Source organism: Eulemur rufifrons, chromosome 29 (assembly GCF_041146395.1).
Source record: "Eulemur rufifrons isolate Redbay chromosome 29, OSU_ERuf_1, whole genome shotgun sequence".
In the NCBI taxonomy this organism is placed as follows: domain Eukaryota; kingdom Metazoa; phylum Chordata; class Mammalia; order Primates; family Lemuridae; genus Eulemur; species Eulemur rufifrons.
The window spans coordinates 54,059,669-54,636,384 of record NC_091011.1 but is presented as its reverse complement, the minus strand read 5'-3'; the positions used below and the strand labels follow the sequence as shown (position 1 = coordinate 54,636,384).

Sequence of the window (576,716 nt, the reverse complement as noted above, 5' to 3'; positions counted from 1 at the left end):
AGTTCTTGGTAATTTAAAAACATTAGGCTCATAAACACATATCATTACCTATTTTATTGAGACAAACTAATTTTAGCTTTTAAAAATGAGATGTAGACATTGACAGAACGGGCAAATAAAATGTAATAGCACAAGGGCAAATGCCAGTTTTTGAATTATATATAGTGATGATTCATGGGCATAACCATAAATCTTAAATAACAGAGCACATCTATCTTGGAGGATTGTCAGGAGCATATGGAACCTTCAGGTGCCGTAGTGACTAATGACTATTCGTAGGCCAGAGTGAAATTCAAAGCTTTTCTTTCTTTCTTTTTTTTCTTTTCTTTCTTTTTTTTTTTTTTTTTGAGACAGAGTTTCGCTCTGTCCCCCTGGGTAGAGTACAGTGGCGTCATCATAGCTCACAGCAATCTCAAACTCTTGGGCTCAAGCAAATGTCCTGCCTCAGTTTCCCGAGTAACTGGGATTACAAACTCATGCCAGGACGCCTGGTTAATTTTTCTATTTTTAGTAGAGATGAGGTCTCATTCTTGCTTAGGGTGGTCTCAAACTCCTGTCCTCAAGTGATCCTCCCAACTTGGCCTCCCAGAATGCTAGGATTACAGGTGTGAGCCAGTGTGCCTAGGTGAAATTCCAAGCTTAATGCCTAGATTCACTTACATGGACATGTAAAAACTATACCACTATTGGGGCTTTTTTTTTTTTTTTTTTTTTTACTAATTTGTGAGCTGCAAAACAGAAAACAGTTACTGAATAAAGCAGATATCAAATGATCTGTTTATTCAAAAGATATGTTTTTTTTTCAAAAATAGAGTGGTTATGTTCAAAATTACAAGCCTGAATGTATATGCCTGTGTGCGTGTATTGTGCGTGCACAGGTTTGTGTGTGTTTTAAATGTACAGACTATAAACCTAGTAGCCTCTTGTGCCATCGTGAACATTTGAACAAGCCTTTCTTTTTGGTGGTGGTGGTTTATTTTTAATGCATAGAGGGGTTTTGTTTTTGTAAGGATTGCTTAACAAAAGGAACCTGACTGGATAAAGAGAGAAAAGGATTTCTGACATGGGAAGATATAATCTGCCACAATCTCTCTCCAATTTTGAGCTGAATGGCTCACCCTGAGTGATGTTAGATATTAAACATAAAAGGTTAGCTCTAATAAGGAGGTGCTGCTGATGAATTGTGAGGAAGAAAACTAATTTTAATCCTTCAATTTCTGTAGTGCTCTTACATGGCTGGTACAGAGAGGCCCCATTTAAAAGCTGCTGTAGTATTTCTTTCTCCAGGAAGTTAGCTATAGGGTACGTATTGACCGCCTGAAACAACAGTGCTCAAGCCCAGGTGAAAGAAAAAATCTCTGCCCAGCAACAAGAGAGAAGAACCAACAACGTGCCACGATCCCTGCTGTGCTGTTTTGTTCTCTGTAAAACTGAGCTTATAGAAAGCTGCCTAGTTTTTTTTTCATCAACTCTACTGGATCCCACTTTGCACAAAGCTTTCAATATCTGGGCAGCCTTGGGGGACTCCACTTCTAACAGTTCCTTCAGGATCATTCTTTCTGCTAAACCAGCCAGGTTATTTTTAGGTCTTAAGAGCTGGGGTACCAGGTGAGGAACAAAAACTGACTGAAGAGTCAGACTGTGGGGAATTTTCAAATTCAAATTCAGCCCCTTAAAAGCCCACTAAATAGAGGTGATTATGCACATCCTTTTCTAAATTTAATTTATTTTAAATATAATTTCATGTGTTTTGCTTAAAAATAGAATAAATCTTTTGGAGTAGCTTTGTATGCAGAAATGGAAAAGAGAGACAGTTAGAAAACAAAGACAAAACATAAAACCAAACAAAAACAAACAAACAAAAAAAACAAGCCAAGATATCTTTTGTGGTGGATCTTAAATCTTTCATCTATCAGATTTAATTTTATCTCCTAGGAGGACGTCAGACAATTCTGACAGGATAAGCATAGATTATCTTTGGCCTTAGACCATCTTATTCTATGTGTTTGCAATTTGATTTTTGTTGATTTCTCCCAGGGATTTTTCCAGATGAATAATTAATTAGAGTCCATGTCAATTTTCCATGGTCATTAAGTTCTGTCAGAATCTTCCTAGAATAAAACTTGTGATTTGTAAAACGTGAATTGTTACATACTCTGCTTTCCTCGCAATTTTAAGGTTGTCTATATCCATATGAGATTTGTCACTAAAAACTCAATTAGCTTTCAAATTATAATCCTGGATACACTTTTCTTGTTATATTCTCCCTTTTATCACTTCAACAATACCCTGGGAAACTTTTATTTTAACATGAACAGTTTGGATTTTATTATGATTCAGCAACCACTCAACACCCAGGATACATTGATTGTACAAATATATAGCTATTGTCTGTTCTCATGGAATTTAAAATTTTTATTGGCTGTAAACATGTGAAGAATTTTATTATTAGAAAACATCATGTAAATAAATGCTTACACAAATAACAGAACCTAATGTCTAGAAGCAAAACTGAGATAAGAAAGTATAAAATCCATGTATGGTTTTTGTTCTAAAACATGAGGGATGATTCTACAACTTTCCTCTATAATCTTAACAAATGTTTATTATTTGTACATTAAGAATAAGTGCATTCACAGCTAACATATTTCATACATTTTTAAAATATCTTCTTCCTCAAACTTTTTAACATAGTTTTTCCTTTTGAGTTTTACTCTTCAAATTATTCTCTTTGATTTTGGCCTTTGTAACACATTTCAGGTTTTAAATTCTTTTTTAGATAAGGAACTGAAATCAAGTTCAATCAATTCTGAATATGAGAAGTTCTATAATTCATCTCAACCCTATCTCATAAACTTTTCCATATACTTTAATTTCATTAAAAATACATAATATTGCTGACTTGGATTCAGTTAAGTTCATTAAAATGTATAGAAATTCTTATATGTTATCTATTATTATGTTGTTTGGTTTTTCTTACTTTTTTCTGATTATTTCTCAAATTTATTAATATAGATATAGGACATCAAATAAAATATTCATAATATTTACTTGGAATTCACACTCCTCTACCCTCTTTTCCATTTTTCCTAAACTGTAACACCTATTTTTCATTTTTCCCACACTAATATACTTTAGAGACAGATAGACTTACTCTCCCTGTGTCCCCAATTTTATATATTTGCTTTTCCTCCTACTTTCCACTGCTTCCTCCTGCTCTTCTTTTCATGTTTTCACTTAAGATAGTCTTGCCTTTCCTCAATATCTTCCATAAAGTTTTTCTTTTGTCACCAGCCTGGATCCCTAAAATGTCCTAGTAATTATTTGGTATGTAAGTTAATTTGACCATTCTTTCATTCACCAAAATTTCTTGAGCACCTATTATGTGCTAAAACACTTTTCTAAGTACTGGGAATACAACACTGAACAAATAGAAACAAAATCCATGACTTAAGCTTACTCTGTAGCAAGTGAGACAAACCATAAACAAAACATATAACTGTATAATATACTGAAAGATGGTAAGAAAAATAAAGCAGAGGAAGGTGACAAAGAGTGAGCTTGGCGACGGGTGGGGGTTGCTTCTAATTTCTATTATTTTTCCTCTTGGTTTTCTGTTGAGTTCCACCTTCTCAAATGCATGATTATTTTGGGGTGAGTTCCAGATTACGCAGAAAAAGTTGTATAAATAATTTGAGGCTCTGATTATAATCCCTGTGACAGGTAGTCTGTTTTCATTCCACTGTTACTGAAAGACTAGGAGGCCTTTCACGTGTGGGGGTAAAAGCCTTAGTAAATCTTGAACTCTAGTTTTTCCTCCCCAGCCCTGTGAGGCAGCCAAGAGCTCTGCTCAGCTTCTCAGCACCTCACCCACTGCTCACCCACCGGAGCACACCGTGGCTGGAAGTGAAACGAGCAGTGGATGAGGGGAGCTCACAATTTTACATAAGTAGTCAGAGAAGGCCTCTGACCTGTGTGTACTATTAATGCAGCTTTTTAACCTTTAAGCAATGACAATGACCTGTGGGACCTTGGTGAGGAGCTGGGGCTCCCTTGAAGGACTCATATTTCTTCGGGGCTTGGTCTTTGAGAAGATGGTCATCTCACATCTGTAGCATGGGCTCTGCTGTCTGTTCAGGCCTCCAGGATAGAGGTTATATGCAAGACCTCCCCTGGCCTTTGGTGTTTCCCTCGCTTTATCTAGTGTTCTTAATCCCAGTCAAAATCTAGGTAATAGGAGGTGAAAACATATCTGTAAGCTTCCCCTTTACTGTGGTGGTCTTTCCTTCCTCCTCCCCAAATTCCCTAAGACCAGAAGGGACAGACTTTCCTCTTTCCTGAAGAATCTCCTCTATCACAGAGCAGCAGGCTTTGTGTCTGAGGTGTTGGGAGAGTATTGTGGATGAATCCTCTGTGCTGGGTCTTCCGATTTATTTAGCACCTTACCAAAAATCCAGACCTTCAAAACTACTATTTTGGAAAAGAAGATACATTTTTACCCCTGCCCCACCCCCTCACCCCAACGCCCTTGCTTTTGAATGATGATTCTCAAGGTTTAGAGATGGGAAATCACAAATAAGACCTTACTTAATGAGGGAAATTAAAACACATCAGTTTAACCATTACAAAATACTAACCCCAATAAACCAGAGATGCTCTCTTACTAAATAATGTTCTCTTAAATGTGACTCCTTAGTCTTGATGGTGCCATTTCCGCTCAGGAAATTGTTTCGCCAATTAAATCCCAGTGGCCTATGTGGGAAGACGGCTCCAGCACAGACTTTCATTCATCACCAAAGGCGAGTCCGAATGCAGGACTGTAGAATGAGTCATCAGGTATTATGCATTCTAAAAAGAAGCACTTATTCAAACACCTTTGCTTTTTTTAAAAATCGAATTCAAAATATTTTGTCAAACCCCAGCAGGTATGACTTGGTACAAAGGGAACGTTGTACCTTTGTGTCTTTTACTGACCGCTTTTGTTTCCTAGATTTTCGTAAGCCCTGGTACCATGTAACTCGTCACCAGGCAGAGTGTTGATGTGGAAAGTAGACACACCACATATTTTCTACAGATTTTAATTATGACAACAACGTTTATTCACTCTAGTGAAAGAGTAATCCCTATTTCAATCATCAAGTATTTATTGAATTTAAACTTGTTATGTGATGACAAATGAGGGGATAATAAAGCATACACTGGCTTGGGCATGGAAGAAACTACAAGTAAAGGGGCATTTTGGAAACTGGGCAGTGAGAGTTTGTGGCTAATAATTCTGGGCAAAAAGAATCATAGAATTCCATGATTTCTGGGAAGAGGTGCACTCCGTCCATGGTATATTAAGTGCATGAGCTTTGGAGATAGACCGCTGGGTTCAGATGACATCTCTGCCATTTACTGACTATGTGATTTTGTGCAAGTCAGGAAATCGTCACTCTGTTAACTAAAGATGCTCTCTTAGTGCATAATATCCTTGTAAATGTGACTCCTTAGCATTAGTCTGATCATGCCATTTCCACTCGGGAGATTTTTTTTCACCAATTAAATCTTAATAACTTCTGTGACAATCTAGCTCCAGTGCAGACTTTTATTTCTTTAATTTCTCTGCATCCCAGCTATCTCACTTGTAAAATGGAGATAATGATAATGCCCACCTTATTGGGTTGTTAGAAAGATGAGGGGAATTAATGTTTGTAAAGCACTTAGGACAGTGACTGGAACATATTATACACTATATAAATAAAAATCAACGTATGCCCAGAAGCTGTGATTTTTCTGCTGAAAGCTCAGTATTATGTAAGACACTCTCTAATTCCATGATAGACAAGACAGAAGAAAGAGTCTGCAGAGACAAAACCTACATAAAGAAATATATACAATTTTCTTGATAATACACAGGTATAGAAAGCTTAGGATCCATTCTGAAGGAATGCAAGCTTACTTCAATTTTATAAGCACACAGAGCTATGCACAGCTAGAGATAGAGCAGACAGAAATTCTGTATACAAAGTCTAGACTGCAAGAAATTCTCTTTATAACTGACAGTAAATGCCATGACATAAAAAAGCAAGTGTTCTTATGTAGACAGAGCAGGATATGATCCTCAAGGGACTTAGAAGAGGCCAGTAGGTGGTACAGAGCTGAATGATTAAAGAAGCCTGAAATCTGAGTAGGAAAACCATGAAGGGCCATGTGTTTCCACCAAATCCTTAGTGAAATGCTTACATAGATTAATACTAAAACCATACTATGATGACATACAAACATACACATTATATACATGTGTATATATAAAATGATTACATTAACTGCTTAAATGCAAAAATTTTTTTTATCTTGTAGAGCCCTTCAGTCAACTTTAGTAAACCATCTTAAATAGCCAAAACTGAAGAGCAACTTCTTATAATTTTATAGATAGGGGTCTGAATTAGGAGAACCCTAATGGAGGCAGTCCAAATACACTTTATAAAACGATGGCTTAATGATAACTTAGTACCACATATTTGCAATAAGATTACAAATGTTCATAGAAATTTTAATGTATCGGACGAAGTTGTGGAGGGGAATATACAGGATTTATTTATACAGTTTTAGTACTAAATTGCTCTGAAATAAAACTGCAAAAATGGATTTTTTCTTGAGTATCTAAATATCTATTATAAATTTGATTATATTCCTTAAATAACTATATGCTGTCAGGATTAAATCTTTAAACTTCTTAAATAATAGACACATAGAGATGATTGTAAAACTCATTATTAAGTTTATGCACATACCCCTTCTTTAAAAATCAACATGGTGGGTTTATTATATTTCTTACTTTTTCCAGTACTATTTTTATGTATTTCCTGTATTACTGTTGCTCTTATTTTGATAACATCTTAGGGATTCATTTGAACTTCTTAGGGAATCATTTTAATGCCTTCTTAGGGTTTCAATAATGCTTGCAAAACTGCATCACCCAAATAATATTTTCTCAGACTCTCTGAGGTTATGGATACTCAATATAAGATCAATAGATTCTTTTGGAAATGGCAAAAATTAGATTGTGGTGATGGTTGCACAATTCTGTGAATATACTAAAAACCACTGAAATGGATACTTTAAATGGGTGGATTATATCTCAATAGAACTATTTAAAAAAGGATCCACTGATTCTTGATTGCTTCTCCCAAAGAGATTCCACATCTAGGCACTGGTCATCATGATGAATTCCTGTTCCTTTTACTAGCTAAATTTTGCTTGTTCCATCAATATGGGTTTTTAAGTCCATACTTTTCATAAGTTTTATAATTTCAAGCCTGCTGACTTTCCCACCAAGATTTTTTGAGTCTTATTTAGCCAATGTATGGCATATAATTATAACTCTGTAAAAGAATTTTAATTTGCAGAAGCTTCAAAGGTTTGAAAATCAGACAGAAGTCTGAGTAGATAGACTCAAAAGAGTCCCTGTAGAACGTTTGGTAGTGTAGAGGTCAAGTGCACTGGCCCTAGAGCTAAACTACCTAGAGTTAAACCCCAGTACCCTGTTAATTGTGTGATCATGAGCATCTTATATAACATCTGTGTCTCAGTTTTCATTTGTAAAATGGGGACAATACTTAATAACACCTAACTTACAGGGTTATTAGAAGGTTGAATGAGTTAGCATCTATGAAGCATTAGAACATAGTAATATCTTATTACTATGGTAATAGTAAGAGCTATTATTACTATCATTATTAATACACAATGCCTTTCTACCCATCATCCCTTTATTGATTCTCCTTATATTTGGTTATTTTTTGTGACCATTGATGTTGATTAGTTCTTCCCAGTCTCAGTTTAGCAACTACTTTCCCTTCACTATTTGGTTTATTCATAGTTCTTTATGTTTATTCTTCCATTAAACAGATAGAAACACATTTATATGTATACTTCTAAAGCTAACATACAATATAAAAGCACTATACCCATAAAAATGAACAGTCTACTGTACTATATATTAAAATCAATGAAAAACTAGTCACATCCTATTTATCTTAATTTTGCTTGACCATTTGCCCACATACCTTATAACTTCTATTTTGAATATTATGTTTATACCCTTTTATAGACTCAATATGTACCAGTAATCATCTTCATCATTATTACATTCATAATTATGGTCATTAGTATTATTCTATTGTTCCAATGATTATATTTGATCATCAGGAGGTTGGATATTGACAGAGGTTGGATATTGACTCTTGTTAGCACTGCCCTGTGATTTTTAGAGTGTTTTCAAGACAATAACCAGTACCATCCTGATCGTCTGTGTCCTGGCACATCAAATCCATCATCCTCCAAGAAGCACTGATTTTTACAGTGGCAAGAATAGGATTAGAGGCCGGGCGCGGTGGCTCACGCCTGTAATCCTAGCACTCTGGGAGGCCGAGGCGGGTGGATTGCTCAAGGTCAGGAGTTCGAGACCAGCCTGAGCGAGACCCCGTCTCTACTAAAAATAGAAAGACATTATATGGACACCTAAAAATCTATATAGAAAAAATTAGCCGGGCATAGTGGCGCATGCCTGTAGTCCCAGCTACTCGGGAGGCTGAGGCAGTAGGATCGCTTAAGCCCAGGAGTTTGAGGTTGCTGTGAGCTAAGCTGACGCCACGGCACTCACTCTAGCCTGGGCAACAAAGTGAGACTCTGTCTCAACAAAAAAAAAAAAAAGAATAGGATTAGACAAAAGTTGGCACAAAAGTGCAGGTGGATTTGGGATCAGAAGAAGGAGATATACAGAGAAAGGTATTGTTCTTGAGTCACTTCTAATTATAGCACAACTGACACACAAGTTCCATAAGGTCATGAGTTATCTCTATGGTTATATTCATACAGTTCACATTGCTGAATTCCATTTATTTCCAATTTCATATGTTACACTGCTATCCTTTGTTTTAGTTCGTAATTATATGTGCCACTAAAACATTCTCCTACTTTGTTAACACAATCACATTTTGATTTATATTTAAAAAAATCAGAGCCCTTAGGATAATTGCCACCTGAGACACAGAAGTTACATGTTAGGCCATTAGCTTAGTAGCTATATGAATTTTATCATATATCTAGTTTCAGTTTTAGAAATTTAAGAAGCATAAAATGCAGAAAATTTCTTTTCTAACCAATGAATGTCTTATTAATATGAAACACAATCTGTGTCATATGGGAGCAAACCTTTTTTTCTTTTGTGTCCTTGCTTTTTGACTTCCTTCTGTTTTTTACAAGCTCAAAAATTTCATCTTCTGATTTCAGATACCTATTTTGCCTTATTAAAGCATTCAGCAAATATTTGTTGATGAATAAATAGTATAAAATATTATATACGGATGTGTACAGATACTAACACATTCAATCTCACTGACTTACATTATAAAATGGTCCAGTGATGTTACACGCCTTGGACAAGAGGACTGCAGTCAATGTTTGAAACTTCTTTTCAACTTTAAGTCAATTTCTCCTCCTTACTGGCATCTATAGACAAACCAACATATAAAATTAAAAGATTTTTATATTAACTATAAGTTGTGAAATAATAGCTACAGCTCAGGTTTGATGAAGAATACTTCATTTCAAAACTGCATCTAATCATTGTCACTTTAAATGATCACATGAATTCAAAGTGAATCCAACTTTTAGAAGGTTTGATGCAAAAATGACACCATGTTATGTTTCCTCTCAAGAAGTGTACTTTTGGACGATTTTAAAGGAAAGTTGATTTGGTAAGATTATTACTGCTATAAATACAGGTAAATTAGAAAAATCCTTTTCAGTACACCAGTTTGGCAACAATTAATGTGCTAATTACGTATTGGAAGTAGGAACTTGAGATCAAGCAGATTTTAATTAGAATTCTGGCTCCAGCACCTACTAGCTATATGACTCAGGGCAAGTTTACCTAACCTCTATAAACTTTTGTCTCCTTATTTTTAAAACAGGAATAATGATATATGCCTCTTAGAGTTATTGTGAGTATTACACGGAATAACATTTAAAATGACAGCGAACATTGCTAGCACTTGCAGTGTATGGAAGTTATTTGTTATGGATATATTATATGATTCTATAAGGCCCTTCTTCCCTGCTCAGAGTAACAATATCATTATATGCAGATATTTTCCTAAAATGTATTCAACTGTGATGATCCCCAAGACCTGGGATTCTTAGAAGTATCTCACACTCCTGAGAAAAGGAAGAGAGGTATGAGAGCTCCATATAGATCTCAGGTGATAGCCATTCTTTCTCTTAAAAAAATATATTGATGTGAATTTAAACTTGACTTTTCACATGTGGCAACATTAAGCAGAGTAGAAAAAACACATAAGATTATTTGGTCTAATATTAATATATACACCCTTCATTCCAGATAAAAGCCTTAAATATACAAGAATAAAATATTTTTATTATCTCATCTAAGCTTTTCAAAATTTATACCAAGAATTTGTTTAAATTTACTGAGATTTAATAAGATGTTGCTATATGAGTTAATTTATGTAAAGCTTTATAATGACATTAGTAAATTTATTGACATAAACAAAAGACATTAATTTCTTTAGTGTGGCTCAGTTGGACCTTCAAGGACTTCTGTGATCCTTGGTTTAGGAGAAATATTTACTAAATAAATGATGGCTCCCATTTAGTGTCATGATAAAGGGTATTTGATGTTTGATAATTAAGTTCTTCATGTCTAGAAATGTGGTGTTATACATATGGTCCTGGCGCCCCTTAGTGTACAAATGAATTATTACAGTTACACAATATTTCCCCTTTGTCCTTGAGTGTGAATAAACTTCCACAGATCTGTGAGAAAATATGCTAATATACAAATCCCCAAAATACACGTGTTAAGAATAATCTCCACATTACCACCTCCTTTGTGATAGATTTAACAATCATTATCCTGTTTCTGTATTGTCAGATAATCTCTTTTCCCATGAACCTAATAGATTTAATTTAGGAGTTCTTAATGCCATATATTCAGGCTATCATTATACAATGTGTCAAAACTAGGATAAAATAGACTTTCCTCAGTGTTCAACCCTGGCCTAGATTGCCCATGGTATATAGGTAAGGCCATCATCATTTTAATTGTTTCCTTATTCAAAATATGCACTGTCTTGCTATAGGTTGTGATTTTCTTATATAAAAAAATCAGAGTTTGATTCACTATATCACTAATAAATAAATTAAGGCTAGGTGTGGTAGCTCATACCTCTAATCTCAGTGTTTTGGGAGGCTGAGGTGGGAAGATTACTTAAGGCCAGGGATTCAAGACCAGCCTGGACAACATAGTGAGACCCCATCTCTACAAATAGTAATAATACTAATAATAAATTAGCCAGGCATGGTGGCATAAGCCTATAGTCCTAGCTACTCAGGAGGCTGAGGCGAGAGAATTGCTTGAGGCCAAGAGTTTGAGGTTACAGTGAGCTATGATTGTGCCACTACACTCCAACATGAGGGACACAGTTAGACCCTGTCTCAAAAAACAAAAACGAATCAAAAAAAGAATAAGCTGGATTAAGAAGAGTGGAAGTTGTAGAAGTTTGTCATTTTTTGCTCCAGTATTTTCCAGTTAAAAGTTTATTGGAAATTGATTTCACTAAGGACATATTTTTCATCAGTTTTTAATTCATCTCAAATTCAAAACTAAGTTCTTATTACTCTAATTTTTTCATTGCATTCTTTATATTGCTCCTTATGGTTTTTATTAATGCTGTTCAAGTATTTCTAGTTCTCCTCTTGAGTACATTGGTAGAAATGCATTTCTGTGCTCCTGTGATTTAGGTGGTAGCTATGCAGCTCGCTTTAGCCAATGAAATGTGAATGGAATTATGCATTTTATGTTGGGAGGTAAAAGTTAGGAGCCAATTATTTGTCATCTCTTTCATAGTGACAACAATACTCTAGATGGAGGCTGCTCTGTGTCCTAGAAGAAAAATAATGCAATGCAGAGACCCAGCTGAGCTGCAATGGAAATGGAGCATAAATGAGAATTTAAACTTTTGCTCTTTCAAGCCATAGAGGTTTGAAGATGGTTCTTTACTGCAGCATAACCTAGCTTATCATGACAGATACACTCCTCTTTTTAGATGTACCTATACTTTAAATTTCCTCCATTGTTAATATCACTATCAATTATAGCTTTTGTAAAGTATTTTTAAAAGAGAATCCATATGTTTATTAAGCATCATTTGCTTAATAATTCACCATCAATATAACAGAAAGAGTTGTTTTTATATTAGTAGTGATAGGTTGCAATTGGTTATTAAAATTTTTTCTTGAATATGCTAAACTAAATTTTGAGATAGCATGAAAAGTAGAGATAGTAAAGCATTCATTTGACTTTGCACAGAATTTTGTGTAGGACAAATTATCTTTATTTCTTTACTATTCATTTACATAGAAGAATATATTTGATTCCACAAAAAGCTTATTAATTATATAATTCTAATAATCCTTGCTAGTATTAATATGATCAACTATTATACCACTAACTACTTTCAGCAATTTATCTGAATTTTGAAATTCCCTGTATTAAATTTTATGTATCTCGAATCAGAAGAATCTGCAATAAGAATAAAAGCATAAATATTTACTAATATTATCACAGTTATCTGACTGAACTTTTTGTTTCTTGTGGAGAAATAGATAAGCGAAAAACTTTTACTTTGTAGCTCTTGGTTCTGACACTTGAAGACAATTATTATACTTTCTTTTTGTATTTTATCCTCCTTTATTACTTATGAATTGTATTTAATTCATTGGTTTCACAAGTAATTACGAAAACCTTACCATATACCAGATACTGTTTAATGTTCTGCTCACTTACTTATTACCACACCTCTTTTTGAAACAGCTGCAAGATCAAAATGATATTCTACAGCTCTGAAATTTAGATATGGCTCTTTGCAGAAGTAACACTTTCTAATGATTTTAATGCTGTAAACTTATTTTTTATTGATGTGTAATTTACATAAAATAAAACACAGTTGTACAGTTAACTAAGTTTTGAGAAATGTGTTCACCTATAAAACCACCACCCCAGTCAAGCAATAATGAGATAATCCTAATATCCAAGGGAATGGCTAAAATGACAGACTGAAAACACTAGGATTTGATGACAATGTACAGCAAATGTAAACTTTCATACATTGCTGGTGGATGTGTCAAATAGAACAATCACTTTGAAAAACTGGTGATTTCATGTAAATTTCAGCATATACCTACCCTAAATATTAGCAGTTCTACTGTAGGATATTTACCCAAGAGAAATAAAAACTCATATGTGAAAAATCAAACAAACATACAAACATTTTCATAGAAGCTTGATTTATATTAATAATTGCTTCATGTTTCAAAATGTGCATCAATAGGTAAACTGATGAACAATTTGTTGTATAGTCATCGGATGGAATACTACTCAGCAATAAGAAAAAGAATACTCCACTGACACACGGAGTATATGGAGGAATCTCAAACACCCTGTTAAACAAAAGAAGCCAAAAAAAGAGTAAGAGTACACAGTGTATGATTTCCACAGAAAACAGACCAGGACTTGACTCTGGCTGGAAGGGATTTGGAGAAACGATGTGATAAAATAAGGAAAATCCTGAAAAGAGCCTGAATTTTTTTTATATATAAAATTCTGTCCATAAAATCTGTCCCAAACTCTACTGACCTGTGAAATATGTATGTGTGACATAAACTATAAACAATCAACTAGATAAAAAAGAACCAAATTAAGAATTCAACTGCCATAAACTTCAGAGCAAATTGTTTGGCATTTATGTCCAACCAACTTGACTGTATGCTAAACAACAAATCAATACTTTATTAAGAAGTATGACAGAATCATATATCATCTACAGTGTCCAGGATACAACTCAAAATTATACATATATATATATATATATATAAAGAAACCGTGGAACATTTTCCATATGTATGAAAAGAGGCAATCAATGGAAACTAACCGTAATATGACACAGATGTTGGAATTAGCAGAAAAGAATTTTAACATAGCTATTATAACTATGCTCAAGAATAAAAATGTGCTTATAATGAATAAATCTCAGCAGAAAAATAGGAACTACAAATTAAGCCAAGTAGAAATTTTAACACTAATATATTTGCTAATGATATTAAAATGGCCTCCTAAATTTTCATTTCTATTTATAATAGTTGCATGATGAATAAAAATCTTTAAAAACACACAAAGAAATTTTAGTACTGAAACACAATATCTGAAATTAAAAACTCATTAGATATGTAAACAATAGATTGGAGATGACCAAAAAATAATTGGTTACCTTGATGATAGATTAACAGAAATTATAATGTAACTAACTGTGGAAAAAAATTTTTTTAAATGTTTCAATGCCCTGTTGGACAATACCTGGTATTGGAGTCTCAGGAGGGCAGGAAAAAGAAATGCAGTAGAAAAAAATGTCGAAAAAATAATGACCAAAATTTTATCACATTTCATGAAATACATAGATGAGCAGAGTCAACAAATTTTAAGCTTCGAGTGCCGTCTGCAGGCAGAAGGTAAACTGTCCCATTCAGAAGGCTTTGGAAGCAAGAAGCAATGAAGAGAAAGATACAGAAATATATGCAGATGATTTAAACACCTAGACTGTATACAAGAGTAAAACAATATCTTAATGTATTAAAAGAGGATAGAATGAAATTACATGATGACAATAACATGTAAGTTTGGAAGGAGTAAATAGGGTTCAAGTGTTGTATGGAAAGAGGGAAAAGGTAGTGATTATCCTCAAGTGATAAGTTACATACAATAATAAATACACGGCATATAACATTCATAGTAGGACAGGGATAAGCAGGATGACAGAAAATAATCAACCTAGAATTCTATTTAGACATTTTATCATAAATGTAAAGTTTTAAATATATGTATTTTCAGATATTCAATCCTCCCTCCAATATTCTTTAATCCTTCTTTTTCAGAAAACAACTGAAGAACAGTCTCTGCCAAAGAAGAATATAATGGAATATGGAGGCAAGAATAATTAACGGGTTGTATTAGTTTTCTAGGGACGTCCTAACAATATACCACAGACTGGGTGGTTTAAACAACAGGAAATTATTTTCCCACAGTCCTGGATGCTAGAAGTCCAAGGTCAAGGTGCAGGCAGAGTTGGTTTTCTTTGAGGCTCGCTCTCTGGCTTAGAGATGGCTGCCCTCCTGCTGTCTGCTCATACAGTCGTCCCTCCATGCACGTGTGCTCCTGGTGTCTGTGTACCCTCATCTCCTCTTCTTAGAGGGACCCTAGTCGAATTGGATTCGTGCACACCTCAATGACCTCATTTTAATTTTATTGCCTCTTTAATGGCCCTATCTTTAAATAATGTCACATTCTAAAGTATTAGGGTTTAGGGCTTCAAAATATGAATTTTGGGGCACATAATTCAATCCATAACAGGGATATAAGGGCAGTAGAAAAGCATAACTCCCAGGGATGTTGCTTTAGTGACGTTCCTAGGATGACAGCTGCAGAAGGCCAGAGAGTGACGTCCAAACTGAAGCAGGAACACGGAGCATTTCCACAGCGGTATGAACAGGAAAAACAGTAAACTTTCAGATATACCTGAACTGTTCAGAACTATTAAGAAAATATTTACTCTTCTGGCAGATATCTGAGGAGCATATAGGGTATATAAGAAACTAAGCAGATTTTAAAATCAACAGCAATTAACTCCATGGAGAACAAAGAGTTATACAAGAAAGGAAATTCAAGCATAGTGCATTACATATTAAATAATATTTATATGGTTATAGTAACAAAAACATTGGTTACTTTTCTATTAAAATTGTGATAAAATTCCATTAAGAAGGTCAGGGAAAGTATGAAAGACGTAAATCCTCATCTTTCATAATAGGAAGTCAAAATATAATATGTAAAACTGAAAAAAAGCCAAAAATGGTTGTATAGCATGCTATTAACAAATACAGCTGGGTTTGGTGGCTTACTCCCAGCATAATCCCAGCTACTAGGGAGGCTGAGGGAGTTCAAATCCAGCCTGGACAACACAGTGAGACTCCGTCTCTTAAAAAAAGGAACAAAGAAAGAGAAATATGGAGGTGAGTAAGAGAAAGAAAGACCTACAGAATTAAAAGAATTTGCTACTGGAGTGAAACAAGGAAGTAGGTAAAGGTGAGTCAGGACATTACTGTTTTGCATCAAAACCCTTGCAAAAATTTTGACTTTTTAAAATTAAGAACATATGTTTGTAGCAAATTTTTGAAAAAAAATTAAAATATTCCAGAAGTAGAATTTCTATTTAAGACATCTATGCTAGTAAATCATGAACTAAAACTTCCATCCAAATATCTCTGTGAACATGTATGTCTTACTTCTTTTTTGATATCCCCATTCAATATTTCATAGATAGTTCTAACTTGGTCCCTTATTCCCCAGGCATGCTTCCTGCTGCTCCTCCTGTGTTTTTCCATGCAAAAAATAGCACCATTATTCAGCCAGTCATCCAAGTCAGAAAACTAAACATCATGTGTCTCTGATTTACTACCAACACATAATCACTGAATCCTGTTGATTCCATCTCTTTACAATCAGTTTCCTTTCCTACATCTCTGCTGATTCTCACTTAGTTCTGGTATTACAGAACTTCTTATGTTATTTGTATATGTGCCAATTACTCTCTTGCCTTTAGTTCTAATCACATACTAGTTCTTTTGCTTGGACCAATTTTCTCTTTCTCTTCTAGGGATTAGTGAAAGCACTGGATCTTTCAGAAAGGTCTCCCTCACATAACCATCCCATTACTCATTTTGGCCTAGATATTATATTTGTGCCTACCATAATGATTGACACGCAGAAGATGCTTAATTTTGTTTCAGGAATGAATAAATGGATTGAATGAATATTGATAAATTCCAAGAGAAGTGGCCTGATTCTTTCATCACTGATAGGAGTTATTTCTGAGGTTTAGATAAAAAGCTCCATGTCTGTTCCACTTAAATTCTATGCTGGCTAGAAAAATTTAAAACTATTTTTATTAAGAAGTCCAAATGTACTATCCATCATCTGCAAATTCAATCATCATGTCTTTTACATAAAATAGGGAAATGCCTGTCAGTATAGGTACTTTCTTTAACACATACATATTATGAAAAAAAGTTCCCACTACTTTAGGATGTGCCTTCTGCTTGGAGAGGTTAAACTCAATGGAAGAACACTGTCTGCTTCAAAGTCATCAATCAGAGATTTAGCTACTCCTTTCCCCTCCTTCCTCCTTTAGTTGAGCAACTGTCAGTTTGCCAGAAAAGACCTCCACCCTTGCTCTGCTAGGATGTCAGGGAGATGCATATTCATCTAAGACTGCAAGGGGACAGGGTGAACTTGAGTGGTTGCATTTCACTGCATTTATTCTTAGATAAAATTTATTTTAAGATAAAAAATTTCTCTCTCGTATTAAGATATAATATTGACAGCTCAGGGCATAAACAGTCACACGAAGTTGCTGGGTGGAAAAATCTCAGTAGAGCAAAGTTCAAGAAGAATTTAAAATGAAAGGACTGTGTATAAGCAACATAATTACCTTTGTCATCTTCTTCAACTTTTCAGTACTGGAACTTTCCAGTGGCTAAACACATAACTAGGATGAATCTACTTTCATATTTCTTCATATACATTTCTAGGTAGGAGGTGGCATGACACACTCACGCTGTTGTGTACTTTCCCCATTTTGTTTTTCTGTGAATGTGATTGACAGAAAAGCTGCACTGGGAAATAGAATTCATGTGTTTTATCCTGGTTCGTCCCTTACTTTGGGACCTTAAAAATTATTTCAACAATTTAATGAAGCTCAATTTCACTTTCTATAAAATAGGGATATGTATTTTGCCAAATGCAAAGCTTTTTAAAAATATCAACTTATATGGAAGAGTACTATAATTATGAAAGTGCTTTACAAATGCAAAATCCTATTTCTTACATAATGTATACATTATTTTTTAGTGAAGTTTCCAAGCATAATCATAAGCTAGCTTGAGACATATATTGCATTCAATATAGACTTATTATTTACATAGTTTGCTCACGGCACAAGTTTAGTAGGGCGTTTTGTCAAAGCAGGTACAGTTCTCCAGAATGTGTTAGGGTTATGAAGCGAAAGGAGTTGATACTATGAGTAGAAGTTAGGACATAATCTTGTTGACAAAAAGAAATGAGATAGTTTTCATTCATTCTTTTATTCATTCATAACCATTAATTCTGTAATATATTTTACCTATTGCTACTTTGTGTTAAGTGTTAAGGATAAAAAGATGAGTATCACTTAGCCTTTGTCATCTAGCTATGCACAGTCTAGTAGAGACACAGAAAGATAAAATTTGTAATAAAAAATTCTGCGTGTGCTATCAAGTGTTATGAAATCACACACACAAAAAGAGGTAATTAACTTTATATGAAAACTGGACAGACAGGTACAAAATACTTCATTGAGGAGACAGTCTCAAGTTTAAAGAATGAGTAAGGGGAGGAGGAGACAAGAAGGAATTTTAAGTTACCAAGGCACACTAGCGAAAAGTGATATAACTAAATGTGAGTATGAAGAGCAAGCTGGTGCCTAAAGATCAGGACATGCAGTCAGGAAAAGCTGATGATTAGAGGAGAAAGGGAGGCAGATCATGAAGAGCTTCTTACCAAGCTAAGAAATGTAAATTTTATTCTGCAGATACTGGACTATCTTTAAAGAATTTTAAATAGATAAGTCTCCTAGTCAGACTACGTGTGTATGTTTATTCTAAAAGTGGTGTGGAGAAAAAATTCAAGTGTGAAGAGGTTAAAATTAGGCTGCTAGGAGGTTACTGACAGATTTTTAAAATGTTGAAGCTGTAAAATAAAGTGATTTTCATGGGAATAAAGACTTGGAGTGATCAAGACAAACATTTCAGAAGTACAATGATAGAATGAAGATGAAATGTGATGGAGAAGTGAATATCTAAGGTGACTGTTACATTTTGATTCGGGCACTTAATGGAATGGTGGTTGCTTGGCTTGAGTGTTTCCTCTATAACTCATGTTGAAATTTAATTGCCATTGTGACGCTATTAAGAAGTGGGACCTTTAAGAGTTGATTAGATTATGAAGGCTCTGTCCTCATTAATGGATTAATGCCATTATTTCAGGAGTGGATTAATTATTGCAGGAGTGGGTTGTTGTAAAATTGAGCTATCACATGAGCTCTCTTGACCTTCTGCCATGGAATAATACAGCAAAAAAGCCCTCACCAGATGCCAGTGATATGCTCTTAGACTTCCCAGCCTCCAGAACTATGAGCCAAATAAACCTTCTTAAAATAAAATACCCAGTCTTTAGTACTCTGTTATAGCAGCAGAAAAATGACTAGGACAGAAAATTGGTACCGAGAAGTGTGGCTGTTGATATAACAATTACCGGAAAATGTGGAAGTGGCTTTGAAACCGGGTAATGGGTAGAGGCTGGAAGAACTCGGAGAATCAGGCTAGAAAAAAACCTAGATTGCCATAAATAGAGCATTAAGGGCAATTCTGGTGAGGGTTTGAAGAGAAGAACTATAGGAAAAGTCTGGAACTTCTAAGTGATTATCTAAGCGGTCATGACCAGAATGCTGGTGGAAATATGGACAGTAATGACCATTCTTATGAGATCTCAGACAGAACTGAGGAACAAGGTACTGAAACTGGAGTAAAGGTTATTCTTGTTAAACTGGGGCAAAGGACTTGGCTGAACTGTGTCCATGCCCTGGTGCTTTATATAAGGCAGAAATTAGGAGTGATGAACTACGGTATCTGCAGAAGAAATTTTTAAACAAAATACTGCAGGAGCTGCATGGCTACTTTTGGCTGCTTATAGGAAGATGAGAAAATAAAGAAATGGCTAAAGGTGGAATTTATAATTAAAAGAGAAGCAGAGCAGAAAGATTTGAAAAATTTGCAGCCTGGCCAAGTAAAGAGTGAAAAGGAATCTTTAGGAGAGATTAGTATGGATAGAAGAGAACCAGATGCTATTTAACAGGACAACGAGAGAAAAACTCCAAAGACATCTCAGATACTTACTAGGCTTCCCCTCCCAACACAGGCCTAGGCTGTAGGAGGGCAGAATGGCTCCAGGGGATGGGCCTGGGGCGCCCTCTACAGGCTTGCTGTCCAGAGCCATCTCCACCTCTGTTCTCTGCTTGCTGCATTTTGGTGCAGTGCTCCTTGCCCACTCCAGCTGTGGCTCAAGCTAGCCCATGTGCAGCTCCTACTCCAGAAAGTACGAGTTGTAAGCCTTGGGAGCATGTAGATGGTGCTAATTCTGCAGGCTTGTAGAAAGCAAGAACTGTGGAGGCATTGTGGCCTAGATTTCAAAGGATTTATCAGACAGCCTGAGGGTTGAGGCAGAGACTTGTTGCAGGGGTGGAGCCAATGTACAGAGCCCCCTCCAGGGTACTCTCCCCTCCAGAGGAGTAGGATTATGACTGGGATCCCAGAACTGCAGAGCTACCAGCATGCAATGCCAGCCTGAGAAAGCTACAGGCACCCAACTCCAACCTGTGAGCACAGCCACGTGGGGTGCACTCTGCAAAGCCAGAGGAGTGGAGCTGCCTGAGGCTGGTGGGTCAACTCCCACACCAGTGTGTTCAGGATATGACACATAGAGACAAAGGAGATTATTCTAGCATTTTAAAACATAATTCTGTTTTTCTTCTTGGGTTTTGGAATTACTTGGGACCAGCTACTCCTTTCTTTTTACCTAATTCTCCCTCTTGGGATGGGAATGTCTACCCTATGCATGTCCCACTATTGTATTTTGGAAATAGATAACTTTGATTTCACAGGCTCACAGTTACAGCAAGTTTGCCTCAGGATGAATTTTGCCTTGATTCTCACTCATATCTGAGTCAGATATGATCCTGGACTTTGGACTTTTGAGTTGGTGCCGAAACAAGTTAAGACTTTTGAAGCTATTGGGATGGAATGAATGTATTTTGCATGTGAGAAGGACATGAGTTCTGAGGGGCCAAGGGTGGAATGGTGTTGAATGTCCCTCCTAAACTCATGTTGAGATTTAATTGCTATTGTGATGCTAAGATGTGGGATTTTTAAGAGGTGATTAGATCATGAGGGCTCCACTCTTATTAATAGATTAATGCTGTTATTGCAGGAGATTAATTATTGCAGAACTGAGTCATTTATCAACAGAGTGGGTCAGTATAAAAGTGAGCTTTCTTTCACATGATCTCTCTTGTCCTTCCTCCATGGAATAAAGCAGAAAGAAAGCCCTCACCCGATGCTGGCAACATACTCTTGGACTTCCTAGCCTCTAAGACTGTGAGCCAAATAAACCTCCCTCACTTTTTTTTTTTTTTTTGTAAAATATCTAGTCTCAGGAATTTTGTCATAGCAGCTGAAAACAGCCTAAGATGGTGGTTATAGCTACAAGCAGACCAGTAGGTTTGAGATGTGGATATTAACAGTTGAAAAAATGAATTTCATATAGGATATGTTGAGTTTTACCTTTAGATCATTCAAAAGGAAGTTTTTACTAAAAGGTCATATATATGAGTTTGAACTCTGTAGAGAATTGACAGGGATGAGTGAAGGAGGAATCTTAAAGTTCTTATCATTTTGTAAAGATGATAGTCAAATTTGTGGGTGCTGATTAAAAAGCTTGAAAAGAATGCTGAATGTGAAGAAAAAGCTTAAATACAGGAGAACTCTATGTCTTTCTCATAGCTGTCATCAGGTCATGATCCAGTAGCAATACGGAAATAAACCTTTCATGACATTAAACTATTATTTTCTATCAAAATGAGATTAATGATATTGACTCACTCATATGCACAGAAAAATTATGTCAAGACAAACATTAAAGTAAAAATTTAACATGGAAATTTTTAAGTATAACTTATACATCTCTTTCTACATTTTAGGATTTTTATTCAACAGAACATGTCTGTATTATAATATAGACAACCTGGGAAAAATTATTCTTTCTTATGTCCTAGGTTTTCCAACTTTAAAACAAGGACTTTGTGGGGAGGACTAGAAGATGGCAGACTAGAAGCAGCCCTGCACGTGCCACTCTTATAGAGAGGACTGAGAGTGGTGAGTAGATATTCACCTTCAGATCAATTGTCTAGGAGAAAGCACTGGGAATCAACAGAGAGACAATGGGAGGCACTAAAAGTGAAGGAGAAGGAAGCTGGTCAACCTAATCGGGCAGCATTAGAGGTACCTAGGAAGGCCCCTTCACATGGGGGAGGGACAAAGGAGAGAACCTCAGGGCTCCACACTTCCCACCCAGACATTGCAACTAGAGCTGTGGGAGTGCCTCTCCACCACAGCAGGCCTCTGGTCTGATACAGGGAGCTGACTGCAGAACATGCAGTGAGTCACACATGCTCTGGAGAGAAGGTACAGCAGGGTCCTGCTGGCTTATGAACCCTGGGCACTGTGGCTAGTGCCATTCTGAGGTCCTACCTCAGAGCACTATGTCTACCTGGGGTCAGATCTCCTGTGGCCCTGTCTCCGTTACCCCTGCTGGGCTGGGGAGGGAGCAGGGAGGCTGGTGCTCTTGTGTGTCCAATGTGTGGGTGCTGTGTGCTCCCACCACTGGCGGGGGGAGGGGTACCCAGGCAGAGCAGCTGCCCATGGACCAGATACCCACTGCCACTGCCACTGCAGCCAGACCTGAGTGAACACCCAGGCTGCCATGTGCAGAGTGCCTGCCATGCAACTGTAGTTCACCTATCTCATGCCCACTGTGTACTGCCTGCCCGTGAAAACCACTGGGGAATGGGGAGCTACAGGAGACTAGCAGTATTAAAGGCTCACAGTGTATCAACCCTTTTCCTGCCTAAGTTAATCTTGTAGAGTAGGATTCAAGCATTCCATCCAGGGACCTCTCCCCTCTCTTCACTGAGCAACAGAGTTATCAGCAGAGTAGCAAAGGTATACTGCAAAGCCATCTGTTTTGAACTGAGAGAAGAGGTTTCAGATGAGAAGGAACCAGCAGAAGAACTCCTGCAACATGAAAAAAGAGGCTGTTTTGATACCCCCAAAGGATCACACTAGCTCTCCATCTATAGACTCCAACCAAAAGGAAACTGTTGAAATGTCAGATATGGAATTCTGAATATGGATTGCAAGTAAGATCAATGGAGCTGATGAGAAAGTTGAAAATCAACACAAAGAAACAAAACAAAAAAAAATCAAGACATGAATAAAAATTCACTAAAGAGATAATATATGAAAAGATAATGAAAAAAATATAACAGAACTTCTAAAATTGAAAGACACTCATGTATAGAATGTTAAAATGCAGTAGAAATTTTAATGACAGACTAGATCAAAGAGAAGAAGGAATTTCAGAGCTTGAAGACATGACTTTCAAATTAATCCAGTCAATCAAAAATGAAGAAAAAAGAAAAAAGAATGAACAATCTCTTTGACAAATAAGGAATTGTCTAAAATTAAAAAAATATATAAAAATCATAGGTATTCCTGAGGGAGAAGAAGAAAAACCAAAAGCATGGAAAAACTATTTGAGGGAATATTGGAGGAAAACATCTCTGGTATTGCTAGAGATTTAAACATTCAGATACAAGAAGGTCAGTAAACACTTGAAAGATTTAAGGCAAATAGGACATCACTGAGGCACATAGTCATCAGTCTGGCCAAAGTCAAAGTGAAGGAGAAAATCCTACAAACTGTAAGACAAAGGCATCAAGTAACTTACAAAGGAAAGCCCATCAGACTAATGGCAGACTTCTCAGCAGAAACCTTGTAAGTCAGAAGGGATTGGGGTCTCAATGTTAGTCTTCATAACCAGAATAACTGCCAGCCAAGAATTTTGTATCCTGCAAAATTAAATTTCATAAATAAGGGAGAAATAAAGTATTTACCAGACAATCAAACACTAAGGGAATTTGTCACCACTAGACCTGCCTTATAAGAAATGGTTAAAAGTGCTCTACACACGGAACAGAACAATCAATACTGACCAGTAAAAAAAACCTGAAAGTTAAAACTCATAGCTCATATAAAACAGTAACACAAGGGAGAAAGCAAAGCAACGAGGTAACAATAAACAGCATTAGCAGAACAGTATCTCACATAATAACACTAACAGTAAATGTAAACAGTCTTAGTATTCCACTTAAAAGATACAGGCTGGCTGAATGGATTAAGAAAACACAACCCAAATATATGCTATCTCTAAGAACCACATTTCACTCACAAAGATTCTCACAGACTCAAAGTAACAGGGTGGAAAAAAATATTCCATGCAGATTGAAACCATAAGCAAGCAGGAGTAGCTATTCTCATATCAGATAAAATAGACTTTAAGTCACAATAGTTAAAAAAAAAAAAGATAGTCATTATATAATGATAAAGGGATCAATTCAACAAAAAGATTTAACAATCCTAAATATATATGCACCTAACACAGGAGCTCCCAGATTCATAAAACAAATTCTACCATATCTAAGGAAAGAAATAAAAATCGACATCATAATGGCCAGAGACTTCAACCCTCCACTGTTAGAACTAGACAGATCATTGAGGCAGAAAATCAACAAAGAAAAACACTGAACTTAAATAGGACGTAAGAACAAATGGACCTCTCAGACAACTATAGAATATTCTATCCAAACTGAAAAATATATATTCTTCTCATCAACACATGGAACATTTTCAAAGATAAGGTTAGGCTACAAAAAAAAAAAAATTAGCAAATTTAGAAAAATTTAAATTATACCGTATATCTTCTCGGAGACCACAGTGGAATAAAACTAGAAAACAATTCCAAGAGGAACTCACAAAACTATACAAATACATGAAAATTAACCTGCAGCTGCATAACCCTTGGGTCAATGACAAAATCAAGATGGAAATCAAATAATTTTTTTTAATTTAATGACAAAGGCAACACAAACTTCCAAAATCTCTAGGACATGGTAAAATCAGTGCTAACAGGGAAGTTCATAGCTTTAAATGCCTATGTCAAAAAGACACAATGGTCACAAATTAACAACCTAATGTCACACCTTAAGGAACTAGAAAAAGAAGAACAAACTCAAAACTAGAAGAAGAAAAGAAATAAATATTGAAGCAGAACTAAATGAAATGGAAAGCAAACAAATTAATACAAAGGATCAATGGAACAAAAATGCCCCCCTTTGAAAAGATAAACCAAATTGATAGACCTCTCTATTAACCAGAAATAGAAGAGAAAGAATTCAAATAAACTCAACCAGCAATGAAAAAGGAGATATGATAACTGATACCAAAAATATAAAATATCATCTGAGACTACTATCATCTGAAAACTTCTGCAAACAAAACTAGAAAATTTAGAGGAAATTGATAATTTTTTGAATGAATACAAACTCCCAAGCTTGAATCAGGAAGAAACAGAAATACTGAATGAATAGTGAAACTGAAGCAGTAAAAAAAATCTACCGGGCGTGGGGCGGGGAAGCCCAGGACCAGCCAGATGCACAAATTCTACCAGACCTACAAAGAAGAACTGACACCTATTCATATCATCAAGAAGGAGGGAATTCTCCCTAACTCATTCTACAAAGCCAGTATCACCCTGATACCAAACCCAGGAAAGGACATAACAAAAACAGGAAAGTATAGACCAATATCCCTCATGTACAAAGATGCAAAAATCTTCAACAAAACACTAGCAAATTGAATCCAACAGCATATCAAAAAGATATTTCATTGTTATCAAGTGGATTTTACCCCAGGGATGCAAGAATGGTTCAACATACACAAATCAATAGATGTGATTCACGACATAAAAAGAATTAAAAACAAAGACCATATGATCACCTCAATAGATGCAGAAAAAGCATTCAATAAAATCCAGCATGCTTTTATGAAAACTCCCTTAACAAACTAGGCATAAAAGGAACATATCTCAAAATAATAAAAGCCATATATTACAAACCCACAGCCAACATCATACTGAATAGGGAAAAGTTGAAAGCATTTCCTCTGAGAACTAGAACATAATAACAAGGATGCCCACTGTCACCACTTCTATTCAACATAGTACTGGAAATCCTAATTAGAGCAATCAGGCAAGAGAAAGAAATAAAGGACACCTAAATTGAGAAAGAGGTCAAACTATCCCTATTTGCCAAAGACATGATCTTTTTTTTTTTTTTATTATTTCTTGTACAATGATATGAAAAAATATGGAACGCTTCACGAATTTGCGTGTCATCCTTGCGCAGGGGCCATGCTAATCTTCTCTGTATCGTTCCAATTTTAGTATATGTGCTGCCGAAGCGAGCACGACATGATCTTATATCTAGAAAACCCTAAAGACACCACTACAGCACTCCTAGAATTGATAAATTCAGCAGTCTCAGATTACAAAATTAATGTACACAAATCAGTAGCACGTCTGTACAGTAACAATCAAACTGAGAGTCAAATAAAAAACCCAATACCATTCACAATGGCTCCAAAGAAAATAAAATATTAATACTTATGAATATACTTAACCAAGGAGGTGAAATATCTCTACGACAAAAACTACAGAACACTGATGAGAGAAATCATAGATGACACAACAAATGGAAAAACATCCCAGACTCATGGATTAGAAGAACCAACATTTTTAAAATGTCCATACTGCCCAAAGTCATTTATAGATTCAACACAATTCCCATCAAAATACCAAGGTCATTTTTCACAGACCTAGAAAAAATAATCCTAAACTGTTTAGGTGTGGTAGAATTTGGCTATGAATCTGGCTGGTCCTGGGCTTTTTTTTTTTTTGGTAGATTTTTTTATTACTGCTTCAATCTCACTACTTGTTCAAAAACTTGTTCAGTTTTTCTGTTTCTTCCTGATTCAAGCTTGGGATTTGTGTGCATCCAAAAATTTATCCATTTCCTCTAGATGTTCTAGTTTTGTGTGTAGAAGTTTTCATAGACTATGGAACCAAAAAAAAAAAAAAGAGCCCCAATAGCCAAAGCCATCCAAAGTAAAAAGAACAAATCTGGAGACATCACATTACCTGACTTAAAATTATACTACAAGGTTATCATAGCCATAACATTGTGGTACTGGTATAAAGGTAGACACATAGACCAATGGAACAGAATAGAGAACCAAGATATAAAAGCATATAGCTACAACCAACAGATTTTGGAAAAAGCAGAGAAAAACTTACACTGGAGAAAGGATGCCCTATTCAATAAATGGTGCTGGGAAAACTGGAGAGCCACATGTAGAAGAATGAAACTGATCTCTCTCTCTCTCTCACCATATACAAAAATTAAGTGAAGATGGATTAATGACTTAAATCTAAGAGCTGAAACCATAAAACTTCTAGGAGAAAACATAGGAAAAATTCTTCCAGACACTGGCAGCACTATTGTCAAATTGGTTACAAATGTTTATCTATAAAAATCATTCTTAGCTTGAATGTCATACAGAACAATGCAGCAGGCCAGATGTGGCCTGTGGGCTGTAGTTTGCTACTATCTGAGTTAAAGGATGCGTCAACAAAATTTGGACATTTAAAAAATGGTTAAGAGGATGCTGGAAAAATTTTAATTGTTGTTATATGATTTAATGAATGGTAACAGAAATGAAACCCAATACTATTAGCTACAGACATGTCTGAAGAATTGTGGTATGTTGTGCTTTTTTATAAACTTCATGCTTGATTACCTTTACCACAAGTCAGAGAGTAATCCTTGGCATATGAAAGAGGACTGGTCTGCAGTTGAATTGTGATAATATTCATGCTATATATTTTGCCCTTAAGAGTGAGAATTTTGCTACTGTCTCCTTTTCATGATTTAGAAACATCTGTTTAACGACTCCACAGATAGAAAATTACATATAAAAATTTCACCAAATTTTCCAGAGAAATAAGAAAGGGAATATAGGGAGGCTTCCCATGATGTTGGGATGGATCGTGCCATGTCATCCATCAATATAATGAGCTGCAAGGAGCCCTGAGTCCTGACCCCACAACTCTCTGATCTTCATAGCTGGGGATATGACTGCTACATAAAGAGTCAGGTCTGGCCCAGTGATGCAAATCAAGTATATTTTCATTCTCAGTAATTTAAAGAGTATTGCTAATCCAAAAACCGAGGTGACTCGGGGTTAAGTTTCTCTTTTATTCCTGCTCTTATGCCAGCACTATTAGCTGGCTACATAATTATTACTAAGACCTTTTACCTTTGTCCTAGAGATTTGGTCTCAATATGTTGTCTTTCTAATCTAAGGCTGATCTCAGTAACCTGACCAGCTCTTATTTTCTCTAAGGCCAGGCTGCTTCCCTTAAAATCAGAGGCTGCCTGCAAGCTCCAGCTTTGAAACCAAGGCACTGATGCCTACACCTCTGGATACTATACGCTAGCCTGTCTTCCTGGATCTCCACAGTCTGGTCAACACCAGAATCTTTATTGCAGGCCCTCTCTAGTGCTCTGAAATGATGCTCCCTAAATGCCTACACGTCATTTTGGTCCACTAAATGATCAAATTTTCTGTATTGAAAAAAAAATTAGGAAAACTATAGTGAAAAATCATTGTTTAATTAATATATTTTGAGTTATTTAAAAAATTCTTATGTTCTTCCTAATCTTCAGGTTGAATGTCCTTTATTTTGTGGAATAATATTTGTATTGTATTTGATATTTAAGTCTTTAGTTGAATAGGTTGCCAATCATATCTTTGCCTAAAGTTTTGAAATTTTATTAGATAATAAAATCCCAAAGTCATGGGGAAGGGGGAGGACGGTTCTAGATAATGGCAGTTACCTCACTGGAGTCCTTAAGGACACTGATGGCCTGTCCACTTCCACTTACTACCAATTACTATGCTAATTGGACTCCAAATCTTTTGGCAAGACTGCACTTTGTCCTATGGCCTTAAAATGCTCTGTCCCCAAGGACAGCTGTTTAGTGAGGCGTTATTTTCCATGTATTACCAATCTAGCCACTTGCTTCAAGTGACAGGACTCCACGGTCAATCAATGCTAACGTGGGGGCTAAAATGAATGGTAGCAATTCAGCAAGTGACTACAAATCAGAGTGACTGAACCTATATATCACATCCAATTCTGTTACAAGAAATGGGCTTGATAAAATACAGTAACTTAATCCGCCCAGAAACAACTTGCCCTATCCATCAAGCAAGCAAGACATCACCTTCATACTTTTTCTTTCAAAACAATTTCCTTACAGAAACTTTCTAGATCTGTCTAAACATCTTTTCATGCTTTACCTTCCTGTAAACTTGCGGTTGCCCTCAATTAGTCACTCATGTGAAAACAATATTAGGATTCCATTCACCAACTATTAACAAGCTATGTATGCTAATGTGTTTATATACTTTTTATATTTTGGGTTTATTATGCTTTATTAATTATTAGCATTGTAGGTGTAATATTTACCCTTGCAAAGAGGTTTTATTATTATGTAGGCAATTGAAAACAATTTTAATTGGCTGCATTTTGGATGAATCTTCTTGTTGCATTTCCCCACATATGCAAATGCATTTTATAAGCATCATCCTAGATGTATATTATGCAATGAGGTCACTAGTGCTGAAAATATAACATAGGTCAATAAAATTTTAGATTAAAAACGTTTTCAGAAGTGCCAACACTTTCAATTCCCCAAGTGCTTCAGCTTAATTATGATCAACTCTGTGGTGGGAGACCAAAGAACAATTGCAGGAATGTTGTTTATCTACTTGGAAAGGATTCACTACCTCAGACATTATTTGACATAAAACGGATGTACCTCTGTCATTGCTTTGACCTTTCCAACAAGATGAACAACTAGGCTGATACATTTATTGATCAGAGCAAAATCCATTCCATTGGAAACAGACAGTAGATGCACGTTAGTATAAATGAGGATTTAACATCTGTTCCAAGTAGATTGGCTATTAGTCTGGAATCTGAAACAACACAACTAGCAGCCTAGCAGTGCTACCTTTTTATTGTAGGTACACAGATAAAAGGACTGTATGCACTGCTCAGTGGGCAATACTTTATGAATATGGGTAGTTGCATATGAAACTTGTAAATCAAATATGCCAAACTTGGTCTCCATTCTAAGTGTGTTGAATATTGAAAGTGTTCATCATTTTGCAATTAGCTTGCCTCTGCTTATCTTTCTAAAGGTAACATGAAGTATTTGTGAATGTTAGGGGGTGCTTATTGAACTGACTCAGATGTTCTTTTATTGTTACTGCTATTCATAATATTTACATAATGCAACCTTATAAAAAGTGCTACATTCCTATAACCTTAAAATACAGACTGTACAGTGATGAGGTACCAACAGCTTTTTCAATGAATGGAAAACTTGTTTAAGTTAGCTGGGAGCAATTTTATAAAACTTTTTTGGTTCTAAACTCTTTTCAAGTCCTATGTGCAATCAATTTTTCATGGTTCCTAAGGACTGATGAAAAAGCAGCTGACAAATATTTAATGCAAATGGGTTATATATGACTAAGTGAGAGGGAGGAAAAATATTAATATCTTCTTCACCCATGCCAGGTTCATGGCTGAAGCTCCTATAGCAAAAGACAGATGAGCAGGAGAAAAGCATACACATTTGTTTAATATAAGTTGTACATGACATGGGTTCCTTTAAAGCAGTTAAATTATATATATTTTATAGTAGGTTTGATGAAAAATAGTCATGGAGAAATGATTTAAGAACAAAAGGATATGATCTAATGGTAATAAATTGGAAGAAACATAGCAAGTCCTGTTCAGATTCTCTTCTGTGTCCCTATGTCTTCAGAAATAAGCACACCCTTGTCCTCTGGGTATACAGGGGGCACCTCTCACATAAAGGTCTTATAACCTGCTTCACAGGAAAATCAGAAAATCCTTTCTAGGTTTTATATCCTGCCTCCAGGGAGAAAGTCAAGGAGAATATGAGAGTGACCTTTCTGCCACTGCAGTTTTTCCAAATGCCAAAGTGCCATTTTGGGGTAGCATATCTTGAACCCAATCACTAGGTAAGGCCAAGGAATCATTCAGTAATTTCTTTGATTGAACTAAATAAAGGGATAGGCAGCTAGATAGATAATGTTTTGGAGGAAGGGATGGTGGGAAAGCAGGATAGAATGGTGGGGTATGGATGTTTCCATATATTTCCATTTCTCCTTAAATATCTTTTCCTGTAATTAAGTAGAAATAACATCAGTTGAAGGAATATATATACATACATACATATATATATTCTTGTGTGTGTGTATACATACATACACACACTCGGTCTTTTTTCCATCTAGTCAAAGTTAGAAAGGGAAAGAATGATGTGTGTTTACTGGAGTGAAAAATTTATATCAGGGATACATGAATCAATCAATAGATTTTCAAAATGATTTCAGGGAACAACTTTTGTGCCAACTCATATGCTATAAATATTAGATGTGCCATACTGAAATTGCTTTTTTCTCATAGAGATTTACCGATAATTCCAAATCCTTCAGCATACTAAATGTAGACTTTATGCAATGATGAATGTCATTAACCATTGCTCTTATCACTTAGTTCTTTCCTTTGTCTATAAAGGAAGCTATGCTCTTTTACTAGAGATGTCACAAAGAAAGTTCTCCAGTTGTCACTCTTGGAGAGCTCAATTCTCTTTCATACAATAAAATTGCAAATGGCTTCATTAAAAACCCCACTCAATAAAAATCATAAATTTATTTTATGTGAAGATATTTGTATATTATAAAGCTAATACTCTCAAGACACAGAAGACCACTCATGAAATGTGGACACACTTTTGAAAATTAAGAATAATTTTTAGATAATTTCTCCATCAGTGTTCAGTTATTCCACTCTCTTTAACAGTCTGTTAATAGGAAAGTATAAAATCTATTATATAATCAGGACCACAATTGCAAAAATGAACCACATAAAGACATTTCATCTCTGTGTAAGTTAGGCTTACTTGTAGCACAGCCAATTTATGTTATTCTTAACTATTGAAGTTCTTCCTACAGTTGCTTTATACCGTTTGCTAAGAATTTTAGAAAGTGGTAGAAGGAATCGAGTTGGAAGAATGCTGAAATATTCTTTGTTGCCCTATGAATTTAGTCCAGGCTCTAAGCTGCTGTTTGTCAGCCGGTGGAAGGGCTAGCTGGAACTCAGGTTTCAGGGCAAAGGATTTCCTACTGGCTGGGCTAGTCTAAACGCTCGTTCCATGGCACCAGCGGAATTCTGCCCTGTACTGTGTTCTGTACTGGGGCGGCCCGAGTTTCAGTTCAAAGCCCCACAATCACTTCACTCTCCCTCCAGGCACACAGATTCTCTCTCCACTTGGTGCACTGGTGCAGCACTGCTGGGAGTTGGGGGATGCAGGATTGTCTTTTCTGCCCTCTTCAGTCCCTCTTTCCTTGACATAATGTTAAAACCAGATAGTATGATCACTCACCTGATTTTGGATTCTTTTGAAGTTGCTTACTTGTGTGGCTAGCTGTTGAATTTGGTGTTCATGCTGAGGGGCTATTACTGGAAATTTCTATTTGGCTATCTTGCTCCCTCTCCTTATAGTCACATATTGTTAACATGAGCAGAAATGATTAAATGGTCACAAAGGTGCTGAGATATAAAGCATTAGATTTTGATGAATAATGACAATTGAGCCATTTAGTAAAACATGAAATATAAAATGCCTGTGTACAATTTTAAAATACAAATGATTAATAATCTTTCTTCTTTTATAAAATTGCCAAGTCTTCTTTTGTGACATTAGGTTAAAATGATTTTTTTTTCTACATGATTTTCTTTTTTTCCAAAATCCTTCACTATTATCACATCTATTTAAAATAACTGCCATCAGCATTCTATTCATTTTATTCAATGATCACTCCTAGGACACTGCAATTTGAATAAAATCCATTGAATCTAATACTGAACATTTGTATTATTGTTTATGATTTACAAAACACATTCAGTATAAAAATATCTTGGACTCTGCAGCAAGGAATGGGAGGGAGAGATGATGAGTCAGTCCTCGTTCAGGAACATGGTCATGGAAAGGGTCAAAAGTCTCTAGCAAGACCCACCATTGTAAATTTCCCTTCCACCTATCTTCATTCAGCCTTTACTCCCTAAATATCTTTGTGCTTCACAACTGTTGCTTCCTCTTCATTTGGCATCTTTCCTATGATTGACTAATTAGAACATTTCCACAAATTCCCAGGTTCCATATCCAACATCTTTCCATAATTTTTCTTATCCCTGTCTTCCTTCATACTCTGGTGAATTAATTTGCTATTTCTGTGTATTTCCAAAGCATTTTGTAACTCCCGTTATGCCACCTACAAATGGTAATATTGCTATATGTTTTCTGTTCATCTCCCCCTCTTTCCATGAATTCAGCAGCTAGTACTATTCCCGATGTGTGTGAGGTGCTCAGGGAATATCTTCTGACTTAACAGCAAGTGTGGATAACTGAATTGATTACACAAGTTTGAAGCACTGAATGTTAGGGTAGAGGTGACAGCGTATTTGGACATATCTATAGTACTAAGTGTAGATCACCTGGGGAAGGCAGAGAAAGAAAATAGCATAGGGCCAAAAATAAGTTTATTTTGGATCATACTCATAGGAATTTATTTGTTGGAAAAATACTAAGGGTCTTGTTATTATAAAGTCTTTTTCATTTTATATGGAAATGCCATTGTGTTAAGCTGAGCTCTAGGGCATTTTAACACAATTTTTCATAATTTAAAAATTTTGTATGAAAATTAAAAAATGTTTTAATTTCCTATAAAAATTTAGTTTAATTTTAATTTTAGACAAAAATAATTGTTTATACTTTAGCTTCTTTTTACAATAGAACATTTAAAAGTGGATGAATAAAGTATTTGATAAAACTCTAGGGGAATACTAATACATTAGTAAGAATAATAGGCTAATATTTAATCTTATTAATATTAAAGATAACAAGTTAAAATATTATATGCATTTGTTCTAGGGGAAAAATTCATAACAAAGACAGGTCCACAACCTCTTATCAAAACTTCAGGGGGCCAGATGTATTTTGGAATTTAATATGGCTTAGATTTAGGAAAGAGGGAATATTGATGATACTTGGTATTACCCAACAGCTCTCCATAATCAAGCACATTAATATTTCTGCAGGGAAACATGAATATTCAAAATAAGTAATATAAGTAAAAAGTAAACAGCCATTCTCGTTTTTTTCTGGTCAAGGTTTACAGCTGGATGAATTAAGAAAACAATTTCAGTTTTCAGACTTTTTAATATTATTATGGTAGACAAGGGATTTTGAACTTGTACTGTTTTGGAGCTTTATAATACAGACTATATACAGTCTAAACAAACAACAGTGGGCCATAATTCCTGAGCTTACATGTATCAAACTTAATATCTAAAAATTTCTAGTTGGCACCATATTGAACCTATTTGTAATTTTTAAAAATTTAACTTTAGTGAATATATTTTGCATGTTTAAAAAAGTCCATCTTTGCAAGTAACCATAGAACATTTACATATATTGATCCAGTATTTGGTCATAATATGAACATCATTATTACAAGAACTAGAAGGTGTAAAGGTAACATTTTTTGATCACATTAGATATTAAACCAGAAATTACAAAAAGAAACTCTAAAAAAAAAAAAAAATGCAAATTCCTACCCTCTTAACAGCAAAATAACATAATAAATAATCCATAATAATTTTATACATAAGAAGCTATGAGATATAGTGATATAATAAAAGCAGAGTGCAAAGGAAAGAATACAGACTAAAAGTCACTTAACTAATGAAAGTATAGTAAATTAATTAAACCTCCAACTCAAGAAAGAAAATAAAAGCAAACAATCTTGAAGCAAGCAAAGGATGGAACCAGTAAAGAAAAAATTAGACAAACCAACTCTTAAAAAATCCACGTCTTTTTGAATGAACAGTAAAATAAATCATTTGAAAACAATTAAAAGTAAAGAACTAAAAATATACAAAATAAGCAACAAAATGGAAGACAAACAGTAAAGTGGGTATAAAATTAGCTATGAAAGATTTCTGAGTTTTAGAAAAATATACTAGAAAACATAAATAAAAGGATGATTTTCTAGCAAAATATTAAACTGACTTCAAAAGAGTTAGAAATTCTAATGAAATCAATTTTTATAAAAGGAATTGAGAACATAATCAAATTACTACAATTCCCCTCAAAGTGCCAGACATGATAAATTATATACAATATTTAAGGAAAAAATTTCCTAGACTACTTAAACCATTCCAAAACATAAAAAGAGGGAAAATTTTCAGATTCTTTTTATGAAGCAGATACATGTACATATGCACACACATATTAACATTACAAAAATAGAATAAAGTAAAATTACAGGATAATTTCACTTATATTTGTTAATGTAAGCAATCCTAAATAAAATACTAGAGAAAAAATCATAATATAACCAAGTGAGGTTAATTGTTGAGAAACAATGTGGTTCAATGTTAATACTTCAATTTATTAATAGAACAAAAGAGAAAATTCATAAATGCTTTCCATTGATGTGTAAAGACACTTGCTGACATTCAACATAAACTTGATAAAAATTTAATGTGCATTCTTAACATATAAATCTATAGGTAATTTTTTAATATACTATGCAAATATTTAATAATAAAATACTGGAAACATTTCCCTTAAAATTGGCAATAAGAATATCTAATACCACTTCTTACTTAATGTTTTTGTGGCTTTACTTGCAGATGCAACTCAAAAACATGAAACAAATTTAGAAAAATTTCTACTTTCGACCAAGATGAAGTAATAAAGACCAGATTTACTCTGCTGTCTTCTGATGGACACACCTACAGTTATTCCCAATAAGTCACATCCTTGTATATTTCCTTCCTCTTAAATACATGCTGGACCTGGAATCTGCTTTTAGCCAACAGAATATAGCAATGGTAAAGGGGTTTTGCAGATGTAGTTAAGGTCCCAAATCAGTTGATTGTGAATCAAAAAGGAGATTGTCCTGGCTGGACTTAATTTAAAAAAGCTGCCTTAGAGTTAAGAAGGCCTCCTAACAAGGAACTACAGGTGCTTTCTAGGAGCTGAGAGCAGCCTGTGGGTGAGAGTTGGAAGAAAACAGGGCCCTCAGACCTACAGCTGCAAAGAATTGAATTCTGCCAACAACCGCATGAGCTTAGAAGAGGACATGGAAGTCCAGGAGAGAATTCAGTCCTGCCAACACCTTAATTCCAAGCCTGTGAGACCCTGACCAGAGGACCCTATTATGTCATACCTGGACTCCTGACCCATGGAAACTGTGACATTATAAATGTCTGTGTTGTTTTAAGCTACTAAGTCTGTGGTAATTTATTGTACCAAAATAGAAACTAATACTTCAAATAACTAGAAAACCAGACAAAATATATGGAATAATTTCATTGCCTGGACAACAAGGCAGTACACAGGAATGTGAAGCCTACAATAGGGAAATAAAATGAGCAATATGATTTCACCAGCCATCTGCTAAGAGTCAGTATCTAGGCTGCAGTGCAGGGAAGAAGAATGCCTGTGGTCTCACCGGATTGAGACAGAGATCAGAGTTCAGGGAGGCCAATATATAGCTAGATTTAATGGGGTGCAACACTGAGGGGAAATTTATTGTGTGGAGAGAGGGTGGGGCTCTGGAGATTTGCAGAGAGGTCTTTTCGAATCTTTGGCAGAGTACTAATCTGCTCACACAGGCCTAGGCACAGTTTGTGCTCCACAATGGAAAGACTCTGCAATACATTGGCATCAGGTGGGTCCTCAGAGGGGTATCACCTTAATGGTGGGGCCAAATTAGCCCTAGAATAATGGCCACTCTGGACCTACCCTACCAAGATTTTTAAAAAGCCTCAAAAGGTTTTCACTGATTTTTATTAACTGCTTGCCTAAATAAAACCCAAAACTATCTTAAGGAATACAACAAAAAATCCAGCAATCAATAAAGTAAAAATCACAGTATCTGGCATCCAATAAAAAACTACCAGGTAGGCAAAGAAGAAAATACAGTCCATAATTAGTAGAAAAATTAGTCACAGAAACCAACCATGAAATGACAGAGATGATGGAAGTGGCCGACACAGACAGGCAGACATTGAAACAGCTATTATTCATTATATAGCTATTATATGTACTAGGAAATAGAGGAAAACCTAGGCATGGCGAGAGAAACGGAAGATAGTATTTAAAAAGACCCAAATGGAATTTCTAGAGATTAAAAATACTACAAATGAAATGGACGGTACAGTGGACGAGGTACTGCAAAAAAAGAAATCAGTAAACTGGAAGAAATAGTAACTGTTTAAAATGAAACGTGAGAAGTGCGGCTACTGGTTACGAAACCGTGTGTGATTCTGAAGGCCCGAGAACAGGCGATGACAAAGGCTTTACCTGGTAGGACGTGGGGCAGGTGGGCGCAGCCAGTGGGTGCAGTGTCTAAGGGGAGTCAGGTCCCTCATCTTCCCACATCTGCATTCCTAGCCAGTCACCTTCATTTCTAGGTCTCTTTATTTGAGGCTTCAGGCCGAGGACTTCTTCAGGTACCTCTGCCGAGGCCTCCTGATTCAGGGAGGGGTGGGGATGGAAAGAGGGCGGGGAGAAGGAGAAAACTTCTAGAAGCTTTTCCTCACTCTGAATCAGTACCCAGTACTTTTCCAGCTCTAGCCCACCCCCCTCGCCTTCCTCCCCCCCACCTCAGCGTCCATATGAATGCCAGAGCCTATTGTTTGCAGCTCCCTCAGCAGTGAGATGACCTCCACCTGTGTGCTAATCCACTAGACCCTCAACTGGGAAAATGGAACGAGGTTAGGGGAGGGGGTTGGTGCTTTCTCCAGTTTTGGCCTCTTGCCGATTACATCGCAGTCAGTGATTAAAACCTTAATTTTTTCTTTTTCTTTTTTAAATTTTTGGCTTGTTTGGTTTAATCCCCTACTCCAGTGCCTGGTAGCTCAATTGAGCTCCTGACAAGCACAGAGACAAAAAGACAGAAAAATAGTGAAGAACATCTGTGACCTGTGGAAAAAATATCAAACAATTCCACATCGTGCAAGTGGAGTCCCAGGAAAAGAGGAGGAACAGCGTGCAGAAAAAAATAATTGAAAACTAATGGCCAAAATTGTCTAACTTTGAAGGAAATTATAAATCTACAGATGCAAGAAATTTAATGAATCCCAAGAATAAAAAAAATGTGCAGGAAGATACGTTCTCATCATTTGTACATACTATGATTGTATATTCCAGATGGATTAAAGATTTAACTGCAAAAAGTGTGAAATCTTAAAATGTTTTTTAAAAGATTAATTTTAAAAAATAGGACGGGCATGGTGGTTCATACCTGTAATCTTAGCACTCTGGGAGGCTGAGGCAGGAGAATCACTTGAGCTCAGGAGTTCGAGACCAGCCTGAGCAAGAGTGAGACCCCATCTCTACAAAACATAGAAAAATTTAGCCAGGCATGGTGGTGCATTCCTGTGGTCCCAGATATTGGGATGGGGGCTTGGGAAGAGGCTGAGGTAGGAGAATTGTTTGAGCCCAGGAGTTTGAGGTTTCTGTGAGCTTGGCTGATGCCATGGCACTCTAGCCTGGGCAACAGAGTGAGACTCTGTCTCAATCAATCAATAAAATAAAAATTATAAATTAATTTTAAGTACAAAGGTCTTTGTAAGCATGACTTCAAATCTTGAAAGTATTATAGAATTATTAGTAAATTTGACTACCTAAAATTTTTCATGTCTGTGTATAAAGTGTGTTATAAACAAAGGAGAAGTCTATCATATGTTTTGCAAAAAGTGTTATACTTAAGAAAAAGCATGATGGAGTTTTATAATATATTAAAAAGCTCTTAAAATCAATAAAGCTACCAGGAAACAATGGAAAATAAAGTACACAAACAGTTCACTGAAAAGGCATGTGAAAAGATGCTGAACTGCAACTCTGCTCATAATTAAGGAAATGTGAATTAAAACAACAATGTGGAGACATTTCTCCCTGTAGGGTTGACAAAGACAGCATTTGAAACTTCATCACAGCAGGAGTGTGGGTTTCACATTCTTATGTTGTCAGACAGAGAGGAACGTGGGAAACTCTTTGGAATGAAATTTGGTAATAATGATCAATACTTAAAAATGTGCTCATTCTTTGATAAGAAAACTCTATTTTTAGGAAATTATATTAAAAATACTCTTAGGTATCTTATGATAAATGTGTAAAAATATGCATTACTACATTTTTTATTAGTGAAATACTGAAGAAACCCAATGGTATATGGACTCGTGTAAAAAATTAATGTTAGATTACAATGGAACACAATGCAGCTGACGAAAAGGATAAGATATGGATATGAAACGATTTTCAAGATATATTTTAAAATGAAAAAGCTTTAAAAAACAAGATAATGTGTAGAAGAGGGTGTACACTGTGTATTAACACTGTGGAGTGTGTGTGTGTATATGTGCAACACATCTACACTCACATGTAAGTGGATATAGGCATAGACTATGTCTGGGATCTATGGTGGCATGTGGTCAGGGAAATTAGGAGCCTACAAAAAAAAAAAAGAACACTTACATATCACTGTATACCTTTAAAATATTTAAAAAACCTTTTTAAACTCTTTGTAAGTTAAAGTTTTAAGTTAACAAAACTATTCAACATTAGCTAGCACAAGGTATGTTTTTTCTTTAAATGAAATAGATTTTCATGTTATAGGCATATAGGTTGAGAGCAGTCATTCTTGTAAAGTAGTGTATTTTCAAAATACAGTAGATCTTTGGTATTCACAAGTTGAATAATTGTAGTTTCAAGTATGTAGTTATCTGGGAATTGTAGTTTCAAGTATATAGTAATTTATAATCCTGCTGAAATTTGACATTGAATCAATGAACTTACTACTTGAGCCATGTCGTCTGTACAATATTTACATTTTTGGCTTCCAATTTATCTAGTTTACTTAGTAATCCTTATAATGTGATAAAAATCGTATGGGTATGTGCAGACCATTGCCAGTGATAGAGAATAAGAAATACAAGAAGTTGTCATTGGGCAAATCAAAGTTTTGCACAAATTACAGAGATAGATGCTAGCTTTAATATTTCCTAAGATTTATGCCCTGAACAAAATTTGTAAAACCTAGGTAAGGAAACAAAGAAAAAAGTGTATATGAAAGAATGAAACTACCTGTTCACTTTTCTGTGGGCATGAGGCCTGGGCGAAGAACTTTTTCAAGTACTTATGCTATTTGTGCTATATCTTCCTAAATTTGGACATTTGCTGTAGTCTCTAATATTATCCTTAAAATGGGTAATTTTTTGTCCCTTCTGCACCAGGCATTCATTGTACTCTTCAGTTTTCCAAAGCGACCGAAACAAAACCTGTGGGCAGCTTTGTCTGGCTGCCTCTAGAGTGAAGCACCACGCTTTCCATTACAAAGTTTGGGTACTATTTGATGAAAGTAATAAAATATCTTCCTGCAATAAATTACATAAAAGTTCAGATGTTTGCTGATATCACACTTTGCAGTAAGGATCACTGAACAGAGAGTGAAGGGCTTGCAATCTTAAGGCCCCATTTTATACATACCAATTTAGCAAGAACAAGCTCGGAATGATAATCCTCATATGCTGCCACAGTTACGGCACAGTAAGCACATACATACCAACCACTCAGCAGTTATGACTGTTAACTGAGTTATGACTTCAACCCTCTCAACATGTGACATGTGGCTGTGAAAATTAAATTTTTTTGCCATTTGAAAATCACAGTCCTGAATATTTATGTATTGAGTAAAAATGAAAATAAACTAGGTATATGAATAAGGGTGCCCACTGAAGCATTACTTATAGTATTAAAAAAAGCTTAAAATAATCTAAGAAGATGGTTCCATAATTGTGATGCCTTAAGAAAATGCAGCATAAATGTGGTACTTTAATAAGTATTACATTTAAAACATGGAAATATTTCTTATAAAATATTTAAAAAGCAAAAACATACACTATGGTAATAGCTTATTTAAAAATGTAGACATTTCTAGGGCTTAAACTTGTGCCTTGCTTTACTTTTAGAGCTTACCTCCTTCAATATACTTGGCTTCTCAAGTCGGCGTATTAATCAAAACCTACTAAGAAGAAAAATGTCTTGCAAAATGGACACAGATTAGACAATTTATTTTGTCTTCAGTTTATTGCTATAATTTAGTGCTCTGGAGAAGTATTGCTGAGAGGTCTTCCCTGGGAATGAAATACACTTCATTTATTTTCCAAGTGTTAGCAGCTATAAGACTAGAAGGCTAAGAAACTGATCATGGCATAAAAATGCTATCTTTGCCTTAATATCAGTTTAAATGGGCCTCGTGGCCAAAACAGTCTACAGATATCGCGTGAAGTAACCTCATTGCTGGATGTGAAAATCTAAATTTCTATTCAGAATTATGCTCCAAGTGTATGTTTCCCAAAATAATTGATTTTTCACAAGGAATCCCCATAGGTATCCTTAAAAAGCAAACTGAACTGATGCAGTTAGTATTAATTTTAGAAAATTTTAGTTTAAATAATCTCTTAAATTGAAACTTCTTTTGCATATGTTAAGATGTACCGGAGCCAAGGAATAGTTTTTGAGTTAATCCAAATCACTTTACCGCTCATTTTTCTGTTCAATCTCAGCAAATTTATCAGTAATTTCTCTATAATATTGTATTTATTCTCAGGAACACATAATAATGCAAGACAGAAATTCTCTGCTATTCCTTAAAGTGATATCCTCAGTGTGGCATTTGCCATCTTGCATTTCCGTTTCCATTTTCTGACCTCTCTTAAGGATTACTTGCTCCTGAGAACAGAGATTCTCCCTGTAACTGGTGGCCCAACATCTCATAAAACCATATATTACAGGAAATGCCTGAACAACTGCCAACAATCTGGCCCAAGACCGACTTAGACATGTCTAAAAACTTCTCTGTCACCATCCTCCATCCCCAGAGCAGAGTTGCCAGGGCTGCCATGGACTCACACAGTGAATGAGATTGTGCTGGAATCCAGATTGGACTTTGCAGCTGAAAAATACGTGGCTTAGCCTCTTAGCTGCTTAGTTACAGAGGCACAGATGCCTCCCTGAAAGCTTAGCAGAAGGTGAGAAACTTTATTTTAAAGCTTCATCTGTGCAGAAAAAAAATGAAGGCATACCCCTTTAGTTTACTAAGTTTATTAAACTAAGGAGAGTGATAAAGGGCTGAAGAAATCCTAATGGAAGTTTGCAGTTTAGTGATTTTATTGGTAATGCATTCAAAGAAAGGAATTAATAGGATCACTTGAATAGATTTAGGAAATATGGTCTCCATTTAACTTATTATGTCTAAATTACCCATGTGATATATGATATTTTCATTACCTACGTTCTAATTGAATGAATTGACTTTTTATTATCATTTCAGTTAATCACACCTACACAATATATCTCAAATATTGAACTATATTCAAAAAGTATGAATATTTAAATACTTTTTATGGCTCATTTGAAAACCAATTATCAAATGTTTCCTAAGAAAAATGCACAATGAATATTTGTTTTTGATGAAAAATGGTATGAAGTTACTTCCCAATGAATGATTATGAAATTTAATTTTTAATGTAAACATTTATAACATTATGCCTATATTAGCTTCTCTTAACTTGAAGTTTTAGGAATGGTTTATATGGAATAAGTAATTGGGATAGAGGGATAACATCTGCCTGGCCAGATGGATCTGCTAAACTAATTCTAGCAATAAATAAATAGAATAAAAGATGTCATAACTAGATCATCTCCCCTTTTCATCAGATGTGAGATCTCTAGATTAATAACTCACAGGTTGGCATATTTATTTATTCCACATATTTTATTGAGCATCCAGTCTATGACAGACACTGAGTAAGATATTAAGATTCAAAGAGATATCAAGATTTTAAATGACCATGTTCTTTTCCCTAAGAAGCTTACAATCTAGTGGACCTAAGAAGATTTGGCAATTAATCCTTAAAATAAACAGTCATTTGCAGTCCAATAGTAGTAGGTACAGTTGACTATAGGATTGCCATGAATGGTCACTAACTGCTTCAGGTACATCAAGAAATACCAACCTAATGGCATTTATTTTTGGATAATGAAATGAATGAGGATATTCCTAAGGAGATGGGCGTTTCATATGGAGGACTCAGTTTATGCAATAGCATGGAGACAGGAACCGATGAAGGTGCTGTGAGGAATAAATATTGTTCAGTATGTCAGGTCCAGAGTCCCTTCGTAAAAACTCTGAGAGGTGAGGGTCTTTTCACAGAGGTTAAGGCATAAATGCTTTTATGAGCCACATTAAAGAGATTTAGTTCACCTTGTATGAAAATTTATAAATTTGGAGAACAACATGATCAGATCTTCCTTTTGACATGCATTTGAAGTGATTGAAGAAAGAGATCTGAGAGTGGGACTGCCTCAGGAGATGAGCTAAGAGCCCACGTATGTCAGGATTTCAACAGATGGCCCACTCAACCTAGGAGAAATTAAAGAGGGTATGCACATGGGTGAATTTCAAAGGTATGGGTACTATCTTTTATGTAGGGGAATCACAAAACATAGTGATTGAATCAGTATAATGAGCAAAGGGATGAGTAGAATGAAAGGTTATAAAAATCTAGGCAAAGAGTCATGCAGAATGGATGGTCCCCAAAGCAACAGTGACCTGTTAAGCGGCTGATTATTTTTCGAAGAATAATTAGTCACACTACTTTAACACCTTAGATGTAGATAGAGGTGTGTGACAACACAGCCATCCTTGAAGACCTCACAGGGAGGAAACCAGGGGGTTAAACATCCCAACCTGACTCTCTTTTCTCATTCCAATCTCCTTCTACAGGTCTTTCTATTAGCCAAACCCAGCCTAAAACCAGACAGCATGTCCTCCCAGGGTGCAGAGCCAGGTGGAGAAGGCTGAGGAGTGAATCTTGAAGAGCAAAGCAAAGACATCCAGTATTGTAGTGACTCTAATTGAATAGCATAAGCAAAAGTTCTTGGGGATAGAAAAGAGAATGGGATTTAAAAAATAAGTAAAAAAGCAGAATATCTAAGACATGGCCTAATGGTACCAAACGAGTAATTAGCAATGGTCAAATATAACTCCAAGTTTCTAGGTTGGGTAATTTAGGAGATGCAAGTGATGGTGTTGGTGTTACATTACCATTCATATTGTTCCCTCTGCTGATCTGGGTCATTTCGTCCTCAATTCTAGAATATTACTCTCCCATCCTCTTGTTTAGGCTCATCCTCTTTTGGAATTCATACTAGTAACTCAACTGTATATCTATCCTCTTGCCCTATAATCTAGCAAACCTAAGACCACCCTGTCATTTGTGTCATTCACTGAACACTGAGTCCTAGCTTGTGGGTCTCATCTTTGCCCCCTCCAAGGGGCAAAGTCTAAATATGCATTTAGACTTATCAAAAAGTAGATCTTGTCTCAGCTACTCTCTCTCTAGAGGACACCTGGGTCTTGGCATCACCCAATCATCTGTACTTTAGAAACACTTTCTTTCTTAATGACATCTTCGTAATTACATCTAAGAAATATTGCACATTAGTGTTAACTCTGACAAGCTCTTATTTTTCCAGCCCTCTTATTTCATATGTCTTATGTAATTGTCTAAATCCATTAATTAAACTTTGTACAAGATACACTGGTGGCTCAGAGGAAAGAGGAGTATTCTGCCTATCTAGGTTAAGCTTCACAAAGAATGTAAATGTGACATATAATTTGAATACTGAAAGATTAGACGTTTTTTAGTTCTACAAAAGACAGAATGGAATTCTAAGTAGAGAGAATATTATGCTCAACCATATGGAGGTATAAAATACAATGCATGTTAGGAATCACAAGTAGTCCATTGCTAGATAGGATGATGGAGTAGAGGATGGCAGAATCCTGAAGTAGAAATAGTGAGGACAATTGAACTAGGTAAATCTCATTTTTAAAATTATAAGTACCACTAAAACGGGAATTTGGAAAAATAATTATTACTGCCAATAAATTAATTTACTAATGATATTTAACAAGATCTACAATATCTCTTCATTCACACGTAGACAGGCAGATATAATAACCATGTATAGGGACAATGGCCTTATCTATTGCATTAGCCAGCTTGGGCTGCCATAACAAAATACCACAGCCTTGACAGTTTAAACAACAGAAATCTATTGTTTTCATAGTTCTGCAGGCTGGACATTCCAATATCAAGCAAGCTCTGTGGTGTCTCTTCTTATAAGGACATTAATCCTATTGGATCAGGGCCCTACTCTTATGACTTCATTTAGCCTGAATTACTTCCTTACTCCAAACACAGCCACGCTGGGGATTAGGGCTTCAACATAGGAATTTGGTGTGTGGGGAGCACAAACATTCCGTTCATAACATTTATCTACATATAAGGTGTTAAAGTAGTGAGGCTAATTATTCTTCAAAAATAATCACCACTTAATTGGATGCATCAGCCAATTTTGTTAAATGCTAAGCCTTACTCTCTGTAGCTCAATACTAAATAGAAAGCATACTTGTTAAGGTTTAAGATCAAAGTATATAGAGGTGATTTTCACATTTCTTGCATTCTTCTTTGCACAGTCAGTTGAGTTCTGAATGCTTTTTTTTAAGTAAAAGATTTTCCTTAGCAGATGTCCATGACAGATTGTGTAAAATGAGACCATTGATAGGTGGATGCTGTTGAGTAGAGGAGGGCTGCTCCTCCTAAAGGGTCTGCCAGACCAGAACAGCAGCTAAATATGCCCGTTATGAACAAGCTCAAAACATGCCTATTATGAACAGCAGCTAAACATGCCTATTATGAACAAGCTCAAAATTCATAGCCTACCAGCTCACTAATAACTAAAGTTCATAAAATGTCAGAATAGGTTTCATCACTATCTTTGTATGAGAATCTTCATTTAACTGCAAGCAGACGAGTAACATCACAATTGCATTGTTGCCTTCATCACTACTTTAACGAGGGAATGCTGTGTGCCATTCATCTTGTGTTTATTTACCATTATAAATTCACAAAACTTACTTGAAATGAATGAAAATTCTGTGTTGTGTAGTATAGTCTAGTCATTCTGCTTTGCAAGCCAAATAGAAATTTTAATGTCAAATGAGCTCTGATTGGAGCTCAGTGTAGCTTCATTGTCAGCTCTCTATTTTACCCAGATGGAGCTGGTTTCACCCAATGTGTCATTTTTATATTAAATGAACAATTTCCCCCTTAAGTGCTCAAGAAAAATGAATTTGTTTTTTTTTTAATCCTTTGTGAATAAACTTAGGCTGTCTTTGAAGCATTAAAAAAAAAGTTAGAAGAAAAATTGTGGAGCTTCCTACCTCAAGATATCCATATTTACAGATTATTCTAATGCATTCACCTAGCCTGTTTAGTTTTCCTTATATTATACTTTTATTTTTTATATTTTTATGTATTATAGTATTATAACTTTCCTAAAATTGACCATCAGTATCCATTTTTCCTTTAGCCTAATTAGAATAACTAAGGACAATTTCTTCTTCCCCTAGGAGATAAATCTTCTGTGTTAACACATTTTCTTCCCTGGTGCTCCTTGGCAAAGGAAGGGTGAAGATCCTGGAATTCCAAAGGGTGGACTGGTGATTAATGACCCTAGAGAAAGTACTTCTAATTGCTATTAATGAGCCCCTCATGTTTCTATCTGAGCACCTTAATCATGGCACTGTCACCTTCTCTTTATACCTATCCCCACCATTAAATAGAGCTCCTCAGGGCAGGACTGTGTCTAATACAGCTTTACATTCCTGGGACCTAGCACATTGCTTGGTACATAGTGAATAGCAAAATGTTAAATTTCAAGAAGTCATATTTGGGAGTGCTTAAGAGCATGGTCTTCCAAGTCAAACAGATCTCATTTTCAGGTCTGATTTTGCCACTGATACCTGAGGGACCTTAGGCAAATTAGTAAACATTCATTGTTTTTATTCTTACATTATTCCTCTTATCTTATTTCTGTTGCAGAATCCTGTTTTTTTTCACCTCCTGTTGGGAGAAGAGGATATGGATCGAGTGGTCTGACCCCATTCCTAGTTGGAGAGATGGTTGTGTGATCCAGGCTAAATAACCCAGATATTCATCCACTGATGACAGTGACTGTTTCAAAGACAGGCCCATCACCCAAGTCACTCTCTTGCAAGTAAGAACAGGGTTTTTCAAAACTGTGGGTGAGACAGAGCCTCTTTTCAGCTAGGAGTTAGCAGAGGGGATGAGGCAGAGCCAGAATATGTAGCTGTCCTCCAGCAGAAAGAGGCATGATATGAAAAGAACACAGGTCCTGATACAATCATTTCGATTTTACTTCTGGAATTTTCAGCTGCACAAATCAATCCATTCTTTTTTTTTTAAAACTTAAAGCATTTTGAGTTAGATTCTTTGACACTTGTAATTGAAAGACTCCTGACTAATTCATCAAGTTATTTAAACCCTTTAAGGTTCAGTGTCTACGTGTATAAAATAGGGATAATATAGCACTTACAATTGGGTTAAGGGATTTTAATAACATAATATAAAATTATACAGTATATATTCATAATTATAAAAATAGTAGCCAAAATTTTGATAGTTCTATGTGCTAAGCACTCTTCAAAATGCTTTACAAACATTAACTCATTAATCCCTGTAACAACTTTTTGAATTAGGTATTTTGCTGACAAAGAAATTCTTATTCTAAATTTCTGCAAGCTGAAAGAGTTTATATCTATATTATATTTTATTTTTGTGCTTTCTGAATTCCTATATTTTATTTTTGTGCTTTCTGAATTCCTATTCCACTTTATATCCTCCAGCACCATTTTGACCTTGACCTATATGGGGGACTCAGTCGGTTTGCCTAAGTTTGACCCAAAACAAACAAAAATATTCACATAAAGTTTTGTGTATATATGCACTTTCAGGGAAGTGGAAGAAGTTATACATTTTTGTAAAAAAAAAAAAGTTTACCATTGAATATTCGACCCCCCCCCACCATGCTAAAAATCAAAGTTCTTTGGCCACTCTCACTTGTCACTTAATCATTCTCTTTTTTTAGCCCTCCACCCTAGACACAAGTGAAAAATTAAAAACTAAACAAACAAACAAAAAATTGCATTAGCAAACTGATTTTCTTCTGTTTGCAGGGGTTTTGTTTTGTACCCTCAACTTCAGCTCTGGCCTTAAACTATAACTGCTTTGAAATTATTTTTTGTATTGACCTGATAATGCTCTTTAGGGAAGGGACCATTCTATTCCTCTGAGTGTCATTGGACTCTGGGGGAGAATAGTGTGTTTTGTTCTTTTAATTACATATGCAGCATGATTTAAAATTACTGGTATGGGGTGGGGGAAGAGATTCATATTGCCTTCCCTACTAACCCCTGACACTAAAATTCTTTAAATGGGAATGTAGACCTTCATTTCCAAAATATGGTTATTGTTAATATTAACATCAGCTTAAATTTATACAAAGGTGTAAATGACTAACATGTATGTCAGTCTTCACAATCCTATGACTAAAAACTCCAATCACATACCCCCCCATTTTTGTTTTCTCTCACCTGTACACTAGGACTATCCATTCTCCTTGCAAAGTTTTGCAACAAATTGTGGGACTTTATATGTGCCTAGATGGTGCACCTTCTGAGAACTCGAATGTGTTTCCAACATTGCTGTTCCATGATTTCCCCAAAGCTTCCAGTTCTCCGTATCTCAGAATGTGAGAGAAATAAAGAAAGTTCATGTAGAAGAAGGTATGTTGGACTCTCATGAAACACTGGGCCTTTTTTCTTTTCACCTAAGCACCAAAGTTGCATTTTTGTCTCCAAAAAACCATCTTCTGCCTTAACAGCTCTTTGCGTAGTGACTCTCAGCGAGTGTAGAGAAGAAAGAAGACACACTGTCTGAAGAAGCCTTGTTAAAATTTCACAAGCTTCACCCCAGGCCTCTCCTCACATAGAGTAACTCTACTAAGAGGAGCTTCTGTGGGGAGTGTTATAAACTTCAGGAAAGTGAAGTTTTTTCATGGGTGAAAAAAATTGAGAATTCTCCTAGGACGCGAGTTCTCAAACCTGGCTGCAGAGTACAATCACCCGAAGAGCTTTCAAAAATACCTAGAGCCTGAGAACCATTCCAGACCAATTAAATAAGAACATCGTGAAATGGCGTTGGGCTTGAGTTTTTGTTTGTTTTGTTTTATTTTATTTTTTTAGATTCTGTATTCATTAGCTTGGGCTGCCATAACAAAATATCATCAACTGAATGACTTAAATAACAGAAATTTAGGCCGGGCGCGGTGGCTCACGCCTGTAATCCTAGCACTCTGGGAGGCCGAGGCGGGTGGATTGCTCAAGGTCAGGAGTTCGAGACCAGCCTGAGCGAGACCCCGTCTCTACTAAAAATAGAAAGACATTATATGGACACCTAAAAATCTATATAGAAAAAATTAGCCGGGCATAGTGGCGCATGCCTGTAGTCCCAGCTACTCGGGAGGCTGAGGCAGTAGGATCGCTTAAGTCCAGGAGTTTGAGGTTGCTGTGAGCTAAGCTGACGCCACGGCACTCACTCTAGCCTGGGCAACAAAGTGAGACTCTGTCTCAACAAAAAAAAAAAAAAAAAAAAAAAAGAAATTTAGTTTCTCACAGTTTCAGACTCTGGGAGGTCCAAAATCAAGGTGCCAGTAAGATGGATTTAATTCCGAAGTCTCTTCTCTTGGCTTGCAGGTGGCTGCCATCTCCCTGTGTGCTCATATGATTTCTTCTTTGTGAGCTCAGGGAGAGAGAGTAATTTCTCTGGCATCTCATCTTATAAGGGCACTAATCCCATCATGAAGATCCCACCTTCATGATCTCATCTAACCCTAATTACCTCCCAAAGGCCCCATCTTCAAATACCATCACATTGGGGGACAGGGTTTCAACATATGAATTTTGGGGGAACACAAACATTAAGTCCATAATGCTTTCCAGGTTATTCCAACATGCTGCCAGAATGAAACCGTTCTTCTAGGGGCTGTGTAAGGGAGGAAAAATATTTTTCCTATGCCCTTTCTTTGCAAATTTATTTAATATATGTTTTACATGCTATGTACCTTTATAAAGAAATGAAGACCTAAAGAAATGATTTAACATGTGTATTTTTATGCTAGCTTTGATGAAGAGAAATAGCATTTGACAAAGGAGTATGATGAAATGATAATAAATTTGGGAAACTTAGTAAGGCCTATTTGTTAACATTCTTCTCTATGTTCCTGTGTTTTCAGAGATAAGAATATTTCTTTCTCCCTGGTTTTGGAAGTGCAGCTCTTGAAGAAGGGTCTTATGATCTGCTTTAGAGGGAAGATCAGAAATTCTTCCTAGGTCTTACGACCTGTTTGAGGGGAGAAGGGGTCGGGAGAAGGGACCTTCTTGCTTTTGTGGTTTTCTCCAATTCCTTCAGCTTCAATATTTTGGGGTGGCACTCCTGAATAAACCAACCATTGGATTGTTTTGTTGTTTTGTTTTTAACTTTTCTTTGGCCCCTTTGGCCTTTGTATGTAGCACAAAGATATCATGAGAAAGGTACTCCGTAGGTGTTTGCTGAATAAATGAGTTGTGCTATATAAAGCAGAAGCCTTACAATAATATTCTTGTCGTGCCTTTGTAGCTTCACGGGAATCACTGGTTTGGAATTTTGAATCTTATTCTGGGTTGCTGGAGAGCATTTCTCTCTGCTTTCCAAAAAGATAGTTTTACATTAATATAATCATAAACAGAAGTATCAAAATCGTCAGCCTTGCAGAAGGCAAATTTAATTAATGTTTACAAAAAATCATAACTGTTAGACACATGTCAACAGTTAAATGATTTACGGATTGGTTAAAAATAAATTTTAAAATCATGTTCTCATTTCTGAGTGGTTCACGAAATATCGCATAAGTAACATATAGACCACAATTGCTAACAAAGAGACAAGAAAAGAGAATATCCATTCAATTTTTTTCTCAAATAAGGAATTTTTTTGGGGATGTGTGCAAATTAGAGTTGAGTTGTAGTATATCAGAAAGTATCTTGAGCTGTCTTTCAATACCACACACTGACACTACATTTCAAATCATGTTCATTAAGTGACTTGGGATGGATTAGTTTGTTTCCAGTCATTTATGGAAGGCCTGTACGATGCTTGTTATTCTTTCTGACCCTAGCAATGTTACCACGAACAAGACCCAGCAAGATTCAGCTACTTTATGGACCCAGTCTTTTCATTTCTGATTTCAAACATTTTCTGGTGCAAAATATTATCTTCCTCCAATTAAAAAAATCAGTAGAAAACTATTAAAAACCACAGATATAAACTTAAGTATTATTTTTAGCTTACTGAAAATTAATATATTGTTTTAATAAACTCTACTGCTGAATGTCACTATAAAGAATCATCTGCCAGTACTCACACGTTCAAGAGAATGTATTAACATTTATTACTACAAATGTCCTCATTAATATTTTATAGAATGGCTGGCACAAAAAGTGGCATTAAATCTCTGAAAGGCTGCCGTCTTGTTTATTTCATGCCATTACTTGAATTTTGTAGTAGCAGTAGGGGATCAAAGTTTTTAGGTGATTCCATTGAATTTTAGGAAGATTTAGAGAATAGTCACTATTCTTTACTCATTGTTTGTTACCTTTCCCATTATAAATATAGAATATGTTAATCAGTGAGGAGATAAAGTGTTTTGGTTACAAAAAAATAGATAGTAGCCTTTTAAAAGAACCCTTGAACGTGGAGTTCATTCTTTTAAAATATTCATCATCTTCCCTATGTTAGACACTGCTAGACGTTATGGAAGTTTGGGGGAACTTCTGCTTTCCTGTGTGTCTGTACTATAGAGTAGCACTTCCCAACAGAATGTTCTATGACAATGAAAATATTCTATATCTGCTGCAATGTCCCATATGATAGCCCCTAGGCACACGTAGCTTTGAGCACTTGATACGTGTCTACTAAAATTAAAGAACTACATTTTAATTTTCTGCAATTTTAATTAATTTAAATTTACATTTAAATGGCCACATGTGACTCATGGCTACAAAAAATGGACTAAGTGGCCATAGAGGTTATAAAACTAAAAGCTCATTTTCTCAGTATCCCTTTGCAATTGAGTGTAGTCATGTATCACAGTTATGATTGAGGAGACTGCATCTGTCAGAGTGTAGTCGTGAAACAGAGCCACTTGAGATACAATAATAAGAAGAAGGATATAATGGCCGCACACTTGTTAGGAGGGCTGAGTGTCTTAATTTATCAGTTAAGAATGTGTTCTGCACCAAGAAACAGCTTTCAGGAAATCCATAAAGGATGGCAGAGAAGCTGCCACCTATGTACCCACCTGTCTACACACCATGCTGGATACATCTCAGGACTCAAAAGCCAAGGAAGTGCTTGTGAAAGATCTTACTGACTCCCTGCAGTGAATTGATTCTCAAGTGAGCTCCTGGAGACAAGAGAAATTATCTCCAATTATCTCAGCTGCTACTTAGAGCTACCATCAGAAAATGAGTGCTTCTTCAGCTCTGCTCTTTGTATTGCTAGCTAGCAGGGTTCCTCAGTGGCAGAAGGAATCATATTGGAGAGATTCTGAAAGGTATAGCTGTGGGCTTCTCCCCTGTGATGCAAGGGAGGATGGGCAAGCGGTCCGGGAATAACACTGATTTGACAAGAGCCTTCCTGGCACAGAGATTTAAGGAGTTTGCTGTTATCAGTGCATCCTCTTCTTGTTACCTGAAATGTGGGTGGCAGGAAGACTTATGACTATGAGACAACAAGCATATGGATGGCAGCAGATATTGTGTGATGGTGGAGAGAAAAGATAGAAAGCGCCTCGGGGCTTGATGGCATTGCTGAGTTACTGCACCAGCCTTGGACTGACTGTATCTGTTGCTGCTGTTGTTGTTGTTAGCGGAATAAATCCACAAGAGTTGATTTTTTTTTCACGTAATAGAAGACATTCCTAAATGGTATAGGAAAACTACAAAATCGTGCAAGACTTTATATCTCTCTAAGAAAGTTCACATTTAACAATTTTATATGATCATCATTTATAGTTGTAGCAATCATTGCAGCTTTGTTCATTCATTTTCTTTTTTGTTTGATCCCTTCCTTTTCCCTCTGCTTTCCCTGTACCTCCTTCTCTCTTCATCCCCCAACTAATTTCCCCCCTCAATAACTTCCTCTTTTACTTTCTCTATTCACTTAATATTTGATGGGACCCTACCACGGACCCTATATTAGGCACTGGACAAATCAAAATGTCTGTGCTTTTTAAAAAAATGTTTTGAAATCACAGTGCACCAACTTTATTTTTTAGCCTTATCCTTTTTTAAAAAAAAATTTTATCAGAGTTTTGTCTTCAATTTATAATTTCCTGAAAGATTATCAAGAAATACTACCTTTCCACCAGGCCTCTATTACCCAAAGTGGGACTGAAGAAAGGCAGGACCAGTGCAACCTGGAAGCTTGCAGGAGAAGAGTAACAGAGCCGTCGCCCTCCTCCCACAGATGTGCGAGTGTAAAATTGAGAGTGGGGTGCATGTAACAGAGGAATAGCCTGAAAAAAATGGCAAAAATATTTTCTGTTGCTTTAAAACTCTCCCCACTCTTTTTGGGAACTGCGGCCAAGCCTGCATCCCTGCCTCAGGCAGGTGTTCCGGAGGGGGAGGGGCAGGGCAATGTCTTTTGTTCTTTGTGTTACAGGAAATAGCTCAGCCATTCCAGGCCAGCCTCCCAGGTGGGCCCAGGTGGGCAGAGGTCATGGCTTTGTCTTTGGCAGAGATGGGATGGCTAGAATCATTAACAATAATAGCCCACAATAAGAAAAAAAACAATAGTAGCCTAGAACTGAGGGTCCACACTTTAAAAGCTCTCTGTATTTCTGCTTATGTTCAGGAAATTTGGATTTTGAGACAAAAGTCTACCATTTTTACTCCTTTGCTGGCAAAGTAATAAACCTCTCTTTCTTTCTCCTCACCCACTTGTCCTCGTTCTTCTGATGTGGTCTCAGGGACAAGTGTCGAACTTTCAGTAGCAGAAGCAGAGCCCCGGCTGTAAGAAGGACTCTTGCTTTATTTAGATTTTGGGGGGAGGGGGAGGGGAAGAGTGATACATACAATCTGATTTCAGAAATGCAATAATGTGAAAAATGTGTGATTTAAATAGGATGAAATAAAATTTATATAATATATATATATAATTATTTTTACCTCATCAGTCAGGGTTGTCAAAGGATTCCAAGGTTGATTCACAAAGCTGATAATACACTTGAGAATAATCAGGATTTGTATCTATATAGTGAGAGTTTGTGGTAATATAAGACCTAGTAGGAAAAACAGCCCTTTCTCCCTTTAGGTTTCTGTCAAGGGATCTGGGAACTCTGCCTTCTTCAAATCCTCTTCTCAAGAGCCCTTGAAACTTTGCTGCTTGGCCCTGCCTGGCACCTCAGCACTATGTGTGGGAATTGTGTCCTTTGTTCTCCTTTCAGGGGGTGCCTTGTGGCCTACCTCTGACTTCAGCCTCTTCCCCTGCTGGCTTTTCCCATCCCATGAAAAATCAATAACTTGAACTGTTGTCAGGAGATAATATTATAGAACAAGGTCCAAAATTCAGTTTTCTTAAAATAACCCAGAACCCTGATATTCCTTTTTGAATCCTAGAAAGCATGATGATGACTCACAAAGTGAGTAACATTAACACCCTTTTTGACAAGACCAATGCTGAGTATTTTCTTTTAAGTAGCTAATGAATGTTTCTTGAGGCAGTACCACCTATTTATCAGTGGAATAGATCTACCCAGACCCAGTAAAAAGATGACAATGATTCCTTATAAATCCCGAATAGGGAGAATTCAAATAATGAAGACAAGAGTCTACCATTTCCCAAATCCTTTTCAATGACAACTTTCCATTTTGGACTTGCTCACTATTGTGGTGTTGTGTTGTTGTTTTTGTTATATTCTTGCTGTTATCTTCTTTTTCCCAGAAACCCTACTGTAACATACTGTCACTGGCAATATTTCAACAAGAAGTAAAAAGCCAATGGTATATGAAAGGGAACAAATTCTCTGGTTTACTCTACTTTTGGGATCATAACCACTCGAAGTAACAAACTCAATATTAAAAAAGTTGAATGTTGGCCAATTGGAATAACATGCATTCTTTCAATTTGTTCTGAGAAATAAGACATTCCCACAAATGTACATCCTTAATAACGTTGAAAGGCCATTAATATCTTTTAAACAGTCAATGATAAGAGAGAATAATTTAGGGCATTGTCATTTTCCTCATTAGAAATAGTAGGTAGGTTCCCTTTGTCTAAAAAGATAAATTCCACATTTCAGAACGTGGACACGATGGACTTTACCATGTACCCTAAGCTATCTGTGGCATCTCCCTTTCCTGTGCCCATATATGCCATGCTCTAGCCCCTCCTGACTCTTCACCATTGGAGGAAGATGCCCCCTGCTCCCAGCATCCCTGCCTTACACTTTCTTTAGCCTGATTATTCTTCTGCCCTTCTGTAGTAGCAACCCAGTAATAATCCTTCAGCATATAGCTAAAAAAGGCACATCCTTTTCCCCTATCAGTGATGGCCTCCATCACATTGTGTTCCGTTCAGTTGCCATATTTTTTCCTTCACTATCACTAGAAGCTATATTCTAACACAGGATGGAAGGTTTTCCTGATCTGTTTATCTGTAATGTCATGCCTGGCATGTGATAAGTGCTCAAGAAATATTTGATAATTTATTTTCTCAATTAGCTTAGGCCAAGTTAGGCTGCAATTGAAACAAAAACAAAACTTAGAACTAAGTAGTTCTAGACAACCAAGATTTATTTCTAGCATAAATTACATGCGTATCACAGGTCCCCTGTGGCTCTGCTCCATCTTGTCTTCATCCCAGCTCCCAGCTGAAGAAGGAGCCTCTATCTGAGATATTGCTGGTCTCAAGAGAGAGCAATGGGAGAAGCAAAGCAGTCAAATCACAAAATGGTTCTTAAAGCTTCTTTTTGAAAGTGGCCACTTTCACTTACAATTTATTCGCCAAAGCACATCATATAGGATATAGAAATATAAAACTTTCTATAGGGAAGGACCACAAATATTCTAAATCATAACACAATTTAATGTAATTGGCCATAATAACTCAAAACTTATTAATCATTTATTACGTAACAGGAATGGTGCTAAGTACTTTCACAGGAATTAATGCTATTGCAAGGAGCTTGAGGCTCCTAGAGGGCAAGTAATTTATCAAGTCCTGCAGCTAGGAAATGGCAGAGCCCAGTGATAAAGACAATTTAATTTGAAGATTAAACATTTGGGTTTTCATACTGCTTTGCAACAAAAGATTTACTAAATAAATATAATTCTCAAGAAAAAGAGCAGAACTAATAGCAGCAGGCTGCCTATTTAAGCCACAGTTTTGGTTACTAACTAGATGATAAAGTACACATGCTCTCACAGTCTGTCACACAGCTTTGTCTAGGGCTGTTGTTTTCAACCAGGGCCAATTTTGCTCCACAAGGGACATTTGGCAATGTTTAGAGACATTTTTGGTTGTCACCACCTACAGGGCTGGGGGTGGCAGTTGTTTGCTACTGCCTTCTAGTCAGAGGAGGCCAGGGATGCTGCAAAACATGCTGCCATGCACCAGACAGTGCCCCTGCAACCAAGCATCAGCCAGTCCAAAATGTCAACAGCATCAAGGTAGAAAAACCCTACTCTAGAGTATGGATAAAATATTTGGGTCACCTTTAAATGTGAGACTTTATTCTTCAGTAAATAATTATAGGAAGCCATTTTCTACCTTGATTAGAACCATCTCATTAAATTTTATTCCATATCAATTTAAAACATCCCCAAACTTTTGATGTGTTTATGTATTTCTAAAAATTGTCCACTATTGATTGAGAAACAATTCAAGCTGTACACAAATTTAGAAGGATGATGTCATTCGGCAGGAAGGTGACATTTGGAGGAGAGGCTTGGAGCACGGATGTGGTCGCCAGTCAAGGAGCTGAAGAGGTGGAAGCTGCTGAGAGCTCGGTCAGCTCTTGGAACCAAATCACTTTTTGATGCACTCTAGCAACATTTTCCTCTCCCCCATCTCTACACATGCACTTTATATTAATTAGCTAATGAGTCGAGTGTTTTAATAGTGGAAATTCAAGTAAATAATCAGTACCATTAATGTCCACTCTGTCTCTTGTTGAACAAGAATAACTTAATTTACATAGAATAGGCAGTATTATTTCCTTATTATGCTTTTTCTTTTTTTTACCTTGATATATTCCTTGGATTATTTCTAAAATTTTTTGTTTTACTGAAAAGTTGAAGAGTGCTTTTCAAGGTATTTTATGGCTTATATCTAGGTCAACTTCACTGATCAATTTATATGCCAATTTTTCTTTTATTTACTTTTTTGAACCATATCAAATGATTTAAGTGGTGTCATTATATCACAAGAAAATTAAATAAGTAAAAATTTTAATACAAACATGCCTCAAGCATTTTTAGATGGTGATGTAGTTTGAGCAATCAAATAAGCAATGTTAAATCAGTGCTGGAAATCCTTGCCTGGCATGTTGTTCACATAAACAAAATTGATCTGTTGATGCATTTTGTTCATCTAAACAAAACTGATCTGTTGATGCAGGCCAACGATAGTGAGGTTTTGAGAAAATACCCTACTGTAAAGGCTGTCAAGCTTTTTCTGCAAAGGACAGATTTTTTAGGCTTTGTGGGCCATACGCAACCACTCAACTCTGGCATAGTAGCACAAAAATAGCCATAGACAATATGTAAAAAAATAGGGGTGGTTGTGTTCCCATAAAATTTATTTACCAAAAAATGTGGCTGGTCAAATTTGCCCTGCAGGAAGTATGTACTGGACTGACCTTTGCCCTAGTTAAAAGAGCAATCACAATTGCATAGCAAGAAAAAATTTACCCTCTAATGAGACCATAAATACTCCACAAACTCTCTAGCTGGGTAATCAGAACTCTCTGCTATCTGACCCAAACTCTATTCTCAGTTTTTTTCACTCTTACGTTCCTTTTGCATCCTTATACACTAACCTAAATAAACCATTCTCTATATGAGATTTAGGAATTCTGTGCCTATTATCTCTATCTACCTTATAGTATTTAGCATTCTACTTTAAATGTGATGCTTAATGCTAGAGGATGACCCTGTCATGGTTTATCTTTGACCCTGTCAAGTAGTTTCTTGCATCTAACACAGGATGTTGAAACTGTAGGGTTGTGAGAAAACCATAGGTTTTAGGGTCAGACACATAAAGGTTTGACTCTCAGCTCTGCTATTTGTTAGTTATATGACTTTGCACAAGATACTTGACCTCTTTTAAGTTTGTTTTTTGTTGTCTGCAATATTAGATACTGAATACCTGCACAGAAGTATTATAATTAGGAATAAATTAATTCAATGAGATAGCATATACAGGTGCTCAATGACTGTCGGGTATTCCCTACCTTTTCTCACTTTTAGGGAATCATAACCTTAAAATGAAGCAAATAAATAAATAAACAAATAAATAAAGAGTTTCAAGGCAAAGTCACCCAGTAAACTTTTCTATTTTTTTAAATTTTAGAATATTATGGGGGTACAAATGTTTTGGTTACAGGGATTGCTTTTGTATTGCTTGAGTCAAAGTCAAAGTGTGCCCATCACCCAGATCCTGTATGTTGTACTTGTTAGGTATGATTTCACCTATCCCCTTCCCCCCCCCCACCTGCTTGATTTCTGTTGAGTTTTACTTCCATCTATGCACATGAGTGCTCACCAGTTAGTTCCAATTTGACAGTGAACTTTTCTATTTTTATGGAGAATATTTATGGCAATATGATACAGAAACAAAAGAGTCAGGGCAATGGAACAGAAAGAGATTTTTTAATATAGACCTAAGCACCTAGAGGAATTAGATTGATGATAATTGTGGCATATCAAATTTTGAGGTAGAAAAAGTATCACTGAATGAGTGGTGTGGAAACTATTACTAATTGAAAGAATTTTAAAAAGTTTCAAATAGCTCAAAGATTTAAAACATGAAAAAAATGAGACCATAAATAAAACCAAGGAAAGTGTGAGTGAATCTATTCATAATATTAAAGAATTAAAAGACTGTTTTATTAGACTTTTAATTAAAAGACTGGAAAATTTGATGTTATAACATTAATAACAAAATTTCTGGATGACAATAAATAAATTCCAAAAACAAATTAAAAAAATTAATTTCATGAAAAAAAGCTTTATGTATACAACAAAATGGTAATTTTGTTAATTTACAAAAAGCTTATGTAAATCAATAAGAAAAGATGAACAAGCCAATTTCTTAAGAGAATAAGGCATTCAAAAAAAATACAAATGACAATAAATTGCAAGCAAATGATGTTCAATCTCAGTAATAATTGAAGAAATGCAAATTATAAAAAACAAATTGTATTTTTCTCCTATTAAACTGTCAAAAAATTAGAATAGTTTGATTTTCCCAGTTTTGGCCAGGGGGTGGATAAATGGGCCATCTCATATATTATTGTTCAGAGTATAAATTGCTGCATCCTTTCTGTAGGACAATTTGGCAATATCTATCAAAATTTAAAACACTTACACTGCCAAAAATTTAACCTGTCAATATACTTATAAAAGTTGGTCAAAATTTATGTAGAAGGATATTCACTACAGAAATTTTTGTAAGAACAAAATGCTAAAAACAACCAAAATGTTCATCAAAAGGGAACAGATTATTATAGTCTATAAATATGATGGTATACTTTACCATAATAACAAATAATAAAATTTTAACATGTGGTAGTATGAAAAGATCTCTAAAATTTATTTTAATGGAAAAAATAGATAACACAGAGTAATATGTAAAGATCTCTTTTGACAAAATAAATTTTAAAACTAGCTACATGTGTGGATAAATGTCCATTTCAGTGATGGAAAGGAATTACAAAAAATTATTAACAGTGGGCACACTGAAGTAGTGGATAATATATGGTTGGAGAGGGCCAGGTCTTAAGCATTTTACAATTTTCTAGGCTGTGTAAATTTTTAACATTATATAATGCTTTATTATTAGTGTTGGTCATAGGAGTCAAGTGGGTGATAAGATTGGGGGCTATTTTATATTTTCTTCTGTATTTTGAGAAAAAAATGAATCAATATTTTAAACATAAATATAGACACCTCTCTCTCTATATATATATATATGTATATATATAATATGTATGTATTTAAAGATGAAACCATTCCCAAGAAAATCGTTTGAAGTAAGAGCATGTGGTTTATACCAGAATACATTAAACATAACGTGGACACAGAAAGAATAAAATGCTAAAAACTAAAGAAATGATCATCTAATAGCTTGTGAATCAATATATCTTGGTTTATGTCAGTATTTTTTACTCTGAACCACTATTTCTTAAAATATTTATATCTCCTAAATGCATGTCATTGACGAATCATTAGTTCTACATTCTCTTTTTGAATGTAGAGCTAGTGTGCATTGACATGGTCAATATACTGATTACAAGGGTGAAGATAAGCTGTTTGTTAATATGCACAGCACCAATAACCAATATTTTCAAATCAATAAATGGACTCACTAATTCAAAACTTCAGATTGGTACTTTGAATATAGACAAAGTCTCAAAACATAATTCTTCATAGTACGTTGCAAATCTAATTTCATTTAATACATATAATCAACATTGCCTTCAAATATTTTTAAAGGCTAATTGTATAGTTTGTAGTGATGGTGTAAGATGTTGGAGAAATTTATAGGAGAGTTGCACCTCTTCTCATACCTTCCTCAGTGCAGCCACCTCAATTATTCTATCTGTCTTGAGTCACCTTCTTTTCTCATTCCCTACCTCAGCTTTTCTAAATGGCCATTATACTTCTCAAAACTCGTATATTTTTACAGTTTCCTGTTTTTTTTTTTTTTCTCAGAAAATGAGCAAGTTTCCACATGGGAACTTAAAGTTGGGGTGGGGTGGGGAGAAGTTAAATGAAGTTTCTATGAAGATTCATCTGAGGGTCTGACATTGAATGTCTCAAGACTGCTTCACTATATTATCTAATGACATCCTATGCTTCATTTATTTCTATAACTTTTATTGTCTTTTTTCCTATAAGGTAATACAGTTGGGATTTTTTAAAATTTACTATATTTGCTGTACTGACTTCATACAAGTTAGTGTTGGCTTATCACTCACCTATGAATATTAAACTTTATGAAGTATAATTATGGCTTTTAATAACAGTATACTCTCACAATTTTGCAGAAGGCTAATTTAGATGGGTCCTTTCAAAAGGGTATTTTAACAGATGAAGGGTTCAAAGAGTAAATTAACAAAATCAGATGAGTTCCTGACACCAAAAAAAAAAAAAAATAGTTTACTTCTTTAGCTTTTCCTGACATTGGTCCACAACACTTATCTTTAGATGTTGGCTTTTACAGAGATTGGAGAGAAGGTGAATGAAAGAAATTATGAAGGATCTTCCAAGATGAAGAGACATTTCAATCAGTTGAACTGTGAAACTGTTTCTGTGAAACTGACATCCTGTGCTCAGGGCAGCGTGATGAGTAGCGCGCTCTGCTCTGGATTGCAGATGCACATCTCAAGGGTAAGACCAAGATTCTGCAGCCTGGTCCAGCCTTTGCTGTCTCCCCTCAGTGATTGCAAGCCGTAGCCATTCAGTGATCCTCAATATCCTACTTTGCAAAGATTTGAGGCTTTAAAGTGGGAACTTCCTCACCCCTTTTTCCCCCATAACAATATACTTATATCTGACATTTCCTACTCTTGTTTCTGGTTTGATAGGGAAGAGTTATTCTTTCTAAGGCTCTTCACTCTTGAATATAGAAGAAGCTTTTTAAATCAAATATTCCATGTTTTTCCACTTTTAACTTTTCTCTTCTTCTCTTTTTTGCATATAAATACATTAATTTTTCTCCTCTTATTAAATAAATTAAAAAAAGAAAAGTAAAATTTTCCTAGCTTCATCTTCTTTTCTTCCATCTACCAGAGTATATTATTCCTTCCCTTACAGGCTAAGATTTTTATTTTATTATTTGGAGACAGGGTCCTCTTCTTTTGCCCAAACTGGAGTGCAGTGGTGTGATCATAGCTCACTGAAGCCTCCAATTCCTGGGCTCAAGAAATCCTCCTGGCTCAGCCTCATGAGTAGCTGGGGCATACACCACTGTGCTCCACTAATTATTTTTTGTTTTTTGTAGAGATAGAGTCTTGCTATGTTGCCCAGGCTGTTCTGGAACCTGGCCTCATGCAATCTTCCTGCCTCGGCCTCCCAAAGTCCTAGGATTACAGGTATGAGCCACCACACCTGGCTAGGGTAAGCATTTCAGAAGAGTATATTTTTGCTTTCTGACTTTGATTTGTTATCTACCACCCTCTTCTCAGTCCATCGTAGCCTATTTTCTGCCTTTATCATACCCAAGAGACTGCTTTGAAAGCACTCATGACTTGTCAACACTAAAAAACAACGGACAATCTTCATTCATGTTTTATTGACCTTTCTGTAATAGTAAAAAATGTTACCCCTCTCTCATAGTTCTTAATTTTTTCTTAAAAATTTTATTTATCCTCTGTTTCTGTCTCTTGCTGCATCCTAGAGTTCACTTCTCAATCACCTTTCTAGATTTTTCCATCACTACCTGCTCTATAAATGCGGCCCTTGCCAGAGGTCTCCTCTCCTTTCCTCCTCTTTCTTGTCTCTGTAAGCACACTTAACTAAGTTCACAACTTCTGCTACCGTCTTTCACCTCACAATTTCCAAACCAACTTCTTAAAATCTAACTTCCTTCAACTCTGGAGCTCATATATTCAAGTGTCCCTGTGACATTTCTGTTGGATACTGTCTTAGTTCAGGCTGCTGTAACAAAGGACCATAGTCTGGATGACTTACAAGTAACAGAAATTTATTTTTCACCATACTAGAGGCTGCAAGTTTGAGATCAGAGTACCAGCATGGCCGAGTTCTGGTGAGGGCTCTCTTCTGGGTTGTAGACCATCGACTTCTCGTTGTACCCTCACATGGCAGAGAGTGGAGACAAGCATGCCCTCGCGGGACTTTCATGAAGGCACTAATCCTATTCATATGAGTTCTGCCTTTGTGACCTAACTTAATCCTAATTGCTTCCCAAAGGTCCGACCTCCTAATACCATCACATTGTCGGGGGGCGGGGTGAGGTTTCAACATATAAATTTTGGGGGAACACAAACAGCCAGTCCAGATGCCTCACAGGTTCCTCAAACTCCATACAATCAAAACCAAACATTGCCTCTCCAAGTTTGCTTAAAATTGAACAATGTCTTCTCAAAATCTATTTTGTCTCCATTTTCCTTACCCATCATATTCAGATGTCCACCCAGTTCTATCAAGTATCACGCTTTACAGCGTTGCTCCATCGCTCTCCATCCTGGCTGTGGCGGCTGGTGCTAGTGTGGCTGCCTTGGCAGCAGCATCCTAATTCAGCAAGTAAGACAGTTGCTCCCTTAGCAGCTTGGCTTTTTGGTGTAGCTTTGGGAATCATTTCCAAAAGTTCAAGTTAAAGCCTGTGTCTTCTGCTTTCCAAACTATCCTATTAGTCCACAATAATTAATCAGTCCACTGATTAATTTAGCTATTAATATAACAGATTCTCTTCTCTGTATACCTAGATATGAACCAATACAACCAACCAATATAATCTTCCTATGACAATGCTTATTACCCTCCATCACATTTTTTGTTGATATGTCCATTTCTTCTACTTGACAGTGAAGAAATGAGCACAGTATCCATTTAGTTGTACACATCGTAGATATTAAATATTTATAAATTGAATGAATTCACAAATAAATGGTATGTTCTATACAAAGATAATTTCATAGTAGCTATCCTTTCCTCTAGGGGCTATATTAAACTTAACATTGTTTAAAATATTAATGCGAATGTAACTTCAACTCAGTGTTCCAATAATATCTTTTAATAATAGAAATGAGTTTCCAAGACTTACATTTTTCTTTAATAGACATATCACATTTCCAAATTTTCTTTGATCAAGAAAACTACTTTTGTTGTCCTAGAAGTTCTCATGCATGATTTCATTTTCTCTGTTGCACTTGAAAATAGAAATTGAAGTTACAAAGTTATAACTTTTAAGATACATTGATGCTGTCAAACTGAAGGCCATGTAATTTTTCCTTTGCATTCCTCTGCGGTTCTTAGCATGTCAAGGATGACTAGTCACTTTCATTAAGCACTATGACCTGGGTATGAAAATCCAAAGATATTACAGGGCTTGTCAAAATAGCTTAGCTCTTTTAGGCTCTTCTGTGCCATTTATTTTAAAGTTTAAGAAATGGCAAACAAAGAAAGATTTTTGAATTATGACATAGTTAAAATTAATAATTCTGAATGATAATAAGTTATAAATGATAATTAGTAGTGCTTAGATAAATTAAGTCATCTTGGAATAGGGGTTACAAAATTAAATGTCTGCAGGAATAGGGCAGGTTATATAACAAGTGAATTGGGCTAGTGTGAGCATAATGAGTGGGGTTGGACTAAAGGAAATAAGGTCATGCTCATGGTCTGAAGGGGTTGTTACTGCTCAGGAGGAGGAAATTGTTTGCTTTGCAGAAAGGTGAGCTCTCTGTGGCCAGATCTGATCTTTACAAGAGAAAACAGAAATCTAGAGTTTGCATGAATTCTCCTAAATGTTAAATATTGCCAAATATATAAAATTTATCTAAAGACAAAACTAAACTAAAATTTTGGGAGTCACTTTCAGCTCACTGGTTATTAGGTGCCATGTCTAGGTTAGAATCCATTAAGAGGAGAACAGTTCATCATCACAACATGATTTTCGTACATAGACATTAAGTTTCTTCAGGAGTGAACATTTGTTTTTAACTACATATATATGTACACAAAGACTAGGCAGTTTTTCATTAGTTCATCTAAAGGAAATAATGCTGGGGTAGGTAGAAAATACAAAAGAGGAAATCATTCACAAAATTTTGCACATATAGATGTACACTGATTTTATATAGATGTGTGCAATGTATCCAATTACTTTTACATTTAAAACCAATATTAAAAAAATGACATCAGGTTAATCACTCAGCTCTGTAGTCAGATTTCTTTGTTTCCAATGTCAGCTTCACTGCTTATTAGCTGTATACTTGAGTATGTTACTTAATCTTCAGTTTCCTCTTACTATTATAGCGTTGTTAGAAATGCATGTATATCCTTTCCCTCTCGTACAGTGAAGGACTCTACCACATAAGTGAAAGCAAATACCAAAAACAATGAGGTCAACGAAGCTTCTCTCTCTAGTCTCCACTTTTTCTCTCTCCAGAATAAACGGTATGATACATCACATTAGCTCTCTTCCACATTAGCTCTTTTCCCGCCCTTCTACAGCGACTTTCTCAAAAATCTGCAGTCCTGGTACTAATTTAATGTTCATGCTTTTCGTTTCCTACTTCCAGACTGCTGGACTTTAAAGGAAAAATTACAAATGTATGCAGGTAGGTATCACTACAAATTTATAAAGTAAACCTCTCCTGGAGCCTCTATCCTATATTGCCTGTGTGAGGTTAGATTTTCTGTAGTTCTTGGAGCCATTCCTCATGGAGGTTATTTTCTTCGTTATTTCTCAAGTCCTAGCACCTTTACTCTCACTATCAAATTTTCTGACCAAGAAAATCAGATCATTAAGTAAAAGGTCACTCAATTCCCAATCACCTACCAACAAATTCTCATTCATCTATAGTCACATGTGCCCTCAAAAGGAAAGCGTTGCTCTATGCCCTCAGTGTCCAGAGTCTGCTTTCTCTGGCATGAGCATGTTGTCTTCCCAACACTCTTCTCTATGGTCCACCATTTGCTGCCTTCTGTCTGCAGCTGCAACACCTGGGCACATTCCCCTTGATAGTCTACTTCTGTTCTCGTTAAGAATCATCAGAGAGGCGGATATAAGACAAATTGCCCATTTTCTTTTTTACCCTGTGCATTTAGAATCTTTATCATCACCACATAAAATTGAACATGAGGATAAGCTATTCTCTAAAGAAAGATCACACTAATAAGAAGAAAATACAACTTAGGAAGGAAACTGTGCCAAACGTGACTCTCCCCCCATGATTTGAGGGAAAAGAATTTTAAAAATAAAACTTTTTAAAGAAAATCCTAATTCAAATTGAAGCAATAAGATTCTTCAAGAAATTCAAAGTGTGGAGTTGCGGTGTATTAAAGGTTGGAAACTGAGTCACTTTAATGTTAGCTCTGTAATAAAAAATATCTATTTGTACATTTATACTAATGAGTATATTGCCTGGCTGCCTGGAGCTGCTCTGGTTTCTTCATTGCCCAAGACTTGATTGTACAACTTTTCTTTAATTTCTTTGATAGTTTTCCCAATAAAGTGCCTTTTTGAACAAAATAATCCAGGGAGTTTTATTTGCTTGCATTCGAAGGAGGCTTAATGACTAACACTTGAAATAAACATGTAGAAGAAAGTGTAGAGGCAAAAGGGAAGATAATAAGAACAAGAAAAGATGATCAACATCACTGATGATCAGGGAAATGAAAATTAAAACTATGAAGAGATATCATCACAGACTAGAAAAGTCAAAAAATTAAACAGTACCAAGTGTTGGTGAGGATATGGAATAATTGGAAATCTCATATATTGCTTGTAGGAGTGCAAAATTGCACAGCCACTCTGGAAAACAGTTTGGCAGCTTTTTATAAAATTAAACATACACTTAACATATGACCAAACAATGCAATTCCTCTTGAAAGAGCTTAGGAAATGTCACTCCAAAATAGGACTCCTTGGTGTTTTGAATTAAAGGCTCCTAAAGATTAACAGGCCTTTGGAAAGAGGCTTTCCCTCTATGTAAATAAACCGGACTGACCCACCAAGGGGAATAATTGACTTCCCTTCCCCTCCCTGTTATCTCAACATATTGCAGGTAAACTGATCAAGAATGCAACCAGACCTGGCCCAAATCATTTTAAACATAATTCCTGTCTCTCAGGTTAATTTACAAGTCAATCTGTTTCCCCATCCATTCATTCTCCCTAGTATCTATTCATCCTCCCTAGCAACCATTTATTGCCCCCAAACAGAATTACCTGTACTCCTCACCTCCTCCTCCCCTCTAAAAGACAGGTATAAAAATATCTGGATCCCACTGGGATACTGAGTAATCACTCTGTGATTCTCCCCATGTGCCCCATGTGCATGGTAAATAATCCTCTCCCTCTTATTAATTGGACTTAATTGTGAATTTATCTTCCAGGGAATGTTCAGGGGAAAGGGGTGAAGTTTCCCCTCACCCCCACACTATCTATTTACCTAAGAGAAATGAAAGCACGGGTCTAACCAAAGACGTACACACTTGTACTCATAATAGCTCCAGACTGAATGTCCATAAAAAGGTGAATGCAATGAACTCCTGATATATGTAACATGGTGAATCGTGTGTTTTCATTTATTGAAAGTCTAGAAAAGGCAACAAAATAATCTATGATGTCAGAAAGCAAATAAGTAATCATTTGGACAGTGTATGGAGGAATTGACTTCTAAGAGGCAGGAAGGAACTTTCCATGGCAGTGAAAATGTTCTATGTCTTGATTGTGGTGGTGATTTCATGAGAGTACATTTTCCAAAAATTCAGCACTCTATACACTTAAAATGGGTATATTTTATTTTACTGCATGTGAATTATACCTCAATAAAGGAAAAGAAAATTGGAACATGATTAAGTTATTCCTTGGGGTTTGCCTAAAATGTAGTCATTGGCTCCTTATCATTTCAGCTTGAAAATAGATTATAAGCTTTTATTCTTGATGTCTATGGTCATATCTTATTACTCTAAAAACAGTGAATGCATTATAAATAGTGATTGAAAGAAATATATATAAATTAGACTAATAGGATTTATTTCTTTCAAAACATAATTTGCACATATGTATGTTCTATTTTATTTTATGTGGATAAAACTTGTTATCTAGCTATTAACAAGAATTTCTGCTTTGTTGTTGATGTTGGTCTAAATACTACCAGCTCAGATACTCTGGCAATTCTAAATGAAACTAACAAGTCCACCCTTTACATTCAGAAAAGCTATTTTGAGGATTATACAGATATGAAGAGAATCCTGGAAAGTTGTATGAATTGCATTTATCTCTATCCATTATATTTAGTTTTTATCCATCAGAATTTTGCTTATCAAACATAAAATTATATAATTATAAATATAAAATTCTCTCAAAGTCAGTTTCTATGGGACTGGCAGCTGATGTTTTTTGAATTGCATATTTGCCAAAATAATTAAAAAATTTCTCTGTGTTTTCTCTGTATATCTCTTTAAAGATCATTCATGTTTTATCTTGGATGAAAATCTACTTTTTCTGAAACTGAAATTGCTGAGTACGACCTGTAATATAAGCCTTTATAAATATTCTATTCAGATTTCTCAAAAGATTTAGTTGAGATTTTACCTATGATGACAGATGGGATAAGGAAGACAGGGCAACATTCTTTACTCTGCCTATATCGTGGACAGACAGGATTTATGTTCCTGTTTTCCACAAAGGACAGAGGATGCTAGGCTTCTCTCATAAATCTATTTACATTTGCCATGGAATGTAATGTAACAGCCAAATGGAACACCCATGGAACAGCCAAATGTTTGAGTGCATTAATTTTGTATTTGAAAGAGTCATTTTCTTTCAAAATGGGAAAAGCATGGGATGATAGCAGAATCTTATCAGTGCTATGCTGGTAAAAACCAGCTCTCTGAAAAAAGAAAAGAAAGCCCTTATTTGTAGCATTTTCATATTTCCTTAGTGTAAGTAAGCACTCCTATCATTTCTTATTTTCAAGTTGCCAACGTGATGTCAACTGGCTCATAAATTCCTGAAACTTTAACACTGGTTTTTGCAAGAGTCATTATGAGTTGACTTAGCACACCAGTGAATGGAACATGAGATTTATTTTTAGCAATTGATTTCAAGCTCATTAGTGACATACATGATCAAAAGAAGAACTGCAATACATTTTTAAGTGAAAGTAGAAAATAAATTTTAGCCCTTATTGCACCAAACAAAAAATGTCACTCTATTATTCCATTAATGTAGGAGAAAACATATGTAGGTAACTTCTGGAAAAATGACACAAAGTGTCATTCTTCATATTGGGGATTGTTTGAGGTGTGGTCTTGATGAAAGCACCTATTTACTTTGAAAATTATTTTAAAAAATTAAGGAAAGTAAGAAATGAATAGAAACAGCCTTTCTCCATTTAATTTCATTACAGTGATACATAATCTCTTGAGTCATTATCCCAGTAGTTTGTCGACTGATCAGAATACTTCTTGTCTATAGAAAAGACCAGAAGTATCAAGAAGCTAGTATATAAAATATATCTCCCAAAATATATACAATGAATATAAAAATCACTATTCATAATATATTTTATTAGTCTTATAAACAAAAAGAGAAACATGAAATATCTATTAAAGGAAAAAAGGCCAATCATATAAACAGGAAACTCCCATGAGGTAAATTCTATCATTATCATCATTTTATACATAAGGAATCAGATGTACAGAGAGGTTAAGTGATCTGCCCAAGGTCACACAGATGGTAAGTGGCAGAGCCAGGAATCAATCTAAAGTCTATATTCTTTATCATTAATGTCCTTTTGATACCACTGCCTACTCAATATCTCTTTAATATTTATAGTTTACGATCATTTGTGCATTGGATGGGCTCCTTTGATTGTTAGTTGGACAGACTTGCTCAGGTTTCCTAAACTGATGTGAGAATATTGAAAACAGAAATTATGTTATGCAGCCAGGTCTCAATGGGTCCCAGAAAAAGCTATACACCCAACTTTCAGTCAAGAGACAAGAATTGCTACAACCATACTTCATAGGCCACTGCAATACTTTTCTGAATTCAATGCAACTCTGGCTCTCACATGATCTTACTGCTCCGTTACAGCAAATGTTCATTGATCTTGTTGGGGCTCAGAAAATACTCCAAAGCATGGGGTTTTGGCATGCCAAGTACTTTGAACTAAAGGATATTGGAAGACTTCAGAAGGAGCCTCGGGACCAAGGTCTCTCTGACCTTCTCCTGCCCTCCTGTCTCTCCCTTCTCACTTTCTCCTGAAGTGAACATGGAAACCAGAATTCTTCTTCCTCAAAATGAATCATAAAAACTAGAACCCCTTTGCCTCAAAGCAACCCATAAAACCTAGATATATTACTCTAACCATCCTCTGCCTTTTTGTCTAGGAGCTGGCCATAAAGAAATTCTCTGAATTACTCTTGTCCCATAGTAGGTCATAAGATCCTCATTCCAGAAGGGTCCTGCCTCATAACCAGGAGGAAAAAATGCTTCAGAGAAGCCAAGAAGAATCTCAGCAGACGGGCCCTGCTGGATTTCCCCAGTCAGTCTATTATCATTAGGTCACTGCTTGTTGTCTAATCACATTTCTGCATGGTTGTCCATGCTTCATTGAACTTAAGCATAAAAACAGTTTTCCCTCAGTCTTTGGGTCTTTATTGCTGAAGCTCCTCCCCACCACACACATCACGTAAAACTTTGATTAAATAAATCTGTTATGCTTTTCTTTGTTAACCTGTCTTTTGTTGGCTGTGACCCTTTGATAAGGAGAAAATGTATCATGTCTTTCCATCCCTACAATCTCTACAGTTATGTTGTGGAATTAACTTGACTCCACCACTTTTTGTGTTCTTCTGAATTCCTTGCTCAAACTGTGGGAAAGGAAACTCTGATAACCCAGCCAATTGGTATTGTCTGCCCTGTGTAAGCAAAGCTTTATGCCAAGGCATCTTCATAAAGGACTCTGGATTATTCTTAGACAAGGAGAGAGAGGGGGTAGGAGAAAGCAAAACTTCAAGTTTTGGCACCTGCATGTATGTAATTGTGTACAAAAAGCTTGGTACTTGTCCTCAAGGCAGCCTCAAAAGAATCAGAACAAACCGGTTGAGAAGAAGGAAAGGGAAGGTTATTACTTTGCCAGCAAAGAAGAAAAATGGTAAACTATTGTCTCAAAATCCAAATTCCTGTACATAAGCAGAAATGCAGAGCTTTTAAAAGGAGGGTCCTCAGTTCTAGGCTACTGTCAGTTCAACTACAGTTAATGATTCTAATCTTCCTATCTCTGCTGAAGACAAAGCCTGTGACCTCTGCCCACCAGGGAGGCCCACTCAGACCTGGGGCCTGGGATGGAGCCATAGTTCTGGGGAACTATTTCCAGTAACACAAAGAACAAAAGACATTCCCCTGCCCCTCCTGACCACCTGCCTCAGGCAGGGATTGCAGTCCTCAGTTCCCCAAAAGAGTAGGTGAAGTTTTAAAGAGACAGAAAACATCTTTTGCCATTTCCACCCCAGGCCATTCCCTCTGTTACAACTCTCATTCAGCACAATAGAAAATAGAGGGCAATGAAGGGATAATGATTTTAACATTGGTTGACTTGAGTCTTAGGTATCCGCAAAACATTAATATATAGGAGGGGCTGCTCATTAGCAAGAAAAAGTAGTTGTCCACAGGCCTGGAAAGCATTCTAGTGAACCATCAGTGTACTCATCATGGATAAATCAAAATGTCTCTTAGTCATGCAATACTTAATCTCATATCCTTCCTTTCTTATTTTCAATGAACATTGTGTCAATTAGATATTTAAATTAAATCCCAATGCATTTGGAGTGTGAAGTTTTAATTAAAAGTCAGTACACTATGGTTTCCTCATGTAAATTTGTTGCTAGAAGGCTTCCTGGCAAATAAAAAAAAGGATAAAACAGAAAATGTCTTTGAGGTAAGCTCAGCAAAATCATAGATGCAGTTCCTCTGAGTATTGCTGCATTGAAAATCACTTCAGACATAGGAAAAAAATATTCCTGTCTGCAATACTGCACATTCCCTAAACTACACTCTTTTGAAGCAGTCATCAACAGCCGGATCCTCAGTGTATAGTGTTTTATGGCCTCACTGTGTGTGACAACATTAAACATCATTAAAAAGGGTAATTAGAATAAAAATGGAAAGTTCCATATATCTTTTGAAATACATCAGATGTAGTCTGTCCTTGAAACAAAAAAGGGCATGATAATAAAGTTAACTTTTCTCCCTTCTAAAATATATGAATAGAATAAGAAGGAAGTCCATAGATTGCTTTAAGAGACACAATTAGTAACTCTAAAACAAACCACTAAAAATAGAAAATTTTAGTGCTTTATATGATTCTTAAACAAGTGAAATAATGTTCTCAAGGGAAAAACTACCCTAGCAATATAGTGGATGTGTGAAGAAAAACAAAACACAGATAAATGTCTCCTTGAAAAAACCATGGGGTCAAGCAGGAAAATGTATTGCTAGCATTAGTGAAAACTTAGAAAAATTATCATAACTGTCCAACCTAAACATAAAACATGCATATAAGGATATAGGTAAACATTATCAGAGATGCTTACAAAGTATAGTTAACAAAAGAAAAATACTCACATTGTAACTCTAAGTGAAAAAATTCAAGATACTCAACTCTATTGAGAGAATAATTTAAGATCATAACATCTAATATTTAGTAACATTTGTCTCACTATATATTCTCCAGAACCAATAACTAGAAAAATAATAATTTAAAAAATTATTTAGAAAGATGAGTTAGATTTTTACCTGGTTTCTAGCCAATTTTTCTACAAAGCAAAGCAAATACTGACCAGCATAAGAGTGCTGCAGGAATGCCAGCTATGGTATACAAATTTGGGGGGGGGAAAGATGGTCATCTGTGACTCAAGCTAATATAAAGTCACTGATAAATTGAACCCTCCATTTTAGCATAGGGAGATGGAAGTTCAATTTAAAAGACAATTCTTATTTTGTCCAGGAAAAAATGTATGCTTTAGCATTGGGTCTAGGGTGAACTGAACTTGTAGGTTCATTTTTCTTTATTTTGCTTAGCTTTGATTTCAACTGTACTCTCTGAACGTCTCCCACTGAAAATTACAGGTAAATGGATGTACTAATATATAAAGAACTTTTAATAAAATATATCAGAAGGATAAAAACAAAAAATACATTTTAAATATTAAAAATTCCATGTTAAGCATTAAAAATCAAATGACTATGTTTCTGCTAAATAGGTTAGTTATTATGAGAAATACTTCTTAAATTGGTTCAAATATTGACATGCTAGAGATGTTGATTTATGAATTCACAAGGTACTTTGAGATTGAAAGCCATGATTTCCATTAGGAATGAATTTACATTCTGCTTCAGGGAAACAAGGTGTCTTTCATTTCTTCTTCATTCAGTTAGGCACTTACCACAACTTTAGCTTCAAGCCTCCAGGGCTATTAGGAGAGCATGCAGGAAAAGAGTGACAACACTAAATTGAAAATATTGACTAAGTCCTGACTTAGTAAACAGGACATTTTTTCCCTCACCAAATTTAAATTTGTAACTAGAATCATATTTTTATATCAAAACCACTTTGAGGGTTAAGGGATAAAAACAATTCAAATTGTAATATACATGTTAAAGAAATCTCGTTTGATACTTGCTAGTATAAGAAATCTTGGTCTCACTGAGGAATATTTGCAAAGATCTTTACAAAAAGGCTTTGTTTCATAAATCCAGGTGGAGCCAAGTTATTTAGTTGAAGATCAAGGGTTATGCTTTCTGGTACCACTTCCTTGTTATTGATGAACATCACTGTCTTCAGAGTATCCCTTGCAGACATTCCATACGGACTTCGCTATGAAAAATGTGGACCCAGGACCAACTATGAGCATCAGTTGGGAGCTTGTTTGAAATGCAAAGCATCAGGCAACACCCAAGGCCTAGTGGATTAGAATCTCCTTTTTAACTAGATCTTCAGGTGATTTAAATGCCTATGAACTTAAAAGCACTGTTCTAAGTGCTCCAGGGTCTCACAGGTAAGAGTCTCACCTTCCTTAAAGATACAGTCCCTTTCTATTTTAAATCACAAGGATTTTCTAAGTACCACTTAACTCTCTCACTAAAATCACTGAGATCCAGGTTCCCTTTTGTGCCTTTTTAAATTCTCCGTCTAAGCTGTAGTGAACTAAGTTTCTGGACAGGTGATGTTCAGGTACCTGGGAATAAAGATGAATGACCCTAGGTTTTATACACCTTCAAGTTACCATTAATGTTTTTCTCAAGTACATAAAATTAGTAGGCATACCTTGGACTCAAAGAATTATTTTCCTGCTGAAACCCTCAATACATGAAATAGGAGATTCTCATTTCTCTTTTAACATAATTTAGAACTCATTTTACTAAGAGAGACTCTCCCACCTTGCCCTACTCCAAAAAAGATGTATATTTTGAAAGGATTTGTTACTTACAAAATAATTTTCTTCAAATGCTTCCTGTTCTCAGAGGAGGTCAAGTTTCTTCCAGTATCATCAGAATAAAGTGTGTGAAAAGATTTCTTCAATAAAATAATGTGTTATCATATAAACAAACTGAGTTTTAATCACATAGTGATCACATAGTGTGCCTCAAGGAATGCTTTAAGGAAAAAGACCACATTGACAATTCCTAAACTCAGCTCATTAGGGGAAGTGAGAGCAAGTTTTTTACTGCTTATGTATTGGGCTCTGAAGTTCTTAGGGCAGGATATTAGAAGCAGGGTGTGTCTTCAGATTGGCTGATTTCTTAAAAGAAGGATAGATGGAGTGAGATGAGATTCTAAGTGAAGAAAATGTGTCAAGAGAGTTATCACATTGTATGGATGTAATCACAAAACTGATGGTGGTGGTTGCTCTGTTTTTCAAGATGATGGAGGAAAAAGGCAATTAAATAAGCTAAAAATGTTATGCATTTCAAAAATTATCCACTAGATGAATTATACTTCAACAAAACTTCAAATGCACAAGAGAGATACCCAGTTAAATTCTATCTTGCCCTCAACAATTAAAAGCTATGTGAAATCAAGTCTATCTCTATGTTTGTGTATACACATGGTTTTATAAAACCAATATATTTCAAGATAGGAAAATAGCTATCTAACTCCATTAGTTATTCGATATCCAAATGGAGATTTATACTTTCCTGGTTCTTTGTATGCCTTAATTTTTTGAGATGTATACTTTCCTGATTCTGATTTCCTTTGTATGTCTTAATATTTGAGATGTATACTTTCCTGATTCTTCGTATGTCTTAATTTTTTTGTTAGAAACTGGACAGTTAAATAATATAACATGACAGCTCTGGAAATTAGATCCCCCTTGGGGCTTATCATTTTTGCTTTTTCTTGTAGCAAATTTCCTGAACTAGTTCTTTAAAGTCTGTATTCTTTGTCGTGTGTGCCCATTGAAATGGCTCCTCTGTTAGCCTTGTAGTCAGGTAATGACTGGACAGAGATTCCCTTAAAGCTTTGAATGAATAAGTCTCCCAGCTTTTGCCAAGAGGCTGTTTGTGTGTGTATGTGTGTGTGTATGTGTGCACATGTGTGTTGGGGTATGTTTTCAATGCTCTCGTAGGCAATTTACAACTCCTTAATGTTCACTTCTAGCTTGCACAAAGCCTTGAGGTCAGCCAGAGGTGAGAAATTGGGGATTTCTTCTGTTCTTCTGTCTTTCCTGGGCATGAGCCCTGAATGTGCATTTGGCCTTCTAAATTCCCAGGAACATGTCAGAGCTTTTCACCGCCCCCTAGGGACTTGCAGTTTCTGGTTTTTTCTTTTTTAAATTTTCTTTTCTTTCTTTTTTTTTTTTTTTTAAGTATTTTTGGTCAGTGTCTTATTATCCTCAATTGGCAAATCTACTTCAGGCAGCTCTGATGTTAAACAATTATCACTTGGTGTTTTCTACCACTGTCCTGAAGAGAGTGCTGTTTGTGCAGTGGGATCTCTGATTCAGGTCAAATAAAAGCAAACCCTGAGAAGGAAGCTTTTCAGTAAGCTGCCAGATAGCTCAAGTAGTGACAACTCTATTCGGAGCACTGCAAACCGCTTGGGACTGACAGGCTGATGGTTTGCATAGCTATTGTAGTTGTGAGACTTTTGGCTTTTAAGACTACCACAGAGAAGGGGAAAAGGGGACATTAAGGTCATATTAAGTGCCATAAAACTCACTGTTCATACTACGCTTCGACTGTTTTTCTTGAACAAGTGCTCCTAAGATTGTTGCATGGCTTTAGTTAATTTCTAGAATTATGAAAATGTTTATTTTGACAGTTTTTTTTTACCAGTGTTCTAATTGCTTTTATGCAAGTGTGAGTTTTCAGAAGTCTTACTTTGCTTTTCCAGAAGTTAGCCTTCTTTATTGCAGATTTTATTATTACATGTGGAAAAATGATGCTACCATCTCATGACACTAACAAATCATATTACATTTTTCTAATGCCCTTTTAGTCCTCGTTCATATAAATGCATTTTACATGAGTATAATACTATCAAGATCTGAAGTCTGATTATTTTTCTTTTGATATCAGGTCATGAACATTCTCTATTTCCACATTTCTAATTTTGTGTTCCATATTCCCAGCATCTTACAATTGATTGGTTCTTTACTTAGATTATTTGTCTCTAATTGCTTGAGATTATAAAAACTGCTGTGATGTCTATTTTAATGAGAATAACATGTTTGTTTCTTTGGATGTTTTTCTTATGAAAAATTCTTAGAAAGCAAAATTAGCAAATCAAGGGATTGTTATATAACTTTTTAAAAGTACAATATACTTTCCAAGATAGGACTGTATTATTGGTTATTTATTATTCTTCCTGCTCTTTGATTTTGCACACATGCTTGTCATGTAAACATCTCCTGTACCCTTTTATTTTATGAGATTAAAAGACCCACCAATCAAAATTTCTTTATTATATGTCCTGTAAGCATTTATACATCTTAGCTATTTGTACTTTTTGTAACATTTCATAAAATGACCAGTAAGATTAAGCTAATTGAAGTGTTTTATGCTACATAAACTAAGATAACATTTATTAATATAACATCTCTATTATAAACTTCACTAGGTAATATTGAATTCTTTTAGGTCAATACTCCTAAAACTTTATTTTGGTTATGATTCAACTGGGTGTTCATGTTAAAGTTCAGATTCTGAATCGGTAGATCTGGGGTGAAGTCCAAGAATCTGTATTTCTAATATGTTCTATCAGCCATGGACTACATTTTGAACAACAAGACCTTAGGACACTCTTCTGTATTTGCATTACTGTCCAGTCCTTTAAAAGGATGAATTTAGTCAAGTTAGTTTCCTTAGTTCTGGTTAATTCTTGTCTTGAAATCTTCACCTGCTTTATGGAAATACAATGTGATCAAGACCCAAGTGGGAACAGATTTAACAATGATTCCTGGTGCATCCTCCTGGATCAGACATCCTCACTAATTAGCTTCCCATCCTTCTAAAGACAGTGTCCTTTCCTTTCTCCTATCTGTTTGCTCTCCAGCAGTCTATTTTATAATAGAAGCCATCACCTAAAGTTGAAAGCTAGGTAAAGCACTTTGTTACTTTCATTGGTTGTTAAATTGTGTCAAGGATATAAATTGTTTAAAAGAATAACATCTTTTAGTATTAGCATTTAACTTTTCTCTCTGATTTTTAAACTTATAATTGAAAGTAGGATCACAACATACTCCCAGGAGGTATTTGCCTCAGAACAGTAGGCAATATTTCCCTTTCTGATGCTTTAATGATATTCCCATCATTTTCTATTTTTTTTTCAAAATAAAAGTGCAGACAGATAGCTATTTAGATATTATAAATGGATTTAAAAAATAAAGTACATTTATCAAGATGTGCATTGTCAGAAGGATTTAAGATGTTAGTTTATCTATTGTTTAATTTTTTAAGTATTACATTAGAATTCTCTTCTTTAATGGAACTGTATGTTATTTGAATTAGACAAAAATAATTTTTGAAAATGAACTGTTTTTTATGGCTTAGCAATACAAAATAAGCATGCTAATATTAAGTAGGTCACTTAAAGTCATATCTAAGTAAATCACAAGTGGCTTGGGGCAACCATATTGGATTACGCAGGATTAAGAAGAGGACTTCTTAGAAATATGGTACCTTAAAGATGACAATGAACCAGATATGGAACAGATAACACAAATTACCATCTGGCAAAAATCTCCTGTCTAGAAAATGTGTGGTCTTAGTCGAAGGCAGTCCTAAATTGATCATGACCTCATCATACATGGCAGAAGCAAATAAGGGAAGTATTTTATTTGCTACTTTGTAGGCTTCAAATGATTTCCTTAAATAATTTTTAAGTATAATACCAGAAAATTCAAAGATAACTAGGCCCAAAATGAAGTAGATCTCAGAAGTGAGAAATAACAAAAACAACAATAAAAGTAGCAGCAGCAGAAATAGCTCTTCACATGCTTAAAATATTGGAATTATCAGATTTAAACTATAAAACAATTATGTAAACTATGTTTAAAGAAGCAACAGACAGCCTTAAAGATATCAGCTGGAAACAGAAAAGTAAAGTGATGTGGAATTACTGAATATGAACCAAAAAACTTACAAGAATAAAAATAAATGACAACTAATTGCTTTTAAAAAAATTCAGTACATATACAGAGGAGCATACAAGTGAAATAGAGGATACAGTTAGAAAGTATAACATAAGTTCAATCAAGATCCCAGAAGAAAAGAAGAAAGAATGGAATGAGGCAATATTTTAAACAATAGTTGCTGAGAGTTTTCCCAAACTGATGAAAGATTTCAATTTACAAATTCAAAGAGCCAAAAAACCCAAATCCAGATAAATAAGGAATTCCACATGTAAACACACCACAGAGAAACCGGGGTGGAGAGAAAAATAGAAAATACTAATACTAAAATCATCCAGACTAAAAAGACAGATTACTTTCAAAGGAGCAGCAGTCAGACTGAGAGAGACAGGGAAGTTATTTACATGTGAAAAAGAAATGAGATCTTGAACATATATGGAGCAATTGGCTCTTGAATGGAATAACATGTACTCTGTTGTAATAAGAAAAAAGAACATGGTTATAGATGAAGATATGTTTATAGGTTCATGGGAGAATTGAGAGAGTTCCTATCAATGAAATATGAGTCAAGATTATCAGTCACTATTAGAGGAAGGAAAAAGAGTATGGAAAGCCATGTATTAGAGAATGGGAAACTAGAAAAGTATATAATAGGATTGCAAGCCATATGGGTGGTATTAAATGAGAATTGTAGAAAACTAAGATAGGAGAGAAAGCTATAGCTTGACAAAAGCAGATCCCTGGATGCCAGGAGATTTGAGACATTCTGCAGCAGAGTGGATCAAATGACAGCGGGCAGGAGGCTGGCTGAGCCGGCCAATGACAGACAGCCAGGATGCATTTCAGAACATATTCAGTTTTCTCAGTGATTTCCACCAATGCTTAGGGAGGGGAACCTGGTAAAATATCATGGCTATCTGCAATCAAAAGTTGTAGGGATTTCTTTATAAACATTAAGCTGCTATGTGATTTCACAAACTGAGTCAAAAATTTGTAATTTTCATATGCAATTAAGTATCTACACAGAATACAGGCTACATTCTCTACCAGACTCACTCTGTGATTCCAGACTCCTAAGTATGGATGTGGAGCTGCTCTATAATATTATCTTGCCCATGTCTGCAGGAGGGCAAAAGTCCTATTACATTTATTTCCAGACTCATCTTTAATATAAAGTTGTGGAGAAGCTCAAAGGCTTTAGAAAAAGCTCAAAGGCCATTCCTTGGGCATTATTTTATCCCTCCCATTTGTAAAATGGCAATAGTTAGGCACAGTAGAGTATATAAATTAGCCTATCGAAATAATCACTAGTTTAGTTTGAAAAAGAAAGAGTAAGTAATTTATATGCTCATGTTCTAGTTACAGCTTATAAAATATTTGAACAGCTGGGCAAACATTTCTTAACTGAATAAAAAGGAAGTAAAGGACAATTACTCACTGCAATAATGGTATATAAATGGATCCAATAAAAGCAATAGTGGGGATCATTGCATCCCAAGGGAACCCTAAATATTTAACTGTACTTAACTAGCCATGAGTTGCTAAGGACGAAGAGCCTTTGGGATGTGTAAGGTAGCTCTAAACAGAAACTAAGTTGAGCGGTTACAAATTCAATATCCCTCAGGGAAAATAATCATTTAAATAATCTATAATCCATTTTTTCACAACAATAACAGATTATTTTTATTATTGTGCTATTTAGATTTTTGATGAACATTCACCTTACATGTGCATTAAGAATTGTTGAAAGTTCCTGATGTCTTCCTATACACTGTAAATTAAGTTTGGTATTCCACACAGAGCAGCATCTCGATAATTAGATACCAATTTCAGGGCTGAATGGAATTATTGTTTCATTGTTTTATTTACCATTGTATTTCTAGTATTTAGGTTAATACCAGTTCATTTAGGTAAGTAATAAGTTTCCTAAGTTAACTTCTTCTACTTAGTGTAGTCATAGTAAAATGCTCAAGGTCAAGGTTTGAAGCATAGTTAAGCATGTTTTTGGAAAGATCTTTAACTACCTAAACTTAGAGTACAGATGACTGCTCTAATCTATATTATTACTCTCTCTACATACTCCATATATAATATAATTTAGTATGCCACCCAGGGAAGGCTTGTTTGCCACTAAGTCCAGAACTGATATTCAATTTATACAAACATCAAAACTTACAAATTTTACCAAATGGGGAGGCTTGGAGGTTGACTCATAGCAACCAAACTCAGAGAAGTATATGTGTGTTCAATGTGTGTGTTTATATGATGTATCATTTACAATGAGAAATATAACTGCTAAGTGAAGCATCACAATCTTAGTGTGGGAAAAAATCACATTGATTTTCATTTGGTGAATATTGGCTCCAAACTATGGCTTTATTTTGATATTTTAATGGATATTTGTATCCAATTAAGATATCTTGAATGATCATTTTCCTTTAAAGGGTTTGCCAGCCACAGGAGTTGCTGATGGCAAAATTTATACTTTAGAACTCTCTCCTAGGACAGTCAGCAAGAACAATATATTGTCTTAATCATCTCTGTTTTTTGTAGATTTCCATGCAGACCAAACCATTCATCTTTTCTCTTCTTTTCTTTTTTCTTTTCTTTTTCTGGACCTTAATGAATGATGTTACATCCAGATTTCCTGTTTGAAATATTGCTTCTCCCAAAACTTCATAGACACTCACTCATTTGATCTTAATGTAAGGCTCTTTGTTTTAAATGTAGTGGTTTTTTTTTTTTTCTTTTTGCACCTTAATCACTGGTAACAAAATGAGGCATAATTGCCCAAGCAAATTGAGAAGCAAAATTAAAGCTTGGAATAAACATTTAATATCTCATGCTTTTAATTAAAGTTCCACAATAAATGGAATGAATAGAGTTTGGTAAAATGAGGTTGGTTATAATACCTTACATTTGCATCACGTTCTATATATTACAATGCACGTTTAAAAACATTACCTCAATGCAGTTATCAGTCCAATTTTTCTTGACTGGGATTAGCCCAATTGTATGCGTGTGCCACTGAGGCTCAGAGAGGTTAGGTAATAGCTAGTAAATAGAAGATGCAGAGAAGCTCATGAGTTGTTGGTGATAATTTTCTTTATGTTAGGATGGATGCTGTTAGGCACTAGTCATACTGAAAGACAATGTTTGTCACATGGAAGTAGAAGGCGTCAATAAGTAGGTGCTTAGAAGGATTCCTAGAAGTTGGTTGTTCAGACAGTACATGAAAATGATATAAAGCAATATTGTAAGGGGAATATAATGTAGATGGAAACTGACTGAATCACTCTCAGAAAGATTGCTGTTTTTGAAGCCATAAAAATGAACTTTAAAGTATTAAGTAAGCTTAAATATAAAAGGTTTCAAAAGCCATACCATACATATGTGTTCTTTGATTCTTGGAATGCTCTTTATTTATTCAAATGAACTTAAATATTCTTTTAGACTGTAGCTGAATTAATGGGCCTTCAAATTTTGCCTCTTTTTGTTGTGATTTTTTTCTTGCTCATATTCTAAACATAATTTTTCTTTTGACCTTTTGTTTATGAAATAAACAGCTAGCATAAACTTTAAATAATGAGTTTGGGCTGAATACATATTCATCAACTATATCATACTTTTGTTGGCATTTTTGTTGTTATAACTCTCACAGATTTATAAGCAAATGTCATAGACTATTATTCAAGACACTGACAAGAAAAGTACTATAAGAATATTCAAGAGTATTTTATAGCTAAATATAATTGTATCATTCAAATTTAATTGTCCCAAATTCTCCATGAAAAACAGTAATCATTACCTAATTCTCTAAATGTATTAATAATCCCCATAATAGGACATTGATATATATGATAATTTTATAAATCTTTCATGATGTAAATTTTTCCTCTCAAAAATTAATTCCTAAACACCTGTCCTATTTGAGTTAAAGTTTCATGTCTCTCTAATAATTCCTTGACTAGAAAGCTAACAGAAGTATATGCATGCATCAAAGAATTGTTGAATATTTTTTATTTCCCTTGATTCTGACATTTACTCCTAGTGTAAATACTGTGAACTACTCAAAGAGTTTTTTAAGTGATATTTTGCATATATATATATACACACACATACACATATATATCAGAATGTAATTTATCCTAGTGTTAACAGTTTCTTAGTTATCTAATTCTATCAAGTACTATATTGCTTTGATTTCTTACCATAAATTGATATAGGAATAACCATTATAGAATGAAGAATTTTCCAAGAGCCACTGAAAGCAGACTGATGAGCCTTGGCCAAAGAGTCTTGTGGTTTGAATCCTGGCTCCATGTCATCGTTACTTATTAGTGATTATAATCCTGGAAAAAAATTCAGCTCCCTTATGAAAAAATTTATATACGGATATAACTATAGATAGATATATAGGATATATGGATGCATATAACCACATGGATATATGGACCAAAATACTTCTATCTCATAAGTTTGTTGTGCAGACTGAATAGGATAATATATTTAAAGCAACCAGAACATTCTGGGCAGTCAATAAATGTTTGTTTTAAAATAGCAATGATAATAGCTAACTTTACTGAATGTTTGATATGTGCCCAGGCCCTGAAGACAGAGTGATGAGTAATACAATCAAGATAGTTGGACTCCAGGAGTTTATATCTACTAGGAAGTATAGAGAAAATAACCAGGTAAAACAATAAATAAAGAAGATGTATTAAATAAATTGGCAGAGGGATGCTATAGAAGGTATCTTGTGAAACAAGTGCCTTAGACAGAGTGAGAACTGAAAGCTTTTACACGAAGATGCCATTTGACCAGAGGCCAAAGTAATGAAAATCAGATGCCACAAAGAGTTTGAGGAAAGACTAACAAGCATTTAGCTAGCTTGAGGCACCAAAAAGAAGACAGCAAGACTCAAATCTTTGTGAATTAGGAATTGTTTTATAAGATCAGATCGGGGGGAGGGGAGGCAGGAGCCAGATCATACACATTGTAAATCACGATAAAAAAGCTGGATTTTCATTATAGAGCATTTAGAAGCCACCGAAGTTTCTTAAGTCGGAGAGGTGTCATGATCAGAATTTACTTTGAGTCCTGTATGGAGAAGGAACCGCAAGGAGGCAAGAGTGAAGCAGGGAGATCAGTCTAGAACCATTTAACATTAGTCTTATAAACACAGGATGGTTGTTCAGGCTGTCAACAGTGAGGTGGTTCCTAAGCGGCCGGGCGTGGTCGGGCCACACTGGCCTGTGTTTGGCTGGTAAAGAGACCAGGAGCGCAAACCGGTTTGGATGCTCTGCTGCTCAGTGAAGGGCAGGCAGCATGGGCATCATACAGGGAGTGCCCAGGGTTACGGCATTCCGTACTTACGAACGGGCTCGCAAGGCTCCCCATCAGGAGAATTTATATTTAAATAATTAAATGAATAATTCGGGAACTATTTTCTTCCACGCATGTAAGGAAACCCGGATGGCATGAGCGGTTCGTTGGTGCCGCACCTTTAACCCAGCAGCTGGTCTCGTTGCCGCTGACGCATAGCATCGCTTTCATTCTAACTTTTTTATTTGATTTTGAGTCTGTGTTCACCCTTATGACCACACCTCCAAAGCGAGAGTCCACTGCAAGTTCTTGTGAGCCTGCAGCGAAGAGAAAGCGGATTACGATGGAAACGAAAAGTAGAAATAATGAAACATTCGGAGAAAGGCCGGACATCCTCATTCATTGGGAAAGCATCAGGCTTCAGTCACTCGACTACTCGACTAGCAGGACAATTTATAAAGGATAAAGAAAGAATAATGGAACACGTGCAAGGCAGTGCGCCAATGAAAGCATCAGTTATTACTAAGCAGTGTAGTTGATTAATCATTGAAATGGAAAGGTTATTACTGATTTGGTTAGAAGATTGAAGTAAGTGTAACATTCCTATTAGTCTAGCGTTGATGCAACATTAGGTGAGCATTAACCTTTAATATTCTTTCTTGAAATTTCTCCTATCTAAACTTCTCGTATGAGTTTGTTTTCATGTTCTGTTTGTTTGAATTAAAGAGCACAGTAGTTTCTGTAACTTTTTACTACAGTACAGGGGTATTATTATTATTATTATAGTATCACACTGTATTATTACCACATATGAGCCATTGCAGTATTGTTATTATTATTATTACTGTATATGTGCTGTTCATCAGGGATCCGAGTTACATATAAATCTGACCTAAAGACGTTCTCAGCTGGCCGGGCGCGGTGGCCCAGCCTGTAATCCTAGCACTCTGGGAGGCCAAGGCAGGAGGATCACTCGAGGTCAGGCGTTGGAGACCAGCCTGAGCAAGAGTGAGACCCTGTCTCTACTAAAAATAGAAAAAATTAGCTGGGCGTGGTGGTGCATGCCTGCAGTCCCAGCTACTGGGGAGGCTGAGGCAAGAAGATGGCTTGAGCCCCGGAGTTTGAGGCTGCTGTGAGCTAGGCTGATGCCAGGGCACTCACTCTAGCCTGGGTGAAAGAGCCAGACTCTGTCTTAAAAAAAAAAAAAAAAACGTTTTCAGGAAAGTATCTCATCAGTACTCGGGGACTACCTGATTCTCATTAGTTCCCAAGTCCCATAAGGGAGATGCAGAGGTGGGCCAAGCTGAATAGGAGATCTGTGTCACAGCTGAATAACCCTGAGATTAAGAGATCTTGATCTTGTACAGGGACGGATGGCAAAGAGGCCCCTCTTCCCTTCCAGAGAGAAACATTAGCTTTAATACCCTGGAATGTCTCCCGTGAGGGAGACTTTAGCTTTATTGCCCTGAGTGTGAGCCAATCTGGGACTGCTTTGGAACACTTTCACAAACATCTTCGAACAAAGCTGTCGATGCTTTTTGCTCAAAAGAGCAACTGAAATGTTAGGATTGTCTCTCAACATATCTATGATGAAATTTTTTTTTTTTTTTTTTTTTTGAGACAGGAAGGTATGGCTGAGGCATAAAATAGCCCAGTGTAAAGTAGCTCAAATTACTTCAATTTTAAAGCCTCTTGTATGTCTTTTGCTTTTTATAAAAGCCATTTTCTTGTCTCAAAATGAAACAAATGAAAAATGTGACAAAAACACAAGAATTAATAAAAAGAAAGCTATTGCTTTTGTTACTAGATATACAATAATTTTATTTTTCTAACATTGCTAGGAAATGACCCATTTCACTTACATGAGTTTTCCAAATAAGTTTACTTTCAGAATAAAATATTTTCAAACATTTGCTAAAATTTATTAATAGATTATTTTAGTTGATCTTTTAGCTGATCTTTTACATTTAGCAAAACTGCAACTTGAAGTTCTACCATAATTTTCATTTTTTTGCAAATCTATAAACTTGTGAAGGTAAGCAGGTGAATAAGAGATTTCAGGGTTTTCAGGTAAAGCCTTTATATTAACTACTTACATGTTCACAGACTTTTTTCTGTACATTTCTGGATTTGGTAGTGATATTCAGAGAGCTAAGCTGCCAACTCTTTTACCTCTGAATAGCTCTGGCCAGAAATTACATTCCCTTATCATTTTTTTTTACATTAAGACTTATTAATATTCCACTTAAAAGTTACAAGAAACCCAATGTCTGACAACTAGTGAATGTCTGGCAGCCACACCGAACGCAGACAGTGAGCATTTGGGAGCTCAGAGGTTACCGCAGATTGGCTAGTTTGGGAAGTTAAGGTGGGCTGCAGTCCACCAAAGCAGCATCACTACCTCCTCCCACAGGGTTTTTAAGGCAAAACTCTACATAGACAATAGAAATTTAGAATAATAAATTAGAAGAAAAATTACACTTCAGTGACCTATATATACTTTTAAACATAACCTCAATTATATTCTTCATTAAAGATACTATGTTGTAACACATTTGAACCTAAAAAGCATAAACAAGGAAATGACAATCATTCATAATCCATCACCCACACAGTGCTACTGTTCCCATTTGGGCTTATTTTCTATGACATTCTCTCTCTCTCTCTCTCTCTCTCTCTGTTTCTCTCTCCCTCTTCGTGAATATTTGTGGGTCTACAATTTCTGACATAAAGCTCATAGTTTGTCATCCTCTCTCTGTTTTTTTTTTTTTTCATTTATGATATCAAAAGCATTGTCAGATGTCCACATCTTTTAGTCACTTTCTATTCCCAAACTTTTCCTCCAGTTCTGTGCTTTTAAATCTTTCTCTTTCCTGGCCATCCCTGTAACTCAAATTGAGTTTGCTGCCTCCTGATGTTCCCAGGAATTCCTATGCACAGCTCTATCTCAGCACTTAGCATATTTCAGTTGGTACTTTTTGTCTCTGCCATTATATTGCACAGTCCCTCAGGTCAAGAACAATGCCCCTCACCTCCACATCACCAGCACACCCCGCTTCACATTCAGGGAGTAGAAGCGCAACAAAAGGTTATTGAATGAATGTTGAAGTGATGTCCACTGTTGCATTGTTTCTGTTCAAATATTGCCTTTTTCACAGTAATTACCTCCATGGGAAAGTATTGCTTGACTTTTTGGGATTCCTGTATTACAGTTGGCCTGCCATGTTGGCAGGTTCCTCATCCAAGGATTCAAGCAACCTCACATAGAAAATATTAAAAAAAATTAAAAAGCATTGACATTGCATGAGGTATTAGATACAATCCAGAGATGATTTAAAGTATATGAGAGGATGTGCATTGCTTATACACAAATACTATGCCATTTCCTACAAGTGACCTTGGCATCCTTGGATTTTAGTATCCAGGGGGGGCCTGAAACCAATCTTCCATGGATACTGAGGGACAACTGTACTATGTTTTTCATGGCAATTGTTATTTATTAGTTTTTTTTGGATAAAAATGAAGTCTTCTTGAGGGCAGAAATGATGCTATCTTTAATGTCATACCTCCTCCCAGTGCCCTGTAGAGAATCTACACAGAGGAAATCAAATATTTAAATTAAATCCTTCCTGGAGAGAACCAGGGATTCAAACATATTAATTTCATTATCAGTAATCATTCTCTCAAATGAAAATATCTAGAGGAAAGAAAGCCATAACATAAACATCTTCTTTATTAGAGAAGAGTTTTGTAAAAATTTCTTGGTATGACATTTAAATATATTCAGAAAAGATGGGATTCAGGACAGGCTACCCCCAAATATGCCACCTTAGCATATTGGATATTTTGAGATGAAGGAATTTAAGAAACAGTAGGTGCAGGAAGGATTTTCTGACCTTCCCCTGACACAGGTCATAAGATCCTCATGTGGGAGGTGCCCTCCCCATACCTGGAGGAACAGAGCTTCCTTATCTATGAAGTCAAGGGGATGCCAAGAAGAGTCCGAACAAACAGGCCTTGTTGTTTCCTCCAGTTTACCACACTCAGCCCATACCTCTGCCTAGCACATTTCTCCATAACTGTCTACTCTTCATCAAATCTAGGATTCAAAACACTCAGGCTTGACCACTTCCTTTGGGTCTGAAGGCTCCCATGTCATGTAAAACTATATTAAATAAATTTGCATGCTTTTCTCTTGTTAATCTGCCTTGTGTTATAGGAGCCCAGCTAAGAATTTAGAAAGGTAGAAGAAAAAGATATATTTCCTCCCCTGTAGAACTTACATATTTAGAGACAGGAAGGGTTGTTCCTTTGTATCTTATTTTGTCATAGCCCAACATATCAATAGAATGTTTTTGTGATTATGATGGCATGTATATTTATTTTAAGAAATTCTAAATGATCTCAATAAAAAAAATCACTTTCCTGAGACTCTTTCATTATATAATAACTATTAGGTTCTTCACTCTCTCTCTCTTTTCACATAATCAGAATGAGAGCATTATTTTGCCAGATTTTTAGATTTATCTTCTAAAAGAAAATTAAAATTTATGCCAGATTGTGTGATGTTCTCTCTTGTTCTACAAATGTACATTTTTGAAATGGTAATATAAATATTTTGATTCATAAACATTAAAAAGGCACTATTTTGATCTGTGCTTCTTTTTCTAAAAATAACTCATATTTATTGCATTTATTACATTTTCTTATTGAAATTTTAATATCTGGGTACTACAGTAATAAAACTGTTCACTATGCAATGGGTGATATTGTTATGTTAACTACCTACTTTACATTACAGTTATACATAATTTTTGACATCATAAAGGTGATTGAAGATCATAATAAAGTTTAAAGCAGTTATGCCATTTTTCAGTTTTATTTGAGGTAACAGAATATTTTGTTCCAGTCACAGGGTAACCATAGTATTTGAATATCTAGTCCTACATACGGTGTTCAAACTGTCATATTACATTAGAAATGTCTTTGGACTAGAAATTTTAAACATAAAATTTCAATGCAATTTTACTATTACACCAGAAGGCATTTGAATTTAAACAAGTTCTTATCCTAAGTCCAGTTTCTTTTTCTTTTTTTTTTTCAGTTTCTTTTTCTGCAACATTCAGTTCCAACACTCAATAAACATTTCCTGAACTCTCACTATATTCTAAACACTGCAAGTGTAGGGTTGAAAGGCACAGACCCTAAAAGATTAGTGGTGTCAAAGTATAATTTTCAAAAAGGTAAATATATAAGTGTCATAGGAACATGAAATGAACACATGTCAAAAGTTTAATTCACTCATTAATGATAGAACCTGTAAGATGATAAGGATGGCTCAAAGAGTATTGGAAAGAAGGAAGTATTTAGCATGGCAAAAAAGACTGCTTGAATAATGAAGAGTACCAGAACATGTCACCCCAATATATATTTCTCTTTGGCATATAGATTATTTTGAGCTAAAAATAATTGGGAGCCAGATAAAAATAATTGTGAAGAAAGCTCTCTTTACCAATCCCTAACTACCTAAAAATAGGGAATAAATTTTCCCTTTTATGAAGGAAATTTACATTCATAAATGTGTCTCATACCAGAGATAACTCATATCTGCATAACAAGACGACCCTTATCTGCTGTACATTCTCCGCTCCCTACTTACGTTCCCATCACTTGCCTTCCCAATCCAGAAGCCTCAAAGTTCTGTTCTTTCTTTTAACCTACAGTGGTTTGTTTATAAGCCTCATTCACCTGGCTGCCTGTTTGAGTCTCATTTGTGTGTGTGTGTGTGTGTGTGTGTGTGTGTAACTCATTGCACATGCACCTAAATAAAAGTTTGTTTTTCTCTTATTAATCTACCTTTTAACAGTTTGATCTGTGGGCCCCAGTTATTGAACCTAGGAAGGTAGAGGGAAAAAGATTTTTCCTCCCCCACAATAAGATTTTACTAATTTATATAAACCTAGTTAATATCCCGCAGGGCAGCAAAACTGCATTGCTATAAGAAAAGAATCATTTGAATTTACCAGTTAATGGCTATCCTTACAGAGCTGTAAATTATCTAAATCAATAGTAAAATAGTGTAAGGGTGAAAAGGTGTGATATCTTTCCCCACCCATCCTAAGGGTCACAGCTGATACTCCTATAACAAATGACAGGTTAATAAGAGAAAAGCATAAATTTATTTATTCAAAGTTTTGGGGGACACAAGAACCTTCAGAAATGAAGACTCAAAGACCCAGGAAAAACTGTCTGTTTCTATGCTTAGGTTCCATGAAGAATGGACAGCCATATAGAAATGGAATTGGACAAAAAGGGTATGATTTAATGGTTAGAGACTGAGGAGTGGAAACCACCAACGGCTGTCTGGTCAGATTCTTCTTGGCCTCTTTTTGTAGCATAACTTCCTGGGTATAGGTCAGGACCCCTCTGGAATGAGGGTCTTCAAGGAAGAAGGGAGAAGGGAGAGAATGACCTTTCTAGATATTATGGCTTACTTTGGGGGAGAGAGGTTCTAGTTTCTATGACCCCCCTTGGGGAAGAAGAAGAGGGGTAGGAGGAGGTCAGAAAGAGATTTTGCTTCTGAGGCCTTCCAAAGTACCATACTTTGGGGTATCATTTTCTGAGCCTGAACATTAGCCGGCTAAACAAAAACACATATTCCTAGAAATTAGATAATATCTAACTGGGCCTGACAGGGTTCAACAAAATCACTGAAAGAAAACACATCCATCTCCTTTGCTTATTACCAGTTTTGGATACTTAACAGAGGGAAAGTGCTAAGTGATTTTAAAGTGGGTGTTGCAAGGTGGGGAACTGGTTGGAACTGGGCAGAGTTAATGGCATAAAAACTTTGAGTGAGTGGGTACACCTGGGCAGGGATCTTGAAATGAGTTTGATGAACAAACACTTTTGTCCTGATAATGAAGGTACAGCCATATGGCACTTAACAACAAGAGTATGTTCTGAGAAATGCATCATTAGGTGATTTTGTCATTGTGCAATCATCATAGAGTACACTTACACAAACCTAGATGGTATATATAGCCTATTATACACCAGGTTACATGATACAGCCTCCTGCTCCTAGCCTGCAGACCTGTACTGCATGTTACTGTACTGAATACTATAGGCAATTGTGACACAATGGTGAGCACTTGTGTATCTAGACATATCTAAACATAGACAAGGAAGTAAGAATACAATAATCATAAGGGACTATTTTCATATGTGATCCATCGTTGACCAAAATGTCAGTATGTGGAGCATGACTGTATTTTAATTTGTTCAGGGTTCTTAGAAGCAAATATTTCCTGGATCAAGTAGCTAAGTTGCTTTACTTGTCCTCAGTACTGTTTAACACAGTGACATAAAAGTACATTTTGTCTCAGTATTATTTAGCCTAGGGGCAGGGAATTTGGTTGGTTTCCATTTTCATACTGCTGTATCATGTTGCTGTTTGTACCTTGTTGCCATTTGTAGGTAATGATCTTCTTAATAGCATAGTTCAAATTTCTCTTTAAACGCAGATTCTATTTTCTCTCCTGTTAAGGAGGGTTGGTGTAACCCTAATTGTTCCATATTTAATTTCAATTTATATTTCTCTCCAACTTCTCTCATTCTCTATTTTCATCACAGGGGCCTATGAAAACATTCCAAATGGAAGTGCAAAGTTCTTAATGCACTGTTTTCAGCAGGACCTAGTCTCAGGCCTGAGTTATGAATGCAGCACATCTGTCCTGGCTCTTTTGAATAATACTATTAAAAATCCTTCTTGAGTGTAGCATCTCAGAAGTTTAATATTTATCAGCCTCATACTCTCTATCTGGTTCTACCTGTACCTGCAATTTTCCAATATCGAAATAACAGCCTATTTGATAATGTAGAAACTTTCCTTCCAATGAAATCTCCTTTTTTTTAATAATCTTAGACAAGAATAAAAATCTTTTAAAGTTCACTACCTTGTGGAAATATGTTAAAGTTATATTTTCTTAATGGGAATTCAACAGGGCAGCGAGATGAATATTTTTCTATTCATGCAGCTGTTAGTTCTAACTCCTGAGCTGCATCGCCTTTGGAACTTCTTCTCTACCTGCTGGCAGCTTCTTTCCTCACTAGTCTTACCAGGAAAATATTAATAGATGCAGGTATATAAAGTGTAAACTACATGTATGTGTTATGATTAAGGGGGCCAATGCAAAATGTCATATAACTGAAGATTTATACTGACTTAATTTAAGGCGCATAAAATTCCAAGAACAGATATATATAATTCAAGTCACAAATTTGAAGCAATTAATTCTGCTCTAATTCGCTAGGAGAAAATAACCTCTTAGTGCTTTTTCCCCCCCTCTGTTTCAGAGCTATTCACATCATTCTAGGTGCACAATATATAGTTGTTGACTGATTTCAAGTCAAATAAATTCAACAGGTATGATTGAGTGCCTATTACACACCAGTCCCTTTTCAAGGTGCTCGTCATCTCTCAGTGAGGACAACAAAGAGCCCTGTCTTATGGGGCTTACATTCTAATTGGTACAGCCAGACAATAAATAATTACTAGAATAAATAATTAAACTAGGTGATATGTTAGGATGTGGCAAGGACTATGTAAAAAGGAAAAGGTGGAGAAATGTGAGAGGAATGAGGAGTGGTGGAAAAGGATGTTCGGGAAGATAATTGGGGTATTAGAATGGCCGGGCCACGAAGAGAGGGTAAAGTTTGCCAAAACATATCTCAAAGTAGTTTGTCACCCAGAAGGATCACCAAGAACAAAGCCTCAAGGATAGTGTCCCCAGCATGTTAGAAAACTTGCAAGAAAGCCAGTGTGACCAGAGCAAAGTGAGCAAGGGGGAGAAAAGCAGAGCAGTGGACAAAGTCAGAGAAATGATTTCTTCCCTTATTTCATTTCAGAATTCACAATGACTCATTCGATCAAATTTCTCTTTTCAAAAATCACTTCCATGGATAGAAATAGCCAAATAAATATAGGAAGTATTTTGATGTTTATTATTATCGATAATAATGTTAATGGCAAATGGCATTTGTAGTATTAAATATATTATTCTATGATAAATAGTTCTCATTTGGAGTTCTAAAAGATAAATGGAAAAATTAATTTAAAAAATCAATTTTGGAATAAACTTTTAATAGACCACAAAGTTTGAAAAATGAAGTTCAAGGCAATTAAAAAATGCATACAAACCGAGCCTCAATCCTACTACAGTATTAATGTCTCCCATTACAGAATCTCCATTAATGTTGGGTAATTTCCGAATTTAGATTTTTTCAAGTGATTTAGGAGTTTGGTCAGTTAGTGCCACCTACTGGCATTTCTTGGTAAAGCAACTAAGAGAGTTTTAAAACATACTTTTTACCTTTCTTTTATAGCAAATATCAATTGTCAAACTGGTATGAAAGGAGCAGAAATTACAGGTGGCATCAGAAGCGCTGTAATATTAACTAATCGAAGAATTTAAAGGCTGTAAAAACAGTGATGTGGAAAACAACCAACATAGTAAGGGACTGACCACCTCCACATTGGCTCCAACTAAGTATTAGAAAGCAAAATTTTACAATTAGGCCTTTGTCTTTTTAGGTTTTATCAAAGCCAAAGAATTTCATAAACTTCTCAAACCATGCAGAAACTGTAAACAGCCATCATTTCAATATGCAAAAGTATAATGTTACCACTCACTTGAGGATGCCAATGAGAATGCCTCAAAATATTTAGTCTAATGACAGTAAAAATTAACCTAATTTATACCATAGTTTAAAGTTTTAGTTTTTCTGTCTAGTTTTTCAGCTTTAAATCTTGTTTGGTCATTTCCTTCACTAACCCCTCGATTTTTGTGACAAAATTCTTAGCGTCGTCTTTCTACTGAAAGATCGCTTTATAAAGAAATCTTCTCAATTGAGTCTGAAGCTTATTTTCAAATGTATTTACTAAATTAATTGATTTATGGAAAGATTTGTTTTTTATAGAGGGTCAATTTTGCCAGTCCTTTGGGTATTTCTAATGGAGCACTGTTCTGGGAGCCATGAGCCCTGGGTTCCGATCCTGCTCTGTCACCGTGAACCTAGGTCACGCGTGATAAGTCTAGGGATCCTCACCTTAAAAAGAAGGCAAGAAATTTATTGCAACAAAAGAAGAACTGATATACATTACATAAGAGGAGAGAGATATAAATACAGATGGCACTATAAACATTTTAGCCCTAAAGGAAAATATTCTGCTAGCTGTTGTCACTTGATATTGATACTTTGTTCATTTTTTACTTCTGGGTTACAAAATCAGTGGGACAAATTATTACATTCTTCATAAGAGTTAGGATCAGTTATTTTATAAGATATTTTACTAAATCATTATTGCTATATAACATTTGAATTAATAGTTTTCATGTCATTAAAACACCCATTAGATATTTTAAGCACTTTTACATTGATTTTTTTTATTTGACTATATTTTTTATTTATACTATACATTGTATAGTATAAATTTCATTGCTCTATTTTTATAATACAGCACAAAATACATGGGCATATCACCTTTTCTACAATACATTACTCACCTGAATCCTTAAAATTTGATGTGTCATATAGTATGGAAGAGTTTGAATTTACGTTATTTTGATTTTGCAATTTTGGTTTTTAAAACTTTACTTAAAAGGTACAGTTCTGGAAATAGGCAATAAGTAGATCAGTTAAACCCAAAGACAACAATAAATCAATAGTTTTTAAGCTTGTTTGTTGTTAAGAATCTCAAGGGGCATTTGTTCAAAATACAATTGACTAGGCCATGTCCAAGACCTGCTAAATTAGAATTTTCAGAGAAGGAGTCTGAAAATTTTGTTTTTGTAAAATGTACCCACTGGAGATTATTATCAGATTAATGTATAGGACATAACTCTAATTCAAACATAAAACCTAGCATAGGACACAATCTTAAAAGGCAAGATAATCCCTGTTCTAATACTTCTAACTTTAAACAAGTGCCTTTGCTAATCTAAGCCTTGATCTTCTCATCTGTAAAAAGTGTAACAATGATTGTACCTAAGTAACGATATAGGAGTGAGCATTGGATCAATGCATATAAAACACTTAGCACAGTATCTGGTACAAAACAAGGGCGTAGATAATATCAGCTATGATTATTGCTATGTCAAGGTAATTGTTCTTACAGAATGATTTCAAGCCTTAGAATTTATAGTCATTTAAAAAAATTATTTGCAATGCAAAATTTCTAAAGTTATTAAAACTGTAGATAAATTAATTTGTGAAATAAAAGTGTGCTGTACTCATATTTGTATTTTTATAAATATTGAAATACAATATAAATCCTGTAGAAGTTTTTTTTTTTTACTTTCAAAGAGTTATAGCACCATCTTGTGGCAAAATAGCTGCAGAGCAAAAACGACAATTTACCAGACTTCCTTAGCCATCATGGAATCAAAAATTATTTGTAGAAGTGAAGGAATGTATGAAACGCTACAGATATTGGCCAATAAAGTAAATAAATGAATGAATGCACAAACAAGTAAATTTCTAAATAGAGAAGTAAAATTGAGAAATACAATTCTAAGCTGAGAATTTCAAATCTTTCATTGGCAGGAAGCTGTCAAGTTAATGACTCACCAGGTGCAAAAATTGCTCCTAGAACCTCAGCTGAGTGGCCAAAATTTGAGCTTTGAAAAGTCGGCACTATCAGGCAACTAAGTGTCAAGTTAGAGGCAACCCCCACTGTGTCTCAGACACTCAACTTATGTGGGACATTGGACATGTGTGTAAGTCATTACTGTAACATATTTGCACTTTATACATGGAATTCAAATTCCTAAAATCGTTTTATGTGTGTTTTAAAAATCTACTTAGAAAAATATTTAAGACTAATTTTACAGGGAATCCCATTTTTTTTTTTTTGTTGAGACAGAGTCTCACTTTGTTGCCCAGGCTAGAGTGAGTGCCGTGGCGTCAGCTTAGCTCACAGCAACCTCAGACTCCTCGGCTTAAGCGATCCTACTGCCTCAGCCTCCCGAGTAGCTGGGACTACAGGCATGCGCCACTATGCCCGGCTAATTTTTTCTATATAGATTTTTAGTTGTCCATATAATGTCTTTCTATTTTTAGTAGAGACGGGGTCTCGCTCAGGCTGGTCTCGAACTCCTGACCTTGAGCAATCCACCCGCCTCGGCCTCCCAGAGTGCTAGGATTACAGGCGTGAGCCACCGCGCCCGGCCGGGAATCCCATTTTTCTACCTTCCCATCCTATCATGACATTTTTCAAAATGATGGAATAATTGAATTAGAGTGCCAGCACAAATTTCATGAAGATTTGACACTATTTCAATTTCATTGTTCAAAATGAATATTCAAAAATCAAGCATTTGTCCAATCTGCCATTTATGAGAAAGACATTGATATGAGCTGTCAATGGGGCACCAAATTATTTCTTTCATCAAATTTTATCAGTACATTTTACTCCTTATCAACTTATTTTTCTGACAAGTTAGCAGCATTGACCAGCTGAAATTAACTTTAAAAAGCCATCTGGTATAAAATAATTAAGTGATTACTAGCAAGCTCCTTAGCATTTTCCTTTTTTGCATTTAATAAAACTCTTCTGAACACACTTTGACATTCCCTACTTAATTCTCACCCACGGGTATTCAATTATCATTCTAGTCATATACACCAATAATGGCTTCCTTAATCTGCTTCACCAAGCTAGCAATTAGAAGGAGATTACCCCGAATAACAGGAAAAAGGGGAGTATTTCTAAATAGGTAATTCTTTAAATTTAGGGAATTATGAAAATCCTTAGAATAATATGATTTGTGACAATTGTCCTGTTTTTTCTTCATATTTTAAGCTAACTTTGAAGATTTGTAATGAACTTCTGCAAGTTAAAAGAGAAATTTCTTGCTGAAAATAAATTTCCTTCAGTTTGTTTAACCCAGTATCTCGCCAATTTATATGATCAAAAATTACTTTGTATACCACCTGTGAATATTCTGTAAAGCAAATATTTCACTGAACATAGTTGGGAAAACATTGGCCTTTAACATAGTATGTACAACCCTTAAAAGTCTCATGCCTGCCTAAGTCCCCAGTCAAATCTCTTTCCTTTGCCCCCCTACTTCTCATTGCTGCCATGACATGGCGTCTTTATGTTTCCTAGAGGAAGCAAAATTGTTATGTCAGTGAAATTTGACTTTTGTATCTACACTACTCCATTCTTTATGTGTCTTATATTTTAATACATCTGTCTGGTACTGTAATAGAGGTTGAGGATATGTATCGAGCAAGAGTCATGATCCTGCCCTCACAGAGCTTACGGTCTGGTTGGGGAGAAAGACATTAATACAATAATTACATTACTATAGAATGATCACCTGTAATCAGTGATACACAGGAAAAATATGGGATGGCAGGGCAAATTAAAATAAGGTCAGATTCAGTCTACAGAGTCAAACATGTGTTATTAGTTTGATTAGAGACTAACCTAGTTTTAGGAATGAAATCAGAAGTAGTCACTTTGTTCTATTAAATATAAGTGAAAACAGATACACAAGGCACAAGGGGACAATCTACACAGCCAGGAGGGGATCTTATCACATGCAATAGGAATGGCAGGATGGATGCAGTATTCGGCATGTTGATGCAGACTTCCCCAGAGAGTCAATTATTCAGTCTATTCTTTTTATATGGCTGATTGGAATTAGGCTTGACTGTGGTCCAAGCTGCTAAGGTATTCAGGGATGTGACTTCCCAGACACAAACCATCTGCCAATCGTTTAAAAATGATTGCTTCAAGCAAATCACATTTTTACATTTCAAACACAGTAATGATCAAAATTCAAAATGCTAAAAAAAAAATTCAAAATGCTGAATTAAGATCACGCAACATAAGCCAATTATATATTTAAGGCCTATAGCCTACAATTTAGTAAATTGTGGTCCCCTAAATGGTATTTACTTGGCAGCTTCAAGCTCCAAAAGTGAATTGTTCTTCAGACTTCTTCAAATATTACTGAAAGTGTGATATTTGAAATGAGATTTAAAGGATGAATATTAGGCCAGGCACAGTGGGTCATTCCTGTAATTCTAGAACTTTGAGAGGCAGAGGCAGAGGATTTCTTGAGGCCAGGAGTTCAAGACTAGCTTCAAGGCTTCAAGGCCAGCCTCAGCAACATAGAAAGATTTCATCTCTCAAAAAAAAAAAAAAAAAAAAAAAAAAAACCCAAGCCAGTATTTCTAGCTGCTTAGGAGGCTGCAGTGGAAGAGTCCCTTGAGCCTAGGAGCTCAAGATTATAGTGAGCTATGATTGCCCCACCTGCACTCCAGTCTGGGCAACAGAGTGAGACCCCCCTCTCTAAAAAATAAATAAAAGTTAAAAATAGGATGAGTATTATCTTGGCAAAGAAAATAGCCTGGGCAAATGTCCTGGGGCGGCCCAAGAAGAAAGCACTAACGAAGCCAATATCAGGACTTCTGCAAGGAAATGTCCCAGCCAGATCACTCTACAATAAGGACCACAGCTGAAGAGCCACATCTAAACCCAGAGCTTTCATTCGTGTTTTTCATGTGCCACTCTTTAAATATGAGCAAACATATAAGCAACAACAAAAAAAGAAGACAAAAAAGAGGAAATATGAATTATACATACAGAGGAAAAACATCATATGACAAATTTAATATCCTTAGAAAAATAAGGATTGTAAATTAAAATGAGTGCTCTGAAAAGGTAAGTCAATGACAAATAGAGGTATATGTTTGATGATTAAAAATATGGTAGCAGAAATTAATAAGTCCAAAATAATATTTGGGATATAAAGTTAGCAATTTTCTCATAAAGTAGAGAAAAAAAAACAAAATAAGTGGAAAATAATGAGTAAAAAGAGAAAGGAAAATAGAGAAATAATCCAGGAGATCCAACTGCCAGTTCAGAAAGAGAAAAAAGTACATAGATACAACAAAGTCAAGCATAAAATTATTTGCAAAAGATTACAAAAACTGAAGAATATGAATTCCTACAACAAAGAGATTACATGCAGAGTGCCTAAAGCTCATCAAGGTATTTATCTGTGAAATGAGAGAGAATGAGAAAGGAGCATTGACAAAGTGGGGAAGGGGAGAGAGAGTTGGTTTCAAACAAAAGATCAAAAATTTGAAAGGTTTCAATAACAACTGGAATTATTGGGACTAGAAGACAGTAAAGAAATACTTTCAAAATTTTAAGAGACACCAATTTCCAACCTAGTATTCTATACCTTGCCAAATTAGTAAGTGGAAAGTTGATAGGATAAGGAAATATTCAGACATGCAAAAATCTCAAAAAAAATTTTCTTGTGCATTTTTCACTAGGAATCTGCCAGGAGCTGTGCTCTATCAAAACAGGAGAGTAGACAAACAATAATAACAACAATAAAAACAAACAAAAAGAAGGATGTGGGATCCCACCACATAGGAAATCCTACAAAAGAGGGAGGTGAGAGAGGGGAAGGGAATCCTAAAATGATAGTAAAGGGACCAGAGCTGTGTATGGTCTGGAAAGCAACCACTCTAATTGTAGCAGCTCAGAAGTTCTCAGGAAAGATGTATTTTTATAAGAAGAGAAAATCAGGAAAAGACTCAACATACTTGAATATAGTAAGAGGTATCTTATAACTGAAGGAGAGTTTTGTGTTCAATTAGTGAAGAATACATATAAAATCAATCAAATTAAAGAGACAAATATAGCTTCAAAGAAGCAAAATGTTATACAATAAAGAAACAGTAAATGTAGTATATTTGACTTAGTCCTATAAACCAAACCCAAAATTTCACTTGTAAATAAATTGTTTTAAACAAGGAACTCCCCCATTCTACTATACTACTACACTCTTTGCATAAAGAGACCTTTTGTGGAGGACAAAATTCTCTACAAAATATTGGGAGGGGGAAGATGAGAAGGGTATATTTGTATGGGATATACATCCTCTACCTATACATCTGTATAGGTAGAGGAAAAAACTAAAACACTTTAAATACCGATTTTGCCATTATGGACAGGAAATGATGAATGCAGAAAGGTGAGGACCCAAAGCTATCAGAAAAATCTGACTTAGCCTTATTAGTCATTTAAGAGATAAAACATAAATAGATCACAGTAGAAAGGCTTTCATCTCTCAGGGACTGCCGAGCACACACACTATGCATCTCCTCCATTCGCTGGGATCATTGAATGCTTCTTAGTGCACTTGATACACTCATGCTGAATCTATTAAATTCAATTCAGGGGTCTCCAGCAGAGGGCATGATTCACAAATGCTGGAGCAGGGGAAGCCTTAGCAGCTTTAAATAAAGATGGATCTGGAATTTCCAGTCTTATTTCAACATTTTCCTTTTGTAGTAGGCTAGTTCTGCTAGTCAGTAATTCAAACTAATACGACATAATCCATGCTTTTTACCCTAAAAAAGGGCAATGAGAAGCAGTAAGCCGGTTTTGTGGAGAGAGATTAATTATCGAATAAAAGATTTAAAAATATTGAAATAGGATTTTTAAAGTAAAATGCATTTTTCTTTAAAATGCTCAGGAATGTGTCTTCCTTTATCAAATGAACTGCTTTATTGAGTCCAGAAGCTGAGGGAGAAAAATAATTTTTTTAATGCCAAGTTGACAGCATATTTTAGGGAGAAAAAGTAACTGTTGTAAGAAAGCACCTACAGCTTGATAAGAGTTCTTAATAATGAGTTCTAATCATCACTAAATAAAACATCACTGAATAATAATTAACTTTGCTCCTTAGGTGACTGTCTTAAAATATATATGTTGCACTTTTAAAAAAATTTCTGATTCAAAAATATTCAGGGACTATGGGGACATTAATTGAAATGCTGAGGGATCAATCTCCACCATGACGATTGCTTGGTCTCCTCCTCATTTCCTGATCTCACAACAGCTTCCATAAAAATATTTCAGACTGTGTGGGTGTCGGGGCTGCCCATGTCCAAGCCAGGCAGAATTTCATGATGACGGAAAGCAAAAATTTTCCATAAGCGCGCGCGCGCGCTCTCTCTCTCTCTCTCCACCTTCTCCTTCTTTTTTTTGAGACAGGGTCTCACTCTGTTGCCCTGGCTAGAGTGCAGTGGCGTCATCTTAGCTCACTGCAACCTCAAACTCCTGGGCTCAAGTGAACCTCCTGCCTCAGCCTTCCAAGTAGCTGGGACTACAGGCATGCGCCATACCCAGCTAATTTTCCTATTTTTTATAGAGACGATGTCTCCCTATGTAGCTCAGGCTGGTCTCGAACCCCTGGCCTCAAGCTGTCTCCTGCCTCGGCCTCCCAAAGTGCTGGGATCACAGGCATGAGTCACTGTGCCTGGCCTCTCTCACCTTCTAACTCAAGACTCCAACATTCAGTCTTGATGTTCCTGGGAAGAACTGTAAGTTTGAGTTTTTAGCTTTAGCTTGTGAGTACTTGGTCCTCAGTCCTAACTCTGTCCTGTTGTGTGTAGGACACTGGGAACGTTAGCTCACATTGAGTAATGTTTAACATATTGAAGGCAAAGTGATACTTTTAATGGTGACTTTTGATAATGTTATTGGTGGTAGTAATTATGATGAAGAACATTATACAAATAGGACAAAGGACAGAAGAAAATATAAAAAACAAGTATCAATAAAAAGGGCAATAGGTTAGATAGATTGCAAGTGAGGGCCTAGACTTCAATGAAAACAATAATTTGTATTAATTACATATGTCAAATGTATCTAGGTCCTGGGGTATTTTTCTTCCCTAAGAGCAGACATACTTTCATATTCCACTGAACAATTGCAAAGGCAGCAGCTCTGAGCATTCCTTTGAAGTATGTACTAAGGAAACATTTCAAGCACTACTAAAAGTATGCTGCACCATCATTAAAAGCCAATATTAAAATCCAGAAATCAAAAGAATGTTTACACCAGGCTAAGCCACTTTTTTTCCCCACATTAAAAGAACATCAAGCTATCTAAAATGATTTAGTTTAAAGGTCTCTTTTTCTTGTTTACCCATCAACTAAGAAGGCACTGGGCCAACATCATTTATCTTAGAATTTTTAGCATTCTCTTTGTATAAATTGTTTAAAAGGGCAAAGTATACACATACAGTATCATATTTTGTATAAGAAATAGACTGAGAAAAGCAAAATTATACTTGAACAAAAAATAGTGTTCAGTACTAGCCAAAATGGAATTGAAGTACACTGATTTCTAATTCTAAAACTAACTCCAATTTTTCCGACAGTCTTAAGCTTTAATTGACATTAAATTTCTCTAGCCTACTTTTCCATATTTTATAGTGGGTTCTTGCAAATGATCTGCTTTGGTGGCTTTGGAAGTGCCTCTCTCAGGGCTCCTTTATGAAAACCTTCTGTGGGGAGGACAGTGGTCTCAATACAAAGTTTCTGTCCTTTGCCAGTTCTCAAACCTAAACCAATTTTGAGTTCCAGAATCCATTGACTGAAGAGGTGACTGCTGCGACTCAGAAAACACCCTAAAATTAAGGCTTCAGAAGCAGCCTCAAAGGCAAAAGTTTTTCTCTGACCTTCTCCTACCCTCCTGTCTCTCAGTCCCAATCCCCTCAAGGGTTGCCGTAGAAACTAGACTCCCTCTTCCCTAAAGTGGGTCATCAAAACCAGAACCCCTGTTCTCCAAAGCCAGCCTTAAAACCTAAAATACTATCTAACTCTCCCTCCACCTTTCTAAGTAAAAACTGGCCATAAAGAAATCATGTCTACCTTGTCTGACTGCAGGTCATGAGACTCTCCCTTTCCAGATAGGGTCTTGCCCCATACCCAGAAGGAAGAAATGTTGCACAGAGATCAAGAAGAATCTACCCTGACAGGCCTTGCTGGGTTTCCCCACTCAATCTATTAGCAAGCATGCCCTTTTTTCCAGTCATATTTCTACATGACTGTCCATACTTCGTTAAACCTAAGCATAAAAATGGACAAATTCCCCTGCATCTTTGGGTCTATCGAGAAGGCTCTCATGTACGCATTAAATAAATTTGTATGCCTTTCCTCCAGTTAATCTGCCTTTTGTGAGTTGATTTTTCAGTGAACTTTCAGAGTGTGAAGGGAAAATTTCCCCTGGCCCCTATATGACCATGTGCCCAGGAGGAACAAGTCTGTAATACTATAGCACAGATGTACTGTAATGATTCCCCAAGTCCCTCCCCAAAGGGACTTATGCCATTTACTCACAGGACCATTTACTAGGGAGAAAGAAATACCCAGAGGACTATTGAGCACACAGTTTGAGTGGATATTGACACCTGGAGATCCAGTGAGCCGTCAAGGCCCTCTAGTTAGGGTGGTTATTACAGGGGCCATGTAATAAATGGAGTCCTGCGGAAATCTAGTTTGAAGCGGATTTACTGCATTCACAGATGTATCTGGTGGTCATTTCCTGGTCTCCAAATATGCAATTGGTATTTCACTTGGCAATTGCAGCATTTCCCATATTGGGTCCTTGGATTTATGGGAAAGATCAAGTGGAAATCTCTGAAATTACCCTTCTTCCTTACCTATACTAAATAGTAAATCAAAATATCTCTGGGGGACAGGAAGGAATGGTAAAAATTAGCACACAATTAGAGACCTAAAAGTTGCAAGGGTGTGCAGCCCTAATATATCTCTATCTAATTCACCATTCTTATCCATGGAGAAAATGAATGGATCCTGGAGAATGACGATAGATTACTATAAGCTCCACTAAGTAATAGTTCTGGTTGTAGCTGGTATACCATGTGTGGTAGAGCTGACAATTAAGCCTTCAGGGACATGGTATGCAGACATGGATTTTGCAAATGTATAATTTTTTAAATTCTGATAAGAAAAGAGCAGGGAAAAATTACATTTATGTGGAATGGACATCAATATTCACTTATAATTTTTCCCTAAAACCATATTAACTCTCCCAACCCTCTGTCACAATATATTCAAAATTGATTTGGATCATCTGGACATTTCACAGATTATCACCTTGATTTATGATGTTGATGACATTATGCTGATTTGGGAAGTACAAAAAACAATTGGCTAGGATTTTGGAAGCGTTGCTAAGACACATTTGAGAGAACTGCAATTTCAGTCAAGTTTTTAGTGGTCCAGTGGTCAGGGGCATTCGAGATATCCCCTGCAAAGTAAAAGACAAATTGATGCATCTTCCAATCCTTATCACAGGAAAGGAAGCACAACATCTGTAGACCTTTTTAGGTTCTGGCTGGAACACAGTGTGCACACAGAAATATTGTCCGGCCCTTAAGTCCAATGATAGGGAAGGCCGCCAGCTTTAAATGACTCCCAGAATAAAAAAGGGCTCTGCAGCTGGTCCAGGCTGTGAATAAGCAGCCCTACCTCTTGGGTCATATAATGCATAGGGCTCTATGCTATTGTAAATGTTAGTGGTGGGAAAAGATGGAATGTAAGTTTATGGCAAACCCCAGTGGGAGAATCACAGTGTATGCTATTGGATTCTGGAGCAAGGCCATGCCATCTGCAGTGAATTGTATTTCATTTGAGAATCACCTCCTGGCATGATGCTTGGCCCTAGTACAGATGAAACACTTGACCATGGCACACCAAGCACACATGTATCTGGTTTGGAACTGGATTCTCTTAGATCCACAGTGTCAGAAAGCCAGCAGGCTCAGCAGCAGCTGAACATAAATTAAAAGTGGTATATTAGAGATCTAGTTTAAGCAAAACCTGAGGGCACAGGCAGGCTATATGAGTAGGTGGCCCAGATCCCTATGTCACTCAGGATGGTTGTACCAGTGCCCCTTACTGACTGTATTTGCTATGACCAGCTGAAGAAAGAAGAAAAAATCCAAGCTTGATTTATGGATAGGTAAACTCAGTGTATGAGTTTGAACTGAAACTGGACGACAGCAGACTTAAAATCAGTAATCATCAGACAGTATTGCTTGATAATCAGTGAAGAGAGAATGTCTTTCCAATGGGTGGAGGTGCAAACGGAGAACTTGGTCACCCACTCTGAGAAAGAAGTGGTCTGAGGGGAAAATATATACAGATTTGCTCATGGCCTGGATACCTGGTGAGGGGCCTGAAAGGAAGAGACTGGAGGATCAGAGACAAGAAGGTCTGAAATAGCATGTGGATGGACACATGGGAGTTAGTACATAACCTTAAAAATTACACATTTTGCAAAATCCATGTCTGCATACCATGTACCTAAAGCTTTAATAGTCAGCTCTAGCAATAATACCACATACGGTATAGCAGCTACAGTCAGAACCATTGCTTGGCTGAGCTTCTGTGAAGATTTTTGGATCATAAGTTAATGCTTAATAGAAAGCATCTACCAAAGAAGAGACACTGAACAATGAAGCAGACAAAATGATTTGGTCATTAGTCCCCTTTGTCATTGGCCACTCTAGAACTGGGAAGATGGGCACATAAATGGAATGGCCCAGTTGCAACACTGGTATTCCTTGACCATGATCAAAGATTAAAATATGTTTATGCTTATCAGTTTGTCTTGTAATTATCCCCCATGCATTTCTATTATGCTTAAAATTTAAAAACTAAGAATTATGACAATTATATAAACAAATCATAGGGTTCAGAATAAAACTATCAATACTGGAAATTATGTAGTTGGACAGAGTTCTGTCAGAAGCATGGTCAATTCCATAGACAGTGAGCCTTATTTTATTGATTACATATATTTAGATTCAGATTTTAATATATTTACTCAAACTGAGTATAAAAATCTAGTTTTCAATTTTATTATAATTTTATAATTAAAACATTATAAAATTATAATTTTATAATTATACTGACTTTTTAAAAAACATTATGTAAAAAATGGGCAGCAAACAAGAACATAAAGGCTTTAAGGAATGCTGTAGTTTTCTCAATTTTGTTGCATCTGTAGGGAACCTTGCGGATGATGTAGTTCAACTCTTTAATCTGGGAAAACTGAGGCTTTGAGAAGGTCAATGCCTGTCCAGGGTTATAGCACCAACTAGTGGCAAAGTTATGGTTGGAGTCCAATTCATCTGACTGGGTGTCTTGTGCTTTCCCCAGTAAGTCATATAGTCTCTCGTACATAGAATAATGTTGTTTGAAAATAGTGTGTTTACCCACATGAAATTCATATACCTTGAAATAACTGATCCCTTCATTTAATTTATCTCAATGATGGCCCTGAATAATTGTGTTTCTTTCAAAAAAAGAAATAAAAATGCAATTTGAGATAGTAGTGGTAATGTTGAAAAGTGTGAAATGTGATAGTATTTTAAAAATTCCCAAATTACTAATTTGTTCCAGCTATGTGCTCACAGATTTGATAGTAAATATCTTTTGGAAAATGTTAATTAACATATTCCACCCCTGGGCACTCTTTTATGATTGCCATTTACCTTCTTGAGAAGAGGTTGTAGATTTTATTGACCTCATTTTCATCCTCAGCTGTAGGATCTCATGTAAAATTTCAGTATGTTTTTGCTCAATTTAATAACTTACTTTCAGCGGTATTTTCATTTCAGATTTATACGTGTGTGTGTGTGTGTGTGTGTGGTGTGTTTGTGTGTGTGATGGAGATGAAGAGTGTGAAAACTAAGCAGGTGACAAAGATGGCCTTCACATTTCCTTCACCTTGACCAAACTTCAGACAGGCTTCTTCCAGACTCCAGGCTGCTTCTTCTCCAAGCCTCAAGTCAGTTTTTCAACCCAGAATTGTCTTTCTCAAGGACTTTGGAGACATCCCTTTGAAATGTAATCATCAAGGAAGAGAGTGTCCCATCTCCCAGTCTCTTAGGGAGGGTAGGGACCTAACTTCAGTGGATACCCTGCTCCACGTTGCGAAACTACCTTCTGTCATAAAGATGTGAGAAGTGTATTTGGAGTGGGGAAAGAGGAGAAGGAAAAGGATTTCCTTAAGTACTAAATTTAAGCATTTAAGTCTTCCTCACTGTCTCTGTCCATCCCTCCCTCCCTTCCCTCCTCTCTTTCCTTTTCTTCCTTTCCTTTTCTCCCTTCCTTCCTTTCTATGTATGGATTATTTTTTGCATTCTACTTTATGATATAATTGTGTTTATTTTTACATAAATATCATATTTTGAATTATATTCCATTGGGAAAAATTAGTGCATCAAAAAGATGCTACTTGATTTTCCTCTGGTGTTAAAACTGCCTGAGAAACAATAATCCTTTTATTCAGACAATATTTATTGAGTACTTACTCTAGTCCAGACACAATGCTAGAAAATGAGCTTATAATGATTAGCAAAACAAACAAGGTTCTTGTACTTGTGAAGTTTCTAATCTTAAATGAGTTAACTAATCACAAAGATAAGTAAGTACAATTTATGATAAGTGCTAGAGTGGAAAATACAGAGTGCTACTGAACGGCAGTATGTGGGCCTGAGTAGTTTTAAGATTTAGTGATAATTATGATTGAGGGAGGCAAGTTTCAGACAGAGGATCTAGAATACAGGATGAAAGTCCTAAAGCAGGAAAAAGGGTAGCCTTGAAGGAACAGGAAAAAAAAGGCCCGTGGATAGATGGGCAAGCTCTGGAGAGGCTCTGTGTGTGAGGTGAACCTGAAGGAAGAGACAAGCGTTGTGCAAAGCTTTTGAGTCTTTATCAAAAAGACAGCCTCACACCCTAGAATGCTTTAAGTTGTAGGTGGGCCATGGGGGTGGTGAATGAAAAAAAAATCATATTTCTCTGGCTGCCTAGGAGAAAATGAGCAGATGAAAGACAGTGCAAGTAGGGAAACTAGTCAGGGAGCATTTGCTATAGTCCCAGTGAGAGAGTTAGAAAAACAAAAGGATAGAGTTTTTTTTGTTTTGCTTTAATGACCTGAATTGGAGGAGGAGTGTGAAAGAGAAGTTGGTATCAAGGGTGATATGCCCAGTTTCTTGGTTTTGGCAATGGGAACCACTGAAAAGCTTTAAGCTGGAACAGGTTATGGTCAGATATGCATTTCATATTGGTCACAGGTGGCTGTGTGGAGGATACATTTGCAGGTGATAAGACAGCACGGCCATTAAGAGTCTGCTGTGGAAATCCAAGTAGGAGTTGATAGGATCTGAATACAGCATAACTGAATTAAATATTCTAGGCTGCTGTAATTCATTCAATCAGCAACTCCTGATTACCAGCATGAGGAAGTAATTCAGTAGTGCATGGCTTTCTTTTAAATGTCTGCAACAGCAGATTTGAGTAGTCTCTTTTAAAGGAGTATTTGAACCATTCAAAGGCTCCAATCCTTGACAAAAACAGTTCCTAGCATTTCACCGGTAGAGCAGAAAATAAAAGTAAGTCCTCCAGCTGAACAGAATAAAGTCCACCCCTTGCCCCCAATAGAAGTTTTTCATCACTGAAAGCAGTAATATCATTGGAACATCCTGGGGTCAGTGGGAGCTTAGTAAAATATGACACTGGAAATGAAAGAAAAATGATGAATTTTTGCTAGTAATCAGTTGTTGTCTCTGATTCAGCTATCTTTTTTCCAAATGTTTAGGTGCAATTCTGAGTATATTGAAGAAAATGGTAATCTCTTATTTCTTGAAAGATGCTGTGAAATAGAGACTCTTAAGTACCCCTAGAAATATTTGCAAAAATTTCAATTAATAAATGAAAGGTAGAATCAGATATTTTCTCTGCTGAATCACAGTACTTATTTTATTGCAATATCATTATTCCAAAAAAATCAGAATTTATGGCAGTTTATGCAATCTAATCCTGATACCTTATAAACCTACCTTTCCAGCTCTTAACCATTGTAAACTATGCTTGGCAAAGTTTCTCAGCATTTCTGAAATAAGCAAAGTATTTTCACAACACTTTGTTTACAACATGGCCCTTACCTTAGTGTTGTTTTCTTGGTTCAACTGGTAAGCTCTAGTCATCTTCGAAGACTTGACTCAGTTATCTTTTATTTTCCTGATTAGTGAAGGAGGAATTAGTTATTAGATCCTCTTGTCAGGGTGGCAGTCTGCCCTGGGTTCTTGGTGTGCTCTTGGCCAAAGAATGACCGGAAGTGCCAAAGTGTCAAGTCCAGACTATTATCCCGGTCCTCTGGCTCTCTGCTTAGAAAAATCACCAGTACAGACAATGCGATGGAGTAACCTCAAGCAGGAAGCAATTTCACATCAGAATTTTTTTTTTTTCTTTTTTTTTTTTATTTAATTTTACAGAATCAAAGAGTCTAACAGTATATCTTGTTAGATACAGTATGTCCTCATAATGTATACATTATTTCTTGTACAATGATATGAAATAATATGGGAAATATTCATGATAAATTATTACGTGAACAGTGCAAGTTAAAAACAATAGTTTCATATTTTTTTCCCCACCCTGCACATCAGAATTTTTTTTTTTTTTTTTTTTTTTTTTTTGAGACAGAACCTCACTCTGTTGCCAGGGCTAGAGTGCCATGGCATCACTCTATCTCTTAGCAACCTCAAACTCCTGGGTTCAAGCAATCCTTCTGCCCCAGCCTCCCAAGTAGCTGGAACTACAGGGATGAGCCACCATGCCTGGCTAATTTTTTCTGTATATTTTTAGTTGTCCAGCTAATTTCTTTCTACTTTTTAGTAGAGACGGGGTCTCGCTCTTGCTCAGGCTGGTCTCAAACTCCTGAGCTCAAATGATCCACCCATCTCGGTGTCCCAGAGTGCTAGGATTACAGGTGCGAGCCACTGCGCCCGCCCCTAAGAAGCTCTTTATTGTAGAACAAAAGGGGTCTGTTTCCAAGAGTGGAGAGAGACAGACCCACTGACAGACCCACCCTCCCTAAAATTCCCAGATGTTTTCTTTTATTTGCCCAGTCTGGGGGCGGGCTCTCTAAAGGTGTGGGATGCTATCAAATGATGAACAGGTGTCCTCAAAATTCCATCTCCCTCTCTGAAAGCTCACTTGAGGGTGGAGGGGATGAACCACAATGCAGATTAACGCTAATGCATAATAATTACCCTTAGGTTACTAGGATTAAGGGTGGGACAACACCAAAATGGAATGCCCTTTCCAGGTGGAGCAATTGCTTCAAATAGTGCCAAAGCAGCGAACCCTTGATCTAAGAAGAGCCGGAGATCCTATCTACCTAACACTCTTATTTAATTTTTAATGTGTTTCTATTTCCCAGTCCATTGTTAGGGACAGGTATAGGTGTAGCTTTAACCACAGGAAAGAGAAGGGGAATAAAAAGGAGGAGACCAATGAACATTTAGAACCTAACCCCAATGGCAGGAATTTGCGGTTAGGGACCTTTCCAGGCCAGGAGCACATGCAGAACCTAGGCGTGCATGTCCGAAGGTGACCTTTTCCTCATTAACATACATTAATATGGTAAAAATCACACCCACGAGTGCCATGACAGTTTACAAATTCCATGGCAACCCCTGGAAGTTACTCTATAAGGAGAAAATTGAGGAGAGGTCATAGTTCTAGGAATTCTCCACTCTTTTCCCTAGAAAGGTAATGAATATCCCATCCCTCATTTAGCATATCGTAAGGCATAGACATAAAAGCAGAAGTGTGGTAAAATCTCAGGGTCTTCTCCACTTGCGGAGATAGACATTTCCCCTCAGGAAATGTATAATACTTTCCTTTATACTTCTGTGCTTGCAATAAAAGCTGCTTGTGTAGAAGTGTTAAATGTCGGTCATCACTCTGTCGCATGGCCCAGGTGGTAATTCCTTCAAGCCAGGAGCCAAAGAACTGGGGCAACACCCCTCAAAAATCAACCCTGATACCTTTCTTTATTTCTCTCTTTAACTATTACATATTCTATGCTCCAGCCATTTAAAGTCAAGTTATCCTATATCCTGAACTCTCTTGCACATCTGTTTTTTGTTTTTGTGTCTAATCCATCTGGTAAGACCCATACTAATTAAAACTTATATTCCTTTCTCTCTCTCTCTGACATATAAACTCCAGGTCAAAGCTGGGGAGTGTCACATGGCAAGGTAGATTGATGTCACTACATATCATCACTAAGCTGAAAGGGGCCTTCACTATGTGCACAGCATCTTTCTCTTCCTAACTGTTCTCCCACTCATCTCCAGGACTACTTAAAGCTCCGTTACTCTCTTCATATGTCTAACCTCTATTAGCTTCCTCTCTACTCCAAGCAGATGACCTCATACGTTATTTTACTGAGAAGATCATAGCATCAGAAGAAATCTCTCTTAACCTTTTCATGCCAAACCTAAAGTCTGTCTATATCTATACTAATAATCTTTTTCTTTTTTGTGTTTCATTAGGGCAGTAGTTTTAAACCGGGGCTGCACATTGGAAGCATGTAGGTCGATTTAAAAATATACTTATGCCTGGGCTCAAAACCAGTGATGATGATTTAATTGGTCTGGGTTGGAGTTTGGGTAGCCATAGTTTTCAATTATGATGATTCTAACAGGGCTGAGAACCCATCATTAGAAAAATTTTCCTTTCTACTTCTACAGATTAGTTGTTGATCAAATGTTAAGATTTCATCTTCTCATATCATACACTAAAATTTATTCCCTCTCCTTTATATGTATTCATTTCCTTTCAAATATGTTTTTCCCATTGGCTTTTCAGTTATTCAGTCCTCTTCCATCTTAAAAAAAAATGGACCAAATCAAACCAATTGACCAACCAACCTTAGATATTTTCCTTCACACCTGTGATGGTCAGATTTTTGTGTCAGCTTGGCTAAGCTATATTACCCAGTTATTCAATTGAACACTAAGTTTTGCTGTGAAAGTATTTTTTTGAAAATATTTTTAAATGTGATTACATCTCTAATCAGTTGATTTTAAGTAAAGAGATTATCTTCAATAATCCAAGTGGGCCTGATCTAATCAGCTGAAAGGTCTTCAAAGCAGGATGATGTTTCTAATATAATTTTCTTTTCCTTTCTACTTCTTGCTCATTTATTTGTGTGGTTTTTTTTTTTCTTGCCTTGACACATGGCCAGGAACTTTGGTAACCATATTGAATAAAAATGGTGATAGGCATACTTGCCTTGTTTTTGGTCTCAAAAGAAAAGCCTTCAGCCCTTCCATAAGTTTTTTAAATAGATAAAATTCATTAGATTTAAAAAGCACCCTTCTATTCCCAGTGCGTTAGCAAGTTTTATTATGAATGGATTTGAATTTCATCAAATATTTTCCAGCATCTATGATTTTTATACTTTATATATTAATGTGGTAGACTTCATTAATTCATTTTCCAGTATTAAAATAATCTTATGTAACTGGTATAATTTAACTTGGTCATGATTCTTAACATTTTTATACATCACTGGATTGGTTATGTTAATTATTGGCTTTAGATCTTGGCATCTATGTAAATTTCTCATACCTGATAATGGTAACTTACTTGATTTTTTCTTTCTTTTGGTTAGAACAGATTTATTAATTTTATTGGTTTTTTCCAAAGAATTAAATTTTTGGAAGGTTGTTTTCTACTGAGTAACTTATGGAAATATTCCTTAATTTCATAAGTAATAAAATACAAATTAAAATAATATAAAATAAAAGTAAAAAAATCAAAAACTTAAACATAAATTTTAAGTTCATTTGGACTTTTCCACTAAACAGAGAGGAAAGATTTCAATATTTTTTCAATCATAGTTTTGTCATTATTCTTTAATATTTAACTATTTTGGCTGAATCTGCTACAAAATCTTTAGACTATAGGTTTAGGGTATTCTCAGCTTTTAATACCTAGAAAATAAGTGTCAAAAAGTCAAACTCATTAATTATTGATTTATTTATAACTTTTTAGATTTAGCATTATCTTCAAAAAATATTCCAAGATATACTTCATCTAAGAATGTCCTTAAAAGTTTACCATAAGGATATTACATAAAAGTTGATCAATCAGTGTGAGTACATTCTTAAATTTAATTATTTCATAGAGATGGATAGAGAGAAACATAAAAACAAAGATTCAAATTAACTATATTTTCTATGCTGTTTAAATGTTTAAAAAAAGATAGATAACTTCCTTCCCATAGCAAGAAAGTATCGAGAATATCGTAAACACGTAAGCTGACTCAGAGATGCCCTCACTGGCCCAAAAGGGTAAATCTGATCATGAATAAGAATAGTAGCTTGAAAGAATTAAAACATTTCAAATATGTTTCAATATTCTGTTTCATAATGATATTAAAAATAAAAACAAAACCAACTGGTCACCTTTGGAGGATGATGGGGAACCACCTATTAATTTGAAATATGGTAAATAGATAAAAGAAAATTGGCATTCTCGGCCTTTACCCTAACTTTCCTGTACAAACTGTACCACTGAGTAATCAAATGTTGAGGAGAAGTTTATCTTTTTATAAATATTTCAAGAGGAAATAATGATTGAATTAGAAGATTTTCATTTTGCAACATCTAATTAATGAATGAATCTATTCTGGGTATTGAGCATCAGTGGCTGCAAACAGGACCAAGTGAGTAACAACCACACATATACCTCTTAATGGAAGAATCCAAGATGAACTTGCAACAAAGAGATTGGATATGACTCAGATCAAGTATATAGAGCAAAATACCAATTTATGGGCAATACAGAGGCAGAAGAATTTGCTAACTACACTATAGCATGTAATCAGCAAAATTCAGATTGCTAGAAACCCTATAGGTGGAAAGACCAGATTTCTTCAGAACATGGGATCCACTGAAAAAGAAGACAGCGGGAGAATATATATATTAAAAGAAGCTTAGAAAAATATTAAAAATAAAACAGGACAACTACACTAGTGTTTAGTGGTCAGATATGAGCGATAAAATAAGAAATGATTATCATCAAAGTCAGGATAGTGGTTACATTTAGGAAGGTAGGAAGGAGTTGTAGTAGGGGTGGGTTAAATGGAAGACTTATGAGATGGCTGGCAACGTTCAATTTTTTTATATTGGTCATGGTTATAAGAGTGTCTGATATATAAGAATTTATTAAGCTATACATTTAATTCTGTTTTCTTTATCTGTGTTATGTTTAAAATATATTTTTTAAACTGGGCAAGTGAATGTACTGAGAAAATGTTCTGAAATGTTTTATTTCTGTATTAAATATGAATTTATCAAGTTGATAAACACAGTAAGTCAAAGATGATATTTTCAATGTTTATTAGTAAGGCTGAGGCTACAGCCTTTTACAGCACAATTTACATAAGTTATCAAGATACATCTTGTATACAGTCACAAACCAAGACATATTTTTACATAGAGTAAAACTCAAGACAGATTTACAAGCATTTCTAAATACAATTCTCATGTATTTTCAGGTCAATTTATACAATCCTTAGCCCAAGAATTTGCATTTGTTCATTAGATTTTCCAGAGGGATTTGGGGAAAACAAAACAACACAAAAGAACACATCAGCAAATCACCAACACGGCATGCAACATATAGTCAGAAACAAGACATATCTCCAAGTACTTTATTTTTTATTTTAAAATCAAATTTATTAGTTTTTTAATTTTTTTAAACAAGAATTTTTTTAAACATCATATGTGTTGTTAAGATATTAGCACACACATTAATCAATAGTGGGAGCACCTGAGCACGTCACCGAACAAATATACAGACACGATCAAACAATAATCATATTCACATGCTGAATGCCAAATGAAATTAATATTTCAATTTTGTCTATTTTACCAAATGTATAGTTATGTACAGGGTAACGAATTAAGAAAACACTCTCAATCTACCTATTAGATAAAGAATTTGATTAAATGATTTCAGTGTAATGAATACCTTTAATAATAACAACATGAAACATACAGAAAACATCATTGTGTCATATTCAATGAGAATATCTATTTCACTCATTCATTATTATATTTCACCCAAGGCAAGTAATTATTAAAGAAACAGCTTACAGTTATTCATTGAGCTTTCTTTCACTTTCATTTCAAGCTTGAAAAAAGGGAAAATCACTTCTGTCACACATATAGTTATAAACACATATATAGCTGTAGTTGGCTGATTTTGGAATATTAGATATTGTAGCAATGAAAATAAGTTTTTAAAAATATTGTTAGTTATGATTTAAATAATAAAGTAAAAAAATACTATAAACATCTTTATGATATCTTAATGAAATGAAGCATCAATCAAATAATTTCTAATAAATTGGGCACAATATAATATATAATTTTATTTTACTTTGCATCAACATCACTGCTAGTATCACTACCTCTACCACCACTATCATTACAACCATTCCTATAATAAGAATCAATATCAGCTGGTTACCAGCTATAATATTCCCACGATATGACTATTTTAATGTGTGTGTGATCCACAAAATTAATTCTACTGATATGCTGAAAATATGCATTTAATTAGTGTAATTTATTAAAATATGGGCAATATTAAGGAGTAAAGAAAATTGCTGCCCCTTAGTCTTTGATATTTTTCTTTTAAACTGAAATAATACATAAAGAGCTCAGAGTCATCTAAAATCTCCTTAATCTTAAGTAAAAACAGGGAAAACACCAACTTCTTGCTACTAGTGTTATCTGTGTCTGTAATGGCTATTCTATAATTCCCTGTCTTTTGTAAAAATTCATTCTGTGCTTTTGCTTCTAACAGCTGAAAGTTTCTTCAGGACCAAATTTTAAACCAAGAAGCAACTTCAATCTCTGATGACTCAGTGAAACTGTGTGAAAAATTGCAATGATTTCCAAGGTATAAGTGCTGTAATTGGACTAATCACATATTATCTAGAGATTATAAACTCTGTCACTATTAGGATAAAAAAAAAGCTAATTCCAGTAAAATAAAATAAAATAAAAAGTGGAAAACCACGTGCTATGATATATACAAAAAAGTAAAAAACACCAAGAGCCCTATTTGCAATTAAAAAAGAAATAGTTTTGTTGTAAGAAGGGTAATCAACACCATTCAGAAGAAATGCATTCATTTAAGGATCAGTGTTGCATAGAATAATTCCAGTACAACCTAGGAGTTTGGTCAGCTGCAAACTTGGCACACTGGCAGGATCTTATGCTCTCTCAAGGGGAATGCTGGTGCACAAAAAGAAGCCCTGTCGTTAACTCTCTTGATTGATTGACCTCACCCCATGACCAGTTCCTTGGAACAGAGGGGCACCTATAATGGAAAGACTCCAACTCTTTCAGGTTAAATAGCTACCAAGAGATGATCTTTGTTTTGGTGGTCCCTCCATTTATATTATTCTAAAAGAAACTGCAACTGGAATGAAGTAAGCTAACTGGTCTTTCAACCTCTCGTGCATACCTCTGGATTCCAGTGGAGGTGCAAAAGACAACCAAAAGTGAGCCAGGGTTTCCTTCTAAGGACAAATAGCAAAGCCTTTTTATGTCAGAAGGAGATCTTCCTAGACCCTTTTCTTCCCCAATAGTGAGTGATGATTATAGGCTTCTTCAAGTGCGCGCTTCTGCTGGAAATATCCATGGCAACCATCAGCAGATCTAGTAGTTTCTAAAAATAAAATCCTAGTAATATCATATCTTTGATGATTCTCCTCCCCCATGCTCATTTTAGAGCAATATCAATGGCAAATGACATTGTATTGTTGGGGAGGGGGGATAAAAAATGGAGGGAAGAAAAGTGATGGTTATCTTTCTTAGTTTGGGGAAGAGCGAATTTGTATTTCTTTATGAATATCATAAACATATATAGCCTGGGATATATTACAAATAGAAATTCTTTTTATTTTTAGTGTTTTGTATTCATCTCAAATTCCAAATATTGTTTCTTTAAAAATGAGAAAATTCAGTATTCAACCAATCTTTTGAAGAAGGTTTCCTCTAATCCCACCCTTGAATAAAGCAGTAGCTTTTAAACTCAGAATGCTCTGAAAAGAAATTTGATTTATTTATTTTGGGTAGGAAATGGGAATGGGATAAGGTTAGTATAACTCATTTAATTTAGGACACCAAAATGTGCAAATCATTTTCATTTAATTCTTCATCTTTTTTCAGGTTAACTGAAAGTTTATATTTTAAACAACAAATGAATTTTAGAGTTAATTTACTGCTTTTATCCATACCAAGGCTTTCCATTGGTTTAGAGGATTTTTTTTCACATATAAAATTTGAGAATTAAAAAGGTGCATAATGATTATTCTTCACTTCTGTGTATAAAACTATATTTGGAAATGTGCTTTCGTCTTGCAGAGATCACTCAATTTGATCATCCCAACATCCCATTTGGAAGGCTAAGAATATATAATTATTTTTATCCTAGGTAAGAAAACTGGGGGAAAGTGAGTTTCACCGACATATGCAAGGTGACATATTCAGTAGCAAACCCAAGACCAGAGGCCAGGCTTGTAGTCCCAGCTGAGTGTGTTTTCCACAACTCCATGTTACTTCCTTTATTAATGGAAAAAAGGATTCTTCATTTTAAGACTTAAAAGTAGTCTTAAGAATTAGTTGTTTTATTCTATATTGTTAAAATAGCTCAAACTATGTTTTAATTTCAATAAATGTTGACTGTCATATGATTTTCCCAACACTGATAACCTTAATCACTGTGATACTGTCACTAAGGAGGAAAACAGCACTACAGAGAGCTTGAGTTTTGTGTTGGGTTTTCATTATATAATCATTTAATGAATTAACTCATCAAGAGAAAAAACAGTATGTAAAAGAGGAAATGACACTAATTTAATTAATCAATGTTTGTATGGTTTGTTTGCCAGAGGAAGAATTTTCTTTCTCTGTCAATACATCACTCAAGAGGAAAGGAATATTCAGGATAAAACATTTATTTGCAATTCCACAAAAAACAAGTTATGCTTCCTAGAACACACCAATTTAATCTAGGTCCTTTGGTACATAGATTGAAAATGCCTTGGCTTAATGGTAATTTATGGAGATTTTGATGTTTTCCCTTAAAATTCCAATATTTTGTGGGGCAACATTCTTCTTTGTTAGCCAGTTGTGGTGTTATTTCTAGATAAATATAATTTTATTTCTACCTAGTATTATCTTCATTCTATAGTATTTCAAATTATACTGAAACAAATGTGCTTTTACCATATGGACTCCAAAATTGGTGTTGTACACCCTTGTAACATTTAGACACAGAGAAAACCTGTACAATATGATCTATAAGCCACAATTTCTACATCTCCTGTTCCATTTTGCCTATGAACACAGCTACCTCACTTCCAGTCCTGGACACATATTGTAGGTGTAGCTTATGTCAGAAGCTCAAAACAGTAAGTTGTCTAAGGATAGAAAATGAAGAAGAAAGATTTTTTAACTTTTGAAAACTAGGATGTGTTATATAAGTTCTTTCTTTTCAACCAAGATTTCTTTGCATAAAGGATGACTTTTGTGTTGCATTGGAAACCATATTAATCTTTGAGCCTCTGTCTTAAGCTACAGCTCAACTCTACTCAAAGATTTTTGCCTTCAGTAATCAAAATTTTGCTTAGTTTCTCGACAGCCATGAAAAATTCAAGGTCTCAGAGCTCCAATTTTTTTTTTTTTTTTTTTTTTGTCTTTAACGTGAACTTTTTCATTTGAGTCTTTTTTTTTTGTTTGTCCCATAACAATAAATTTACACAGCTTTAAGTATGCTTAAAGCCTCTCATGTTTGCCCCTGAAAACATAGCTTAATACAATAATATCCAACTATAAGTCTTGCTTGGTGGCTATTTAGAGCAGTTTCTATACCCTGAGCGGACACATTTCTTCAATGCGTTTGAGTAGGACTGACCAAAAGTTTGTGCCAGTTGACTATTCTTTTTCTGAGATCCACTTTGTCAAGCCAGATACAGGCTTCACCAATCAAGGTCTTTTTCATAAACTTCCCTCCATTGGAGAAAAGCAAAATCTAGGAAAAAATAGCCAAAATTATGTATATTTAATATATACACATATATATGCATATTTTCAATGTCCTCTTTTAAGGATATGTAATCATTAAAGAAATAGCACAGACAAGAGAGGATGAGGGTGAGTGAAGTAGCAGGCATACTTGGAAGAAAACTAATAACCAAGATGTCCTCAAAAGATTTGCATAACACAAATTAATTCACATCAACATTTTTATTATTCCCTAAAGGAAAAGACACATCCTGAAAGATATGAGAATACTATTAACAGATAAGAAATGTATAACCAGCTAATTCTAAGTAAGTTTATGCTTAAACTGATGGAAAGTTTCAGAAAATAACTTTGGTAAATACATTTTTTATTAGTTTATGAAATACTAAATCAAATACAAAGTTATTTGAATGCTGAATAAGTAAATAGAAGTCCACAAGGCATTGATTTTACTTAGTATCTAATTTACTGGTGATTTTACTACAGTATGCACTTCCAAAGTGGTTTCTTAAGTCATGTGTAGAACTTATATTATCCCACAGGATCTCAAACTAATGAGATTTTTTGTTTCTTTTAGAGATGAGTTGAAAGAAAGGTAGAGAGCATTTGGTAGAGCTAGCCATTAATCCTTGACAATTCTTTTTTCTTCTTTCTCCCTTTCTCTTTAGTATCTCCTTCAGATAATTCATCCTTATTCCTGGCTAAAATTTTAATTTTATGTTTCTGGCTTCAAAAGCTGTATTTCTAGATATGACCATCTTTCCTGGTTTCTAGTTTTGGGACTTCACATATTTTCACTTGAGTCTCTACCTTCTTATCAAATTCATTTCAAACTCATGATCTTCCCCCCACCCAGCTTCCCTCTCTGACTACTTAACTAATCTCTGTGATTTGTTGACACAGAATCTCTTTTAATTTTTATTCCTTTCTTCTCTAATAGATCTAATTCCTCAATGCATTTTTGCTTTGTAATATCTCTTACATTTATCTCTAGTGGAAACCTTTAAGTTTCAGTACCATGGTCTCTTCCCATATTCTTTTAATCTTTATCCTCCTGAGGACATACTATATGCAAAGCATTGTGTTAGGATGTAGGACAAAGAGCAATGAAAATTTGGCCTTGCCCTAGAGAAACTGAGAGCACAGAAGCAGTGACAGGTAAGTATATAAATGATTGTATAAAACAGACTGGGATTAATAGCATAATAAGATAAGCAAAATGTTTTGTGAATAAGGCGTGATGAATTATAACCCGAGTCCTCAGTAGAAGCACAGAAAGATTGGAGTATTGTGAAGGATGGAGAGAGATGGATAAAGGAGCTTTGAAGGGGAGGAAAAATATGAACAAAGGATTAGAGGCTTAGCCTGATTTGAAAAGATTCTGGTGTGACTGAAGTACTGAGTGAGTGGAAAAGTATCCAAGGACCTGAGACTAAGTCAACACAATTAAAACTCACCTTGGAGGAGTCTGAATGATTCAAGATAACGGTGAGTCATTGAAAGGCTTTAATGTAAACTAACCAGGCAGGGTTTTAAAAAGATAACTCTGACAACTCTGTGATCAAATGAATTAAAGGGATAAGAAAATAATGACAAATAGGCCAGGTAAACCAACAAAATGATTTGAATAAGAAAGGTGGGAGCCCAAACAGGATTAGCGAGAGTGAGCATGAAAGCAAGAAAAATCTGTACAAAATAAACTCAGCAGACAGTGAAGACTGATTGGATGGGGTGGGCGGGCTGTGGAATTCTAAATCCTGGGGAGATGCTGGCGAGGATTAATTAACTTCTCAAATGTCATATAGTATGTGAACAGTATATAAATATTGAATAATTGAATGGAAAATAAATAAATACGACATGAATGAAAATTTTAAAATAGCAACTATATAATGCAGTTACCTGAAGAGAATGTCCTGCAGGACTTAGACTGAATCTAAAAGTTTCATTGAATGAAGGCTCTCGATCATGTCTGCATACTCTTGTTTTTTTCTTAATCACCTTTTTCTGAGTAGAGATGTTCATCACGTATATTTTCACATATAAATCTGAAAATAAGAATTCAGTCCATTGTGTCTATCAATCTTACAAATTTCTATTGAAAGAATTATAATTGTATACTGAGAGTTCTCCCTACATTTTATACAAAACCAGCAGATTGTGTACAATTTGTATCAGACAACATAAAGTGATTAAAAGATATGCCAATTTTCTTAGCAATTTAAATTTATTTTTCTGTTTTCCAGCAAGTATATTACTGTAATTTATGAGTTGAAAAATCTAGCTAAAAACTAGAAAAAAACTGGAGCAAAACAATTTGTTCCATATATTAGTAAATTCTTTTATCTCATTTTTCTGATATATTTGGTGTAGATTTAAAATTTTAGTTAGTGTTTTCCAGAATATTTAAGACATACTCCTAATAAATTTCTAGATAGATTACATCGATCATTATCATAAAATTAGATACCTGGTAAATGATCAGGAGACTTAAATTTGTATGTGATATTTCTGCATTGGAGAATTTCAACTATTAGTTGTTCACCATCTGTCTTCATTTCCTTCTTCAATGCAATCTTGATTTCTCCCATTACCTGAGTTTTAACTGGAAGAGTTTAATAAAAAAGTTAAGAAATATGTAATGCCATTTATTAAATGTTTAGTTCAATCATTCACTCATACATTCATTTATTGAGTGTTTATCACCTTACTGCATCCTCTGGATACACAGATGAGTAAAACACAGATGAGTAAAATACAGTCCAAGCCTCTAAGGAGTGAACAGTGTCATGGAGAGCCTGATAAATTACACAAGCCTTAATAAACCAACTTTGTCTATCCATTGTTCTTTAAAGTAAAAATGATATTTCATAAAATAAAGGCTAGTTCAGTTTGTAACTCAAAACATTGCACAAATGTATTTGTACCCTAATAATAGATAATATACCTTTTTCTCAATCATCTATGGAACATTCACAAAAATTAATCATATATTGAATTATAAAGAAGACATCAGTAGGATCTATAAAATGAAGAAATTATGAATATTGTCTGATAACACACTCAATAGCCTTCAATTAAATAACTCTTGAGTGAATGGCAAGTAACTATAAGAAAATATAGAAGTTCTGAAATAATGATAAAAACACTATAAATCAGAATCTATGAGAGTTAAGATAATGAGCAGAGGAAAATCTATAGCCTTAAACTCCTGTATCATTTAAAGTAATGATCATAAGAAAATGCATATACATTATTACTGCTATCAATAAAAAATTTAAAAATATAATTGATTTAAAGTCTAACTCTAAAAGCTAGAAGAATAACAAAGTAAAATGAAAGAAGCTACAAGGAAGGAAATAATAAAGATACCCACTAAAATTAATGGAGAATGGAAAAAAATAGATAAAATTCATAAATCAAAATTCTAGTACTTTGGAAAATATCAACAAAATAGAAAAAAATAGTGAAGTTAGTCAATGACATGTAGCCTCTTAACATAATTATTTAGAAATGGTATGTGGCCTCTTAAACATGATACTACTGTCCTTTCAATGATTTGGCATAAAACTTTTAGTGTTATGAATAAACCCTAATGCTAATTGGTTCACATTCTTTTTATGAATTCTTGACAGATAGGAAACTGCAAATCTCACTTAATACATTTCTTTGAACTTGTGAAGGAGAATTCAGTTCTGGTTACTTAGCAATTTTAAATAAACATTAACAAGCTCATTCAAATCAATCTGTTTTTTTTTAAAAGGACATTCACAAGACAATAAAGAATCTCCAAAATAAAAATGAGAAAATAAGACAGATCTTAGGATCTCCCTTCTTCAATATATAGAGAAATTTGGGAAAAAGTAAAATTTAGGAAAATGTTAACTGATAGCAACCAAAGAATAGGCTATAGTTTTCTGCCAGAAACCCCAAAAAGTGGTGTTTAGGAATGAAAAGGCAGTTCTGGTAAGGCATAGCTTGGCGCATTCTTGATCACAATATATCATGGAATATTGCCAGGATAAGAGGAATGAATTGATAAAACCCTGAGAATTATCATTAAATCCCCCATTATAGAGAAGTAGATGAACGATGAGAGTAGCCAGCCCTAGGAAAAAATTAAAGTAAACCTTTCAGAGTGGCAGCCCTGGCTTATCGCTATGAAGATCTGAGGGTTTCAGTAGAATCAGCAAAAACAACCAGGATGTTTTAATCATGGGGATTATGAGAGCTCCAAGATAAAGTACGAGATATGTGCAAAGCTTAGAGTATCTTTTCATAGGAATAGGACACACCTCAGCTTGGTGGAGTGAACACTGGTAATAAACATTTAATCAAATCTCAAAAGAAGGAGCAAAACCTAGTCAACTAGGGTGGCAAATCTATCTGTAAGGCAACTCTCTTTTTTTTCTTCATAGCCATAGAAAAGTAGACAGAACTACTCGTCCATCTCTCAAACCATACCTGGCATGGAGGGATGAAGAGAATTCTAACATGGAAGGGGAGGGAGTCAAGGAAAAGTCACTCACACTATGTGGAGCCAATAGAAGTTGTGGACGGAATTGAACATATTAATGAGCATGATGAAATGAAACAGTAGGATAAATTTTTTCTAGGAGAAAATCACTTTCATAGGTCATACTCTTTCACAGGCCTAAAACCACAACGCACCATGTATGTGAAATTTGTTTTTGCTTCCCACCTTCTCACTTGGGGAGAAAGGCAGAATTAAAAACTTGCTAATTGAAGTTCTCAAGTCATCACACTGCTTGTTTCTTTCTTGGAATTTTAACTGCACATGATTCACAGTGTGATATATGTAAAGTTTTTGATAAGTTGCTCTCTGTTCAAAGATTGTTCCAGCTGGCTCTTGCTACTAAAGGAAGAAAAGGGCATGCTTATGGAAGTTGTCTCGAAGGAGTTGGTTGCCTTAATTGTGGGTCATCCCTATCACTTATGTCTGCTCTTTTACGGTTTTAAAATGTCTTTATCTTTTGAAGCAGATGCATGCATGGAAAAAAAACTTCTGTGTCCACTGTCTCCACAGGGTGGGCAGCAGCTCCATTTCTGCTTTGAGCCTTTGTACCAAAAAAGAAAAATCACACACATACAGGACATGTGATGATGTTCTGTAATAAAGAGCAAATGGTTTGGAATTAAGAGTAAATGTCGACAGAAAATGCTTTGAACTAGTCTACAGGTCACTCGGTGTCCTGAAACTTATGCTTCTTTGGTTGTAATAAAAGAATAAAAATTAATCCTACTTTAGGGAAGATATTTATTCCATAATGTGGCACAAACCTACAACTAACTTAAGAACAGAAAGGAGAAGAGGAAGGGATGGAGGGATGTAGAAGGCATAGTCAACGAGTGAGATGACAACATAACAGATGAGGTGAAAATGGGGATTACAGAGCTAAAGACACTAATAATCTCATTTTAAAACTATTAATGAATTAGAAACAACACGGAACAAATTTAGATGAGATCAAAATTAATATTATTGACATAGATGAAAGAAAATATTAAGATAATATAGGCAAGACCATAGAGAGTGAGGAAGTTAGAGAACAATGAGTGATGTACAGAACAGAAAAATATGATACAATATAACTGGTTTCTCAGAAAAAAGTAAATTCAAGAGAATAGAAAATAACATACATTTAAAAACATAAAGATATTTCTCCAAAATAACAGTAAAGTAAATCTGTGGATCAAAAGAGCACCCTATATTCCCAGAAATACTGATAAATTGATACACTGGTATGTTCCACTTATCATTATATTTCAAGGATATAAAAATCATTCTTAAAGGATCTAGGAGAAAAAAGTAAGCCCGCTGAACGAGTGCATTAATGTAGGAAGTAAAAGCAGTCATTCTGGAATATTTAGGGGACTATGGCAGAGATAAAAGCAACAAGTGAGAGAAGGCAAGAAATAAAAGAGAGAGGGAAAGAGGGAAAGAAAGGAAGAAAGAGAGAAAGAAAGAAAGAAAAGAAAGAGGGAAGGAAAGAAGAAAGAAAGAAAGGGAAAAAGGAAAGAAAGAAGGAAAAGAAAGAAAAACAAGAAAGTCGTGAGGAAGGAAGGAAGAAAGGAGGGAGGGAGGACTAGAAGATGTAATCCAGGCAATTAATCAAATGATGGAATAAGAAAGTAGAAAGAGAGTGGAAGAGAACTGATTTAATTATCTTTTAAAGCAGAGGATGAATCAATAATATTTAAAATTGAAATATAATATTAAAAATCATACTCAACCTCTTAATATTTTAAATTTTGTTTCTTAAACTTAGTGAAATTTTTAGCCCTATTAATTTAATAGGGCTAAAATATTTCTTGAAATGAACTCATTTCTTTGTTTTTGCTTTGATATGTTTTTCCACTAAATTAAAAAACATATAATCATTTTTTTACAATGAGCACAAATAATTCAATTTCATTTTGACAAAATGGAGTCTTGCTATCTCTTTAGGTAGCTAAAGTGTTTCAATTAATGTAGTTGTCAAATTGGCTTATTTTTATCATCCACGGCTTTCTTTTTTTTTTTTTTTTTTTTTACACTTTCTGGAGCTTTAGTCTTAGTTAAATATGCAGTGGTTTCCCACCTCTTTATTTTTTCAGATAAAAAGTTTACACATATTTCATCTTTGAAAAATATATGTATGTCGTATCTATGTGCACACATCTATACATATACCTCTATCTCTATCTTTAGCTGATTTATAGAGAAATATATTTTAAGAAAACATAATTAACAAAATACAATAATTTATCTCACAAAAAGAAATAAGGTTGGCATAATCTCCATTTTACAGATGAGAAACAGTGGTTTGGTTATTTTAAGTAATTTGTCAAATTGTTAAATGGCCCAGGCAGAGCTATAATCTCTCATGACTATAATTCTCTCATGACCACCTTATATTTTCTATGAATAAGATTGTTAAAACATTGGTTCATTCATGAGAATATTCATTTTAAAATATTTTTGTAACACAGTATAAGAATGGAAGGGTTTTCAGAGCCTATTTTGCTCTTCTATTTTAGCCATATTCTGGACCTGAGAAAGCAGAGAAGGCATAGCAAACAACTTTTAAATTGTTTAAACAATGGAAAATGTCTTACAGAAGTTATCGTCTACATATGCACATTAGATCCATTATGCAAGTTATTTAAACAAAAGTGGCAATAAAAATTTCCTGAAATATTCATAATTATATGAGATCTCATATGGAATTGCTTAAACATGAAATGTAACTTAAAAGAAGTGACTATTGATTGAGAAAATATTTCTTTTTTATGACATTATTGGTGTCTGTAACACAACTGGGCATATTGTAAGTTGTGTTTTACTATCTTTCAGAATTCTAAGAATTCTATTGCAACCTTAGCAGCTTTTTCCAAAGCAAGACCATTTTGGGCAAAAGTCTCTTTAGAGGCAAGGTTTCATTAACTGAAAGTGAAAACAGTGTGGAAAAGAAAAGAAGGAAAGAATGGTACCTTATAAAAGGAAAGTCTGTTTAAAAAAAAAAAGCATAGAGTGAATAAGATCCTTATCAATACCTACATTTCTTTGCATTTTTGAATTTCCATTAATAAATACTACAGACCAATGAAGCAGGTCACGGGTGCTGGCTCATAAAGTCTAAACTGGTGTTAGATAAGATGCGTATTTAGCTGTGACAGTCTGTCACCTCATAATTCATTACCTAGCTCCCATCACTCATTCTAAATCTAAGAAAAGTGTAATGTGAAATTAAAATAGATTTAAAAAATCAAGAATTTTGGCTCCTAGTCTTGTGAGATGGCAGGCAAGTCATTAAATCTCTTTGGTTTGTATTTTTTCATAGGTAAAGTGAAAATATGTAATAAGGTTATTTATATCTTTTAGCTTTACAGAATAATAAAATTTTTGGACATTTTCTTATATACCTATTGTTTAGTTCTGGCCCTCCACTAATTAAACATCTTCTGCTCTGAATAACTTTGCATTTGAACACTTAGAGTTTCCAAACCCAGTAATTATGGCAAGTCTTAATGTCTTATTACCTCTCAATAGCCAAAATAGTGATGTATCTTCCATCAGGTGTAATTTTAGTTTCCTCCCTTTTATTGTTACTATTCTGTCACTTTCATGTCTAAGTGATGATCTTTGCTTAAAGCCAAAATTACAAAGATAAACTGTTAGTACAATGCCTGAAATGGCAATTGTTCAACAAGCATTAATTATTTTTATTTCTCAACATTCTTTTATTTACTTTCTATAAATTTTATTTTTAATTGACAAATAATAATTGTATGTATTTGTGGGGTACAATGTAATGTTTTGATATACATTTATAACGTGGAATGGTTAAATCAGGCTAAATAGCAAATTCGTTACCTCATCTACTTTTTTCCCCACCCCCCCAAATTCTTGATGCGATGGAAGATCAGTTCTAGAAGTAATTGATAATTTACACCCGGAAAATGTACGTATACCATTAGGTTAATTGCTCAATTTATTCAGAGTAAACAAAAAACAAAACAAGAAAATCATATCTCCAAATATTCATATAAGTCAATAGGTTTTAAATTGAGATTTCTAAATTTCAAAAAAAGGCCATTTTCCACTTTGCTGAACCTGTTAGAGCGAGGAAGTAAGCTCACTATAATTTGTTCTATTCACTAATTTTTCTCTGTAATTTCCAACCATGTGTACTAAGATTACCCTAGAGTCTAGAATAATTTTACCTTTTTTTTTTTTTTTTTTTTGAGACAGAGTCTCACTCTGTTGCCCAGGCTAGAGTGAGTGCCGTGGCGTCAGCCTAGCTCACAGCAACCTCAAACTCCTGAGCTCAAGCGATCCTCCTGTCTCAGCCTCCCGAGTAGCTGGGACTACAGGCATGCACCACCATGCCCGGCTAATTTTTTTTTTTCTATATATATTTTTAGCTGTCCATATAATTTCTTTCTATTTTTAGTAGAGATGGGGTCTCGCTCTTGCTCAGGCTGGTCTCGAACTCCTGAGCTCAAACGATCCGCCCACCTCGGCCTCCCAGAGTGCTAGGATTACAGGCGTGAGCCACCGCGCCCGGCCTAGAATAATTTTACCTTTCACGCTGAAATTGTATGTCTCTCTTCCAAAAGTTCAAAGGCCTTTTGACTGTGGTACTCAATAATTATCTATAATTATTGCTTATCTTTCCTTTAAACCATATTCTTGAGTATCAAGGAAAGCTAATAGAATTTTTAAAACAAGTCTGGTAATTTTATTTGTATTGAATTTCATCTTCTGGTATCTCACTGTTTTCTGAAGGCTACATCAAAGCCACTGATATGTTTTAAACATCTCAGAAATGTGTTTTCTGGATAAAGTTTTTTACGTATACAGAACAGTTTATGGGTAGGACAAAATAGAAGGAATGAAGAACTATATTTTTTGAAGGTTTATCCTAGTTATTTGATGTTTGAAAGAGGGAAGCAGAATGTAACTAATTTATTTTGTTCTATAATATGTTAGATTTTATTCCAAATGCCCTTATTGTAAGAGCTCATTAGGTCAGCTCTCGATAAATAAGCCTTCTTATATTAAATACAATGAAAATTATATCAGAATGAAGCAGCCAGCTCTATTATTTAGCTCCTTTTCTACCTATATATCTAACAAATGACTGTAAATGTTTGGGTCTGGCACTTTTTACTAACACATACTATGAACTAAGAGTTAGGAAGATAATTGCTGAGACATAATTTGTAAATGTTTTGGGATCAGATATAAATAATTTCTTTAGAATGCAACTCCCTGTGTTTGGTTTTCAAGGAAAAAAAACACCTTCATCCCACAAATATTTCAAGAAATATAATTTTCTATTCTCATAATATACACTCATCTGTAACCAAGTAGATGGATATTATACTATTATCAATGATAGATACCAATTGAATCATTTAAGAAATAACATGTATACTTCTGTCATATTATTTTATTTTTTCCTCAGCCATCTGAAATACAATAGATATTACCACCCCTCACTTTAAAACAGGAGACTAATTGGCAAAAGTCACACAACTAGATTAAATGTTCCCAGCAAGATAGCCCAGGGTTACTTGCAAAATTGTGATAATCCATCTATTATGTGATAGCAGTTTTGGGCCAAATTTGTGTGTACACTCCTGGGCATGCGTGTGTGTGTGTGTGTGTGTGTGTGTGGAGTGTGGGAGACTCAGGATTTGTGGGGAGCTCATTTTAGAAAGACTAGGTACAATGAACACAGGGAATAAATGCTTACCCATTTCTTTTCCAAAGCACTAATTTATGAAAGTATATTTTTTTTTTTTTGTTACACATAGCGAATTTGTAATGATAATGTTTTCAATTTATTGAACAACTACCATGTCCAGGCACTTTATGTGTTAGACTACAGCTTTTAAAGTGTAAGGACTGCACCTTATTTATCCTTGTCTTTTTCACCCATAGAAAAAAACACCTAATCTATGTTAGATATTTAATGAATGAATTTGTGTAATTTTGCTAATCTTTATAGCAAACCTATAAGGTAGATATCATTTTCACCTCTATCTGAAGAAAGTGATTTATCAGGTCTGACTCAAAAGCCCATGCTTGTCCCACTCAACTAAGCTGAAGCCATTGATGAGAAATATTTTAGAATTTTTTCCAAACCTATGATTTCACCAAGAAAAGCAATTGGATGTGGATCTATTAATATCATTTTTTTTTGAGACAGAGTGTCGCTTTGTTGCCCTGGCTAGAATGAGTGCCGTGGCATCAGCCTAGCTCACAGCAACCTCAAACTCCTGGGCTTAAACAATCCTACTGCCTCAGCCTCCCAAGTAGCTGGGACTACAGGCACGCGCCACCATGCCCGGCTAATTTTTTTTTTTTCTATATAGATTTTTAGTTGGCCATATAATTTCTTTCTATTTTTAGTAGAGACGGGGTCTCGCTCTTGCTCAGGCTGGTCTTGAACTCCTGACCTCAAGTGATCCACCCGCCTCGGCCTCCCAGAGTGCTAGGATTACAGGCGTGAGCCACCACGCCCGGCCTATTAATATCATTTTTAAAATGTGTATATCAGAGTCTCTGTTATTCAAAGCTATGCAGTGACATTCTCGTACATTCTCATCTTCTAGGGCTCAGTGGGGGCTAAGGGAGGAGGTATTTTGTTATGTTTTCATTAACCATTTCTCTAAGAAAGAGGAGTTCTGAAAGCTTTCATTAAGACTTTCATTTGAAATAACCCAGATTCAAGGAGATATTTTATACAATAAAGCAGGCATTCTGGCCTAATAAGATTTAAGAGTTCTGGGAAAGTAGGACAAGCCTGCACATTCTCTCTGTATTCTATTATATAAAGAATTCCTTTCTTTCTGAGATAAAGCCAGAAAGAACATAATTTTAGGCAGAAAAATAGATTTTTCTGATTGATCTCCTTCAGTGTTTTTGGCATTCTTGTCCTCTTGGTACATGCTTCTTAGCATTCATTTTTCTGTGACTAAAAATAACCAGACCTCCTTTTAAACATTTTTAATGGAAAGCCTCCTGTTTTGTATGAGACAACAACAACAAAAATCTTTCACTATTAAAGAAGAACTGAAAGCTTAAATGGACATTACATGTAAAACATTTAGAGTTTTGAAATAACTTCTAAGAGCCTCAGGAAACTAAAACCCAAGAGTGAGATAGGAAAGCTGGTAGGAGAGACCAATATGGTAGTAAAGTCTTTTCCAGAAAGAAGTCAAGCTCGAGAAGACAAGCCTAGCTGCCTGCATTTAGAAGGCCTTGGCTAGCACTCCCATACCGCTGTATTGACCTTTGATCTAAAGACAGGCAGACTACCCACCCAGGAAAGAGTAGTGGATCTACATATAGAGTAGTGGATCTATATATTTTCTCTGAATACAGAGAAACATCAGCATCATTATATAATAAATTTAGAAAATACAACCATGTAATAGTGTAATGTCAAGAAATCTAGGAGCTCCTGTGAGGAAAAATAGGGCTGCGAAAGGGTTTTATAGAATGGGACAGTAAAGTGTTCTTTTTTTTTTCTTTTGAGAAAGAGTCTTGCTCTGTCAGCCTGGCTAGAGTGCGGTGGTGTCATCATAGCTCACTGCAACCTCAAACTCCTGGGCTCAGGTGATCCTTTTACCTCAGTCTCCCACGTATCTGCGACTACAGGTGTGGGCCACCACACCTGGCTGATTTTTCTATATTCCTGCCTCGGCCTCCCAGAGTGCTAGGATTAAAGGCATGAGCCACCATGCCCAGCCAGTAAAATATTCTTATACATTGCACACAGAAGGTGAAAAACCAAAATTTCAGTAAAAACTGCAAGGAGAATCAAACTTATTGTATTTTAAGAGAGGCAGAATTTATCTAAGGATAGAGAGGGAGAAGTGGTATAAATAGTGAGCCAATGTAAACATTTGACTCCACCACCTGTTTACCCTCATTACCCCATTAAAAAGTGGGCAAAAGACATGAACAGTATCTTTTCCAAAGAAGATAGACAAATGGCCAACAAACATATGAAAAAATGCTCAACACCACTAATTAGGGAAATGCAAATTAAAGCCACAATGAGATACCACCTTAACAGTGTCAGAATGGCCATTATTAAAAAGTTAAAAAAAAAATAGATGTTGGTGTGGTTGTGGTGAAAAGGGAACTTTTATACACTGTTGGTGGGAATGTAAACTTATATAAGCACTACAGGAAGCAGTATGGAGATTCCTCAAAGAACTAAAAGTAGACCTACCATTTAATCCAGTAATGCCACTACTGGGTATCTACCCACAGGAAAAGGAATCATTTTATAAAAAAGACACCTGTACTCATATGTTTATTACAGTACAATTCACAATTGCAAAGATATGGAATTAACCTAAGTGCCTATCAACTGGTGAGTGGATAAGGAAAATGTATTTTTTATACACACACACACACACACACACACACACACACACACCATGGAGTATTAGCCATAAAAAGGAATGAAACGATGTCTTTTGTAGCAACTTGAATGAAACTGGAGACCATTATCCTAAGTGAAGTATCTCAGGAATGAAAAAACAGATACCACATGTTCTCACTTATAAGTGGGAGATAAATGAAGGATATATACGGTCATAAGGAGCTGTAATAGCATTGGAAACTGAGAAGTGGGAAGGGTGACAGGGAGGTGAGGAGTAAAAACTCTACCTATCAAGTACAATGTAAACTATTCTGGTGATGGGTACAATGAAAGCCCTGACTTCAGCATGATATAATTTGTCCACGTAACAAAAAACACTCGTACCCCCTAAATTTTTTGAAAAAAATTTGCAGGAATTGTAATAATCTTTTATTCATAACCTAAGAATCCATCAATAAAAATAATAAAAATCCTACATTATTCTGCCATTAGGTGATTAGGTGGATATTATTAATACATATTTTTTTCTGAAAGCTTTAAAGTATTACTCTTCATTTTAGATACTTAAATTATTTACAATTATTTTTCATTGCTTTTTATAGTGTGAGGTAGTGTAATTTTTTTTCCATGAAGGCAACTAATTTTCTGAGCTATTTTTTTTATCTGCAATGCAATTTTTTAATAAATAAAGTTTCAATATACAAAAGGATATTTTCTGGGCCATCTGTTCTGTTTCATTAGTCTACTAGATTATACTTGTGCTGTACTACAGTATTTTATTTAACTTTATAACTAACCTTGATAACTAGGAGTAGCCCTACTTCATCATTTTCCTTCAAAATTTTTCGGCCTTTTGGTCTTTTATGTGAAATTTAGAATCAGATTTCAAAATTCAGTAACAAACATTTTGGTATTTAATTGAACTTTCATGATATTTATATATTAACTTGGGAACATCTGCGATCTTTGTGAAATTTATCTTTATAACATGCTTTATATATCTGTTCATTTATGTCTTCTTTTGTGAAGTTGAACACTGTTTTTCAACTTTTTAATGAAGATGTTGTAAGTATTTTGTTAGATTTATTTCCTGGAATCTTAGACTTTCTGCTGATATTTTTAAAAAGTACTTTTTAAAATGATTTTTTTGAAGTGATCATTAGAAGTGACTTAGGAAGGATATTGTTTCTTGCTTTGATTTTTCTACTTTGTCTGACTTTGATTTCATTTTACCCACTTTATTTTGAATAATAACTGAATAATATGTATCTTTTCATCCCTTTTTTCTGCAAGATTTTACTTTAGGTACATTTTCTGTAAATAGCATGTAGCTAGATATATATAATATACCTTAATGAATTGTGTCTTTTTTTTGATGATTTAAATACATCACGAATTGGTGGTGACTTGGAATTAATTCTTTCTATTTCTTTTTAGAATTGTACTTTTTTCTATTCTTCTCCTTCTGCATCCTTAAACAATGGTTTTAACTATCAGTAACAGAAAGTATAATTTAGAATGATGAAAAGAACAGGATTTTTTTAATGTAATAAGAAATCCAGAGGTAGGCATAGATTTTCTTCCTCAGTAAGGATTCTAGGAACCTGGGTTTGTTCTTTTTTCCTACTTTGTAACTTTTATTAGTTCTTTTCATCCTTTTTGTCTCATGGTTGCAAGGTGCCTGCATATCCAGGCATCATTTCTGCCTTCCAGATAAATAATGTGGGTCAGGGACAAAAATGTTTTATATCACACGGTTCTTGCAAAGATTAAATGAGCTAACATAGCACTCAGCATATTTTAAGCTCTCAGTAGGTGTTAGTTATTAACGGTTCTTCCTTTCTATAACGGAAATTACTCCTTACCATCTAATTCCTGTAAACCTGTTTCCTGACTCAAAGTCCAGGTAATATATTATACTATGTCCCCTTGGCAGGATTACAACATTGATAACTCCAAGAGGGTATTATCCACAAACTGGCTCACGTGAGCAGGGCCTCCTGGAATTTGGCTGTTCACACCTTACTTGGTCATATATGGGTGGTACAGCCTTAGGCTTCTTAGTAAAGGAAACACTCAAGATTATTACTGTTTTTGATAGATACAAAACACAATTGTTGTTAAAGGTGCAATTATTTAGTAGAGAATTTAATAACTTATCTTACAAGTACAAAAAATAGAATATTTGTTCTGTGGACTAATTACTACAGCTCTATACTTCCTTTGACAACCTGCTCCCAAATTCTAGTCTTCTTGATTGTCTGAAGTTAACCACTGCCCTCTCCCAATGCCCCTTTCTAATCAAAAATAGTTATCATCTCCCCAAGTGCTTGAGCAGCAAAATAAAAGCCTCGTTATGTTCTCTTGTACTCAGTTTATATAGTGATACTGTGAATAAATAGTTATTAATAATATTAGAATTCTTTTATGGCCACATATGTCTGACATTTTCCTCAAATGGTATGGATAGCATCTGATACAAAAATGCATAGAGTTATTATTTCCAAAATTAGTAAATCAGATTTTCATTAGTTTCTTTTTAAAGAAGCTTGAAATTATAAAACATTGGTGAATTATAATATTTAGATTGGCTGAGATATAGTATATTATTTGGTATTGCAAGGATTGGTATATACCTTTAGCTCATATAAAATAATCCTTGAGAACAGACTCAAATAACGGTGAGTTTTCTGAGAAAGAAGAAAGAAGGGTATTTTACTTTTAAATATTAATAATCAAAACACCAATAAATATTCAAAAAATAAATGATAATAATAGATAGTACTTTTGAAAAGAAATAAAGGCAATGGTTTTTAAAACTGAAATTTATCCAAATTAATTTATAAAAATCCTTCATTTCAGGAATGAAGATCATGTTCCTGAACATTTTCATTATAAATGTAATTAAATATCTTTTTATATGATTTATAATCTTGTTTTAATATAAAAAAGAAGAAACTGTCATTTCTATGTTGCATGTAATTACATTCCCTCCCTCTTCCAGAAAAAAAAAATCTTCTATACATGCAAAAATCTTCTAGACAGCATGCAAACTACTAAATAATTTGTTTTATTATATTTTTTATTTATTTTACTTAATCATAGGGACTGGATATGTCAGTTTTAGAGGACTGGTTTTACAGTGCATTCAATATTGTAAATCTATTGTGGCAATATATGCTTGCCAGAAGCTGAAAGAAAAGAGTAGAATGATGAAATTGTAGAAATAGTCCTCATGCCATATTTTAAAATAATACACTAAAGGAATTATCTATCAATTCATCATGAACCTTGAAACTTTTCATACTAATATAAAATATTATGGAATATCAAAGCCCATTTCAGAAATTTATTACAGTTCACTGTTGTGTTTTTCACTTCAAGGAAAACTCTTCTAAAACTTTCCATGATATAGATGTTATCACACTTCTTCTTATAACTATTATTTACATTCTTTATCTATTTAAAAAATCTTACTGTTTACATTTCCCTGTTCCTTTCTTAATTAGTAGTGAACTTTTTAGCATCTATGCAAGGTTTTTTTTTTTTTTGATGTGTGGGTAGAAGTGTTTGTTTTGGCTACAGCCCTGACTCTTTTAGACTTACATTTATTTCGTTTCACAGATTTCAGTGTACCTTTGGAAGTGACTTATATGTAAGTATACGCAGAGATACTCCAATATAATCTCTTATTTTTTCTATCTAGTATTCCTTTTCCTCTTCCACCACTATCTTGAACACATCTGCCCCCAAATTTATACGTGTCTGTTAAGCTGGTAACCACCATATCCATATTCTATTTTCTTTGTCATAATGATTGTTCCAGACATGGGCATCTGACCCATGTACAAAAAATCAGTGTGCTTCACTGGGAGTGTTATGAGACAGATTCTCTCCTTTGGGTCAAGAGTCTACAACTAGGCCTCACGGCAGCCACCAACTTTGTCCCTAGCGTCATGGAACAGCCTGAGAAAAGGCCAACTTTCAGAGAAAAGCTGACAAAAGACTTGAGAACTAAATGGGCCAGAGACTGGTTTCTCCTGAAATCATTTCCACTGGTGAATTTCTTAGTATGGTAACTAATAAATATTGGTTTTAAGTTGTGTTATTTTCTGTGTTTTACCAGTGAAAGATACTGCCTTATCTTAGGTATATTTGAAGAAGTGTTATGTTAAAAAATTGCACCCTGAATGTAATGGAAAAATGAATGTTAAAATTATTCAATATCACTTTTAACTTAAAAATAATTCAGGCATAAGGAGCATAAAGGATATATAATAAACACTCATGTAATGACTGGCCAGCTTACGAAATAAAACAAATTCAGATGAAACCAGTTATGTATTTCTTCTCCAACTGCTTCATTCTCTTTTACTGCCAAGAAATCATTATTAATTTCATCATTATAATTACCTTGCTATTTAAATTTTATGTATATTATATATGTGTGTATATACATATGAGACTCTTGAAGCAATACGAAAAGTCTAAGCACTTCTCACTACATTGGATTATAAACCTGCTCCAAGACTTAATCATTTCTTTCCTGAATAATTACAATAAATATCAGTTATTTCTTCTTCTTCCCTTGTTTCCCTTTAAAATATTCCCAAAGGGTAGTCAGGATTATCCTTTTAAAACTTAAGCCATTTAAGGCATACTTAAGAGGTAATATCTGCAAGGATTTGGCAATTGCCCAAAGTGATTGAAAAGAATAATGTAAACAAACCTGAGATATAAAATATAGGAAGAGAAGGAATCTATAGGTGAAGAGATATAGTCTTCACTTCTACCGTCTAGTACAACAAACAAAACTAAAATTTGACATCTTTTTCTATACCAATAAATTTGCATATTTAAAGTTTTAAATTTTCTTAAAGTTTTTATGTTCAAATTAGAAAAATATTATTCTCAATTAAGCAATTGAATTTCTTCAAGTAACATAAAATTGTATATTTCCATAACATGCCTCCATATTTTCATGTCTGCCATGGTAACAATTCAAGGTACTGTTTCAGCAAAAAGAATAATTAGTCATCCATTAATTAACAAAGAGATTACTTTTAAAAGAAGGTTTTTAAATAACTCAATCATTCTATTACCATTTCATCTCATTCTACTTTTTAAATCTATAATACAATTATTAATATATTCAGGAACATTTTAGTAGAATATTTTATTTAAAATATATCTAAATATTTTATTAAGGAAAACATCTATGAACAAGAAAATGATTAATTAAATTTAGTTATATAAAAGTTTAAAATATCAAATGAAACACTATAAAAATATCAATCTGAGGCTGCTAATCTATGTCTCTAAAGTCACAAGAAAAACATATTTTGGAAATAGATCATATTTGGAGCACCAAAACACCCATAAATCAATGAGCAACAGCTCATATTAATTTAAATCAGATAACCTCACTGCTAACTATAAAAAAGTAAACTGTAAATTGGCAGAGTTATATCACAGTAGTCTCAAAATCAAACTGAATTGCATCATTTGACCTAAATTTTGACCCAGCCAATTCATCATTATCTAAAAGGAAATGAACTCAAACTATCAGACTATCAAAAGTAAAAAAACTTGAAGAAAAAGCTGTCTGTCCTGAATATAAATTGTTGAGAGATGGTTCCTGTTTTTTAGACCTCTTGTAGCAACTGAATTCATTTTAAAGTACCCTTTCCACCAATTAAAATTGTTAGAAGCCAAACAGAACATTCCCCTACTTAACTTAACACAGAACCATGGAATGTAAAATGAACTCAGGCACTTTAATACTAAAAGACTGTTTATTAATTTTAACTGTTCAACCAATAAGCCTGTTTCTCTGATTTAATGTAACATTAATGAGTGAAAAGAATTGTTTAAATAAGGCAAAATAATAACTCAGTTAACTTTCTTAGTTTAAGAGATGAGTATTTTGATAAAGCCCATTTCTTCTGTTTCCAAGAAATCTCTTACTGCTCCCAGAGAACTTTATAAAATGCATATATCAACATTTATGCTTTTCCAAATATAGAATTGTAGCTTATTTTGATTAAGCCTGCTTTTAATACCTTATATTAGGATTCTGAATTTCTGATTTCTTAGTATAATACCATAGATATATAAAATTTAAAAAATCACACTATTTATTCCACTGTTTTCAGGATATACCCTGAAAGTTTTTATTAAAAATGTCCAATCTCTCTTCTGAACTTATCTGCCAGTGATTTTCTCCTTCACTTAGAGTGCTCTGCACACTCACATATTAATCAGTAGATGGATTAGATTCATCAAGTTTTCCATATTTGGAACAACACATCAATGTCACCATATATGTACGAAGTTAAGAGAGCAAAATTTAAACATCCTGTCTAGTTCAAACTCCATTTTACTCTTTTATTTCATTTTTAAAATACCAGATTATCTCATACAGCACAGCCAATTTCTTTCTTTAAAATCCTATGAAACATAGGTTTGCATTCTGTTTACCCACAGTTCCCCTTATTTTATCACTTTTTACATTGACCTCTGTTGTGAACCCTTTTTTCTGTTTCTTCTTTTAAAATCATACTTGTGTTAACTACTGATCATTTATGACCAGTATCTTTATGACATGATGACCATTACTGCATCAGTTCATCTCTATGATGCTAGTGCCCAAAGCTGCTTTTTTTGCATTTTGATTCTGTATCACTTTTAGAGCAAAGAAACCTCATTTGTCTTCCTAGAGAGCTCTCAGAGCCGTCTGTCTGTCCCCGTGTCTCCTGCCTCTGCCCCGCCTGCATTCCAGTCCCTATCAGTCCTTACTTGGACTATTGAATTGACTCTTAATGAGTCCCTGACTACAGATATGATCCCCTATAATCCACCCTTCGCAGCACCAAACCTGTGCAATTTTCCTCCTTAAAAATCAGTCTGTATCTTTCAGTTGCCTATCTACAGTGTAGAGTGTAAATTTCTCCTGACAGTTTCTGATATTTCATAAATTCTCTGAACTGTGACTACCTTTCAAGGCCTCTCTCCTGCTATTCCCCCAAGCACAGAACTGTCACAATCAGGCAGAAGTGAGTAGAGGTTCACCAATATCACTTATTCTCTCATGTGGCGAAGGTTTTGAACATGAGGCTTCCCCTTATTGCAGCCCTCGCCAGCCCTCGTCAAACTAGAAATCTAAACAGATTTCTTTTATTTCAAGAATTATCTATCTCATTGTGGTTTTGATTTGCATTTCTCTGATGATTAGGGATGTTGAGCATTTTTTCATATGTTTGTTAGCCATTCTTATATCTAAAAATTTCCTCCCAGGAAGTCTTTCCTAATCTAACCTAGAGCGGAGTACCTTAACATTCAATGTACATTCACGTCTACCAGAACTTTTACCTCAATTGTTCATGAGCATGTTTGTCCCATTAGACTGTTTTTTCTGGCAGAGACTCAGCATTAATAAGCTTCTGTATACTCAGCTGTGCTTTGCGAAAATAGAAGCACAATCAATATAAATACAGGTTACTATGCTTTTAAGTAAATTGTGTCATTTTTCATCAGCATCATATCATCTGAGTTCAATTTTAGGCTGGTAAACTCCTTAAAAGCTGTACATCAACATACAGTATTAACATCACTTTTCAAGATGTCTTGGGTATGACAGGCATACATAAAGAATCTTAAAACAGTGTATTTGTGTAGGTGTTGACTTCAATTTCAAACTGTTACTAAGCTTGATTTAGCTTTTACTCTCTGGGTCTTTATTTAACTTGATTCAAAGATATTTACCGAGTGGGCATTTTGGGTAATTCCATGTTCTAGATACTGGGAATACCATAACTATTATAATACCCTATTATAAAGGATTCTTGAGAGAAATGGGGACACTAATTTTTTTAAAGTTCCTAGCAGAGTGCTTGGCAAATAAATGGCAGTTGCTGTGTTGTTGTTGTTGTTACTTTTATAAATTAAGGAATATGTGTCAATTATTTTGAAAAAGGTGAATCATCAACTAGAATGTATATACTTTGTTCAATCACAACAATGCAATAATAAAATGTGTAGAGTAGAGGCCTGCTACTGCTACTTAGTATTCTGTAACATCAATGATAGTTGTCTGGGCTTCAGAGTGCAATGTAAATTAGAGAAATCACAATGGTGTGCTGTTTCATAGATAAATAAGCATCTGCTTTGGGTGATAACAGCCTAAAATTGCATCTGTTTAGTGCAGGAAAATACTCTAGTGTAAAAAACTTGAGTAGATAGCAATTATTTTTTAAAAATAAGAGATTTAAACAAAACCATCATAGTTTTTCCCAGTTTTTACTGATATATAGCAAATAATAGACTATATTGATTGTTTTAGAGACTAGCAGTCAAACACCTAATAAACAAACAGTGTGTGCTTTCCTCAGTGTATATTATCTTGGGTCTATGTTAACTTTCTTATCTGTAAAATTGGTTCCTTAAGGGAAAGTAATACTTGGTTGATCCAGGGCTTTTTTTGTGAAAGGTGCTGTTTTTTTCTTTTTTCAGTTATAGAAAACTGTGTAATTTTCCAAAATTTTTTGAATAAAAGAAATAAAAGTATGTTTCAATTAAAGAAAGTGACTAATAATCTAAATGGTGAAAAAGTGAATTATCTTCAATAAAAATTGGCATTTTCCAAAATTCTGAATTTTTTTCTTGCTGAACATTTATAAATCTCTTTTTAACTTTTCAGTGAAGTGAAAAAAGTTAAAAACAACTCTTGATAGTTTGAATTCCACAGTTTATTTTAAAATATATTTTGTATTTTACTGTCCTCAAAGTCAGGTTTCTTTCTTTCTTTCTTTTTTTTTTTTTTTTTTGGTGGTCTCAAATTGCCAATTTCTTGCTCTCTTAAGCAGGAACAATAAAGGTATTTTGATTGATTTCACCATTTCTCTAGCATACTACTTTTTTTCTTCACATTTAGCTACAAGCTAGATGAACATTTAAAACATTATAAATTAAGTGAAATTATTGGCTTAGACTGTAGATTATTTTTCTCAACATATTCCTGCAAATACTATTGTAGTAGATTTACTTAAACTCAATGTATTTTTTAATAATGATTTTAATAAAACAAATTGACTTTTGCAAACAATTACCTAAATGGTAATAATTATAAAGTTAACCCTCTTCTTTGTTTCGCAAGTACTTCTTTACCTAGGAATGCTGTGCCCAAAATGTTCTGTCACAGACTTAGAGAGGTTGTGGGCATGTGTGTTTGTGTATGGGGGGGCGGGGTTTTCTGCGACCAAAGAATACAGTAAAAGTAACTGGCTTCTATAAGGCGATGGTGTTGGCCTCAAGCCACGGTACTGGGCTAAGAAAATCTTGCAATGCTCACCAATGCCACGGTTCTCCAGGGACTGAGACCACCTAACCAACTCAACGCAGACCCCAGGCTCACTCCAAAGTCAGGTTTCTTGAAAGTGAAAAATCTCTCTCTATATAACATTGGTACTCTCAGAAAGTCTTTAATGAGTATGTTACATAAAGAGAATACTTAGTTGCAATTACTACTACTAAAGGGCTTTTTTTTTTGAGACACAATCTCCCTGTCGCCCAGGCTTGAGTGCAATGGTGCAGTTGTAGCTCACTGCAACTCTGAACTCTTGGGCTTAAGTGATCCTCCTATCTCAGCCTCCCCAGTAGCTAGGACTACAGGCATGTGCCACCACATCCAGCTTTTCTTTTGGGGGCGGGGGGGTTGGGACATTGTCCAGGCTGATCTTGAATTCCTAGCCTCTAGTAATCCTTCTGCCACGGCCTCCCAAAGTGCTAGGACTACGGGCATGATCCACAGCACCAGCTTAAAGAATGTTAAGAGAATGGATACTCATAATCATTTAGGGGCATAGTAGGAAGTTATTTATTTGCTGCAAATAATAGCACATTTTTCTTGTTATGCATTAATATAATTTGATCACCATCACTCATTTTATATTTTCTCATATATCAAAAGGTTGAATCATTTTATATTTTATGACTTCTTTTTTAAAAATTCCAAACCTCACATATCCCAACTCTTTGTTTGCCTAACCTTTGGTAAAATTGCCAAGAAAAAACTATTGTTAACTATTTTTTATCTGTTTCTTTGGTTCTTTACATATATCTCAAAATAATTTTGTATTGCCTTTATAATGAGTTGATTTTTTTTTTATTTTGATAGATGAAGATTTGGCCTTCCTCATCCTTGTAATATAGTTATATTACAATCTTGGTTAAACTCATCTTTGGCATTTATATTAATTATTTAATATTGTTCAGTGCTGAGACAATTTGGGTATTACATGGAGTTCTTTACTTAATTTTGTTTTTTGTTTTTTCCTCAGATTAGTAATTGGTTTGTTTTACAAATTTTGCTCAGCTTTCTCTGCACCTATCTCTAATTGCCCCAACATCTCCACAAGCACTAAAACCCTTTTCAAAACCACATTTTGTCACACACATCACAATTCTTCTTCTTCAATGTAGCCTGCTACTTAGATGACCTGCTATCACCTTTTTCTCTTGAAATGTAATGATTTGGCATGCAATTAAATCTCAACCACTATTAGAGAGTAACATACAACAGTTAAAAAAAATAACAAAATTTGCCACAATAATAAAAACAAGAAAACAACATTCTTTACCATAAAATTAAATATTTTAAGTGTATGTGAAGAAAAAAAAAGCAATTTTACTAAGGAACAAATAAATATGCTAAGTAATAGAGAAGCATACTATGCTAATGAATAGAAAATATTATATGTAAAGAAGTCAATTTCCTCAAAATTATATTAAGAGATTCAATATTTAATAAATATTTATGTAGAATTTCCTTTGCTTCTTAATGAAGAGAGTTTTAAGTTTCCTTTAAAATATTTTTAAAATAACCAGGTAAAATCAGTTCAACTGAATATAAAATTAGAATAATTGAATGAGTATGGCACTGATGGATACAAATAGACAAATAAATCAATGAAATAATCCATAAATCCCATTACCAAACAGAAATATGCTTGAGAGTTTTGAGTATGATTGATGTGCTAATTCATATTAGTGAGGAAATGAGAGTTTATTTAACAGATGGTTTCAGGAAAATTGGATGTAATAAAATAATTTTATTTAAAGAATCAGATATTATCTTTCACATCACAAAAGAGCCAGAAGAAAATAGAAATAGTTATGCGCTTAATATCCTTTGTATGAGTAAAGAATTCTAAGAAAACAATTAAAGAAGAAATGATAAATAAAATTATTTATAAATTTGAACCTAAATTTTTTTTGCATATAATTTCAGGATTGAAAATTAGGAATTTAAATTATCATTTTAAAGCTTTGTGCCTATATGATAATGCTGATACTCATGGACTGAACAGCTACCCTCTGTACTTTTCATTCTTATCAGCAACCTCAGTAATTTCAAATGCCATGCATAAACCCTGGTGAGGTAGTATTGTGTGTTAGTTAAGAGTACAGGCTTTAAGTATGAGACACAACTGGGTTGAGGTTGTCTTGACTTTGCTTCTAAAGCCAGTAAAATCCTCTGATTCATAGTTTCCCTTCACGGGAATTGCAAGAAAATAAAGCCTATTACATATTATTACTGAGATTTTTCTTTTCTAATGGATAGGGCTTAAAAGAGATAATGCTTCTCACTGCTCCTGGTTCACGTTAGGCATTCCATAAATGTTATCACATTGTGATTCTGAAGTCTAAATCCAAATTGAGATCTCTATCCTGAACTCTAGATCCATCGCCCAACTACACGATATGTATTGTTTCTGCATAGATTTTTCCATGTATTCTCCAACCCCCCCTTAAAGTCCTATAAGATGAATAAATAAAAAGGGCTACCTTATTCTTGCATGGACAGATTCAATATTGTAAGTGTTCACATTTTCTAAATTCCTCATTGACATATAATAGCTTCCCATAGTTCACAGAAGCTTTGAATTCCCATATCTGACCTAACTTTGTACAAATTGCTATGTTTTCCCCTTGCACTCTTTGCTCTAGCTTTACTGAATTAATTCTCCCCTATATATACCCAATCTTTTCTTCCATCTGTGTCTTTACTCATATTATTCCCTCAGTCTGGGCTTTGCCTCTCCTATTACCACATGTCTAGACCTTGTCCATCGTTCAAAGCAGTCACTACATGTAACCTTTTTTATAAAACCATGCTCTCCTCTCACTCCTACAGATGTAGCAATGCTTTACAATGCTGAAATTCGAAAGCACGTAATTTTTCCTCTCACTTATAATTTTTCATCATAAATCTTCTTTTCATCATAAAGACCCTCCTCAGCATGACTGTTGAAATATACAACAGGTGTGGCACAATCACCAACCAATCTGAATGGCCACTGGCTATACACACTTGGTTGAGCAAGCATACTTACTGGCTGATTATGAAGTAGAATCAATCATACTAGATAGACCATAGGCTCCCTCAGATCACCATATGTATTGAATTAATCTCTGTGGTATCAAAATTTTTAATAGAGTATCTTGCATATGATAGCCACACTCATATTCAGCACTAATCAACTTTGGAAACATAAGAAAGACAGTGTACGTATTGGTAAAAACAGGGCGGCAAGCTAACTTATTGTGGAATGAATTATTGGATGCCCTAATAACAACTGTTTTGTTCTAATTGAAGGTCTCCCATAGTGGTTTATATTCTTCTCTTTGAGACTATTTTTTAAACAACCCAATTTAACAGAAGAAAAAAAGAAAATTAAATGAATATTTTATATAGAACACTTGAATATTCCAATCTACAAACCCTTAAAAAGATACTTATAATTTACTCCATTCCTTTTTCCTATTTAAAAAAGAGCATAGAAGGACTATACCTCAAAATAATAAAAGCCATATTTGATAAACCCATAGCCAACATCACACTGAATGGGGAAAAATTGAAAGCATTCCCACTAAGAACTGGAAGAGGACAAGGATGCTCACTTTCACCTCTCCTATTCAACATAGTACTGGAAGTCCTGGCCAGAGCAATTAGGCAAGAGAAAGAAATAAAGAGCATCTAAATTGGAAATAGGAAGTCAAATTATCTCTGTTTGCTGATGATATGATTGTATACTTAGAAAACCTTAAAGGCTCCTTTAAAAGACTCCTAGATTTAATAAATGAATTTGGTAAAGTTTCAGGTTACAAAGTCAATGTACACAAATCAGTAGCATTTTTATATACCAACAAGAACTAGTCTGAGAACCAAATCAAGAACTCAATTCTATTTGCAATAGCTGCAAATATATATATTTAACAAAGAAGGTGAAAGATCTCTACAAGGAAAACTATAAAACACTAATGAAAGAAATTGTAGATGACACAAATGGAAAAATATCCCATGCTTATAGATTGGAAGAGTCAATATTGTTAAAATGACCATGCTGCCCAAAGCAAACTATAGATCCAATGAAATTCCTATCAAAATACCAACATTGCTTTTCACAGAATTAGAAAAAAAAAATCCTAAAATTCACATGGAACCATAAAAGAGCCTGAATAGCCAAAGCAATCCTAAGCAAAAAGAACAAAACTGGAGGTATCACATTACCTGACTTCCAATTGTACTACAAGGCTATTGTAACCAAGATAGCAATGGTGCTGGCATAAAAGTAGACACATAGATCAAGACAACAAAATAGAGAACCCAGAAATAAAGTCATATACCTACAACCAACTGATCTTTGTCAAAGCAGACAAAAACATAAACTGGGTGAAGGGTACACTATTCAATAAGTGCTGGGAAAATTGGATAGCCATATGTAGAAGAATGAAACTAGATCCCTATCTCTCACCATATACAAAACTTAACTCAAGATAGATTAAAGAATTAAATGTAAGAACTGAAACCATAAAAATTCTAGGAAAAAACCTAGGAAAAGCTCCTATGAACGTTGGCTTTGGCAAAGAATTTATGATTAAAATCTCAAAAGAAAATTCAACAACAAAAAATAAACAAATGGCACTTAATTAAACTAAAAACTTCTGCACAGCAAAAGAAATAGTCAAAAGAATAGACAAACTATAGAATTGGAGAAAATATTCACAAACTCTGCATCTGGCAAAGGGCTAATATACAGAATCTACAAAGAATTCAACTCAGTAAAAAAACAACCCCATTAAAAAGTGGGCAAAGGACATGACCAGACATTTTTCAAAAGAAGATAAACAAATGGCCAAGAAACATGAAAAAATGCTCAACATTACTACTCATCAGAAAAATGCAGACCGGGCGTGGTGGCTCACGCCTGTAATCCTAGCACTCTGGGAGGCCGAGGTGGGCGGATCATTTGAGCTCAGGAGTTCGAGACCAGCCTGAGCAAGAGCGAGACCCCATCTCTACTAAAAATAGAAAGAAATTATATGGACAGCTAAAAATATATATAGAAAAAATTAGCCGGGCATGGTGGTGCATGCTTGTAGTCCCAGCTACTCGGGAGGCTGAGACAGGAGGATCGCTCGAGCTCAGGAGTTTGAGGTTGCTGTGAGCTAGGCTGACGCCACGGCACTCACTCTAGCCTGGGCAACAGAGTGAGATTCTGTCTCAAAAAAAAAAAAAGAAAAATGCAAATTAAAATCGCAATGAGATACCATCTTATTCCAATCCTAATGGCCATTATTAAAAAGTCGAAAAACAAAAGAAGTTGGCATGGATATGGTGAAAAGGGAATGTAACACAGTGTTGATAGGAATGTAAATTAGTACAACCACTATGAAAATCAGTATGGAGATTTCTTAAAGAGCTAAAAGCAGATCTGCCATTTGATCCTGCAATCCCACTGCCGAGTATGTACCTAAAGGAAAAGAAATCATGATATTAAAAAGATACCTACACTTGTATATTTACTGCAGTACAATTTACAATTGCAGAGATATGGAGTCAACCTAAGTGCCCATCAACTGATGAATGGATAAAGAAAATGTGGTATACACACACACACACACACACACACCCACACACCCCATGGAGCACTACTCAGCCATAAAAAGAATAAAATAATGTTTTTTTGCAAGAATTTGGATGTAACTGGAGGCCTAATAAAAACCAAATACCACATATTCTCACTTATAAGTGGGAGCTAAGCTATGGGTATGCATGGTCATACGGATTGCCTTAATGGACATTAGAGACTGAAAAGTGGGAGGTGAAAAGGAGGTGAGGGATATAAAATTACCTACTGGTACAATGTACACTATTTGGGTAATAGGTACAACTAACGCCCAGAGTCAACCATGATACAACATATCCATGTAACAAAACTCCACTTGCATCCCCCTAAATCTTCTGAAATTTAAAAAAAAAGCCCAAAACAACAATGAAAAAGGTATTTTTAAAAATCTTTTTGTGTGTGTGTGTGTTTATATTGAACAAGATGAAGGACTCCAGTTCTCAGGCCTAGATTTTTATTAGTTTAATCCAGGGAATCATTTCTGTTCTACACTTGTATCATGGGCTTCACTTACCTAAAAGGGTCTATACTAATCACTGTTAAAACAATGTATAAAATATATATCTAAGCCAGCTGTATTGGCATGCACCTGTAGTCCCAGCTACTCAGGAGGCTGAGGTGGAAGAACTGTTTGAGTCCACAAGTTCAAAAGCAGCCTTGGCAACATAGTAAGACCTCATCTCAAGAAATAAATTATATTTATGTTTCATGTATACGTATATATGTGCATACATATATAATAGTTATTGAGATGCCAGTTAAAATGAAATTGTTGTGTTGATAGAGTTCTATTATTTCTACATAAATTGTTATGATTTTTAAAAATTTCCAAGAATAAATTGAACTAAATCTTATTTTCTTTTCCTCCTCCTCCCCCCTTAGGTTAACATTAATGATAATGTGCTTTCACTCACTCAATTATTTGAAAATGTTTGAGAGTAGAGCTTAGTAAATTTCTGTATGGTAGAGGTTTGTTCTGGAAACTGAATTTACATTCTTACTCAAACCAAATTTAAGCCTCCTGAGATACTTAAGGAAATCAATGATTTATTAGAGTTATTTGTTCTTTATTTTTTCTTTTCTTTTCTTTCTTTCTTTCTTTCTTTCTTTCTTTCTTTCTTTCTTTCTTTCTTTCTTTCCTTTCTTTCTTTCTTTCTTTCTTTTCTTTCTTTCTTTCTCTTTTATTTCAGGATATTATGAGGGTATAAACATTTTGGTTACATTTTGTGTCTTTGCCTCACCCAAGCGAGGATTAGAGGCGTGCCCTTCCCCTCTACAATCTCTGCAATCCATTAGTTGTGAGTTTACCCTCTCAACCCTCTAATCCCTGGAGAATATTACTACCATATGAGCACCATAGTGTCGATCAGTCAGGGCCGATTTGATGGCGAGTACATGTGGAGCCTATTCTTCCCATCTTGTGGTACCTCACTTTGGATAATGGGCTCAAGCTCTATCCAGGAAAATATAAGAGGTGCTAGGTCACTGTCATTTCTTATAATTGAGTAATATTCCATTGTATACATATACCAAAAAGAGTTATTTTTTTCTTTAAATGCATATAGCCAAGAAAATTAAACCTCATGGAAAGTTGTGATTGCAATGCTTGCTAAAGTTTGTGAACAGCTGGATTAGGAGAATAATTGGGTCAAGGCAGCTACTATATAGATGACTACTGGCAAAGAATAACAGCAATAAATATATCTAACTAATGGGAAAAATGTAGGAAAGGGCCAGATAGCCTATCTTAAGGGTGTAATTATAAATTTTTAATGTAAATTGAAAAAACACTTATCTGCACATTTGGAGAGTCTAATTGGTTTGCTCTAAATCTTAAAGAAAAGTTGTCTTGTACAGCTCTCTCAGTAAGTGCATGATATTTTATCAATCCTGAATAATATTACTCCTTTGGATGGGATCCAAGTGAGTCTGTTCTATATTCACTTTTAATTTAATAATAGCTACAACTTAAAGGGTGTTAACCATGTGTGAAACACAGTGCTAATTTGCACTATACATTATGCACTTAATTAAATTGTGGAAATTCAATCATTTATTAGTAGAGATCGTCCAAAAGAGTATTATTTTCTACTACAACTTAGGTCAGAACCCCAGAACATTTAACACATCTCACATTCGAATCCATTGAATTAATCTCACAATGGGATTAAAATTCATGAGTTACTGCTATAGAGAAGATGAAACATTATTTAAAAAATGACTGAGTAGAAAAATGATTTTTTAAAATTAGAAGCCAGAATGAATAGACTTGCTTAATAAGTAGAACAAGGATATGGATATTTAATGTTAAAAAAATTCAATAATATGCTTAACAGAAAATTTCAACCCCATAAAGCATTACTTTTTACATTCTGCACATTATAAAGCCAAAACACGAATAAGAATTTTATGTGAACAAACTGTCTAAAAGTGATTACTTAAAATCTATGATATACTTTAGATTAAATTATACTGCCTTAGAGTAAATCTTTGCGGATCAATATCCCTTAGAGTAGACTAAGGTGTTCATAAAAAAATTTACTTAAATGAATAATATGAAATACTCAAGACAAAGTGGAACATCTTAAGTATCTACAATTTCAAGAAAACTGATCTTATCTACAAAGACACACTGTTTTTCTGATGCCCTGGTGAAGAATTGAAAGGAGGAGAAATACAATCAGGAAACCATATATTTTGTCTAAAAACAAATTGAATTAACTCATTTGTTTTTTTGTTTTCCCATTAAATTGGCTGTTTATGTTAACTGACAACAAAAGAAATTAAAAGTAATTCTCTGGATCACTCAAAACAAACAAAATATGCATCATCTGTCTCAAGAACAACTCAAAGTTGATTCCATATTTCTCCTATCTTCTTAGAACAAATAACTTCCTAAATTAATCATTGCTCCCTACTCTGCTTATATATTGTTTCTAATTTAAAATTGTTTCTGAAGGTTTAATATTATTGCAGTTTTCTTTTCCATATGATTAACTATCCTTTATACATCTCTTACAGAACTATTCATGCCCAACTTCATACAGATATGTAAATTATAAATTTGATTATTGTCAAATATCAGTAGCAACTCAGCCAAAAACAACTTGTCCAAAATATTGCTTCCTAAACGGCACGTTACTATAAATTACTAACATTACATTACATATTCTATCTCATTCCAGTCCTCAACCCTCACCCCTCTGCTCATTATCTAATCTGAGATGAACTGTTGATAGTGTCATTTCACTAACGTGTAAACATATTGACTCATGCATTTAAATAAGAATGAAGTAGCCTCTGATTGGCTCCTTCTTGGAAAACAAGCATGTTTTGTGTGGGACTGACACAAAAGAAGAAAGCAGTATTAGGATGAACAATTTCTACTCATTGATAGCTGTTAACATTTATACTAAAACAATTTTATTTATAAACTTTAAGATTAAAAGAGAGGTAAAATTCAGTATGTATAACTTGCATTTATTACTTCTCTATGTACATGAATTCTAGAGTCAGATGAAAATCAATAGCCATTAATTGTATAGATGACCATATTGGTTATTCATTTACTCAACAAACATTTTTAAGCAACTCTGTGGACAAGGCTGTCTGCTAGGATACCAAGATGAGCAAACCATACCTCTGGTCTGAGAGTTGTTCAGCCTTATGGAGGAGACAAGTGTAGAAATAGGTGATTAAATCAAAGAACAGTGATAAAATATGCCAATTGTAATATAAATTGGTGCAAATTTTGTCAATTGTAGAACATAGAAGGAAAATGAGGCAAAATGGGGAAGAGGATGAATTAAGTGCAGGGCATATGTAGTTTGATACATCGAGGTAAAATACTGTGCTGGTCCTATACATCTGTGCTCTCAGATGCATTCTCTGTTCAGCGTTTCCCTTGCTCTCTTCTCAGAGTAGCCTCCTCCTCTGCTGCTTCCCTGTCAACTAGTTTGCAGTTGGATTTGATCAGGCACTGGTAGAGATTGGAGAATTGGAGGAAGGGAGAAACCAGGATATTTCTCCCCATCTTTGTCTGTCTCAGTGTATATTTCTGGCATTTGCTATTCTCATTCTTGTTTTTTGCTCTCAGCAAGACAGGCTTGTCCTGGTTTCAGCTCCAACTGGCCTCTAGCCTACAGGGACAGTAGCTTCCTTCTGTTGCCTCACTGTTCCCTACTCAGTTTCTCAACTTCTTTCATGAGAATATAACCAATTGTCAGCTGTTCATTCCTCTATTTTAAATATTCAGAGTGGTTTCTATATTCCTGGTTGGAGGCAAATACCTGGCAGGCATTAACTATCTGAGTCTGAATTCCAGGGAGTTTGAGCAGTAGATTTGGGACTAATCAACGTAGAAGAAGGAGTTGATGAGCTTATGCAGGGAGAGGGTACTTAAAAGGATTGGTGGATTGAGACTGGAACCCTGGGGAACATATTAATAGCAACAGGGAGAGGAAACAGTTTTCAAAGGAGTCCAAGGAAAAATTGAGAGTTTTGAGTAGAACCAGAAAAATGTGGCATCCACTTAAGCCCATGAGAAAACTTGGGTATCACTTAAACTCAGAATTTGTCAGACGAGATTTTGGATGATCGAGAAATAAGGTCACATACCTAGTAACAGACCAGAATTGAAACCCATCTCCTGTTTCCCCATTTAGTGCTCTTGTGAGACAATACCCATAATCATTCGTTTTAATAGCATGACTTTTGGTGTCATTTTCACTTGTTCTGACATCGTGTTATGTTTGCACTTCAGTTTCCGTTTATGTGAAGTCAATATATACTGGTATTTACCTCAAAGGTAATTGTAAGAATTAAATGGGATACATTAAAATTACTTAAAATAGTGTAAAGTAGGCCGGGCGTGGTGGCTCACGCCTGTAATCCTAGCACTCTGGGAGGCCGAGGCGGGTGGATCGCTCAAGGTCAGGAGTTCAAGACCAGCCTGAGCAAGAGCGAGACCCCGTCTCTACTAAAAATAAAAAGAAATTATATGGACAACTAAAATATATATATATATACAAAAAATTAGCCGGGCATGGTGGCGCATGCCTGTAGTCCCAGCTACTCGGGAGGCTGAGGCAGTAGGATCGCTTGAGCCCAGGAGTTTGAGGTTGCTGTGAGCTAGGCTGACGCCACGGCACTCACTCTAGCCTGGGCAACAAAGCGAGACTCTGTCTCCAAAAAAAAAAAAAAAAAATAGTGTAAAGTACTTAGAATAGTTAAAGTTATCGAGAGATTGATGCAATTCATGAAGGATAACAGAACTACCAGATTTTATTATAATATTATAAAGCATAAGCTAGTCATTGTGCAGCTTATAGATACTATCATTGTGTTTGTTGACGTTAGGGATTTTTTTTTGCATTTTGTAATAATTTACTATTTGTTTGATAAAACAAAATTTAATTTTAAAGCTGGTATTCAAATTTAATTTCAAATTAAGTTTTTACTTTAGAAGTTAGCTCAGTAATTAATATTTCTTTAAAATAATTTTTACACCATTAGTTTCTTCTCAGCTTCAAATATTTAATAATTTCCATGGACTTAAATGAGGTTTCATGATTGATTTTTATTTGCGTGGTATTTTAAAAAAACATATTTTAAAATTTCAAGAAGATATTGTTTTTCCCTGAGAAAGTCTTCGAAGGCTCTTTCCTGTCATCCTTCTCATTCTTCTTTCTTTTAAATGTTCAGTACCCCAAGGTACTTAAATGTTAAATATAAATGAGGGAATTGGGAAATTGTTAAATAAACACAAAGTCATTCTCATTTAACGGATAATGATGACTTACTACCTAGTGCTTTTGCCATTAGTACTTAGACATTTAAATTCATGTTAAGAGAAAAATCAAACACTTATAGTGTGGTATGTAGATTCAACCTAAGTCCAACATTGTAAATTTTAACTTACCTTCAGTGTCTGTTAGTCCTACTCCTACCCCTGGCTGTTTTACAGGCTCTTGTCCATTCTGTCCCATCTTCCCTCTGTTTAAAATAAAATAAAATAATGTATTCAATTATGATCTTCTGAATGCAAATAAGGGCGCTAAGTTTGCAAAAATAAAATGATATAATATATATTTGAACAGCAAATACACACATTTAATTGCTCTATATCATGTTAATTTTAAAATGGAACTTGTTTATTATTCCTATTTAGTCCAGTAAAAATTCCTCAAAATTCAGTCTTATTTGCAGACTCATTTATCAAAAAATTAGATCATCATGAAATTTCCAAATTTTGTTTTATAATTATTTTTTCCCCATTTTTAACTCAAGAAGGGAGAACGGATGTTTGTATCTTTAAATTTTATAATGATGAGTTATTATAGATTCTTTGGTGAGAAGAGAAATATTGAAATAAATAACATATAAAAATAATGTTGTATCAAAAGATTTTTTTTTTGTTTCACTTAGTGATTTTTTTTTTTTTTTTCAGATTCTTCCTGGGTTTTCATTTGTGTTGAGCAAACTGGGTTTTGAATTCAGACTCTTTGGTCTCTGCTTCTGGCTTTGCTATGTCTTGCTATGTGTAATCTAAGGCAAAGTACCTGGTTGGGACTGTTTCTCCTTTTGTAATATAAGGAGATTAATATTAGCTACCTTTTTGTTATGAAAATATCACGTGAAAGATGTCTATAAAACATTTAACACAGTACCTGAGAAATTACAAGCATTCGGTAAATATAACCTAGTATTAGGTAAGTATGCTCATAATAGCTTAGAATTAGGCCAAAATCTGCTAATCACTATTAGTTTCAGCCTCAAACTTTTTGGAAAGCCAACTAGATGAAGAATTCATGTTACTGAGCATTGTGAGTTTAGAATGTTGATAACGCATCAGCCAAAAGATTGTGGGCTGCTTCTTATTTTTTCATTCAGAAGAAAAGCTGCATGGATATGAAAGATTTTGTAATTGCCTGTATATATACTTAGATAGGATGCTTGAAAAAGGAGTAAAAATTCTTAGATTTTAGAAAGGATGCTTGAACAGAAGAATGACTTGATACCATAATTTGTTGCCAGCAATTCTAACACAGCAGGATTTACCAACAATTAATTTTGACTTTCACAAAAGTACTTGGTTTTCTGGACCTGTTGAAAATGTAACCCTATTTATTTCTTAAGAATTCAATTAAATCTTACTTGAAAACTGCTCTAAAGATCCTTTTATCATTCTACGTTAGAGAAGATGCTGAAATGTTTCTGTACATAATAAAAGAGGAATAGATGTAAATTCAGAAATTGTTTTATCTTGAAAGTCATTATATTGTTCCATTATGAAAAGTCTAGGCTAAAGGTTTAAGCACACATTTTTATTAAGTGATCATGTGAAGGACCAAGTATGTGCAAATTATGCAGTTTCTAACATTTTTGTTTTACCATATATATACGATATATAGGATGTGCATCTGAATATATACATATAAGCAATGCATAAAAATTCAATTTGCGTAATTGCTTCATTGAGATTCAAGACAAGTAGTTAAGTTGAAAATAATAAACTCTGCTCCGCTAGTATTAGAAAGGAAGAAAGGCTTAAGAACTTACCAGCACCCTCACTTTCACCAGTACACTATGCTGTAGAGCAAACCCAAACATACCTTGTTACTGAGCCAAACTCGACAGAAAGCGAGTGTCTTTTTAGTATTGCTAATGTAGCAAGTCAGAGTGCTGTGACAGAATCTTAAAAAGCAGTTATAATTTTTGGTAATTATAATAAAAATAAATTTTGATAATTTTTAGTTTTGTTCTTGAGTGCTAGATTTTGTAATTTAATGGTGATATCTGGCTATAGTCTGCTTCTAATGAAAACTGACTTTAACATTAGATTCTTAGCCAAAATATGTGATAAGTACATTTTGAAGACTATACAAAAAATTTGCAGGATTGTGAGGCTAAATGAAATACAAAGAAAATATAACTGTGGGTCATGTGAAGGATGAGGTTTTTCTGATTCCCAATGAGAAATCTTCAGCTCAGAATATTCTGACTACACAACTAATGGGTATGGCTGTGTTCTGGTGTGGTTGTGTTCTAATTTAACTTAGTTTATGTTCACTGAAATTTCAATTTTATATAATTTTCACATCACAAAATGTTTTCCTTCTTTTTTTTTCCCCAAACATTTAAAAATGCAAAAGCCATTTTTAGCTCCCAGACCTTACAAAACCAGGCAGTAGTCCTGGATGGCCCAGCGGTATTTTCAAAACCCAGAAAACTAGTTAATTGGGGGAGAAGGAAAGGTTGGGGAATATAGATTTTGATATTGGAGCAGACATACCCTACATATTTATCTTGAATGCTGCTAAATTTTTCCACCAATATGACTAAATCTATTCTAACACATTCTAAATACAATCTGCTTTAGGTTTGCATTTGATTTGCAAAATAACTTTTTTTTGAGGCATAATATATTATGAATGAGCTTTATTCTAAGAGTACCTACTCAGGGACCTAGGTATTACTTGATATTTGTTCTAAAAACACTTCTAAACCTTCCATTTTATTAATAATTATAAAGAGATTTATAGTAGAAAAGTCTATATGGTTAACCAATGTGTCATCTATTTCAAACATGATCTATGGATTCTTTAAATATGTTTAAATCTCTCCTAATTCAAAGTAAATTAATCCATGTCTTGAATATCAACAATGTTTTTATTTGGTCATTACATGATTAAAACATTAATGTACTACTGCTGAACTTTATTCTGGCATGGCTAAGTTATGATTTTTAGCAGTTTTTATGTTCAATACAGATTGCACAGATTAAGTAGTCCTGGTAGTGACTAGCATTCATCCTTAGAATTAACCGAATTCATCTAATCTTTCCCGAACAATCTATCTTTATGTAGGCACAAACAGTTCAAGTGTTTCAGGGACAATGCTGCAGAAGTGGATAATTATCTAGTTATTTCCTGTTAAATGTTAAGAATGCCTTACTCATGATGCTGTTAACTTTGTAGTTGAAAAAAAAGAGACCCACTTACATCCTTGGAATAGGAAATAGATTAGTCTCCCCTGCAGTGCTGCTGCTTCCTTCGCTGTCCACGCTATACCCACTGCCAAAGCTGCTGCCCGAGGAGCCGGTGGACACAGAGCTTTCTGCAGGCCGGTGATTGGTAGGCTTTGCTGCATGGTGTGGGAAGAGTCAACACCACAGTCAATAAATGAAGCTCACACTGATCTTCAAATGCATCATTATACGTTTTCTTAATTTACATGTATAAAGAAACAGCTATCGCAAGTCTCTGCATTTCTCAACCTGCCTTTTTATTTCCTTAACTGATAATGCACAGTGGCAACACTAAATTACCTTACAGTATTTATCGGCTACAAAGGAAAAGCAATCACTTCTAGGAAAAAAAAATTTACTTTTTAAACAGTTAAATCGTATGTAACTATTCTATTTTATATTTTTGTGGTTTATTTGTACAGTATTGCAATAGTGATAGGGCAAACAAATAAGAATTTTGGCTACATCATGGAGAAAAGAGTTTAGAAAGACTTGGGTGGATATAAATAGCAGGATAAAGGATATTGCTTAATTTTTATATATTAATAACCAATAATCTGTTTTCCTTCTTAGAAAAAACGATGCAAAATAGGATATTTTCAAGAAGTGATTGAAAATTCTGTGCTTGTCTGTATGTAACTCTACCAACTATCTCCAGCAGGTTTTTAAAATTTAAAGATATTTGTTTCCCCTTAGGCATTTCCCAGTTTATGCTTGGGATTTGTTTCAAAAATTTCATAAGTTTGATATTTGTATATAAGAATCCATGTTCCCATAGAAACATTATAAATTCGTGCTATACATTATGTAGTAGGGGTACAGTACTAATATTGTTAGTAGATTGCTAGATTTATAGGAGACTTGGGAAGAAATTTTGATGCAAAAGGAAGGAATAGAAGGCAAGTGTTTCCACTTACTTTGCTGGGGAGAAGTTTCTCTAGTAAGTTTTTGAAATTGTTGTTGTTTGTCTCCTGCCAGAGAGCATGATCTTTGGTCATATTGATCTCGTTTGAATCCCAACCCACTCTGCAGTAACGCTAAGTCTCTGTCCTCATTTGAAAGCAATAGTCAGTAATGCCTACCTCATTTGATTGTGATTATGAGGAGTGAGATACACCTGGAGCCCAGTGATATTATTTACCTACCCATCTCTTTTTTAGGGCTTTACTGTCAATGGCTGTTTCCTAGTGTCTTTGAGCTTACATAGTCCTTGACAATGAATTTATCTCGGTTCTCTTAATCTAGATGTGTTCTAAACTGCAAAGCTACTTAGAAATTCTTACCATAAATGCATCCCTGTTCCATCAGGAGTTTACTAGCCAGTTGGATAGATTCATACTATTGGGTAAACACTTCATAGTCATTTCAGGATGCTAAGATATCTACACATTTCTTAAGGAAATGTATAAAAACACAATGATTCTTAACCTGGTGGAATTTTAACCAATAGAATCAAATGAAATGAAAAATATAAACATTTTGTTGGAAACCATATGAGGACAGAAAATCCATCGACAGGGTAGCTAGGATCAAGTCTTGCAAAGGATTTAGCCTTCCCCTACTTCTTCCTTTATTCCATTTCAACAATAGTAGATTCTCTAAAGTCACATTTATTCAAATGACAGTAGGATCCCTTCCTCAGAATAAGGAAACAAGGAAGACATTTTTAATAGTCAATTATACATCAGATGTTATAAGTTGGAAACAGCTATTTAGAAAAAGGTCTGAAAGCTATTACATAGCCAGCATCCAATGAATTTCTAGTAACCCATAGGACTAGATTTATAGAAACAGAGAATAGTTATGTTTCTTTAATATTTCTTCAACTATTTAGAAGAAACACAGTTGGTATATTTAGTGTTAAAGAAAATACTTTTTTAAAGGATAATTTAAAAAATGTGAAAGTCTGACTAGGATATAAAATTATGAACGTGTATAGCATAGACTAAACAGCATAATCAACTGCATAATGAGTCAGATTAGTCAATTGATTATAAACAAAGGAAAGCTGTCCTACTTTTTGATTGGCATTATATAATCCAACCATCTAGATTGTTAATATTTTTTAGTATGACAATTGAGTGGAAGACATTGATTTCATCAACTGGAAAATCTCCATATATTATATTCAAAGATAAACTTTAATTAATAGACAATCTATATTTAGTAAATTAAAATAATTTTCATTATTTTAAGAGCAATGTCACAATTAATCAGAATAGCTACATTACAGAAATGATTTATTATTTACATTTCAAAATATTCAATCTTTTCTTTTGTCAACTTTGGTTTTACCTGATGCAATTTTTAGTTCTATTTCTCTTCCAGGAAATTTGAGAAATGTGTGCAGAATATAAAACAGTACAATAAGAAGAAAGAAACAAAGGTAAAAATAAATTTAAGGGAAAACAATATTTTTCATTTTGCCTATCTCTTTGAATAGAAATCTCATTTGGAAAGTTTGTGCAGTGTTGGTCAACAGTTTAAATGCAAACAAATAATATGTTATAAGAAATATAAAAGAAAAACAAAACCAAATCTAGGGAACATATACATATAGGGGGACAAATCTAAGTCTATTTAATATTTCTGCAAAATAACATTATGTCGAAGGTTGTGTGTACAGAAATTTTGGACAGAAACATCTGGTGCCTGATTAAATTTTTTATTCTTAACCTGGTATCTAAATATAATGTAGAGATAGCCTGATATTTGTTTAGTTTTTGAAAATGAATGAAATTAAAATTCAAAACAGTCCTTCCCTTTTTACCAGGTTATATCTAAATAGCATAAAATGTGATAAAGCATATGAAAATGCAGAGGTTTTGATAAACTGGTGCTAAGAATCCAACTGTTTTAATAGTTCTTTTCCAGATACTTAAAACAACATGTGTCTTTACTTATTTCTTTATCTTAAAACAGACCTCAAATAAGAAAGCATCAATTCTATTAAATTAAGCTAAATTTGCATAAATGCACATTTTTAACCACTGAAGTACTTTAGGACTTTAATATCTGAGGCTGGATCTTACATAGTTTTAAGACATCTAATAATTTCATTCAAACTCTTTAGTTTGCTTTTTGAAAACTTTTGCTCCTTTCCACATGTATCTATTATAATTCTCCTTCACATACTTTACATCTAAGCCACCAGACCATTCACTCTGGATCCCTTTGGTTTGGCTTTGTCCTTTTTGATTTTGCTAAGCCCTCCTCTATTCCACCACCTTCTTGCATCTAAATTAAATTTATCTGTAAAGGCTCAGCTAAAATATCACCTACTTCATTTATTTTCTTCATTCTCCCAATCAAAAGTGACATCTCCTTAATGTGGATTCTTGTAACACATAATCTGTGTATCTTTTATGGCAATTATCACATTTTATTTTTGATTCTAATTGTTACATGCATGTCACTATTGGAAGCAGAGCCTACATTTGCTCTTTGGTAACCTCCTGAAAAGCTTGTCCTGGAACCATGTTCAAACAATATTTGATGAATAATTAATAATAATAATACATTAATACTTCTTTCCCTTAACCAATCAAAACAGCTGAATGATTAAGTAGCTATTTCACTTCTTATCCAGCTTTGTGTTTTATCCAAATCATAAATCTCTCATCAAGAAGGCCACTTGGTATGGTAGGGGTTTTTTTACTGTGTTCTTTGTCAAAGAAATTTTGAGGAGTAAATTTCTTTTTTAGCTTTTAAAATCAGAGATGACACATGACAATTTCATAGTGTGTAAGTAAAAAAAAAAAATGTGATGACTCAACTTGATTTTTTTATTCCAATTTCCCCAAACATTGGTTTGATTGAAGGAAGTATTTAATAATATACTAAACACTGGAGACCATAGATTTATGAAGTTCAAAAAAGTTCATAACCATGAATATTATAAATATATATTTTAAATTGGAGTGACAAAAGAAAATAATATGTATAGTAACATTCTGCCTCTGCTTAATTCTTCCAACTCTTTTAATCAGTTTTGGAAATCACAGACCTACTGTGTATGAATGTATTAGGTGCCTGTGTATTGCATATGAAAAATATGTCTTTTATAAAAGAATTGAGGGTTTTTCATTATAACAAAATACATTTTTGGAGCCATTTTTTAATCAGTTACATTTTTTTCTTGTCTATTTTCTTTTTGAAATACTAAGTGTACTATCAAGTACCAACTAGAGGACAGAGTGGATGCTATAAACACCTGATGGAGTAAGCTCTTTTGTAGAAAGCATCTGGTGCTCTAGAAGAATAAATCTTAGAATATTAAATCATTTTTGTGACTTAATTCTTGAGGGGGCATTTCAGGTAAACAAATTTTATCTTCTGTGAGGCAATTCAATCTGTTTTAAATTATTCTTTGACCTCTTCGCTTTCTTTGGCTGTTAGATGGTTAGACATCATTGTGTTTTATTACTCCACTGTGGCTAACCTTAATTAAATCTGGTAGTGTCTCTTTGACTGTACATCTGTCTTCAATTAGTTTGCTCTGTTGGTTCTTTCCCCCTCTACTATACAGTACTTAAATATGCAAGACTATCACTGTACCTACCACACGATGGCAGCACTGTGCTCAGAGTTGACTTTATAGTTGTGGAATCATGGCAATTAAATGCTGGTTAAGAACTGTAAAGAAAACCTGTTGTTCTGGAACCATCATTTTGCCTACAGAAAAACCAAGCTTTGTAAAGGTTAAGTAAGCGATTCCAGGTCACACAGTAATTAACGAGAGGAAGAGAGAAGTAAAAGTAAAAAGTGTTAGTGTACTTTTATGTTATAGTCAATTGTCTCAAAAAGGTGAGGTCTCTGCTTACTTCACAATTCAGAGCTTGGAGTGTATATAGAGTTGCTGCCTGTGATGGTCTACCATTGGTTTTGTATCTTTGGTCCAGCACAGAGCTATTTCCAAATATTTCAAAAATAATGTATTATGTCAGTAGCTTGTGTAATAATTTCCCAAATGACTTGGTTGATATAGTGGTATTAACTATTATCTTCATTGACATGGTCTATAGGATTTTGAGATTAACTCTTTAAAATTCTGTAAATCAATTAATAATTATTTTTGTTTATTCCAATAGTTTAGTGATAGAAATGAAGTAACTACCTAGCTGTTTTAGAAATCATATATTAAAGGTATGAACTTTTTTTTCCTTTAGCTAGCTGTAATTTTAACTTAGCTCAGTAGTTACTTTAGGTACCTTTTCTACTTTCTCCTCTTTGCTTCTCTCTCTCTCTCTTTCTTTCTCTTTCTCGCCTTCCTGTCTTTTTTCTTTCATTCTCTTTTTCTCTCTTATCTGTTATTATTGCTCTGTTTTTGTTATTTTTACCAAAGAGATTTTTCAATTTTATATTAGTTTTCTGATTTGTTTTTTTTTGGCGTGGACCTGAAAATGTCAGGTTTTTAAGTTCCATTGTGACCAGCATTATTCAGTATGTTTTTCATTGAATTACGTACAATTATACTTTTTGTATGTTTTCTATTACAGTTCAGAGTTATTAATTTAAGAAGAGATGTTACACCTTACAAATACTTTCAAAGTTTGTTATTTTTTTCTAAATCTACTTCAGTATCTTTATTATCTAATTTGGAAAAATTTAAAGGAAAGTGGACACTAGAAAAATGGCCTAGATAGCTTTAATATAGCTATTTGTAGAAGTATTCACATACTACCAAATTACAAGTTTTCACAAATAAAAGTATTGAAAGGAGACAACCCTAACATCTATATCAGTGATTTGTAAACGCTTGGGCAGGGCAGTTGAAGGAAGGATGTCATTGGAAATCTATTCAAAATGATAAATTGTCAAATGACTATATATGAGTCATTATAGGCATATTTTATATATATATAAATTATATACATGTTAGGTATTACAAGCCATGAAAAATGGAATTTTGAAGTCTTTTTTCCTTATAAAGATCAGAATATGTCTCTTAAGTCAGATATTCCACATTCACACAGCAGCTTCTTTCAGAGAGGAAGATGGAGATGTGAGGCCTCCATCTGTCACGTCCCAGGAAAGCTGGTAAAGTTCTTAACTGTGTTCGTAGTTTTCCCTCTCCATACACATTAGCCTCATGACTGAATTTTTCAGGACATTTTAATGAGCAATTTAATTTGTTTTTTATCTAATACTACCAATAATTTGCAGGTGTTTTCCATACTCGCTAGTCATTCACTCTGGCTTTCTATTAATATTAATAGACAGTAAGATCAACCATCACTTCAGGGAACAGAAGTAACAGTATAAAACTTCAATTTAACAAATGAAAGTATAGTTAGTTTAGGTGATAACATGATAGAGAGGACTGTTTTTCTTACTTAAAAACATACATGATGGCTCACTATACTATAACCCTCGCATTTATACCATAATGTTGTCTTTTAAGTACATCTTCCTCTTTTGAGGTGTTTTTGGTTCAGAACTGGTTTTAGAAGAAGCCACTTCAAATAAATACAATTAAATTTCATGGTAAATGATGGAAGAAAGTTTGATGAAGACATGAAAATTAAGGAAGTAAATTCATTTGTCTTTAATAAATTTGGCTATAATTCCAGCTATGTTCAAATAAATAGAATGAACAAAGAATGTATCAAGTGCCAAGTTTAAAAATGCAAACACAATAAAGATCTTTAAAAGGTAAATAGTAAGGAGAATCATATTTGGAAGAGAAAATATTTAAGAGTTACATCAGTTGTTCATGGTCAACTTTTCAATTTTCAATTTTCATTTCATTCTCTTTTGAAGGAGAAATATTTTCTCTTCTACAGTTTGCTTGCACTATACTTGAATTAGGTTGTCAGAAAGGTATTTCCAAGAGCTGACAGAGAAAAAAAAAATCAAGCAGGAATAAAGACTGCTGTAAAGCCTGTAGGTTTGTTTGACTGGAAAGTAATTCTAAAAATCCCTTAAGACAAATGTTCTTACATAATCCTGAAACTTCAATAACTTAGATCATGAATACTTAGATAACAAAGATGTTGTCCTTAAATGGAATCCAAATATTTTGATTTATAAAATTCTGCCCAAAGGAAATAAGGTTCCTTCCAGTGTAAAGAAATAATAATTAATAACAGCAAAGTGACTTATGTGGCTAATGTTACAACAAACACTGAGTATTAGTTTTCATATCATTCAAATTTAGTAAATGGCCACAAAGTAAAGAGGAAGTTTGGACAATTAGTAGATACATGCATGTCCAGTCCTGTGAGATCTAACCTATCTAGTTAATTTCATTAATTTTTCTACTCTTTCCAAATAGATCATTTTCAAACACTTTCTCACCACCTGTAGTGGGTCATATCCCAGTGGATTGTAAAGATTATGAGAGAGAACCAGCCAGGACGAATAAAAGTATAATTAATTATATTTTCCAGGTATTTTTAAGCATGATTATGGTTGGTTACATACAAACTTAAGTTAATGACCAATTGCGTTTTTCTTTTTCCATTTCAGTTGAAGGTAGACAAAACTTATGCTTTTCTCCTTCTTAATAATTTTTCCAAGATAACTTTAAATTTGTTATTCAATAAATATTACTAGAATAAGAGATTCACTGGACAGTGATTTTTGCTTATTTTGTTTGCTTCAGTATTACTGATATATTGAAGAGGTTGGAACATAATATGCAATCAAAAAAATAAACAAATTTATGTGAATAAATGATTAATATAGGTAATTCAGATAATATTTTCTATAAGTGATATTTATGTATATCCTTTTTAGCATTAAACATTTAAAAGAATACTTTTTTTAGCATTAAATATATAAAAGCTCACTAAATTACATACTTGAAATTAAGGACCAAGTGTTAGGTAAGAAACTTTCAACTTTCCCATAAATTTGAATCAAAGTAATAATCTTCAGGTTTTCTCGCTTATATCAATACAATGAATTTGCAATATATAGGATCAATAATGTAGACAGTATAATGGAAGATAAAAGAAACTAATAATTTATAAACAAATGTTTTTCTAAAAAATTTTACCTTCAGGATTAGAACAAAAGTAAAATTTATTCTACCTGTATAACATTTTTTGTCACTCCACCTTATGTTGGGAGCCCCTGATTAAAGCTAATAGGTGACTTACCAGTCAAATTTTAAAGGGTAGAAGTAATAAATATGGACATATAATCTAAATCATGCTCAATAAAATATTTTAAATATGCTATATAAATTGGAAAAGAGTCATTTGTCAATCTTAATAATTATAAATTAACACTAAATGAGAAAGGAAAGGAGAGGTTCTGAAACACAATAGGAGAGATACATAAGGCATAGAAAATTTGACGAATATGATAAATATAGTTTTGACAAAATTCTCAGTTATCCACTGTTTGGCTACTGTAAAAATGATGATTATGCATAAGTCTAGGTCAGTGGCTCTTAAATAATTTGCCTTCAAAGACCCGTTTTGCATTCTTAGAAATTATTGAGTAATCCAAAGATATTTGTTTCACGTAGGTTGTATCTACTATTATCATACTCAAAATTAAGAAAACTTTAAAACAAAAAACCAGGAGCACATATTCTATTAGTCATCAAAGCAATGATGTCATGACACCTTCTGTAGCTGCTGCAATACTCCAATGCACCCTTGAAAAAAAAACGAGAGTGAAAAAGGCAAATAACATCTTAATATTCTTAAGAGTTTTTTTGACCTTCACACCCCTGAAAGAGTTTCTGGGAACCCCCAGGAGTCAGTGGACACACTTTGAGAATTACTGGTCGGGGACCTACAGTAATGGAAATGAAGTGCTAACTGTGAAAATGAGAAGAGACCAATTAGCATCAGCTTCTTTGACAGTCATCTTAAAAACAATTATGTACATCAATATCATTTTATGGTGCCTTTCAGTTTTCATTTTATTTTTTGTACTGAAAAAAATACAGTGGCCTTTCTTGAAAATGTTTATTATTGATATTATTATTTTTAATCATCTGTAATCTTCTTCAGAACTTTTTTCACTCAGAACTTCACAACTCTAGAAGTATATGATCTGAATTACAAGTTATGTATATAATAAAAGCTTGCTTGTGTGTTATATCTTTGCTTAAACACAAAATAAAAACCCCAACTATTTTATGGTACAAAGAAACCCAGAGTAAATAATAACTGGTAGGCATAGAATAATACAAATTCTTCCAAAAAGGGGTTTTCTCTACATAAAGTCTTTTTAATGTTCTTGTATATTAATATTGGATGGAGCCAAAATGGTGATTCAATAGCTATTTACTTTATGAAATGTCATTAGCAATGAGAATGCTTTAAAACAAACTAAAAGTATATGATAGACCTATACAGAAAGACATCTGAATTAAGTAAATAGTTGTAAAAATATCCCTTTTCTGTATTTCTCTATATTCCAAATTCTTTTTACATAAAGAGTCAGATAAAAATAAAATGTGACCTATGGAACTTCAAATAATGTGGTTTTGCATTTGAAATGTTTCAATGAGGAAAAGCAGATTTTACTTCTCTGTTCTTTTTAAGAACAAATATAGTAGAAATTGTACTTTGCTATCTTTATTACATGTTAAAAAAAAGAGACCTGTGCTTCTGACTTTTACCAAACATTTGTTTCTGAAATATTTATCTGCCTTGTTTGGTTTTTGATACTAATATTTTGATTAATTTCTGTTCAAATTATAATCAATTTAATTAATTAGTTATAATTTTTAGTATCTTTAAACCACATTAAGGTATAATATAAAGCTACGATTATATCTATGTCATTCCTATTCACACATCTAACAAACTCAACACCTCAATCAAAATTCTGTATTTCTGATATAACATGTTTTCATTTAAAATCTATCACTGTTTTTGGCTTCTTAGTGATTAATTACATGTTTACACATACAGCATAGTACTAAAATAAAAATTAAGAAATATTTTCACAGTCTTGTTCAGTACATGTGAAGATTCCCTTCATTTCATCCCATCCCACACCCACAGGTTTCCTCCCCCTCCCCAAATCATGTTGCACAATGAAGAATGGGTGAAATATTATGATTTTACATAAATGTAATACATGTGGATGAAAAGTGGAAAAATAATCAAGTAATTAATGGACAGTTAGATATCTGGATTTAGATAATATTGTTAAGTAGCCAAATGGTGTCTTTGACATTGCCCCACCTCTCCTTAGTAGCATTTCCCTGGTTCTGTGATCCTCCTACTCAGGTGAGAAAGTCCCCCCCTCCCCATGCTCATGGTGTGACTGTCCCGCATCCCCCAGCGTGTCTCCATCAGCTTTCCCATTTCCTTCCCCCATTGGCATTTACTTGCCTGTCTCATTTCCACAGGTCCTGCTCCCTGGTGATAATCTGATATACTAACTTTTTGAAAATAATTTCTTCAAGCCCAAAGTAAAATAATTTGCATTTTAAAAACTAGGTTTCATGGATATTATTGTTAAAGACATCTCATAAATAGCATTTAAGAGACCTTGGTGTGTTAAACAATAGGCCTTTCTCTTCTTCTTAGATCACATATTAATCGTCTCATCCGTACTATATAGGCCCATAGCTAGATCATGTGACTAAGGCATAGCAACATGGAAGCCGAGTTTGGTATTTAGATGGGCCAGTGGGTCTTGCTACTCATGTCAGATGAAATGAACATATAAATTCCCAGTGTGGATCAGACCAAAGTATGTGGATGGCTCGGTGTAGACTTACGGCTACTAATGGAACAGAACAAAAGATGGCAGGTCAGTAGATCCACCTTCAGGAATGAAGGTCCATAAATGAGAGAGAGTTTCATATGGTCAGAGTTACACATTTGCTGTCTGTGATTCTGTATATAGAGTGGAGATATTTCTGGCAATAAATTTAAATGACTACAGAAATATTTGAAAATGTATAATCAGTCATTCTAAGAAAATATGGAATCTCTCAAAAAACAAAACTTTTAAAGAGCATTTTGATTTTCACAGACAACAAAAAACTCTTCCCCACCAGAGAAACAGGCACATAACTTTGAAAGCTGAAATCATCCAAATTGATTCTCTCTGATTTTGTTGGATGTTTGGTATGTTCACAGCATTACAGTTTCAATTTTCTTTTTATTTTAAGCTGCTCAAAGTTTTATTTTTTAAAATATTTTAATTTCTTTTTTGCACAAGCACATGGAAATGAGGAATGTAAAATTTGTTTTAATTAACCTCGTACATACAATGTTAAAGAATACTTCACTTCCAAATAAACTCCTTCTGATTTCTCTGACAATTTTATTTTCTCTTATGGGCCCTGTCTTTTTCAGAAACAGAGAAGGCTAAATTCCTTCTGAGCAGAAGTGATCAACTACTTTAGGCCAGAAGAAAATAGGACACTGATTAGCTACTGTAAACAACAATTTCCTCCACTCCCGGTTCCGCCCGCTCCCAAACCCAGCCACCCCCTACCGCTTGCCCAAGACAGCAGCTCCCACAGAGTGATGGCTTGGTAAGAGTTCGCCAAGGCAACACATGGAAATGAAACTCTTCTTTGACAGGTGCCGCAAATGAGCTTTATTGACAGTGGAATTTCCAGTAGAGGTCTGTGGAAGTAGCTTCAGGCTTTTCTCCTACAATCCGGTCACACCAAGGAAACTCACCATCATAATTCCCTTGTACAACTTATTTAATGATTCGTCTTCTCACCTAATTTGCCCACCCTGTCGCAAGGGCTCCTGTTTTATTACCCAGGGTGGAGAGCTATTTCTACCCAGCCTGTATTACCTAGTTTAAAATTTAAAGCTCATACCCAAAATCTTAGCATGAACCAAAAAAGTGCAGGAATTTTCAAACTGTACTTAAAATTTAATGTATTAGAAGCCAACTAAATTAATCTTCAAGGTTTTAACAATGCTTCAATTTGTTTTGATTTTGGTATAGTTTTCAAACAAAGAAAAGATCAAAACTACTTTCTAAACTCTCTTCCCTCCTTGGTGTCACCTTTGGAAATAGTAGGGCCTGTATTCAACCAAACCAACTGGCTTGGGAAAGAAAATAAAAATAAATAACAACAAAAACATTTCCAGAGATTTATAAATACAAACAGTGTTGTTTAGGCATCAGGATGATTTGGTACAATCTGTCTAATCTTTCCCTTCAGGTTTCCTAGTATGCAACTAAACTCCAGAGGGAGGAAAAAAGTTCCTTCTGGCTCACTCTATAATTCTTGCTTGACCCATATTTTATGCTAGCTCGAGCAGAAATCTGCTGAGAAGCTTACAAAACACATCTGAAAAGCTCTTTAGGGACAATTTTGTCACCCTTGATAGAAATGCCTACAGATGAACACGTAGCCTCCTCTAAGAACCCTGCCTACTGCCTTGCTGGGATTGCACAGTGGGAAGGTTTTCTTCCATTGGTTTAAATTACCAGCCTTTAGAGAGGAGGATCATGTAGGTAGAGAGAGTAAAAATTGTATTCTGCCATCATTTCTAGCTACCTCTAATCAATTGTAAGAACAGGAGTGATAAATAGCAAGTACATTGTTTTTATTGAAATCAGGAGAGTTTGATTTCAGAGGGAGATCACATATTTAAAAACTTGTTACTTTAGGAGTCACAGGACAAGGGTATATTTGCTAGTTCTAAAAATTTCTAGTTGTGTGTTCTCATATCAGCCATCCTGCCCCTCTGACTCTCTGCTCACCCATAAAACAGGGATACGAATATTGGAATGAATACCTCATCCACTTGGTGTGATAAAATGAGAAAATGGATGACAAAACACTTTGTACAACATGAAGAACTATTCAAATGCAGAGTGTTATTTCCAGAATGCAGATGGGATTATATGAACTCCATTGTGAGGTTTGAAATGGGAGACTTTTAACCAAACACTTAAAATTAATTACTAATACTTATTTCTACAGTTAGTGAACAGGAAGTTGCTGTTTCTTTATATGTTTATATCTCTGACCAATTTTTCTTTCCATGCTTTAAACAGATTATATTGCACTTCAACATAAATTTAATCCTACAGTATGTTTGCTATTAGGTGTTTCCCAAAATGCATGGATCATTTATATTATTAGTACATTGACAATGCTGGTGAAATGATTTATATTTTAGAAAACAGGGCTTTTTATTATCTGTAAGAACAAACCTAAATAAGAAAGCATGCTGTTACCTAGTTTTCCTTTTGATTGTGATGTCAATAAAGAGTGACTTCTAATTCAATTATAGCACTTTAAATGTATGAGAATGTCTATGAGAGCATTAATCAAAGGGATTGAAATATTTTGATGTAAATTTAAGAACCACATCTAGGGAAAAAAATCATACAAGATATTATATAGTAATATTTAAATCACAATAATTAAAATAAGATGTGAAATCAGGGAAGTGTTTGATTATTACATTTATAATTAATAGAATATTTCAAGTAAGAAAATGGATGACATGAAGAAATCAACTGAACTTATTTGAAGGAAAAAAGTGAGAGGTAGAATTTTAAGTACTTTCAGAAAATACTAGCGGGCTAACAATAAAATGGAAATTGTGCTTTGGTGATAATCTAAAAACTGGGATGAGTAAACACATATACAGAATTATGCTAATGTTTAAGCTAATTATTTTTTTAAATTCCCTGGATAATTTAAGAAACATCTCAGTGGTTTTCCCTCTGTATTGCCACATACATCTTACATTGCCCCCAAATATCTGATTAATTGAGAGAAGAGCATATTAAATGTTTTCAATTTTATGAGCATAAAGAGAAATGCAATAGGAAAGTATAAGGCTTGATTTTCATTTTGTGTCAAATATAGAATCTTAAACTCAAGAATTTTAGGGCTGGAAGGTACTTACGGGGGGCAAACAATGCTATCCTAGTTTTATTTAAAAAAAACTTTATTTTATATGTGTTCTTTAATTAAATTTGAAGAGAATTTATAATCATTCTAGTTTGATTCCTGTCACTGGCAGTGGCACTCTTTCTTGGGGAAAATTCCAGAAATGTTGGGGTCAGGGTAGGGACAGATGTAAATTTGCTTTTCCTTCTGAACACAGCTATAGGATTAAGGTTAGGTACATCTCCAAAGCAAGGGCTCATGTAATTTATCTTCCTTTACCCAGGGACCAAAGTAGATTAGGTATGGGAGAGAGAAATAGTGGAAGCATTGCGTAGGGTGGCCCAAACCCATCGTTTATATTTTTATGTAAGCTCTGATGCTTTTACTTGGTATTAATCTTCCATCTATAATGTTTCCAGCATGAAACTTTGTTCTTCTCCAAAATGTTCTATTATTACAGCTCTCACTAGCAACGGAGCAGTAACTAGAATCTATTGCAAGAAATCAAATGAAAAAACAAAAACTGACACACTCATTTTAAGCTGCATCAGATAACAATGGCTCAGAACCCAGTAGTTTATGAATGAAATAAAGATACTTTATTTATTACACAGGCACTTGGAGATTCACATGCCCAACACATCTGATACACTTAACAACTACGGAAACACGAGTGGAAAATGTCTGCTTGTAGGATCGAGAGAGAACGTTCACCATGTAAAGGTGAGTGAGTGCATTAACAATTTTTCCTTTACTTTCCTCTAAGAATTTCCAAAATCCACTAATTTTTTTTTTAAAGTTACACTTGAAATAATACGCAACAAATACTGATCTACATTCCAACTGGTATGCTAACTTGAACTGTGAGCAATTTAAACTTTTATCACAATGCAACATATTTATAGTCATGCTTGAACAGATTAAGTTAGTAGCATGCATTCCATTCTGCAATATGAATATTGTTAATCTATTTCCCAACAAAAGTCAAAAGATGCCCAGTGCATAGAAAAATACAAATCACTGTAGTTGATATATTACGGGACTGATCTTGGGACTTACATGGTGATGATGAAGTCCTGAAATGCCATGCCCACAAAAGCACATTAAAAAGTGGATAAACATATTTTATCAGACAACCTCTAAAAATTAAAGATGAGAGCTTTAAATTTGGGGATGTTCTTGTTGTGTGCTTTGAACAGGGCCTTTCTGCTCACCTCCTTCTGGCTTGACTGGTCCATCAGACATCACCTTCCTGAGGGCTAGCTGGCTTTGGTCTTGGTTGCCATTGGCTGGTGGAGGCAGATTATCAGACTGAGTTCTTTGAATGGGGAGGACTCCTGCTATGCTGTGTCTGTGCTGCTTCCTGGCATGATTAGACTGACCGCTTTTATGTGCTGCTGTGGCAGTGTGGGTGAAATGGAAACCCAGAGTATGTATCCTCAGATGGAACCAGCTTAAATGTTATTCATGCAAACAGAAGTGTTCTTTTGCTCTATTTAAATAAGTTGTGTTTTCAAATGCCAAAATGACACCACATGCACAGCACTAAAGGGGATTAAAACTGGCTGTTTCTTTGGAAATGATGACTCAGGAGACAATCTATCTCCATTGCCTGGTTAATGCCTCTTAGAAGTAACAGGCCACCTACATTTTTGAAATATCTGCACTTCTTAGGTTTTTATACAATTACATTGATTGACTAAATTTTTACAAATGAAATGAAAATACAGCAGTTAAGGTGAGTAGATTGTTATACTTTGATTTACAGCTACTAGACATAGCACATCTTGACTTTCAAAGGATTTCTAATGGTTAGGAGAAAAAATAACCTATAAAATCTCTGTTATCATATACAAAGAGTGATCCAACAGAATGGACCCAGTTGTGCTCCTTAATGAGGTTACAGTGCCTCATCACATATGCTTATACATATATTAATATTATGCATTTTTTGAGAATATAAGAAATATGATTTTCTTCACAGATTTTTCAGAAGACTAGAAATTGTTGCACATGGAAAGCTACAACATTTCACATGCATAATTTATTAGTGTTTTTAAGCATTGTTTTGAAATGGCTTCTCCCCTTAGGTCCTAGAACTTGACTTTTGGTCTCATTACGCTTCTGCCTAAAATTTTTGAGTGTTTTCAGGTACAAGAATTTCATTGCTAATCTGCTCTAAATACTTGTGTGTGTGCTTTTTTGGTGTAATGCCTGGAAAGTTGGCAGCCACTTATAATTTCTGTATTCTAAAGGATACTTAAGCGCACACAAAAGGGACACACAACATTGCTTTGCCTGCAAACATCACAGACACAGCTACCAAATACTGTGAGCCAGGTTGGATGGACAGTGGAAACAAAGGAGAAACAGCCAGTTTTATTTTCAGTCTATGTAAATTAAAAGAAAATCTAAATAAGAAAGAGCATATTTATGTATTGATACTGTTCTTACACAGACAAAGGACAGTGAACAGAGTGAGCAGAGGATGCCAAAAACAGAAAGCAAACAGGGAAGGACAGCAGGAAAGAAAGGCAACAGATGAACATTAAGCTGCCATGCTGAGGAATTTATTTGCGTCTTTTACTTGGTTGAATGCGGAGTTGTTGCACGGCGGCTTCGGCAGCAGCTATGGCAGCCCCTGCATCTTCCAGGTGGGTCTGAGTGACGCTGGTTTTGCTTTGACTGCGAGATGGTCCATGAGAGCGGAGATGGCCTTCGGATGATGATTTTGAGCTACCGGGACTACTATGGGATTTCTCAATGGTGGGAACCTGCATGTCTGGTTACAAAAAGGTAAAACATGAGTTAAAGTTGCTCCAGCATTCCTCCTGTCAAGCTTGGTCTACATATAATTTGAAACTGTCTAAGATTTATGTTAATTCTATGTCTCTTATGGCTCATTTATGCAACTGCTCACCATACAGAAGTGTGATTAAGCATTTAAGAAACAATTTTTGGGAGGAAAAGCAAAAGGATGATAGTCATAAGAAGAGATAACTTTGCAAAGAGAAATACATTCTAACTAGCCTCAAGTAATGACTGTATTAACTTCTTTTCACCAAGTAACTCTGCTAATTCTACTAGAGGTCAGGGAGGAGACAATAGGTTATACTGCCACAGGGAGAGTTTTGAGCAAAAACATAGTGAGTTCTTGGATGAAGGGCTGTGAGTCACTAGGACATATTAAATGTGGAGATTGTGGAATTATTATCTCAAACAATTTTAGAGAATGTATAGATTATTCATTTCCTAAGGTAGTCACAGAAATAGAAGTCTTTATACTAACGATCTTGCAGAATGTTAAGCAGGGCAGAATCAACATGGCTAAGTAGAATCCATAAAGCATCTATGAAACTCATTCATAAATAATCTACAGCACTCATTATTGTCAGAGGTTTACCATTCAACTCAATGGCCTACTGGATATGGACTCAGTTTCCCATTTCCCAGAACACTTGCACTTATGAGTCATTCTCTTCTCATGTATAAAGAACCACTTTTCAATTTGGTGTACTTTCTGAGAAAAGGAGAGAAGGAAGCAATACTCAAGTCCATTATAAAAAATTATATGTAATATGATTATATGTAATATAGTTCAGTATACCTAGATAAGATACCACATGGTTATCTATATAGGCAGTAACTCAGCTGACAATGAGGATTAATGCTTGTTGTAGGACAGTTGGTAATGAACCTCCCAAAGGAAATGGTCACTCGAATGGGAATGCCATGCTTATGGCCAAACCCAATGTATGGCACTGTTATTTAAAAAATAACAATAATAGTTAAAAATTGGCTTGAGTACAACATTTAGGAAAGATTTAAGTAAATTTCAGCATACCAGTTGTTTTGATGACATGGGAAATATGATCTATATGACAGATTAAAAGGAGGATACAAGATTATACTTATGGGGTAAGACTATATTTTATAAACAAAGAGAGTGTAAACAATTAGAAGGAATGTACATAAATAGTAATGATGATTATGTCTAGTCTATGAACTGGTAGGGATTTGTATATTTTTTTAATGAAATACCCCAGTGCATTTTCTAAAACCATGTTATCACGGATTTTGAGAGGTATAAACCCAAATAGCTCACATAGCCCAGCCTCCTCCATTTCACAGGTTGAAAAACGGAGAGTCAAAGAAGTGAAGATTACAAAGTCATATACCTAAGTATGTGCTGATCTAAGACTAAAGCCCATTTCTCCTGATTCCATATCCATCACTCTTTGCATGATATGATATTAAAGATTTTCCAATAGCATCTAACCTTTCAATATATATTAAATATACAGGTATATTTAATATACAATATATATTAAATATACATTCAAGAAGATATTGAGTGAACAAATAGACAAAAAACTTTTTCTACTTGAAATATTTCCTACCCTTCGATGGGTCAGGGAAGATACCATGGCTTCTGCTTTTGATAACAGATGGCTTTGGGGACTGCTGACTGCTCTGACTGGAATGGGATTTGCCATGATCAATGCTTTCAGTCTGTTCTTTGAGAGGATACCACCTTGGAGTGTTATCGAGGTGGGATGTGCTAGATAAATCAATCAATACCTGAAAATAAAGTACAATAAATCAATGAAATTTATGGACTAAGCTGTAATTTATTCAATACTTTTTTCTATGATCTAAAATCTATTCAAGGATATATAAAACAAAGGATACAGTATAATCTTTGAGGATGATGATGCTATCTTTCTCATTTTTCTTCACCCGTGATATAGGAAACAATGTCTTGCACATATCAGATGCTTAATAAATGATTAAATTGAACTATATAAGATTTTTGACTATTAACTAAATTATTTGGATATGATGTTAAAAGGAAGAGTTACAAGTCAATGTTTTCATAAAACAAAACATTTTTCTGTTATAAGAACTCATTCTAGTCTTAAACTTGGCTAGCAACTTTGAAAAATGTTTGCTTTTAATCACAAAAAGGACAAAATGGAAAAGAATGGATAATCTGTAATTACTAACTTATTTCTTCTAATTTAAAACACAGTTCACATTTGAAATAGGGACATGACTAACAACAGATGATGAGAAACATTGTGTCACGGTTTAATTGGCAGCATTTTTTTTCTTGGTGGTATACAAATAAGGTTCATTTTACAGTTGCTGGCATCTTAGCTTTGAAAATGTATAAAGAAATGGAGACCAGCCCAAGGGATATATACTCTAGGCTCATGTAAACATAAGAAGACAATAAATTAGAAGGACTTCAATAGGTCAGTTTTTTGAAATGAGCCATAAAGTCAGATATAATACTGTATCTTACAGTAGCCCGACCTAAGATCAAGATTAGTCCAAGTGGCTACACTAGGATGGAACCTGAAGATGAAGGTCAAATGATATAGTTTTGGTGAAAAGAGATGTACAGAATCTTAAAAACCAAACTAGCCCTCATTATCACTTTGATTACACAACTGTTTTATAGTCTCTACCAAAAGGATATAATATTTTATAGGTTTTGGATTTTTATAGTAAACATTATTCATAATTTCTGCTTTATGCAGATCACTAAACAAAATATATATTTTTTGGAACATAACAGACAAAAAAATTCGTGAGTTCTGATCACTCTACCAGTTTCATGATTAGGTTATTTTGATTCCTTACACATTTATGTAAATATTTTTATTGCTTTCTCCTACTTCTACTTTTGCTTCTTAAAATATTTGAGAGATTTTTCTATTTTTCTCAGGATACTTAATCATAAATAACAGTACAAAATGTCACATCAAGTCATTCATACATGCAGTGAGGAATAGCAATTAAAGAACCTGAAAATACATTTTAAAATTCCAGCTCATTTTATAATATAATAAACTTGTTACCCTCAAATATCATTTGGACTCACAGTATGATTATATATCTTATTATTGAAACAATTAATATTTAATTTTATAAATTATTATAAAGTACATTGAAGAATAGAATAAAAACCATTTCTTGAGTTGCTATTCATCTATTCAAAGAGTAAATCAGGAAATAAATTCTACCTGCCAAAGGATTTTATTCAGAAACGGCTCTCTTATGAACTTAAAAAAATATTCTTTTTATTATGTTTTATATGGTGGTTATCAATGGCAACAAATCAGGGAAAGGAAATCAGAGGCTCACCTCCCCAAGGAAGTCATTGGAAGAAAATCTATCATAATCCCAAACTGTCACTTCCAGTGTTTTCTTCTTGAGCTACAGTTCAAATAAAAATCTCATTAACCCCATCTTTCCATCACAAATTTTTACTACACTTATACAATAGACACATTTATTTTTACTTCCTTAAACCCTTTCCATTTATGTAAAAATACTGGAAATTTTACCTATAACTATGTGGATTTATATTAAATATTATTTTAAATTTCAGTGATTTTGTTGTTCAATCTAGAGTTTGATTATAAGGGACCTTATTATTTTGTGAGCAAAATGGTAACTCTTAACTGATTTCCTATTGTTCTAACTCCCTCATTTTTAAAACAGAAAGCACAATTTTTAAATACTCTTTAAATATAAGAAATCCATAGATTGCAAATCTTTTGTTTCAACTATTCCCCCAAACCATAGTAGCATTGTCTGATTTCTGTAGATGAGTTTAACTTATTTTAAATTCAAGAACCCAGATTATAATTTATATTCAGCTTCAACTTCATAATCAAATTAATCTATCAGAGGACAAAATAAAAGCCTCATTGTGAAAGACAGCTGCTTTATAAATTGTTTTATGTGGATGCACTCTTCCTGTTCTATTGGTATTTTTTTCACTCTGAATTCAATGTTATATATTATCAGTTATTTTCTGTTACTCCTGCAGACTTAGGAAGTGTAGATTTTCAGAAAAAGATTGATGAAATTTTGCCTAGAGTCACTTATTTTTCATGATAATCCTTTACACTAGTCATCATTTTGTCTTATTCTGTACAGTTTAGGCCTCAATTTAGAGAAGAGAAACGTTCCTAAAATGTTGTCTGATAGAGTAATATACTTCTATTCATTGAATTTTATTTTTTTCCTTTGTACTGTTAATGAAAGTCAAAATACAGCTGGTTGAAAATATATTCCCCTCAAATATGACAAATATGGCTCAGTCTAATTGAAAATTTTAAATTTTGAAATAATCAATGGAAAATGTTCCACCGGTGGTCTTATTTTCTTTTTGTTTATTTTTTGGCTGCCTTGTCAAAATGTTCACATTTACTTGTACCCTATGTTTAAACTTCACCTATATCTTTTCATTGGCTACATTTCTTACACATATTTTATGCAACTCTTTGTATGGCAAAATTTATATAGGTCCCAATCTTTGAATAATCGTGCTAATACTACACTTATGTTAGTCTAAATCTGTCACCTAGAAATAATCATTACATACCTGTTCCATGGAAATACTTTTATAAATTACTGTTTGATTCCACTCAGGATTAAGACTTTTCTGAACATACTTAGTCCTTCTCTTGTACTCAGCACTGAATTGGAAGAAAAGAAAGAGTTATCTTGGTTATTCACCTTAACTGATGACTTCACAGTCAAACTGAAGGACATGCAAACTGTTCAAGATGATATTTTGTTTCAAGGCACATATAATTATCTCATCACCCTCATGTCTTAAGTCTTATTTTAAGTTGAATGCACAATGACAATTTTAAAATATGTTAGATGCCTGTAGTTTTATTTGCCCTAATGATTATTTTTTAAAAGAAATGTCCATAGGTGTTCTAACTATACCATGTTTCTAGAAATCTTAGTCTTTCCTGAGTATAGGGGATAATTACGTGAACTATATGGTAACATCAATGTCTTCTTGCCCACAAATAATAATTTGGTACTTAACTTTCCAACAGTTTTGCATCTAATCATGGCAGGAAAACTAAATGGTCTTTTAACTCATTTTTTTTCTATAAAAAATTGTAATGATTGTATTGACTGAGAAAAAGATGAAGAATGGCTGTTGTTATTTTCACCCTCTGCTGAAATTCCATAAACATTTGTTATCTAATATTTAAAGCACATTTTGACACTCTTGGTAAAGTATTATATTTAATGTAGTTACAAAGTAACTAATTAAATATAAATTCTTGTTTTATGTCAGTAGCTTATGTTACAATTGATGAACCAAATCAAAATCCTTTCCTCATTCATTATAACTTGGGGTATTTGTGTTAATCCCTGACTTTTCCATTCTCTCTAAGCAATAGTTAGAAGCTTATATTCCACACATTTAAAAAGAACTTATTTTCAAAACCTATCCTAATTAAGTCTGGCAGAACATCTATAGCTGGCACGAGCCAGCTGAAGGGGCTGGAATCAGATTACTGCAATCTGCTATTAGCAAACGGTACCCACACAGGCAAGGGCTTTCTCTAAATTATCACTGCCTTTTCCCAATTTTCTGCCTAGACTTTATATCTCAGTTCCTAGATAACACTTCATCCTTGGTGAGCATTAGAGTCCTGAAAATCAACCTATTTGTTTGGGGTCCTGATACACGTTTGTACCTCACAAGTTGCCTTTCCCTAAACAGACCGGGTCCTGACCCTTGTATTCTGTAGCTCTATTCCAAACTATAGCCAGACTAACTCACTCAATTTCTGATCTCAGGCATTGCCATATGCAGGAATGCCTAATACTTTCCCTCAGCCATTAATTTACTTATATACTCTAGATAAAGCTACTGAGAATCGAACTCCAGCTTACCACCTACTTTTAGAGATGGCCCTACAGCCAAATATTTTTCTTGTCTCTCTGGTTTTATTCTCTTCCCAGCCATATACAAGGGTAGTAATTTTCAATATTGACTGTGTATAATGGGATGCCCTGGGGATCTGAGTTCTGGGGGTGGGAGGTGGGCAGTTAGTACTCCATCCCAAATCCCTCCCACCTCTGCTCGCACCCCAAGGAAAGTTTGATTTAATTAGTCTGGGTGAGGCTTGACATTAGGATTTTCGAATGCTTCCAGGTAAATCTAATGTGTAGCCAAGACTGAGAACCACTGAGTTTGTCTCTTAACATCTCACATATCAGCCATTGTGAACTGAATCCAATTTAAGAAATAAAGCAACATTCTTTTCACTTCTAACCAATCTCTTTAAGTGTATACAAATAAGAACAGGATTTGACAATTTTGTCATTCCAGATATATTGCAAATTTATATTTGCAATATAAACTCGCTCAATTTCTCATCTCAGGCACTGCCATATCCTGGAATGCCTAATACTTTCCCTCAGCCATTAATTTACTTATATACTCTTGATAAAGCTACTGAGAATCAAACTCCAGCTTACCACCTACTTTTAGAGATGGCCCTACAGCCAAATATTTCTCTTGTCTCTCTGGTTTTATTCTCTTCCCAGCCATATACAAGGGTAGTAATTTTCAATATTACTGCAAACAATGCAAACAATTTGGGGATGCAAACAATGCAAACAATTTCGGGGAAATGTACAGACAGCAATTTAAAGAAAGAGGAACTCTTATAGACAGTGGACAGAAAGTACTGTATAAGTCTGTACACACACTTTTTATATAAATTTGTCAGTATCTAATGAAGTTTAAGTTTATATACCCAAACTCCCAGAATATTCCACTCCTACTAATTCCACATCTACTCTAGAGAAATTCTCCCACCTGTGCATATGAAATTGTTCAAAATCATTCACTGCAATATTGTTCCTAATAGTAAGTCAATAAGAGAATGAATAAATACATTATGATATTGATTCAAGGAAATAGTAAGCAGCAGTTAAAATGAATTAAATAAACATCCATGTATCTAGATAAATCTTGAAAAAATCTAGATGAAAAATTTGCAGAAGGATAAATATAGTAAGGTATGATATAAAGATAAAATTGTATGAAATAATACCATAAATTATTCATGTATACATGTATATATAACATACATATATATTAATATCATAAGAAAACTTGTAAATTATAAATATTAAATTTAAGTTAGTGAAGTTTTTTTAGGTGGACAGGGAAGTGATTTCAGAGGGTTTTAGGATACCTGTAAAATATCTTTTATCACAAAAACATCTGAAACAAATATAGCAAAATGTTAAGATTTGATAAAACTGGACAGTAAGCACACAGGTTATTTATTAGGGTATTTTCTATAATTTCCACTAAGTTTGAAATATTTTATAATAAAAACTAAAAAAATCAGCAATCTTTGGTAAGCTATTCCATTTAAATTTTATATTTTTGAGTCTTTTTTAAATCATGACATAGGAAGAATTAACGTGACCACTTTTAAGCTAATAGCAAACTTGGGTTGCTACATGGCTATTCCTATAGGCAGGTGGACTTAGAAAACAAACGTATGTCAGCATGATTTTTAAAGTTTCTATTTGTTTTAGTTTTAGTTATCAAGGTGGTGAGAGCAAAGGAAAGCCGTATTAAGGATAAGAATCATAATATAGTGAACAGTAGGCAAATAATTTTTTTCAAATTCTAAAAAATTGAATGCAGACTATTTAACATGATGGGACAATGTGAAATGCAAACTCATGTACTTTCACTAAATTTCTGGGCATGTCAATATGTATTAAAATAGTCTGCAATATTGAAATGTCTTCAAAAAGATTTATCAGTCACTATCTTTTCTTAATCCATACCTGTGAATAATTCTTACTAAAACTTTTCATATCCACATTTAATCATTTTTTCACTTAAACACCTAGTAAAAATTATTGAATGCTAACTCTGCACTAGGAACTGTACATCTTTATTAAGATGTACTACTACAAATACTTAATTGTATTGACAGATGATTATATATTTCATTCATGTATGATAAGTACTTTATAAAGTAAGCAGATTAAAATAATAACATTAAATTCCTACTTTTCTCTGGCAAAATTCTAAGTGCTTTTCATGTATGAACTCATTGAATTCTCAAGCAACCCTGTGAGACAGGTATTATTTATGATTCCATTTTATAACTCCACCAAAGCTGAAGCTCAGAGAAATTAAGGCACATTGGCAAGGTTGCATATTTATTTAACTGGTAGGACCAGGATTCAAACATAGAGAATCTGATTTCTTGCTCTCAAACATACATTATAAAAACTCAACTGATTAGGCCTATCATAAAATGTGACTAATCTATCTATTTTCTTCCTTGCAGGCTTCACTAGCTGAGATGTCTAGTTTGTCTTCTTTATAATTTAAAGTTCTCTACCTCAACTTAAATATATATTTTTATATATATAAATTCTGTATAATGTGCATATACATATACACATATATCACATTAATTAAAAAATTAAGTCATCTTTAGAGTTGCCAAGAGAAATTCTGAATGATATATCCTAAATGAGTGTTGTGGAACAATTAGGGATAATATAAATATTGATTCTTGACCAGGTTCCTTCAGAAATAACCTAAACTGATTGAGAAAAAATTAAAATATTTATTTTAATAGACTATCTTAATCTTATATTAATGAGTTTGATTCTCCAATTCTCTCCAGATCCAAGGCATCTATTGCCTTTAGGATTAATAAAAGTAAACACAGCTTGTCCCGAGGTGCCCGCTCCCAGCCCTGACTGGCCTGTGTAAACACCAGCGAAATCCTTTGCATTTCCTGATTGCAGATCTGGCCACACAAAGCCATTCCCTCAGTAACATTTGTTTTATAACCACCACGTTCTGACCATCTTGTGTATGAATTCAATGGGTTGTGCTGTCATTTTACACAATTGAAAACTCCAAAATTCTCATAACCATATCAAAATGTGTGGATTTACAAGTTGAAGATGGGCAAGTTAGCAGGGGGATTTTTGAATGTGAACATAAATTCAGGCTGAGAAAAAAGTGGAGTTCTTCCTCTTTTCCTTCCTTGTCTGGTGAACACACTATATTCCCTTGCAGGAAGTTTACATTAATGATTTTACATTAGGACAATTAGGCCATATCTAATAATGAAGGAAGTTTATTAATAAGGAAAAACAAAAGTCAATTCATCGAGATGGGACACAGAACTTATCAAAAAGTAAAATTTTTACCCCCTTGAAGTTTTCACAGATTTCCATTTTCTTTCATTTGTTTTTATTTACCATTTTGTCATAAGTAGATATACTTTTAAGGCTTTCAGAAGAAAATATATGAAATTCAATTATTCTACTCTAAACCAGCAGAGAAAACAATTTGCAAGTTTCCCTTTTTAATTTCAAAAGAAAAACTGAGAAAGAAGAAAGGCGTATGATGGTTTTTTGGTGTATTTACTTTCATAGAATTATCTAAAACATTGAAGGTATTAATTTTAAAAACATTTTTTTGGTTTTCCTTTTCCTTTACTGGAATCACGACATGTATATTACATATACTTATTATATAAATATTATATACACTTTATAAAATTTTTCAAAATTACTCCTCTGAGGTTGTTTCCCTTAATTTAGAAAGACGTGCAGAACATATCCCATTTGTAAGCCCTTTTTTCTGTGCAATGGTGTGTTTACTGCCTGTATCGTCAGCTCTAATCCCTGCACCCAGCACAGTGTCTGGCACATAGTCTGTAAAATAAATGTTTGTTCAATAGATTCTTAAAACATGCTTATACTTCTTTGTTTTCCTTTCAAATCTATTGAAACAAAATAAGTTTTGGACATCATATTGTAAATACATATAACACTTCTACCTGCCTTACCATAAATTCCACAGGAAATAGTTTGATATGCTAACAAGGCTGTTTAGAGAAAGTCCAGCCAGGAATGGGGTTTCTGGGTATATGATAGCTAAAACTAATCACAATCATCACAAAAGCTCATTAGTGAGAAAAGATTTATACTTTGCCTAACTGTGTAATGAGGAAAAACTAGAATGAGACCTTTCATATATGCTCATTTCCATTTCTTAATTATCCAGGGGCAAGTATGGAGTTCATGGACTCTCTGTCATTTTCTCATCTCATCTTGCCTGACATTTGGCCTTTCAGCATTTATAAATATATTGATCAAAGGGTGGGAAGAGGAAATGAAAGGAGATAAGAAAACTGGATTAGTGTAATTTTTTATTAGTTAACATGACTTTTTTACAAAAATTTTAAGAATGAAGGATATATTACTTTTTATTATTAAAGAAAAGTTGTTTAGTTTTCTATTTAGTGTTAAATAATTTCGTGTAATTCAGTAGCCCAAACATTCTGTATCTTTTTTGCAGAAAATAACTGACCATTGGTTACATGACACTTATACATATTACTAGCAATAATAGCAACTACCATTTATTGAAAGCTTATTATATGCCAGACATTATGCTTATCACTGTTGATGTGTTACTCCCTGTATTTCACAAAAAGCCTGGGAAGAAGGCTGTTATTATTCCTATTTAGCAGAGGAGGAACTAGTTATAGAGAAATCTCACAGTTTCTAAGTGTCAGGGTTGAAATTTAAACACAAATTCTTAAGAACTTCACTCATTGGCTTCCATAATCTAACTTGCGATGTCAGTACCTTGTCAATATAATTCCCTCTCACGTTGACTATTCTCAAAGATACAATGAAAGTGACTTCTAGATCTTTTAAATAGTAACCTAAGACATCCCAGACTCTTTTAACCATTATTTATGTTTACCAAATATGCCCTTTATAAAGTTAAAAATAATCACTGTCATTCTGATAGTTTGCCCCAATTTTCTCTAGAGAGAAGACAGGGAGATTCTGAATAATGTCACTGATAATGTCTCTTCTAAAAATGGCACTATCACTTTGAAACAAAACTAATTTTGCATATCAACAGGAGAGATCTGGCTTGTGTCTGTGATGAGAGAAGGAGCCATCACAAGGAATCTGTTACAGTGTCACATTTCACTGTTTTTTGTAATTGTGTGGCTGCAAGGAAACAAACAGTTTCTGGTCACCAAAAAGGCTGTGGTGACCCATGCTATTGTTTGAAATATTTAAATATTTATGCCTCTAAAAATCAGAAACTGCCTCTTTTGGGCAATAGCTCGTCATGATTAAGAAAGATGTCAAATTTTAATGTCACAGACAAAAACAAATGCTATATCATTAATAATCTGGGTGTGATTAAAATTCTTATCACCCTATTGCTACAGATGGTACATGATTTACCTTCCCAACTAAATGACACATTAAATCAGTAACGCAATAAAGACATTAGTAAAACAATGCTTTTGGCTGTGTATTAAGGGATAGCCTTAGCTGACAATGTAATGATGCAACTTGTTATAAGCCATATCAGAAAACATTTTCATACTATTTAAAACAAAGGAGGATGCTCTTATGTTGCTGCCAATATACTATGGCAAGCAGACTATTGCATCCTATGTTGCATAGCAATAATATTGTGGTGCAGAAGTTGGAATGAAAATGTTTCAATATCAGGTTCAAATGAGGGCAAAAAGATCAGACACCTATTGTCTTTAAGAAGAGATACACGCTTAGTAGGAGACATCCAGAAGATCAGTTAATTTCTTTTGAGGAGTGACTATAAAGGTTTTTATTTGTAATGTTAGACCTAAGGGAACTTAAGCTATGATTATCATATGAGAAGCTAAATAAGTGTTAGTGAGTAGATTATAAATAAAAACCTTAGTTACGCCTACACTCAGGGTGTTATTCTTTATTCATCTTTTCTATGCTTTTAATATTTTCTACTTTTTTGTGTTCTCTTGTACATATCTGCTAAAGCTATTTAGAAATGTGGTTTGAACAATTGCTATAGTCCTGATTCAACAGATAACAAAATGTAGAAAAATCAAAGTTACAGCCCAAGTTGAAGTGCAGGTGAATGTACATAAAAATGCAAAAAAAAAAAAAAAGTATAATTCTAGACATGACAACATAGCTTGACACTGAAAGAGAATCAACTCTACCTTGCATTCTGGACAACCATGACTTGACTGCATTGATTCCAAGAGCGAGAGTGAAGGATACAACAAGAAAGTAGGAAAGACAGGGAGAAAAAAGTTAGGAACAGAAATAAGAAAGAAAATATGAGAATAGTAATTAGAGGAGCTATACCATAACCTATAAATGACATGAGGCAGAAAAAAATCTTAGAACTACAGTGAAATAATACTTCACAGATATAATAAATCCCAACACCTTGGCCACTGTAGTAATTAAGAATAATTTAATGAAAGAGCTAAGAATTGAATATGAGTAGCATATTAGCTGCCTTTGAGCGAGATCTCACCCAACAGGGATGTTTTGTTTGACATACTGCATGACCATAGCTTTAGGTGGGTCACTTACTCTCCATTTCACTACAGTTCCCACCATTCCTGTTAGTCATCACAGAATGGACTGACATAGTCACGTTACCTGCCTGTCCTTTCTGGTTATGCAAGTTTGCAACATTCTAATTGAAACATGTCCTATAATAAATAAAGGGTAGGTACTCTCATATTCTGTAAAGATGATATTCCAGGATATTATCAGAGAAGATAGAAAATAAATGACAGTGCTTTATTTTCATTCACTCATTAGCAACTGCTAATTAGAGCCAAATCCTTGACAGTAATTTCCTTGTCTCATAATATCATCATTAAATAACACTGGAGGTCAAATGACCCAAATCAAAGGCAGAGTGAAGTTATTGGTTTGTCATTTTTATTGTTATTTTTGTTATACTCACTTTAAAAGATGTTGCCAAATTATAGTTACAACTACTATATATAGATGTAAATTAATTAACATAAAATAAAAAGTCTCCTTTCCTGGGCTATGTGGCTAATTGTAATTTCTGTGTAAAATTATTGAGCGTTTTTCAAAATGTTCAGTAAATTAAAACTAGAGCAACCATACCAGGTTTCTAAACAATATTATTGGGGAGCATGAAATTAAAGGCTGTATACTGAATTTGATATAGCATCTGGCAATTTTCAAATTATTTTCTGAGTATTATCTAATTCAGTTTTGACAAACTAAAAATTATGATTCTGCCTACCTTGGCTCTCAATATCGACAAGGAAACAGAATCTCAAAGAAATTGGTGATCTGCCCGTGGTGATATAATTAGTAAGCAGCAGATTCAAATGTAGTGTATAACTGTAATTTGGATTCTGTTCAAACAAAACAACTACAGTCAAAGAGCACCCTTTGTATAATTTCAATGCTTTTAAATTTGCCGAGCGTTGTTTATGGCCCAGAAAACAGTTTATTTTGGTGAATGCTCCATGTGCACTTGAAAGAGAATATGTAATTTGCTCTTGATGGATAGCATGTTCTATAAGTATCAATTAGGTCATCAAACCAACTAGGAAAATATTATGAGGCACCTGGGAAAATTAAGGAATTAGTTGAAAATTTAAAAATTATTATGGTTATATATGGTAGTAAGATTATTTTAATGAGTCATCTTTCAGAAATATATACTAAAATATTTACATAAAAATTATAATAGTTGAGATTTACTTCAAAATAATTTGGATGGTGGGACTGTATAAGGATAGAAATGAAACATGATTGGCCAGTAAATGATGACTCTTGAGGCTGAGTGATGAATATATAGTGGGTCATTATACTCTTCTCTCTACTTCTGTACCAAATTGAAAATTTCCAAGTAAAATTCAAATGTCACTTGCCAAATGAAAAAAAAAAAAAGAACAAAAATATAAAACCATCTTCTTCAAATTACCAACCCAGAGTTCTTTTTATTATACCTTCATATGTTGATCACTCATGTATCCATCATGCTAATTTGGCTAATATACATTGTTTAGAAAAAGTATCATAATTTATACGGCCCAAATCACTGCTTTGAAACCATCCTTGAGTACTGATTTATGCACCAGAACTCAGCAATTTGCATTTCTTATGTGAAAATTAAATATCTCCAAAGAGCCCTTGCTTTATATCAACAATATATCTATCTATCTATCTATCACAAAAGAGATTCAAAGAGATATTTTTCATTTACCAAAGTCAATACTTCCAATTTAACTTTTTAAAATTATTTTTAAAACATTGATTGGGAAATATTCATATAAATAAGGATACATCAGGAAGGCATTTAATAAACATCTAACATAATGGATAACACACATATCCTATAAAAATAAACAGTAACTTGTGAATCCTTGAACATTGGTTTCTCAAATAAATTTGGGAATGGTAAGCTAATTCTTTAAATCTGCCACAAATAAGTCCTTAAATGATTTCACAGTCAATCTGATTGGTCATCCCTCAGGGGAACAGTTTCCAGAATTGAAATGCTGCTGATTTGCTCTCCTGGAGGCTAATTTTATTATTATCAAATTGCTCTTCCAAAACCTTTTAAGGCTTAATTACCAATTTTTAATTCTATCTTATCTACTAATTGGAAATAAATAAATAAGACGTGTGGAGAAAACGAAGGAAAAGATAAAAAACTCAATTAAGGTGAGACTTTGAAGAGAGTGGAAGACACTCTACTACTATACTACATTGTAAACCATAGGATACCTAGAAGACATTGTTTCTTTACTTACCCTCGCCCAGGAAGAAGATACACTTTAACAAAAGGGTCAGAATAACCATTGTTGTCACGAGGGACAAGGTTTCTTGCTTGAAGAATATGTATTATAAGATTTCCAAGATCATAGTTGATTTGAAGCTTTAGGGAACAGCAAAATATTCCATTATTAAAAAAAATATGTTATACATTGTCATTCAATATTTTACCAGTGTTTTTTAAAAATTCTTATAAGAAGCATCATTTTCATTTTATTTGAAATGGAACAGACCAATTACTGTCTAATTTAATTGGGAGCTCCCAGGCACATTTTAATTCCCAGTAAACATGCTGTTCATTCTTTCCACAGTGAAAAGGCCTGGCCTCTCTAAAATTTATTTAGAAGGAAAATCATACAGTGAATGCTAGTTACATTTTTAAACTAAATTTCTTCTCTTAGGAGAATAGTAAATGTTGTTAACATTCATGATTACAATTAACCAGAATTTTGAAAACTAATTGATAAATTTATCATAAATTGTCATTTGCATTTTGCCAGATAATTAGCAGCAGGTGGAATGGTTACTTAAAGATAAAGCTGTCAGTACTAAAATGTAAGAATATTTAAGAATACATAGATTTTACCTCTTCCTACATTACATTATCTGATGTTAAACCTATAGCTTCTCTTTCTGTGCCTGCTTTTCTAATAGACTGAGAGATTAGGAAACTAAAATCTGTTTGTTTTTTTTGTTTAATTTTAGAAGCTGAAAAAGAAAGAAGCAGTGTTGCTTATTAGATGCTTATTGGCTATTGCACAATTGTGACTGAATAGTAAAAGACTTGTAATTCAAATAAATATTTGAGAAGCCTGCATAATCAAAATAATTGAGTTACATATTTTTTCTTTTTCACAATTGAAAGATTCTTTTAGCATCCTTTAGAATAAACCTTAATTCTGTTTTATGTTATTTTTGTTTATTAAATAATAGAAAGGAAGTGATCTATATTTCAAAGGGAAAATCCGTAAAGAAAAATACTTTTAAAAATAATCCAAACAAAACAGACATGCTATGCTTATATTGAAAGTAGGGTAACTTAGATGAATCACACTTTCATTTAAAACTTCATAATTAAAATAAATCCTCATTTTAGCATAATTTTGGTCTGGTTATGTTTCCTGGCAGAAAAACAAATCTTTAATTGCCTGTCTCAATTCAGAAAAACCTCTAGAGTCTCTCTGACCATAAATGTGGAAAAATAAAGCAAAGTATTGTCAAAGAAGAGGAGAAATGGGAAGTTTAGAACTGTGTGCTATAATGAGGTAATAATATATAGAATATGAAATAATCTGCAATTAATATCACTGAAATTTAGAACAGCTTCCAAATCTTTAGTTAAGGAGAAATACTTCCCCATTTTCTCCTTTCTCTGCCAGCCTTGGAGTCCAATTTTAAGTGATGAAGCATCACAACTATTTCTTATTGAAATAAAAGCTTGCAGGCTACCCTAAGAGAGTGCTTTTCAAAACTGGCTCTGTATGGCCATAGAGAACACCTGGAGGTGCTCAGGGTCAGTTCTGGGAGCAGGTGGGATTCCCTCCATAGAGAACACCTGGAGGTGCTCAGGGTCAGTTCTGGGAGCAGGTGGGATTCCCTCCATAGAGAACACCTGGAGGTGCTCAGGGTCGGTTCTAGGAGCAGGTGGGATTCCCTCCATAGAGAACACCTGGAGGTGCTCAGGGTCAGTTCTAGGAGCACGTGGGATGCCCCCCACAATGCTCAACTGCAACAGCTCCAGCGCTGGCAGATTCATGGCTTGGTTGTCTACATAAAGATTCATTTGGAATGAGGTTTTTCTAAAAGAAAACATTAATAATAATAACTGAAATCATTGCCTTAAGAAAATATCCCAAGAGTTAAGAAGAAATATTGCTAGGGTAAATTTTCACTACAGAATTAAATCTTTGCTCTCAAGTGAGAGCAAAATAAAATAAGGACAAACAAACAACAATAACAAAAGGAACACAGCAAATACTAGTCCAAGGACACAAGTTAAAAAAAAGTGGTTAGAGAGAGAGAGAAAGATATTAAGAATCAGAAATTCTAGCATTTTCTTCGCTGTTTCTGAAATGAAGAAAGATCAGGTCTGGTGAAACACAGGCTTTCTATAAGTGGAGAGAGCAGAGACAGCAAGATCTGGAGTACATAGATAATCAGGCTCAGTCCTGCTATTTTCTTCTTAGTAAGGTGCCCATATTCTGCACTTTTTCTCTGTTTCCATATTCACACACCACTTTTGCTTTTTATCACTGTACACCTAGCTAGTCACTTAATTGATTTCTTTGTCTTTGTGTCCTCCCCTTTGTAATATTTCTAATAGGCCACTGCCACGTGAATTTTTATTACACATTCTTTTCAAATAGTCTCTCATTTACTCCAAGATATTTAGTGACCATGCTATAATATATACTGGCTAACATCCCTAGGCTTGTGTTCAAGGTTCTTTTTAATTTAGTCTCAGCTGACCTCTTCATTTCATTATTCTCTGAGAGCAGTACCTTTCCTGGTACCATTTCTTCTTCCAGGAACACATTCCCTCTTTCTCTAGGCTTATCCTCAAATTGGTTTAAATCTTTATCCTTTTTGAAGTCTTTTTAAAAAATTTCCTCTGGAAATGTGTAGGAGATGCAGCTAAGGCAGTTTCTTTCCTTTATCTGAAACTTATTATCTTCAAATAATTATTATTTTGTATTGTGTTAATTCTTCCTATATGACATGTCTTATCTACTCTAAATTACTTTTTGGTATCATCTAACACACAGTTTTTCTAATATTTTTTACTATGACCCACATTAAGAAATATATTTTATATTATTATATAATACACAAATATAGAAACACATACAGACAGAACTAAAAAAGGATAGTAATCTAACTATTTTTATTCTATTTTCCTGGTTAAAAATCTCTTGATTTTATAAATTACAAAGTGGTTATGACTCATGGTATGAAAAACACTTCTCTATAAGAATTATTCAGCAATTATTGATCAAAGGAAGAACAAAAATCCATCAGACTCATGAAACTCTTAAAGAAGAACTTTCAAATTTCCAGGAGAGTCTGTCATGTTCAAAATGCATTCAAGTATAAAGTAACTGAGGCACAAAATGTGTTGACCCTGCTAAGCTGGCAGGCAGATTTCAAAGCATAGGAATCCAGAGCTCTGATTAGAGCTCATAAACCTTATGTTCTATTAATATATTATTCCATAAAATTGCACTTTTCCTTTACAATTCTGTATGTGGTATAGAATAAGAAAGATTCTAATGGTGTCTTTATGATTTCAGTAGACCAGTGGCAAGAAACAGACAAAAAAGATAATATAATGATGGCTTCTAAAAATCTTTCATACCTGAATTTCCCCCGTAATTGGATGAGAGACAACCTTTGTTGCATCAGTAGGCTGCAATATTAAAGAACATATATTACATTAATAGATAAACTCTTCATAAATTTATCATTTCAGCTTCCTTCCGAAATTAATTTCTATGTGGTCAGAGCACACTGCCTGGAAAATATATTTCATCCATTTGGCTGCTTTAGAATAATGGTGTCTACTTATATTTCTCAATATGTATTTAATTTTATGGATACATAAACCTATTTTTCATGTTTGTAAATCCGCTTTGAAGTTGTAATTTTATACCAGCAGTATTTTCAATTACTTAAGAAAATGAACTCCTTGGGGTGAAAGTACTTAATTTAAGTATTTACAGGTTTGAAAGATCTATAAAGCAATGTAAAAGATACTGTTCTTATACAAGAACTGCCTAGGAGCCCAGAAGGTATAAAAGTACTTTCTTGTACTTTTTTACTGGATGGTCAGCACCTCCTTGCTCCCTTCACTCCCAAGCAATCACTTCCTATTAGTTCACACTCGTTAATTAAAATTCTATCCCTTCCCATACAAGTTCTCATTTCCTTAATAAGTTCCTTATATCAGTAAAGCCTTAAAAACAGCCAAGAAAGTGATTGATAAACTAATGCATACAGCTAAACAAATGACTGACTGCTGACTTGTTAAATTTCCATGAAATATTTCTATAAAAGAAGAGAGAGTGTGTCTGGCCCCACATCTATAATAGAATTTCAGGCAATGTGATGTAATATTTCCTCACTGTAGTAATATTTTTATATATGTAATTTATTATCAAGTCAAGGTAATTAAAGTTCTGTTAATCTAATATCTTACACTTTTATTCAGAAAAAATTATATAATTTGGAACCTAAAACAAAAATATTTTATTTTGAGATTTCTAGAGCATCAATTAAAATGATTTAAAATATGTAAGAAAAAAATCTGTGTGTAATCTATATAATTTAAACATTTATTTAAATCATTTAGATTCATATTTTTCTACATTTACTCAGAAGCAACAATTTAAATTAGAATATTATTAATGATTTAATAATTACTTATGAACAATCATTTAAAATGCTTAATAGATGTGTTTAAACATCTGTATGTATAATTATGCTAATTTTAATTAAAATATTTTAGTTTTAACATATTCTATTACATTAATAAGTTTTATAATTTAACAGTCAATTAATCTCATACCTAATGAAACAGAAGTTAACACTATTAATTCTTTAAATGATCTGAGGAACATTATTTGGATATAAATTATATTACCTGACTCGGAGAAATGCAAGCATCAGACAATTACTCTGTGTTTTTATAATCTCTCAATAATGTTTTAGCATTGTAGGATTTGGAGAACAAATTGAAATATTGCCTTTTATGCATAATACATGTTGATGGGTCAAGAAATATTAAATTTATTTATTCATTTAGCAAAAATGTTTCAAGAAACTCTGCACTTGCTAATGTTGAAGATAAAGTTGAATAGGTAGTATCCCCTCAAGAGTGTTAGCATCTACTGAAAATAATTTTTCAATTAAAAATGTACATATTATACATATAAAAATAATCAGATTTGATTAGTTTTACTACCAATAGTTAAGCAATCTCTACGCAAGCACTGTCCAGTGGAATATATTGTGAGCCTTGCAAGTAATTTAAAATATTCCAGTAGTCATAATAAAAATGTAAAATTAAGCCAATGAAATTTTATTATATTTTATTTAACCCAATTCATTCAAAATACTATCATTTCACCATGAAATCAATCTACAAATTGTAATGAGATATTTTACATTTTTTTGCATCCAGCTCTTTGAAATATTGGCATGTCATTCACATCCACAGGAGATCTCAATTAGGACTAGCCACATTTGCAGCACTCAATTACCACGAGGCTAGCAGCTACTGCATTGGAGAGTGTAGCTCTATAACTTTGTATTTTAGAAAAAATACCGTAAAACTACATGGGCTCACAGTCTTGACACAGAATAGAATTAATGCATATCATAAAACCTGTCAATAGCATTTCCTTAATGCTTGTCCCACTATACCTATTTTCATCTTCTAATCATTGCCCCCAAAGTTAACACATTACAATGAATCATATTTTGTACTCCCATAATGTTAGAGACTTACAAGTGACCACTGATGTTTTAATTTACAAACATTTATTTATTTTGTTACTGTTCTGTGCATGCTAATCTACTCCATGGTTAGGGAGCTACAGAGAAAAATAAATGGTTCTTGGCTCCTAAGGTGCTTACAGCACACTGGGAGGGTAGAAAAGCCAAACAGGTAACTATAATCAAGATATAAATTGTCTTAAGAGACACATAAAGTATCTGACACTTTGGAAGTATGAAGGAAGGATAACTTCTGAGTTTAGGAAAGGATTAGAATATGTCAAGACTTCATGGAGGAAGGCTTCCTATTATTCTTCATTTTTGCTTAAATCCAATTGCTGTCTCTTCATTACCTGTAAATTGTAGTGTAAAAGCCAGAAACAGCATATACATAATGTTCTCCAATTTATAGTCACCTTGGCTTCCACTTAATTTTTTATTCCTATTTATTTTATAAACCTATGTTCTAGGCATGCAATTTTCTATTTCTGAACTTTTTTCATGCTGCACTCTGCTTGGAATGGTGACCATTTTCTCCCCCTTTACCAAAATTGGTTTGTTAAACACCAGGTTTCTTAACCCCACTCTCTCAGGTGCCCTCACTCTACTTCTTAATGACTTCTAACATTACACATCACTGCTTCTTTTTACATATCATTCTTCATCTGTAATTAGATCAACACTTCTCAAACTTCAAGGGGCTCACACTCGCTTGAAGAACTTATTAAAACCCAGGTTTCTGAGCCCCCATCTCCAGAGTTTCTGATGTAGTAAAAGTGGGGCCGGGAATTTCCATTTCTAACAAGTTTCAGGTGATCTTGATGTTGTTAGACTGGGAACATGCTTTAAGAATTACTGATCTACATTGTACACAGGCAAGGGATTTTTCCGTCTTTATATTTTAGATATTGAGTATGACTCCTGGCATTAAGGTAGCATTCAGAATGTCTGTGGTGTAGGAATGAGTTGAAAACTCTAATAAATAGAATACCTATTGCAAGGCTATTAGTAAAGATCTGGCAACACTGTGCTTACTGTAATAATCTCCCAAGAAAAACCATTTGACCAGGCCCTTTTAGAATCAGTAGGCTAGACCAAGGTGGGGCAGAGGACATTCCAAGGAGCAGGGACATCTTTTAAAATTTTGTACTCCCATAATATACTTGTGTCACAGATCTGATCATTGGGGGGCAGTTCAAGAGGAGGAAAGAGACTTGTGAGTGGAGTGACTAGTAGTAAGAGAAGACCAAAAATTACTAGAGACTTATTAGAAAGTTTGAATTCATAGGATTGGAATTCAGCAAATGATTAGATAGTATGAATGAAGAGATAAGAAGAAGCAATGGTGCTCTTAAACTGATGCTTCATTTCCTGGGAGGATGTGATGTTACTTGCTAAAATCAAGAAAATCAGGATGATAGACTTTTAGGTAACTATAATGTGCTTGATTTGGAAACTTTGTTTTTCATAGTTTGTCAGGTCTCTAGGTCTTCCTGGTGGAGATATCGAGAAAGTGATTAGAAATATCAGTCTATAACTCAGGAGCTAAAAATAAAATTGGAAATAATAAGCATGTAAATGATGTTTGAAGGTACATAGTGGTTAAGATTGACCAAAAAGAGAGTTTAAGAGTAGAATAAGATACAGGCCCTTTTGGAAACCCAGGGCCTATATCTTATAGCTAATATAAAAAATAATCTCTGAAATCCAAAATATTTAGCTTTATATTTGAGATTAAGGACTTTGTGGATTTAGTGTGTGCTCTACCCCTTAGGGTACCTAACAAGCAGTTGTTAAACTACTGAATATATGAAAAATCTAATAACGTGAAAAATATAAGTATTTGTTCAACATAGTACTAGAAGTCCTAGCCAGAGCAATTAGGCAACAGAATTAAATAAAAGATATCCAAAAGGAAAAAAAGAAGTAAAACTGTCCCTGTTTGCAGATGACATGATCTTACATACAGAAAACCCTGCACACTCTACCAAAATACTGTAAAACTAATGAACAAATTCAGGTAAGTTGCAGGATGCAAAATCAACATAGAAAAATCAGTAGCATTTTAATACACTAATAATAAACTATCCAAAAAAAATTAAGAAAACAATCCCATTTACAATAGCTACAAGAATATAAAAATGCCTAAGAATAAATTTAAACAAGAAAGTGAAAGAACTTTACATTAAAAATGATAAAATGCTGATGGAAGAAATTGGAGATACAAATAAATGAAAAGATATTTCATGGATTAGAAGAAATAATGTTGTTAAAATGTCCATGCCACCCCCAGTGATCTACCCCCAATGATATTTTTCATAGAAATAGAAAAGAAATCCTAAAATTTATATAGAACCACAAAATACCCTAAATAGACAAAGCAATCTTGATCAAAAAGAACAAAACCAGAGGCATTATGCTACATGATTTCAAAATCTACAAAGGTATAGTAATCAAAATAACGATGTGAAATAAAAGTAGACATATAGACTAAAGGGACAGAATAGAGAAACTCAAAAATAAATACATGAATTTATGATCAATTGATTTTCAATAAGGATGTCAAGAACACAAAATGGCACTAGGAAAACTGGACATTCACATGCAGAATGAAACTAGAATCATTTCATACCATATACAAAAATCAACTCAGATTAAAGATTTATTATTAGCACCATGCTCTAACCAACTGAGCTAACCGGCCACTGATCAGATTAAAGATTTAAACATAAGACATGAAACTGTAAAACTATGAGAAGAAAACATAAGGGAAAAAAAGCTCTATGACATTGGTCTAAACAGATTTTTTGGAAATGACCCCCAAATCACAGGCAACAAAAGAAAAAAATAGACAAATGGGATTACATCAAACTAAAAAGCTTCTGCACAGTCAAGGAAACAATCAATAGAGTGAAGAGATAACCTAGAGTGAAGAGAATGGGAGAAAATATCTGTAAAACCCAAGTGTGATAAGATGTTAAAAACAAATAACCTGATTAAAAAATGGGCAGAGAAAAGAAGACGTGCAAAGAACCAACAGTTATATGAAAAAATGCTCAACTCGCTAGCCAGCAAAATGCAAATAAAAACCACAATGAGATATTCCCTCACACCTGTTAGAATGTCTGTTATCAAAAAGACAAAAGGTAATAAGTGCTGGTGAAGAGGTGGAGAAAAGGAAACCCTTAAACATCGTTAGTGGGAATGTAAATTGGTATGGCCATTATTGAAAATGATATGGAAATTCATCAAAAAGCTAAAAGTAGAACTACCAAATGATCCAGCAATCCCAAGTTCATTGCAGCACTATTCACAATGGCCAAGATAATGGAATCAACCTAAGTGTCCATCAGTGGATGAATATGCAAAGAAAATGTGGTTTATATATGCAACAAAATACTATTCAGCCTTAAAAAAGGAACCCTGTCATTTGTGACAACATGGATGAACTTGGAGACATTATATTAAATGGAATAATTCAGACACAGAAAGGCAAATACTACATGGTATCTCTCATATGTGGAATCTGAAAAAGTTGTATTCATAGAAGGAGAGAGGAGAATGGTGGTTACCAGGGGCTGGGGGGAAGGGAAGGATTGGTCAAAGGGTACAAAATTTCAGTTACATAGGAGAAATAAGTTCAAAAGATCTATCATACAACATAGTAACTAAACTTAATGACAATTATAGGCTTGAAAATTGCTAAGAAAGTAGATTTTAAGTGTTCTCACCACAAAAAATGATAACTAGGTGAGATAATACATGTTAATTGGTTCAATTTAGCCATTCCAAAATGTATACATATTTCAGAACATCATCTTGTATATGACATATATATATATAATTTATATTTGTGAATTAAAAAATAAAAAAATTTAAACAATATTGCATAATATAGTAAGTGCCAAATTTGAGAAGAAATTGTCTTCAAATACATTCAAATTATATTTTTATAACATGGAAACATCTACAGAACAGAATCCAGTACTAAGTATGTTGGCATTTTAGTTGACTAACATATAAATTATTTTTAAGCGATTATTAAAATAGAGCCTCCAGAAGGCAATTCTTCAAAATTAACACATAATTGCACATGGTAAAATGTAGCTGTGTTAAAATTTATTGTGAAATTTAGCTGTCCTTGAAATTACTTTGTTAGTGAAGCTTTGCTATATTTAATTTGAAATGAGTCATTTTATGATGCAATGATTAAGGTCAACCTACCTTTTTTTTGTTTGCTTCTAAATAAAAGGGATTTTTTGGGTGACATCTGCTGTATTTTTATAGTTAAAAAAACAAACTTTATTTTTTGATGTCCAGTTACTTGACAGTAGCATAGCTTGTCTCTCCCATATATCTCACCACAAAAAGACAAACCTTTATTCATGTTTAAACAAAAGAATATTTTTTCCCATGTGTTTCTTAACCATAAGTATAGTTTTTCTTAAAAATCAAACCTATGAGGGACAAGTTATAAAGTGTCTACATTTTCATCTGCTTTTTGTAAGGTTAAAAAATTAATTCTATGATCCCTTTTAACTTCCCAGCAACTTTGAGATAATAGTTTTAGAAGCATTTATTTCAAATGAAAATTTGCATTATGAAAAAAATTATTAGTATGGAATTGGGAATAAAATTCAAAATGGTGATGTCACTGATTTTTCTTGTTTCTTATTGTCCACTGTGTCCTTTTTACTTAAATATAAAATCTAATGTAATATATATCTGTTTATTTCCAAAAAGATGCAAAGCTAATATTCTATACACAAAGAAGCTCAAATTCATGCAACAGCAAAGAAAAAGAACCAGGAAAAATGAAGCATGAGACATTTTTTCAAGTTCTTCATAGTAATAACTACTGAAATATTTTAAGAGATGTAGAAATACATCCTGTTGATATATCTTGATCAGTTATATACTCAGAAGAGGAAAAATGTTTTTGTTTTGATAGATCGTTAGGAAATGAGAAATCACAAGAAACAAACTTCAGAAAATGATATTTTATTTCCTATCTCTGGTCTGAATGAGGAGTTAGGAAACAAGTACGGCAGAGGTCACACTGCACACTTCTTACCTTGCTGCTGCTGTGCTTTTTTTTGCTCACCGAGGGTGACCCTGGTTGCCCAGGGCTGGGGACTGAACTGGACCCTGCTGATGTAGGACCTGAATGAACGTGAGATCCTTTTTCGACAACCGACGATAGAACCAGTGGTGACTGCTGTAGTGAAACCTTCTGGAGTTCTGCTGCCAACTGCTTAGGATCAACCCCTGGGGATTTCGCTTTGTCCACTACAACAAAATGAAATGGTTTTATATATTATATATTATTCCATTTCACAGGTTAGGGAACTATTTGAATTCTAGGTGACAAAGGCAAGATATTACTTATAAAATAAGCTAAACTTTTTAAATTAAATTAACTAATTACACCTTTACATATCTATTTCTAAGGAAGTCTAGAAGGCTCAGAGAAGAGTGACATAATGTTAAATTACAGAGGGATATTGAAGTTACTATCATATCTTCAGAAAAATGTTTTTAATGTTTTACATAGAAAATTATATGAATGGTATAATATCCTATTTTATCTACTGGAACTTAATTTGTATGATTGGCTAATTTGTCCTTCTCTAAATCTTATATACTTCTCTAAGGCAAAAATTCAATGAGTATGTTTACATTCATAAATATATTACAATTCCTATAAGACGTGGTATGCTCTGTTTAGTACAATAACCCAGAATCCTAGATTTGTGGCTCTAAACATAGGTAATGCTCAATAAAAATTTCTTAAACATAGGAAAAAGTGATAACTTTTAATCTTATGATGGATCTAATAAATTTATAGATTATATCTGTTATCTAAGAGTTAAATGTATTTCATCACGTACCTATGAAATGACATGTTGATTTTTATTATAAAAAGGCAATCAAAAGGTTCAGGAACAAGTGTTTTAAAACCTAGTTATACTAAAAATAATCAAGTATTTTCTAAAAATTTTATAAGACCCCAGTCAGGCATAGTGGCTCACACATGTAATCCCAGAACTTTGGGAGGCCAAAGTGTGAATCTCTCGAGGCCAGGAGTTCAAGACCAGCCTAGGCAATATAGTGAGACCCCTATCTTTACAAAAAAATAGAAAAATTAGCTTAGTATGGTGGTGTGCTCCTGTAGTCCCACCTACTCAGGAGGCTGAGGCAGGAGGATTGTTTGAGCCTAGGAGTTCAGGCAGTGAGCTGAACTCTAGCTCTGGCAACAGAACAAGACCTTATGTCAAAAATAAAATTAAAAAAAAAAAAGGAAAAAATAAAAATTATATAAGACCAAAAAAATTGGCTCCAAGCATTGCTTTCAGAAAATGAATTTCTTTTTAAAGGACTAAAACTATGAACTCATACAGCAAGGATTTAATAGGAAGTTCTTTAATGGGTCTAATATGCAAATATGTGTTACCCTAGGATGATAAAAGCTACAATGCTTTTGATTTTCTTTACAATTACATAAATATATAAAAATTTATAACTGTAACTTTTGTCTATACCTATGTTTCTGTGTGTATCTTCACTTACAACTACATCTGCTTCTGCAACTACTTTTCCATCTACATCTTTATGCACAATTGCAAGCAGATTGCTTTTACCTACCAGCTTTTGGTGGCTCATGAAGCTCCAGGTGCTGGGAATTTTCAGAATCTGATAGCATATTGAGGTCCCTAAAAATTAAAACAAAACATTAAGAAAGACATGGAGGAAACGTGAAACAAAAGGCAATTTTTTTCCAACTACCTTGAATTTCTTTTTCAGTAGGTAAATGAGAAGTGGTCAATGATATAAAGCAACTCCATAGCATGCTTACCCTTCTAACCCAGTATATGTTTGCAATGCTGTTAAAAGTCAGAGCTGATAAAAATGATTATTTAAGGTGAAATCTTTATGAAATAATGTAATTTCATCTTTAAATACTATACACATCCATGAAATCTAAGTGGGTTCAGGCTTTCATTTAAATGAAGTATGTTTCAATAAAAGCATGAAAGAGGAGAGCTATTGATATAATCAGAAACTAAATTAGCTGAATTCTTTTCTATGATTTCAACTTTGATTCCGAACACAAATCTATAAAACTTGTATTCACTTTATTTTCTAATTACAGAAAATCTTGCTGACTGGCAAAGGTTCCACCTTAACAATTTTAAATTAAAAGAGCCATGAATAGCCAAAAAATGGAAACAGAAAGATGGGGAAAAACTCACAGTCTTACACATATTTCTGCTTCCCCACTTTGCTGACTAATTATACTCTGGACTTCTTCATATGTTTTAGAAGTTAAGGGAATTCCATTCCATTCCAATACCTGCATTCCTAAAAAGACAAAATGGGATATAAAATCAAACTTATTCTATCTCTAGTCCGGGTACATAGGGCATAGAATCCATTTCTTTGCATTTAAAAACCAACTCAGCACACCATTTCAGAGAACATCAATTCAAAGTTCTCTGGAACATTTATATCAAAACCATTATGTAGTTAATCTCATCAACTTACCTGAGTACATTAAATATATTTAATGCAATGTGCAAAGTTTTGCTTTTGAAAATCTATTAAATATTATCAAATGCATGCATTTTGTTCACACTACTATAAAATTATTAAATATATATCACATAGACCAATTTTGTATAGGAAAAAAAACCCAAGCAATTACAACCACCAATATAATTTTCCTGTGGGGAGCAAGCTACTAGAAGAGTGTAAACTTCTATATTCTAACATGGAATGGGAGTGATAGAAAAAAGTCATTAGGATTTCCTTGTGAAGCTCCCCTTCAGAAAGTGCTGTAGCTTTGAATTTCCCCAGGTGGAGCAGGTTGCCACTTTGTGTCTTGTTCTTCATGGCATGTGAGACATTCCAGAGTAGGAGAGTAGCAGGAGTGTTACAGGAAGGACAGCTGCATGGGTCTGTGACTGTGCAGTAGTACAAGACCCTGTGCTAAGAAAGGCCCCACACTTGGTTGAATGGTCTACTGTTGTCATTTTGAAATTCTTAATAACGTTTGAACAAAGAGCCCACATTTTAATTTTGCATTGGGTCTCGCAAATTATTGTAGCTGGCCTGGACAGGGCATTTTATATTTCCTCTCTATCTAGAAAGATAATTTCATACAAGAAAGAGTAACATGTTAATATTTCAACATTTTACATCTATTTCTTTGATCCATTTTATATATGCTGTCGTAATAATTTAGAGGTACATTTTTGGTATGACTCACATTGTCCTAATATATGGCTAGGTGAGCTGGATATACATTAGACGAAATCATCCAATGTAGTGCCCAAATATTTGTGAATGCTATCAGTTTTACCTGAGACAAATATCTATATGTCGTAACTATGATATAATTTAAATCAAAAGAAATAACTGTTGAACATTTAGGTTTTTAATGTGTTTCACAGATGCCTTTGTGAAATTCCCTATTGCTCATCATTGACTTCAGTGGGAAATTCTAATCGTGGCATAATTGTATCTTTAAATCCTGCCATTTGTAACAATGTGGATGGAACTGGAGAACATTATGTTAAGTGAAATAAGCCAAGCACAGAAAGGCAAATCTCACATGTTCTCACTCATATGTGGGAGCTAAATATTAAAAATAACTGATTTCATGGAGACTGAGAGTAGAATGATAGCTGGGAGGGACAGGGGGAAGATAAAATAGGGATGGTTAATTGGTGCAAAAATATAGTTAGAAAGTTAGATAGAATGAACAATATTTGATAGCAAAACAAAGTTACTCGATTCAACAATAAGGGTATACTATAAAATAACTAAAAGAGTGGAATTGGAATGTTCCTAACACAAAAATAAATGCCTGAGGTGATGGATACCCCAATTACCCTGATTTGATTAATACACATTGTATGTCTGTGTCAAAATATCACGTGTCCTCTAAAGATATACAACTATTATGTACCCATAATAACTAAAAAATAAAGGTTTAATGATCATGATATACATTGAAAAGCATATTGTCAGTTGCAATTAAGGGAAATGCTTTTACCCTATAGTTAAATGGCAAAAGACGTCCATAAAAAGGCTCACAATAACACAAACAAGAATGACTGTTCTATAACTTACTGCAAGAAAACTTTATCTTCAGATGGGCCTTAGGTTTATTTCAACAATCCCAGGCTGTTGTACACATAAAATGAGAAAATTATGTAAAAAAAAGACAGTGACAACACAACTAAAGAAAAACATAGTATGCTGAAAGATGAAAACAAAACAGGTTTTCTTTGGTCAGGAGAAAGAGTACATTTATGAACAGATGACTTTGAATTGAAACATTAATGATGTTAATTCAAAAATTGCATTGTCACATTTCTGCAGAAGCATATTCTATGAAAAGAAATAGTCACATATTTTCATGCTTTTTTCTGCTGGTTTTACCTGTTTATTCTTTACATCTTAAAATAAGGGGCAAATTTGCAAAACATAACTATCAGTCAAAGGAAAAATGCTTTTAGTCATAAAAAAGGGAAATGATTTAGTTTTATTAATAAAATTGCTGAAAAGAATTATACAGACAAGCAGGGTCTTGCCTAGATATATTCCTGACACTATGAACTACCTGATCTGCTCTGTCTCACCACAGGCCAGCTGAATTTCCTTTCTCTCCCCTCAGTTTCCCATCAGAGTTGGATCAGTGCTGCAGTTCAAAAGATTCAGCCAATTCTTTTACCCTGACTTGGTACCCACGGTGAGACGCTATAGGGACGACTACTTGAACATAGTCATTTCATAAGACTTTCCTTTTCTACTATTTGACTTCCTACAAATCCTACAAGAACCATATTAAAATAACAAATGAAATACAGGTATAAGAAATCACTCCTTTATTTCATAAGATAGGTTTAGTAGTTGTGAAAATTAAATATGTGATTTCAAATATAATGTATTTGAAAAATATTTGTTAACTGTAAAATCCTATAAACAATTTAAAAATGCATGCAAAAATTTGTTGAAAGTCATTATGCTCTGTGGAAGTTAATAAAGTGGTATTTTATCATTTAATAGGTCTCAATGTAAGTATGTTTGATTTTAAGGTATTTTTTTACACTGTGTTTTAGAAAGATTTCTTGAAGATAGTGTACATATGAATGATGGTATTTGTTACTTAGTATTATGAATAAACTTTTGTATTTTCTTTATATTAAAATTATAACATATTGTGTGGTATATATTGGTCAAGGTTGGGACTGATACACAAATGATACTTTAATTCTATCCGTTGAAAGTACTATCCTAATAGCTTCTAATAAGACAACTAAGACATAGTCTGGATGTGGTGTACATACAACAGTGAATGATTTGTTGCTCAAAATCTCATACTTTAATATCAAACATCAAAATAAGACAATAATGAGGTAATTCTAGAACTTTAAAAAATTCACAGAAAACATTCTCAAATATATGTGTCATAACTTCTAGGTTCACTTAATTTTGTATACTCCCTAAACTGGCAAAAGCTATTATTATATTTATAATACAAATTTTCATGTTATATGATTTCTCAGTTTATATTTAATATTTACCATTACATCAAAAACATCTTACTGCTTAAAATTATTCAGTTGGTGAAATCTTATAGATGACTGTATATCAAACACATATCACACAAAAGCTCATGACTTTTATTCATTCCACAAGTATCTTTCTAGTACCTCATATGTGGCAGGCACTACACAATTTATCACCTTTGTTTATGTCTAATATTTTATGTTGTTATAAAAATTAAAATCATACTCTATTAGAAAAAAATTAGAAATATCTTGGCAATAAGTAAAATAAAGGTGATTTGCAGAAGAGGAAATCCAAAAGCATTGCAAGTATATGAAGAAAAACCCAGATCCATTCATGCTTAGGAAGTACTAATTGAAGCAATAATGACATATTAGCTAATTGTCATTAGATTGGGAAAATTTACAAAACCAGAAAATGCCATGTGTTGACTAGGTTGTAGGATCAGGGGACCTTGACTTAATCAAGGGAGACTGTATTTGCTAGATGGTTGTTCTAGTTTATTCCCACTCTACGATATGAAAATACTATTACTATGAATGGATTAAAGAATAAAACAACTTCTTATTTATAAGTTATAAACATGTAATTATTTTATTGAGAATGCAGATGAATATAACCATTCTGGAGGGCAGTCTGGCAAAATGTAGTTAAGCACATGCACACACTATCACCTAGAAATTCTCTTGAGTATCTATTTGTGAGGTGGAAGTATCAAGAGAAATGGGCATTGAGAGTGTAGTAAATGAGAATGATGGAAACACGTGACAGAGGTTGGAAGTAACAACATACTAGGTATTAACACTAGAAGGCGGATTCATCTTAAAATCTTTGGCAGGTTAAAAACAAGTGAGAAACAGATTCTGATCTATAGGGCAATGCCACTTATGCCAATTTAAATAATATGCACACAAGCTAACATTCTATATTTTATGAATAAATAACAAGCATCTCATGAGCTGTAATAGTTGCTCACAGAGAAGAGAGGGGAATGGGAAAAGAAAATAAGATAAAATGAATGAGTTAATAGATAAATGAATAAATGAAACACACACACACAGGACTGGACCTTACATGAACCAACGAGGCTGCTGTGCTATGAAATGAGAATATGATGCAGCTGGAAACCCCCCGAGCCCCCCCAAAAGCTCAAACCTAATATATATATACCATAAATTCTTTGTAATGTGTTTTACATCTTTTCCACATTAAGATTACTAATCATGACTATATAGAGTAATTTCCTAAATTTGGACACTTTCAGGAGTCTTCTATTACATAAAGCAGCAAGTGGCAAAAGATCAACTGAACTTGCCACCTCCCCTGGCTGAATAAATAGTGAACACACCCTGCAAGCGGGCTTCAGGGTTCCAAACAATTGTCCACATCAGTTATACTAATTGCTCATTCATTTTAGAGTTAGGTAGTATTAATGTATGAGAAATACATAGATAGATGGACATGTTTATAGTTTACAAATTTAATCTATTTATAGATTAACATGAAAGGAAGAAAGGTAAGGAAGAAGGATGGAAGAAAGGAAGAAGGAAAAATGAAGGATGAAAGAAAGGAAGGGGTACAAAGAAAGGAGGGAGGGAATCTTTGGTAAAGGGGAAAATATTTGAATAATGTCTTGCTTATTTACAGGGCAAGGAGACACACTCAATTGTGATAAGACATTCAAAACTCAGGTATATTTTCCTGAAAGAACTCATCTGCAAACATAACTTATTTTTTATTTTTATTGATACATAATTGTGCTCATTTTGGGGGTCCATGAGATATTTTATACATACTATAATGTGTAATGACCTAATCAGGGTAATTATTAATAGTATATCCATTGCCTCAAACATTTATCATTTCTTTGTGTTGGGAATATCTCAAATCTTCTCTTCTAGCTATTTTGAGATATACAACAAATTATTGTTAGCTACAGTCACCCTACTATGCTATTGAACACTAGAACTTATTCTTTTTCTATCTACCTGTATTTTGTACCCATTAACTAACCTCTCTGTATTCCCACCCCCAAACTCTTCCCAGCCTCTGGTAATCACAACTTTTTTTAGCTTCACCATTGTCTAGTTCCCACTCTATAGTTACCCTGAGACGCACTTGTAGGGAACTCTATTTCCCTGATCTACATGAATGAATGAATTTAAAATTACCTCACAACCTGAACAAGGGCATAAGAATAATTTCTATTAACTTGGACACTGGCTCTTAAGATATACAACAAGGAAGATAATCTGAATTTCATTTTACTGGAAATGGAATCTGAATTGGTTTAAAAATATAATGAAATATTTTTTAATAACTCTAACAATAATGCTTTCAAACATAACTCTGCCTGTGATATTTAGCATTAAAAAAATCTGCCTCTCGATAAGCAGCCGACACACTATTTTCATAGAGATAAATATTTTATCTATCAGAAATGTGTTTTATGAACCACCTTGCGGCTGGTAGCTAACTGTTAACATTTTCTCTTTATCCTCATCAAACTGGGTTCACATGTAGCTTGGTTATTTACTAGCTGTTGTGCCCTTGAGCATGTTGGTTAATCCACCATCCTTGACAAGCAGACTGTACTTGCTAGATGACTGCTCTAGTTTACTTTACTCCACGACGGGAAGAATACTGTGACTGTGACAGAATGAGAAACAAAACAACTGCTTGTTTACAACTTATGAAAATGCAATTTTGGGGCTGCTAGCTTATATGAGAAATTTGAAAAATACTTTAGAATCCTAAATTTTCCATATGGTTTTAAATTATTTTCCTTATCTACCACTTTTCTTTTCATACTATAGTAAGTGCTCAAGCATAGAAATCATGTCAGCTAATTTTTCTGTTTTGCATCTCCCACATTTCCTCCCATGGCCCTCTCAGTGGCAGTAGTTCAGGCTCTTCTGATTGGTCTTGGCTCCCCAGGGCTCCTTTGGTGTCACCCATCTCTAGTTTCTCTTCCCTGGGCATTGCTGCATTTGTTCCTGAATTGGCTAACTCAGGGGTTGGGACATGCAATCTGCAGTTTGAATATAACTTTGGTTTAAATATGCATGCCAAGCAGACAAAGTACCTAGTGCTAATGCCATCTAAACCCAAAGTTGATTTAAATCCAAAATGACAAGATTATACTCTATTGAACTATACATCTTCAAAATATGTGATGTCACAATTTCCTCTCTCTATAATATGAAGGTAATAGAATTTTAAACTCATTAGAAATTTTAATGTAAATTCTATAAATGCATATTCTTCCAAGTCTTAGTAGCATTAAACATACATATATAGGAGATTTGGGGGTAACTTTCTACTCTTTTGCTTTAAGCCACTGTAGATTTTATATCAAATATAAAATGAATGAAACAGATTGTTACACAAACTTATATTTTATGATAATATATTCCATATCCATCCTTGGGTAGGACTGTTGACAAGAATTCTTTAGAGAAATGTTATACAGCTTGGACATATTTTAAAATAGCTCAGAATTAGAGAAGTTAAATTCCATATTTGAAACTATTCTTGATTTTGGGTGTGATCTTGAACAATTTACTTTCATGTCTCTTCTTTCACTCACACTTTTTGTGAAGAACAAGCAATTAAAATCACCAAAGTATGGCTTAAATATATAAACTCCCAAATGAAATTGAGTTTTATATTTTTAAAACTTTCCACCACATTTTGAACAGAAAAAATATCTAAGAAATATCAAAGACTACAGTTGAACTGTCTGAGCTGACCCAAGCTTCTTTTCTAGGTCTGAGCACATGGAAAGCATTTAAAATCAATGGCTTCTTCACTCACATATATAAACTACATTTAGCTCTAATTATTAAAAAAAAGTACAATTGTAAAGTAAACAGCTTCTCATATATTGTGCAGTATTAATGGTTAACAGTAAAGATATACTTCATGGAGGATTTCATGAATCCAATGTGTTGTAAAAGCACAAGTCACCACCATTCTATAGACTGTTACAAAGCAAGATCCTTGTAGATGTTCTTGTTTTAATCTCTTATATTATGTATTTTAAAAGTGGCACCTAAAAAGTGACATAACTTGTCTAATATCACACAGTTAACAGTAGTGTAGATATATGAACCTCAAGCAACTCAAGTATTGGTAATTAAGAAAACTCATTCAATCTATGCCAATGAAATCTACATGCTAGTCTACCTGAATACAATGTTCAAATATGTAAAACCTTAGCACAAAGGACACATATTATTTATAACGCCACTTTAATTAGAACAATGCATGATAATTTAGAAATTGCATTAATTATCTATATGCCAATATTATTTGAAGACTTGGACATGCAAAAACTGAAGACATTATTGAACACACAGAAAGTTATTATGGGATATATCATTTTACGGTGGGTAAACAATGATAGTTTGGAATGGATAAAATCTGATTGGGTCCCTCATCTTTATTCTCCTTCCCACTCGCAGAAAAGAAGACAATATCACATTTCTCCGGGCACACTGATGGGAAATTATACTGATCTCTGTTGGGAAGGGAAATAATATAAGAAGAATGAAAGGAATGCGAGGTGGAGAGAGTCAGTTCTAGGGAGGAGATGGTGGTTTGAGGTTCCAAAGGAAGTAGAGACTGGCCTCCTGCTTGCTCACATAGTCCAGGAAAAACGGCATTTCCTCAAAGAAAAATTGCTACGAGGTATCTTTAGAAAGTTGGACCCTAGATTCTGTGACTCTCAATGGAGGCAAAACTACTCTTGTGAAAACTTGTGCACAAGTAAGGGAGCCACCCATTCTCAAGGAAGTATACTGGCTTTGACATTGTACTCTCATGGTGTGGATCAATGTACAGAGGCCCAAACTCCATTGTTGTAGCATGAATAATACCTTTGTTGGGAATTTCCTCAGCGCACGTGGAGAAGGAAACACCAAATGATGCATGTGATTTAATTTCTTACCAACAGATGCAGGAAGATTGAAACTGATTACATTTGATTTACAGAAAAAATAATGTGTTTTTGTACTCCAATATGACTGTTGCAAATTCATGCTTTTTAAAATACTTAAGGTGAATAAAGGAATATAATTAGCTATGATTTGTGGACAAACTTGAAGAAGATTACCATGATAGGATTCTGTTTCTAATCACTATAACCACTAAAATAATCTAGTATTCCAGTCCGGTATTTCCTATAAGGATTGGTATAGTTGCCAAAAGGCACTCTAGGGCCACCATTTATTGTATTTAGAATTTTATGTTATTTGAAACAGACCAAATCAGAAAGTGTCTGAATGAGGCAGAAGAAGGGATATGAGTATGTTACTATAATTCTACTGCTCTCAAAAAATAATATAATGTGGAGTTATCCAATAGTAATCACGAAATGTCATCTCTTTTGAAGTAGACTGCAGTTTACAAGTTTAAAACCTTTTCTTAGTTTAATTTCCCAATTTATTTTGTGAAAATGCTCAGAGTGGATGCTTTTTACTAACTTTCTACTAAACTTATATTAACAGATTAATACTATCTGCTATAGTTTGAATGTCCCTTCTAAAAGTCACATTGAATTTTAATTGCAAATGTAATAGTATTGAAAGGAGGGGCCTTTAAGAGCTGAGTAGATTTTAAGGGCTCTGCCCTCATGAATGAATTAATACCATTATCACAGGAGTAGGTTAGTTATCACAAGAATAGGTTCCTGATAAAAAGAATGAGTTCAGCCTGGGTAGGATATATCACTGGGATGAAACACTGTTTCAACATACACAAATCAATGAATATGATACTCCACATTAACAGAATGAACAAAAACCATAAATCACCCCAATAAATGTAGGAAAGCATTTGAAAAAATTACATATCATTTCATGACAAAAACTCTTAACAAATTACATGTAAAAGGAATATACCTCAAAATAATAAAGGTCATATATGAAATGCACACAACTAACATTGTATGAAATGATGAAAAGTTGAAAGTTCTTCCTCTAAGACATGGGAAAGCACTTTCATCACTTCTATCCAACATAGTACTGGAAGTCCTAGTCAGAGCAATTAGGCAAGAAAAAGAAATAAAAGACATCCATATTAAAAGGAAAAAGTAAAATCATCTCTGTTCACAGCTGCCAGGATTTTATACATAGAAAACCCTAAATACTCCACCAAAATGCTGTTATAACTAATAAAAAAATTCAGGGAAGTTACAGGATACAAAATCAACATACAAAAATGAGTTGCATTTCTGTATACTAACAACAAACTATTTGAAAAAGAAATCAAGAAAACAATCCCATTTACAGTAGCTACAAAAATTAAAATAGTTAGGAATAAATGTAATCAAGGAGGTGAAAGATCTGTATACTGAAAACCGTAAGACATTGAAAGAAATTGAAAAGACACAATAAAGAGAAAAATATCCCATGCCTATGGATTGGAAAAATTAATGTTGTTAAAATGTTCATACTAACCAAAGTGACCTATAGATTGAATGTAACTCCTATCAAAATTCCAATGACATTTTTTCACAGAAATAGAAAAAAACAATCCTAAAATTCATGTAGAACCACAAAGTTTCTGAATACCCAGACCAGTCTTGAGAAAGAACAAAGAAGAGGCATGGCACTTTCTGATTTCAAATTGTATTACAAAGCTATAGTAATCAAAACAGTATGGTACTAGCATAAAAACAGACTCATATACCAATGAAACAGAATTGAGAGTCCATGAGTAAATCCACACATATATGGTCAACTAATCTTGGTTGGGGGCACCAAAAATACACAATAGAGAAAGGACAGTTTCTTCAATAAATGGTACTGGAAAAATTGGATGTCCACAAGCAAAAGAATGACATTGTATCCCTATCTTAACACAACTCAGAAAAATTAACTTGAAATGGATTGAAGACTTAAATATAAGATCTGAAATCATTAAACTCTTAGAAGAAAACATAGGGAAAAAAACTTCATGACATTTATCTTGGCAATGGTTTTTTGAATATAACATCAAAAGTGCAAGCAACAAAAGCAAAAATAAACAAGCGGGATCAGATCAAACTAAAAAGCTCTGCAGAGTAAAGTTAACAATAATAAAAAAAAAAAAAAACCCAAAAGGCAGCTTATGGAATGGGTGAAAATTTTTGTAAACTATATATCTAATAAGGGGTTAACATCCAAACTATGTAAGGAATTCATATAACTCATAAGCAAAAACAAAAAGCAAATAAATGGATTTTTAAAAGAGCAAAGGACCTAAATAGATATTTTTCCAAAGAAAAAAGTAGTTCAACATCAGTAATGATCAGGAAAATGCAAGTGAATTCCATAATGAGATATCAACTTACATCTGTTAGGATGGCTATTATCAAAAAGTCAAATAATAAGGGTTGGTAAGGATGTGAAGAAAAGGGAAACTTTGTATACTGTTGGTGGAAATGTAAATTCATACATCCATTATGGAACATAGTATGGAGGTTCCTCAAAAAATCAGAAATAGAACTACCACATCATCTAGCAATCCCACCTCTAGGTATATATCTGAAGTAAAAGAAACCAGTATCTCTCAAAGAGATATCTGCACTCCCCTGTTCATTAGAGTGTTATTTACAATAGCCCAGACATGGCAACAACCTAAGTGTGTGTTAATGTATGAATAGGTAAAGAAAACATGATATATATGTTTATATATACACACGTGTATGTATACTGTGTATATGTATATTATATATACACATGTATGTGTGTGTATATATAATGGAATATATTGAGCAATAAAAAAGAAAGAAATCCTGCTATTTTGTGACAAAATGGATGAAACTTAGGGCATTATAAGTGAAATAAGACAAAGATAAATATTATATAATCTCACTTGTATGTGGAATCTAAAAATGTCAAACTTATAGAAACAGGGGGTAGAATGGTGGTTGCCAGAGGCTGAGGGATGGAGAGAATCGGTGATGTTGGTCAAAAGGTACAAAATTTCAGTTATAAGATGAGCAAGTGCTGGGGATATAATGTACATGGTCACTATAGTTAGCAAAACTGTATTGCATGTTTTAAATTTGCTAAGAGAGTAGATCTTAAATGTTTTCACCAATAAAATAAATTTGGATATGTTAATTAGCTTGATTGCAGTAATCATTTTACGATATATATGTATATACAATAAAAATTTAAAAAGAAAGTATGAAAGTGGTAGCAGTCTTTGAGGAAAACTAAAACAAGTATAATTTGATTATGTTTGAGCCAATGACACTATATGCTTATTATGGTGTAATCAAAATTAAAAGAGTAAACTTTTGATGTGTAATGTCTTTCATCATTAGAAGTGTCAAAAGATATAAATAACATAGAGAAGCCATTTCAAACAATAAAAAAATCAGTAACCATTTTATCATCCTGAGATAATCTATAAAGAAATAAAGCAAATTATACATCAGGATACTTCATGAGAAGTGCCAATATTCTGTTCTTTACATCAGAAAGAAGAATTAGAAAATAATTCACTTTGGCTTGATATATGTTCAATAAATAACAAATGCTATTTGATGGTTGAATTCCATTCATTGATTTTTCCATTGAAAAACAAGAATTGTCTAAGAAGAAAACAGTTTAACAGCAATATCTGCCAACTGATATAGAACAAAACTTAACTTTATTTTCCCTCCAGCTCTCTAAAATTCATGCACAGAAATTATTTTCCTAATTGATAAGCAAACATGATCACACCATAAAAATATGGCAATATAATTCTGTATGAATTATTGAGGACTTTCACATATATACCATCTGATTATAAGGAGTCCTTTCAGTTAAAAGGAATAAAATTAGACCCATCTCACTTGTGTTAATACCAGAGGTATTAATAAAGAGTACCAATATAGGGCTTTTAAAAAAAGAAAGCAAAGTTATTTTGCCCACTTTTTCTCATTTTACCTTCGCAACAATCCGATAAAGTAGGTAGGGTAGATATATCCCCATTTTTGAAGAGGGAAAACTTAAGTGTTAAAAACCACATTTAGTGTCAGTTGGAAAAGCTAGGTCCCTTATTTCTCATCTAAATTCAGGAATATTGGCATTCTAAAGGCTTCTTCAATGTTTAAGTTATGTAGAATATCTAATTATAAAATTTTGGCTATTATATAGCTAATATCTTAGATTTAAGTGCATAATCAACAGAAATGAATGTATTTAATTAGGATAAACCTAATCGCTTCAAGCCCATAAATATTTAGTCGGTTATGATTTCTGACATGAGTTCTAAGGAGTGAGAACATCGGGAACAAATGCTCACAGAGGGTAAATGAGATTGTAGCTCTGGGATCAGAGTGGGGCTGGCGGGTGTGGAGCTGTGAGGTGTGGGCAGGGTTGGATGAAGATGAGTTTGAATGGGCTGGCCTATGTTGTGAAAGACCCTGTAGCTAACATTGTACTCGGACTTAATTCATTTGATGATATTAAGATATAAGAGGAAAGGTTTACAATAATCAGATCATTATTTTAACAGTATTCTGCCATTTGGAGAGGACACATGTATTTCTTCCCCAACCTCAGCAGGTTAGTGTCAGTTTCTATGTTTTTTCCACATCTTGTACCTACTTCTATTGTTACCCTCAATATACTTTATTTTAATTTATTCATTTATATAATTGTCTCCATTGCTATTCTGACATTTCATATACATACTATGTATCTTTTCTGAATGGAAAAACGAAATCAGAGACAGACTGAAAGACATTTTACATTCACAGTACATATGTTTGCTGAATGAATGAATGCAATCAGAGCAGACTAGAAGTTGCGAGACTAGTTAAGAAAACAGGAATTCAAAACAGCAATTTATTTTACATTTTTATGTTAAATGTAATTTTTAGAACATATTGTCATAATGAAAAAATGTGATTGCTGAGAATCAGTTCTTCCTATCAATGGAGTACTTGTATTCATTTTTTTCACAGTTCATTAATGCAAACTAAGCACTATAAAATATGGAGAGATTTTATTCACTTTTGTTCTCCCAAAATACTTAAGGTGATACTGATACAGGTATATTTTTCATAAATAGGCAAGTCTTACAAAGTGATTTTCTTCCATAAACATTGGCTCTTGTCAATAAACACATAAATTAGTTTCATTCTTTCAGTTTCATTGAAAGAAACTTTTTTAACCTCTTGACACAAAAACATGTGGCTCTTGGCCATCTTTTGTCCTATTGAGATGCAAATTGCAAATGACAGGAATGAAAAATGTTGAACTGCCACCTGTAGAACCCCACAAATATACATTTAAATGGTATAATTCCTATTAAATGATATGTATTTATTGTATCAACTGAAAATAAGATTTAAGACTTAGATGCCAAATATTCTGTAGGTTTGCTATATTATGTAGGTAATTTAATTTTTGAAAAATAGTGAAGTGATTTTGGCTTACTAAATGTCAATAGTATACCTAGGAACAAATTAATGAACGTATTGAGATCATTTTCACTGAGCTAAAATTTAACATATATACTGTATTGATATATATATCTATTTATATCTACATCTCTATCTATCTATGTATGATCATCATCTATCTAAAAATATAACTACTCAACACCTCCCCTGTTTCCACCTCAGTCGTTATAGCCATATATCACTCTTGGGTTATTTCTACAGCTTCCTAACTAATCTTGCTTCTATTTTTTTACCCCTTTCAAACTATTCTTAATACAGCATAAGAGTAATCCTATTTCACCATCATTCGGCATGTGTCAGGTCAAAGGTCATTCATCTCACACTAGTGGAAGTTAAACTTTTTACAATGGCCTACAAGATTCAACCCCCATTACTCCCGACTGGAAGTTTTGCCATCCTCCGTCCCATGTGCTCTCTCGGTTCCAGCCACACTGGCCTCCTTTCTGTCTCACTGTCTTGCTGCTCTTGCTCAGGACTTTTACCTTTGTCATTCCTCTGCCTCTACCACAGACAACACCTAGATCATTCCTTCCTCTCCTTGATGGCATTATTGGGTTTTTGCCTTCTTGGCGAGGCCTTCTTGGATAATCCATCTCAAATTGCAATCCCACTCTCCTCCATGCCACACACTCTCCTTGCTATATTTTTCTCCTTAGCATTTATCACCATTTAATATGTAGTATGTATAAATAGCTTTGTTATTTTTGGTCCTAGTTATTGGAACCTAAGGCCAATGCTTTCTTCATTAAAGTCCCTACTGGGCCAAAAAGAGAGATTGCTTCATATAGTTATGTACTAAAAAAAATTGTGAAAAAGATGATTGGATCAATGACAGCATTCAGCAAACTCAAGTCCTGGGGCCTATAGTGACTAGGTTCTTGGGACTGCGGCCCAGAGTGAAGAGAGAATGAATAGAGAGTAAAAGAAAAGTACCCTACGAGAAAACAAAGGCAATCTTACTTTCTTCCACCACTCTCAGTGAAACTTAATATGTATATTTTAACATTTTTAATCTAAGTTTCTCAAGTACTAAAGTAAAAACCTGCATTCCTGTAGAATAATTTTTCTGCTTCAGCACTGATCACAGTATCGAGAATGTATTAGTACTCCACAACTATGTTGAACTATAAGAAAAGTAATAAATGTGATATATGAAAGCCTTGGAATATCTGTATAGTTTCTGGACAGTATCTTACCCTCAAGAGCTTATAGACTGCTCTTAGAAACTACCTGAAGTTACCTGGAATTCTTTGGGGTGGTAGGGAGGTCAATCTGTAAGCTCAACTTAGCCATGGTACAGGTTTTAATACAGGCAAAATTGACGAATGTATTCTGTATTGCTCTATTTCTGTATTTCTTTTAATGAAACTAAAAGAACACATATATCACAATTAACAAAACCAAACATCATTAAAGAAAAGAGTTTTTTCCCCTTGAAAGTATACTTCACCTAGTTTTACAGATTTATTTATACTTTTGTAAAATGTTTTAGACCCTAATCAAACTTTTCCTCCACAATGGATATCTTGTACCTACTGTCACCTTTCTAGGTTGTAGGCATCTTGAAAGTAAGAAAGAACCATATCATTCTATGTCATTTTAAAATATACCTACAAGGTAGTATTTTTTTGGTCCATTTGTATTCCTCATTATTTCCAGTATTCCTAATATTCTTACTTCTACTCTACTCCTCATAAGAACCATCTCTCTGAACTTCCTGTTTGTTACCTATATCCACCTTTTCAGTATATTACTACTTCATAACAGTAGGTTTTTATAATTCTGCAGTAAGTACCCCAAAGTCCTCTACAAATAAAAAACAACAATTCATGCAGGGATGAATACATGTTTTGTAAGGCCTGAAGCTTACATAATTTGAAGAAAAAATATAAAATTATGAATAAAAAATTGAATACAAATGAATATTTGTTAAAAAGGGAAAAGAAACCATAATAAATTACAAATGTTAAAAAGCTGACAAATGTCACAAACATCATATAATTTTAGGCCCTTCTTGGAGCCTTGTAAGGGTCTGTAAGGCAGGGAGAAGTCCCTCAGAAACTTAAATTTCTTTAGTCATGGTTGATTCACTTTTGGTCTCACTTATCCCTTCATCTCCTGTAGTTAATCTCACATTCTTAATTATAGTATTTGGATTTCCGTCTTAAATAACACACTCAGCTTATGATTGCTCATATACTACTGCCTCATCTTCTACTTCTGAACCTTTGACTACATGTTTCTTTAGGTTCAATCTCCCATCACATCTCTTCAGAAGGTAAATTATCTCTTGAGTCCCTTATGTTCAGTGCTAATGACTCATTGAGTTTCTATGATTTGATGAAGGTCACTCTGGTAGTTGATGAGAAAAATTGGCCCAGACACTGAGTCATCTGACTCCTATGCCATGATTCTGTTCATTAACAAGATGTGTTTTCAGTGACCAAGAAAATTATATGAATATGTATTTCTATAAATTTTAATCAGAACACAAGGTTTACTTATTAACAGATTGTTGCTAAGAAGAAACATTTAGAAGCCTTTTAAAAAAAGATCAGCAAAAACTATGATTTTACAGTTGGGAGGTGATATATTTACATGGAAATTGGCTTAATCACTTCAGGAATTATAATTTATTTTATTTATGCAGGCTTGGTATTTAAAATAATATATATTATTATATCAGATAACTCTAGGAGTTAAATGTTCTTTTTTTTTTTTTTTTGAGACTTTGTTGCCCTGGCTAGAGTGAGTGCCATGGCGTCAGCCTAGCTCACAGCAACCTCAAACTCCTGGGCTTAAGCGATCCTACTGCCTCAGCCTCCCAAGTAGCTGGGACTACAGGCATGCGCCACCACGCCTGGCTAATTTTTTCTATATGTATTTTAGTTGGCCAGATAATTTCTTTCTATTTTTAGTAGAGACGGGGTCTCGCTCTTGCTCAGGCTGGTCTCAAACTCCTGCCCTCGAGTGATCCACCTGCCTCGGCCTCCCAGAGTGCTAGGATTATAGGCATGAGCCACCGCACCCGGCCCTAAATGTTCTCTTACAGTCTGAAATTTATAAAGTTAATTGTCATTCAGGAAAATAATTTTATTTATCCTTAACAAAATAGCTCCTACAGCTAGTCTATTGCTTTAGAGTTATAAAAGACATCAGTTCCTTTCATCATCATCATCACCTTCATCACTGAGATCTAACTCATCACTGTTAGATATAAAAACCTCTTAATTGTACAGATGAGATAAAAAGGAGACACAGAAAATATAAGTAAATTGCCTAAAGTCATGAAGACAGCATTAATTCAGAGTCTTCTAATTTCAAGTTTGATGATTTATCCATCAGGAATATTATATGTTCTTGTAATTCAGAGCTCAGATCTGATCATGGTCAATGTTCTAAGCATGGACAGATATGGGGGATATAGAATTCAAATTTAGCATCACAAATATTCTCCTTACCATCCAAGATTTCTAAAGTTGAAAGTAAGCACAGTTTTTTTCACTACTTACAATGTTCCACGCCCAGCATTATATGTTTCTGATATATTATTTCTAAATCTGATAACACAGTTTTGCCAAACCATTAGCCCAGTTTTTCATCTCAGAACACTCTGGTACCAAAAGTTAAAAAACAAACAAACAAAAAAAACAACAACAACAAAAAAAACATAGCCAAGCAGCTAAACACCAGAGCTGGATTTAAATCCCAATCTAACTCTAAAAACATGCTCTTTATTAAAAATTGGAGATAATAAAGCATTGTCTGGTTGAAGATTGGTATGGAAATTAAAAACAATTCAGCATTCTTGCTTCCAAAATATCCACTGCAAGTTCACAAAAAGTGCAGCCAATTCTAAGGCATATTGGTTACACAAATCCAGGAATTTAACTATAGAAACAATTGTTCATCTAGAAGGCATATCACTGAACACACACAAATATTTTGAGGTATGTCACCCTTTGTGATAAAAGCTATCGAGTTAGGATTTGGCTAATTATACTGTGTAAAATTTAGTTATCTTGATGTCTCTATCAGGCACATTATGAATCAAACATCATTCTCCTCTGATAAATTTCAAAATAAATGGATAAAAGAAAGAAATATATGTCTTCGTCCTGGCAACATAGCTAATCACTAATATCCTGATGTAGTAACTGTGATACCATGCATCCTAAAAATAATATATTACAACCTACCAGTCCAGATACCAACAATTGGTATTTTTCTTTCCAGAAGATACTTTTCTAAATGTTTTTTAGAAAATATTTGTATCAACATGAAATATGATCTTGTGTCATGTGTACCTAACACACCAGCTTTAGGGAATTTTGAGAAATCTCATGCTAATGACCAATCCGTACCTGATAATCCCCCTGGAACAAGAACAAGGTAGCTCACTCATCTGTGTGCTGTGTTTCTTGATCTCCAACCTTGATCACTGCCATGCCATCTGTAACATATGCCAAAAAAGCATAAGCAGAAATAGAGACTTTCTTGCCTAGGAACATTCTCCCTTATGTTACACTGGAGTGTCGAGTGTGTCCTCTAATAATGCTACTGGAATTAGCTCTTCTACCATAAACTTCTTCATGACAGTGAATTCCAGAGGCCAATTTCTAAAATCAAAACCACCACTCCAAAAACAGCTAACTTGACCCTCACTTCAATCACAGATTCTCAACAATAAATCCAACAGCATTTTCTTGCCAGAAATCCTGTCAGTTCATCTTTAAGAAGAGGAACTAGCTAGCTGGACCAATGTCAATCATCTAGTCTGAAACAACTAAAAAACTAAGAATTTAAAAATATCTGTGAATTAGAATTCATGCCACAGGCACATTTCTTCACAGAATAGCCTGTGGACAAACAATGATCTTTCTCTCATTTTCTTACAGGTCTAATGCCCTGGGCGATGCTAACTCGCCATATAGCTCTGGCTAAATCCACAAGCAAACATTGGATATCATTGGTTTCAGCTTTGTACTCTCCCATGCTGTGTTCCCACTGATTCATTAAAAAGATTCCTGAATCTACCTTCAGACTTTAATGCTACATTCCTATCTTTAGCTCCAAACAGCTTTCCAAAAATTTTCCAAACAAATTTGATTTAATTAGCAAGTACAATAATATAGATACAATTATCTTCAAAAGATTTTTATTAAATTAACTTAGAGTTGGACAATTTATCAATATAGACAATTGTGGGTTCACTGCATAAAAGATATTTAGTTTTTATAAATTCATTATTCTCTTATGAAGATTGTTGAAGTTTCAAAAGTATCAGGATAGTAATATATTTCAAAATTATAATGTAATAACACACAAAACTAGGGAAAAAATGAATTTGGAGAACTAGCTCAAGAAATCCAGTGATTAAATAAAGCTTAGAACCAATGATATGCACATAAAGGATTAGATTTAGCCCATAATATTTCCCTCACAGAATTTTATTTGATTTATATCTTCTACTCTGCCTTTTCTGGACATAAAACATTGTTATAAGTAATATGAAACATAAATAGTTAATAAGTTTAACAATTGCTACATGTAAGTTTTTTTTAAATGTCCTAACTTAGTTCATTGTATTTGTAGGGATCATCCCTGAGCAAGAATTGGCTTGAGCTCAGAGTCAGCGAAGCTGGACGTGCTTCTTGGGTACAAAGGTCAATGGGTCCAGAACCACTCCTTGAGGCCAGAAGTCAATGGGTCCGGACATGGCCCATTGACTGCTGAATGCTTCTTGGAGCTAAAGGTCAATGGCCTATTGAAATAGACAAACTGTTTCCTATGGCAAATAGCCAAGGTGTGTCTCATTGTCCTGCACAAGGGTAATGAGGTCCAAAGGTTAAGATGCAAACATTTGCCTTCCCTTGAGCAATTTCCATAAGAAATGGAACATGCCGCCTCAGGACTCTAAAGATAGTCACGTACCAGGAAGTAGCTGCTGGACAAAAGGAGTATAAAAATAAAGCGACTGGTGTGTTTTCGGCACTGCAGTCTTTACCGTCTTCAAGTGTGTCTGCGTGTTTATTTCTGTATGTGTCTGTATGTATGTTTATGTGTTCATCCCCCGTTCTGTAATCGGGCCGCAACAGTATTGATTCAGAATACAATGACGAAATCTCTGAGTAGAACAAAAGCTTTCCACTGTGAACTTATTGAAGACTCAACTGGATATGATTATATATATAAAAAAATTATTGTTTTTTCCACATTAATCTGTCCTTTTAATGTAATCACTATCTAATTTCAACAGAGTGTCATGAAAATTGATAAGTTGATTCTAGATTTTATATGCAAGATCAAAGGGTCAAGACTTATTCCAAGATCACTTTGAAGAACAGCAAAATGATAGGGCCACCTATCATATGTCAGGACTCAATATAAAGATATCATAATTAACACCATGTGATAGTGGTGTAGGGATAGACAAATAGTCCAGTAGGTATAAACAAATAGACCAGAACACAGAACTCAGGAAAGATCCAGATATGTATTTTAAAAAATATGACAGATTGTACATAGTAAATCAGTGGGAGTAATATACTATTCAAAAAAACGGCATAGCAATAGTGAAGAATCTGAAAAAGAAATCAAGAAAATGATCCCATTTATAATAGCTACAAAATATAAAATACCTAGGAATAAATTTAATTAAGGAAAGGAACGCTCTCTATCATGAAAACTATAAAATACTGATGAAAAAATTGAAGACACAAAAAATTGAAAGACATTCCATGTTTATGAATCAAAACAATTAATATCACTAAAATGTCCACATTATCCAAAGTGATCTACAAATTCAATGCAATTCCTATCAAAATACCAATGACATTCTTCACAGAAATAGAAAAAATAATCCTAAAATTTGTGTGGAACCACAAAAGACCCCAAATAGACAAAGCAATCCTGAGCAAAAAGAACCAAGCAGGAGGTATCATACTACCCGGCTTCAAAATATACTATAAAGCTATTGTAAACAAAATAGCATGGTACTGGCATAAAAATAGACACATAGACCATGGAAAAGAATAGAGAACCACAAATGAATATATGCATTTATAGCCAATGCATTTTCGACAAAAGCACCAAGAATATACATTGGTCTTCAATAAGTGATGCTGGAAAAACTGGATATCCATATGCTGAAAAATAAAATTAGTCCCCTTTCTCTCAGTATATACAAAAATCAACTAAAAATGGATTAAAGACATAGATGTAAGACCTGAAACAATGAAACTACTGGAACATTGAGGAAATGCTTCGGGATATTGGTAGGGGCAAAACTTTTTTTGAGTTAAGACCTCAAAAGTACATGCAACAAAAGCAAAAACTGACAAACAGGATTACATCAAACTAAAAAGCTAAGCAAACATAAACAAAATGAAGAGACAACCTACAGAATGGGAGAAAATATTTGCAAATTGTCCATCTGACAAGGGATTAATAACCAGAATATATAAGAAACAACTCAATAACAAAAAACCAAATAATCTGATTTAAAAAATGAACAGTAGATCTGAATAGACATTTCTGAAAACATAAAAATGGCCAACAGGTAGATGAAAAAATTCTCAGCATCACTAATTATCAGGGAAATGCAAATTAAAATCACAATGAGATATCACTTCATACCTGTTAGAATAGTGTTTATTAAAAAGAAAATTACAGATGCTGGCAAGGATGTGAAAACAGGGAATACGCATTCACTGTTAGTGGGAACGTAAATGAATACAGCCCCTATGAAAAACTGTATGGAGATTCTGCAAAAACTAAAAATAGAACTACCATCTAATACAAAAATCCCACTGCTGGATATGTAACCAAAAAAAAAAAAAAAGGAAATAAGTATATCATAGATATCTGCACTCCCACAACAACCAAGATATGGAATCAAGCTAGGTGTCCATCAACAGAAGAATGGACTAAAAATGTTTTATACATACACAATAAAATATTATTCAACAACAAAAAAGAACGAAATCGTGTCATTTGCAGCAACATGGATAGAACTGAAAGTTGTTATGTTAAGTAAAATAAGCCAGGCACAGAAAGGTAAATATCATATGCTGTCATTCATGTGTGGGAGCTATAATAAAATAATTGATCTTATGGAGGTAGTGAGTAGAATGGTGGTTACCAGAGACTGGGAAGCATAGGATGGAGGGGAAATGAAGAGAAGTTGGTTAATAGCTACAAAAATGCAGTTAGATAGAAGGAATAAGTTCTAGTGTTTGATAGCATAGTAGGGTGATTATGGTTAACAATAATTTATTGTATATCTCAAAATAGCTAGAAGAGAAGATTTGGAATGTTCCCCATATTAAAAAATGATAAATGTTTGAGGTGATGGGTATTTCAATTACCCTAAATTAATCAATATACATTGTTTAGATCTATCAATATAGCATCTGCTCTGTAACTATGTACAATTATGCTATATCCATTAAAAAAAGGAATGACCCAAAAGCTGTAAGCCACTTGGGAGCTGAGCCACTCTAGAGATGGGTCAGGGCCTCTAGTTGAAAAAACAGAACAAAAGTCTCATTAAAGCTCCTGAGTATAAAGCTTAAAAGAATGGAGCACAGGAAATTGATTATCCATATTGAGTAAGAAAACAAAACTAAAATAAAAGATTTCTACTTCAGACCACAGATATATTAAAAACAACTTAATTCTTTGACTATAAGGACATTACTGAAATGTAAGATTTTATAGTTTTTAGGTAAAAAATAAAGAATAATATATTTAAGACTTCAGGACCTGGGGAATTTCCTAAACATGATAAAACATTTACATAAGTTAATAGAAACAAAATAACAAATTTCAACTTTTGTTAAAAAAAGAGAGAGACATAAACTAAAAGTACAAATCACATACTGGGAGAAGGTATTTATAGCCTACATACTTGAAAAAAGATTATATGTAGAATATATAAAGATTCCCTAAAAATATCATTAAAAATGCACAAACAATCCAATTAAAGAATAGGCAAAAAGAGCAGGCAAAACACAGATGAGAATAACACAAGAGCTAATAAGATTAATAAAATATGATCATACTCAATACTATTGAAGGGAAAGTAAAAGAAAACAACAATGGTAAGTAATTTCACATTGGATTTGAAAAAGGAAATGTAGAGAACGAGGATCAAGTATGCACAGAAACAAGAACACTAATTTGACACTGATGAATATAAAGAGTATGACACTTTGGACAGCAATTTGGGAAAATTAACTAGTTGAAGAAGAAACGAGACATTCTCCTACATTATTTAACAAGATTGATAATCAATATAACCCAGAAATTTAACTTGTATTGTGGAAGAAACTCCTGCACATGTGCATGAAAAGACTACATCAAAAAAGTAATTATAGCACTGTTTGAAATAGTAAAAATAAAACAATATAAAACCATAAATGTCCTAAATAACCAGTAAATGTTTAACTTAAACTGTAGTAGAGACATACAATAATAGAATTGTACCCAGGGGTTAAAATAAATGAGGTAGAGCTACATGTGCCTTTGGACAAATCTCAAAAACTTAATGTGAATTTTTAAAATAGTGGCACAAAGACATATATAGTAAGATATTTATATAAAGTTTTGCAGACAAGAAAATGAATCTTACATCGTTATGATACATACATAACATTGTAAAGAAAAAGAAGCAAAAGTGTAACCCCAAATTAAGTCTGGTATTTTATTCTGGGGTAGTAACAGAGGTTTGTGAATGGAGAAGTAACTGCAAGAGGCTTTACCTGACTTATAGCTTTCAAAAATTTCTTTCAAAAATATGAAACAATTATGGCAAAATTTTATGACTTAAAGCAGTATGGTGGGTAAGCGGTTGTTTGCCATATTATTCTTTAAAGTTTTTTTTGCACACTGGAACATTCATAATGAAAAGTATAGGTCAGTGCCTGCTTAAGAGTTAAATTGCACACATAAACCATGAACACCGAGAAGCATCCCCACCCTGCCCCCACCCCCAAGCCCAGACACCACCAGCCCCCTTCCACTCTCATTAGAGTCAGAGAAGGAATCACAGAGGATATTGAGATGTTGCCCTGGGCATCTTAATAGGTGAGATGAGGAAAAAGTAGGAATATGTTGTGTGAGTCTTTTAAGGTAATTTTTCCTGATTGGGGAGGGAATACCAGACGAAGGAAAATCATGTCCACTTTTAATGCATTTTAAATATCAAAGCCTGACTTCCTTTGGTTACTGTGTAAAGGAGAAATTCAACTGTTGAGTTGTTTCAGTAAAAATTTACAAGCTTGAGAGCAAAACACACTCACCATTAACTGCAAATGAATCACAAATACATGTGTCAGGCAGCAAACACTTCCACATAGTACTTGCTATTTCGAGTTGAGATTTTAATTTCTAATTTAAAGCTCCTCTATTTTGTGCCCTCACCCTCTCTCAACCACAGAGTAAAAGTAAACACAATGTTTTGGACCTTCTAGGCTGGAAAAGAACTGGCAGAGAAAAATCTCCTTTTCACACTCAGCCACTGAACAGGAAGATGGTATTGTATTTTCTAGTTTGGAGGGGCTCTGTCAGTAACAATCCTGTCCTCCCACCCCAGAGATCTGAATTTAAATTCAAAGCAAGTAACACTGAAGAAAAAACACCTAGAGTGAATTTATGTAAATTTATGAGCAGTTAAGCTCAACGTTGTGAAAACGTGTGCCCAGAGGAAAGCTTCCATTTTGTACATTATTTTGAATCAAAAGTGATATTACTAAATATTGATGCTGTCTTAAATGTACACGGTTCTTTAGAACTAGTAGAGTATAACTACATGTATCGTATTTGTGACCCTGTGAGGAGTGATATGTTAATAAGTATCCAACTTTTGTAATTGAACATGAATTTTTATCACTCATTTCTTCTTACATTGCTTAAACCTTTGCTTTATTAAGCACTGTGCTAGACACTGAGTATGCAGAAAAAATCCTCATTATGCTAAGGGACACAATAGCTGTGTGCACAGAGTAGTATGGAACACATGAAAGAACTGAACCTCATCTTTTTTTTATTGTACTTGAACCTTTTTATGATGGATTATTTTTTTTTCGATATATTTTATTTTATTTTTTTGTTTTTCAGCTCATTATGGGGGTACAAAAGTTCAGGATATATACATTGTCCATGCCTCCCCATCCCCCCGAGTCTGAGCTTCAATTGTGTCCATTCCCTAGAAAGTGCACATCACACTCATCATGTAGTGAATTTCATCTTTATCAGGTTAAAAAGTGTCTGCTTTCATGAGGTAACGACAATTTTACTACGAATTTTCCAAATTTGGAGAACTGTGATCTGAGAAGAATATATAAAGAAAGTTATTTTGGAAGAATAAGTAAATTCAAAACTTCCTAAAATTGTGATGGTATTGAGTAAGTTTCACCAAGTAAAATAGTCTAGAGAAGATAAAGTTTATTATAGAGGAAGCATCTAATTTTTTGAGTCCATTAGTTAAGGTGTTAATTTCACTAAACTTAGTATTGATATTATTAATATAACATGAAAAATATTTATAACCATTTAAATATTTAAAATGAAAGTACCGACTTATATATATATATACATTCAAAGTTCATATAGTCTAGTGTACTTTAAGATGCTCAAATTAACTGAAAAAGAAATATCAATGGGAAAGACCAAAATGAGAGAAAATATACACCATTTAAAACTTCAACACTGCTAAACATTTTACAGCCCCAACACCATTGCTCTAAAAGTTGTTAAAATTTTAATCCTAAAACAAATAGCAAGAAATAGCACTTCAGAAACTTTGATTTGTGGTTAAATTCCCCAGATCTTTTGTCTTCATTTTTTTTTTTTGAATAGAACAAAGACTAATCTTATGCAATTAAGAGGAAGAACAGTGGACAGCAAAAGATCATTCTCTGCCCAGTATTTGTTCAAGAATGTTTAGTAAATGTTACTGGGAAATACATTTTAAGATTTTGGAAGATTAGGATCCCTCAAGTACCTGATTCCCTGAGTTCTTTCAGAAAATCATTGTAGGTTGTTTTCAAACTGAAAGATTGGTTCAGGAAATTTTGATTTATAGAACAATCTAACAGCATTTTTTATTTTAGGAGATGGCACACTTTAATATTATTAATAGGAGTGTTTTAAAGCCAATTCTTTGGGTATTACCTAATCATTGTACAAAGATAATTACTGCTAACTCTCAGCATTCTGAAACACAATGTTCTCCTACATCATTTAACAAGATAGGCCAACTTGTTCAGAAAGACTTTTCAAAAAAAAGGTTCAATAAAAATCTTTTTTTTTCCCCAAACAAATAACCAGAGAAGTCCTCAGAAAACATACTGTCATGTTTTTTCCATTTAATATTGGTTTTATAAGTGAGTACTTTCAGAACAGCACTTGGCTTATGACCATCAGAAAATCCACGATTGGTTGGTGTGTTTTAAATGAATAAATCCAGAGAACAGAAAGCTAGAGGAAATTTGAAAACACTTCTGTTTTCCCAAAGTCAACATAATCAGACTCTATGCCATAGCGTGTTGCAAAAGTGTTAAAATTTCAGACCCTGGTAAGTCTGAAAAACTTGTTATATGTTAATTAGCCTGATTTGATCAGTCCGTGATGTGTACATGTATTAAAACATCACACCGTAACCCATATACACAATTATTATTTGCCAATTAAAAGTAATTATAAAAAATTAATGCTATACCAAAATATTTTTTAAAAAGCCTATTATAGGAGAATTGAACAAACTCAGAAAAAGCAGTAGACCCCGTCAAACTTTTCTGAACAGAAGCTCTTTTCAGTTTGGAATAGAAAAAAGTACAGTCTAAGGATTCTATTGTCAACCAAGTTGTCATTCATGTTTCAACTCAACTAGAAGACAATGTTGAACCTGTAAGGGCACAGACTATAAACTTTTGGATTCAGAAATACAGAAAGCAAAGATATACCTGGAAGAGATCATCAATTCCTAAGGCTACCTGGAATTCATTAAATAGGTGGAGAAATTCAATTACATAAACACATACGCTATCTATTTATTCAAATATGTATAATTTTTCCCTAAGAAAAAAATTAATTTCAAGTATGGAATATTAATCACCTTTATTTTATTCAATAAATAAATTTAAAAAATCAATAATTATGAAAAAATTTTTTAAAAATTAAAAGTAAACAAAACCTCCTGTGGTATACAATTGGGATTATTATAGTGAGGCCCCACTTCAGGTATAAAAATTAGGGTTGTATCTCAAACAATCTACTGTTTTGGTATTTTTGGATAATCTATTAGGGGTTGAGGCTGAAGGGCCTAAGCTCTTGGGATAGCATGCATAAATTAAACATATAACTATAGAAGAAATCCAAACATACACATATACACTCAAACATATATAATATAAAGTACCAAAGTATACCACTATATTTTTGAATTAACAAGGTGAATGGATACCCATTCAAATTAGTGGCCTTCAAGCTAGTTAATATTTATACATAAACAGAATAAACCTTTATCATTCTATCTTGACAGCACTGTATTTAAATATAGCCTATATGGGTAGGAGAAAGGATATGATTTGCCACACATTATTCTCCAGAATATTTAATATTCAAAAATAGTATTTAAGTACTGACAGTCAAGACAGCATCATGAATCTAGCAGAAATACTAAAAATTGGTTTATTAAAGACCTTTGTTCTAAGAATAAATAAAGCAAAGCTGGAAATCATAGATAAATTGTAAGTGTAGGTTATGCAAGAACTGGACTTCAGTCAGAGGACCCATGCTCATAGAAAAGCCTGACTTGGCACCTTGGCCAAATGTTGAGAGAACAAATGAATAAAATAATAAAAAAACCTTAAATAATATGCATGTAGTTTTTAATGATTTCTCACTTAAACCAATTAGATAAACTGCAAAACTACTAGTTCCTAAATAAGTCTTAGAGCTTGTAAAATCACAACTGTAATTTTGTTTACTTTTGTTTTCTCTCTTGAATGAGCTTGTAACATATCTATTTTTATAAAAAATAAACTCATGAACTTAAAAAAGGCTACCTAGGCTACCAAGTGCAAAGAACACATCATCATAGTATACTTACTGATATTGGCTTTAAAATCATCCTGATCTGTGGCATGTGCTGATTTCCATGGTGTTAATCCAAAGAAGGGTACGACATTTTATGTATAAATTATTCAAATATCTTTGCCAAATGATATCAGGCACAGTTATTATTGTAAATTTTATTTTAAAATAAAAACAGCATCTTCAATTTTTTTCTGGAATATAGTATATGGAAGTGATCCTTTCATTCCCATCCTTAAAATGGGTCTCAATTCATGTATCCTAACTAGACTGCAACACCAAAAGTTTAGCAGTGGGCATGAAAGGATTATATTCATAGAAAATTCAGACTGACCAAGTGCTTTGCTCAGAAATGTCATTTATTGATTCATATAGTCTTTTCTTTCAGTTAGCTATCTGGCTAGCTATATATTTGGTGATGTGCTGGTAAACTGGAATTCTGAAAGCCAGCAAGCAAACAAACAAAGGTTTGCTTGATAATATTTTCCTATTTCCAAATTGCAAATGCTCCTATCATGGCCAATTCAAGCTATCATCATGATGTGATCAAATCTAAAGCTGAGAAGAGATGTGTACGGCATATCTTAATGATACAGACCGACCTTACTCCAGTATAAATACTGTGGTGAATAAATACTGCCTCCAGTTTGTGTTTATTCTAATAGTCTCTCAAAAATGTCCGAAGACTTTTTTAGTAGGTTTCAATATATTTCATTTAAGAAAATCACAGTGAATCATTTTTAACAAAATTACAAGTTTTAAGCAACAACAGACAAACTGTTACTAAACTATGAAATGACAAAAAACCACATTTTCCAAATAAGTATTTTATTTAGAGTAAAAATAAAAAGGTTGCATCTACTTTATGATGTTCATTATAAATAACATCTTCAAAAGTTTGAAAACTATATTTATGTTAGAGAGTTTGGGGTATGCAAGTGTCCATATCATCTGATTGAAAATTGAAAATTATCATTACGTATTTTGAGAACCTAGCTGTAATATTTTACTGAAAAAAATGATTAAATATGTATTTTATGGCCCATTAGCTACATCTGTAAAGTTTATTACTTTAAAATGCTTATGATGTAGTGAGGTGATTAGTCTCTAAAAACAGACTGTATCTAGTACAGGGGTTGGCAAACTTTCTGCAAAGGGTAAAAGAATAAATATTTCAGGTGTTGCAGACCATACAGTCTTTGTCATGAATATAGTTCTCCTATTGTCGCAGAACTTGATATGTAAATTAATGATCATGGCTGTGTTCCAATAAAACATTGTTTACACAAATGGGCAGCAGATGGATTCAGCCATAGTTTGCTGACCCAACCTTAGTGTGTAATGAATTATCTTCTGAATTTTTTGTAGCTCTAATTTTAATATAATTTTTCTTGGTATTTATGAATCATTAATCCAGATAACTAAAGTGTTTTTTTTAATAAAATTGCCCCAGTCAGTAAAAAATTTTGATTAAGTGTTTCTTAAACAAGATATTCCAGTAGCTAGCCAACGGCCAAAAGGACAATGCAATTGAAAATAAAATGAATGTATTTGTGGACATACCTATTTTTTTTTACAATACTATAGTAAAATTTCACAATTAACTATAAGGAGAGAGGTTTACTTAGACAGTAAAGGATGAGAAAATTTGCATATTCAATTAAAATATGTTGAATACGAGTATATTCATTTTACTTGACTTTAAAATTCCTTACTCTTACCTTCCATCAGTTTCCCTGTCTGTTCTGCACTTCCCCCAGGAAGAATCTTGGCAATATAGGCTCCAATTTCTCCACCATGTCCAGGAATTTCTTTACCACCCACAATTCTAATTCCTAATCCGTTACCTATATTGAAAGATTAGCAAATTATTAGTAATAATTTAAGAAGGGATAATAGTTATAGCAAGTTATAGGGTGCATAAAAAGAGGATCTGGTACCCAGAAGCTACATATAACATTACTATTAGAAATAGACACCAACCACAAAAATACATCATTCTGATTTTAATAATAGTTGATATAAAATTTTCTGAGATCTTGGCAGACTCTACAATGATTAACCTGATATTAAAAACAATTTTTATAATTCAGCCATATTCAATCACATACTAAGGCCTTAGAAATTTTGGCCAGATATTTTGTCAAAATTTTATAAAAGGATGTTCCCAGAGCAGATAATTCACTGTGGAATTAAGGAATATTTTACTTACAGAAACTCGATAATAGCTATCATAAATGGAGAATGCATAAGCCAAATGTACAAATGATTGCAATGATAAAGTGAAAACAAGATCATAACCTGTAGGTTCTTATTCATTTTTCAGCTTTAACTCATTAACTAATATTGTTTGTATATTAACATGGCACTTACTACAAGGCACAATACAATTATTCTCGACTGATGAACAACTTTGTAAGCTGTGCCTTATTCCACAGTACAGACTTTTCTGTAATTAGCCATATGGATAAATGATAGAGAATAATTATTATGAGAAGCCTAATTGAGATAAATATGAATAGTTTTAGTTTGTGCGTTCTTTTAAACAGCTAAAAATTAGCACATGTACACAGCACTGAGGATATTAAAACATGGAAAAGATAGAGAAGAAGTACCTATGCTTTTCATCATTGACTGAAATGTTGTTATGTGGTGCATGACTATACTTCAGTGCATAGTGGTTTTAAGACCTTGGCTTTGATGATTTTGAAAGGTAAGAAACACATACTAATAATGACAAATAATGAAATACTTTTATAGCTCTTTTAAAGCAATGTTTCTCAACGGAGAGTAACTTTGCCCTTCAGGGGATATTTATCAGTGTCTAGAGACATTTCTGGTTGCCAATCTTTCTAATTTTTATGATTTAAAAATTCTAGATTGTGTTATAGTCCCACTATTGACATTTTGGGCTACAAAATTCTTTATGGTAGGAAGACATCCTATGCGTTATAGGATTTTTAGCAGCATCCCTGGCCTCTACTCACTAGACACCAGGGTGCTAGTAGCCTCCCTCTGAGGGACAGATGCTAAAAATTCTACAACACACAAGACATCTTCCTACAATAAAGAATTTTCTAGCCCAAAATGTCAATAGTGCCAAGGTTGAGAAACCCTGTTTTAACGAAAGCAATGTATTTCTTTTTTTTTTTTTTTTTTTGAGACAGAGTCTCTGTTACCCAGGCTAGAGTGCCATGGCATCAGCCTAGCTCGCAGCAACCTCCAACTGCTGGGCTCAAGCCTCCCAAGTAGCTGGGACTACAGGCACGCACCACCATGCCTGGCTAATTTTTTCTGTATATTTTTAGTTGTCCAGCTAATTTCTTTGTATTTTTTCAATAGAGACAGGGTCTCGCTCTTTCTCAGGCTGGTCTCGAACACCTGAGCTCAAACAATCCACCCGCCTTGGCCTCCCAGAGTGCTAGGATATAGGCGTGAGCCACTGCTCCCGGCCAAAGCAATGTATTTTAATTATTTTACATCTAATGGGACTATAGCACAATCTAGAATTTTTAAATCATAAAATTTAGAAATTTCTGACTGAAATTGTTATAAAAATAAAACAAGGAAATCCTTTTGCAGAATTCCTTCTATAGAAACCACTAGGTTACAAAAATGAGGACACATCCTATGTAACACTGATATTTTAGACACATATTTTGGGCTTTCAATCTGTCTGAATACCTTTTAAAATACTCTTTTCCCAACAAGTGCATATATAGTACTTAGAATTCACAAACAGACTTAAAATTGTTATATCTTATAGAAGTAGGCTAAAAATGTAGTTGTGAGACTTCAAAATCTATTAATTAAATTGAGTTCACAAGGTAGAGAGACATGTGAACCAATAGTTACCACAGAGAACGTAAGTGCTTTACAAAAAAAAGCAAAGTCAAATTTATAGTAATTTCTCATCATATAAGCACAGGTGTGGTTAAAGAAGTCTTACAGGGAATTTTAGAATGCAGAAAATCTTTAATATAAGTTGGAATATTTATAGAAAAGAGTTCAATGATACAAGTAGTAAAACCATTTAGAAAAAGCATTACATCTAACGCAGGAATTACAATTTAAATGCACTGGTCTTTTTAAGTCTCTATGTATATTATAAGTATTTGACAAATATGGTTATTATGTAGTCACTTTTAAAATAAGGTACAACATAAAACAAACATGAGCATACTAAAAAAAAAACCTTTTACATTTGCATTTAAATTTGCAGTTTAAATCTAATTTTATGTTTGTTGATATTATCACATTAAAAATGCTGGTCTTTTAGAGTATCACAAAGAATGTTTTATTTTCAACATTAAAATAATAAATTATTATGAAGTTATAATTAGAGCATTAAGTTTAGATAGAATGAAAATACTTGTGTAATATCAATATTATCATATGCTATATCTAAGCACCAAAGAAAATAAAATATGTGTTAGTGAATATCCTGTATTTTATGAATAACAGTTTTTACATCAATTTTGTGGCCAGGCACAGTGGCTCACGCCTGTAATCCAAGCACTTTGGAAGGGCAAGGTGGGAGGATCGGTTCAGGTCAGGAGTTCACGACTAGCCTGAGCAACATAGTGAGATCCCATCTATACAAAATATTAAAAAATTATCTGGGCATGGTGGCTCCTGTCTCTAGTCCCAGCTACTCGAGGCTGAGGCAGGAGGATCAATTGAACCCTGGAGTTTGAGGCTATGGTGAGCTATGATCATGCCACTGGACTCTGGCCTGGGTGACAGTGAGATCATGTCCCCAAAACATTTTTTATTGTTTATTTTTCATAATAAAGTTATCACAGAATGAAAATATATTGGATAGTTTAGTCATGTCATTAGTTGGGCTAAAAAAGAAGACAGATTATCTATACAAATATTAATGATTATGAAGTACCAAGGATAATGGAAAAGTCCCCAAAGAACAGTTCAATTAAATTTATTTTTATGTAGTTTACACATTAATTATACTCTTAAGGCTGTGAAAATTTATTTTTATATTCTTTCATCTACTTATATCTATGTTATAAATTATCCATGTAAATATTTAGGAAAATAAGCCAAATTATATTAAAAATTCATAGTAATTTCCCTTTTCTGTCCTATCAAATGCTATAATTTATTCATTAATAATGCTCAAACATAAAGACCTAAGTAATTTTTCACTTTTCTTTATCTTTACTAATTTTTGCTCATTAAAAGAAAAACATTTCTACAAACACAACAGTGCATATTAATCACCTTAATAACAATCTATAATTGACAGTTACCAGCAATATCAAAATTAAAACACAACACTCGGCCGGGCGCGGTGGCTCACGCCTGTCATCCTAGCACTCTGGGAGGCCGAGGTGGGCGGATCGTTTGAGCTCAGGAGTTCGAGACCAGCCTGAGCAAGAGCGAGACCCCATCTCTACTAAAAATAGAAAGAAATTATATGGACAGCTAAAAATATATATAGAAAAAATTAGCCGGGCATGGTGGTGCATGCCTGTAGTCCCAGCTACTCGGGAGGCTGAGGCAGTAGGATCGCTTAAGCCCAGGAGTTTGAGGTTGCTGTGAGCTAAACTGACGCCACGGCACTCACTCTAGCCCGGGCAACAGAGCGAGACTCTGTCTCAAAAAAAAAAAAAAAAAAAAAAAAACACAACACTCATGCCAGGTCTAATCTGCCTCCAAGCCTGAGCATTCAGATTATAAACTCAGCTATTCCCATTAACTTTTTCTTACCCAGCCAATTGCTCCAGGCATGAAAATTGCTGTTTAGCACTTTTTTTCTAGTTTTAAATATATATCTTTTATGTCCATGAAAGATTTAAAGAGAACATTTTATCTCATATTTAATATTTCCATGAATGTCTGTTCACACTTGTCTCTTCTAATCTAATGTGTATAATATTAAGATTAAAAATGTTATGTGTGATTCAAAGACTGTATAAAACCCTATCCATACTCACACCATACTGCATCAGATGAATCCAAGTTGGCCTGCCATGTGACTGAGATGGCCATTGGCATGGGAAATGTGACAAGTAAAAAATACACATCAAATTACATTGGTAATTTGGCTTTGTGGAAAGACACTTTCCAAATGACAGATAATGCATATGTTGTCAAAGTAATTTTACTTGAAGTACATAGAATTTCCTTTTCCTGATATATTTCAGAAATAATTTCCACCAAGAAAATTTTCCAGGACTGACACATTCATAAATGCATGGCTTCATTCATACAATGACATAAAATTTTTCTTTTTTCTTCATTTTAGCTTATATAAGATAATTACAAAATTAGAAGCATGAGGACTAAATCTAAAGAGTTTGCCTCTTACTTCATAAAAGACAATTAAAAATAAGTTTATTCCATTTAGCAGTACTTAGTTAGGGTCTAAACCAAAATGATTGATATGAAATTAGATGTTATAAAATTAGAAAATCAGGTCCGTTTATAGGTCTGGCCTTAATAATAAATTTTTTAGATACTAATCTCATTGATGGCAGACCAGGCCGAGGGGTGGGGTCATTCACTATGTGTATCAAAGAAAATTGTTTTATTGGGAGATACTGATATAATCCTATAATGATGCTGGAAATAAAACAGCTTAAACTTAATGTAAAGCTATAATATACTTTACTAAATAAATGTCAGTTTTCCTTACATAAAATATAAGTAGGAAGAAAAATACTATTCTAATTCCAAATTGACTATGAAGTGTTCTCTTTTGTATTTCTTGACATAATATGGGATTGTGGGGGACATACTCTATCACATTCACTAATGAGCCATTTTCTGTGTAATCCCCACCCTTTGAGTGCAGGCAGAACTTGTGACTTGCTTCTAATCAATAGGATCTGGCAAAGGTGATGGACAGCCACTACCATGATTCCTTTACATTACATAAGACTCCATCTCAGCAGACTAGAATGAGAGACCCTCCTGCTGCCTTCAAGAAGAAAGATGCCATGCGTCAGAGGGCCTGGGAGAGGGCCTCATGGTGAGGAACCGAGTGGCTCCTGGCTGACAGTCAGTAATAAAACAAGGAATGTAGTTCCACAACTGCAAGAAAGTGAGTTCTACCAACAATTGCATGAGCTTGGAAGAGGACTCCCAAGCTCCAGAAAGAAATATAGCCCAGCTAATGCACAGATTACAGCCCTGTGAGATCAGGACCGGGGGACCCCATTATGGCATGCCTGCACACTTCATCCATGAAAACTATGAGACACTGAATGTGTGCTCTTTTAAGCTACTAATTTGTTTTGCAGTAATAGAAAACTAATACAAGAATGAAAGTTATAGTCACAGTTTTCTGTGCACACAGTATATATGGACATTAATTTGGTAGCAAAGTTTGCAAGACATTTGTGCTTAGTAGTTATAACAGTAACTGAACAGCGATAGATAAGAATAGTAGGAATGCAAGGAAAAAGGGAATGTGAAAGAATAACATTTTGTCCATGATAAACAAAGAGAAAGAGTTCAGTTGTGTAATGCTGGGGTTCTGGGATAATGTGTGTAGCAAGTACATGGTATCTAGGCAGCACTAAATATATACTGGAATGAATAATAACTGGATGAATACAAAAAAGCCTATTTTTTCTCTAAGTGGGGCTAATGCATCAATGATAATGATGTTAAAAATATGTATATTATGTTCTATTTTAGAAAATGCCTCTAAAGTACCTTATCTTGTTGGATCTGAAAATAATAGAACAGACCAATAAAAAAAAAAAAAAAGAAAAAGAAAAAAAAACCCAAACCCTGTATTGTACATGTGAGGAATACGAGGCTTTGAGAGGTTAAGCACTCCAGGCAGTGCAGCTAACACAGGGGAAGCCAGAGTGAAGTCCACACCTTTACTCCAAATGAGTGATTTTGTGGTGCATCTCCCATCTGGGTTACGCCAGTGCACCTGCTTTGGAATCAGTAGGCACTGGTTTGAGAGCAGCACACTCTCTACTGCCTCCTACCTTTTTCAGTTACAGAGAGGAAAGTGATGGGAGAGGTTGCATCCAGATCATTAAAAGGAGAAACTACCAAGATATGAAAAAAGGTGTTGGGAGCCAGCTTGTCTCAGTCAAACTTAGGAGAGGAAATGTTTTTTGGCTTAGATGGCCCACAAGCTATACTGTACAGTTTAATCTGTAACTGCAACTGATTAGTTGGGAAAGATAAATGTTTTTTAATCAGCATAATTTCTGTCTTTTTATTGCTGCATAAATTTTTATGCATGTTTATATCTATCGAACATTAAAAAGACACAATTTTAAATTTTTTAATACTACAGCTTTAGCATTATAATACAAATATGAATTGCATATATCTGTTAAGTGATAAGTAATTAAATTAATATTTATAAATCTTATATCTTGGTATGCATATCTATAGAGAATAAGGTACATACATACCTGGTACCAATGAATATGATAATAACCACTATTTTTGGGGGGGGTTTGAGACACTAATTTAGAGAGAAAAGTTCTAAATTTGCTGAGTCACTTTAGGGATATAAATAAAATCCTGATGTCCAGAGTATTTTTACACTACAGGCTGAGCATGTTCTCATCAAAATCAATTTGCTTTTAGTGAAGGAGGTATTCAACATAGTTCAACATTTCTGCTTCCCTATATATATCAGGGTTTTTTTTTTTTTTTTACTAAAGAGTTATTTAGTACAGTTATTTTTGGTTATTTTTATTACTGTATTAAAAATTATTACTACTATCTAGAATGGACAATGTGTTATATGGAGTTAGATAACTGGGTTAAAATATTCATTCAACCATAAAAAAGAATAAAATCCTGTCTTTGCAACAACATGGATGGAACTGAAGGATGTTATGTTAAGTGAAATAACCAGGCACAGAAAGAAAAACTTCACATATTCTCACTTATATGTGAAAGCTAAAAAATTAAAAAAAATTAAAAAAAATCAAATTCATGAAATTATGCTTTAAACAAAAAGTGAGCTGTTTTTATTTATTGTTATCCAATTTTCTATTATGTCAAATTTACTGATCTTTTATTTGTCAAAACATCTCAAAATATATATGACTTTGAATAGATGGACTCTGATTTTTGTACCTTCTGCCAATATATTATTTTATATTTAATATATTATTTGATTTTTTTCAATCTCTTAAGTATCATCTAACATTTCTAGAGTTTTTCCTACATGTCTGACACTATTTTGTAGCTTTCTGGCATCATTTTTTTTAACCATCTCTACAACATTTTGAGTTAGGTACTATCCATAGCATCTTTAAGACAAAAGAGCTAAGACTGAGGAGAGTTAGAAACTTGCCATAGGGTGTCCGGTATATGAAAAAGCTAAAAGTAGAACCCATTGCTTTTTCTTGACCCCCACATCTTTCTTTCTACCTCCACTCATGGTTCCAATTGTCAAGAAAATATTCTAGAAAATCATTATAGACCCTTATTCCTTTAATTGAATCCTATTTCATCTGGCCTATTTATTTCTCCATGGAGAATTCATATACATTTTACATTTATGCCTTACATTTTCACGTTAATATTACCATTTATCCTCCTTTCCTACAGGTTAAATATCTTGAGTGTCTTCACCTTCTCCTCACAGAATCTATTATTCATTCATTTAATTTTATTTTATTAAGAGTGCTTGGAAAAATGTGTCAAACCACCTCTAGCTAGAAGCAAACCCTGTAATGTCACTTACTTAGCAGGAACACAATATACAAGCAATATTTATCCTGACAGATGTCAGGAGAAGTGGTAACATTTCTGTGGAACTGGTTCTGACGATAAAAATACCTTTGTTACTGAGGAAGTCAGTCCAAGTTTTCACCAAAATTTAACAGGAAGAAATTGTGATTTCAGAAGAGATTAAACCTGAACCTTATTTTATTTCCATAATTTTATATTTAATTTATTCCTAAAAATAATGCTTACAATGAAAACTTGAATCATATGTAAATTGTACTGTTAAAATAATAAAAGAGAAAAAGGCATCTTATATGGGCAGGAAGAAACTTAGGTATCAAGGCCCACTTTGTAGGATTTGTTCAGTTCCACAGAAGTTCCAGTAGTTAGGATGGAAGGCACCTAACTGTGCTTGAGGTGACAGTTACACCATCTCTTGGTCTTCCATGAGAAGCAGAAGAGATGGCATAATTGTTTTAATGCTTTCTGTTTGAGAGCTGGCTGATCCAAAAAAAATTTAGTTTTCTCATGAAATGTTAATGTAAATGATGTTGGAGAAATGTTAAGTGGATATGAGCTATGATTTATCTAAATCACATGGCGTAGCTCACTATATTTTTGCTCCAGTTCCTCTTTATTTGCCATACCATCTTTGAGAACAGCAGTACAGTCTCAAAGGTGATCGAGCTTTTTTTTTTTTTAAACCGTGTAGCCTTTTCATTACAGTTAAGCTTCTGTTTAGAATTCCACTTTGAAGCAAACAAAACAATTTTTTAAAAGACCTCATAAAGGAAGCTCTATTTTCTACTACAACAAAAATAACATACTGTATATTCACACTAAAACGTGTTTGCAAATATTAAAATACTGGGAAAAATCTAATGGAAAAACAAAACGTAGACTCTACAAACGATGGAATATATTTAGCAATCAAAAGGGGCAAACCACTGATACATGCTACAACACAAACTAACCTAAAAAATGCTCATAAAGTGAAAGAAGCCAAATGGAAAGATTCCATTTATATGGGATGCTTAGAAAAGGCAAAGTAAATGAGTAGTTGTTGTGGGGCAAGGGCATCTGGAAGCAGAGATTGAGAAGCAGGCCCCAGGGAATTTTTTGTAGTGTTGGAAATTTCTAAAACAAGATTCTAGTGATGGTTGTAGAATTCTATAATTTTATTAAAATCACTGAATTGTATGCTAACAATGGATATTTATGATTGTACCTCAATAAAGCTGTTAAAATAATAATGATAATCATCATAATAATAAAGAGTTACCCACATATGGTATTGCTACCAACTAGGATCCAATAAGATCTGTTATAATTTGTCTCCTGTTTTTGAAAACTCATAAAGACAGTGACTAATGCAGAATAGAAAATGAGCCACTATTTCCTAAGAAGACACTGCTATCTTTTGAAACTAAACAACATTTATAATGTTCTTCACTATTATAATTGCTAATTAGGCTTTCTAGCTTTGCAGATGTAGCCAGTCCATTATGAAACTGTACATAGCAAATGCCTTTTTTAAAATCAGAAGAATTTCTTTGGCTTGTTTCAAACAGCTGTGTTTCTGGAACCATAAGATGGAGTTCTAAATTTAAGAAAAAAAAAAGGAAGACATTTTTTGCACATTACATTTGTTTTTTACTTTTTCTGTTCATTTCTCTTTAAGAGAAGAGGAAATAACATTTGTTGAGTATATAGTAAGTACAAGACTTTGTGTTAGGTCCACTTGAAATTATGTGAGATAAATGGAGTTTGTCTTATTTTACAGATGAACAGATTTACTCTCAAAATTTAAATAAGTGTTCAGGCTGAATTCCAATGCAGGTCTTAATGATACCAAAACTCATTACCGATTCTCCCCACTCTACTGCCTTATGCTTTGTTGAAGGAAGACTTTCAAAACCATTGTATAGTTGTTGATAAATGTCTATAACTATATCTTTGCAGTTAAAAGTTAAAAGATCAATTTCAAAAAAAAAAAAAAATTATGGACCATTTTATAGAAGATTGTATATATATATTTTAACTTTATATATATACACACACATATATATATATATATGCTGCCTTTGTGAAACAAGATAAAGATATTACTAAGGAGATAGCGAAGAATAAAATATAGTATGCCTCCTCTTTCAGAGTGGAAAATGGTCATTACTGAATTTTCATTTTGGTTCCATAAGATAGTAGAAATACTGTGTCCCTCTTATAATATTTTATAAAACATGTACATGATAAATACACACAATGTTATCTGTCAATTAAAAATATGTACTCAATTAAAAACATTAACATATACATGACATTTATAGATAAGAAATAACAATAAATCCTAATATCATGAAATAATTCAGTCAATCAAACTACGCTTTTGGTTGGGCAGCAAATGACATGGGGACTAGCCAGGTGGGTAAGTGCTCTCTGCCAGTATTTCCCTGCCACTGGTTTAGAACTTCTAGATATTGTTTGTCAAATATTGCCATTTCTGGCTTCCAGCCTTGTATATACATATATGTAAATCAATTTAAAGTACTGAAAACTCATTTAAAAACAATACAGATTATTTCAAAACATTTAATTTAGTATGGGATCATTGTTCCTAAAGACATATGTTAAATAAATTCAATAGTACAGGGTAAATATGACAAGGAAACTATTTTTACTATTATTTTTGGTAGCTATCAAAAGAAAAAGAGGCATGCAGATAGATGATATAGTACATTGCTAGCAAATTTGTTGTTCAAAACAATAATCCTCTTTTCTCATTCTGTAAAAACTATATATTGGTCGGGTGTGGTGGCTCACGCCTGTAATCCTAGCACTCTGGGAGGCCGAGGCGGGTGGATCGTTTGAGCTCAGGAGTTTGAGACCAGCCTGAGCATGTGTGAGACCCCGTCTCTACTAAAAATAGAAAGAAATTATATGGACAGCTAAAAATATATGTAGAAAAAAATGAGCCGGGCATGCCTGTAGTCCCAGTTACTCGGGAGGCTGAGGCAGGAAGATGGCTTGAGCCCAGGAGTTTGAGGTTGCTGTGAGCGAGGCTGACGCCACAGCACTCTAGCCAGGGCAACAAAGTGAGACTCTGTCTCAAAAAAAAAAAAAAAACAAACCAAAAAAACTATATACAGAGGAAACTGAATTTAGTTTTGAGACTAGAATATTTATAACAAGAAATCAATAGCACTTATATTTGTTATTCTTACATTTTAAAACTTTTTTTTTAGTTGAAGTAAAAGAAGCAAAAAGAAAAATAATGTGTTGCAAAAAATAAATAATAAGGTTGAGGGGATAATTCTCTTAATATAGCATAAAAACAATAATACACCTAGAAAAGGTACATTGAAACTGGGTCCTGACAATTTAGAAAAAAGGATTTGAACATTTTTATTGTACATCATGAAAAACTAATTTTGGCATTGCTGGAAAGTATTATGTTGTTTTGCTTTATGAGCTGGAGGACTGCAATAGTTTTTAGCAAGTAATTATTTCTACAAAAAGAGCTCTAGGTTTTAAGATTCACCCCTGGAATTTTCATCAGTACTTAAAATACAGTCTGAACAGCAATAAAACTATGAAAGGTTGAATTATCTGTCTCTGGCAGAAGAAAAATTACCTATTCTTAAAAGGAAAACAACATTAGACTCCTAATCGATTCATTCTCTATGAAAATAAAGAGAGGAAAATTGCTCAGAGCAAAACCTATTCTACATCCACATGTTCCATTTTCTAAAATATGCAAGGAACATAACAATTGCACTGAAGAAATACCTCCTTTGTTCTATTAGTACTTTAAAAAAACAGTACATATATCATATCTACTATCTATACATATATCCATACATAAATATGTATATATATTTATGAGTATTTTCTGTTGATGTACAGTGTCCATGAAACTCAAAGAATATACTTGAGTGAGCATATAGGTAATGTTCATCTTTTGAAATTTCATCAATCTTGGAAAAATTTATATTTAATCTCACCAATTTAAATAATGAAATATTTGTCATCTAAAAATTCCATCATCTCTCAAAAGTTTCAAGGTCATGACTGACAAAAGAAGACTGAAGATCAGATTGGTGGAGATGGAGGAGCCATGACAAACAATTAAATGCAAAGTGGGATCCTGAATTGAATCATAGACCAGGGAAAAAAACCAGTGGTTTAATGGGAAACTCAGTTTGCATAAGGCTTATAGAGGTTTTAATAGTATCACATCAATGCTAATTTTCTGGGTTTGATCACTTTATTGTGCTTAGATGTTTACCTTAGACAAGCTGGGCAAAGAGTGGGCAAAAGAAATGTCTGTATTATTTTCTCAAAGTCCAAAATTATTTCAAAATAAAAAGTTTAAAAATTCCATCATCAGCTTTGGTTTATAAAAGGATACAAACAAAAACCCAGTATAATTAACAGTATTCAAATTGAGTAGGTATAGGGAAATTTATTCAATAGACTAATTCAAGATAGGTTTTTACTTCCTGTATAAGATTGTTTTATACTCATAAACCAGTGACCATATTACTTAATAAAGCAATAATTATAGAGAATTGCTAATAGCATGCATATTGAAAAAATTCAGTTAATGAAAAGAATAAGTTTTCATTTAGTAACTCCTCATATTAATGATCATGTCATTAATGTTTTTATATTCAGATGTATAGCCTACATATTTTTTTACATTTTCCAACATACAGTTTTTGATAGAAAAAGTGGTGTTTTCTAGAATTTAATGAGCCATATAAACTGAAATCCAAATATCTGTGCATACATCAAGCTGACATTAGAATAAAAGATTATTTGATTTGCTTTACCTGAAACTGTGTGATCCTTAGAGTCTCTTGTTATTTTTATCCTTGCATGAGGAAAGATGTAGTGCATAGTCTTCCCGTTCATCTGTATAATCTAAGACATACATGTGATAAGGTGAAAAATCTATTTTAAAGACACTTAAAGTGCAATATACTTGTTCATTTAAAAGTACATTGATCAAGTCGATGAAAATGTAGAAGGTTCTCAAATGATAGAAGTTTAAGCATCATACACTAATACTATATGATGATAATATTGGTTTCTGAGTTCATTATGTTTTTTGCATTTATAACCAATTGCTTTTGCAAACTGATTTGTTGTATTTGGGAAATTAATGAGTGCATGTACTCATTTGTTACTACAGTATTATATAGTTAATATTAATGACAGTGGATAGACAATATATGTGGAAAATTGCCAGCTGCTGATTTTGCTCTGGACAGCCTAGAAATGAAAACGCATTTTTAATTATTAGCAACTAAGTAGTGCTAAGCGAGAAAAGCTGGAGAAGATCGCATCCCTCCACATCTCTATCACCATAATTAGGATGGCTACATATTTACGTTGCTTGATTTTATCATGGAATTGCACTTCTGCTGAGCACATCTTCTAGAAGTTTCAGTATATACTGGATGCTGAGACTAATTCTGTATAAACAAATAAAGCATTCTAATGCTATGTTCATTCTAATACTTTCTGGAGCCTCTTTTGTATTCAAAAGTTGTGCTATTGGCGGTGTTATTTCTCACAGACATTCCTTAGGGTAGAAGAAATACACTTAAAGCTACTGTTGCAATTCTCATTATTGAGACTTGAACATGAAACTACTATAGACCGCCTTATCTCTGTTTCCACCTGGTGAAATGAGGTTTCTGATACAAAAGCAAATTAGCAAATGCAAACTTGCACTTTATATTTTATGGAAGTTTGCTTTCAAAAGCGATTTGTGAAATAATGAAAAATAGAAATAGTAAAATATTTATTCAGAACTATACTAACAAGATTTTATTAGTATGGAGTCTTGTAACTATTGCCTTAGGAAAATTTCTGACTTAAGTTACAAATGAAATAAAGTCTAATATAGATAAACATTTCATGCTACCTATTTTAAAAATGTTTAAAAAGCATTTGTGAATATTAACTCAAAAGATTAAACAATTAAGAACCAAAGAGATGTACATTTTGTAAAGGAAGACTCCTTGGAAAACTTGTGTGATTTTGATGTGCCATAGTAAGTTCAGATGTATAATTGTTAGAATTCTGGATATTAAAGGTAAAATAGGTATTGAAAAAATGCCAGCTAAAATTATAGCCTTTAGCTTTTATTCTCTTTAGAAAAGAATAAGCTTACTCAGGCCTTGGATGAATATAAAATACTCCCCAAATAACAGCAGAATCCTATTAAGTAGGGGAATATTATGAGAATTTAGTATTATAAAACAAAAATATTATTTACAGGATTATAAAAGTATCAGGGTTAGTGCAATCATTCAATCCAGATAATTCATGCTAACTTTGTAAACCACTGAACACCTTACTCATATTCACAACAGTAAGAGCTTATATTTTTGTTTCTCCCTTTCTCTTGCCTCCTGTTCTCTCTTCTCTCTCTATCCCTTTGTCTTTCTATCTGCCTGTCATTCTCTTTTGAGTCTCTCTTACCTTCTTACCTCTACTCTCCTACTCCCCCCCTCTCACCTTTTCTCCTTCTACTTTCCTTCTTCCTCGCTTCCTTCCCTTCCCTAATCTGCACTTAAGTCTTTATTTTTTGGGGGGGAAATTAAATTGTGCACGTTGAAAATTCTACAACTATTAGATATAACTAAACTTTTCTTTGGTACTATAGATAATGCATTAAAATTGGTGGATATTATTTTATTTTATCTCAAATATATGATAATTTCACGTATTACTTAATAATTCTTTTTAAAAGTCATTTTTAGCCCACTTGGCCAAAAATAAACTAAGTAAACACAATTTTGCTTTTTAGTATTGTTTCCAATTTCCAGACTGGGGAGGAGTTGATGTAATCTCACAGCACATCTATTATGTGGTTTAGAAGAGTAGTCAGGTTTCCTAATTTTTTCACCAGAATTTTATCAGCCAGCCAGTATCACTTTTTAATTTATATCTATGATGATGTTAGTGGAAGGGATGTTGAACATCATCATTTTCATGAATGTTGCCTTCAAAGCATCTTATATAATTTCCTACAGTTTCAGAGACTGTCTACAACCAGCTTCATAAGTCCACTCAATAAATCAAAAACATAAAACTACCATAATTATGATCAATATGACTAAGAGTCTATAGAAAGCAGAGGCATCTGTCTCCCATGTATGAACTAGATAAATTTCAGCTTTTTTCTAACCATTGCAGGTGAATATTGAGAGAGTCCTACAGCAGATGGGGTTACAGTGTAGGTGTTGCTACTGCCAAATAAGAGTAGGCACAAAGCCAGGGGACAGGACTGACGCCAAGTGGTTCCCCATATCTCATCATTATCTTTTGGTGATCCTGCATTGATAGAACTGTCGCCTGTATGCCTCCCGGAAAACGATTGTTCCTCTTTCCTACCTAAAACGTTTCAAAATAAATTATTTTCATGAATTCAGCCTTCATACTCTAAGTTAACATATCTTTTATTTATGCAGACATTCCCTCACTTAAATACCATGTATGCTAGATTCAAGGGAGAGAGTGCTCTGCTGGGTTCCTAGTCCTGGGCTTAGGCACTGTATACACATAATACCATAGATGAAATAGAGAGCTGCTGCTTTCTAGGTGCACATAGCCCAAGACATAAAGCATTGAGTACTACTGGCGCACAAAGAAAATACACTTGCCCCATATGTGGGGAGGTGGTGGTGGTAGTGTCAGGGAAGTCTTGTTGTAAAATGGGGCATGTACATGGACACCTGAGTGATGAGTAGGGTTAGCCAAGGGAAGAGTGGAGGAAAGTATTCAGGGAAATACATTCAAATGCCCAGAATAAAGAGAAAGAGTGGCTCTTTCAGAAAAGCTTAATGTGTCTCAATGCAGCAGTTACATGAGAATTACAGAGGATGTGGGCATTAGTGCGGAGTGGAGGGATTTTATAATACTAAGTGTTGACCTTTACAACCATCCTGTGAAAGGTATTAGTCTTTTTATAGATTAAGTGACTGTGGAAAAATTAAAAAAAAAAAAAAGAGTTAGGTGATCTATTCAATTCACAAAGGAGAGCTGAATTTTCACTGAATAATACCATACAAAGGTTAAACATAAATATATATGGAAGAACACATGGATTTGCAGATTTGGTTTATTTTTATAGTTAATATGATTGTGAGTCTAATAAAAATTTTCCAGAAGTATTCTTCTACCCTTCTAATGTATGTTTTACATAACCTATTTTTAAAAGCAGATAAATTAGTGCTTGCATTAGTCAATTTGGTTGTATTACTTATGCCTCCAGAGCCTTTTATGAGGATAAATTCTTGTTATGCATAAGTTTTCAAATAAAAGTATCAGAGTTTACTGGCACCAAGAGTTCAATATTATCTTTTTATGATTAGAGATGCAAAGAAGTTAATAAAACAGGGATGCCATTTTGCTATTCTCCAAGCCAAAATATAGTTATGATGAATTAAGGAGGAAGACAGTATTTGAAGATATATATAAATGCAAAAAAGCATAAATTTTGAACTTATAATTAAACTTTTGAACTTTAGGTAATTAAACCATATGTAGAGTCTATTTGGGAAAAAAACTATAAAGAAAAGCATATAAATTATTTTCACAAAAGTCAGCATATTTATAGATTATTTGGGTGAGGGAGAAGTTATGATCTGGAAGGAACACATGGGGGTTTCTTGGGGCAGGCAATGTTACTTTCCTTGGCCTATGTGGTGGTTATCTAGCTGTTCACTTTATAACCAGTTTAAAACTTTACGTATTTGCAGTTTTGATAACTGCATGTACAGTTTTTTTGTTGTATGTTAGATATGAAAATACAGGTATAAAATGATAAAAATATAAAAAATTACATTTGGCAAGAAAATACACATTAATCTGTTACATTTACCTAACAAGAATCCTTATATTTTCTCCTTTATCAGATATAGCAATAAATTTATTAAATAATTCCAAAATATACCCTCTCTGCTTAATTTTGGCATTCCATCAGTCTATAATTATATTTTGTTTAACACATGGGCTGCCACACTAGAAAAAAAATTTTTCCTTGGCGTCATGGTGTTTTATTACAAAAATAGAACAAAAACTTCACAAACAAAATGATTCTTTTTAATTTAATGAAAAATTTGTTATTATTTTTTTGTTTTCTTTGTGTGGGTTATATAATAAAACTTGAAAAATAGTTCACCTGGCTCCCAAGGTAGAGACGTGTGAATTACATTAGCTTCAAGAAGTCCCAGGCTCAAAACTAGTGTGAGTTAAATACAATTCACATGGCAGATAATGTGCTAAACTATTATGTATTATATACTCAGGTCAAAACCATAAATCTGTGTATATTAGTAACAGAAAATAAGAAACAAAAATGTCTTCAAGGATATCCATATTTCATCTGCATAGAATAGAATTTTAAAAATTATTATTTGGGTGGATACAGATTACTTATTATCCTTTAAAGAATATTAGATAAATTAGTTGGAGAAGACTACTTTGAGTACCCATAGAAATAGCTGTTTTGGGAAATAAATGTATTGGAGTTGTTATTTTTTAGTTCTCCAGTTTACATTGTTTATCTTACTATGATTTTGTTAAGGTATTTATGTTTTCATTGACTTGATCTAGCTTTGTGGGAAATACTAAACTTCAGAGAAACAAATTATATGGGCATGATATAATAAGTATATCATTACAGAGAGATTCTTATAATAAAATACATTTAAGGAAGTCATTTTCAACTGATAAATTTATTACCTTAGTAATTGTAGATAAAAGAAGGTAAATTTAAGATTTTTAAACGTGTTCATAATGGTTTTATTAATTTTCTTATTTCTTATTTATTATTTTCTTATTAATCTTTACTTCCCAACCAGATCTATTTGGTGAGCATTGAAACACAACCATAAATACAATTTTAAGAATAACAAGATAAGCTAAGAAAAGTTAGCTAATTCAATACCATCTGATATTACCAATAGCATCTACCAATTAGCTTCAAGAAAAGCGAATTCAATACCATCTGATACATTCAAAAGAAGTACAAAGAAATGGAAATATGTTGACATGTTTATGGAGGTAAACACAAACCTAAGCCATAAATGTATTAAAGATATCGAAAACTGAAAAGAATATTTACAATATGTAGAGGAGAAAGATTTCCAGAAATTAAGATAGCACACAGAAACACAAAACAGAACAAAATTCTGAGAAAAGAAAATTCTGTTTAATGGTTAGGAACTGGTCCATAAAAACTGAAATTGCTTAGGAAGAAATGAAATCTGAGATTAGACAGTATTTATACAAGCAAAAACCTTGTTTTCTTTTATACCTCAATATGACAAACACTGAATTAAATTGTAGTAAGTTCATATGGATCTTCTTAGCTGTTCAGAATATGGGTGTTTTCTTTATCAATGAATAATTAAACAGGATTATTTAGGAGTTGATGTAAGTGAAATAAGTCAATTATCTCCTTTGTGGATATTTTAATGATTATAATGAGTACACAACTGCAAATATCTGATCTCCTAAGACAATTGATTTAAGGTCACTTGACTTCCCAGAGGAATCTCCTCTAATTTATCCAATCTACCAGGTATATTTCAAAATTCAACTCAAACTTCACCTCATTTGCTCTAAAGTGAATAAGGTGAATTTTCGTATCATATGTATCTAATTGTGAAATTTATCTCTAAGTTTGTTTCTTCATCTATAAAAATATATTAATGAATAATACATACTTTATGTGAGTAGTTTTGCAAATAAAATCTAAAATGAATGCAAAACAACTAACATTTCCATATAATAGATCCTCTAAAATATAAGTTTCTTTTTCTCCTCCAGATGAAGTCTTTCTGTCACAGCTGACTTGGTTTGGCCATCTTCTTATTTGCTATTTCTTAGCATCTGGACATAATGTTATTAGAAAGCATTGAATATTACTCAAATCTATTTTACTCAATATTCCATATGCTCTCAGAAGCTCAGTGTCTTCTTGTATAGCAGCGCAGGATTTGCTATACAAACTTAATAATGATCTGTTGGAGGAATGAATCACTTAAGTTGCCTGGAAGAAGTATCGCAGCTCTAATCCAACGTCCAAAAGTCATAGCTGATGGAATAGGACACTTATTCCTTGAAGTTAATGGAAAAAAAATCATTTGTGAAATCGATTGACAAATATCCCATTCATTTCAAAATAATGAGACCATTCTAAAACAGAATTGAGATTTATTTTATATAAATATAAAGCACATTACTAAATATAGCACTTACTTGCTCTTGATGTTGACTGAGTGGTCTAGAATGGACCAATCTTTCTGGCAGTTTTCGGTCCAGACCGTGTCCATTTTCCAAACGAGATTCCCTGGGTTTATCAAACCAATCTGTTTCCTCACGACGCAGATGATAGGCTTTGGAGACCAAGCAAACATCAAAACACTTGCAACCACAACTAATACAGATGATCGAAGGCAGCAGATGTTCTGTGGTACTAACATGCACTGGGTTTATAAACCATACATGCATTTCAAACACAACTCCTAATGGGACCAGAAGAATTATTTTCATATTATGACAAAAATAAAATTGTGTCAGAAATTTGGTACCACAGAATAACCTGGAAAAAATGATGCACATAAATGTTCACAATCTCAGAGCAAAATGAAACAAAACACAATCAAATTTTAAATCAGGAGAAAAAAGAAATTCAGATAGTGATGGAATAATTAAATGAACAAGTGACCAATCCTTAAAAGATTCATTATATTTAACCTCATTCCATCAGTTCCCATCTACATAAATTCTCTCCCATACTCAACCCACAAACCACCACTGAAAATCAAAAGAAAATGCATTCCTTGAGTATGAAAGTTTCCGTCACCTTCCCACTATTACATCAATCTAGTGCCAATATGTGGCTGTTTGCTTTAATATCTTTTGAAAATATGACATTCTATGACATTCACAGATCAACAAAAACATTTATTTCTAAGAGAATCCCAGGTGTTATTGCTAGGAATATGTGCCATGAGCACTTGGTAGTCTAATATTAAAAATATCTCTATTACAATTTTAAAATAAAACCAAAATGATTATTTTCTGAAGAGAGCACTGATTTAGAAATCAGATTAAAAAGTTGGTTGTCTGCTTTTTATACTTAAATTGTGATAAAACTTGACATCATAAAATATTTTTTTTGAAAATGCAACCATATTTAAAGTACACAATTATTATTTCAAATTTTTCATCTCATTCATTAGTACTTCTCAGGTCTTTTAAGGCCACTACATAGTAACTGAAAATCTTATTTTATTTAATATATAGACTTTGACTTATTTTAAATTATTTTTTACTTTGTAAAAGGATCCCTACTTAGTAGTTTCTGGAATGCATTGTTACTTCCTAAATGGCAGATGGAGCAGCGCTTCTCAAGTGCTCATCCTGAAAGATTTGTTGATGATGCTGTCAACCTACGCTTTCTTGAAACTCCAGCTTCTACAATCACACTATTGAGTCCCTTCTCTATCTTGTATAGTTTTCTCTTTCTGTCTACAGCCCTACCTATCTTCTCTTCCAAAACTTCCTCCCAGACCTTTTTCCCCTAGACTATTTCCATTATTTCTTTGCTGGCAGAGCTGGCAAACCCATAGCATATGCACCACTACTCACCTCTACATCTCCTGTGATCTTGGTCAACACCGCTAATTAACCACAGTATTTCCCCCCAATAAATACAAAATGAGAGATCATGTGTCATCGTTTAGGCACTCACTCTTAGATTTGAGAAAATACAACAGTACCTACCTGGTTTGTGACTGTTATGTACTTGACTGATCGCACCTGTTAGACTCTAAGCTGCTGGAAGGCAAGGCTCCTCTCTTCTTTTTTATTTTATTATTTTTTCTTTTTTTGTCCCTCAACACTAAAAACAATGCCTTGCACATGGCATAACATTCAATAAATATTTGTGGAATGAATGAAGCACAGAATAATTTGTCATTAACTAGAGAAAGTTAAGTATCCTAATGTTGATAAACACATTTTAAAATAAATATTAATTTGTCCCTTGGACCTCATTAATAAATACACATTTTTTTCATAATCTACTCAATAATTATTATGGTTTTCCATAGTCTTAATTTGAAACCAAGTGACTAAACTTACAAAAAAATAGTGTAACAGACATTTGATCAGCAAATATAAATCCATTATTTAATCGTCAGTCTCTGAAGACTTATTATCCCCAACCATGCTAATGCTATTTTGTTTTACTTCTTGTAGACTTTTATTAAATTTCTCATTAAAGGAAAATAATAATCCATACATATTTTAATAAATTAATATTCTGATTAATATAGGACATAATCTTATTTGCATATATTACTTTCTTAATTGCATTTGAAATACAATTCTGTAAAATGTGTGTTTACTTTGGCTGTGTCTATAAAAAGAAAGTGGAATCTCAACCTGACCTAAATTTTGTTAATTTATTTCTAATTCTGATTATATACTTTGATTTTCTGTTATTTCTTATAATAACCCTGTATGAAACTGAATGAGGATATCTATTATCTTTTGCACTGGAATTTATAATCAACCAAGAGCAACAAGATTAAATAAATCTGCTTTTTTATTGGACTGTTTCTTCATCATTTAGAGCCAGTTATACATAAATGTTAATTGTTTTAATTGCAATTGTCTGATCTTCCATGGTAGAACCTTTAAAGGCCACTTTAAAAATTAAATTTTATAACAGCAATAACATTTTCCAAATTAGTTTATATAATTTGATGGAGATTAACATCTCTTTTTAAAAAATTGATAATATTTTCTTGAATACCTAAATGTAAAATACAAATAAGTCACTTTTGGATCCAGTATTGTTCACAGGCAACAGTTACATGAATAGTTTAATTATCCTCAGTATCTAATTCTGATCAGATCTTTTTTTAAAAAGACTGTATATATTGATACTTTTGGGGGGGCATAGGATGAACATTTTAGGAGAATGTTTTCGACAAAAGATCTGTGGTAGTAGAAATAAATGTAACATTCTTCAAGCTAGAAATATTAAGCAACATAATTTATGTCTATCTATGTTTTTATCTCAAGTGAGATATTTCAAAATTAAAGTCTTACAGAATATAACTAAAAATCATTCTTATAGTCTATAACCTAGTTTTTAATTGAATTTGGAAAAAGCATACAACAAATAATCTGAAAACAATTAAATTTGTTTTGTTCACATGATAGTAAATAACCTATAGTATTTTATACTGTTCAAAGTTATCTTAATATCTTTGAAATACAGATATAGTATATATTTGCTAAAAATTCCTTAAAAATATTCCTCACATTGCATGAGTTCATAAATGTCAGAAGTTACATGACTGGGAAAAATAGTTTCTACTTTTTCCCTTAAATACCCAAGAAGTTCAAAATTTCAAAAGTAGACCATGTCTCACTAAAAGAAAAGTTACATGTTTTTGTGATATGAGAGCAAAGAAAATATATAACATTTTACTACTTACATCTTTTTAAGGTAATCACTACAATTCACATACATACTATTATATATATAATTCAATTTGTTATAGTTGTCCTTTGTCTAATTCAACATAAATACACACTTTCTGAATAATTTTGTCTGCTTAATTTTTAAATACATTTTACTTTAAATTCTTCTAAATTTTATTTTAATTGTTTACTCCTTTAGTATCATCTTTACATATTTCATAATTTTGTATGCTGCATGTCTCATATTTACTTTATCAAAACGATTTTTCATATAGTCTTTATTATGACTTATATGTCATCTAAACATATAAATGAGAAAACAGTAATTTTTATATAGTAGATGTAAATAAATGCTACATATTGGGATATCTAGAAATATGGATATATTCAGCATCATGTTGACAAAATATCTGTGATGAATCAATGAATTTATCAAATTCTTTCCACATACATGATTATCATGAACAAACAGCTTTTAAGTGTTTAGTTATGCCATAGACTCTCTAGAGTTTTTGTTTTATTATTTTACAGATATGACTATTGAAGAGCTTTCTTACTTTTCTGCAGTAGTCATTTTATACATGTAAAATGTGGATTTTAAAAAAGTAAGAAAAATTTTAAAGACTATTTCCATATACTGTCACAATTTTTATTTAACTATGAAGATTCACTCAAACAATTGGCTAAATAAAATAATAAAAAAATTGAGTGTTTTATTTCACTGTTTGTCATTAAAAATTGGTCAATCCAGTGGCCTGTAGAGAAGAAAACAAGTGACTAGCCTACTAGAATTTCACAAAGAAAAGCAGTTTGTTCTTCAGATCCAGTGATTATTTCTGTTCTGAAAAAAAAAAAACCCAAAAAACTAGATTTGAATTTCTAAAATTGTATCTGTGTCTAGATACAGAAGGAGAAAGAAAATCCTTTTCATAAAAAAACGTGTATTTTCCTGTGAGTCCTCAAGAAAGATGTTAGATTTGAAAGGGGAGATGTTCCTGTTAGCATAGTTCTGTGATGTCTCCAAAGGCATAAAATAATATTTTATTTCCACAACTCCATCCACACTTACATTCAAATGTAAACCACAGAGAGGGGAAGGAAAGAACCAAGAATCATGAATCCTCTTGGTACAAGCAAAGCTATTCACATCCTGTACCACTTCTCCCTCATCTTTACAATTAGACTTGAACTAGGCAAGTTTTAAAAATACTATGGATTTATTAAACAAAAATTACTTTAAACTAGTTTTTCTTTAAGTATGTACTTGGGTTAAAGCGCTTCTTCAATATGAAAAACAAGCACAACAATTTAGTGCACAAGAATGGGATAGTATAAAAAGGAAAGCCAAGGAAAAGGCTAAATGAGCAAATGAGGAAGGCTTGAATCCCAAATAGCTAAAGTCACAAAAGTAATTTACAAATTTTCAATTTTAAATCTAAAGAATGCTTCACACATGGTAATAAGATTATTTATTTTCAGTATCTTATTTAGTGCTAAGCTTCCTAGCATGTAATGCAAAATGTACAAATTTGTCACCAGTTGTATTCACAATGAGAGAGAGAGAGATATATGTAAAACATAGATCTTTTATTTAAGGAGAATTATAAAATTCTGCATTATACTAACATCAAGGAGTTATCTAAAAGTTTCCCAAAAGAGAACATTCTCTGAACTAATCAACACTGATCTCATAAAAATTCCATAAATAATTCTCCACTACAAAGTCTATCAGCATAGTATTTCATGGCTCTAAACTTTAATAATTTTCACAAACTGAAAGAAACTGATCAATAACTTTTAAAATGCATTTTAAAAAATGAAAGAAACATTCAACAAAAAACTTTTCAACTATGGATTTACAGGATGACCATATTTTATTGACAGAATTATTTGAAAATGTTTTTAAAAAAGCCAACACCAAACAAATCAAGCAAACAATCAAGAAACGGAACAATAAAAGAATAAACTGAAACTAAATAAAGAAAAGCATGCTACAAAATCTGTACACAAGATAAAACTTCCATTTATAAGAAATGAAATTGAAGTGAACATGCAAAAGACACACCAAGAAAAGTAGAATACATCTCTGAAGAAGGAAAATTAAACATGCAGAAAAATAAGAGTTTGAGTTTTGAGGGGAACAGGGTAGTTTGAGACCCAATTTACCTTCACTGTCTGACATGGCATGTTGGAAGTCATCCATGATGAATGCTATGTCACGGTCATAGCCTCGAGTCCGTGATTCTTCTCTCATATGCTGCTGAACTTCAGGCAACGAGTGACTTGATCCAAACTGATCCCTAGTGTCTGCAGATATTGGTGGCAGGGGTCCAGCTGCAGCCCTGGCCATTCCCATTGGCTGACCAACAGGACTGAGTGGGCTTTCTTCTTCAGAATTCTGGGCAACAATTGGTATTCTTCCTCTACTCTGACTAATTGGCAAACTGGTAGGCTTAGTTCTGGCAGAGGGTGATGCATGGCCAAAGGAAACATCTAGAGCTTCAGCCTCTTGAGCTTTCAGTCTTAGGGAAGAGCTAGAAGAATCCCTTTTAATTGATAAATCAAGCCCATAGACAGAGGAAGGTCTCGAGGAAGGTCTTGATCTGCTACCACTACTGTATGGCTTATCTGCTTCATCCTGCAGAGCTGACCGTATGGTATTTCCTAAGGTGCCCAGTCCTGTGCCAAGAGATGATCCCATAAATTTTTGTTGGTCTGTAATATTTTTTCTGAGGCCAAAAGTGATGTCATCTTGAAGAAGCCTTGCCCTGGAAGAAATGCCGCCAATAGATGAAGTGCTAGAAGACATGTAGCTCGAATAATCAGGCTCAAGGTCTCTACTTTCTTGAATAGGTGAAAATTTTGACATTTTAGGGTCAATTAGTGCTTTCTTATGCTTTGACTGCTTCTGATAAAGTATGGCTGCTGGTAATTGTTTTGCTGCTTGTTTTTCAAGTGTGAGTCTACTGATGCTATACTTTTCAGATTTTGGAAAATGTCTATAACTAGTATCAGCATGGTAATAATGTGACAGACCAGCAAGGTGATCTAAGCTCTCTGTCCCTCTACGAAATTCTTGCTTAATCTGATGTTTCAGAAGCTTTAACTCATAAGGATCCTCCATTGGGTCTTCCTCTGCTTTCACGTAACTATGCAATCTGGAAGAAGTCTGCAAAGGTGCTAGAAAATCCGTCACTTCTTGCGACCTACGTGTCTCAGTGGTTCGAAGGAGACGGTCTGTTTTTGACAGATCCTTTTCATGAAGGCTAAACGCGGTGCTTAATGCTGCTGTTCCTTTGGTAATCTCACCAATGTCATCAATTAGGACATAATTTCGAGGAGTATGATGATCGATATCTGCGTAGAATGAATCTGCAGATATGCTTGATATTGGACTGCTTGCCATGCTACTTCTTTCCTCCAAACCTATTCTTAAGTCCAAACTATTGTACTTACTACCAAGATGAGAAACAGCATATGTGTTATCGGTAGAAACAGGTGCTATCATCAGGGGTTGGTTGCGAATCACTTCATAGTTTGAAGTTATCTTGGGCTCCAGATATAAGGTAGTTTGCCGTGGTTTCTGTTGCATCACCATCATCTGTGACGGTAACTGATAAGAAGGTTGTGGGGTTGGGGTAGGTTGAGCTTGAGGCGTGAAGGACATTGTTGCCACAGCTTGGAATGTGGGCTGAGTCTGGTAAGGTGAAACTTGCTGATGGAACAAGGTTTGTTGCTGAAAATGGGACTGTTGGGTGTATGGGGTGGGTGCTTGGGTAGGAAGAGCAGGGGAAGAGTACTGGTATTGCGTGTAAGGACTTGTTGGAGGAACCAGTTGAGATTCTGTTTGGGTTTGTGGTGGTATAAACTGGCTGAACTCAGTTTGGGGAGCAGTTCTTGGTCGCTCAATGCCATGCTGACTTTCTATTCGGGTCGGTCTGGTGCTGCTCACTTCGCTGTCAGACATGTAATCACGATCCTCAGCTACTCCCTGGAGGTAGGCTCTCTCTCTCTTTTCTCTCTCCTTTAATAATGCCTCTTTCCTCCTGTTAATTCCCATTTCCAGGTACCGTAGTTTGGCATCAATCTCCTTTTCTTCTTCATCAAGTTCTGCTTGTTTCTTTCTAAGCTTTGCAGATTCCCTTTCCACAAGATCAAGCTCTCTGTCTATGTCCTGGAGAATCTTGGCTCGTGCCATAGTGTTGGTTCTGCAGATCCTTCTCCTGGAAACTGTGCCCATGGTGCTATATGTCGGCTGAGTACCTGTGGAAGTCTCCTCAGGAGGTGGATTTGGCAGAGTTCTCTTAACTTTTTTCTGGGCGCCAGCAGGTGTCATGGTTTGAGAACCTTTTGTCTATAATCAAGTAAACAAAATATAGAACTTTATTATCAAAGAAAACATAAAGACTAAAAAAACTTCATAATTTACATTTAATAAAATGATTTCATGTCTGTTTTAGCTATCACAGCATAATAAAATAAAAATTTTATATATAATTTTAAGTATTGATCACAAATGCAATTAATGGAAAAATATTTTTTCTTTTTTAGTAAATTGGTTGTTTATTATTATAACTCATATAACATTAGAAGTGAGTTTTGAAATCAAACACCAAGCTCATTGTTTATGTAGGCTTGTATTTCAGATTTTTAGAAGAACTCTAAAAACTCATTTTCCATCTAAATTAATATATATGAGATTATTTACAAAATGAATTCCCAGAGTGTTTAAATTTAAAATTTAAATTACATTTGTTGATGATGTTCATCTACTATGTTAAGTTCAATAATTGCATCTATCATCCCATTCCTACCTTTACCTCTTGGAGTGGTTATCATTTCTATTCTGGTCCCGCAATGTCTTGAAATGAAATCCCCAAATTTTATAATATCTTTTTTTTTTTCTCAAAAAGGAATAATCTGAACTAATTTCCTACATTTAATCTTTCAATAGTTTCACAACTATTGGGTTTTATATCTTCTTTCAACTTTATTATTCTCTAATAATTTTAATTAATGCTTTAGTAACTTCTACATGAAGCAAAAATAACTGACTGCAATAGAAATCCATTGGAACCTTTATTTAAGTGAAAATATATAGCTTGTGAAGTGTCAGCTATTTTCAATTTCATTTGGTTAATTTGTCATAAACTTGTTCTCTAAGAATCAAAGTGCTGTAGAATGATACAATTTTAGGATATCAAAAGACATAAGAGATCATTTTGAATATTTATAGTTAAAATAAACTGATGTACTCAAAGTTACCCAAGTATTCAGCAGCATATTTACAACTAGATCTCAGGACTTCTGCCTTTCAGCTGCATGTTCTTTACAAGAGGTTTTCTTTTCTTTTCTTTTCTCTTATAATCCAAAGACATTAATTCTTTACTCTTCCCCCAGTCACCAAATACTGAAGGCAGAAAAATAATAGAAAAAATATGAGTCTATAAATTTTGGAGCTGATAATTATACCTTATTCATTAGGTCACATTTTTCCAAGACTCTGTGTTTTCATTGCCTTTTTTATTATTTCTAAATTCATTTCCTTTGTGGTTTTTATCTACTTTGCTATCCTTTTTCTGCTTCCTTCATGTATGCCCATCCTCCAGTGGTTTTCTTAATAGATATTATAATATGAAACAACATCCTAAAGATTTATTGATGTTTATGTGTATTTCCAAAATCTAAAATATTTGGATGGAAACGAATAAATGTCTTCAGTCTGTGAAATAGGGTACAATGATTTTGAAATTGTAGTTTGTTTCTCCTCACAAAGAAATCTCAAGGAATATGGGGAATTGGAGCCTTCAAGGCAGCTGTTTGGCATTTTATTTATTCTCACTCACCCTCAATTATTTTCATTTTATATGATGCTTACAATTAAGTCATAGAGTTTTTATAAAGATCAAATGAAACAATTGTGTAAAATACTTGGTACATGTTGCAGGCACCCATTAAATATTAGTTCTTTCAAAAATCTTATTTCTATAGAAAATTATGTTTTTGATAAACCTGCATTTCAAATTAAAAAAAATACTCGTAAAAAAGTATGCATGCCATACTTTTAATATCAACTGACCATAATTAAATAGTAATAAAATAAAAATTGATATCTTACAACTTTCTTAATTAAAAACTTTCCAAAATACTAACAGAGAAAATACTGCCCAGAGAAAGCACTATATATATATTTGGTCAAAGTCCTTGTGCCTAAAGTGACCAAAGCACAGAGTATTTGTTTTCAATAAAATTATCTGACAGAAAATTCCATATCATAACAAAGATGAATTTTTAAAATTTCAACTTTTAGCTTTTGTTGCCACAAAATCAAAGGGATTATGTCTTCAGAGAGAAAGTAGTACTGTTTTCAAGCTGAAATAGTTTCCAGTAAAACTAGTCTCCTAATCACAGGTTAATCAAGGAGGTGATACTATCAGAAGAGTGTTATGAAAGTATATTGTCAATGTAAAGATATTCTAATTCCTCCTAAGTGACAACAGGTCCATTCCTACAGAGGAACCCTTTATAACATAACATCCTATTAGGAGACCCCAAGTAGGTGTGCAGACCTTGTTATAGTGACAGCTTTCTTATTAACCATTCAAAATACATTTTTCAAATGTGCGTTGGTTATGAGAAATATTTTTGAGAAATAATATGAGAAATTATTTTGATAAAAAGAAAAGCAAAACCAAGCAAAACAATCAAACTTATTTGATTTCTAGGCAGTAGAATTCCATGGAAGTAAATGTTAGAAATCAATTTTATCCACCTGGCAAATCAAGATATCCTTCAATCAAGTCCATTCATTCACTCATCCTTCAGTAAAAACAGTATTGCTGGAGACCATGTGCTGGGCACTGGCATAAAAATGATTATTAACAACTATTATATTACTAGGCTGCTATCTTTTGGCATCTTGCAATATAAAAAACATCTTTAAAATTGCATGAACAACTCAAGAAATATGAGTATATTTTGCCTTCAATATAGACAAACAATCACTTTTTAACACATTCTAATGGAGGACTGCTAGATTCTTACAGTAGCTCAAATATCCAGACTCTTGACTTAGGAAAAAGGATTGGGACACATTCTCCATGTATTGGATTAGTAAGGGTGAGCACTGCAGACTATGATAACAAAGATGCATCAAAGAGAGAACACCAAATAAAAATTTTGCCTGAATCACTTTTTCTCCTATGACTGGCTTTGCATCATGGTGCAGTATTTATAGCTAGGTTATTTAGATATGACACCTAAGAGCATATAACAAGTATAGTGATTGATTAATGTTTGTTCACCTTTTTATTAAACACAAGAAGTAAGAGTTTACCTTGTACATACGTACAATATATAACTATTTGTAATGTGCAATTTGAAAAGAACTTTCAGCTTCTTCAGGACTTGAATTTATCATCATTATTAAGTTCTTTTGACTATGACAATGTTGTCAGAGGTTACTTTTAAGTTTCTGGTAGTGATAAAATATTAGAATACCAGCAACCATCTCCTCTTCATCCCTTTCTGGATAGAAGCAGTAAGATCTAGTGTTTGGTAACACAATAGGTTGACTGTGGTTAACAATAATTTATCATATATTTCAAAATAACTTAAAAAAGTGGAAATGGAATTTCCTAACAAAGAAATGATAAATGCTTGAGGCAGTGGATATCCCAATTACCCTAATTTGATCATTACACATTGTATGCTTGTATCAAAATATCACATGTATTCCATAAATACGTATAATGATTATGCATTTATAATAATTAAAAATACAAAAAACATTAGAATAAAATACAAGTTATAAAAGGGAAGTTTTATTGGAGATGAAAATGGAGGATTATCTTGACAACAGCAGAGGTCATAAACACAAAAGTCTACAGGTGCCAGAAGGCAATGTGGGTGAAGAGCTTAGTATGAGATTAAGAAAATGGAGGTGGACGTGTTGAGCCGAGTTTAAGTCCCATCTGTCAAGGCTGGCTCCAGAAGATTATTGTCGTGAAGAAATAGAGGCCCCATATTGTGAGATCTTCTATTTTGTTCAAACGTAGAAAGATCCAGATTTTAAATTTTGGTCTCTATTTTAAATGGCTTCAAAACTTTGTTGAGGCCAAAAAAAAAAAAAAAAAAAAAAGGTTTGGGGCAGCATTGACAGTTTGAAACTTCTTTTCTAAAAAAGAGTTTTCTGGCATATGTGGGGTGCCCACTAAAAAGCCACTAGAGAGTCACACGTAGTGTTAATGGCTACTTGAGAGAAGCAAAATGTCAATAGGTCTTAAACAATGAAGGAGGATGTGGGAAGAATACAAGAGCCCTCAGACAAACCTCAATTCTTTATTAGGCTTTGCCATATTCTTTGGTTAAATCTTAAACATAAGCATTCATGCCTTTTTCTCCAAAGCATACCATTTTCTTTTCTATTGTCCCTAAAATATAGCTATTCAATTCACTTAGATATTTATTAAACGCCTTCTCTGTTCTAAGCACTTTCCTAGGCACATTTATACACAGGAGACCCAAACTGTAAAACTATCAAAAACCCATAGATTTAAATTTAAGTGTGTGCATGTGTAGAGTGTCCTTTGTTTCAGGATTGATTAATATCGCTTAAAAGGACAAAAATATATGGAGAATTTGAACTGATTTCTCTCCAATTTATATAATTTAAAAAGAACTTTCAAGACCATAAAAAAATTCTAAACTGTGTATTTAATTCTAATTAAATCAATATAATATAAGAGTTCAGAACTCCAAAACAGAGAAAAACAATATAATTTACTTAGAAAACATCAACAGTTGTATAAAAGAAAGTTTATTATGATTTAAGGTGATGCAGCAAGAAGCCATGATTAGAGGTGACAAATACAACAGTCTAGAAAAAAACTTGGTGTTTAATAAGGTTTTCCCTATTGACCACGTTGGTAAAAGTTGTTTTCAGATAGATCTAATGACCTTAAGCTGAAAAAAATATTGTACTAAATATACTGGATATATAAATTTAAAATGTTTTAAAATAATTGTGCAAATACCAGACAAAAGGAAAGGAACAAAAAATCCTAACAACAGAATGGAAGTATACGGGGGACTGGAGAAATAGCTAATTACAGATTGCAATACCAAAGAGGTAATTAGGAGGTAATTGGAATAACAAGCAAATAACCTTCAGGATAAGTTTTGCTGTCCAAAGTTATTTTAAAGAACATTTTTCTCAAGGGATTTCAGATATATCATGCAATGTATACCATTTACACATGGCAAAGGAAAGGAATTTTTGCTTGTTCTGTGATGTTAGGAATAGAAGTAAAAATAATAACTGGTAAGGTATATGAACACACTATCCTAAGTACTCTAAATACATGTATATGCATTATCTCATTGTCAAAATACTCTAAATTCAATCTAAGGGTGAGAAACACATATCTTTTCCCCCCAAAAGATGAATGAGCTAAAAATACATAAGCACTATTGTTTAAAGTCATAGGTGCTAGACCCAAATTATTTATCAATTATTATATATTATAAATATGGCAAAATTCAATTTATGTATTCAAATAGTTGCTAAGTATAATTCTTAAAATACATTGTTCTAGATGCTTAAGGAACAGAGCTAAGAGGTGTGAGATGGAACAAACCTACATCTTGCCCACAAAGAACTCATAAATTGGGAAATTTTTTTGGAAATTATTGTATAAAGAGACCACCTCAGTCTTTTGCTAAGTCATTCTTGGTGTCAATATCAAAGACATACTTCTAAACCACTCCACTGCTAGAGTGACTTAGGAATGTATTTTTTTATTTTATAAATATAGAAAGCCATTTCTGCTTGTCAGAAATAATCATTTATCATGATAATATCTTCGATTTTAGGTTTGTTCTTTCAGTTAAGCAGGGAAGATCTGTATGAAGGCCCTTTAATTTTAGATGATGGAGATGTGTATTCTTTTTCAAACAGTGTAATTCCATAAATTGTATTAATAAACAAGGTATTTTGATATGTAACCTCTTGAAAGGTCAACCATATAACATGGCACAAGATGAGTTAGAAGAGTAGAGAGTATTGGGATCCAGATAAAAAGGGTTTACTTTTAGCTTGGGGAAGGAAAGATGTATTAAGACATAACAGGAAGCCTGGGTCTTAAAGAATGGGTGGGCTTTAAACAGGAGAATATTTTCTAAGTGGAAGGAACAGTATGAAATGTAAATTTTCAAAGAAATACAAAGATAATCTGGTTTAATTTGGGGCTAGTGACGCATATACCTGGGAGATGAAAATATTAATACATCCAGAGAATGTTCTAAACAGAGGAAAAATGAGAGAGCAAATAAAATGTATAGAAAGAAAACCAAAACAACACTTTGAAAGCTGTATCTATATTAAAATCTCAATTCATTCATTTTCTTCTTTTACAGATGGAAAAGGCAACCCTGGTTATCACAGACTGGTCAAATTAACTCCAATACCATATGAAATACCAGGGCAAACCATCAAACTGTAAATGTGCAATCATTGGCAATGACTTGCAATGCAGTGTCCTGGGTAGCAATCAGTGTGGCTTTGTCAAAGAGAAAATTGTGACAGCCCAATTTAATTTCCTTCAATGATAATGTGGCAGTCCACACAGATAACAGAGAAGCAATAGATACAATCTAGCAGTGCTTCAGCAGAACATTTAATGTTTTTCCATGATAGTCACCAACACAGTTTTGGCCATAAGAATGGAAAATGGTAATATAATTTGTCAGGGAACAACATCCAGACCATGGCTATTCATGGTCTAGTATCAACGTAGGTAATTAATTAATGTTTCTCATCCTTGACACTAATGACATTTTGGATCAGATGCTTCTATGTTGTGGGGGGCTATTCAGTGCACTGAAGGATGTTAGTTGCACCTCTGATCTCTACCCACCAGATACTATCAGCATACCATGTTGATCAAAAATGTCAATATGCATTGCCAAATGTCTCCTGGGGGGAAAAATAGTCCCTAGTTAAAAGCCACTGATGTGGGGGATATTCTAGATAAAGTCTTCAGGAAAAGATCCTTGATCTATTATTACTTACTATATCTATGGACAAAGAGAATACTACTATTTGCATATCATAGTGCCTTACTTAGTCTGAATGGGGAAAACCAGACTTCTTAAAGTAACTGGAAATTGATGCCTTAAAAAAGAGAACTGAGTGAGATAAAGAGTAAAATAAAAAGATGCATTCTAGGATATGGTAATGATCTGAGAAAATTCATGAGGCTAGGAATGTACCCGATTATTTTGCCTTGTTATAAAATTTTATGACCCTAAAATTAATCCCTTTATTATAGAGGAAACTTCTTACCTGTTAGATTAATATGAACTAATATGCAAAGGTATTCAACCAGGTTTTTTATAGTATAGTTTTATTAGAGAACAGGGGGGAAAAAAACTAGTTTTCTACAATTATGAGAATGAGCCCACTTAGTGCAGAAGATTAATCTTACTAGCCTAACCTCATAAAAACCTGGAGAAATTTTCCATAACTGCAATAACTATAGAAAACTTAGAATGTAAGAACTGTCAGTCTGGCTGAAAAATTATGTAAATGCTGGCACTTTGTTAAAAGTTGCCTGCTACTCTTAAGTCTATTATAATGATGAATGAGGCAAGGTCTGCACACTTTAATTGTGCAATAAAATACACAGAATTTGAGAGTAGAAATTGCTGTCAGGATCACTTGCCCCACCCTGTTTGAACTTTCCTGGTCTAGGAACTATATTCACACTGAATACAAGAATAAGACGTTTTAAAAAAATCTTGGTAAGAAGAATAATACTCATATGTATTAAATACACACTATTCTATTCTCTGACTTTATTTTCTTTTGCTCCTGTTTCTGGCCATTCATTCTTAGGGTATAAAGATCATCTAAAAAGAGCTCTGCCTTTTAAACATTAGGAAGGGAGATGAAATATGCAGTTTTTTTCTCCTCTACACAAGATATTAATAGTGCTTTAAAATACATAAACATGGGCCAGCATATTCTATTAACTTTGGGAATTTAGGGTAGAAGAGAATGATGATGCTTAAGGCAAGCATAAGGCTGAAAATAAGAAAACATGTCTTTACGTATCCTTCCATTTAAATTGACTGGAAGCAGAGTTTCGCTCTGTGAAATGTTAATGAAAACATCAATACATCTTCAGGGGGTTCCCACCTGTACCCAAACAGCAGCAGTTTCCAGTTCTCAGACAAAATAGCAGATGGATATAGAAATATTTAGCAGTCTATCCCATGCACTGTGCCATTAATAATGTGTTACCAAAATAATCCATTATTTACCACCATCCCTCTATCCTCCACTCCCACCCCCATGGAGATAAAACATGCATGTTCAATGAAAAGGCTCAAGAATTTCTATTGCTTTAAGACATATAAGAAATATAAAGGATAACAGAGGAACGATCTGTGGAAAAGTAAATTCTAAATGATACCACTCATGAAAAAATACTTTCAATACTGATAAAACATTTAAAATCCATTACACATTGTGATAGGGCATGGTGTCTTGTATACATAAAATAAAGCCATCAAATTTCTTTCACTAGAGTATTGTGGAATAGTTTAATAACTGTTTCCATGGATCAAAATAGTAGGTAAGCAGTATAATCATCACTATGAGAATATCTTTGAATTATTCAAAAATGATAGACATCTTTATCAATAAACAGTCTTGCATCTCAACTGCAATGGAAGAGAATTTGCCATTTGTGAATATAATTTAAATCGGTTTTAAAAAGTAGCTTGTCTCTAACTGTAAAATTCTAGTGCCAAGAAAAATGTGATAAACTAAATTATAGGACCCTATTAATAAAAGAATAAAAACAAAGTAATAGAATGTACTTAAAAGTAGCACACTTACAAGTTATTTCTCAAAACATAGTAGTATAGACAAAATATTCTCCAACTATTATTGTGAAAATAGCACTCAATGTTTCATCAGGCATCTTTAAGCTTTTCCTTAATGCACCTCTTGTCCCAGTTTGTTTTGTTTTCTTGCTGAAAGTCATTGCTCTTGGGCTGAGCAGTCAAGCAGAAAACTAGTTTCTACCTCACTGGACAGAAGCATTAGAGATGCCAGTCTGTGTGACATTTATTGCCTTATATTTTCTGGAAAGTCTCAAAGAGATTAATTTCTTTTCTTTCCTAAAATCTGTATAAAGTATTTTAGAAAGCCCTCTTAGAAGTTTTTTAAGGTGAACATTTTTGATGTATGCATATGTGTATGTGTCTGTATTTCTCCCTCCCTTCCTCTCTTCCTTTCTTCCTATTAAATCAGATGGCTATACTAAACAAATGGGCAAGGTATATTCTGTTCATATGATTCTTGGATATAGTTCACTACAATGGCCACAATATGTAGGATTCTGTTTTCCTTTTTTTCCTGAGTGGAAACTGCTTTATTCAGCTGTCACAGACATATATATAGTTTAAGAAGAATATTCATATTCTATGACAAATCCTTTCAAAGAAGTGTTTCACTAAGAATGCTCGAGTGAAAGATGAATTCTTCCTGAAACTCAGTATCGTTAAATGGCCTGATCTGGTACCATAAGAAAATTAGGACCAAATGTACTCTGACTTTGAGGTTTTCATCTATCATTTTTAATATTTATATCATAAGTATAGGTATGAAGCAGTTATCACACATAATGATCCTGGCTAATTCTTTCTCTTCCATGAGATAACCACTATTCTTTTTATCAATCTGTTAATTGTCACTCTGTCACTAAGAGGTGCTTGCTTTTTTCTAGAGCAATCTAGGTATGCACTCCTGCTTTTAAATTTTAAGTCTTTCTCTGTCTAGATTCTTATTTCATAATTGGAAAATGAAAACAGCTATCTAGAATATGTCCTTACTCTAAGCCATCTCTGAGTTACCACAATCGGCATGTCAATCCTTTCCTTATTTTTCCAAATTTCTCTACTGATGATTATACGGCATCCAAATAGTTTTGCCAGGATTTCAAGGATCTGGTAAAAACTCACCTACCCATCTTGTTTATTCTTTCTCTTCATCCTGGTCTTTTAAACCTCACAATTTACCAAAATTGCTTGCAATCACCCTACTTGTTCTTTCCTGTACTTCCTGTTTATACATACCAACTAATATGTCTTTAGCACGTATTTTATATTAATAGCTTTCCCTTATACAAATATATTTTTTCAAAATATTTAATTGTAAATATCTTATACCTGTCTTCATGTACATACTATATTTTTAACTAGAATATACAAAGTTCCACAAAATAAAGATTAAGTATTATGGTAAACACAATGCTGTAGTTTGTTTCCTTTTAACTTTAAAAAAGAGGAGGGGTGATTTAGATTTACTTTTCAATGCTAAAAAAATCATCAATTAAATTTGAGTCTCAATTAAAATTTGTTCACTCATTTATCTATTAATATTTGTATGAAAACAGTCCTTATATGCGTGGGCTATTTATTTTAATTAGCATAGTATTTATAGAGGAAAGCCATGCTGACCAATCTTTTTTTAGAGACAAAATTTGTAATTTAGAATGGTATTATTGAATAATATATACAGGTTTCCAATATTTTTAAATCAATGTCACATAGTATTGTGATTAGCATAGACACGTTTGCTATATTTACCTTAAGTAAATGTTTAAACAAAACAATAATATATTTGCCAACTAAAGTCACTGCTAAATGGAAACACACTTCTAAAAGTGTTCATGTAACAAATAAAATGTACTGTATTTTTGTCAGTAATTTAGGTCACTTTGTAGATAATATTTTATTTATTTATATAACAGTACCCAATTATTCCAAATTTGAGGAGTAGTAGGAAAAATACATGTAAGAAACTGCTTAGAGAAATAAAAAATAATAAAAATAATTGAAAATAGTTAAAAATGGTGTAACAAAATTAACTGGCACATGAAACAGAAATAATTTAGACATGGGCATTAAGAACAGGAGTGAGATATTTCTGAAATGGAGCAATCAGAGGCTAGCAGAAGCACAGGGGGCAGAGTCCAGATGCAATTGCTTATCCATGCCGCACCCTGTACAGGTGCCACAAAGAGGCAGATTTAGATGCATCTTTTGGTTCATTATTTAGAAAGTCACTGGTGATCCTGGGAAAAGCAATTTCCACAGAACAATTACTCTAGGTTAAAGAATAAATTATAGGAGAGAAAGTAAAATCCGTTCACAGTTTGGGAACTAAAAGAGACAAGGTAGTGGTTTGGGGGTGAGTGTTCTGAGAAAGAGTATTCTTTAGGGAAGAAAGAATAAGTAAAATGTAGTCTGAGCGTCAACAGCGAAGTTGGGGGGAGTGACACGACATACGAGAGAGAAGAGAAAGCCAATAAAGCCTTTATATAATGATATTATTTAACCAGGGATAATACATTATTTCAATAGTAATAACTAAAAGATTAAGATTTAAAATATATCAAAGCTTATGACATTCTAAGCATTATTAAGAGCTTTGTATATAATATCTTATTAAATCTCTGACACATTTTATTAGAAAGGAACTATTAGTAATTTCAGGTTTCAAATATTTATAACTGTAGAGACATTATGTAACTTGCCCAAGCTTCTATCATTAATAAGTGGCAAAAGTAAGGCTTAACCCACATTTGTCTAATGCTAATGCTAATGCTAAAGTTTAAGCACAATGTAATTTATTTAAAGCTCAAAGTTTTAAAAAATCAAAATAAACTACAATACAAATTTCTACATTAGTATACATGATAAATAATGAACATGTGTTAAGAGAATGTGTTTTTATCTGATATATTAAATCAATGCTACATTTAAAGGTTCAGAGGAAGGAAATCTTAACTATGAGAAGAAAGTAAACAAATTAATTATCAATATAAAATTTACTTTCAATTTTTTTGATACACTCATCTGATATTTTTCAAACTATCAATCCTTGTTCTCTAAACATAATGTATACTTCCCAAATTTCTAGAAGATATATTCAAAGCAATTACTATTATTTTATAAAATGAGCCGGAATCATTGTGGAGGAGTCTAACATTAAATGTATACTCTAAGTATTTGGAATTGGTGAAATCTAACTGTTTGTCCTTCTGTCTGTCCATCCATCCATCCATCCATCCAATATTTACTAAATCTTAATTTGGTGCCATGTTCTGGGCTAGGCCATTGTGACATAAAGATGAATGACCCTAGTATTGTTTCTGTTTTCATGCAGCTTTCAGAGTTTAGAAAAAATAATAGAGACATTTCACAAAGAACTGTAATTTAACATGAGAAATTTCAAAACAAAAGCTTATATGAAGTTCTTAGTGTGGAGGAAGGTATTTGTATCTCAGGTGGAGCTGGTGAACATAAGGCATATAAGGAAGCAGCCTGCATGGTAGCTATAAATGGTAAGAGCGAAACTGCAAGGTCTACAGGGGAGAGATTTTCTGGCAGCAGAACACATGAGCAAAGGAATGAAAGCCCAAACACATCTATGTCCCAGGACCTACCATGCCTACTGCACAGTGCAAAAGCATGTAGAGAGGGAGGGAGCAACAGCATCAGGAGGTGAAGCTAGAGAGTGATGTATCAGACCATGCCTTGAATGCCATGCACATTTTAAACTTCATCATGTTGCAAGAAGAGTCACTGAAGATACTAAGAAATGATACAATATATGTATTTATTAGGAAATATATTTGGGAGTATTTTATTATTATGAATAGCATGGAATTCACTAAAAATTTTGACTGATACCAAATTGCCCAAGAGGTAAATGTTAGCATAACATAAAAGCACTGGATTCATTTCTACAAAAGCAGAAACTAATGTCCAAAGAGGTTACAGTTGAAAACATGAACTCTGATTTCTGTGGCAGATAATTTCTTACCTAAAAAATTATAACCATGGTCTCTGACTTTCAGTTTAATTTGTTTCCCAAATATGCCACAGTAATACCTTTTTGGAATTATAGTTACTAGGTTATGTGCTTTTTATTGCATGATACTTAAAATCAAAGAATGTTTCAAAAATCCTTTGGTTCCTTTTACAATCACACTGATGAAGTTTCAATATTAAGATCTTAGTAATGTACTCACTTATGTAACACTTTTGTTGTGTTCCACACATGAAGACAGATACTCTACTAGGTTCTCAGGGTAGAGGGGAAGATAGCAAAAATCACAACCATACAGAACATTTAGGGTAATGAGATAGAAGAAAAAGAGAAGCACAGTTAAGGAGAAAGGGAAGGATGAAGAAAAATTCAGTGTCTGAAAAGGAAGCAAGAAGTACAGTTTTGGATGTTACAGAGAGGTTACTAAAATTAAGGCCAACATAGCAGCATTGCATATAGAAATTGGGAGGTTACTATTTTACTTCTAAAATTCTAGTTTTTTAAAAACAACTTTTATTCTCTAATTATGTATTATTTATTTGTATACATATATTTATGTATATTTATATGTTACAATGTAACTAGCCATACTTTTGTTATATAAATGTGTATTATAGATAGACATATATTCTATGACTTAAGATTTGTGTTTTATTGGATGATATATATTATTCTTATGTATCTTGCTTTTGTAGAATTTAAAAGCATTTAAAGGCCTTGTTCTAAATTATTTCTAACACTTAATCTACATCTTTCCTGCCTCTGAAGCCAAGTCTTTGCAGGAGTTCATGATACCATTCCTTCTACTAATATGTATTGAGAAGGAACTACGGTGTGAACCAAGCATTGTTTTTGAATTTAGGGAAAAAGAGGGAACAAATTCCCTTTTCTCATGAGAGACAAATACAGATATTAAATGATAAATATTAAAAACAAGTGTGCTAAATGTTATAAAGGGAGACTAGGAGAGGGGGCATTTCATACTACAGGTCTGGAGTCAGGTAAGGATGTAGGATATTCAGTAATTTACACCTGGTGGGAGCAAGGGGGAGGATAGCATGTGATAGATCTAGAAAGGTTGGAAGGTCCCTGTAAGCCTTATTGACAACTTGTAAATTCAACATAATTTCAATGGGAAGTCATTGAACAGGAATGACTGGATCAATAAAATTTACATATGAAAAGCTATATTTGGCTGAATTGCAAAAGAACAGGATGGGAATAAAAATAAAGTTAGAAAAACAAGACTGGTTTTAAGGGTCCAAGAGAAAAGACAACACACTTCTGGAAAAAGAGTGGTAGTATGGGGGTATGAGAGCACAGACATACAGAAATATTAAGGATTTCAGGATTTCTTTTTTTGTTGTTACCTCATTTCAGCTTATAATAACTTTATAAGGTAGCCGGGCGCGGTGGCTCACGCCTGTAATCCTAGCACTCTGGGAGGCTGAGGTGGGCGGATCGTTTGAGCTCAGGAGTTCGAGACCAGCCTGAGCAAGAGCGAGACCCCATCTCTACTAAAAATAGAAAGAAATTATATGGACAGCTAAATATATATATAGAAAAAATTAGCCGGGCATGGTGGTGCATGCCTGTAGTCCCAACTACTCGGGAGGCTGAGACAGCAGGATCCCTTGAGCTCAGGAGTTTGAGGTTGCTGTGAGCTAGGCTGACGCCACGGCACTCACTCTAGCCTGGGCAACAGAGTGAGACTCTGTCTCAAAAAAAAAAAAAAAAAAAAAAAAAAAAAAAAATAACTTTATAAGGTGGGTACTCTTATTATCCCTACTTTATAAATGAGGAAATTTAGGCAAAGTAAGGTTAAGCAAATTCCTCAAGTTCACACTGCTGGCATATGGCATGGAGGATTTGAATTGACAGCATGAAGAGATCTGAACTGAAGCATTTCTAGAATCAAGTTCTTAAATAGAGCACTTTGGATGGAAGACTGTTAGTTATCAAACACAGTCTGAGCTGTAACAAATTGCCTCAAAATTTAGTGGCTTAAAAGAAACAATATTTGGTATCTTACATTTACTGTGGGTCAGCAATCCAGGCATGGCTTAGCTGTGTCTTCTTGCTCAGTGTTTCTCACAAGACTATGAAAAAATTGCCACCCAAGGCTGTGGTATCATCTGAGCTCCTAACTGGGGAAGACTCCACTCCTAAGCTCACTCATGTGGTTGTTGGCAGGATTCAGCTGCTGGAGGGCTTTTGTACTGGGGCTTTAGTTCCTTGTTGACCTCTCTTGTTACCTTCCATATGGGCCTCTGCAGAGCTGCTCCACATGTGGGGGCTTGCTTAGGAAAGCAAGCAAGATGAGCCAGGGAAAGAGAGTATGAGCAAAACAGGAGTAATAGTCTTTTGTAACTACTGATCTTGGTAGGGACATCCCTCATTTTTTTTTCATATTCTACTCATTAGAAGCAGTCATTAAGTTTGGCCCCCATTCAAGGAGAAGGGATTCCACAAGAGCATAAATACCAGGATGTCAATGTTGATTGGGAGCTACGTAGAAGCAGTCTACAGCATAACATAAATTGGATTTTATGACTGATTACATGTGAAGCACATGGTAGAGGACAGAGTCAAAGGGGACTCCTTGAGAGGATGTAAGATGATGATATATTTGGTAGCTAAAATTTGAGGTAGTTTGTGTCTTCACTGTGATGTTGGAAGTAGTATCATCCACTGTGATCAAGGTAGCAATTATCAGGGATTTGAGGAGAGTAGAAAATGAGAAACGAAGCAGAGTAAACTTTGTAGGAATGTTTGGCATTTGGGGAGTGTGATTGAGGTTGGTGACTTTGAACTTTTATTCAATAGTCCCACTGGTGTGTCTTTGTCTGAAGGTGCTCAGTGGGCCAGATGTAGATAAGGAAGAGGCATATATTTGCATTCATTCAAGGTAAATTCCTTGCTTGGACTGTGATATAGAATAGAGTAATGGCAAAAGGGTTGTTGATGTAGTGAACCTTAGATTATGAGAGCAGTAGAGGCAGTAAGGTTGATAAACAGAGACAAAGCAGAAATTCAATGGACTAGAATACGGGTGAACATGAAGAACAAATACGATGGTGGTACTTAAGAGAGCAAGCTCTTAGACATAAGGTTTACATGTTAGTGATATGTATGATTTCTGACCTAGATAATTTTCAGGTAATTTCAGGTATGAGAGCAATTGTAGGAGTGATGGACAAAATAAGGGAGAAGCAATGATCACTGGAGATGGAATTCAAGAAGCTGAAAGAACAGAGAAACTAGGTGTTAAATCAGCACCCTCACAGATGTTGAAGTTGCTCAAGATCTGGCAGGAATTTTGATGGCGAGATATCACAAAAGTGGAATCACACGACAAGAATGATTATAGATGAAACATGTTGGATTGCACTGTTAATGCAAATGTATTCTTGGAGAGAAAAAAAGTCCTCAGGTTCTTTATGCTTTCCTTTATATTTTTACTTTTAAAAATAAGTTTTGAGGCAATTTGTTACATAGCAATAGATAACTAATATGCCCACTGACTTTTCTCACATTACTGCACTTCTATATATATATATATATGTGTGTGTGTGTTTGTGTGTGTGTATATATATATATGTCTATTTATCTTGCTGATGATTTGCTCTCACATTCTCTTGACAGACAGTCAATCTATGCTGACAAGTTCTCCCTGGAGAGGCTGTTGAATGGGTAGACTTTTCATTGTTTTGTTTCACCTTGCCTTTTTAGGTATTTTCTGTTGCAAAGCCCTGATTCAAGACCCATAAATAGCTCACTGTGGAGTGAGCAGGATCCCCTCTGGATTATTACCTTGGTCTTCTTCCCTGGCTGACAGTTCCTATTGGGTAAGATTGGACCAGTCCTTGTGCTGCTTCCAAGAAATGAGGATAATTTATTAGGTTGTTAATTAAGCAGCAACCCTAACCCTAACCCTAACCCTAATAAATTATCCTCATTTCTTTGCTCATTATTAGAAAGAAGAATCAGAGAGATCAAGGTGGACAATTTGCCTTGGCCTTAGTTTGACAAAAAGCCTCAGAATTTAGACTTCTGATATCATCTCTCAATAAAGTCTTTATATATTTGTATTTGTGCATATTTGAAAGCATAATTGTTCAGTGTCAACATTTAAAATATATCACAGTTTTGTAACCTTATTGGGAGCATTTCTTCATTTCTTATATATCAGGAATATCCAAAAAATGGAAACAGTCTGGGCCTCTCCTAATGCCAGTAAGCCCTGCATTTGCTGATTTAGCCATGCAGGTCAGGGGAGGCTGTGAGGGCTGGAGACAGTTCAGGAAAGGGGAAGGCCTAGAAAACCCATTTTGCTCAGAGCAAGTTGTTTTCTCAAATGCCTATTCTTTCTGAAAGTAGCCAGTATGAGGAATATTTCAAATAATTTGCACTAAAAAATCTAACTTTTTATAAAATCAAAAACCTCAGGGTACATTTCAAAAGACAAAAGTGCTAAGGTTTCAACTAAAATCTTGTATTACTATGAGGACAAGGAAGCAAATTTTTCCACATGAAAGTTGAAAATTAGATTCCTTTTTAGAATATGTAAATTTTAATAGGTCACTTTGGAGGTGAGTTTATTACTCAGAAAAGTAAATTTCTTTTTTTTTTTTTGAAAAGTAAATTTTTTATAACAGAATGCTACATGATGGAATTAATATTTGGGAGGTTTGGCCCAATACCTCTCTGAAATAATTACAGATGTTCACCTCACTTGCAAATGAAATAATTTTTTTTAGAAATTAGCTATTAATACTTTGATTTGTCTTTGCATATGAAATAATATTAAAATATGGCTTCCACAAAAAACTATCATTAATGATTTGAATGGACAAAATTATTCAGAATGTTCTTGCACAGAGATGACCTGTTTATCGTGGTCATTCAAAGGCATCAAGAAGAAGTCCCTTCTGACTCCCAAAGGTAGCTAATATTTACTTAGTTACCTAAAGACTAAAATTTTTTTAGTTGCAGCTGTTTTTATTAAAATCCTAGAAAAAGGATCAAGGCAAACTATGTGGATTCACCAAGATAAATATTCTACACAAAACTAATTCTAGTATATTAATTAAATTAAGCTATATATAGGCCATCTACATAGTTATACTTTTGTACCTCAAATAATCTAAAAATTTATCTGTGTAAACTGGCAACCAAAATGTCATGATGACAACTGTGACATAGATTTGATTTAGTAGTAATACATATCGTCAGTTTAAAAATATTTATTTTCACTTATTATAAGATAAAAACATATAGTAATTGCTTTCTTAAACTTGTATACTACTTAACAAGTATATGTTCTAATATAAAACTGCGGTCTTTTGAGATTTCACATAGGATTTCTATTCCACAGTATGATAGCTTTAAAACTTCAAACAATTTCAGAACCTGTCTAGAAAAAACATTTATATAGTATGTGGCCTACAGAGTCAAGATCTCTAAGTTTATATCTATCTATGTATATCTGTTTTTGCTCTAAGGGAAATATATATATTTCTAAATATAAATAGCATTTATTTTCAATGGGTAAAATATTTTTATATATAATAGCACTTACATAAAAATACTACTAGTTCATGGCAAGTACACAATAAATGGCAAGCACATAATAAATGATAGATACTATTATAAATGATTGTTATAATATGCATTTATTAAAAAGCAATAATTCTCTAACAATAGCACTCACAATTCCTTTTGATGAGAAACATTTTAATATGCATACTATATTACCAAATATGCATATGAAAACTCAATGAAAATTATGATTTGTTAGCATCAGAGGTTCAGAAATTCATAAGCTAAATGCCTTTCCTAAAATAAAAATCTCTGGACTTCACCATCTAATCTAATAATGATTAATTGGACATGTATAGAATGACCAGGAAGCAAGCAGCCTGGTATACTGAAAAGAATTTAGTATTTGAACTAAGAAATACAAGTTTATTCATAGCTTTTCAACTTACTTGTTTGGCATGGCCTTAATCTTTATTCTCCTCAATTTTTGACTCTGTAAATTGAAGATCAAATACCTATACCTCATTGATTTGCTGGAAGAATAAAATGGAGTTCGTTCTTTTAAGGACCTAGTAGTTTGCTTGGATATAGAAAACACCCAATAAATGACAGCTGTTAATATTATAATTTCCATTACTGTAAGGGAATATAAATATATGTTATTTAAATATATGTAGACTTTCACAAAAGAAAAAACAAAAAAATTTGACAACATGTAGTTTACATTTTTGTTTAATGCTAAAGAAAAGTCTATGTCTGCAAAAAGATAAGTTTAATATGCTTAACTACCTCTTCATATGAGGCTAAAGAGAAATTGGTAAGCTACAAATTATTTTTATTACATTTATGTTAAAAGTAAAACTTCAATCAAGATAGAACAAATTATAAATTAAATTTCTATACCATGACTGGAATGACAGGGAAGTGGCAGAGTCAAGAGCTCCAAGAACCAGTCTGTCCACTAAAACAATAAGTAAACTGGCACAAACTGACAGATCAACTTTTTTTGGAACTTCGGAGTTCAATCAAAAACAACAAATAGGAAAGTTTTTAATGGAAAAAGAGGCTGCTAATGTCCAATAAGAAAACACTGTGGTGCTTTTGCTTACTCTCCTACAATCCTCCATTCTCTAACTTGTATATGACATTCAAACAAAAGATCAAATAGAAAATGGAGACCTTACACAACATTATAAATAGTAGACCTAACAGACATACAGAGTGCTCAACAACAGCAGAAAACACATCCTTTTCATGTGTACTTGGAATATTCTCCAGATAGACTATATGTTAGGCCACAAAACAAGTTTCAACAAATTTTAAAAGATTGAAATTATACAAAGTCTCTTCTCTGGCCACAATGGAATGAAGCTAGAAATCAAAATAAATGAAGGAAAACTGGAAAATTCACAAATATGTGGAAATTAAACAACACATTTTTAGATTACCAATGGATCAGAAAAGAAATCACTAGAGAAATTTTAAAATACTGTACGATTGAATGAAAACAACAACAGAATATACCCAAATTTATGGGATGCACTGAAAGCACTGTTCAAAGGAAGATTTATAATGATAAGGCATACATTAAAAAAGAGGAAAGATCTCAATTCAGTAATTTAACACCCAAGGTACTCAAAGAAGAAGAACAAACTAAACCCAAACCTATCAGAAGAAAAAAATAATAAATATTAGAGTGGAGATAAATTAAATAGAGAATAGAAAAGAAAACAGAATGAATAACAACAGAGTTGGTTCTTCAAAAAGATAGAGACAGTTGACAAACTTTTAGGTAGACTGATTAAAAAAAAAGAAAATGAGGACATAATTAAATAAAACCAGAAATGAGCTGGAAATATTACTTGTGAATTTAGAAAAATAAAAAGAATTATAAGTGAAGATTATGAATAATTGTATATCAACAAATTACATCACCTAGAAGAAATAAAATTGGACAAATTCCTAGAAACATGCATATTACTAAAACTGATTTAAGAAGAAGTAGAAGATATGAATAGGTGTATAATTAACAAAGAGACTGAATTAATAATTAAAAAAACCTCCTTAAAACAACAACAACAAAAATCCTGGGATCAAATAGCTTTGCTGGTGAATTCCACAACACTTAACACCAGTGTTCAAAGATTAAAATACCTACTCGAAATACATTTCATCAAGGAGGTGAAACATTTGTACACTGAAAATTATAAAACTTTGCTGAAAAAAATTAAATAAGACATAAATAGATAAAAAGATACCCTATAGTCATGCATTTGATTATTTAATATTGTTAAGATGGCAATACTACTCAAAATGACCTACAGATTTAATGCAATTCCAATTAAAATTCTAATTTTTTTTGAAGAAATAGAAAAGCTGATACTCAAATCCATATGAAATTGTATTGAGCCCCAAATAGTCAAACAATATTGAAAAAGAAAAACAAAGTTGGAGGATTCATATCCTATTTTACAACCAATACGAAGCTACAGTAATCAAAACTGTGTAGTACTGGCATAAGGATAGATATAGACTAATGGAACAAAATTGAGAATGCAGAAATAAAGCCTACTTCCTCCTTTTCATTTATTTAAAACAAATTTAACCACCAGTAGGTTCTATTTCAGCCACTCTGTTACTTGGGAGAATAAACTCAATTGCATGCAATTAACCAATGCCACACAAACTTTACTTTTGTGTTTTACTAATACAGTATTATATATGTTGAAGGATATATCATGGTGTGGCTGGATAATTTACCAAAAAATTCAGTTGTTTTGGTCTTCTTGCTATTAGAGATTTGAAAAATGACAGATGTTCTCTCTTTTTTAAACCTATGAAGGTAGCTGCATATTAGATTCCAAATCTCAGAACTTTGCTAATGGGTCTCTGGAGTTAGAGAGCCCACCCAAAGTTATCTTCTCCTTGTGTATACATACCTAAAGTCTTTTTGGATGGTAATGCCAGTGATAGAATCTTTAAGAGCCAGGGCTTTGGAAATCATGTAAAGCACCCAGGGCCAAGCTTGTCATATAAACACAAGAGCTGTTCTCTTCAAAGGACTATAAAGATTTGGAACAGGACTATACCATCCGTGAGCAATACAGAAATGAATAATTTTGTATAAAGAATTAAAGACATATTACATTTCAGTATTTCAGTGTTGTAAAGTGAAAAATTTATTAACTACAAGGGTATAAAGTATAAAGCATGGCTAATGCTAATGTCTTAGAAGACATTATATTTCTAAATTTTGCATTTTCATCAGAAAGGCACATTGCCATGTGAGAATATAGACGTATCTCTTAACTAGTTTTTTGCTTCATTTAACATTACATTTTCTTATTTTCCTAGGTAGTGATGACCTCCTTTTTCTCTTTCGTTTAATCTCCCAACATCAAGTTATTTTTAAATTCAAAATCACTCTTTTTTTCAGTCACTACTTCAAAAGCTTACTGGGGCAGCTTTTGCCTATGTGCCCTCAGCGAGGCTGAACGAAGGACTGATGACCAGTGAGCATAAAGGGAAACATTGAACTAATTTAAAAACATGGTAACTTAAAGACTACGAAAACATGATAACATAAGGATAAAACTAACAGATCAGATCACTGGAAAATGAATACAGCTCTTATTTTCTCATGTCTCTACCATTTAACTTTTACACAGTGCTGCTGGAATAGGACAGTGAATGCTCAAGGTATAACTATCTCATGCCGTCTCCTTCTTCAAGAGCAAAATCATTTATAGTTCTAGTATGTTACAACGAGATAATGACCACCTCCCTTTATCAGAAAATGTGTTAAATGGTTTATGTGGGCAATTTGAGGTAGAACAAAAATTTAATAATAAACATTTCCAGGAATTAACATGAAAGCTTGTCCTAAACATAAATGTAAGTAAAATGTATATTTCCCTTTTTCTATCACTCATTCCTTTGGACTCCAGATCTGAATATTGCAGCACTGTCTGCCAGTGAATTATTCCATTTTGAGAACAGATCATTAGTCCATAGAGATTGTAGTCCTTCCAATGCTTCTATAAAATATTTACTTATTGACATTCTCATCAGAACAAAATTAACTTTAAGTGCTTCAGAATGTAAATTTCTAATTATGCTACATTTCTGGACATAGAGTATTAGAATTATGGTTGCTATATGATTTGCTTTCTAGAATATCAGATCATTAGCAATTTGAAGAATGATTCAGTAACTACCTATCAAAAGCCATGGCAAATGTAATGACCATTTTAATAGTGGCACAAAGCGTTCACTAAATTATCTTGAGATAACAAAGATATTTTATGTTCAGACTCTTGAAATGCCTGCCACAAAATTACAGGAATCTCTATTTTTTTTTTTTTTTGTTTCTCTCTCATTGATTGATTATCCCTTAGCCTAGAACACAAGCTTGGAACATGACATTAAAATATTAATAGTTAAGAGATATTTTTATTTACATATCTTTGCAGTGAATGAAATATTTCTTTTTCATAAATCTGAACTGTGTTAAATAGCTCTCTTAAAATTAAATAAATTTTTTTGGAAAGGACTTGACCATGGCCCTTATTCCATAAAAACTACAGAAGCATTTGGTTCTTTAGAAGACAATATTATTCACAATTGATTAATGGATGTTAAATTATAATAAATCAGTCACAAGAAATATTTTATGGAGTTCTCTAGAAGACAAAGCTCATGGGCTTGTAAGATAAAGCTCATGACAACAACATTTTTACTAAATGTCATTTTAAGAGGTTAACTTTTCCTTTCAATTCTACATATTCAATACCATAGAATAGAGGTATAAATAAATGGGTGATTAAATAATTTTCCAAATGGATAATCAATGAAACATGAGCTTATTGGTTGCTGTGCATTTGAGTGAGGATTTATAGGCATGGACTACTGCCAAAAACGAAGAGCTGGTTGAAACAACCAGAAAAGAAACTTTTTCTAAGTATGATACCATTGTTGTTTTTGTTAGCATTATTTCTATCATTTTAATACCTATGTGATACAGAAGAAATTCAAAAAATTCATGTGCATTTATTCATGTCAAAAGGAAAAATTAATGTGATGTTGACTCTTTTGTGAAGTATTATAAAACTCATTACAATTAGCAATAATAGTAGTTTCAGCTTGAAGTTCAAAGAAGTAAATGACTAAACCATGCAAGTAACCCCTATACCTGAAGACTGAGCTCTGTCATTAGGGCTGAGTTTTATCAGAAAAAACAACGGGGACTTGCTTTGCTCCTGTCATGTGAAAATATACTACCTAATGGATCAGAAATTAAAATTTGGTCCAAACTATTGACTGATTTATTCATGTAGTTAAAATGGTTTACCAGAAAGCCAAAACAATATTTGTATTTTTTCAAACACTTACATTTAATCATCCAGTTGGGAAGAAAGAGAAGGAATGACAAGGATAATCACCTTTAGCTTAAAATCTTCTATTTTCACTGAATCTTCATTCCCTCAAAAGAGTTATTAATTATTCTTCAGAGGCCAAGCTTGTATTTGCCATCTCATAAAATCAGAAGTGCCCCCTGTTTTTGTTTTCAGCCAGAATAATACTGAGATAGCAGTTCTAAATCTAGCTTAATGATTTCTTGCATTGTTTTAATTTTTTCAACTGTTTTAATTTAAATCCTTTGCAAACTGTTCTCAAGGTGAAATTAAAATTATTAATTTTTTTTGCTGTTTATAGTTTCAGGCTAAAAACTATCACAGTTTATTTAGCCAGTTCATTTAAGACTCAGTTTACCATACTGCATTTGTTCTAGTACTCTCCTAATTGAAACTCTACACAAAATACAGGACAGTACTACCAAATAAACAAACAAAAAAACATGGCCTGTTAAATAGTAGGGCCTTATTTAATGCAAATGGAATTAATGTTCGGTAGGTATAAGGGTGCAAAGAACATTGACCTGGACTTCAGATTGCTTATCCTTAAAATATGAAATGAAATAAACATAAAGCTGACAGAAAGTAAGTGGTTTGGATCTCAACAAGCAACTGTATGTGAAATATTTTATTAATTATATGATGCTATAAAAATATTTTATGTATATCTGTATATTTTGTATATATATGTTCATATATACCCATAAATGTATATGATATTAAATATGATGATAAAATGTTCAAACAAGTATTGAAATAAATTATGTCACTGTATATCTTATATATCAAAATCTACCCCAACTTTTCCAAATTTTTGTATTATAATCATATTGTTTATTAATTTGTATCAATAATAGCTAATGCAGTATATTCTAGAACTTCAAATAATTAATAATTTGTTAAGCAAATATACAAATGTGTATGTTTTGGGAGAGATGCATTTGGGAGAATATGTATGTAGATATAATACTCAAACGCAAAGTACAGAACTGTTCAAAATAGAAAGGGTAGTGAATTGTTAAGGAACTAATATGATAAAATGCATAAGAAACTAATTAATATTAAATAATGTTCTATGGTTTTAAACTGTCAATAATAATCAATGCTCTATTAAGTCAGAACTCTCCTGTGTTAAACTGGCATGTTAGAATATGCAGTGTTACATTTTTGGCAAAGGTCTTTTACTGGAACACTGAGAATATAAATCTGCTTCCTAAATTAATGTTAATTTGAATATTTTGAAATGTGGATATGTGGAAAGGATAGCACAAATGATCTGATTTTTTGTCCTTTAGTATGAAAAAATTTGTTTTGAAATTAATCCTTAAATATTGATTATAATGAAATGGTAATGTTAACTATTAAATGCTAAATTGATGAGATCAACTTAAAAACTTTATGATTTTTACTCACTGACATTTGTATACATGTATATATTTGTTTCAATTAATTTTTATCATATTCTCCCAATTATTAACCATAAATTATTGTACTGTCATTTAGTTTGAAAAATACTTAAAAATAGTACTTTCTATTTTAATTTTAAAACAATTGGATTTTAAAATGAAAGATTTTAATCATAAAGAAGAAATATCATGAGAAAAACCTATTAGTAACGAAGAAGGTAAGAGCTATAGAAAGATGAGGATTTCATTATTACAAAGCCAATCTTTAATATATGAATATATTTTTGTGGCATATATAATTACCACCATTATAAAACAGATTAATTTCATCAAAGTCAATTTTAATAGACTGATTCCTTATGTTGCTTTTCAAAGAGAGTAATGAAAAATAACACTAATAAATATTATTCTTCAAATCCCATTTGGCCATCATAGCCATTATTTCTTAAATCTTTATACTCTGGAAGAATTGACAGAAATAAAATTTCTCAATTTAGGTTATGAAAATTACTGTCAGAAATAGACATTAAAGGGTTCCAAAAATCTTAAAAATAGCTATCGCAACAATAATCAGTGAAGCAAAGCATATTCTTGTAAAAATCAGCTCATGAATACCATCTGCTTTGCAATAGGATCCTGGCTTAAACATTAGAACAAAAAGATTTTAACAAGGAGTTTGCCTGTTACTAAAAAATCTCTAAAATTGTTAGACAAGTCTAAGAGTAGGACAAAACAGTATTAATGCGTAATAGCTGTATGTACGTTTAAGGCTACATAGAAGTGATAACATTTTAAATACAGCTTTTTTTAACACAAAAATTAATGTGTGGTATCATTGGCAACATATGCTATTTCTGAAATATATAAATATTTTTGACAGAAAAATCATCAAAAAACAATGTTATAACTTAAGACAGATAAGTCTTGGAATGAATTAGGTCCCTTCCAGTTCCAAACAAGTTCTTGGAATTTGCACTGCTCTTTCTCCGAATGGATAATGCTACTTTCTCCCTTGACTTTGTGGAGAACATGCTACATTAACTTTCTTGAAGTTACTGATCATCTGGAGCAGTGACATAAATCAGTCTCATTGTATAGAAGAAAGAGAAAGGGCCTGAGGAACACCTTTGGAGCTCTGGTTTATGAAATCTTCATAGACATAATGCTAGAGATAACCCACAGACATACAGGAAAATACTAGATTGGAATAAATTCTGAGAAAGTATAGTGTCATCCTCGTAGGAAATGGAAGAAAACGCAATGGAGAAAGCGGAAGCAAAGAGTTGTAACACTGAACTACACAAAAAATATAGTGGGAAGATGAATATGGTTTTGTTTGTTTTTGCTTTGTTTTTTTCTTTAGTTTTAGGTGGGAGCGAGGAATTGTGAATCCCCCAAAATTGAAGATAATTTGATGGATAAAGAGATCCATTCACTCACTAATTAATCAAATTAAATTATCGTTATAGAGAACCTACTATTAATATGAGTTAGGCATCTTTCTGGGCACTGGGTGTTTAACAGTGAACATCCTAAACAAAAATCCTCACACATCAATTTTGGTGGGAGAAGAAAGACAACAAATAAAATAACAAAGAAATAAACACAGTCTCTTAGATGATGATAGGTGATATGGAGAAAAATAAAGAATGGCATAGAAATAGAGAGTGCTAATTTAAAATTGGTCAGTTAAAGAAGGTCTCATGACCCAAAAGAGTAAGTTCAAAAACAGTTACTGAGAACAGGAATCTGGATTTTCTAGAGAAGCCGCATTACATACTCTAGAGAATATGAAAAGTACACAATTACTAGGACATTTGAGAATTATTTCTACTAACCCATAAAGTAAAGCTCTTTAATGATAGTTGGAAACTTTCTGCTGAGGAAATACAGATACTGCCAAATGTCAATCTTAGAGAAAGAGAATCAGTGTTACTGTATAGCCAGACCTGGTGATGGGCAGGTTATAAATGTTAGTTTATTTAGTCTTCACAAATAGATATTTGATTATTCTAGCTCAGTTTCTGCCCATTTTCAAGTCTTTGGCTTCCATAAAACATTTTAATTTTAGAAGTATTCTGACAAAACTTCGAAAATCATTGTCCATATACTACCTTTCACACTACCTTTCATTAGGAAGTATACTTCTTGTGCCTTTGCTAAATCATGATGAAAATATAGCATTACCAAGCCATACCTATCTTGTAAGCCTAACTCCATGTAAAGGAATACATTCTGACTTTGTTTTGGCTGTATCTCTTGGAAATATTCTGTGGCACAAACTGGAAGACTTAAGGAAACAGTAGTAGTTTTTTCCCCCATCTTTACGCAGAATTAAATATTTAAATTTTAAGAGGAAGTAGGCTGCAAGATAAAACTGTTTGGTTACATAAATGTTGTAAAAGGGTAATTTAGTTTTAGGGCTGTGATTTTGATACTAGACTGATGGGGTCTGGAAAAAAAAAGACAAAAGAACAACAAAAAAATACATATTTATGAAAAAATGTTCAACATCTCTAATCATCAGGGAAATGCAAATCAAAACCACAATGAGATATCACTTAACCCCAGTGAGAATGGCCTTTATCAAAAAGTCCCAAAACAATACATGTTGGCGTGGATGCGGAGAGAGAGGAACACTCATACACTGCTGGAGGGACTGTAAACTAGTGCAACCCCTATGGAAAACAATATGGAGATACCTAAAACAGATTCAAGTAGACCTACCACTCGATCCAGCAATCCCATTATTGGCCATCTACCCAGAAGAACAAAAGTCATTCTACAAAAAAGACACCTGCACCCGAATGTTTATAGCAGCACAATTCACAATTGCAAAGATGTGGAAACAACTCAAATGCCCATCAATTCATCAATGGATTAGCAAAATGTGGTATATGTATACCATGGAATATTACTCAGCTATAAGAAATAATGGCGATATGGCATCTCTTTGGTTCTCCTGGAGAGAGTTGGAACCCATTCTATTAAGTGAAGTATCCCAAGAATGGAAAAATAAGCACCACATGTACTCACCAGCAAACTGGTTTCCCTGATCATCACCTAAGTGCACATTTGGGAATAACACCAATTGGGTATCGGACAGAGGTGGGGGCTGGGGGGCGGGGATGGGTGTATACCTACTTGATGAGTGTGATGTGCACTGTCTGGGGAATGGACACGCTTGAAGCTCAGACTCAGGAGGTGGGAGGGCATGGGCAATATATATAATCTGAACTTTTGTACCCTCTTAATGAGCTGAAATAAAAAAAAATACATATTTGCCTGTGAACAAACAAAAAGTATACCATAGTGCTTTGATAGATGTTATAAGTTACATTGTTCCTGCTCAAAAAGATATGTTGAAGTCCTAACATTTGTTCCCTCAGAATGTGAACTTATTTGGACACAGAGTTATATAGAGGTAATCAAGTTAAAATGAGGTCACTAGTGTGGACCTAATCAATATGACTGGTGTCCTTATAAAAAGAGGAAATTTGGGAACAGAAACAGACATGTATAAAGGGGAAAAAATGAAGAGATGCAGGTAAAAGATGGCCAACTACAAGCTAACAAGGTAGCAGAAACTAGGAGAGAGACCTGGAACAGATCCTTCTCTCAAGCCCTCAGAAAGAACTGACCCCTAGCAAGCTAAGACATGGGCAAGAAGAACAAAATGATCCAAGTGGTAGGAGGTCAAGCATGACCTCTTCCCTGCCTCTTTTGTTCATCCTGTATCTTTTTACAGTTGACCTCCATGTCTGGAAAAGAATAACGAATGAATAAATGAGAAAATGAGTAAACACTAGCAAATAAACCTAACTGATGGAGATTTAAACTGGAATTTTAAGGACAGCAGAGGAAATGACAAGATAAAAGGATACAAAGCATGGCACTATATTAGCAAGAAATAATTAGGAAATGCTCAATAAGTCTCAAGCAAACTAATAAAAGGAGAAGAACCATAAAGTGTGGAGTCTGGCATTTTAATTCTAACCAGGTACTGGTTTAATAAGGAGTCATGATAACGTCACCGGCCTGTTCTTGGCATTGTATTCTTATCTGTAAGGTGGCTGGACTTGCTAATAACTAAAAATTATTCAATTTCTATTCAGTGTTGCAGATATCTATAAAAAAATAAACAAAGTGGAAGCAACTCTTTAAGGAAAAGACATATCTACCTTAGATGATCAACAGGACTTGCTAGAATTTCACCACCCAAGTTGTGGCAATGAAAGACTCTGGTCAGCAGCTAGAGTCTTTCAATATACATCTCATCCCATTGCACCTATGATTATAATCTTCCCTTTAATAATTTATTCAATAAATATTGAGAACAACTTTGTGCCAGGCACTGTTCTCTTGGGACTACGGCAGCAAGCAAAGTGAAATTTCTGCTCTTGCAGAGCTTATAGTCTATTGGAGAAGAAAGATGACTTGAATTTAAATATACAATATAATGTATTTAAGAAGTAATATGTAGAAAATGGAGAAATGGAGATATATGGTGACAGGCAGACTTATTTAGAGAACAAAGTAAGAAGACTCTTGCTGTGGAGACGAAATCTGAGCAAACCTGTCCATAGGAGTGAGCCATGCACAGATCTGGAGAGACAGATCCAGATGTGGGTCCTGGTGGGGATGAGGTTGGCACATCCAAAGAACAGCATGGCCAGTGGGTGAAGCAGAGTGAAGAAGGTGGAAAGTGTGGAAAGTGACCAATGAGGTAGTCAGAAAAGCAGAAACCATATCATGTGGGGCCTTGTTAAGAAATTTCTAATGTATTCTAAATGTGATGAAACTCTACTGGAGAGTTTAAGCTGTGCAGTGAGTACCATAATCTGATGTACATTTTAGAAAATCACTCTAGGTGCTATTTAGAGAATTGACTGCAGAGAAGGCAAGAGTAGAATGAGCCCAGGGGCTAGTGCACAGTGCAAATAAAAAATGATAGTGGCTCTGGTTTAAGTTTCTCATAATCAAGGGAAATAAATCCAAACTTTGTAATTTGGCAAATTAGATCCCTTGCAATCTGGCTCTCACTCATATTTCCAGTTGTATTTATAGTAGATATTTTTCTCCTTTTCTTTGCTTTGTGTCTGTTCATCAGTCCGAATCTTTGTACATTTTATTCCCTATACATAGAATGGCCCCCCCTTTTCTCTTCATGGTACAACAAAGGTCTCAATCTTCATGACTCAGAACCTCTTTGAAACCTCTCCTGATACTTCCATGAAGAAGAGATGGTAGAGTATAAAACTCATCTTTTACACTGTATTGTATGTATTTCTATATTGTTTCAATGCCTATTGAATGGTGTAATTTTTTCCACTTCATTAGTCTATCAAAATTAACAATCTGTAAACTACTGAGCTAGACTTAAATTAAATTTGCATCACTATGATATCACTTATTTTTTTCACTACAGCTAATAGTAATCCACATTTATAATTAAGAATTAATTTTATTTACTTTAAAATAGACTCAAAGCATGTCTAGACATTTGCCTAGGAACAAATTATAAGATTCACATATTAGACTCATAGTATCTAAAGTATTAACAACAATGCCTATATATATGAAATAGCCTAACTTGTGCATACAATAACACAATACCTTTGCGTTTGTATACAATTATTCCACATTAAAGTATGGATTGAGTTTCACCAAATGGAAGAAGGAACTACTGAATTGTGCTCAGTACACCTAGGATTTTTCAGACTTGGAGTATTATTTAGTAATTATAGTCAAGTTCTTTTATGATTAAATAGTTCATCAATATTACTGATACAGTCAGCAATACAACCTAGGTAACCCATTGTATACATTTCCAAATCCACAGTAAATACGGTGAGAAAAAAATATTGCTAACTTGAATCGCTTCTTTAATTGAGTTCATTTAAATTAAGAGTACAGGGATATATATTAAGTAAATGGTCAATATACCAAGTGGAAATATACCAAATTTTTTTTTTTTTTTTTTTTTTTTTTTTTTGAGACAGAGTCTCACTCTGTTGCCCAGGCTAGAGTGAGTGCCGTGGCGTCAGCCTAGCTCACAGCAACCTCAAACTCCTGAGCTCAAGCGATCCTCCTGTCTCAGCCTCCCGAGTAGCTGGGACTACAGGCAGGCGCCACCATGCCCGGCTAATTTTTTCTATATATATTTTTAGCTGTCCATATAATTTCTTTCTATTTTTAGTAGAGATGGGGTCTCGCTCTTGCTCAGGCTGGTCTCGAACTCCTGAGCTCAAACGATCCGCCCACCTCGGCCTCCCAGAGTGCTAGGATTACAGGCGTGAGCCACCGCGCCCGGCCTATACCAAATTTTTAATGACAGAAGCCTTCAATATTACTCTAAAAATCAAAAAACATATTTCAAAGTTTTCCATGTAATTCTTTAGGTGAATTTATAGGCCATAGCTATAAAAAATAAATACCTACACACTATAACTAAATGAAAAATCACTTTGCACCATATATTTAATTCTAGAAACAAAGCTATGTATAAAATAACTCTCTGTAAACTGGATGAAATCTCAGAGCACCAGGGGTTTCCTGACTCTATAGTTATAATCTCCTCCCCTCACATGAAGACAGTTTTACTTTTAGAGTATACTGTTTGAGGAAAATGATATAATAATGCAATACCACTATATAACTAGAAAACTTAGAAATAAATTTATAATTTATTAATATGAATATTGATATGTCTACATATACTTACAGGGAGACTTACAGTCACATATGATGACATATTTTTCAGCCCACAGCCAATGTTTAACATATACTGGTCAATGGAAATACAGAAATATATCAGAAAAACCTACTTGAAAGCTTCAGGGTTTGAAAACCTAGAGTTCAGTAACTATGCGTTAGGGAAAATTAATTTGAACAGAAATATTGTTCTAAATTGAACCGTTTTATCTATGAATCACCTTCTAAACATTTATATATTATATTTTCTTAAGTAGGATACGGCTGGTTTTATAGCTCTTATTAACATTTCTCATTCTCAAGTATAGTGATCTCCACAGATATTTCTAACATATTTGTATATGTTCTTTTTCTGCACAAAGCATATCTATATATTTGAAAACAATTGATCTCTATTAGTCAAGGAAACATAAAAAAAATAGTTTTGTTTCTATATACACTAGGACTAAGGCTTACCTGAGGGTAGATTAAGAAAGCTGCCAGAAACAAAATAAGCATGGATAAACAATGACAATTATATTATACTTTTATCTGCCTGCCCCAGAAAAGCTCTCTCTTGACCAGTAAATGTCCCAAGCCCTTTTATGAAGACATTCTGACTACAGGAAGGGGGACTGACCAGATGATCTCCAGGGACCTTTCCACTAAAGAACTCCAGTGTCCATGGCCTGAATTTATGGGCATACTTTGCCTTATCTTTTTATATTTAATGTTTATTCCATGATACTTAAAAATGAATATTAATTATATTCACTGAAATCACAGCCTACAGTTGACATTTGGGAGGTGTCTGATAGTAGAACAAAACTTTCAATCTCATTGTCTTAAAACAATAAACTTCTAATTTGCTTTGCATAATATGTTTTCTTTCTTTGGCATTTTCAAATGAAGTTATAATTTTCCTTTTTTGCAAATTTCTAATGCAATCGTCTTTACTGAAATTTAACATCAGGTGTTTAAAGTACCAGGAGGTTTATTGCCTCCTAAAATTTGCAAACACATGATTAACATCAACTCATCCATTGTCTTCCAACTGAAAAGAATCACTCTTACCGTGTAGCCCTCGGTATACTGAAAAGGAGCCCTGGAACTTTCGTCTGCTGTTGGACTCAGAGGCTTGGGGTCAGACATAGAACGCTGCATCATCTTGGCTGTCTTAGGACTTGCTGGGGGAACTTTAGCCATATCTGGATGCAGTACTTTCTGTGGACTTATATCATCAGGGAGGGGTTTTTCATAAGGTACAAAGGCTGATTCTAAGGCTTTGCCTGGTGAAAGTGGTGAGATGGGTGAATAAAGGACTTTTGGGGATTTGGGTGGGGAAGGAGCCAGCTGTAGTGTGGAATCTGCCCGGAGGTGAGATGAATAACCAATCTCTAAAGGTGTTGGGCGTTTCTTGTCTTTGGGTGGAGATGTGGCACTCAGATATTGAGGACTTTGTGTGTCTGAATCTGCTTCTGTTTGACATCCTAAACTGCCCCCTTTGTAAGTCTTTTCAGGTGCTGAAATGTGTTTAATTATTTCTACCTTGGCATCCACTCGTGCCCGTATCGAAGGTGTTCTTATGGTTCCGACCGGTTCAGTTTGCACAGATATCTCTGCTACCGTTTGAACTGCTATGCTGGAGACTTTGGAAAGGGGTTTGGTCTTGTCAGCTTCTGTGGTGCTGTCAGCATATTTCCCTCCACGAGCTTTCCTCCTTGATCTAGTAGGCATATCCCATTCGTCCTGATCTTCATCATCAGTTTGGACACTTGTGTCAACACTCTTTTTAGTTCTCCTTCTCCTACTTGCATAACTCCGATCTGCAGCATCTTCATCATCAGTTTGTACACCACTGTCCACTATCTTTTTAAAACATCGAGGATCATCTGCCATACTTTCTCCTATCTCATCATACTGTCCTCGGACTTTAGCTCCCGCACTTCTCTTTTTGGGTGGTTTTTCCTCTTTTACAACAACATCTGTCAGAGGTATTTCTGAAACAGTGCTCAGAATGCCAGGCGGGGCAATGTACTGAGTAACACCATCAGACTGAACTGTGTACCACCCCTGGCTTTGTGGTATTTCAATTGCCACAACAGCTGAAGCTGTAGTGGTTGCATCTTCAGTTGTCCAAAACTGACTGCCTTCTGGGGCAGCATACTGACCTTCCAAAATTGCCTGTTCTGTAGTGGTTTGTGGAGAAGCAGTTCCAGAAGGGTCATAGTTATACTGATAGATCTGGCGAATCTTTTGCTCCTCTAGCTGCTGGTGAAGCTGTTGTTGCAGCTGTTGAATCTGCTCAAGCTGTAACTGTTGCTGGGCTAATGTCTCCTGCCTCATCATGAACTGGGCTTGCCTCTCTTCTTCTTGCTGATAGAGAAGGTGCTGTTTCATAGACTGCAGCTCCTCCAGCTTTTTTTGGACCATGATCTTTTCTTGTTCTCGGAACCTTTGAATTTCCTGACGTTCCCACTCCAATTCCTCAGCAAAGCGCTGTTGCTTAATTTTCTCCAGTTCTAAGAGCTCACGCTCCAAGTCTAGCTGTTGTTGTTGTTTATCTTCTTCAGGGACAATTACAAGAGTGCTTTCATCTCCCACCACTTCAGAAAACACTTCAGATGCTGTGGTTAAAGAGGGAACAGAGTCTATTGTCTCGGCAGTAAGAGTTTCCATAGTGATAGTTTGCAAACTGGCATTGATATCAATACCACTTACTGCAATGTCTGTTTCAGATGCACCTGTTGTTATAAAATATGATCTGGGCATTGGCTGGCTCTGGTGCAGGGTGGATAATGGACTCACTGCATCAGCTGTATGAATACCAGATAAATCCCTCATAGTGGTGCTGAAAATGGAGCCAGGTTGTGTGGTTATAGCAAATGTGGAGGGGATTGGAGTTGCTACTGAAGAATAGACAACACCATTAGATGACCTCAAAACACTCCCCACACCATACTGGGGTCCTGGAGGTGGTGTCATTCTTGCTGTGGAATACTGCGGGGTACTAATCCCAACTCCTGAAATGATTTGTCGTGTTTCTGGATATGGACCTGTAGTCTTGCTTGAATAATCCATTACCTCACCTGAAATACAGGGCAGAGTTATAGTCCAGTTCCCAGAATGAATGATGCTTTTTGGGTTTGAAAGCCCTGTCATCTTGATGAACATAACGAATGGGACTGCATGCAAATCCACAAGTTAACCTAATTAGATACGGAATAAAAGCAATGTTGAACATGCAGGCACATGCAGATGACTTTGAGCAGAATAAATTTAAAAAAATGGAGAAACAAAAGCGCATATGTATTCCAAAATATGTTGCCAAAACATCCAAAGAAAGAGAAAAAAGTAACAAAATTGGAAAAGGGACCACATTTTCATCCTGAAATGAGATGAGGAACACCATAATGACATTTCAAAGAAAGGTCTGCTGCCACATTATACTGACCTGAAGTAATTCTCCCTGAAGTTAGATCTACTGCTGCATCTGTTCCTTCAGAATAATCAAAAGCATTCTTACTTTTATAGAAAAAATGTCCAGCTTCTGCTAAATTAGTGTCAGACATGGAAGGTTTAATTCCCCCAACCCCTCTATACCCATATGGCCCTGATCGATCATATTGATAGTGGTCATCCCTATAACCAAAACGATCCTCAGGAAGAGTAGTTGCAGGCTGCTGTGCTGTGCAGCTCCGTCCAAATGGTAATTTATAAACCATATCACAGCACACAGCTCTTCTTCCTGCAGTCAAATCAACAGGTTTTTCATCATCTTCTATTATTTTGGTCATCACACTTGAAGTAGATTCATCCATTGTTACGACAGTTCTATGAGATTTGGTTGTACTGAGATCCACTACTTCCCCATCAGTGATCCCTTGGGATGTGGCACTATCAGTCCATCCATTTGTGACACCAACAGGAGGCACAGTGACAGGTTTTGTAACAGCTAATGTCACTGCATGTGCCGGAGTAGCAAGAGATAAGTTTATTGGTGCTTCCTCCCTAACTGTAGGAATGGCCTGGTCACTTGGTGCCCTGTATGGAGGCTCAGTGTGCTTTGATGTAGTAAGCTGGAGTGGTGTTGGCATTGCATGTTCTACACCCACTAGGCTTTCTGTGCCTGTAGTGTAACTTGCACTAGCTGTGCATGTGACAAAGGTCACTGTCTCAGTGACCAGGGATATAGGAGTCACTACTGAAGTTGCACTGAGATTTATAATAGAGGGTTGGACAGCACTAATTTGTCTCCCATAAATTTCATTTGTTGCTATATGCCTTTTCACATCCATTGTAGAGGCAGAAAGATCCACACATTTTTCAGTTGTCTTAACTTCTACTTTTGGTACTGTACGCAAATCAATGACATCACCAACAAGTTGTAATTTTCCATCTTTCTTATATTGGGGCCTCTCTAAATGTAGGTTATCTAGAGCAAGAGGCTCTGGAGGAATTGATATAGAGATACTGCTGAGATCAACACTAGGAACTGTGCTTCTGGTTGCTGAAACCTCAGCCTTGGAAACTTCTGTTGTAAGAAACTGTGTAACTGAAGTAGGGGTTGCACGGAATGAAGACAGTGCTGTGACAGGGGCAGCAGGAAATGTCTCCAAAGCTTTAGAGATGTATGCAGTCTGGTCTGAAGAACTTGGAATTTCTACAGTTGTCATAGGAGGAACTACAGAAAACACCGGTTCAATGGAAACCAGATCTTTGGGGGGTGATCCCAGGGGCCAACTGGTAATTACTTGGCTAGCTGAAGAATCTGTTGGAGTCCCAGGTTCAGATGGCAATGTAATAACCACGTAAGTTTCCATGAGGGATTTGGAAAACCTCGGTGAGGACTTGTTAGAGTGTGGGGAAAGTGGGGAGGTCGGAGAAGGCAATTTATAATCTGCTGAAGTCACTAAATTTAAGGTCATACTTGAAGTTAAAGATAGGCCTGTTGGTTTGGGGTGTATATCTGTTGGTTTTTGTGTAGTTACTGGAAGCTGTGGAACTGCTGGTTTGGGAGCAATTGGAGGTTTGCTTGGCTCAGGCCTATGGGTAAATACAAGTCCAGATGGAATTGAAGATGGCTTAGGAGGAACAGGAGGAGGTGCGGTGGTACATATTTTTGTTGCAGGTAACCCATTACTCCTTGGGACAGCTGTAGTCTCTACAGTAGTAACAGCATCAAACAGAGGTGTCACTGTAGTAGCTAGAGTCACTGGAGTTGTAACTGTTAATTTTTTTTTAGGATGAATAGTTGGTTTAGGTGAAGTTGGTGGAGGGAGTGGTGGAGGAGGAGGAGGGGGTGGAGGTGGAGGAGGAGGAGGGGGTGGAGGTGGGGGAGGAGGAGGAGGTTGAGCTGATATGTCCAAAGAAGAACTTCTAAAGAATGGACGAGTTTTAGTTGGAAGAGCGGAAACAGAAGGACTACCAGATGGTAATGGTTTTTCCTGACCAAAGATCTCTCCAGATATAAAGTATGTAGTTGAAAGCTGCTCCTCCATTGGAAGGGCTATTACCGAAGAAGGTGGTTGATCAAACACAGTTTCAGGTAAGCTAGTTTTTGTTAGTTCAGCCTCAGACTCCTTCTTTTTATCTCTGTAAGCTTCCAAAACTTCCAGAATAATTTCATTCCCCATTTCTTTCTTGTCTTTTTTCATTGGATCTTTTTCAGATATAGATAAGTCAGTGGAAATAGTGTCAGCAATTGGTCCCTCTGTAGATTTAGTTCCTACAGATTCTATGATAGAAGGTGCCACATCAGATAAGGAAATCACAATATGATCAGCACTAGCTCTACCATCTGGTGTGGTAATCCTATCTAAAGATACACTTATGTCTTCTGGATAGTCTATAATGCTGCCTGGAAAATAAGTTGATGAAGAAATTTCCTCAGAATCTTCAAATTTAGTTATTATATCCACTGGCTCTGTATAAACTGTAGTTATGCTATCCAGGGTAGTAATAGGTGAGGAGCTATCTGTGGTAGAAACTGAAGAAACAGATGATGTGAGAGAAGGTGTGTCAGAGGGTGGGACAGATGTAGCACTTTCTGAAGGCTCAGAGTAGGTCAAAATCAGTGATTCATGGGCAATTATCTCTTGAATTTCTCTTGTATAATCAGTTACATATTCATCCTCAAGTTCTTCTGTTGAAAAATGTTGGGTTATTTTAACATCAGGGATAGAGAGTGTTGCACTGCTGGTCGAATCTGTAAGAGACGCTCCGGAAAGAACACTTGATGTTAAAGATGCGTCAGGAACCCTGTCAAAGTCCATGGTGGACTCTGTCATATCGTCACTGATAGGAGGCTGGGTTGGGCTGGATCCAGGTGTTAACTGCATCTGTTGCCTCTTCATGAGTTCCTCATAGGCAGCATCAGCATCTAGTAATTTTTTTTCTTCACTTGTAGAAGTCACCATAGTACCCAGATCCACTATTTCATGGCTTTCTGGGATGATATAAGAGCTTGAAACAATGTCTTCTTGAGGCACAATGGAATGTAAGCTTTCTAACTCATAAAACTCTTTCTGTAGATCTGTAATTTTCTGCATAGGATCTTCATAAATCTGTTCTGGAAGTCTTATTTTTTGCTCTCTTCCTCTCTGTTGCATAAATCCATTTTCTTCTTCTTGCCTCATTAGCAGATTGCCATCTACTGAGCCATTGTATGTATCTTCTACTAAAGATTCATAAATATAATCCTCTATTAACATCCCACCATACAAAGGCTCTTTTTCAAACACTTCATCTCGTTCATTTGCAGCTGGAAAAGCTTTGTATTTGTGTGTTTTATGCATCATTTCTTCATACATCTCTTCAGCACTTTTTAATGCCTTTTGACCATCTTCTTTCTGCATGATAGATTGCTCATCAGTTGGTGAGTATAAAGACACAGCTGTGGGCAATTTATAAACTTTTTGTACTTCTATTATTTTTTCTGGGCTTATTTCAAAACCTTCTGGGTCTGATTCTATGCTAGGTGAATATTCCGAACAAGATGATCTGTGGAGCTCCTCCATTTCCGCAGCCTGACGTAATTCTTCTGTTGGAGATGCATCTTCAATGGGAGAAAGATTACTGGGTGGTGTCTTTGGTCTTTCCCTTCTTCTCTGAGCTCGAAGTTCATCTTTGTCTTTCTTTGATTTTTTACTAGAACTCTTTCTTTGCTGCTGTTCTAATTCCCGCTGCTTTTCTTGCTCCTTTAATAATTCTTCTTCCTCTCTCAATTCTTCTTCTTCTGAAGAATCTTCAATAGTAGGCAAAAGAGGGCCATGTGTTCTATGCCGAGCTTTGCGTTGTTGTTTGCTCTCTCCTTTTTTGTGACTTGGGCTACTGTCACTGTCCTCATCAAGTGATGACACTGATGTAGGGGATGTACCAGGAGTGAAGCTGGAAGCATGAAGACTTGAAGAGCCTTCTCCCCTTGATCTATCTTCTGGTGAGTCTGTCAGGCTTTCCATTTCTAATTCTGGCTCTTCATCAAAATACAAAGTTGTTTTTTTCTGTGATGATTCTGCAGAATATTTATCAGCTATTGTACTGTTGAGTTCAATCGTTTTAAATCGACGAAGCCCTCCTCCTCCAGCAACTACAAGTTCTTCACTTTCCTGACTTTTAGTTTCTCTGTATTTAAGTTCAGGACTTTCATCAAATGTTTCATCATCTTCATCATGCCATGAATGACGTCTCCCTGCATCATCATCGATGCTTGCACTACTTTTTCGAGTCAGTCGTCTGTGTTTCCCTGCTGTTACTTTCCCTTTCCCTTTTGCTTCTTCCTTCTTCTGGCTTTCAGTACTACTGCTAATCTCTTTGAGCTGGGTCCTAATAAACTCTTCATCCTCAGAACCTGAGGCATCCTCATCAGCACTCATTTCTATGATTTGTTTTCGAATGAAGTCCTCCTCTTCCCCTGATCCTTGACTATCTTCCTGTTTGTACTCATCACTGCTTGACGAACCAACACTAGTTCTCCGTTTTCTCTGTGGAACAGGTGAGTTTTCACTTTCACTACTGTCTTCAACTGAATCATAAGGCTCTCTTCTTGCAGTTATGTCATCAAGAAACTCGGACTTTTCTTTATGGTCCTTGCTGGAAGGAATGCCTTGTTGGCTATCTTTTTTAAAAGTGTCTTTCTTTTCTTCTTGACTCTCCTTGAGCCCCTCTTCTGAAACAGTAATTTCCTGGGTTTCAGATAAAATCTGAGCTTTCTGTTGGTCCTTAGGCTTCTCAGGAGAAACCCCATGGGGTGATGTTTTCTTTTCTGACTTTTCATCAACAAGAGTACTTGCTTGAGCTTCCAAAATAGATAGGACTGTACTTTCTAACTTGGCCAAATCTGAGGGGCTAGAAGGGCTACTTTCTTGTGAAAAGGAGTCCTTTTTGAGTCCCTTGAGAATATCCTTTTCATCACTTGGAATAAGACTTGGAATTTCACCAAGTGAACTTGATATGCCATCAGAAGAATATCCTGTGTCACTCAGACCTTGCGGGCTTTTAGGCTGCTGAGAACTTGAGGTGTCTGATTTGTCATCTTCCTTTTCCTAGCAAGGAGGAAAAGATACAGGAAAACTTAACATGGTTAAACTAAAAACATGGCTTCTCTATTATTCTCAAATAGCTATTAAGAACTGAAGAAAATTTGGGGAAGTTTTTTTCAAGTATATCTGTTTTTAAAAAAAGTTTGAATGAGAACAAAAAATGAAGATAAGTGATATCTATTGATCAAGGTTAGTTTACATTTAAACTAAATTTAATCAATCTCAGTTCTCAATGATATTTTATTTTCTTTCATATATACTCTACCCTTTCACATTTTGATGCCATTTTCCTTAACAAATTTGATTATCTTTCTCAGTAAATTTACTTTGGGATAAACTTTGAATTGTGAAGGAAACTTTAATAATTTTTTCATTAACATAATTAATACCTTGGGATTATGAGATCAGGAGAAGGACAAGAAAGAGTCAGAAGAATGGGCTTTGTGCCTGGCCACAAGTTGTATGGGATGTTGGGAAATTTACTTAACAAAAATAAGCAGATAAGACAACATAATATATGCATCCCCTACTGCAAAGCGTTGTTGTTGAGAGATTCAAACAGGGCACTGCTTTTTAAAGACACTTGGAAAACTAAAACACTGCATATACTTGGTATTGTTATTAATATTATAACTCTGTATCACTTAGAGTGAATGTTTAGAAATCATAAACTTTGAAAAAGTTATGCAATAATTGGTCTGACTCATCCATTCAGCTAAAGAGAAATATCCAGCTGTTATTTTTGTAGAGTTAATCACATTTATCTTCAGCATCCCACCTCTATGGTGTTTCACTAATATCACTTATAAATGTCTTCTGATTTTGAAACTACTTGGTACTTTATCTTCTAAGGTAGCTTCCTTGAATCAGTATGAAAATTAACTTTTGTGAGTAGGAGCATGAGTTTTCCAGAGAGCTGGGAACCTCAGTAGGCATACCACAGCCTTGAACTTGCTGCCTTCCTTGGGCTGTGATGATGCCACCACAGCAATTTAGGTTCAAAAATCAGAGTGGCTACATAAACATTTGTACCCCTGTAATATGCTGAAATTAAATAATATGCTGAAATTTAAAAAAAATACATAATTTTTTTAGGTAAGAATAAATTATATTTATTTTTTGCTTTGTTATTGAATTTTGTCTTTGTGGTACTGCTAGCAATAAAATCATAGATGGAAAATGGCAAATAGTAAGTACCTATCTATTTTCTTTGTGTATATGTGATCAAAGAACATTTATTGTTTTGACAAATAAACCATATGACTGAAAAAAATCAGAGAGGCCTTAAGTGAAAATTAAACATAGAGACTTTTTTGCTAATTAAAAAAATATACAGGAACAAAATGAAACTAAAACAGTTTCCCTGTTTAAAGGAGAGTGTCACAATAGCCCAACATCCCTCTAGAGTGGAGGGGAAAGGGAGGAGCTGCCTAAGGGCATGTTGCATCTCATTCTGGCCTATGAGGCTGCCTTGATTCCACTCAGTCTGTATCTTGAACTACATCAATATTTTCAGTGGATGTGTGGGCATGGGCTCTTCTGACCTACCCATGGCCCAAATGAACAGATGTGAGATTGCACAATAAGCAATAAACATGCAAAAAGCCTTCCTTCCCTCTTTCCTTCATTCCTTCCTCTTTCTTTCTTTCATTCTTTCTCTTTTTCCTTCTTATTCCCATTTTTCTAGCTAGAGTTCTCAAATACAAAAGTTGTTGGTTTGATACTCTTTTTACATTCATTTTTGTCTCAATATATATCTTCATCATGTACGGTTAATGATATATCCTGAGCACATTATAGGGTAAAATGTTTTTGCTGAATTTACAACATCGCTCAATTCAAAAAGACAGTCTGATATATTCTTAACAACTTTATTGCAAAAAGCAATGCCTACTCTTTGGTTTACCAAGAATTAACTGTCATAGACCACTCTGGATATTTTTCCAGGAAAAGATTACCTATGCACAGTTTTGAGACTGTACTAGTAAGATTGATGAGCACCCCACTCACTTTGGTTCCTTTCTTTTAAGAGCTACATATTGAAGAGACAAGCAAAAGTGAAGCAGCCTTCTACTTAGAGCTTTCTGGAAGGTCAGAGTAGAGAGACATTTCCACCTCATCACAATCAGGCAATGCCAGAGCACATTTTTTGGAGTTCAATATATTTTCTTTGTCCTTCCTTGTCTGCCTTTCTTTATGCTAGCCCCACGCACTCTTCACTAAATCACAGTGAACACCATTCCTACAGGGTGGGGTAACCGAGCTCCTTGTGAATAAAAGATCAAGAAAATTATCTTTCAAAATCAAATTTTGATAGTGTCATGTATATTATTTATTTTGTGTCCACATATATTGTAAAACATAAGGATGTTATAAAACTATGCACATATGGAAGAAATGTAATTACTGTTATATGTAAAATTCACTGAGTATAATTTTTAAAAATCACAGTTTTATACGTTGCATTCTGAAGGTTCTACTGTCATTTTACAGACATAAGACTAGGATCAGACATATATAATGAATCAGAGGAAATTAAGTGACATTAGACAGAAGACTAACACACAAAAACATCAAGATACCTACCCTACAATCCCCCTTAAACAACCTTATGTTCATGCTTTTCTTCTTTTCTCAGTCCTATGTTCCACCCACTTATCTTTCTTGACACTCACTTCCTGGTCTCTTTCCCCCATACTACTTCCAGGATTTAATTATAATTTACCTATGATAATGATGCTGTGATGATTCTTTCCCTCTAAGTTACTCTTCCTCTTCCACATTATGAGGTGGCAAGTTTGCAAAGTATTTTTTCTACAGGCTTTTTCCTTTTCCTTCCACTACCTCACTGCCATTTACTGAACTGCAGACCAGTCAGAGAGAAGCAATAATGAATTGAGCCCCATGTGGAACTTTTCCCATGGTGGTGTATCTCGAGGCCTTCACTAGTAATAGAGAATGTGCCAAGACATACCTGAATTGCAAAATTTGGTTCTGCCTTTTACAAAGCCTTCCACATCAAAGGCAAATAGAAATTTTTTTAATATTATTGGGGTTAGGAACTGACTTCTAGGTTGCATGTAAAACTGTGCAAAGAAAGGATGCAATGTTAAGTGTCTAATTTTCCCAAAGCCATTTATTTTTGAAGGGCTAAAATTAAATAACAAGTAAATGATCTTTAATAATTTATACAAAGTTTACATTGGCACAGATTGCTGATCTGAGTATTTGAAACACTGCAAACAAAATTAAGTCCATAAAATTTACTGGACCTGGACTGAAAGACTGAATACTCTCACCTAAACACCATAATATGGGAGTCCTTGTCACTACAGAAAACTTGATTATTTTTCATCCTATGTGATAATGTGGCCATTATATATAATGGCTATATGTAACTTAAGTACTTACCCTTGGGCCATTTTAACCAGAAATAAAAGTACATGCTAAAGGATGTCCAAAGTTTGATTTCTATCAGAAGAGCTATAGTATTTCAGTGTAATATATCAAATAAAGATTTAAACAGCATTCTCTTTATGTATATAAGTAAAAAAAGAAAATTAAGTGGCAACATGACTTTTAAAATTATTAAACTAAAAAATTTTTAAAAAGTATACTTCTCAAATTATTTATTATATTTCAGGATGAATTTTAATTCTATTCAACATTTTGAAAGATAGATATGAATGAAGAGACAAAATGATGTAGCAAGAAAGAAATGTAAACAACATGCTATAATAATAAGAATGACACAAATGACAAATCATGAATAAATAAAATAATATAAATATGTAAACAAAGTAAAAATTTACACAAAGTGTTTGGGATTACAGTGGGACTTGCTAAGAGCGATGAAGAATTATAATAACAAAGTCACAGGAAAAAATCATCTTGTGCAGTGGTTAACAGCATAGTTTTTGTAATCAGAACTGGACTATAATCCTAGTCCTGCTGCCTTCCAGCTATGTGTTCTTGGGCATGGAAATTTAGTTTCCCCATCTTTAAAACAATTACCATAATATTAAGCTTATCAATAGTTGTGTAGATTCAATGAGAGAGAAAGGAATTAACACAGTGGCCAGAATATAGGAAGAGGTAAATTAAGAGTATTATTTTGATTGTAAATAAAAACTAATTTTAAAACTAATCAATATGGAAAATTCAGCTGCAGGAAAAATGACTACCACTAGGGAAAAGAAGAACAGACTAAGGGAAAAAGCACTAGGAAAGTAGTTTGGAGGTTCAAGTCGGATTTTTTTCTGACAGGGTTGATGTGAAAGTGCAGAGTCAGTGCACATAGAAAAACTGAGAACAGATTCAAAAAGGAGAAAGCACAAGCTATGTTCAGGAATAACACAAAGGCATATTTGGCTGTTTTTTTTTTTGTCACTGCGGGGAATGCTAGGGGTTGCTTAAAAGTTGTTTTGGAGCCAGATTCCAGAAGGGCTGAGAAAGCCAACTATGTCACCTAGACAGGAGTTTCCTCTGTGGGGTGCAGATACCCTGGTGGCTACACAAAATGATCCAATGGACTACAAGAAAATAGTAGGATATTTTACTGTAGTTTTATATCCAAAATAGAAAATATATTAAATTTTATGGATATGTAATGAATAAATTACCACCACTATTCTCTCACTTCTTGTATCAGATGGTCACAGGGTCTGTGAGGAATCTTAGCAAAAACTGGGAGTTTTACCATAAAGAGAAGTTACAATGAGGTAATCACTTCATTTGCTCATCTTTGTATTAAAGCTTGTCATTCATTTTGGCAGCTTTATGGTTTATCTTAACTAGTTTCAACTAAACCAACTTTCCTATAATGGGTAAGTGGTAGGCAAAAGATTTCTTCAAAATAATCATGTGTTAAAATAAAATTAATAATGTAAGAAACATACACTAATATGGGAGCTGACACTTTTCATATCATTACAAGCTTTTCATAATTTTTATACCAAGGTAAAAACAATGGTCATCAAATTAAATAAGATCTGACATGAAGTTAGCAAATAATGTTTGATGTTATCAGAAAAACTGAAATCTGTATCTATACCTGTAAGTGCTAATAATAAACCTTACCCTAAACACATAATGTGCTTTGGAGTTAAAGCCAGATGACACCATCACAAAATTCTACGATTCTCAGCAAATAAATTTCCCAGTACTGCACAAATTTTCACTAAATTAAATAAGAAACTTCTTTTGAAATTTCTTATTTAATAGGAAAAGACAAAAAAATCAAGCATATATGAGGAAACATATTTTTCTGCCACGGAAAAATGATTAAAGTAATATGTGGAAATCAAACTGTACTCCTTTGTCAGCAAATATTGTTGGAAGAAACAAAGAAACATTCCGAAAGATTTAGGGAAAAAGTATTAGCAGAAAGTAAGTAGCAAAATGTCTGGCAACAATAGAATCAAATTATGAACATTTCTAACAAATTATGAACATTTCCCTATTTCTGTTTCAATAACAAAATAATTACTACTGTTAGTCCCCTAGGAAAAATGTGTCAGTAAAGACACAGTCTCAATGAGTAATTTGTTTAATAAATATATATGCTAATGAAAAAAATTGATATATTAAATATTGAGGAGTGGCTTCTTTGATTGAAATTATTTTTTTAAACTGTAAGGTTAGAGAGATACCAGTATATGTGAAATTCATTTACTGCATTCATTATAAGTAAGCCAGAATTGGACAGAGTGCCTCAGGATGATGTTACTGATATAATACATTGTGTACTAATGAGACCTTTATATTTTGTGCTAAGATGTAAGGAAAAATAAACAATATTTCTTTGAGAAAATTATGATGTGGAAACTGCCTTTTGAAGATAGATATTTGGAAATCATCATGTGATTATGCTACATAAAATGACATACATCACTTTTAAAAGCCATCCTATTTGCTTATTTAACAAATTTAAAACAGAATATTTTAATCTGTTTAAAAATCTTCCCAATGAAGAACTCCAGTGGGTTTTAAAATCATTTGTTGAAAAAAATACTTTAAAAGCCCCACATTTTCTGATAAGAACAAATGATTGATATTAGGGAAGATTAACACTAATTTGTGATATTGCCACAATTTTATTTTTCATAATTGGTTTCCAACTCCATCCTTGGAAAACAGGTAGCAAGATTTAGTGAGTACCTTTGATCCACTTCTTCCATTTCTGGCATGTCCTTTTGAATTACCTTTTTTCTGCTATGGACAGTCATTAAAACTAAACAGAAAAAGATCAAAGTAAGCTTAACTTTGAAGCTGAATTTCATATAACTCCATCATAAAATTTTAGGCCAAGATTTTAAAAAATAATATGGCATATTCAATCAATGCTCTTCTAAAACACTAGTATTAATCATCTTTTAATGTCATCAAATGTTATCTACATTTAATGAAATATAATAAGAACAGTAATTTTAATTTATTTCACTGGTTTCCATTCTTTGTGAATGTTTTATATTATAAATAATATATTAGTAAAATAGTGTATAATTCAATTTATAAATAAATAACTATATACATATTGAGGTTGTACAATAAAAGAAATAGTAATGATTTAAAAAGTGACAAAGGTACAAAATAAAAGGAAAAAATAGCACATTAACAAAATATTTGAAGACTTCTTGTTTAGATTATTTTTAAAACACAGTAAGGAATCAGTAGGAATATCTGAATGATAGAGTTAAATTAATTGAATCCTGCAAAAAACTTATCTGACAACTATATAATGGAGAAGGGAGAAATGGAAGGCATATTGACCAATCATTAGATTACTCAATAATTGGCAAAAGGTCATGAAAGCTGTAAGTAAGGCAGTGTCCTGAGGAACAGGAGTTAATGGACAGGAGTGTGATAACTTGGATGTGGAGAACAAAGGGCAGGGAAGAAGAAAACTTCAATCACTCAGATTAGTGACTGGGAGACAGAAGACAGGTGAATGATGGTGCCATTGTCAGAAATAGAAAGTCAGAAGCAGAAACAGCTTCTATAGAGAAGTGGGTAGGATTCAGACATATCAAGTTTGAATTTACAGTGAGGCTGTGAAGTGGAGCTACCTCCTGGGTACTTGAAATTGTAAGTCTGACACTCAAAATAGGGATAGGAGGTACACAAATGGGTGTAAAAATTGTTCATGTGGCTCCCCTAGGAGGAAAGAAGACAGAAGTCAAAGAAAAACAAGAAAAATCTTATCATTTGGAATTGACAAAGAAATCCTGGAGACGGTCCAACTAGAACTTGTAAGGTGTGATCAGAAAAACAAAAAAAACAAAAAAGTAGAGGGTCATGAAAGCAAAGCCATGGATAGTGTCACAAAGGGGCAATCAGTACCATGCATCAGGTTCTACAAAGATCAGCTAGAAGAAGAAATAGGTGGTGGTACTGACTAGATCCCACCATGAGAATGGAGAATATAGAGGCATCTGCTTTCTTTGACCCTGACAAAACTTATTTATATAAAGAAGGAAGATCAGGATTTATAGTTAGTAAGCATGTGTTAAACTTGTACACAAAAAATAACTGAATCAGAGTCAGAATGGACTATAGTTTCTAGTTAGAGCTTAAATACTAAGTTTTAATGCTAAGATGTCATTTAATTTCCCTTTAAATAATTGCAGTTATCTGAGAATTAAAATTATTCAATTAGATATAAGAATGATGTAAGATTTCTTATAGCTCTAAAACATCAGAATTCCTCCAAAAATGATATAATCGCTTGTGCAAATATTGGTTAAAATGGGTTACTCTAAAAAGTTTCTATTAAAGAGAAAGAAAAGAATATATATTATTCCAGATTATGTTTGGATTATAAACAGCCTTTCAATATTAAATACATTGAATGAAACTCCTAGCAAAATTACATCATATTTAAAAACATGCTAAATACTAAAACAAACTGCTCTGTGAATATTTAAGATGACTTTTGTTTTGGATTTCGTCACTTTTTTTTTTTTTTTTTTTTGAGCAATCATTTAAGGCTGACTACACCTTAAAAGGGTTTCAACTGGGAAAAGGAAAGTTGACTGTTGTGTAACCAAAGGGCAAAATGAATAGAAACTTACATAAGCCATATTGTTCTATGTTAGAGGGGATATAGATTTTTATGTCCATAGTAGGAAAAAAAAAGAAATAACTTAAAACTGTAGGAATCTTCTTTATCACTCTATATGATTTTGATAAATTATATAATGGGCATAAGACACAGAAAAATAAATGCTATTATCCATGCTTTATGTAAACTTGATTAAGCTGTCAAAAGGTAAAGTTCTTCATTTTCAGCAAACAATTGTTTTAAGGCCTTCACTTATATAATTACCCTTGAGCAACTTGCTTACTTAGGTAAAAATTAGTAAATTACATACATGAGACTGTGCAAAGTTAAGAAAATATAACTTACTGTTTTTTCTTTCCCAGGTTCTGCCTGATCAGATTTTGCTATGCATACTGCCTGTGGCTGTTCTTTTATTTTTTTGGTTGTTTTGTCATCTTCCTTAGGCAAACTCTGAGGAATGTCAGGTGGCAAATCCGGCTTGGTCTGTGGTTTTTTCTCTTCTTGTACTGCCTTTGGAGCCACTTTGCCTTCACCCTTTTCTTTAGCAATTTGTACTTGAGTTTTAAGTAAGTCATGTTTCTGTTGCTCTTCTAAAGCTGATGTTTTTGCTTCTAGGGGTAACTTTTTGTCTTCGGGGGCTGGCTTTTTTTCTTCTAGAGTTGGCTTTTCTTTTTTAGGAGGTGGCATTTCTTTTTCAGGAGGTGGCTTTTCTTTTTCAGGAGGTGGCTCTTTTTCTTCAGAGCTTGGTTTTTTTTCTTCTGGGAGTAAATTTTTTTCTTCAGAAGCTGTTTTTTTTTCTTGAACAGCTGAAGCTTTGTCTTTCTCTGGTTTACTTTCTTCTTGTTTTCGATCTACCTTAGGGGGATATTTCTCAACTGAGGGTGTTTCTTTTATTTTCTCTAGAATGCCTTTTTCAGCATCTGCTTTTACTTCTTGTTCTTCTTTTTTCACTTTTACTTGAGGAAGCATTGCTGTTTTCTGAGATGGTGGTTCTGTAGGTATAGGTACGGGGGATGCTTTGGGTCCTGATGATGGAGGTGGGATTTTGCCCACATCTCCAAGCTGTCCTGATATTGCTCTCTGGGTCTGACAATTTAAACAAAGCCATTCTTGAATCTGCAAATAAAACAGCAATGAACAGATTAACTATATTATAATGTATCTGTTTCTGTGTATTTACCAAAGTGAAAATTTGTCAATTTCTAGTTGCTTTTTTTATGTATGGAGAAGGTGGGTCATTTTTCTAAATCAATGACACAGTGATTTTTTTAAAAAAAGATTACAGAAGACTATTTGAAATCTACAAATGTGTGGAATCTCTATAAGCTAGCAATTCACTCTCTTCATCATAAATGAGAAAAAGAAAAAAAAAAAAGAAAAATTGCACTAAACATGGACCCAGGGAAATATCCATTTTTGGGGAGAAAAATATCTGCATTTGTTCTAAATAAAATTATTTTTAAGCCTAGTGCCTTCAAAGTTATTATTTCTATCATAAATTTATTCAAGCACTCTTACATTTCATAACAATGTTTTTAAACAAAAAATTAATTGAAAGTTCTCTTAGAATTTAGACTATTATTGCCTATTGCTTCGTGGGCCAAATATAGTTCTACTTACCTGAGCAGAGCTTTACAAGTATAGCTAGACTTTTCAAGAATCACTTGTGCATAAATCTCTATCTGTTTCCTATTAAAAAAATAATTTCATTCTTAATACTAATCACATTTCCTCAGGTAATTGAGCAAGAAGTACTCAAAGGCTAAAATTATTTGGCATCTTTTTCCAAGTGTGTTCTGATTTGCTAACTAAAACATTTCCTTGTATCTTTGCTTTTCAGTATGTAAGCCATGGCCACCTGCACTAAATCAACTGAGGTGGCCCTTAGACATACAAATAAATGCCTTGGAACTACACCAAAACTATTTCAGCAGAATTCTGGGAGTACAACAAGAAGGAGCTGCCTTTTTGATAAATTGTCTGGCTAATGCTTTTGCAAACTAAAGACTAAAACCATTCTCTGATAAGAACATATGATGAACGATCACATAGGAGACAGATTATGTCAGAAAAATACTATTGCAGAATTCCTCCCTGATTGATGTATATTGTAGTTTTTCTTACCTATGCTAATGTAATAAATAAAGGCTGTGCATGTAGTTCTAATTATTATCATTTAATGTGTACCCATTTTGTAAGGCACAGGATTGGAGGGTCATACAAATAATATTGCTTTCGAAATGCGACATTATCCTCTGAGAAGTTCAATTTCAAATTGCTCCTCATACTTGCTCACTCTTTATAGTTACTTAGCTTAAATTATTTAGAGACCAAATCACTTACTGTTCTAGAATACTGTCAGAGATCTAAGTTTCATTTCTTACTTTAGTTTCCAATTTCTTTAGAAGCATTAAAATATAGCTTAATATCTGTGACTGTTTTGCAATCTGTAAGCCATTATAATTCTTACTTGCTGATCTAAAAGAGTAAAGGCAAAAGTCAATTCTTAAGCTTCAGTAAAATGCTGTCTATAAAACATTAGGATGTATTACGGGTTCACTTGCTTTTTGTGTGTCTGATCACTCAATATCAATTCCCTTCTTAATTTCATGTCTAAGCTGCACTGAAGCAAATTCTGCCTTCTTTATATGACTTTATGTAAAAATCATAGGAAAGAAACTGATTTGATTTCTTATGCCAAATACTAAAAGTTCTAGCTCTTGTGTTAAACAATCCCTGAGGCAGAAACTTCCATAATACCTACAGAAAATCAATCTTAATAATCTATGCTGTGGTATTAAAAACCATTACTTGGTTGAACCACATCTTAAGACATTTTCATTCAGAGCCTGACTTTTTTAAAAACAAAAACAGATACAAATAGCTGCATCACTGTGTTGTTTTGTCACATTGATTCTAAAAATCACATGCAGCTGTGTATTAAGCATTCCCATTGGCCATGCCCTAATGTAAATAAGTTAGAAAGTTTTTAGTATACCAGTAATACAGCTTTCATTCCATTGGAAATTTTTGTCTATTAGAAAGTGTCACTTTTTTAGCTGAGTTTTGGGGACAAATTATTCTTACAAAGTTGTCATCTCTTGCTACTTAAAGTATATGATACCACAAAGTACATGGCTCTTGTTAAAAGGAAAATGCGTTGAGAAAATAAAGCATAGTGATTATTTCAAGATAGTATACTCATAGTTTTCTTACCATTTGAAATTTAGGTAACAGAATAAAAGGTATAATCTATTTAATTTGGGATATCAAATAAAATACTTCATTTTCCCAATTTAAAGTAATGCTTGCAAAATCTATAAAGCAGTGATAACCACCATGCTACTACTAAGTAAGGTTTGTAATGCAAACAGAAGGCAATAGCAGAAATCTGAGAAATAAAAGATATTATCCTGAGAACCTCATTGCCTATTTCAAATTAAAGTTTTTGCTTAAATTCCCATCCATATTCAGTTAGACCTAACATTTTCTTTTTTTTTTTTTTCATATTTTTTTCCCGGGTATTTTCTTTTTTTTTTTTTTTAATTTCATCTTGTTATGGGGGATACAGAATTGCAGGTTACATACGTTGCCCCTGTACCGCCTTTCCCCCCAAGTCAGAGCTTCAGGCGTGTCTGTTCCCCAGGTAGTGCGCGTTGCACCCATCATGTAGGTATATATCCCTCCCTTCCCCACCCCCCCAGACCTAACATTTTCAATCATTGTTATTTTGCATTTTTAATATGATGTTACTATACTCAGTCCCTTGAGTGCATGATTAATTTTCATTATTAAAAAAATAGGAAAGCCAAGCCTAATTCTTTTGGTTTTATACTTCGACTAATTGTCACCAAAATTAATTTGAAAACTGATGTTTCTATTATGTCAAATAATGACAACATAATTCATTCATGTATCTATTCTGTATATATCTATTCTGTTTATATCCATGGAGTACATTTGAAAAGTATATGTGCAAGTCTTATTCCATCAGGAAACTTACATGCAGGTAGAAGATAAAAGGCACAGGCAAAAATAAGCATAATATGCAGTAAAAAAATATAAGGAGACAGAAGGAGACATTGTGTTGCAATGCAGAAGAGGGTGATTCCATTTCTTGCCAGACATTCCAAGAAGATTTAGCCTTAAAATAGATACATTAATAAATTGTGAATGTACTTTTCCAAAAATATTTGTTGTCATTACTTAATAGGAATATCAGTTACAAAAATTTATTTATATTTGGTGGCAATCAGTCAAAATATAAAGTCAATAACACCAGGCTTAAGACTTATTATTTTATTCACATTGAAATTTTATCATTAAGTTAAAGGATAAGACATAGCAAAATCAGATAACACATACCTGTGAAAAGGTAATGATTTAAAGCACTAGATTTAACTGAATATGCATAGAAATTAAATAATTAATTTGTTGTTTAGTTGTAAAAAATATAATGGTAGATAAGTTTGAAGAAATAAGTTGGGATTATTTCTTAGATCTGGCAGTTATTGCCAAACAAACAAATTTAGACAGTTTGTGGAAGAAATTGGGATCCAGTGAAGGTTTCTGTGAAAGAGTAAGATCTGCTATGTTAAGAGCAATCTGGCAGAATGTAGTTACCTACCTATATTGGTACAAATGAAATCTAGAGGCAGAAAGAAACTATTACAGAAAATGGAAAGGATGCAATGCATGTAACAGGATTCTTTGATGAATTTAGTTTAGAATATAAGGAATTTCAGAAATTATAAGTCACACAAGGTTTTTTTTTTTTTCAACAATTAGAAAGGCTGAATTGTTAGTCTCATATGTGTGTCTCTTTTCGGCAGCCCTAGAACCAAAAATATTTAATAGAATGCCAACAAATTCAGCAAGCTAAGGAAGTTATAATGCCAATAAAGAATTGAGAGGAAAAAAACTCACAATAACACTCAAAATTTTATATTTCTTTAAATATGTAAATTCAAATTTTATTTATTAAGGGAAAATATAAGAGTATCATTGGAAGAAAAGACAGAGGCTAGGTAAAATATAAAGTGGAAATGAGAAAAGCAAAATTGATCAGGTTTTTGACAGTGAACAAAAAAGAAAAACAATGATTTTCCAAGAAGGTTCATTTTGGACAATATGGGTCATAACCATTATAATATCATCATTAATCATAAACAAACTTACTAGAACAATTTGCTGCACAAAAAATTTTGAAAATATTCCATAACTACATAAGAAAATATAAAAATTTGTAGTCACAAATATTAACTAAATGAAATTGAGAACAAAAGAACTATACAGAAGATCAACAACACCAAAAGCTGGTTTTTCAAAAAGATAAACAAAATTGACAGTCCTCTTGCTAAATTGACAAGAACTCGAAGGGAAAGGACTCTAATAAACTCAATTAGAAATGAAAAAGGAGAGGTCACAACAGACACCACAGAAACACAAAACCTTATCTTTGAATACTATAAAAACCTACATGCCCAAATGTGGAGGAAATGGACAAATTCCTAGAAACATATAACCTCCCTAAGTTTACTCAGGAGGAAACAGAATTCCTGAACAGACCAATATCAAGCACAGAAATTGGAGCAGCAATTAAAAATCTTCCAAAAAGGAAAAGTCCCGGAACAGATGGCTATACTTTTGAGTTTTACCAAACATACAAAGGGAACTCATACCTATACTACAGAAATTATTCCACAACATTGAGAAAGATGGTATCCTCCCTAATTCATTCTACGAAGCCAGTATCACCTTGATACCAAAGCCAGGAAAGGACATGAAAAAAAAAAAAAGAAAACTACAGACCAATATCTCTCATGAATATAGATGCAAAAATCCTCAACAAAATTTTAGCAAATCAAATCCAACAGCATATCAAAAAAGTATTTTTCATTCTTTAACAAAAATAATCCCAGAGATTTTTGTATCACTATATTCAAGAATTTGATTAAGTTCTATTATATTTCTAAGCCCAAAACATGTTATCAGCACTCTTAGTTCCCCAATAGCCACATTATGAACTAAATATTCATAATGTTTCTAGTCCAGCAGCACTCTGGAAATAAACAAGATTCTTTAACTTATATAAGAACTCAATGCATAATATATCAATGCCATATATGACTTTTATTAGCTGAAAAGATTTAGCCAAACATAGTATTAACCTTTTCTGTATCAGTTACAATTGTGATAGATATGACAACTCATATTTTGCCTTAAGGTTAAATATCAAATGAGTTACAGTTTTATCTCTGAAATAGTTCCTTATAAAGATAGCTAGTGAGATATCCAGAAAATTTTTTTATATATATACATATATGAAGTTTCTATTATATTACTGAGTTTACTACTCATAGATATATACAAAATATAGATGCTTAAGGAAGCTTTTTTAAAACATACTAGTCATCATCATAGATGCTCTCAGACCATTTACATTTGCATTTCTGTTATTTTAAAATATATTTTATTTTGAGTTACACTATTATCAACATCCTCGAATGGTATAACACAAAATAAATTGTTTCATTTATATTATTATTAAATAAAGTCAGAAACTTCCATGCTATGACATCAATTGCATCTTTTTTTTCCTTAAATATGGAACATGTCACGCATTTGTGTGTCATCCTTGTGCAGGGGCCATGCTAATCTCTGTATCGTTCCAATTTTAGTACATGTGCTGCCGAAGCGAGCACACCAATCACATCTTTATTCAGTGTTTGAACATTTATAACCAGGATATCAAAATTCATCTCCAAGTAGGGAAAATTCTGATAAACAAATAGTGCATAAAAAATAATGCCACATTGATCACAAAATACTTGAATATATTCAATTGCCAGCTAGTACATGTTAATAAAACACATTTATTTTAACATCAAATCATCATAGCTTGTTCAAAACAAAACAACGCTCAAAAAATCCATTAATCTTAAGAGGAAAGTAGGAAATGAAGGCAATAAAAACCCAGAAAAGGGATGCCGCTGTGCTACTCAGCATTTTTCCATCAATAAGCAATTTGCTTTATATAACATTTCAGCTGTAACTATAGCAACAATACCATTAAGGAAAATCTCAGAACTTCAGGGCTGCCTATCAGTTTCCTAAGTATCTTTTCTGAAGCATGGTAATAAGACCTGCAGCAGGTTGAAAAGTTTGCTTTTAGACTTAAAATGGTAGGAAAGTGATGGTCGCAAAACCTATATTAACATTCACGTTTGTATCTGAGAAATCTTGCAAATAGCACTTTAAATGAATTTTAATTAAAAGATCAATTGGACGAATTAGGAAGCTCATATAATTTCCATCAAGAGAAGTGTTCAATCAGAGACTATGTGGGCCCCTTCTCAAAATTTTGTAAAGGAAAGCCAAATGATCAAGGGGATTGATAATAGAACATTCATTGAGTTCCCTGCCTACTATGAAGCTTTTGAGTCAACAAAAATTTTACAGAGGTTTTTGTCTGTTTATTTGCTTATCATCCAGAATCTCATTTAAGCACAGAAGTATACACAAGTAATCTGCTTAGAAATCACTTATTTGACAAATGCACCAGTTTAGGAGCAATGTCACAAGCAACTTGTCACTTGTAACAATGTCACCTATAATCTTGGCAATGTGGTAGTCTACTTATCGCAGATCCATGCATTGTTACAATTCAGTTTGACATCCTGATAATCTGGTGTTTTACTTACAAATTTATTCCCTATACAATTGATGCACTCGTTTTCTAGACTATACAATCAGTTATTCAGGCTACAAAATATCAAAAGTCTGTGATCATTCATGAGACTGTAGTTTACAGGTGTACACAATGATGCATTTGTGACACTTCTATTCTTACTCTGTCTGTCCTAAAAATGAATGAAATTGTGTGTCAAGTATTTTTTATCATCATGCTCTTTTTGACTAGGATGTGTAGTTTCCCTTGTATTTTTGTTTCTTTTACAAGCATTGACATAGGAATAACTCAGGTCCTAAACACATCATTGAATGATTGAGGTTCTTCCTCATTTGCTTGTATGTAGACATAAGATTATATCAAAATGTATTAGAACATGAATACATATGTGTAAAACTGAGAAATAACAAAAGAGTCAATGTAAATATTAATTTCTGGTGGAATTACTGAATGTGAAGGGTAGGAATCAATATGAAACCTAACCTAATAGAATACTGGATACTGTCAGAACTTTGTACTGGGGTTATTACTCCTAGGTCTAAATTGATCAGTGGTCATGTCCCTAATCATCTCTTCTTTTATGTGTATGTTTATTTTTGCAAGATCCTCACACACCCATATATCCAAAAGAATTCTCTTTGTTTCTGTCATTAGATACTTGTAGGTTTCTATATAATGTAAAACACATTAATAGATATTTCCAAAAATAGCAACATGCTAACTAAAATCATGTATATTATAACCAGATATTAAAACTATGTTTAGAATATAATTTCATACTCTCGGTTGATATTCTTTTTGTGTCCATTTTACTTTGCCTAAACCAGAATCATTTTTCTGGTTGCTTTCTCATCATAATTTAGATATATTTTCCTAAACTAAGAAAGTAACCTCTCAGTGTTTGATGTTTTTATTTATTTACTTACTTTTACATAAATTTAAGGGGCACAAGTGCAATTTTGTTACATGGATATATTGTGTAGTAGTGAAGTCTGTTGTACATTCTATCAATTGAGTAATTTTTTTGTCTTCTATTCCTCTCTGTTTTTGATGTTTTAAATACCATTATAGAAATAACACATAAATACATACCTACATTAATGAAAATACTGGTGAATTATTATCTTAACACAATTTTGACAGAACTCTCTGAAGAAAAGTGTGGGCTCAATGTGCTTTTGTAGTCTACTCAGGCTTTTATAATAAAATACCATAAACTGGGTAGCTTATAAACAACATAAATTTATTTCTCACAGTTCTAGAGGCTGGGAAGTCTAAGAACAAGGTACTGACAGATTTGGTGTTTATTGAGGGCCCACTTCTGCTTCATAGATGGTGAGTTCTTGCTGTGTTCTCACATTGTGGAAAAGTCAAGCAAGCTGCCTCAAGCCTCTTATATAAGGCCATTAATCACACTCATGAGGACTCCATCCTCATGACCAACTGCCTCCTAAAAGCCTCCACCCCCTAATACCCACCACCATGGAGATTAGGATTTCAACATATAAATTTTGGGGGGACACAAACATTCAGACCATTTTATATATATGTATATTTATCTATATGTATATATAATTGTATGAATATATTTGAATAGTCTGAATACATACACACCAATATTCATCTCTATAGATAAAGAACTAGATAGTGTTTTCTTCTGTAATATTTTCCTGTCTGTCTATCTATCTTTCTTCCTATCTGGATAGAGGACAGCATGGAGAGAGAGAGGGAGCTTACCAAAACTATTCTTCAACTAAGTAATCTAGCTGGTTTGAGTTCAATCAGAGGCATTAGGATAACTGATAATCTACCAGTGTGTATCCAAGGATACAACTGATTTCTCACTGGTAACCAATGATGCACCAGTGATTACCAATTATGTGTAATCATAAAGACATTGCATTGATTTTAGCTAACTTCACTCTATTAAAAATGTAAGACTTAGAGGAAAGGTTTATCTGTGGATTCATGGCATATTTTTGCAACTAATTGTTCCAGCATACTTAGTTTTAGGCAGGGAGTTATTTATGTGTTATAAGTCCAGTAAAAAAAATAACCAACAGTTTTTAAAATATATAATTTATGTTATATGTGTGTCAAATTAATTTTTTATATATTCTTCATCCCTCTGCGCTTGTAAAGGTATATTTTGTTATATCACTCTTATAAAAGCTATATATTGATTTTGCATATGGGAATAATTACGTCCAAGCCAAAACAAAACAAAAAAACACCTCTGACGTCTAACTTAGTCACTACTTACTCAGCACTACAAGCAATGAGTTATTGAATTTTAAAGCAAGATTTATTTCAAAGATTCTAACACACTTCACCACAGGGGAATTTTATGTTTGTTAAGATTAAAAAGCCATACGCATTTGGAAGATAGATCACTTAAAACACATTGCCACTGAATAAAATTTGTAGAACATTTTACAGAAGAAATAAAAATCAATATCCACTTTTAAATTTGAGAATCATTGTGGATATTCAAAGACAGAATAATCTCACAGACTAGGGAAGCTGAAATGCCTAAAAGGGCAGGTTACACCAGACTGGCTGGATAATGGAGAATGGATACAGGTGGTTGGAGGGATTGGTTAGGTGTTAAGCCGTCCCGCAATATAGTAGAACACAGTGCAGTACTGGAAGCCCTTGTTGCAGGGAAAAATCAGTATGTTGATTTTGCAATAGGTAAATGTGCCTAGGTTGAACTATGTTTCCCAGAATTGCCTTTCCTAAATGTTTTCCGTTACAGTGTGACACGAGATATTTTGTGTGAGATTTGGCATGTAAAAGCGAAGCAGCAGCCATATGGCTTTTTGCATGCTAAGGAAATCTGGGCAGGGTCACTAGATGCTCTTATAAGTTATGCATGTTTTCACTTAGTGATTAGCTTGGGATGGAGACAGGGATGCAGTTGATATATTTTTCTCTGGATTTTCCTTCAGTTCTTTCACCAATTTTTAGGTTAGAGGCAATGAGAATGGACAAGTGTTCTGACCCATCCTCAGGGGTTCCAGCTTGTCTTTACTCTCCTCTACTTTAAATTCCTCTTCTCTTCCTCTGCCTGCTCTTCAGAATTCAAGCTTCAACAGTCTTTCAGCAATCACTTAGCTTTCTCTCACAATTGTGTAAGGTCAAATCCCTACAGAGAATTTTGTATATACATTCTATATTTCCTAACGGAAGAATAACTTTACAATGAACACCCATGAAGCATTGATCCAATTAAAGAAAGGGAATATTATCATTACATTTGAAGCTTCTTCCAAACTCACTAATGTATATCCTCCTGTGAGTTGACTACTATCCTAAATTTTGTGTCAATCATTATGACATTTTTGGGCATAATTTTACCCTATGTGCTTGTATACCTAAACACTGTATTATTTGCTATTGAATATTTGGAAACATGCTCTCTAAATTTCATTACTCTTCTGATTCTCTATGATTTTGGAGTCAGAATTATAGAGAGTTATTTTTCATATATATTAATATCTTTTAAAATCACAGCATTTTCTCAAATTTAAGTTATAGTGCCATTAGCAAGTATTACTAACAATGACAGATAAATATAAATATATAAGACCATAGCTAGATGTAGGCAGTATGAGAAATAAGAGTTCGTGATTCACCTAACTCACTTAACTTCATTTTTTTTAAATATTAGAGAGACCACCACCAAAATCCGTGCCAAACTCAGGTTATGAGCCACCAATGTGTACTCCCTTCATCAGACACTTTTTTAAATTACAAATATAGTGAAGATCCTATAATCTCAGTGATCACAGATTACTCAGTTAATATGAGGCTAATTGTTAAAAAGAGAATATGAAAATTAAATATTCAAAAAGGAAAGTAGAGATTATAAAAATTTGAATATTCTATTTTTAGATAGCATTTTGTTTTACTTGACATCTAACAGCTAATTAGTATTGATAAATCTTTGTGAGATTCTGAAGTTATGGAATTCAATTCATTCATAAGATAATTATCATATATTTCCTATGATTCCTGTTGTTCTCAATGTTACATATGTGATCTTAGCTCTTGGAAGAACCAAAGTAATTACATAGGCACCAACAAAAATATAATAAATACAGATCTATATATGTCATAGGCAGGAATATATAACATATAAGTATATATTCACGTTTATATCTTCATTTAGTCAAGTGATAAAATTAACAATGATAAAATCAGGATTAGGAATGTAGCAACTAAATTGGCCAAAGTCACCAGGGAAACTTTAAAAAAGTGCAATTTATTATGGGCAGTGACATACCACTTGAATTTGGAAAACAGAGAACAATTGATTCCAGAGACAAGAAACATACCTCCCCTCTCCCACATACACACAAAATGAGTATCCTTCTTGCTCTAGGATAATAGAAACAAGTAGAAAACTAGGTGGAGAATGAAAACAATATATGATTCACATGTGGAAGATAATCTGTTACAGAGTTTAGGCTGAAAATCATAGGGATAAAACAGTTCAAGTTTAAGTAAATATTTAAGAAGGACTTAGCTCCTCAGTTAAGATATGACTGGTGGCATCTGCTTTAAAGCTAGTCATTTATTTAAGCTATTCCTTTTCCTGTAGCCATGTTTAGACTTTAGAATCTTAAGTCTCATATATTGAACCTAAATTGGTTTGTTTCTTTAAAAAACACATAAATATATATACATATAAATAAGTATATATTTATTTTTATAGAAGTACTGTTTATGGTCAATGTTTGAAAAATTTGAAACTATCCTTGAAAATTACATTGAATTTTCTGATGCCACTAAATATTTCTGAGAACATAATTTTTATTGATGATGCAATAAAAATTTTTGCAATGCACTGCAATTTTTGTGTGTATATATTTTATTTATATACACACAATTGTGTGTATATATTTTATTTAATGATTCCCCAGTTAGAAGAATATTGTACGTACAGCGATATAAACATAAGTCAAAATGTAAATTTAAAGAAGCACTAAGGGGTTTAAAGTAATTTGTTTAATTCAATAAATAAAATATTATTCATTTGCTTTGCTATCTGCTATCGAACAGTATGTCTATAATATGTACTATACATTCTAAACATTCAATCTTGTGTTCAACATATTTGCAGACATAGTACTGCTACCAGCAAACAGGTAGATGTGGCCCATGTAATGCTGAAGACTCATTAATCACTGAAGGAATCTGGGGAAGTAAAGATATTTTAAGTATACACCTTTCATGTATGTGGTTTGTTTCTGGTCTTAGAGCCAGTAAGGATGGGAAGTGAAGGTGGGGATTGAGATAGGGAGACTGGATAATATAGAAAATCAAATTGGCAAAGATATTATATTAGGCAGCAAATACATTACCATTATCCTGTTCATTTTTGCAATGCAGAAACAGGGACTACACTGTAGTTTAATAGATACATAATAACAGTAAGTGAATACAGCTCACAAAAACCTGATTTTGAATAAAGGTATAAGTTCAATTAATTTCTTTAACTGCTAAAGAACAAAAGATATTTACTGATGGATCCTATAAATAGGCCCCATTCCTATCTCCCCACAACTGCCACTGACTAGGAGGACCACTGGGAGGAACCATAGTAAATAGTCCAGTCTGTTTACCTTAGCCACCTCGAGGAGCTCAAGACATCCCAATCAACTCTTGTTACCCAGACTCTCACTTACCCCAGGTCCTCACACCTGCTAAGTGTTTCCTACAAAGTGAGGCAGTGAGACCTGGAAGGAGTCAGGAAGGAAGGGGAGGAGCAAAGAGAGAAAAATGGAGAGTCTTGCCAGAAATATGTGGCATGCTTGGTTGTCACACCTGCCCATATTACTGTCAGGACCATTGCAGGAGTGGTATTGCCAGGAAGCTCCTGGAATTTATGACAGTTGCTACATGGTGAAAGTCAGCTGGAGCCCCACTGTCTGAAATGCTCAGCTGAGTCAGAGAAAGATTTTTTAGTCAGTGAGTGGCATGATTGAATCTATCATCTTGGAAAGAATATGATAAAGAAATGTACCCTAAAAAAATCAACACTGCTTTCTGAGCCTTTGCGTGTGCTCAGTGTGCTTGGCTGAAAAATAGAATTATAAAATAGAACTCCCATTTTTAACACATAGTTGGTTTCCATTTAACATGTAACTTCCTCCCTAGGCCACTTGCATTCAAAGAGGACAAGTTTACCCTAAAGGAATCAGGAAGCATGCAGAGGTTACAAGCTTGTATGATGACTAGAGCAGGAGCAGAAGAAATTGAATGAGGGAATTGACAGTGACAAAAAAAATTCATCCTAATTTCCAAGGAATGGGGTGATTTAAAAATAGAGGAGAAACAGGTTCTGAGGGGGAAGACAGGCAGGAATATATATGTTCAGCTTCAGGACCCTATAAATATGCTTATCTCATCTAATCCTTACAACAATCCTAGGAAAGAGTTTCTATAATTATGTTCATGATATAGATGAAGAAACTGAAGTATAGAAACTAAAATGTAATATCCTGTTCAATTCCAAAACTAGTAAGTGGCAGATCTCAGAGATAAATCCATAGCTGAAGATTCAGATCTTAAAGAATACAGAGGGTACTGAAGCCAGAGTGAGGAGAGGTGGTATTTCTCAGAGATGATGTGTAGAAGAAGAGAACAAAGGACAGATTCTTGGAGAATAGCTCAATTTAACAAGAAACCAGCAAAACATATTACACCGGATCATTCAAAAAAACAGGAAGAAAGCCAGTAGTTTTTAGTAATCTTGAGTGAAGAAAGATGAGAATTTCAAGGGAGTGACAGGCAGCATTGACAAATACAGCAGTGAGATTTAGTGACATATACCTCAAAGACACATATCTCTTTCTACAATGGCACGGAGTACTCTGCTTATATAGTTCTTTCTCTATCTTTTATTTTGTTTCTCTCATCTTTGCAATACTTGTTTTGGTTTTTCTCAAGTAGCCTGAATAATGGGCTATCAAATTTATTTTACTTGTGATTAAATACGTACCTACACCTAAATGAGTTACGATGTAAGTTACAGTGCTTCATCTTTAGGTAATGAGCAGAAGCATCTAAACATATCAATAAAAAGAAACCCTAGAATTAAATTCAAGTTCCATGTTAGAATATTGCTTTGAACAACATCAGATAGATTTTGAAGTAAAAATTTATTTATGGGTATCAATTTTTTCCTTACAGAATATCAAATAATTAGTCTTTATATAGATTAGTTACTGTAGAATGGGGCTCAACACTTTTTCCTATCTTTCTTCTTTTCCTGTTTTTAAAATGGAAAAGTTGGTTAAGATGTTCAGTAAGCAATGAGAATGTTCGGCAAGCTTTGTATATCAATACATACATAGAAACTACTGCAGGTGTCTTTATTCCTGGAGAAACTACTGAAATATCACACTGTATAATTCATTCAATTAATTTATCATTGCACATATTTTCACCAGACACTATATTGGGTTATGTTAATACAGAGATTAAAGACATAGTCACTTATCACAACAACCCCAGGATCTAACAGGAAAAAAGAAAATATAGTTTCGTTATCCTTATAATAAAAGTTAGCAGAAAATGCTCTGTTAGGTCGATGAAGATGTAATTCACATAGAGTGAAGGACAATGAGAGCCAGGGAAGGCTTTGCAGAGGAAGTGACAACTGAGTTGATCCATGAAGAACTAAGTCTTAGCCAAAGCGGAGCATGCTAAGACGAACAAAAGTTTGACAGGACATTTATTACAACTAAAAGGAAAATGTGTGTAGAAGAGGAGTAATGGGAGTTTGCTTTACCTAATCTGTTAGAATATTCCCTTCACTTTGTGGACCAAGCTAAAAGAAATATTAGACCTTTAGATATTAAAGCTTTATTGATTTTTAAAAGGAAAGCAAAAATATAAATTTGATTTTTAGCTTTAAATTATATCAAATAATTATTAAAGTAGACTGGCTTTTAGCATTGAGACACATATTTATAAAAGTAATACTATCCAATACATGAATTAAAACAGAAAACATTTGGCCATATTTTAATATAATATTATACTAATGATATTCTGATACAATGTATATAATCAGAATATTTATTGGGTGCATTGTCACAATGTTAGAATCCAATTAATCTGTATGCCCCTATACTGCCATTTATAGTGATTATATATGAGGTGCTAAATAAGAAATTTTTAATGAAATAAAATTATTTCTTATATTGAGTACAAAGAATTGCCTGACTTTTAAAAGAAAATATAATTTATTAACCATATCATTTTATCTGCATTTTATATTGTTAAGTTTTAAGTCAATCCTAAAACTACTCTTTTTTTTCAGTTTATCCTACATTTATAATTAGCACTCTATCTGGTTTTTAAAACTTACTTTTCTATGACAATCAACAAAAGTGTAGGGTTTTTAAAAAAGACATCTATATTCTCTCTGGACACATAATTAAATATATTTCACATAAGCAATTCTAGCTCATATTTAGTTTATTAAAATACTTCACATTCTATTTGATCATATTTGATTTTCTTAAAAAGTAGAAATTTGGGAAAAGAAATGTTATATATGTTAAACATTTGATAAATAATAGACAACATAGTCTTAGTATAAATATTGCAGATCTAGCTAAAAAAAAACTATATTTTAATGCAGTTAGCCAAAATTGTAAGTGTGTGTGTGTATGTATGTGTGTGTGTGCATATATATATATATAATATATAAAATTATTTAAAACACTAAAATTCATGAAATGTATCATCACATTGGCAGGTATGAATGAAGTCTTGAACAAAATAGCAAAATGAAGGAAGCAGTATTGCTAAAGACATAATCAATGCTTATTTTAAAAAATTATTTTTCCAAGTGTACTTGAATTATATGTTTTTTTAGTTTCTTCAGAAAAGTCAAGATAATCTCATTGCATCAGTTCTAAGAACAAGTGAAGATGTTTTCATCCTAGACTGAATAGCCTACCTAAAAACATGAATATTTTTTGGCAGCTAATAGAAAAATAAATTAGAATCAGAAAAACTGATACCATGAGAATAAGCTGTATTCAGCTTCATTTGGCATTCTGTTGAGACTTAGGTGTACTTAAAAAATGTTTTTCTTAATAATCTCCCATTTACAATCATGATACATAATTGTGCCTATAACAAATACATAAAATTAATTTTTGTGAAGAAATTAATCTCAGTACTAACATATCAGGCCATTTCAAAGGTTGACTTTCTAATGTGAAAATTTTCTTTTTCTTTCTAAGTGTTACTTAATTTTATGGTGCCCTTTCTCAAATATTAAGATTCCAAGGAACTTATTTGTTTTAATCATGTAATCATTATCTCATATTAAAAATTATTACCTTGAACTATTACAAAATAGGCTTTAATTTTCTTATGGTAATGTCAAAACTATCCATTCACCTCAGTTTATTTCAAATGTGGTGGGTGTGTGTTTGTGTGTGTGTGTGCTGTGGAAAGCAGAAGATGTTTTTAAAAAGAAAAAAATAAATTAAAGCCTTGTGGTCAAGGACCTAGACACAGAGATCTTAAGCATATCTCCAAAGACACTGTCATTACTGTAACCAACTTGAGGAACAAAAGCGCATCATTCATCCTGTGACAAGGCCCCATCGTATAACCTTAAATCTGCTTGTTTTGTTTATTTATTCTTCACAGCTTGCTGCCAAAGCTTTTGCTCACCTCGCTACATTTAGCCCTATTTTTCTCTTAATTTAGGAATAATATAACACATTGGTTCCTCCATCCCTGGGATAATATGTCTTTTATTAAGGTCTGTGCCTGTTTCTTGCTATTTCTGAAACTGTGCAGAAAACTTAATTATTAGAATGGGCATTATTTTAAATGATAAAGTTAATTATATTTTGATGGAAAACTATCATGAGTAGCCAGTATGTGTCAAATTAGAAATATTCCTATAGTGCTGTGTAAAGTCAAGCATAAAACTGAACATAATGTCTATTGATAAAGTTGAAAGAATATTAGTTGCTATTTCATCCCCACTCATTCCTGAATTTATTCCTATAATAACTGACTGAAACCATTTAGTCAAGCTAGTTGGTATGAGACTAGAAATAGATCCTCAGAGAGATCACCCACTGACCCAATACATAACCTGTTTCCTAAAATGTCCTCAATAAAGGCTAATATAGAGCCAAAGTTCAATTCATGAAAGGCAATTATAATGGCATGAAGGTGGGGCAGACAAGAAAATATATATAGGCTCTCTGATGTTCTGTTTCAGTCCTAGAGTACATTTAAGAGGATCAAAAAAATGAATGAACTGAACATCCTTCAAGCACAGTGCCATGGTATTTATTTTGGCCAAGCTTTAGAAAAATTTGACCCAAGGCTGATTCAGGATTGCACTGTGACAAGCACCTGGAGTGCAGTTATTCCATGCAGCCAATTAATTGGGGAGCCATATGTTTTAATATTTAGCCAAACTGGGGTTAGAGCTGATATTTTGATATCATCTTGTGAATGTTAATTAGCTGAATAAGGGCATATGCTGAACAGACAAGGCTGTGTCTTTTTCTACTTGCTTTCTGTGGTGTCTATCACAAATTCATAAAGAATTTTAAGTAAATAACAGATCAACATTTTCAATGCATGAGACAATAAACCAACATGAATATAAAAATGTGCATTTTATTAAGTAGTAAAAATATTATAGATCAAATAGGAAAAAACCTAAAACACCCTTCATTTTAACAATGTATAAGGGAAGAAAGTTAAGGCCTTTTATCTACTAAAAATATCTCATGGTATGTCTAGATTGTTTCATTAAAAATCTTTCTGCATTTCAAACAGGTGCTTAAAAATGAGAGGTAATTCTGTTTTCTATCTATTCTTAGGTATATTTATTACATTTTCATATGTCTGAATGAACTCTATTAAGGTTAGAAAAGAATATTCATTTTAATGTTAACTTTGAAAGAGAAAAGATATCAAAGAAATGCTGGGTCAAATGTCTTCTTATTTCTCATATACCTTTTGATATCATGATTGCCAATACATTGTAATTTAGGCTAAGTCAGATGAGATTAAATTTTTCTTATAGTTCCGTAATGAATTCATGAATGAGGTTATAACTACATTCAAGAAGGATGAAAGAAAAAACATAAGAACATTACAACAATTTTGAAAGGATCACTGGAATCAGAAAACAGATTATAGGTTGCCTTCGTTTTTAAACCTGTCATTAAATTTCATCATAACTTACTAAGATCATTATATAAATCTCTTTGCAGATGGCTCATTCATATATGATTTGTAACAGCTTTCTTTTCAAATACATTTTAAAATATGCACCAAAGTAAATTAGAAACATGCTCTGTTATAATTAACAAGATAGGGTATTTTTTATAAATCCAAATATGCTTGGTCTAAAATAGCAAACCAATTTATTCTTCTTAAAGACTGAACTATATCTGAGTGAGGAGGGCTTCACTGACACACAGGAGAGGGATTCTCTTAACTTGTTCATATGTCAGTTATTGATTTAAGATAATTCTATCTTGTAATTCACTTGTTTTTCACTCTTTACCATTACTATTAAAAAGCAGATCCAATCCCAATATATTGAATATAGCAATGTATTTAATTTATATTTTATATTTATATTTTATATAAATATATTTTATAAAATTTTATATTATTTTACATATTATAGCAATATATTTATATATTATAGCAATGTATTTAATTGAAAGTTCAGTTTCTTTACGTGTAAAATGGGGATGGGTTGATGAAGGGCTATTTATGATTTTCAAATTCAAAATGAATAATTTTCCATAAACACATCATTTTGAGAATGATATAAGGTATTACATCAAATTATTACAATATAATTTTTGATTACTTGGGAATTTTATTAGATCTAGAAATAAGTCTGCTGTAATGTTTCATAGAGGCAAGTGAAAATTTGAAAGCACAGAGCAAAACTTCAATAGTAAAATTATTATTCTTGCAAGATCTATTAAACATATGTATCTTGCATGCCCAAACAGGAATACATACAAAAAAAGAAAACGATATTCCATTTTATTTAGATTAAATATATTTTATACCTAATGATTCATTGTAGGTAGTGGAAATATTAAATGCATGTAATTTGTGGCCCAGTTTAAACTATCAATCAACTTAAACAGATGAAAATCTGAGGATATATCAACATTTTAACTGGATTTTACAAATAGCATTATGGCAAAGTAGTTACTACTCTGGGATAGATAAGGCATAAAGTAAATCTTCATTTTTCTAGATACTAGTTATTTGACTTCTGGAAAAAATAGTCAACCTCATTTTATAGAGATAAATGAGATAAACTAGAGACAACAGTACCTATCATATGAGTCCTCCCTGTGGGCCTGAGTGAGGTAATACATACATAGTGTTTATCAAAAGAACTGTCAGTAATATGCCAGAAATCAATGGGATAACGATGTATGCATGCAGAAAATATAGTAAGGAATACATGTCAAGTAGAAGTATCTGAGCTTGTGATAACTACGCTTATTAAACATAGCTCTGGTTAATCTGCTAATACTTTGGCATCAGGCAGTAGCCTCCTAAAGTGCAATTTTAAATAGTGCTTAATTTTGCAGCCAAACTCGTACAGATAAAACTTGACTTAAAACTTGATCTTGTAACTTGATATGTTACAACTGCATAGAAAAATTCCTAATTCAAAGAAGTTTTCAGGAATATATTTTGTATCTAGTAAATTTAAATCTATCAATTCCAACCAATCAACATTGAAGATTTATATGTTTAAAGATGAAATTAAAAATGGAAAATATTACTCAGCTTATTCCTCCCCATGTCCTTAATTCTTCCCTATTCACACACAGCTGTTCTTAGAAACTACAGAGTGCGAGTTTAAAGAAGAAAAATAAAGTAGCAGAGGATAAAATCATTACTATGTTATGTGCTAATGGTAGCTAACACTATTAACAGTTTATAAAACATGGAGATGACATATTATCAATGACCTAAAATTAAATTTATTAAACAATTTTAACTAAACAAAATGAATGAATTTATATATACCATTTAAACACTTTTTCTTTGCTATTAAATAATTTATACAACATTTAGGTTATCCTACTATCTTTTCTCCTCTTTCTTGTTTCTCGGTGGTTTGAAGGTTATTTTTAACTATTACCAATTCTGATAGAAGACTTAAGAAAAGATGTAAATGTCAATTGATATTTTAAAGGCAATAAATAATAATTATTGAAAACTTAGAAAATGGAAGATTAAAAAACTATCAGACATAAAATAGTCATTTATTACATCTTATTACAATCTATTTTATATGCATTTTAATATAGTTGACATCATATAACACTCATTTACTTTATTAATCAATCGTCTATGCAGAAAGAATTATATATTCATTTAGAACATATATAATTATTCTTGCTATTCCACTTAACCTTATAACATGAGTAAATTCAATGTTATTTAATACTATCTTTGCTTATATCACTGAAAATAGCAATATCATATTTGTGTGAACATAACAAAAATTACTTAACCATTCTTCAATTATTACATACTTAAGATATTTCCAGTTTTCACTAACAAAGCTCTTAAATTATGTCTCTAGGGCCATCAAAAATCTACTTGTAACACTAAGTTGGCTGAATCAGAGTTTTCTTTTTAGGGCATTTACTTCTCAAGGAGCAGAATTTCTAGATTACATATAGATCCTTCTAAATGGAAAAAATTAAAAAAGGGATTACTGCTAGCTTCTATCTGGTGAAAGACAGTAATTGTTTTTTCTTCTTTATAGAAAAGGCAAAAACATTTAGGGAAAAAGCAATCCAATGTAGTACTAGAACTAAAAAGGAAAACACTTGAATTTCCTGATCATTTACCTCCAGTTAGGAAAAGATCTATTTTCTTAACTCCTCAAAGGCAGAAAAAATAATATACTACATTCAAATCTATTTTAAAATATCTTAGAGAAATTAAAATTATTATAATCTTATGATTTGCTTCTGTGCTTCTAGCTCCTAAATAATATGATTTATTCAAATGAAAATATGGCATTCTCAATAAAAGGAAAAACAATCATTTTAACTGAGATATTTAGTTTTTACACATGATTTTAAACAAATAAAATTTAAATGTATTTAGTTTCCTAATGTGATCTTAAATCTACTAATACCACAAGTTATTTAAGGTAAAACATTTATAAAGATATCAGATTATATCTCTGTGTAGACAGAGAGATGCTATTTTTGAAATATCTTTTTCTTGTGAAATTTCCTCTCTCCTTTCCATTTATTTTCATCAGATAGTTTGTTCTGTGTTGAGTGCCATGGGGAAGAGTTATGACATGGGAAAAAGTTTAGTAAGCTGGTAGTCTCTACAATTTTTGTTTTCCCAAACCTCAAAGCATTAAGATTAGGTTTGGTATGTCTGCAGTATCATATAGGGAGTACCTCAGATGGGAAAACATTAAAATTATCGAGTAAAGAATTTTATTTTTACTAGAAAAGATTTCCTAGTCTCAGGTGATGAGAGATTGGAGGAAATTCATGGGAAAATAGTGACAATAAGATGTGGGGAGGGGGTTCCTAAATTATACTTTCTAGGAAAATGCCTCAACAGGTAGGCATGGAGAAACCCTTCCCAGAGAGACTATAAGAGTTTAGGGCAAGACCCAGAGAGTCAATGAATTCATTGTGTAGGTGGATAGGGCCATTGAGAATCTAGCAGAGTTCCATATGACCCAGCATGACACTTAAGCAGCAGAAACATTTCTGTGCCTTCCTTATGGCCCCCTAAACTATCTAAACCAGAGAAACAGGAAAAGGGATGGTTCACTAAAATGTGTGGACCAAGACCAAGGACAAGATGGATTTTTCAATATTTACTTTACAGACACATAACTTGCTTACCAGACAAGTAATTAATTACTACCCCCTACCCTCTCTCACCCTTTACAAATCCACTGGATTATTTACACACCAGGAGCTATCCTAGGAAGATTTCAAATTGACTCAGATTAAGTTTTCACCAAGTTAATGAAGAGGACTTGAGGTAACACTTGACTTTGGTTACAGACAAATAAATAATTGAGTAGAACTTATCATTTGCACATTTGAGATTGTGAATTGAAATCTGTACCTACTACAAATAAGAAAAGACTTTGCCCTCTACCGTGTCTTAACAAAGACTTTACTTTGTATAATATTGTACAATCTGTTAGCATAGTTGGTGTTATTGATTAAATATGCTATCTCCACAGAGATACTTAAATGGGATTATGCTCTCTGAGAAACATCATGAATCATTGATATAATTAATTATAGCACATAAACTGAGAAAACATTATTAGGAAAACACATCATGGTACAATAGGCAAATAAAATCAGCACTAAAGTCATGAGCATCCACAACATAAAGCAAATTATCAAATAAAGCATGGGTTACTTCTCAGCTTTTATCTCTTCACTTATTCTTGCTTACTAACATTAGAATGAGCTAGCACTTGTAAATAGACCAGTCCTACCCAAGGGTACCAAGTTCTGCAAAAAGTAGACATCTATTTAAATTTCATTTAATTATTCAATAAACATTTACGAACAATAATGTTATTCATAAAAATAACTATGAACAATAATGTTCTAAGGATTCTTACTATCCAATGGGGATAAAATGTAAATTTAGATGTGGACTCTTTTTCCCAGATGACCGTGTATCTCTGCATCTTTGTATATCTGTCTATCTACAGTATCTGTTTATCTACCTATTTAAGCCTGAATGCCTTATAAGACTTTCATAAAAATTGATGCCTTAATTTTTTGAATTGACACAGAATACTGACATTTGTATCATTGTCACTCTTTTAAAGAACGTTTACCAAGGAATTGTTTTGGAAATCCTTCCAAATGTTTTCTGAAATAGGACAGGAATCATCAATGCATCTATATTAAATGTGTTTGGGAGGCACTTAAATGATTAAATATAACTAAAGTTAACAGTACATTTGGTAATTAAGATAATGTGCTCCGTATTGGCTTTATAATGCACAGTGAGAGCCACACAGTTAGAGTCACTGAACATTGTATTTGATCTTACCATCCAAAGTAAAACTCTACATAATATTGAAAGCATATAGATTTCTCCCCTTCCACTAGATTGTACTTTTAGAATCCAATATATTTCATGTGACTAAATATCTCAATATAAAAGTTCTTCCATTGGCTAAATTTATTTATGTATCTTATTCAAAAACAAAATTTGTATAAAGAGATATAATTAATGTAATATATATTTATAGAATGTAAAAACAGTGAAGATGCACCATTGTCTACCACAAACACATTTTTACTAATAATTACAGGATCTTTCACTGTCGTGAGTCTACCACACAAGTTACTAAGCGAGACTGTTTGGCTTCATAATCAGGAGCATATCAGGAATGCAATAGAGCTTTAGAGTTTTTTTTTTTTTTTTTAATAAGTCCCTGAAATTGGATTCTCATTCTGACACTTAGTTTGAATTGTATAAATTATTTAACTACTCTAACTCTTTCTTTCATTGTAGAGGAAATGGTGAAAATAATTAACTCAAGGAGTAAAATGAGACTTTAAAAACTGCTTAAGTATGATAATAGGCTAGATCGTGTCAAAAGAGAAAAAAACTATTAGGAAGAAATAAAGTAGATAAATAATTAGGAAAGATGGTTGATGCAATAATATATCACTAACTTAGGAGGTAGAGGTTGAAGTGAGGGCATCTAAAATATTGAAAAAGAATAAATGTTGAAATTTTTAAACAAAAGAAAGTTTTGCCATACTGTATGAGATAAGTTAAACAATAATTTTAGATTCAATGTAAGACCTAACACAAATATAAAAAGTCTCAAAGTACAGTAAAATTTTTTTTTTTGGAAAGTATCATTAATCATTTAATAACCATATTTGGTTAACTAATATGTGCTAGGCAATACAATAGTGAATAAACAGACATGTTTCTACCCTCATAGGGCTAATAATGTGGCAAGAGAGACAGGAAGCAAATAATGACAAGTTTAATAATTAATTAAAATTGTCAGTAGTACTGGGAAGAAGTTCTGTAGGTTTTGAAAAGGGATATGCAACTTAGATGTTCAGGAAGGGACTATCTTTCCTAAGCAAATGACATAAAAGCTAAGAACTAAGTAATGAAAAGGGTAAGGTGGCTAAACTGGGAGAGTAGAATTTGTGGATGGAAGGGATATATGTCGGACATTAAGGGCCTTGGACACTGAGCCCTATAAGTTACATGAAGGATTTTAAACATAATATCAAAGCAGTTACGAGGCCACCAAAGAGTGTCTGGCCAGGGAATGACTTAATCAGATAGATTATCTATTTTCAAAATATCATTGTATGTGAAAATGGACAGGAGAGAGAAAAAAATAAAAGAAAGACCATAGTGCAGTAGGTACAGAATGAAGGGTTACGTTTTGGTAGCGGTAAAAAGGATGAGAAAAATAAAATGATTTGAGAAAGATAATAGAACTTAGTGTTTGAATGAATGTGAGAAAGAAGTGAAACAAAAGGAAGAGTAAAGATTACTCCCAAATTAATGGCTTAGATTTCTGGGTGGATTGTTGTGTCATTTACTAAGACAGCACAAATAGGGAGAAAAGATATTTGGACATCCAGTATTTCAAAGGCAATTTTTAAGATATCAAGTAATAATACTAAGGTAATTGGATATATGGATCTGAAGCTCAGAAAAGAGATATGATACACAGATGTATATTAGGAGTAACAGTTACAGTGAATATGTGATTTTTTTTTTTGAGACAGGGTCTTACTCTATCTCACGTGCTAAAATGCAGTGGCATCATCATAGTTCATGCAACCTCCAACTCCTGGGCTCAAGCTATCCTCCCACCTCAGCCTCCCGAGTAGCTGGGACTACAGGCGTGTACCACCATGCCTGGCTAATTTTTCTATTTTTTTGTAAAGACAGGGTTTTGCTCTTGCTCAGGCTGGTCTCAAACTCCTTGGCTTCAGGCGATCCTCCCACTTCGGCCTCCCAAAGTGCTAGGGTTACAGGTGTGAGCCACCACACAGGTCAATGATGTTTTAAGCTATAGAAATTGATGGACTCCTAGAGAAAAGATATAGAGTGAGAAGACATGAAGGGCTATGACCAAGCCCTAAAGCTATATAACCTTTAGAACCTAGGTTGCAGACAATGGTCCAGCGTTAGAGGCTGAGAAGGAGTGGTCGAAGGCACAGGTGGAACACAGGAAGTGTGCTGCACCATGGAAATGAAGAAAAGAGAGTATAGGAGAAGTAGTCCTTTGTCATGGGAGGGCTGACAGTGTAAATAAATTGAGTACCCAGAGTGTCCACTGGATTGAAATTTATTAGAGACTTTACCAAGAAACAATCCTTTGGTAAATTGGTACAGGGAAGTGCTGTATTGGAGTGTGTCATGAAGTGGTTGGGATATGAGGAATGCAATAAAAAATATAAGTAACTCTTCTGAGAAGTCTGGCTGTGCAGGGATGAGTGAAAATAAAGTTAGTGATTTTATAGTGAATATAATATCAAGGGAGAAACAATATAATACACGTTTCAATTTGAAAATAGATAGCCTATGTTTGGACCCTCACTCAGATACTTTCTAGTTGTGTGGTCATAGATAAGTTACCTATTTTTTCTGTGTGTCACTTTTTTCATCTTAACATTGGCACTTAATCTCATTAGGTGAAAAAAATTAATTAAAATATGTAAAGTACTTAGATTGATGTCTGGTATAGAGTAAACATTATCTGAGCATTTCTTAATGTTTTCTCAACATGTAACAAATCTCTAGTATGTACAAATGTTTATTGGAAGGATTTAATATAGGAGAATAAAAGTAAAATATGTATTTATCATTGTCTTTAGAGGGAGAGATAATGGATGATTCTTATCATCTTATTTTACTTGAGTAGGTCCTGGATTCAACCAAGAGACTCCTTGATTGATAAATGAATTCAGTAAAGTTTCAGGATACAAAATCAATACACACAAATCAGAGGCATTCATATATGCCAATAACAGTCAAATGGAGGACCAAATTAAGGATTCAATACCCTTCAGAATAGCAACAAAGAAAATAAAATACCTAGGAATATATTTAACTAAGGAGGTAAAGGACCTCCACAGGGAGAACTATGAAACACTTAGGAAGGAAATTGCAGAGCATGTAGTCAGGTGGAAAAACCATATCATGCTCGTGGATCGGAAGAATCAACATTGTTAAAATGTCTATACTACCTAAAGTGATCTATAGATTCAATGCAATCCCTATTAAATTACCAACATCATTTTTCACAAATATAGAAAAAATTTTATGCTTTGTATGGAACCAGAGAAGACCCCATTTAGCAAAAGCAATTTTAGGCAATAAGAACAAAACGGGAGGTATTAATTTATCAGACTTCAAACTATACTACAAGGCTGTGGTTATTAAAACTGCTGTGGTTATTAAAACTGCACCCCTACAAGTGCAGGGACACAGACCAGTGGAACAGAACAGAAGATCCAGATATAAACCATCCTCATATAGCCATCTAATCTTTGACAAAGCAGACAAAAACATACTCTGGGGAAAAGAATCCTTATTCAATAAATGGTGCTTGGAAACCTGAATAGCCGCAGATAGAAGACTGAAACAGGACCCACACCTTTCACCTCTCACAAAAATCAAATCACAGTGAATAACACACTTAAACTTTAGGTGTGAAACTATTAGAATTCTAGAAGAAAACATGGGAAAGACTCTTACAGATATTGGCCTAGGCAAAGAACTTATGAGGAAGACCCCAAAGGCAATCACAGCAACAAAAAAAATAAATAAATGAGACCTGATCAAATGAAAAGCTTCTGTACAGCCAAAGAAACAGTCCCGAGAGCAAACAGACAACTTACAGAATGCGAGAAAATATTCACATACTATACATCCGATAAAGGGCTGATAACTAGAATCTATATAGAACTCAGGAAAGTCAGCAAGAAAAAAATCAAACAACCCTATCAAAAAGTGGGCAAAGGACATGAACAGAAATTTTTCAAAAGAAGATAGAAGAATGGCCAAAAAACATATGAATAAATGCTCAACATCTCTAACCAGCAGGGAAATGCAAATCAAAACCACAATGAGATATCACTTATCTCCAGTGAGAATGGCCTTTATCAAAAAGTCCCAAAACAATAAATGTTGGCGTGGATGCAGAGAGATAGCAACACTCATATACTGCTGGTGGGACTGCAAACTAGTACAACCTCTGTGGAAAGTAACAGGGAGATACCTCAAAGAGCTACAAGTAGAACTACCATTTGATCTAGCAATCCCATTACTGGGCATCTACCCAAAAGAACAAAAGACATTCTATAAAAAAGACATCTGCACTAGAATGTTTATAGCAGCACAATTCACAATTGTAAAGATGTGGAAACAACCCAAGTGCCCATCAATATATGAGTGGATTAATAAAATATGGTATATGTATACCATGGAGTTCTACTCAGCCATAAAAAACAATGGTGATCTAGCACCTCTTGTATTATCCTGGATAGGGGTGGAACCCATTCTACTAAGTGAAGTATCACACGAATGGAAAAAGAAGCACCACGTGTACTCACCATCAAATTGGTATTAACTCATCAACACTTAAGTGCACATAGAGTAATAACACCAATTGGGTGTCAGGCAAATGTGGGGGGGGAGGGGATGGTTATATTCACACCTAATGGGTGAGGTGCGCACCATCTGGGAGATGGACACGCTTTGAAGCTCTGACTTGGGTGGAGCAAAGACAATATATGTAACCTAAACATTTGTATCCCCGTAATATGCTGAAATAAAAAAAATTTAAAAATATTCAAAAGTATTGTTAAAAAAGAACAATGCTATATTTTAAATCAAAGGATGTAGGCAAAAAAGTCTAGTCTTGAAAATACAAGTTAGAGTCATAGATCAAAAACTTTGGGTCACCACTACCAGGAATAATAACACTTAAGACTTCAATGAAAAGAGTCTTATTGCTGAAGACTAAATCGGGGAATAAGCACACACCAGCTGATCCCTGCCGTGATGCAGTTAAATAGGATAGCAACAGTCTCTTGGGAAAAGTGATTATAAGCTGTCTTAGAAAAGTACAAGGTCAGATACTATTGGATCCATTCCAGACTAAATCTAAAGCCATAAACTGGTAGTTCACCTGCTTTTATATCAAAGACCATTTTCTCAATAACACAGAGATAAATATCAGCATCATACCCTTTCTGTAATGTTTAGAGAAAATATGGGAAAAGTATTTCCTGTTGTCTGTCTTTTTATGGTTGTCATTCTCCAAATCTTGAATAACTCTTTTAATATGTGTGACTATATTATACCTATACTAACTGATCAGTAACAATAACTACAACTTTAAAGTATAAAAAGAGATCTCTCTCATTCTATAAATCACTTAAAAACAAGTAGAGCTGCACAGATAAATTTATAAAGATCATTTATAGATCAATCAAATGCCTTGCCCTCATATCAGTCACATACATGAAATTTCTCCTTAATTCTGGCAAAACTGGGCAAAAAGAGGACACTGTCATTAGCAAATGAAGAACCAGTTTAAACTCATTCTATTCTGTCATTTAGATGGCAAATACCTACAGAGTGTTGGATTTATGTATGTGTGTCTATCTATTATATTACATCCAAAAGAGACTTATTACATCTAACAGTTAAATTACAATGTGATAAAAACAAATTGATTTAAGTCTGTTATTCATCGTGAATTAATTTTTGTGAATGGCACATATGGTAGTAAAACTCAATGGAAACCAAGTATGTGGGAGGAGGGGATAGGTAAATTTACACCTAATGTGTACAATGCATGTTACCTTGGTGATGGGCATACATAACTTTGACTCAAACTGCACAAAAGCAAAACATGTAATCAAAATGCTTGTAACCCCAATAATATTCTGAAATTAAACAACAACAAAAACAACAACAACAAATTGACTTCTGGTTTCTGGTTCTCCACGAAGAATATTCTTAGATGTGTTAATGTAGAAAGAAAAACTGCCAAAACCCTAGATATTCCTGCTATGGATAAGAAGTAATGCCAATTATCTGAAGGAATAGTTATGTATGTTGGAGTGAAAAAATAATCTTCTGCATATACAGAAAACCTTCATGACTAATTCACATTCCATGTTACATAACTTTATGCATTAGCAGGTGTGTCTGATTTTCCTTAAAAAAATCAAACCGTGCTGAAGAGCTTTGTTCACTCTCAAACTGAAAAATAATGTTGGGGACTTAATCAGATATCTATTCCTGACTTTCAAACTTAGAACACACTGGCTCTGAACAAAACCATTGTATTTCTCATGATGCTGTGCGTTGGCTGGGGTCCCTCATGAGGCTACATTCAGCTGGTAAGGGAACTGGGCTGTGCAGAACAAGATGGCCTCACCTGCATGTCTGCCACATGGTGCTGACTTGAATCATTGAATGGTGCTCATTGAATAATAGCTGGGCCCCTTTCTTCACCACATAAGATTTTATTCTGGCATGTCATGGCAGTTTCAGAGCAGCATTCTAAAGGGACAGGTTCCAATGCACACACTCATTAAGCTTCTGCTTACAGCATGTTTGCTGATGTCAAATTCACCAAAATGTGTCACAGGGCCAAGGAAGTACATGAAGGGTTGGGATTCTGAGAGGCATGACTCATGGGGGCATGTTACTACAATATTTTACCACAGGGACCCTAGGCTTAAGTTCCTACAAGTTTCACTGGTGAAGGATATTATTTCTTTTTAGAATAATATCCTTTAGAAAGGATATATTTCTTTTTATTTATCTTTCTTGGGTTACTTAGTTCCTCCAGGTTCTGTGATTCCATTTCTTCTCTCAGTTTTTGGGTATTTTATCTTCAAATATTGCTTTTCTCCTTTATTTTTCCTATTATCCCTTTCCAGATCTCTAATGAGATATAGGCCAGTTTTTTTTCTCATTCTGTTATCCATATTATTAATTTCTCAATGTTTAATAATTTATATATTTCATCTTTCTCTCTGTTGTATACTATTAATACTTTTGTCATATATATCTTCCTATTCATTAATTCTCTCAGGCTATAACTAATTATGCCTTTATCTCATTCATTTGTATTTTCATAATAATAATTTTATCTTCCATTTCTAGTTCTTTTTCATTCCAAATTTTGCTGATCATTCCTGATAGTGTCTTATTGTTTGTCTTTTACTTTGATTGTATTCTTATATTCCCTACACAATCTCTATTCTGTAGTTAACAATGCAGTTTTTTCATACTCTAGAATCATCCTTCAAATCTACTTTAATTTGGCTTTAACACACGACGCCATTTTTTAAATGACAGTTTATTCTGAAGAGTATGCAAAAATGCTTTTGAATATTAACCACCCCAGCATCTTTTATAACACTCAAAATTATTAAAGCATTGGAAATGCAGCAACAGGAAACAGATTAAACAAATTTTATTTCAATAAGATAAAGGGATACTATAGAGTAATTTAAATGATATGAGAGGATACCATAAAAAGTAAAAACAAATGATTAAGAAGCATTCATTCATTCATTCAATATTTATTAGGCACCTACTATGTGTGTGCCAGGCCATGTTTGATGTGCTAAGATATAATAGTAAACAAGAGATTAAAACAACAATATCATTTTAATATATTTTCTCTAATTATATTATAAATAACTTTATTCTGAAATATTTTCCCAGATGTATTGCAAAATTTTTCCATTTGATATTATGAATTTATCATTCTAAATTTATTTTTTCTTTTGCCATATACATTCATGAAAGTATGTCTGAAAGATCATACCCTCATATTATAAGTGTTAAACTGCTATTGGGTTTCTACTGGTGGTTTTCAATTATTTTCTTATCTATGCATTCTTTCTTCCTTTGACATGCATGTTATTTTCAAAAGAATAAATAATTTAAAAACATAATGGTTTTATTAAAGATCATCAGAGCACACAAATAATTTTGTAGAACATATTTTAAAGGTGTGATAAGAAACTGCAAGTATATATATAAAAATGTAAAGTTTTTATAAAAAACACTAGAATTTTAATAAAGGACTAAGTAAAATGTTCCCTATGTATTTATTTTAGATCCTTTCTAAATGCATACTGCACAAATGTTTAATGTTGGAGTTGATCATTTATATGTTGGAGTGTATGTGTGTGTAGGAGAGTCACTGCTAAATGGCTTGGAGGGGATGGAAGCACAAAATATGGAAACATGGATGACTATGCCAAACAAAACTGAGTGAAGAATTTTTATGGTACAAGAATGTTGAACTTTGCCAAATTATTTTTTCTGCATCTATTGAGATGATCATATGATTTTTAACCGTTAATAGGTATGTCACATTTATGATTTGCATATGTTGAACCATCCTTGCATCCCAGGGATAAATCCCACTTGATTATGATGCGTAACACTTTTAATATGCTGTTAAATTTGGTTTGTAAATATTTTGTTCAGGATTTTTGTAACTACATTCATCAGGGACATTGGCCTGTAGTTTTCTCTTCTTGTAATGTCCTTGTCTGGCTTTGGTATCAGGGTAATCTTCATGTAATAAAATGAGTTTGAATGTATTCCTTACTCTTCAATTTTTTGGAAGAGTTTTAGAAGGATTGGTATTAATTTCTCTTTAAATGTTTGGTAGACTTCATCCACAAAGCCATTTGGTCCTGAGCATTTCTTTATTGGGAAATTTTTTATTACTGTTTCAATCTCCTTACTTGTTATTGATCTTTTCCTATCTTCTATGAGGCCATATATGACAAGTACACACCTAACAAAATTCTCAATAATGAAAAGCAAAATACAACACCTATCAAAATTCTAATGACATTTTTAAAAGAAATAGAAAAAAAACAATCCTGAAATTTGTATAGAACCACAAAAGACCTTGAATAGCCAAAGCAATCTTGAGAAAGAAGAACAAAGCTGGAGGAATCATACTTCTTGATTTTAAGCTATATATTACGCAGCTATAGTAATCAAAACAGCATGGAACTGGCACAAAAACAGACACATAGAACAATGGAAGAGAATAGAGAGCTGAGAAATAAAACCAAGCATATATCGTCAACCAATACTTTACAAAGATACCAAGAGTATACAACAGGGAAAGAATAATTTCATCAATAAATGGTGCTGGGAAAATTGGATATTCACATGCAAAAGAATGAAATTGGACCCTGACATGTATATCTTGTACCATACACAAAAAGCAACTCAAAATGGATTAAAGAATTAAATATAAGACCTGAAACCATTAAAATCCTAGAAGAAAACATGGGGAAAATCTCTTTGACATTGTTCTTAGAAATGATTTTTTTTAGAAATATTAATAACACCAAAACCACAGGCAAGAAAAATAAAAATAAACAAGTGGGACTACATTAAACTAAAGTTTTTTCACAGCAAAGGAAATAATAAAAAAATTAAAAGGCAACCTACAGAATGGGAGAAAATATTTGCAATATACATGTCCAATTGGGCCCTAATATCCAAAATACATAAGGAACTCATATGACTCAATAGCAAATAAACCACATAACCTGATTTAAAAATGGGCAAAGGACCTGAATAGACATTTTCCTTAAGAAGACATACAAATGACAAACAGGTATATGAAAAGGTGCTCAACATCACTAATCATGAGAAACATGCAAATCAAAACCACAATGAGGTATCACCTCACACCTGTTAGAATGGCTATTATCAAAAAGTCAAATAGTATCTGTTAGAGAGAATGTAAAAGGGAATGCTTGCATACTATAAAGTGTGAGGGATTCCTGTATCTTGAGTGCTTCCTGTATTTGAGGCACTTTGTGTATTTTGTAATTTAACATAATTTTACAAGTAAGTTTATTAAGTCTCAAGGTTTACTCAAGGTTAATAAATTGAGGAATTGAGGCTAACTCAGGTTGATCGGACTGTGAAGTTCATGGTTTTTCACCATTCAACACCAGTATACAGTGTTTGCTGTTATGAATACTTGAAAATGATTCAGTGTGAAGACAAGAGAAATAAAAAGAATGTTTTGCAGAGTGTGGGTGGGAAAAGAATAAAAATGTTTAATACGTTGACTCAGGTAGCACAGCTAGCATTAACAGAGTCAGGCAGATTTCAAGCAATGTATTTAAATACATCAATTATCACATTAGTATACACAGAAGAAAATCACTAGTTAAAATCAATATATGACATATACATAATTATATAAGTATAATGTATATATTATAAACATATATGTCCAGATAAGATATACATTAAAAATAAAATGGCATAGAAAAGTAAAGGAATGGGAAATCGATGTACCAAGGAAATATTTTTAAAAAATCCGTTTCCTGAGCCATATATATAAAGGCAAAGAAAAAAGTTTATCTCTATAGCAATTTCTATAGTCATGAATATCCCATACAGAAAAATCATCTTTACCCTAATTCATTTTAACTTATTTTAAAATAACCTTTTTAGTGGATACTGCAAAGACATTTTAAAATGTCTAAATATAATGTGTCTACTGGTTCCTTCTTGTCTCCATGACTAGCTCCCTGGCTAGCAAGCAATGGATCAACCACAGACTCAGAATGTTATGTAATCTCTGAACACTTTCAGAGATAAATAATTCCACTACTACCAAATGAATTCATTGGCATGATGCTTAATATAAAGATAGAAAACAATTATCCAAACAAATCATTTTAGTATTGTGAAATTAACATTTGAGAAGGGCAACAGCCTGAAGTTGTGTTTTCTTTGTGATTTGTGGGCAGGTTATTTAGCCCATCTGTGCCAAAGATTTCCAATTTCTATTTAATAATGAATTCTACCAACTTTAAATAAACGATTGAAGTATAAAGGGAAAGAGAGAATAGCTTGCTTTTCAAAGAACATTTTTTATTCTATGACCTGAAAGTACATAATAAAATCCTTTTCCAATTTCTGAACTGAGTTGAGAGATTAATTAATATAACATGATGGCCGGGCGCGGTGGCTCACGCCTGTAATCCTAGCACTCTGGGAGGCCGAGGCGGGTGGATTGCTCAAGGTCAGGAGTTCGAAACCAGCCTGAGCGAGACCCCGTCTCTACTAAAAATAGAAAGACATTATATGGACACCTAAAAATCTATATAGAAAAAAATTAGCCGGGCATAGTGGCGCATGCCTGTAGTCCCAGCTACTCGGGAGGCTGAGGCAGTAGGATCGCTTAAGCCCAGGAGTTTGAGGTTGCTGTGAGCTAAGCTGACGCCACGGCACTCACTCTAGCCTGGGCAACAAAGTGAGACTCTGTCTCAACAAAAAAAAAAAAAAAAAAAATATAACATGATAATGTACAGAGAATACAAAGCTTATATCAAATGAAAAGACTTCTCGGTATAAGCAATTGCCTCGAACTGAAAATAATATAGATTTAAAATAAATACTTATTTCTTAGGTAAATATTTGGATTACATTATAAAATTTTACCTAAGGGATTCTTTATTCTAGGAAAAATATTATTGGGTTATATACTGGTTATATATAGACTACCTACACATGATGCTTAAAAGCATTTTTTAAATATTATAATCATAAAGTCTTAAGGTTAGAACATAATTTAACTGCCATTTACTACAGACTCTCTAAATACTTAAAGTACTATTTTCAAAATTATGTTAATTTTTAACATTAATGCTGCACATCAGGCTCTATTTTTCTTTGACATTTCTGGATACCACTTCTCATTGCTGAGCAAGTTGTCTGGACTCTTTGTGCCTCAGCTAATTCCACCACACATTGTGGATAATATCTGCACCTACCTCACTGGGTTGTTGTGAAGACTGAAGTAGTACTGGCACACAATATTTGTTTCTTATTATATGCATTCTTTTCTGCATATCCTTAAATATCAGTGTTCCTTAGTACTCCATTCTGGAACTACTTCAAATAGCACCTCCTTCTCCATTGCTGACTAACAGCTTGGGCTTCAAATTCACATTTACAATTTTCTATGATATCCCCGATTTAATATTTTTCAGGTATTTCAACTCAGGATGCCCAAAATTAAATTCATTCTTAATTTATCCTTTACCCTCAATAAAACCCTTCCCAACCACTGTCTATCGTCAAACTCAAATGTATTGAACAGCACCAACGTCCACTCCATCTAGTTGACATCCAATTCAGGAGAAATTGAAATTATCCTTCACTTAACACAAATACTATTCTGGCCACCAAAAATTCAAATTCTGCCTCACTTATACACCCATCACCATTCTTCCTTGGTTCTTTACTCCTAAACTACTGAAACTACTTCCTAACTTTTCTCCCTACCTCTAGTTTATCCGCACCTGCAGCATAAACCATCCACCCTTCACGTTTCACCTTTGTGGTATTTCCAAAGCACTAATATTATCACGTACTCCCTGCCTACGATACGTGAATATCCTTCCTCCATGTAAAGAATGTCTCTAAATCTTTGGTCCAAGAAATTCGTCAACAATTTGCTCCACATTTTTTTTCATCTCATCTCTCATCATCCTCTTTTGCTTGAGATCCACATGAATACTTGTCATATCCCAAACATATTTTTTTCTTTCCAATTTTACTCCTATATGTTCTTCCCTCTGGCATAATTCCCACTGCCTAAGTATCTGAAAATCTCAGCATGCACATGATCTTCTATGAAACTAACCCTTACCTTCTCCTTATGACCACAGAGTAAACATTTGACCTTTGACTGTTAATATTTTGAGCATAATTCTAATACCGATCTTAATGAACCATGCTGAGATGGTCTACTTTTCTTACTCTTTCAGGAGATATTCTGATTTGTCAAAAAAAGTTGAAGAAATGAGTAAATATAAAGACAAAGAAATAAATGAATGAAAAAATGTAAAGATTGGTATGTCCCTATATTTAACTACTTTAAATAAGAAAAATAACTAATGTTTCTTTTTTAAGTCTATAATGTCATTTTCTAGCTATGTCTCAGTTTATATTTTTTGGCTGCATTGTTATGTGTTTTTATCTTTAATTTCCTGTCATTAGTAACTTCTTAATAATAATCTAGTTTGTCTTACTTTATCACTTTAGCTTCATAATTTCTTTTTATGTGATTTATCTTGTCTTCTCAAAACCAGCATGTAAAATTTATCCAATTTAAAAAGAAATACCTTTAACTCATAAAAATGAACTAAATATATGGTCTATAACTGAATATGTGACATTATAACATTTAGTTACAGATTAACTAAGTACAGGCTTAGATAATAAAATAGACCACGTGTTTTAGTTATACATATTTTCTTTGAAAGCCCGACCAAAACGAGTTCTATAACTTACTAGATAACTAACGTAGTTGAGCCAAGGCGGAGAAGGAAAGTCAGCTTGCCTATGCTGCCAAATCCAAGAGCAAGTGATGGGTTTCAAATTTGCTGTGAGTTCAGTACTCATCCCACCGGCGTGCTTTGTCTTCCCTCCTCTCAATAGTTAGCTTCTAGTCAGCCTTGTGTGGTTGGTTTGTTTGTTTGTTTGTTTGTTTGTTTGTTTTTAACAGGATCTTGCTTGTAGCCCAGGCTAGAAGCTCACTGCCATAGCTCACTGCCACCTCCAACTCCTGGGCTCAAAGCAATATTCCTGCCTCAGCCTCCCAAGTAGTTGGGAGAAGAGGCGCACACCACACGCCCAGCTGATTTTTCTATTTTTTTGTAGAGATGGGGTCTCACTCTTGCTCAGGTTGGTCTTGAACTCCTGGCCTCAAGTAATCTTCCCGTCTTGGCTTCCCAGAGTGCTAGGATTACAGGTGTGAGCCACTGCACCCAGCCTATTCAGCATTCTAATTTCTATGATTATATATATGATATTTGACTTATATATATTTTCTAGATGGTACATTAGGAAAAATGAATATGACATTTATAGTAAAAAATAAAAATAAATCACATGTGAGATAGTCTATGATGATAATAAAGTACATTTCTGATATATGTTGAGGACTCAAGACATATAAAAAAATCTAAGTTTTTCCTCCCAGTTTTGTAAAATATATGTAAGCATTTCAGAACTTAATAGTATATTCTTCTTGGTAAACTACAGTGCATTATCATATGATGCCTTATGAAATCAATATGCCTTTTGATATATTCTGATCCTCAGATAGATTTTAGGAACTGTTTCTTCTTCTTCCTTGATAATGTTTACTTAGCTTCCTTCTCTCTTTATAATAAATCAATTTGGAAATAAGCATTTCTCACACACTATTTAAAATATTATCTCATATATATGTATAGATATATATATAAAAACATATCAAAATACACATACAATGGAGTTAAGGAACTTTGGTAACATTTAAGGCTGCATTGCATAATTCATAGTCCCAGAAGTTTCTGTTGCTCAATAGAATCTTAGTAGCTATAAACTGCCAAAAGATGTGAAATTCAATATAATGGGTGAGATAACTGACTTGAGACACACATCTAATCTAAGATTTCTAAAGAGATTGTTAGATCATTAGACACCTAAAGGCTGAAAGAAAATACAGCAGAAAAAGTCTTAAAAGATATTTCTCTAAATAAAAGGCACAAATATAATTCTCATGCAAACACAAAATGAACATGTGTCAGGAATTTTAATTACCGTGGAAATTAACAGATGTTACAACTGGTTCAAATGAGAACTCAATGTAACATATATTTATAGACATAAAAATTCGTCCATAATGAAATGAATTTACAAATGGACAAAAAACTGGCAATCGTTATCTACAGTTTGATAATCAATTACAGTCCATAGGAAACAATTACCGTCAGTTTTCTACTACTTAACTTCTACCTCTAAAAAAGTTGTAAAATAGCTCAGTCAAAGGCAAGCAAAGGTAGAGATAGTTCACCTAGAGATAGCTAGCCCGAACACCCACTAAATTTCAAAGCCTTTCATGATTTTTCCTCATGATAATAAAGAAATTTGCTTATTTCAGAATTAGGCCTGAACACTGAATGCCTAATATTACCTTAAACATATTCTCATCCTCAATAAAGACTAGCTCTAGAAATTTTAGTTATATCACTTTAAATTATTGATTTAACTCAGTGAAAGTTCAAGATCTCAAAAATAATTTTTAAAAAATGTAATTTCTAACCAGAAGAGATAGAATTAATCTTCACTAATCTTCGCCAATTAATATAGATATTTTATGCTTTCAAATAGAGGGAAGTAGAAGTGAATAAATCAGTGATCTGAAAATTTGATTAGGTTAGACAACAAAACTGGCAAAGGTAAATTTCACCCATTTGAATTTAAAACACAACAAAAACAAAGCAAATACCACATGTTCCTCACCTGTAAGTGGGAGTTAAATGATGGGTATATATGGTCATAAAGTGGTGTTATTGACATTGGAAACTAAGAAGTGGGAAGGGTGAGGGGGCTGAAGGATAAAAGTTACCTACCAGATACAATTTATAGCATTCTGGTGATGGGTACACTAAAACTGTGGTCCCCAACCCCCAGTCTGTGGATGAGTAATGGTCCCTGGCCTGTTAGGGACCAGGCCTCAGGAATCCGCCCCCACCTCCAAGGAAACTTAGGAACCCAGGGGGCCGCACAGCAGGAGGTAGAAGACGAGAGGCGGGAAGCAAGGGAAGCATCATCTGTATTTACAGCAGTTCCCCATCACTAAGTGGAAAAATTGTCTTCCCTGAAACCGGTTCCTGGTGCCAAAAAAATTGGGGACTACTGCACTAAAATCCCTGACTTCAGATTACACAATTCATCCACATAACAAAAAACACTTGTATCTCCTAAATCTATTGTAAAAAACAAAACAAAACAAGCAAACAAAAAACACTGGGTTAGAATATATGCTCTGGCACGTATTCTCTATGTGATAATGAGTACATTAATCTTTTAACCTCTATATGCCTGAGTTTCTTCATTCAAAATAGTGACAATATTGCTCTTTCAGGGTTGTTGTCAGGATAAAATTAAACGTATGTGTACAAATGCCTTGCACAGTGTCCACATACAACAAGGTGCACATATTTCTTTGGGTAAATGAGCTTATTAGATGCTTCCCAGAGCTGGTGCTGGATGTTTGATGTCAGCGATGCCAATCTAAATAAAGAACATCCCTTCCCAAGAAGATTTCACAGTATGGGAGCCCTGATATTTTGGTTGGATTCTGATCAATCCAAAGAAAAAAAGCTTTTCAAACATCCTACATAAGGAGATAATAGATGGAGAAACGCAACTTCTGAGATTGCTTTCTTAGAGTCTTATAATGAATTTAAAATGGAACATTTGTGTGAATAAAAAAACTGCAAGTCACCTAAAGTTTTTGGAAATATCAGAATAATCATTACAGCCAGAATTATAAAAGCTATATTATATATTCATAATAGATGAAGTGTTCTTTGTTATTAAACATACAAAATCTAGCTTTTGAGTTTTGTTTTTGTTATTCCTATAACCATTATAGTATAGCAATTCTTATAAAAGTCTTGATATATCATATTATATCACTAGCACCTGCAAAGCAAGAGGAAACAACCAACCTATGGTTTCATATGGAGAGCAACTAAATATTTATTCAACATAGATTCTGGGTCCAGCTTTTTTCATAGTACTATGAGAAAAGGCATTTGTATTAGAAAGTTCCTTCCCTTTAAAAATTTACAATTTCCCCAGGAAGGCAAGAGACACACTTGAGATAGGTAACAAAACGAGTCAGTAAATGAACAAATTCCCAAATGAGTGATATAAATAAAGTAAAAAATAAGAAAGAGGCAAAACCATGTCCCAAAAGGTCTTTCCTTAAATATCTAGCCTATTCTGTCAAAACCAGCAGAAATATTTGTCAGCTGCCAGGAATTTATAAGAATGATTAAATATGCATTTATATGTGTAATGAATTGAGCACACAGGAGGATAAAAATAAATTCCCCTCATGAACTTGAAGATTATTGGTAAAGCTGACTGCAAAGTTTTAACTATAAAATCAATACACAATGAATCAAATAATATATTTCTGTGAAACTCCCAGTCCAGAATAAAATTTCCTGAAAGTAACACGCCTAAAAAAAGAATGTGCAAGTCATAAAGGAGTGGAAAGCGATTGCTACTCAACATTAAAGGGAAAAAAGAAAAAAAAGAATCACAGTGTCACAAAATTAGCAGTGCTCATCTAAGCAGCAACCGGAGGAGAGTATTGTTCCACAGACACTGACTATTCAGTTCCCTGAGGCAAGGCCACACCATTTGGGAAGGTGGATATATCAGCCTACCTCTTCCTAAAGGCATTACACAGTCAAATTATGTAACTAACACCTCTGTCCTAATTTCCTGCTTAAAAGAGAAAATTTGAATTGCCATAAAGCTTCTCTGATAACTTCCCAAGAGAGAAAAATGCTAGAAAAAGGATCTTGGTGTCCTGCCTCTTTTTTATTGCATTTCTCACAAAAAGAGTAACTATAAAAGGGAACAGTTTTTGAGCAATTACTATGTGCTAGGCACTAAGTGCTTTACCTCAATTAATTCTTTAAACCAACACAACAATCCTATGAACTATGCTATTCAACCCTATAACAGCTATACAGTTATTATCCTCATTCTTCAAATGAGGAAACTGAGGCACAGAGAGGTAATATTAACATGATTGCTTGACATCACATAGTCAGTAAGACACTCAGATGAGATTTGGACACAGGCAGTGTGACTCCAAAGTCCTTGATCTTTCTTAAATATGGCATTATGCTATTTCTTACATTAACATTAGTTGACATTGTAATTTATACAAAATACTTCTGCGAGCTTGGTGGAAATAAATCAGTATCTCTAAATGTCCTTCACAGTTCTAGAACCTGTAAAAATCAAATTTCTGGGCTTTCAATGCTAGGCCCAGAAAAAAGAATCACATTTTTGATGGCCAGTCATCTTCTTCCAGGTGAAATCTGATCTTGAAATGAGATTTTTTTTTTTACATTCCTGTGCCTCACACACACCCTTCCAAATTCGATATATTCTCATCTATTTCTATATGATGTACATAAAGTCTAATACTTTGTATCTTTGAAATAAGATGGCTTTTGTTTTAAATAAATGCATATTTGGGTAATAAAGTCAATGAGTTATATAAAAAAAGATACCACTTCCTGATATAAACACATGGTATAGGGAATAATCTATAACAAATTATCAATAGAATTTTTTTATTGTGGAATCAGGCCAAATAAAACCTAACACATATTGCCCGTAAATAAACTATTCTGAAGTAGCTAAACGATGCCCAGTCATTAAGTTTTCTTAGAAGTAAAATATTTCATAGTCTTTTACTGCATTACAAGTTGGTTTCTTTATTGAATTTTGTTTTTTCACAACAATACAGGTTCTTAGAAAAGGTCCTAGAATGTAACTATTTTATTCTACCCTAAAGAACATATGCTTTTTTACATGGTGAAAAGCCAAAAAAAAAAAAAAAAAAAAAACCAAAGACAAAAAAACCTTTTTTAACACAATAGTTCTTCAAAGACTCTTTTTAATTTTGAAATGTCACACATTCTTATGTATGTTTCCTGAAAAAAAAAAAAAAAAGCAGAAATTTGGCAGCACTCAAGCACCAGCTCGTGATTTGTTTTCATGAAAGTGCACAGCCTGGGTAGAAAAATCAAACATCGGGAGGCAGGTGATGTTTTTCCCACTAGCTCACTGAGTTCCTCATGTAAAAAAGGACATGGCACAAGGTTGGACACCCACTATCAGAGGCCCAACAACAGATGGACTGACTAAGAATTAGCACTGATGCCAAAATATGGAAATGTCAAAATAAAATTAAATAATATGCATAGGTTGATAAAATGGGAAAAAATATGTGTTAAAATCAGAACCTGAAATCAGAATTAATGTTGAAGAAAGCAAGATTAAAAATGTGCTTTCAATTGCTATAAGAACTCAGTGCATGTGTTAGGGCTATAACAGAAAGAATGAAGAGGGCTATTTTTTGATAGTTCTAAATGACCGTCATTGCTTCCTCATGTTAATTTGTTAAGAAGCAAATATAGAGGCCTGGGCCACTGAGGAAGGTGTCTTTTGACCTTGGCTTTAAAGGAAGATTATTGTTTAGACAATTGGTAGGGTTAGGAGAGGGATCTGCTGTATAGAGTAGAAATGTTTGAGAAATAGGTGTATCATAGAGAGCCTTGGATGCTAGGTGCATAAATGTGGAAGTCATCCTAAAACAAGGGAGAAATCACTGGAGTATTCTGACTAGAAAAGTACAAAGTGTGGCATGGAGAAAGTAAATATTAGGAAAATTATTCTGAGTGTTATATAGGATAGATTGAAATAGAAAGAATGGAGGCTGGGTACTGGTTTAGCTGAAAAGTATTAATATGCTAGATATAGGGAGGTTGGCAAAACTCTACATATCAATTTTCCCTTCAGGACGTGCAGAGAATTCAACCAGCACACCTAGGACAGAGAGCAGAGCCAAGGATAATTCAAATGCCTTATTTATTCACTTAAACCATATCAGGAATGATTAGCCCTCATATGAGAATGGCTTATAGGGGGAATGGGCTCTAGTCTCTTTGGAAATGAACTATGGCCCTATAAAAGTTTAAAGGAGAACAGAAAGGTGAAAATCTTTCTGAAGACTCAGAAAAACCATAGACCTCCAAAATGGTTTACTAAAGAATCGACAAAAAATAATTAGAAAATATTTGGCAATTTTACTACAACGTTGAAAAATGCTTTAGATGAATTAGGGGTAAGAAAATCTGGAAATAAAAATACATCTTCTATGACATAATGAAGATGGGTGAGAAAAGGAAGAATTAAAGATAAGTTAATAATCTACTCATAGAATTAAACTTTATATTGATATCAGAAAAGAATGACAAAAATATGAAAAAAATTTTTTGAAAACTTTACCATGATGCAATTGAACAGGACAAACAGAAGGACATATGATGAAAGAACTGTAATAATTCTTGAGAACAAAAGCAGGATAACTAGAACAGGCGTAACGATGAAGGACACATTTGCCAGTATCTTTCCTGAGCAGGAAAAAGACCAGATTATATAGCTCACACAGGTTCACTGGACTCCAAGAAAAATGCAAAGAGGTAAATCTAGATTTATTATTTTAAAATTACTACTAAAGCATCCTTTATGTTAAGGAGATATCAAAATACATTTTACGTATACACAGTCACAAAATCAGATTACTCTTCTGCATGCTAAATATTAGGAAATTTTTTTTACACATTTTACAGAGAAAAGAAACATTTAAAAAACTATTAAAAACAGTTATAGTGTCTGTGTAATGGCAGGGAAATACAGTGTGTAATATATAAAGATATGATGTAATATTAACCATAAGATTTTCATGGAAAAATGACTTAATACACTTTGTTTGAATGGCTAAGAAATAAGTCAAAATGAAAAACCCTGGAATGGGGAAGTTGTATGATAAATGAATTAAATTTACTCTCCCTTTATAAAACTCACTGCTAATGAAACACCCCAAAATACATAAAATTATTTATAGAAGAATTATTTACAAAAAGCTAAATTGGAAACAACCTACATATTCCACAATAAATTGTCATACACTGACAAAGTTTATGTATCAAAATGTTTACAACGTGATTTTAACACTGCAGAAAACACTTAACATACAATTCTGTTAAGTGAAAAAGACAAAAAATAAACATGTGCAAAGATTAATCAATACAAACAGAATATAAGACTAAATGTGAGGAATAAAGGAAATATATTAACAGTAGTTTATATTTGGGGAATCAGTTATGATACATTGTTTGGCTTTGTTTTGTTAAATAATTTTCTACATCTTCTAAATTTTCTACAATGAGCACTATTATAACCAAAAAAAACATAGAGATAAAATAACGTCAAATTTTGGTATTCTGTTGAAAGAATTAATGTTTTGATATTTGGGCTGGGATACATCTGACAGAATTACTTAGTTTTTGCATGCTCCTGATGGTTATATTAAAATTATTATAAACCTCATTTTAATTAGAGATCTAAAAATCATCCTTTAAATATGTACATATTAAATATTAATATTTTAGGAATAATGCTAATTTCCCTTTAATTTCAAGGAGGACTTATACTGTAGTTTGAGCTACTGGTTGATTGTTTGCTTTAACTTTTATACCAACATTTTTGAAACTCAATTTGGAAGCTTAAAAACAGGAGATCATGGGGTTTCACTTAGTGAAGGATCCCACAGCATCAAAGAATTGACAGCAAGTTAAAGGTATGCCATGTTTTAAACATTACTTTCTTTAGTCTTTTGTTATTCTACATATTAGAGGAAAACTGCATTTTTAACGTTTGAGTTATGCAGAAAACAAATCTTTGGAAGGTGAAATAAAGGAGGTGATAATGAAAGATGCATGCCAACGCACAGTAAGGTATAGGAGAGCTTCCTGTTTACATATCTTTTTACAATGCCAACTTATGGAATATAGTTTCTATAAATATTTCTGAAATCAATGCATTTATACATGCATGAATGAACGAGTGAATGAATAAGTGAATGAAAGTGCCAATGTAAATTTTGTGAATTGCTAAAAAAAGTAAAGAATTTTTAGTTCCCTCAATATGTGTGTTTTGCTTTGCTTGTAAATAGCATAGCTATTTTAGCTTAAGTGGACCAAATGAATTTTAAATCTTTTGGGGGTGGAGTAAGGCAGAAAGAGGAGTAGAAATAAAGAACTAAGTTCTTTTGTTTTAATTTTGAATCTATTTAGGTAAAACTATGTAAAGTCTATGTTTTATAATCTAATATTATTACATTTATTTTACTGTAATCTTTGCTCTTCCAATCATGAGTGTTTAACAAGAAGATGAGTTTGTAAGGGAAGAATGAAAATAATGTAAAGTTATAAATGGAATATCCTAGGTTGGTACATTTTCAAGTCAGATTTATTATGCTAGAAGTGTTTATGTGATGGGCAAGAGTTACAGATAAATCTTAGAGGTCAACAAAAGAGACTCTCGGCTAACATCAGCCATACAAAATCCTACAAAGTAGGAGAGCGAGTGTCTTATTTTTATATACAAACATAATTTCTATGCAATAGGCATTAAGTGGCCTTTATTACTCTTTATCTCTATGAAACAGTGTGTTTTTCTTACATCCCAAATCACTATTTCTAGAGGCTATATTATGGCTACAAAATCAGTCAGATTCTAGGGCAAAGACTGATGAAGCAGCAAAAAAAAAAAAAAAAAAGTTAAATACCAGAAAGATTCAATGTCTTAATTCAAAAGAGGCAGAGAGGACTAGGCATGGTAGCTCATGCCTGTAATCCCAGCACTTTGGGAGGCCAATGCAGGGGTATTGCTTAAGCTCAGGAGTTCAAGACCAGCCTGAGCAACATAGGGAGGCCCCACCTCATAAAATTTTTTTAAAAAATCAGCCAGGGGTGGTGGCATGTGCCTGTAGCCCTAGCTACTTGGGTGGCTGAGGTAGGACGATCCCTTGAGCTCAGGAAATTCAGCCTGCAGTATGCTATGACATCACCACTGCATTCCAGCCTGGGCAACCAAACAAGACCCTACCTCTTAAAAAAAAAAAAAAGGCAGAGGAAGGAAGCACTTGAGAATAACTCTTAAAGCATTCAAAGTCACTCTTCTAGTTAAATACGCTTAGGAGACACAGAAGTAAAAGTGAAAGCTTCTAAATGAGAAAGTGGAATGAAATAGTCTTAGTTTCAAGTTTTCTTTGTAGTTAGACAAATTTGAACATTTTATTAGACTACTTAAATTAACCTAGATGATGTATCTGACTTTACTAGAAACAAATTGGAAAGCTTTAGTGCAGCCCTTCACATGAAAATTATTACATAAATGGCACACATCTAAAGAAGACCATTAATTACTTGGATCTAGTTTGATCCCTAAGTGCTTATGTTATTGATAGCTTTGAAAGAAGTCAGCACAAGGAATAAAAAATTGTTCTATATGTTGATGCATGCTGTTATATCTCATCCTTCATGGTGATGCACAATTTGCTGACACTGGATAAAGCTTATGTGATTTGATTTGTCTTTACTAATGTTATGGTGACTGCTATGGTTTGAATGTGTCCCCTCCAAAATTCTAGTATTGAAACTTAATCCCCATTGTGGTGGCATAAAGAGATGGCACCTTTGGGGAAGTGATTCAATCATAAGGGCTGCACTTCATGAATGGATTAGTGCCTTATAAAAGGGCTAGAAGGAACTATAATAGCTTAGGTTCTTTTCACTCTTCTGCTCTTCCACCATGTGAGGACACAATATTTTGTCCCTTTTGTCCTTCCACTCTTCTGTCACATGAGGACGAGGCAGAAAGGCCTTACCAGACACTTAATGCCAACGACTTGATCTTGGAATTCCAAGTCTATTGAGCTATAAGAAATGAACTTCTGTTGTTTATAAATTATAAACTACAAATTATAAATCAGCTTATGGGATTTTGTTATAGTACTACTAACAAACCAAGACAGTGACCATGACATTGAGAAGAGTTATCAGAGCCTGAAACCACTGACCAGAGAGTTCTGGATCTAAATTCTGATTTTCACACTTATTGGCAATGGATCTCAGACATGTTACATAAAGTTTGTGACCCTCCGTTTCCTTATCTATATAATGGAGATAAAAAAGTTTCTTAAATCTAAAGAATAAAATGAGCAAACATACTGGAAGTACCTTGTTATATTATTCATAATATTGTTATATTATGAATTCAATAGATGTTTCCTCACTCTCTTCCCCCTACTTTTTTCCCCTCTCCCACATGCATTTGGTGACATAATTACCAGACTATAGAAATAAAAGCACATTTTGGTATATTTGAAGCAAGACCAATAAGCATTAAAGCAAGGTAAAATAATATCATGATTAAGAATAACAGACTAGGCCTGGTTGCTCATGCCTGTAATTCCAGCACTTTAGGAGGCTGAGGTGGGAGGATCACTTGAGCCTAGGAGTTGCCGTGAGCTATGATTAGCCCACTGCACTCTAGTCCAGGCAACAGAGCAAAACCCTGTCTCAAAAATAAATTAATTAATCAATCAATTAATTAAAAATAAATAAATACATATGAATAAAATTAATGTGTCTAATTTTAGGGTAGTTCATTGTGTTTTGACACATTTTATTTAATCTGCCCATGAAGAGTTCTTATACAAAGTTAAAATTATAATCTTTACCGTGAGAAAAAGGCAAGAAAATAAAATATATTTTATAAGAATTTCTTAAAGTCTGCTCAGGAATTATAGTGTATATCATATAATGTTGTTTATACTGGCCTGTAAGAATTCTAGCAAGATAAAATTATATAAACTAAAGTTTTAAAAAATTTATATGTGCTATGGTCTAAATGTTGACGTCTCTCTAAAATTCATATGTTGAAATCTAACCCCCAAATGTGTTGATAATAAGGGGTGGGGCCTTTGGGGAAATAATTAAGTGATGGGGAGGAGACCTTATGAATGAGATTTGTGCCCTTATGAAAGAGGCCTGAAGGAGGTTATTAGTTCCATCTGCCATGAGAGGATACACAGAAGGCACCATCTATGAGGAACAGGCCCAAGCCCTCTGAAGACACCAAATGTGCAGATGCCATGATCTTAGATTTCCCAGCCTCCAGAATTGTGAGCAATATATTTATTTTGTTTATAAATTACTCGGTCCAAAGTATTTTATTATAGCAGCCCAAATGGATTGAGGAAGTATATAAAACGATTTCTTATAAATTATATTTGCAATTAATTAGTTCAAAAGCAAAGTGACTTACACAAAGGTAGCTGCAAAATGGTGGTTATGTTTTAAAAGATCAAAAATTACCAGGATCCTATTCTTCAGGATCAATGAAGAGTCTTCCTTGGAAGACCGAAAGACTGTTTTAAGAATCACCACCTAATATTGTTGGCATATCCTATCCTCTATAAATATGAAAAAGATATATAGTAGGTAAACAATAAATATAGGTTGAATAAATAGAATAAATAATTTGTAAGATTTCACATTTTCTTTCAAAATAAACATAACCATCTTTTAGATTTATAGCGTAGAAACGATTTCAGCTGCAGGTATTTTTTTTAAATCTGCACTAAATAAGTTCTTTAAATTGGAAAAGGTTATAACACATTTCTTTGCCTTATGTAACAAACACACAATAGCTCATAAGTGCCTCCGGCATGAAAAAACTTCAGTCTATCTAAAAGCCTAAATATATGAGATAAAGGTTTAACTTATTTGTTCCCCAAGAACTTTTATACGCAAGAGTTGAAAAATAGACAGCTAACTTAAGATCATACTATGCCCTTAGACACATGACCTTATTTTTAATTGTGTAGTGGGAAATAAATATCATTTGTAAACACATACATAAAAATCTCAAAATAGTTTTTCTTTCAAAAATTGTTGCTATTAGCTATTTTGACCAGCAAAATTTACTCTCACAAAACATATCAATTTTTAAATATGAATTATTGATGCTGTATAAAATCTGATAGTATACAATAAAATGAGCTTGATTTCCAAATCTATTCATTTATTAATTTTGCAGATAATAATATAAAAATCATAGTTGCATGCACACAATGCACATAGTAATTATTCTTAAATATGACAGTCCAGAAACAATTTGATATGAACACCCAGTAGAGGTGGTTAAGACACATTTAGAATTCAATAATATTCTGTCAGTTTTCCCCATTTATCCACACACACACACACACACCCTTCCACCTGAAATTTGATGCACATTGCCAAGTATATGACATTCTGATTGGGAGTTAGAGAACCATAGAATAGGGAACATCTGAATTTGAAAATTGATAGCTATGTAAAAAACTCAGAACTATTTAAAAGTTGTAAGTACTACTAAGTTCTTTAGTGCAAAAGATTGTGCTCCTGAGAATCAAGGCAAATGATAACCTTTTCAGCAATGGTATCTCAGGAAGGAAGGAAGGAAGGAAGGAAGGTAGGAAGGAAGGAAGGAAGTAAGTGAGTTTGAACATGTCATGTCTGGGTGCTGTGATTAAGGAAAGTTCAAGACTGAGAACAAATTTAATATTTTGTTTAAAAAAACTAAGTAAACATGTCTTATGCCAGAGTAGTACAGGTGGGGAGCTAAACTAATAACTCTAACTTATTAATGCCATTAATAGTTAGAAATTGGAAACCAGAGACACAATGATGTCTGGGAAATCTTATGGTTTCTCAATAAATCTTAAAATTCCTATAACCATTCCTGGAAACTTTATTTTCTGGAATTCATACCAAACTACTAGATAGAAATGCTGCCTGTTGAGTAATTCCTGAGAGATGTCTCATCTTAACCATTCTGTCACTCAATGATTACTTATTGCTTACTGGCTTTGGGCCAGTCACCATGTTAGGTGCTAATGATACAGATTCAGATAAGAAAAGGATCAGTTCAACTTTAAGAGCTTCACTATTGATGGAGGGAGACAGACATTTAAAACTCTAATACAATTTGATAAGCACAACAGTTGGGATCTGCACAATATGCTGTGTATACAGCAGAGAGCTACAAATAATTAATCCTCTCTGAATATAAAACACACTCTATAGAGAATGTACTTTTGATCTGGGACTTGAAAAAATGCTAAGATTTCATTATAATGAGAGGAAAGTAAATGCATCAGGCACATATAATGGCATGAACAAAGGTATCAAGTGAGGAAACCTGCAACAGGCTACAACTGTTACTTGTCTTCTAAAACCAATTCTAAATCATTCTTTGCCTTTGGTCTCTTCAGCCTACCTCTGTAACCCTTTTGCTTAGCCTAAAAGGGAGTCCCCAACCTATGGTGAGCTGTATAATTGTTGTATTATATATTACAATGTAATAATAATAGAAATAAAGTGCACAATAAATGTAATGTGCTTGAATCATCCTGAAACCATCCCTCCTCTCCCCAGTCTGTGAAAAAATTGTCTTCCATGAAAACGGTCCCTGGTGCCAAAAAGGTTGGGGATGCTGTATTAGAAAGAACTATGCAGCAGGGCTGGGATTAGGGTAATGTCAGTGAGGAACGCAATATGGTGCCATAAGGCACTGCCCTGCAGGAGTCCATTTCCAGCTCTGGTCTTAATTTGCTATAGGATCTTGGAGAAGCCACTTTAGGTCCTTTGAGCTGAAATGTTCATACTTTTTGATAAATTAGGGTAACAGTAACTACTCTAAAAATAGAGCTATTGTAAGAAAAATAATTTGAAAGGGCTTTGTAAATTTACAGCTCATACTGTATCAATTTTACAATCTCCGATCAGTTGAAATTCAGAGGAATGTTTTATGTGTGTTCCAAATGTCTACTTCATTACCACACTATTAGAAATAAGCAAATGTACTCTTCTCTCGGTAGCCTCAGGTTCCGAGTATGGAAATGTATGCTTTGCTACCAGACTAAAAGGATCTTAAGAGTTCCTAAACCATTATTAGTTCAGAGGTCTTGGAACTTTTTATATTAAGAGCAAAAGCTATCATTTTACATTTTGTTCTAGGTATGCTCTCTTGTTTCTGTATCCTTGGATATCCTGGATGCCATATGGGTACAGTTTCACATCCTCATTGACAAAATACCATATTACAAAAAGAAAGGAAATGGTGAAATTAAGATGAGTCTCTGAACAAATGCAAAGTCATTCTGAACAGTCTTCAGAATCAAATTCTAAATGCACCTGTGAAGATTGCTTTTCTTCTCTAAGAATCATCAAGCAATTAGGTGAGGAATAAGAATCTACACCCAGAAATGAAACTTCAAGGAAATCTTTCTCTCTCTCTCACCCACCTACACACACACAAATGCTGACCCATATTTCAGACCAACTAGAAAAAATAAGTCCTTCAAACAAAGATAATCACTAACATTAAGTAGGCTTAAGATCATATTTTATGTAATTTTCTCAATAATTCCTCTTACACATACCCTTTTCAGTGCTACCCCTGATATGTTGCTCTTTGCTAAAATCCCCAGCTTTTTCTTATTGTGTTCGATTAGCTACTTTATTCAATTTAGCTGTGGATTTTTTGTGGTTCTCAACAGTATGAGGTTTTCATTTCAGTTTTTCTTGCCATATGAAATTGTGACTATCATCTTAAGACATGCAGAAGAACTAAGTTTTAACTTCTCAGACCAGGTCTCTTTCATCCATTTGCCTCCCAACCACTCACCCCTATTTCTCTTTCCATCTGGCTTCTATTTTCACTGGACAACTCTTATCTCTTAAGGGTCACCCTGAGTACCCCAATACACACATTCATTATCCTTTGAGTATTTTACACTTCACCAGTACTCCTTGAAACTCTATTCTCCTTTGCCTTTTAATGTAAAAGTACAAGGCTCCCTTGGCTCTCTCTCTTTATGCTGGCTAAACTTCCATACTCTATCTGTTCCTCTTCTTTCTTTCTAATTTTAACATTAGTATTCTCCAAGATTTTATTCTCTTACTATCCTTTTCATCTCTATCCTGAGCTCAGATATCTCCTGAATTCCATATGCAATTTCTGGTATTATTTGATATAATTTCCTGAGAGCCTACTAGTAATTTTTGATTACCATGCAACAGTGAAATTCTTTTTGTTTATGGTGCCACCATTTTCTAATTTACCCAGCCATGAAACATTGGCATCATTTATGACTCTTCTTTTTTCTGTATATCCCACATCCAAAAATCTAGAGTTGAATCATGCAGTTTTAACACCTGTAATACTCCAAATGTCTGAGATGCAGCTGGGTGACAATGAGTCACTGGGTTAAAGCCAATCGGACAGATTTGATTAAGAATACCAGTCTAACTTCTCACGAGGTATTTGACTTCAGCAGGTTATTCCTTTACCCAAAAATGATAGTTATGATATTACATAATAGGTTATTGTAAAAATTAAACACAATAACATTTGGAAAGTTGAATACAATAAGACACTGCCAAACAAATAGTATCTGTTATTATTATGCCATTTCTTTATATGTAACCTATTCCTCAAGTATTACCCAAAAGGTCCTTTCTATGCACATATGCATTTGTTTTTTCTTCTGCCTAGAATACCCTCCCATCACACACCACTTAGATCCTATCAATCATTCGATGTCCATCTTAAATATTTCCTTTCTCATGAAGCCTTTGATGATAAATTATTAATACCTTTCTATAGTAGTATAATCGTTTTTCCTTTGAACACATATATTACTTTCTACTTCTCTTTAGACACTTTCCTCTATTTTTCAATTTGTTTATTCACTAGACATTTCTCTCCCTATTATATTTTTAAATTCCTCCAAATATTCATGCTATAATGCCACTGTTAACCTAGACTATTACTAATTTTATCATACTTGTCTCTCTTTATTTGAAGTCATATTTAATTCATTCCCAGATAAAATGGTAACTTCCTTGAAAAATAATATCATATTTATCTTTTTCTTATCTGCAGTGCATAGCACTTACCCTTTATTCAAGTAGATAGTCAATAACATTTTGTCAAATAAGTTAAATTTAAGGAGTATAAATTGAGAATGAGTCCAATGCAGTTAAGAAAAAAAAATCTAAAGTATCTCTCATTATCACCTGTTGTTCTGTTCCATGACAGAAAATCAGAAAACACAGAAAAATAATAAGAATTCAACTTCTATGTTTTTTTCCCTGAGACCCACGCTGTTTTCCATAAAACACTTTTGAAGAAAAAAAATCAAATATAACTTTCCCATAATGATGCAGAACTTTTTAAAGCAAGTGACCACTCGTCTCTTTTTCTAAATTTTTAAATTGAATTAAATTTTTCTTTTTTTTTTATTTCAGCATATTACAGGGTACACATGTTTAGATATATTGCCTTTGGCCTACCCAAGTCAGAGCTTCAAGCATGTCCATGCCCCAGATGGTGTGCACCGCACCCATTAGGTGTGTATACACAAAAAAACTATCGCGAGAGCAAATAGACAACCTACAGAATGGGAGAAAATATTCACATTCTACACATCCAGTAAACGGCTGATAACTAGAATCTATATAGAACTCAGGAAAATCAGCAAGAAAAAAATCAACCCCATTAAAAAGTGGGCAAAGGACATGAAGAGAAACTTTTCAAAACAAGACAGACTAATGGCCAACAAACATGAAAAAATGCTCGACATCTCTAATCATCAGGGAAATGCAAATAAAAATCACAATGAGTTATCACTTAACTCCAGTGAGAATGGCCTCTATCAAAAAGTCCCAAAATAATAAATGTTGGTGTGGATTTGGAGAGCTAGGGACACTCATACACTGCTGGTGGGACTGCAAACTAGTACAACCTCTGTAGAAAGTAATACGGAGATACCTCAAAGAGATACAAGTAGAACTACCACTCATTTCTTTAATCAATGATTGCTTTTTCTAGCCAAGTCTCTTACACATGAGATTTATCAATCTCATCCTGTGTATATGCTGTATTGAAACCATTGTTCAACATTGACCATATTGGTGATTTAACTACAAATGTTTTTCTCCTGTGTTCAATCTAGTTATTCTGTGACAAGAATTTAAAGGTCAGGTGATCATGCCAGACTTGCTAATTTCTCTTTGCATTACAGAAAAATGCACTGAGTGTTAAACCATGAGTAACTCCTAAACAAAACCCTTGGCTATCTCGTACCCTTGGTGGTACTTTTATTTTGAATAAGTAAATGTTTCATGCTATTGTGGATAATGTTCCAATTGGTTTCTGTTGACCAATTACAATGAAAATATTTCTCAAGTTTAAGTGTGTATTTCTCTTCCTTCATTACTTATATCTCTTTATAGATGCTATAATGTTCATCCAGGTGCTCTGGCAGCAAGTCTTTTAATTCTTGCAGACCCTTTACTGTTGCCTGAAGGTCCATAATGCTCCAGGGTCCAGAAGTACTAGCCATGCGACCTTTGCTTCTGGTCTTGCCTTGTTTCTGTAAATCAGTTCCGATAACCTGACTTTTGCACTATTTTTTATAAAACATCCATCAAGAAAAATTATACCCAAATTGGAGATAGGCAAAATCAATTACTTCATGTTCTTTCAGAGTGATACCAGGATGCCTCTTTGATTAACTTTTTATTGACTAGGCTATTTTACAATTTTGTAGGGCTAGAGGTTATCTTCTAGAAAATTGATATCAATTCAATGTTTCTTATCTGGGATGGTAATGCAAATAATTCCTGTCTATCCTAATGTAAATAAATGCTGTCTAAGAGAGATGCGGTTGGGTTTAGTCAGATAAAAAAAGATAACTCCAAACATTACTGTGTATTGCTCTGTAGGATGTTAGTTAGTTTTATGTTCATTAGAAAGTCATTTCAGCATTTCTTGACAGATTAATCTCTGGCCCTCAAAACCTTTTTTGAACCCAGACTTGATCTTACTGATTACTTCTTTAATTAAATAAATAAATCTCTGACACATTTTTATATTATATTGCATGAAAGCCAAATTATAATTTAGGAATACCAAAACTTATCCTACAGTTTTAATGTCATAAAAAGTATAACGTGAGTTAACATCTATTTTGTACTTACTATGTGACAGGGTTATTCTGAATATTCTAATTCATTTAGTTTTCACAGTAACTCTACAAGGCTAGCCCCATTTTTATTACACTAATTTAGAGAGTAAAAACTTGAGGCATTAGCAGTCTAGCTTGTTGAAAGTTGTATAGCTCTATTTGGAGCCAGAATGTTTTTGAGTCTATCCATTGCCTCTTATAAATACTGTATGTCTCTATGTTTCCAAGTCCTTGCCTTCCTACACAATATGCTAGTTTCCTTGGGACCGAGGTCCTGCTTGACTCCTTTTCTTTTGAGACTCACTGCTAAGTGTTGTTATATCTTCCTGCTTCCTAAGCATTTCCTAGTGTCCAATCTGTGAGGTGACCTTCAAATCTTACAAAACACCTTCTTAGCACAGTGGTTCTCAAACTTTACTGTGCATCAGTATCACCTAGGAGGCTTGATAAAATACACATTGTTGAGCCCCATTCCCCAGAGTTTCTGAATCAGTAGGTCTGGGTGGGGAAAGGAAATTTGAAATTCTAAAATGTTCCCAAGTGATGCTTATGCTGCTCCTCTGGAGACCATACTTTGAAAACCACTGTCTTAGTATATGCTGCTAAATCTCCTGCAGGATGATTGCTAAGTAATCTAGGTTAGGCTGTCATCTATTTCTTGATCATAATACCTGTATTGGTCACCTGCTATCACTGGATGAGTCTTTCCTCTGCCTCCTTTTGTTTCCGAAGTATAATAGTACTTGTCCTCGCATACATTGTTATAACTATAGATACAAACATCCAGAAATGCACAGGGGGATTGACCTTAACATAACAACTGAGTCTCCTAAAAGGTCCAGTACACAGCCCTATTTGTCATACTTGCAAGAATCTGAATATAAGACAGTTAATATTTTGGGGGCTGGAATGGGAAGTTCTCTGGAATATCACCTCTCCATTGTCATAATGTCTGCAAATTATTACTTTTGACACAGCCACTAATTACCTTGCTCCTATGGCCACTGCTTTTATAATTGCTTTCACCCTATCCCCTACTGCTGCCTAGCTCCAAGGCTGTTTCTTTATGGCCAAATAGCTTTAAGAACACTGTGTCCTTTTTTCAAAGTTACTTCCTGGTCTGGCATTGATGATTTATGGGGTCAATGCAATAATAGCTAAACAGTAATAAGAAATAAAGAAGTAAACAGATTTGCCATTTGATTCTCTAATGCTATTCCACTGGTGTTGAAGAAAGGTAAACAGAAAAAAAACATTTATTCATTTTAGGAAATAAAGGAGTAGAAACATAAAAGATGAAGAAATATTGTTTATTATTCATTGACAAAACAAACCTGCTTTGGCAGTTAAACTAGCTTGTGCAAACTGTAAGAGGTTGCTAGGCCATAGTAAGCCAAATGCACTGATACTGGCAGAGGCCTGGCTTGCAAAAATGCTTTCTAAACAGCTTTCTGCCATATCATTTTCTTAGTAGGAGATTTTTCCAGCAGCCATCCAGCCTATTACCATATCATAAAACCAAAGTACATGATGCTATACGTGTTAATATATTTGGAATAGCAGTTGGTTGGAAATGTCTGATAGATTCTTACTGAAATATAATTTTACCTGGAACTTGTGAGTTAGAGAATTTGATTTAAAGATCACAAAGTGCACTCTACTTGTTTCCGATGGCTAGCTAGAAGGAATCTGGTCAGGAATAGACCAAAGGGAAAGAAGCAGTTACTTTGAAAATAATACCTTTTACTCATACCTTTTATAAATAGGATGCCAATTCTGACATGTTTTATAGTAAAGAGAGAAGAAAAGGCATATCCTGGGGCTCAGTTTCCTCTGGCTCCTCTCATGTTACCCCAAATATCTTCCAGAAAAATTCAAAATTAAGTGGCAATTATTGAGATGATGCCATCATACTGTTTAATTCCATTTAAAAATCCCCAACTTATAATTTACCAGTTATAAATCTTTTTAATCTAAAAATTGTTTCATGGTAATAACTTTTTATTGGGGACTATTGAAGGATAAAGTGCATATTAACTGCTGCCAAATAATGTTGGTTCTCCCTGCAATTTGTTAACTTATGGATTAAATTTTAAGTTTCCTGTGTTAGTTGAAGTATATAAGTGTGTATATGGGGACTTTTTGAAAAACATAACAGCTTTGTTGAGATATAATTCACATACCATAAATTCACCCATTTAGCATGTATAATTTAATGTGTTTTAGTATATTTACAGATACGTGCAACCATAGCCACTGTCAGTTTTAGATATTTTTATTATCTCAAAAATATGCCCCCTATCCTTTAGTTATCACCCTCCCCAATTTCAAGTATTCCCATCCCACCCCACTCCACCCCTGAGCAACCATTACTCTGTTTTCTATTTCTATAGATTTGATGATGTTAGACATTTCATATGAATGGAATCATATAATACGTGGTCTTTCATTGCTAGCTTTATTTACGTAGCATAAAGTTTTCAAGGTTCACCCATGTTTTTGCATGTATAAGTACTTTATTCATTTTTATGCCTAATATTCCATTGTATGGATAGACATATCACATTTTGTTTATCCATTCATCCATTGATGAACATTTGGATTGTTTCCACCTTTGTCCATCATGAATAGTGCTGCTACAAACATTCATTTGTGTGGACATATAAATTCGTTTCTCTTAGGTATATATGTAGGCATGGAATTGCTGGGTCACACTGTAGCTCTATGTTTAACCATCTGAGGAAAGGCCAGATTGGATTCCGGCTGTACCATTTTTTATTTACACCAACAGTATATTAGAAATTGGTTCAATTGCTCCACATCCTTACCAACACTTGCTCTTTTCTGAGCTTTTGATTTTAGCCATCTTAGTGTGTATGATGTATAACTCAGTGTAGTTTTGATTTGCATTTTGCTGATGACTAAGGATGTCAGGCATGTGTTTATTGGACATTTGTGTATTTTCTTTGGAGAAATGTCTCTAGGATCATCTAAATGATCCTTTGCCCATTTTTTTTTTTGAGTGGGTTATTTATCTTATTATTTAAATAGCTTTCAAATAGCTTAGATACAAATCTCTTGTTACATATTTGATTTGTAAATATGTTCTCCCATTTGTGGGTTGTCTTTTCATTTTCTCAGTGGTGTGATATGAATCTTTGAAGCTTTTAATTTTGATGAGTCCTATTTTTTTTTCTTTTGTCACTTGTACATTTAAAGTCAGATCTATGAACCCACTGCCAAATCCTACTTTATGCAGATTTATCTCTATGTTTAATTATAAGGGATTTTTATAGTTTTAGCTTTTATATTTAGCTTTTTGAGCCATTTTGAGTTAATTTTTGTATGTGATGTGAAGTTCCAATTCTTTTGCCTGTGAATATCTAGTTGTCCCAGTATGATTTGTTAAAAATACTATTGTTTCACCATTGAATTGTCTTGGCATCCTTGTCAAGTATCAGTTTACCATAGACACTGGGGCTGATTTCTGGACTGTATAATTAAGACCTATAAGTCTATCCTATGCAGTACCATGTTATCTTGATTATTGTTGCTTTGTAGTAAGTTTTGAAATCAGGAAATGTGAGTTCTCCAATTTTGCTTTTCTTTTTCAGTATTGCTTCAGATATTCTGGGTCCCTTGCAATTCCATAGGAAATTTAGGATTACTTTGTGCACTTTTACAAAAAGCCAGCTGGAATTCTGATTCATATTGCACTGAATCTGTACGTCAATTTGGAGAGTATTGCCATCTTAACATTATAACTTCCAATTCATTCGTGTTGTTCCATTTGTTTAGATATTCTTTAAGTTCTTTCAGCAATGTTTTGCAGTTTTCAGAGTGTAAGTTTAGTATTTCTTTTGTTAAATTTATTTGTAAATATGTTGGTCTCTGTGACAACATTATTAATATAATTGTTTTAATTTACTTTTCAGGTTGTTCATTGAAAGTGTAGAGAAATATAATTGATTTTTTGCATGACCTATATTCACAGGAAATATGATCTTATATATAGAAAATCCTAAGGAGTTCCCTAAAAACTATTGGAATTAACATGCAAGTTCAGCAAGTTTGAAGGATAAAGATTGATATGATTTTTTCATATCAATCTTTCATAGCAATCTTTTATTGAGAGTTTTTCATATCAATGTTTATCCTGCAAACTTGCTGAACTTGCATATTAATTCCAATAGTTTTTAGGGGACTCCTTAGGATTTTCTATATATAAGATCATATTTCCTGTGAATATAGGTCATGTTTTCCTGTTTCTTTGCATGTCTCATAATTTTTTTGTTAGAAACTGTACATATTAGGTAATAAATTACAGCACATATGAGTAATGCTCATCCTTCCGGCACTTCTTATTTCCTTGGCTACTTGTTTTAGTGACTAGCTGCATTATTTTAGTGAAGTCTACTCTCCTCCTCTGCCCACAGTGTAGAGCCTCAAATGCTGCTCTTCAGGGAGCACAGACTTGGTAGGCTGACAATCACTCTGGGATGACAGGGATTTGGGCTGGGCTCTTTTTGACTTTCTCTTTCTTCAGATTACACCAGCTGTTAAACTGCCCTAATTGCAGCTGATTCTTCTATTGTTTTCAACAATGTCCTGGGGCATAAATGGTTTCACAGACTAATTATTCAGATTTGGGCTTCTTTGAAGGGACAGTTCCCAAGGTCAGTGTTTAAAATTTGTTCTGACCTCGGGAGGGCTCCTTCCAGCTGTCTCTGTCCTAGTTCATTTCTCTCCAGCAGGCTATCTGACCTACAGTTCAGCCCAGATCTCTGATGAATCCATCTATCATCTCCCAATTGCTGTTCACTATAACTTTCAAATTTTTGAGAGTGTCCTTAGGCTAGAACTTCTCCACACTATTATTAATACAAATGCTGTCAGTTCCTTTGGGGAAGAATTTAGAGCTTTCCCCACTAAGGCCTGTTTCTTCCCCCAGGCAAAATCTCAAGAGTCATGCCTGCTTCTGGGTTCAGGGACAATGGCTAGCTTCTCTCTGAGTGACAGTTCACCTTTAAAAGGTGAGCACTGAGCAGCTGTCGGTGGCAGCAGGCGTGGGTCTCTTTGCCTTGCCCGGCAAGGGTGGTGAGCCCCAGTATTCTTAGCAGTGTCCTGCCCAACACAGAGCATTTGTCCCATAAGAGAGGCTTGGCCGTAAAAAGGGTACTAGCACCTCTCAGCCACAATGACCTAGAAATTAGCTTTAGTAATAGGTAGCATGGGACAAGGTGAGAAATGCAGGATAAGAAATACAAGCCTCTGATTTTGAGCTCCATGGAGAGAACTCTGTGTTCTCGGCTATCCCAGTACAGAGTAGACTTTCCATCACACGGAATAGGGAGAAGGGAGGAAGGTGGTGAGAGCCTTGGTTCAAATACCACAGACTCAGTTTTTGGAGAGAATGTAGCAGATTTCTTAAATAATGTCTCTTCATTTGCTCAGTGTGCTTGGACCATTTCCAGAGACTTTATATTTGTTTGTTTTTTCAAACAATGGCTGTTTGTTTTTCAAACATTGGCTGTTTATTTGTTTTCACCAGTTTCACTAACACATCCCTGGAGCTACTCATGCTGTTATGCCAAGAGTAGAACTCCAGGGGCTTTATTTTTAATATGCTTGAATTGCATATCTTTTACCAATTGGAGAATCATTTTATATCAATAAAGACCAGAACTGCAAATAGTTATATTAGAGGGGTTGGGGCTGGGCTCTCTTTGAGAGAAAATGATAACTATATTGAGAGAAAAGTTATGTCCACTTTATGCCATCAGGAAAAACTTAAAGTCTAAAACACATAGTGAGCATTTAACTGTGTGTGTGTATATGTGTGTGTGTGTGTGTTTGTATGTGTGTGTGTGTGTATGTACTTGGAACTGCTGGAGTAGATGGTAGTATTAGACATGAGACCTTGGTAGCAAGTACATGAACAGATTTGCAGTACATCAAAACTGAAGTAATATTTGATATAATATTAATAGTTTTCTTATCAATAAATTCCTACTAAACTTTTTAGTCTCTACTTATGACACTAACAAACTTCTGTCTTTAACAAATATAACCAGTTTTGTGGTTTTCTCCATAGTCTATTAACTCCTAGAAAAAAGCAGAAATAATATGCATAGATCTTCTAGCCAACTCAGTAATTTAATACTAATATATTATTTTTTTCAGAGGTAGTCATTAACTTCACCTCTGAATTATAAACTGTATTGATAATATAATTTCCACTAAGGCAGCCAACAATTTAATATGAGCTATATTTGGTTTTCTTCTATGTTTCTAGTATATGTATTCAGACATAAATTCTGCAATGCTATACTAATCACATAGTAAATAGAAAATATTCTTTTTTGTCCTGAGTTCTCATTTATCCAGCATACTTACGCCTCTTAACAAAGTTTATTTTAAAAGACAATTATGGTGAGAACATTTAAAAGCTACTCTTTCAGCAGTTTTGAAGTACACGATACATTCTTAACTATAGTTACCATGCTGTACAGTAAATCTCCAAAACTTATTCCTCCTGTCTAACAGAAACCTTGTACTCTTTGAATAACATGTTCTCTCTTCTCATCAACACCCCCATCCCTCAGCCTCTGCTGACCACCATTCAGCTCTCTACTTCTATGAGTTCAGTGATACATACATTAATTAGTACTTGATTTAATCGTTCCGCAATTTAAACATATATCAAAATATTACATTGTATCCCATAAACATACATATAAAATTATTTGTCAATTAAAAATAAATAAATTTTCAAAAGGTTAATTGTGAATAGTTTTTAAACAGAGAATATCATTTTATCAGGAAATTTAAGTTCTGTGAGATGACATAGCTTTTAATGACAAAACAACAATTATTTTGTCTTTAAAAAATATAAGTGTGGATTTTATCATTGTTTCATTTAGAAATATATCAAAACCACAAATACCATGCTGATATTTAATATACCTTAAAACATAAAAGTTAAAAATAAAATGTTTCCTTTAAAAACATGAAATGACCTAAGTGGTTATGAGACCAATATGAATTTTATGTCAAAAGGAATAAAGATTCAGACATATCAATGAGCCTGCTGTTTCTAGCTTCAAAGTAACTATAAAAGACCTGCTGTTCCATCTCCTGTCAATATTCCACAGGTGATTAAAGACTATATTTTAAAATGGACATATATTTTCATAGCAGCACAGCCTATTTCTTAGTTCTGTCTTTCAAAACCTCTTCTATGTTAATGCATCAGGTTAACTTCCAATTATTTGCTCTAATGGGAAGAGAAAACTTGGTTAATAAAAGCAAAAAATCACAACCAAATGACATTTCATAGCTATTAGTGACCAACTTCTACATTTCAAAAATGTTTTAAAAATCGAGCAATAGCATCATTTTGATTTTTAATGTCTTTTTCCTGGAAATTCCTAATCCATAATATATAGTCAGTCTAGAAGTATAGTACATATAAATGGGGTAGCCAAGGGCATGAAGCTCCAATATAGCATTTCATCAAGTATTCATTCTAATATTTAAGAATGTTGTGACAATATTAAATACTTTTTGATAACAGTTTTAATTTGAATTCCAATAATTATGTTTCCTAAATAAATAAAAATATTATAGAACTTGGTCTACATTTACCATTATGTACTACTGAGTTAAAAAGTGTTTTTGAATAATAGTAATATATGAGCACCACCTAGGGCTTCCAAAGACTTGTGTTTGTTTAACAGGGATAGAAAAGATTAAAAGAGGTAATAAAATCTTCTGCTGGAACTCAGACTTTTAATTATTAAAGTCAAATATATTTTGCAGCATAAACATTAATATATTCTGTGGTGCTACAGATGAACTTGAATTGATATAGAAGTTGTTTTAAAACAACCTGTTTTCTCTGAAAATGAACCACTAACTTTCTTCTGATTGAAGAGTATTAGACAAGGTTTGTGATATTATTTCAAAAATTAATAAAGCATAGTACTTCAGTTATTCCAGAAGGAATACTAAGTCCTATGTTTTCAAGTGTTTTTTAATTCTTGCACACTGATGAAAAACAAAAGTGATTCACATTTGTATCTCTTCATTGATAAATATATGTTGAGAGGTTCTCCAAAACTATAACCCCAAAATGATTATAATTTGAATAATTTAATTAATTTCTTAAAATAATATTGTATGGCCTTTCCCCTCAAAAAATGAGAAAAACATAAATGAATTTGGCAAGATTTACAGACCTTGGGCTCTTGACAGATTATCTAGACAAAATCTTAAGTTCATAAACAAGGAAACTAGATGAGGGTAGGGAAATGAGTTGTTTAAGATGATACAGGGCAGTCAAAGCAGAATAAATGACACAACCATGAACAACTACCTCTTGATGTCATGTTCAGTCCGCTCAAACTATTTCTTTAAAGCAGGGTTTCTCCAAATTAGCACTATTGGCATTTTGTGCTGTATGATTTGTTGTAGAGGGACTGTGCCATGCATTAGAGGATGTTTAGTAGCATCCCTGGCCTCCATCCAGTAGATGCCAGGAGTACCCTTTCTCCAGCTGTGACAATCAAAAATGCTTCTAGACATTGCCAGATATCCCCTAGGGGGTAAAATCTCCCCCAATTGATAACCATTGCTTTAAAATGAATGAAGCAGAAGTCCTGGAGAAAGCCTTAAGACAGTAATTATGGTCAAGAAAATATAAAATATATGTGAATTTGATTGCCTGTCCTCTCCACTTCCTGTGACCTTTCAGTAGATATAAGCTCCTTTAGTACAGACAGGGCTCTGACTGATTGATCTTTGTTCCTTCACAGCCCTAACATGTTGAAGAGATAAACAGTAAATAAGCTGGCTGGAAATGGCGTTATTTCAAAATAATTTCATTATTTCCAGAGGGAAAAATATATAAGATATTTGATTATGTGCATCCTCTTAAATTCCAACAAGGAATAAAAATTGCCAAAAGATTACATTTAAAACTCATGTGGCAACTTCTTACATAAGTGTGGAAGTGGCAAATTAACAGAAAACTAAAGTGTCATTAGTTTTCTCTTTCATGCACCATTTGAATTGCCCTCAATTTTTACTTGCATCCCACACACCAGACTTCCTGCATCCATGGAGCTCTCAAAGCTGCTGACGGCAACTTAAAGATTCAGGCTGTGACTGGGGTAGACAGAAGCCTCCCATAGCAAAAGTGGCTGGGAATGCTCACTATACACAAATTCATTTTTAGCTACAGGTTTACTTTCCAATTCTAGAAGAGAAATTAGCACCTTGCTTTCTTCACAAGCAGCACAAAAGACAGCCATAATTCAACCTTATTGTAGTTTTTTTGTCTTTTACCTTATATCTTTGAGTCCCGAATATCCATAAAGTGTATAAGAGTTTATGAGAAAAATAACAAAATTATTTTAATTTGAAGGGATTTTGGTAACTATAAAATAGAAATCTGAGCAGTTAAATAGCTACCCCCTTCCATATAGCAGATGGTCAGTAAAACTGTCAGTAACTGGTTGTTTGAGTGGTTAAAATGTAAGAATTATTAAGCAAAATTAAATTATAAATGTGTCTTTTACTATCAAAGTTATAACAATTCCTAAATCAGTTTTTGTTTTATTTTTCTGTACAAAGTACCACATGACCCTGCTATACCTAACAAACTTACTGAGAGTTAAATAATGAAACAAATGAATAAAAAAAATCTCTACAAAATAGAGAACTACATGTTATACTGACTGATAATTTAGAATACTAAACTGCACACCACACATATATAAAAAGAACAAGTGGTTAAATATATATTGATTCAATATTAAAATAAGAATGTTCACGATATTTTGTGAACTATAATTTCTTGCCTACAAATGGTGGTGGTATGGTGGGTGAGAAGGACATTTTTTGGCTACTGAAAGTCAAAGTTTTTGGACTATGACATGTCTTTTGTCATTTAACATGGCTGCAGCTAAAAGCAACAATGATGGAATAAAGTCAATCTTCCTAAGCTCCCTATATAAATATTTGTAAAATCACAATATGCTTCTATGAAATGTTTCTTATGGACTGACGGCAGCTTTAAAATCTAACTGAAAAGCAGTCATTTCATCTTATTAGGACTTGATTATTCTGAAGCATAGGTATGTCTGATGCAATTCAATTTTAATGACATCATTTAGCCCTTGTTATTGTGCCAGTCTTAGGTGGTAAATTGTCACAGTGTCTACTTTCTTCTCAAGTCCAATCCATACTCTTTTGTAGAGAAAATAATAGCCCTCAGAAAAGGAAAAGAACAGAAAAGGGGTTATGTTATTATATTAGGGGTGGGGAGAAAAGAGAGATTAGTTTTGCTATGAATGCACTTTTGCTTTTTCATTTCTATTGCCTAAAATGTCATTTACTCTTAAAAATCCTCTTTAAAAATTCTCATTCTTTACAATCCAGCTAAAATGGCTTCTGCTCGAAGGATACTTCCTTAATCTGCCCTATGGAACAGATATTAAAAATGGTTTATTTATTTTTTTTCCCTTTGGATCTTTGCATATTTACATGGACCTTTCCTATGGTACTGAGCATATTTTGGCTCATATGTTAGCTATTCATATTTAGAACTTACCTTCCCTACAAGTTTGTAAGCTCTTTAGGTACATCAATGACTGTATCTTTGTATCTTCAGATCACTTAATGTAGAAATACTCAGCTATTGTTTAATATTTTTTTCTTCTCTCTAGCCTGTAGGCAATGCATTTCCTAGACGTTTGGAAAAATGAGGATGATCTAGGAAAGACATTCTTTGGCTCATTCACAGAAATGATGATTTATCAAAATTGTCCAATATTGCAAAGGGGCAGACATCTCTCAGGAGGAATATCGCCAAGTGGAGATTCTAAGAGCCAAACTATTAATCTTATAATACTTAGATACTTGCCTGTAGACGTTTTCTAGAGCTACTATAACAAAATGCCACAGACTGGGTGGCTTTAACAACAGAAATTTATTTTCTCAAAGTTATGGAGGTTAGAAGTCCACGATCGAGATGTTGGCAGCTTTGGTTTCTTCTGAGGCCTCTCTTCGTGGCTTGTAGATGTCTGCCTTCTTGCTGTGTCTTCACATAGCTGCTGTTTAGTCAGTGTTGTTTGTACGCTAATCTCCTCTTCTCCCAACTACACTAATCATATTGGATTAGGGCCCACTCTAATGACTCCATTTTAACTTAATTGCCTTTTTAAAGCCCATATCTCCAGATACAGTCACATTGTGAAGTACTGACGGTTAGGGGTTCAACATATGAGTTGGGGGGAGGACACAATTCAGTTTATAATATGACTTGTCCGAATTTCTAAATTTCTAACTACACCATTTTCTTAATATTTCCCCATGTTAAACTCCTGGAATAAATTCAGATATAGTAATATATCTTATGTTTATTCTATATTGTAAATACTTAAAATATTGCTTTAGATTTTATAAATATGTTAAAGAAAAGCTAATTTCCAAATAAAAAACAGTATCTTTCTAGGGATGATGATAATTTTAGTTCCCCAAAACTTCTTCAAGAAGAAGAATCTGAAAGCATTTCTTAAATACTATTTACCTAAGTGACTCTCTAAAATATCAGAATTAGATTTTTCTGTGTTTTTGGATCTTAACATTAATTTTTTCCAGATATGAAATATAAATCACAGATAATGAATACACACATATCTCCTGAATTCTGACTTTATTCTGATTAGTTCTTGCCTCCAAATATTCTCTTTGTGAAGGAATAAGACTTCATTTATATCCAAACATAAGTGGATGTTTATAATTTAAGGATTTGATTCCATGGCTGACAAGTCAATTTTTCAACATAAGAGCTTTAGGTACTTTTGGCATTTCTCAAGACACTGTGCTTTAACTTGTTCACAAATATGAAACATTAAGAAGAAAGTTGTGTTTTTCCCAGGAGCAAGTTTTTTAAAAATAAGAAAAAGAAATCAATATGAGGCAACACACTTATCTAAGCAGCATTAAAAAATAAAGATAGCTAATTATTTTTAAATGCATCAGCTAGGTATACTATTCTGATCTGTTCTTTCTTATCTTGAGAGCTACTAACAATTCACTATGATTATAAAGCAAAAGTAAAAAAAGGAAACACCTCAAACTCTAAATACTAAATATAGAAAAGTATGGCACAGAGGGCTTCCTATTACATAAATCACATTTGTTTACTTTTTTTGCCAGATATCACTGCCATCCCTTTGGAAAGTATGACACTGAGTAATTTGCCTTTATCTGATTAATTTATCTCATTTGATTCATTCTACAAATGAATATATCTTTATATGTACATGCATGGTATTTGTTAACATCAGAAAATATGTATGATTAATTTTCAGGGAGTGCCATATACAGTTACCACCTTAAACCAAGTATATATAATACATTATTAGAAAATAAGACATTATAATAAAAATGAGTTCCTTCATCTCTTACATTGCCCAGCAAATATTAACTGATTTTGAAAATACTGGAGATATTTTACATGATACATAATAGTCAATTTGATTTGCATATTCAGTTCAAAATCCATTCCTATTGATTTTCATATCAATGATGACAGAAGACTGCTATAAAGAATCTACAATATACATAAATCATTGCAATCCTGACCTTTGTAGCACAAGTACTAACAACTTCCATTTATTGAGGGTTATTTCCATGTTTATGTTAAGTTCATGAACATGATCAATCTAATCCACAAAAAAATCATCTGAAGAAATATTTTATTCCTCATAGATATGAGAAAATGAGAATTAGAGAATTTAAATCTTCTCAAAGTCACATATGAATAACTGGCAGATCCATAATATGCACCAGGGTTTGTTTGACTTCAAAGTTTATAGTTTTAATCAATAATTTGTCCACTACCTCTCACACATACCACACACACATACGTGCACACAGGAGGCATGAACAGTCTCAAGTAATCTCAGAAATGTAAGCAATGGATATTGTTATGTGAGGCCCATGCTCAAGGTCCAAATCTTCTTCCAGAGTCAATGTCTACCTCCATGAGGTTTTCTGTCACCACTCCAGCACACACTGGTCATCCTTCTCTCAACTTTGATGGGACTTATACCTAAACCACATATTTTAGCACTGAATTGCATTTGCCTTATTATGTTGCTGTTTTATATGCATGTGCCTTATTTTCCCACATTTATTTAGAATTTAAATTTTAGATTGTTATAGAATTATCACATTGTTATATTGAGCACTGTTATTACATTATATTTATTTTATATGCCCACAGTTTTTACATAAGGGCACTGCTCCTAGCTTGTTCTTTAATAAAGAGGTTGTTGGCTTGCATGAGTTGTTGATCCATAGTGAAGACAGTACCTTGAAGGACAGATCAATTTTGATGACCTTGACTAAATTATCTTGTTACCTAGAAGAATAAACCATTACTGAATCGGATCATTTTTTAAGGATCTTCTCCAGTGACATAAAGCTACCTATGCTCTAGGTTAGCTGTGGTTTTATCCACACCCCAGGTCAGCCAGAAATCAAACCATCCTTGGAGAGATCAGGCAATTAGAATTATTTTCTTTTTCTTTTTTTTCCTCCCATTTTGCATTAATACTGCAGCCAACTCTGTAAATTTACTAGACATTCTTTAAAAGGAAAGCAGTATTCCCTGAAGAAGATAGCTAAGTAGCTGATTAGCAGAATATCCTTAGAGGTATTATGAGCTCACGAAACATTGAGACTCTCACCCACTCCTTTATTTATGACATCTTTAACATGCCTCAGACCCATTATTCTCACCCTACTGATATTTTAAAGAGTACCATATTACAAAGCCTTACATATTCCTTTCTGCTTTTTCAAACTGCAGCTGAAAAAACTATTCTGAGCCCACTCTAATCCACTTATTTGACTATGTAACACATGCTTTACCTATAATTTTATAATAATGTATTTTTTACCTTATCCTTTTACACAGTTGGGAAAGTGAAATACCCTGCATATGGAAGCTATTACAACATATGGTTTAGTCATGGTTGAATGTCCTCCCAAATAGCAGTAATGCACCCTTTTGTATTTTGATCAAGCTCACTTAGCCACCTGCTGCTGATTTTACAGGGTACTAATTTCTCCTACAGTCATAAAGTTCACCTCTTAAGGAACATGAAGAAAATTAGAAACTTCCATCCTATTCATCATTCTCTAGTATTTTGATGAAATATGCTAGTGATAGCCCAAATGATCAAAGCTTTGGTGTATGAAAGATAAATCCACTGACCCCACAGAGTATAATACAATAGCACTTTGTGGATAAATGAAGCAAGAAACATACCATATTAATATCATAAAATAAGATTTATCAGGTCTCCTCAGCCTGTTGTGAATAAACGGTACTAAAATTCTAATCTCTATTCTCTCTTACCTTTCCCCAAAATTTGTTTCTTCATTTAATCTTCCCCTTCCTTATCCATATATATTGCTCTTTCCCAAAGACCTGACTGTATTTCTCAGTACCTCCTTGTACAAGCCCTGATTTGCTTATACTTCAACTTTTTCTCATCCATAAAACTGCAATAAATAACAGAAATTAGAAGTGCTTTTTCTTTTTCTTTTGAAGAGTGAATACTTTTTAAACCACTTACAACATTGTCTGGCATAAAACAAACACTCAGCAATGTAAGCTATCATTCTTAGTAGTAGTAATATCATTAATCTATGTACTATTGTTTCTTGGCTTCAAATAACACACTTTACTTTTATTCCTTGATATTGACTGTCATTTATATACTGGTTTTTTTTTTTAAAGATTCATGCCCATTTATTCTTTCTCACGTCTTTAGCTTTTTTATAGGTTAAGATTTTTTTTAAATTTCAGCATATTATGGGGGTACAAAAGTTTAGGTTACGTATATTGCCCTTGCCCCCCGCCCCCGAATTAAAATCCTTCCTAGACATCTACAAAAGAGCGATCAAAAAACACAGGTTTTCAACAAAATGTCAGCAAATCAAATCCAATAAAGTATAAAAAGAAAATTATATACCACAACCAAGTAGGATTTATCCTAGGTATGCAAGGCTGGTTTAACATTAAAAAATTAATGTAACCCATCACAACAGCAGGGTAAATGAGAAAAATAATACGATCATATGAATAGATGCAGAAAACTCATTTGACAAAATCGAACACCCATCTATGATAAAAATTCTGAGAAAACTAGGAATAGAGGGGAATTTTCTTTAGTTGATATAAACATCCACAAAATACCAACAGCTAACATCATATTTAATGGTGGTAAACTAAGACACCCCATAAGATTGGGAATAAGGCAAAGATGTCACCCCTCACCACTCCTATTAAACATCAAACTAGAATTCTTAGCTAACACAATAAGAAAAGAAAAGGAAACAAAAGGTACACAGGTTGGGAAGAAAGAAATAAAACTGTCTTTGCTCACAGATGACATGATTGTCTATGTATAAAATCCCAACAAATCAACAAAAAAATAAACTCCTAGAACTGATAAGTGATTTTAACAAGGATGAAGAATATAAGGCAAATATATAAGTCAAATATATTTCTTATATACCAGCAGGAATATTTAGAATTTGAAATTAAAAACATACTACCATTTATGTTAGTACCAGAAAATGTGAAATACTTAGGTATAAATCTAACAGCATGAACAGGATCTATTAGAGAAAAACTACACAATTCTGATGAAAGAATTTTTTTTTAAAAAGATCTAAATAAATGTAGAGATATTTCAAATTCATGGATAGAAGGATTTGTTAAAATGTCAAATTTTCCTAATTTGATTTATTGATTCAATGCAATCCCGACCAAATCCCAGTGACTTATTTTGTGGATATTACCAAACTGATCCTAAAGTTTATATAGAAAAGCAAATGCCCCAGAATAGTCATCAGAATAATGAAGAAGAAAGTTGGATCGTCATGATGTGGCTTCAAGTTACAGTAATAAAAACAGTGTGGTTTTGGCAATGAAAAAAAGAAAGAAAGAAAGAAAGAAAAATAGATCAATGGAAGAAAATAGAGAGCCCAGAAATAGAGCCACATAAATATAGTCAACTGATCTTTGATAAAGAAGCAATGTCTATTCAATGGAGAAAGGATAGTTTTTCAATAAATAGTACGAGAACAGCTGTATATCCGCATGCTAAAAAAAATGAATCTAGACTCAGATCTTACACCTTTCACAAAAAATAACTCAAAAATAGATCAAAGAACTAAAAGTAAAATGTAAAATGAGAAAATTCCTAGAAGATAGCATAGGAAAAAATCTAGGTGAAACTGGGAGATAACTTTTGAGATGTAACACCCAAAGAGGGAGATGTGGGCTATGGGAACTCTTTGTATTTTCCGATCATTTTTTTTCTAAGAAATCTAAAACTGTTCTAAATATAATGTCTATTAACTAAAAAACAAAACAGAACAAAAAATACAGGCTCTAGAGTTAGAAGTATTTGGAATATAATACTATTTCAACTATTTTCTAGTTGTTTGAGCTCAGGTGTTACTTAATTTCTCTAAGACAGTTGCAGCGATCAAAAGGGGACATGGATAGTCCTACTTAACTGGGTAATATTGATATTTAAAGGAGATAATGCATATTATGTGTTTAGTGTCTCAAATGATGTTATTCCAAACGCACATTAATAAACTACTTACTGGATACCCTGTAGGAATGAAAAAATCAACATGCCCCCAAACTAATTTATCATTACTCCTCCGGCTTTTACACCTGCTTTGCCTCCTATGCCCCTATCTTTTTGGGTGTTTTCTAGCCAGTTGTCCAGTTTTACCATCTATAAACAGAAATAATCTGACGTCTCCCTCTCTACTTTACTTCACATCGATAATTGGTCGCAAAATCTTTTCAATCTTATCATGTAATTAGGTTTATACTCCAACCACCTCTACCTTAACTTTTTGTATTAATCCTCTTTCATCTAATCTACAACATAATCCTCCAAATTAAAGTCTCTGACTTCAGTTTGAACTTTATACTTCCTATTCATCCTTCACATTGCTGCCTGAATAATTTCTTTGAAAGCAATTAATAGTCTGCTTAGAATTCTTAAAATGAGTTCACATGGCCCTCTAGAAAAGGTTCTACTTCTCCAGGAAGATATAGAAGGTCCTTCAGGATCTGGCCTTCCTACCTGTTTGGCCTTATCTGTCAGCATTACAGATTTACATACGTTATTCAGCCATATAGCCCACTTGAAGTTTTCTATAGATTCTCTACTCCTTCATGTCATTCCTCCTTCCTGAGGCACATGTCATGTCCTTTTTCATCTGGATTATTCTTGCTTATTCTTTGAGACCTAGATCAAGAATCACTAAATCACTTCTTCCCTTCCCACACTGCTTTTACAAATAACATGCCTTCCTTTCTATACTACTCCTGCAAACTGTCACACTACTGAAAATGTTTGTTTTCTAACCTTCCTGCAAACTAGATGCAGGCAACTTGATATCAAGGATGATGTTGAATTCAATCCTGTATCCCAACACCTAGCCAAGTCATTAGAACATAAAATGTGCCCAATAAGTATCTGCGAATGTTGAAAGAAATGAATGGAGGAAGCACTGAAAGGAGAGAAGCACGGAGGGAAAGATGGTAGTAAGGAGTGATGAAGGCAGGAATGAATGGAGGGACAATTAGGGCAGAGTTTATGTTGGTAAGCTCATTTAAACAAACTGAAAGTAAAACATTTAGTGAGTTCCATAGTAAACAAGTAATTGAGCCTTGCTTTAGAGTTAGTTGAATACCCATAATAGTTTGGGAATTAATTCTAAATCCATCTAGCCATTTTCAGTTTTCAATAACTCTGTTCTTTTCTATCTAGATAAATATTCCCTAAACTGCAATAACATTGTAATATTTTATTTCATTGAATCTAAAATGGCATCTATTTTAAGATGACAATATTTTATATATACCCTAGAGGGAAAAAAAGTACCAAACTCAAACAAAACTATAAAACATATCTTCACTTCAGAGATATAAAAATGTAAAAAAAATACATTGTAGAATCTAGGAAATATAGGTATATATAAAGTAAAATCAATTCTTGTGGACCATTCATCATGTGTCACAAAAGAATAGAGAAACCTTTAGTCATTGCCTTGTACCCCTGGAGATCAATAAATATCAGCTAGAGAACCACAGAATGATCTTAACTTTGGTTGTAAAATTTTTAGTAGTTACTGCCAAGACAGATACATTACACTTTACATGATTCATAAGGTCTATAAAATGTTTGCAAGCTCAGGTAAAACAAATTATTCTAACTAAAAAAGATAAAAGAAAAAAAATTCTACCATAGGTAATAATCGATCCTTAGGAAATCTCTAATGCAAAAAGAAATGCTGCAAAACCAAGACCTAGAAATGCTCTTAGGCAATACACAGATACAAAATGTTCTTTCTTAATATTGCAAATCTAACCAAAGTCCTAGAGATGATACTTTTACCCCCGGTGTTTTCCTTTTCAACAATTAGCATAACAATATATTTAATTATCTACTGTAGTTTTTCCTCAATATTATAGCACTGTTTTGAATATTTGTTTAATTAATAAATTAAAGAGAGAAAGAAATTCCATTTGGCATACTAAATTTTAAACATTATTTAAAATACAAACTGAAATAAAAAGATATTAATTCCATCTCAGGAAACAATTCAGACATTAAGCCAGATACACAGGAATCAAGTGGCTGAATAAAAATTCTCCCTTATGGACAAGATGCAACATCAAGGTCAAAATTCGCATAATAGCTCATTAGCATAAAATCAAAGTTCAATTGGCTCAAAATGAGTACAATTTTAATACAAATTATTGGCAAGACAAGTGTACATTAAGGTAGAAGCATTACCAGTGAGGAGCAATTTCCTGCTAGAGAATTTAATTTTGTTGAACAAGTGACCAGCTTCATAGGTAGGTATAATAGCTCAAATGAAATTTAAACGTTCCAACCATTGCACAGTGAAGTAACTATAAATTTACAAGTCCTAAAACTCTTAATTCCTTTCTCCACTTTCATGGTTAATTTTGAAAACTGAGTATCTTATATATTTTTATTTCTTAAAAGACCCAAATCAGAGCCACCTTAATTGTAAACTCAATCTTGGCATAACTGAAAATCTCCTGAATGATTTGGATATTACTGCACTGCCACCCAAACTTGACTATAGGAAAGAGCATAGTTTTGCTAATAAAAATCTTGACTTTTTTTCCACTATTTTCCCCAATACTGCAAATAATCCCTGAATAAATTCAAACCCTAAAGGGCGACATAGATTGTGGAATAAATGGGACACCTTCCTACCCACTGGCAGTAGGAGAGGGTGGAGAAGAAAGTGCCTAGAGAAGAATTTTAGAATGAGATTCCTAATGGCCTATGACATTCTGTCACAATTACTTATTGATTTTATTTGAAGAAACTCACCACAGGCTTTGTGAAAAGCAAAATAAAAAGTGATGACCTTTTCTTATTTTGGAAACTAAGGGAGCCTTATGAAGAATCTATTTTAACCTAAAAAACAACAGCATACAATTATTTAGTTGATTTATTATTTCCAACATTTCATTTCCAATGTTCATTGTCCTTTTTTTTTTAAGATTGTCTCCATCAGATAGACATTGTTTGGATCTATTTTTGAAAGGCAGGCATTTGCAAAGCTCTCAAAGTCAATTATTTGCAGGAATGAAGGGTAAAAGAGGCTGTCAGTAGGTATATGTGATTTTACAAGTTTATGAATTTTCTAAAAAACAAGAAATGTATTGTGTTACTGAATATGTTAAAGAAACATGTGGGAGTTAAGAACTCTCTAGAATACTTTGTTTTACTCCTACTTTTGATTCTGCACAGTAAGGAAAAGTTATTGGGTAAAATCAGGAAGATAATCAAAGTAATTAAAAACATCTTTCAAACTTAAATTCAAGTCAAAAATACAAATGCTACTTTTCTTTAGAAATTTAGTGATCAGAATGCTTCAAGTCACCAGTAAGAAGACGTCTAGCTTTTCTATTGGATAGGTGCTGTAATTTCCATAGGTACAGGAATTCTAACGTAATCATTTATAGGCAGTAGATTTCGAAGCAGTGTGCAATATAAATTTTTATTTATTTATTTTTTATACATAACTGTACATGTTTATGGGATACATAATCAAGGAAATTTAGCTGTATTTTTCGAAGTATGTGGTATCTGAATCATAATCACTTGGAGTATGTATTTAAAATGTAGATTTCTGGCCTCACACCTCAGAGGTAACAATAGAAATTAATAATTATGTTAATCTTGGATTTTCCTGAGATCCTCCTACACAATAGAATTAGGGAGCCACTGCATTAAAACAAATACACAGTATGTGTGCTCTTGGAAAGGTTTACTCTACATTTCACCATGAGAAAGGATCACTTACTTCTGAACTAAATGACAGACAATAAATTCAGACTTCCCAAATCTCAAGGTCTAAATTAAGTTATACTCAAACATTTTTAGAAAAAAAATGTGTTTCTACATATATTTTCCCTCAAGTGTTAAGAGAAGTAATTCAAATTGGTCAATAACTGTGTAGAATAAGGGTAATAAATGCACATGTCTTTACATAGTTGTTCAGCCTGAGTGGTCCGAAACTAACCACCAAGCCACTGTCACTCTGAGACTTAACCAGAGAAAATACTCAGCTCCCATCCACATCTATATGCATATTCTGAGGCTATTCTGAGTAGCCTTAAAAGATTATTTTAATCTCCAAATTACACAAATCTAAGCTAATTGATGATGTAGATTTAGAACCATAGAGATTAAAACTGGAAAAACCCTCAAGGGTCATTTGGTTCAGCAGCTTCATTTTACAAAGTTGAAATCACAGATATTAAGATAAGGTGAGCAAAAAGCCAGACTTCTTAATGTTGAATCCATTACTCTTTATCACTGTCTGGACTACATAATCTCCTTATATTGTTGTCTTAAACATTTCTGAAATTCCTCTTTCAATAGCTTTGAATTATTTGCTTGGGCTACTACAAACAGTATTTCTTATGCCTGATATTTTACATTCACCTAGCATGTACTCTACTGTATATCATATAAACTAAATACAGTACAGAGATGTTACGTGCATCAACCACTAATATTTGTAGCCATGTAACTACTTTAAAAATGCTTATTCTGTAATCATTATTTTTAATATTCTTTTTCTCCAGATCTTAAACCTACATAACAATCAACCTATTGACTTCATTTGAAAGAAGATTAAAATCGTATTTCGAACTTAACAAAGATTTTAATGGTAAGAAAATCCAAATCTTACAATCTGCATATTTTATGCTTTCACACATTAAACCTAAAGTATGATGTACAGATAGATCTCTCAAGGAGTAAAGACTTGAAGTGCTTTATAGCCACTTCTGAAAATCATTGTCATGCTAAAAAATACAGATAGTGTTACTCCAAATCATTTGGATAAAATACAATTAGCTAATTTGATTTTATAATATGAGGAATCAAGAAACTTGATCCTGAATTTATTGAAATTTCCAAATAGGAGGGGGAAAAAAACGAATGAGCATCCTGGGGGAATAGAATGTGGGCAGTTTGGTGCTTCTAAAGCTTAAGTAGAGAAATGTGTTTTGAAGAAGAGAAGCAGGGAGGGACCTTTTAACAGTCCTGATACACATTTGAGATTCAGGTCTATTTCACGTGAGTACAGAATGTATAACTATGGGTGGAATTTGTAAGAATATAGATTTTACTTTATTATTTTGAAGAATAATCTCACCGTCAGAGCTGTTTGAAATCAGAACAGTTTGTCTCATATGTTGTACTGAGGATTTAGGCATCTAATAGGAAGCTGTTTTTGTGTATCATTTGCTGCAAGTAACCTCAAAGGAAACAGCATCCTCTGCCAATTTTTCTGCTGTTAAAACTCAAAGTGCAGCATATTTTGAACCACTATAATTGTACACAGAGCTAACAATTTCTCAAAAGTATTAAAGCCTTTTGGGAGACAAAAACCATAAAATAATCTGAGGAACTTCCCTAACATACCATCTGACATCAACGCAACATTAAACTATAGACAAAAGGAAAACTCTATTAATTGTTGTGCGCTATGAATCCTATATGTCAATAAGGATTAATTGCATAGATATATCAATAATAATTGCAAATATTTATCAAACACTTATGCCAGGTACTGTTCTAAGAATATTATCTTAATTAACTCATTTAATCCACCTTACAGCCACTCTATTATTTCCCATTTTACAAGTAAAGAACCTGAGAGATGGGGAAGGGGAACTTATATCACATGCTCAAGTTCATATTGTTAGCAAGTAATGCAATCAAGATTTGAATCTGACTCCAGAGTCTGCCCTCTTAACAAATATGCAATGTCACCTCCACGTAGGTAGCCAGGGGCTTACCTGCATAACACACAATGTCAATAATGAAAAGTCAGCATATAATTATAAAAGCATTACCAAACATGAGCAATAACAATACTCATTTGAGCAAAATTACTATTCCTTCCTTAAAAATGGCAGCCCCCTCCCCTCATCTTTAAAAGGGATGTAAGCTGTAAACAACCTCAGATTAGAAACTAAAATTCCTTCTTATATTTATTCCTGTTAGAAGCCCAATTATCAATACTTTTATAAACTATAGCATCTTTGAAATTAAGAAAATATGTGTATATATACCATTTGGCATATACATAGACCATACTATATATCCACATATATAGTATAGGAGATAAATGTAAATTAAAAATAAGATAGGATCAACCAATAAAGAAAAAAAATTGGTTAACATATTTATCACTATGGAATTCTTGGCTTTAAAAAGTAGAAATATAGAGATCATAAAAATAAAAATCATGAGAAAGTTTCATTCTAATATAGACCAGGGTGATTATCAATTAATTGTTTCCAACAAAAAAATGAGAGAAGGCCTAAAACACAGTCATGACAGAGACACATCTAACCAATCTGAATCATGGGCTCCATCCAGCTTGGTGGTGAAGAAGTGAAAAGCAATGCAGTCTGAAAGGAATACTAAGTGGGAAATGTTGCAGAGAGTTCAAGTAGAAGTCAATGAAGGAAGATAGCAATTAAGTTTCCCCAATTAAATGGAAAGTAGAAGAGGCAACAGAACAGTAAGCGATTCAGAAAGCTGTGGAATAACATGAAATTAATAAAGAAACTTTAAAGTCCTTTAGAAGTGTGCTGAGTCTAAAGCAGTTTGTGAAGGAAGATTAAGAAGATGATAGCATTTCTTGACCTTGGATAATCTGAGGAGGAAACAAAAATGGTTTAATGATTTCTGTGGCTTCTAGAGAGTTGCAACATTCATTTTCTGTGGCTTAAATTATCTTTGCCATGGCAAGACAAGAGATGCATGGATAAGCTCCCCTGGCAAAGTTATTTTTGAACTAGCAGATCTCAGTGCTTCCGCCCTGTAAAGACAGCAGGTAACAAATGTCACCTTAAAAATCCAAACCCCAATTTGGTAGTCTGAGAGCACTCATTGGTGAAATGGTCAAACTTTAGCTTCTTCCTCTGCCACACTCCTGATTTCACTTTTCATGGCCCTTTCTATTAGGTATTCTACATGCTTCCAGGGATCCAATCAGGATGCTACTCTTGCTTGGCTCTGGCCTGCTGCTGAGGCTGCTGTTTTGTGACTGCCATGTAGCTCCAAGTAATTGTCAGTTGCTCTGCCAAAAATGCCACCTGACCTTGCTGCTCCTTGCTGATTGCTCTTTGCTGAAGCTTTCAGCAGACAAGGGCTAGAAACCTGCTGCAGGTTGCTGCTCACAGGGCTGCCTCTCTGCTTCTAGTCACTTCTTGGCCATTCCCTCAATTTGGTGACCTTACCACTCTACCTTCCACCACAATGTTCTCTCTTTTCTGATGTCAGTTAGGGAACTCACAGAATCCTCTAAGTTCAACCTTCTTGGACAGCACCTTAGGAACATGAGGTGCACAAAAGTTCAATTCTTTCCATTTGATTCAAGCAATCATTTCTCTTAGGTGAATAAAATTCACTGGTGGCGGGGGTGGGGTGGGGTGGGGTGGGGTGAGTACACACTAGCTCTGGATAGATTCAAGAAAGAGTGGACTGAAGCATTATTCTCTTTGCCCCTTTAGTCATGTTTGCCACATCCAGCTCCTCTATGAGGATATTAATATCATTAAAAAAGAATATTTTTCCTTATGGGTGGCATAGTACATCCCGATAATTTGCTTTAAACCACTATTGTGAACCACAAACTACTACCACAGACTTTGGTAGGTATATCAGAATATGTCTAAACTTAAACTCTGGAAAGTTTTACTTTATTCCCCAGAAGTATTTTTGCCCCACATAAATTATTGGGCACAAAGATAATAGATCTCTGGGTTGTGTATCAGTTTCTACTGCTGTGTAAAAAATGATCAGAAATATACTGGCTTAAAACAAAAATTTTTCATCTCACCATTTCTGGACATCAGAAGTCCAGGAATGACATAACCAGGTTCTCTGAACAGGGTATCGCAAGGTTGAAATGAAGGTGTTAGCTAGATTATGTTCCCATTTACAGCTTGAGGTCCTGTTTTAAGCTCATTCAGGTTGTTGGCAGAATTCTGTTTCTTGTGGCTGTATGAATAATGTCCTTACCTCTTAGGAGCCTCCTGCTATTCCCTGCCACGTAGCCTTCTCCACAACTGGGAGTTTGCTTTTTTAAGGCCATCTGATGAACAGTTTCTTGCTCACTGATCACTGTTTCTTATTGTTTTTAAAGGTTTACCTGATTAGGTCTGGATAATTTCTAGTCACCTGATTACAGAATTTATTCCATCTGCAAAATTCCTTTTGCCATATAACATAATATAATCAAAGGAGTGATAACTCATCCTATTCACAGGTCCAGCTTGCACTCAAAGGGAAAGAACTATACAAGTCATGTGCATCCGGAGGAGAGAAGCTTAGGGGCCACCTTAAAATTCTTCCTACCACAGGTGGATTGGTTAACTATTAATGCCCGTGCTAACCATACATACAAATTTCAGCTCCATTTCTAGCATAGGTACATTTATTTCCTTGCTGAAAATAAGATCTCTTCTGCCTTTGCAGTTAAGCTGTGAATTGTATTACCCCACATGACTCCTCAACTAGACATAGTCATAAGCCATTAGCCTTAAAGCTAAGTATAGTCCTGAGTCAACTCAGGACTCACTCTCCACCCACTGGGGCTGACCCTGGCTTTCAGGTTACTTTGAATACATAAGAAATGACTTAACTCTATCCTATTCCTGAGAACCGGAGGCTATTTTGGCATTAAGGTCATGTATTTCAGACATTTTAGGATTTTTAATTTGACAGCAAAGAAAAGGCAGTGGACTTTTCCATTACCTTATTCAGGTTATCAGAATCTCTATGACACTTGGTGACAAAGAGCCAACTGGCATAAGGTTAATGGTTAGCAAAGAAATGTGCACCAGACTTTAAGAAGTATATCCTTGGATATGTCAAATAAGGATTTTATTTCACAGAGTTCATCACAGGAACTCTTGGAAGAATATCTTAATGAAATACTTACAAAAGATAAACAATTGTATCCGCAAATAAGGATCTGATTTCAAAATTCTCACCTAACTGGGATAATTACAGGATTATGGAGAATCAATGCTACTGCTAAAAAGTAATGTTTGCCTTTACCATATGCTAAGTCATGGGTAAAATAAAAATATTCTGAAATATAGCAGTCAACATTTCCCTAGATAAAAGGCAAATCATATCTAACCCCATAATAGAGGAGGAGATAGTTATTTGAATCTGAACAAGAATTCTGCATTTAAGATCATAAAAATCAGAGTTTATATACATTTCCTTAACTTTCTTTTATAAGATTCCTAAGTTGTATATAAATAATATCCGAGTCTTAGAATAATCCTTATTTCAATAAAACCAAGAATAGCCTTGTGGAGGACCTCACTTGTTCTGCTCCTCAACAGCAGACATTCATTGAGTGACTCCGATGCGTGAGGCATGCACCAGATTCAGTACCACCCTACTCAGCATCAACTGTCTTAAATTCAACTTTAATTCAACTCTCTGTTTAGACCAGTGTTAAAAAACTCTTAATAAAGCAAACTAAATAAATAATCATATTTTCTGTTGTTCAAGCTCAAAACATCGTATTTCCTTGACACCTCCATTCACTATAACCAACTGTGTTGGTAGTTTTATTGTAATACCCATCATGCATTTCCTTCATTTTCCTTCTCCTGGCACTCTTGTTAAGAATAATGTGCCACAGTTCCATATGATGCATTAGTTTTCTAATATTTAACTGGACTGTCTGCCTAAAGTTACTATTATTCCAAATTTTCACATACATAATTGTTAGATTGATATTCCTAAATTCCTAGTGGAAGCTGATATTTTCATATTATTTGAGTGTCATTTGTCAGATTCTGTTCTAACTACTTTATATGCATTTTGTAATTTAAACCTTGCAACAATCTAGTTGAACTCTTATTATTTCCTTTTTTCAGAAGAAGAAACTGAATAAAAGAGATAACAAGGAAGTTCCTTAAGGTAGAGCCAGGCATCTGACTCCAAATATAACCACTACTGTATTATCTTCCCATGTAAATGAACAACCTGGACTAGTGCCCATTACCCATGAAGCTAAATCCAAGTGCTTCAACTTGGAAATCAAATCTGCTCTTTTTTTAATCCCTGAAAATACAGATGGTCTCCAATTTACAATGGTTCAATTTATGATATTTTGACTTTCCAATGGTGTGAAAATGATACACATTCAGTAGAAAATGTATTGGAGCCCATACAACCACTCTATTTTTCACTTTCAGTACAGTATTCAATAAACTACATGAGATATCCAACACTTTATTATAAAAAAAGGTTTGTGTTAGAAGATGTTGCCCAAATGTAGGCTACTGTAAGTGTTCTGAATATTTAAGCAAGGTAGGCTAAGCTAAGTTATGATATTTGGTAGGTTGGGTATGTTAAATGTATTTTCATCTTATGATGGATTTATCAGGATGTAACCCCATCATAAGTCAAGGAGCACCTGTAAACAGATCACTCTCTGTTGCACTTTTCCTGCCATTTGGAATGCTATTAATACCATTCTGTGCCTATTCAAATGTGATTTATCTTTCAGGCTGACCTCGGGTTCTGCCCCTTCCATCAAGTCATCTCAGGCCACCCAGGTTATCGTGATGTCCCCCTCCTTGAAAGTTCTTAAACATTTATTTTAAGTTTGTACTTATAAAATGTCCTCTAATACTCTGAACATTTGGCTATTTGACTATACTGTATGCATTTGCTTTATTGAGAAAATATAAATTATTTAAGGACATGGACTTTGCCTTATATTCTCTTGTGTTCTTTGCAGCATATAAGATAGTGTCTTACATGAGTAAAGTGCTTTGCAGATAGCAGGCTCTAATTCAATACAAACCTATTAACATTCTTCCATGGGCAAGCTCCTATAATAAGAATGGTAAAGGTGATTTTGCCTTTATATGGAACTGAATAAACATATTTCCTGAAAGGGTTTCCTCTATGAAACAATTTCTAGCCAAATTATAGAATAAAGATGCAATAACCACAGCAAAATAAATACATATATTGCAAGAGAGATTCAAGAAAGATTTAGTATAGTAATTATATTTGGGGTAATGATATATAATATAGGAACAAAAAGAAGAAATATGAGTAGGAAAACACATATTATATATGAATACTTTAGGAAGAGTGAATAGACTAGTCTGACAAAAACATAACACAGGAAATAAAAGGGTGGAAATTAATAAAACAATAGATGGAACAAAGCTGGGAGCACCTTGAATGGCAGGTTATGAATTTCGGATTCTCTTTGAGGATGCAGCATAGCTTAAGTACCAGCTCACAATGAGCACAGCATCTAACATAGTTGCCATTATGATTAAAGAAAACAGTGTTTGTACAGTATTTGAACACAAGCATGGTGCCTGGAAAATAACCAATGTTCACCAAAGAGTACTTTGTCATTGATCATTGATCTGAGTTCTGCTTTACATAGATGAAGCTGCCAAAATTCCATGGGATGGGGACAAAAGGACAAAACGGAGGCAAACTTTCAGTTAATGTGTCTCTGAAAGGACAGAGAGGTACTCAGTAAATATCTGTGGGTGCAATAAGAAATTTGTGAGTTTATCTGTCTTTCCTAGAGCCAAGGACATTCATGCTCCCTCAGAGAGATGTTGAAATGATAGTAAAGAATGAAAATATAATTTCCAAGTAGTCTCTCCTTTAAAAGTCACATTTTTTCCCTAAAGTGAACAATAACTTTGAAGGTAGGAGATAGATTCTGTTGGAAACATAGACTATTATTGCCTTGCCCTTTCCAGCATCTCACACATTTCATTTCCTTCACTAGAATTATTTTGCTTAAAGTACCTCAGGTTAATAATCTTTACAAGGCTTGGGTTCCAAGAAAGAGACTAAGTGGAAATAAACCATTGTTAGCACTTCAGTCTTCAAATTTCCGAAGGCAGACTCTTCCTCGAGTGTTTAAAAACTTGTTGATTGCTCTCTCCCTCCATGGGGAATAGGCTTCTTGCAGCCATAGTTATCTCGGTATGTTCTTCTATATTTGCTCTTTTTTTATTCTTCTGCTTAATTTCTATAAACCTTTTCTACATAATCTTCTTACTATAGTTATTCTCCTGCTTTATTTCTATGACTTTTTTTTTTTTTTTTTGAGACAGAGTGTCGCTTTGTTGCCCTGGCTAGAGTGAGTGCTGTGGCGTCAGCCTAGCTCACAGCAACCTCAAACTGCTGGGCTCAAGCAATCCTACTGCCTCAGCCTCCCGAGTAGCTGGGACTACAGGCATGAGCCACCATACCCGGCTAATTTTTTCTATATATATTTTAGTTGGCCAGATAATGTCTTTCTATTTTTAGTAGAGACAGGGTCTCGCTCTTGCTCAGGCTTGTCTCAAACTCCTGACCTTGAGCGATCCACCCGCCTCGGCCTCCCAGAGTGCTAGGATTACAGGCGTGAGCCACCGCGCCTGGCCACTATGACTTTTTATTAACTAATTTTTTTCTTACGTGATTTTCTTTTAAAATTTAATAATTACTTAAATAAAAACTTTTTAAAAGTTCCTAATATTTCAAGAAAATTAAACATATAATGTTGTGTGCATGTGGAGGGTTAAACTTTATTTTACTCAAAAGAAAAAAAGAACCCTTTTAATCTCTAAACTCTTTGGTTGCTGAGGAAGTTTGTTTTCATTTAGTTTGAAAGTTCTCAAGAAAACACTTTCTTTTCTGAAATGCAGCTAAAAATGGGAAAAAATGGTAACTATTCCCCAGGATTTAAACTATATGTTAAAGATTCCAAAAAGAGAACTAAACTTCTCTCTTGTCTCTAAAATACTTTTTTCAAGCAAACTTTGTTTTAAAGCATAATACATTATTTCAGATAAATATGAAGATATAATGGAATAGAGATAAATTTAGCCAGAAGTAACAATTTTAATTATTTATATTATACAACAGAAAGAAAAAGAAAAATGGTAAAGCTTTCATTTGCCTTTCCTGTGCCTCAGATAAATGAACAAATATATGAAAATCAGAACATCTGTAGTTATAGTTAAATTGTGTTGAAGACAGGTCAGTAGTTATGATGAAATCTGGTCGTGAGCAGTTACCTCTAACAATGATTATAAAAGGTTAATTGGACAAACTTCTTATGGCTTTTTTCCCATTATATCTTCAGTAGACTCTGATAAAAGATTCTGTTTTCTTAAATTCATCCTGCCTGCTGTATTCATGTTTCTGGGACAGAACTAGTTGAGGGGGTGTTGTCTTAGCACTTACATTTTCTTCTGATGATCTCTGACCCCTCCTTCATGAGTTTAAATTCTGTTTAGTAAACACAATGTTCTAGTTCTTACAGGTCCTCTTCTGTGAAAAGTTGTTGCTAACCCAATGACTTCTAGCTCTATAGGTCCAACAATTAATTTTTGAAACTTTAAAACTTTTTAAGACTCACTAATCAAAACTTATTAATACAGATATGATTTGTTATATATACATAACATTTATTATATTGATTGTATTAAATTCTAGCCCTCAGTCTCAGCTTTTTATCTGCTATGTCTGTCATACAATTTTCTCCATTTTTATGGTCATTTTGTTCTCCCACCTCTATAATAGAACTTCAAATATTTGCTCATGGAAGAAACCATTATACACACACATATATACAGGTACACACCCCCATGTCTATAAACACAAGTTGAGGAAAAAGGCTTAGTTCCAAAGACACTAGGACTTTGCCCATCTGTATTTTCACATTCTATTTTAATTAATTTTTCTTTCATAGAAAGTTAACTTTAGGATAACTTTCATAATTTTTTTCTTTTCTTGCATTCCAACACCTATACCTTTAAGTGAATCAGGTTTCTAGTGGGTATAGATGATTTAAATATCTGTTGAACTTAGATTATTTTTGATAAATAACCAAATGCACATTTTCAGTTATATAACGTGTTCTGTCAAGATGCCTCACTAAAATCAGCCCTGAGGAATATTTGATGGGGCAGAAGGAAAATGAAAATAATCTAGGCCTCCTTAAATATAAACTTTGGGATGCATCACTGCTCCTTACGTACGAGGTAAATAAGTATTCGCTACCTCCATCTTCTAATCTGTAAAATAACAATACAAGTTGAACATCCTTAATCTGAAATCCAAAATGCTTCTATATTCAAAAATGTTTGAGTGCCAATATGAATGCCACAAGTAGAAAATTTCACACATCATTACTTATCACAAACTTTGTTTTATCCACAAAATTATTAAAAATATTGCATAAAATTACCTTCAGGCTATATGTATAAGGTACACATGAAACATGAAGACTTGGATCTGATCCCCAAGATACCTCATTATGTATAGGCAAAGCTGGTACAGTGACTGGCTTTCCCAGTCTAGGGGCTTCCTCTTCTTGTCTTCCCACTCTTAATTTATTCAGATTTCAAAGAGTGTCTGAAATATCTATTTCTTTATATTAATTAAGTTGGTTGCTTGAAAGACTCTTCAAAACACATTTTAAATCAAGGAGTTTAAATTATTTTTTCCTTCTCTGCAAGAGATTTTCTTTGTCTACAGGCACACCTTTTGAGCTAGTTATTGTAATAAAGAGTAGAGTGGCAAGAGGTTCTTTATCATTGAGTTCCCTGGCTGAAGCCAGAGTGGAACCCTCAGTACAGGGACCTCTGTCACACAAGCTGAACACTATCTGTCATGTCAAATGGTCTTGTCTCCCACAGCACGTCTCTGTTCCACCCCCATCTTGCTTTGTGTTAGCTATTAAAGCTGCATAACTTTCCTTGTTTAACATGATTTGTTTTGTTATGTTTTCTATTCTAAGTAAGAAGCACCATCTTTGTACCTTTCCTTCTGGTCTGAAGCAATTCAATAGGAAGTTGGTGTATCACACTTAGATTAAAGATTCATACAACAAATCCTTCCTGTGCAAAGAAAGGTCACAGAAACCAAGATGCAAAATTTATAAGGAACACCTCTGGGGTACACATTTGTACATACTTTGTGAGCAAATCTGAAACGAAGGAGTGCTTTCCTTCCATATTTCAATGAGACTGCTTTTTTGTTTACATTCTGCTGAGTTTCTTTGCTGCTGTTGTTTTAACAGGTAATATAATAAGAGGCAGCATTTTTAAGAAATAGATGTATATAAAAACTACTGAGAATTCGCCTTTTAATAATATTGGGCAATATATAAAGCCAAAATCTTATATTAAAACTAAAAGTCAGCCAAGTTTCCAGATATTATACATACTCAAGCAAAGTAAAAATTTCCTCCTAATATTAGGCCTTTGCAGATGAAGAAATTGGCCTGACATGAAAGAATTCTAGATAACAAGGTAACAAGAAAGGAAAGATATTAATGAGAATCTGTAGTATACTGAAAAGTATCTTAATTGGACCATGTTTAAAGGGTAAGTGGAGAAAAACACTAATATTTAATAAAACATATATTCTTTAAAAATTGCAAGCTTATTTACAAATCATATATTTGATAAAGGATTAATATTCAAAATATATAAGGAACTCACACAATTCCATAACAAAAATAAAAATAAAACAAACAAAAAAACCCAAATAACACAATGAAAAAAATGGACAAAGCATCTGAACAGACATTCTTGTAAAGAAGAAATACAAATGGCTAACAGGTATATGAAATGATGCTCAACATCACCAATGGGCAGAAAAATGCAAATCAAAACCACAATGAAGTATCACTTCATGCCTGTTAGAAAGGTTACTATTAAAAAGATAAGAGATAACAAATTTTGGTGATGGCATGAAGAAAATGGAACCCTTGTACACTGTTGGTGGGAATGTAAATTGGTACAGCTATTATAGAAAACAGTATGAATGTTTCAGTACCATATGATACAGCAATCCCACTCCTGGGTATATATTCAAAGGAAACGAAATCAGTATCTTAAAGAGATATCTACAAAGCCATGTTCATTGCAGCATTATTCACAATAGTGAAGATGCAGAAACAATCTAAGCACCACTGATGGATGAATGGATGGATGAATGCATAAAGTTGTGGATAATATTCCCACAATTATAAAGGGGTTAAAGAATACACACATACACACCCGCCCCCCACACATACTGAGTGGAGTATTATTCAGCCATAAAATAAGAAGAAAATCTTGCTATTTGCAACAATATGGATGATCCTGGAGGATATTATGTTAAGTGAAATAAGGTAGGCACAGAAAGACAAATACTGTATAATCTCACTTATACGTGGAAGTTTAAAAAGTTGAACAGACAGTCGCATAGTAGTTTCCAAGGGCTGGGACATGGGGGAAATAAGATTTTGATCAAATGGTACAAACTTTCAGTTGTAAGAGGAACAAATTCTTGGGATTTAATGTAGAGTATAGGTGGGGGTAAATATTAATTACAGTCATCCGTCAGTATACTTCGGGGTGCAGGAATTGGTCCCAGACCCTCCCCCAATACCAAAATCTATGTATTCTCAAGTCCCATAGTTAGCCCTATGGAACCTGCATATGATACATGGGTTTCACATCCTGCAAATACCGTATTTTCAATATGCATTTGGCTGGAAAAAAACCAAAGTGGACCTGTGAAGTTCACATCCTTGTTGTTCAAGGGTCAACTATAATTTGATGGTGGTACACATTACACAATGTATTCACATATCAAATAATCACACTGTACACCTTGAATATAGTCAATCTTTTTTTTGACAACAAAATATTTTAAAATTTACAAAAATTCAAAAAATATTTATGAGTTTGGAATTTCATATAAACTTTAAGTTTTTAAAATCTAGTTATATATACATTTTCATATATATATATATTTTAGATATGCAGCATGAGTTTAGATTCTAAAGCTGTCACTTATAAATTATTCAACCTTAGACAAGTTACTTAACTTCTGAGTGCTAGTTTCTTCATCTAAAAAAGGAAGATGAATATCTACATATTTTATAGGATTGTTGTGCAGATTAACATAATGAATGTAAAGTGTCTATTTCAGCGACTGGGATATAGTAAGCTTTTAATAAATATCTGAATATATAAATATACATGATCATCATCACTACCATCATTCTTTATATTCTTAGCTCTTCACCATATACTCTGAAGATTTTTAAAAAAAAGTAAGACTGAAGAACTGAAGATATAAAACAATCATAGCAGTGAAAAGAGACCCAAGGAGGAAGAGGGAAAAGCACACCCTTAAACCCTGTGGTGGTTTTAAAGATATGTTGACCAATTGTTTGATACTTCTTCCCTCAAAAGATGAAGTTTAATTGTCATCCCCTTGAGTGTGGACTGAACTTAGGGACTCACTTCTAAGAACAGGACACTGAAGATTTGATGGCATACGACCTTAGAGACTAGGTTATAAAAAGAGTTTGGCTTACATCTTGGGTTCTCTCTCACTCTCTCTGCAATCACTCTCTGGGGAAAGCCATATTGGGAGCAGCTCAATGGAGAATCCCATGTGGTGAGGAACTTGAGCCTCATGCTGACAGTAATATATAAATGAGCATGGAAATAGAACCTCTAGCTCCTAATAATTTTCAGAGACTACAGCCAAGGCCAACACCTTGACTGCAACTTCATGAAAGACCTGGAGCAAAAACTACCATGCTCTTAGATTCCTGATCCTTATAAACTGTGTGAAGTAATAAATACTTGCTCTCTTATGCTGTAAATTTTGTGGGAATTTGTTATGCCAAAATGGACAACTAATACACACACTAACAGTGACAACAAAAACTGATCCAAAGAAATGGTGATGGAATCAGATCAGCAAACTTAGAATTCTGGAGTTGTCTTTGACACAGGCATTTATACATGGAACACCAGCTTTCAGTGTCTTTATTTATAAATTGCTCAAACTCAGCTTTTCTAATAAATTTTAATAATACTTAATAATAAATATTTAATAATATTCATTCTATTCATCTATCAGATGACTTTGGTAGACAAATATAAGTATCATTATGCTAATATATACATTTTAATTTAATTTTCAGTGAAACTATTTAAATCACTTTAAAGTGCCCATCAACTGATGAGTAGATAAAGAAAATGTGGTACATATACATACACCATGGAGTACTACTCAGTATTAAAAAGGAATGAAATAATGTCTTTGCAGCAACTTGGATAGAACTGGAGATAATTATCCTAAGTGAAGTATCTTAGGAATGGACAGATACTACATGTTCTCACTTATAAATGGGAGCTAATGAAGGACATATAAAGTCACAAAGAGCAGTAAAGGATGGTAGAAAATAAGAAGGGGGGAGGATGAGAGACGAAGTGAGGGATAAAATCTACCTATCCAGTATACTATGTACACTATTCTGGTGATGGGTACACTGATACTTTACCCCCTAAATTTTTTAAATTAAAAAAAATGTAAAATAAAAAGATATGATGTTTTGGCAAATAACTATATCTGCTTTAAAGAAACATATACTATACACATACAGATGTATATAGGTACATATACATATGTGTATACATGTGCGTACAGATTCCAGTTGCCAAAACTTCTACCCCTTTATAAACATGTCTAGTAATTTAAGTCAAAGAATTAAAGAATTTAAAATTTTAAAGTGTCTTAAATGTAACAATAGTTACATCTTCTTACATACAATACTATTTTCTTTCCATATAATCGTAGTTTGAGAGACCTTTTGAATATTTTTAAAAAATGTATTTCTTGTACCTGCAACCCTCTATCAGCTTAGAAAAAGAGACCTGATACATGTTTCTAAGTGGATCATTCTCCAAGTCATAAAACAATGGCACATTTCATAATACCAAGTCATTATTTTAATTTTACTTTCTCTGTCCTTCTCCCTTCCTGTCTTTCTGTCTTCAGTCAAGACAGATAAGAGAACAGTGCTCCTTAATTAAAATAATCAAATGCTGTCACTACTAATACATGAGGAATCTCTCAACTACAACTAATCAAAAAAAAAACTTTCTGTGGGTGAGAGTGGGGAAGAATAAAAATTAAAACTATATATTTTTCTCTGTTTGAATGAACTTCCAAATAAATCCATGAAGAGCATAATCTTTATTGTTCATTTTATTGGAAGAGCAATAAGTGAAGAAAATATAAGGAAACTCACAACAAATATATATATCTGGCTTTAGAATACAATCCTGCCTAAGATCTACCTGGAATATTGAGAAGAGCTATTAAACACCAAATATTTTTCACATGGAGGAAAATCCACTTATCCTCTGCTGAATATGTAAATCTAACAGAATGTGTTATTTAAATTCCTTATTTTAGGTTAATTTTGTCACATTTTATGGATTAAAATAGGTTAATGTAAGTTGAAGACAACTTTTCTAAGAAAAAAAAACAACTATTTATCATGACTCCCTAGATTCTTATGACAATTACATGATACAGGTTTTGTTGTTGTGGTTTCTATCAACAGTGCCTGGTAAGAAAAATATATGAGATCTCAGATCTCAGAGATCATCATTCTCTCAGATCCCATTAGAGAATATCAAAGATGGGAAGCACTGAAATACTTTATAAAGAACACATATTTCACAATAGAAGCTTGCCTACTTAAAATGAAGATAATACTTCATATAACTGCCAGAGCCTAAAAAAATTAGAAAATTAGAATGAAAAAGTCCTTTGTTGATTTTAACATTATCCAATATTTCTATTAATAGTATTCTTTTTATTTCTTTTGCATCTAAAATAGGTGAATTAGTTCTCTGGCCTCTTCTTTTATTGCACTTTTAGCCAAAAGTAATAAATATATATTCCTGTATCTTCAATTATATGTGAGAAATTGGGAAAAATAAGTTGAAAAAAGAGATGAAGATTCCAGTCTTCATTTCGTCATTATTTCTGAGACATTAGCTGCATTATACTATTTTCCACGGAGTCACTTTATTCAGCAACCAAATTAAGCTTGGTAGTAGCTCTTGTTTAGCTATAATATTTTATGACTCAAATCTGATATCCAGATCTTCAATGTCTCCTGAGTTGCAAACATTCCAGTATGGCTCTGTATCTGTACATTTTCCCACTTGCTGATGCCTCAAACTCAAATTTTATTTAAACTAATGAATCTCTATCTATATAGTCATTATCTGCTTTCCCTGAAGAGAACATTATCATTCTCCATTATCTGACTTGGAAATCCATAATTCTTGACTCCTCCCTTTCCTTTATATTCAACATCAAATCAGCTGGAAAATTAATTTGAGTTTTTCTTCTCTCCCTCTAGTCTATTACTTTAAATTTCCATTTCCACCATGCTATTTCTGATCTTTATTGCTACTCATCTAGACAATGGCTAAGGGTTCAGTTTACTGTCCCTGCCTACAGCCTCACCATCCAGTGATGGATGCAGGGACAATGTCATTCTCACCTCTGGTCCCCATGATATATGGGACAATATTTTAAAATCTGAGATGACATCAATCAGCCCAAACTTTTGAATATCTCATAAATTAGTTAAAATTGCATTTATATTGAAATTATAGTTAAACTAAAAGTCATCATAATATGGAACAAATATTTTCCCACATTATGAATTATGAATCATTCTAATAAGAATTTATTGAGCACATTTTATGTGCTAGATGTTAAGAAAACAGAGATTAATATTTTCTGCTTTCAAGAGTCCACTGCCTTGTAGAGGAGATAGAAATGTAAACAAAAAAAATCAATAAAAACCGAACAAAATCCTGCATTGGAGGAGAAATATACATTATGCCTCGTATTTAGCTTTTCTCCCATTCAGCCACCAAGAAAGAACATTTTTAATGCAAACAAAGCTGCTACCCTGTATTTATCTTGTTACTTTGTTGTAAAAATTTAGTGAAACACATTAATTCTAAAATTCCCTAGAAGTACATAGCAATACTGGAATGCAACCACAGATGCTGTGCTATCAGAACATGAAAAGCTGAAATTGAGCTTTATTTTTAAATAAAGAAAATTCTTTAAAACATTTGATTTCAATAATAAAAATGATTTATTGAAATAATGATCATGTAGTCAAAGTATATGTGGAGATTACAGATAAAGATGACTTTATGAGTAATCAAAATAAATTCCACTTAGATATTTGTTTCTAAACCTTCTATTGTTAAATATCAACACCATTTGGGATGCATTAAATGTAGAAAATTAATTCAGCATAGTATTAAATACAAATTAAATACATTATCATTCTGGATAAATGACCTATCTTTTTAGTATATGTCTAGGTTAGCACTTTATAATTACAAGGAAATCATAAGGAATTTCAAGACAACTTATTATTAAAATAATTTTCCCATTATATCCTTTTAATAGTTCTACTATATAATATGTGCAATATATTCATTACTTTTTTATTACAAAGTTCATTCAGGCCAGGAGAGGGTGAGATCTTTCAGGAGAGGCAGAAACAGAGACAGAAAGAGACAGAGAGTTTAGACATTTGTTTCATAGGTAAAAACTGACCCCCTGAATATACAAAATTTATAATCATATATACAAAGGAATTTCGCTAACCTGTAAGTGATTCCAGAACTATCAGACAAAAGACTACTGAACGTTTATGAGATAAAATTACCTTTGGCAGAAATCTAGTAAGGCCCAATTATGTGTAAGCATGTGTAAGATCAGATGATCAGATAAGGTACATGGACACCTCTACGACCTAGAATGAGTGTCAAAGAACACAATACAGTGTCTATTGATCTGAACCACACCAGCAATTAAAATCTCCTAAAGGAGGCTTTTAAATGGGGAAACTTAATTTAGCAATACCAATGATATATTAATACCAATTCCTTTCTATTTAAGTGCTCAAGTGGTATAGGCGGATGTGGAGAAATTAGACGAAATGTCACTAGATGTTTGAAAATCATGAAACAACTAACAAAAGGTAATACTTCAAAAACAAACAAACAACCATATCTATTTGGAGAAAGAGAATGTTCTTGATCCAAAAACTATATGAAATACACCCTTCTTGATATTTTGGCCTTTACCATTCGTATATTCACAGGAAAAAAACGAGAAGGGAAATACCCCCTTAACAAAAGAATAATTTCTTCAGGTTTTATAACCTTAACTATAACCAAATCTCTACTGAGTTACTTTAATAAGGTGGTAATCATAATATATCACCTAAAGAAACGTTAAGGGGAAAAAATCTAAGTAGTCCCTAGTTGAAAGAAAAATCAATCCAATAAACAGTCGAAAAAAGTACATCTGAAAGTGCTCATTGATCATGTCACCAAGTTAGTATGTTAAGCCCACTGGAGATGCTGCCAAAATCATAAGGTATTTAACAAAATATACTTGCTTGGAAAAGAGATTATTTTTAAAAAATCAATACAACATTCGTTACCATTAAAACTAAAAAAGATGTGTAAAAATTGAGATATCACTAACTTCAAGGGATGAATAGTATCAAGACCTTTTCTGCAATAAAAATCAGAGTTTTTAAGGGCTAAATTTCTTGTCTTATGACAGCTTTTAACTTGATAGATTTGGAAGTTGGAGCCAATGAGGCTACAACATAGTCGGTCCATTTCTGAAGGCCTCAATAACATCAAGTCTTTCCTCAATTTTAACAGGGCCCACCTAGACAAGTTAATTTTTTGTTTTACACTTTCACCTAAAAGAAGCTTGAACTCCAAACTGCATTCTACACATTTTTAATATATAAAATGACTGCAGAAAAGATAGCAAACAGCAAATATCCATAAGTTCTAAAACACGACAAAGGCTATTTCTGTCCAAAATAAATTAAATGACTAGGATTGATAGGATCCAACTAGTATGTTACCTTGAAATCATCATTAGCTTTTTAATATATTTTTAAAACCTGTATATCAAAATAATATGTCACAGTGATCACAGTGATGTTCTCTGGGTAATGCCAAGTTAAAATTTTGGAAATTATTTTTATATATTCTATATATTATAACGTATATAGTATATACGTATATTATATAACGTATAATATATACGTATATTATATACGTTATAATATAATTATAATTTATATAATATATATGTTATAATATAATTATAACGTATATAATATATATGTCCAAGGGATTTTCTTTGCTATATCTTTCACTTTTTACCAGAAAATAGGAGGTAGAAATGAAAGATAATGTGCTTAAGAAAAGAGTGTTAAAGAACTTTAAATAGAAAGAGGTTTTTTCATTCTTAGATCATTTTGACTATATCAAAAATGTGATTTTGCCATAAATATTGAGAGTTAAAAATGGATGTTTAGTAATGCTTGGTCTTTAATGACTCTCTAAGACTGTATTGCCACAGCATGCTTCTTTATACCATTTCTACAAACCAGTTTCTTGGGCTTTACTAAAACAAATACCTTTCATAAGTCTCCTATATCAATTCAAAAATACCTATAAGTCATTATATAATCATAACTCATTCTTTGTATGCAGTTGATTTAACCAAGAATCTTTCAGAAAGAAAGTGGTTAATTCATTTCTTAAAACCTTCACGTAAAATATTTGTTTTCTGTTCAATGTTATTTTCCTATGGCCAAAAACAAATACACAAAAAGGCAAATAAAAAAAACAAACTTCTCTACTCTTTCAAATCCTCTGTCTAGCAATGAACAATAATTGTCTGGGGACCATGTGACCTTCTATGGTTAAGGAGCTATCCAATAATCAGCTCTTCACTCTGTGTCTATTATATATATAAAGAAGTATACACGTGGAATAGTAAACATAAATATAAATCTAACATGATTACTCTGAAGATTTTTTGAGTACTGCTCCTATATTTAGAATATAATATCCTGCTTTAAACAATTTAAAAGCATAATATAATTTTTAAGTTGAAAATACATTGCTATATGTATAGATGCATGATCGTATCTATATGTGAAAGTACTAAGTTTTAAAAATTCCTATTATTCATTTTTTAGCCCAAAATATGATTATATTCTGCCTATAGGAAGCCATTTTATAGAAGCTCATACATAGAGCATGACAAAAAACAACCATTTGCTATCACATTAAAGAGCCTACTATTAACAAATTTTAATAATATTTACTACTTCCCCTGGTCCTAGTGAGGTCACTTCTCTTTCCCAGCTTGTGTGACTGAAGAAGGTCAAGGGAAGACGGAGAAAAGGCTGGATCTCAGTCATTAATAATAGTATTCAATTCCCAAAGGCCCACCATAAATTCATGAATGCTTCCTAATTTTTCTCTTCTAAACATTGCCTCCTTCTCTGGTCTGATCCCTGACTGCTTTTTGTCGTTGTTGTTATTGTTGTTGTTGTTATTGTTAGACTTTTTAAGTGCTTTCACTATCAAAAAATAAAGAGTATGGGGGACAGAACCAGCTTCTGCCAGTCTTCATGCCAAGTTTTAAAAATGAAAACAATCAACAATTCTAACTACAAATAAAAATGCTTAAGGAATGAATATATTCTTTTAGTAATAAAGGCAATCTGGTCTAGATAAAGTTTCAGTCAAATGAGAAGCACACTTATTTGTCAGTGCCAGGAGAAGTTCTTCCTGTTGTGTTCTGATTTGAGAAGATCCTAGTTCTCATGAAATCTATTATGAGAACAGAATTAGTCTGTTCCATAAATGAATTATTGTTTTTCATAGAAAATCAACTAATAAACATCCACAAAGAAGATTTATCTGAAGGAAGTAACAAAAAGAAAGTCATGAGATCCATCAAAGAGAAATGTTCAAGTTAAAACAGGTAAGTCTAAAAATGCAGGGCTTAGTGGGAAATATCCAAATCCTCCCAGCAACTGATGGAGGAGTGCTGGACAGAAGAGGCAGTCAGAGGTCAATTCAAGGTCAGTGACTGCATTTTAAAGTAGTCCATGCAGAGCCATTTCCAGCACTCAGAGTATAGAAAAAAGCTCTGCCCTGCCCTCTGAGCTCTTAAGTCTCTCAGATACCTCCTAATAATGGCTATGAAGAGAAATAAATCATTAATTTCTCAAATATAACCAGATAAAATGGAAACTGTACTTATCACTGTCATCCCATAATCAGCAAACATACATTATTAAAACATCAAAATGATGGCATTTAGCTAAGAGATTTGCTAGATACCAAAAGCACTCAAGCCTTACCTTCAAGGAGTTATTTTCAAATAGAATTTTAGTCTTGTAGCTCTGAGCCAGCTCTTATTTATTCCCAAAATAGCCTAAGTCAACCTTTACTGCCCTATTTTTTGAACAAAAATTGTGAAGATGCACCCAAAAAAGAAGTATATTTTATGACACATGAAAGTATATTTTTCCTCACACTTTGTGTAGAATGACCCTCTCTGGCTAAATAATCATGATTTTTTGAATATATGCCATGTGTTGCTAGCATTAATTGTTAATACAAACCTATTTTGCAGAACTTGGCATTTATAAATTAGTAACATTACAGTAAAGATATAAGCTTATGAATTCAGCTAATTTAAAACAAAACCATACATAAATGATACTTAGAGAAACCAAGTTATTGAACAATTCTCATCAGAATTCTCTATATCCAAGACAGCAGAGGCAAGATTAATATACAAACGTAAAGTGAATAACTTTCCAAACATCATTATTTTCCATCACCATTTGGTATAATGTTGCTAATGAAGCCACATATACTGAAGGATGGCATAATTTTAGGAGATATATCTAAAAATTCAATGTAGTAACATCGTAAGAATACCAGTACAGCTATAGCAATACATTCAACAGAATTGTTAACTACTCACTAACTTAAAACCAACGTGAAAACTGAAGTATGGCCTATAAAAATAAGACAGAAATTATTTGTATTCCTATTTCTAAACCGGGTCAACTGAAATAAAAATAGGAGTAGTGATGAATAATCAGCTCTCATTTTGCCTTCCTGTTATTCAAGAGGCAGAAATAACTCTGCTAGAACCATTGAGGAGGAAGAAGAAGAAGAAAAAACTCTTTCAGCACTTCCCCATGATTTCCAGTTTTCACCTTTTCTAAATGTGGTTTTGTGTGAATAAAAAAAAAAAAAAAAAAAACACTAACTTGTCTCTGGAGGCCTCACACTTGGAAATTATGCCTACAGTCTATGTTTATACACATTTTTTGTTGGTGGCTATGACTGTTTCTCGGCAGGTATACAACATGCTGTTCAGTATACACTCAGTCTAGATAAAATTATATGATTAAGAGAGGATTCTTTCTACACTTAATGAATAAAGCAATGCTTATTTTGCCCTCAAAATACATTACTATACAGATGAACCCCAGACTGTCCATCATAAAGGTTAATTTTAAAGTTTACTTTCCTATGTCCTTTGAATGCTCTCTCTAATGTTGTTTAAGTCCTAGCTTCTTATTCAATTCATCATTCTCCTTACATTTATACCAGTTATATCTTTAATAAGGGTAAAATAAATATTAGTCAACATATTTTTAAATGTTTTCCTGATTTATCCTTAGAAATATATCCTAATTTAATATATTGGATTACAATAGTTCCTCCTTACCTGTGGGGGTTATGTTCTCGGACCCCCAGTTGGATGCCTGAAACTGTGGACAGTACCTAATCCTATATATACTATGTTGTTTCCTATACATCCATATCTATGATAAAATTGAATTTATAAATTTGGCACAGTAAGAAATTAACAATAATAAAAGAGGACAATTAAAATAGTATACTGTAATAAAAGTTATGTAAATGTGGTCTCTTTCTCTCTGTCTCAAAATACCTTAGTGTACTGCATTCACCTGTTTTCAGACTTTAGTTGAGGATGGGTAACTGAAATGCAAAAAGTGAAACTACGGAAAAGGGGGGAACTAGTGCATTTTCATTATATTGACTTTTGCCTTCAAAATTTAAAAGGATAATCTCACAAAACAGGAAATAAATTGATATATTTCTAACAATTTTATATTCGTTTATTTGAACTAAAATCACACACATATACACATCCAAATAAAATTTGTACTACATGACTACAGTCCACAAGAAATCAGTGTTTTCAAATTACTCTGATGGGCAAATACAGATTACATAATTAGTGAAAAGAAAATTAATGTACCTGTGCTTCATGCAGAAATTTAACAATGTAAAGATGAACTTAGTAACTGAGTTTAGATAGTCTACATGGTAAACTCTAAAAAGCCTCAACATCATAACACCATGGTGGCAGATTGTCTGAATAAAAATGGAAGACAGAATATATTCAAATATTTGAAAATGAAGAAAATAAAAATTTAAAAAATTTAAACCTGATACCTTAAAACTCACATCTTATGCAAAATTCTTATTAAATAAATACAACCTGTATATATTAAACTATATTTTAAAAAATAAAGAGGTTGGCTTAAATTATTAATTTCCTATGGTATTATGTCTGTCATACAAACACAGAAAATTTAGAGCTACAAAGGGTTGAGTGTCTAGATATATGAACCAGCCACAGATTGGTTAAAATTAATTTTTATTTCCTTTGCTGTTTCCTGAAACCTATACTCTATATCATGGATATATTATTTACATTGCATAATTGCTTCCATAAACTAGATTTTTAAACTCATGAAAAACAAGTTATTTTTTGATACCATAAAATACATAGAACAATGATACTATTTTCTGATTGTAAATGAATAAAAAATACATCTTTTAACAAAAGGACTGTCAAAATTATTAATTTTATATGCATTACCATTAAATAGGGTCAAGAAAGTACAGTTTCTGTTTATATAAGAAAAAGACCAAAAGGGATTAAAAAAATAATACTGATTGCTTTAGGTGAATAATTTCCTAAGGAATTTTTCTCCATCTATCTTACACATCTTCTATACTATATTGTTATATATATGTTTTTTCAATCATCAACAATAAGACAATTTCTATATAAGGGCAATCATCAGTTAAAACATGCAATAGACACTAATACTAATAAACCATTTTATTTTTAACTTATAATATTTATATATATTTTAGAGATGCTTCATATGTAGAACATAAATGAAAATCATTTTGCTTTATATTAAAGAAAAAGCTAAATGGATAACCCTTGATGAGAAGTCATAGCAATATAAAGAATTTAATCTTTCAAAATTAATTTATAGATTTAATCTGATTATAATATAATAAAAATCCCACATACTTGGAACTTGGAAAAAAGAATATGTGGAAAAATAAGCAAGAAAAATAGTTAGGAAAATTTGGAAAAGAAAGAATTATGTGGAGAGGCTGAATCTTTGAGCTATAAAGTATATAAAATTACTTATTTAAAAACTGTTGTGAAGAACTATCAACCTCAACAAAAGAACAGAGTATCTAGAAACAACATCAAGAAGATTGATGCGTACTGTGTATGATAACGGATTCTCATCAATCAGTAGGGAAGAATATTATTATTAATATTTAATAATGAATATTGATAAATCAACTATTTCCAAAAAAACTTAAGAACCTTATTTTACATGCTATACACAAAATAAATTCCAGATGATTAATGTGGTCAATATCAAAGAAGTTAAAAGTAAAAACAAATGCTTACTGAGAAATATGTTCATTTTATTAGGTTAGAAGTAACTTAAATAGATAATACTATAATGTTTAAGTAAATTATGTTACAAGTAAATGATAAAATATTATATAACCAGTATAATGCTTAAACATTTTGTTAATGTGGAAAATAACTATGTTTAAAAAGCAACAAACCAAATCAAATATGATCACTTTATTAAACAATATATAGAGAAAGTAGTCAGTACAACAGAAATATCAATTATCTATGGATGTGAAATTTTAGCTGTATTTTTGAAGGTTTCTTTTTATATTGAGCAAAAAAATAAATATTATAAGTGGAGGTCTTCTATATTGCAAAATATATCCAAAATTAATCTAGACAATCTGTTTTCCCTCTCCCTTTGTTAACCTTTACTTCTGTGGGCTCACTGATTACTCCCAAGATGATAAGGAAACACTCCTTAGTTCCATGGATAAATTATAATCACCTTTTTAACTGCTGGATCCCACATTTTAAGCAGATGGGAAATTAGTCCATCTGTTTCCTATTAGAGAATAGGTTTAAAAAATGGTAAAAAGTATGTGCCCTAATTCTACATATAGAGAAAGTAGAAATTCAATTCTCTGTCATGATTTCAGACTGTACTTGTGCTGACTCTACCCCTTCAAATAAATTCCTAGCTATTGAACAGATTCTTGAAATTCCGCTGCTAGCAATACATTTCTTTGATACAAATCTCTCTCCTTTAAACAAAAAAAGATCTTTAGAAGGTTCTAATACATTTAAGTTTCATTTGTCATTTATAAGAATAAAAGTAGGTGGACATAATATTTAAACCTCTTCCTAAGAGCTAGCTGTGAAGAGAAGTAGGGCAGGATTGACAAGATAGCATCCTCTATGTGGGAAACAAGTCAGAGCAGCCCCTTCTTTCCACAGAGGAATGAGGAGGGTGGAAAAAGAGTGAGAATAATGAAGACGAACTCTTCCAAATTGTTCATCTTTGTGAACTACAGGTCCTGAGCATACACAGTACCAAACCATCTCTCGGTGAAAGGAATTCATATGTGAAGATATTCTTAATTTTGTGAGTTGATACTAGGATGAATTTTATAAGCTTTGCTTTTGTTTACACTTATGAAATTTGGAATTTGAAGTGAAAGTAATGTAAAAGCACCTTAGAAGCAAACCAGAATAGCTATAAGTTATTATCTTAAAATGACTGTCTTAAGGTTCCAGGGTAGAGAAAATTTTTGAAGTTCTTTAGCAGAAGATTGGGAGAAGCTATCCCAATATAAATGAAATAATTCAATACAAATTAAATAATAATTTCATTCACAACTACCTTTATATTTACTTTTACTTGAATTCCCAACTTAAAAGCACCATGTCTCATTCTGCCTATATGATGGTTAAGACATGTTAAATAATAATTAAAAGCTAGATTCTATAGCTAGCCAGAATTAAAATGTATTTTTCCAAGAGAATAAATGTTACTACATTGTTAACTATGGCAAAATACTTCTGTTAATTTCAATGTAGCCTATAAATTGCAGTTAATTTATTTTCATTTTTGTTTTCCAGAATATTGTCTCTTTCACACACATACACACACACACACACACACACTTTAAACAGCAATTGAAGAGATTTTAAGAAATTTATACACATCTTCTTGATCAATTTTGCATACTAGCACATTTTTAATTAGCACTAGGAACAGGTATTGACTGGTCTCAAACCTCCAACTATAATGCCACTTGGGTTGACAGCACAGAGGTTTACCTAGTTACCTATCAAATCCATACTTGGCAGTTGCAAACACTAAATGGGATTTCAGAGACCCAAGCAGAAATCCCTCTTTGAATATGATTCATTATAATTTCTTTATAATATACATGTGAAACAAAATCATATCTAGAATAATGTGGCCCAAGAAGAGGAAAGAAAATCAACTTGTCTTCCTAGTTTCTTACCATGGTTGGTTCAAAGATCATAAAAATATACAGTCATAATGATGCACAATTCACACAGCTCAGCTTTACATGAGCCAAGTTGCTATATTACTCTCTTTGTAGTCCTGAAATGTGTGCCATTTCAGGAGAAAAGCAACTTGTGGAAACAAATATATTGTATAATTTTAGTTTACCTCTGAACTAAGTAGTAGGTAATATTTATCTAGTATTTACTATGCATCAAAAGTTGTGCTAAGACCATTAACTGCTGTTATTTCATGATTTAGGAACTACTGTGAAGATAATTTTATAAGAAGAAATTAAGGCACATGGAGGTTAAGTACGTGATCCAATGTCACACAACTGGTAAAAACCTGTCATGTTTCAAAGCCAGACAGTCTCCCACCACAGCCCACACTCTTACCACACACCTCCGAGTGAGCTAAGTAGTCTGGTATGCTCAGTGTCCCTTATTTCAATGATTTTGTGTTCACATTTCATAGTGCCAAGAAGAAGCACTTCGTAAATACTTATTGGATGAATTCCCGCTAACAGGAATGCTGTCATGTTTTCAGTCTAATATTTGAAGAATTCCGTTTCTTTTTTAAAAAATGACTAAGGGAGAGCCAATCTTCTCATCAAACTGAGAACACTTTTTTAAAACTCTACTTTAACCCACGTTTCTTTTATATTATATGCTGATTTAAATAATAAATAGATAATTCTGTGTACTTTTTGCAGCACTGTGGCCTAGGCAAAATTTCAATCAAGTGGTATTAATACAATAATGAATTGTGACATAAATACATTTGCCAAATGTGACTTGATGGACAAACCATTTAGAGGATAAAACAACATGATTTCAAATAATAATGAAATAATTGGTGTCAAGACACACTAAATCTGACAATTGCTACCTTAATACTGACAATTTCTCTCCATATTAAACAAAGTAAAAAACTTCCTTATTGACAATGGTAGGTGCAACCATGCCAAGTTGGAAAAAACCAAGATAGAGGATTACATTAATACCTGACTACTTTTGATATAAATGGCAAAGAATCTTTTTTCTTATGATTATTCATAAGAACAATTATGATAAACAAAGCATTAATCTGGCCTAGAGAACATTTTTCAGAATATTTTTAGAATTTGGCACAACCCTGACAAAAGAAAATTTGACAATATGCATCAACAGACATATTTTTGAATACTTTGATACACTAATTCTGCATGTAGGAATTTACTCTTAGCAAATTAAGAGAGATACTTAATAGCAAGATTTTCAAAGTTGCTCATCAAAATCTTATTTATAATAGTAATAATTTGTCAAAAATATAAATGCCCAACAGATACACAGGCAAGGTTAAATAAAATGAATTATTAAACTGTTTAAAATTATGTTTCTAAAGAATATTCAGTAGCCTAGGAAAATTACATATATATGACAGTTATGCATAAAAATAATTTTATTTATCTAAAGGTTTTAATATTAAGGAATTTTTATCAGTTTTCTTTATTCCTTTACTTACTACTTTTGTATTTGTGTTTTTTCAAATGTTCTAAGTATAAAATTCCATTACAATAAGAAAAAAGTAAATGTTATTAAACTTACGAGATCTAATAAACACGTCAAGAAATCAAACTAAGATACATTAAAAATTGATATCTATTAAATTACATAGTATGCATGAAAATATATTTGCTTAATAGTTCTGATGTAATTTATTGCTACTATAGACTTTTAAAAATCATTTAAGGTCACCACAATTTCATAAAAAGATTTTCATGGATTCTAGGACATTTTGTGTTGAAGTGCATTATAAATGGCTGAACTGATTTAAAATTTTATTCTGAGGCCTATTCTAAATATTATATGAAAATATAACCCATAAAATAGAATGGGATATTTTTATATTAAACAAAATATAATTCCACAAATCGTTTCTTTTAAATGTACATAATGAACAATCTCTGAATTTTCCTATCATGAACCAATTATTCCCCAGGAATCACTTCCTGCATTCCCAAATTGTTACCTTCAAATTTATTGATAGTGAAATGTCAACTTCTATGTTTTTATGAATCACAAACTATGGCACTTGTCATGTATGTACCAACAAAAGCAGGAATTTAGGGAGATGAAAGGCTGAGGGAAAGGAAGAGGGTGAAGAAAGAGCTGCCCCACATGAGAGGAGACCTGAGGGCTTTGCAGCCATGGCGACACATGGCAGCACTGTGTTCATCTGGGACCCAGGGACCAAGTCTGCAAAGATAGAGAATGGTCGCTCAGATCAGTTCTTCTTAATGTCTCTGAAGCCCCAGTGACAAACTGGGAGAAATGATCCTCTTTACCTTTAACTCACGTCTCATCTACTTCATTGTTTCGGTTCTTGATGTTTCCAGATCTACGTCAGCAGACTGGTACTTGCAAGAGCTGGTGGGTTGACTGTGCCAGTATATGGCACAAGCGCGCTCTGATTCATCATCAACCTTCCACGTGGGACACAGACCTCACTGGGGCCCTTGCCCCCCTCTCACCTGCAGTAGTTCATTGGCCAGTACGTTCTGCCGCTCCTGCCTCTGAACACTTCTCAGGTCCCTTATCTCATTCTCATCTTCACTGATGCTTCCTTGGTTGAGATGTCCTCACTTAACACAGAGAAGGTATAATGTCACCTCCCTCCCGAGGCCTCTCAATCTTTTGCTACCTCCTCTCAATCTTTTCTGGGCTATTCTCAATGCTGACAAGATAATCTTTTGAAAAATCAAAAGTGATCACAAAAATCTCTTATGAAAAATCCTTCAATATCAATCCAATTCCTTCAGGATAAAACCCAAAATCCGTATTATGATTTATAACCCCCTTCAAGAGAACTGTGTGACTCACTGGGAGACCAAGGATATGAGGAAAAAATGAGTCAAGTTCAGCTTTGAGTAAGTTCTCTAAAATTCTACAATGAAGTCTGGAAAAAAGCTATTCTCATTCTGGTATATATAAACACACATATATATGTTTTATATAGAAGATTTATGTTTCAATTAAAGGTTACTATTATTTTTATTTTGCATTATGTATTCAGAGTGGAGAAATTTAGAAGTGCTTAAGCCTTCTGAATTGTATGAATTCCACTTTTCCCTTCTTAAAGTGACTTGTTCCATCTCACCAGCTTTATCTCTCTGAACTTTAACATCCGGCCAATCCTTCTCCAGTTTTTCTAAATACTTTCTTATTTTAGAACATATTGTGCTCTTTTGTGCCTCTAGAACTTTATATTTTTTTTTTTACCTGCCTGAAATACTTGCCTCTCCCTTCTTTTGAACAAATGCTTATTAATTTCTTTGAACTTGGTTCAGCCAACACCTCTCCAGAAGTGCAGGCCCCAACCACACACTATTGTAGGTAATGCTCCCCACTTATTTTCTGCCACGTAATCTTTGCTAACCACAACATTCAGTATTTATCAAACTTTCTAATAAATATTTAATTTACACTTCTACCTACTTGAAAGAAAGATTCGATACAGTTCACTACAAAAACCAGTGCAATAACCACTGGCAGGGGCAGGTGGAAAGGCAGGCAGGTCAGACAGCTTCAGCACTAATGACCTGAGGTCACTGAGGCAAAACATGAGGCCACGGTACCACATCATATCTGTCATCTACCCTGGCTTGTCCCCACGTCCCCCTGGCCTCCTGAGTCCCCTACATTATGTCTGTCAAGACTATAAGGTAAGGAGATTTCACTCTAAACTCAGTACTTCTTTCAGTTCATGAATATCCAGTAGTTTCTGTTCATGTAAAATTTACAACTAATTTTCCCAAATTAACATAGAATGTAAGTAGAAGTTGACAATTTTGTCTTTCACTAATAAAGCCATAGATACTTACTACCTATATAAACTAATGTGATTTATTGTATGGCATACCCAAAGACATGAAAATTTCAAAGTACAGTTCATATAGCTAGAAATCTAGAAAACAAAAATGTAAATGAAAGGTGATATTTATTTGTCCTTCCAAAAATTTAAGTGCCCTCCAATAATTCGCCGATTAGGCAGTTACTAGAATGACTGCATTCCAAAAAGTTTTCAACCAACAATAAACATTATGCATTCACACACAAAATTTAAAAAAGCTCCACATCAAAAGTCCTGAATAATCTGTGTAAACCACATGACATTTTAACTCCGTGAGTCTCTATTTCCTCACTATTAAATTAATGTCTTTCATTTAGGTCCTTTTCCAGATCTAAAATCCTATTATTCAATAACACACAAATCCCTGTGATAAGTACAAAGGAAAAACACAGGTTTCCAGAGGAAGTAAGAGAAACTACCAATTGACTATTATTCTCATTTTTATTTTAAAACTAAAATATTCTGAAAGCTATTTTTTAAAAACTTGAAACTAGAACATTTAGTATAATATCAGTAAAATTCCATTTTTTTAATTAAATATAGCTGCCTTATTCCTATGGTAAATGCAAAATATTGTACCCTCCTTTCATTGTCCCCATTCTCTGCCAGGCGTACTTCCTTTTGACTACTGATGAGGCAACAAATGTTACAGATTTCAGTGTCTGAGGAAAAAACTTATGTACAGAATCCTTTTTAGTACCAATCAGAGAAACAGTCTGTAGATAATGTAAATCCCTTGCCTATATGATGTTTTAATGAGCATTGAAGTATGCTGATCCAAACAACCTATTTTTAGTTTCTAAGAAAATAGTCAGATTTTTAAAAAATATAGAACCTTGCCCCTCTTCTAATGACTGAACAAGAGTTCAAGTATATATGTATACACATGTAGTCCTTACCCCTAAATAATGATTTGTGGAATGAAGGGATAAAAAAAGAATAAAATGTTCATCTCTTTAATGCCAGTCCATGTCTGAAAGCTAGAAAATACTTGCCAAATGAATATTAGAATGGTAAACAACACTCATTTCAAAGTATATCAAAGGATTGATGAGACAAAAAGAGCCGAGGAAAATAGAATCATATTCTCTCTAGGCAATTGAAGAAAATTGACTTTTTCCCTAGTACTTTGCCACTTCTATGAAGGCTTAGGAGAAATAACATCCTGATTTTGAGGATTACTTTATAAGAATGGTGTAATCTCACTAGTAAGGACTAAAGTGATTGCGAGAGCTAAAACCTCTAATCAACTGCCAATTTCTCTGAGTTTTGCTAAACACTCTTGAGAAGGAATGCACCATAATTTCTTCTCTTCATTTTTCCCCCACATAATGATATCGATTTTGTACATTTGCTATAATAAATGTTCAATTGATTTTGCATTTTGAAAAAGAAGGCCAGAGTTTGCAAGAAAAATGTGTTTCAATCATGTAAGAAGTAATCTTCTGTATATACTAGTAAGCCAATTGATTACCAAGCCCTTTAAAAATATTTCACCATGAAGTTTTTAATCACATGCCAGAAGTGCCTTTGGTTTAGTGAAGAAAACAAGCCTCAAAAAATCTACTTATTTATGACTTTCTACATGCTACAACCAAAAATCACTCCGGAGCTATCACTTGACAAGTAGTATGGAAGTTTCACTTCCAAATGTCTTGTATGTCTCACTAGTTCATTAAAAATGTACCTGTTCCATATTTAAATTAAATATGACTATTAAATGTTACATTTGGATGAGGGAAGGAGAGCAGAAAATTAATTTTAAAAATTCAACTTAGGAAACTCTGATGCAGTATGTGGAACTCACTAAGCCAGGAATAACCTAGGATGCCCTAGAGTTGGCAGTTACCCATATAATATGATTTGTGAGTCACCCCACAGGGCCCTCCTGAATAAAATGTTCTCTTCACCACCTAAAATGCTGCCATTAGAGTCCTGTTAGCTTTTCAGTCTTGAGAGATTCTCTACTACACTTGAATCCCCTGGAAGACAAAACACCTTAAGCTATTAACCCTGATTCATATAAGCATATAACTGGCAACCACTTGAGAGTAAAGACCCATGTAGCTGAGCAAAAATAGACAATGGGAATAAGGACAAGGGGAGCCTGGAAGAAAGGAGGTGGATGACAGTGAGTGGAATTTACCTGTTTACCACTTAGCCTGGAACCAGCCCAAACAATTAATTTCAAAATTTACTGGCAGAATCAAAACTAAATCTGGAGCACCTCCTCGGATCTTTTCCTAAAGTTCTAGATGCTCTGTTACAAACCCAGTCAAATTTGGAGAAGCCCTGAACTCGACCATTTGATAGAATCAGGAAAAATCTTAAACATAATAAAAATATATGAAGCAAATTTCAACAGATACCAAATGGTATTATTGAAATAACAGAAAGACATAAATTAAATAATATGTCCACTACCACTAGATTCATAAATTAGCATACCCACTCCCTAGAAAATACTAAATTCCATGGATCCAGAATTCTGTGTCTTTTTTAAATCTTCAATTCCAATTGAAATACATAAAAAAGATTCTTTCATATTTAAAAAAAATCTATATTAGTATGAAACCAAAGACAGCGAAATATTTTTATATTCAAAACAAACAGTAAACACTGTCTTCATGTGTACATCTACTCATTTGACATATATATTGTACCATTTATCTAATAGAAATGATTGCTCTGTATTTCAGATTTTCCAAAATCCAAATAATTATAAAGATTATTATATAAAAATAGTAGGCAAAATCCAGATCAACTAATTTAAATATTTACATTTTGAATTTATCACACATGACTTATTTCTAAGACACTGTGTCACTTTATCAGTTGCCACAAATGGTTTTTTTAAACTTCCTAGGTTGTTGTTTACTTACATTTTTTATTTTGAGATAATTGTAAATTCAAATATTATTGTAAGGAAAAATACAAAGAGATCCCATGTATCGATTACCCATTTTCTCCCAATGATAGTATCTTATAAAACTACAGTATAATATCACAACCAGGAATAGATATTGATTCAGATGAGATATAGAACATTTTCATCATCAAAAGGATCCTTTATGTTGCCCTATTATAGACATATTCACTTCTCTCCCACACCAACTCCCTCTTTAACCTTTGGCAACCACTAATATATTTTCTATTTCTATGGTTTGTCATTTCAAGAATGTTACATAGATGGAAATCACACAGTATGCAACCTTTTGGAACTGGCTTTTTTCATTCAGCATAGTTCTCTAGAGATTCATTCAGGTTGTTGTGTGTGTCAATAGTCTTAGCTGTTGTTCTGTTCTGTGTATTCCATGGTAGGGATGTACCACAGTTTAACCATTTACCCGCTGAAGGAGATCTGGGTTGTTTCTAGTTTGGGGCTATTTTGAAAAATAAAGTTGCTATAAATATTGTGTACAAGTGTTTGTATGAACGGAAGTCTTCATTTTCCTAGTGTGAATGCCCTGGAGTACAATTGCTGGGTAATATGGTAGTTATGTGCTTAGTTTGTAAAGAAATCATCGTACTGTTTTCCAGAGGGTTTAATTCTTTTTATATATTGCTGAATTCTATTTGCTAATATTTTAAAAAGGATTTTTGTGTCTACATTGATGAGGAATATTGGTCTATAATTTTCTTTTCTTGTACTGTCTTTGTTTTGTTTTGGTATCGGGGTAATGCTAACTTCACAAAATGAATTGGAAAGTGCTCCTTCCTTTTCTATTTTCTGGAAAAGACTTTATAAAATTGCTGTTAATTCTCCTTCAAATGTTCAGTAGATTTATCCAGTGAATTCATCTGGACCAGGAGATTTATTTTTTGGGAATTTTAAAATTACAAGTTCAATTTCTGTAATAGTTACAGAGCCATTCATTTTATCTACTTTATATTGCATTGATTGTGGTAGTTTGTGTTTTTTGAGGAATTATTCTATTCTGTCTATGTTGTCAAGTATGCGTGTAGAGTTGTTTGTAGCATTTTCTTATCATTTTGATGTCTGCAGGTTATGTACTGACATGCTCTGCTTCATTACTGATATTGGTAATTTGTGTGTTTTCTTTCTTGTCTTTCTACGGATTTGTCAGCGTTGTACTTTTCAAACAACCAGCTCCTTATTTCATTGATTTTCTTTATTTTTCTCCTGTTTTCAATTTCATTGATTCCTGCTGTTTATTATTTCTTTCCTTCTACTTGCTTTAGGTTTATTTTGTTCTATTTTTTTAGATTCTTCAGGCAGGAACTTAGATTATTGATATGAGACTTATCCTCTTTTCTAAGGCATATATTTAATGCTATAAATTTTCCTCTCAGCACTGGTTTAGGTGTGTCCCACAAATTTTGATATGTTTTATTTTCATATTTATTTAGTTTAATATATTTTTAAAATTTCCTTTGGGCTTTTTCTTTGATCCATGGATTATTGACTAGTGTATAGTTTAGTTTCCAAGGGTTTAGAGATTTTCCTGTTATCTTTCTGCTACTGATTGCTAGTTTGTTTCCATGTGGCTGGAGAACACACTCTATATCATTAAGTTCTTTTAAATTTGTTGAAGTTTGTTTTATGACCCATGATATGCTATGTCTTAGAAATATATTCCATTGCTACTTCAAAAGAATGTATATTCTTTAGTTGTTAAATGAGTGTTTTATAAATGTCTATTGGATCCTGGTTATAAAACCTACAAATAAAATTTTGCTCTCCATACATAAGGCATGTCCTTTCATTAAATCGGGGGCTTTACATCATTTTAATTATAGATACTTTTTTAAAAAAATAAAAAACTAATGACATTTAACACATCTTAAATTGAACTTCCTAACTCTATCCTCTGAGATTTTACACATTATTAATACTGTATGTGAAAGACTATGACTCACACTTCATAAATTTTAGAGTGCTGTCCTGGAGTAATTAACATGTTCCTCACATTATTCCTCCTGAAACATTTGCCTAGCATTTCCATTTTTGCTGATGATTAATACAAAGAGAGATAAATAAAAAAATTTTTCAAAAGAGAATGATCTATGATTTAAACTCCAGGTTTATACTCTTTTCCACATCTGTACTTCAGAAATTTATTTATCTTAGTATAGCAGAATGGTTGGATTTGAACCTAGGCCCAGACAATTATTAGTTGAGTGACTTGTACAAGTTACATAGTAGTCTTCTAACTCAGTGTTCTCATCTTTAAAGTGGGAAGAATGATATATAAACATATATATCATGTATCTATCCAAAAATTGTGCCAACAGTGTTGCTCAACTAAAGAATAATACAAATGGCATAAAAGTTGTTAGTTTATATATTAGAAATTCATATATTCTGAATATTGGAATTAGTCTAAAACAATAAAACAACACAGAGAGATGTATAAACACACACAAGTTCTACTCAATTTTACAGTGGTTTTGAATCCTCTTTTTACTAAAAGTATAAAATATTTGGATAATCTTTTTGAATATAACAAAATATATTTATCATTTGTAAAAACATTTACAAACGTCGAATTTTAGTATTTATTTATAGTTGTTTTCAAGGTCCTTTGCTAAACTACGAAACAAGAGATTTTTCTAGTTATTAAAATTAATAAGTAGAGAGGAAGGAAGATGGCTGACTAGAGACATCGGCTGCCAGATTGTCTCAGAAAGAAGGAAAAGCTTTAGATTAAAAAAAAAAAAAAAAAAAAAACATAGATCAGGTGTAATTCTGAGAGGAAAGTCCCAGAACCTACCAGAGATTCCATAGGAAGAAGTTGCAAAGCAGAACAAGAAGGAAGCAAGATATTGTCAGAGATCAACCCCCGAGAGGCTTGGAGCCTGACCAAAAGGGTAGGTGGGGAGTTTTATTTCTCCTTCCCTCACACCTCTGGAAGTCAGCAGGCTTCTGAGCTCTCTGCCTGCCGGCCCTCCCCAGTGCTGCTCACCTGACTGCCCCAGCAGAGCAGGGCACACCCCAAAGTGGAGGGATGTCACACCTGCTTGAGCACTCCACAGGCAACTCGGGACAAGCATGCTTCCCCCTGGCACAGACAGGAATGGAACTTCGGGGATCCGGGCACAGGTCCACAGGCCTGATACCATACTACGGGACTCAATCAGCAGCACAGAGAGGAGATTTGTGAACTACGCCCCGGATGCCAGGGAACCTGTGTGGGCAGAACTGAAAAAGGAACACAGTGTGCGTCCCAGCCACAGCACACTCATGGAGCACCCTTCTCCCCAAAGGAAAGCCACACTTTCTGTCCTGGGAAGGATCCTGGGCAGGGAAGCTCCCAGCCCATGGCACCATTGCTGGTGAGCTCAGCTAGTTTGAGCTCCTGCCTGCAGCCAGATACCAAGAGGAGACCACAGGGCAGGGGAGAGGGGAGAAAAGCAAAACCCACTCCTGAGAACCAGAATGTGAATCTCAGAAGCCAACCCACCACAACCAGACTTTCTGGCTGGGTGGGGCCACTTTGGCCCCTCCCTGGTGGCTTTCCCCAGCAGCCTTGGAGTGGACCCTCCACCCCTGCTGAGACAGCTCTTTTACCTGCCTTTGTAGAGCCTAAGAGCCGGCTTACTCAACCCAGCCCTACCTAGCCTCACTCCCCCACTGGCCTCTGCTGTGGTGAAGAGTGAGGAGTCCCTTGGGAGCTCCAGGACCCTGTCCACTGCCTAGAGCATTCAAATGCTTCTCCTGAGGGGCTAGAGTCAGTCACAGGTTCCCAAAGCAACACTGTATCTTGTGACTTCCAGAAAGCACCACCTACGGACAGGGAGATCAATTTGCACAGCACTTTATAAGAGTCACTGACTCAATCATATAGGGTGTAGCTGATTCTTACATACAAGCAACACCTACTCTCTCAGAGATTAAACTGGGCATCCCAATGCAATATATGGTGTTCAGAAGACCACAAGGCAGGGGAAAGAGAAAAGATTTCAAAGACCTCCATCCTCCCTCATCAAAGAGAGACAGGAAATCTGCCCACACTCATAGCTCCCAACTGCTATAGCCTACAAAAAACTAGCAACTGAAAAACCACCACACTAAGGATATCTATAACCAAGGCATCCATCCAGAACCTAGCCCCCATCAAAGCACCCACAATCAAAGCCAAAGGTTATTACCCAACACATGCCACAGATACACCCTTATGAGTGGTGGTGGGGGTGGGAAAGAAGCCCCATCAAAACAAAAGAAAATCCAAAAACAACAAGTGACAGTTGCTCCATATGAGAAGGAATCAGTGCAAGAACTTCAGAAACATGAAAAATCAGAGTGAAAGGACACTGTCAAAGGGGCACACCAGCTCTCTAGCAATGGATCCCAACCAAAATGAAAATATTGAAATGACAGATACAGAAATCCAAACATGTATTATAAGGAAGCTCAATGAAATCCAACCAAAAAAGGAAAACCAACTCAAAGAAACCAGAAAAACAATACAGGAATGAAAAATTTACTAAAGAAATAGATGTATTAAAATAAAACTTCTGGAAATGAAAAAATTCATTTAAGGAAACACAAAACACGATGGAAAGTTTTAAGCATACACTAGATCAGGCAGAAGACAATTCTTTCAAATTAACTGAGGCAGTCAAAAATAAATAATGAAGAATCAAGAGGAATGAAAAAAGCCTACAAGATATATGGGATTATGCAAAACAGCCAATTATAAGAATCATAGGCATCACTGAGAGTGAAGAAGAAAAAGCACAAGGTCTGGAAAACCTATTTGAGGTAATAATTGAGGAAAACTTCCCTGATCTTGCTAGAGATTTAGACTTCCAAGTACAAGAAGCTCAACAAACACCTGGGAAATTCATTGCAAACAGGCAATCACCAAGACACACAGTCACCAAACTTGCCAAAGTGAACAGGAAGGAGGGACTCCTGCAAGCTGTGAGGCAAAAACATCAAATAATTTACAAAGGAAAACCCATCAGGCTAACTGCAGGACTTCTAAGCAGAGACCCTACAAGCCAGAAGGGATTGGGGCACATCTTTAGTCTTCTTAAACAGAACAATGGCCAACCTAGAATTTTTTATCCTGCAAAACTAAGGTTCATATACGAACAAAAAATAAAGACTTTTCTAGACAATCAAACACTGAGGGCATTTGTCACAACCAGACCTGCCCTGCAGGAAATTCTCAGAACTGCATTATACCTGAATCAACAGAATAAATATCCCCCATTGTAAAATCACCCAGTAGCTAAAGCTCACAGCTCATATAAAACAATAGCACAAGAGGAAAAACAAAGCAATAAGAAACTACCCAACATGATGAACAGAACAGCATCCCACATATCAATTCTATCACTCAACATTAGTGGTCAGAATGCTCCACTCAAGAGACATAGGCTGGCTGACTGGAATCAAAAATACTACCCAAATATCTGATGTCTCCAGGAAACACATCTAACCCAGGAGGACTCACATAGACTGGAGGTAAAGTGATAGAAAAAAATATTCTATGCAAATGGAAACCAAAAGAGAACAGATATAGCCAGTCTCATATACCATAAAATTGATTTTAAATCAACAATGGTAAAGAAAGACAAAGATGGTCATTATATAATGTTAAAGGGAACAATTCAAAAACAAGACATAATAATCACACACACACACACACACACATACACACCCAAACACAGGAGCTCCCAGATTCATAAAGCAAATTCTACTAGGCCTAAGCAAAGAGATCAACAGTAGCACCATAATAACCAAGGACTTCAATACCCACTGACAAAACTGGGCAGATCGTTGAAACTGAAAATAAATAAACACTGGACTTAAATAAGACTCTAGAAAAAATGGGCTTAACAGACTTTTACAGAATATTCTACCAAAAACTACTGAATATACACAGCTCATCAGCACATGGGACATTCTCTGAGACTGATCATATCTTAGGCAATAAAACATGTCTCAACAAATTCAAAAAAATTAAAATCATACCATATCTTCTCAGACCACATTGGAATAAAACTAGAAAACAATTCCAAGAGAAACACTCAAATCTATACAAAGTCATGGAAATTAAAAAACCTGCTGCTGAATGATTATTGGATCAATAATGACATTAAGATGACAATCAAAAGATTCCTTGAGCAGAACAACACAGGGGGCATAAGCTATAAAAATTCATGGGATACAGCAAAAGCAGTTCTAACCAGAAAATTCATAGCCTTAAATGCTCACATCAAAAAGACAGAAAGATCACAAATTAACAACCTAATGACACATCTCAGGGAACTAGGAAGGAAGAGCAAACCACAGCCAAAGGCAGCAGAAGAAAAAAAATAACAAAGCTCAGAGCAGAACCAAATAAAATGAAAAGAAAAAAAAATACGAAGGAACAACAAAACAAAAGTAAGTTCTTTGAAAAGACAAACAAAATTAATAGACCTATTGCTAGATTAACCAGGAATAGAAGAGAAAGAACCTAAGTAAGCTCATTCAAAAATGAAAAAGGAGATAATACAACTGATAACCACAGAAATACAAAATATCATCCATGAATACAATGAAAATCTCTATTACATGACCAATCTGACTCACAATCAAGTGCTGCTTCTTATTTGAATGGTTACTTTCATATGTCTTATATAACTTCCTTCCCCCCACCCCAACACAAATATACAGAACCCTAGATTAGCATGGGGAATAAAGACAGAGACTTTGGAATCTGGTTTTGAGCTGTACCTCTGCCACTTTGTAACATCAAGCAAGTTATTTAAATCTCTGACAATCAGCTATTTCAACCGTAAAACTGAAATGGCAATATTCACTTTATATTACAATGGTAATTTAAATTGTGTCTCCTAAAGTAATTTTCATAGAGTAAACAAAAAATCAATATTGTACTGGATAAATTTCTTATCGAAAAATATATTGATTTGTTGCTTATAAGATCCTGTTTTATATATAGCTAAAATACTAGTTTTGTTCTCTTAAATTAAAAATCTTATTTTTTTAGCTCTCTTTGGTTTAATAAATATGGTATAGTATAAATTGCACCCACTGACAACCTAACTCAACTTGTTTGGTTCCTTGAAAATTACTCTCCTCCTTGAGAAATTTTAGTGATGTTAGTTAATCCATATAAAATGATAAATTATCTATGTTTTTATGTAATTTTAAACTAAATACCCTATTTAAATTTTCTTTAGAATTCTCTGACTCACAAGACAGCTATTCTCTGTACAGAAATATAATTTTAGATTGAAAACATAATTATTAACACAAAGTCTACTAATTGGCAGTTGATGGACATTACTTAACTAATATATGTGGAAGGGAAGAATAATTTGAATGGTATGTGTTTTACTTTTGGCACAAGAAACTGTGACATTTCAATTCTGCAATGGCTGAAATCTGTTGCTTCTAAGAATAAATCTTCCAAAATTAACTTTGCCAATCACGAGGCAACCCTATCTCACACTCCAAAAAATTCCAAATTTGTTTATTTTGGGATCATTCTCTCCAGAGATATTCTGAAGTCTAACATTTCTGAGTAGACATCTAAGTGGCTTCACTGATAAAAGCTTAAACTCAAATAAACCCACACTTTTTTTTCCAAGGAGATTATGTCACTACTTCTTTCTGTGACTCAGAATCAAAAGAACATTGTAATTTTAATCAAGCTAACAAGTAGACCTGAAACAATTCAAAGAACTGCATTTGGTACTTTAATAACTAGAAGAAAGTTTTTGTTATAGTTGAAGAATTGTTATCTGCCTTGTAAATTCAACCTTGACATATTTCATTATGATTTTTCTAATCACTTAGAATGAATAATTATTTACTTCTGATTGTGCATTGTATAGCAGCTTCTATAATTATTCTAAGTGATGAAAAGTGTTTCTTGTAGAAGAAAATATGATATATTATATCCAAACCTTATACACTTATTAATTTGCATACCAAAAAGGCATGTTTTATTTTCTTAGTTAAGCATACTAATTGAACATGTCTATTACAATCTACCTTTCTAAGGAATCTGGAACCTTTATTACATTGATATTTAAAAAACTGATCATTAGGAATATTGTTTGGCTATTTTGAGAAAAATATACCAACAGGTCAATATCATAGATAAAGCTTTAATGTAATAATTTTGGAAAAGTGTCAACATTATGAATCTTGCCAGACCTATAACCATTTGGTTATTTTTTTGCCATTGTTAAAAAAGCAATTATTAATTTAGAGAAGGTGAACTAACTGCAATCCATTCCAATCTTTTTTAACAATGTTAGATGAATTAAAATGAAATTTAAAAACAATTTTTACATTTGGAAGGTTAGGTTATCATGGCAAAAACACCTTTTTAAAAGAGGAGACAAACTTTAGAAGAGATCATAAACTAAAGCAAGAGGAAATACATCAATGGACAAAAACAGAAGTTAATAGTTAATTGGATTTAAAAACAAACCAAATGTTCATCTCTAAGGGAATATATAAATTATATGGAATATTTATAAAATATCCCTCAACACATCAGCCTATCCAACAATTAAGATGAATGAACTAAATATACCTGTATCATTACAAATTAAAATTCAAAATGTTACTATATATTATTTATAAATGCATATATGTAAAAAGAGAGTATAAAACTTGTTTAGAGTGAAAAATACCAAATTTAGGGTGGTAGTTTTCTCTGAGGAGTAAGCAAAGGTAATGCAATCAAAGAGGAATACACAAAGTGCTTTACTTATACTCATAATGAATGTATCTAAAGCAAATATGACTACATATTAAAATTTGACAAGATTGGGTGGAGAGCGTCCCAGTCCATTATGTGCCGCCATAACAGAATACCTGAGACTGGGTAATTTATAATGAACACAAATGTATTTCTCACAGTTCTGGAGGCTAACTCCAAGATCGAGGGGCCAGCTTCTGCTGAATGCCTTCTCAATGTGTCATAACAAGGTGGAAGACATCACACGGTGGAAGGGCAAAGAGAGAGCAAGGAAGTGAACAAAAGGGGGCTGAACTCGTCCTTTTATATGGAACCCATTCCCAGGATAACAAAGTCACTCCTGTGATAACAGGATTAATCCATTCATGAGGGTGTTGCCCCCATGACCCAAGCACCTCCCATTAGTCCCCATCTCCAAATACCCCCACATCAGGGATCAAGTTTCTAACACATGAACTTTGGAGGACACATTAAAACCATAGCATTCCATTCCTGGCCCCCCAAATTCATGTCCTCTCACATGCAAAATCCATTCACTCTATCCCAATAGCCCGAAACTCTTAACTTGTTCTTATGCCATCTCAAAAATTCAAAATCCAGAGTCCCATCTAGATCAGATATTGGTGAAGCTGAAGGCATGATTCATCCTTAGGCAAATAAATTCCCCTCTAACCATGAGCCTGTGAAATCAAATGAGTTATCTACTTTGAAAATACCATGGTTGGTCAGGCAGAAGAAAGATATTCCTATTTCAAGAGGGAGATATAGGAAAGGAAGCAGGAAGTAGCAGGTCGCATACAAGTCTGTTACCCAACAGGGTGGACAATACTAAATCCTAAGTCTTGAGAATAATTATCTTTGACTCCATTGCCCACCTTCTGGACACACTAGGGTGGAGTGTGGGACCCTAAGGCCTCAGGCAGGCTGGCCCCATGGCATTGTGGGGCCCACTCAACAGCAGCTCTCCCAGGCTGGTGTTATATGCCAAAGACTCTACAGCTCTGGAGTCTCAGAGGTGGCTCTGACCCCACAGTTCTGCTCGGTGGGTATTGCCCTAGTGGGAACTCTCTGCAGCAGCTCTGCCCCTGTAGCAGGTTGCTGGCTGGGCCCCCAGGCTGTCTGATACATCCTTTGAAACCTAGGTAGAGGCCACCATGGCCCTACAGCCCACTCATTCTATGTGCCGGCAAAATTAGCACCAGAAGTGTACTACCCAGGTTTACTCCTTGTGCCTCCAGAGTTAGTGCCTGAGCCACACTAGGCCTCCTTCAGCCACAGCAACCTCTGAAATGCCTTCAGGGTCACGCTCCCATTTTCTTAATGAATTGCACCTGGATTCCTTCTATATATACCAATGTCTTTATCAAATGTTTGCTTGGCTGACCCCTTACATGCTTTTTCATTCTTTATGTGGCCAGGCTGGGAATATTACAAAATTTTATGTTTTGCTTCCCTTTTAACTATAAATTCCATCTTTAAGTCATTTCTCACTTCTCTCATTTTACTGAATGTCATTAAATGAAGCCACTCAGCTCCAATATGTTGCTTAGAAATTTCTTCTAGGAGGAGCCCAAGATATAAAAGTTTTGAGAATCACAAAGTCACCAAAAATAAGTCCTCAAAATGTTTCCACCTGGACACACACAACAAATGACATTCACATTCATGCATGGGCATTCCAGAAATTATCTGTGATGAAATAAAGCATTACAGTAATTCTCAATGCTGTAAATATGAGAGGTAGAGAAATAAAACTGTGCTCACTAAAAATAACAAGGAGCAAATTTAGTGTAATTTTTGCTGCTCTAGTTAATAACTCTACCCCTAGTAGTTTTACTTACAAAACAAAACAAGCCTATCAGAAAATACATCCATGAGAGTGAAGAGATAATTCTAGCGTAAACTTCAATCTGTACTAATTTATTTGTTTATGAACGTTATTTACAAACATTAGTCATCTATGATCTAGAGAGTTCCATCTCATGTCACTTTTGCCTGGTTCACTCTACCTCTATGTGAGTCACTGAACTTTCTCTAAGGCTCAGAGCTTTTGTGTATGCCATTCATTCCTGCCCCCTGAATTGCTCCTCAGCCCCGCCCCACATTCACGTGGCTTGGTTCTTCTCACTGATCTCCGCTAAATGATCCCCTCTCACAGAAGGCTTTGGGAAAAAACACTTTTAGTAAGGGCCACTTATTTAATTCTTTTTTTTTTCTTATTTCAAATATAACACATTTATTTTTATTTTTTCCATTATTTGTCTCTTCTACAGATTGGAACCAGCATGGCAGGCAAGTGTCTATGTTATTCACTAAAGTGGAGTTAGAAGCTGAGGCAATGTCTGGTATACCGTGAGAGCCCAACAGTTATAGGCTGATGAAATTATTACATTTGAAACACATTTTTAACCTATGTCTCACAAGTAATTACAAAAGAGGTAGGAACTCTTACTTCAGCCCTTGTAATATATGTATATATTTTACTTTTGCTTTTCTTTTACATTATTCCATGAACAAGATTCTTCACTAAGATATTAATACTACACAAACTACATCTGAGATTTACCTAATCTAGTTTTCATTTACAGTCATAATGATATTAATGAGGCACCCAAACAAAATCATACCATGGCTGAAAAAATTATATCAACTGGCTAGAGTAGCTACCTAGTACTCAAAATTAATATTTCCATTAGCAATCAAAGGAAGCTGATTTTAATTATCTTAAAATATATTCATTTTTTTTCTGAACTCATAATTGAGTACTTTAAAGTTTACAATATAATAGAGGAACTTCTCTGACTTCTAGATTGCTCAGCACCTTCTTAATGTTTTACTAAACTCTACTCTTTCTATTGTTTTTGATGAAGGAAAGAAGTGATAGAATTTATAGCATAGGTCAAAACAAAGACCTGGAAAAAAGCTTCTAAGTCTTGAGTATTGCACTCAACCTTCTCAATAACATCAAAAATTTTGAGAGGTACTCAAATACCTGTCAGTTGAAGGCATGAATAAAGAATGAGCTAAAGCATCAGCAAGAGGCAGAATTCAAGAAGATCACAGTCTTCAGTAGCAAGATCCTTATTATTCCTATTAGAGCACAAATCTTATCAGTGTAAAAATTACTCATATATCACTTTTCATACAAATCAAAGTTCACATTAAGCACATATACACTGAGCACAAAGTATAGGATAAGTTCTATAGTACGAGCTATGGTACAGACAGCAAATGATACTTAAATTTAAAGAATCCATAGTCTAGAACTATTATAACAGAAAACAAAAGATCACTTACAAAAGTTTTATTGATATTGAAAGAATCCACAAACTCCTTATCCTGATAGCTATATGTCTGCACATTTTTTACCAGAAGAGCCTCCATTTTCATAGCATTAGTCATGTAAACATAATACATATACCCCAGAAGCAAAGTCTAAATGTTATGGTCAGTACAATTTAGGAAATTAAAGATTTGGGTTCAAATCTGTACATATTAGTTATTTATATACCTTTAGTCCAAATATATTAATAATACTTAACTCTTACAAACCTCAGTTTTCTTACCTGTAAATCTCATAGGAATATTTTGAATGTAAAATGAGAAACATAAGTTAAAAAAAATAATAAAACACCAACAAAATTCCAAAAATCTTTTAGGCTTTTGGTTCCCAAATAGACTACCAACACACCCTGGAGAGCTGTAGTGAACTCCCTGTGTATGTTTTAATTTTCAAGAGAACCATAGAAACATCCACTGGACACTACACAAAGTGCTACTATTTTGTTGTTTGGATCTAACTATTTAATTAAAAAACTGTTAGATGTTCATTTTTCCTAGGGGAACTATGAAAATATTACTGAGAATTAAAGGTGCCATGAATCAAGAAAGTTTATAAATCTCTATTTCGGGCTGATAAATGATTTCCTACCACCTTCCCTCCTCTCTGGGTCAACAAAGATGTCCTATGTGAAGTTTTTTCTTTGCTTAATTTATATTGTAGAAGTCAAGAAACACCTTTTCTTGCAAATTTAATTTTTAAAGCTAAATTGGTAGGGTCCTTGCTTGTAAGTAACAAAAACCTCATTCTGACAAACAGGCAGGAAGAGGAATTTTTTTGTAAGAACATAGTATAGTCCCCCAAATCATCAGGAAGCTAGAGAAACAGTCTGAAAACAAAGAAGAAAGGAGACCGGACCATAGGAACGAGGGTCAAGGTGGAGATGTAGAAGCAGCACGCAAGACGCTATGCTGGCACTGCTGCTGCAATGGCCCTGCGAGCTGACGCGCTGACCTCCACCACCAAGGGCAAGTGCGAATCCTGCACTGCCACATCTTAGCATCACTGGACGTGCAAAGTCCCTCAGGAGAAGTCTCAATAAACAAGCCTTAGCTTGAATGGGGTGAGAAGGAGAGGCTACCCTTTTGTAGCATGTGGTAAGGCTGTGTCTCCCACCAAAGTTATCTACTGGAGCATTACCCTAAACTGGAAGGATGTCCAGATTTGGCAGAAGCAAAAGGACACAGTAAATGCCCATCACAAAACCTAGAGCACCTCATGGACAACTCAAATTCCACTTTGGCAAAGTGAATACTTTGACTTGCTCATCAAACTCCTCATTTCCCTATATTTTTATGACCACTTATTAAATACTTCTGTTACAATAATTGCTAGTATCTTTTATTAGCTAACTTTTATTAGCCATTTTTGTATGTTTTCCTATTTGACTAGATTATGGGTTTTGTGAGGGCAGAAGTCATGCCACTTTTATTTCTCAAAATTTTCTATAACATTTAAATGTTTAATTGAAATTTTATATGAAATAATAAAACATCCAAATAGAAAGGGAAAATATAAGTATGTTTTCTTTGCTATGATTATTCAGTTTTAATGGATTATAACAAATTTAACTAGGTCAACATTTCTAGAAGAATGTCTCAACAAATAACACAAATTCTTTAGCATATTTATTAAAATAAGTACGAGAAAGTTATAAACACCCTGTATTGAAAGTTCCTCATGTACATTAATTGCACTCAAAATTCTAAGTATTCCCTATGGTAAAAAAAATATATTAACTTTGTTTAACCAATATGATCTAATGTATCAAAATATACGTTTATTAATAGTGTGATTTATCACTTTTACCCAATCTTTTAGAATACTTAAAAATCATCTCTTAGCCTGCAGTTTCTCTCTCATATTTGAGGCACTATACAAATAAAGTTAGTATCTAAATACTTTGGAGATATCTATTCAAATAATGATTACCTGTACTTTCAAAGAAAAAAATATAAAAACAGTAAATATATACATTAATGTAAGCTCTCTTCATCTTTGTCAGTGTGATGATTATTATTATTATTTTGCTTTCTCTATATATTCATATATCTGGGTAGTCATGGGCTGTCTTAATGTGGAACTCTATGCATAACTAAGTGAAAAGAGAACAATCTAATGATTGTACAGCATGATTTTTTTTTTCAATCTAAGTCAGCTTCTATGATATTTTGTCTTTTAGGAATTAAATCCCATCCTTGGTAAGTATCAACTGCTATCGTTACATTAGCCAATAACTGTAACAAGAGTTATCAAGGATTATTTCACTGGTCAAATTCTTAGCCTTGACTGCCTTTGGAAGTACCTTTTGTTTTTCAAAAAATTCATTAACTTAATATATGATCATTCAAAAACATGTCATAACACTGAAAAAAATAAATGTATTTCTTATCAAGAGCCATCCCCCTTTTTTTAAGCATGAAAAATATTTGAAAGAGAAATATACTACTTATTAATTGCAAGTGGATGTGGAAATTTGCCAGAATTACTAAGAAGCTAATAGGTCAGTTGCATTACCATCAGCCAGGTATCTATTGTTTATCCTGTCAGTGACCAATGTAACAGGAAGAGAATATCTCTGGACTTCAGCACTTTCACATCACCACTGTCGTGCCTGGATGAATTTCATTTAGCAACTGCTGGAGTTAAGTGTTGTGAAGAACAAAATTTAATATTCAATCAAGACTAACATGAATCTATTCCACCTAAGTCCATCCTTCTATCATTTGTCAAATATATAAACTACAATAACAACAACATTTGCTTTACTTAGGCCTCAGCTGAGATTTGAACATGATTTAAATTATAAATTAATCATGACCAAAATATCTGTTAAAAAGTCAATCCTTAGTCACACTTAAAATCAGTTAACTTTGAGTTGGCATTTGAAATTTTAAACATAGAAATATACCTGGTTGAGTTCATTAGAAAACTTATTTTTTGGAATATAAATACTTACAAACAAAACTAACCATAAATAATAAGTACATAATTTGAAAGAAAATTTACCACCTATTAACTGCAAGTGGATGTGGAAATTGGCCAGAATATAGATATCTAAATTTCTTTCTCTCTATATATAGAGAAAGAGGGAGAAGGAGAGAGAATATAAAAACAGTACAAAAAGGAAGAACTCTAATGTTCCAAATGATAATGGTTTGTAGATAGTCTTTGTTTTTTTTTTTTTTTGTTGAGACAGAGTCTCACTTTGTTGCCCAGGCTAGAGTGAGTGCCGTGGCATCAGCTTAGCTCACAGCAACCTCAGACTCCTAGGCTTAAGCGATCCTACTGCCTCAGCCTCCCAAGTAGCTGGGACTACAGGCATGCGCCACTATGCCCGGCTAATTTTTTTATATAGATTTTTAGTTGTCCATATAATGTCTTTCTATTTTTTAGTAGAGACGGGGTCTCGCTCAGGCTGGTCTCGAACTCCTGACCTTGAGCGATCCACCCGCCTCGGCCTCCCAGAGTGCTAGGATTACAGGCGTGAGCCACCGCGCCCGGCCTGTAGATAGTCTTTGGCAATAGTTATGACCATTGACAGATGGCTGTAGATAAAGTAATATAATTTATGTAAAGTCAAAGAAATTGTGTGTGTGCATACATGTAACAAAAAATGCCATTTCTAAAAAAACATTGACTTGAGAAAGAAGTCAAAATCATGATTAATGGGGAAAGTATTTTCTTTTTCTTTGCTCTGATTGGTATATGAGGTCCTAAGTCCATATTTACTTGATCACTTTCCATACCACATATGTCAACTGTTTCTCTAGCATACTGCATCTAAGAATCTACCGACCTATCTACCTACTACCTACATACTACCTTTAGTAATTAAAACATATACCAGAGAAATAGAAATACTTTCACAAGAAAAGTTTAAATAAAAATAGCCACTTAAAAGTTTAATTCCTCACTATATGTGCTGTTAAAACTTACACAAAGTTTTATACAAAATTTTATCTTTTAAAAATAATATTGCCCAAATGAAAAGTGAAATATTTTCCGAACACTAGATGCAAAGATGTAATTCTGAGACAGATTGATCTCCATCTGTAGCTTTAAATCATTAAAGGCAGAAAGATATGAATGTTCAATACTTTCATAAGTTATGCTATTTGTCTTACTTTGTAAAACATGTTCTTCCTCTCCAATTTTTTACCTGCAGGAAGATTAATCAGTATACATTACCATTATATTAATCAACTTCTTTCATTAATTTTCAACTGAATCAGGGTGATATCTCAAAAATACACTAAAGCTAGAAATGTCTGTGGCTACTTGAATTGGCTCTAAAATAACTACTTTCAAAGTTTGAACTCTTCTTACCTTGTTCTCTCTGGTACCTGTTCACTACCTCTCCCCTCTTTCTCTTTCAGTCTCCTCAATTTGTTGTGCCTATAAACAATAAACACAGATCGATCGAAGTACCTGTCCTACCTCTCAAACTCACACACCCATATCTATACTGTAACCCTGAACCTTGCCAAGTTGACTAGACCAGACAGTGCCTACAATATTACTAGACGTTCAATGGGTCCCAAGCAAACCCTGTATTAATTCTATAACCTTTCCTTCTATTTTTCTTCTTAACTGATTACTTTTCTCTAATTATATTTCATTCTTAGCCTGATTTCCAAAATATCTGTCTGTGACCATGATGGAGTCAGGGAAGTGGTATATTTCCTGCTTTTCATTGCCACTGTCTAACCACTGTTTTGCTATACAAATGACTCTTCCTCTTTAGAAATATCTATTGTTTAGTTATCCAGCCAATGTATGAATCTGATTTCCACAAACCTTCACCATCTTCCCAAAAGCTTTAATTCTAATGACAGCTCCCTTGCCATCTTATCTTTTGTGACCTTGATATTAATGTGGTTGATCTTTCCAGCTGTCTGGCTTCATGACAAAATGCGTCAGCTCCCATGATGGTTATTTCAGTGATGTTTTAGCCACCTACCCATATGCTACTCCTCTGATGTTAACATTATACTGCTCACATTCTAGCTGATGACTCCTCAGCATGACGCTATTGATAGTCTCTCATTTTCATATACTTTAAAAAGACTAAATACAAAAAAATAAAGAACAAAGTGAAGATAAACGCATCTTTCTAATTCATCTATTTTCACTTGAGAAAGGTCCTTCCAGGTCTTATAAATTAATAATACACTAATAGCAAAAACACATTTTATTTAACACATATTATACATATATAATTTCTATAAATAGTACTCAGTTATGATTTTACTATTTTCATAACATTCCATCAAATTTTTGAAAGGCAATTTTGCAAATGAACTAAGATTTCCAAATTTGGAGCCAGACTGTCTGGGTTAACATTTCAATTCTAAAACTTACATTACATTGGGAACTTAGCCACATACCTGAACTCAGTTTCTCCATCTGTAAAATAAGGACAATAATAATGCATCTTTACATGGTTTTGCATATTTTGTGCTTGGAACCTGGCAAAGTAGGTGCTTAATACCTATTATATATGTATTACATAATATGTATATAATATATATAGTTTATATAAATTACAATGTACCATGTTTTCTTTATGTGACCATGTCTATTGTAGGAAATGCAGGTCTTTATAATTTTTATTTTTACTACTAAAGAAAATGCTACAATAAGCAGAGCCTTTCTTCTGTTGAAACATTTGTTTGGTTAAATTCTCAAGAATATTCTTAACCAGATAAAGAATATAAATGCTCTATATATGCTTTTTAAAAAAATTTTTGTAATAATTTATAATACAGCTATTAAAAGATCAATTTTATCACCATATTGTTGACAGTTAATCACTTGTTTTCCTTAAACATTTCTCTTTCCTTGTCTTTCAAATGTCCACTCCTAGCTTTCCTTTTTGTCTAATCATTCAATATGCTATGTTTTGCCTCAATTCTCCTTCCTGACAAAATTAGGCCATTCTAGACTCTCGGGCCTTATGTTTGCTTTTCTATGTTCTTTTCTTCAATACTATAAATTAATTTCATCACTTCGGTATCATTTCTATTCTCATGACATCCAAAACAAGATGTCAGTCCATGAAATATCTTCTGAAGGTTAGACTTGAGCAATCTGGCTTCCCTCTGAACACCAACATTCCATCTTCCTTAAACATTTCTCTAATTTTTTTATCTTTTTTTTATTTCACCGTATTACAGGGGTACAAATTTTTAGGTTACATATATTGCCTTTGCCCCACCCGAGTCAGGGCTTCAAGCGTGTCCATCCCCCAGATGGTGTGCACCCCACCCATTAGGTGTGAATATACCCACCCCCTCCTCCCCACTGCCACCTGCCTGACACCCAGTGAATGTTATTACTATATGTGCATTTAAGTGCTGGTCAGTTAATACCAATCTCATGGTGAATACATGTGGTGCTTGTTTTTCCATTCTTGTGATACTTCACTTAGTAGAATTACTTATTTTACAATTGCCCCAGTATCCTAAGATAAAAAATCAAGACATTTTATTTATCTTCCCACTTCCACACATCCAGTTAGTTGCTAAATCCTGTCAAGCCCATCTCTTTCCTCAGAGAGAATTCTACACTCTATTTCCCAATATAATCTGGTTCATGCAATAGATTAATGATAAAATTACAAAATATGGTCAAGCATTGAACTGTAAATTCATATGGACTGACCATTACTATCCCAAATAAACAGAATGATCAATTACTACTATTATGTAACTTGAGTTACTGTTTAACTCACTCTCCTTCCTGCTGTGGGATTTTAGATGAATTAATTTTGACGTACATCCATGTGTCAGTGAATTACAATATATATTTATATATGCAGGCCCTGTGACAAAATCAATCAAATAGATACTCCTTCCTTTATAAAATTTTCTTTTGATAAATTCAATTGCTTAGTTGTTGTGTTAGACAAAATTCTAAGGTGTATCACTCCACCCTCAAGATTTCTGCCTTCTGGTATACACACCTTGTTTAATTTTCTCCCCTTGAATGTGGGTGGAAACTGTAAATATGATGGGATATTACTCCACAATTAGGTTACTAATTGGTTAACTTTTGAGCAAATCAAAAGAGATACCATACAATTAGGCTCAATCTGATCAGCTGGGCTCTTCCAAGGGCCTGGGCTCTTTCTTAAGTCAGAGATTTAAAGTGTGAAATGAATTTCATGTGAGGGAAATTCTTCATTACTGGTTTTGAAGATGGGAGAATCATGAGGTCAGGAATGCCAACAGCCTCCCAGTACCAAGTGACTCCAGCTGATAGCCAACAAAGACACCATACCTCGGTCCTACAATCACAAGGAACTGAATTCTGTCAACAACCTGAATGATTCTGGATAGAAACTAGACCTTGATTTCAGTCGTGTTAACACCCTGATCAGAGAACCTTGCCATGCCATGCCATGCCATGCTAGATCTACAAAACTATGAGCTAATAAATGGATATTGTTTTAAGCTGCTAAATTTGTGGCAACTTGTTACATAGCAATATAAAGCTAACACTGTTGCAGAAAAAATAATCAGTTTTTACTTCATAACTTAAATTTAAAGTAATGTGTTTTTAAATGGATTCTATATTTAGATTAAGTTTAAATGTTAACTTTTTAAAGACAGAGAAAATCACATCATTTTTAAAAGCACAAACAATATGATTGTTTATTTCTGTGTAATTTAAGTGACTTCTGTCAAAAAGTGTATTTACAATTTCACTGAAAGTAACAGAGTATTTCCCTAATGAAATGTCTGCTTGTTTTTTTAAGAGCTGAGATAAATGAGTATAAAAGTCTGGGTACTGAGTATCATTTAGCAAAAAAAAAGTCATGATAATAATAAAATTTTCTCTTAATCCAAAGTTCTTAGAAATACAAAAGTGTAAACAACTCATTTAAATGCCAGGAAAGAAATCTCAGACCATAACTGACATGAATTAAGCCATTTAGCCATAAGTTTCGTGAACATTTCTCATGTCAATATATTCTTGTTAGTAATCACTTCTCAGCAATTTTCTTAGGCTTTCCAAATATTCTCATTTTAAGCACACTCATGATAAAACTTCTCACAATAAAACTCTTTTCAAAATCTTAAAGATATTTTACTTCTTTTCATATGTAAAGAAAGTATTCATATTAAAATGGCACAGTCATAGAGAAAAAGCTCATTAAATAAGTAAAAATAGAGGCACTCTTGATATCACAAATGAAAGAACACAGCAATGCATGTGCTATTTTAGTGAAGGCCCATTACTTTTTACCACATTATATAAAGTAATCTGAAATAATCTTTCAAGCTTGGAGTAAAGGTCTTCATTTGCCCTTGAACATCAAAATTCCTTTTATTAAGCAGCTCAAGTCCTCTTAGATGTGAAACTTCAGTCAGAAAAGAATCATTTTTAATCTTGTCTGTTAGCAATAAGTGTACATGGATACCATACATCATCTAGACCCAGCAGCTATAGCTAGCAAAGCTAACATCTATTGAGCTTTACCAAGAGCCATGAACTGTTCTGAAAGCTTTACATATATTTACTTTCTAATCCTTACAATAGCCCCATGAAGAAGGTCCTCTTATCATCATGCCCATTTTACAGGTGAAGAAACCAAGCCAAAAGAGGTTAATAATTTGTTCTGGCAAGATGGCAAGGAAGCCGTTGAGCTGATTTTGAAGCCTAGGTGATCTGGCCCAATTCTAAAATAAAAATATATTTGGAAATTTTTTTCAATATACATAGTATGTGCTTCTTCTCTTTACCTTTTGAAATGAGGCATACTGGGGAAAAATGAGGTAGGAATGTGGTTAAAAATATTTGCAGCTAACCAGATATGAGGGTGACCAATATTCCAGGTTATCTTATTCATCTACTAGTTCTTTAATAACTATATAGGATTAATTCACTTATCTACAGTGATTTTGTTAGCTAAGTGATTTTGTATGCTAAGAACTGGAATAGTGCCTTGGCACTCATGGAACATGCATTCTACTGAGATAGATAATTTTTAAAAAACATAATAAATTAGTAAATTAAGTATTATGTTAGAAGTTAATAAGTGCTATAGGAAAAAGACAAAAAAGGGCAGGATAAGAAAACTTTGCATATGGAAGGTGGGAAACAGGTTATAGTATTAAATAATGTGGTCATGGAAATAATACATAAGCAAATAATAAAACATATAAATTTCTTATTTCTCATCTAAAAAAGCCATCTTGTTTCTATCCTTGCATATCTTAAAAGAAATGTGCAAAGCGAAACATATTCATACTTAAGACTTTTTATGAGAACTTTAAAAATCCTGGCAACCAATATAGGACCTAACTAAGTCTCAAGCCATTTTAACTACAGCTATAATTCTATTAAAGTATACATTTCATTCTACATGCCATTTACCTAAATGCTATTTTTCCTTCACTGAACAAACATGTATTGATTACCTACCATGTGCAGGCATTTTAATAGTCCTCAGGATACTATTAATAATTACTTGTGCTCTGGGGGTTCACATTCTGGTGAGATTACAAAAATAAACGAGAATTGCAAAACCAAATACAATAGCTGACTGCACTATCAGGGAACATGAAGGAGGGGTAAAAAGGAAGTGATGTGAGATGAATCTCAAAGAATGGATAGGAGGTAAAGATGTAGGATAGTGAAAGCATTTGGGGTACATGCGGAGGATGGGGGATTGAAAGCATGTATGATGCTGGTGGCATTGAATATAGTACTACATGAGAAAGGATTAAAAGATTCAGTAGAACATGATAAATAAAGAGACTGCAAAAATAATTGGAAACTTTCTAGAAAATGAATTTTGAGAAACTGAGTCTCCTCAAATAAACTATTCAGAGTTTATTACAGAAGCAGAGATGATAAATAAGCATACAAAGCTCTCATACTGAGAATAAGGAGATAATAGAACAGAGATATATTTAGCAGGTAGAACTGGAAGAGTTGCAAGCCATTACTTCCGGGAAGTGAAGGAGAAAGAGAAGCCCAGAATGACTCTGAGAATTTGTGATGCCTTTCAGTATGACAGAAAACACATGAAGAGGAACACATGGCAAAAAGATGATGAACCCAATGTGAAGCATGTTGAATATGAAATATGTGTGGTAAATCTTAATGGAAATGTTCCCCTTTATATTATACAATTCATGACTCTAGAGGCAAAGGAAAGAATTCTAGGACTGAGAAAATTAAGGTATTAATTAAAATGTATCCATTGTTTAAAATACTATTTTAAACAATATGTGTCAGCACCTATGCTGAGAAGAGTAAGTAGATTATTTCATTTGATACTCTCAACCACACACTGAAGCCATGACTATTACCACCTTCATTCATTCTGGCACGTTTACCGAGGACCACTTTCTTCTGTCAGGCACTACTGAAGGCAATATAGAAGCTGCAACAAGTAGGACAAAGTCCTTGCCCCTGTAAGATGTCTTTCCATCTATGAAAACCTTAGGAGTAGTGACTCTCTGAAAATCATACAAATAGTCAATAAGTGGTAGGACTAGAATTTGAATCCAGTTCTCATTCAAGAATCTAAGCCTTTAACCATCATGTCATATTGTCTAAGAGATTATAGGTCAGAATATTTAATATTTCAATAAGAAGGTAAAAAAGTATAAGAAAGCAATTCAGACTACAGAAGAGAAGCTTCTGGGATTTCAAATAGCTTTGTAAAGACTCACTGTTCTAAATTAGCTATGCAAAGATGAACAGACGATGATCTGAGTATAATTTTTTCTCACATTGGTCTATGTGTATATGTATATTACATGTATTATAAAATGTACACCCTCAACAATACTATTTAATACAATTTGAAAAGTTTCCCTCATCTATTTTGCTTGTTTTTAAATGTACATGGTTGGATTTCACAGGTTTTTTTCATTAAGTCATGCAACTCTCTCTTGTTCTTTTTTCATAAAGACAAAATGTTTTTGAGAGATATTTCTACATCAGTGTTTCCCAACGAATGTCTTCTAGACTACTAGTTCTGCCAAGCAACAATAAAAAAGGATTATGTGATAAAATAAATTTTTGTAATATACTTGATTAAACAAAGTTCCATAAGATTTTGCCTATCACTGATAAACTAATGTATGCAATTCTTACCTCTAAGAGGGATTAAATATAAAACACTTTGCAAAATTTCTTGAACAAGGCACATATTTTTAGTGTAGCATCTCATGGGACTCTACTTCAATAAAATAAAATTTTGAAAAAAGAAACTGTCTTAGATTGTTCAGCCAGGTATATTATCAGATTGCATTGGGACCATTAGTTAATGTATGTCTTTATATGGCATGACAATGCCTTGAGAAAATTGACCCTAGTTAGCTTAGGATCCTGAAAAGTGAGCAAGGTGTTTAAATAAAGGATGATTTGTTTTATAAAAGTCACGAAACATATTCAATCTTTTGTTTTGTATGGCTCAGCTGACACTATTCACTTCTATCTATTTGAGTCATTCAAGTCTATTATTAACAGTTTTGTATAGAACTTGGATAATACCTACCTAATTACTTCTGTATTAAATGTAAGGGTTTTCTCAGGTAGAGACTGGTTATCTTTGTAGTAGTTACGTAATGCAGTATGTTGATGAATTAAACGAGAATGGACAATAAATACGTGACGTATGATAGATGTTAGAAGTCCACGGAGTTTCATGAAGGCCAAATAAATATAAAAAAATGAATAGGCATTCTTGCAGACCGTTTACTCAATGAAATGGTGTATCGTTTACTGAGTGTTCTAATTAGTTTTCCTTTGTAAGTGTGATTCAGATGGAGTAGTTCCATTTTTAGCAGGTACAAAAGAAAAGTGCTTGAGAAGTACTTTGACACGATGAGTGTGGTGGCAATATATGATACATTGAAAAAGGTCATTGTACTTATACAGTTATAAAATAGTGAGGTAAACTGACACTGTGTGAAAAATGTATAATTTTTACTCTGACATGGTTAAAAGGTAATCTAAGTGAAAATAAATCTAGTTTCAGGATTTAAAAGGTAAACTTCACAACCACCATGACCTGTGAAGTTGGTAGCTGTTAGAATCTTATTATAGTATTTTTAAAAATACAGATTAGAAATGCTTTAAATGAACATCTCTTCTTCCTGTGGCTTCCCAGACTGATAAATTAAAATGACATGTCTTCTCACACCTAACTGTCCATAAACATGTTTTCTCATAAATTTTTTAAAAATATAAAAGAGAAGCAAAATGTTTTTAAGTGCAACTTTAACCATTACAACATAGAGATCTGAGGTTATTTTTATCTCCCTATGGTTAATTCCAGGTGTGAGCCATTTTTTGACTATTTCTGCTAGTGTATTTCCCTTTACGACTACACCTTACTTTTCAAAATTGACAAGGCAGATGTGATTCACAGTTCTGTAAGCTAACACACAACATTGTGCATGCCCCCAAATTAAACTTGGTGGTATTTTAGGTCCTAACTTCTTTCCAGGAAAATTTTTATTTTTAAACCATATATATATATATATATATATATGTACACACACACACACACACATACACACACAGATACACAGGTATATATGCACATATACATATATGTATATAAATTTTCCCACATTAATAAATATTAAACCAAAATGCATTATTTCAATTACTTATATGAATATCTAGCATTACGTTTTTCTCAAATAGTAAATTAGGTCTACAGTAAGTAGTATGTAATATAGTAATATACCATGTAAATTACATTATAAGTAGTATAGACTGTCATATTTAGATCAGGAATATTATTTTGCCATCTTATTTGGTGGATTTTGCCATCTGATTTGGTGGATTTCTATAATTCAATAACAGTATAATTTCAGAGTTATGCTAAAAATCTAGCTATCCAGGTACAAGATCAAAGGACTCCTGGGAGATTCACTGCAAACAAGAAGACACCATGACACACAGTCATCACACTGACCAAAATAACTACCAAAGAGGCCCTCCTACCAGCTATAAGGCTAAAGAAACTGGTAACCTAAAAAGGAAAACCCATCAGAATAACAGCAGACTTCTCAACAGAGACCTTACAAGCGAGAAGAGACTGGCGCCCCATTCTCACTCTTCTCAAACAGAATAATGCCCAACCTAGAATTTTTTACCATTCAAAACTAAGTTTTGTATACTAAGGAGAAATAAAGACCTTCTCCAACAAGCAAAGACTGAGGGAATTCATCTAGACAAGACCTACCTTCCAGGAAGTACTCAAAACAGTGTTACACACGGATCAGCACAATAAACACTCACGAATGTAAAATCATCCAAAAGCTAAAGGTCAAAGGACAGATACCACAATGGCTCAAGAGAAAAAACAAAACAACAAAATTCAACCCAACAGGATTAACAGCAATCTGCTCCACTTATCAATTCCCTCAATAAATGTGAATGGCTTGAACTGACCACTGAAGAGACATAGGGTGGATGAATGGATAAATACACACATGCCAAGTATCTGCTGTCTTCAGGAAACACATCTAACCCACAAGGATGCATTCAGACTCAAGGTGAGGGGATGGAAAACAATATTTCAAGCAAATGGAAGCCAAAAGAAAGCTGGTGTGGCAGTTCTGCTTTCAGATAACTTAGTCTTCAAATCAACAAAAGTAACAAAAGGCAAAGATGGTCACTATATAATGGTAAAGGGTACAATCCAACAAGAAGATATAACAATTCTAAATACTTATGCACCTAACTCAGGTGCACCCAGATTCATAAAGCAAATCCTACTTATCTAAACAAAATGATAAACAGTAACATCGTAATAGCCAGGGACTCCAACACTCCTCTGAGAGAACAAGACAGATTTTCCAAACAGAAAATAAAGAAAGAAACAATGGACTTAAACGGAATTGTAGAACAAATGGGCCTGACCGACGTTTACAGAATATTCTACTCAAAAACCACTGAATATATGTTTTTCTCATCAGCTCATGGGATATTCTCTAAGATTGACCATATCCTAGGCCACAGAGCATATCTCAAAAAAATTTTTTAAATGTTTAAAACTCTCAAATCCCTATATGTGTCATTGTTTGTAACTATTATAAAACAACCAAAAAGCAATAAAAGTCATGATTAAATAGATACTAAATTATTTACAGAAGTACATGGGGAGGAGGAAACTATTCATTTTCCTTCGAAAGCTTCCCTACTGGATGGATTGCAATAAGGAAGAACATTATTTTTGTGATTAATGTTATTGAAATAGAGTTTTAAAAGTAAAATGAATGGCCATCAAGAAAAGAAAGGAAGAAAATACAGGACTGATATATTCAATTTCATATATTCTGCATTTCTGAGTCTTCTGGTAGCAACTGATTCAAAAGCCAAAACTTTTCACCAAAAGCCACAAGGATAGTATAAATAGTCCCAAGAGTACTGAAAATAATAGAGGAATCCTTTGGAACCAGAGGGGTCAGTAGAGAATATAGGACATCCAGACCTAAAGGTTGGTATGGCTACAGTATATTATTAGATAGTGCAGATATGGCTTACAGATGATTAGCAAGACCTAGGGATTTTGATCTTCAGGCCAGCACTAGGCATTGGCAGTGTATCTTTGGATGATGAGAGCCCTGAGATCTATCTACTTGGCAGAGCATGCAAAAATAACCAGTTATCTTGTGCAACATATCCAGGTCCAACAAGTTTAAACCTGGAAGAGATCATTAGATTGCAACAAATACAAGAATATTCATGTTTTTCTCACACAGAGAAAAAGAAATATATTCTACATGGCAGTATAATATAGGGCATACATATGTAATTGCCAAGTTAAATATTGAAAAGGCAGTGGTAACAGCAATATTTAAGGAACAAAAACCTTGCACAGTATTAATTGGACTTGAATGAATTCAGAACAAGCCAAAGTTCTTACAGCCTTTATATATTTTAAAAATATTAATTACTACCCACAAAGACAACAATCAGATTAGTGGGGCAAGGATAAAGCCCAAGACCAGGCAAATAAAAAGAAATGGCTTGCACAAAAGATCAGGTGGGAGCCTGTGACCAGTAAGAAAGAATGAGTCATCAAATAACAATACTAACCCAATATTCTAAAATATTATTATTTTAATATATAATCAACACAAAATTATTTTCGAGATATTTCACATTTTTATACTAAGTCTTTGAAATCCAATGTGTATTTCACACTTACAGCATATCCTCATTTGAGCTAGCCACAGTGCTCATTAGCACATATGGACAGTGACTGTTACTTCAGACAGCACATCTCTAGAAAAACAGTAGCATATATGCAAAGAACATATGAATTACATTAGAATATTAACTGATACAACCACTTAAGGATGTGAATAACCTATGACCCAGCAATTCTATTTCTCAGAAGGTAACAAAAAGACTGTAGAAAAACACTGATAGATAGAAGCAAAGATTCAACTCCCACCAGCACCACCACCAATGGAACACTGAGACATCTATCATTTTCAGGGAGTAAAGTCTTTGCATGCATTGGCAGGAATATAATAGCGTTTCTTCCAACAGGAACAAATATGTTTTATACTCTCACTTAATATATATGAAGGCAGGGACATCATTTGATCATTGAATCACACGTTTTCACCTATGAATGCCAGTTAATAGACTTAGCTGGAAAGAAAACTTGTACAATATGCTGGCCTCTGTGCTTCCGAACCTCTAATTCTGCTTCACTCTTCTAAATTCAACCATGTAACTAACATAGTCATTATCCTGTAGGCCCCCAATTTTACCTGGATGTGTAAATTTGCAAATATTTATAAATTTGTTGTATTAAGATCCTAGCAATTATCAACTGACACAACTTATAGGTATGAAAGCACAGACCAAGTGGCACTTGTTATCTGGTTCCCTAGGTTATTTAAACATAGTCTAGTAAAGAGTCCACTGACTCAACCTCTGAAATATACCTTGTGGCTTGACAGTTATATCTCTCTGGTACTCATTCTCCTAATCTCTAAAACATGTATAAAACCTACCCCACACGGTTTTTGTGAGAAAAGTGCCTGGTACAATGCCTCTTACATAGGCCTAGTCAAAAACCAGCCCTGTTAGAATAAATAAAAAGCAGCAGAATGATTGATATCAATTCACCTCTTCAAACATTGTCTGCATAATGTTTTGTCTGGATCATGATTAGAATCATCCATTTACATTTAATGTCTAAAATAAAAAAACACTTCTGGTAATAAAAAATACAAATCAAACCAAAAATATTACAGTATTTTTAGACTTCCAAATTCACAAATATTATTTAAGTTTGGAGATGCTGCAGTGAGAAAGAAATCACATACACTAGTGGTGGCAATGTTAACTGCTATCACATCCCCAAATAGAATCTGATACTCCAGGGTCCTTATTTCTTGGTTTAGTAACCCTAGAACAAATAAGCTTTCCTTGGGAAATAGTTAAAAATACAAGTGTTTAGGTGCAAAATGTTCACCTTGTATATAATTAAAAAGTGACAGCCTAAACCCCTGATAAGAGGTAAATGTGTATAACAAAACATACATCCATAGAACTGAGTAATAATTAAACATTTTTAATGATATTTAAAGTGTTTAATAAAATGGAGGAATGTTATACGTTTCTTGAGATATAGAACTAACATACAGAGCAGAATATTAACTATGTAAAATGCATAGAAAAATGGGAACTAATGGGGAAATTACTTTTTTGTCTAAATTTACTTTTTAAAAATCTCTTTATATTAAACTATTTGAATATTTTGACTATCACTCAATAAAAAAGTAACATATCAAATTTTCCTAAAAATTAATGACTAATTTTTTTTTCTAGAAACCAGCATATAAACTTTCTTATGTCAGTTAAAAAAAAGTGTCATCAGGTGTCCTTCTTTGACACAGATGTCAGAAATTTTCAAGTAGAATATAGAGCTCCATTAGATTTGAAACTGGTTATTGGTAGAATTCTTTTCTCCTTATCGATTTTTGATCATTTTTTTAGCCTTTACTTTCTTATGTATGTGTATGTTTGTGTGTGTATACTTAAATGCTTTTTAGTTTTAGATATATGCGTTTTAAATTATTAAGTAATGGTCATTAAAGCAAAGAGAATATACCATGTATTTGCCAAACTAAGAAATGCAGCATTACCCCACTAGGCCATCTGTGATAATTTGATGGAGAATGCAGAAGCCACTCTATCTAGAGAGCAAAGATCTGAAGGAGTATCAGTTATACCCCTGGGTTTTAATCAGCTCAAAGGGCTCATTTGTTATCTAGTGATAAATATATGCTAGCAACTCCCACATTATTTAAGCCAGGTATACTTATCTTTCCAAGGAAGCAAAATAATGACTCTAGGGCTTCCTGAAACATGAAGAAGCATAATTTTAAGTCTTATTTTCACAGTAAAAAGATACTTTAGAAAAGGGTGGTTAAAAATAATAAAATAAATACTACGAGTAATTTTGATTCCTTTTGCATTTGAACTGAACCAGAATGATTAACACTAGATAAACTGATTGCCAATTTAGGCAGTTTTTCTCAGTATGCTTCCAAATTCTGTAAGACTAGCTCTTTCAGAAAGCCCCACTGCCACTTTTAAAACTCCTTCCAAGACAAGATATTCCCTGAGTTGACAGAAATTAAAGCCTAAAAGAATTTTCTCTTGTACTCAGAGGTTAATGGATTATAGCACTATTTATACAAATTGGACATCAAACAGTTAACCAGAGAAGCTTAGGCTGAGGTCTAGCTGCACCCAGGGGCCAGCAGGCAGCCCTTGGCACTCCTCAGGGGCAGCTGGAATGTTGTGTATGACAGGAAACAACCTTAGCGACAGGTGTGTTTGATTAATGAGGGGGGAAGTTCTCCAACCTATAACAAATTATGATGATCTCTTCTCACCACCAGAGAAAGAGAAGAGCAAAAAGGAGTCAAGCCAGCGTGGCACTAGCAGGAGAAAAAAAAAAAAAAAAAAAAAAAAAAAAAAGCCCTACCTCCTAGTGATTAGGATAGGAAAGGCAGAATCTCATAATAGAGAGTTAAATATGCTCTGTTAGAAAATAAATAGAAATCATTGAATCCTTTCTTGAGAAATACCGTATCTTTGCACTTCAGGCAAAAAGTTTGAGTATTTTCAGAATGTCTTCTCTGAAACTACCACAAAATTACAGTAGTACCCAGCCAAGCAAAAAATATTGGATCACAAGAAAATCTCACAAGCAGAAATGAAGAAAACATAGAAACTGAACATGGATCTAGAAGGAGATTCTTTCCTAAGAACACTGAGATCACACCATGAATTAAGCCTATGAATCATATTTAGAGTTTGCTGGATTTATATACATCTGTATGTAAGTATGTATACGTACATGTGTTTATATGTATGTACAGATGTATATAAGAGCACATACATACACATATGCACACACATTGTGTCACTCTTTTCAACCAACTACTTCTGCCATTTCTCCAAAGTCCTGTGGGTAATAATAGAAACCATTTGAACATGGACTAACTTAACTAACCTTCCTTCACTCCCTTGATGCCAGGCCAGCCAGTGGACTTATCTAGAAACCACCTAGAAACCAGAGGTCCTCAAGACCTTATATTAACTGAAAATTTCGTATAGATTAGCACAGTCAAAATGAGCCATGAATACTAGTCGCTTTTGTTACAGATTGTCTTCCTTTCTGAAACATGATCTTCCAAACTCAAAGAAATTACGGCAGAGCAAAATAATTTGAGCAATGACAGATTGTCTAAATCCCACAGACCATATTAAAATAGGACCTCATCTACACTTCATTTAAATACTTGAGACTATTTAGATTTTCAAACTATGCAAACTGAAATTCCACACACACCCTGAGTAACTCTGCTTTATTCAAGAAATCTCCTTTCCAAATTACTGCTTCCAAAATATAATTTACCAACACACAGAAAATGAAAGATTTCCCTGGAAGGTTTGTTGTCTCTCTACCCAAGGAGCTCTCTTTCCTTACTTTCAAACATTGACAGAATTCTATTAATCATTATAACCCAAATGTATACATATACACATGTCCATATGCATATACATACATAACATTGTAAATTATAAGTTATAGTCCTCAATTCATACTATGCACATGTTATTTTACTGTGTAGAAAATATACTTTAAATGCAGAAATTATAGTTTTGATATTAATGTTGCAGGTTTTTGCAACTATTTCAATTAACTACATTGTGTTGATGCCATAAGGCACTCCATTCAGGGGTATACTTTTTTAAATACATAATACAAGTGTATTGGGGGAAAACAAAAGTTTCCTCTTCGTGAATGCACAATTAAAAACTACTCTTCTAAAAATATTAAAAAATCATGTTTTTTTAAATTTTGCTTTTACCTTGAATCTAAAACACTATAATAATTACAGTTGTTACCACTCATCAAGTACTGAAATAAACCAAATTTTATCTACCTTTAAAATGGATCTTAGTTAACATTATTCATCACAGCTAAAGAAGAATAAAATCTGCATAAGACTTTAGCAACAATACTTTCATATGATGGTAATTAGATCAAAGCAACCTAATGTCTTTTTAAAGTAAAAAATAAAACTTTTCCGTTGTTTATTCTTAAAAAATTATTTAATGCAAAAATGCCACCAAACACAAAAAAACTCTAAAGCTTCTTTTATATAGATGCTAAAACCTATTCAATTTTTCCATTATAATGAATTACAAAATCAAAGACTGTGGAGTGAAATGATTTATAAGTATTTTTGATCTGTATATAAGCAATGAACAATTATTTTAAATTAATTCCCAAAATGTTTATTGAAACATTGTTGTTACTTATCTAAGACAGCAATGATTGTTTAATCTCTTAAGTCTCCTAATATCCAAATATTCTAAGAAGCCTATCATGCTACTAATACTAAAGATTAATTCTTTTATAACTGTATTAGGTAGAAATTCACCATCTGTGTGTTGGTCATTTACATTGTGAAAAATGCATTCTTGTCACTCCATAAAAAAATCCTTCACATTAATCACAGAAATTCATATATCTTTTTTCTTACCACAATGCCTAGTAAAGTGCTCTATTACATGGCTGCCATGTAATATCTCCAACAGAATTATAAAAAGCCTAGACATGATATATTTGAACCATCATTTTCTACTAGGCAACATTATTAACTTACACAAAATTCTTCACAGTTTTTGCAAAATAACAGATTTTATGTTGTTTATGGATCTTCAACCAACCAAACTTCTTTTATTAATGTACTAAAGTGACTGGAAGATTAAATTCTATGAGAACAATAAATTACAACTTTTATTTGGAGTTTACATGTTAAAACCAAATAGTTCTCGGGCCAGGCACGGTGGCTCACGCTTGTAATCCTAGCACTCTGGGAGGCTGAGGCGGGTGGATCGCTCAAGGTTAGGAGTTCAAGACCAGCCTGAGCAAGAGTGAGATCCCCGTCTCTACTAAAAATAGAAAGAAACTATATGGACATCTAAAAATACATACAAAAAAAAATTAGCCGGGCACAGTGGCACATGCCTGTAGTCCCAGCTACTCGGGAGGCTGGGGCAGTAGGATTGCTTGAGCCCAGAAGTTTGAGGTTGCTGTGAGCTAGGCTGATGCCATGGCACTCTAGTCTGGGCAACAGAGTAAGACTCTGTCTCAAAAAAAAAAAAAAACAAATAGTTCTCAAAAGCTATGGGTCTTTAATCCATGAAGAATTAGATCATTGTTATTTCAATTAAATAATTAAATTAATAAATTATTTAATTTAGCTTATTTCATCATCTTACTTGTTCATTAACCCAGAAAATTACAAACAACACAAACACTTAATAAGAAGGTAAGCATGTAATAAGTAATTGAAACTTTTGTAAGATATCAATATTGTTTCCTTCACTAGAAATGCTCAGAAATTTGGCCTCCAAAACATTTCAGAATAAACTGATATATTGACAGCCGTATGTAATATATGTATTGCTTACCTCAGTCAAGTGTGGCGTAGGGTTAAATCCACAGAGATTACACACTCGATTCTTGCATTCGGTGCAAGTATTGAAGTTAGGGGGATCCTTAGCACCTATGTTGAGTTCAGTTTTGCAAAGAGGACAGACTGATTCTGGTTTGGGGGTTTTCTCTGGTTTAGGGGGAAGAACAGCCTTTTGAGGCTCAGCTGTTGAAGGTTTACTGTCCTTAATAGGTGGAAGCTTCTTTTCTGTTTCTGTTCTTTTTACCGTTGGAACTTGCTCAGCTTTGGGTTCTAATTTTTCAGCTACTGGAGCTTTTGTTTCCTTTTTTGCAGGTGCAATCTTTGCAGGTGCTGGTGGTGCCTGACCTGTGGATTTGGGTGGCCCCTGAGAAGTAAGTGGCTGTGAAGGGGGAGGGACCTGTTTTGTTGGTGCCCCTGGCCCACTTTGTGAATGAGGTCCAGGCTGGCCTGCTGTGGCAATTAAATTTGATGCCTGGCTGAAAATTGATGCTCCAAATCCAAAAAGTTTCCCGGTCACAGTTTCTTGAGGAGTTGTAGGCTGTGATTTAGGAGCATCAGTAATACTTCCCAGATTCAGACTGAAACGTCTTGACTGCTCCTGAGGCTTTGGGGTCTGTTGAGATGTGGGGACAGTTTGGCCAGTGGTAGGTCGTGGGCCAGGGGGTGTTGGTGATCCTTTTGGCATTGGCTTGGCATCGGGTTTAGGACTCATTTTGGTTTGTGCTTTCTTAGGTTCTTCCTTCTTCTGAACTGGATCAACTTGTTTTTCATCTTTGCTCTCTGAACTAGGCCCAGGATGTGAAATAATTTTTGAATCTGATGCAGGTCGAGGTATGGCTTGAGAATCAAATGGGGTGACTTTTTCTCCTGTTGGTGGAAAACTTTGTGAAGGTTTGGCAGAGTCCACTTTTAGAGGAGGGGTTGTTTTCTCTTGAACCTGCGACTGTACTTTGGAGCTTGGAATATCAGGTTTTGTTGCTGAGGATAAAGACACAATGTCTGGGGGTGGCTTTACTGTCTTGGGCTGCTTTGGTTTATCATCAGCAACAGGGTCCTTGGCCTGCTCGGATGGGATGGAAGGCTCTTTCGGAGGGGCTGGCTTGGATGAAGACTCTGCCACAGGAGGCTGCTTGGCAGTGGTTGGGGGAGAGCCGTGAAGGGTTGGTTGTTTCACTAGTGGTGGTGGCTTTTTAGACTCAGGTGTCTTGGAAATGTCCTGTTTGGGTGCAGTATCCTTCTTTGGGGAAGTCTGCTGTGACTGTGGGGATGACCTGCTCACTGCTAATGTGGGAGTAACAGGGGCAGTCTTCGGTTTGGGCTGGGGTGAGGATGGAATTGGAGCAAGATCACCTCCTAGAGCTCTTTGCATCTGACAGTTTAAACAGAGCCATTCTTTTATCTAGAAATAATACAAAAACACAATAGTCACTGAGATGATAATACTGTAAAAACACAAACATCTTTTCAAAATGCATGCTGCCATTTGAAACTATGTCTCTCATCATTCAAAGCATAAATTATACACCAAATAATTTTCATTAATTTATAAAAGGTTTATTTATATTAAAATATAATTGATAAGCCTCTGAGACCAAAGCACCCTATATTTTAACAAAAATAAAAAGTAAAAATCAAAATATAGTTTTGTTTCTTCCAATGTTAATTTTGCTATTCGTTGCCTGTGATTTACTTAAATTCTGATTACTCTCAGAAATAGAAAACAATGCATAATAAAAAACAAGTTTAACATATTAGATTCCATAAATAAATTATGTTAGAAATTTTTTCTATTGTTGGCTCATAAACAGTTTTAGGTATACAGCCAAGAGTAGGCTTGTTAAATTATGAACACATTGGCAATTTTTTAAATTAGCAAAGCATTACTTTCCCTTCCAAGGCAACATACTCAAACATGTGAAAACAAATTTTTAAGCATTCTGGGTTAGAAAGAGAATATTCTCTGTAAAGAAAGTAAATAAAAAATAATAGCATTCCCTCAAATTATAAATGTGATTTAACAGAGAAAACATTGTTTCCTTATAAATTGTATGAACATACTTGAAAGAACAATGTGAGTAAGTAATGTAGATATTTGATTGGTGATATGTGTGTGTGTGAATGAGAGAGAGATATATGTGAGGTATACATTGTATGTGTGTATATATATGTGTGTATGTAAATACATACACACACAATTGCAAATACTCTTCTCATACTTCATCCATTGTGAAAAGAAGCTGGTGAATTTAATACTATATTTTAGAAGATAATTTAAAAGTACCTATGTTTACCATTATTTTTCCAAAGCAATGTTTGCTTATTAGAGATTATTTTAAATATGTCCAAAACAATTTAGAATGTAGAATTTTACCATAATCTAATCTCCTCTACCCAAAGTAACCAATGTTAAGAGTTTGGCACTGAAGTTCTTTGTACAGAATAACACACAAGGAAAAAAAAAACATGTGGAGTAAAGGCACCAGAAAAATTTCCTACAGTACAAAACCATAAAGTGGATTAGGGCAAGATGGCTGACCAGAGACACCAGCTGCCAGAGTGCCTCAGTAAGAAGGAGAAGTTTTAGAAAAAAGAGAAAAAATGAACAAAAAGCAAACACAGATTGGGCATGGATATGAGGGAAGAGTGCCAGAACCTTCAGGAGACTCCATGGGAAGAAGTCACAGAGCAGAACAGGAAGGAGCAAGGTATCGGCATAGATGGACCCCCAAGAGGATTGGAGTCAAGCAAGAAGGGTAGGTGAAGCAGTTTGTTTCTCCTTCCCTCACATCTCTAACAGTTGGCGTGTTCCCAAGCTGCTGGCAAGACTTTCTGCCCACAATTCAACAAGAAGATACAACAATTCTAAATATTGATGCACCTAACACAGGAGCACCCACATTCATACAGCAAACCCTACTAGATCTAAGTAAAGAGATAAACAGCAACATAGTAATTGCTGGAGACTTGAACACCCCACTGACAGAACTGGACAGATCATCCAAGCACAAAATAAAGAAAAAAAACATTGGACTTAAATGTGACACTAGAATAAATGGTCCTAACAGAGATTTACAGAACATATAACCCCAAAACTACTGAATATACATTCTTCTCATCAGCACACGGAAGATTTTTCAAGATTGATCATATCCTAGCCACAAACATGGCCTGACAAATTAAAAACAAGTAGAAATCATACCACATATCTTCTCAGACCACAGTGGAATAAAACTAGAAATCAACTCCAAGAGAACCATTCAATTCTATACAAAGTCATGGAAATTAAACAACCTGCTGCTGAATGATTATTGGATCAATAATGGAATTAAGATGAAAATTAAAAGATTCCTCAAAGTCAATGACAAAGGAGACACAAGCTATCAAAATCTATGGGATACAGCAAAAGCAGTCCTAAGTCCTAATATTCACAGCCTTAAATGGCTATATTAAAAAGATAGAATGATCACAAATTAATAATTTAATGACATGACTCAAGGAACTAGAAAAGGAAGAACAAACCTAACCCAAAGCCAGCAGAAGAAAAAAAACAAGGTTAGAGCAGAATTTAATGAAATCAAAAAGAAGAAAATTATACAGAAGATCAATGAAACAAAAAGTTGGTTCTTTGAAAAGATAAACAAAATGGGTAGATCTCTTGCTAGATTATCCAGAAATAGAAGAGAAAGGACTCAAATAAGCTCAATTAGAAATAAAAAAAGGAGATATTACAATAGATACCACAGAAATACAAAATATCACCTGACAATACTATGAAATTCTCTATGCACATAAACTCAAAAATGTAGAGAGAAAGGACAAGTTTCTGAAAATACACAATGTTCCAGGATTCAATCAGGAAGATACAGAATTCCTGAACAGACTAATAAGAAGCAATGGGATTGAAGCAGCAATAAAAAATCTTCCAGCAAAAACAAAGCCCCAGACTAGATGGATTCACAGCCGAATTTTACCAGACCTACAAAGAAGAGTTGGTACCCATTCTGCATAAATTATTCCATGACATCAAGAAGGAGGGAATCCTCACCAACTCATTCTACAAAGCCAGTATCACCATGATAACAAAGCCAGGAAAGGATATAACAACAAAAAAAATAAAACTACAGACCAATATCCCTTATAAATATAGATGTAAAAATCCTCAGTAAAATACCAGCAAACCAAATTCAACAGCATATCAAGAAAATAATCCCCCATGACCAAGTGGGTTTCATCCTAGGGATGCAAGGATAGTTCAACATACATAAATCAATAAATGTGAATCATCACATAAAGAGAAGCAAAAACGAAGATCATATGATCATCTTAATAGATGCAGAAAAAGCATTCAATAAAATCCAGTGCCATTTCATGATAAAAAACCCTCAAGAAACTAGGCATAGAAGGAACATTGCTCAAAAGTATAAAAATGATATATGACAAACCCACAGCCAGCATCATACTGAATGGGGAACAGTTGAAAGCATTCCCACTAAGACCTGAAATGAGACAAGGATGCCCATTGTCACCACTTCTATTCAACACAGTGCTGAAGTCCTAGCCAGAATAATCAGGCAAGAGAAAAAAATTAAGGGTATCCAAATTGGGAAAGAGGAGGTCAAACTATTGCTTTTTGAAGATGATATGATCTTATATCTAGAAAACCCCAAAGATTCCACCAAGAGACTCCTGGAATTGCTAAGTAAATTCAGAAAAGTCTTAGGTTACAAAATCAATGTACACAAATCAGTAGCATGCCTATATATCAATAACAGTCAAGCTGAGAATCAAATCAAAGATTCAATACTATTCACAATAGCTATAAAGAAAATAAAATACACAGGAATAAACTTAATTCAAGAGGTAAAAGAACTCCACAAAGAGAACTATGAAATGCTGAGGAAAGAAATCACAGATGAAACAAACAAGTGGAAAAACATATCATGCTCATGGATTAGTAGAATCAACATTGTTGAAATGTCCATACTATCCAAAGTGATTTACAAATTCAATGCAATCCCCATCAAAATACCAACATCATATTTCACAGATCTAGAAAAAATAATTCTCCACTTTGTGTGGAACCAGAAAAGAGCGCAAATAGCCAAAGTAATCTTATGCAAAAGGAACAAATCAGAACGTTTCACATTACCAGACTTCAAGCAAGGCTACAAGGCTATAGTAACCAAAACAGCATGGTGTTGGCACAAAAATAGAGACATAGTCCAATGGAATAGAACAGAAAACCCAAACAGAAAACCATCTACATACAGCCAACTAAATGTACTAGGGAAAAGAAGTCCTATTCAATAAATGGTGCTGGGAAAATTGAATAGCCACATACAGAAGAATGAAATAGGATCTGTATCTCTCACCACTCACAAAAATTAATTCAAGATGGATAAAGGACCTAAGTGTAAGGCATGAAACCATAAGAATTCTTAAAGAAAATGTTGGAAAAACTCTTCTAGATATCAGCCTAGGCAAAGAATTTATGAAGAAAACCCCAAAGGCAATCACATCAACAACAAAAATAAATAAATGGGACTTGATTAAATTAACAAGCTTCTCCAAAGCCAAAAGAGAAAATAGACAACCTACAGAATGGGAGAAAATATTCACAAGCTATACATCTGATAAAGGATTAATAACCAGAATCTACAATGAACTCAAGGAAATCAGCAAGAAAAAAATCAAACAACCCCATTAAAAATCAGGCAAAAGACATGAAACAGAAGCTTCTCAAAAGAAGATAGACAAACGGCCAATAAACATATGAAAAATGCTCAATGTGATTAATTACCAGGGAAATGCAAATCAAAACCACAATGAGATATCACCTTATCCCAGTCAGAATGGCTTTTATTAAAAAGTTCAAAAACAATAGATGCCAGCATGGTTGCAGAGAGAAAGAAACTCTTCACTGTTGGTGGGACTACAAATTAGTACAACCTGTTTGGAAAACAGTATGGAGAGTCCTTAAAGAACTAAAAGTCAACCTACCATTTGATCCTGCAATCTCACTACTGGGTATTTACCCAAAGAAAAAGAAGTCATTTATTAAAAAGTCACCTGCACACAAATGTTTATTGTGGCATAATTCACAATTGCAAAATATGTGGAATCAACCCAAATGTCCATCAATTCATGAGTAGAATAACAAAATGTGGTGTGTGTGTGTGTGTGTGTATATATATATATATATATATATCACGGAATACTACCCAGCCATGAAGGATGACTTAATGCCTTTTATAACAACTTGGATGGAACTGGAAACCATTATCCTAAGTGAAGTATCTATAGAATGGAAAAACAAGCACCACATGTACTCATTATTAAATTGGAACTAACTGATGAGCACATATGTGTATAGAGGGAAATAAATCTCAAAGGAAATCAAGGAGGGCAGATGGGGAGGAGGGGATGGGCAAAAACCTACCTAAAGGGTACAATAACACTATTTGGGTGACAAGCACACTTTTAACCCTGACTCAAGCATTACAAAAGTGATCTGTGTAACCAAAAATATTGGTACCCCCATAATACTTTGAAATAAAAATTAAAATTAAAAAAAACAGTAAAGTGTTTGGCTGGTAAACAACATAGTCTCTACTTTCAAAGACTTGTCTTTTGAAAAAAAAATTTAATTAATCATTCCTAAAGTGTTTAAAGTCTCTTTGAAATTATTTAAACTCATCTTACCATATTACCTCATTATACCAAACCTTATTTTGCAATCTCATGAAAAGTAAACTTATATTTGGAGAATGTTAAAAGAAATTTTCAACTCAAACCAAAATGTTATATTTGTTTTAAAAACTGTAAAAAATTGGCCGGGCGCGGTGGCTCACGCCTGTAATCCTAGCACTCTGGGAGGCCGAGGCGGGTGGATCGCTCAAGGTCAGGAGTTCAAGACCAGCCTGAGCAAGAGCGAGACCCCGTCTCTACTAAAAAATAGAAAGAAATTATACGGACACCTAAAAATATATATAGAAAAACTAGCCGGGCATAGTGGCGCATGCCTGTAGTCCCAGCTACTCGGGAGGCTGAGGCAGTAGGATTGCTTAAGCTGAGGAGTCTGAGGTTGCTGTGAGCTAAGCTGATGCCACGGCACTCACTCTAGCCTGGGCAACAAAGTGAGACTCTGTCTCAAAAAAAAAAAAAAAAAAAAAAAAAAAAGAAAACCTGTAAAAAATTAAAATGATTGCTAAATATAGGTGATAGATTCTTGGGTGTCCATTAAATTTGTTTTTACTATGGGTATTGTATACCTGTGTACTCATTATATTTTTATCTTTACCTTTGTATATGTTTGAAGCATTTCATAAGATAAATAACTTTTTATACATAAATATTTGTAGTCCCCAATCACATAATTGCTACCCCTGAAAATACCAGGACAAAAGGCAGGCTAAAATGTAAGGAAATTTTCATTACATTTTACTCCCTTCTTGATGGAAGGAAATACCTCTATAAATATGCATCTACCCACTCATCCACATCCCTGTTATTATGTCAGTTCTGCTGTACTACCATTTATTTTTTTCCCATTTATTTTCTTCCATAGCTTTATATGATCACCTCATAATCATGCAGCCTGACAAGGAGGAAAAAAAAATGATTAAAAGCATAATTTTTTACATGTAGTGTCACTGGCTTTTTCTATAAAATATCTATTATATATGTATCCACATTAACAATTATAAATTACAAACTTCTGGGATCAGTAACTTTCATTATTATTAATTGTTCTTATTCTTTTTAACAAGTGTCAAAAGTAGATGTAAAATTTCAACAATATTCATTCTTTTATTCAAATATATATGGAGCACCTTCTATAGGACACATACCACTGAGGAAAAGAAGCAAAAACTCCTGTTCTGATGGAGGTTACATTATAGTAAGAGTGAGATAAGAAAAAAAAACAAATTAATGCATAATACAATTTCAGGGTTATTATAGGTATATAATATCTGATGATATTGTGATGATACCTCTTTTCTTTCCTTTTAGTTTCTCTCTTGTTTTTTTCTCTAAAAATTTTCCTTGGATGCATTCAGTTTTATCAGTAAAATTGTGAGTTTCTTTGCAATGTGAATGTTGGAGCCTCATACATAGCCACAGGCCCTAAATTTATCTATGAACAAAATTAGAACATTACCGTGACATATCTTATATATGATGTACGTCAACATTGGGAAACACATTTTATACTGTCCTTATTCCAAAATCAAATGATTCACTGAAGTTTATAAATGTATATAAATATATCTGCACCTAAGCCAAGAAAGGAGAGTTAGTACAAGGGAAGTGGAAAACAAGTCACTGCCCTTCACAGGGAGAAAATTCTGTTTTTCTCTTAACACACTTTTTTTTTCTTGAACAGACTCCACTCCCCCATATTTTGTCCTTTTAATGACCACATTTATTTTAAAATATGAAAAACAACACATGAAAGGTATTTGATCCCTCAATGCTCCCTCTCGCTGCTAGAATACAGGTTGAAATCATTATCTATACTATCACAATATGAAAAGCTGTTATCCTCTTAGGATTGTTTTAGAGCTTCCTTTTTATTTAATTTTACTGACCAAATCTGTTGAAGACAGAAATGATTTTTATCTCAGCACTTAACAGTCTAGTACTGAAAACAGCAACATTTCCAATCCCCTTATTCAATTGGAAAAAATAAAAAGCCTTTCTATTCACCGAACAAATACAAAAGTCCACAGCCAGCCCCAGCATTAACATCATGAACCAGCTTCCACTTTGCTGTTGGTCAGGTCTTTCACAATGCACTTAGGGAGCGCAACGTACAGTAACATCACCACTGCTCTCGCAGTAATTCAAGTTAGAAACCTTGCAATATTTCTACCACATTCTCAGTTATTCCCTAAGTGGGTATGCATTGCATGTGAAAGGTAATTCCTCATTCATTCTCTCACATTTACAAAGCCAGTCCCTCACGTGGCGCTTATCATTTCTTAAACACTATACTTTCACTTAAATAGTAACCTGCTTAAGACAAAACACTCCACTACTCTTCAAACCTCAATGTCTTTCCCCTACCTATAAAATAAATTTTGCAAGAAGTTTAAAATATATAACTTTGTTGGTGTTCTTATGCTAGCACTTCACACAATTCTGCTATTTCCAAGTCTGAATCTAAGCAACAAATGGTAAGGACTTCCTCATTGTGGTCCTTCTACTGATCTCCAAGGTCTAAATTACTGTATAAGCATCAGAGATGTACCACAAATATCTTTTTAGATGGTTTGAATTAAACAAATTAATTTAAAATGTTTAACTGTGCTCTTCATGCTATAGCATCTTTGTGTTTACATTCTGAATCCCCAGTGTTTACCCAATCTGTACAGCAGGCTTCTGTCTTCATTCTCTGGTTGTATGCCATTCTCTCCACAAACCTATTCTTTCTATACCTCAGGCTGCTGAAAATCTATCCTCATTTTAATTCAAACTAAAAAGAGCCTTTCATAATTACAATGTCTGCTAACCATAAATATTTTCCTTGTCTGGAGATAATTACTGCCTTGTTTCACTTCCAGAAGTAAAGTTTTATCTCTAATTCTGAGCAGAGATGTACCTGCCTAGGACACTTGCTGTCAGTTACACACGGTGCCCATATCTATAATATAGTTGGTTCCCTGGTTCTGCATTATCGGGTCTTCATTCTACCACAGCCATGAATGGTAATCTTAGAAGATTTTAGTCTTTATCACTTCCTTACCATGCCACAGAAGTCAGACAACATCTGAGGTCAAGTCTGATTCATAGAAAACGGCTTCCACAAATATTTCATAAACATCACCCCAGGTTTCCTGTCAAAAAGTAGCACCCCCTCCCTAATATTACACTTATAATCACTTATATCCACTTGATAAATGGTTGGAGAAATGGAATAAATGATACTGAGAGAGCCTACAACTATATCAAAGTGTCCTGGAACAGCTCTTACTTTCAACATGTAAGCATTAAAAGGAAAGAATCCAGCTATATTAGATATATATGTTAAATGTGAACTATTCCTGAATTCTAAATTCTATGGAAATAAGGAAAAATGGTCACCTTTTGCTTTCTCCACCTATAGCCTTACTTAAAGAAGGTTCATAAATGGAATTCAAGATCTGGAGAAACAATTGTTTAATGAGCTATATTAACTCAATTAGTTTTATGGAAAGGAACAAAAGAAAGGCATAAAAATGTTCCTTTAGCCTTCTAATTTAATATGCTACATAAATGGGGGTAAAATAATGGTCAGACAGGATTTCTGCTCAGTGTAAGGCCACTGTGTACTCTAATGTAGACCTGCATATAATTAATCTAATATACCTAATCCAATCCCCACAGTTCTCTTTTGTTGAGCCTTTGTTCTGTATCAGGGCTGTGAAATACAGTAAAACAACTTCACTGGCTAAGGCTTTGAATGGATAATCATAAATGTCTTATTTAGATTTTTCAAGAAGTACTACTTGAAGGTTTAATTGCGAACTTCACATACAGAGTTTCAATGAATGGTGCTACTTAAAAAAAAAAGTATCAAAACTATTGACTACCAAAAAATTATACTCTGATTTTTAAGAGTGCATCTTCAGTAATGATTCAAGATAATCAGCTTGATACATGTAAGCAATAAAGTGAATTGGTACATTTTGAGAGTCCAGAATTAATATTATTATTAATTCTCAGAAATATTATTAATTTATTAAGCTTCAAAACAGAATGGAAACCTCTTTTAAAAAACAAAAGAAATCCCAGCAGGCATAATGACTAACATCCACCCTTCAATGTAGCCCAATCTGGAAAATTTAAACACAAAAGCTACATAAGAGTCATTACAGAATCTCTACTCAATTACACAGCAGTAGTACTTGGAATGATGGAACATCAAAAGAACAAACACAATGTTAGAAATTTATATTTGCTGGTGTTCATACCATTCACATTAGCTATTGTATAAATTTTCCTCAATCATGCTGCCATCCTGTCCTTGTACTATAAAAACCTGTTGGGTTCTTACTTCTAGACTCATCACAACTAAACTTTTTTGCAAACCATAACATCTGAATGGACCATTTACTTCACCAAGGCAACATTCTCATTCTTTCTTACTTGAACCAAGATTCCCAGTCAACTGTGGGCTCCTCTCCCATTTACGTAAATGATATCCATCCTTTACAATCCACATTGAATTTCTTCCTTTACCACTAAATATCCCATCACCAATTAAGTAAAGTCTGCCGCTTCTCAACTATTATAGTACTACTATAGTCAGAACCACAGCATTTAGATTCAAATGTGTAGTGGTTTAAATTATTTTCCAATTATTTCCTCTTCTCTTCTCATATAGACTTTTATTTGGAATGACCACTTTTTCATGCTTACTCTTACCTCTGTATTAAATACCAAGTAAATTTTAGATATTATTTAATGATGAACTATTCAAAAAATATTTTTCTTACTCCTCATCATATTATCTTAAAATATTTATTGAAACCCTTATATTATTTTGAATATCAAAAAATATAATATAACCAGACAAAAGATCTAAGAAATCAACATTATAAAGAGGAAATCAAGCTAAAGTTTGATAACAGATTATGCTTTCTGCTACCCAAGGAGTGTCCAAACCACATGACCTCCCCCAAAAGGCAGTTACTCCCTAACAGCAGTTTGGCTGCAGATAGCTCACTGTAGTTGACATCTTTAGCTATTCATATTAATGTATAATTTATTTGGATTACAACTAGACACTAGCATCCCTCAGAACTGTGATGACATATTCAGCAACTTAGCAAAACAATTTTATTTAAAAAAAAGCCATTTAGAATTTGGATGGATATTTCTTCTCTTAAACTGTGTGGATTACAATTTCTACTGTATAATTCAGCTGCCATAACCAAACCTTGTAAAACATAAACTAAACACCTATACTTTTCTTCATAAACCATAATAATGCTCACCAAATACTAGCAATAACATATGTAAATCCTCACAAACAGGATGAAATGATAAAATCACATTTTAATATGTTTGTCAGTATAACTCAAAACAAAAAATATGACACTTGCAACAAAGAACAATAAAAAAAATTGCAGTACATGGATATGAAAGTATACCCGTATTCTATTACAGTTATACAAAGAGGAGAGGATCTCAAATCAGTAAATTGAACTTACATATGTTATACATTAACACTTCTAAATTGGTTCTCCTATGGTGAATTCAAACTTTCACACCTCAACTGATTAACACATACTTAGGTCTGTCACACAATTTTGCAGCCTGTGATCCATTGGCTCCAATTAGCCAGTATTTGTACAATTATCTGAATAGCTTATTGTATTGTTCTCTTATTATTTAATTTAGAAATGAAAAGTGAAAAATAAATTACATTAGTGGAAAACATAAAAGGTCTCAGAAACTTAATATAAAGAGACAAATATAAACTCATTGTATATGCTGAAAGCAGCATATTTTTAAATTCAATCAGATGCTCATTGGAATAAGCCAATTACTGTGTGTTGACTTGGGAAGGAAAGAAGTATGTTTTTAAAAATATATGAAACGCTTAAAATATATCAATGCTTGTATAAACAAAGATCATAAGGAATTTTTAGCCTATCTTAGCTCTCTGTGAATGGGAGCCCCTTTAACTTGGAAATCATTCAAAGTTTACATAGTTGCATGTATGTACATTTTAAAAAATGAATTTAAGGAAAATCTGATTTTAAAATTATGCTTAATCAGTATTATATTATTTTCAATTTTTTTCACAAACCCTATCCACATTTTTCATTACCATTTATTATTTCCTTCTGAAATGTGTTTTAATCCTTCCTCTGTCAATAAGTTAAAAACTTTTAAGTCAGTTAAAAAAGATCTGCACATTAAAAATTTTCCAAACAAATATAATTACAGAATCTTTATCACATGTTCACATAGTGAAGCTTGCTACTTGATTTTTTAAAATTTTTTTACATAAATAGAAATCTGTTCCTGTGAGTTGTTTTAAGTATTCAACTCGTAATTTTGACTTTGCTGAACAAATGATAGAAATATCATATTTCTATGAATTCTTTTGCAATTGATAAATTCTTTTAATCAGAGAGAAGAAAAACAGAAGAGGTGGTTTAGTATTTTATATTCAGGAAAGACCAGATCTTATCTGTATGTACTTTATTATAGTCTATTTTACAAACAAGATTCTACCTTAAATTGCTAATTGTTGGCTCTCCTTCTAGACTCAGAATTCTATTCCTGACAGTGAGCAAAGTTATGAAATTCATCATCACTATTCTCAAATTTGAGCAGAGTGGCCTGCTCATAATAGGAGCTCACAGCTTTCTTAACAAAAAAAGAATGAATCAATATATAAGACTTTACTTTGGGCAACACTAACTAGGAAGGTATAAAACCAGTGCTCTCAAACCTCAATTTTTTTAGAGTAAATATTCTGAAAATAACCTGGTAAGAGGTTCATTTCTTTTTAACTTTAAGGATATGTAAAATTTATATGCACAAGCTTTGTGTAATCTAGAAGTTTAGGAAATGGTATGGCAAATCAAATAATCTAGTTAAAGACAATGTAGTCTCCTATAAAAAGATGCTAAATTTTGGGTCAGCAGATCTGGCTTCTTGTATGGGACCCATTGCCAAGTAATTTTATTACCTTGTAAAAGTCACAAATTCTTAACCTCAGTTTTCTCATCTACAGATGGAGTTAACAATTATGGTACTATTCCTATTTGCCTATTAGAATTTTACAAAGATTATTAGTAGTAGTAATATTAATAACAATGAATGTGTATCTACAATTTCAATTTCAATGCACAAGTACATATATAGCCAAATTTGATTTTTAATTTATAAATACTCTCACATTACAAACTAAATACTCAAAAAAATAAAGTGACCTGGCCAAATCACACAGGAAACAAGAACTAAGATTCATACTTACATTCTCAAAGTCTAAAATCTGATATATATTTCCCACTTTTCCAAAAGGCTATCTTATGACCAACTTATAAAGAAATAAGTTTCAAAATGCTCTAGAGTATGAATTCTGATTTTGTCTTTTTACTCATCTTTAAAAGGTGGATACCACCTCATTAACAGAGCATGAAATTGACAAAAGGTATACAAAGTGCCCAGTGCACAGGTTGAAATGCAGTGTTCAAACTACAATCTCTGTTCCCTGTGACAAAAGGCTAATCTTCATTCTTTTTGAAGTAAGAAAAAGACAAGAAACATTGCTTGGAATGAAAATGTTGTTTCCTTATCAAAGGCAACTAGAAGTGCTTTTAAGTGAATTCATAGTAAGATCAGTAAGAGTGCACATGTGTGAGGAACAAAGCTAGGACTAGAACCCAGACTGTTTGATGCCTTATGGATTTCATTTGAGATTGTTATTACTGTAAGGAAAACTATTATAAACTTCTAATAGATTGGTTATATCTTTATCGTCAATGTAATACCTTTGAAATATTTGTAAATAAGAGCTCATATTTATCTAAACTAATTAAGACATAGAATAGGGGAGAATGTTAGATATGTGTATTTTCTCAAGGGATATAAACAATGAGCAAGTTAACCCATCACTGTATTCAGCTTACTGATCCAATAAATGATTTTGTCAACTATGGGTATCTGCTTTCACAGCAGAACACCTGTTCTTAGCAAGCTATATAGATTTTCGTACCAGTTGCAATAATACATAATAACAGGCTCACTATATATTATAAAAGCTGGCTCTGCAGAAAGACACCTGAAACATCTAGTCATTCATCTAGTTATTTAAAAGATAAAAGTGAAAAAAAGGCTTTTGTTCTAATGATAAAACTTATAGGTAGAGCCGGAAGGGTCTGTGTGTGTGTATATATGTATAATATATTTTTTATATTCCTGTATTTTCATATACATCTCCAGGGAACATTCAAATCATAAGAGAAATGGTGCAAATTGTACTTCATCAAAGATGAGAGCTACACAAATATAACGTCTGCACACATATTTAAGTGATATACATTTTTAAATGATTGAGTTCTTTTATTCCTTTAATTTTATTAGAAAATTTTAAAGAAAGGTAAATTCATTTTGTTTAGTTAGGATATTCTCAGTTTAAATAATATGAATGATACCATATGGATTATCAGAATTGCAAAAATCCCAATATCCTTTGTCTTCCAAAAACATTATGCTTAGAATCAAGGTATTTTATTTTTCTTTATTGGCTTTATATAAACATGAGGCCAGTTAAAGCACAAGTGGCTATAACAAAGAATGAATAAAGAAACTGACCAAACTTGGCATCACAGGAATAAGGTATTTCAAATAATCACTGTTATGTAGAACCAAAAATTCATAACGTTTCATCAAGTAGAATGCCAAGAGTGAAGATGTAAATATCAAGAATCTAAATCCTTTATCCCACCCTTCACATCATATAGTCATTTAACCAATCATTTGATGACTTCAACTTTTTCAATTACCCCAGTGTTAATTTTAGTTATAACATGAATTTACAAGATTAAAAAACTAGTGCCAAAAAGTATAACATTAAAAGTAAAAGCTTCCCTCACTACCAGAAAGGCTAACTTTCCAGAATCAACAGTGTTAACTTTTGCTTTTAGTTTCTCCTGTGGTTGCCATTATAACTTTAAATAATAGGTTTTGATTTTATTTTCTCATCTATAAATTTAAAATGTTATGTATTTTTACCTTGCTATAAAAAGTGAATTTTTTCATAAGATACCCTTATATTATCATCTATTAGCTCCCTATGGTTTGGATTTCATAAAATGTCCATTCCTTCACCTCCACATTACCATAGGGCAGGAGTGAAGAGATCTCAAAATTATACACATTCTTGGGTGCATTCCCTCCCTTTCCTTAATACTCTCACACTTGACACAGCCTCTCTTGGGACTACATACACCAACTAGAATGTTAGTCATCATTAAAAATTCTAGATTCCCAAGTAACCTATGAACTCCCAGACTCTAATCCCCAAATGGGAGGGAGGGAAAGAACCCCCCCACCCATGCCCACCCCCACCCCTCTCTTGATACATATTACAAACCTTCTCTACTTCAATTTTATTCATAATGCTTATTACCATCTTCCACACTATATGTTTTACTTATTTGTGACCCTTACTAGAACAGATGTTCTATAGGGGAAGGATTTTTGCCTATGTTGTTCACTCCTATATCCCCAGAGTCTAAAACATGCCTGAAGCATAGTATATGCTAAGTAGTTGAGTAATTTTTTTCTTTCATTAGTAAGAATTTTTGTAAGTTCTTTATGATTGCTGAATGAACTCTTTCCTATGAAGGTTGTTTTTGTTATTTTGTTTTGTTTTTTCTAGTAGTTCATCTATGTTCTTCATGTGGAGTTATTGCTAAAATGTCTAGTTAGGCTTTTCAATCCGTTCATTTACAGTGACCATCTCTATTACTTAGGTAATTGACAGATTTCTTTTCTGTTTGTAGACAATTCTGCTTCCCCATTAGTCCTCTACTTTGAATGAGAGGACGTAGGATGGCAGAGAAGTGTCCAAGTAAGGACAGCTTTACTCTGATGATAACAGATTTAGTGCATTTGACTCATTGCTGAGTAATGTTTTGTTTTCTTTTTTGCAACACTCTGTTGTGGGAGAACATTACCTGCACTTCCCTTCTTTTGAAGGCTATAGTTTTTATTAGGATACTTCTTCAGGCAGCTCACCTCTTCATTTGTAGAAATTATCTGGTTTTAGCCTGAGGGAGTAAAATAAAGCCTCCCTCTATACTCTGTCTTCCTAGAAGAGATTAGGAAAGAGTCCAGTTGTCCTATTTGTTTCTGTTACAGTTCTTTAATTTATTCTTTGATTATTGACCACAACCCACTACTGCTACTACTGCTTTTTATATGTGTTGATTCCAAGTTTAGGGCTATTCTGAGGTTCCCTCAGGAAGCCACTGTATAGTGGTTTTCTCAGCTCTTTGTCCTTGCAATTTTCTTTCTGTCTTCTAGGAATTCTTCAACATTCCAACTTAGGTGGTTGCTGTGCTTTCTGGAACTACTATACTTTCAATCTTTTAAAAAGAGGGACCTTAAGAGAAAAGAGATGAACATTTGTGTGCTCAGTTCTCCTTTTTTAGAGGAACCATGTGGCAGTCTTTGCTTAGAATTTGAGGTGACAAAAGGCCTTTGTGCTAAAAACAGCAAACTAAAAAAAGAATATCCTCTTTTCTAAAAGTTCTTTCAGTTATTCCATCAGGAATGTCTTGCATACTCTCTTTCTCCACAGTTTCTAGCCTCCTGACATTTGTCACAGCTCTGCTGTTTTCCCAGCAGCTCTTCTTAACAAATTCTGCCCCTTGCTTCTCTTACTAGAAATAGAAGCAGTAGCAGGTCTATCCACCTAAAAGAGGTGGCCAGGTAAGCCATTTTACCCAACTGAAGAATTTCAGTCATTTCTTGTTTTGTTTTATTTTTTAAGAAGTGGAGATGGCTTATATGCAAGTCTATATATACGAGTCAAGAAGATTTTTATGTTTGTATTTTGTTTTTTTTAGCTGCTGAAAGGTGGCCATGTTTTTGTTAAATAAAATATCTGGTTTCAGCCAAAGGACTGATTAATACATGAGCCATAATGACTGAAAAAACAAAAGGTAAAAAAAAAAAAAAAAAAAAAATCCACCTAAATCTACTTTCATCACTAACATTTGCTTCATTTTCAACATTTTGAAAGTGACAAGTCTTTTTCATATATTACAAAATTTCATAAGAGTTGGTAAAATTATCAAACATTAGGGACAAGCATTTAAATCTCTGTCCCTAAATGGATCTTGTTTGAGGCTACACATCAAAAGAGATAAAATAAATCAACCAAAAGAACAATAAAAATGCTTTTGTCACTAATTAGAAAGCAAATGTTCAGATTCTGTGTCAGAAAACAACCCCCAAAGAGGACCTATATTGTAGAGATTTATTCTATTAATGGACCAGCAAGCAGAAATACAGCTATAAACTCTGGGAATCAAAAGCCTAGGCTTGGAGCCAGTAGATTCTTAAGGTTTGTTAGGAATAGCATACATCTCGACAGCCTCCAGAGAGGGCAGCTAATGTAAAGGCCATCCTTTCTGCATAGACGTTTGGGTTGTCTAAGGTGCTTGTGTGTGGCAGGGGCGGGGGGGAAGGTTGGTGAATTTATACTTAAGGAAGTAAATATGTTCCCTTCTCTAAAGCTTGTGGCTAAATGTAGCCACCTCTCTAGTGCTTGCTCTGAAGAACTGATAGTCATTTAAGGGTCAGGATGATCACAAGCAAATATAATCATAATTCTGATGTGTTGGTAAAAAATGTCACAGAACTTCTCTTAGTTTTCTCAAGGAGGGATGAAAGAAACTACTATTGTGTTTTACAGACTACAAAAGAAACAATATAGATAGTTGCTTGCATATAAACATCCAACTGGAAAATAATAAGTTCATGTAAATTGAAGTACCAAAAAATATACAGCCTCTGTCCCTATTCTGCACGGAAACACTGTTTACTCAATCTGAATATGTGACAGCAAACTGATCCAGAGTGTTACATCCTTTTCAAAAGAAGCACAGATTCACTTTTTCATAGATACATATGACAGTTTAGAAGTAGTGGTTTTCCCCCAGATTTCATCTACCTATCTCCTGGAACAGAAGGTTTTAGCCTCTACCTAGAGCTCTTCTACCTTCCCAACTCTGACCTGCAGATAATTCAGGAGTTGTAGGAACTGACCAATTTGGTGGACAGAATGAGGAAAGATGCCTTTCTAGAGTTAAAAACTAGAACTTTGATCACATTTCTTCCTTATAGGGAAAACAAACAAACAAAAGTTAAAATGAAATGGTATAATTTATACTATTGATCAAATGTCTTTAGATTGCTATCACAGAACCCAACAATTTATGATACTGTATCTACGCAGAAAACAATGTGCAAGTAAATTTTAAAGGCCAAGTTTTTAAAAAATATTATCTGTGCTATAATATACTGCAACTTTATTTTATTTTTTTATTTCAACATATTACAGGGGTACAAATGTTTAGGTTACATATATTGCATTTGCACCACCTGAGTCAGAGCTTCAAGCATGTCCATCCCCCAGAAGTGCATGCACACTCATTAGGTGTGAATATACCCATTCCCCACTTCCCCTTCCCACCTGCCCGACACCTGATGAATGTTACTATTACACGTGCACATAAGTGTTGAACAGTTAATACCAATTTGATGATGAGTACATGTGGTGCTTGTTTTTCCATTCTTGTGATACCTCACTTAGTAGAATGGGCTCCAGCTCTATCCAGAATAATACAAGAGGTGCTAGATCACCATTGCTTTTTGTGGCTGAGTAGAACTCCATGGTATACATATATCACATTTTTTTAATCCACTCATATATTGATGGGCACTTGGATTGTTTCCACATCTTTGCAATTATGAATTGTGCTGCTATAAACATTCCACTGTGGATGCCTTTTTTACATAATGTCTTTTTTTCTTTGGGTAGATGCCCAGGAATGGGATTGCTAGATCAAATGGTACCTGATTAACATTTACAGAACATTCTACCCCAAAATCACTGAATATACATTTTTCTCATCAGCTCATGGGACATTCTCTAAGATTGACCATATCCTAGACCACAAAGCATGTCTCAACAAATTTAAAAAAATAGAAATTATACCATGCACCTTCTCAGACCACAGCAGAATAAAATTAGAAATCAATTCCAACAGAAACTTTCATCTCTAAAAAAAGTCATGGAAATTAAACAACCTTCTGCTGAATGATTATTGAGTTAAGGAGGAAATTAAGATGGAAATCAAAAGATTCTGTGAACTAAATGATAAAAGAGACACAAACTATCAAAATCTGTGGGACACAGCTAAAGCAGGCCTGAAAGGAAAATTTATAACCATAAATGCCTACACCCAAAACACAAAGATCACAAATCATCAATCTAGTGAATCATCTTAAAAAACTGGAAAAGGAGAGCAAACCAAACCCAAACCCAGCAGAAGAAAAGAAATAACAAAGATCAGAGAAGGACTAAATGAAATCAATAATAAAAAAATTATATGGATGATTAATAAAACAAAAAGTTGGTTCTTTGAAAAAATAAATAGAATTGACATACTTCTTGCTAGATTAACAAGAGGCAGAAAAGAAAGGATTCTAATAAGCTCAATTAGGAATGAAAAAGGAGAAATTACAACTGATACCACAGAAATACAAAATATCATCTATGAATACTATAAAAACCTCTATGCACATAAACTTGAAAACATGGAGAAAATGGACAAATTCTTAGACATATACTGCAACTTTAAAAGCATATATCATATATTTAAAAATACTTCCTCGTACAAATTTGCAGTTAATCCTCCTAATATCTCAGTGTGTCTAGCAAAGAACATGTTATTTTCCTATGTCAAATTGTGCCATTGTAAAAGAAAGTGTAGGCCGGGCGCGGTGGCTCACGCCTGTAATCCTAGCACTCTGGGAGGCCGAGGTGGGTGGATCGCTCAAGGTCAAGAGTTCGAGACCAGCCTGAGCAAGAGCGAGACCCCGTCTCTACTAAAAATAGAAAGAAATTATATGGACAACTAAAATATATATAGAAAAAAATTAGCCGGGCATGGTGGTGCATGCCTGTAGTCCCAGCTACTCGGGAGGCTGAGGCAGGAGGATCGCTCGAGCCCAGGAGTTTGAGGTTGCTGTGAGCTAGGCTGACGCCATGGCACTCACTCTAGCCCGGGCAACAAAGTGAGACTCTGTCTCAAAAAAAAAAAAAAAAAAAAGAAAGTGTAAATAACTTGTCCAAGCTTACCCAATCATTGAGGGCATGCCTTCCTTTACTCAGCTAGTGAGCTCCTCTGCCTGCCCTCACATTTCCAACTCCTTTCATGTCCATCATTTTTGTCCAAATTCTTATTTATCCTTCACATTACCATCTCAAATACTTCTCCTACCGTGAAGCCAACTCCAGTATCCCCCACTGACAATGGTGGTTTCTTTCCTTGACCCCATAACACTTTATCTCTCTCCCCACCGTGAGTAAACTGACCTGGAATTAGAAGATTTTGTTTAACTTCTGCTTGGTAATTTACTATCTGGGAAATCCTCTTAACTAAACCAGCCATAGTAACCATTTAAATGCTAGTTTCCTCATTACTATAATAGAGAAACAGAATATATGCTCATAAAATTATTTGGGGGTTTAATTTTGATCAAACAAGTAAGAATTATGTGAAATGTAAAGTCCTACACAAACTTACTTTTCATAGAAATAAATATAGATGATTTTTTTTTTACATACAACTTTTATTTCCCCTATTTTTGGTTGAGGGAAAACTTCATATCTAACAAATATTTGATTTTGTTATAGCACTCAATGATGCTCCACAAGTAGGGATCTGACACCAATTAATAAAATGAATGAGCAAATGTATGACTACATTAATCATAATAAGTTTCATAAAGTAGAATGCTCAGCAGTACCTGCTAAATATGGAAGGCCAAAATCTCCAACTTCATTGCCTACTTCTCCACTATTCTAGCTAACATGTTTATTCCTGACTCCCTAAACACATACTGCACTTTTGTGGTTCTAAGTCATGGCTCAAATCATTACCTTCTTTCATATCCTCTGTGTTTAAATAGTATCTATCTTTATATAGAGGCTGTCCAGAAAGTATCCAGCCATTGTTAATATAATGAGAACAGTTGCCTGGCTGGATACTTTCCGGACAGCCCTTGTATGCCCAGATGAAATGCCATTTTCCCCATGAAGTTTTCTTTAATCCACTGGAAATACTCAGAAGTCCATAATATTTGTTCATATCTGTCACAGCTCTTATCATCTAGGCCTGTATTATATTTTCTTGTGCATATATTATCTAATCTAGCACATTTTAATCATGTTAAGATCAACATTTATGTTTCAGTTACCTTTGTATCTCATTAAACATGTAGCAGAGTATCTTTCATATTGTAGGTACTCAAATAATATCTCCATAAAGTGGATATAGAAATAATGTATATGCCTTAAATTTCTAATTGCATATTTCTGCCTTACAGATTGCCACCAATACGTGATAAATCTAAACATTTTATAAGATGATCATCTTTCATTTTAGTCATTATTACTTCACATTCCTATGAAGACAGTATACTATGGGCAGAAATATCTTTACCAAAATTTAAAAAGCTATACATATATATATATATTTATATATATAAACAGACTACTTATAACCTGATTTCCTCCATAATTCAAATGCATCATAGTCTTATTAATTAGAATTTTTTTTTTTTTTTTTTGAGACAGAGTCTTACTCTGTTGCCCAGGCTAGAGTGCCATGGCATCAGCCTAGCTCACAGAAACCTCCAAGTCCTGGGCTCAACCAATCCTTCTACCTCAGCTTCCCGAGTGGCTGGGACTACAGGCATGTGCCACCATGTCTGGCTAATTTTTTTCTATATATTTTTAGTTGTCCAGCTAGTTTCTTTCTATTTTTAGTAGAGATGGGGTCTCGCCCTTGCTCAGGCTGGTCTCGAACTCCTGAGCTCAAACGATCCACCCACCTCAGCCTCCCAGAGTGCTAGGATTACAGGTGTGAGCCATTGCTTCCAGCCTAATTACAATTTTATCATTAAAGAATTATTTATTTGAAAAGTTAAAGTACTCAATATGACTTTTATTTAAAAAGTGAAAGATACTTTAGAAAATAACCAGGTTTTCATATTTTAAATCTGCATAATTTTTCATGATTAGTATCTAAATTAACATAACAGTTACCTATGATGATCATTCTTGTGATTATCACGACATAGATTTCATTTATAAGTAGAGTGCACAAGCCTCATCTCTCAGAGATATTTAGATCACATAATCCTTCATTGCCTGCTGTCAGTTACTTTCTGGGGTGTTTGCAGATGTAATGCACAGACAACCCACTAACAGCTGTCCTCTAGACAGACTAAATGATTTTTGTACCTTCTCATTGAGAAGAGGCTAATAGATCTCTTTTAAAAATAAACTTCTTATATTCTCTTATACCCTAAACCTTTTTATTCTCTATTTATATTATCCCATCATCACTGTTTCATTCCCTAACTCCAGGGAATTTCTGAATTTTTGATTGTTTTGCATTTGTTTTGTCCCTTCCACCTAAAATGTCCCCAATCTTTATGTATTAAAATGCTACTAATATTTTATTCGAGGGGTTCAGCACTGAGATAATATTGATAAAGTTAGTTGACTCACTGAGAATTACTTTTCTATCTTCAATCTGAGTAAATAATCTTGTACTCCTTTGTGTCACTATTGGCCTCTTTATGATTTGATGGGTCAGGAAGGATTACCCAGATATAAGCCTTGGCGATTAAAAACTGTGATCTTCTGAGAAGACATCCATAAATGTTGAATTTGCTATAACAACCTTTTCCTTTGTGAACTGATCTATGCTGTTATTAATGATTCTCAACTAATGAGGAAAGCATGCTATCACTGGATACATCAAATCACTAGCAGGGAAAGGGGATGTGCAGATTAAAAAACTGTATTCTATTTTATATTAAAATTGTAGTTAGAATTGGAAAACACTGTCCACTTTTCTCCTAACACAAATATAATCCCAGTTATGAGTCCCACAACTTTGGTAGGTAGGAGCATCAATTTAAAAGTTACAGTAATATCACTGTATGATAAATAATAAATACTGTGGGTCTTACACATAGAATGATATGAGTAGCTGCTCAGCATCTCTCAATCAATTTGTATTTGTTTCAGAAATTGTGGCAATATTTTGGGCTGCTTATTGCAGAAAATGCAAAAAAAAAAAACAATTCTAATTTACAATTAGCAGAAAAGAAAAAAAGGAAGAGAGGAGGAAGCCAGAGAAAGACAATGCCATCCTGTCACATAAATTATAAACTAAGCACCATTTGTGTAAGATGATGATATGGCAGAAAAGCATGGACTCAGTGAATAGATGCACTCACCTCGGTTAAATGAGGATTGGGGTTAAAACCACAGAGGCTACAGACAGTGGTTTGACACTCAGTGCATGTGTTAAAATTGGCCTTTTCTGGAACATGCAAAAGAAGTTCAGTGGTATTGCAAAGAGGACAGATGGTTTTAGGGAGGCCTAGTGATGGAGGCTGTGTTGTAGGTGAAGTTGTTGATGGCTGCAGAGGTCTTCCAGTTCCCATTTGGCTTACTGGTTTTGCAGATTGCTGAGCTAAAGGTTTTGCTGGAGTAGGCTGTTGAGCTGAGGGTTTTTCTGAGCCAGCCTGTTGAGGTGGGGGCTTTGCTGTGCCAGGCTGTTGAGAAGCGGTCTTTGTTGGGCCAGGCTGTTGGGCAGGAGGCTTCACTGGGCCTGGCTGTTGAGCTGAAGTCTTTCCCAGCCCAGGTTGTTGAGCTGGAGACTTTGCTGTCCCAGCCTGCTGGACTGGAGTCTTTGTAGGCCCAGGTGGCTTAGCTGGAGACTGTGGCCCAGGTTGTTGAGCTGGGGGTTTTGGTGCCCCCAGCTGCTGTGCTGGGGGCTTTGCTGGTCCTGGCTGTTGTGTTGGAGTCTTTCCAATCCCAGGAGGCTGAACTAGAGATTTTGGCCCAGGTTGCTGAGATGAAGGCTTCTCTGACCCAGCCTGCTGAACTGGAGGCTTTGCAGCCCCAAGAGGCTGAGCTGGAGGCTTTGCTGTTCCTGGAGGCTGGGCTGGGGGCTTCACTGTCCCTGGCTGTTGAACAAGTGGTTTTGCAAGCCCTGGCTGCTGAGCTGGGGGTTTTGCAGGCCCAGGTTGTGATTTTTCAGGTCCAGGCTGCTGGGCTGGAGGTTTTCCAGGACTTGCTTGCTGAATAGCTGGTTTGGATGGGCTTTGCAGTGAGGGTTTAACTGATTCTGCTCTTACTATGTCTGACTGTTTAGTCTGAGGCCTGGTTGCATCTCGTTGAAGTGGCAATTTCACCTGGTCTGTCTGAAGAGCTTGGACAGGCCCCTGAATTGGCTTTCCTGTACCTGGAGGTTGTGATTTAATTTTTTCTGGTTGCTGAGAAGATACTGACTTGGGAGAGCCATCCTGCTGAAGTGGATCTCTAACAGGTCCTGGTGGCTTAGGAGCTGGCTTGGGTGATGATTGTTGTGATGGAGGTTTTGTGACTCCTTCAGGTTTTCCTTGTTCCTTCTGAATTACTTTTGGTTTCTTGGTGGTTTCCTCCTGGGATGCCTCAGAGTCTGATATCAAATCGAATGGGTTGAATTTATTTACAACAGAGGAGACAGCACTTAAAGGGTTAACGTCTGAAAGGAAGCCAGGCATCATACTAGACTTGTGCTCTTCCTTAAAATCAGTTCTGGACTTTGATTCTTTTAAGCTAATAGTGGAAGGACTCCTCCCAGGCAATTTCTGCTCCAACCTAAAAGTGTCTGTAGTTCTACTTTTACTGAGACCAGGCTGAGCTGGACGTCCAGGGTCCGGTGGTTTTCCTGGTTGCTTTGGAGTATGACTACTGTCCAACTCTTGTTTCCTAGAAGAGTGGAAAAAAAAAGTGAAAATAATGGAAATTAATTCAAATAAAAGTAATATTAAAAAGCTATTGGCTACTGCTTTCTTATATCTCAAAATTATAAATATATAAATGTAGCTAGAACCCACTTTTGTGGCATCCTATAAGTGATCATAAAATTTTTAATGCTTTTGTTTCTTTCCTTGGATGCATAAAGATTTTCCACAAGAAGATGAAGAAAAGAAAAAACAATACTTGTTATGGGTGATAAAAACTTAAGATAAAATATTATAAAATACTTATAATAAAAACAATAATTTACATTTACACTTGATAGAATCTGGCCATACTTAAAAGCTAACAAAACATAGGTTCAAATGAAAACCTCAATAAATCAATGCAATGTCATTACCATTCATACATGTTCACAGGGTATATCATTTTTTAACCAAAAGTTCAGTCAAAGAAAGTTAGTCTCCCAAAGAGTAGCAGCATTGAGAAGTAAAAACATTCATATTAAAATTGAGTTTGCTGCTGCAACTTTTTTTTTTTAATTTCATTTTGAAAATTTACATTAGTTAAATAAGGCCTAGGATGTGACATAAGGGCAGTTTCTGATAATGGAGGTTATATTATGCCTTTCCAGGGATGCTGAGAAAATAAATAATCAATTTAATTTTACTCTATCTAGAAAGATAATAGTCATCAAATATCCTTATTAAACTTTACAGAATGAGAATGTCTACTTTAATTACTGACATTCTTGAGAAACAACTCCATCTTTCTTGTGGAAGACCAGTGTTAATTATTTTTTAATAGCTAATTCTTCATGTGAAATTTCTATGCAAAGTAATAATAAATGCTTAAAGCACCCTGAGATATATTCTGATATCCAAAAAGTAACAAGCTGGTTGGGATCCCACTTTTGAAAAGTACTATTACTTTTCTTGGATGAAGAAGATACATAATGATCTCTTTATACAATGTTTGCTACATCATTTATCATTGCCATTGACAGATTATTAGTAATCTTATTGACATTAATATTAAAATATAACAAGTAATTAATTTTCAAGATTTCTCTTAATTCATAGACAGATATGCAAGATATATTTGTAAAACGTGCTTTGGAAACATAATTCATTTTAAATGACTATAGTAAAATAGGTGTTTCTTTTTTTTTTTATATATATATATATATATATATATATATTTAGCCAAAAGTCATATTGAATAGATCAATTTTTAAAATAAGCCACTTGTTACTGATAAAAGTTGCAACTGAAAGAATATTCTGCATTAGAATTATGGAGAAAATCAGATCGTAAGTATTTCGTTTGATAGGCATGTAGCTTTTTCATTTTGGAAAAGTTGTATTTCTCTTTAATTAAAAGAAACAAGAATAAAGGAAGAGTAATTCAATAGCACCTAAAATATGAGATGATCACAATAAAGTTTTAGAGATTCTAATGTGGTTTGCCAAATCTATCTGATAATGGACCAGGATAAAAATTTCATATTTCATATTCAATACTTCATATTAATTTCAGAATTTCCCTAATAATGTAGAACTTGGAGTACAGATCAAGATGTAAGGCACAGTAGAAAGAAGCAGAGAAGAGTTACTTCTAAGTAGCAAAGACTCAGAAGGAAAGAAAATAATTTATAAATGGCAATATATGCAGAAAGTTATTTTCTGATAAAAGATTAATAAATAAAATTCTGAGTTTTGGCAATTTCCTCCAGGAAAAAGGTAACCAAAAATGTATATTTTACCATGTCTCTGAAGCCTTCACTTAAACATAACTAAAATTACTACCCTTGATAATTCCAAAAGTTCCAAGATATCTTTTTTTTTTTTTTTTGAGACAGAGTCTCACTCTGTTGCCCGGGCTAGAGTGAGTGCCGTGGCGTCAGCCTAGCTCACAGCAACCTCAAACTCCTGGGCTCAAGCGATCCTCCTGTCTCAGCCTCCCGAGTAGCTGGGACTACAGGCATGCGCCACCATGCCCGGCTAATTTTTTTCTATATATATTTTTAGCTGTCCATATAATTTCTTTCTATTTTTAGTAGAGATGGGGTCTCGCTCTTTCTCAGGCTGGTCTCGAACTCCTGAGCTCAAACGATCCGCCCACCTCGGCCTCCCAGAGAGCTAGGATTACAGGCGTGAGCCACCGCGCCCAGCTCCAAGATATCTTTTAAGATGCACTGCTACATATTTCCATTTGGCAAAGATCATTTTAAATGTTTCTTTATAGGCCTTCCTATGTGCTCCCTTACATGTGAAGGCAGAAGAGCCATAGTATACAACCAAAAATAGATTATTTTCAAAGAGGTACACTATTCAGATCTTGTTATTATTCTAGAAATGTTCTACATTTAATTAAGATAATATACCATTCCCTTGAAGGGTACATGCTTAGGGACTACATTATAGATCTGATTATTCTATAAGTAATTATTTAGACATTTTAACTATCTGCCTTGTAAAGAGTCTTAGAAATCTAACTTTACAGAGTACAAAAAAATCTGATCTTAATTTTACTAAACTGTCCTCTCTTGAAAATACTATTGAATTTATTTTAATCATTGTTTTGTGATAATATTATTTCACTTAATCTAACATATGTGCAAAACAAAAAATAAACTTCATGAAAAACAAATATTCCTGATAATCATAAACACCAGAAGTGAAAGCAAGTTGTTTGCACCAGGAATTATAATTGCGTGTACTTTCTACAAATATAAATTGAACTATATTATAGAATCCCCCTTTCAGAAAATACCTATACAGCCATAAGGACATGCCCATAATTTAAACTTAGTTTTAATTGCTATAGTTATTAATATGTAAATAAATGTAAAACACAAGGATCTGGGAATGTGAAATAGAAAGATCATTAGAGAAGATACTGGCTTAATACCAAACAAAAATAAAAAGGTGTCTTAGCTAACTGTGGTCTTTTGGTGAATTTTTGTTTGGTATAACATTTTTTCTACTAAAAAAAAAAAAAAGACTAAAATGCAATCTGTGCCTTGTATACTAGACTGTGAACTCCCAGAGAGAGAATATATTTCACTTATCTTTGCATCACTAGAACCAAGGCTGGCAACTAGTAGATAAGCATTAATGTTTGATGAATTAATGAATAAATGGATGATTAACAATGAGTGAACCAGAAACGAATATATCAGGTTTTTCTTTTACTCTAGATTAACGTTTCTTGAATTCTATTCACTTCAAATTCTTCTGGAGGCCTTCTGAGATACAAATGTATAGATTCCATATACATTTTATAACCTGGTCTTAGCCTGCTGCTTTAGGAAGGAAAACAGTTGTAGAGGCATCTACCCAGGCTGGGAGGCACAAAGGAGTATTAAAGAAAATAATAAAGGAAGCCAGAATTCAGATAAAATATTCTACTAATCAGAAAAGTTTTTTAGTAAAGCCCTTCTTATATGATATTTCTCTAACTGTAAATAGAATGAATATAAAAAGTAATAAAATTGCACTTCCCTAGGTCTATAATGAGTCAAAAATCCAGGAGCATTTAATGTGTAACCTGTCTTAGACTTCTAGCTTGTAACTACCCATGGTTAATACTACCTCCCTCTTCATTTTTCTATTTTCATCCTTAGATCTGAATTTTTCTTTCATAGGTTAACAGAAAAAATATTTTAGCTAAAATGAGGTAAATATATATGCAACTGTAGGAATAGAAAAGCATTTGGAGTGATAAAATATTTTTTAAATGTAACACAACAGGCAATGATATTTGACAGTGCTGAGTCACATATAATTTTATAATATTAGAAATATAAGCAACTTTGGCAATATCTATTTATTTTTATATATTACTTATATAAATAAATGAATATCTGTTCATTTGTTCTCTAAGTCCCAGGATACAGGGATCAAAAGAAGCAAAGAGACTAACTCAAGGTCGTAAAACTGGTCAGTCACAGAAATCTGGTATCCTGATTCTTGGTTGGAGGAAAGGAGGTGATTTTCACTCCATCACACTGACTTTTCCAAATGTAACAGAATATCAACACAACTAAATAACTCCTAACAATGTATAATTCAATATATAATTTGTCTGTAGCCATCATCAATGGTGGTGTCATCTATTGCTGACATTGATATTACCAGTTGTTATATCTGTAGGCTTCCTTTAAATTAAAAATCAAATAAAAGCATTCCTTTTAATTTCTAATTGATCCTAACAATGACCCTAAGAAAGTTAAGACAGGTATTATTAGCCTTACTTAAAGGCAACGAACCTGAGGCACATTGGTTGTGAAGTATGTGTAATTTACTATTAATTATTTAAAATCAATAGGATGCCAACCTAGGTCCTCAACCTTTATTTAAAAAAAAAAAAAATTCCCACCATGTTTAATTCATACCTCTTAAATGCTTAAAACTTCAAATAATTTGGTTATACTTTCTTATATACATTTAAATTAACTCTAAAAGTCTACATGATAAACCAAGCATTTCTTTGGTTATCATATATGGGAATAACAACTTCCAAAAGTGATATACTTTTTATAGAAATCTTTCAGTAATATATAAGCAAGTTGCAAAAATCATAAAGTTAAGTGTTTCTTTTTTAGTGTTTGAATGACGCTTTCACCAAGAACTGTCTAGGCCACAGATTATATATCAATAAGAATTCCACCATAATAAAATTATCAATGGAGAGCTTTAAAATTATACTATTTGATACAAATACTGCATAAAGCAATAGTTTAATAGGCTGAAATAATATGTTTCAGCGCTCTCTAAACAGAAAAGTTGGAAATCTAGAAATCAAAGAGCACACTTTTATTGGTATTTGTAACTAGCATGTTAGACCTGTTGCTTGTGCCTCCCAGGGAAAATTATAAAAGATTTGGCATACATTTCTAAAAGGCTAACAAATTGTACCTTATTATCTTATGAAAATCTAGTGAATGAATACTATTTGTTTCCAATTCAAGTTTTCATCAAGTAGAGAAAAATAGTACATATCATAAATTGTACTATTTAAGGTAATGAATAAGAAAGGCTTTTACCAAAGAAATAGCCCAATATAATACTCGTTTTAAAACACAGAACAACATATATGAAGGGACTAGTTTTCACTAGTAGCCATAGTTTCCTGTCAAGATAAATAGGGTTTTTTACCTAACAGATCTTAAGCATTTAAGATTTTATGTGAAAATACTGCCACTATCCATAAAACATTTTACATTTCTCCTTCATTAAATTTGATAATTATTTGACAAAATTGTATGCACATACTTATGTGATAGTAAAGTAGTTAAAATGATTTTTTAATAAAGTAGAGGATAAGAATCTACACCTATATATCAAGGTCTTTTGTATTTTCAATATTTCAAATGAAAATTGCAGGTTTCCCTTCTGTTGTCATAAAGCAGGAATGGTTTCAGAACCAGGGACAGACAACTGTTCTCTACTGGAGGGTGCAAAGTTAAAAGGTTTGTTTACAACAATAAAGGCAGGGCAAGCACAATGATTATACCCTCTTAGTACTCTAATTAGAAAACAAGTAATTTATTGGGATGAAGGAAAATGGAGTTAGAGACGGAAATGACTATGTTAATATTACAGATTAGCTCTTATAATTGTGCAAGTTGTCATTGATTTGTTTTTAAGAGGATGTATTGAAAATTAATTTTAAGGTAATGCAAATTCACATGTTCTTCCATAAACTGAAAGCCACTTTTGCATAAAAAAGAGCAGTGGTTTAAAAAATAGCATATGCTAATTCAGAAATACATGTACAGCACCTGCTTTGCTGTGACCAAACCATCTGTTTAATGCCACAACATATTTTGGGGTTCCTCATTGAATATAAAAGGTGTATTCATTCTATTCTTTCTACCTAAACAGCTTCTGTCCTCCTCTGGAGGTGGGGTGGGGAGGACAAATCAGCTCCAGCGGGATTAAAGGTATTGTTACAGAAATATTTAGCTATCACTCACAGAGAAAAAGACCCCGAAATGCCAGAAGAGAAGGTTTAAACAGAGACAGGTAAACACCAGGCTCTATCCATTTCCCATACACGTCCGTTTTGAATTAATGGAAGACTTCCAGATTAGTAAAACACTGGAGGGCGTCTCTCCACGCCATCCCAGAGGGAAAAGGTTCCAAAAGGCCAAAAATCACAACCTAAAATCACAGTTCCAAGAACATAACCCTTGAGTATCCCACCAGAAACTCTACAATGCATCATTTTTATTCCGCCCATCAAAAGGCTTATGATCTCTTTATCGCCACCCCATAGGGGAGAATAAAATGAACGGAGGCGACATATATGTACCGCCGTGCTGGCACATATGTGCACGGGAAGCCGTACATATATGCCCGGACATATATATCATGCTGTGCGTGCCTGTGCATGGAAGGCGACTCCGCAGCGGCCGGGGGAACGCTTCCCTTGGGCAGCCCCTGCGCCCTTGACATGACAGCGGCGATCTGTCTCCTCTCTTCTTCACTCAGCTGGCTCAGATCCGCCTCCATGCCGGCCGGGATCACGGTGTGCAAGGGGCTCCCCGCCCCGCCAGCCCCTCCTTCGGCTGCCGCCGCTGCCGCCGCGGCCGCCGCCAGCCCTTCAGGGAGCCCTTCCCCTTCCAAGCTCGCCTCGTTGCCCATGGCTCAGGGAGACTCGGGGCCACCGTGCTCCCTCCCGGCGCTGCGTCCCAGTCGAGAAGCCCGCGGCCAGAGGAGTAACCCGAGCCGGGGTCCCTCGCGGGGCGTTCAGGGCGGCCGAGTCCCTGGGCTCGGGACCGAGCACCGCTGCCCGGAACGCCAGGCGGGAGTTAGTCCCGCTCGCAGGTGACGCCCGCGGCCGGTGCTTCCTCCATGTTGGACAGCGCCAGGCAACCTTTGCAGAAGACGCCTCCCGGACGCCGCCTCAGCGCCCGGAGCCGGGGAAAAGCAGATCTGAGCGGTGCCAGCCGGGCGCCGTCCGCCCCTCCCACCGCGCCCCGCCTCCTGTCCGCGCCCTCTCAGTGCGCACGCGCCTCTCGGAACAGGTGATGCCCGCGTCCCACGCCCACCCCAGTCTGCGTCGCCCTATCTGCTTCCTCACTCTCGGCACCGATTTAAAGGAGCCCAGTGACAGCACAGCTAAAAAGAGGGGCAAAACAGCCATTGTTTCTTTCAGGCACATTTCAGGATGCCTCAACTTGAGTTTTAGCTTACTAGATTCAAGGGGGTGGGGAAAGGCTGGCGGGGAAAGTGTCTTTCCAGCTTTGGCTCCTGGGATTTGTAGTTTCAATTTTTTTTTTTTTTTTTTTAAGGGAGGGTTTTTGAAAGATCCTAGGAAAGGGTTCAAGTAACTGAAGATTCTTAGGAGAGACCCCTGATAGCTTTAAGGCAAATTTCCCAGAAGGAGCTAAGAATGGCCCTTTTCATTTAGAGCGTTCACAGAACAATTAGATTAAAACTAATTAAAATGATAAAACATCAGTAAGCGAATGCTTGTAACTTGTGTTCCCTGAAGGGACTACGCAAAAGTAAAGATTATGGGATATTGTGGACCTGGGGTACTATAGTAAAATCCAGGTTGTAAAATATTAAAATGCTATAGTAGTCTGAAAAATTGAAAACATGATTTCATTCCCCCTCATTTTATCTGTTTTACTACTGTAGACAAAAGAACCCAAAAAGGTAAATTAACTTAACAGCCATACAGCTGGCTCGCAACAGAGATACAACTAATAACAACTTTTTCCACTAACTTCGCCCCCAACACACACACATACACACTTTTCTTGCAATTACATTTCTTAGAAGGGACTGTTGTAGTTCAGTACTGACCCTGCAACCCCAGTTTTGCTACTTAACCTTTCCTCACAATGTGGACTTAATGTCTCAACTGTTTAAGTTAAAGAAAATAAAACGCTAACAATTAGGAATGAATAAATAGATGGAAATGAATAAGGTGTTCAGAAAGTAAGTTTCCAAGTTTATGTAATAATCGTTATACAGTTTGATATTTTACCATACAGTTGTATTGAAACTAAAAAGTGGCATAGTGATAAAAATTTGTGATTACATTTACTACATTTAAAGATGGCTAGTTATCAGATGATGTTACATTACTGGTTGAATTCCTAGAAAAATGTTGCATAAACTTTGTCTCATAACATACTGAGATGTGACTTCCAAAGTCACAGCTGCAAAGAGTCATATATACAAATAGAGAACCCTCTCACTTACATAAACAAATCATTGTGAGACCAGTACACAATATGGTCATACCTCCTAGAAGCGAGTTTGCTTCAAAAAAGTACGTAATTAGGTACGCAATCCTGGATCGTAATGCCTTCTCTGACAAAATTGGTAGCTGCTTGATGACCCAGGCTGCCCTGGGAATCAGTAACATTCTTAGATGGATGTGAGGGAAAAGGAGATGATCCATATGCTATTTTCTCATAATATGCTCCAGTTTTGCAAGAATAAAATATATTTGATGTATTCACAGCCATAAACCACAAGCTTCAAAAATTGATAAGATGTATACCTTTACAAACTACAACCCCAGAATAATGATTAAGCTTAGAAAATTATATTGTTAACTCCATACTTTCTTCCATTGTAAATGGAAAGGAGCCTGTGAAGTAAAAAGAGAGAAAAAAAGAAGTGATAATATGCAAAGTAATGTTGATAGACTAAACAAAAAGTAATAATTTGCAAGATGGGAATATTAAGAGCCCATTGTGCAAACATTTGCATTCATCTTCTCTTTCTTTCCTCTCCCCCAGGAGAAAGCATCATCAGAAAACAGAGAAATAGGATATATGACATGAAGAGTAATTGGACTGTGAAAACAGATCTGATGACGGCACTTGGTAAATATTTTGGTTGTTACCTTTTTAATATGACTTTTCCTTTGGGACCTTTATAACTCAGTTTTGAATTTTTTTTTTTTTTTAAATCCTCTAGGCTTAAGGAGGTATTCTTGATAAAGAGAAACACCAGGGCAGGGCAGAGTCCAAATGCATTGCATATGTATGAATTCTCAGAAATCTAAGGTATAAGGATGAGGAGCCAAATGCTGGAGCTAACTTTATGCAGTTTCTCTTTGTTGAGCCAGAAAAATATCTTAATTAGTTTTATTCTACAAATGAACTAATGGTGCTATGTTCAAAATATTTTTTGCTCTGTGTTCATTATATACTTAGTCTACTGATCATTTATTTGAATTTAGATTTAACAGGCTGATAGTTCAGATCTAATTCACTTAGGCTGGTCATGAATAGATTTCTGAAAACTTCTACTGTTACATACCATTATGTCTTTCTAAAGTGACTTTTGAACTACAAAGAAACAAATCTTTTCCTTTCATTTAGTCCTTTCTCACTTTCCCAGGTAGTTTCTATTTTTGTAGATAAGAACCAATATAAATATGATTGTTAATAACTAAACATGATTAGCTAGTGATTCCTTGGCATGAGATAGCCCAGTCTTTCCATCTCTTTGCAGATACCATTCAACCCAGGATAAAATCAAAAGACAATCTTGTGTGTGCAGTACTCAAATAAATTAAAGACTTTGCAAAAATTGAAGTTAAAATGGTCTTTAAATATTGAAAAATAAGTAGTTCACTAGTTTTTAAATATCTACAATTTTTAAAATCTTCAAATACTTTAGCTTATTTAACTAGAAATAATATCACATATTGATCAAAGTGTTCAGCAACCATTAATCTAAATATTGGACTATTTATAAGTACCCGTTATATCCCTATTCAACTCATTGTCATAATAATGCCAGTGAGTGTTTTATAAAATAAGATTTTTCATAAACTAAATTTGAGAGTGTAAACTGATTCAGGCTTTCTGAAAAATAAGTTGGCAATACTTATCAAGAACCTTAAGAAGATGCATAATCTGTGATACACTTCTGGAAATCAGTTCTAAAGAAATCTTTGAGTTACCAAATGGTTTTGTGAAAAAGATATTCACTACAGTATTATTTAAAATAACAATAAGTTCAAACAGTCATTACTGTCTCAGAATAGAAGAATGGAGAAGTAAACTCTGGTACAACTGATAGTACTTTATGAAAGTATTTATTTAAAATAATGCTTTGAAGAGCTCATTATAACATACGAAAATTTCATAAAGTATATAGTTGAAAACATAGGAAGTAAATTTCAATAAAGTTATATAAACATAAATATGCCAATGAAATAAAAATTAAACTGCCAAAATGCATTGAAAAAACACCAGGATACAATCAAGCAAATAAACTAACAAACAAAGCCTATATATATTTAATGACAAGACTATAGGTAATCTTACATTTTCTTTTAAATTTTTTATAATCTTTTATTTTCCAAAGTGAATTTATAGTTTTTTAATGGTATAAAAACACCAATAATCATTTTTAAACAACAACAAAAGTAATGCAATCTGTTATGTTAGGAAACCAAAATACTAAGATCTTTTGTGACAAATGCCTTCTTACATTTAAGAAGCAGCAGGAAAAAAATGGGGTGGTATACACCATAACTGTTTTTATGTGGTGTGATGAGTGATAAAATTCAAACTATTTTTATTTTCTCTGAGTTTAAAATTATATGCATTTTTTGTGTATGTATATATTCATGTTTTTATAAATATAGATAATATGGCTTATTATTTTATATAGGTGCATATGCAGATCATTTTTTAATAATCCTTCTCTAATAGAAAATGAGAGAGGATTGTGTTCATTTAGTGGAACAAGAACCTGCAGTGGCTTAAGGTCCAATAATTCATTTATTATTGTGGTTGAGTTGCTTCTGAATTGCTGCTCTCAGCCATTTTTGTTAGCTCTACTTTAAAGTGGGATTTACAATGAGAGTGGAGGAAATTCAAGTGAGATTACAATTGATTATGAACTGGCTTCCCAACTTTGACAGAAAAAACATGACAAATGTTTTAGAGAAAAGTTTGATAAATTTATATTTGAATTATGACATCTGAAACATCAGGCAATTTCTTTTCTTTTATATTTATTCCAAAGTAAATCTGTAATTCAAATAAAAGAAAAAGTCATTTGCATTTAAAATGTGTTCCTGTAGACATATGATATATAAAATATTAAGTAATAAAATTAGTTTGTCACTTTATAATACTTTGTAAATTAAAAAATAATTCATGAGGTTATAACTTATATAAGTTATATATAAGTTCAGCATTATTTATTCACCCATATTATAAAGAAACTTCAGAATTTAGAACATACTCTTTGGAAGTGGGTACATTTGTACATATCTTGTTCTTCATGATGTTTTGGTTCACAATGTCTGATTTTAAATCCTAGATATGCCATCTTATAGCTATTTGGATTTGTAAGTCATTGATTTTTTTCAGATCTTGAAACCGATCTGAAAAAATTTCCTTAACTGTAAAACTGAGGAAATAACGCTACTACTTTTCAGGGTTGTTGTGACAATTAAATGAGAAAAAGATGTCAATGCACTTGTAAAGCATGAAATGTATTATCAGAGTGGTAGATCGTTACAATACTGGTCCCCGATGAATCACACTTCCCCCATGTCTCCTTCCCTTTATACTGGGACTGTCATACTTTCCATGAAGAGGTAAAGTCTATTTCCTCACCTCTTGACTAGAACTGAACCCCTGACTTTTTTTTTGTTTTTTCTTTTTTGTTTTTACCAAAAAGATGTAGTGGGAGTGAGAACATCATGTGGCTTCATAGCTTCCCAGGCTAGCTTTCCAGTTTGGCCCTCTTTGTACCCTAAGACCTTCATGCTCTGAAACAGCCTGATGAGGTGAGACACATGGAGATAAGAACCCACCTGCCTCAGCTTCTAGCCATATCAGCTGAGACTCCAGTGGTGCCCCTTGAAGCCCAGCTGAGCTACTTGCTGGCTACAGTCGTATCAGTGAACCAGGTGAGACCAGTGGAAGAATTCCATCATCAACCTGAGGAGTCATGAGAAGTAATAATAATGAGAATAATGAAAAGAAAAAGTTACTATTTTAAGTCATTAAGTTTTGGGAGGTGTAGTTAAACTATACAACTGATATCCTAGTTTTTGCATGTTCTGATTATGAATAATCTTTCTAAGTATTTTTTATTCTTTTTGTGACTTTTGCCATTACTATTCAGCTGGACTTATTTGTTCAGAATTTCCAAATACCACCCTTCTAAACTATAAAGTGGAAAAGAGCCCAATTATCTTGAATTCTTACATGTTGGTTTTATGAATGGCCCAAATAAGAAAATATATGTGAAGAGGATCTTTAAACTCTGTAACACTACCCAAATGTAAAGTTATATCAGAAATGGAAAACTTACTCATGAGAATTTTTCTGAGGGACACCAGCGTATTTATTTGGGAAACTGCTGCAGGTAACACTCTTAAATTCCTACTCAAGATGATGGCTAGACTCCAGGTTTACAGATCCCTGGGCAAAACACTTAGGGCCAGAGGTTCAAAAATATTTGAGGGCTTTTACAAAGTTAATATGGTATACTGTACCTTGTATAACAGTGCTTTTTATATATGTCCAATAAAACCTGTTAATAGTCACATTAACTTCTACAGGAGTTGAAATCACATCAACTAGAGGGATGCTCAGTTCTTCCAAGCCTGGTGATGGATTGGAGTTCAGATATTTTGAAAATAGAAGCTTGGTTTTATCTAAATTGTTCTGAAGCATAAAGAGAAAACAATTTGAATTGCGGGAGTAGCATGGATTGGAGGACAAAAGTAGAGAAACCTATAAAGGAAAGAGTGGACCTGATGCCACTTATTTTGGAAAGGGGAAAATGAAATGTCCTCACTTCTTGCTCCATTGGCAATGTGGCCTCAGAGTCTTTGCAGGACCAACATGTCAATGAGGCTACAAGGTGTTTTCTGTGGAATGTGCCATGTAAAACCCAGCTTTGTGTCTCTCATGAAAATGCCAAGAAAGTTCACATAATACTAAAGTGTACTTCGTGATGGTTAATTTTATGTGCCAACTTGACTGGGTCACAGGGTGCCAGATGCTAAACAATATATCTGAGTGTGTCTGTGAGAGTGTTTCCAAATCAGATTAGCATTTGAATTGGTGGACTCAGCAGATTGCCCTCCCCAAGATGGTGAGCATCATCCAATCCATTGAAGGCCTCAAGAAGCAAAGGAAGGGAGAATTTACTCCTTTCTGCCTGACTGCTTGAGCTGAACATTAGGCTTCTCCTGTCTTTGAACAAGGATTTACACCAGTGGCTCCCCTGGTTCTCAGGCCTTCAGACTCATATTTCAGATTGAATTATATCGCCAGCTCTCCTGGGTCTCCAGCTTGAAGATGGCAGATTGTGGGACTTATCAGCCACCATAATTGTGTGTGCCAGTTCCTTATTTTATTGATATATATATTACACACACACGAATGTATGTGTGTGTATATGTATATCCCCATGCTATTGATTCTGCTTCTCTAGAGAACTCTCACTAATAGATGCATGGATTCTTTGATGGGGGGGGCGGGTAAGGGCACTGAAAGAATGCAAAGCTTTATATCCAAGTTGATACACAATAAAAATGTAGGCAATTTGGATATCATGTCCATATGCAGGAACTGAGGGACAAATGACATCTGATATCTATGTTTTAGTCATTATTATCATATGTGCTGAAGTGTAAGATTTATTATAGTTTTCAGAGAGCCCCAACATTTTCCATTATGCTAATTCTAAGCTAATAGGAGAAAATTTTGGAAGCTTTGATCATACGTAGGTCTACATGCAAGCAGAAAAAGAATAGATGAATTTCAATAAAGATATATAAAGTGCAACTAGAAAAAAAAATACAAATTACTCTTACAACAGTGGCTGAAACCCTGACAGGATGTTACATTTATCTGTATTCTGAAAAATATCAATACCTGAGCCTCACCTCAAACAAATTAAATCAAAATCTTGAGAGAATAGTGGAGCATTAGTAATTTCTTAAAGTCTCCAGATAATTGTAATACATAGTTTAGGTCGAGAAGCACTGCGTTGAAAGAATAGTGAATTTTAATGTCAGAATTACAAGACCCAAGACATGGAAAAGGCAGTTGGAAATTAGTGTAGACTTTTCTTTGAACCTACAGTCAAAGGAATCAGCAACATAGTTGCCACCCTCAGAAATTATTTTTTAATAAAAACGTAGAGGGTACAGATATACCTTGTTTAAAATGGTAGTACATCTGCATTTAGAATATGGTGTACAATTTTTATCACAACATTTTGCATAATTTGTAATAGAGCTGGAGAGGCAAAGCAAATTAAAGGAGAAGTAATATCAACCATTTCATTCTAGAAGATCGAAGAGGGGAATCTAGAAAGATTGTTAGAGTCTCTTAGGAATATGAATATGAAAGTTCATTCAACTCTGGTACACTAAAAATAAGGAGCTTTTTGTATATATGGAAGAGTTGTGTTTAATTTAAACAAAAACAAAGGGATCTAGTTCATTGATCTATTTGTTTACATCCAATATTGGGATGGAAGAGGCTAACTCTTCACCAACATGTTTTCTCCCATTTTAGATAAATAGTTTGACTACAGTTGCCAACTTTTTTTTCTGTTATGTGTGGCCTTGTGACCAAGTTCTACTTGATGAAAATGTGCTGCTTCCAGTCCTGGAACAAAGGAATTCTGGTGTGTGCACCTCTGAGGCTGACAGGGATGGAAACAACAGATCCATTCTAGAGTCTCCATGAGATGGAGATGGCAGAGACATTGGAAGGATTCCATCAGAAGGGTGACCATATGTGGAATTCTGCCTTTTCCTAGTAAGATTACCTCCTTTGGACAGTTTTGTAATGTCGGAGACTGGGGGGATATCTATTCTGTTTGAGCCATTGTATATTTTTGTTTCTTTGTCTTTTTGTTAAAGTATGGTTACCTTAACTAAAAGGAGATGACAGGAAGTGCTTCTTACAGGAGAAACTAACGTTAATAGAATACATAATCTCCTTATCCATATCACTTCAGTGATCCTGGTTCCATTTTTGTTTTGTAGAGGATGGGTAAGTCTAGGTGCCTCACTGACCCCCAAACATGCCACACTCACCTACACTCCAGTTCTGCTCCTCCTCATCCTGGCAGGATTGGCATATTGCCTCTATCTATCTGTGAATTTCTTAAGGCTAACCTGAAGTCCCACTCACCATGATAAAACCTTTCTCTATTCTGAAGCCACTTATTTTTCTCAATTATTGTTATATTTGAGAATCTTATTGCTTTATTTGTTTAACTGTTTTCAGTATTAAGACCTTAGAATGATGCATAATATTGTTATTACTCTTGCAATTCCATCAGTACCTAATGCATATAGTGAATTCTCAAACCAATAGACATTAAATGTATTACTTAGTGATTTCAGGTTAAAAGTGTGAATAATACAAATATTATATTATTTTATGGAGGACATCTGTGAGGGGAAAATAAGGGAATGCTTGTGCTGAGATTAAGAAATCCTCTTCTATAGTGATACAATTTTTAACCCATAAATATTGTGTTTAATATATTACAAGCCTCCATGTTAAATCTTTTATCTATTTTTATCTCAATCATCCCAACAATTTTATAATGTAACTACTGTTTTGCCCATTTTGTAAGTAAAAAAAAAATTGAGATTCAGAGGTTATTTAAATACGTTAAGACCATTTGACTAGTAAGTAGCAAGAAAGAATTCACTTGGCTCAAAAAGAATCTAAAACTTTCTGCTTTCTCTCTTCTATTAAAGTGCCTTCAATTTATATTAATAATTGGAAAAGACAATCTTGCCAAAGAATGTGTAACCTCATGGGATGGTACCTCTTGTGGCCACTCTCAGAGCTTGATAATTCATTAGGTACATGGGAAATATGTATACTTTCTTTAGCAAGCTAACCAAGAAGTATAATAATAATGGAAAATGACACATAGTATTTTAATGATCTAAGAAATGTTACATGTAGCCAAAGAGAATAAAAAACATGGATATTGAAAAAAAATGGAATTTAAAAAATTCTCACCATTTTGATTTTAAAATATAATTCAGTGAGAAGTTATCTTGATCATTTTCAATTTGTCATGCTTTGTTTACCTTTAGGGCTAGATATCTTTCATCAAATCATGGGGCAAGAATGTTATTATTTACCATTTCAGGAGCCATTTGGGGAATGCCTAATTTTATTCCAACCAAGCTCTAGATTTGCCAGCTTAATTATTGATGAGCAAGCCAAGGATGGAAAGGATTTCATATAATTTTGCCTGAGGCTTCCCATGTCTTCCCCTACTCCACTTACTGCTCACATACTAAGATCGGTGTCTGTTGTGGCAGATGGGCCATAACTTGCCTGTAATAATAATACCTCATGTTTTCTAATGCAGGAGTCTTTCTTCATTGCAGAAGTCTCGAACTTCTGAAATCCGACAGCCATATAACCCTGCAGTACCATTACAGGTCTGTTTTACAAATGGTTAAACTGCAGAAATGAATCAATGAGCCAGACTCCAGCATAACTCTTGAATTACACTTGCCACTAGAGAAGTTTAATTTTTCACATATTTTATCTCATCATTCATCTCATAAGGCCAAAGACAGACCAATCACAGATTCAAAATCTGAGTCTATAAAAAAAAAAGTAATTGTATCAATCTAATAAATTACACTCCAAGATAGACAATCACGGTCTTTTATTGATTTTCTTGTAATTCTTGGCAGGAAGTGGTCGTTATTTTTAATCATAAATAGTAAAAGACTCAAAGAGAAGCTGTTCCAGAAATTTTCCACAGTTGAAAGGCTTTTTCTGAAGAAAAGAATATAGTTTCTTTCTAGTCATCTTGTATGTTTCATTCCATTCTCAAAGGCATCCTGAGGAAAGATGAACCATCTGGTGCCAGAAGCATGGTCGGATTTTGCAGCTTACCAATTGGCTTTATTTCTTTTTAATTTCAAAATATTAAGGGGGTACATATGTTTTTGATACATGGCTTGAGTGAGGGCTATAAATGTGTCCGTCACCCTAATCATGTTCACGGTACCGTGAGGTGGGTTTTTTTCCCCTCCCGTTGTCCCCCCTTCCCGCTGCTTGATTTCCAATAAGTTTAACTTCCCACATGGCCAAGAAACCAGGCTTACTATCTCTCTTGCCTGCCTGCCTCCCTTACCAGTGATGACATCTTATCCTTTCTCAGCAGGGCAGGCTTCCTTTATATGGCAACTATTTTAACCACTCTGATACTAGAATTTTACTAAGATATAATAGAGACCTGGTTTCTGTTCTTAGAGAGTTCATATTTTAGTGAGGCAGACAGAAATTTTAAAAAGTGTTAGCTCTTTCTGGGCAAAGTATGGTTCTTGGACCTTCCACCTCAGCAGCATCAAAGAGCTTGTGAGAAGCAGACTTCCAAGCCTGACCTCAGACCTACTTCGTCAGAATCTACATTTTCAACAAAATCCCCAGGTGATGTATACGCACAGTAAAGTTTGGAATAATGAATGAGAATAACGAAGCCTAAACTAGAGCAGTGAGAATAGGAAAGGAGAAAGACTGATGGAAGAGTAGATGCTGTACATTCTGATTTTAGAGCCCATGGACTAGATGACAGACCACAGTTTCTAACTTAAATACCTGCGAAGTGGTTCTTCAACATGCTTTCAAATCCTGTGGCATACACAACGCTGAACAAAGAAGGGAAACAATATCATGTAACTTTTTTTTTTTTTTTTTACTTTATGCTATTGGCTTAGTGAATATGGGCATTTAGATTGGCATACATTTGGTTATAGTGGAGTTGTAACTGGACTTCAGTGTTTGAGTCTGGGACCAGTGCTGCTTCTGCTGAGCATATTATAGAATAGAGTTTGGTCAAGGTGTGGTGAGCAAGGCTGAATATAAAAAAGAATTTCACAATATTTTTAAAACTGGAAATATTTATACTACCCTGATAAAATTCAATGCCACTTTAAGCATGAAAAATGTGCTGTTAAAATCTTTCACTTCTTTTTACCACCTATTATTTGTCTGACAATACTGTACTACAATTTGTTCCTAAAACATCAATTATCACTTGTAAAGCCAACATTAAAACAAAATTAAATGAAAAACAAACAATAATGAAAAGTGAAGAAATCTTTGAGTTAAACAAAAGAAAAGAGATTCATCTTGAGAATTCGGTTTGGGCAACAATGTTTGGGAAGTTTTAGAAATCCTTGTCTAGGTATAAATCAGGATAAAATGGTTATCACCTGTCCATGTCCCTTTCTAGATGTGACTACGGATAGCAAACCAATGCCAGAGGATACAACATGGCCCACATATGTTTTGTTCTCCCAACACAGGAATTTTGTATGTGCTATTTTTTAAAATTGGGGTATTTCCCATTAAAAATTATAGATTTCTTACTACATTGGAAAAGTGAAATCTGAAGCACTGAGTCCATTCTTGCTTGATGACAATCAACTGCAGTGAGGTAGCAGTCTTCTTCTTTAAACCTGCTCCCACTTGACTTCTTAATTTGTGTTCACTTCCTATCTTCTGTAGACATATGTATTTGACCACTCTATAATCTCCACTTCTCACCAGTAAAGGACACAATCTTTTTACCAATTAGATTTATCTGGCTAGAGCTTATGAATTTCATAATTGATTTTAGACCTATCTGCTGTACTATATTTTTAAAAGATGGAGGATGAGATGCACAATATATTACAGACTTCCACCATATTTTCTTCTTTGCATCTCTACTGATTCCTATTATTGATTTTCCTTTGAGCACGTTGGTTTGTGTGCCTGAATTATAAGTAGTGACAGGTTGACCTTCCTCCGCACCTGCATGTGTCAGAGTTGCAATTAACAATCATGTAGGTAGAATAATAGTTATGACAATATAAAGGGAAAAATTTTCTTCCTTCTAACTTAGTGTCTGGAGGTTTTTTGTAGTGAACATTTTCCATTAATGTAAAGAATTCCCCTTTCAAAAAAATTCTAATAAATGTCATACATGATCTCACTTTCCACGTAACTATTCCTATTTCTAGAAATCTGTTTGAGGTCAAGAATTAACATCAGTCTATCTTCTTTCATGAGTTCCTGTTTCTAGAGTTCATAAATTCTCCAGGTCTTACTGACTTTCAGAAGAAGTTAGCAATATTTTAAAATCCCTTATAGTTAATTTGAAAGATTAACATGCCATACATCTGACCATAAATTTGGTACTAAAGTAAAATTCTACTTAACCTTTCAGGCCCATAATACATTTTTAACTTGTTTCAGAAAAAATCTGACCCAGGCCAGAAGTATGTGACTCACTTGAGACACCTTCTTTTCCTGAAGGTTGTCAAATTATGTAATACACAATCTCTAGCACAAATATGGCGTTCCCAATTTATTTTCCTCTTGCCCATTACATGAACCGTCTTCTCCCTTCCAAGATGTATCTTACATTACTTTGTTTCTTTGCAATGTTCAGACATCCCCCAGTACTTGTATTCTCACCTCCATCCCAGTCTATCCAAATTCTACCCATTTCATAAACCTTTTTAAAATGCACATCCTTCGTAAAATCATCCCTGTTCACTCTAGTACTAACTCTCTGAACCAATCATTTGGCAAATGTTATGTGCCAGACTGAAATATTATTTATCTTATCAAGTAAATATGTTTTAATTTCTTTAGCAATGTGCTTAACCAAAATGGACTCTATTCCATGCTTTTTTTAATCCATTAAATTACTTTTCATAAGAAAGACTCTATGAATATTCATCAATGGATAGCCTGATTCTGAGATCTAATAGCTTAAATCAAAGATCCTACACCATCAAATTTTCTCTCTCTAGAGTGTTTTTTCCATCACTAGACAAACATGTTTCTATTTCTAGTATGTTTTTTAAAAATTCCTCTCCCTACTTTCTCTCTCCAACTATTGCCCATTTATCTGCTTCCCTTTATAACTGAACTGATGGTCCCACTCAGATTTAAATATCCTACCCACGTAGCATCTAATAGTTACATCAAAAATAACATGCCCAAAATTAATACTGATCTCCACTCCTAACACAAAACTTGCTACTCCATTTTCATATCTCATTTAACAGTAATTCCATCCGTCTAGTTGTTAAAGCCAGATATATTGGGATCATTTTAACTCCTCTTTCTCTTATATACAATATCTAATCCAGTGGCAAATCTTATTGTCTCCAGCTTCAAAATTTATCTAGAATCCAAATATGTTTCATCTCTGACACTACTATTAGGACTATTCAATCATTTCCTGCTTCAATAATTGCCTCTCATCTGGTCTGCCAGCTTCCACCCTTGCCCAACTTTAGTCTATTCTTTATATAGTAAGTAGCCAGAGTGATTCTATCAGATCATGTCAATCCTATGCCTCAGATTCATCCAACAGCTTCCCATTTCAATCAAAAGAAAACCCAAAGATTTTGTAAGGGTGTACAAAATCCCATGTGATCTTAACCCAACCCACTTTTTCTCCTAGTACTTTCTTCTTTGCTTATATCTTCCCAGCCATACTGGCCAACTTATTCTTCTTCAAATTTACCACCCATGTTCATGCTTCAGGGCCTTTGCATTTGCCATTCCGTCTGCCTGATTATTTTTCCTTCCTGTGTCCACATAGCTCCCTTTACGTGTTTGTTCTATAGTAGTTTTCTCCTGTGTCAACTTTTCAGTGAGAACTTACATGAACAGTCTCTTTAAGATGGTAATCCTTAGCCACCCTAGCAATCATTATCCTCATTGCTTTATTTTTCTTCACATCACTTATCCACATCTGATATACTATTCATTTTACTTATTTTGTCTTCGCAACTAACATGTGTACACCATTAAGGTAGAGATTTCTTTTTCTGTGCTTTTCACTGAATTATACCTAATGCCCAGAACAGTGGCTGACACATTATAGGAATTCAATAAATATCTTCTGCATATAAAAATGGCTAAATGAATAAAATAAATGATCAACAGAACAGGATACCTATTGCAAAACTAAATTAAAGGTTAAATTGAATTATAATACATTTCTTCTGATAAATTCAGAGGGAAATTCCCATGCTGTCTTTGTATGATACAAATCATGGGGGAGGGGTTTACTGAAATACCACATATGCCCTGTTAACTTTCTATAATTTTGTCTCCGTCCCTCACCATTTCCTTGAGCAATATACTCACTTCTCTGCTGAACAATCCACAATAATGTTGCTCAGGTACTATAAATGCAGCGTGCCCACACCTTATTATATCCCCTCAAACCTACTCACTCTGCTACGATAACTGTGTCAATAAATGGCCACACTGTTGCTCAAGCCAGATATGTGGCAGTTGTCCTAGAATCTTCCTTCATCAGGTCGAAGCGCATCTCAGCACTCCAAAGATTAAAATTGCAAGCATATCTTCACCCTTTTCCTTATCTTTCCAAGCAATTGTGGCAAGATAATTTTTGAGAGAGAATTTTGTGGCATTTTTTTTCTGGGTTTTCTTCTGCTTTTTTATTTTAAGTAGGAAAGTAGACATGTAAGTATTATTTTGCCACAAGAATTTTTTCAGGGATGAAAGTAGAAGCTACGTAGAAGCTCAGGGGTGGAAAAGGCTCAGAGCAAGAAAAAGATGTTAGAACTAATAGTTATATCGGGTACATGGGGTTTCCAGAAAGGCACTGTCCTAAGTGTAGTGGTGTTCAAACTGTCCAAAAAGCCATACACTTCAGTCAAGACCTGGTAACTAGAGAATCTCTAGCCCCAAAGAAAGGCTGTAACAGACTAGAACAATGGCACTCTCAGTGGCACCAAGAGGACCAATGACCAGTGACCTCCTTCATTTCTGCATATGGTATTGAATGGTTGACATGGTCTCTGAATCTTAATAATGACTGAAATTGAATGTCCCACCAACCCACCAGAAAGGGAGCTCTGTCACCTTTAAGTTTTTTGAAGAAAATAAATACCCATGGATTTTCAGCATTCATAGACTAAGATTTTTATTATTTACTCAATAATCTCTATCTTTAAAAAACAAAGCGACCAAGATGACTAAACTTTCACTTAAAGGCTTTATTTATCTGAAATTTGTCTGTTATTTCAGAAAAACTATAGAATTGAAAAAAAAAGAAAGAAAAAGAAATCTTTGAACCTCCAAAAACTGCAACTTTTCATATCTTTTAAACTTGGGAGAGCACAGTCTTTCCTTTCATCTCTCATTTCTCCTTTATCAAATAACATTCAATAAGTACAATTGTCTACTGACACAAAACAGAATTCTACACAAAACCTCACCAACTCACTTAGGGTCACAATCTCACAATTTTCCCAGGAATCTAAAATCTTAGAAAAGTAGTATGCATACTTAATATGATGTGATAAAGCTGGCCCTCTGTTTCTGGAGTCTTTCTCCCAAAAACCTGTAACCTCAGTCTAATCAAGGGGAAAAATATCAAACAAATCCCAATTGAGCAACATTGTTGACAAAATACCTGATCTCTAAGCTGTCAAGATTATCAAAGCCAAAAAAAGACAATGTGAGAAACTAACACAGCCAAGAGGCCTAAGGAGACATGATGAATAAGTGTAATTTGGTATTTTAGATAAGATCCTGAAACAGAAAAAGGTCACTAAGTAAAAAAAAAAAAAAAATCTGAATAAAGAATGCACTTTAGTTAATAATGAGATATGAATATATTGCTTCTTTAATTGTCACAATTATAACACTAATGTAAGATGTTAATAATACGGAAAATTGGATGTGAGACATGTAGGAACTCTGTACTATCTTTGCAACTTTTTGGTCAATCTAAAACTATTCTAAAACAAAAAAGTTTATTTAAAAAACAATTATATTACAAAATTTATTATCCACTAGGTTTCTGGGGAAGGAAAGATGGTACAGTAGATCAGAGGTACTAACTAGGAATTCCCACCTCCCCCAGTAGAATCTGTAACACTAGTCAGGACTGTATAACTGGAATCAGAAATAAAGAATTATTTTCTGGGTTCTTTGTATGTCTAACATGCTTGTTTAAAGACCATTTAAAGCACAAACCACAGGATGGCATCACCCTTACCTTCCCTGCTTTCTGCCTTCCCTAAAGAAGCTATAAGCCTCATATTTCGGAACAAAGTAGAAAGTCAAAGTCCACTGATGAGAATGAAGCTAAGGAAGGAATAAGGATGTGAGAAGTCACAGAGTGGTCTTATTGCTTAATATAAGTCAATCAATAATTCAGTGATTTTAATTTTAACAGGGAAATGTAGTCTGCCTGTGTAGACTACATTTTTTTTTAAGGCTATGTGTAAGTGAGTGCATCAGGATATTCTTCACTTAGCTTTACTTGGGACAAAATTGTTGGTATGTTACCTCTCTTGAAAATTGCTATCTTTAAAACTCAGTTTATGAAGCATAACTTCAATCTAATGATTTGAAGACTTCACCCTGAGAAATTAGACAGCTGCCTTCTTTTGGAAATGATAGTCAAGGCACCAAAGATTAATTTTCTAAGAGAGTTTAGATGTCCTGTCTGGAGAAAATAAACTTCTGAGAGATTTAGAATTTCTATGACTTCTTTAACCTGAGAATTCCTTTAGAATTTTTTTTTTTATTTCAGCATATTATGGGGGTACAAATGTTTAGGTTACATATATTGCCTTTGCCCCACCTGAGCCAGAGCTTCAAGCATGTCCATCCCCCAGATGGTACACACTGCACCCATTAGGTGTGAATATATCCATCCCCTTCTCCCTCTCCGCATGTGCCCAACACCCGATGAATGGTACTACTATATGTACACATAAGTGTTCATCAGTTAATACCAATTTGATGGTGAGTACATGTAGTGCTTGTTTTTTTCATTCTTGTGATACTTCACTTAGTAGAATGGGCTCCAGCTCTACCCAGGATAACACAAGAGGTGCTAGATCACCATTGTTTTTTCTGGCTGAGTAGTACTCCATGGTATACGTATAGTACATTTTATTAATCCACTCATTGATGGGCACTTGGGTTGTTTCCACATCTTTGCAATTGTGAATGTGCTGCTATAAATATTCAAGAGCAGATGTCTTTTTTATAGAATGTCTTTTTTTCCTTTGGGTAGATACCCAGTAATGGGACTGCTGGATAAAATGATAGTTCTACTTTTAGCTCTCTGAGGTATCTCTCTATATTGTTTTCAGAGGTTGTACTAATTTGCAGTGCAAACCAGCAGTGTATGAGTGTTCCTATCTCTCTGCATCCATGCCAACATTTATTGTTTTGGGATTTTTTGATAAAAGCCATTCTCACTGGAGTTAAGTGATATCTCATTGTGGTTTTTATTTGTATTTCACTGATGATTAGAGGTGGCTATAGTAACTAAAACAGCATGATACTGGCACAGGAACAGAGACATAGACCAAAGTAACAGAACTGAGAACCCAGATATAAAACCATCCTCATATAGCCATCCAATATTTGACAAAGCAGACAAAAACATACACTGGGGAAAGAATCCTTATTCAATAAATGGTGCTGGGAAAACTGAATAGTCACATGTAGAAGACTGAAATAGAATCCATACTTCCCATCTCTCAGAAAAATCAACTCATGGTAGATAACAGACTTAAACCTAAGTCATGAAACTATAATAATTCTAGAAGAAAATGTTGGAAAAACTCTTACAGATATTGGCCTAGGCAAAGAATTTATGAAGAAGACCCCAAAGGCTATCACAGCAATAACAAACATAAATAAATGGGACCTGATCAAATTAAAAACCTTCTGTACAGCCAAGGAAACTATCATGAGAGCAAACAGACAACCTACACAATGGGAGGTAATGGTCACATACTACACATCCAATAAAGGGCTGATAACTAGAATCTATATAGAACTCAGGAAAATCAGCAAGAAAAAAATCAAACAACCCCATTAAAAAGTGGGCAAAGGACATGAATAGAATTTAGACATTAAAGAAATGATGAAATGTTACAACCAACCCTGACCTTGTCTGTTGTTTTTTTCTCCTTATAGCATGGGAGAGCATTTTAATTATTTTTTATATAAACTCACAGCTAATCCTATGAGCCAACAGGAAAGAAAGGGTTTGTTCATATACATATAGTCTGAGGGACATTATCCAAAGCATGTGTCCTTGTAGCTGAACTTTATGTCTCAAAATTCACCTTTGTGTTATCATTTTAATGCAACTTTTTTTTGTGAATTACTGCTGATAAAATATGTCTGAATCTTGACTGAGCTGGAGAAGCATTTTTATACCCTAGCAGTTATTAATATACCTATTTATCAAGCTACTTAAAAAGAGCAAAACTCAAGTCAAAATAAGAAAGGTAGAAAGATGTTAGCAGTACAAGAAAAAGAATGTGAGAGAAACCCGGAGACTGAGAAGTGAATGTCCAGGATTTATGAAGACCATGGGAGGACCAGGGGGCGCAGAAGTGAACGGGTGTTCTGGAGAGGAAAGTCAGGACATCATCATGGTATAATAATTCCTATGATACTCCAACCTGTTCTCTATCACCACCTCTTAGAGCATCTGAATTGCCGTGGTCTTAGAAATAGAGTTTTAGGAAATCGATCTAAATTGACATGTCTGTTCATTTCTTTTATGTTGCCATTAAAAGTATTTTTCCTTCCCCCTTGTCCAGCCACCAAGAAACTCCTAGAAAATACCTTTACCAAAGAAGGTGACACAGGACTTTAGAGGTTGAATTCACTCTTTGTATTATAATAAAAGCAGTATGCCAATGGCTCAGCAATCCATATGATAGAATGTACTGTTAAAAGAACAGACATATCAAGGTTATGATAAAGAAAAAAAAAGAATTTCTTAAGTCAAATATTAATAAATCAACTATTTGAAAAAGAATTGAATTACGTAACTTTTAGCTTCTAAGATAAAGCCTTTTCTGAGACTGGTTAATTAAATTAGTGTCTCAACTAAAATGTTACAGTTTTAGTGATTTTAAATTTAACTTTTTCATTACTGATTGAACAAACAACTAAGAAAATTTTCTAATTATTTTAATACATATTAGTAAAAATTTCACATTAGGAATACATTGTACTTGGCTTGTAAAAACATGAAAATATACAGAACAGAGGCTTTACTAGAAATTTTGAGGGAGTCCATATGAATAATGTACTTCCTACTAATTCTTCATACATTTTGAGCATGAAAACTTATTAACACAACAAAAAAGCATTTTGTGATGTCCGCAGTATTTTTCTAGACCTAAGAATTAGTGACTAAATCTCTTAACACTAGATGTTTCACATTACTAATTTTGCTTTTTTAAAAGCTTTCTATTTAGACAGTGTATTTTAGTAATCAAAAGAGTCATACTTTCAATTACTGTGGTTCTACACATTCAATATCGCTTTATTTTACTTAATAGGACTGTTTTTTTTTTTAAAGAGAATTGGAAGAAGAATAATTCTTATGGGGTACAAGCAGGTCAGACTGTGATATATTGGTCTCAGTAATATCTTTGTATTCTCCTTAGAACAAATGAATGCATTATCTCATTCTTAATACTATATATGCACTGTGAAATAAGCAATCCTTTACTTTAAAATAAATGTTTTATCCAAATAAAATTTATTTAGAATATAATAATTTATAAAATAAAATTAGAATTCACGATAATACTAATACTTCCCATTAGCATTAAGGAAATTGTATCAATAAATAATCCTATATAATTAATTATAAAGTTCACATATATCACATTCAATGAATATCAAATATAGCATAATTAACCTTTTAAATGTACTGTTTTCTAAAAGCATATAGTTACTTTCAACATGGCTATATCAGAAATATTAATTTTTTTACTTAAGTAAATAATGGGAACATAGTTAAATTAGACAGAAAAATGAATAAAGATGCTATCCAATAATAAGAATGTTTATTTGTGGGTTGTAAGTAGAAATGAAGTATGCTTTTTGAAACTATATTTTTGCAAGTGGTCTCAGTTTTAGAAGTCTGATTTCCTGATTGTTCACAGTTTCATTTCAGACCAGTTTGAATACAGTTCTATATTAAGTTACCACATTTTATGTTGTGGCTTTTTGTAAACTGCTATGTAATTTGTGGCTAATTTCCCTTGTCCAGAGCTCAGGGGAGCTTTCCATATTTGTATATCATACATTTATTTATAAGTAGAGAAAGTAATAATTAAAAGATGAAATAACAAACAAAAAACATTAAACATGATTTTCCACTCAGTGGGCTCAGAGCAGACCTTCAAAAAGGGAAAATAGTCTTAAGTGGCCATAAGACCCTGTGCCCTTCATGAAGAAACAGATACATTCTGGACTCAGATATGTTTGGGGATACATTTTCTTGCCAGGAAACATGGCACAGAATAGGGCAAAGCAGCCACAGAGACGCAGTATAATTAAGTGCTTCAGTGCAAGGAGCGTTCAAAACCCAACTGTGTTCCGTGACCTATACGATTTGCTGAGTAGTCACAATAGCTGGTCCACCTAGAGAGCACTTATAATGGGCCAGGTGCTGTTCCATGTACTATGTCATTGTCATTTAAGCTTCATGACAAATTTATTTTACAGATTAAGAAATTAAGGTTACTTTGCTTCTTCATGTGTACTTTAACTGTCTAGTTAAGACTTTATCTCAGGTCATCTATCTCCAGTGCCCATGCCCTCACTCACAAATCAACATCCCTTCAGGATTCAGTTTACACCCATACAGAATGAGGTGGGGGGGTATAACTGTACTCTGCTTATTGTCATAATAGATTTAATAATGGCTAAATGGATGTAGAAAACCTTTCACTTAATATCTTTTAGGTAAGTGTAAACAATTGTTAAGCTGGCAGCAGAGTAGATACAATGCCTGGAATCATAAAATGTGGTTTTAAAGATTATTTTGTTTTTATTAAACTTATATTTCCCAATCAGATAAATCAAATCAAATCTTGAATGAGAAGATACTTCTCAAGACCTTGGCTATGTTAATCAAATAAAATAATTTTGAAGTGGCAACTCTATTTGGTATCGCATAGAATTTTGACTTTTGAGAAAGACTTAAGGCATATTTAGCATACAATAAAGGATCTAAAAAATAGTTACCCAAATTGGCAAATTCAGGAATCAGTTTTAGATTTTGATTGGCACTGACATAATACAATAATAATAATACATTCTAATAGAGAATTTGTTTACCTGATGGCCTAGTAGTGTCTCAGTGGTGTTAAACCCATAGCTTCTCAACTAACATATAATACCAGTTGTTACATAAATGTCAGATACCACAGGCTTCCATAATAGGGGACAGCTTGGTCAACTTCAGAGAGCAGTGGACCAGGAGGCCATAGATTTATCCTCCAGATACGGCTTGCATGACTTTGAGAAATCTCTAATCTTTGCTGAGCTTCTGCATTAACAGCATAAAGTGTTTTATTTAAAGGAAGAAGTTGTGAACACCTTGATATGCCAGAAAATGTTCAAAGTAGCCTTGCTTCATGTTCTTTTTTTCTTAGAGGTTTATGTATATTTTATTTTATTTGAGAAAATTATGGGGATACAAATATTTTGGTTACATGATTTGCTCTTGTGCAGTTTGAGTCAAAGTCACCAAGATAGCATGCAGTGTACCCATTATATGTGAATTTACCAATCCTCTCCTCCCCGCTCCCACCTGCCTGACACCCGATGAATGTCACTTCCATATGTGCACATAAGTTTTGATCAGTTAGCACCAATTTAATGGTGAGTACATGTGGTATTTATTTTTCCATTCTTGTGATACTTCACTTAGAAGAATGGGCTCCAGCTCCATCTACAGATTCAATGCAATCCCTATTTAAATACCAACACCGTTTTTCGCAGATCTAGAAAAAATAATTCTACACTTTGTATGGAATCAAAGAAAACCCTGCATAGCCAAAGCAACTTTAAGCAAAAAAGAACAAATTGAGAGGCATCAATTTGCCAGACTTCAAAGGATTCATGTTCTTAATATATGTAGAAAAACTTACAATCTAATTGACTGGGTAGCTGACACTTTGTTTTGGTGACTGTATTATATTGGAGGTTGAGGAAGGAAAGGGCAATAATGAACCAGATGCAGATGGATTGGCTATATGTCTAAAAGCAGTTATTATATGTGACATGTTTTGTTTTAAAATCTATATATTATGTTTGGTTGCCTAAGATCCAGAAGCTAATATATTTAAAGTGAATGATCTCTTATTAAAATATTTGCACCACCGTTTCAGTGTTGCTATTTTAGAGGATTCTTTCTTATGTTTCCTCAATACTTTCATACATACATCTTCCTTTGTATGTAAAATTGCTTCTACTCATTTTTAGTTTTCTTTGCATATGTGTAATAGCCATAGAGAGAGCCATATCTAGACACTTATTTTAAAACAAAACAAAACATTGTATTAGCCAAGGAAACAATATAGCTTTCAAAAGTTTTATTAAGATGTCTGCCTTTCAGGAGCTGCCTTGAAAAACGACATGAGACTATCATAAAATAAATTGCTTATAAGATTCATATATGCCACATAGAATTTCCTCAAACTCGATTAAAATTGTTATTTGTTAACCAAATGACATTTCATCCATTGCTTTCTACTACTTTGTCACTTTTTTAGTAAGAAATTTGGAGGTAATTTGTGGAAACAAAAACAAAGAGGCAAAGACTTTGTAAAGAAAATCCAAATAAAATAATTTTGCAAGTAAAAAGAAAACTATGTACTCAAAAAAGATTTTCATGCTTTAAAAAAATCACATCCATGTCTGTAAATTTTAGTCGTTAGGAAATTGTTTATGTGTTAGAAATGACTTCCTTTAGAAAGTTTCTAGATCATTTACCCTATTATTTAATGGTTTCTCCACAGTTCCACCATATTTGCACCATTGCTCTATTGAATGTGGGGAACCAGATGTTACTTGAGTTATGGCATCATGACAGTCTTTAATAGACAGAAACATATCCTAGATAACCATAAATACTGGTTTTAACTTGTGGAAATATAAAGCTTTCAAGTAAAATAAACAGTTTCGGTTGTCAACAAACAAAAACAAACAGGCTTAGTTTTAAAGATACAATATCTAACATAACTAAATTGCTGAACTGTGTCTCAGGTGTGTTTGTCTACTATTAATAGAACATTCACATGCCTTGAATCATTTACTATTAAATTTTTCATCTGTTCAACCAACCATAAAATTGCTCCTTTAGTTACTATCAAATGACGACATTGATTGATAGTGACATATGAGTTCAACTGGGAAGAAAAATATTCCTAGAAATAAATATACTTTGGCCTACATGGGCAAAATAAAACTTTGAATTAAAAATGACATGAAAAATGTTTTTATTGTTACTATATGTACTTTCCATTGTGTACCCTTGTTTAGCTAGTAAAAGTGTGCCACACCTAACCGTTTTCAAACTTTTGTTAGAAAATAATTTTGTTTGAGGAAGGACAGAGGAAGATACACACACACACACATATATATAAATTTCAGACTTACTATTCTTTACCTTTCCATTTTTAGTAAAGTTTATAAAAATAATTCATGCGATTTTGGCAGATTGCTCAGATGCAGGGCTGGTTCTATGAGCATACAATCTGTACAGTCACAGAGGGCTCTGGACTTAGGACTCTGCTCTTGGTTTAATCTGTTGTCACCCTTTTGAAATTCTTAATATTTGAACAAGAAGCCCAGCATTTTCATTTTGCATTGAACCTTGCAAATTATGTAAATCAGTACTTTTTAGCTGTTCAGTACATCTATGATTGTAATATTGCTTGTCTTAGTAAAATAAATATAATTGACTTAAACATATACATAAACCATCTATTAGTGGGTTTGCCAGGTCCTTTGCTGGGACAACTGACCGTCAAGATTGGGCTCCAGAAATCATATTGCTGCCTTGAGATTCTGACCAAAACTGATTGCTTTCCTCTTCTCAGATTCCCCAAATTTGACTGTTTAATTTCTTCCTGGGATTATAAGTGATATCTCAGGAACTGTCCAGTTAATTCTCTATTAGCTTAACCACACCTGTACAAATTTCAGTTAAATTTAAACAGATAAGATTTAACTGATATGAACATCATAAATAGGAATTCAATAAAATAATAGAAACTATTAAATATAATGCAATATTAAGAAGAGTGAGATGAAGCTATAAATATGATCAGGAAAAGACATGATATGTCTTTTTAAAAACATATTTAGGCCGGGCGCGGTGGCTCACGCCTGTAATCCTAGCACTCTGGGAGGCCGAGGTGGGCGGATCGTTTGAGCTCAGGAGTTCGAGACCAGCCTGAGCAAGAGCGAGACCCCATCTCTACTAAAAATAGAAAGAAATTATATGGACAGCTAAAAATATATATAGAAAAAATTAGCCGGGCATGGTGGTGCATGCTTGTAGTCCCAGCTACTTGGGAGGCTGAGGCAAGAGGATCGCTTGAGCCCAGGAGTTTGAGGTTGCTGTGAGCTAGGCTGACGCCACGGCACTCACTCTAGCCCGGGCAACAGAGTGAGACTCTGTCTCAAAAAAAAAAAAAAACATATTTGAAGATAATAGGCAAAGTCTCCTTTTTGTTGTTTTAGAAATTCGTCTAAGTATGAACAGACCTTGAAAAGCTGCCTATTAAACTGTTAAGAGATGATTATAGGAGGTGGCTACACATACAGGGGTAGTGTGTGTGTGTATACATTTATATATATTAGGACTTATATATAGGAGTTTGCTATAAGAGGATTTTTATTTCTTCAATACAAAGTTTTGCTTTATTTAAAAAGTTTACCAAAATGTTTCTTTTTTAATTAGAGAAAACTTAAGATTGATATTTCTAAAAAAATTAATGTCTAATATGATTCTTTGTTGAAGACATCAATCTACATTTTCAAAAATATTTGGTCATTCCCAAAATAAATATTTTAAATTATGAGTTTAAAACTGTAACTGGTAAAGATAAAAAATGAACTATTGCAATCATTTACATAAATGTTTCCCCCTAGAGCCTGTCAATTATCCAACTATTTCAAATTTATGAAAATGAATTCATATGTTTGACATTGTGCATATACAGACTCTTTAAGGTTCAAATATAGCTTACAGCCAAGAAAAATCAGTTAAGTAACCCCATGTAATAATTAAATATAAAATTGCAATCCCTGTCCTCAAAAAAAAAATCACAGTTTAGTGAACCACACAGGCAGTGATAAGGACAACATATATTTTAATTCACATTTAAAAATAGATGAGTGACCCACTGGAAAATATTACAATAAGTTAAACGGCAGAGCAAATCCCTCTTCCTGGTCCTAAATGAGACTTTATTCCTCAGTATCATAAAAGTGATTAACTAGGAAGTAAAATAAAGAATTCTGTGTTGAGGTATATTTTGAGAAATTATTTTGTTAATCCCAAAATTATGAGTGCAAATGTAATGATGATCTAACAAAGAAGATCAATGAATAATGTCATACTAGATGATTTTATGTATAAAATAAATTATATTACCTAAAAAAAAAAAAACAGCTAGTGATAAAGTTAACTACCCATAGCAGCATGCACATTTTGTAATACTATTAATATTTTGATTGGTTTGTCCATGAAGCAGCAAACTGCCAAAGCTTTTAGAGTATTCTCATCACCATTTTCAGGCCTTCTTTGCAGTATACTTCTCCCAAATCCCATATTATAATTAAAAATTATCATTTATCATCATTATCCAAAGTCAAGTGTATTAAGAGTTGTCATTAGTGGAAAGTAAATGCCTTTGATTCATACTCCAGTTAAACCTGTTCAGAAATAATTTGATAATGGGTTGTCTGAGAAGGATATAATTTACCAGATCCCCTCCATAATCTCCTTTGTGTGGTGACTTCTCTTTAGGTTAATTTCATGAAATTGGAGAACCATTAATAGAAACTTTTACAAATAATATCAACATCATCCAAATTTTGTCTAACAGATTACATGGAAAAAGATATTAAAATTATGATGCTGATGTTGGAAAATATAGGAAAGTTCACATGACAAGAAAAGGATGTTGCTAATATGACTAATAATAAAGGTTGAGCCCTGACAAAGTTTTTCAAATTTTATAAACATGTAAAATTAAAATGAATTCCAAAAGCACCAATTTTTACTTTGTACATCAAACCTTATATGTTTGAGTAAACTGGTAATTTCATAAGGATTTTACACACACACATACACACACAGAGGATACATATCACAAAGAATATAAAATGAAATAATTATAAAAATATTTATTTATACAATCAAATTTGATTCTTATTTCTAATCCTGAAGACATTTTCAAATATGATAAGCCTTGTTAAGGAAGAATTGTTTCACTTCCCCCAATTTAAAGTCTTAAATCCCAGAAGCCCAGAGCGTGACTGTATTTGGATATTAGGCTTTTAAAGAGGTGATTAAGGTAAAAAGAGGTCATATGGGTGAGCTCTAATCCAATATGACTGGTGTTCTTATAACAAAAGATTAGGACACAGACATAGACGGAAGGAAGACCATGTGGAACCACCAGAAGAAGACAGCCACGTACAAGCCAAGGAAAGAGGCCCCTGGAAGAAACCAATCCTGCCAACAACTTGATTTTGTTAGGTCTATCTCAATATTCCCTGCTCCTCAGTTCCCAATGTCAAGAGTGAGTACTGGTATCAAGTTCAGCTAATAATGGAGTGATCACAAATACAAAGCAATCCCACACAAACAAACTTTCTTATTATATGAAAGAAAAAAACTGTACAAAGTGAAAGTAAAGAAGGAAGCTACCCAAAGTGAAAATACATTCCAGAGAGAGGAACAGGTCAGATTCCAGAGTGGAGAAAGATGTTGAGGACTCCCACGTGGCTTCCTTTTATTGGCCTGGTCCAGGCGAGGGCTTACAGGAGGTGTGGGATGTTACCAAATGATTATCAGGCGTTCTGCATTTTCCTGCAGTCCCTTCCCCTGATGGGTCCCAGGCTTCTCCACCCCTAGGAACCACCCACCTGTCCTACTCCCACCACCTGCAGATTTGATCTCTACCTAACTATCTGGGACTTCTAGCTTCCAGAATTGTGGCAAAAATACATTTCTGTTGCTTAAGCCACCAGAAACTCTGTGCTACTTTTTAATGGAAGCCCTGGCAAACTAACACAAGCCTCAACAGCTGATGTTGAAAAACAATACTTTGAACTTATATTTTGATGCCAGTTACATTCAGAAGCAAAAGTGTATTCTTAAAACAAGCTAGAATAAAAGTTAAATGATTATAATTAATTCAAGTGGCTACAATTATCCTCCTACCATGACCAACCTTCAGCGTAGCCACTCAACCAGCACATCACACCTCAGTTAGGTGGCTACTGTGATAAATGCTTCCTTCAGAGAGGACTTGTGAAGGTCAGCTACCAGGGCCTCAATATAAAAAATTAAATGTGAAAGCCTTAAATATTTTAAAGTTTTCAAACCAATAGAGTGGCAAATACCTAGGATATATTGGCTTTGGATTTACTATACACATATTTGTTGACATTGGAGGAAACTGGTGAATGAATTGAACTTTGACCAGAAGTCACAAGGGCACAAGTATGAAATGACCTGAATGTCAAACGTAGGGATGCTCCTGTGCAAAGGAAAGGGAGGACCAGCCCAGTCACATATTCTGTAAATAATACAGCTCATCATTAGTGATATGAAGGATAAATGACAACACATGGAGACTTATATGAATCCTCCTGTAGCAGAATTGATACTTATTAAAAGAATAAAGGAAGAAAATGAAAAGCAATCAAATGGTTTGGAATTGAAGGGACAACTGCTGCCTTGAATGAGAGTTATGATAAAGAACACTCAATAGGAATTCCTTTAGACTTAAAATTTGCTCTGAGTTAAATGATCTGAGCATATATTTAAGATCAACAGCTGTGCATATAATTGGTGTCCTGAGGTGACCTTACATGTTGCTATTTAGTTCTATTCTTTTGCATCATGCAGGATGAGGACAAATGTGGCATATGGGAAGTAAAGACAGACCAGAATTCGGGGCAGGCCTTAATGGGAAAAAGTCTTTCCTTTTTAGACCAGTGATGGCAGCCAGGCTGCATCTTGCCTGGGGAAAGTGGGTGGGGTTCAAAGTTATGCTAGGCTTATCCTAGTTTATATTTCTTTATGGAAAAAAAAATTGTTCAGGTTTTTTTCTTTTTTGTATTAAAATTACAGAATTTACCTCAAAGTTCGTTTTATGAACATAGACAATGTAATAAGCTATAAAATTCTCAGTTTTCAAAATGAGGAAATAGATTATCGATGTTTAAAAATGTGGTTTGTGTTTGTAAATGTTTGTAGTTGACTTGTGAATCTCACAAATGGTTTGGGGCCCATAGAAGGAATGGAGAGTCATGAGTGTTAGAAACTACAACAGTTGGTTAAATGAATTTTTTAAAAAGACTGAAATTTTGAAGGTATGATGTTTTTATCTGTGAGAACGAATATTAATTTCTCAGTTCCCAATTATAGATAGACATGGACTTTCTGTATTAACACTGAAAGATACAGGTAAGATGCTAATAGGACGCTCTATTATTATTTCAGTGGAAGAAAGAGAGATGAAATTTGAGTTATTTCAGCTCTGACCATTTTGCTGAGAAATGGGGAACACTTCCTGGGGGTGAACACTTGTGGGTGGCTGTAGGAACTTAAAAATAGATCTTTCCAAGTCTTGACTTTTTTTTTTTAATCACAATAAATACATCTGTTGGTACTCCAGTGGTGAGTACTCCAATAACTTCATTTGGCTTAACTAGAAAAAAAGGTAAGTAAATTCATGAGACTTAAGTCTTGTATGGACTTTGGATATAGTAAGGCTTTATTCATGTTTGAGAAAATGTTTGTTTATGTATGTGAAAACTGAGTCTCAGAGAGTCTAGGTGGTTTAGAAAAGATGATGGAATTAGTTAATGTCAGAAACAAAGCTAGCCAGATATCTCCTAATAATAGGCTGATGTATTTAGTACAACGTGGGAGGTACTTTTTGTTTTGTCTCTCTAAGCTCCCAACTTTTGAGAAACTATGTTTTTCCTACCTCCCCCATTCACACCATCACAGTGGGAAGACAGTGTGAACACAGTAAGACACTGCTCCTTCTGGCTACAGCTGATAGTCCAGGCCTAACAGCTGACCTAAATCCTGGACATACTTCTTCTACCAAGGGTTTGGAATTGGGACTAAAACAATCTAGTTTTAATGTTGCTGGTCTTTTGAATAAAGAAGATGAAAACCTGAGAACCCTGGGCAGCTTCATTCTGCCATGTTGGCAGGTAATCTAGAAAGCTGCAACTGTACCAAGAGAAGAAAGAAGCTGAAGAAAGAGGATAGACCAGAGAGAGGGTCATGCTGGCATTCATTCAGATTCCTGGATCCATTCCACTCCTAAAGTCTGACTGCATCCCTGCCTGCAGGTTCGTGGATCACCCCTTGATTCTTATAGCATATTTCTCTTTTCTGCTAAGCAGGTTTACTTATAATCAAAAAGGCCTAACAAATACGTACTTTATGTGCCCTTGCAATAATCAAAACAAAAAATTTAGTCTCTGTTAAATGATAAATAAAAAAACAAATAAAACAGAAAAATCTAGATGGTTATATGAAACTACACACATTTATGTCACATATCCTCTTCAACTAAACAATCAGTTCAATTACTTGATTAATTTCTTGGGCTTTATTCTTTATTCCTCTACTATTGATCCTAGTGTTAGTATAAAATACATCAATATTTCATGGCAGATGCCATGTTAGCATGCAAACATGGTCTCTGAATTATGGGCTATGCCTTTGTTGGATACTATACTTATGAAGACCTAAGACATTAGTATTTTATGAGTGAACATGTCTTTCTTGAAAAATTTACACCATTTGCCAAGAAGGAGCTAGTGATTTCCTCTGTGACTCCATCCTTTTAAATATGCATAGCACAAGTCTTTGAATCATCTGTCCAGCAATGATCATATCTCTACTCTCATCTATTATTATGTCTAACAATTGTAATACTCCAGAGACATGAACAGATTTTTGTATTTCAATATTTTCATGTAGTTTTTCCTCACATCTGAGCATGAACCTCTTAGACAGCTAAGAAATAGTTCTACATTCTTTTCCCATGGTGAAAAATCAAATCACTCACTCCAAGTTATTTAAATGGGTATTTTAAACTTCATAGACTTCTCCATTAAGGTCTATCAAGATTTTTCATTGCCCTTGGTCACAAACTCTCATGAAATAAATCCTCTTTAATACATTCTTTCTTTTACATAAAATCGAAGCCTCCATAACTACCTGCAGCTATTCCACCAAATAGACATTCTTTTATAGTTCTTCATAAAGTTTACCTTGTCAGTTATATAGCCTGTTACAATCTTTGATCAAACTGTGTCATGTGGTAATTAAATCAGAGAATTTGGATTTAATGAAGGTAAAATAATGATTTCAACTTTATGGAAGAGGTTTGTGTTAAGCATCTCTGTAATTACCTGGGCTAAGGGAACTCAGCTATAGTCAGTCCCCATTTGCTTCCCAAAGGTGTGTGGCAACCAACATATACCTTAGGATTATGTCCAGGCATAGAAAGCAAAGGTTGGAGAACTGTTAAATCAGTCACATTTTTCTAATGGCCTTAAAATAGCCACCAAATTGCCATAGATAAATGAGCCAGAAGCCCAAAGCATCACTTCCATTAAATAGCTCTTTTTGGCTGGGTGCCCTATTATATTATAAAATAGATCAGCACTGGATCAAAGCAGAGAGAGGATGTTGTAAATATTCAGATAAATAAAAACAAAAAATAATATTTCTCATTTGCTCGTGCTACCACAAAATAAGAGAGAGAAAAAGAAGAAAAGAAGATGGCAGAATGGATAGAAGCAGCTATTGTGTGGCCATGGATTTGTACTGCTTAGACCTTCCTTTAGAAAAGTCTGCTGTGAGGAGCTTGGTTGACTGACAATCTCCGTCAGCCACATTTTCACCTTCCTCGTAGTGCTCAAGGCTACACCGCAGAGGCCACATGTCCACTGGACAGCTCCTGGTTATGGGCTTGTGAAGCAGCAGTAGTAGAGCTGGCTCATTTCTGCCTGTACCCAGGACTCCTCTACAGGGCAACCTTTGCTTGAGGTGTCACCAAGACTTTCCTAAACTATGTTGTAATCTGAATTTCTTCCTACTCAACATCCTTTTTTCTTTTTCTCCTCTCATGAGTGTCTAGTGTCAGGCTGCAGGTACACACCTGTCTGAAGCTCCTACACCTTCCTCTGCTCCCTCCCCTCTTTATCCTTTACAGGCATACAGCTCATACATGATCTGCGTGTCTAATCCCAACTCAGTATTTGCTTCTCAGAGGCCCCATGCTGAGACAGAAACTAAGCTCAAAGAAAGAAAAAGTAACTGCTTTACCTTTATGAAAAATAATTTTTCCACCCTAACTATGTTTTAGCTTGTTTTCACTTGAAGATGAGAAAAATTTATAATTTGAACAAATGTTTGATATTAGTGGCAAAATAAATTTAAAAACAAAAACTTTTCTTGTGTCTCTTTTTTTAACCCTCCCTCCCTCCTATCATTCCTTCCTCCCTTCCTTTATATTTTTTAAACAAAAACTGAAATTTGGCAAAGAATTTCATTTAAAAATGTTGTCTTCTCCATTGCATATCAAAAAATTTGCAAACTATTTTTGTAGTGTTATTTTTAGTGTCTCTTATGGTGATAATTTTGGTAGACTATGTATAAGTGGACACAACAAAAGAAAAAGAAGAAAGATTGCTTATACAAATGTACTTTAATTAAACACATTATTGGTTAATGGATAGCTTCACACATTAAAGACATGTTAGAACTATCCCACCAATAAATTTTTACTGGGATAACAGTACAAGGAAACACAAAGCTACTTAAGGCAATATATTATTATTATTAGTATGCCATACACATATTTTTCACGTAAGTAGCACCACATTTGGGGTAGTACATGCCAGTTGAAGTGCATTTTAAACCTTTCTCTTTTATTTTCACATATATTTCTTTATCTGTAATAGCTATTAATATTTAGAGATAACATATACTATTAATTATTAAGCTGTCTACAATGAGCTATAACAATACTTGAATTATGGATGATATGCAGGTAAAGCAAGTTCTATTATCTATTATCTCAGTATTACAATTGATTTACAGATTATACCCAGACTACCACAAACACAAAATAAAGAAGTACATGCAAGAACAAAAATATGGAATACAGAAATATAATAGTTATTAATGTAATTGTAATTATATTCTCTTCTGACTAAAAAAGTTAAGATATAGAAATAATAAAAAGAAGAATACTTGGTAAAACTTTGAGGTTGTTTTTAATTTTTATTTTTCTTTGTTTTGCTTTACTTTAAAACAAAAAGTATTGAAATGTTAATAACCAACATTCTGTTTTGGTCATTTTAATTTCAATGGCAAAATTACTATAATTCCTACCAATATTTTCATTTTGATCTGTCATTATTTCCCAACAGTGATTCAAGTGTGATTGATCTATTTGCCATTCCCTAAAGCCACTTTTTCTTTCCTGTCTCTATGCTTTGTTTATAACATCTCTTCTACCTAGAGACCTAAAATACCTATTGAAATCCACCTACCTACCTTTCATGTCCAGTGCACCTAAGCTGCTTCTGATCATCACAGATAAAAGGTATCACCCTTCACAGTTAACATTAACTCTTTGCTTCCAGAAATTTGTGATCTCCTAAATTTAAAACTCTTGAGACATAATTGCAATTTCCTTTAATAATCATTGTCTCTTTTCCAATGACTTCTTTTTATCTATTATGTCTTTCTAATCTTGAAGTTGTGTTTTGATATTTGACAGTACCAACTTGAGTAAATCCTTCAAAGAAGGCCTAAATATAGTACAATGTCAGCATCCATAGACATCTAAAAATGTATTTATTTTTCCCTCATATTTGAATGAGAATTTGCCTGGATAATGAATTCTGAGTTCTTCTTTTACCTTTCTTTTAGGGCTTTGAAAACATACTTCATTTTCTTCTTGTACTTGTTATTAAAGATGAGATGTTTGAAGCCCACCTATTTTTTTATCCCTTTATAGATAAGCTGTAGATTTTCTTTGTCCTTGGGGTTGTAACACTTTTCCAGGGTTTGTATAAGTGCTGGTCTTTTCTCAGTTATCTTGCTCAACCCACAGAGTTCCATTCACTTTGAAGAAGGATGCTTTTCTTCAAGTGAAGGAAAGTTTCTTTCTTTCTTTTTTTTTTTTGGTTTTTCCCTTTCCTACCTTTTTATCTATTTCCATCTATAACCCTTTTTAGAAAAATATGAAAAGTCCTTTTATTCCCTAAAATTTCTAAAGCATTTTCTTGATTCGCCTTTCAGATTATTCATGTGGTCTATAGTTATTTAAATTATAATATATAGGTCTCTTACTGACTTCTAAAAAAACTTTTTGGATCTATTTTGAATAGTCCACAAACTTTTTGTTGTTCTCTGGTAGCTACTTTTTATGGAAGACTGATTTTGTTTTTCAAATGCAGCATCCTCTATAATCCTTCTGAGGACACCCATCAGAATTTTTTTCCTTTGTTCTCTAAATTATCTGTTCTCTTCCATATCATTTGTTCTGATTAGGCTTTCTATTTCATGCTGTTAATTTCCCTAAATTGTGCTGATCCTCGGTTTCCTAGATATACTTTTACGTAGCCAGCAAAGATTTTTCTCTGCAGTTGTGTCGTCTGTCTCTCACAAAACTCTAATAAAACTCTCTGATAAAACTCAAGTTGGATACTTTCAGAATTTTATCCCAAATTTCCCTGGGCATTTTGCAGGTTGGGTCTAACTAGCCCCTGCACGACCCTATCTCAAAGTACAGTGTTGATTAATTCATTTGTACATATTTTCTCTTCACAAAACTGCATGCCAAAAGCTCTTACCTACTTGATTAAACTCCCACTGTGTGTTTGCCTTTCCTCATTTTGTGTCCAGAAAAATATAAACACTATAGTTTTTCCCTTCCAAGTTTTCTCTATTTCTCCCCAAAGCCTTGCTGAACTTACCTATTTCCCTGAATTCGTTGCCTTTCTTTGTTCTATTTCTACTTGTTTCCCCTCTCTCTTTGAACCTTTAAATTTCATCTGGCACTTCTAATCAATTCTAATCACTCAACAATCTTTGTGACTTGCTGTCTTGTCTTTCTCTTGCTCACCGTAAGGATGACTCAAATATCTGCCAGTGGTCAAAGATTGGGGAGGATGGGGATGCTTTTTCAGCAACACAGAATAAACCCCATAATCTGAATTATCCAGGCTTGAAACTAATATTTTTTTTTAAAGTTAAAGTAATTTAGAAACCTTTCTTTGTAAGTATTTCCAGCACCGATAACCATTTCTTGTTATGTATAGTTACATGGTGCCCTTTGTCTAGATAACCCATTTCCCTGAACCTGGGGACTCACTGGACAGTGTACCTGTATGGTTATTTCTTTGACTAGAGGAGAACATAATCTCATCACTCTCCTCTCCCTCAAATCACCCTTTCTCCATGTCTTCATCCACCATTTCCCTTGACCCAGGTTGTGGTCTTTACCATCACCTTCTCTTTGAAATCTTTGAATCTCCAATCTACAATGGGAATCAACCACCATTTTCTGCTGCTGTGAAAAGGTAGGCAGTGGAAATATGTAAAAGAGAAGAAAGCACATAAGGGTAGGCGGGAGGGTCTTTTTGACTGGATAACAGAGACAATAGTTTGCAAATATGAAATCATTGATTTTTTTTTTTGTCTTCAAAACATGTTCTTTTATAGCTTTCCAGATTCAAGTCCTATTCATATAATCTATTATCCAGGAAGAAACAGATAGGTATAGTCTAGAAAAAAACAAAAAGCCATTGGTGAGCTTTAAATTTTGAGGCTAAATTTCTTCATATCCTTACTATGAAAATGGTTATCAATGCTGGAAATACTTATAAGGAAATATTTCTAAGTTACTTTAACTTTTTAAAAAATATTAGCTTTAAGCCTGGATTATTCAGATTATGGATTTATTCTATGTTGCTGAAAGATTACTCCTGATCATATATGATGGCTAGTCCAGGAGACTTGGTATTTCTAAGGTGGTAACAGGATATGACACAAAAGAAATATAATGTGAAAATCAAACTTCTTTCATGTTTAGGGGTTTCAGAAGAAAAGGAATAATACAGGAAAAAACAGGGAATTATAACTGGAGTTTCCAAGTTGGGAATCAAATTTTTACCAGACAAAACCTAGACACATGTATTTAATGGACTGTTTCTTTGGGAAGAAAGTCAGGGGTGGGGGGAGGGAATTTGCAACCCTACTGTCTGTTCAGGACTCTTTAAGACTGTTAAAAAAAAAAAAACCTCTCAAATAAAACAATTTAAGCCACACGTGGTTAATCTAACCAAGGGGGGGGTGTTAGTTGTATGTTGTGATCTTTCCTTTCAAAGGGGCAATTATGTGTCATGAGTTTTTTTCTTTTTTTCTGTTAGATAGTTTATTAGTAAGGCCATCTTATTATGAAGATCTAGGGTTCTAGGATATATCTGAGAATCAGTGTCATGTGCAATAATGCATGAAAGAAATGGCATGAAAGAAGTTTCAGAAAAACAAATGTAATTAGAGCTGAGGCAGTGCTCTTGGTCTTTTTTGATGTGCGCAAGGAAACTAGAAGTTTCAACACATCCATGTGAGAGTATAGAGAAATTCTGTGAGGGCCGGTGGATGAATAGAGGCCTGCTTGGATTCTGAAAAAAGAAGACAATTTATTCAAGGATATAGAAGTGGGTAGATGGGAAGGACTTTAGCTTCCAGCATATGATGCCACCACATTGATGTTTGAGAACTCTCTTACTCTAAACACAGTATAGACCTCAGGAGATTCAGAAGATTCCAACATTAATTCAATGACCTTCTTCATCCCTCCTTTGTCACATTGTTACATAAGCTCCTACTCCTTAGACATTAATGTCATCTAGAGAGGAGCATGAGAGAGCCATACCTGAGACGTATTTGAGCATATACCTGAGACATCTGAGCAGAGGGGGAATTATCTGAAAAGACTATTTAAATTATCATATATGCAGTTATTTATACATTTATTCAATGTATTTACTGAGAACCTGCTATCTGTTCAGTATATATTAGAAATAGAGTGAAAAAAAGAGAAAAAAATTCCCATTTTTATGGAGCTTTTATTCTACTGAAATTATTGGATCATACCAAGCTCAGCAAGATGAGACTAAACATACTTTTTTCTGAGCACTGTGGCATTTTTTTCCCTAATATAAGGCCTTTGGTAATTCCCTGGCCTTCTTAACACTTTTTTAATCTTCTTTGTGAAGCACAGGGGCAATGCAGGGTCCTTCATATGTGAGATAAAACAAAAGAACAGAATGTCAAATCCAACTGATACACAAGTCAGGTATCTTACCCAATGTCTAATGTTACTACTAATATCAAGAGTACAACTAATCAAAACCAGAAGAAGTGAGAGGTCTAGGTACACAAGGTTTCAGGTTCCAGGTACCTTCTTCCCACATCAGTCATGTTCTATGATCAAGAAAAATACATGAGGTCTTTAATAAGAGGCACAAGCCTGCCTCACACAACAGAGAACATCGTGGATTATTATCCAAGTAGTTGGATATAATTTATATCCAACATCATTATTAAATTATGATGATTAAATGATATAAATGATGTTATTAAATAACATTATTTATGTCCAAGTAGTTGAATGTTCATAAGACATTATCTGGAGTCATGCTTCATAAATCCTTAAATTCTGTATATATTTACCATAAGTAACCCTGAACCAGGGATATTCTGTTAAAAGAATTCCAAAAATTCTCTTCCTGATGAACATTGGTTTATTTTCCAGGGGATGAGTTACTATTATGTTTACAAGAAGATTAGACGGGGTTGCCTCCTTTTTTTCTTTCCTAAGAGCTTCTCTGCTTCCCTTCCTATAGGATAAAAAGGGATTAGGGATTATAGGCCAGTTGTTTAACCTCATTCTTCCCAATATGCTAGCCAAGCTTTGAGGAACCACGACCACAGCCTTATGCTCATCTAATTACACACTTTCCTCTGCCATGTTCATGCTCCTACTAACAGGGTATTTTGACATGGCTGAACTGGAGGCTGGATATTTCCTAAGGACCTGCAGCTTTCTGATACTGTGCTCCCCAAAATAAATTTGGATGCCTTCATAGCACCCAATCAGAGATGTGGACCAGGTGGGAGAATGAGGGAGAATGAGAACTCTGGCCTCTTATAACCTTGCTCTTCTTATGCCCTTTTTATTCCGAATAATCCACCAGCTCTTGAAAGACTGGATTTTCTCTTCTCCTCTTCAATCTTCATTTAAAAGTTGATGTTCTAATATGTTCTTAATATATTAAAGCAGAGTTAAAGGTTTTTAGAATTTTTTAAATTCCATGACAAAGTGTAGCTTTCATATCTTCTTAAAAAATCAATAAAGCCAGGCTTGTGATTAAAAGTTAATACAAGGTCTCTTTGTTTTAAGCAAAGGTATTTATTTTCCATGCAGACCAGGTAGTCTGGAAATAGGTGGCTGCTGGAGCTGGTTCAGAAGCCCAACAATGTCATGGCCTATGTCTTTGATCTTCTTTAGCCTTGTCTTCCTTTCTTTTTCCTCATATTCAATTTATGTATGCTTCATCTTTAGACAGCACCTCTGTGCTCAAGGCAGAACGAAGGCTAGAAAGGATAGTGACAATTCCATTTTTCCATTTATTAAAGAGATAGAAACCTTCTCACGATATGCCACAGAATGCTTTCTATCTCAGATACCTGACATATGTTACATGGTGCTGTCTACCTTTAGAGAGGCTAGACAAATGAATATTTTGCCTGGGGTAAGAAATAATGTTGCCCTAAATAAAACTGTATTTTGGTTAGTAAAGAAGAAGGTGGAAATTTAAGAGTTGGCTTAAAATTAACTTTGTCACAGACCTGTAAATTGTTTCTTCTATATCACATTTGCACACATATACTCATTCACTGACATAATCTCTCGTCATCAGTGATGAGAGATTATATCCTTTTCATTTAGATAATATAGACTTATTTAAATATCATTATACTATTTTATGTAAGATATGTCTCATATACATTTTTGCAGTTCGAATTTTCTAAAAAGCAGAATTTGAGAAAGAATTTAGTATGCAAGATGTTTATTAGAACATCTGTAAAAGAGGGGAAGGAAGTAGGATCGGGGAGCTATGGCCTTAACTGGCCCCATAGGAAGGAGGATTTGGAACTAGAATGGTCCTTTGTAATTGTCTTGAGTTCAAAGCAGATGACTGGTTCCTCATGTCCAGCAGTCACTGGATGTGAGCCATGTGGCCTCGGACCAGGAGACTGGTTCAAGGCAATCCCAGAGGGGCTGGCAGCAGAATGGTTCCCGCTGACACACCCACAGCAGCAAAGGCCACAAGTCTTTCATGGTTCCATTGATGGGGAATCTGAAGGGTGCATTATTAGTTTACAAGAAAATCATTTACCACAAATAAAAATAGTACAATTGTAATATCCTGGTCCTTATATATTTTATTATATGCTTGCTACTTTATTCAAGGCAGAGATCCATATCCTTAAACCTTATATACATATATATATTACATTCTGGAGTAAAAATGCAATTACATGTCATGGTAATTACATGGCTAAGAGTTAAGTAGCTAATTCAAGTCGAGGTTTATCCTTTGTCAAGAAACTATGAAGAGATCTGTTGTCTATACAGCACTGTGAAACATCTATTATCAGTAGATCTGGGTCCCCCAACTTCAGGCCCAGGATCAGTACTGGTCCGTGCCCTGTTAGGAACTGGGCCGCACAGCAGGAGGCGAGCAGCGGGTGTGTGAAGCTTCATCTATATTTATGGCCACTCCCAATCTCTTGCGTCACCACCTGAGCTCTGCCTCCTGCAAGATCATCAGCAGCATTAGGTTCTCATAGGAGCATGAACCGTACTGTAAACTGTGCATTCGAGGGATCTAGGTTGTGTGCCTGTTGTGAGAATCTAATGCCTGATGATATGAGGTAGAACTGAAGCAGTGATGCTAGCACAGGGGAGCAGCTACAAATACAGATTATCATTAGCAGAGAAGTTTGACTACACAATAAATGTAATGTACTTGAATCATCCTGAAACCATTCCCCTACCCCGTCCGTGGAAAAATTGACTTCCATTAAATAGGTCCCTGGTGCCAAAAAGTTTGGGGACTGTTGCCTAGATGAAGAAACTGGTTAGATTACTTGCCCAAATAACTTTTTATTTATGGAAAAGGTTTCTTTTTAGTATTAACATATTTATTGTAATTTGTGGGACTTTTAAGACCTATAAATTGTTAAATAAAGTAATATATGTGAAAAATCCTCAACTGCCAAGATATTATATACGGCCATCTATTATTTTCATTTAATCTATCTCGTTATTTTTATATATGAGCAAACCCATTAAGTCAGTCCCAGAATCCTCGTGATTTTTAAAATTTATGATTTTGTAGTCATTACATTGAAAAGCTAACACTGAGCTTCAACTCTTCAGATGTTGAACTCATGCTTTATTCCTTATCCAGAGCACATTTTAGAAAGGTTTTCTATGTCATTAGGCAGCTGATAATTTAAAACATAAAAAGTGAGAAAATATTTCCATGCCATTATTTAAAACAAAAAAGTGAAAAAGTATTTCCATGATGCTATTAAAGCATCATGAAGTAGGATAGCTGTTGTGTACAGACCATTTTTTAAAATGAAGTGTGAAAAATAGCTGAAGAACAAAATCTGTCAGTATTTCCCTGGCCCACATCAGGAGAGGGTGTTCTTATTCTAGAAAAAGGTTTCAGTTTTTAAGCAGGTAAGTTCCAGGAATGGAAAAGATCAATTCATTAGACTATATCATCCTGATGACAGCATATGTATCACTTTGTGATAAGTCAATTTTTATCAAGTACCGGTCTTATTTTAAATTTTGAATTATTTATTGATAATATACCCAAGAAGAAGAAGATGTCCCATACAGATATGGATTCTGGTACTTGGGCCAGGTTTAAAATTGAAAATGATGAGACAACAGTCTATATAAATCATTCTATCGAGGTGTTCTTAATAATGAGTCATGAGCATTTTGTGAGACTATCTTAAAATAAATGAACCTGAATCTGAAAAATGGAATTCCAGATCTAATACGACCACATGAAATGGCTATCTAAACTTATGTTTATATTTTGTATATTTTGTGCTTTTCTCATTAAAGTGCTAAGTAAATATTAGTCAAATATCTGTATTAAAATAGCATATCCTTTATTTTATCAATTGTATACATTAAAACACATAAGTTATATAAAGAGTTTTTCTACATTATAAAAATTCTCAATACATTAAAAATATTTATTCAGTTTTAAAGATATACATTTGAAACATTAGTATTGGGCTAAAAATTCATTTGATTTATACTATAAAATATGGAGAAAATTTTCCTTTTTTATAATTAGAACTACCAAAACCTAGAAAAAATATTATAACTTATGATAGTTTATTTTATTGCTCAAAGTACACTATACTTGTAGCCAAGGAGAGTAGGGATTTTAATAGGGTATACTCTCCAAGAATATAAAAAATAAAGAGGTAGATTTATTAATAGATTTGAGTAATTAAAATCTTACTAACTACACTTTTATAAATAAGTCTAAAGCCTGGTGCAATAGTGCATGCCTGTAGTCCCAGCCACTCAGAAGACTGAGGCGGGAGGATTGCTTGAGCTAAGAGTTTGAGGCCAGCCTGGGAACATAGTGAGGACCCGTCTCTAATAGAAAACAAAAACAAACAAACAAAAAACTCCTGAAAATAAGCATTTTACTATTGAAATCTGTGAAGGACTTAAAAATTCGTTATATTATAATAAGCAAGTATGTCTACTTTGAATTCTGAAGCTATGACTGTGCCTATTCAAAAGCTAAATCTTGGCCGGGCGTGGTGGCTCACGCCTGTAATCCTAGCACTCTGGGAGGCCGAGGCGGGTGGATCGCTGGAGGTCAGGAGTTCGAGACCAGCCTGAGCAAGAGCGAGACCCCCGTCTCTACTAAAAATAGAAAGAAATTATATGGACAACTAAAAATATATATAGAAAAAATGAGCCGGGCATGGTGGCACATGCCTGTAGTCCCAGCTACTTGGGAGGCTGAGGCAGAAGGATTGCTTGAGCCCAGGAGTTTGAGGTTGCTGTGAGCTAGGCTGACGCCATGGCACTCACTCTAGCCCGGGCAACAGAGTAAGACTCTGTCTCAAAAAAAAAGAAAAAAAAAAAAAGCTAAATCTTGTGCCTTCAAATAGATGTTTCTATTTTTATATATTAATAAACATGGTCATGAAATAGTATCAGTAATTCAAAAATAATTTTGATTTATTATACTTAATTACAACCAGGAAATAAGATTAGAATAAATTATATTACCTTTTGTGATATCTTCTACATAGAGTGACTTGCTAGGTTATGACTCTCTGACAATGGCACAAAATTAATAGCAAAGTTTTTCTTTATGAGGCAGACATGCTTTTTGGTTGATACTATTACTATATCACTTATTCTTATGTGGAATCTCAACTAATGTACTAATTTTTTTTTACTATGTTTTTATAAGACTCTGGACTTAATCCATATACTTTGCATGTCAAATTCTTTTACTTGTTTCTACGTATATGGAAAAGCAAAGTCATGTTTCATTACCTAAATAGAGCGTTATAAAAATGTTCTTGCTTTTAATGAAATCTTTACTACTTTAACTTTATATTTTGATTATGAACAAAGGTCAAGATGGTCATTCTACTTTGGGAAAGAGCAATCATCAAAATATTTTGGAAAAAGCAATCAAAATTCTATACTTAATATTTAAAAACTGAAAAAAAATACTTGAATGCTTAGAGGCAGATATCAAGAGACCCTCTTCTGAACTATATGTTGACCTCTAGAGGGACAGCAGTGGAAATTACATCTAAAAACTGATGATAAAGAAAATGACTTCTTATTTCTTTCCAAAGCACATAAGAATAAATTAAGGGAAGGAGTTAAAAGTTTCTCATTTTATAATTTCAGTCAGAGAAGCAGTTCAAAATACTGAACTGTGATGCTGTATTGCAAATATTTTTGAAGAAGAAATGAATTGTGATATAAATAAATGTAGATTACATGACTTGTTCCCCAAATCATCTCTGAGAAAGAGAGAATTACTTTATATGTAAGTCCTTACCCAGCCTCTCCTTATGGAAGTATTCTTTCTATTCATTTATTTTATTTTATTTTATTTTCACTTTACCTCTTCTTGTAGAAAATTTGAAAACCCTCAACAAAAATATAAAGAAGGAAACTGTATCAGCCAAAACCTCCCATCCCAAAATAATCACCGTTACTATATTGATATAATTTTTTCCAAATATTCTTATTGTAGATGTGATTAGGTGATTTTTTCTTTTATTTCAAAAAATTTAGGGGATGAAAGTGTTTTTGTTATGTGGATAAATTGATCATGCTGAAGTCAGTGTACCCATCACCAGAATGGTGTACGTAGTGTATGTGATAGCCCCGCTTTTTAGTTTCCAATGTCCATTACTGCTCTTTATGACCATATATATCCTTCATTTAGCTCCCAGTTATAAGTGAGATTATGTGGTATCTGTTTTCCCGTTGCTGAGGTATTTCATTTGGGAAAATGGTCTCCATTTCCATCCAAGTTGCTACAAAAGACATTATTTCATTTCTTTTTATGGCTGAATAGTACTCCATAGGGGGTGTGTGTGTTTGTGTGTGTGTGTGTACATCTCACATTTTCTTTATCCTCTCATTAGTTGATGGACACTTAGGTTGATTTCTAAACTCCATATGGAACCAAAATGATCCTGAATAGGCAAAGCAATTCTAGCAAAAAGAACAAATCTGGAGGCTTTACTTTACCTTATTTCAAATTATACTACAAGGCTATAGTAACCAAAACAGCATGGTACTGGTATAAAAGTAGACACATAGACCAATGGAAGAGAATAGAGAACTCAGAAGTAAAACCATATACCTGTGAGCAACCAAACTTTGACAAAGCAGACAAAAACATGCACTAGAGAAAGGCTGCCCTATTCAATAAATAGTGCTGGAAAAACTGGAGAGCCACATGCAGAAGAGAGAAACTGGATCACTTTCTCTCACCATACACAAAAATTAACACTTAAATGTAAGACCTAAAACCATAAAACTTTCAGAAGAAAACATAGTAAAAACTCTTCTAGACATTGGCCTAGGCAAAGAATTTATGACTAAGACTCCAAAAGCAAATACAACAAAAACCAAAATAAATAAATGGCACTTGATTAAACTAAAAAGTTTCTGCACAACAAAGAAAATAATCAACAGAGTAAATAGACAACCTACAGAATGGTAGAAAATGTTCACAAACTGTACATCCAACAAAGAGCTAATATCTACAAAGAACTCAAACAAATCAGCAAGAAAAAAAAATAACCCCATCAAAAAGTGGGCAAAAGGCATCAACAGACTCCTCTCTAGAGAAGATAGACAAATGGCCAACAAGCATATGAAACAATGCTTAACATCACTAATTATCAGGAAAATTCAATTAAAACCATAATGAGATACTACCTTACCCGTCAGAATTGCCTTTATTAAAAAGTCAAAAACAATAGCTGTTGGCGTGGTGCGGTTGCGGTGAAAAGGAAATGCTTATACACTGTTGATGGGAATGTAAACTTGTACAACTGCTTTGGAAAGTAGGGTAGAGATTCCTCAAAGAACTGAAAGTAGACCTATCATTTGATTCAGCAATCCCACTACTGGATATCTACTCAAAGGAGAAGAAATCATTTTATAAAAAAGACACTTGCACCCAAATGTTTAACACAGGACAATTCACAATAACAAAGAGATGGAATCAACCATTCCTTTATTTTAAAGTATGGTTTGTGAATGATACATTAGCCTGACGTTAACTTATGTTATTTTGGATGCTTACTGAGGTCACCTAGAGAATTAAGTGAGCGAGAGAGAGGAGTAGAGAAAGAGGGAAATAAAATTTAGTGTAGATCTAGTAATTTGAGTAGGCACAACATGACACCTGCAAGTAATAGATAATATTGTAAAAAAATCCTTTTAAAGACCCTTTGTAAAGATACTAAATAAGTGATTTGTTCTGGAGGTCTCAATATATACTCACAAAAATGTTAAAAACCAAAAGCAAAACCAAATTATTTTAAAGTTATATGAATGAGTAATTGGGCTGTTATAAAATTTCAAATGATAGTATCATACACTGATTCAGAAAGTGCTGTATCTAAACAATTTAGTTAATTAGAAATAGAGACAAAAGCTTTGAAAAAAATTGTTAGATGAGTCCAAAAGTGCCTCTAGCACCAATAAAGGATTAAAAGTTATGTCTGAAGACTTTAAATAAAATAGTGTCATAAAATGTGGTTCTTTAAATGTTTCACACAGGGTATTTTAAATATATTTGTAGAACTAAATTAGGAAATGAAAGAGAATTTTATCTAGACCCATAGACTATATATTACAACGTTTGGGGGGATATTCAAATTAGGAAAGTATGGAATTAAATTTGGTGTCACCTAATAAATGAACATATATAATGTTTAAAATTAAGTGAACTAAATTAGGAGGAAAACCATTTTAAAATTCTAATTTTAAATTTCAGTTACACTTTCTCTTGATGTAAAATAGCACTGTAAAACATAGCCATATTTCTGAATGAAAATTATCATTATATAAAAACGGTAAATTACCTTTTACTGTTTATATAATTTAGGCAAATTACTCCATTCTTCAGTGCAAAAATTAAATTCTATAATGAAAACTCCTTCATTTAAAGGGATTTTATTACAAACAATAGTATTTTTAAAAGTAGAGGAAGAGCAATAAAATTTATAATCACAATAGAGCTTGCATCTTTAAGTTTAGACTTGAAATCCTTCTATTAAGTCCTTTGTTGATTCCATTAAGGCATAACATCTTGGTGGACTTCTACAAAAGTTGTGTGCAATTAAGGATATTTTTCAGACACTAAATATTAAATTATATATAATACTACTATCATTAACTTTAAAAAATCAGAAAATTCAGAACACAGGGCAAAAACTGCTGAATCATACTTTATCTCTTTTAAACCAGTTCTTAGAAAACAGAGTGTCAGCATGGAGCATTTCTGGGAATGAGATCAGACAGCACTTAGCTGGCAGAAATTGTGAACATTTTTGACAGATAAATTTGAACCTAAAGAACTATTTTTATATTTCCTTCTCTTTAGTCAGAGTTTGGATTCATATATCTTAAGGATATTTCATAGTATATAAAGCATTCTGATTATCACCTAGAAGATATTAATACTTGCTTATGATTTCTCATCACATTAATATATTTAGAGAATCAGAAAACATTGCTTTTTTCCTCCACTTGCTTCAGAATAAAGACTTCTTTAAAAATGTGGATTCCTGGGCTCCATCATAGACCAGATACTAAGGACAAATGTGTAATTTTAAAAGCCCCTAGGGTTATCCTTATGTATTCTGAGGCATGAGTTCCATCTATTCAAAGAATAACATAGTGACAATCTATATAGGTGCCTTTAATAGACATAATAATGAATATCCCTGTGGAGACAAGTATGAAATTGTAAAGCACTATAAAGCAAGAAATCTATGTAGATATGCCATTTGTCTGTTTATTTTAGAGTGAGTTGTTTAAAAATGAAAGATGTGTTTTACAATTCTGTAAGATTGTAGAACACTGGTGGTGATGGTGGCTGCTTAGGTTTGTTCCTAACATTTCAAAAAGTCTCATCTAAATTAGGACAGCAAATAAAATCCCTCATGGCTCGCACCTCTAGCACAAATAGGAGTCAACACACCCCAATCTACTGCAATTGAGAAAATGAATGCAAAACACCATCAGGAGATCAGCAGAGATGGCTCCACACCAGAGTCCATGACAGAGTGGAGGGGGGAGGTAATTGGCAGAAGAAAGGAAAGTGTTGCAGGCTCTGGCAGCAAGAGCACAGTAACATCAGTTAGACTTTGTTCCCAGAAAGCCAAGGCCCAACTATTAGTAAAAACTACTGAAATCACTACTAAGACAAGGTAGGTAATAACCCTGGATGCTGCTGAGAGCCTGAAGGGAAAGATCTTGGAGAATGTGGAAATATTTATGCAAATATCCATAGAGGCATCATTTATAATTGTAAAAGATATTTTTGACATTTAACCATTCTTCAGGAAGAGAGTGGAAAAACTGTAGTTTATTCATCCAATAGATTACTATAAGGCAATTAAAACGACTGAACTAGTTCTCAAGTGTCATCATGTATACATAATATTTAGTGGTCACAGAGGATAATCAACTGCAAAATTATATATACAACCTGAAATAATATATCTATTTTATTGTTACATTCATGTAGTAGAGTACACAAATATATATTGGAATAAAAAACCGTTGGGAATGGAGAGGGAAAAATGGATAGGAAAAGGAACATGAGCTGTATCTATAATATCTTATTCCTCAAAAAGGAAAGAAAGAAGAAGAGTTGAAAGCAAACATTTTAAAAATATTAATATCTGCTTAATTTTGAAGCTCAGTGCAGCAATAAAGAGTTCACATTGTTTTATGTATTCATCTACATATTTGAATTTTTCCCAACATTTAAATGTAAAACCGAGAATAATACTGATAAGAAGATAGTAAAAGGCACTGTGTGTTTTTAAAAATATATGAAATTTGTCTTGTAAGTAACTATGTGAAATAAGATTTTACTGAAAACTGTTGAAATAAATTGCAGCAAAAAATATGGTTAATTATGGTGAAGAGTCACATACTCAGTAAGTACTTGAGATAAATAGATGTTTTAAGGAGCCAATGTTCTGGTGAGAATAAAATACTAGTTGGAAGGGAACTGTATGTGCTGGATCCGACAGTGAGCCACCACAAAAAGACAAACCCCAAAATATTACATCAACATCCTTCATGTAAACAGGGTGGTTGAAAAGGGCCAGATTCTTGAAGCTATTCCAGGAATGTTCACATTAAGCCAAAATCTGGTGTTATCATTTTGAGATTTTACTATATTAAAGTTTCAAAAACTAAAAGGCATTTTAAAAGAAAATTAAATTCCTAATCTCCAGTACTCCTGCATTACATCTGCAAAGAGCACTATTCCCATTGTATTATATGAAAATATTGTATGTATTATACGTGCATATGGCAGCCTCATAATTCTGCTGTTAGCTATTTTATGGGACAGTCATGTTTCTTGAGATATTCTCCCACTCCAGAATTTATCTTTGAAAACTGCTGACATCTTTGGTTCCCAACTTTGGCTGCACACTTGAATTTCATGGGGAGTTTTAAAAACTCCCAATGCCTAAGCTGTGATTGTGGGTCCCAGTTATCAGTATCTTAATGCTCACTAGATTTGTTCAATGTACACATAGGTTTAGGGGAATGATCTGAGAACTGACTCAGTTGTATTATTGAGCTTGCGCCTTTAGCTAACATAACTTCATGCTTTTGGTTTGCTCTTTCTAACTATTCCAAATAAATAATGCTCAGACAACCAAAAAAATAGCTGTATTCTGCTATTTGGGAAGGTTATTATATTATTTTGTGTAATTTTATCTTTTCCCAATGTTCAGGACGTGCTCAAATGTCTTCTCTTTTGGGAAGTGCTCCACAGCTACTTGAGACTTGCTTGTAGGCTCTATGTGTGTGCATTTGCTCTAGAGCTCTCCCCTGTGCATAGCACTCCTTGTGCTGTACAGTAATTATGTGTGCTTTTCTATTTCTTCCATCAGGTCAAAACAATTTAAGGTAAAGAAATGTGTCTTATTCATCTAGCACATAGTAGATAATAAATATTTGTTGAGAAAATGAATAATCCAATTTAGAAGGCAATATTTTTTCACCTTTGTATAAAATTAACGTATCCTTCATTGCTGAGATCTTGCCTATTAGTAGAATGAAGCAAAATTTATTTACTTGCTTGGATTCTTTTGTAATTTCCCTCTTTACCTCTTACTCCTGGGTATCTGGACACTCTTCCTGGGATGAGCTCTTATAACATCTACAGAAACACTGCTGGTCACATGTAACCAAATGTCTCCACTTGTTTTATTTGATCTCTCTGTTGAGATATTCACCAACATTTCCTATGGCTGAGATATTTTTAAATTTTATTTTATTTAAATTTTATTTTTCTTATAATTATCCATGCCCAGTTATAGGGGTTACATAACTTTCCTTACTAAAAAGAAAAACATCTTGCTACTATTAGGGATACTACTACTACTAATAGTGCCTGCCCAGTACTACTTTATTCTCCCAGAGGGAGCCACTTTCAACTTCTTGTTATTTCTTCTTATAGAGTCATTACTATCATTCAGATACTAAGGCTCCTTGCTTTTTTTATTTTTCAATTTCAAGCATTATGCCTTAACTTCCTACAATGGAAGATGAAAATTTACATCATTATCATAACTTCCTCCACATCAATTACACATGTGCACCCATGATACACACACACTCAGTAGATACGTATGTATACCCACTACAAATATGCATCCAATGCGTATTTCCTCCCAAGAGATTTACAGCATAATAACTAGATCAGTATTGAGCATTTATATTATTATGATAATAAGTACTTTTCTTTGCATAAGTTGCTTTTGCTCTCAAGTTATTTTCTATCTCTTTTTATGGTTTGAGCCTATATGTTTTGTTAGGTAATTTTCTAAAATATTTAGTGAGCTTTTTGGCTTCCTACTAATAATTAAGAATTGGGCTTTAGGATACTGGTTGGAAGCTTTATGTTCATGGACATGTTTATCAAATGTGGATTAATTATAGACTGATATGGCTGGATTTTTGGGGGGGATACCACCAGTAGCAACACTTTTTGAAGTTTTCTGTTAGATTTTCTCAAGAATAATTTTCACATCTCTTGTTTAGAGGGCGTAAACCTACTTTTCAAGATCTACTATCCAAGAAATGGGCAGAGTTGGGAGATTAATCATCAGGGAAAAACTGTTCTACCTCATTAATCATAAAGGACGAGCAAATTAAAACTACAATATGATATGATCATGTATTTCAGATAATAAATAGCACGTGCTGGTGAAGATGAGAAGCAACTGAAACTCTCACAAGGTGCTCATGGGAGTATGAATTGGTCCAACCACATTAGATAATGGGTTTGTGATATCTACCAAAGCTGAAATACGCATATCCTATGATTCAGCAATCCCAATACTTACTATATACCTTACTATATAAATCGTATATATGTTCATGTAGATTTCATTTGAGACCAAAATGCAATCAAATGTTTATAGCAGCACAATTCACAATTGCAAAGATGTGGAAACAATCCAAGTGCCCATTAATAAATGAATGGATTAATAAACTGTGGTGTATGTATACCATGGAATACTACTCAGCTATAAGAAACAATGGCACTTCTTGTATTTTCCTGGAAAGAGTTGGAACCCATTCTACTAAGTGAAGTATCCCAAGAATGGAAAAATAAGCACCACATGTACTCACCATCAAATTGGTTTCACTGATCATCACCTAAGAGCACATTTAGGAATAACATTGATCGGGTGTGGGGCCGATGTGGGTGGGGGAGGGGATGGGTGTATATATACACAATGAGTGCGATGGGCACTGTCTAGGAGATGGACACATTTGAAGCTCTGACTCAGGGGGGTGGGGGGGCAAGGGCAATATACGTAACCTAAACTTTTGTACCCCCACAATATGCTGAAATAAGAATAAAAAAAAGAGAAAAAGAAAAAAAAAAGAAAGAAAGAAACAATGGTGATATAGCGCCTCTTGTATTTTCCTGGATAGAGCTGGAACCCATTCTACTAAGTGAAGTATCCCAAGAATAGAAAAATAAGCATCACATGCACTCACCAAAAATGAAGGAATCTTACAAACCTAGTGCTGAGCAAAGGAATCTAGGACAAGAAAAAATATACACTAATTCTGTCTCTGTAAAACAGACAAAACTAATCTATGCTGTTAGAAGTAAGGATAGTGGCTACTCTCAGAAGGGGATAGGAACTGGATGAGAACACAAGATGGGGCTGTTGGAGACCTAGTAATGTTCTGATTTTTGTTTGTTTTTCAGTGCTGTTTACTTAGATGTATTCAGTAACAAAATGAAGGTCTCACACTTGTAAACAACAATTGAATCTCTTATGCTTGTGGTAATAAGTAGCCACCAGAACCAGTTTTTAAACTTTTTCAATCAATCATAAACTCACATCAGTGAATGTGCTTTTACAATCAGTGACGGTCCCTCACTTCTGAAAGTCAGTTCATCAGGAATGGATTCTGTGCAATAAGCACACCTCTGCGTGAGAACTAATCAAACAAAAATTGCAACTGGGAGAATATTACAGATAATGTGAACCCACTTCTACAACGGTGTCAATACCTGAATTCCACACTTCTCCCAAAACTGTATGTAAGATGAACAGTCTGCTCTGCTCAGAGACATTGTGATAGACAGACTGTATAACTCTCCTTCATAAAAATAAGCAATAAATTCAACTCTCTTTTTATTTTAGATACTGTATTGAGTAGTGATCTTATCCTCTTTTGATTACAGATTGTGAAAATTTATCCTACTGCATACCTACAAAAGGTGCAGTTTTTTGCATGGATATAGATTACAATGTAATTTTTTTAATTCAGGAGGATATATAGTTCTGACCAATTTGAGAGAGTGTGGACCTGATTTACCTTCTTTCCTTAAGTAACCAAAAAGCAGACAAAAAGTATAAATCAATGTGTCTTAAGACATCGTAAATTAATTAATGAAGCACAGAGAGCCCTGAGAAAAGGTAACGGATCCCTAGGATTTCCCAGCTTGACAGGTGTCCAGGTCATGGCAAAGAGAAACTCAGGTAGAGCCTGATGGACTTCCTGAGTTGAGGAAACAAAGCTAAGAATCCCCGTTTTTAAAAAGCAACCAGAAAATTCTGATTTAGGAACAACAATTTAAGGGCATGGGGGACTGTTGTGTAAATAGTTACGTTGTATTTAGGCTTTTCCTAGTAACTTGTGTACTGGTTACAGTTTTTTCTTCTTGGCAATTCACTTCAGTTTCTCTTTGGTAAAAATGGGAATAATAATAGCAAGTACCTCATAAGATTGCTTAAAAGTAAATGAATGAATAGATGTGAACTCATAGAATATAGTATAGTCTGGCATATATGAACAGAAACCAGATTTAGGCATAGTGCCTTAGATTGCTGTCTAGGCTCCTCACAATCTGCTATGAGAAACTTCAAGATTATCTGATGGATGTCAGGTGAAATACATGTATAATTGAGATATATCTACTTTAATGATGATATGACTTAGCAACTTGCTAAATGTGTTCAGAACAAAATAAGATTAGGATTTATTTTCAAAATTCTTCATCGAAATATGATATATTATACTAAGTATAAATCTTTTCTGAAATGATATCTAAAATAATATTTGTTTAGTGTTTTCTTTCTTAGAATACAACATACCCTCAATACTCTAATTATATTTAGAAAACAATTTGCTTGCCATTGTTTAGGAAAAAAAAACCTTTTAAAAAAATGACAATGGAAGCCAATTTTTTCTGCTCTCTTTTATAGTGACAAAGAGATTGTGCAAAATTTTGTGATGATAACTTAGCTGCATTATATAACCGTACTGACATATGCTTCTGTCTGGAAACCTTGGAACCTTTTAAAATTCCTTCTGAAAGCTCGGCTGGACAGAATGGATTAGTTGGCAGCAAAAAGCCACATGTTGTACTTATTTGAGCGTCTAAGTGAATTACAAAATTACAAAGGTTTGCTAGGTACTTTAATACAATTTCAAACTGTACATGGGTTGAATGCTTTAGACATTAAATCTTTACTATGACATTTGTTGGGAATCATGGCAGTATATAAATTAATCTAAAGAACGGAACCAAACATGATAAAGACAGTCTGTAATGTTCATCTCTCCCCAGAAGATAGCCAGATGGCACTAATACCGGTTATCAATTGTTTAGACTTTCAATTTTGAGCTGGGTATTAATCCCTTGTGTCAACATAAGGGATTTTTTTTTATAATTATACTTATATATAACCTTCGGCTCTAATTATGTCTAAAGATTCTCTTGAATTTATTTTTGTTAATGCAAGGAATATTTAAGAGTACAATATTATACAATAATCACAGGAAAACTTTAAAAATATGTTATATTTTATAGATAAAACCATATTTCAAACTAATACGTTTTAAATACAAATTTTGTTTGCTGGAGCTATTTTTATGCCCTAGAGTGTATCCCATTATAATTGTGTTCTGCCGATTTAATGAATTTAATTAGTGAAAAAGTCCTCAAGACCAGATACAATCCCAAATGTACTCATCTAAAAACACAGTGAATCTATCTAAATAAACTGCTGGTGTATTGGTTCAATATAGACACTTGTTTCCATAATTCTTTTGTATTTTGGGGTCTCAGAGGGTAACAGAGTAAAGTCATGAATAGTAAGGAATGATTAGAGAAGCAAAGTCAAAATGTCAGAATACGGAGAAATTGTTTTATTCATACTAATTGTATAGTCATCCCTCTGTGTAATGGAGTGATATATATTTATTTTTACTTCTTTTCCACTCAACTCCTCTTCTGAGAACATAACTGACTTCTGCCTCAACCACTCCAATGAAATTTTTGTCTCATCGGCACTGAGGGACAATCCCCTTATTGCTAATTAAAGAGCTTCTTTTATAATCTTTTTCGACATTATGTGCTATATGCAATCCACTTCTCGTAAGGTATCTCGTTTGGAATGCATGACCTTCTGCTATCTTGACAAATACTATTCTGTTAATTCTTTCTGTCTCATCAAAAAGTCTTTGATCCTTTTTAGATTCCTTTTTCTGGCTACATACACCCTACAATTCTGTCTCAGAGATTCTTTAATTCTAACAGTGCCTAATAAGGTGAATTCTGTTCTGCTACTCTAATTCCCTTCCTTACATTTCAAACACTGCACATTCAAGTCCAGTCCTATCTCCCATTATTGACAAAAAAAAATGTTTTCCTTTAATTTTCTTATCATTTCTATCACACATCCTTGAAAGGACATACCAACTTTAACTCATCTTTCCCATTTTCCTTAATATTTATTTAATCACAAAGTCCTGACAAGTTTTACATAAACTATGCCTCTTACATCTATTTCCTTCTCTTTATTTCCACTGTAATGATCTGAATCTTGATCATTTCCTAGAACCTAAAGTGCTAAGCGTTTTCCTAGCTAGATTCCTAATGTCAGTCTCCCTTATACAAGCCTTTGTTAGGAAAATAATTCTACATGAATATTTTTGCATTTCTGTACAATCTAGGCTTTGTGAGCACAGTACTGACAACCTGGGCTAAAGGACTGAATGGTAAACATGCCTTGGAAGTTAAAGAATTGCTCTGGAAAGATTTAAAGACAGATCTGGCTCTGAATGTTTGTGCCTCCTGCCCCAATTTATATGTTGAAGTGATAGGGTGTTTGGGAGGTGATTAGGTCATGAGCATGGCGCTGTTGGGAACGGGATTGGTGACTTTATAAAAGTGGCCCAAAGGAGTTCGCTTGTCCCTTCCACCATGTGAGGACAGATGAGAAGGTGCCATTCATGAAACATAGAGATCAAGCCCACACCAGACACCAAATCTGCTGGTCCCTTGATCTTGGACGTCTCAGCCTCTGGAAATATAAGAAATAAATTCCTGTTGTTTATAAATTACTCAGTCTAAAGTATTTTTTTATAGAAGCCTGAATGAACTAAGACATCACCCATATTCTAAAGGTAATACAACCCAGATATGCCTTTTCCTTTTTTCTCTTCCCCAAAGACATTTGCTTACTTCCGGGTAGTACCCTCCCCGTTCCTGGAAGGAATTTGTTTACATTATAGAGTCAGTCTCTCCTCAATCTATATATAGATACATATATAGATAGATATATCTATGTATAGATATATAGATTTATATATATATAGGAGATATATGTGTGTATATATATAAAGGAAAGAAGGTACAGATGTGTCAGCCTTATTACAGAAGTTCCAAATCTCAGAATTTCGGAATTCCTTCCTTCTGATTCAAACTGTGCTGTGTGCACAAATGATATCAGGTCCACATTGCACTGCACACACAGAGTTGGAGTGTGGTGCTACTAGGTTGCCCAGTGAGTAAATGGTTTGTTTTTTGATCCATAGATTTCATGTTTTCTATTAAGATAAATTAAGTAATTAAATGAATATAAAAACAACACTTTGAACAATCTTACCAAATAAATATTGTTTAAACATTAATTTTAGACAACTACTTCTTTGTACAAAATATTTGAAGTATAAAACACAAATACACATACACACATATGTCATATATACAAATATATATATGTTTACTATGGGGGTTTCAAGGTCCTCATTGTTCCCCAACATAATTATATATTTTAGTTAGTCTGCTTCACAAACAAATCACATTTATTATAGCTTCTTGAGAAAGTAGAACTTTCTCTATAATAAGTAGTATTGTAATAATATGGTAACTTTATGGAAAAAGGTAAAATTTAATCCATGGCTCATAACATAAGCCAGGATAAATAGATAAAAGTATTGTAAGTATTAAATGTAAATAATGAAATCATAAAAATATGAAAATATGGATGACTTGTCTATGACACAAAATTCAAAAGCATAAAATTAAAAAAAACAAACCATGGCAAAAACACCATAAGCAAGGTAGAAAGAGAAATAAAAATCTGCATTAAAAATGCTGATACTTATATTACAGACAAAGGTTTATTACTCCCAATATACAAAGAGCTTCTGAAAACAAAAAAATCAAATGTACAAACTTATAGGAGAAAAATGAGAAAAACAAAACACTGACGGAAAAAACATATGCAGATGCAATATAAATGATATTTAATTTCCATCACTTCTGAGGAAAAGCCAATCATCCTTCACATTGTTCCCCTGTACTTAATGTCTCTTTTCTCTGTGGTTGCTTTCAAGATTTTCTCTTTTTCCTAAACTTTCTGTAACTATGCATAGTTCTTTTTATTTATTATGTTTTTAGTTGGCTGAACTTCTCTGATCTATAAATCAGAAGGTTTTTTAAAGTCAAATTTGGGAAGTTTTCAGCTTTTATTTTTTTAAATGATTTCTTTTTCTTCCCCAAACACCAGATTTCTCTGTCAGTGACTCCAATTATATTTATGTTGGAGTCTTCTGATACTGTCCCATAGGTCCCAAAGCTCTGCTTTTTGTCACTATTTTCAGATTGGACACTTTCTTGTGTTTTGAGTTTATATTCACTAATTGATTTTTCATTTTTAATCATTTGTTAAGCTCATTCAGTGATAGCTTTATTTCAATTGTTTTACTACTTATTTCTAAAATTTTCATTTGATTTATTTTATAGTTTCCATTTCTGTATTGAAACTTTCTATAGTATTAAGGAAATTAATAATTAATCAATATCATAGTGTTCAATAATTTGAGCATATTTTTCTTTAATTCTTTTAACATATTTATAACAGCTACTTTGAAGTATCTGACTGTTAAGTTAAACATCTGTGCTATTTTGGATTTGGCTTTTATTGACTGCTTCCCAGTTCCTTTATATGTCTATTGATTTTCAATGGAAATCATTGGACATTTGGATAACGCATTGCAAAAATTCTGAATTAATATTAGCAGAAATCTTATTTATATTGAATCATCTTATATTTGGATAGACTTGGTTTTATAACTTTGTGAAAGTGAATCTTTGATAAGTCTAAGATACTTCCCACGTTCCTCTAACTTAGTGGGACTGACTTTTCAAACTAGACTCTGTTGTGAATCTTATTAAGAGTATTTTTAGACTATTATTATGATGGATCTAAAGTGGACACAGGGCTTTGGTTCCTGTACTTCAGAACCAACCAAATTACAGTCTAATGTGTCCAAGAATCGGCACATTTTTTCACAGTGTACACTCTATTCTTTACCTTCTTACTTCTTTGGTTTAGCATTTTCTTATCATTGCTAACTTACCATTGTATGATTTATTTCTCCTCCTACTCAGTAATGCTTTTAAAAAGGTCATTTTAATATTTTATCCAGCATTTTTAGATGCTCTATACTAAAAGTTTATCTTCAAACATCTATTCTCTTTGCAGAGAAGGAAGACTTATAATACAGTCATTATGTTTCCTAGAAGTTATTGTGGCCAATTAGTCTGCTAATTATTTGAAATATATATTCTTATATGAAACCACAAAGATAATCTTGACTTTTATTTATATAATCTCCTTTTTTTGCACACTTCTCTGAATTATCCTTTCAACAATTACTTTCTTTTCAGACAGCCCAAATATATCTTTCTACTCGTGCCTATGATTTACAAAAAGCTATAACTTTTTTTGATCTTCATCTTTTTTTATATGAAGGAAGTTATTTAAACTCTTTGAACTTCTTTGGTTTTCTTATCTATAAAACAGGAAATAATAATAACTTTCTTAAAAGACTATTGTGAGGATTAACAATAGTGTATGTAAAAAATTAACCACAGTCTGGCACTGCAAAAATGGGAGATACCTCTAATATTATTTTCTTAGTGAAATTAAATTTAATTGTATAGTAATTCTTCTAAATAGCAGATCCTGACTTGTAGAAATTACCTGACACTCGAAACATTTAAAAGAATTTTAACTTCTTAGCATTCCTTGGAGTTGTCTCTAAATTTATGTTAAAATTTCCTTTGAATTTATAATTTTAAGCTTAGATATTTTTAGGCAACTTATTACTTAACATGATTGAATCAAATAGTTCTAAACCAAGGAGACAGAAATCATATAATCTAACACATCTATTTTTATAATTAGCTAAACTGATACCTGGAAAGATTTTAAGTCTTGCTAAGTGGCTTCTATTTAGTTAATGAAATGGGCAAAACTAACACCATTTCTCCTCTTTTTTTCTTTTATTTTTTAAATTTCAGTAGATTTAAGGGGAACAAGTGTTTTCTTGTTACATGGATGAATTGTACAGTGATAAAGTCAGGACTTTCGATGTAACCGTAACTTAAATAGTGTACATTGCTTATTGATGACATGATCTTCTACCTAGAAAACCCTAAAGACTACTCCAAAAAACTACTAGAACTGATAAATGAATTCAGGAAAGTCTCAGATTACAAAATTAATATATAAAAGTCAATAATAGCATTTCTGTACACTAATAACACCCAAGCCTCAGCTTGGTTTTTATCAAATCAAGAACTCAATGCCATTTACAACAGCTGAAAAAAAAAATTAAAATACCTAGGAATATACTTAACCAAGGAGGTGAAAGATTTCTACAAGGAGAACTACTGCAAAATGCTGACTCCTTTTTTGATGTGTTTTCCACTCTATGGGGCAGTCTCTGCTTACTCAGTCCTAGCATTCATTTCATGCAAGATGTCTTCTGATGTTAGGAGATTCCATCCACCATGTTAAGATGTCCTAAATGCTACTGACAGTTTTGAAGATTATGGTGATAGTTACGACAACCTCTATTAATGTTCTCAGTGAAGCTTGTTTGAGTGAAAGAACAGCCACTAAATCTAACTGTCTTAGAAATCAATTTAAATGCTCCAAAGTGACAGGATAACAGCAGTGGTTTATGCACAAACTTTAGCATCATGAGACACTTCTTAAGCATTATGAAAGTGTCAACTTAATGCTATATATTTATAAAATTAAAACTCAGGTTATGTATAATTAGGAGCATTCATTTTATTTGGTTTTCTTCTTACATGGGTATCTTATGAAAGTATCTTATTCCCTGACAATAATAGTTTATACTCCTGCACTAAAAGTGGTAGTTAAATGGTTTGATGATTAAAAAATACTTACAGGACCCCAAATGAAAATGCTTACAAATCAATAGTTTGCTTCAGGTAAAGAATATAAAACAGCAATGTTACTGAAGAACATGCATGAAATAAGGATACACCTCATGACAAGGGTCCAGGTGTAAGCTTCTATTATTTTCCTTCTGCAATGGTATACTAGATGCATTTTCTTTCTTGGATCAGGAACCACTGATATATGTAGAGAGCATCTCAGAACCAGGGACCCCAAATAGAGTCTCAGCTGGAGATATCTTATAAGCTAGGGTATTCTTATTGCTTATATAAAAATATTCCTGCTACATAACTAACCCAATAGGCATAACCTTGTGAGGGTCTCCCTGATACCAGGTGTAACTCATCAATCTCTCTGTTGTCAATAAACAATGCTGGGAAGCTAGTATGAGCCTCCCTGAAACTCCTTGGATCATGGTTACAATCAACACTATTAATCTTATTTTTATATTTCTTATTTTAATAAAACAGATCAGGCTTATTCCTGACTTACTGGAATTAACCCTCACAGCATCATCCACTTCCCATGTCTGTGGTCAAGCCCTAGTTATGACAAAACAAGCTCTCTAGTTTGACAGCAATTACTTGCCATACACCGTTATATAATTAGATTCTGTGAACAACTAAAATCACATGCATATTCTGAGCAGTAGTAATAACCACTGAAGAGTTATATGGATTTAAACAGACAACAAAATCATCTAATAATACCAGCACAAACTTTCTCATAGTTTTTTGCTAATCTTAATTTCTTTTGCTTCCTTGATCTACATATACCTGCGGTTTAGGGTACATCTGTTGAGTGATTAAGAATTGTAATCAATTTATTATCGATCAGGTCTAAATATTCTTTCATAGGGCTAACGTCCTGAAAGAGTGTTAATTCAATCCCCCAATATATGTGATCTTCAACATTAGTGTTCTAAATTTTATTATGTTCTACAATATCAACTTTATATATGATCTTTTTATACTGCATAAAAGCATCATGCCATACTCTGAATATATGGTTGTGAAACAAATCAAATGTTACAATATCATTATTTTGTTCCTTCGAGCAAAAGGAAGTACCTCTTACTACATATATTATTTCTGATAATAGATGAAAGGCCATGTGTTATGGGCTAAATTGTGCCCTGCCCCAAGTTTCATATGTTGAAGCCCCAGTACCTCAGAATATGACTGCATTTGTCAGTGTCATGATATAATTCTAGTTGGTTTGGCATTTTTGACCTTCCTTTTGGAATAAGATCATGCCTTATTTGATCCAGACAGGTCTTCTCTAATTAAAAGCAAACTGCTCCAGGCAATTACTCCTATTCTTGTTTCTAATTCTTTAAAGCTCTTTTATTTTTTGAACAGACCAATTCTGTTTGATCCATCAAGAGTGATGTTGCCATTAGGTACTAATCACTTTAGAATGACAAGGAAATAAATTTGGAGCTCAAAATGTTGAATTCACTAGGATAAGATCACATGAAGAGTAGTCACTATTGACACTTCCCATTATCGTCCATATCAAACCTCTGGCTTCTCATTTTCAGAAATGCAGGCCCATCAAGTTGTACCTGATTATTTTCCTTTGTCAATACTTCCATTTTTTTTCCTCCATGTACTTATGGGTTTCCACACACAATAATAAGACAAATTGCTAGTTTCTCACAGAATATTATGACTGATGGGAACTTCTGTCATTAAACCTTAATGATCACATTTAATGGCCACACAATATTCTCTCAGATTGTGAATGAACACACAGTATTCTCCAGATTCAGCTGGGTACATATTCCCATAGTTGCTTCAAAACACAGGCCCTTGATAATAGTTATATTTTGTGAAATGAGAACCAAGAGGCATAGCCACATTTATATTATTCGATATAGCCATAGACAGAGTTAGGCTATACATCACTTCCAGAAATATGTTCATAAGGCTGGCCTTTGCCCAGCTCATTTCTTGGTTCTTTAAAAGAAGAGGTTTTGAAAAACAAACTATCTTACCCCAAGGCGCATTTGAATCTAAGCCTGTTATTCTCTTTTTCTAAGCCTCTATCTGCCTTATATGTTAGAATCCCTTTTGTAAGATCCATTTATTGACTCTCTTCTCTTTAGCAACTGTCATAACTTTCTTCTGTTTATTATTACTTTTAATCCAAGTTTTTACTCTTGAAGTGGTCCCTCTGGTTTAGCCTCTGGGCTATTTCAGATTGCTAACATCAAGATGTGCTCTGTTAGGGGTTCCACTTTGATTCATTTCCAATTGTAGGAAGTCAGAATAGATAAGTACAAAGAAATGAAAAAGTTACCACCAACTTGGTGAGGTGTGGGTAAGAGATAAACCACTTCATAAATTCCTTTGGAATTCTTGCAGTTATGTTCAACTTAACAGACATTGAATTTTGTTTTGAAATAATACTAGCCCTTGGGATCCTTAGTATTAGCTTCAGTCCAAGAACTATTGGGTTCAGCCTTGAAAAAGAAAACTGTGATGAAGCAGTAAATATTTGTATGTCAGTTGCTGTATAATCCTGCAGCCCTTCTTTCCTAATGTCACCACAAATCATAATAATTTATCTAATGAAGATTTATCTTTAGTTTAACAATTTAAGTTGTAAACAGAATGCTATAAATTTGTAGACCAGCTCTTCAATCCTTCGCCAACCCCCATATTTTTAAGAAGTGGTTTTATCTGTCTATTCCAATTTTCTATTAACCATTACTTTGATGGGCACTAAATAATATGATAAGACCATTAAACATGACATTTTCACAAATTAGTGCATAATGGGGGCAATGAAATGAATACCTTGATCTGATGAAATGTAACTAGGAAGGACAAACTATTTACAATATTTTTGTTCCACTTCTTTGATAGTATTAGCAGCATTGACCTCAGGCACTGGTTATAAAAGTCAAATTCAGAATATATTATTAAGTCCTGTCAATATCCATTTATATCTCCCAGGTAAGTGGGTAAAAAGCCAATGCAATCTACTTGCCGGCTGTGGGCTAGACCTCTCTTAGACATAATTCCCAGGGTGAACTTCAAATTCTGTCTTTCCTATTACCAAACAGGGCAATTTTTATGAACAGTTTGTGCATTAGCAGGGGTCAGTGATGTATGTTTGTTTGGCTCATCTCTTCATGGCTCAATTTCCCTCATGTGTACTTATTTCATGGAACTGGGTTGCCACAACAAGAGATAGAACTAAGGAATGAACTTCTTAAGTCAATCACCTTCAGATTTGGGTGTAGGGTTTCTTTGGTGAGCATCAACCTGCCCTATTCAATTTGCCCTCAAATTTTCCATAGGGATTTCCAGGTAACAATATTGTAAATGGGAATCCCTTTTATTGTACAGTTAGCTATGGATCGTTTGTCAGACTAAGATGCAATTCCATTGGCAACATGCCATAAGTGAATTCTATATATACCTAAACAGTTTCATGAGTATGTAAGTATGTATATGTGTATGTGCAGTTCTTTTATCACTGCTGAGAACAGAACCTGTAACTTATTAACTTCCTCCATGAGAGATTTATTATTTACTGAATACAGAGCAGGGATGGCTTTCCATGCTGAGCCATGGCCCTTGGTTCTGGAACTGCCTTCTGTGAACAAGCCCAGTTGCCTGGCATCTTTGGTCAACTGGTCCAAAGAAGGGGCCCATTTAGCAGCAGCAGCAAGCTAATCCTTAGGAAAATCTAAAGCATGATTGCAAATGTTGTATGTTCTTCCTGGTGACATATTAAGAAATAGTCATCAGTCAGATCAACTACAGAATGCTAGTCACTTTTAAATTGTGTCAGTTGAATAGTCTGTACCATACCAAGGACTGCTGAGGTATCGAGCACATTATTTTTCAACCCTGCTAGTCCAGTGTCATTCTCCATGATCCATCACCCCGCTTCACTGGTGTTGCTGGGCTATTTGTACAGCAAGTTTTGGGGCACTAATATGTTTGAATCTCACACTTTATGAATTAGTCCAGTAATTTCTTGTTGCCTTCCAGGTATCCTGTATTGGTTCAAATTCATAATTTGTGTTGGCTTAGTTAACTCTAAAGTCACCCATGTTGCATATCTGAGTAGAAAGAAAATCTACAAGTTATTTTTTCATTACTAAATTATACCCATACCATTGAATCTGTACCATGCCATCATGACATCTGATTATTTATCGGTGTAAAAAAGATGACACAACAGTATACTTTTTTTAAATCATAATTTTAACTTCTAGTCAGATGTCACTTTTTGCCCCTTATACAATAATAGACCTAAAAGAATTTTTCTCTGTCCACAGGCATTTCACCCAAACTTTGTAAAAGGCCTTTGTAAAAGGATCCTAACAGGTATTGGGTCAAAAAACTCTTTCATGTTAATCTTGTTCCTCCATAACCATAATAATATTAAACTAGGTATTTTTACATTTAATGCTGGAGGTTCAGTTGAACCTTTCTCATCGAATTCTTCTCAGTGCAGATACATCAATCATATCCACTTTGGGATTTTCATATTCTAGAAAGTTCATAGAGAGGAAGTTGTGGGTCCCCTTCAGCTTCTATAAAATTCTATAAAGGTTTTGCTGAACCCTGAATCAGTTTCCTCTTTTTTCATGCCATTTAAATTAGCCATTCTTAGACTTATACACTGCCTGAAAATTTTCCTCCATTTTTATTTTGATTTTCTTCCTTTTGTAAAACCCTAACATTTTTATTATCTTCAAGTTTTATATGAATGAGGTAGCTGGGATAAAAGTTCTGAGACTACCTCTTTACATACTCCTGAAGCCTCCACAACAAAGTCACATAGGGAACTTGTGCTGGTGGGTCTTTTTTTAATATAGTATCAGTTATTACCTAGGTGAGGGGCGTCTCATTAGGGAGCTTGTTTTTGTTGTCATACAGGCATTCCAATACATCTTGCACACATAGCAATTCTATGGATTCAATAGGAGGTGTTCATCTAGATAATAAGGGAAGGGCTAGATAATTTGCCTTTTCTGGATATGTTTGATGGACTCATCCCTTAACCCATTCTAGTAAACTAGGGACATCTCTGTGAACCATCGCCACAGAGTAGCGCCACTTGGGTATCCACATGACCCCAAACATTCTCCTCCACTCAGAAGTGTCCAAAGACAGAGAAAAAGCCCTTTGATCTAAAATTCTCAGGAATCATTTTAATAAGTACTCATCAGAGAATTGCTTGTAATGATCTACAAAGTTACTTGATTTCTTCGGTATATTACTCCTTTCGTGAATTTTACCCATTATCGACTTGCTCCCACTTTACCATTTTAGTTGTAATTGGTCTTATAGGCGTAGTCAACTTATCAAATGTTGTAGTTGCCCAGGTTCCTTTGGTTGTAGCTCCTCCTGCCTGAGGGCAAAGCTCAACTGAAAGATTTGGCTAGTGCTGAAAGCAGTAACTATGCAACTAATTTGTTAGGCAATCTGCTATCAGTTTGAAGTTCCTCTTAGTCCATTTTGATAGCTTCTGATGTTCAAGTCCTACCATTTCCGGATTCCAGTGGAAAGTTTTATCAGTAACTCATTCCAAGCCTTTATTAGGCAACTACACAGCATCAGTAGTTCATTGTAAACCCATTATGGAATCATCCTTTTTATTTCTAAATAGTGATTTAGTCATATTTTTGTTTAATAGTGAGTCAATGGTCTTTTAATAAACCCACTTTTGACACCAACTGTACTAACTAAACAGTAAGACAGTATTCAATAGCTAAAGAAGACTTGCAAGATCCAGCATGACAATACTTACAAATTTATAGTTTACTACAGGAAAAGTATATAATACAGGAATAGCACTAAAGTAAGAGTATTGTTATGACCAATGGCTGCCTCACTGCACTGAATCTAGAAAGGTCAAGCTCTAATCTACAAGTGCAAACTCCAACCGACTTCTATTAGTAAAGGCCACACTAGATAAACTTTCTCTCTTAGAGCAAGAACCACTGACATGCATAGAGACAACCTCAGAATAAGAAAGCCCAAATGCAGCCTCAACCAGGAGTGCTTATACCTTGCTGGTTTTACTGGCATATTCTTGCTATGCAATCAGCCCCAGTGAGAGACTCCTCAAGAGGTCTCACTGAGACCAGTTGTAAATCATCAATCTCACTGTTATCAATAAACAATACTGACAAGCTGATATAAACTGCCCCCAAACTCCTCAGACTCATGATTACAAAGTGACACTTATAATAAGTATAATTTATGCTTTGATTAGGAGTCAGTGTTTTGTAAATTCTTATTTCATTAAAACATATCAGGCTAATTTCAATCTTGCTAGAGTTAACCCTCACAGTCCAACTGTTATATTAATATCTTTTTCTAAAATCATAATCTAATGATCATTAACTCTAATGTATTATATAACCCTTAAAACTTTTCTATAATAATATTAATAGCTATAGCAAGAAGCTCAATTCCCAAGAAGCTGTATTTAATGATAATTTTGGTATTGGTGTATATATATACGTGCATACATATATATATATATAAAATTATTTTTAAATGCTTTCTTCACTCTATGATCCTTGGTTCTAATTATGTATTTATCATTTCACCTATTATGGATGAAGATATAAAGAGTCTTTGCAGTAGTACTTCATCATCAGTGGAGTATAAACCATCTTGCTTTAAACTTGTTGGATGCTCTACTGTTGGGAGTTCTATTTTCTGTCTTTCTGGGATCTGTGACCATTTAGCATTTGCTGTCTCTCCTTAACTTCTTTTCCCAAAACATTTACTAAAAACCCCTGATAGCACATACAAAACACTTACCAAATTTGTTAAGATGATATCTACTCCCTTGGATGTCTTTCATTCTAATGCTTGCTTTTTTTTCCCTACAAGCAATAGAGTCACTTCTATCCTTTTATCTTTTGTTTTCAACCAATATCCAGACCATGACAACCATTTCACTGTTTATTGTTAGGTTAGAAAGGCACATTTTAGAAACATTAGAACATTTTGAAAATCAAGCAAATCAGACAGTTCTCATCAGATGTTTCACCTTCGATATTTTAATAGTCAATTTTAGTTTGCTCTTCTGTGAATTTCTTTCTGTTGTTATCTTTATTATGTACCAATCCCTGGACTAGCAACTGTGGTGACCAAGGCCAGGCAATCTAATTGGCCAGGCTTCTATTATGTGACTGTCCTATGTCTGTCTGCCACATTCAAACTACAGTAAATAGTTATCCATCATTTCCAAAGCTACATTTTGTTATCACAAAAGAGTAAAAAGAGACTACGCTGGGCAGCAAGAACCATAGTTACCATGGCTCTCTATAAATAGTGAGATTGTAGTAAAGAGAAAGTAGGAGTGGAAAATGAGACATGTTTACAGCAGGAAGCTGCTCACATAAGTAAGTATCAGGTTTTTTGTTTGCTTGTTTTTAATCCCCTAAGTACTAGGCTGAAACAGTAATTTTCTAGGGTTGACTTAATCTTCCTCTGAATTCATTTTCAAAGGAATAATGTCTTTTAAGCTTAATACCCAGGAAATCAAAATTCATTTTTTTTTTTTGCTAAACTAAAAGAATGACACAGGTCATGCCCAGAATATGGATATCACCACATACTCAGCCATCTCTAATTCCCTACTAAGTAAAGGAAACAGAGTGGACGCTTAATGGAAAAAGGTTCTGGGGTGGGAATGGGGGTGTGGGGTGGTGCAAGGAGGAAAATGAAATGTCTTATTTAATTACCTAAAATGCATTTTCATTTTTTTTTTACTAACTTTTCTCATGATTCACTGAAAGTTATGAAATGAATTTAAACATGATAAACCTATTAGGATACGGTCTATAATGAATCTTATTGTTTAAGAAGGTGATTACTTGAATGTAGGCATTAGAATTTATAACAAGGAGAATAAGCAAGAATAGAAACATAAGGCTTAAAGCAAGGCTAACAACCTATTGATAGCTTGTATACAAGGATATATTTGTATATATACAGATATATTTTATAGTAGCTCTGCTAATATTGTTTTTTGTTTTCAATTTTTTATTGTGGTAAAATACACATTACAAAAAATTACCATCTTAACCATTTTTAAAGTTATGGATCAGAGGTACAATACTTTGATAATGTTGTGCAACCATTGCCACCATACATCTCCATTAATTCTTTTTGTTATTCCATTATGTTTGGGTAAGATATATACCACATTTTCTTTATTCAGTCATCAGTTGATGGATGCTTAGGTTGATTCCATATATTTGCAATTGTGAATTGTGCTGCCATAAACATATGAGTGCATGTCTCTTTTTGATATAATGACTTTTCTTTGGGTAGATACACAGTAGTGGGATTGATGAATCAAACGGTAGGTCTACATTTAATTATTTGAGGAATCTCTATACTGTTTTCCATAGAGGTTGTACTAATTTACATTGCAACCAACAGTGTACAAGTGTTCCTTTTTTAATTCATCCAGGCTAACATCTATGTTTTTTTTTTTATTTTTTGCTTTTTAATAATGGCTATTCTGATGGGATAAGGTGGAATCTCAATGCAGTTTTAATTTGCATTTACCTGACGATTAATGATGTTGAGCATTTTTTCATGTTTGTTGGTCATTTGTATATCTTCTTTTGAAAAATGTCTGTTTATTTCTTTTGCCCACTTTTTAATGAGGTTATTTGTTCTTTTTTTCTTGCTAATTTGTTTGAGTTCCTTGTAGATTCTGGATATTAGTTGTTTGCTGCACTAATTCTGGAGGCTGTCCCATTCTGTAGGTTGTCTATATACTCTGTTGATTATTTCTTTTGATGTGCAGAAACTATTTAGTTTAATTAAATTCCACTTATTTATGTTTTTGTTGTATTTGTTTTTGGAGTTTTAGTTATAAATTCTTTGCCTAGGCCAATGTCTATAAGAGTTTCTCATGAGTTTTCTTCTAGAATTTTTAAGGTTTCAGGTCTTACATTTAAGTCTTTAATCTGTCTTGAGTTAATTTTTTTGTATGATGAGAGACAGGGATACAGTTTCATTCTTTTGCATGTGGCTCTCCAATTTTTCCAGCATCATTTACTGAATAGGGCATATTTCCTTGGTGTATGTTTTTGTCTGCTTTGTCAAAGATCAGTTGATTGTAGGTATATGATTTTATTTCTGAGTTCTCTATTTTGTTTCACTGATTTATATGTCTACTCCTACACATCAGCACCATGCTGTTTTGATTACTATAGCCTTGCACTACAATTTTTTTGTTTTGTTTTTGCAGCTGTTTATAATGAACAATGATTAATTCAAGCAAGACTTAGCAATGGCACTAAAACCAGGCAATGTGGTACCTGTCAATTTGTTCTTTTTGCTTAGGATTGCTTTGGTTAATCAGGGCCTTTTTTGGTTCCATATGATCTTTGGATTATTTTTTCTAGATCTGTGAAAAATGACATTGGTATTTTGATGAGAATTGCATTGAATCTGTAAGTCACTTTGGGCAGTATGGACATTTTAACAATATTGTTTCTTCTAATCCATGAGCATGGAATATTTTCCATTCTTTTTGTCATCAGCAATTTCTTTCATGAGTGTTTTACAGTTCTCACTGTATAGAGATTTTTAACCTACTTGGTTAAGTAAATTCCTAGGTATTTTAATTTTTTACAGTTATTGTAAATGGTACTGAATTCTTGATTTGATTTTCAGCTTAGCTGTTATTAGTGTATAGAAATGTTACTGACTTGTATACATTAATTTTGTAATCTGAGGTTTTACTGAATTTATTTATCAATTCTAGGAGTCTTTTGGAAGAGATTTTGTAGTTTTTAGATATTGGATCATACCATCAGCAAAAAGGGATAGTTTTACCCCTTCTTTTTCTGTTTGGATGCCCTTTTTTTCTTACTCTTGGCTGGTTGCTCTCACCAGGTCTCACAGTACCATGTTGAATAGAAATGGTGAAAATTGACATCCTAATCTTGTCTTATCTACAAGTTTGTTGATTTTGTCTTCTGCCTGCTCAAATATGACTTTAAATTTCTCTTGTGAATTTTTCATTTCACTTATTGTGCTTTTCAGCCCCAGAATTTATTTTTGAATTCTTTTTAGATTTTCTATCTCTTTATTGATATTTTTACATTCATAAATCATTTCCTTGACTTTCTCCATATCTTCCTCTAGTTCTCTGAGCATCTTTAAGGTAGTCATTTTAAAGTCTTTGTTTAATAGATCTGCCAAATGGTCTTTTCTCAGGGATAGTTTCTGCTGATTCATTTTTTCCCTTCAAATGGACCATATTTTCTTGTTTCTTTGTATGCCTTGTCATTTTTGTTGAAAACTGGAAATTTGAATCTAATAATGTGGTAACTCTGGCAATCAGATTTTCCTTCTTCCCCAGGGTTTACTGTGCTTTGTTATTTTTGTTTTGTTTTGTTTTATTGTTGTAGGATTTCTTTGTGCCAAATATCAGCCTGGGGTACAAACTTCAGGTCTTCTCTGTTCTTTTTTGAGCCTGTGCCTTTCCCTGGGCATAAGCTATCACTTTCTAATTTTTCCTGTGTATACAGTTGGTTTTCAATGTCTTAGTCTTTAACGCATGGCCCTCTAATGGGGAAAGGGATAAAAATAAAGAAGAACAGAACGACCCCAAACCCAGCAGAAGGCGAGAAATTACTAAGATCAAATCAGAATTAAATGAAAAGGACAACAAAGAAACTATAAGGGAAATTAATAAAACAAAAACTTGGTTCTTTGAAAAGATAAACAAAATAGACACACCTCTGGCTAGACTAACCAAGAGCACAAAAGTAAAATCTCTAATAACCTCCATTAGGAACATGAAAGGAGAAATCACAACCGATGCTACAGAGATACAAGATATCATCTATGAATTCTACAAAAATCTTTATGCACACAAACTGGAAAATGCGGAGGAAATGGACAAATTTTTAGAAACACATAGTCTTCCCAGGCTCAACCAGGAAGAAATAGAGTACCTGAACAGACCAATATCAAGAACTGAAATCGAAACAGCAATAAAAAACCTTCCCAAAAAGAAAAGCCCTGGTCCAGATGGGTTCACACCTGAATTTTACCATACATACAAAGAACTGGTGCCCATCCTACATAAACTATTCTCCAATATTGAGAAGGATGGAATTCTCCCCAACATGTTCTACCAAGCCAATATAACATTGATACCAAAATCAGGAAAGGACGCAACAAAAATAGAGAACTACAGACCAATTTCTCTCATGAATATAGATGCAAAAATTTTCAATAAAATACTAGCAAATCGAATCCAAGTACTTATCAAAAAAATAATCCACCACGACCAAGTGGGCTTCATCCCAGAGATGCAGGGGTGGTTCAACATACGTAAATCTATAAATATAATTCACCACATAAATAGAAGCAAAAACAAAAACCATATGATACTCTCATTAGATGCAGAAAAAGCATTTGACAAAATTCAACACCCTTTTATGATAAAAACGCTTAACAAAATAGGCACTGATGGAACCTACCTAAAAATGATACGAGTCATCTATGACAAACCCACAGCCAACATCATTCTGAACGGGGAAAAATTGAAAGCACTCCCACTTAGAACTGGAACCAGACAGGGCTGCCCACTGTCCCCATTACTTTTCAACATAGTATTGGAAGTCCTTGCGAGAGCTATCAGGCAAGAGAGCAAAATCAAGGGAGTCCAAATAGGGAAGGAAGAGATCAAACTCTCACTTTTTGCTGATGATATGATGTTATATCTGGAAAACCCCTAGGATTCAACCATGAGACTCCTGGAATTGATTAACGAATATAGCAAAGTCTCAGGCTACAAAATTAATATACACAAATCAGAGGCATTTATATATGCCAATAACAGTCAATCGGAAAACCAAATTAAAGACTCAATACCCTTCAAAATAGCAACAAAGAAAATAAAATATCTAGGTATATACCTAACTAAAGAGGTAAAGGACCTCTATAAGGAAAACTATGAAACACTGAGAAAAGAAATAGCAGAACTTGCAAATAGATGGAAAAATATACCATGCTCGTGGATCAGAAGAATCAACATTGTTAAAATGTCTATACTACCCAAAGTGATCTACAGATTCAATGCAATCCCTATTAAATTACCAACATCATTCTTTACAGACGTAGAGAAAATAATTATACACTTTGTATGGAATCAAAGAAGACCCCGTATAGCAAAAGCAATTTTAAGCAACAAAAACAAAATGGGAGGTATTAATTTGCCAGACCTCAAACTATACTACAAGGCCGTGGTTCTTACAACAGCCTGGTATTGGCACAAGTACAGGGACACAGACCAGTGGAACACAACAGAAAATCCAAATATAGAACCATCCTCATATACTCACCTAATTTTTGACAAAGCGGGAAAGAATATACTCTGGGGACAAGAATCCCTATTCAATAAATGGTGCTGGGAGAATTGGTTAGCCACTTGTAGAAGACTGAAACAGGACCCACAGCTTTCACCTCTCACAAAAATCAAATCACGGTGGATGACAGACTTAAACCTTAGGCGTGATACAATCAGAATTCTAGAAGAAAATGTAGGAAAGACTCTTACAGACATTGGCCTAGGCAAAGAATTTATGAAGAAGACCCCCAAGGCAATCATAGCAGCAACAAAAATAAATGAATGGGACATGATTAAATTAAAAAGCTTCTGCACAGCCAAAGAAACAGTCACGAGAATAAACAGACCACCTACAGAATGGGAAAAAAATTTTGCATACTACACATCAGATAAAGGACTGATAACAAGAATCTATTTAGAACTCAGGAAAATCAGCAAAAAAAAAAAAAAAAAATCAAGCAACCCTATCAAAAAGTGGGCAAACGACATGAATAGAAACTTCTCGAAAGAAGATATAAGAATGGCTAACAAACATATGAAAAAATGCTCAACATCCCTAATCATCAGAGAAATGCAAATCAAAACCACAATGAGATATCACTTAACCCCAATGAGAATGGCCTTTATCAAAAAAACCCAAAACAACACATGTTGCCGTGGGTATGGAGAGACAGGAACACTAATACACTGCTGGTGGGACTGCAAACTAGTGCAACCCCTGTGGAAAGCATTATGGAGGTAGCTTAAACAGATTCAAGTAGACCTGCCATTTGACCCAGCAATCCCATTATTGGGCATATACCCAAAGGAAAAAAGGTCATTCTGTAACAAAGACACATGTACCCGAATGTTTATAGCAGCACAATTCACAATCGCAAAGATGTGGAAACAACCCAAATGCCCATCAATACATGATTGGATTAGTAAGCTGTGGTATATGTATACCATGGAATATTACTCAGCTATAAGGAATAATGAAGATACGACATCTCTATGGTTCTCCTGGAGAGAGTTGGAACCCATTATATTAAGTGAAGTATCCCAAGAATGGAAAAACAAGCATCACATGTACTCACCAGAAAATTGGTTTCCCTGAACATCACCTAAATACACATCTAGGAACGACACCAATTGGATATCAGACTGAGGTGGGGGGTGGAGGAGGGGATGGGGGTATGCCTACACAATGAGTGCATTGCACACCGTTTGGGGAATGGTAACGCTTGAAGGTGCTGACTCGGGAAGGGGGGGTGGGGGGGAGGGACATATACCTACATGACGGGTGCAACGCACACTACCTGGGGAACAGACACGCCTGGAGCTCTGACTTGGGGGGAAAGGCGGTACATGGGCAACGTAGGTAACCGGCAATTCTGTATCCCCCATAACAATAAGATGAAATAAAAAAAAAAAAAAGAGTGAAGAGGAGAATGATGCCATCCCTTTAAATCCCCTGGAAATCACTATAGTCAGTGGGCAAAAGGCTTACAATAAGAAGAGTAAATACTACAACAACGGCCACCAACCCCTTTGTCTGCATTTATGTGATCAGAAGCAGCAATCAATTATCAGAGTACAGATTACCAATATTTGGAGGATAGGGTCATTTTTGCCCACCCTGGCTCCCACAAGCTGTGTATAGGTTGCTCCAGAAACACATGCACAGATGTATGCCACAGGACTAGGGGTGGGTGGTGGACAATACCTGCTGTACTAAGAACCATAATTGACTGAAGTTAACCAAAAAAGGTCCAAGCCTTCCTTTGAAAGTTGTCCATCTTCAATAGACTCCACAGTTCTCAAATAGTTACATCAAACAGATTCTGCCAGTGTATCCTGTCTAGGTGGGGAGACATTTTCTTGGTGCTTTCTGCTCTACCATCTTCCCAGAATTTTCTTCTCCATTAATATTTTTATTTGATACTCTCCTACAATACTGATTTCATAAGTCACACAGGATGACAAATCTGACTTGCTTCCAAGTTAATATTTACAAATTGTCTCTGACTAGTTATGACTAAAAGATGCTTGAATCTAACAGCTTTGCAGTAACTTTTTAGAAAAGTTTAAATAGGTACTTAAGTATATTTTTACTATAATCAGCAAAAATTATCTACAAAATTATTAACTTAATCTGTTGGGTTTTTTCATTTTCTGTCAAAGATTTCCTAAATCACACTGAAGGAATATGAAAAAGAGATTGTAGTTTGAGTTTCTTCAAATCATTTATCCTTTTATGGCAAATATATATTTTACAGTAAATATTTAAAAATAAATATAATGTAAATCTATTATTTAAGAATTTAACTATTGAAGTTCATATTCACTTAAAATTGTCAACTTATATATGTAACCAAGTATGTAAGTTTATGTATGATTTTAAATACATAAATATAAATACAGGTAAACATATGAAATATATGTGTTACACATGCATAAAACAATTTGTAAGTATATTCTCACAAAAATTTTAGCTATAACTAATGAATTTAAAGGTTATTTCTTGCATTATTTTTTCTTAATTGTTTTTGTATTAGATTGATTTATAATTACAAAACTTTAAAAAATATTTAATATTGCATTTTAGTGAAAGATGACATGAGTTATTTTATACTTAATATATACAGATGCTCCAACTTCGATGGGGTTATGTTCTAATAAACCCATAATTAGTCAAAAATATCATAATTTGAAAATGCATTAAATACTTTGTTAAACCCATCATAAAGTAGAAAAATTATAAGTCAAATCATCATAAGTCAGGGACTATCTGTATTCTCTACCTTTGACAAGAAATTAAATTACAACTAAATATGATACTTTGCATCTTTGCCTCATAATTGCTTATCATGCATTTATTCATCATAAACATTCTTTGAAGGAGATTGAGAAGATGGAAAGTTAAACAAATTAGAAAAAATTAGAGCTATTAAAAACCCAATAAATATATTTATGCATTTTAAACCATTATCTTGTTACTCTTGTTAATCTATGTTAATCTTGTGAATGTGAATTTCAGACCACTCTAAAATATGTTATAATAATTTTCAAACTTAAAACTTCATTGATATTGATAACTCATTTCATTTATATTAATGGTTATCAATATAAAAATATTTATTAGAATGTACAGCTCACAAGAATGTACTTACTACATGTTTTTACATATGAATGGAGAAAATATCCATTCCCATTGATTTTCTCCACTTTCTTTCCTGTGTTTTACACCATTTGCCCCTTCCACTTGGAATGCCCTAAACTTCCTGTTGTGTTCTCCTGAAATTCATAAGTTGAAGTCTCAACCTCTATCTAGTACCTCAAAATGGTACTTATTTAGAGATAAGATCTTTAAAGAAGTGATTAAGTTAAAATGAGGCCATTGGGTTGGGCTCCAATCCAGTCGGACCAGGGACGTATACACACAGAGGAAAGGCCATGTGAAGACCCAGTGGGAAGGCAGCCATCTACAAGTCAGGAACAGAGGCCTCAGAAGAAACCAAACTTCCCAACTATTTGATCTTGGACTTCTAGTCCCCAAAACTGAAAAAGTAAAAGTAAATTGCATTGTTCAGGCCAACTAGTCTGTGGCATTTTGTTGTGGCTGCTGCAGAAGACTTACATACCTTCTTTCCCTCATCTCAGTGTGTCTAAGTTTCATCTATCCTGCAGGAGCCCAGAAAAGTTATCTATTTCTTAGTGTCCTTTTCATTCCTTTCTTCCCACACCCATTATGCGTAATCAGCCCATCTTCTTAATTCTCAGTGTACTTCATCATTTTTATTTCTACTGGTAAACAGTATCTCTTTAAAAGCATGCCCATCTAAGTATGTCCAACAAAGTGCTTAAAATATTTTCTTGATCCATTAATACATTCTAAATGAACAAATGGAGATATGTGATAGCAACATGACTGGATTGAAGAATCTAAGGAAGGGTTTCTTGAGATAGGAGACATGATAATAGAGGTTGAAGGTGCAGAATGATTTCAAGATGGACAAAAGCATAGCTTTAATTCCTGTTGAATGGCTTTAGTTTTAGTAGAACAAAAATGGAAATTTTCTGCTATTAGTAGAGGGAGTGAAAACAAATCTAAGCATTTAAAGGGAGATTCAAAGTAATACTGAGGGGCACGTTAAAGAAAATTGAAAGGACTGCTGAGAAACAGTGAAGACAAATGGGTGTCATTATTAAAATGTTAAAAAGTACATGATACTGAGAAGAGTTGCCAAGTAACATTCCTTAATGACTTTCTGTAAACTAACTTATGAAATTTGTAATTTATCTAGAAAAATATCGGCCCCACTCTACTTAGTAGTAAAAACAGAACTCTATTCAGTCCATTTGAAGGTGTGTGACAAGGCAGGTATTCAGAACCCGGAATCCTGGCTTCAGGAAAAGCCAGGCCCATGTGCTTTGCTGCAGTTAGTGCTTTGCACAGCTTTATGAGCCCTGGGCACTTACTGACTAGAGGAAAGAAAAAGGCATACAGTTCATGAAAGGAATTGGAAGGTAGAGAAAACAATTTTTTGAGGAATGGTCTCCATTGGAGATTATATGAAAGGATACAATCTCAATTTGGCATTTCAACACTTCACTCTAGCAGCATCCGAATCCAAGGACTAAATAACTTAAACAACAAGAGATGCTGAAAGTAATAAATGACAATAGTTAAACATCATCAGGATAGAAACTTAGTTCTATAACTATCTCCTGCCCTTTCTGGAAGCATAGGGAGTGATTAGCTTTGGAGAATTAAAGCAAATAGTAAAAGGCAAATGAAGCCTATAGAACTCCATCTGCAGAAAAAGATTTAAATGTAAACCCTCTGTAATAGCAAAGGTCAGTGTTAGGTATTGTGACAAACAGATGAGGCACGGTTAGATGTGAAATTTATTAGAAGTTATGTATCATGGAATATTAAAAAGCATGTGATTAAAAAATTAAAATTTTAAAACTGTTTTCTTGGTTTAATTATATTTCTACGTGCTTCCTTGAGTAGGAAAAAGAGGTAGAATTAGAGTACTGGTTCTCAAAGCATGGTCTAAAGATCCTTGAGGTCCCCAAGCCTTCTTCAGGGTCTGTGAGCCTCTCTATTTTCTTAATTCATATCAGTGTGAGGCTAGATCTCATTTCTTATACCACAAATATGTAACATATTATAACATATTGAATGCAGAAACAAGATAGCATTCAACTGTCTATTAAGTTGACATTAAAGAAATTTGCACATGTGAACAATAGCATTCTTCTTTTTTGTTTTGAAAAACATATTTTTTTCTCCAAAATATTTCATTGAGGTTAACATATAATGGGTTTATCATTATTATATTAAAACAAATTAATAAATGTTATTAAATTCTAATTTTACTTTTCTAAGATGGTAAATATAAATAAATATAACTTACATAAAGTACTTTGAGGTCCTTGCTAAATTTTTAATCAGCTTTGTTTTTTAGAGCAGTTTTTGGTTTATAGCAAAATTAAGCAGAAGGTACAGCAATTCCCCATATACCCATACGGAGCCTCCCACATTATCAGTACCCCCCACCATAGCGGTATATTTGTTACACTTGATGAACCTACATTGACATATCATTATCACCTAACGTTCATAGTTTACATTAGGGTTCACTCAGTGTTATGCATTCTATGGGTTTGGACAAATGTATAATGAAATGTATACACCATTATAGCATCATACAGAGGAGTTTCACTACCCTAAAACTCTTCTGTGCTTCACCTATTCATTCTCTGCTCCTCTCTATTCCCTGACAATTACTGATCTTAGTATCATCTCCACAGTTTTGTCTTTTCCAGAATGTCATGTAGTTGGGGAATCATACCGTATGTAGCCTTTTCATACTGGCTTCTTTTACTTAGAAATATGCATTTAAGTTTCTTCTATGTTTCTTTCATGGCTTCATAGCTCATTTCTTTTTAGTGCTGAATAATATTGCATTGTCTGAATGTGCCACAGTTTATTTATACATTCACCTACTGAAGGACATCGTCCAAGTTTTGGCAATTGTGAATAAGCCTTCTATTAATATAAACATCTGCATGCAGGTTTTTATGTGGACATAAGTTTTCAGTTCCTTTGGGTACTATACCTTGCTCATCTCCATTTTCCCACCGAGGATAGTATTGGTATGGGACAGATCATTAAGAATTAATTGTTAATTAAAACAAATTCAACACCAAATTAGAAAAGTACCTACAGAAGCTATCTAAAGAATATATAAAACCGGTAGCTGTAGAAAGAAAGCTAAATCTCAAAAGGTTATATAAATGAGAAAAAAAGGAGTTGGAGGGGATTTATCTTCTCTAGACCCTTTATATATCTTGGCATGCGCACACACACACACACACACACACACACACCTATTACCTATATTTTTATTACCTATGTATCCTTATATGTATATCTTAATAGGCATGTATCCTAATAGTGGAAAGGATATGAGTAATGGGTAAATTTTCCATTGAAAATATTAGGTGTTGAAATGAAGAAATATTGTTAACCCACCTCTTTTGGTTCTCACCAATTAAAAACATTACCCAAGCCTTTACTTTAGAACATACAATAATGCCCAAGCAACCATTGATTATATGCAGCATCAGGTATTTAATTTTTTTTTTAATTATGAGATAGACATTTTCAGTCCCATTACTTTTAATGTTTTTATAAATGGATTTTTAAAAACAATTTCCACTTATATTTAAGGTTTTTCATCACAATACCATATCCATTAATGTCACAGTTGAAAAATAGAGGCCAGATAACACTGTCAAAAATTCCGATTCTGCTTTGCTAATATTTTGTGGGGTTTTTTGTTTTTGTTTTGTTTTGTTTTTTTGTTTGTTTTGCCTCTGGGAGAATCTAGCAGTTATCTTGACCTCTACTTCTTGATTAATGAATCTGTTGTTAATCTGCAGACAGAAAAGCACAGCTTCACTGCCTTTTTTTTGTAAGCTTACAAATGGTTTCTCAAAAGAATTAAGACAACCTTTAATAAATCAAAATAATGAGATTATAGACACGAAAGTACACTATTAGCAGCTTTCAAAAAACAAAGTCCTGGGGGAAAGCAGACTACGAATTGCACACGTCTGGGTATGTTTATGGAGCATAGGCCATGGAAGAATTCATCTGCAGATCCTCATGAAAAAAATAAAATGACTAGAAAAAATTCTCCAAGAAGTAATTATTTTCTATCATCTCTGATTCAAATTGATTTTTTTCAATCCAAAGTCTTACAAGGGGCCGGGCGCGGTGGCTCATGCCTGTAATCCTAGCACTCTGGGAGGCCGAGGTGGGAGGATCGCTCAAGGTCAGGAGTTCGAGACCAGCCTGAGCAAGAGCGAGACCCTGTCTCTGCTAAAAAATAGAAAGAAATTATCTGGACAGCTAAAAATATATATAGAAAAATTCAACTGGGCATGGTGGCACATGCCTGTGGTCCCAGCTACTCAGGCGGCTGAGGCAGGAGAATCGCTTGAGCCTAGGAGTTTGAGGTTGCTATGAGCTAGGCTGATGCCATGGCACTCTAACCTGGGCAACAGAGTGAGACTGTCAAAAACAAAACAAAACAAAACAAAACACAAACAAACAAACAAACAAAAAACAAACCAACCCCAAAGTCTTACAAGGAAATTTTCTCAATTATCTACCTCCTTTATTCTAATGCCCAAATATACAATTTTGTGGCCATTAAGTGACTTCTGCTTAACCAGAAAAGTTACAAATGATTCTTATATACATCTAAGTATTTCTTTCCAGATATATGTGTGTCATCTTGTAGCTTTTGGCATGAATTTCCTCTTGGCCTGTATTAATAATTAACAGCATCTATATGGCCATATACTTCCCAAGTGAAATATCAAAGCAAACAGTAGTGCTATGCAGAACTGATCTGTGCATGCATGTCAATTCTTAAAATAAAAATTAAAGAAACATTCTTATTTCTGTAAGGCTTTGTTGATGACAATGGATTCATATGTATTAAACATCATTAAATCTAAAAAGTGTTCTTCATTGCATTTTGGTTCACAATTCATTAGTAATTAAAGGGAAGCATATCAAACCCTGTAATAAAGAAATGTGCCAATATGGCAAAAATTATGGCTCTGTATGTTTCAGGCAATTTCTAAATACATCTTTAGAAGTAAAACACTACTTACCTGGTATCAGTTTATGTGTTGAAAGCAGACACAAATTTTTTTTCTTTCACTGTTAGTGGTTTTATCTAGAGAGGAAATATAATGTATAACATTATGATGTTATATTTTATTCTATTTTCACTGTTTTAAATATTAATATTTTGAAGAGATAATTATTATTTTATTGTATTTTTCCCTCTTCTTTCCAAGAAGGTAGCCAGATTTTTTATTTGAGGCATTGAGTAGTATAAGTGTTTGAAGACAACTTTCTCACAGGAGCTTAAATTCAGTATCTCCATAAAAATTTTCTATTTCTCACAAAAGTTTAAACTTATTGTGAAGTTTAGATAGGTCACTGGTGCTCAAAATGTGTCTGGAGACCTCTGGGGCTCCAGGAGACCCTTGGAGGGGTCCACAAGGTCGTAACAATTTCTTATTAATAACTGCGAGACAGGACATATGACTGTATTGGCAGTAAATAGATTGTGTGCTTGCATATGCCTATGCTCTAAAATTTTCTCAGTTTTACTTTCTAATATTTAGTTTCTAAATATCAATGATACAGAATTCACATAAACAAAAGCTCTTTGGGATTCTCCATAACATTTAGGAAATAGACGAAAAAAGTTTGACAACTGCAGCCTTAGGTAATCTAGAAGGTGTTACTGACATCACAAGGGGGTTTCAGCCTAGGTCTAGTTATTTGTTGCACAAAGATCCAATTATTGAGACAATGAGAACTGACAAGGAAGAAAGGAATTTGTAATATGATAGACATCTTGTTGGGAGAACAGAGAAGCTGCCTCAAATCTGTCTCTCCACTAATGGAGACCATGGGCTTTTAAAGGAGGGGCCATGTGCCTTGGGGAGGTCGTGGTGTAACTAACAAGGGGCTATATGCATTGGGGGCAGGTTGTGAGGAGTGGTGAATCTTGGTGTAGGGAAGTCTGCCCATGGGCCTTCACAATCACAGCTCCTTTGTCTTTCAGAAAATCCACTATTTCTGGGAAACAACTCAAAAAGTCAAGTAGTCAAGAGAGAGGATTATAAAAAACATATAGAGGTCATTGAAATTTGTTCCTGGAGCCAGTTACAAAGGAAGAGGTGAAATTGTAGTGCATTTGGGGAACCAAGAGGTCATTGGGAGAAAGAGAAAGTAATTTCCTACCATTGAGAAGTTGCAGAGATTAGCTTGACCCACTTCCTGGCAAGGTCCTGGGTAGGTGGAAGAATCAAAGGAGGTTGAATACTAAGACTGAAGTCCCCTAGTCTGCCAAGATTTAGGCAGTGCTGCCTAGGAAGGATGTAACTGAATTGCCTGCCTTTGTGGAAATAGGTGGACCTGAGATATTAGAATATATATCAGTGGCAAACATGGTGTAATAAAGTATAGAAAGTTTTATCTTTTCTAGGTAGCTTGTATAGTCATTTGTTTGTCCAATAATCTAATTTACCTTTGGGAAAACCTTTTCTCTGGTTTGTCTAGTCTTGGAATGAGGACAATTCCTGGTGCTTTGTCCTCATTATAGAAGCCAGATCCCCCTCTCATACCTTGATATAACTAGGAGGCCAACATGAGACTAAGTTCTGACAAGCAGATGCTCTTTCCTGGTGTTGTACATCTTGAGCCAGTGACACCAGGATGAAAATAAAGTTTGGAGAATATTCATCATAGTGACTCCAATGGACATAACAGTGGTAGTAGATGCTCTTGCTGCTATGTTTCCCTCTTCTTTCTTTCAGGACTCCTTTAATTCCTGACCATCTAAAACCTTCTGCCCCAAATTCCCCTCTAATATTCTTCCAATAAATTCTCTTTTGCTTAAGTCAGTCATAAATCTCCCTAGGATGTATGCATTCCTAAGACTATAAGAGACATCCTGACTTTACGAGCAAACAAACACAAACTCCCAAACCACTGAGATTGCATAACTATCAGGTTCATAGAGATGAGGACATAAAAATAGACTAAGTTTAATTTTTAAATGATGGAACAAAAATTACAATCCAGTAAATTAAAAAGAAAAAGTTCACTAATTTTTCATAATGTGTTATTTGCTGTCAATAATTAACCACAGATATAGTTAGTTTCTGACTTAAATTTCACTTATTTGACAATCTTTTTCTGAAGTGCATATGAATATGATAGAAGCTAGAATTAGAGATATATAACAGGATTCCTGGAAAGGAGGTTTTTAACACACACACAAAAAGGTGTCATTTAAAGTTTGGCAGCTATTATATTCTTCTGAGTGAAGAGAGTATATATAAGAAATTTTTTACTCTGCCAAACATTTAGACTTATGTGGTCTTCATTATAAAAATGTAATACTTAGGGAAGGAATTTTTTTTTGTTTATGTATTGACAGAGCATCTCTTTTCCTTATCATTTGAATGCTCAGTGGTATTTTACATAGTACATAGATAAGTGTGAAGTGGCGAAGTAGTACAGTGATTGAGAGGACAATCTCTAGAGTCAGACTGTTGATGGATTCTGATACTACCACACACACACATACACAAACACACACACATATGTAGTTGACCCTTAAACAACACAATGGTTAAGGGCACTGACCCTCCACACAATCAAAAATCTCTATGTAACTTTTGACTTTCCAAAAACTTAACTAATAGCCTATTGTTGACTAAGAGCCTTATCAATAACTTAAACAGTCAATTAACATGCATTTTATAACATATCTTCCATGCATTATATACTGTACCCTTACAATAAAGTAAGCTAAAGAAAGTAAAATGTTAGGAAAATCATAAGAGAATATATATTTACTATTTATTAAGTGGATTATCATAAAGGTCTTCATTCTCATAGTCTTCATGTTAAGTAGGCTCAGGAGGAGGATGAAGAGGAAGGGTTGGTCTGCTGTCTCAGGTGTGGCAGAGGCAGATAAGTAGAGGAGGTGAAAGGGGAGGCAGGAGAGGCAGACATACTCAATGTAATTTTTATTAAAAAAAATGTGTGCATATATGGATCCAAATAGGTCAAATCCATTTTTTTCCAAGGGTCAATTTTATATATGTTAGTTTGAACAATTTTCTTAATCTGTCAACCCTCATTCTTTATCTGTAATATAGGGATATAATAGTAGCTGGCCCATATGGTTATTGGGAAGATTAAAATAAAATATTCATATCTAAATAAATTTTAGCTATTTTTATTATGGATAAAGAGAGCTCTAGGGAGAAACCAGTTCAAGACTTCTAAACATTCTCTTCACAGTTCAACCATTATTAGGGCCTTTGGAATACTTTGTGATGATCTTGATTAAAGTTTACTAATAGGGACAGAAAACTTATATCTATAAATGTGGACTCATAGAAAATAAAGGGGAGTCTACTGAATGCTGCAGAATGGAGACATAATTAATCTGATTAAGGAAAAATTTATAAGCTATTAATATTAAATTAGAAATGAGATTTTTTCAATTTCATATTTGAATTATGTTAGCCAAAAAGGATCTGTTTAAACACTTATCAGAATTGAGATAAATAGGCAGTAAGATAGCTGACAAAGCAGGAAATAATTAGCATTGAGATTCACCAAATTTTCTTGAAATTTAATAAGGAATGAAAAACAACACCTTGTTGGTAACATTGAGCCATTCTTTTCAAAAACAATTTTCTGCCATTATTATGCTGAGAACAAATCTGAATGACTCATGAAGAATCAAATTTTTTTTTAAAAAAGCAAAAGGGAGAGAAAAGAAATATCTTTGTTGTGCTGAATAAGTAATAAGTTTTGAAAGTGAAAGCAGGAAAACATAATGGTCTAAAATAGAGGAAAATGTGTAGATTTGAGAATGCTTGAGTAAGTGAATTCTCAAATTCAGCAACTTCTTAAACTAAAATAAAATCAGTGTAAAATGTAAGTTTTATTATGAAATAATGAAAAATAAACTTTAATTGAAATACTAGCATATATTAATGTTACGGTCATCATATTTCATCTTTGAACTGCCTTAATTTTCTAGTTTGAAGAAAAAATTAAGAATCAGAATATGGCACTAAGAAATGATAATACATAATTTAGTATCTTTAATTATCAAAAGAATTTGATAAAATGAAGAACCTATCCTAAGGTTTTCAGCATTGTTCAATTTATTTCCAAGAATAGAATTAATGCAGTGATAAATATAGTACTCTAAAGGCAATCTTTGAAGAGTTCTGCTTCTAGAGGAGATGGAGATAGTCTAAATAGAACATCCCTCCAGCCAGAACAACCAAGAACACACACACACACACACACACACACACAATCATGTGTTTCTTAAAAGCATCAGAGAGCAAAACACACAAAGTGAAGAAAAACATCTTGATGATAGATATGTAGTCTCTGTGTTAGCAGAGATCTGCAGTCACTGTTTGCCTAGTTTGGGTCCAGGTAAGGGGAGGACTGGGCTTGCCATAGGCAGAGGAACTCCACCAGATTAAAGAGAGGAGCTTTTAATATCAATGTGGCCAGTGTGAATGATTGAAATGGGTGAGACTCCCAGCTGCCCAGCTAGATTCTCTTCACTTCCCTTCAAATTCTCCTGCATAGAACTTTTGCAGAATTTGGAGAGGTGTAGGTGCAACAAAAATTTGGGGTCTTGGCTGAAAAGAAAAACAGTATCTCAGTTTTCTCCAATTCTTTAATTTCCTGCTGGAGAGAGGAGCCTGTAATAAACACATACAGTATCCCTTAATGGCTTTTGAAATAGGAAGTAACGTGAAACTAACTAAAGCCGTAAACCAGCTCTGTTTCAGCTAAACTGTTAATTGGGTTGAAATCATACAAGGGTGCTAAATTTTGTCAAATTCATTTTTTGCATTTATTGAGAGGATCATATGATCTTTGTTAGACCTAGACCAATGGATCAGAACAGAGAATCCAGAAATAAAACCGTTCTCATATTGCCATCTGATCTTTGATAAAGCAGACAAAAACATGCACTGGGGAAAAGAATCCCTATAATAAATGGTGCTGGGAAAATTGGATGCCATCTGTAGAAGGCTGAAACAGGATCTGAATGTCTCACCACTTACAAAAATTAATTCATGATGGATAACAGACTTAAACGTAAGGCATGAAACTGTAAGAATTCTAGAAGAGGTTGGAAGAACTCTTATATATATCGGCCTAGGCAAAGAATTTATGAACAAGACCCCAAAAGTAAACACAGCAACAACAAAAATAAATACATGGGACCTGATTAAATTTATAAGCTTCTGCACAGCCAAGAAAACAATCAATAGAGCGAATAGGCAATCCACAGAATGGAAAAAAATATTTGCATACTACACATCTGATAAAGGGCTAATAACCAGAATCTACAAAGAATTCAAGCAAATCAGCAAGAAAACATCAAACAACCACATTAAAAAGTGGGCAAAAGACATCAACAGAAGCCTTTTAAAAGAAGATAGACTCATGGTCAAGAAACATAAGAATAAATGCTCAATGTCTCTAATCATCTGGGAAATGCAAATCAAAACCATGGTGAGATATCATCTAATTACAGTGAGAATGGCTTTTATCAAAAAATCCTAAAACAACAGATGCTGGAATGGATGCAGAGAGAAAGGAACACTTATATACTGTTGGTGGGACTAGAAACTTGTGCAACCTCTATGGAAAGTAGTATGGAGATACCTCAAAGAACTAAAAGTAGAACTACCATTTGAACCAGCAATCCCAAGCTTGGTATTTACCCAAAGGAAAAAAAAGACATTTTATAAAAAAAGATTTGCTCTTGAATGTTTATAGCAGCACAATTCACAATTGCAAAGATCTGGAAACAACCCAAGTGCCCATCAATACCTGAATGGATTAATAAATTGTGCTATATTACACACCATGGAATATTGTTCAGCTACAAAAAAATGGTGAACAAATATCTTTTGTAACAACCTGAGTGGAACTGGAGACTATCCTTTTAAATGAAGAATCCCAAGAATGGAAAAACAAACACCACACATACTTGCTACTAAATTACAACCAATAGATCAACACACATGTGCACATACTGTAGTAAAATTCAATGGAAATCAAACAGGTGCAGGGGTGGGTAAGAAAGGGATGGGTAAATTCACACCTAAGGGGTACAATGCACCCTATCTGGGTGACAGATACACTTATAACTTTGACTGAAACTGCACAAAAGCAATTTATGTAACCAAAATGTTTGTACCCCTGTAATGATCTGAAATTAAAAAAGGGTCATTGATTTTTAAAACTATAAAAATATAAGTTTATGTTTGAATAACATAACTTTTTTTTTTCCCAGAAAGCAAAAATATACCTTTGAGATTATGTGGGGAAGTGACAGAAAACAAAGGGGCCAACTGAAATTCATCATCAGCCAAACTGTGAGTCTGTAAGTTAAAAAATAAAAGACAAAAATGTTACAAGTTTTGTGGAGACAACAAATAGCATCATTTGTCCCCTTTAGCTAAAGAAAAAAGAAAAAAAAAGCACAAAGGCCAATCTACTGGAGCTCAAATGATCATGTTTATTGTTGATAATGAACACAATCTGAGAAAAGCTTTGGTTATACAGCTCCATATGTTAGTTGATCCTCATCCTAAATTAGACTATGCTCCTTAACCCAGCTGGTTCATGATAGAGCCTGTCTTTGTATGCGGATAAGAAGATATGCTGCCTTCTGACTGGCTCTGAAACAGAGAGAAACTCAGAAAGTATGGAATGACTGTGACTGGTTCTTCTCCATATTCCCTACCAAATCAGAACTTGGTTTTAAATAGGACCTCAGATGACGCATCTGCCTATTAAATTTTGAGAAACACTTTAAAATAAATATTCCACTAATCTCTACATAAATTTGCCAAGCCTGGCCCTATTGACATTTGGGGTCCTATAATTCTTTGTTTTGGGGAGCTGTCCTGTGTGTATGTCCTGTAGGGTATGCAGCAGCATTCTCAGTCTCTAGGTACTAGACACCAATAGCCCCTCTCCCAGTGGTGAAAAAGAAAAAATGCATTGAGACATTACTAAATGTCTCCTGTAGGACCAAAATGACCAGTTAAAAAATTCCTTCTCTAGAAGTTTTTATTAATTATGTTGAGATACTGATAAGAGATACAGACACATGTTTCCAATTATAATTACTATAGTACAGGCCAAAAAATAACGACTTGAACACTTGAAGGTGCTGACTCGGGAAGGGGGGGGAAGGGAGGGATATATACCTACATGATGGGTGCAACGCGCACTACCTGGGGAACAGACACGCCTGGAGCTCTGACTTGGGGGGAAAGGTGGTACATGGGAAACGTATGTAACCTGCAATTCTGTATCCCCCATAACAATAAGATGAAAAAAAAAACCAAAAAACCAAAATGTATATAAAATTTCAAGAAAAGCATACCATGTCTAAAAATTGAAATTAAAAATAATTTAAATACAATTTAGAGACTTATATGAAACATAAGAGCTCACAAAAAAAAGAACCAATTTCTATAACCAATATAGTATTAATTGGTTGATAACTCATATCCTTAATATCCTGAATCCCAGGTATTGTCTCTCTTTGGATAAAAATATTTCAACCCTAAGAATATAAGTACATAGGTATAGTTTTAAATCTAAAAATGGGTAAAAAATAGGAATAATAAAAAATAAAAAAATGTTTCAGTGTCAATTTAGTTATAACTTTGCAAAAGTTATATTTGTAAATATTTTGTCTACAGTTTAAAATATTTGAAGTATTCAAAAGAACCAACCAAAGTAAACCTGTATCATAGTTTAAATTTATGGAAATTTTCTTTTATCACTGCTAAGTATTAAAAATAGTTTTTTAAGTTTTATTTATTAGACACATATGTTTACTAGGTTATTAGTATTAAAAAATGTGCCAATAGTTCTATTCCTTTTCACATGGCAAAAGCCATCAGATAAAAAGGAACCTATCAATATCTCAGAATGCATGTGATAATTTCAAGAGCGCTTTCTACCCCTTTTGTTAAAAAACTTATTTAACTTTAGCCCCCCATCATCTTTGAAATATGGATGGCCATGAAATTCTTTTACTTTTTGCCTAAGAATATTTAATAACAACAGAACATACTTTTTAAAATTTTGGTGCCTATTCTCCCTACCTTGGGTTCTGATGCCCTGGCCTACCATTGCTCTACATGTTCTTTTACTACTGTAACACTAACTTTACAACCACCATTGCTCAAAGAACATCACTGTAAACAAACTGACATCTTTTTATTTTCTAATATTGATTCATTTTCCATGACATAGAAAAATCAATAAAAAATGGGCTTATGTGAGCTCTAAAATACATAGAAAACTTTGTACTTTAATTTTAGATCTTTAAATGATATAAATTTTATATTAAGAAAATAAAACATGTACAGTACCATAAAAACTTCTAACAGCATAAAAAATGCAATGAAAATATAGTTTCCTTTCTATCACAGTACTTCAGTACTACTGTGTTAATATTCTTTTATAGTCTTCCAGAAATATTTAATGTCCATTGAAGACTGTATATGTTTATACACACACACACACACACACACACACACACGCACACACAAATTGGAATATACTTTACTCAACATTTTTCAGTTCTCATTTTTTATTTCATAATCAATGTTTGGGAAATTTTCATATCAGCACATATAAATCTATCTTATTCTTTTTAATAGTTGCAAAATATCCTAAGGGGGGAATATATAATACTTCATTTAGTTAGTGTCCTGTTGATGGTTGTTTTGATTGTGAACAATCAGTTACAATTGTAGTCAAAGCTGCAAATGTTTTTGTCCTATAGAATCTTTGTCTGTAGTGTGTAAATATAACTTTTCCCAACATCCTTGGCAATATTTTGGATCACTGAATATTTCATTTTTGCAATTCACTGCTTAAAACACCTCACAGGTGATTTGCTTTTCTTTAGTTATGAGTTATAGTGAATATCTTGTCATATGTTTAAAATCTGCTTTTCTTCATGACCTCTAGTTTCCTGTTGGCTTTTTGGAATATTTATATAGGCCTTCATATTCAACTTTGAGGATGACTGCAATATGTAAGATGACTACAGAGTTTGCAATATACTCAGGACCTCAAAAAATAAAAAAAAAATTTAAAAAAAAAGGGGTCAAACTTGTGGGCAGTGGCTTAGATTTTTTTTCCCTGAGTCATTACTAAAATGAATATGGTAACAATTTAGGTGAGATCAAATGACTTTCCTACTGTATCATTTAGAGATGTAAGAGGAAGTCCTGAGACATACCAAAGAAAAACTGTTGCTAAATTTGAAATGGATTCTACAGCATATTTGCTATAAATAATGTTAACATTTGCTATTAAATGTAGCATGGTATTAAGGCAACAGTATATTTTGTCAGCACAAATCCTGGTGGCTTGACTTTAAGCAGATGCTATAACTGCCAACTGCAGAATTGCATGGCTTCTAAGTTTTCCAGCCAAAAATCAAGAAAATTCTCTTCATTATGATGATTATTGAAAATGTTCATGACTTATTATGACCCTTCAGGGAGTTCTGTAAAGCACTTGGAATATCAACTGTAGGATTTTGAATAAGATAAGTGGACAATCATTAACAGAAAATTGTTATTATAAGATAGTCTTTGTTTACAAGAGAAAATTAAATCCATAATACTTTATTTGAAATATTCTAAAGCATAATGTCAGAGCAGTTATTCTATCTGTCTTCAAAATCTAGAATGATCAAAATATGGAGAAAACTGATGTTTCAAAGATGTTATATTTTATAGACCCCTTTGTGCCACAGACAATCTTATACAATGTTCTATAATTGCCCATTTCAGTTCAGTTACATCTTGAGTATAAGGGATTATTTTCAGAGAACAATCTATCAATTACTTAGAAAATTATTCTATGAAAATCTATGATGATTGCCCAACTTTTGGACTGTGTCTTTCTTGATTCAATTTTGTAGTTGTTTCTTCAACATAAGACACAATTAATATTCATAAACATAAGTTTGGCAAAATAGTTATTAAATATAAAGTAATTAATAAGAACTCTTTGAAAATGGCACAAAAATTTTCCTGAAATTATTATTGCCTTATTATCCTTGTGGTACCCATATTTTATTCAAAAATACTTTAAGAGATATTTAATTGTGTATCAGGCACTGCTTTATGTCATAGGATACAGCAATGAACAAAATGGAAAAACATCCCTATTTCATGGACTTTCCATTTATAAAGAATGTACATTTCTCTCATTAGCACATGGAATATTTTCCAAGACTGATCATATTTAGGACACAAAACATGGCTCAACAAATTCAAAAAAATTGAAATTGTACCTGGCATTTTCTCAGACCACTGTGGAATAAAACTAGAAATCAACCCCAATTAAGTATTTCCAAGAGAAATACTTAATTCTATACAAAGTCATGGAAATTAAACAACCTGCTGGTGAATGATTATTGGGTTAATAATGAAATTAAGATGGAAATCAAAAGGTTCCTCAAACTGGACAACAAAGGTGATGCAAACTACCTAAATCTACGGGATTCAGCAAAAATAGACCTAAGGGGAAAATTTATAGCCTTAAATGCCAACATCAAAAAGACAGAAAATCACAAATTAACAATCTAATGATTTGTCTCAAGGAATTAGAAAAGGAAGAGCAAACAAAATCCAAAATCATCAGAAGAAAAATAACTAAGGTCATAGCACAACTAAATGAAATGGAAAAAAAAATACAAAGGATCAATGAAAAAAATGTTGGTTCTTTGAAAAGATAAGCAAAATCTACAAACCCAATATCGTCTTGACACCAAAGCCAGGAAAGGACAAAACAACAAAGAAAACTATAGACCAATATCCTTTATGAATAGAGATGCAAAAATCCTCAATACAATACTAGCAAATCAAATTTAACAGCACATCAAAAAAATAATCCATTATGACCAAGCGAGCTTCATCCCAGGGATGCCAGGATGGTTCAACATATGTAAATCATTAAATGTGATTCACCACATAAACGGAAGCAAAAACAAAGACCATATAATCACTTCAATAGATGCAGAAAAAATGCTGGACAAAATTCAGCACCATTTCATGATAAAAACCCTCAAAAAATTAGGCATAGAAGGAGCATATCTCAAAATTCCCACTAAGACCTAGAACAAGACAAGGGTGCCCATTGTCACCACTCCTATTCAGCATAGTTCTAGAAGTCCTAGCCAGAGCAATCAGGCAAGAGAAAGAAATAAAGAATATCCAAATCAGGAAAGAGGAGGTGAAAATATTGCTTTTTGCCGACGATTTGATCTTATATCTAGAAAACCCCAAAGACTCCACCAGGAGACTCCTGGAATTGATAAATAAAGTCAGCAATGGCTCAGCTTTCAAAATCAATGTACGCAAATCAGTAGCATTCCCATATACCAACAACAGTAAGCTGAGAGTCAAATCAAAGACTCAATACAATATACGATAGATACAAAGAAAAGAAAATGTCTGTGAATATACTTAACCAAGGAGGTGAAAGATCTCTACAAAAAGAACTAACAAAAACTGGGGAAAGAAATCACAGAGAATACATACAAATGTAAAAATAAATCATGCTCATGGATATGTACAATCAACATTGTTAAAATGTCCATACTATGCAAAGTGATTTCCAGATTTAATGTAATCTCCATCAAATTACCGATGTCATATTTCACAGATCAAGAAAAAATAATTCTACACATCATTTGAAACCAAAAAAAGTTCTCTAATAGCCAAACCAATATTAAGCAAAAAGAACAAATCTGGATGCATCACATTACCATACTTCAAAGTATACTACAAGGCTATAAGAACCAAATGAGCATGACACTGGCACAAAAATAGATACAGAGAACAATGGAAAGAAAAGAAAACCCAGACATAAAACTATCTACCTACAACCACCTGATCTTTGACAAAGCAAACAATAAGATACACTGGGGAAAAGAAGCCCTGTTCAATAAATGGTGCTGGGAAAACTGGATGGCCACAGGCAGAAGAATGAAACAGGACCTCTACTTCTCACCATTCACAAAAAATTACTTCAACATGGATAAAAGAGTTAGATCTAAGGAACGAAACCATAAGAATTCCAGAGGAAAAGGTAGCTAAAACTCTTTTAGATATTGGCCTAGGCAAAGAATTTATAAAAAAGACCCTAATGGCAATAATGGCAACAACAAAAATTAATAAATGGGGCCGGGCACAGTGGCTCATGCCTGTAATCCTACCATTCTGGAAGGCCGAGGCAGGTGAATTGTTTGAGCTCAGGAGTTCGAGACCAGCCTGAGCAAGAGTGAGACCCCGTCTCTACTAAAAATAGAAAGAAATTATATGGACAGCTAAAATATATTCATAGAAAAATTAGCGAGGCATGGTGGCACATGCCTGTGGTCCCAACTACTCAGGAGGCTGAGGCAGAAGGATCACTTGAGCCCAGGAGTTTGAGGTTGCTGTGAGCTAGGCTGATGCCATGGCACTCTAACCCGGGCAACAGAGTGAGACTCTGTTTCAAAATAAATAAATAAATAAATAAAATAAAAATAAATTAATAAATGGGATTTGATTAAACTAAAAACTTCCTCATATCTAAGGAAACAATCAACAGAGCAAATAGACAACCTACAGAATGGGAGAAAATATTTGTAAGCTACACATTGATAAAGTCTAATAACAAGGATTTACAAAGAACTCAAGCAAATTAGCAATAAAAAAACAAACAACCCTATTAAAAGATGGACAAAAGACATGAACAGAGGCTTCTCAAAATAAGAAAAACAAATGGCCAATAAACATATAGAAATGCTCAGTTAGAATAGATTAAAAAGTCCAGAGACAATATATGATGGCATGAATGCAGAGAGAAAGCAATACTTTCGGTCCCACTGTTGGTGGGAGTGAAAATTACTACAACCTCTATGTAACACAGTATGAAGATTCCTCAAAGAACTAGAAGCAGACCTACCATTCAATCCAACAATCCCATTATTGGGTATTTACCCAAAAGAAAAAAAGACTTTTCATCAGAAAGATAACTGCACTTGAATGTTTATTGCAGCAAAATTCAAAATTGCAAAGATGTGGAATTAACCCAAGTGCCCATCAATTCATGAGTAGATTAATAAAATTTGATATATGTATACCATGGAGTACTACTCAGCCATAAAAAAGATGAATAAATACTTTTTGCAACAATCTAGATGGAACTGGAGATCATTATCCTAAGTGAAGTATCTCAAGAATGGAGAAACAAACACCACATGTACTATTAAATTGGAACTAAGCGATGAGCACACCTGTGCACAGATGGAAGTAAAACTCAGTGGAAATCAACCCGGGGGACTGGGGAGGATGCGATTGGCAAAAATCTATCCAATGTATACTATAAACACTATTTGGGTGAAGGGCACATCTTTGGCCAGGACTCAAGTATTACAAAAGTAATCCATGTAACCCACACCATTTGTACCCCCTTAATATTTTGACATAAAAACAAAGAATGTAGGGAAAATGTTTTGGCTGTACTCTACAATATTTATTTCTAATCAGTGATAGTCTACATTTGTCAGCAAGGGTATATAAAAAGTTTTAGGTTTGGGTGATACTAACTTTGTATGACAAGGAGTAGAACTAAAATATGTCACAGCTTTTCCAGTAATGTTCCTGTATATACACCTGTGTCCATGTAATTAATTATGAATAATATCCCTTTCATTTTTGAACATTTCCTGGTTTGGAGAACAAATTATGTGGTCACCCTACTTAGGGAGGTAAGTAATCAGGTATAAATATAAGAAAGGCTAACCAAAGGAAAAATTAATAGTATATATCTATATCTATATCTATCTATCTATCTATCTATATATATATATCTTACATATACACACACACGCAACTAATTGTCCCCTTCTTATCAAAACATCAGCAAACAGATTATGAAATTAGGGAGTTTATTGACAATTGAAACTCTTCCTTCCTTCATTGTTCCCTCCAGAAAACTATTTCTTAACTCTCATGCTTTCATAATAGATGTTAAAGTATAAATTTTCTGAGTTAAAATAGCCAACTCATGTTCTTAGTCATGTTAATAGCACAAATAGAACAATCCCTGGAATCAGGATTGGAGAAAGGAGAGCAGGAGAAGAGGAGGGAGGGAGGCAAAGAGGGAGGTAAGAGAAGCTGAGTAACATCAGCAAATGATGCATTAAATTTCATTTTACTGAGCAACTTTTCAATTGTGATGAATAATAAAATAATGAATAGCCAAGAGATAACCTAAAAGTGAGAAAATATCCTCCAGAAATAAGTGCTTATTCATTCGACAGATATTTATACTCACTTGTAAAGTACCTAGCAATTTTACCTTGCTTTATTAAATTTTACCCTGCAATATTAAACCTTATAAACAGAAGGTGGAATATTACTTTTAATCTCATGACTCAGATGCTGTTCTTAGCATCCCCAAATGGATATCCTGAAGCCTTCAATCATAATCTCTGCAGGCCACATGTAAAGTGAGGATGGCTGTTGTGAAAAGTGTCTCCTATGGAAACCGTATTGCCGCTTTGTGTCTTTATGTGTAACCAGGAACAACATCCACTTACACAAATTGAAATTTTATGAGTAACACAATGCACTCCAGCCACGGATTTTATGTGATTTACAGCTTTAGATCTTAAGCTGAAGGTTTTAAATCTGTTTTCTTTGTTAAACATATTTCTGTTAATCTACATTATGGAGTGCACTTTCATAAATACAGCTGCTTTGATATTCTTCCCATTTATTGCCCCTCATATATAAACAAAAGTAGAATAGAGAACTATGAAATGGCAGTGCTGCTTGGATGCCCGTATGACTGTGAAATGCTAGACTATGAGGACGTTGCTAGGAAGCTGCTGCTGCTCTCGCTGTAAATTAGCCACTCATTATAGCCAATCAAATAAACAGCCTCACATGGGATGACTAGGGGATTTGGAGCTCTTTACTCAACATTATTTCCTAAAGATTGCTTTCCTAGCCACATTTCCTTCCATTTCATTAAAATGCATATATTTATCCTACCATTTTATCTTGTCATGCAGTTCTGCGCTACGTAGCTAAGAAACTGTCACATAAAATGAAGGGAGGGATGATTTCAGTAATGGTGAAAATTCATCCCACTTTTTCCTTACTTGTTTTAGCTTTTTCTTAGAATAAGACTTTCCCAGAATTCATGACCCAAAGTATTTTTTTTTTGTATCTGTCACCCAGGAAAGGTGTCTGTAGGTGAGTCAAAATTATTCTATTTCAGCCTTAGTGCTGCTACCAATGTGACGTTGGTGAGTCAGCTGAGCTACTCTTTCCCAGTTCTCTAATCTTAGCAATGGTGATGATGATATTTCCTGCACACTCTACTTCAAAAACTATCAGAATCACATAAGATATCATAGGAAAAAGGATTTTGAAAAATATATAATGCTGTAAAAATGGAAGGCACCACGATAAAGTTTTTGTTTTTTGTTTTGATTCTTACTCTTTACGCTACAGCACTGTTTAATAGAATTTCCTGCAGTGATCAAAGGAGCATTTGAAAACGTGGCCATGAGAATGTGAAAGGTGGTAAATGAGTGAAGAGCTAAATTTTTAAGTTTATTTATTTTCAACTAATTTAAATTTAAATGGGCACATATAGCTAGTGTCTACCATATGAGACCACACAGCTCTAAGGCACTGAATAGTTTTATTAGTTATTGCCCACTGAAATTGCTTTTAAACACTTTCAGATAATCAACCACTAACCTAATAATTCAGGTAAGTCTACATGAGGTAAGAATTAATGACATCTAGATTTCTAGTTTTATCTGGGGTACATTGTCTAAAAAAGAGTCTATCTTAAAAACATCTCAGATTAACAAACTAATTTGTTAATGACTATATTGTTAATAACTATATTTTATAACAATATTAATAAAACTATATTTAACTCACATTATGAAAATACATATATACACATATATGAAACTCATTTATTTGTCTACATAGTATATTCCATCAGGTTCAGTGATTTTATTGAGGAACAGTTCATTAGGGAGTCAGAAAACTTAGGTCCAAGGTTGTAACTATGATAGTTTTGTACATGACCTTGGTTGATTTGCTCTATTCCTTTCAATGGGGATAGAAGGGATTTTCTGTCAGTCATAGAATAAAATCTGACTCTTCAGCCTAGCCTTCAAAATCTACCTTCTCTCCTGCATTTTTTCATCTTCTATCACTCCCTAGCCCACAGTAGCCAACTCACCTATTTTTCTGCTTTCTCATATGTTCAATGGATAATTTTCAAGAACTTACTATATACAAGACACTCTCTTAGGCGCTAAGGACACATCAATGAGCAAAATACTATGTCTGCCACTCATCGTGACTATATTCTAGTAGAAAATATTAATAAAAATAATTACATAATTTTAGACAAGATATTAAGTTGGAATTCTATGATATAAAAGTAAAAGATGTGATTGGAAACCACGGCTAGGGCACTGGTCCAAGAAAGCCTTCTCTTTTGAAGTGAGAATTAATCCTAAAGGCTAGCGGCATTTAGCCAGGGCGGAGCATTCAGGTGAGAAACAGTATGATTGTGTTATGGTGCTACCTCTGCCTTCCCTCCTCTCCTCCACATGGTGACATTCTATTTGTCCCATCTAACTCACAGATTGTCACCTTTGAAAAACAGTTCCAGAACCTCCATCATAACCAGCCTTTCTCTGTCATACATCACAGTCTGGCACATTATAATTGCTTGCATTTATGTATTTATGACTAACTCCTTTCTAGATCTTGAATTCCTCTAGAGAAACATTCTTCATATTTATATGCTCTAGCATTTATTTCTTGTGGGATCCTGAATAAATTTGAGGGGCACAAACCAGGTAACATAAACTCCCTTCCATTTAAGAGCTCAAATTAGAAAGGCAAAGGAGATATTAAACTAAATTTTGTTATTCTACTTGACCCATGCTGCAATAGAGTTCTGCCAGGATGCAATGTAATAACAAATAACAGCTTTGGGTGGGGGGTTGGGGGGTAGAAATGGAGAGAAAAATAAGAAGCAGGTATTCAAATAAATATTTTGTATATTCTGATAAAATTTAGTCTGTGATGATTTTAAAAAGAGATACTAAAATAAAGATTGATAAAAACAGTCCAAATAAAGTAAGACAGCTATAATAAAAAGTAAAAGTGGGTTCAATCTCTCTGTGGAAATAGATCCACTGTCAATATCATTGTGTCCATCAAAGACAGCCCTTTACTGTTGCTAACTAAATTTGTAGCATGAGCAATCACCAACCTGAGCCTGTTTCCTCTTCTGTAAAATGCAGAGCTTGGATGGATGTGAGCAGTGTCTTCTAAAGGATTTTCCATATAGCTTCCTGAAACGTTAATGCTGAAAAATATTTTTTGGAAGCTCTGAATTAATATTTATTCAGTAGGTTTCTTTAGAATAGGACTTCCCAGAATCTATCATAGACTAATGAACAATGTGGCTCCCTTGAGGGGCTATTCATAGGCCTTTCTCAAATCTATTTGAAACATGAATTCTGTGAATCATTTATGCACATAGTTATAATTTACAGCAACAGAAATAAAAGGAAATGAATAGGATACTATGAAAGGGAATAACCGACTTTACATTAGGCTGCCTGGATATACCTCTCTAAGATCAGAAGTGTGGTATGAAGAATCAAAATGTAGAGGGTGGGACAAGCATTTTAGAAACAGGAAGTAGTATGTGCAGATGCCCAAACGATAAAAATTAACTTGGTTCATTCATTTTAGGTGCTGAAAGGTCACAGTGGGTTTTACCTATGGAGCAAGGGAGAGAGTCAGAAAAAGTAAAGCGGCAGCGGTCGACGTGGGCAAGAAGCACCCTACGACAGTGCTGCAGTGCTTATAGTTAATCAATGCACCGCTTCCGTTGTTGAGATAGTCTTGATAAGAAAGAAAAAGGTCAGCTGAATTAGATAGTGTGCTTAATGACATGATTGATTTTTTCCATCTGTCATCAATACATTATGTCATGGCAAATCTGTAGAAACTGTTCATAGTCTGATACTTTGAATAACTCCAGAAGCCTGGACTTAAATCTGAGAGCAACGGAAAGACTTTGAGTATCTTTAAGTAGAAAAAGTGATATTCATTCTGCAAAAGATTCACTGTGAATGTGATAAAAACCAGAGATGGATGTTTCTGCCCTCACCTTGCTCACCTATGCGTATCTAAAATGTAGTATTAGCTAGTTCTATTGACAAGTCTGAGTCTGCGCTTACCTGCAGTGGGGAAGCAAGGAGTAAGGGATTCTCCTTTTCATTGTTTTAATGCCCCCTACAGATTTAAAAGTAGGTATACAGTGCTCAATATCACCGCTTTAATACTCTAAGTTTTCATCCTCCCCTTTCGTTTTTGGCCATATTATTTCTGTTCTATCCAAAAGGGGAGTGAATAGAAGACTTATTTGAACGGGATCTGC

At 33.9% G+C, this 576,716-nt stretch overlaps 1 protein-coding gene and 2 non-coding genes across 3 annotated transcripts; all 3 read right to left on the bottom strand.

Annotated features, from left to right (window-relative positions):
• Nucleotides 1-26,243: 26,243 nt before the first annotated feature.
• Nucleotides 26,244-26,350, bottom strand: LOC138377644 (U6 spliceosomal RNA). The gene has a single exon (XR_011231811.1). It is a non-coding gene; the product is annotated as a U6 spliceosomal RNA (small nuclear RNA).
• Nucleotides 26,351-118,781: 92,431 nt separating this feature from the next.
• Nucleotides 118,782-479,445, bottom strand: PCLO (piccolo presynaptic cytomatrix protein). The gene is made up of 25 exons (XM_069462070.1): nt 478,938-479,445; nt 471,033-472,554; nt 446,971-448,374; nt 304,853-305,623; nt 291,360-296,448; nt 288,980-290,994; nt 254,112-256,299; nt 248,703-248,839; nt 242,255-242,345; nt 229,463-229,588; nt 199,867-199,975; nt 199,259-199,326; nt 197,688-197,902; nt 190,476-190,526; nt 187,099-187,223; nt 184,501-184,527; nt 177,030-177,123; nt 175,781-175,852; nt 174,028-174,208; nt 172,215-172,409; nt 155,798-155,939; nt 152,716-152,789; nt 121,386-121,520; nt 120,818-120,963; nt 118,782-118,922 (listed from the first exon to the last, which is right to left on the bottom strand). The coding sequence occupies exons 1-25, from the start codon at nt 479,195-479,197 to the stop codon at nt 118,782-118,784; spliced, it is 15,378 nt and encodes a 5,125-aa protein (XP_069318171.1). The 5' UTR covers nt 479,198-479,445.
• On the bottom strand, nt 311,108-311,211 carry LOC138377665 (U6 spliceosomal RNA). Its single transcript, XR_011231831.1, has one exon. It is a non-coding gene; the product is annotated as a U6 spliceosomal RNA (small nuclear RNA).
• Nucleotides 479,446-576,716: the final 97,271 nt, after the last annotated feature.

Coding starts and splice junctions, on each gene's coding strand:
- PCLO (XM_069462070.1), bottom strand. CDS start 479,197: ATGGGCAACGAGGCGAGCTTGGAAGGGGAAGGGCTCCCTGAAGGGCTG. Junction 248,840..254,111: donor TGCCATGTCAGACAGTGAAG/GTAAATTGGGTC, acceptor TGGTCTCCAAAG/CCTATCATCTGCGTCGTGAG. Junction 172,410..174,027: donor CTTCCCTGACCCATCGAAGG/GTAGGAAATATT, acceptor TTTTGTAACCAG/ACATGCAGGTTCCCACCATT.